This window comes from Panulirus ornatus, chromosome 17 (assembly GCF_036320965.1).
Source record: "Panulirus ornatus isolate Po-2019 chromosome 17, ASM3632096v1, whole genome shotgun sequence".
NCBI classification, from domain to species: Eukaryota; Metazoa; Arthropoda; class Malacostraca; order Decapoda; family Palinuridae; genus Panulirus; species Panulirus ornatus.
Window position 1 is genome coordinate 29319168 of NC_092240.1, and position 576716 is coordinate 29895883.

The following is a 576716-nucleotide window of genomic DNA, read 5'->3' on the forward strand; positions in this document are numbered from 1 at the left end:
CGAGATAATGTTCTCGACTTCCACACATTCTTCAAGGCTCCCAGAATTTTTGCCCCCTCCCCCACCCTATGATCCACTTCCGCTTCCATGGTTCCATCCGCTGCCAGATCCACTCCCAGATATCTAAAACACTTTACTTCCTCCAGTTTTTCTCCATTCAAACTTACCTCCCAATTGACTTGACCCTCAACCCTACTGTACCTAATAATCTTGCTCTTATTCACATTTACTCTTAACTTTCTTCTTTCACACACTACCAAACTCAGTCACCAGCTTCTGCAGTTTCTCACATGAATCTGCCACCAGCGCTGTATCATCAGCGAACAACAACTGACTCACTTCCCAAGCTCTTTCATCCCCAACAGACTTCATATTTGCCCCTTTCCAAAACTCTTGCATTCACCTCCCTAACAACCCCATCCATAAACAAATTAAACAACCATGGAGACATCACACACCCCTGCCGCAAACCTACATTCACTGAGAACCAATCACTTTCCTCTCTTCCTACACGTACACATGCCTTACATCCTCGATAAAAACTTTTCACTGCTTTTAACAACTTGCCTCCCACACCATATATTCTTAATACCTTCCAGAGAGCATTTCTATCAACTCTATCATATGCCTTCTCCAGATCCATAAATGCTATATACAAATCCATTTGCTTTTCTAAGTATTTCTCACATACATTCTTCAAAGCAAACACCTGATCCACACATCCTCTACCACTTCTGAAACCACACTGCTCTTCCCCAATCTGATGCTATGTACATGCCTTCACCCTCTCAATCAATCCCCTCCCATATAATTTACCAGGAATACTCAACAAACTTATACCTCTGTAATTTGAGCACTCACTCTTATCCCCTTTGCCTTTGTACAATGGCACTATGCACGCATTCCGCCAATCCTCAGGCACCTCACCATGAGTCATACATACATTAAATAACCTTACCAACCAGTCAATAATACAGTCACCCCTTTTTTAATAAATTCCACTGCAATACCATCCAAACCTGCTGCCTAGCTGGCTTTCATCTTCCGCAAAGCTTTTACTACCTCTTCTCTGTTTACCAAATCATTTTCCCTAACCCTCTCACTTTGCACACCACCTCGACCAAAACACCCTATATCTGCCACTCTATCATCAAACACATTCAACAAACCTTCAAAATACTCACTCCATCTCCTTCTCACATCACCACTACTTGTTATCACCTCCCCATTTGCGCCCTTCACTGAAGTTCCCATTTGCTCCCTTGTCTTACGCACTTTATTTACCTCCTTCCAGAACATCTTTTTATTCTCCCTAAAATTTAATGATACTCTCTCACCCCAACTCTCATTTGCCCTCTTTTTCACCTCTTGCACCTTTCTCTTGATATATATATATATATATATATATATATATATATATATATATATATATATATATATGTGTGTGTGTGTGTGTATTGTTGACTGGTTGGTAAGGTTATTTAACGTATGTATGATTCATGGTGAGGTGCCTAAAGATTGGCGGAATGCGTGCATAGTGCCATTGTACAAAGGCGAAGGGGATAAGAGTGAGTGCCCAAATTACAGAGGTATAAGTTTGTTGAGTATTTCTGGTAAAGTATATGGGAGGGTATTGATTGAGAGGGTGAAGGCATATACGGAGCATCAGATTAGGGAAGAGCAGTGTGGTTTCAGAAGTGGTAGAGGATGCGTGGATCAGGTGTTTGCTTTGAAGAATGTATGTGAGAAATACTTAGAAAAGCAAATGGATTTGTATGTAGCATTTATGGATCTGGAGAAGGCATATGATAGAGTTGATAGATATGCTCTGTGGAAGGTACTAAGAATATATGGTGTGGGAAGCAAGTTGTTAGAAGCAGTGAAAAGTTATCGAGGATGTAAGGCTTGTGTACGAGAATATATGGTGTGGGAGGCAAGTTGTTAGAAGTGAAAAGTTTTTATCGAGGATGTAAGGCTTGTGAGTAGTGGTGATGTGAGAAGGAGATGAAGTGACTATTTATAAGGTTTGTTGAATGTGTTTGATGATAGAGTAGCAGATGTAGGGTGTTTTGGTCGAGGTGGTGTGCAAAGTGAGAGGGTTATGGAGGATGATTTGCTAAACCGAGAAGAGGTAGTAAAAGCTTTGCAGAAGATGAAAGCCGGCAAGGCAGCGGGTTTGGATGGCATTGCAGTGGAATTTATTGAAAAAGGGGGTGACTGTATTGTTGACTGGTTGGTAAGGTTATTTAATGTATGTATGATTCATGGTGAGGTGCCTGAGGATTGGCGGAATGCTTGCATAGTGCCATTGTACAAAGGCAAAGGGGCCAAAGGTGAGTGCTCAAATTAAAGGTATAAGTTTGTTGAGTATTCCTGGGAAATTATATGGGAGGGTATTGATTGGGGTATTGATTGAGAGGGTGAAGGCATGTACAGAGCATCAGACTGGGGAAGAGCAGTGTGGTTTCAGAAGTGGTAGAGGATGTGTGGGTCAGGTGTTTGCTTTGAAGAATGTATGTGAGAAATACTTAGAAAAGCAAATGGATTTGTATGTAGCATTTATGGATCTGGAGAAGGGCAAATGACAGAGTTGATAGAGATGCTCTCTGGAAGGTATTAAGAATATATGGCATGGGAGGCAAGTTGTTAGAAGCAGTGAAAAGTTTTTATCGAGGATGTAAGGCGTGTGTACGTGTAGGAAGAGAGGAAAGTTCTCAGTGAATGTAGGTTTGCAGCAGGGGTGTGTGATGTCTCTATGGTTGTTTAATTTGTTTATGGATGGGGTTGTTAGGGAGGTGAATACAAGGGTTTTGGAAAGAGGGGCAAGTATGCAGTCTGTTGTGGATGAGAGAGCTTGGGAAGTGAGTCAGTTGTTGTTCGCTGATGATACAGCGCTGGTGGTTGATTCATGTGAGAAACTGCAGAAGCTGGTGACTGAGTTTGGTAGTGTGAAAGAAGAAAGTTGAGAGTAAATGTGAATAAGAGCAAGGTTATTAGGTACAGTAGGGTTGAGGGTCAAGTCAATTGGGAGGTAAGTTTGAATGGGGAAAAACTGGAGGAAGTGAAGTGTTTTAGATATCTGGGAGTGGATTTGGCAGCGGATGGAACCATGGAAGCAGAAGTGAATCATAGGGTGGGGGAGGGGGTGAAAATTTTGGGAGCGTTGAAGAATGTGTGGAAGTCGAGAACATTATCTCGAAAAGCAAAAATGGGTATGTTTGAAGGAATAGTGGTTCCAACAATGTTGTATGGTTGCGAGGCATGGGCTATGGATAGAATTGTGCGGAGGAGGGTGGATGTGCTAGAAATGAGATGTTTGAGGACAATATGTGGTGTGAGGTGGTTTGATCGAGTAAGTAATAATAGGGTAAGAGAGATGTGTGGTAACAAAAAGAGTGTGGTTGAGAGAGCAGAAGAAGGTGTTTTGAAATGGTTTGGTCACATGGAGAGAATGAGTGACGAAAGATTGACCAAGAGGATATATGTGTCAAAGGTGGAGGGAACAAGGAGAAGTGGGAGGCCAAATTGTAGGTGGAAAGACGGAGTGAAAAAGATTTTGAGTGATCAGGGCCTGAACATGCAGGAAGGTGAAAGGCGTGCAAGGAATAGAGTGAATTGGAACGATATGATATAAATTCAGTTCCTGGAGGAAGAAATTGAAATACTTCAAGACACAAGTATGATTGCTAGGTGAAACATTGAATAAGATTAAGGGGTGGTTTCCCCAATAAGAAACCAGTTAACTTTGCTATTGTTTCAAACTCACAGTTCATGTTTCATGTTGTTTCAGAGATTTTACTAATCATTCCTCTTCTAAACATGTTTTAGTTTTCTCCAAGCTCCAGTTTCTGGAGATGAGTTATTTTAGGAGTGTATTGCACCTCCTTGTGCCACCTGTCTATATGATGTAATTTCTATATCCATATGAAAGTCTTGTGTGTGTCACAACTAAATAAAATGGTTTCATTATTGTACAAATTTGTTCTTAAAATGCCAAATGAGAATATAAGTAATTTCAATAACTCATGTTGCGTAATCTTTTTTATGATAGTCTGCCTTGTTCATTAAGTATTATTCAAATGATACTCTTGATAAGGCATTTCCAGCTATACATGCCTGTGGTTACACCCTGAGGGAAAAGTCATCTTCGGCTATGTTGTGTCATTGGAGTACAGGCCCATTGGAAAACTTTTAAGTCCAGAGGAATCCATCCTTTCCTAGCTACTGAGTTTAGCATATCCTTGAAGCTGCAGGGGATTCTGGAGAAGGGCTATGTGGGAGTATATAATAATAATAATGATAAGACTACTAAGTTTGAATGGAGAAAAAGTGGAGGAGGTGAAGTGTTTTAGATATCTGGGAGTGGATTTGGCAGCAGATGGAACCATGGAAGCGGAATTAAGTCACAGGGTGGGGAAGAGGGCGAAGGTTCTGGGAGTGTTGAGGAATATGTGAAAGGTGAGAACATTATCTTGGAAAGCAAAAATGGGCATGTTTGAAGGAATAGTGGTTCCAACAATGTTATATGGTTGCGAGGCATGGGAAGAAGGGTGGATGTGTTGGAAATGTGATGTCTGAGGACAATGTGTGGTGTGAGGTGGTTTGATCGAATAAGTAATGAAAGAGTAAGAGAGAGAAGTAGTAATAAAAAGAGTGTGGTTGAGAGAGCAGAAGAGGGTGTATTGAAATGGTTTGGTCACATGGAGAGATTGAGTGAGGAAAGATTGACAAAGAGGATATATGTGAATGAGAAGTGGGAGACCAAAGTGGAGGTGGAAAGATGGATTGAAAAAGATTTTGAGCGATCAGGGCCTGAACATGCAGGGGGGTGAAAGGCGTGCAAGGAATGGAGTGAATTGGAACGATGTTTACCAGGGTCGATGTGCTGTCAATGGGTTGAACCAGGGCATGTGAAGCGTCTAGGGTAAACCATGGAATCTTGTGGGGCCTGGAAGTGGAAAGGGAGCTGTGGTTTCAGTGCACTATATATGACAGCTTGGGACTGAGTGTGAACAAATGTGGCCTTTGTTGTATTTTCCTAGCGCTACTTCACATGCGTGTGAGGAGAGGGGGGGGGGGTGTCATTTCATGTAAGACAGGAATGAATAAGGTTAGGGTTAGGGTTAGAGAGAATGATTTGGTAAACAGAGAAGAGGTAGTAAAAGCTTTGCGGAAAATGCAAGCCGGCAAGGCAGCAGGTTTGGATGGTATTGCAGTGGAATTTATTAAAAAAGGGGGTGACTGTATTGTTGACTGGTTAGTAAGGTTATTTAATGTATGTATGATTCATGGTGAGGTGCCTGAGGATTGGCGGAATGCGTGCATAGTGCCACTGTACAAAGGCAAAGGGGATAAGAGTGAGTGCTCAAATTACAGAGGTATAAGTTTGTTGAGTATTCCTGGTAAATTATATGGGAGGGTTTTGATTGAGAGGGTGAAGGCATGTACAGAGCATCAGATTGGGGAAGAGCAGTGTGGTTTCAGAAGTGGTAGAGGATGTGTGGATCAAGTGTTTGCTTTGAAGAATGTATGTGAGAACTACTTAGAAAAGCAAATGGATTTGTATGTGGCATTTATGGATCTGGAGAAGGCATATGATAGAGTTGATAGAGATGCTCTGTGGAAGGTATTAAGAATATATGGTGTAGGAGGCAAGTTGTTAGAAGCAGTGAAATATTTTATCGAGGATGTAAGGCATGTGTACATGTAGGAAGAGAGGAAAGTGATTGGTTCTCAGTGAATGTAGGTTTGTGGCAGGGGTGTGTGATGTCTCCATGGTTGTTTAAGTTGTTTATGGATGGGGTTGTTAGGGAGGTGAATGCAAGAGTTTTGGAAAGAGGGGCAAGTATGAAGTCTTTTGGGGATGAGAGAGCTTGGGAAGTGAGTCAGTTGTTGTTCGCTGATGATACAGCACTGGTGGCTGATTCATGTGAGAAACTGCAGAAGCTGGTGACTGAGTTTGGTAGTGTGTGAAAGAAGAAAGTTAAGAGTAAATGTGAATAAGAGCAAGGTTATTAGGTACAGTAGGGTTGAGGGTCAAGTCAATTGGGAGATAAGTTTGAATGGAGAAAAACTGGAGGAAGTGAAGTGTTTTAGATATCTGGGAATGGATCTGGCAGCGGATGGAACCATGGAAGCGGAAGTGAATCATAGGGTGGGGGAGGGGGCGAAAATCCTGGGAGCCTTGAAGAATGTGTGGAAGTCAAGAACATTATCTCGGAAAGCAAAAATGGGTATGTTTGAAGGAATAGTGGTTCCAACAATGTTGTATGATTGCGAGGTGTGGGCTATGGATAGAGTTGTGCGCAGGAGGGTGGATGTGCTGGAAATGAGATGTTTGAGGACAATGTGTGGTGTGAGGTGGTTCGATCGAGTAAGTAATGTAAGGGTAAGAGAGATGTGTGGAAATAAAAAGAGTGTGGTTGAGAGAGCAGAAGAGGGTATTTTGAAATGGTTTAGGCACATGGAGAGAATGAGTGAGGAAAGATTGACCAAAAGGATATGTCGGAGGTGGAGGGAACGAGAAGTGGGAGACCAAATTGGAGGTGGAAAGATGGAGTGAAAAAGATTTTGAGTGATCGGGGCCTGAACATGCCGGAGGGTGAAAGGTGGGCAAGGAATAGAGTGAATTGGATGGATGTGGTATACCGGGGTCGACGTGCTGTCAGTGGATTGATTCAGGGCATGTGAAGAGTCTGGGGTAAACCATGGAAAGTTGCGTGGGGCCTGGATGTGGAAAGGGAGCTGTGGTTTCGGGCATTATTGCATGACAGCTAGAGACTGAGTGTGAACGAATGGGGCCTTTGTTGTCTTTTCCTGGCGCTGCCTCGCACACATGAGGGGGGAGGGGGATGTTATTCCATGTGTGGCGAGGTGGCGATCGGAATGAATAAAGGCAGAGTGTGAATTGTGTGCATGTGTATATATGAATGTGTCTGTGTGTGTTTATATATGTGTACATTGAGATGTATGGGTATGTATATTTGCGTGTGTGCACGTGTATGTATATACATGTGAATGGAGGTGGGTTGGGCCATTTCTTTCGTCTGTTTCCTTGAGCTACCTCGCAAACGCGGGAGACAGCGACAAAGCAAAATAAATAAATAAATAAATAAATAAATAAATATATATATGTATATATATATATATATATATATATATATATATATATATATATATATATATATATATATATATATATATATATAACGTTTACGGTCAAATGCCAATATAGTGAAATTAACGTTCCGGAAATCAACCTGATTGAAAATTGTAACCATGTTTACCTGAAGGTTTTTTTGTGTTTTGTACGTTTCTAACTTTCATCTTTTTTATTTCGAAAATCACTAGATTTTCAGATATTAATCCCCCCACCTTAATCCACTAATATGGTGAATCCAAGTGGGTCCCCGGGCTTTGAGTGGGGAAATCACAAAAACTAATAATTTACGATATAAATGAAGGTCAGAATCCTTCAAAAGGTAACAAATTCCATCGGAAGAACAATTTCAGCCAAAGATAACCTAACCTGGACCAGTCTTAAATTACCGTAACATATACATAAATGCCTACAATCATTAAACACTTTAAGATTCTAACTTGGGGAGCGTCATGGACCAGGGTCGTACTATTGCCTCGTATATGATTCCAATACTTGAAATACCAAAATTCGTCGGATGCCTGAAACTAATAATTCCGCGAAGATATATTACATTACATATGGCAAATAGAATACCTCTTGTAACCCAAATAATAAACCCAATAACGACATTAGTACCTTTCGATTGATTGCTTTTTTTCATGAACGAAAAGGCTTACCTTCTAAACAGTTGAAGCTTGTGTTCACTTGACGTTCACACGGTATGTACGCGTACACCTCACGTCCACGCGAGAGGTTACCAATTGGCAAATATATTTCTTTTTCATGATAACGTTTGAAAATAGATAATTATCATTTATTTACGTAAATGATCAGTAGCAATTCAATCATATTTCATAAAACTTTGAATTAAACGGAAATTACATTGGGAATAATAATCGTATCTCTGTATGTGAGAACATTAAAGTTATTTCATGCAGTTTTGGAAAGTAATATATGTTGAGGATGGTAATGTCATCCATCGACATGTTGCATTATATCATTTGCGTTTATTGAATGTCCGCCTTAATCTAGGCCATACGTTTCGACCTCTAAAAACAGACCTTCTTGTTCAGTGAGTCGGACAGATAAGATTATATATAGATAAAGTGAATGCATACTTATTTACACAAACGTCAATAGTAGTTTTCATCAGTTTAACCACTGTATCATACTGCCTGGTCCACTTCTCTTATCATGAAACAGGAATATTGGCTTATGATGTTTCTCAATTGTCTTCATTACACAAAGTACAACCATATCTTGGATACATGAGGGTAGGTAGTTGGTCATCCGCCATAATAAAGCTTTGACAGACCAAAAATTTATCTGGACCTCAACTTTTCCAGTACATTCATGAAAAACACCTTTTTGCTTTCCATCTCTATCACTTTGAAAAAAAAAACTCCCTTTGTTCACATTACAATGAAAGAAAAAGCTTCAATGTCTAAGCTACATTTTTTTCCAATTTCACTATTTTCTTGTCAGAGCACCATGTATGAAAACTATCACTCCAGTAACACAACTATAAACATTTACTTCCCCTTTAAATAAAGTATACATTTCCCTTTTCCATAGCCAGAGGTTGAACCATTATGTAACATTCATTTTTCATTTCATTTCAAGCTAGAAGTTTCAGTTTTCTAAATTATTTCTTACATTTTTTTTCATATGTATACATATATATATATATATATATATATATATATATATATATATATATATATATATATATATATATATATATAAGGGATGTGTGTGTCGGAGGTGGAGGGAACGAGGAGAAGAGGGAGACCAAATTGGAGGTGGAAAGATGGAGTGAAAGGGATTTTGTGTGATCGGGGCCTGAACATGCAGGAGGGTGAAAGGAGGGCAAGAAATAGAGCGAATTGGAGTGATGTGGTATACAGGGGTTGACGTGCTGTTAGTGGATTGAACCAGGGCATGTGAAGCGTCCGGGGTAAACCATGGAAAGCTGTGTAGGTATGTATATTTGCGTGTGTGGACGTGTGTATGTACATGTGTTGGGGGGGGGGGGGGGGGTTGGGCCATTTCTTTCGTCTGTTTCCTTGCGCTACCTCGCAAACGCGGGAGACAGCGACAAAGTATAAAAAAAAAAAAAAAATATATATGTATATATATATATATATATATATATATATATATATATATATATATATATATATGTATATATATATATATATATATATATATATATATATATATATATATATATATATATATTTCTTTCTTTCAAACTATTCGCCATTTCCCGCATTAGCGAGGTAGCGTTAAGAACAGAGGACTGGGCCTTTGAGGGAATACCCTCACCTGGCCCAATTCTCTGTTCCTTCTTTTGGAAAAAAAAAAAAAAAAACCGAGAGGGGAGGATTTCCAGCCCCCCGCTCTCTCCCCTTTTAGTCGCCTTCTACGACACGCAGGGAATACGTGGGAAGTATTCTCAATCCCCTATCCCCAGGGATAATATATATATATATATATATATATATATATATATATATATATATATATATATATATATATATATATATATATATTTTTTTTTTTTTTTTTTCATACTATTCGCCATTTCCCGCGATAGCGAGGTAGCGTTAAGAACAGAGGACTGGGCCTTTGAGGGAATATCTTCACCTGGCCCCCTTCTCTGTTCCTTCTTTTGGAAAAAAAAAAAAAAAAAAACGAGAGGGGAGGATTTCCAGCCCCCCGCTCCCTTCCCTTTTAGTCGCCTTCTACGACACGCAGGGAATACGTGGGAAGTATTCTTTCTCCCCTATCCCCAGGAAATTATATATATATATATATATATATATATATATATATATATATATATATATATATATATATATATATCAATATGTTCCTTCATTTTGTGAAAGATGATAAGTTTTAAGAATGCCTGAATTATCATCATTAAGGAATATCTATGGAATATTTGCCAGAATCTATCACAGAATATAGTTCTACTGATAAATAAAAAGGATGAAAATGTTATGGTCCTATTTGACATAATGCCAGTGATAAAGAATAACCAAGAGCAAATGACTCATATTTATGTATCTATAAGGTTTCCATAGTCACAAATGTTTATTTGAATCCCTGACCAGCCACTTGTTATTTCTATAAGATGTCAGAAAAGTTTAACCAATAGTTTAGCCTACCTTCCTTGGTGGCAAACATATGAGTATCCTCAATGAATGTTTTTGAAAATGGAATGCATGATATCATTAGAAAAAAGATAAAAGGTATTTTCAGAAATAACTATTACAATACCAGTATCCATACACAGTAAGAAAATTTCTTAAGCAGGCATGGCAGGTGGTGTTTTAAAAGTCATTCCTTTATCGATTATCAGTGTATAACACATCATCTACTTTCTAGGATGATGGCATGTGCAGAATTTCTTCCTTGCACATTTCTAAAAATTTCATACATTCCTTTATACTAGCAAGCTTCTCATATTTGTCTATCATTCCAGTTCACATAGCTTCTTCTCTTCATCTCACTTATATTTACCCCTTGTGTTATTTATATATATATATATATATATATATATATATATATATTATATATATATATATATATATATATATATATATATATATATATATATGTGTGTGTGTGTGTGTGTGTGTGTGTGTATGTATATGTGTGTATATATATATATATATATATATATATATATATATATATATATATATATATATATATATATATATATATGTATATATTATCCCTGGGGATAGGGTGAAAGAATAATTCCCACGCATTCCTCGCGTGCCATAGAAGGCGACTAGAGGGGACGGGAGCGGGTGGCCAGAAATCCTCCCCTCCTTGTATTTTTTAACTTTCTAAAATGGGAAACAGAAGAAGGAGTCACGCGGGGAGTGCTCATCCTCCTCGAAGGCTCAGACTGGGGTGTCTAAATGTATGTGGATGTAACCAAGATGTGAAAAAAGGAGAGATAGGTAGTATGTTTGAGGAAAGGGACCTGGATGTTTTGGCTCTGAGTGAAACGAAGCTCAATGGTAAAGGGGAAGAGTGGTTTGGGAATGTCTTGGGAGTAAAGTCAGGGGTTAGTGAGAGGACAAGAGCAAGGGAAGGAGTAGCAGTACTCCTGAAACAGGAGTTGTGGGAGTATGTGATAGAATGTAAGAAAGTAAATTCTCGATTAATATGGGTAAAACTGAAAGTTGATGGAGAGAGATGGGTGATTATTGGTGCATATGCACCTGGGCATGAGAAGAAAGATCATGAGAGGCAAGTGTTTTGGGAGCAGCTGAATGAGTGTGTTAGTGGTTTTGATGCACGAGACCGGGTTATAGCGATGGGTGATTTGAATGCAAAGGTGAGTAATGTGGCAGTTGAGGGAATAATTGGTATACATGGGGTGTTCAGTGTTGTAAATGGAAATGGTGAAGAGCTTGTAGATTTATGTGCTGAAAAAGGACTGGTGATTGGGAATACCTGGTTTAAAAAGCGAGATATACATAAGTATACGTAAGTAGGAGAGATGGCCAGAGAGCTTTACTGGATTACGTGTTAATTGACAGGCGCGCGAAAGAGAGACTTTTGGATGTTAATGTGCTGAGAGGTGCAACTAGAGGGATGTCTGATCATTATCTTGTGGAGGCTAAGGTGAAGATTTGTATGGGTTTTCAGAAAAGAAGAGTGAATGTTGGGGTGAAGAGGGTGGTGAGAGTAAGTGAGCTTGGGAAGGAGACTTGTGTGAGGAAGTACCAGGAGAGACTGAGTACAGAATGGAAAAAAGTGAGAACAATGGAAGTAAGGGGAGTGGGGGAGGAATGGGATGTATTTAGGGAATCAGTGATGGTTTGCGCAAAAGATGTTTGTGGCTTGAGAAGAGTGGGAGGTGGGTTGATTAGAAAGGGTAGTGAGTGGTGGGATGAAGAAGTAAGATTATTAGTGAAAGAGAAGAGAGAGGCATTTGGACGATTTTTGCAGGGAGAAAATGCAATTGAGTGGGAGATGTATAAAAGAAAGAGACAGGAGGTCAAGAGAAAGGTGCAAGAGGTGAAAAAGAGGGCAAATGAGATTTGGGGTTAGAGAGTATCATTAAATTTTAGGGAGAATAAAAAGATGTTCTGGAAGGAGGTAAATAAAGTGCGTAAGACAAGGGAGCAAATGGGAGCTTCAGTGAAGGGCGCAAATGGGGAGGTGAAAACAAGTAGTGGTGATGTGAGGAGATGGAGTATTTTGAAGGTTTGTTGAATGTGTTTGATGATAGAGTGGCAGATATAGGGTGTTTTGGTCGAGGTGGTGTGCAAAGTGAGAGGGTTAGGGAAAATGATTTGGTAAACATAGAAGAGGTAGTAAAAGCTTTGCGGAAGATGAAAGCCGGCAAGGCAGCAGGTTTGGATGGTATTGCAGTGGAATTTATTAAAAAAGGGGGTGACTGTATTGTTGACTGGTTGGTAAGGTTATTCAATGTATGTATGACTCATGCTGAGGTGCCTGAGGATTGGTGGAATGCGTGCATAGTGCCATTGTACAAAGGCAAAGGGGATAAGATGAGTGCTCAAATTACAGAGGTATAAGTTTGTTGAGTATTCCTGGTAAATTATATGGGAGGGTATTGATTGAGAGGGAAGAGCAGTGTGGTTTCAGAAGTGGTAGAGGATGTGTGGATCAGGTGTTTGCTTTGAAGAATGTATGTGAGAAATACTTAGAAAAGCAAATGGATTTGTACAAATGTAGCATTTATGGATCTGGAGAAGGCATATGATAGAGTTGATAGAGATGCTCTGTGGAAGGTATTAAGAATATATGGTGTGGGAGGCAAGTTGTTAGAAGCAGTGAAAAGTTTTTATCGAGGATGTAAGGCATGTGTACGTGTAGGAAGAGAGGAAAGTGATTGGTTCTCAGTGAATGTAGGTTTGCGGCAGGGGTGTGTGATGTCTCCATGGTTGTTTAATTTGTTTATGGATGGAGTTGTTAGGGAGGTGAATGCAAGAGTTTTGGAAAGAGGGGCAAGTATGAAGTCTGTTGTGGATGAGAGAGCTTGGGAAGTGAGTCAGTTGTTGTTCGCTGATGATACAGCGCTGGTGGCTGATTCATGTGAGAAACTGCAGAAGCTGGTGACTGAGTTTGGTAAAGTGTGTGAAAGAAGAAAGTTAAGAGTAAATGTGAATAAGAGCAAGGTTATTAGGTACAGTAGGGTTGAGGGTCAAGTCAATTGGGAGGTAAGTTTGAATGGAGAAAAACTGGAGGAAGTAAAGTGTTTTAGATATCTGGGAGTGGATCTGGCAGCGGATGGAACCATGGAAGCGGAAGTGAATCATAGGGTGGGGGAGGGGGCGAAAATCCTGGGAGCCTTGAAGAATGTGTGGAAGTCGAGAACATTATCTCGGAAAGCAAAAATGGGTATGTTTGAAGTGGTTCCAACAATGTTGTATGGTTGCGAGGCGTGGGCTATGGATAGAGTTGTGCGCAGGAGGGTGGATGTGCTGGAAATGAGATGTTTGAGGACAATGTGTGGTGTGAGGTGGTTTGATCGAGTAAGTAACGTAAGGGTAAGAGAGATGTGTGGAAATAAAAAGAGCGTGGTTGAGAGAGCAGAAGAGGGTGTTTTGAAATGGTTTGGGCACATGGAGAGAATGAGTGAGGAAAGATTGACCAAGAGGATATATGTGTCGGAGGTGGAGGGAACGAGAAGTGGGAGACCAAATTGGAGGTGGAAAGATGGAGTGAAAAAGATTTTGTGTGATCGGGGCCTGAACATGCAGGAAGGTGAAAGGAGGGCAAGGAATACAGTGAATTGGATCGATGTGGTATACCGGGGTTGACGTGCTGTCAGTGGATTGAATCAGGGCATGTGAAGCGTCTGGGGTAAACCATGGAAAGCTGTGTAGGTATGTATATTTGCGTGTGTGGACGTATGTATATACATGTGTATGGGGGTGGGTTAGGCCATTTCTTTTGTCTGTTTCCTTGCGCTACCTCGCAAACGCGGGAGACAGCGACAAAGCAAAAAAAAGAAATATATATATATATATATATATATATATATATATATATATATATATATATATATATATAATGACTGTGAGATATATAAAAGAAAGAGGCAGGAGGTCAAGAGAAAAGTGCAAGAGATGAAAAAGAGGGCAAATGAGAGTTGGGGTGAGAGAGTATCATTAAATTTTAGGGAGAATAAAAAGATATTTTGGAAGGAGGTAAATAAACTGCGTAAGACAAGAGAACAAATGGGAACATCAGTGAAGGGGGCAAATGGGAAGGTAATAACAAGTAGTGGTGAAGTGAGAGGGAGATGGAGTGAGTATCTTGAAGGTTTGTTGAATGTGTTCGATGATAGAGTGGCAGACATAGGGTGTTTTGGTCGAGGTGGTGTGCGAAGTGAGAGGGTTCAGGGAGAATGATTTGCTAAACAGAGAAGAGGTGGTGAAAGCTTTGCGGAAGGTGAAAACCGGCAAGGCGGCGGGTTTGGATGGTATTGCTATGGAATCTATTTAAAAGGGGGGATAACCATGTTGTTGACTGGTTGGTGAGGATATTCAACGTATGTATGGTTCGTGGGGAAGTGCCTGAGGATAGGCGGAATGCATGCATAGTGCTATTGTATAGAGGCAAAGGGGATAAAGGTGAGTGTTCAAATTACAGAGGTATAAGTTTGTTGAGTATTCCTCTGAAATTTTATGGGGGAGTATTGATTGGCAGGGTCACAGGCATGTACAAAGGATCACATTGGGGACGAGCAGTGTGGTTTCAGAAGTAGGAGAGGATTTGTGGATCAGGTGTTTGCTCTGAAGAATGTATGTGAGAAATACTTAGAAAAACAGATGGACTTGTATGTAGCATTTATGGATCTGGAGAAGGCATATGATTGAGTTGATAGAGATACTTTGTGAAAGGTATTAAGAGGTAGTAAATTGTGTGGGAGGTAAGTTCTTAGAAGCAGTGAACAGTTTTTATCGAAGATGTAAGGTATGTGTACGAGTAGGAAGAGAGGAAATTGATTGGTTCTCAGTGAATGTCGGTTTGCGGCAGGGGTGCGTGATGTGTCCATGGTTGTTTAATTTGTTTATGGATGTGGTTGTTAGGGAGGTGAATGCAAGAGTTTTGGAGAGACGGACAAGTATGCTGTCTGTTGTGGATGAGAGGGCTTGGGAAGTGAGTCAGTTGTTGTTCGTTGATGATACAGCACTGGTGGCTGATTCGGGTGAGAAACTGCAGAAGCTGGTGACTGAGTTTGGTTAAGTGTGTTAAAGAAGAAAGTTGAGAGTAAATATGAAAAAGAGCAAGGTTATTAGGTGCCAGGTTATTAGGTTAAGTAGGGTTGAGGGACAAGTTGAATGGGAGGTAAGTTTGAATGGAGAAATACTGGAAGAAGTGAAGTGTTTTAGATATCTGGGAGTGGATTTAGCAGCGGATGAAACCATGGAAGCGAAAGTGAGTCACAAGGTGGGGAAGGGGCGAAGGTTCTTGGAGCGTTGAAGAATGTGTGGAAGGCGAGAATGTTATCTCGGAGAGTAAACCTGGGTATGTATAATGGAATAGTGGTTCCAACTATGTTATATGAAGCGATGACATGGCTATAGATAGGGTTGTGCGGAGGAGGGTGGATGTGTTGGAAATTAAATGTTTGAGGACAATATGTGATGTGAGGTGATTTGATCGAGTAAGTAATGAAAGGGTAAGAGAGATCTGTGGAAATAAAAAGGGTGTGGATGAGAGAGCAGAAGAGGGTATATTGAAATGGTTTGATCACATGGAGAGAATGAGTGAGGAAAGATTGACAGAGAATATATGTGTCAAAGGTGGAGGAAACGAGAAGTGGGAGACCAAATTTGAGGTGTAAGGATGGAGTGAAAAATATTTTGAACGATCGGGGCCTGAACATGCAGGAGAGTGAAAAGCGTGCAAGGAATAGAGTAAGGGTAAGGGTAAGAGAGATGTGTGGAAATAAAAAGAGCGTGGTTGAGAGAGCAGAAGAGGGTGTTTTGAAATGGTTTGGGCACATGGAGAGAATGAGTGAGGAAAGATTGACCAAGAGGATATATGTGTCGGAGGTGGAGGGAACGAGAAGTGGGAGACCAAATTGGAGGTGGAAAGATGGAGTGAAAAAGATTTTGTGTGATCGGGGCCTGACATGCAGGAAGGTGAAAGGAGGGCAAGGAATAGAGTGAATTGGAACGATGTGGTATGCCGGGGTCGACGACTGTCAATGGATTGAACCAGGGCATTTGAAACGTCTGGGGTAAACCATGGAAAGCTTTGTAGGGCCTGGAAATGGAAAGGGAGCTGTGGTTTCTGTGCATTACACATGACAGCTAGAGACTGAGTGTGAATGAATGTGGCCTGTGTTTTCTTTTCCTAGCGCTACCTCGGGCGCTCGGGGAGGGGGGGGGTTGCTGTTTTTAATGTGTAGCGGGATGAAAGCAGCAAGTATGAATATGTATATATATGTATAATATATATATATATATATATATATATATATATATATATATATATATATATATATGTATATATGTATATATATATATATGTATATGTCTGTGTATGTATACATTGAAATGCATAGGTATGTACATGTGCGTGTGCGGGCGTTTATGTATATACATGTGTATGTGGGTGGGTTGGGCCATTCTTTTGTGTGTTTCCACCTCGCTAACACGGGAGACAGCGACTAAGTATAATTATTTATTATCTTATTTTATTGTACTTTGTCGCTGTCTCCCGCGTTAGCGAGGTAGCGCAAGGAAACAGACGAAACAATGGCCCAACCCATCCACATACACATGTATATACATACACATCCACACACGCTCATATACATACCTATACATCTCAACGTGTACTTATTATACACACACAGACATATACATATATACACATGTACATAATTCATACTTGCTGCTCTTATTCATTCTCGTCGCCACCCCGCCACACATGAAATGATAACCCCCTAACTCGCATGTGCGCGAGGTAGCGCTAGGAAAAGACTACAAAGGCCACATTCGTTCACACTCAGTCTCTAGCTGTCATGTATAATGCACCGAAACCACAGCTCCCTTACCACATCCAGGCCCCACAAAACTTTCCATGGTTTACCCCAGACGCTTCACATACCATGGTTCAAGCCATTGACAGCACGTCGACCCCGGTATACCACATCGTTCCAATTCACTCTATTCCTTGCACACCTTTCACCCTCCTGCATTTTCAGGCCCCGATCACTGAAAATCTTTTTCACTCCATCTTTCCACCTCCAAATTGGTCTCCCATTTCTCGTTCCCTCCACCTCTAACACATATATCCTCTTTGTCAATCTTTCCTCACTCATTCTTCCCATGTGACCAAACCATTTTAAAACACCCTCTTCTGTCAACCAAATCCTTTTTATTACCACACATCTCTCTTATCCTGTCATTACTTACTCGATCAAACCACCTCACACCACATATTGTCCTCAAAAATCTCATTTCCAACACGTCCACCCTCTTTCGCACAACTCTATCTATATCCCACACCTCGCAACCATATAACATTGTTGGAACCACTATTCCTTCAAACATACCCATTTTTGCTTTCCGAGATAATGTTCTCGCCTTCCACACATTTTTCAACGCTCCCAGAACTTTCGCCTCCTCCCCCACCATGACGCACTTCCGCTTCCATGGTTCCATCCGCCTCCAAATCCACTCCCAGATATCTAAAACACTTCACTTCCTCTAGTTTTTCTCCATTCAAACTTACCTCTCAATTGACTTGTCCCTCAACCCTACTGTGCCTAATAGCCTTGCTCTTATTCACAATTACTCTCAGCTTTCTTCTTTCACACACTTTACCAAACTCAGTCACCAGCTTCTGCAGTTTCTCACCCGAATCAGCCACTAGCGCTGTATCATCAGCAAACAACAGCTGACTCATTTCCCAAGCTCTCTCATCCACAACAGACTGCATACTTGCCCCTCTCTCCAAAACTCTTGCATTCACCTCCCTACCATCCCCATCCATAATGATTTGGAATAAACTGAGTTATGAAAGTGTGGATAAGGACAGCTACTTAGATAATTGCGCGCGCACACACACAACAAATTAACAAAATAATCTGCTAAGTAGTGAAATCGCAAGAGGAAGTTGGTTTATGGATTATCTTTAGAATGCACCCCCCCTCAAAAAAGTGCTCACTCGAAATATGCCCCTCCACCTTAACCCACGAGAAAAATTTGCTAACCTAAGTCAGTCCAGCTACTTAAATGCCTCCCCTCACAATTTTTGATATAAAAAAGCACTTTCTCAACTGTCTTTTATAAGGTTAAACACACAAGTATGCTCATTACTTTCGCTGGAAAACATGACATCGACATCAGATACTGTAGAGCATTATGGTTACAAAACTTTCAAAAGCGCTCTGACAACGATTGTAGATAGGAATTCATGATTGCCTTCTGCAGCCAAGGCCTAATTATGCAACTTTTATGTTAGTTCGAGTATAACTCAGCATATATACGCAACTTTTACGCTTATCACAGTATACATCAATTGTATGAGTGAGGGCGCCAGTATGAGGTTCTTTGAAATTAAGTGAAGGTTAAGTCCTGTTCGTGTAAACTCTAGCCTTGGATATTAAATACGTTGTGCCCTTCACTCATCACTGTGGATGATTGACCCCGACCGAACCAATGTTAGTATAAAAGGAAGAATAATGGCACCATCCCTTGCCTGGACTGTTTCCTTATAGCCAGTTGCTGGTGTGGTACTTGTGTCTACAGCAACGATAGACCCATACAGAGGTCTTCACTGTTCGACCCCGATGATGCTTCAGTTCACTAGAAAAGCAAGAGTGGATTTACTGGGAAATGCCTCATATGTGTGTCATACACTTCCCGAAGAACAACAAAAATGACAAGCAAAATTTTCGCACATCATATGCCAGGTAGAGCCGTCATGTGTCAGAAAGAGCGCTGTCGTGACTTGGTAGTTACCCCTGTCATGTCAGGGATTGAGCCATTGTTGTGTTCAGGAAGTGAGCCACTGTTGTGTGTCAGGTATAGCCGTGTCATATGTCAGGGAGAGCCATTGTTGTGTGTCAGGGAGGGAACCACTGTTGTGTATCAGGGAGAGAGCCAATGTCCGTGTGTCAGGGAGTGAGCCACTGTTGTGTGTTAGGGACTGAGCCACTGTTGTGAGTCAGGGAGAGCCACTGTCGTGTGTCAGGGATAGCCATTGTTTTGTGTCAGGGAGTGAATCATTGTTGTGTGTCATGGAGTGAGCCATTGTTGTGTGTCATGGAGTGAGCCATTGTTGTGTGTCAGGGAGTGAGTCATTGTTGTGTGTCAGGGAGGGAGCCAGGAACTCCGTAAGTCAATTATAATCTCCCCCCACCCTAACTGCTTGTTATACTTGAAGAGTCATCAGCTTGACGCTCCCTGTGAGGGGGGGGGGGAGTAGTTGGGTGATCACACATTATTACATCATTGCTGGAGAGAGGGGGTGCAGAGGGGGGGGGGGGCGGCTTTGTTCACTTCCCGACATTCTTTTCAGGTAATATTCAGTGCCGCTCGCTTAACTTAGTTATCAGAGCCATAAAGTAATCTGAACCCAAGTTCACACTACGGTGACACAGCTCATTACTTTTAATTTTGGATCAAAGCAACTAATTAGCCAAGCTTTGTGCGATTGTATATCGAATACTGAAAGATATACTTTTCACTCCACCCCCAATATGCGTCAGGTTTAGAGAATGGAAAGCTTCGATTCTTGTGAATAATAATAATAATGATGAAAATAATGGTTATATATTGTACCTGAATTTGTATTTCGGGTTTGAATATGCCCTAGAACTCCTACGTTTGTTATGGTTGTTCGCTCAAAGACGTCAATCTCGCGTTAATCACTGTGCACGTTAATCACTGCCATTGACATGAAAGCCATTTAAGTGTGATATGGTACAACATGGATGGAAGAGATATATGGTAATTACTCAACCTGTGATTAATGTATTTAGAGGCTTTTTCAAGGATAAATTTACATTTTGGGACATCCACCTGTTTGGATCATGAAATTATATTTTTGCGATGGATTTTGATGTGTTTGTATTCTTAATGACCTTCATTTCTACCGCAAATTACTACTTTTGAAGATGACATCCCCCTTATCTAACGTTAATGACAGACCTCCCCTGTGGGAATTTATGTAATGCGAATTTAGTGATTTGTGATGGAAATGTTGGTCAGAATCGTTCAAAAGACGTCAAAAAACCACCGGGAAAACAATTTCCACCAAACTGGATGTTCCAGAATGTAAAAATATCCATACAGGACCTATTTTGAGAAGGCTAGGTTGGCTTTAGTGCCTAGCCACTTAGGTAAATTTAATTAGGAGTGGTTGTTCAGCTCCTCTGCCAGATCATGAATACAGGTCAGGTGCTAGTCCGGATTCAATATTATCTCTAGTTTTGGAGAATGTTGTATTCACACTAGAACTTATCTATTTCCCTTCCAGAGGACTTTGCTATTTTGGCTTCATGTGCTCTAAGGATTTGTGACAAAACTGAAATTGGCCAAAATTGGCTGAATTTATCCAAAATGGATAATAACAACACACTTTATGTCAACCAGATCACCAGAATTGTGTTCAAATGAAGTGGTAGAACAATGGTAGATATGAGAATTTGATATTTAAAGAAAAGATTCGTTTCCCATTTAAGAAAAAATCGTTTCCCATATAAGAAAAAATAGTAATTCTATAGTTTCCCATAGAAATATTTGAGTGTGTTATCTTTTTCCGAGGATATTTGATAGCTAAGTGATATGTATCCGAGTGCTTCTAAAAAGAGATCTATTGATTGCACATAACCGAACTTCCAATTATAGATGTATTGATTGCATGTAAAAGAAATATCAAAACTTCAATGGGACAGAAACTGTAGAAATACTGACATTTGCTCTGATGGTATTTTATGTACTAATTAGTTTATCATTACTGATCTGGCCCATCCTATTGTTACTATAATCATATTTCAGTGATGATACAATGATAGATACCATGTTTTATTATTTTCTTAATATCATTACATACCTAGAAACAAATACCAAAAGGAAGGTAATCTATAAGAAATTGAAATGATAATGTGGTCATGATCCAGCCTTATTGATATAGCTGTCTCTGATTTATGATAATATGATGATTAGATACAAAGGAATTCAAAAAGCAACTGATCACTCAGTCTCTTTGAGGCTGTTTGTGATTGTGTGAGATATCAGAAGCTCACAGATTAGTGTGGTAAAAGTAGGAATGCATGCAGATAATTGAAAGGGGAAAACCCTGCAAACCATTAGTGTGATTATGGATGCACTAATAATACGAAAATGATATTATGAACATAAGATATTTATCAAATGTATTATGAAATGTATCTGGCACTGCTTTAATTTACTTTAATAGGTAAATCACTCCATATGTTAACAATCCTGTTGAAGAAAAGTACTTGCCTTCATGGTATAATGTTTGCCCATGAATTTGTATCCTATAATACAAGTGAAATCAGATGAATCAAGTCTTAAGTAGTTTGTTAGATTAAGATTGATTTAAAGCATTTGATAATTTTGAATTCTTGCATTAGATCATCTGTGAATCTTCTAGTTGTTTAGTTGGCTCTCAATGAGTTTTTTCTGTCTGGGAATCACCTTTGTAGCTTGATACTGTACTTTCTCCATGGTGTCTTTGTCTTTTTCAAGTAGGATGGCCAAACCTGAGCTCATTGTGAAAAGAGTAAGGATGATTTTTTTAGATTTAAGTTTAAAAACTCTGCATATGAATTCAATAATTTTTCACCCTTTTAACTGCTTCTGTTCACTGCTAAGTTGATTGTAGGTCACTAGAGATTATTGCACCTAACTCTTTCTCCTCATTTACTTTTTGCAGTTCAACAAAATTCATACTCAATCTTACCTTTTCATTTTTACTATTGATATTCATTTGCCTTATATGGGCCCAGTCCAGCAGTTTATCTAAGCTGCTGACACATCTGTAGACTTATTACCCAGCATATATTATCTGCAAACTTTCTTGTTTAACAGTGCAGTGCTTATGATAAAGATAACCAGTCCCAATACTGATCCTTGCAGCACACCACTTTTTTAACCATCTGAGGCTTGATCTTTAATCACAACTCATTATGTATGGCCAGTCATATAGTTTCCTAACCATTGAATTAACCCCATCAATACCCTGTGACTTAATTTCTGCTTATCACCTTTGATGTGGAACCTTATCAAATGTTTTTTGAAAATCTACATAGATGACATCATCTGCTTTACTTTCATCATTCATGTTGATTTTATCGTAGCAGGTTAGTAGGTGGTAGGCAGCCATCAACTGGGAAGGTGTACTACTGATACTATTTGCCTGTGTATCGGGAGGGTGAGTGATGGCTGCATAGTGAGCCAGCACTTCAGTGATTGTCAAGTTGCACTCTTCTGACCTGGCCAGGCAGTTGTCTTTTCTTTCTCCCTCACCCACAGGTTGACTGCTGGCATTTTGTCCACAAACATACAATCTTTCCTTGTCATACATAGCCCTTGACATCACTTATTCGCACAACTAACTCGTGTAATTCTAGATTTTTTGAGTAGTGAGTGATATGCACAGGCTGTGCCCTTTGGCAAAAGGTTGGAGCAATAGGTGGCAATAGTAGGGAGGAAAATTATGCAGGATCATTAGGTAGAAACTTCATGTAGAAGCAGTAGGTAGGAACATTAGGAGAGAGCATTAGGCAGAAGTGATAGGTTGGAACATTAAATAGATATATTAGTTAATTGGTAGGAGCCTCTGAAAACACTGTGTTAGATTTGCTCTCTGCCAGTTGCCTGTTAAAGGTGAGGCACTAAAGGCAGAAAGCAGCACTGGAGTTCACCATTTAGGAGACTTTTATTGTGGCAACCTTCTTGAGGGAGTTCCTGAAGAGAACAAGTGTCTTAGAAAGATACTTACATATTGTATTAGAAATCAAGAAGTTATGTCAGACATGAGTGATTTCATTGAGAATCAAGCTGAGCATCTTTTATTAAGTTATGTTCCCTTAAATGGTTTACAATTTGCCTCGAATGATGGTTTCCATAAATTTTCCAGCTACAGACATTAAGCTAAGTAAACAATATTTCCAAGCCTTATCAAAAGCTCTCATAAAGTTGCAATACATGAACTGTATGCTACATCTGCACATCCAGTGGAGTCTAAAACCATAGCCCATTCATCAACAATTGTCTGTAGATGAAAAATTCAGTCCTCTGGCATAAAACTATATAGTCACTAAAGAGTTTAAATTTGTCATATATTTTCTCTTAACACAGTTTCTAAAATGTTACACCCAGTGATTGCCAGAAAAACATGTCATACTTCTTTTCCTATTTCTTAATCATAGTATTAATGTTTGCATTTTTTCAAATGACTATGAGATGATAGGTAATGCAGAAATATTACATTTTTAAGTTCCTTTGAGAAAATTGAGCTGATTGCAATGAGACATGGAGATTTGTCTGTTTTTGGGAGCTTAAGTACTTACTTTTTTTAACTTTATCCTTGTCAGTTAGTGTACTTTATCATTCACTGCTGGAACTTGATTTATTTTTCATCTGATAGTGTACCATATGCCCCTCTTGTGGAAAACAATGTGAAGAAGCCTGCAAAAACATGCTCCTTAACTTTGTTGCTTTCAGTGAAGTCTTTTCTGTTGTCATATTGGTATATCTGATATTAATGGCTTTGTTCTTGTTTTTTTTTATTTACATGTTCCCTAAACTTCTTAGGATTTTTCTTAATGCCACCTACTGTTATCTTGGATTTTTCTTAATGCCATCTACTGTTATCTTGCACTTTTGAGCAGCTTTCCTATTGATCTTCTAACTTTGGAGTTTATGCTTGTCTCTCATTTGGTTATCTTCAGAGAGTATGCACCAGTGCCATAATCCTCACTTTTTTTTTTAGATTTTGTATTCTATTTGTCTGTCCACTACAAATGATTTAGGGTAGCTTGGCATTTTGTCTTGTCCTTCTATATTGTAAGGTTGGTATATACCTGTCTACAGTTTACTGCATTTTAATTCTATATGTATCCCACTGTTCATCAGAGTTTTTGTTACATAAGAGAGTGTTTGATTTAATATACATCTCCTTTTAAAAGTTACTATTGATCTTCTACCAATAAAATCTATAAATGCATGACATTGGAAATGTGTCAGAGTGGCTTTTTTACCAAGTGGTACAGATTGTACCTCTTTAATCCGGCAACCTTGGAACCTGGCCATTGCTGGACCACAGAAGATGCTGGAAAACAGAAATTGACCCCTAAGTCATACACAGTTGATGATCCAATCTCATAGTACTCGCACAAGGTCTTTATAGAAGTTCCTTTATCTAATTTATCAGTACCTTCACATTTTCTAGCATGGATAATGATTTATGGCCATTCTAATTAGCACTAGTACCATCTTTTGCACCTCTTGGTCTCTTGGATGATATCCTGAAGGGGTGAAATACAGCTGAATGTAAGAAATTAACAGGCCTGTTAATTTGCTTGGCTGCAGTTTAAACAGATTTTGGCAACTTAGTGCTGCTAACACCACCACCCTGGTGGCAGATCCACAAAATAATAACTGATGGTGGAAGATTTTAAAATGTGCTGGACCATGGGAGTTGCTGGACCACAGAGGGCCAGACTAGAGGGGCACAAACTTTACATCTAAACGGATTTCAGTTGCCATGCTTTCCTCATTACTAAACACTAAAGCTAATAGAGGTTGCTGGTTAGTTCCCCTACTTATGGTTGGTTCAGGTTTATGCTGGAACCAAAAATGATCCCTTACAATGTCTGTAAATATACATTAGGCATCTTCAGTCTTTCGCTTACCCTGTTTGTGTTCTTGCCTATGTCAGGGTGGTTGATATCCTCTACAACAAGACTGTACAAGAGATTTTCTTAAGTATTTCAGGGAACAAGTTGTTAAGTTTCTCACTGTTTTCAGCACTAGAGCTTGGGTATCTGTAAACTGGACAAAAGAGAAGCCTATCCTTTTTAAAGATTGGTATTTTGGTAGCAATGTATTCTTGAGTTATTTTCAAATATAATTGGAGTATATTTTATTATGTATACATTTTCAAGCAATCCTCTTATATTGTTAGGTTTACTTATATTTAAATCATCTTGTTCATATCCTCCTATGCTATATTTTCTTTCTTTCATACATGTTTGCCACTTCTGTGTGAGTGAGGCAGCATCCAGAACAGATTACTGAGTCTACCTTTTGGAAAGTAATACAAGAGGGGAAGATTTCCAACCCTTGATTCCATCCTTATTAGTCATCTTATATGACATGCAGGAGATATTTAGGTTATTTTGTTTCTCCTCTATTCCAGGGATATCCTATGCTGTATTCATTCACCTAAAATTCTTTGGTAGCAGAGTTTCTTTAGCATCACTTGTTGCAAAGCAATAGCACTACTGCAGGTGTATATTAGATGTGTTAGTTATCATCTTCAGTGCAACCAATTTATCTGGAGACAGAGTGTCAGTATTAGAAAATATGACATTTAACTGATGGGGCATGCTTACAGAATGTAGTTTTTATAGTATTATTATCACTTACTGAGTTGAGGTTATTTTCATCTTTGTTTTTCATTAGTTATTTTCTAATGCTGGGGCTGCCCCCTCCCAGATAAAGAAAACTGCTTTCATCTTACATTTTAGTTTCAATTCATCATCCATCTTGGTAGTACCAATTTTCTTGATGTAATCATTTAACCTTTTTTAAGTGTATCAGCACATTTCATCAGATTTGTTGGCCATTTGGTCTTTTGTCATCACCACTGCTTTCAGCGTTGTGTACTTAACTCTGGGTGATAGGGATTTCAGTATCAGGATTTAGGTGGGTTCACCAGTCCAAAGTTTATCGAACCTTCATTTCGTGGCTTTTAGAGTTGGTGCACTTAGCACCAAGTTGTGAAATTATTACATTAGTTCCCTGCTATGTATACAAGAAGTAGTGATTTACCAGTTTTGTTCTGCATCACTATTAGCTTTGAATACTGAGTGTTGCATTCCTAGTCTTGTGCTTAAAGAAATCAGTTACAGTTGCAGAGCATAAAGAAATCAGTTACAGTTGCAGAGCATGATTTAGAACATCGTTTTTATTAATCTTCATTGATAAGGTAGTAGTAGTGTATCAGGGAAAATATAGAATTGATATAAGTAAAAGTACAAAGGCAAAGGGGATAAGAGTGAGTGCTCAAATTACAGAGGTATAAGTTTGTTGAGTATTCCTGGTAAATTATATGGGAGGGTATTGATTGAGAGGGTGAAGGCATGTACAGAGCATCAGATTGGGGAAGAGCAGTGCGGTTTCAGAAGTGGTAGAGGATGTGTGGATCAGGTGTTTGCTTTGAAGAATGTATGTGAGAAATACTTAGAAAAGCAAATGGATTTGTATGTAGCATTTATGGATCTGGAGAAGGCATATGATAGAGTTGATAGAGATGCTCTGTGGAAGGTATTAAGAATATATGGTGTGGGAGGCAAGTTGTTAGAAGCAGTGAAAAGTTTTTATCGAGGATGTAAGGCATGTGTACGTGTAGGAAGAGAGGAAAGTGATTGGTTCTCAGTGAATGTAGGTTTGCGGCAGGGGTGTGTGATGTCTCCATGGTTGTTTAATTTGTTTATGGATGGGGTTGTTAGGGAGGTAAATGCAAGAGTCCTGGAATGAGGGGCAAGTATGAAGTCTGTTGGGGATGAGAGAGCTTGGGAAGTGAGTCAGTTGTTGTTCGCTGATGATACAGCGCTGGTGGCTGATTCATGTGAGAAACTGCAGAAGCTGGTGACTGAGTTTGGTAAAGTGTGTGGAAGAAGAAAGTTAAGAGTAAATGTGAATAAGAGCAAGGTTATTAGGTACAGTAGGGTTGAGGGTCAAGTCAATTGGGAGGTGAGTTTGAATGGAGAAAAACTGGAGGAAGTGAAGTGTTTTAGATATCTGGGAGTGGATCTGTCAGCGGATGGAACCATGGAAGCGGAAGTGGATCATAGGGTGGGGGAGGGGGCGAAAATCCTGGGAGCCTTGAAAATGTGTGGAAGTCGAGAACATTATCTCGGAAAGCAAAAATGGGTATGTTTGAAGGAATAGTGGTTCCAACAATGTTGTATGGTTGCGAGGCGTGGGCTATGGATAGAGTTGTGCGCAGGAGGATGGATGTGCTGGAAATGAGATGTTTGAGGACAATGTGTGGTGTGAGGTGGTTTGATCGAGTAAGTAACGTAAGGGTAAGAGAGATGTGTGGAAATAAAAAGAGCGTGGTTGAGAGAGCAGAAGAGGGTGTTTTGAAATGGTTTGGGCACATGGAGAGAATGAGTGAGGAAAGATTGACCAAGAGGATATATGTGTCGGAGGTGGAGGGAACGAGGAGAAGAGGGAGACCAAATTGGAGGTGGAAAGATGGAGTGAAAAAGATTTTGTGTGATCGGGGCCTGAACATGCAGGAGGGTGAAAGGAGGGCAAGGAATAGAGTGAATTGGAGCTATGTGGTATACAGGGGTTGACGTGCTGTCAGTGGAGTGAATCAAGGCATTTGAAGCGTCTGGGGTAAACCATGGAAAGCTGTGTAGGTATGTATATTTGCGTGTGTGGACGTGTGTATGTACATGTGTATGGGGGGGGTTGGGCCATTTCTTTCGTCTGTTTCCTTGCGCTACCTCGCAAACGCGGGAGACAGCGACAAAGTATAAAAAAAAAGAAAAAAAAAAATAAGTAAAAGTAGGTAATGCACTTGCAGAAAACCATCAGAACCTATGTAAACTTCACCTAATTTCTCTTTTGGTCAAGATTTAATTTAGTGCTCAGTATTATAGTTGAAATATACCAGTCACACTCTTGACCAAGCTCCACAAAAATGGTGCTGGATGTTAACAATTAGATTACACAGTGCGCATCTATTTGAATCCCAGCACCAGAAGAATTTGATGGTGATATTTTTCAAATATCATTTCAACAGAAAAAGTCTAGTTGGTAATTTAGTAGTTAAGCTGTGCAGTGCTATTAGCTTTGAATATCAAGTGAATTTGTTCTACTGTGCTAATATTTAGAGAATAGAAAATAACAGTTGCAAAGCATTATTTGGAACATTATTTTGTGTTCAACATTATTGAATAAGGCATTAAGGGTTATGTATATTAAGGACATTGTGGAGTTGGTTAATGTAAAAGTAGGTGATGTGCTTGTAAAATATCAACAGCTTGCATAAGAACTTAGAAACCAAAGTGAGAGTAAAAATATACCAATACTAAATTTTCTGCTGCTGTGATCACATGCCTATATACTGTGTCATCTATTTTTTGACATCTGGAGCTATTTTGGCAGTATTCAGTCTTGGATGTTACTGGTATATTTCATGTACAATATTGAAAATTATGATACATTATGTCGGCTATGGTGGTTAAGTGAGGTGTCTATAGGTTCTTTAGAGTTTTGTGAAATATGTTACATCAACCTCACATTTTTCCTTATGTACTACTGTTGCCCTATTTGATGATGTTCAGAATCAAGCTCTGTAACTTTTATTTATTCTCCAAACTCTATACTAGTGCTGCGGAACAAAATCACTCTGTGTTCAAAGCTAATTCCCATATGAAACTGAACTGGTAAATTACTTAAAATACAATAGCAGTTATGGAGGATGATTTGGAGCAATACATTTTATTGAATGACATAAAGAAATGTGTAGTATGCTGTAGAGTGCTGTTTCATTATAGTGCTCTTGCTTGCATCTTGGAGCTTTAGTTTTACAAGAAGAAAAGGATAGAAATTTCTGAAAAATCAAAACTTACAAGTCTGAACACTCACGTGTTGAGAGCAGTTTTCTTTGTTTATACTCATATGGCCAATCAGAGTGCTGTACACATACAAGCTCACACCCAGTCAGCACCAAGTTCTCTTCTCTGTTAGTACAGTGCAAATTTTGCTATACTTACACTATACACACATTTTGCTGACTTCCCAATTTTTTTCAGACTATTGTGATTATATTTTATCTTATATGGAAGACGGCTTGCAGGTTGTAATGCTCCTAATCCATCTAAAGTGCCTAGGAAAAGCCTGTAATTGGATGGAAAGGTTTATGGGGCCTGGTCTTGAATGGGAGCTGTGGTTTAGGTGTACTACATGTGACAGCTAGAGAATGGATTTGAGCCGATGCGGCCTTTCTGGTGCTTCCCCACTAGCTTGGGAAATGGTTTGGGCACATGGAGAGAATGAGTAAGGAAAGATTGACAAAGAGGATATATGTGTTACAGGTGGAGGGGAAAAGGAGAGGTGGAAGACCAAATAGGAGGTGGAATGATGGAGTGAAAAAGATTTTGAGTGATTGGGGCCTGAACATACAGGAGGGTGAAAGACGTGCAATGAATTGAGTGAAGTGGAACGATGTGGTATACCGGGGTCGACATGCTGTCAGTGGATTGAACCAGGGCATGTGAAATGTGTGTGGTAAACCATGGAAAGTTTTTTGGGCCTGGATGTGGAAAGGGAGCTGTGGTTTCAGTGCATTATGCATGACAGCTAGAGACTGAGTGCGAGCAAATGTGGCCTTTGCTGTCTTTTTCTAGCGCCACCTCGCACAAGTGCGGGGGGAGGGGTTGTCATTTCATGTGTGGCGGGGTAGTGACGGGAATGAATAAAGGCAGCAAGTATGATTTATGTACATGTGTATATATGTATATATATATATATATATATATATATATATATATATATATATATATATTTTTTTTTTTTTTTTGCCGCTGTCTCCCGCGTTTGCGAGGTAGCGCAATGAAACAGACGAAAGAAATGCCCCCCCCCCCATACACATGTATATACATACGTCCACACACGCAAATATACATACCTACACAGCTTTCCATGGTTTACCCCCAGACGCTTCACATGCCCTGCTTCAATCCACTGACAGCACGTCAACCCCGGTATACCACATCGCTCCAATTCACTCTATTCCTTGCCCTCCTTTCACCCTCCTGCATGCTCAGGCCCCGATCACACAAAATCTTGTTCACTCCATCTTTCCACCTCCAATTTGGTCTCCCTCTTCTCCTCGTTCCCTCCACCTCCGACACATATATTCTCTTGGTCAATCTTTCCTCAGTCATTCTCTCCATGTGCCCGACCATTTCAAAACACCCTCCTCTGCTCTCTCAACCACGCTCTTTTTATTTCCACACATCTCTCTTACCCTTACGTTACTTACTCGATCAAACCACCTCACACCACACATTGTCCTCAAACATCTCATTTCCAGCACAGCCATCCTCCTGCGCACAACTCTATCCATAGCCCACGCCTCGCAACCATACAACATTGTTGGAACCACTATTCCTTCAAACATACCCATTTTTGCTTTTCGAGATAATGTTCTCGACTTCCACACATTCTTCAAGGCTCCCAGAATTTTCGCCCCCTCCCCCACCCTGGTAGAGGATGTGTGGATCAGGTGTTTGTTTGAAGAATGTATGTGAGAAATACTTAGAAAAGCAAATGGATTTGTATGTAGCATTTATGGATCTGGAGAAGGCATATGATAGAGTTGATAGAGATGCTCTGTGGAAGGTATTAAGAATATATGGTGTGGGAGGCAAGTTGTTAGAAGCAGTGAAAAGTTTTTATCGAGGATGTAAGGCATGTGTACGTGTAGGAAGAGAGGAAAGTGATAGGTTCTCAGTGAATGTAGGTTTGCGGCAGGGGTGTGTGATGTCTCCATGGTTGTTTGATTTGTTTATGGATGGGGTTGTTAGGGAGGTGAATGCAAGAGTTTTGGAAAGAGGGGCAAGTATGAAGTCTGTTGGGGATGAGAGAGCTTGGGAAGTGAGTCAGTTGTTGTTCGCTGATGATACAGCGCTGGTGGCTGATTCACGTGAGAAACTGCAGAAGCTGGTGACTGAGTTTGGTAAAGTGTGTGAAAGAAGAAAGTTAAGAGTAAATGTGAATAAGAGCAAGGTTATTAGGTACAGTAGGGTTGAGGGTCAAGTCAATTGGGAGGTGAGTTTGAATGGAGAAAAACTGGAGGAAGTGAAGTGTTTTAGATATCTGGGAGTGGATCTGGCAGCGGATGGAACCATGGAAGCGGAAGTGGATCATATATATATATATATATATATATATATATATATATATATATATATATATATATGTATATATATATATATATATATTTTTTTTTTTTTGCTTTGTCGCTGTCTCCCACGTTTGCGAGGTATCGCAAGGAAACAGACGAAAGAAATGGCCCAACCCACCCCCATACACATGTATATACATACATCCACACACACAACTATACATACCTACATAGCTTTCCATGGTTTACCCTAGACGCTTCACATGCCCTGATTCAATCCACTGACAGCACGTCAACCCCGGTATACCACATCGCTCCAATTCACTCTATTCCTTGCCCTCCTTTCACCCTCCTGCATGTTCAGGCCCCGATCACACAAAATCTTTTTCACTCCATCTTTCCACCTCCAATTTGGTCTCCCTCTTCTCCTCGTTCCCTCCACCTCCGACACATATATCCTCTTGGTCAATCTTTCCTCACTCATTCTCTCCATGTGCCCAAACCATTTCAAAACACCCTCTTCTGCTCTCTCAACCACGCTCTTTTTATTTCCACACATCTCTCTTACCCTTACGTTACTTACTCGATCAAACCACCTCACACCACACATTGTCCTCAAACATCTCATTTCCAGCACATCCATCCTCCTGCGCACAACTCTATCCGTAGCCCACGCCTCGCAACCATACAACATTGTTGGAACCACTGTTCCTTCAAACATACCCATTTTTGCTTTCCGAGATAATGTTCTCGACTTCCACACATTCTTCAAGGCTCCCAGAATTTTCGCCCCCTCCCCCACCCTGGTAGAGGATGTGTGGATCAGGTGTTTGCTTTGAAGAATGTATGTGAGAAATACTTAGAAAAGCAAATGGATTTGTATGCAGCATTTATGGATCTGGAGAAGGCATATGATAGAGTTGATAGAGATGCTCTGTGGAAGGTATTAAGAATATATGGTGTGGGAGGCAAGTTGTTAGAAGCAGTGAAAAGTTTTTATCGAGGATGTAAGGCATGTGTACGTGTAGGAAGAGAGGAAAGTGATTGGTTCTCAGTGAATGTAGGTTTGCGGCAGGGGTGTGTGATGTCTCCATGGTTGTTTAATTTGTTTATGGATGGGGTTGTTAGGGAGGTGAATGCAAGAGTTTTGGAAAGAGGGGCAAGTATGAAGTCTGTTGGGGATGAGAGAGCTTGGGAAGTGAGTCAGTTGTTGTTCGCTGATGATACAGCGCTGGTGGCTGATTCATGTGAGAAACTGCAGAAGCTGGTGACTGAGTTTGGTAAAGTGTGTGAAAGAAGAAAGTTAAGAGTAAATGTGAATAAGAGCAAGGTTATTAGGTACAGTAGGGTTGAGGGTCAAGTCAATTGGGAGGTGAGTTTGAATGGAGAAAAACTGGAGGAAGTGAAGTGTTTTAGATATCTGGGAGTGGATCTGGCAGCGGATGGAACCATGGAAGCGGAAGTGGATCATATATATATATATATATATATATATATATATATATATTATTTTTTTTTATTATACTTTGTCACTGTCTCCAGCATTTGCGAGGTAGCGCAAGGAAACAGACGAAAGAAATGGCCCAACCCACCCCCATACACATGTATATACATATATCCCCACACACAACTATACATACCTACACAGCTTTCCATGGTTTACCCCAGACGCTTCACATGCCCTGATTCAATCCACTGACAGCACGTCAACCCCGGTATACCACATCGCTCCAATTCACTCTATTCCTTGCCCTCCTTTCACCCTCCTGCATGTTCAGGCCCCGATCACACAAAATCTTTTTCACTCCATCTTTCCACCTCCAATTTGGTCTCCCTCTTCTCCTCGTTCCCTCCACCTCCGACACATATATCCTCTTGGTCAATCTTTCCTCACTCATTCTCTCCATGTGCCCAAACCATTTCAAAACACCCTCTTCTGCTCTCTCAACCACGCTCTTTTTATTTCCACACATCTCTCTTACCCTTACGTTACTTACTCGATCAAACCACCTCACACCACACATTGTCCTCAAACATCTCATTTCCAGCACATCCATCCTCCTGCGCACAACTCTATCCGTAGCCCACGCCTCGCAACCATACAACATTGTTGGAACCACTATTCCTTCAAACATACCCATTTTTGCTTTCCGAGATAATGTTCTCGACTTCCACATATTCGTCAAGGCTCCCAGAATTTTCGCCCCCTCCCCCACCCTGGTAGAGGATGTGTGGATCAGGTGTTTGCTTTGAAGAATGTATGTGAGAAATACTTAGAAAAGCAAATGGATTTGTATGTAGCATTTATGGATCTGGAGAAGGCATATGATAGAGTTGATAGAGATGCTCTGTGGAAGGTATTAAGAATATATGGTGTGGGAGGCAAGTTGTTAGAAGCAGTGAAAAGTTTTTATCGAGGATGTAAGGCATGTGTACGTGTAGGAAGAGAGGAAAGTGATTGGTTCTCAGTGAATGTAGGTTTGCGGCAGGGGTGTGTGATGTCTCCATGGTTGTTTAATTTGTTTATGGATGGGGTTGTTAGGGAGGTGAATGCAAGAGTTTTGGAAAGAGGGGCAAGTATGAAGTCTGTTGGGGATGAGAGAGCTTGGGAAGTGAGTCAGTTGTTGTTCGCTGATGATACAGCGCTGGTGGCTGATTCATGTGAGAAACTGCAGAAGCTGGTGACTGAGTTTGGTAAAGTGTGTGAAAGAAGAAAGTTAAGAGTAAATGTGAATAAGGGCAAGGTTATTAGGTACAGTAGGGTTGAGGGTCAAGTCAATTGGGAGGTGAGTTTGAATGGAGAAAAACTGGAGGAAGTGAAGTGTTTTAGATATCTGGGAGTGGATCTGGCAGCGGATGGAACCATGGAAGCGGAAGTGGATCATATATATATATATATATATATATATATATATATATATATATATATATATATATATATATTTTTTTTTTATTATACTTTGTCGCTGTCTCCCGCGTTTGCGAGGTAGCGCAAGGAAACAGACGAAAGAAATGGCCCAACCCACCCCCATACACATGTATATACATACATCCACTCACGCAAATATACATACCTACACAGCTTTCCATGGTTTACCCCAGACGCTTCACATGCCCTGATTCAATCCACTGACAGCACGTCAACCCCGGTATACCACATCGCTCCAATTCACTCTATTCCTTGCCCTCCTTTCACCCTCCTGCATGTTCAGGCCCCGATCACACAAAATCTTTTTCACTCCATCTTTCCATCTCCAATTTGGTCTCCCTCTTCTCCTCGTTCCCTCCACCTCCTACACATATATCCTCTTGGTCAATCTTTCCTCACTCATTCTCTCCATGTGCCCAAACCATTTCAAAACACCCTCTTCTGCTCTCTCAACCACACTCTTTTTATTTCCACACATCTCTCTTACCCTTACGTTACTTACTCGATCAAACCACCTCACACCACACATTGTCCTCAAACATCTCATTTCCAGCACATCCATCCTCCTGCGCACAACTCTATCCATAGCCCACGCCTCGCAACCATACAACATTGTTGGAACCACTATTCCTTCAAACATACCCATTTTTGCTTTCCGAGATAATGTTCTTGACTTCCACACATTCTTCAAGGCTCCCAGAATTTTCGCCCCCTCCCCCACCCTATGATCCACTTCCACTTCCATGGTTCCATCCGCTGCCAGATCCACTCCCAGATATCTAAAACACTTCACTTCCTCCAGTTTTTCTTCATTCAAACTCACCTCCCAATTGACTTGACCCTCAACCCTACTGTACCTAATAACCTTGCTCTTATTCACATTTACTCTTAACTTTCTTCTTTCACACACTTTACCAAACTCAGTCACCAGCTTCTGCAGTTTCTCACATGAATCAGCCACCAGCGCTGTATCATCAGCGAACAACAACTGACTCACTTCCCAAGCTCTCTCATCCCCAACAGACTTCATACTTGCCCCACTTTCCAAAACTCTTGCATTTACCTCCCTAACAACCCCATCCATAAACAAATTAAACAACCATGGAGACATCACACACCCCTGCCACAAACCTACATTCACTGAGAACCAATCACTTTCCACTCTTCCTACACGTACACATGCCTTACATCCTCGATAAAAACTTTTCACTGCTTCTAACAACTTGCCTCCCACACCATATATTCTTAATACCTTCCACAGAGCATCTCTATCAACTCTATCATATGCCTTCTCCAGATCCATAAATGCTACATACAAATCCATTTGCTTTTCTAAGTATTTCTCATACATTCTTCAAAGCAAACACCTGATCCACACATCCTCTACCACTTCTGAAACCACACTGCTCTTCCCCAATCTGATGCTCTGTACATGCCTTCACCCTCTCAATCAATACCCTCCCATATAATTTACCAGGAATACTCAACAAACTTATACCTCTGTAATTTGAACACTCACTCTTATCCCCTTTGCCTTTGTACAATGGCACTATGCATGCATTCCGCCAATCCTCAGGCACCTCACTGTGAGTCATACATACATTAAATAACCTTACCAAGCAGTCAACAATACAGTCACCCCCTTTTTTAATAGATTCCACTGCAATACCATCCAAACCTGCTGCCTTGCCGGCTTTCATCTTCCGCAAAGCTTTTACTACCTCTTCTCTGTTTACCAAATCATTTTCCCTAACCCTCTCACTTTGCACACCACCTCGACCAAAACACCCTATATCTGCCTCTCTATCATCAAACACATTCAACAAACCTTCAAAATACTCACTCCCGGGAGCGGGGGGCCAGAAATCCTCCCCTCCTTGTATTTTTTTAACTTTCTAAAGTGGGAAACAGAAGAAGGAGTCACGCGGGGAGAGCTCATCCTCCTCGAAGGCTCAGATTGGGGTGCCTAAATGTGTGTGGATGTAACCAAGATGTGAAAAAAGGAGAGATGGGTAGTATGTTTGAGGAAAGGAACCTGGATGTTTTGGCTCTGAGTGAAACGAAGCTCAAGGGTGAAGGGGAAGAGTGGTTTGGGAATGTCTTGGGAGTAAAGTCAGGGGTTAGTGAGAGGACAAGAGCAAGGGAAGGAGTAGCAGTACTCCTGAAACAGGAGTTGTGGGAGTATGTGATAGAATGTAAGAAAGTAAATTCTCAATTAATATGGGTAAAACTGAAAGTTGATGGAGAGAGATGGGTGATTATTGGTGCATATGCACCTGGGCATGAGAAGAAAGATCATGAGAGGCAAGTGTTTTGGGAGCAGCTGAATGAGTGTGTTAGTGGTTTTGATGCACGAGACTGGGTTATAGTGATGGGTGATTTGAATGCAAAGGTGAGTAATGTGGCAGTTGAGGGAATAATTGGTATACATGGGGTGTTCAGTGTTGTAAATGGAAATGGTGAAGAGCTTGTAGATTTATGTGCTGAAAAAGGAATGATGATTGGGAATACCTGGTTTAAAAAGCGAGATATACATAAGTATACTTATGTAAGTAGGAGAGATGGCCAGAGAGCGTTATTGGATTACGTGTTAATTGACAGGCGCGCGAAAGAGAGACTTTTGGATGTTAATGTGCTGAGAGGTGCAACTGGAGGGATGTCTGATCATTATCTTGTGGAGGCTAAGGTGAAGATTTGTATGGGTTTTCAGAAAAAAAGAGTGAATGTTGGGGTGAAGAGGGTGGTGAGAGTAAGTGAGCTTGGGAAGGAGACTTGTGTGAGGAAGTATCAGGAGAGACTGAGTACAGAATGGAAAAAGGTGAGAACAATGGAAGTAAGGGGAGTGGGGGAGGAATGGGATGTATTTAGGGAATCAGTGATGGATTGCGCAAAAGATGCTTGTGGCATGAGAAGAGTGGAGGTGGGTTGATTAGAAAGGGTAGTGAGTGGTGGGATGAAGAAGTAAGAGTATTAGTGAAAGAGAAGAGAGAGGCATTTGGATGATTTTTGCAGGGAAAAAATGCAATTGAGTGGGAGACGTATAAAAGAAAGAGACAGGAGGTCAAGAGAAAGGTGCAAGAGGTGAAAAAAAGGGCAAATGAGAGTTGGGGTGAGAGAGTATCATTAAATTTTAGGGAGAATAAAAAGATGTTCTGGAAGGAGGTAAATAAAGTGCGTAAGACAAGGGAGCAAATGGGAACTTCAGTGAAGGGCGCAAATGGGGAGGTGATAACAAGTAGTGGTGATGTGAGGAGATATATATATATATATATATATATATATATATATATATACTTAGAAATACTTAGAAAAGCAAATGGATTTGTATGTAGCATTTATGGATCTGGAGAAGGCATATGATAGAGTTGATAGAGATGCTCTGTGGAAGGTATTAAGAATATATGGTGTGGGAGGAAAGTTGTTAGATGCAGTGAAAAGTTTTTATCGAGGATGTAAGGCATGTGTACGTGTAGGAAGAGAGGAAAGTGATTGGTTCTCAGTGAATGTAGGTTTGCGGCAGGGGTGTGTGATGTCTCCATGGTTGTTTAATTTGTTTATGGATGGGGTTGTTAGGGAGGTAAATGCAAGAGTTTTGGAAAGAGGGGCAAGTATGAAGTCTGTTAGGGATGAGAGAGCTTGGGAAGTGAGTCAGTTGTTGTTCGCTGATGATACAGCGCTGGTGGCTGATTCATGTGAGAAACTGCAGAAGCTGGTGACTGAGTTTGGAAAAGTGTGTGGAAGAAGAAAGTTAAGAGTAAATGTGAATAAGAGCAAGGTTATTAGGTACAGTAGGGTTGAGGGTCAAGTCAATTGGGAGGTGAGTTTGAATGGAGAAAAACTGGAGGAAGTGAAGTGTTTTAGATATCTGGGAGTGGATCTGGCAGCGGATGGAACCATGGAAGCGGAAGTGGATCATAGGGTGGGGGAGGGGGCGAAAATCCTGGGGGCCTTGAAGAATGTGTGGAAGTCGAGAACATTATCTCGGAAAGCAAAAATGGGTATGTTTGAAGGAATAGTGGTTCCAACAATGTTGTATGGTTGCGAGGCGTGGGCTATGGATAGAGTTGTGCGCAGGAGGATGGATGTGCTGGAAATGAGATGTTTGAGGACAATGTGTGGTGTGAGGTGGTTTGATCGAGTGAGTAACGTAAGGGTAAGAGAGATGTGTGGAAATAAAAAGAGCGTGGTTGAGAGAGCAGAAGAGGGTGTTTTGAAGTGGTTTGGGCACATGGAGAGGATGAGTGAGGAAAGATTGACCAAGAGGATATATGTGTCGGAGGTGGAGGAAACAAGGAGAAGAGGGAGACCAAATTGGAGGTGGAAAGATGGAGTGAAAAAGATTTTGTGTGATCGGGGCCTGAACATGCAGGAGGGTGAAAGGAGGGCAAGGAATAGAGTGAATTGGAGCGATGTGGTATACCGGGGTTGACGTGCTGTCAGTGGATTGAAGCAGGGCATGTGAAGCGTCTGGGGTAAACCATGGAAAGCTGTGTAGGTATGTATATTTGCGTGTGTGGACGTATGTATATACATGTGTATGGGGGGGGGTTGGGCCAGTTCTTTCGTCTGTTTCCTTGCGCTACCTCGCAAACGCGGGAGACAGCGACAAAGTATAATAAAATAAATAAAAAAAATATATATATATTATTTTTTTTTTTTTTGCTTTGTCGCTGTCTCCCGCGTTTGCGAGGTAGCGCAAGGAAACAGACGAAAGAAATGGGCCAACCCACCCCATACACATGTATATACATACGTCCACACACTCAAATATACATACCTACACAGCTTTCCATGGTTTACCCCAGACGCTTCACATTCCCTGATTCAATCCACTGACAGCACGTCAACCCCGGTATACCACATCGATCCAATTCACTCTATTCCTTGCCCTCCTTTCACCCTCCTGCATGTTCAGGCCCCGATCACACAAAATCTTTTTCACTCCATCTTTCCACCTCCAATTTGGTCTCCCACTTCTCCTCGTTCCCTCCACCTCCGACACATATATCCTCTTGGTCAATCTTTCCTCACTCAATCTCTCCATGTGCCCAAACCATTTCAAAACACCCTCTTCTGCTCTCTCAACCATGCTCTTTTTATTTCCACACATCTCTCTTACCCTTACGTTACTTACTCGATCAAACCACCTCACACCACGCATTGTCCTCAAACATCTCATTTCCAGCACATCCATCCTCCTGCGCACAACTCTATCCATAGCCCACGCCTCGCAACCATACAACATTGTTGGAACCACTATTCCTTCAAACATACCCATTTTTGCTTTCCGAGATGATGTTCTCGACTTCCACACATTCTTCAAGGCTCCCAGAAATTTTGCCCCCTCCCCCACCCTATGATCCACTTCCGCTTCCATGGTTCCATTCGCTGCCAGATCCACTCCCAGATATCTAAAACACTTTACTTCCTCCAGTTTTTCTCCATTCAAACTTACCTCCCAATTGACTTGACCCTCAACCCTACTGTACCTAATTACCTTGCTCTTATTCTCATTTACTCTTAACTTTCTTCTTTCACACACTTTACCAAACTCAGTCACCAGCTTCTGCAGTTTCTCACATGAATCAGCCACCAGCGCTGTATCATCAGCGAACAACAACTGACTCACCTCCCAAGCTCTCTCATCCCCAACAGACTTCATACTTGCCCCTCTTTCGAAAACTCTTGCATTCACCTCCCTAACAACCCCATCCATAAACAAATTAAACAACCATGGAGACATCACACACCCCTGCCGCAAACCTACATTCACTGAGAACCAATCACTTTCCACTCTTCCTACACGGACACATGCCTTACATCCTCGATAAAAACTTTTCACTGCTTCTAACAACTTGCCTCCCACACCATATATTCTTAATACCTTCCACAGAGCATCTCTATCAACTCTATCATATGCCTTCTCCAGATCCATAAATGCTACAAACAAATCCATTTGCTTTTCTAAGTATTTCTCACATACATTCTTCAAAGCAAACACCTGATCCACACATCCTCTACCACTTCTGAAACCACACTGCTCTTCCCCAATCTGATGCTCTGTACATGCCTTCACCCTCTCAATCAATACCCTCCCATATAATTTACCAGGAGTACTCAACAAACTTATACCTCTGTAATTTGAGCACTCACTCTTATCCCTTTTGCCTTTGTACAATGGCACTATGCACGCATTCCGCCAATCCTCAGGCACCTCACCATGAGTCATACATACATTAAATAACCTTACCAACCAGTCAATAATACAGTCACCCCCTTTTTTAGATATATATATATATATATATATATATATATATATATATATATATATATATATAAATGTAGAGACTGAGTGTGAACAAACAGGGCCTTTGTTGTCTTTTCCTAGTGCTACCTCGCACACATGAGGGGGGAGGGGGTTGTTATTCTATGTGTGGCGAGGTGGCGATGGGAAATAAATAAAGGCAGACAGAGTGAATTATGTGCATGTGTATATATGTATATGTCTGTGTGTGTATATATATGTGTACATTGAGATGTATAGGTATGTATATTTGCGTGTGTGGACGTGTATGTATATACAAGAGTATGTGGGTGGGTTGGGCCATTCTTTCGTCTGTTTCCTTATGCTACATTGCTAACGCGGGAGACAGCGACAAAGCAAAATAAAAAAAGATAATATAATATATATATATATATATATATATATATATATATATATATTTCTTTTCTTTCATACTATTCGCCATTTCCCACATTAGCGAGGTAGCGTTGAGAACAGAGGACTGGGCCTTTGAGGGAATATCCTTACCTGGCCCCCTTCTCTGTTCCCTCTTTTGGAAAATTAAAAAAAAAAGCGAGAGAGGAGGGTTTCCAGCCCCCCGCTCCCTCCCCTTTTAGTCGCCTTCTATGACACGCAGGGAATACGTGGGAAGTATTATTTCTCCCCTATCCCCAGGGATAAAACATATTGGGGGTGTCTAAATATAAATATAAAGTGATTGGTTCTCAGCGAATGCAGGTTTGCAGCAGGGGCGCGTGATGTCTCCATGGTTGCTCAACTTGCCCATATATATATATATATATATATATATTATATATATATATATGGTTTCAGAAGTGGTAGAGGATGTGTGGATCAGGTGTTTGCTTTGAAGAATGTATGTGAGAAATACTTAGAAAAGCAAATGGATTTGTATGTAGCATTTATGGATCTGGAGAAGGCATATGATAGAGTTGATAGAGATGCTCTGTGGAAGGTATTTAGAATATATGGTGTGGGAGGAAAGTTGTTAGAAGCAGTGAAAAGTTTTTATCGAGGATGTAAGGCATGTGTACGTGTAGGAAGAGAGGAAAGTGATTGGTTCTCAGTGAATGTAGGTTTGCGGCAGGGGTGTGATGTCTCCATGGGTGTTTAATTTGTTTATGGATGGGGTTGTTAGGGAGGTAAATGCAAGAGTTTTGGAAAGAGGGGCAAGTATGAAGTCTGTTGGGGATGAGAGAGCTTGGGAAGTGAGTCAGTTGTTGTTCGCTGATGATACAGCGCTGGTGGCTGATTCATGTGAGAAACTGCAGAAGCTGGTGACTGAGTTTGGTAAAGTGTGTGGAAAGAAGAAAGTTAAGAGTAAATGTGAATAAGAGCAAGGTTATTAGGTACAGTAGGGTTGAGGGTCAAGTCAATTGGGAGGTGAGTTTGAATGGAGAAAAACTGGAGGAAGTGAAGTGTTTTAGATATCTGGAGTGGATCTGGCAGCGGATGGAACCATGGAAGCGGAAGTGGATCATAGGGTGGGGGAGGGGGCGAAAATTCTGGGGGCCTTGAAGAATGTGTGGAAGTCGAGAACATTATCTCGGAAAGCAAAAATGGGTATGTTTGAAGGAATAGTGGTTCCAACAATGTTGTATGGTTGCGAGGCGTGGGCTATGGATAGAGTTGTGCGCAGGAGGATGGCTGTGCTGGAAATGAGATGTTTGAGGACAATGTGTGGTGTGAGGTGGTTTGATCGAGTGAGTAACGTAAGGGTAAGAGAGATGTGTGGAAATAAAAAGAGCGTGGTTGAAAGAGCAGAAGAGGGTGTTTTGAAGTGGTTTGGGCTCATGGAGAGAATGAGTGAGGAAAGATTGACCAAGAGGATATATGTGTCGGAGGTGGAGGGAAGGAGGAGAAGAGGGAGACCAAATTGGAGGTGGAAAGATGGAGTGAAAAAGATTTTGTGTGATTGGGGCCTGAACATGCAGGAGGGTGAAAGGAGGGCAAGGAATAGAGTGAATTGGAGCGATGTGGTATACCGGGGTTGACGTGCTGTCAGTGGATTGAATCAAGGCATGTGAAGCGTCTGGGGTAAACCATGGAAAGCTGTGTAGGTATGTATATTTGCGTGTTTGGACGTATGTATATACATGTGTATGGGGGTGGGTTCGGCCAGTTCTTTCGTCTGTTTCCTTGCGCTACCTCGCAAACGTGGGAGACAGCGACAAAGTATAATAAAATAATATATATATATATATATATATATATATATATATATATATATATATATATATTTTTTTTTTTTTTTTTTTATACTTTGTCGCTGTCTCCCGCGTTTGCGAGGTAGCGCAAGGAAACAGACGAAAGAACTGGCCGAACCCACCCCCATACACATGTATATACATACGTCCACACACGCAAATATGCATACCTACACAGCTTTCCATGGTTTACCCCAGACGCTTCACATGCCTTGATTCAATCCACTGACAGCACGTCAACCCCGGTATACCACATCGCTCCAATTCACTCTATTCCTTGCCCTGGTGATAGGGGAGAAAGAATACTTCCCACGTATTCCCTGCGTGTCGTAGGAGGCGACTAAAAGGGGAGGGAGCGGGTGACTGGAAATCCTCCCCTTTCTTGTTTCTTTTTAATTTTCCAAGAGAAGGAACAGAGAAGGGGGTCAGGTGAGGATATTCCCTCTAAGGCCCAGTTCTCTGTTCTTAACGCTACCTCGCTTACGCGGGAAATGGGAAATAGTATATAAAAAAAGAAAAATATATATATATATATATACATATATATATATATATATATATATATATATTTTTTTTATTTTTGCTTTGTCGCTGTCTCCCGCGTTTGCGAGGTAGCGCAAGGAAACAGACGAAAGAAATGGCCCAACCCACCCCCATACACATGTATATACATACGTCCACACACGCAAATATACATACCTACACAGCTTTCCATGGTTTACTCTAAGACACTTCACATGCCCTGATTCAATCCACTGACAGCACGTCAACCCCGGTATATACATACATACATATATATATATATATATATATATAAATGTTGACGTTGGCCGTTAGTGTCATGGCGTCTTGCCGACCCGTAGTGCTTATTTCGCCCATAAATCCGTGATGGCGGAGGAAATTTAGTGAAAGCTGTGGTTACCTAGTGCACCGAAGAATCCGAGATAACGATGAGTCTTGCCACCCCCAACATGCGAGCTGCAGTTTTTGCCAGAGGTGGCCGGTGAAGCTCCTGATGAAGAGACCTTGTCAGATCTCCCACCAGTGGTTCACGTGGCATGGGCAAAACATCTCCATCAAGACCACTGCAAGTGAAAGGAGTAAAAGTAAAGAAAAATGAATATAGAAATCAACCAGGGCTCTGCAGGTGACTCATGTGATCTTCCATATTCAACAGAGAGTGAATACCTTTCCAAAGAATATTAGAAAGCATTCTCAGCCTTATTCAGAAGAAAATGAAATTATTCAAGATCCATAATCCAATGGTTGAAAGGTAACTCAGCTTGTGAAGACAAGTACTTCTTCCTGTTTTCCATTGCAGTAGAGGTTACCTTACTTCATTTACAGTGAAAAAATCATCGTGTGTCAAGACATCATATAAAGCGCCTCTTCGCAAACGGAAATACCTTGGCCCACCAGTGATGCTGCTACGTTTGTGAATCGAGAACCATTGCAACACAAACCTCGCCAGGTGGTAGAGTTTCCCGCAGTGTATCGAGACAGACTTCCCCAGAACTTTTTTAAAGGGGAAGTAAATGTTTATAGTTGTGTTACTGGAGTGATAGTTTTCATACATGGTGTTTTGACAAGAAAATAGTGAAATTGGAGAAAAATGTAGCTTAGACATTGAAGCTTATTGATACAGTGGTTAAATTGATGAGAACTGCTATTGACGTTTGTGTAAATAAGTTGTGCGTTTCCTTTTTCCATAGCCAGAGGTTGAACCATTATGTGACATGCATTTGTTCATTCATTTCAAGCTAGAAGTTTCAGTTTTCTAAATTGTTTCTTGCATTTTTCATGTGTATATGTATGTATGTGTGTGTGTGTGTATATGTGCGTATGTATGTGTGTGTATGTGTATATGTATATATATATGTATATTATCCCTGGGGATAGGGGTGAAAGAATACTTCCCACGTATTCCTCGCGTGTCGTAGAAAGCGACTAGAGGGGACGGGAGCGGGGGGCCAGAAATCCTCCCCTCCTTGTATTAACTTTCTAAAATGGGAAACAGAAGAAGGAGTCACGCGGGGAGTGCTCATCCTCCTCGAAGGCTCAGAGTGGGGTGCCTAGATGTGTGTGGATGTAACCAAGATGTGAAAAAAGGAGAGATAGGTAGTATGTTTGAGGAAAGGAACCTGGATGTTTTGGCTCTGAGTGAAACGAAGCTCAAGGGTAAAGGGGAAGAGTGGTTTGGGAATGTCTGGGGAGTAAAGTCAGGGGTTAGTGAGAGGGCAAGAGCAAGGGAAGGAGTAGCAATACTCCTGAAACAGGAGTTGTGGGAGTATGTGATAGAATGTAAGAAAGTAAATTCTCGATTAATATGGGTAAAACTGAAAGTTGATGGAGAGAGGTGGGTGATTATTGGTGCATATGCACCTGGGCATGAGAAGAAAGATCATGAGAGGCAAGTGTTTTGGGAGCAGCTGAATGAGTGTGTTAGTGGTTTTGATGCACGAGACCGGGTTATAGTGATGGGTGATTTGAATGCAAAGGTGAGTAATGTGGCAGTTGAGGGAATAATTGGTATACATGGGGTGTTCAGTGTTGTAAATGGAAATGGTGAAGAGCTTGTAGATTTATGTGCTGAAAAAGGAATGATGATTGGGAATACCTGGTTTAAAAAGCGAGATAAACATAAGTATACTTATGTAAGTAGGAGAGATGGCCAGAGAGCGTTATTGGATTACGTGTTAATTGACAGGCGTGCGAAAGAGAGACTTTTGGATGTTAATGTGCTGAGAGGTGCAACTGGAGGGATGTCTGATCATTATCTTGTGGAGGCTAAGGTGAAGATTTGTATGGGTTTTCAGAAAAGAAGAGTGAATGTTGGGGTGAAGAGGGTGGTGAGAGTAAGTGAGCTTGGGAAGGAGACCTGTGTGAGGAAGTACCAGGAGAGACTGAGTACAGAATGGAAAAAGGTGAGAACAATGGAAGTAAGGGGAGTGGGGGAGGAATGGGATGTATTTAGGGAATCAGTGATGGATTGCGCAAAAGATGCTTGTGGCATGAGAAGAGTGGGAGGTGGGTTGATTAGAAAGGGTAGTGAGTGGTGGGATGAAGAAGTAAGAGTATTAGTGAAAGAGAAGAGAGAGGCATTTGGACGATTTTTGCAGGGAAAAAATGCAATTGAGTGGGAGATGTATAAAAGAAAGAGACAGGAGGTCAAGAGAAAGGTGCAAGAGGTGAAAAAAAGGGCAAATGAGAGTTGGGGTGAGAGAGTATCATTAAATTTTAGGGAGAATAAAAAGATGTTCTGGAAGGAGGTAAATAAAGTGCGTAAGACAAGGGAGCAAATGGGAACTTCAGTGAAGGGCGCAAATGGGGAGGTGATAACAAGTAGTGGTGATGTGAGAAGGAGATGGAGTGAGTATTTTGAAGGTTTGTTGAATGTGTTTGATGATAGAGTGGCAGATATAGGGTGTTTTGGTCGAGGTGGTGTGCAAAGTGAGAGGGTTAGGGAAAATGATTTGGTAAACAGAGAAGAGGTAGTAAAAGCTTTGCGGAAGATGAAAGCCGGCAAGGCAGCAGGTTTGGATGGTATTGCAGTGGAATTTATTAAAAAAGGGGGTGACTGTATTGTTGACTGGTTGGTAAGGTTATTTAATGTATGTATGACTCATGGTGAGGTGCCTGAGGATTGGCGGAATGCGTGCATAGTGCCATTGTACAAAGGCAAAGGGGATAAGAGTGAGTGCTCAAATTACAGAGGTATAAGTTTGTTGAGTATTCCTGGTAAATTATATGGGAGGGTATTGATTGAGAGGGTGAAGGCATGTACAGAGCATCAGATTGGGGAAGAGCAGTGTGGTTTCAGAAGTGGTAGAGGATGTGTGGATCAGGTGTTTGCTTTGAAGAATGTATGTGAGAAATACTCAGAAAAGCAAATGGATTTGTATGTAGCATTTATGGATCTGGAGAAGGCATATGATAGAGTTGATAGAGATGCTCTGTGGAAGGTATTAAGAATATATGGTGTGGGAGGCAAGTTGTTAGAAGCAGTGAAAAGTTTTTATCGAGGATGTAAGGCATGTGTACGTGTAGGAAGAGAGGAAAGTGATTGGTTCTCAGTGAATGTAGGTTTGTGGCAGGGGTGTGTGATGTCTCCATGGTTGTTGAATTTGTTTATGGATGGAGTTGTTAGGGAGGTAAATGCAAGAGTTTTGGAAAGAGGGGCAAGTATGAAGTCTGTTGGGGATGAGAGAGCTTGGGAAGTGAGTCAGTTGTTGTTCGCTGATGATACAGCGCTGGTGGCTGATTCATGTGAGAAACTGCAGAAGCTGGTGACTGAGTTTGGTAAAGTGTGTGGAAGAAGAAAGTTAAGAGTAAATGTGAATAAGAGCAAGGTTATTAGGTACAGTAGGGTTGAGGGTCAAGTCAATTCGGAGGTGAGTTTGAATGGAGAAAAACTGGAGGAAGTGAAGTGTTTTAGATATCTGGGAGTGGATCTGGCAGCGGATGGAACCATGGAAGCGGAAGTGGATCATAGGGTGGGGGAGGGGGCGAAAATTCTGGGGGCCTTGAAGAATGTGTGGAAGTCGAGAACATTATCTCGGAAAGCAAAAATGGGTATGTTTGAAGGAATAGTGGTTCCAACAATGTTGTATGGTTGCGAGGCGTGGGCTATGGATAGAGTTGTGCGCAGGAGGATGGATGTGCTGGAAATGAGATGTTTGAGGACAATGTGTGGTGTGAGGTGGTTTGATCGAGTGAGTAACGTAAGGGTAAGAGAGATGTGTGGAAATAAAAAGAGCGTGGTTGAGAGAGCAGAAGAGGGTGTTTTGAAGTGGTTTGGGCACATGGAGAGAATAAGTGAGGAAAGATTGACCAAGAGGATATATGTGTTGGAGGTGGAGGGAACGAGGAGAAGAGGGAGACCAAATTGGAGGTGGAAAGATGGAGTGAAAAAGATTTTGTGTGATCGGGGCCTGAACATGCAGGAGGGTGAAAGGAGGGCAAGGAATAGAGTGAATTGGAGCGATGTGGTATACCGGGGTTGACGTGCTGTCAGTGGATTGAATCAAGGCATGTGAAGCGTTTGGGGTAAACCATGGAAAGCTGTGTAGGTATGTATATTTGCGTGTTTGGACGTATGTATATACATGTGTATGGGGGGGTTGGGCCATTTCTTTCGTCTGTTTCCTTGCGCTACCTCGCAAACGCGGGAGACAGCGACAAAGTATAATAAAAAAAAAATAATATATATATATATATATATATATATATATATGGGGATGAGAGAGCTTGGGAAGTGAGTCAGTTGTTGTTCGCTGATGATACAGCGCTGGTGGCTGATTCATGTGAGAAACTGCAGAAGCTGGTGACTGAGTTTGGTAAAGTGTGTGGAAGAAGAAAGTTGAGAGTAAATGTGAATAAGAGCAAGGTTATTAGGTACAGTAGGGGTGAGGGTCAAGTCAATTGGGAGGTGAGTTTGAATGGAGAAAAACTGGAGGAAGTGAAGTGTTTTAGATATCTGGGAGTGGATCTGTCAGCGGATGGAACCATGGAAGCGGAAGTGGATCATAGGGTGGGGGAGGGGGCGAAAATTTTGGGAGCCTTGAAAAATGTGTGGAAGTCGAGAACATTATCTCGGAAAGCGAAAATGGGTATGTTTGAGGGAATAGTGGTTCCAACAATGTTGTATGGTTGCGAGGCGTGGGCTATGGATAGAGATGTGCGCAGGAGGATGGATGTGCTGGAAATGAGATGTTTGAGGACAATGTGTGGTGTGAGGTGGTTTGATCGAGTAAGTAACGTAAGGGTAAGAGAGATGTGTGGAAATAAAAAGAGCGTGGTTGAGAGAGCAGAAGAGGGTGTTTTGAAATGGTTTGGGCACATGGAGAGAATGAGTGAGGAGAGATTGACCAAGAGGATATATGTGTCGGAGGTGGAGGGAACGAGGAGAAGAGGGAGACCAAATTGGAGGTGGAAAGATGGAGTGAAAAAGATTTTGTGTGATCGGGGCCTGAACATGCAGGAGGGTGAAAGGAGGGCAAGGAATAGAGTGAATTGGAGTCATGTGGTATACAGGGGTTGACGTGCTGTCAGTGGATTGAATCAAGGCATGTGAAGCGTCTGGGGTAAACCATGGAAAGCTGTGTAGGTATGTATATTTGCGTGTGTGGACGTGTGTATGTACATGTGTATGTGGGGGGGGGGTTGGGCCATTTCTTTCGTCTGTTTCCTTGCGCTACCTCGCAAACGCGGGAGACAGCGACAAAGTATAAAAAAAAAAAAAAAAAAAAAAATATATATATATATATATATTTTTTATACTTTGTCGCTGTCTCCCGCGTTTGCGAGGTAGCGCAAGGAAACAGACGAAAGAAACGGCCCAACCCCCGCCCATACACATGCACATACACACGTCCACACACGCAAATATACATACCTACACAGCCCTCCAAGGTTTACCCCAGACGCTTCACATGCCTTGATTCAATCCACTGACAGCACGTCAACCCCGGTATACCACATCGCTCCAATTCACTCTATTCCTTGCCCTCCTTTCACCCTCCTGCATGTTCAGGCCCCGATCACACAAAATCTTTTTCACTCCATCTTTCCACCTCCAATTTGGTCTCCCTCTTCTCCTCGTTCCCTCCACCTCCGACACATATATCCTCTTTGTCAATCTTTCCTCACTCATTCTATCCATGTGACCAAACCATTTCAATACACCCTCTTATGCTCTCTCAACCACACTCTTTGTATTACTACATATCTCTCTTATCCTTTCACTACTTATTCGATCAAACCACCTCACATCACATATTGTTCTCAAGCATCTCATTTCCAACACGTGCACCCTCCTCCGCACAACCTTATCTATAGCCCACACCTTGCATCCATATAACATTGTTGGAACCACTATTCCCTCAAACATATCCATTTTTGCTTTCCGAGATAATCTTCTCGTCTTCCACATATTCTTCATGCTCCCAGAACTTTCGCCCCCTCCCCACCCTGTGACTCACTTCTGCTTCCATGGTTCCATTCGCTGTGAAATCCACTCCCAGATATATAAAACACTTCACTTCCTCCAGTTTTTCTCCATTCAAACTTACCTCCCAATTGGCTAGTCCCTCAACCTTACTGTACCTAATAACCTTGCTCTTATTCTCATTTCTCTCAGCATTCTTCTTTCTCACACTTTACCAGACTCAGTTACCAGCTTCTGCAGTTTCTCACCTGAATCAGCCACCAGCGCTGTATCATCAGCGAACAACATTTGACTCACTTCTCAAGCTGTCTCATTCACAACAGACTGCATACTTGCCCCTCTCTCCAAAACTCTTGCATTCACATCTCTTAACAACCCCATCTATAAACAAATTAAACAATCATGAAGACATCATGCACCCCTGCTGCACACCGACATTCACTGAGAACCAATCACTTCCCTCTCTTCCTACTCGTACACATACCTTATATCCCTGATAAAAACATTTCACTGCTTCTAGCAACTTGCCTCCCACCTGATATACTCTTAATACCTTCCACAGATCATTATCAACTTTATCATATGCCCTCTCCAGATCCATAAATGCTACATACAAATCCATTTGCTTTTCTAAGTATGTCTCACATACATTCTTTAAAGCAAACATCTTGTCCACACATCCTCTACCACTTCTGAAACCACACTGCTCTTCCCCAATCTGATGATCTGTACATGCTTTCACCCTCTCAATCAATACCCTCCCATATAATTTCCCAGGAATACTCAACAAACTTATACCTCTGTAATTTGAGCACTCACCTTTATCCCCCCTTTGCCTTTGTACAATGGCACTATGCATGCATTCCGCCAATCCTCAGGCACCTCACCATGAGTCATGCATACATTAAATATCCTCACCAACCAGTCAACAACACAGTCATCCCCTTTTTTAGTAAATTCCACTGCAATACCATCCAAACCTGTTGCCTTGCCAGCTTTCATCTTCTGCAAAGCTTTTACTACCTCTTCTCTGTTACCAAATGATTCCCCCTAACCCTCTCTCTTCGCACATCACCTCAACCATAACACCCTATATCTGCCACTCTTTCATCTAACACATTCAACAAACCTTCAAAATACTCACCTCATCTCCTCACATCATTCTACATTCAAATCTTCTCATAAGTCTTCTTTCCAAGCTCACTTACTCTAACCACTTTCATTTCCCTGACATTGTTTCCTCTTATTTCCTCTGCAAATCTTCGCCCTCGCATTCTAAAGGTAGTGATCAGACATCCCACCAGCAGCCCTCCTGAGCATATTTATGTCCAAAAAGTCTCTCTTTTACATGACAGTTGACACATAATCTAATTATGCCCATTGACCATTTCTCCTACTAACATACATATACGTTTGCATATCTATCTTTTTAAACCACTTATTCCAAATCACTATTTTTTTTCTCATCTCACAACTCCACAAGCTTTTCACCATTTCCATTCATAACGCTGAATACCCCATGCATTCCAGTTATACCTTCAGCTGCCATGTTACTAACCTTTGCATTTAAATCACCTGTCAATAATACCCTGTCTTGTGCACATAAACTGCTGACAATCACACAGCTGCTCTGAAAACACTTGCCCTTCATGATCTTTCTTATGGTTTAATGTATAAGCACCAATAATCAACCATCTCTCACCATCCACTTTCAGTTTTACCCACATCAATCTAGAATTTACTTCCTTACACTCTCTTACACCCTTCCACAATTCCCTACTTCATGAGTAGTGCTACTCCTTCCTTAGTTCTTGTCCTCATACTAACTGCTAACTTTACTCTTAAGAGATTCCCAAACCATTCTTCCCCTTTACCCTTGAGCTTTGTTTCACTCAGAGCCAGAACATCCAGGTTTCTTTCCTCAGTCATACTACCTGTCTCTCTTCTCATCTTGGTTACATCTATTCACATTCAGACACCCCAGTCTAAGCATTCGAGGAGAATAAACATTCCCCACCTGGCTCTTTTTCTATTTCCTTCTTTAGAAATTAAAATATAAAAAGGGGAGGGTTTCCAGCCTCTCACTCTTGCCCCTTTTAGTTCCTTTCTACAACATGCAGGGAATACGGAGGTAGAATTCTTTCTTCCCTACCTTGGGGTAGAGGAGAAAGGATTCTACTTCTGTAATTCCTGCCTGCCTTAGAAGGCGACTAAAGAGGGTGGGAGCAGGAGGGCTAGAAGCACACCCCTTCTTGTATTTCAATTTCTAAAAGACAGAACTGAAGAATGAGCCAATCATGGGATACTCATCATCCAGGGTTTATAAAAATGTGTGCAAATCTAACCAAGATGAGAAAAGAGGTGAAATGTATAGTATGTTTAAGGAATGAAACCTTGATGTTTTAGCTCACCTTGATGCTCTAGCTCACCTTGATGTTCTGGCTCCAAGTGTAACAAAGCTCAAGGGTAAATGGGAAGAATGGTTAAGAAAAATCTTAGGAATAAAGCCAGGAGTTTGGTGAGAGGACAAGAGCTGAGAAAGGAGTAGCTCTTGTCTAGAAGCAAGAGTTATGGGAGTGCATAAAAATTGAAATGAAGTGGATTCTAAACTGATTTAGGTAGAAATGAAAGTAGATGGTGAGAGATGGGTGATTATCAGTGCTATACTCATATATTGCTTCTTAACAATTCTCCTTGGAGTGTTTGTGTGTATGAATTAACAATCATCTACATGCGCAGGAGGGTGGATGTGCTGGAAATGAGATGTTTGAGGACAATGTGTGATGTGAGGTGGTTTGATCGAGTAAGTAATGTAAGGGTAAGAGAGATGTGTGGAAATAAAAAGAGCGTGGTTGAGAGAGCAAAAGAGGTGTTTTGAAATGGTTTGGGCACATGGAGAGAATGAGTGAGGAAAGATTGACCAAGAGGATATATGTGTCGGAGGTGGAGGGAACGAGAAGTGGGAGACCAAATTGGAGGTGGAAAGATGGAGTGAAAAAGATTTTGAGTGATCTGGACCTGAACATGCAGGAGGGTGAAAGGAGGGCAAGGAATAGGAGTGAATTGGATTGATGTGGTATACCAGGGTTGACGTGCTGTCAGTGGATTGAATCAGGGCATGTGAAGCGTCTGGGGTAAACCATGGAAAGTTGTGTGGGGCCTGGATGTGGAAAGGGAGCTGTGGTTTTGGGCATTATTGCGTGACAGCTGGAGACTGAGTGTGAACGAATGGGGCCTTTGTTATCTTTCCCTAGCGCTACCTCGCACACATGAGGGGGAGGGGGATGGTATTCCATGTGTGGTGAGGTGGCGATGGGAATGAATAAAGGCAGGCAGTGTGAATTGTGTGCATGGGTATATATGTATGTGTCTGTATGTGTATATATATGTGTACATTGAGATGTATGGGTGTGTAGGTTTGCGTGTGTGGACGTGTGTGTATATACATGTGTATGGGGGTGGGTTGGGCCATTTCTTTCTTCTGTTTCCTTGCGCTACCTCGCAAATGCTGGAGACAGCGACAAAGCAAAATAAATATTTTTTTTTTTATTTTTTTTTTTTTATACTTTGTCGCTGTCTCCCGCGTTTGCGAGGTAGCGCAAGGAAACAGACGAAAGAAATGGCCCAACCCCCCCCATACACATGTATATACATACGTCCACACACGCAAATATACATACCTATACAGCTTTCCATGGTTTACCCCAGACGCTTCACATGCCTTGATTCAATCCACTGACAGCACGTCAACCCCGATATACCACATCGCTCCAATTCACTCTATTCCTTGCCCTCCTTTCACCCTCCTGCATGTTCAGGCCCCGATCACACAAAATCTTTTTCACTCCATCTTTCCACCTCCAATTTGGTCTCCCTCTTCTCCTTGCTCCCTCCACCTCCGACACATATATCCTCTTGGTCAATCTTTCCTCACTCATCCTCTCCATGTGCCCAAACCACTTCAAAACACCCTCTTCTGCTCTCTCAACCACGCTCTTTTTATTTCCACACATCTCTCTTACCCTTACGTTACTCACTCGATCAAACCACCTCACACCACACATTGTCCTCAAACATCTCATTTCCAGCACATCCATCCTCCTGCGCACAACTCTATCCATAGCCCATGCCTCGCAACCATACAACATTGTTGGAACCACTATTCCTTCAAACATACCCATTTTTGCTTTCCGAGATAATGTTCTCGACTTCCACACATTCTTCAAGGCCCCCAGAATTTTCGCCCCCTCCCCCACCCTATGATCCACTTCCGCTTCCATAGTTCCATCCGCTGCCAGATCCACTCCCAGATATCTAAAACACTTCACTTCCTCCAGTTTTTCTCCATTCAAACTCACCTCCCAATTGACTTGACCCTCAACCCTACTGTACCTAATAACCTTGCTCTTATTCACATTTACTCTTAACTTTCTTCTTCCACACACTTTACCAAACTCAGTCACCAGCTTCTGCAGTTTCTCACATGAATCAGCCACCAGCGCTGTATCATCAGCGAACAACAACTGACTCACTTCCCAAGCTCTCTCATCCCCAACAGACTTCATACTTGCCCCTCTTTCCAAAACTCTTGCATTTACCTCCCTAACAATAAATATAAATAAATAAATATTTAGAAAAATATGAGATGAAATCCTTCCCCTGCTGTTTAATCACCTTTTCTTTAGAATATTTTATATGTTGATAAAATGGTATGGTAATTTGTAATTATCACAAATTATTTTACATGATTATCTTCGTGCTTTATAATCATATGAATGATTATGTACATATATGGTTGTGAGGCGTGGGCTGTGGATGGGGTTGTATGGGGGAGGGTGGGTGTGTTGGATGTGAAATGTTTGGGGACGGTATGCGGTGTGAGATGGTTTGATTGAGTGGGTGATGAGGGGGTGGGAGAGATGTGTGGATATAAAAAGTGTGGTTGGGGGAGTAGAAGAGGGTGTGTTGGGATGGTTTGGACATATGGAGAGAGCGAGTGACGTAAGATTGACAAAAAGTATATATGTGTCAAAGGTGAAAGGAACAGGGAGAAGTAGGAGACCAAATTGGAGCTGGAAAGATGGAGTGAATGATAATAATAATAATAATGATAATGATGATAATGATAAGAGAAGAAGTGGACCAGGCAGTATGATACAGTGGTTAAATTGATGAAAACTACTATTGATGCTTGTGTTAATAAATTATACATTTCCCTTTTCCATAGCCAGAGGTTGAACCATTATGTGACATTCATTTTTCATTTCATTTCAAGCTAGAAGTTTCAGTTTTCTAAATTATTTCATACATTTTTCATATATATATATATATATATATATATATATATATGTAAGGATGTAAGGCATGTGTACGTGTAGAAAGAGAGGAAAGTGATTGGTTCTCAGTGAATGTAGGTTTGCGGCAGGGGTGTGTGATGTCTCCATGGTTGTTTGATTTGTTTATGGATGGGGTTGTTAGGGAGGTGAATGCAAGAGTTTTGGAAAGAGGGGCAAGTATGAAGTCTGTTGGGGATGAGAGAGCTTGGGAAGTGAGTCAGTTGTTGTTCGCTGATGATACAGCGCTGGTGGCTGATTCATGTGAGAAACTGCAGAAGCTGGTGACTGAGTTTGGTAAAGTGTGTGAAAGAAGAAAGTTAAGAGTAAATGTGAATAAGAGCAAGGTTATTAGGTACAGTAGGGTTGAGGATCAAGCCAATTGGGAGGTAAGTTTGAATGGAGAAAAACTGGAGGAAGTAAAGTGTTTTAGATATCTGGGAGTGGATCTGGCAGCGGATGGAACCATGGAAGCGGAAGTGGATCATAGGGTGGGGGAGGTGGCGAAAATCCTGGGAGCCTTGAAGAATGTGTGGAAGTCGAGAACATTATCTCGGAAAGCAAAAATGGGTATGTTTGAAGGAATAGTGGTTCCAACAATGTTGTATGGTTGCGAGGCATGGGCTATGGATAGAGTTGTGCGCAGGATGGTGGATGTGCTGGAAATGAGATGTTTGAGGACAATGTGTGGTGCGAGGTGGTTTGATCGAGTAAGTAACGTAAGGGTAAGAGATGTGTGGAAATAAAAAGAGCGTGGTTGAGAGAGCAGAAGAGGGTGTTTTGAAATTGTTTGGGCACATGGAGAGAATGAGTTAGGAAAGATTGACCAAGAGGATATATGTGTCGGAGGTGTAGGGAACGATGAGAAGTGGGAGTCCAAATTGGAGGTGGAAAGATGGAGTGAAAAAGATTTTGTGTGATCGGGGCCTGAACATGCAGGAGGGTGAAAGGAGGGCAAGGAATAGAGTGAATTTGATCAATGTGGTATACCAGGGTTGACGTGCTGTCAGTGGATTAAAACAGGGCATGTGAAGCGTCTGGGGTAAACCATGGAAAGCTGTGTAGGTATGTATATTTGCGTGTATGGATGTATGTTTATACATGTGTATGGGGATGGGTTGGCCCATTTCTTTCGTCTGTTTCCTTGCGCTACCTTGCAAATGCAGGAGACAGCGACAAAGCAAAAAAAAAAAAAAAAAATATATATATATATATATATATATATATATATATATATATATATATATATATATATATATATATATATATATTATCCCTGGGGATAGGGGAGAAAGAATACTTCCCACGCATTCCTCACGTGTCGTAGAAGGCAACTAGAGGGGGTGGGAGTGGGGGGCCAGAAATCCTCCCCTCCTTGTATTTTAACTTTCTAAAATGGGAAACAGAAGGAGTCACGTGGGGAGTGCTCATCCTCCCTTTAGGCTCAGATTGGGGTGTCTAAATATGTGTGGATGTAACCAAGATGTGAAAAAAGGAGAGATAGGTAGTATGTTTGAGGAAAGGAACCTGGATGTTTTGGCTCTGAGTGAAACGAAGCTCAAGGGTAAAGGGGAAGAGTGGTTTGGAAATGTCTTGGGAGTAACGTCAGGGGTTAGTGAGAGGACAAGAGCAAGGGAAGGAGTAGCACTACTCCTGAAACAGGAGTTGTGGGAGTATGTGACAGAATGCAAGAAAGTAAACTCTAGATTAATATGGGTAAAACTGAAAGTTGATGGAGAGAGATGGGTGATTATTGGTGCATATGCACCTGGGCATGAGAAGAAAGATCATGAGAGGCAAGTGTTTTGGGATTAGCTGAGTGAGTGTGTTAGTGGTTTTGATGCACGAGACTGGGTTATAGTGATGGGTGATTTGAATGCAAAGGTGAGTAATGTGGCAGTTGAGGGAATAATTGGTATACATGGGGTGTTCAGTGTTGTAAATGGAAATGGTGAAGAGCTTGTAGATTTATGTGCTGAAAAAGGACTGGTGATTGGGAATACCTGGTTTAAAAAGCGAGATATACATAAGTGTACGTATGTAAGTAAGAGAGATGGCCAGAGAGTGTTATTGGATTACGTGTTAATTGACAGGCACGCGAAAGAGAGACTTTTGGATGTTAATGTGCTGAGAGGTGCAACTGGAGGGATGTCTGATCATTATCTTGTGGAGGCGAAGGTGAAGATTTGTATGGGTTTTTAGAAAAGGAGAGTGAATGTTGGGGTGAAGAGGGTGGTGAGAGTAAGTGAGCTTGGGAAGGAGACTTGTGTGAGGAAGAACCAGGAGAGACTGAGTACAGAATGGAAAAAGGTGAGAACAAAGGAGGTAAGGGGAGTGGGCGAGGAATGGGATGTATTTAAGGAAGCAGTGATGGCTTGCGCAAAAGATGCTTGTGGCATGAGAAGCGTGGGAGGTGGGTTGATTAGAAAGGGTAGTGAGTGGTGGGATGAAGATGTAAGATTATTAGTGAAAGAGAAGAGAGAGGCATTTGGACGATTTTTGCAGGGAAAAAATGCAAATGAGTGGGAGATGTATAAAACAAAGAGACAGGAGGTCAAGAGAAAGGTGCAAAAGGTGAAAAAGAAGGCAAATGAGAGTTGGGGTGAGAGAGTATCATTAAATTTTAGGGAGAATAAAAAGATGTTTTGGAAGGAGGTAAATAAAGTGCGTAAGACAAGGGAGCAAATGGGAACTTCAGTGAAGGGGGCTAATGGGCAGGTGATAACAAGTAGTGGTGATGTGAAGAGATGGAGTGAGTATTTTGAAGGTTTGTTGAATGTGTTTGATGATAGAGTGGCAGATATAGGGTATTTTGGTCGAGGTGGTGTGCAAAGTGAGAGGGTTAGGGAAAGTGATTGGTAAACAGAGAAGAGGTAGTAAAAGCTTTGTGGAAGATGAAAGCCGGCAAGGCAGCAGGTTTGGATGGTATTGCAGTGGAATTTAGTAAAAAAAGGGGTGACTATTGTTGACTGGTTGGTAAGGTTATTTAATGTATGTATGATTCATGGTGAGGTGCCTGTGGATTGGCGAAATGCTTGGATAGTGCCATTGTACAAAGGCAAAGGGGATAAGATTGAGTGCTCAAATTACAGAAGTATAAGTTTGTTGAGTATTCCTGGTAAATTATATGGGAGGGTATTGATTGAGAGGGTGAAGGCATGTACAGAGCATCAGATTGGGGAAGAGCAGTGTGGTTCCAGAAGTGGTAGAGGATGTGTGGATCAGGTGTTTGCTTTGAAGAATGTATGTGAGAAATACTTAGAAAAGCAAATGGATTTGTATGTAGCATTTATGGATCTGGAGAAGGCATATGATAGAGTTGATAGAGATGCTCTGTGGAAGGTATTAAGAATATATGGTGTGGGAGGCAAGTTGTTAGAAGCAGTGAAAAGTTTTTATTGAGGATGTAAGGCATGTGTATGTGTAGGAAGAGAGGAAAGTGATTGGTTCTCAGTGAATGTAGGTTTGCGGCAGGGGTGTGTGATGTCTCCATGGTTGTTTAATTTGTTTATGGATAGGGTTGTTAGGGAGGTGAATGAAAGAGTTTTGGAAAGAGGGGCAAGTATGCAGTCTGTTGGGGATGAGAGAGCCTGGGAAGTGAGTCAGTTGTTGTTCGCTGATGATACAGCGCTGGTGGCTGATTCATGTGAGAAACTGCAGAAGCTGGTGACTGAGTTTAGTAAAGTGTGTGAAAGAAGAAAGTTGAGAGTAAATGTGAATAAGAGCAAGGTTATTAGGTACAGTAGGGTTGAGGGTCAAGTCAATTGGGAGGTAAGTTTGAATGGAGAAAAACTGGAGGAAGTGAAGTGTTTTAGATATCTGGGAGTGGATCTGGCAGCGGGTGGAACCACAAAAGCGGAAGTGAATCATAGGGTGGGGGGAGGGGGCGAAAATCCTGGGAGCCTTGAAGAATGTGTGGAAGTCGAGAACATGATATCCGAAAGCAAAAATGGGTATGTTTGAAGGAATAGTGGTTCCAATAATGTTGTATGGTTGTGAGGCGTGGGCTATGGATAGAGTTGTGCGCAGGAGGGTTGATCTGCTGGAAATGAGATGTTTGAGGACAATGTGTGGTGTGAGGTGGTTTGATTGAGTAAGTAATGTAAGGGTAAGAGAGATGTGTGGAAATAAAAAGAGCATGGTTGAGAGAGCAGAAGAGTGTGTTTTGAAATGGTTTGGGCACATGGAGAGAATGAGTGAGGAAAGATTGACCAAGAGGATATACGTGTTGGAGGTGGAGGGAATGAGGAGAAGTGGGAGACCAAATTGGAGGTGGAAAGATGGAGTGAAAAAGATTTTGAGTGATCGGGACCTGAACATGCAGGAGGGTGAAAGGAGGGCAAGGAATAGAGTGAATTGGATCGATGTGGTATACCAGGGTCGATGTGCTGTCAATGGATTGAATCAGGGCATGTGAAGCGTCTTGGGTAAACCATGGAAAGTTGTGTGGGGCCTGGATGTGGAAAGGGAGCTGTGGTTTCGGGCACTATTGCATAACAGCTAGAGACTCAGTGTGAATGAATGGGGCCTATGTTGTCTTTTCCTAGTGCTACCTCGCACACATAAGGGGGTAGGAGGATGTTATTCCATGTGTGGCGAGGTGGCGATGGGAATGAATAAAGGCAGGCAGTGTGAATTGTGTGCATGTGTATATATGTATGTGTCTGTGTGTGTATATATATGTGTAAATTGAGATGTATAGGTATGTATATTTGCGTGTGTGGATGTGTATGTATATACATGTGTATGGAGGTGGGTTGGGCCATTTCTTTCGTCTGTTTCCTTGTGCTGCCTCGCAAACGCGGGAGACAGCAAGAAAGCGAAATATATAATAATAATATAATAATAATAATCTAGAAAAAAGAAAATTGCTAATGATATGATGTGAGAAGACCCCAAAATATGCCAAAGCTAGCAGAAATATACAAAAATAACACAGTTTATGCCATCTGAACTGTCTGAATTTTGTTTAAATGAGGTATCACAATAAGATTCAAAGCTAATTAAAAAATCATAATTATTTTTCTCCATTGCCCCACGAGATTGATCTCCCAAATGCCGGACTACATCTTGAATACCGAAATGATAAAGTGAAAACCTCTTTTTCTCAAATGAAATGAAATACAATTCATATGAAAATGATAACCAAGAAAGAACTGCTACTGTCTTCAACTTATCTAGGGAGAAGTAAAAAGCTCTGGTGGGAGTGTATTGTGTTACCTGGTTGTGGTTGATTGATTGAGGGGTGGCATGGAAGAGATAAGGTACTGCGATCATGAGTAAGTGTTGATGAGGGATGAGTTAAGGATAGCGCTTCACTGGAAATACTGAGGGGTTGAAAAGTCCTGGCCCTACCATTCCTAGAGAGTATATCTCTCTCTCATGCTTGCTGGAAACCTCCTCAGAGAGAAAAGGTTTTTCAGTCTTTAGAACTTAGATTTCTCCATTTTTTCAATATAGAGAGATTTTGATTGAACTTAATGATATTGTCTTTTTTTCTTTATTAGCACAGTCAGTGGTCTGCACTTTGGCAATGCTCCTCTCAAGATTGTACGAGCCCAGAAACAGTATATGACTGACAACATGGGAGTGCAGTACCTGGACTGTGTCTCAAGTATTGCACATGGTAAGTTCTACCACAGTAAAATCTTTTTTATATATTTACTTTTATTATACTTTGTTACTGTCTCCCATATTAGCGAGGTAGTGCAAGGAAACAGACGAAAAAATGGCCCAACCCACCCACATACACATATATATACATACACGTCCACCCACGCACATATACATACCAATATATTTCAACATAGCATCAGATTGGGGAAGAGCAGTGTGGTTTCAGAAGTGGTAGAGGATGTGTAGATCAGGTATTTGCTTTGAAGAATGTATGTGAGAAATACTTAGAAAAGCAAATGGATTTGTATGTAGCATTTATGGATCTGGAGAAGGCATATGATAGAGTTGATAGAGATGCTCTGTGGAAGGTATTAAGAATATATGGTGTGGGAGGCAAGTTGTTAGAAGCAGTGAAAAGTTTTTATCGAGGATGTAAGGCATGTGTACGTGTAGGAAGAGAGGAAAGTGATTGGTTCTCAGTGAATGTAGGTTTGCGGCAGGGGTGTGTGATGTCTCCATGGTTGTTTAATTTGTTTATGGATAGGGTTGTTAGGGAGGTGAATGGAAGAGTTTTGGAAAGAGGGGCAAGTATGAAGTCTGTTGTGGATGAGAGAGCTTGGGAAGTGAGTCAGTTGTTGTTCGCTGATGATACAGCACTGGTGGCTGATTCATGTGAGAAACTGCAGAAGCTGGTGACTGAGTTTGGTAAAGTGTGTGAAAGAAGAAAGTTAAGAGTAAATGTGAATAAGAGCAAGGTTATTAGGTACAGTAGGGTTGAGGGTCAAGTCAATTGGGAGGTAAGTTTGAATGGAGAAAAACTGGAGGAAGTAAAGTGTTTTAGATATCTTGGAGTGGATCTGGCAGCGGATGGAACAATGGAAGCGGAAGTGAATCAAAGGGTGGGGGAGGGGGCGAAAATCCTGGGAGCCTTGAAGAATGTGTGGAAGTCGAGAACATTATCTTGGAAAGCAAAAATGGGTATGTTTGAAGGAATAGTGGTTCCAACAATGTTGTATGGTTGCGAGGCGTGGGCTATGGATAGAGTTGTGCGCAGGATGGTGGATGTGCTGGAAATGAGATGTTTGAGGACAATGTGTGGTGTGAGGTGGTTTGATCGAGTAAGTAATGTAAGGGTAAGAGAGATGTGTGGAAATAAAAAGAGCGTGGTTGAGAGAGCAGAAGAGGGTGTTTTGAAATGGTTTGAGCACATGGAGAGAATGAGTGAGGAAAGATTGACCAAGAGGATATATGTGTCAGAGATGGAGGGAACGAGGAGAAGTGGGAGACCAAATTGGAGGTGGAAAGATGGAGTGAAAAAGATTTTGAATGATCGGGGCCTGAACATGCAGGAGGGTGAAAGGCGGGCAAGGAATAGAGTGAATTGGATAGATGTGGTACACCGGGGTTGAGGTGCTGTCAGTGGATTGAATCAGGGCATTTGAAGCGTCTGGGGTAAACCATGGAAAGTTGTGTGGGGCCTGGATGTGGAAAGGGAGCTGTGGTTTCGGGCATTATTGCATGACAGCTAGAGACTGAGTGTGAATGAATGGGGCCTTTGTTGTCTTTTCCTAGCACTACCTTGCACGCATGAGGGGGAAGGGGGATGGTATTCCATGTGTGGCGAGGTGGCGATGGGAATGAATAAAGGCAGACAGTGTGAAATGTGTGCATGTGTATATATGTATGTGTCTGTGTGTGTATATATATGTGTACATTGAGATGTATAGGTATGTATGTTTGCGTGTGTGGACGTGTATGTATATACATGTGTATGGGTGTGGGTTGGGCCATTTCTTTCGTCTGTTTCCTTGCGCTACCTCGCAAACGCGGGAGACAGCGACAAAGCAAAATAAATGAATAAATAATAAATAAATTTGTATACATACACAGACATATACATATATACACATGTACAGAATTCATATTTGCTGCCTTTATTCATTCCCGTCGCCACCCCGCCACACATGAAATGACAACCCCCTCCCCCTGGACGTGCGCAAAGTAGCACCAGGAAAAGACAACAAAAGCCACATTCATTCACACTCAGTCTCTAGCTGTCATGTATAATGCATCAAAACCACAGCTCCCTTTCCACAATGAGGCCGCACAAAACTTTCCATGGTTTACCCCAGACACTTCACATGCCCTGGTTCAATCCATTGATAGCACATCGACCCCGGTATACCACATCATTCCAATTCACTCTATTCCCTGCATGCCTTTCACCCTCCTGCATGTTCAGGCCCTTATTGCTCAAAATCTTTTTCACTCCATCCTTCCACCTCCAATTAGGTCTCCCACTTCTCCTCGTTCCCTCCACCTCTGACACATATATCCTCTTTGTCAATCTTTTCTCACTCATTCTCTCCATGTGACCAAACCGATTCAATACACCCTCTTCTGCTCTCTCAACCACACTCTTTTTATTACCACACATCTCTCTTACCCTTTCATTACTTACTCAATCAAACCATCTCACACCACATATTGTCCTCAAGCATCTCATTTCCATCACATCCACCCTTCTGCGCACAACTCGATCTATAGCCCACACCTCGCAACCATATAACATTGTTGGAACCACTATTCCTTCAAGCATACCCATATTTGCTTTCCGAGATTATGCTCTTGCCTTCCACACATTTTTCAGTGCTCCCAGAACTTCTCGTTCCCTCCACCTCTGACACACATATCCTCTTTGTCAATCTTTTCTCACTCATTCTCTCCATGTGACCAAACCGTTTCAATACACCCTCTTCTGCTCTCTCAACCACACTCTTTTTATTACCACACATCTCTCTTACCCTTTCATTACTTACTCAATCAAACCATCTCACACCACATATTGTCCTCAAGCATCTCATTTCCAACACATCCACCCTCCTGCGCACAACTCGATCTATAGCCCACACCTCGCAACCATATAACATTGTTGGAACCACTATTCCCTCAAGCATACCCATATTTGCTTTCCGAGATAATGCTTTTGCCTTCCACACATTTTTCAGTGCTCCCAGAACTATAGCCCCCACCCCTCCCATGACTCACTTCCGCTTCCATGGTTCCATCTGCTGCTAAATCCACTCCTCGATATCTTAAACACTTCACTTCCTCCGCTTTTTCTCCATTCAAACTTACCTCCCAATTGACTTGTCCCTCAACCCTGCTGTACCTACTAACCTTATTCTTATTCACATTTACTCTCAACTTTCTTCTTTCTCACACTTGACCAAACTCAGTCACCAGCTTCTGCAGTTTCTCACCTGAAACAGCCACCAGTGCTGTATCATCAGCGAACAACAACTGACTCACTTCCTAAGCCCCCTCATCCACAGTAGACTGCATACTTGCCCCTCTCTCCAAAACTCTTGCATTCACCTCCCTAACAAGCCCATCTATAAAGAAAATAAACAACCATGGAGACATCTCACATTCCTGCCGCAAAGCGACATTCACTGAGAACTAATCACTTTCCTCTCTTTCTACACGTACACATGCCTTACATCCTTGATAAAAACATTTCACTGCTTCTAGCAACTTACCTCCCACACCATATATTCTTAAAACCTTCCACAGAGCATCTCTATCAAGTCTGTCATATGCCTTCTCCAGATCCATAAATGCTACATACAAATCTATTTGTTTTTCTGAATATTTCTCACATCCATTCTTCAAAGCAAACATCTGATCCACTCATCCTCTACCACTTTAGAAACCACACTGCTCTTCCCCAATTTGATGCTCTGTACATGCCTTCACCCTCTCAATTAATACCCTCCTGTATAATTTTCCAGGAATACTCAACAAACTTATACCTCCGTAATTTGAACATTCGCCCTTTATCACCTTTGCCTTTGTACAATGGCACTATACATGCATTCCACCAATCCTCATGCACCTCACCATGAGCCATACATACATTAAATAACCTTACCAAACAGTCAACAATTAAGTCACCCCCTTTTTTTTTATAAATTCCACCGCAATGCCATCCAAACCTGCCGCCTTGCTGGCTTTCATCTTCCGCAAAGCTTTCTCTACCTCTTCTCTGTTTACCAAATCATTCTCCCTGACCCTCTCATTTCGCACACCACTTCGACCAAAACACCCTATATCTGCCACTCTATCATCTAACACATTTAACAAACCTTCAAAATACTCACTCCATCTCCTTCTCACATCACCACTACTTGTTATTACCTCTCCATTAGCCCTCTTCACCAATGTTCCCATTTGTTCTCTTTTCTTACGCACTTGATTTACCTCCTAAAACATCTTTTTATTCTCCCTAAAATCTATCGATACTCTCTCACCCCAAATCTCATTTCCCCTCTTTTTCACCTCTTGCACCCTTTCTCTTGACCTCTTGCCTCTTTCTTTTATACATCTCCCAGTCATTTGCACTATTTCTCTGCAGAAATCATCCAAATGCCTCTCTTCTCTTTCTTTTTCACAAATAATCTTACTTCATGCCACCATTCACTACCCTCTCTTATCTGTCCACCTCCCACGCTTCTCATGCCACAAGCATCTTTTGCGCAAGCCATCACTGCTTCCCTAAATACATCCCATTCCTCCCCCACTCCCCTTACATTCTTTGCTTTCACCTTTTTCCATTCTGTACTCAATCTCTCCTGGTACTTCCTCACACAAGTCTCCTTCCCAAGCTCACTTACTCTCACCATTTTTTTCACCCCAACATTCTCCCTTCTTTTCTGAAAACCTCTACAAATCTTCACCTTCGCCTCTACAAGATAATGATCAGACATCCCTCCAGTTGCAACTCTCAGCACATTAACACCCAAAAGCCTCTCTTTCACCTGCCTATCAATTAACATATAATCCAATAACACTGTCTGGCTATCTCTCCAACTTATATACATATACTTATTTATTATTATTATTATTATTTTGCTTTGTCGCTGTCTCCCACGTTTGCGAGGTAGCGCAAGGAAACAGATGAAAGAAATGGCCCAACCCACCCCCATACACATGTATATACATACACGTCCACACACGCAAATATACATACCTATACATCTCAATGTACACATATATATTCACACACAGACACATACATATATACCCATGCACACAATTCACACTGTCTGCCTTTATTCATTCCCATCGCCACCTCGCCACACATGGAATACCATCCCCCTCCCCCCTCATGTGTGCGAGATAGCGCTAGGAAAAGACAACAAAGGCCCCATTCGTTCATACTCAGCCTCTAGCTGTCATGCAATAATGCCCGAAACCACAGCTCCCTTTCCATATCCAGGCCCCACACAACTTGCCATGGTTTACCCCAGACGCTTCACATGCCCTGGTTCATTCCACTGACAGCACGTCAACCCCGGTATACCACATCGATCCAATTCACTCTATTCCTTGCCCGCCTTTCACCCTCCTGCATATTCAGGCCCCGATCACTCAAAATCTTTTTCACTCCATCTTTCCACCTCCAATTTGGTCTCCCACTTCTCCTCGTTCCCTCCACCTCCAACACATATATCCTCTTGGTCAATCTTTCCTCACTCATTCTCTCCATGTGCCCAAACCATTTCAAAACACCCTCTTCTGTTCTCTCAACCATGCTCTTTTTATTTCCACACATCTCTCTTACCCTTACATTACTTACTCGATCAAACCACCTCACACCACACATTGTCCTCAAACATCTCATTTCCAGCACATCCACCCTCCTGCGCACAACTCTATCCATAGCCCACGCCTCGCAACCATACAACATTGTTGGAACCACTATTCCTTCAAACCTACCCATTTTTGCTTTCCGAGATAATGTTCTCGACTTCCACACATTCTTCAAGGCTCCCAGGATTTTCGCCCCCTCCCCCACCCTATGATTCACTTCCGCTTCCATGGTTCCATCCGCTGCCAGATCCACTCCAAGATATCTAAAACACTTCACTTCCTCCAGTTTTTCTCCATTCAAACTTACCTCCCAATTGACTTGACCCTCAACCCTACTGTACCTAATGACCTTGCTCTTATTCACATTTACTCTTAACTTTCTTCTTTCACACACTTTACCAAACTCAGTCACCAGCTTCTGCAGTTTCTCACATGAATCAGCCACCAGCGCTGTATCATCAGCGAACAACAACTGACTCACTTCCCAAGCTCTCTCATCCACAACAGACTTCATACTTGCCCCTCTTTCCAAAACTCTTGCATTCACCTCCTTAACAACCCCATCCATAAACAAATTAAACAACCATGGAGACATCACACACCCCTGCCGCAAACCTACATTCACTGAGAACCAATTACTTTCCTCTCTTCCTACACGTACACATGCCTTACATCCTCGATAAAAACTTTTCACTGCTTCTAACAACTTCCCTCCCACACCATATATTCTTAACACCTTCCACAGAGCATCTCTATCAATTCTATCATATGCCTTCTCCAGATCCATAAATGCTACATACAAATCCATTTGCTTTTCTATATATATATATATATATATATATATATATATATATATATATATATATATATATCTATATATATTTTTTTTTTTTTTTGCTTTGTCGCTGTCTCCCGCGTTTGCGAGGTAGCGCAAGGAAACAGACGAAAGAAATGGCCCAACCCACCCCCATACACATGTATATACATACGTCCACACACGCACATATACATACCTACACAGCTTTCCATGGTTTACCCCAGACGCTTCACATGCCTTGATTCAATCCACTGACAGCACGTCAACCCCGGTATACCACATCGCTCCAATTCACTCTATTCCTTGCCCTCCTTTCACCCTCCTGCATGTTCAGGCCCCGATCACACAAAATCTTTTTCACTCCATCTTTCCACCTCCAATTTGGTCTCCCTCTTCTCCTCGTTCCCTCCATCTCTGACACATATATCCTCTTGGTCAATCTTTCCTCACTCATTCTCTCCATGTGCCCAAACCATTTCAAAACACCCTCTTCTGCTCTCTCAACCACGCTCTTTTTATTTCCACACATCTCTCTTACCCTTACGTTACTTACTCGATCAAACCACCTCACACCACACATTGTCCTCAAACATCTCATTTCCAGCACATCCATCCTCCTGCGCACAACTATATCCATAGCCCACGCCTCACAACCATACAACATTGTTGGAACCACTATTCCTTCAAACATACCCATTTTTGCTTTCCGAGATAATGTTCTCGACTTCCACACATTCTTCAAGGCTCCCAGAATTTTCGCCCCCTCCCCCACCCTATGATCCACTTCCGCTTCCATGGTTCCATCCACTGACAGATCCACTCCCAGATATGTAAAACACTTCACTTCCTCCAGTTTTTCTCCATTCAAACTCACCTCCCAATTGACTTGACCCTCAACCCTACTGTACCTAATAACCTTGCTCTTATTCACATTTACTCTTAACCTTCTTCTTTCACACACTTTACCAAACTCAGTCACCAGCTTCTGCAGTTTCTCACATGAATCAGCCACCAGTGCTGTATCATCAGTGAACAGCAACTGACTCACTTCCCAAGCTCTCTCATCCCCAACAGACTTCATACTTGCCCCTCTTTCCAAAACTCTTGCATTCACCTCCCTAACAACCCCATCCATAAACAAATTAAACAACCATGGAGACATCACACACCCCTGCCGCAAACCTACATTCACTGAGAACCAATCACTTTCCTCTCTTCCTACACGTACATATGCCTGACATCCTCGATAAAAACTTTTCACTGCTTCTAACAACTTGCCTCCCACACCATATATTCTTAATACCTTCCACAGAGCATCTCTATCAACTCTATCATATGCCTTCTCCAGATCCATAAATGCTACATACAAATCCATTTGCTTTTCTAAGTATTTCTCACATACATTCTTCAAAGCAAACACCTGATCCACACATCCTCTACCACTTCTGAAACAACACTGCTCTTCCCCAATCTGATGCTCTGTACATGCCTTCACCCTCTCAATCAATACCCTCCCATATGATTTACCAGGAATACTCAACAAACTTATACCTCTGTAATTTGAGCACTCACTCTTATCCCCTTTGCCTTTGTACAATGGCACTATGCACGCATTCCGCCAATCCTCAGGCACCTCACCACGAATCATACATACATTAAATAACCTTACCATCCAGTCAGCAATACAGTCACCCCCTTTTTTAATAAATTCCACTGCAATACCATCCAAATCCGCTGCCTTGCCGGCTTTCATCTTCCGCAAAGCTTTTACTACGTCTTCTCTGTTTACCAAATCATCTTCCCTAACCCTCTCACTTTGCACACCACCTCGACTAAAACACCCTATATCTGCCACTCTATCATCAAACACATTCAACAAACCTTCAAAATACTCACTCCATCTCCTTCTCACATCACCACTACTTGTTATCACCTCCCCATTTGCGCCCTTCACTGAAGTTCCCATTTGCTCCCTTGTCTTACGCACTTTATTTACCTCCTTCTAGAACATCTTTTTATTCTCCCTAAAATTTAATGATACTCTCTCACCCCAACTCCCATTTGCCCTTTTTTTCACCTCTTGCACCTTTCTCTTGACCTCCTGTCTCTTTCTTTTATACATATACATACATGTGTATATATATACATGTGTATATATACATGTGTATATATACATATACACACACACATCCTCGATAAAAGCTTTTCACTGCTTCTAACAACTTGCCTCCCACACCATATATTCTTAATACTTTCCACAGAGCATCTCTATCAACTCTATCATATGCCTTCTGTAGATCCATAAAAGCTACATACAAATCCATTTGCTTTTCTAAGTATTTCTCACATACATTCTTCAAAGCAAACACCTGATCCACACATCCTCTACCACTTCTGAAACCACACTGCTCTTCCCCAATCTGATGCTCTGTACATGCCTTCACCTTCTTAATGAAAACCCTACCATATCATTTACAAGGAATACTCAACAAACTTATACCTCTGTAATTTGACCTCTCACTCTTATCCCCTTTGCCTTTGTACAATGGCACTATGCAAGTATTCCGCCAATCCTCAGGCACCTCACCATGAATCATACATACATTAAATAACCTTACCAACCAGTCAAGAATACAGTCACCCCCTTTTTTTAATAAATTCCACTGCAATACCATCCAAACCTGCTGCCTTGCCGGCTTTCATCTTCCACAAAGCTTTTATTACCTCTTCTCTGTTTACCAACTCGTTTTCCCTAACCCTCTCACTTTGCACACCACCTCTACCAAAACACCCTATATCTGCCACTGTATCATCAAACACATTCAACAAAATTCAAAATACTCACTCCATCTCCTCACATCACCACTATTTGTTTTCACCTCCCCATTAGCCCCCTTTATTGAAGTTCCCATTTGCTCCCTTGTCTTACGCACTTTATTTACCAACTTCCAAAACATCTTTTTATTCTCCCTAAAATTTAATGATACTCTCTCACCCCAACTCTCATTTGCCCTCTTTTTCACCTCTTGCACCTTTCTCTTGACCTCCTGTCTCTTTCTTTTATACATTTCCCACTCATTTGCATTTTTCCCTGCAAAAAATCGTCCAAATGCCTCTCTCTTCTCTTTCACTAATAATCTTACTTCTTCATCCCACCACTCACTACCCTTTCTAATCAACCCACCTCCCACGCTTCTTATGCCACAAGCATCTTTTGCGCAAGCCATCACTGCTTCCCTAAATACATCCCATTCCTCCCCCACTCCCCTTACCTCCTTTGTTCTCAACTTTTTCCATTCTGTACTCAGTCTCTCCTGGTACTTCCTCACACAAGTCTCCTTCCCAAGCTCACTTACTCTCACCACTCTCTTCACCCCAACATTCTCTCGTCTTTTCTGAAAACCCCTACAAATCTTCACCTTCGCCTCCACAAAATAATGATCAGACATCCGTCCAGTTGCGCCTCTCAGCACATTGACATCCAAAAGTCTCTCTTTTGCGTGCCTATCAATTAACACGTAATCCAATAATGCTCTCTGGCCATCTCTCCTACTTACATATGTATATTTATGTATATCTCACTTTTTAAACCAGGTATTCTCAATCACCAGTCCTTTTTCAACACAATAATCTACAAGCTCTTCACCATTTCCATTTACAACACTGAACATCCCATGTATACCAATTATTCCCTCAACTACCACATTACACACCTTTGCATTCAAATCACCCATGTGTGTGTGTGTAGGAAGAGAGGAAAGTGATTGGTTCTCAGTGAATGTAGGTTTGCGGCATTGGTGTGTGATGTCTCCATGGTTGTTTAATTTGTTTATGGATGGGGTTGTTAGGGAGGTGAATGTAAGAGTTTTGGAAAAAGGGGCAAGTATGCAGTCTGTTGTGGATGAGAGAGCTTTGGAAGTGAGTCAGTTATTGTTCGCTGATGATACAGCACTGGTGGCTGATTCATGTGAGAAACTGCATAAGCTGGTGACTGAGTTTGGTAAAACGTGTGAAAGAAGAAAGTTGAATAAGAGCAAGGTTATTAGGTACAGTAGGGTTGAGGGTCAAGTCAATTGGGAGTTGAGTTTGAATGGAGAAAAACTGGAGGAAGTAAAGTGTTTTAGATATCTGGGAGTGGATCTGGCAGCAGATGGAACCATGGAAGCGGAAGTGAATCATAGGGTGGGGGAGGGGGCGAAAATTCTGGGAGCCTTGAAGAATGTTTGGAGGTCGAGAACATTATCTCGGAAAGCAAAAATGGGTATGTTTGAAATAATAGTGGGGAGCCTTGAAGAATGTTTGGAGGTCGAGAACATTATCTCGGAAAGCAAAAATGGGTATGTTTGAAATAATAGTGGTTCCAACAATGTTGTATGGTTGCGAGGCGTGGGCTATGGATAGAGTTGTGCGCAGGAGGATGGATGTGCTGGAAATGAGATGTTTCAGGACAATATGTGGTGTGAGATGGTTTGATCGAGTAAGTAATGTAAGGGTAAAAGAGATGTGTGGAAATAAAAAGAGTGTGGTTGAGAGAGCAGAAGAGGGTGTTTTGAAATGGTTTGGTCACATGGAGAGAATGAGTGAGGAAAGATTGACCAAGAGGATATATGTGTCGGAGGTGGAGGGAACGAGGAGAAGTGGGAGACCAAATTGTAGGTGGAAAGATGGAGTGAAAAAGATTTTGAGTGATTGGGGCCTGAACATGCAGGAGGGTGAAAGGCAGGCAAGGAATAGAGTTAATTGGATCGATATGGTATACCGGGGCCGACATGGTGTAAACCAGGAGAGACTGAGTACGGAATGGAAAAAGGTGAGAACAAAGGAGGTAAGGGGAGTGGGGGAGGAATGGGATGTATTTAGGGAAGCAGTGATGGCTTGTGCAAAAGATGCTTGTGGCATGAGAAGCGTGGGAGGTGGGTTGATTAGAAAGGGTAGTGAGTGGTGGGATGAAGAAGTAAGATTGTTAGTGAAAGAGAAGATAGAGGCATTTGGATGATTTTTGCAGGGAAAAATGCAAATGAGTGGGAGATGTATAAAAGAAAGAGACAGGAGGTCAAGAGAAAGGTGCACGAGGTGAAAAAGAAGGGAAATGAGAGTTGGGGTGAGAGAGTATCATTAAATTTTAGGGAGAACAAAAAGATGTTCTGGAAGGAGGTAAATAAAGTGCGTAAGACAAGGGAGCAAATGGGAACTTCAGTGAAGGGGGCTAATGGGGAGGTGATAACAAGTAGAGGTGATGAGAGAAGGAGATGGAGTTAGTATTTTGAAGGTTTGTTGAATGTGTTTGATGATAGAGTGGCAGATATAGGGTGTTTTGGTCGAGGTGGTGTGCAGAGTGAGAGGGTTAGGGAAAATGATTTGGTAAAAAGAGAAGAGGTAGTAAAAGCTTTGTGGAAGATGAAAGCCGGCAAGGCAGCAGATTTGGATGGTATTGCAGTGGAATTTATTATAAAAGGGGGTGACTGTATTGTTGACTGGTTGGTAAGGTTATTTAATGTATGTATGATTCATGGTTTCCCATTTTAGAAAGTTAAAAAAAATACAAGGAGGGGAGGATTCCTGGCCCCCCGCTCCTGTCCCCTCTAGTCGCCTTCTACGACACACGAGTGAGTCAGTTGTTGTTCGCTGATGATACAGTGCTGGTGGCTGATTCATGTGAGAAACTGCAGAAGCTGGTGACTGAGTTTGGTAAAGTTTGTGAAAGAAGAAAGTTAAGAGTAAATGTGAATAAGAGCAAGGTAATTAGGTACAGTAGGGTTGAGGGTCAATTCAATTGGGAGGTAAGTTTGAATGGAGAAAAACTGGAGGAAGTAAAGTGTTTTAGATATCTGGGAGTGGATCTGGCAGCGGATGGAACCATGCAAGCGGAAGTGGATCATAGGGTGGGGGAGGGGGCGAAAATCCTGGTAGCCTTGAAGAATGTGTGGAAGTCAAGAACATTATCTCGGAAAGCAAAAATGGGTATGTTTGAAGGAATAGTGGTTCCAACAATGTTGTATGGTTGCGAGCCGTAGGCTATGGATAGAGTTGTGCGCAGGAGGATGGATGTGCTGGAAATGAGATGTTTTTTAGGACAATGTGTGGTGTGAGATGGTTTGATCGAGTAAGTAACGTAAGGGTAAGAGAGATGTGTGGAAATAAAAAGAGCGTGGTTGAGAGAGCAGAAGAGGGTGTTTTGAAATGGTTTGGGCACATGGAGAGAATGAGTGACGAAAGATTGACCAAGAGGATATATGTGTCGGAGGTGGAGGGAACGAGGAGAAGTGGGAGACCAAATTGTAGGTGGAAAGATGGAGTGAAAAAGATTTTGATTGATCGGGGCCTGAACATGCAGGAGGGTGAAAAGAGGGCAAGGAATAGAGTGAATTGGAGCGATGTGGTATACCGGGGTTGACGTGCTGTCAGTGGATTGAGTCAGGGCATGTGAAGCGTCTGGGGTAAACCATGGAAAGCTGTGTAAGTATGTATATTTGTGTGTGTGGACGTATGTATATACATGTGTATGGGGGTGGGTTGGGCCATTTCTTTCGTCTGTTTCCTTGCGCTGCCTCACAAACGCGGGAGACAGCGACAAAGCAAAAAAAAAAAAAAAAAAAGATTCATGGTGAGGTGCCTGAGGATTGGCGGAATGCGTGCATAGTGCCATTTGTACAAAGGCAAAGGGGATAAGAGTGAGTGCTCAAATTACAGAGGTATAAGTTTGTTGAGTATTCCTGGTAAATTATATGGGAGGGTATTGATTGAGAGGGTGAAGGCATGTACAGAGCATCAGATTGGGGAATAGCAGTGTGGTTTCAGAAGTGGTAGAGGATGTGTGGATCAGGTGTTTGCTTTGAAGAATGTATGTGAGAAAAACTTAGAAAAGCAAATGGATTTGTATGTAGCATTTATGGATCTGAAGAAGGCATACGACAGAGTTGATAGAGATGCTCTGTGGAAGATACTACGAATATATGGTGTGGGAGGCAAGTTGTTAGAAGCAGTGAAAAGTTTTTATCGAGGATGTAAGGCATGTGTACGAGCAGGAAGAGAGGAAAGTGATTGGTTTTCAGTGAATGTAGGTTTGAGGCAGGGGTGTGTGATGTCTCCATCGTTGTTTAATTTGTTTATGGATGGGGTTGTTAAGGAGGTGAATGCAAGAGTTTTGGAAAGAGGGGCAAGTATGAAGTCTGTTGTGGATGAGAGAGCTTGGGAAGTGAGTCGTTGTTGTTCGCTGATGATACAGCGCTGGTGGCTGACTCATGTGAGAAACTGAAGAAGCTGGTGACTGAGTTTGGTAAAGTGTGTGAAAGAAGAAAGCTAAGAGTAAATGTGAATAGGAGCAAGGTTATTAGGTACAGTAGGATTGAGGGTCAAGTCAATTGGGAGGTAAATTTGAATGGAGAACAACTGGAGGAAGTGAAGTGTTTTAGATATCTGGGAGTGAATCTGGCAGCAGATGGAACCATGGAAGTGGAAGTGAATCATAGTGTGGGGGAAGGGGTGAAAATCCTGGTAGCCTTGAAGAATGTGTGGAAGTCGAGAACATTATCTCGGAAAGCAAAAATAGGTTTATTTGAAGGAATAGTGGTTCCAACAATGTTGTATGCTTGCGAGGTGTGGGCTATCGATAGAGTTATGCACAGGAGGTTGGATGTGCTGGAAATGAGATGTTTGAAGACAATGTGCTGTGTGACGTGTTTTGGTCGAGTAAGTACTAATAGGGTAAGAGAGATGTGTGGAAATAAAAAGAGTGTGGTTGAGAGAGCAGAAGAGGGTGTTTTGAAATGGTTTGGTCACATGGAGAGAATGAGTGAGGAAAGATTGACCAAGAGGATATATGTGTCGGAGGTGGAGGGAACGAGGAGAAGTGGGAGACCAAATTGGAGGTGGAAAGATGGAATGAAAAAGATTTTGAGTGATCGGGGCCTGAACATGCAGGAGGGTGAAAGGCGGGTAAGGAATAGAGTGAATTGGATGGATGTGGTATACCGGGGTCGACGTGCTGTTAGTGGATTGAATCAGGGCATGTAAAGCGTCTGGGGTAAACCATGGAAAGTTGTGTGGGGCCTGGATGTGGAAAGGGAGCTGTGGTTTCGGGCATTATTGCATGACTGCTAGAGACTGAGTGTGAACGAATGGGCCTTTGTTGTCTTTTCCTAGCGCTACCTCGCACACATGAGGGGGGAGGGGGATGTGGCGAGGTGGCGATGGAAGTTAATAAAGGCAGACAGTGTGAATTGTGTGCATGTGTATATATGTATGTGTGTGTGTGTGTATATATGTGTACATTGAGATGTATAGGTATGTATATTTGCGTGTGTGGACGTGTATGTATATACATGTGTATGGGGGTGGGTTAGGCCATTTCTTTCGTCTGTTTCCTTGCGCTACCTCGCAAACGCGGGAGACAGCGACAAAGCAAAATAAATAAATAAATAATATATATATATATATATATATATATATATATATATATATATATATATATATTTTTTTTTTTTTGCTTTGTCGCTGTCTCCCGCGTTTGCGAGGTAGCACAAGGAAACAGACGAAAGAAATGGCCCAACCCCCCCCATACACATGTACATACACACGTCCACACACGCAAATATACATACCTACACAGCTTTCCATGGTTTACCCCGGACGCTTCACATGCCTTGATTCAATCCACTGACAGCACGTCAACCCCTGTATACCACATCGCTCCAATTCACTCTATTCCTTGCCCTCCTTTCACCCTCCTGCATGTTCAGGCCCCGATCACACAAAATCTTTTTCACTCCATCTTTCCACCTCCAATTTGGTCTCCCTCTTCTCCTCATTCCCTCCACCTCCGACACATATATCCTCTTGGTCAATCTTTCCTCACTCATTCTCTCCATGTGACCAAACCATTTCAAAACACCCTCTTCTGCTCTCTCAACCACGCTCTTTTTATTTCCACACATCTCTCTTACCTTTACGTTACTTACTTGATCAAACCACCTCACACCACACATATTCCTCAAACATCTCATTTCCAGCACATCCATCCTCCTGCGCACAACTCTATCCATAGTCCACGCCTCGCAACCATACAACTTTGTTGGAACCACTATTCTTTCAAACATACCCATTTTTGCTTTCCGAGATAATGTTCTCGACTTCCACACATTCTTCAAGGCTCCCAGAACTTTCGCCCCCTCCTCCACCCTATGATCCACTTCCGCTTCCATGGTTCCATCCGCTGCCAGATCCACTCCCAGATATCTAAAACACTTCACTTCCTCCAGTTTTTCTCCATTCAAACTCACCTCCCAATTGAATTGACCCTCAACCCTACTGTACCTAATAACCTTGCTCTTATTCACATTTACTCTCAACTTTCTTCTTTCACACACTTTACCAAACTCAGTCACCAGCTTCTGTAGTTTCTCACATGAATCAGCCACCAGCGCTGTATCATCAGTGAACAGCAACTGACTCACTTCCCAAGCTCTCTCATCCCCAACAGACTTCATACTTGCCCCTCTTTCCAAAACTCTTGCATTCACCTCCCTAACAACCCCATCCATAAACAAATTAAACAACCATGGAGACATCACACACCCCTGCCGCAAACCTACATTCACTGAGAACCAATCACTTTCCTCTCTTCCTACACGTACACATGCCTTACATCCTCGATAAAAACTTTTCACTGCTTTTAACAACTTTCCTCCCACACCATATATTCTTAAAACCTTCCACAGAGCATCTCTATCAACTCTATCATATGCCTTCTCCAGATCCATAAATGCTACATACAAATCCATTTGCTTTTCTAAGTATTTCTCACATACATTCTTCAAAGCAAACACCTGATCCACACATCCTCTACCACTTCTGAAACCACACTGCTCTTCCCCAATCTGATGCTCTGTACATGCCTTCACCCTCTCAATCAATACCCTCCCATATAATTTGCCAGGAATACTCAACAGACTTATACCTCTGTAATTTGAGCACTCACTCTTATCCCCTTTGCCTTTGTACAATGGCACTATGCACGCATTCCGCCAATCCTCAGGCACCTCACCATGAGTCATACATACATTAAATAACCTTACCAACCAGTCAACAATACAGTCACCCCCTTTTTTAATAAATTCCACTGCAATACCATCCAAACCTGCTGCCTTGCCGGCTTTCATCTTCCTGCAAAGCTTTTACTACCTCTTCTCTGTTTACCAACTCATTTTCCCCAACCCTCGCACTTTGCACACCACCTCGACCAAAACACCCTATATCTGCCACTCTATCATCAAACACATTCAACAAACCTTCAAAATACTCACTCCATCTCCTTCTCACATCACCACTACTTGTTATCACCTCTCCATTTGTGCCGTTCACTGAAGTTCCCATTTGCTCCCTTGTCTTACGCACTTTATTTACCTCCTTCCAGAACATCTTTTTATTCTCCCTAAAATTTAATGATACTCTCTCACCCCAACTCTCATTTGCCCTTTTTTTCACCTCTTGCACCTTTCTCTTGACCTCCTGTCTGTTTCTTTTATACGTCTCCCACTCAATTTCATTTTTTCCCTGCAAAAATCGTCCAAATGCCTCTCTCTTCTCTTTCACTAATACTCTTACTTCTTCATCCCCCCACTCACTACCCTTTCTAATCAACCCACCTCCCACTCTTCTCATGCCACAAGAGGATATTCCCTCAAAGGCTCAGTTTTCTGTTCTTAACGCTGCCTCCCTATCGCGGGAAATGGCGAATAGTTTGAAAAAGAAAAGAATATATATATATATATATATATATATATATATATATATATATATATATATATATATATATATATATATTTTAGGGAGAATAAAAAGATGTTCTGGAAGGAGGTAAATAAACTGCGTAAGACAAGGGAGCAAATGGGAACTTCAGTGAAGGGCGCAAATGGGGAGGTGATAACAAGTAGTGGTGATGTGAGAAGGAGATGGAGTGAGTATTTTGAAAGTTTGTTGAATTTGTTTGATGATAGAGTGGCAGATATAGGGTGTTGTGGTCGAGGTGGTGTGCAAAGTGAGAGGGTTAGGGAAAATGATTTGGTAAACAGAGAAGAGGTAGTGAAAGCTTTGCGGAAGATGAAAGCCGGAAAGGCAGCAGGTTTGGATGGTATTGCAGTGGAATTTATTAAAAAAGGGGGTGACTGTATTGTTGACTGGTTGGTAAGGTTATTTAATGTATGTATGACTCATGGTGAGGTGCCTGAGGATTGGCGGAATGCATGCATAGTGCCATTGTACAAAGGCAAAGGGGATAAGAGTGAGTGCTCAAATTACAGAGGTATAAGTCTGTTGAGTATTCCTGGTAAATTATATGGGAGGGTATTGATTGAGAGGGTGAAGGCATGTACAGAGCATCAGATTGGGGAAGAGCAGTGTGGTTTCAGAAGTGGTAGAGGATGTGTGGACCAGGTGTTTGCTTTGAAGAATGTATGTGAGAAATACTTAGAAAAGCAAATGGATTTGTTTGTAGCATTTATGGATCTGGAGAAGGCATATGATAGAGTTGATAGAGATGCTCTGTGGAAGGTATTAAGAATATATGGTGTGGGAGGAAAGTTGTTAGAAGCAGTGAAAAGTTTTTATCGAGGATGTAAGGCATGTGTACGTGTAGGAAGAGAGGAAAGTGATTGGTTCTCAGTGAATGTAGGTTTGCGGCAGGGGTGTGTGATGTCTCCATGGTTGTTCAATTTGTTTATGGATGGGGTTGTTAGGGAGGTAAATGCAAGAGTTTTGGAAAGAGGGGCAAGTATGAAGTCTGTTGGGGATGAGAGAGCTTGGGAAGTGAGTCAGTTGTTGTTCGCTGATGATACAGCGCTGGTGGCTGATTCATGTGAGAAACTGCAGAAGCTGGTGACTGAGTTTGGTAAAGTGTGTGGAAGAAGAAAGTTAAGAGTAAATGTGAATAAGAGCAAGGTTATTAGGTACAGTAGGGTTGAGGGTCAAGTCAATTGGGAGGTGAGTTTGAATGGAGAAAAACTGGAGGAAGTGAAGTGTTTTAGATATCTGGGAGTGGATCTGGCAGCGGATGGAACCATGGAAGCGGAAGTGGATCATAGGGTGGGGGAGGGGGCGAAAATTCTGGGGGCCTTGAAGAATGTGTGGAAGTCGAGAACATTATCTCGGAAAGCAAAAATGGGTATGTTTGAAGGAATAGTGGTTCCAACAATGTTGTATGGTTGCGAGGCTTGGGCTATGGATAGAGTTGTGCGCAGGAGGATGGAAGTGCTGGAAATGAGATGTTTGAGGACAATGTGTGGTGTGAGGTGGTTTGATCGAGTGAGTAACGTAAGGGTAAGAGAGATGTGTGGAAATAAAAAGAGCGTGGTTGAGAGAGCAGAAGAGGGTGTTTTGAAGTGGTTTGGGCACATGGAGAGAATAGTGAGGAAAGATTGACCAAGAGGATATATGTGTCGGAGGTGGAGGGAACGAGGAGAAGAGGGAGACCAAATTGGAGGTGGAAGGATGGAGTGAAAAAGATTTTGTGTGATCGGGGCCTGAACATGCAGGAGGGTGAAAGGAGGGCAAGGAATAGAGTGAATTGGAGCGATGTGGTATACCGGGGTTGACGTGCTGTCAGTGGATTGAATCAAGGCATGTGAAGCGTCTGGGGTAAACCATGGAAAGCTGTGTAGGTATGTATATTTGCGTGTGTGGACGTATGTATATACATGTGTATGGGGGGGGGTTGGGCCATTTCTTTCGTCTGTTTCCTTGCGCTACCTCGCAAACGCGGGAGACAGCGACAAAGTATAAAAAAAAAAAAAAAAAAAAAAAAAATATATATATATATATATATATATATATATATATATATATATATATATATATATATATATATATATATTGTACATAAAATAGTGTTCATAAAACATCATAATATGTGAAATGTTAATAAAAAGATACTTCTGTAAGTTCAAGACAAAAAAGTGAAATATTATGAATTACAGAAAGATATTATGTTCATAGTAAAGTGTACCATGGTTGTTTAATTTGTTTATGGATGGGGTTGTTAGGGAGGTGAATGCAAGAGTTTTGGAAAGAGGGGCAAGTATGCAGTCTGTTGGGGATGAGAGAGCTTGGGAAGTGAGTCAGTTGTAGTTCACTGATGATACAGCGCTGGTAGCTGATTCATGTGAGAAACTGTAGAAGCTGGTGACTGAGTTTGGTAAAGTGTGTGAAAGAAGAAAGTTAAGAGTAAATGTGAATAAGAGCAAGTTTATTAGGTACAGTAGTGTTGAGGGTCAAGTCAATTGGGAGGTAAGTTTGAATGGAGTAAAACTGGAGGAAGTAAAGTGTTTTAGATATCTGGGAGTGGATCTGGCAGCGGATGGAACCATGGAAGCCAAAGTGGATCATAGGGTGGGGGAGGGGGCGAAAGTCCTGGGAGCCTTGAAGAATGTTTGGAAGTCGAGAACATTATCTCGGAAAGCTAAAATGGGTATGTTTGAAGGAATAGTGGTTCCAACAATGTTGTATGGCTGCGAGGCGTGGGCTATGGATAGAGTTGTGCGCAGGAGGGTGGATGTGCTGGAAATGAGATGTTTAAGGACAATATGTGGTGTGAGGTGGTTTGATCGAGTAAGTAACATAAGGGTAAGAGAGATGTGTGGAAATACAAAAGCATGGTTGAGAGAGCAGAAGAGGGTGTTTTGAAATGGTTTGGGCACATGGAGAGAATGAGTGAGGAAAGATTGGCCAAGAGGATATATGTGTCGGAGGCAGAGGGAACGAGGAGAAGTGGAAGACCAAATTGGAGGTGGAAAGATGTAGTGAAACAGATTTTCAGTGATCGGGGCCTGAACATGCAGGAGGGTGAAAGGTGGACAAGGAATAGAGTGAATTGGATCGATGTGGTATACCGGGGTCGAAGTGCTGTCAATGGATTGAATCAGGGCATGTGATGCATCTGGGGTAAACCATGGAAAGTTCTGTGGGGTCTGGATGTGGAAAGGGAGCTGTGGTTTCGGGCATTATTAAATGACAGCTAGAGACCGAGTGTTAACGAATGGGGCCTTTGTTGTCTTTTCCTAGCCCTACCTCGCACACATTTGGGGGGAGGGGGATGTTATTCCATGTGTGGCGAGGTGGCGATGGGAATAAATAAGGGCAGACAGTATTAATTATGTACATATGTATATATGTATATGTCTCTGTGTGTATATATATGTGTACATTGAGATGTATAGGTATGTATATTTGTGTGAGTGGACATGTATGTATATACATGTGTATGGGGGTGGGTTGGGCCATTTTCTTTCATCTGTTTCCTTGCGCTACCTCACAAATGCGGGAGACAGCAACAAAGCAAAATAAAATAGATAAATTTTTTTTTTTTTTTTATACTTTGTTGCTGTCTCCCGCGTTTGCGAGGTAGCGCAAGGAAACAGACGAAAGAAATGGCCCAACCCCCCCCATACACATGTACATACACACGTCCACACACGCAAACATACATACCTACACAGCTTTCCATGGTTTACCCCAGACGCTTCACATGCCTTGATTCAATCCACTGACAGCACGTCAACCCCTGTATACCACATCGCTCCAATTCACTCTATTCCTTGCCCTCCTTTCACCCTCCTGCATGTTCAGGCCCCGATCACACAAAATCTTTTTCACCCCATCTTTCCACCTCCAATTTGGTCTCCCTCTTCTCCTCGTTCCCTCCACCTCCGACACATATATCCTCTTGGTCAATCTTTCCTCACTCATTCTCTCCATGTGCCCAAACCATTTCAAAACACCCTCTTCTGCTCTCTCAACCACGCTCTTTTTATTTCCACACATCTCTCTTACCCTTACGTTACTTACTCGATCAAACCACCTCACACCACACATTTTCCTCAAACATCTCATTTCCAGCACGTCCATCCTCCTGCGCACAACTCTATCCATAGCCCACGCCTCGCAACCATACAACATTGTTGGAACCACTATTCCTTCAAACATACCCATTTTTGCTTTCCGAGATAATGTTCTCGACTTCCACACATTTTTCAAGGCTCCCAAAATTTTCGCCCCCTCCCCCACCCTATGATCCACTTCCGCTTCCATGGTTCCATCCGCTGACAGATCCACTCCCAGATATCTAAAACACTTCACTTCCTCCAGTTTTTCTCCATTCAAACTCACCTCCCAATTGACTTGACCCTCAACCCTACTGTACCTAATAACCTTGCTCTTATTCACATTTACTCTTAACTTTCTTCTTCCACACACTTTACCAAACTCAGTCACCAGCTTCTGCAGTTTCTCACATGAATCAGCCACCAGCGCTGTATCATCAGCGAACAACAACTGACTCACTTCCCAAGCTCTCTCATCCCCAACAGACTTCATACTTGCCCCTCTTTCCAGGACTCTTGCATTCACCTCCCTAACAACCCCATCCATAAACAAATTAAACAACCATGGAGACATCACACACCCCTGCCGCAAACCTACATTCACTGAGAACCAATCACTTTCCTCTCTTACTACACGTACACATGCCTTACATCCTCGATAAAAACTTTTCACTGCTACTAACAACTTGCCTCCCACACCATATATTCTTAATACCTTCCACAGAGCATCTCTATCAACTATATATATATATATATATATGTATATATATATATATATATATATATATATATATATATATATATATATATATATATATATAATTTGTTTATGGATGGGGTTGTTAGGGAGGTGAATGCAAGAGTCCTGGAAAGAGGGGCAAGTATGAAGTCTGTTGGGGATGAGAGAGCCTGGGAAGTGAGTCAGTTGTTGTTCGCTGATGATACAGCGCTGGTGGCTGATTCATGTGAGAAACTGCAGAAGCTGGTGACTGAGTTTGGTAAAGTGTGTGGAAGAAGAAAGTTAAGAGTAAATGTGAATAAGAGCAAGGTTATTAGGTACAGTAGGGTTGAGGGTCAAGTCAATTGGGAGGTAAGTTTGAATGGAGAAAAACTGGAGGAAGTGAAGTGTTTTAGATATCTGGGAGTGGATCTGTCAGCGGATGGAACCATGGAAGCGGAAGTGGATCATAGGGTGGGGGAGGGGGCGAAAATTTTGGGAGCCTTGAAGAATGTGTGGAAGTCGAGAACATTATCTCGGAAAGCAAAAATGGGTATGTTTGAAGGAATAGTGGTTCCAACAATGTTGTATGGTTGCGAGGCGTGGGCTATGGATAGAGTTGTGCGCAGGAGGATGGATGTGCTGGAAATGAGATGTTTGAGGACAATGTGTGGTGTGAGGTGGTTTGATCGAGTAAGTAACGTAAGGGTAAGAGAGATGTGTGGAAATAAAAAGAGCGTGGTTGAGAGAGCAGAAGAGGGTGTTTTGAAATGGTTTGGGCACATGGAGAGAATGAGTGAGGAAAGATTGACCAAGAGGATATATGTGTCGGAGGTGGAGGGAACGAGGAGACGAGGGAGACCAAATTGGAGGTGGAAAGATGGAGTGAAAAAGATTTTGTGTGATCGGGGCCTGAACATGCAGGAGGGTGTAAGGAGGGCAAGGAATAGAGTGAATTGGAGCGATGTGGTATACAGGGGTGGACGTGCTGTCAGTGGAGTGAATCAAGGCATGTGAGGCGTCTGGGGTGGACCATGGAAAGCTGTGTAGGTATGTATACACGTGTGTGGACATGTGTATGTACATGTGTAGGGGGGGGGGGTTGGGCCATTTCTTTCGTCTGTTTCCTTGCGCTACCTCGCAGACGCGGGAGACAGCGACAAAGTATAAAAAAAAAAAAAAAAAAAAAAAAAAAAATATATATATATATATATATATATATATATATATATATATATATATATATATATATATATATATATTCATACCACCCATCATTTAGCAGATGTCATCTTCATGTGCATGACCATCAGGACCTTCCACAAATGCCTGATTTGACACATTTTAGTCCATTCCCATGAAACAGTCCTATACACTTCAGCCTTATTTCACATGCACCCAGCATATCTTGAGTTATCCCTACAGATTACATCAACTACCTTCGCTTGTTCTTGATATATTCATCTCGCAGTCCAATGCGGTCATGTAAATATCTGATATCAACTGTTGCACCTTTAACAACAGGATAGTATTTGGGCAGACTGTATCTTGTTTTGTCAAAGGCATTGGTAATATGGCCTAAGGTTAAGTTTACCCCTTATAATGAGGTTACTGGTCTGGAACTTACGATCCCACATAGTTTTTATCGTAAATATGTCAGCAGTTGATTTCATGCAGTCTATTGATATGCCATGAGACTTTCTGAACTTTTAAAGATACTATATATCAGTATTTGTCACTGATATTTTTTTAAGTTTTCCAATTATTTTTGTACTATACACATCAGTACAGGACCTAAAAGTACAATTCTCCAATCACAGAAAAGCAAAGTTCAAATATGTTAGGTTATTTGTCATGAAAGAGGTATGTCTATAGCATTCACAGTTATAGGTACTCAGCTGAACAGGCAGATTCCTTTCATCTTTGGGTAAGCAAGGGTTCTGCCATAAAACTTTTTTTTCAAATCTTTTATGAGTCTCCATGGTTTATGGATGATGGTGCAGGTTTTAAATTTGCCATCTTTCAATCAGCCCCATTATATATATTAATAGAGGCACTAAATGTATTCAGAGAAAATTTTTTGCAAATATGCTAAAATTATTTCATCATGTGTATCTGTATAATTATCATTATGATTATTTTTTAACCCAAGCAGCTCCTGCACTTTGAAGGCTATGCTGCACTTGGTAGCAGTGAAGAAATTAATTTTGATGTGAAAAGCTCTTTGATGAGATTGTGCTCTGATTATATAACCTCACCAAACTTGACTTTTCACTCACAATGTGGCCTAAAATAGGAAGAGTCTTAATTCCATCTGTATAACTTTGAAGTGTACATATTGGGATATTTTATAGGAATGAGGAGTTATGCTGATGATCCTTGGTGAGCTGTACTGGTATTTGTTGATCTTTGATTTAATGGGATGAAGTCATGTTAGTTTAACAACTTGGTTTTTTGATTGTTACACCTGTTTATTGTTAGAATGAATTTAGTAATTTTCCTTCCTTTTCAATGGTGCTTTGATAGTCCTTCAGTTACATATTTTTGAGGATGATAAGCACAAAGCCAAATAAGCCTGTGATATAAGGTCATGGCAAATTATTAGTAATCCATATGTTTTCTGGACTAGTAATGTTACATCCCTGTATGTCCTAATAGTAAACATACGAAGACATTTATAGTGGTCCCATTTGGCAATAGTGCAAGGTATTTCCTACATAGAACATTTATCATTAGAACTTGAATTTTATGAAAGTTGAAGGATAGGTTTGTTAAGATCTTTACATATCTTGAGCCATTTTCCAAACCCTTGCTTTAAGTGAATAGTGTACACCCTTATGGCCTTTACTTCTTTCCTTAATAGTTAGGCATTTATGGGTCAGACCATTCTGTGCTCAGAAGCTGCAGGCCTGTTTTGAATATATATATATATATATATATATATATATATATATATATATATATATATCCCTGGGGATAGGGGAGAAAGAATACTTCCTACGTATTCCCTGCGTGTCGTAGAAGGCGACTAAAAGGGGAGGGAGCGGGGGGCTGGAAATCCTCCCCTCTCAATTTTTTTTTAATTTTCCAAAAGAAGGAACAAAGAAGGGGGCCAGGTGAGGATATTCCCTCAATGGCCCAGTCCTCTGTTCTTAACGTTACCTCGCTAACGCGGGAAATGGCGAATAGTTTGAAAAAAAAAAAAAAAATATATATATATATATATATATATATATATATATATATATATATATATTTTTTTTTTTTTTTGCTTTGTCGCTGTCTCCCGCGTTTGCGAGGTAGCGCAAGGAAACAGACGAAAGAAGTGGCCCAACCCACCCCCATACACATGCCTTGATTCAATCCACTGACAGCACGTCAACCCCGGTATACCACATCGCTCCAATTCACTCTATTCTTTGCCCTCCTTTCACCCTCCTGCATGTTCAGGCCCCGATCACACAAAATCTTTTTCACTCCATCTTTCCACCTCCAATTTGGTCTCCCTCTTCTCCTCGTTCCCTCCACCTCCGACATATATATCCTCTTGGTCAATCTTTCCTCACTCATTCTCTCCATGTGACCAAACCATTTCAAAACACCCTCTTCTGCTCTCTCAACCACGCTCTTTTTATTTCCACACATCTCTCTTACCCTTACGTTACTTACTCGATCAAACCACCTCACACCACACATTGTCCTCAAACATCTCATTTCCAGCACATCCATCCTCCTGCACACAACTCTATCCATAGCCCACGCCTCGCAACCATACAACATTGTTGGAACCACTATTCCTTCAAACATACCCATTTTTGCTTTCCGAGATAATGTTCTCGACTTCCACACATTCTTCAAGGCTCCCAGAATTTTCGCCCCCTCCCCCACCCTATGATCCACTTCCACTTCCATGGTTCCATCCGCTGCCAGATCCACTCCCAGATATCTAAAACACTTCACTTCCTCCAGTTTTTCTCCATTCAAACTCACCTCCCAATTGACTTGACCCTCAACCCTACTGTACCTAATAACCTTGCTCTGATTCACATTTACTCTTAACTTTCTTCTTTCACACACTTTACCAAACTCAGTCACCAGCTTCTGCAGTTTCTCACATGAATCAGCCACCAGCGCTGTATCATCAGCGAACAACAACTGACTCGCTTCCCAAGCTCTCTCATCCCCAACAGACTTCATACTTGCCCCTCTTTCCAAAACTCTTGCATTCACCTCCCTAACAACCCCATCCATAAACAAATTAAACAACCATGGAGACATCACACACCCCTACCGCAAACCTGCATTCACTGAGAACCAATCACTTTCCTCTCTTCCTACACGTACACATGCCTTACATCGTCGATAAAAACTTTTCACTGCTTCTAACAACTTGCCTCCCACACCATATATTCTTAATACCTTCCACAGAGCATCTCTATCAACTCTATCATATGCCTTCTCCAGATCCATAAATACTACATACAAATCCATCTGCTTTTCTAAGTATTTCTCATACATTCTTCAAAGCAAACACCTGATCCACACATCCTCTACCACTTCTGAAACCACACTGCTCTTCCCCAATCTGATGCTCTGTACATGCCTTCACCCTCTCAATCAATACCCTCCCATATAATTTGCCAGGAATACTCAACAAACTTATACCTCTGTAATTTGAGCACTCACTCTTATCCCCTTTGCCTTTGTACAATGGCACTATGCATGCATTCCGCCAATCCTCAGGCACCTCACCATGAGTCATACATACATTAAATAACCTTACCAACCAGTCAACAATACAGTCACCCCCTTTTTTAATAAATTCCACTGCAATACCATCCAAACCTGCTGCCTTGCCGGCTTTCATCTTCCGCAAAGCCTTTACTACCTCTTCTCTGTTTACCAAATCATTTTCCCTAACCCTCGCACTTTGCACACCACCTCGACCAAAACACCCTATATCTGCCACTCTATCATCAAACACATTCAACAAACCTTCAAAATACTCACTCCATCTCCTTCTCACATCACCACTACTTGTTATCACCTCCCCATTTGCGCCCTTCACTGAAGTTCCCATTTGCTCCCTTGTCTTACGCACTTTATTTACCTCCTTCCAGAACATCTTTTTATTCTCCCTAAAATTGAATGATACTCTCTCACCCCAACTCTCATTTGCCCTTTTTTTCACCTCTTGCACCTTTCCCTTGACCTCCTGTCTCTTTCTTTTATACGTCTCCCACTCAATTGCATTTTTTCCCTGCAAAAATCGTCCAAATGCCTCTCTCTTCTCTTTCACTAATACTCTTACTTCTTCATCCCACCACTCACTACCCTTTCTAATCAACCCACCTCCCACTCTTCTCATGCCACAAGCATCTTTTGCACAATCCATCACTGATTCCCTAAATACATCCCATTCCTCCCCCACTCCCCTTACTTCCATTGTTCTCACCTTTTTCCATTCTGTACTCAGTCTCTCCTGGTACTTCCTCACACAAGTCTCCTTCCCAAGCTCACTTACTCTCACCACCCTCTTCACCCCAACAATCACTCTTCTATTCTGAAAACCCATACAAATCTTCACCTTAGCCTCCACAAGATAATGATCAGACATCCCTCCAGTTGCACCTCTCAGCACATTAACATCCAAAAGTCTCTCTTTCCCTGGGGATAGGTGAGAAAGAATACTTCCCACGTATTCCCTGCGTGTCGTAGAAGGCGACTAAAAGGGAAGGGAGCGGGGGGCTGGAAATCCTCCCCTCTCGTTTTTTTTTTAATTTTCCAAAAGAAGGAACGGAGAAGGGAGCCAGGTGAAGATGTTCCCTGAAAGGCCCAGTCCTCTGTTCTTAACGCTACCTCGCTATCGCGGGAAATGGCGAATAGTATGAAAAAATATATATATATATATATATATATATATATCCCTGGGGATAGGGGAGAAAGAATACTTCCCACGTATTCCCTGCGTGTCATAGAAGGCGACTACACGGGAAGGGAGCGGGGGGCTGGAAATCCTCCCCTCTCGTTTTTTCTTAATTTTCCAAAAGAAGGGACAGGGAAGGGGGCCAGGTGAGGATATTCCCTCATAGGTCCAGTCCTCTGTTCTTAACGCAACCTCACTAATGCGGGAAATGGCGAATAGTTTGAAAAAAAAAAAATATATATATATGCGTGCATAGTGCCATTGTACAAAGGGGATAAGAGTGAGTGCTCAAATTACAGAGGTATAAGTTTGTTGAGTATTCCTGGTAAATTATATGGGAGGGTATTGATTGAGAGGGTGAAGGCATGTACAGAGCATCAGATTGGGGAAGAGCAGTGTAGTTTCAGAAGTGGTAGAGGATGTGTGGATCAGGTGTTTGCTTTGAAGAATGTATGTGAGAAATACTTAGAAAAGCAAATGGATTTGTATGTAGCATTTATGGATCTGGAGAAGGCATATGATAAGAGTTGATAGAGATGCTCTGTGGAAGGTATTAAGAATATATGGTGTGGGAGGCAAGTTGTTAGAAGCAGTGAAAAGTTTTTATCGAGGATGCAAGGCATGTGTACGTGTAGGAAGAGAGGAAAGTGATTGGTTCTCAGTGAATGTAGGTTTGCGGCAGGTGTGTGTGATGTCTCCATGTTTGTTTAATTTGTTTATGGATGGGGTTGTTAGGGAGGTGAATGCAAGAGTTTTGGAAAGAGGGGCAAGTATGAAGTCTGTTGGGGATGAGAGAGCTTGGGAAGTGAGTCAGTTGTTGTTCGCTGATGATACAGTGCTGGTGGCTGATTCATGTGAGAAACTGCAGAAGCTGGTGACTGAGTTTGGTAAAGTGTGTGAAAGAAGAAAGTTAAGAGTAAATGTGAATAAGAGCAAGGTAATTAGGTACAGTAGAGTTGAGGGTCAAGTCAATTGGGAGGTAAGTTTGAATGGAGAAAAACTAGAGGAAGTAAAGTGTTTTAGATATCTGGGAGTGGATCTGGCAGCGGATGGAACCATGGAAGCAGAAGTGAATCATAGGGTGGGGGAGGGGGCGAAAATCCTGGGAGCCTTGAAGATTGTGTGGAAGTCGAGAACATTATCTCGGAAAGCAAAAATGGGTATGTTTGAAGGAATAGTGGTTCCAACAATGTTGTATGGTTGCGAGGCGTGGACTATGGATAGAGTTGTGCGCAGGAGGGTGGATGTGCTGGAAATGAGATGTTTGAGGACAATGTGTGGTGTGAGGTGGTTTGATCAAGTAAGTAATGTAAGGGTAAGAGAGATGTGTGGAAATAAAAAGAGCGTGGTTGAGAGAGCAGAAGAGGGTGTTTTGAAATGGTTTGGTTGCATGGAGAGAATGAGTGAGGAAAGATTGACCGAGAGGATATATGTGTCGGAGGTGGAGGAAATGAGGAGAAGTGGGAGACCAAATTGTAGGTGGAAAGATGGAGTGAAAAAGATTTTGTGTGATCGGGGCCTGAACATGCAGGAGGGTGAAAGGAGGGCAAGGAATAGAGTGAATTGGATCGATGTGGTATACCGGGGTTGACGTGCTGTCAGTGGATTGAATCAGGGCATGTGAAGCGTCTGGGGTAAACCATGGAAAGCTGTGTAGGTATGTATATTTGCGTGTGTGGACGTATGTATATACATGTGTATGGGGGTGGGTTGGGCCATTTCTTTCGTCTGTTTCCTTGCGCAAACGCAGGAGACAGCGACAAAGTAAAAAAAAAAAAAAAAATATATATATATATATATATATATATATATATATATATATATATATATATATATATATATATAAGGAGAGATAGGTAGTATGTTTGAGGAAAGGAACCTGGATGTTTTGGCTCTGAGTGAAACGAAGCTCAAGGGTAAAGGGGAAGAGTGGTTTGGGAATGTCTGGGGAGTAAAGTCAGGGGTTAGTGAGAGGACAAGAGCAAGGGAAGGAGTAGCAGTACTCCTGAAACAGGAGTTGTGGAAGTATGTGATAGAATGTAAGAAAGTAAATTCTCGATTAATATGGGTAAAACTGAAAGTTGATGGAGAGAGATGGGTGATTATTGGTGCATATGCACTTGGGCATGAGAAGAAAGATCATGAGAGGCAAGTGTTTTGGGAGCAGCTGACTGAGTGTGTTAGTGGTTTTGATGCACGAGACCGGGTTATAGTGTTGGGTGATTTGAATGCAAAGGTGAGTAATGTGGCAGTTGAGGGAATAATTGGTATACATGGGGTGTTCAGTGTTGTAAATGGAAATGGTGAAGAGCTTGTAGATTTATGTGCTGAAAAAGGACTGATGATTGGGAATACCTGGTTTAAAAAGCGAGATATACATAAGTATACTTATGTAAGTGGGAGAGATGGCCAGAGAGCGTTATTGGATTACATGTTAATTGACAGGCGCGCGAAAGAGAGACTTTTGGATGTTAATGTGCTGAGAGGTGCAACTGGAGGGATGTCTGATCATTATCTTGTGTAGGCTAAGGTGAAGATTTGTATGGGTTTTCAGAAAAGAAGAGTGAATGTTGGGGTGAAGAGGGTGGTGAGAGTAAGTGAGCTTGGGAAGGAGACTTGTGTGAGGAAGTACCAGGAGAGACTGAGTACAGAATGGAAAAAGGTGAGAACAATGGAAGTAAGGGGAGTGGGGGAGGAATGGGATGTATTTAGGGAATCAGTGATGGATTGCGCAAAAGATGCTTGTGGCATGAGAAGAGTGGGAGGTGGGTTGATTAGAAAGGGTAGTGAGTGGTGGGATGAAGAAGTAAGAGTATTAGTGAAAGAGAAGAGAGAGGCATTTGGACAATTTCTGCAGGGAAAAAATGAAATTGAGTGGGAGACGTATAAAAGAAAGAGACAGGTCAAGAGAAAGGTGCAAGAGGTGAGAAAAAGGGCAAATGAGAGTTGGGATGAGAGAGTATCAGTAAATTTTAGGGAGAATAAAAAGATGTTCTGGAAGGAGGTAAATAAAGTGCGTAAGACAAGGGAGCAAATGGGAACTTCAGTGAACGCGCAAATGGGGAGGTGATAACAAGTAGTGGTGATGTGAGAAGGAGATGGAGTGAGTATTTTGAAGGTTTGTTGAATGTGTTTGATGATAGAGTGGCAGATATAGGGCGTTTTGGTCGAGGTGGTGTGCAAAGTGCGAGGGTTAGGGAAAATGAGTTGGTAAACAGAGAAGAGGTAGTAAAAGCTTTGCGGAAGATGAAAGCCGGCAAGGCAGCAGGTTTGGATGGTATTGCAGTGGAATCTATTAAAAAAGGGGGTGACTGTATTGTTGACTGGTTGGTAAGGTTATTTAATGTATGTATGACTCATGGTGAGGTGCCTGAGGATTGGCGGAATGCGTGCATAGTGCCATTGTACAAAGGCAAAGGGGATAAGAGTGAGTGCTCAAATTACAGAGGTATAAGTTTGTTGAGTATTCCTGGCAAATTATATGGGAGGGTATTGATTGAGAGGGTGAAGGCATGTACAGAGCATCAGATTGGGGAAGAGCAGTGTGGTTTCAGAAGTGGTAGAGGATGTGTGGATCAGGTGTTTGCTTTGAAGAATGTATGTGAGAAATACTTAGAAAAGCAAATGGATTTGTATGTAGCATTTATGGATCTGGAGAAGGCATATGATAGAGTTGATAGAGATGCTCTGTGGAAGGTATTAAGAATATATGGTGTGGGAGGCAAGTTGTTAGAAGCAGTGAAAAGTTTTTATCGAGGATGTAAGGCATGTGTACGTGTAGGAAGAGAGGAAAGTGATTGGTTCTCAGTGAATGTAGGTTTGCGGCAGGGGTGTGTGATGTCTCCATGGTTGTTTAATTTGTTTATTGATGGGGTCGTTAGGGAGGTGAATGCAAGAGTTTTGGAGAGAGGGGCAAGTATGAAGTCTGTTGGGGATGAGAGAGCTTGGGAAGTGAGTCAGTTGTTGTTCGCTGATGATACAGCGCTGGTGGCTGATTCATGTGAGAAACTGCAGAAGCTGGTGACTGAGTTTGGTAAAGTGTGTGAAAGAAGAAAGTTAAGAGTAAATGTGAATAAGAGCAAGGTTATTAGGTACAGTAGGGTTGAGGGTCAATTCAATTGGGAGGTGAGTTTGAATGGAGAAAAACTGGAGGAAGTGAAGTGTTTTAGATATCTGGGAGTGGATCTGGCAGCGGATGGAACCATGGAAGCGGAAGTGGATAATAGGGTGGGGGAGGGGGCGAAAATTCTGGGAACCTTGAAGAATGTGTGGAAGTCGAGAACATTATCTCGGAAAGCAAAAATGGGTATGTTTGAAGGAATAGTGGTTCCAACAATGTTGTATGGTTGCGGGGCATGGACTATGGATAGAGTTGTGCGCAGGAGGATGGATGTGCTGGAAATGAGATGTTTGAGGACAATGTGTGGTGTGAGGTGGTTTGATCGAGTAAGTAACGTAAAGGTAAGAGAGATGTGTGGAAATAAAAAGAGCGTGGTTGAGAGAGCAGAAGAGGGTGTTTTGAAATGGTTTGGTCACATGGAGAGAATGAGTGAGGAAAGATTGACCAAGAGGATATATGTGTCGGAGGTGGAGGGAACGAGGAGAAGAGGGAGACCAAATTGGAGGTGGAAAGATGGAGTGAAAAAGATTTTGTGTGATCGGGGCCTGAACATGCAGGAGGGTGAAAGGAGGGCAAAGAATAGAGTGAATTGGAGCGATGTGGTATACCGGGGTTGACGTGCTGTCAGTGGATTGAATCAAGGCATGTGTATGGGGGTGGGTTGGGCCATTTCTTTCGTCTGTTTCCTTGCGCTACCTCGCAAACGCTGGAGACAGCGACAAAGCAAAAAAAAAAATATATATATATATATATATATATATATATATATACTTTTTATTTATTGTGAATAATAGATATTTATAAATGATAAATAAATCAATCCACTGACAGCACGTTAACCCCGGTATACCACATCGATCCAATTCACTCTATTCCTTGCCTTCCTTTCACCCTCCTGCATGTTCAGGCTCCTATCACACAAAATCTTTTTCACTCCATCTTTCCACCTCCAATTTGGTCTCCCACTTCTCCTTGTTCCCTCCACCTCCGACACATATATCCTCTTGGTCAATCTTTCCTCACTCATTCTCTCCATGTGCCCAAACCATTTCAAAACACCCTCTTCTGCTCTCTTAACCACGCTCTTTTTATTTCCACACATCTCTCTTACCCTTACGTTACTTACTTGATCAAACCACCTCACACCACACATTGTCCTCAAACATCTCATTTCCAGCACATCCATCCTCCTGCACACAGCTCTATCCATAGCCCATGCCTCGCAACCATACAACATTGTTGGAACCACTATTCCTTCAAACATACCCATTTTTGCCTTCCGAAATAATGTTCTCGACTTCCACACATTCTTCAAGGCTCCCAGGATTTTCGCCCCCTCCCCCACCCTATGATCCACTTCCAGATATCTAAAACACTTTACTTCCTCCAGTTTTTCTCCATTCAAACTTACCTCCCAATTGACTTGACCCTCAACCCTACTGTACCTATTAACCTTGCTCTTATTCACATTTACTCTTAACTTTCTTCTTTCACACACTTTACCAAACTCAGTCACCAGCTTCTGCAGTTTCTCACATGAATCAGCCACCAGCGCTGTATCATCAGCGAACAACAACTGACTCACTTCCCAAGCTCTCTCATCCCCAACAGACTTCATACTTGCCCCTCTTTCCAAAACTCTTGCATTCACCTCCCTAACAACCCCATCCATAAACAAATTAAACAACCATGGAGACATCACACACCCCGGCCGCAAACCTACATTCACTGAGAACCAATTTATATATATATATATATATGTATATATATATATATATATATATATATATATATATGTATATATAAATATATATGGAACCATGGAAGCGGAAGTGGATCATAGGGTGGGGGAGGGGGCGAAAATTCTGGGAGCCTTGAAGAATGTGTGGAAGTCGAGAACATTATCTCGGAAAGCAAAAATGGGTATGTTTGAAGGAATAGTGGTTCCAACAATGTTGTATGGTTGCGAGGCGTGGGCTATGGATAGAGTGGTGCGCAGGAGGATGGATGTGCTGGAAATGAGATGTTTGAGGACAATGTGTGGTGTGAGGTGGTTTGATCGAGTAAGTAACATAAGGGCAAGAGAGATGTGTGGAAATAAAAAGACCGTGGTTGAGAGAGCAGAAGAGGGTGTTTTGAAATGGTTTGGGCACATGGAGAGAATGAGTGAGGAAAGATTGACCAAGAGGATATATGTGTTGGAGGTGGAGGGAACGAGGAGCAGAGGGAGACCAAATTGGAGGTGGAAAGATGGAGTGAAGAAGATTTTGTGTGTTCGGGGCCTGAACATGCAGGAGGGTGAAAGGAGGGCAAGGAATAGAGTGAATTGGAGCGATGTGGTATACCGGGGTTGACGTGCTGTCAGTGGATTGAATCAGGGCATGTGAAGCGTCTGGGGTAAACCATGTAAAGCTGTGTAGGTATGTATATTTGAGTGTGTGGATGTATGTATATACATGTGTATGGGGGTGGGTTGGGCCATTTCTTTCGTCTGTTTCCTTGCGCTACCTCGCAAACGTGGGAGACAGCGACAAAGCAAAAAAAAAAAATAAATAAATAAATATATTATCCCTAGGGATAGAGGAGAAAGAATACCTCCCACATATTCCCTGTGTGTTGTAGAAGGCGACTAAAGGGGGAGGCATTGGGAGGCTGGAAATCCTCCCCTCTCTTTATGAGTTTCCCAAAAGAAGGAACAGAGAAGTGGGCCAAGTGAGGATATTCCCTCAAAGGCTCAGTCGTTTGTTCTTAACACTACCTCGCTAATGTGGAAAGTAGCGAATAGTGTAGAAAATATTTTTTTATTATTATACTTTGTCACTGTCTCGAGCGTTTGTGAGGTAGCTCAAGGAAACAGCGGAAAGAATGGCCTCACCCATTCACATACACATGTATATACATAAATACCTACACACCCATGTAAACATACCTATACATTTCAATGTATACATATATACACATACACAGAGTTATGCATATATACACATGTACATAATTCATACTTGCTGCCTTTATTCATTCTCATCGCCACCCCACCACACATGAAATGACAACCCCCCTCCCCCTACACGCCACATTTGTTCACACTCAGTCTCTAGCTGTCATGTATAATGCACTGAAGCCACAGCTCTCTTTCCACATCCAGGCCCCACAAAACTATGGTTTACCATTGACGCTTCACATGCCCTGGTTCAATCCATTGACAGTACCTTCAACCCCGGTATACCACATCATTCCAATTCACTCTATTCTTTGCACGCCTTTCACCCTCCTGCATGTTCAGGCCCCGATTGCTCTAAATCTTTTTCACTCCTTCCTTCCACCTCCAGTTTGGTCTCACACTTCTCATCATTCCCTCCACCTGTGACACATATATCCTCTTTGTCACTTTTTCCTCACTCATTTTCTCCATGTGACCAATCAGTTTCAAGATACCCTCTTCTGCTATCTCAACCATACTCTTTTTATTATCACACATCTCTCTTACCCTTTCTTTACTTACTTGATCAAACCACCTCACACCACATATTGTCCTGAAAAATCTCATTTCCAGCACATCCACCTGTCTCCGCACAACCCTATCTATAGCCCATGCCTCACAACCATATAACATTGTTGGAACCAGTATTCCTTCAAACATACCCATTTTGCTTACCAAGATAATGTTCTTGCCATCTACACATTTTTCAACGCTCCCAGAACTTTCGCCCCCTCCCCCACCCTGTGACTCCTACTTCCATGGATCCATCTGCTGCCAAATCCACTCCCAGATATCTAAAACGCTTCACTTCCTCCTGTTTTTCTCCATTCAAACTTACCTCCCAATTGACTTGTCCTTCAACACTACTGTACCTAATTAGTTTGGTTTTATTCACATTTACTCTCAGCTTTCTTCTTTCTTACACTTTACCAAACTCAGTCACAAGCTTCTGCAGTTTCTCACCCAAATCAGCCACCAGCGCTGTATCATCAGCAAACAACAGCTGACTCTCTTCCCAAGCCCTCTCATCCACAACAGACTGCATACTTGCCCCTCTCTCCAAAACTCTTGCATTCACCTCCCTAACAACCCCATCCATAAACAAATTATACTACCATGGAGACATCATGCACCCCTGCCACAAACCGACATTCACTGAGAACCAATCACTTTCCTCTCTTCCTGCTCGTACACATGCCTTACATCCTCGATAAAAACTTTTCACTGCTTCTAGCAACTTGCATACCACACCATATATTCTTAATACCTTCCAAAGAGCATCTCTCTGCCTTCTCCAGATCCATAAATGCTACATACAAATCCATTTGTTTTTCTAAGTGTTTCTCACATACATTCTTCAAAGCAAACATGTGATCCACACATCCTCTACCACTTCTGAAACCACATTGCCCTTCCCCAATTTGATGCTCTGTACATGCCTGCACCCTCTCAATCAATACTCTCCTGTACAATTTCCCAGGAATACTCAAAAAACTTATAACTCTGTAATTTGAACATTCACCTTTATCCCCCTTTGCCTTTGTACATTGGCAAAGAGAAGAGAGAGGCCTTTAGATGATTTTTGCAGGGAAATAGTGCAGATGACTGGGAGATGTATAAAAGAGAGGCAGGATGTCAAGAGAAAGGTGCAAAAGGTGAAAAAGAGGGCAAATGAGAGTTGGGGTGAGAGAGTATCATTAAATTTTAGGGAGAAGAAAAAGTGGATGGAGAGAGATGTGTGATTATTGGTGCATATACACTTGGGCATGAGAAGAAAGATCATGAGAGGCAAGTGTTTTGGGAGCAGCTGAGTGAGTGTGTTAGTAATTTTGATGCATGAGACTGGGTTATAGTGATGGGTGATTTGAATGTAAAGGTGAGTAATGTGGCAGTTGAGGGAATAATTGGTGTACATGGGGTGTTTAGTGTTGTAAATGGCAATGGTGAAGAGCTTGTAGATTTATGTGCTGAAAAAGAACTGGTGATTGGGAATACCTGGTTTAGAAATAGAGATATACATAAGTATACGTATGTAAGTAGGAGAGATGGCCAGAGAGCATTATTGGATTAACTGTTAATTGATAGGCGCATGAAAGAGAGACTTTTGGATGTTGATGTGCTGAGAGGTGCAACTGGAGGGATGTCTGATCATTATCTTGTGGAGGCGAAGGTGAAGATTTGTAGAGGTTTTCAGAAAAGAAGTGAGAATGTTGGGGTGAAGAAAATGGTGAGAGTAAGTGAGCTTGGGAAGGAGACTTGTGTGAGGAAGTACCAGAAGAGACTGAGTACAGAATGGAAAAAGGTGAGGACAAAGGAGGTAAGGGGAGTGGGGGAGGAATGGGATGTATTTAGGGAAGCAGTGATGGCTTGTGCAAAAGATGCTTGTGGCATGAGAAGCGTGGGAGATTAGAAAGGGTAGTGAGTGGTGGGATGAAGAAGTAAGATTATTAGTGAAAGAGAAAAGAGAGGTATATGGACGATTTTTGCAGGGAAATAATGCAAATGAATGGGCAGTGTATAAAAGAAAGAAAGAGGCAGGAGGTTAAGAGAAAGGTGGAAGAGGTGAAAAAGAGGGCAAATGAGAGTTGGGGTGAGAGAGTATCATTATATTTTGGGGAGAATAAAAAGATGTTTTGGAAGGAGGTAAATAAAGTGCATAAGACAAAGGAACAAATGGGAGTATCAGGGAAGGGGCTAATGGGTAGGTGATAACAAGTAGTGATGATGTGAGAAGGAGATGGAGTGAGGATTTTGAAGGTTTGTTGAATGTGTTTGATGATAGAGTAGCAGATATAGGGTGTTAGGGTGTTTTGGTCAAAATGGTGTGCAAAGTTAGAGGGTTAGGGAGAATGATTTGTTAAACAGAGAAGAGGTAGTAAAAGCTTTGTGGAAGATGAAAGCTGGCAAGGCAGCGGGTTTGGATGGTATTGCAGTGGAATTTATTAAAAAAGGGGGTGACTGTATTGTTGACTGGTTGATAAGGTTATTTAATGTATGTATGACTCATGGTGAGGTGCCTGAGGACTGGTGGAATGCGTGCATAGTGCCATTGTACAAAGGCAAAGGGGATAAAAGTGAGTGCTCAAATTACACAAGTATAAGTTTGTTGAGAATTCCAGGGAAATTATATGGAAGGATATTGATTGAGAGGGTGAAGGCATGTACAGAGAATCAGATTGGGGAAGAGCAGTGTGGTTTCAGAAGTGGTAGAGGATGTTTGGACCAGGTGTTTGCTTTGAAAAATGTATGTGAGAAATACTTAGAAAAGCAAATGGATTTGTGTGTAGCATTTATGGATCTGGAGAAGGCATATGATAGAGTTGATAGAGATGCTCTGTGGAAGGTATTAAGAATATATGGTGTGGGAGATAAGTTGATAGAAGCAGTGAAAAGTTTTTATTGGGGATGCATGGCATGTTTAGGTGTAGGAAGAGAGAAAAATTATTGGTTCTCAGTGAATGTTGGTTTGCGGCAGGGGTGCATGATGTCTCAATTGTTGTTTAATTTGTTTATGGATGGGGTTGGTAGGGAGGTGAATGCAAGAGTTTTGGAAAGGGGCAAGTATGAAGTCTGTTATGGATGAGAGAGCTTGGGAAGTGAGTCAGTTGTTGTTCACTGATGATACAGCACTGGTGGCTTATTCGGGAAAGAAACTGCAGAAGCTGGTGACTGAGTTTGGTAAAGTATGTGAAAGAAGAAAGCTGAGATTAATTGTGAATAAGAGCAAGGTTATTAGGTACAGTAGGGTTGAGGGACAAGCCTATTGGGAGGTAAGTTTGAATGGAGAAAGGTGGATGAAGTGAAGTGTTTTAGATATCTTGGAGTGGATTTGGCAGCTGATGGAACCATGGAAGCGGAAGTGAATCATAGGGTGGGGGAGGGGGCGAAAGTTCTTGGAGCGTTGAAAAATGTGTGGAAGTCGAGAACGTTATCTTGGAAAGCAAAAATGGGTATGTTTGAAGGAATATTGGTTCTAACAATGTTATATGGTTGTGAGGCGTGGGCTATAAATAGAGTTGTGCGGAGGAGGATGGATGTGCTGGAAATGAGATGTTTGAGGACAATATGTGGTGTGAGGTAGTTTGATCGAGTAAGTAATGAAAGGGTAAGAGAGATGTGAGGTAATAAAAAGAGTGTGGTTGAGAGAGCAGAAGAAGGTGTTTTGAAATGGCTTGGTCACTTGGAGAGAATGAGTGAGGAAAGATTGACCAAGAGGATTGTGTGTCAGAGGTGGAGGGAAGGAGGAGAGGTGGGAGACCAAATTGGAGGTGGAAAGATGGAGTGAAAAAGATTTTGATTGATCAGGGCCTGAACATGCAGGAGGGGGAAAGGCATGCAAGGAATAGAGTGAATTGGAACGATGTGGTATACTGGGGTCAACGTGCTGTCAGTGGATTGAACCAGGGCATGTAAAGCGTCTGGGGTAAACCATTGAAAGTTTTTTTGGGCCTGGATGTGGAAAGGGAGCTGTGGTTTCGGTGCATTATACATGACAGCTAGAGACTGAGTGTGACTGAATGTGGCCTTTATTGTCTTTTCCTAGCGCTACCTCGCGCACCTGCAGGGGGGAGGGGGGTTATCATTTCATGTGTGGCGGGTTGGCGATGGGAATGAATAAGGGTAGATAGTATGAATTATGTATGTGTATATATGTATATATCTTCGTGTGTATATATATGTATACTTTGAGATGTATAGATATGTGTATGTGTGTGTGTGTGGACGTGTATGTATATACGTGTATATGGGTGGGTTGGGCTATTTCGTCTGTTTCCTTTCGCTACCTCGCTAATGCAGGAGTTAGCGACAAAGTATGATAGATAAATAAAAAGATACTTTGGAAGGAGTTGAACAAAGTGCATATGATAAGAAAACAAATGGGAACATTGGTGGTAGGGTTGTTAGGGAGGTGAATGCAAGAGTTTTGGAGAGAGGGCCAAGTATGCAGTCTGTTGTGGATAAGAGGGCTTGGGAAATGAGTCAGTTGTTGTTTGCTGATGATACAGCGCTGGTGGGTGATTTGGGTGAGAAACTGCAGAAGCTGGTGACTGAGTTTGGGAAAGTGTGTGAAAGAAGAGAGCTGAGAGTAAATGTGAATTAGAGCAAGGTTACTAGGTACAGTAGGGTTGAGGGACAAGTCAATTGGGAGGTAAGTTTGGATGGACAAATACTGGAGGAAGTGAAGTGTTCTCGATATCTGGGAGTGGATTTGGCAGCGGATGGAACCATGGAATTGGAAGTGAGTCACAGGGTGGGGGAGGGTGCGAAAGTTCTGGGATTATTGAAGAATAAGTAGAAGGCGAGAACATTATCTCGGAAAGCAAAAATAGGTATGTTTGAAGGAATAGTGGTTCCAACAATGTTATATGGTTGCGAGGTGTGGGCTATAGATAGGGTTGTGTGGAGCAGGGTAGCATTGTTGGAAATGAGATGTTTAAGGACAATATGTGGTGTGAGGTGGTTTGATCGCATAAGTAATGAAAGGGTAAGAGAGATTTGTGGTAATGGTGTGGTTGAGAGAGCAGAAGAGGGTGCATTGAAATGGTTTGGTCACATGGAGAGAATGAGTGAGGAAAGATTGACAAAGAGGATATATGTGTCAGAGGTGGAGGGAACGAGGAGAAGTGGGAGACCAAATTGGACGTGGAGGGATGGAGTGGAAAAGATTTTGAGCGATCGGGGCCTGAACATGCAGGAGGGGGAAAAGCGTGCAAGGAATAGAGTGAAGTGGAACAATGTGGTATACTGGGATCAACATGCTGTCAATGGATTGAACCAGGGCATGTGAAGCATCTGGGGTAAATCATGGAAAGTTCTGTGGGGCCTGGATGTGGAAAGGGAGCTGTGGTTTCAGTGCATTATACATGACAGGTAAGGACTGATTGTGAAAGAATGTGGCCTTTGTTGTCTTTTCCTAGTGCTACCTATTGCGCATGCAAAGGGAATGAATAAAGGCAGCAAGTATGATTTATGTACATTTGTATAAATGTTTATGTCTGTGTATGTATATATATGTATATGTTGAAATGTATAGGTATGTATATGAGCATGTGTGGACGTGTATGTCTATACATGTGTATGTAGGTGGGTTGGGCCATTCTTCATCTGTTTTTTTTCGCTACCTTGCTAACGTGGGAGACTGCGAGAAAGTATAATAAGTAAATAGATATAAAGATAGATAGATAGATAGAGATATAGACAGGTAGATAGATAAATAGATAGATAAAAATCATGTTGTTTTGCTGTTTTTGTTTTTAGCAATGCTGCACCAGGAAGAGATGAAAAAATAGGTTTCATTAGCTTACATCCATTATCCATCTGTCTTGTGTGATGCAACCCCCGAAAATCTACAACCAGGCCTCACAGATCTTTTCTTTGTTTCTCATGGCTTCTTCATGTGTCCTTTTTCAGTCTATGGAGAGCACATTGCTCCATGTATACACCTTTGTCCCTCTTTTATGTTCTGGCACTGACCACTCAAAATTTTGTTCACTCCATTGTATCTCTAATTTGGTCCTCCCTTTGTCTTTTTCTCCTCCATTTCTGACATATCCTTCCTCATTGTCAACCTCTCTTCACTCATACTCACTGCATGTTTAAGCCATTTCAGCATACCCTGTTCTGTTCCCTCAACCATACTCTTTTTACCACAACGGTCTCACTCCTCATTACTTTTTCAGTGAAAACACACACACACACACACACACACACACACACACACACACACACACACACACACACACACACACACACACACTTACACACACACACACACACACACACACACACACACACACAATGCTGCTTATTGTCCATTAACACTTCATTTCCAGCACATTCATCCTCTTCCTCACATTCTCATCTATGCCCCTAAATCCAAATAACTTTGTGGAGACAACTGTACATTAAAAAAAGCCCATGTTTGCCCTCCTATATAGTGACCTCTCTTTCTACACATTCCACAGTGCTCTAGAAATCTTCACCCCCTCACCCATCCTATAACTCACCTATGCTTCCAGGGACACTTAGAAATTTTCTGGTTTTTACCTTGGGCTGCAAAAGCCCAAGGTTGTGCTACTTTTAGTTGCAGGGAAATGTGGACTTGCATGAAGTGAAAAGTTCATGGATTAGACTCTATGCAACCTTGACAAGGGTGACTTCGCTTAGGTTGTAACTTCATGCAGGTGAATTCTGATAAAACCTTGCCACATTTCATCTTACATAATCCCTCACTGTAACTCATTCGCTTTGTATACCTCCCCAACCCAGACACCTCACTGGCCAACCTGTCATCGTAAATGTTCAGCTGTCCTAAATACTTCATCTCCTCTTCACCTCATCTTTGCCTGTTACCACATCCCCATTTGCCCCTTTCACAGGATCCCATTTGCTCCTTTGTTTTTTCGCAATGTTCACCTCCTTTAAAAACATTTTGTTACTCTTCCTGATTTTTGCTGGTACCTGCTCACCCCAACTCTCATTTGCCCTTTTTAAAAGTCCCAACTTCTTCCTCCTGACCTTCTGCCTCTTTCTTTTTTTTATTTTCTAATCACTTAAACTCCTTTCCTTTAAGTACCACTTATACAACTCTCGTTTATCTTTCCCTAGCTGCTAAACTTTGTCATCCCACCTCTTTTTACTACCCTCTCTCCCTTACCACCTTCTTCATGCCAAACACTTCTCACTTTTCAGCACTGCTCCCCTAAATACCTCCAACTCTTTACCCACTCCCCTTGCTTTGTTTACTCTTGCTGTTGGACATTTTACACAATCTCTCCAGATATTTTTTTCCACATAAGCTTCTTTCTTCTTTCTTCTCACTTACTTTCATCATCCTCTTCTCACCCACATCATTTCCTCTTTTCCAAAAGTCTCTACAAATCTTCACCCTCATCTCTACCAGGTAATGATTAAATGTCCACTTCCCCCCTTTACCCCTCTCAGTGTATTCTCATCGAAAGGTCTATGATTTGCACATTTACCAGTTTGAGTGTAATCCAGTAATTGATGCTTACCGTCTTTCATACTCAATACATGCTGATGTATGTCCCTCTCTTTGAAACAGGTATTCCTAGTCACTTGTCCTTTTTCAGCACAACACCATTAGCTGTTGACCATTTCCATTCACATCACTGAATGCCCCCTTTACTGCCACATTTCTTACTTTTGCATTTAAATCACCCATTACTAATACACAACCTCTGTCATATAAATGCTGCCACACTTACTCATTTCTTCCCAAAACTCTTAATGCTGTGGAAGGTGAACAGCACTTTGAGAGTTGTAGGGATAGAACAGCCAGAAGGTATAACATGAAATTAAGCAAGAAACTTGTTAAGAATGATGTACAGAAGTACTTTTATAGCATAAGAGTGGTAGGTGAATGGGATTAAATGATTGAGGATATGTTTAATGCTGACAGCATACATGAATTTAAGTTGTGGGATAGTAAATGAATGTTCAAGAAGTAGGGCCCTATAAGTATAAAACTCCATTCTTGCACAGTACAAGTTGGTCATTACACACACCCTCACCTAAAGTAAGTACCCAAACTATCAGCCATCCATAGGGTAAAATAAACTGGGGTTGATTTTGGATTGACTGCCTCACCTGGAATCTAAACCCGTGCATGCTTGATCGTAGGTGAATGCATCATGATGGTTATAGTTTTTTATGTTTTTGGAGGCATATTGAGTATAAGGTACTTACTGTGATGCTTTAGCTTCATTTATGTTTTTTGTTAATTTCAGTGGGACATTGCCATCCTCAAGTAGTGACAGCTGGTAAAAATCAGATGGGGACCTTGGTAACTGCACAAGGGTTTATAAATGATTTGCTCACCAAGTATGTCAAGCAGCTTGTTAATAACTTACCAGACATTCTTAGTGTCTGCTACCTTGTCAATTCTGGGTAAGTACTTTAGTAGTTTACAGATGAAATGATTTTTGTCTCAATATATTTAAGGTCATGTGGAAAGAAGCATAAGGTAAAATTTGGCAAGCTCGTGAAATGGATCACGTTAGGGAATACACTCAAAAAAGGTGCTAAGGTAGTATGAAAGTTATTTTGGGCAAAGAATGAGAGAATGGGATTCTTCAGAACTGTATGGATTCAGTGTTTGACACTGGTGCATTTTTCATATCAGTAGTTAGGTGAAGTGCCTGAGGATTGGCAGAATGCATGTATAGTGCCATTGTATAAAGACAAAGGGGATAAAGGTGAGTATTCAAACTACAGAGGCATAAGTTTATTAAGCATGCCTGGAAATTTGTATGGAAAAGTAATTGAAAGAGCGACGGCATATACAGGGCATCAGATTGGAGAGGAACAGTTTGGTTTCAGTAGTGGTAGAGGATGTGTTGATCAGGGGTTTTCATTGAAGAATGTATGTGAGAAATACTTAGAAAAATAGACGTGGCATATATGGATCTGGAGAAGGCATATGATAGGGTTGAAAAGGATGCTTTGTGGAAGGTATTAAGAATATATGGTTTGGGAGATAACCTGCTAGAAGCAATGAGAAGTTTTTATCAAGGGTGTAAGGCTTGTGTACAAGGAGGAAGAGAGGAGATTGATTGGTTCCCAGTGAAGGTTTGTCTTTGGCAGGGGTGTTATGCCACCATGGTTGTTTAGTATGTATATGGATGGGGTGGTTAAGGAGGTAAATGCAAGAGCTTCGGAGAGAGGAGTGAGTATACAGTCTGTTGGGGATGAGAGGGCCTGGAAAATGAGTCAGTTATTGTTCGCCAGTGATACAGCACTGGTGGCTGATTTGAGCAAGAAACTGCAGAAGTTGGTGACTGGGTTAGGAAGAATGTGTGAAAGGAGAACATTGAGAGTAAATGTGAATAAAAGCAAGGTTATTAGGTTCAAGCAGGGTTGAGGGACAGTTAGTTGGGATGTAAGTTTGAATGGAGAAAAATTGGAGGAAGTGAAGTGTTTGAGATATCTAGGAGTGGACTTGACAGAGAATGGAACCATGGAAGTAGAAGTGAGTCGTAATGTTGGGAAGGAGGCAAAGGTTCTGGGAGCGATGAAGAATGTGTGGCAAGAGAGAATATTAACTTAGAGAGCAAAAATAGATATGTTTGAAGGATTAGTAGTTCCAACAGTATATGGTTGCAAGGCATGGGCTATAGATAGGGTTGTGCAGAGTAGGGTGGATGTGTTGGAAATGTAATGTTTAGGGACAATATTTGGTGTAAGGTGGTTGGTCAGGTAAGTAATGAAAGGGTAGGAGAGATGTGTGGTAAGAAAATGTGTGGTTGAGAGAGCAGAAGAAGGTGTGTTAAAATGGTTTGGACCTATGGAGAGAATGAGCGAGAAAAGGTTGACGAAGAGGATATATGTATCATAAGTGGAGGGAAGAAGAAGTAGGTGACCAAACTGGAGGTGGAAGGATAGATTGAAAAAGATTGTGAGCGATTGGGGCCTAAACATACAGGATGGTGAAATGCATGGATGGAATAGAATGAATTGGAACAGTGTGGTATACTGGGGTTGATGTGCTGTCAGTGGACTGAACCAGGGCAAGTGAAATGTTTGGGGTAAACCATGGAAATGTCTGTGGGGCCTGGATGTGGATAGGGAGCTGTGGTTTCAATGCATTACATATGATGGCTGGAGAATGAGTGTGAGTGGATGTGGCCCTTCTTCTGTTTCCTGGTGCTACCTTGCTGATGTATGGGGTGGCGATGCTGTTTCCTGTGGGGTGGTGTGGTGTGGTGCTGGAATGGATAAGGGCAAGCAAGTATGAATGTGTACATGTGTGTCTATGTATATGTATGTGCATCTGTATGTACAAACTTTGAGATTGCATTATGCTTGGGGTGCCAATAGATGAAAATATAGATAAACTATTCTTTAGATTTATTTATATACAGTTTTGATAGGTGATTGGCTTCCCTTTCCTCTTTATACATACATTCTTGAAGGTGTGAAGGCACTGATTTCGCTAAGTTCTTGAGAAAGTGTGGGTCCAAATTTTGCCATTCTTTACAAATGGCTGCATCAAGCTTGGGGACACTGCTAGTATTCTTCCTTGAAAGTTGGCACCTAATAATGCTGCACAGGTTCTCTGTCAGATTTTATATCTGGGCTCTTTCCAGGCCAATCTTTGAAGTTGATTCTGCAGTCAGTAAGCCACTGCTTCACAGATTTTGCTGTATGGCAAGGAGCACCATCCTGCATGAACATGTCCACATGGCACTTTTGATTACAGTCTGGTAGATAGCCCACCAGTAGCTGGCCGTAGTAGTGCTGATTGTGTACTTGGGATCAAGAGGATCACTCCTGGCCTGCCAATAAACATGCCAACTCTGTTCCCAGTCACATAAAATGTGGCTTTGTTGCTCCATAGCATGTGCTTTCACTTGGTCTTATCCCACTGAAGGTATGTCTTGGCACATGCAATCCTGGGCTGCTTCTGCATATGGGTGAGGAGGGGCTTCTTTTGGCCTGATGGCAGCTGAAGTGCAGGTCGTTGTGGATGTGTCGATGAACGGTCCTTACTAACACTTCACCAATCAGTCTTGGGTCTTTTCTTTTAATTCCTGTTGACAAACATGGATTATCTTCTAGCTGACGTTTCAGGATGGTTAGTGTGTGTGGTGAAGTCTTCCAAGCCTTTCTGGGTCTTCCCTTGTGCACTGGTATTGTCTTACCTCTGCTGTTGCAAAATCTTTTTGTCCATACCTGATCTGATTGGACACTAGCACCAACAATTCACGATATTTCCCTTACTGGCCTCTGTGCTTTGTACAAATTAATGATTGAAGCTATTTGCTCTTTTGTCAAGTCCTTTCGCTTCCCTTTTGTGACTAGAGAGCTTGAAAACCTTCAGCAATAGGGTATCAGAAGGGGACAAACTTGAGTACACCATCAGCATTTAACAGCTTCCTACTAATGATAAAAGACAACTAGCGGTTGTTTCCTTGGGCATGCTCATAGCTCCATCTCTATCGTTGCTGCCTGATGTTTGATAACCAGAGGAACTTCAGTGCTGTGGCTGCAAGGGATAGTGAGCTGGAATCAACCATAGGATTATGCATCAGCCCACTCGCGTACAATGCAATTTCGAGGTGTGTATATATGTACATGTTGATTTTATTATACTTGATTATACTTTGTCGCTGTCTCCCATGTTAGTGAGGTAGTGCAAGGAAACAGACAAAAGAATGGCCCAACCCATACACATACATATACATACACATCCACACATGCACATATACATACCTTTACATTTCAACGTATACGTATATTAATATATTTATTTATTTATTTGCTTTGTCGCTGTCTCCCGCGTTAGCGAGGTAGCGCAAGGAAACAGACGAAAGAATGGCCCAACCCACCCACATACACATGTATATACATACACGTCCACACACGCAAATATGCATACCTATACATCTCAATGTATACATATATATACACACACAGACATATACATATATACACATGTACAAATTCATACTGTCTGCCTTTATTCATTCCCATCGCCACCCCGCCACACATGGAATAACAACCCCCTCCCCCCTCATGTGTGTGAGGTAGCGCTAGAAAACGACAACAAAGGCCCCATTCGTTCACACTCAGACTCTAGCTGTCATGTAATAATGCACCGAAACCACAGCTCCCTTTCCACATCCAGGCCCCACAGAACTTTCCGTGGTTTACCCCAGATGCTTCACATGCCCTGGTTCAATCCATTGACAGCACGTCGACCCTGGTATACCACATCGTTCCAATTCACTCTATTCCTTGCATGCCTTTCACCCTCCTGCATGTTCAGGCCCCGATCACTCAAAATCTTTTTCACTCCATCTTTCCACCTCCAATTTGGCCTCCCTCTTCTCCTTGTTCCCTCCACCTCCGACACATATATCCTCTTTGACAATCTTTCCTCACTCATTCTCTCCATGTGACCAAACCATTTCAGTGCCCTCTCTTTTGCTCTCACAACCACACTCATTTTATTACCACACATCTCTCTTACCCTATTGTTACTTACTCGATCAAACCACCCCATGCCACATATTGTTGTCAAACATCTCATTTCCGACACATTTACCCTCCTCCGCACAACTCTATCTATAGCCCACGCCTCGCAACCATATAACATTGCTGGAACCACTATTCCTTCAAGCATACCCATTTTTGCTTTCTGAGATAATGTTCTTGCCTTCCACGCATTTTGCAACGCTCTCAGAACTTTCGCCCCCTCCCCACCCTGTGACTCACTTCCGCTTCCATGGTTCCATCCGCTGCCAAATCCACTCCCAGATAGCTAAAACACTTCACTTCCTCCAGTTTTTCTCCATTAAAACTTACCTTCCAGTTGACTTGTCCCTCAACTCTACTGTATCTAATAACCTTGCTCTTGTTCTCATTTACTCTCACCTTTCTTCTTTCACACACTTTACCAAATTCAGTTACCAGCTTCTGCAGTTTCTCACATGAATCAGCCACCAGTGCTGTATCATCAGCGAACAAAAACTGACTCACTTCCCAAGCCCTCTCATCCACAGTAGACTGCATACTTGCCCCTCTCTCCAAAGCTCTTGGATTCACCTCCCTAACAACCCCATCCATAAACAAATTAAACAACCATGGAGACATCACGCACCCCTGCCGCAAACCGACATTCAGTGAGAACCAATCACTTTCCTCTCTTACTCGTATGCATGCCTTACATCCTCGATAAAAACTTTTCATTGTTTCTAACAACTTACCTCCCACTCCATATATTCTAAATACCTTCCACAGAGCATCTCTATCAACTCTATCGTATGCCTTCTCCAGATCCTTAAATGCTACATACAAATCCATTTGTATGATATGGAATGAGTATTTTGAAGGTTTGTTGAATGTGTCTGATGACAGAGTGGCAGATATAGGGTGTTTTGGTCGAGGTGGTGTGCAAAGTGAGAGGGTTAGGGAAAATGATTTGGTAAACAGAGAAGAGGTAGTAAAAGCTTTGCGGAAGATGAAAGCCGGCAAGGCAGCAGGTTTGGATGGTATTGCAGTGGAATTTATTAAGAAAGGGGGTGACTGTATTGTTGACTGGTTGGTAAGGTTATTTAATGTATGTATGACTCATGGTGAGGTGCCTGAGGATTGGCGGAATGCGTGCATAGTGCCATTGTACAAAGGCAAAGGGGATAAGAGTGAGTGCTCAAATTACAGAGGTATAAGTTTGTTGAGTATTCCTGGTAAATTATATGGGAGGGTATTGATTGAGAGGGTGAAGGCATGTACAGAGCATCAGATTGGGGAAGAGCAGTGCGGTTTCAGAAGTGGTAGAGGATGTGTGGATCAGGTGTTTGCTTTGAAGAATGTATGTGAGAAATACTTAGAAAAGCAAATGGATTTGTATGTAGCATTTATGGATCTGGAGAAGGCATATGATAGAGTTGATAGAGATGCTCTGTGGAAGGTATTAAGAATATATGGTGTGGGAGGCAAGTTGTTAGAAGCAGTGAAAAGTTTTTATCGAGGATGTAAGGCATGTGTACGTGTAGGAAGAGAGGAAAGTGATTGGTTCTCAGTGAATGTAGGTTTGCGGCAGGGGTGTGTGATGTCTCCATGGTTGTTTAATTTGTTTATGGATGGGGTTGTAAGGGAGGTAAATGCAAGAGTCCTGGAAAGAGGGGCAAGTATGAAGTGTGTTGGGGATGAGAGAGCTTGGGAAGTGAGTCAGTTGTTGTTCGCTGATGATACAGCGCTGGTGGCTGATTCATGTGAGAAACTGCAGAAGCTGGTGACTGAGTTTGGTAAAGTGTGTGGAAGAAGAAAGTTGAGAGTAAATGTGAATAAGAGCAAGGTTATTAGGTACAGTAGGGGTGAGGGTCAAGTCAATTGGGAGGTGAGTTTGAATGGAGAAAAACTGGAGGAAGTGAAGTGTTTTAGATATCTGGGAGTGGATCTGTCAGCGGATGGAACCATGGAAGCGGAAGTGGATCATAGGGTGGGGGAGGGGGCGAAAATTTTGGGAGCCTTGAAAAATGTGTGGAAGTCGAGAACATTATCTCGGAAAGCAAAAATGGGTATGTTTGAGGGAATAGTGGTTCCAACAATGTTGTATGGTTGCGAGGCGTGGGCTATGGATAGAGATGTGCGCAGGAGGATGGATGTGCTGGAAATGAGATGTTTGAGGACAATGTGTGGTGTGAGGTGGTTTGATCGAGTAAGTAACGTAAGGGTAAGAGAGATGTGTGGAAATAAAAAGAGCGTGGTTGAGAGAGCAGAAGAGGGTGTTTTGAAATGGTTTGGGCACATGGAGAGAATGAGTGAGGAGAGATTGACCAAGAGGATATATGTGTCGGAGGTGGAGGGAACGAGGAGAAGAGGGAGACCAAATTGGAGGTGGAAAGATGGAGTGAAAAAGATTTTGTGTGATCGGGGCCTGAACATGCAGGAGGGTGAAAGGAGGGCAAGAAATAGAGTGAATTGGAGTCATGTGGTATACAGGGGTTGACGTGCTGTCAGTGGATTGAAGCAAGGCATGTGAAGCGTCTGGGGTAAACCATGGAAAGCTGTGTAGGTATGTATATTTGCGTGTGTGGACGTGTGTATGTACATGTGTATGGGGGGGGGGGTTGGGCCATTTCTTTCGTCTGTTTCCTTGCGCTACCTCGCAAACGCGGGAGACAGCGACAAAGTATAAAAAAAAAAAAAAAAAAAAAAAAAAAATATATATATATATATATATATATATATATATATATATATATATATATATATATATATATATATATATATATATATATATATATATATTATCCCTGGGTATAGGGGAGAAAGAATACTTCCCACGTATTCCCTGCGTGTCATAGAAAGCGACTAAAAGGGAAGGGAGCGGGGGGCTGGATATCCTCCCCTCTCATTTTTTTATTTTAATTTTCCAAAAGAAGGAACAGAGAAGGGGGCCAGGTGAGGGTATTCCCTCAAAGGCCCAGTCCTCTGTTCTTAACACTACCTTGCTATCGCGGGAAATGGCGAATAGTATGAAAAAAAAAAATATATATAAATATTTTTTTTTTTTTTTTTTTTTTATACTTTGTCGCTGTCTCCCGCGTTTGCGAGGTAGCGCAAGGAAACAGACGAAAGAAATGGCCCCCCCCCCATACACATGTATATACATACGTCCACACACGCAAATATACATACCTACACAGCTTTCCATGGTTTACCCCAGACGCTTCACATGCCTTGATTCAATCCACTGACAGCACGTCAACCCCGATATACCACATCGCTCCAATTCACTCTATTCCTTGCCCTCCTTTCACCCTCCTGCATGTTCAGGCCCCGATCACACAAAATCTTTTTCACTCCATCTTTCCACCTCCAATTTGGTCTCCCTCTTCTCCTTGTTCCCTCCACCTCCAACACATATATCCTCTTGGTCAATCTTTCCTCACTCATCCTCTCCATGTGCCCAAACCACTTCAAAACACCCTCTTCTGCTCTCTCAACCACGCTCTTTTTATTTCCACACATCTCTCTTACCCTTACGTTACTCACTCGATCAAACCACCTCACACCACACATTGTCCTCAAACATCTCATTTCCAGCACATCCATCCTCCTGCGCACAACTCTATCCATAGCCCACGCCTCGCAACCATACAACATTGTTGGAACCACTATTCCTTCAAACATACCCATTTTTGCTTTCCGAGATAATGTTCTCGACCTCCACACATTCTTCAAGGCCCCCAGAATTTTCGCCCCCTCCCCCACCCTATGATCCACTTCCGCTTCCATGGTTCCATCCGCTGCCAGATCCACTCCCAGATATCTAAAACACTTCACTTCCTCCAGTTTTTCTCCATTCACACTCACCTCCCTATTGACTTGACCCTCAACCCTACTGTACCTAATAACCTTGCTCTTATTCACATTTACTCTTAACTTTCTTCTTCCACACACTTTACCAAACTCAGTCACCAGCTTCTGCAGTTTCACACATGAATCAGCCACCAGCGCTGTGTCATCAGCGAACAACAACTGACTCACTTCCCAAGCTCTCTCATCCCCAACAGACTTCATACTTGCCCCTCTTTCCAAAACTCTTGCATTTACCTCCCTAACAACCCCATCCATAAACAAATTAAACAACCATGGAGACATCACACACCCCTGCCGCAAACCTACATTCACTGAGAACCAATCACTTTCCTCTCTTCCTACACGTACACATGCCTTACATCCTCGATAAAAACTTTTCACTGCTTCTAACAACTTTCCTCCCACACCATATATTCTTAATACCTTCCACAGAGCATCTCTGTCAACTCTATCATATGCCTTCTCCAGATCCATAAATGCTACATACAAATCCATTTGCTTTTCTAAGTATTTCTCACATACATTCTTCAAAGCAAACACCTGATCCACACATCCTCTACCACTTCTGAAACCACACTGCTCTTCCCCAATCTGATGCTCTGTACATGCCTTCACCCTCTCAATTAATACCCTCCCATATAATTTACCAGGAATACTCAACAAACTTATACCTCTGTAATTTGAGCACTCACTCTTATCCCCTTTGCCTTTGTACAATGGCACTATGCACGCATTCCGCCAATCCTCAGGCACCTCACCATGAGTCATACATACATTAAATAACCTTGCCAACCAGTCAACAATACAGTCACCCCCTTTTTTAATAAATTCCACTGCAATACCATCCAAACCTGCTGCCTTGCCGGCTTTCATCTTCCGCAAAGCTTTCACTACCTCTTCTCTGTTTACCAAATCATTTTCCCTAACCCTCTCACTTTGCACACCACCTCGACCAAAACACCCTATATCTGCCACTCTATCATCAAACACATTCAACAAACCTTCAAAATACTCACTCCATCTCCTTCTCACATCACCACTACTTGTTATCACCTCCCCATTTGCGCCCTTCACTGAAGTTCCCATTTGCTCCCTTGTCTTACGCACTTTATTTACCTCCTTCCAGAACATCTTTTTATTCTCCCTAAAATTTAATGATACTCTCTCACCCCATCTCTCATTTGCCCTTTTTTTCACCTCTTGCACCTTTCTCTTGACCTCCTGTCTCTTTCTTTTATACATCTCCCACTCAGTTGCATTTTTTCCCTGCAGAAATCGCCCAAATGCCTCTCTCTTCTCTTTCACTAATACTCTTACTTCTTCATCCCACCACTCACTACCCTTTCTAATCAACCCACCTCCCACTCTTCTCATGCCACAAGCATCTTTTGCGCAATCCATCACTGATTCCCTAAATACATCCCATTCCTCCCCCACTCCCCTTACTTCCATTGTTCTCACCTTTTTCCATTCTGTACTCAGTCTCTCCTGGTACTTCCTCACACAGGTCTCCTTCTCAAGCTCACTTACTCTCACCACCCTCTTCACCCCAACATTCACTCTTCTTTTCTGAAAACCCATACAAATCTTCACCTTAGCCTCCACAAGATAATGATCAGACATCCCTCCAGTTGCACCTCTCAGCACATTAACATCCAAAAGTCTCTCTTTCGCATGCCTGTCAATTAACACGTAATCCAATAACGCTCCCTGGCCATCTCTCCTACTTACATAAGTATACTTATGTATATCTCGCTTTTTAAACCAGGTATTCCCAATCATCAGTCCTTTTTCAGCACATAGATCTACAAGCTCTTCACCATTTCCATTTACAACACTGAACACCCCATGTATACCAATTATTCCCTCAGCTGCCACATTACTCACCTTTGCATTCAAATCACCCATCACTATAACCCGGTCTCGTGCATCAAAACCACTAACACACTCATTCAGCTGCTCCCAAAACACTTGCCTCTCTTGATCTTTCTTCTCATGCCCAGGTGCATAAGCACCAATAATCACCCACCCCTCTCCATCAACTTTCAGTTTTACCCATATTGATCAAGAATTTACTTTCTTACACTCTATCACATACTCCCACAACTCCTGTTTCAGGAGTGTTGCTACTCCTTCCCTTGCTCTTGTCCTCTCACTAACCCCTGACTTTACTCCCCAGACATTCCCAAACCACTCTTCCCCTTTACCCTTGAGCTTCGTTTCACTCAGAGCCAAAACATCCAGGTTCCTTTCCTCAAACATACTACCTATCTCTCTCTATATATATATATAAATGTATGTGTATGTGCATGTGTGTATGTATATATGTGTGGATGGGTCTTTCATCGTTTTGTTTCCTGGCACTACCTTGTTTATGCGGGAAATGGTGATCAAGAACTGTATAATGAATAAGCATAATATATACAAAGGATTCAGTTTGAAGGCGTGAATATCATAGCTTGGAAGTGGAAGATGAAGTGTATGACTGGATGGGAACAGAAACGAGTGAGAAATTCTTTAGAAATGAAATGGATTAACAAGGATATATAGAAGGATTTGGTTGTTGGATGACATTTAAGCGATATATTTAGAAGGCATTACAGAGAAAGGAGAAGAGTATATATTCATTGTTAGTTGATTAAAGAATAGATTACAATGGGTGAAAAGAAAGGGACATGGGAATATCTTAAGTGTGTGGTGATTGGAATTTTACTAGAATTGACTGAGATTTTTCATAAAGCAGAGCATTTATGAGCATCAACAATTCATTTGGATCATTGTGGATTAAAGTAATTACCACATGAAGCAGAGTTCTTTTCTGTAAGGAACTGAGAAGGCAGTAGACATGACATCAGTTGTCATCATATGGTTTTATGACCTTTTTCAAATTAGTCTTTCTTCATTTTCTTCACACCACCACCAGAAAGTCCGAAATTGTTAGTGATTTCTTCATTCCCCCTACCACTGTATACAGATAGATCCTAAATGAAACCAGTCCCAAGGTCATGCAAGATGAATAGTTTGATGCCACTTTGATGTCTCTTTGACATGATATACTGTTTCAACAATAGTCAAAATTTGAAAAGCACCAAAAATCCATCAGACACCAAGCTTCTAATAGAATAAAAAATTCTCAAATTTCCACTTCAGATCATTCAGTCAACCTTGCTGGTCTGGTACACTTTGTAGGTAATTGTTCAGTGTTTTCTTAAACTTCTCCATCGTGCATCCTATCCTGTTTCTGATGGTAGCTAGCAGGGTTTTGAAGAGACTTGGGCCCCGCATGTTAAAGTTGTTCTGTCTGTGCATATTGCACTTTTGGATTTCAAAGTTAGCATTTTACAAAGTCTTCCTTGCCTGTTGTGCCAGTAGAGTTTTATATTTTAGGGTTTTCCAGGTGTAAATGATTATAAACCTCATATGCATGCCCCAGATTTCAGATGCTCCCAGTAGCTTAGCCCCTATGTCCCATTAATATGGCTATGAAAGACACCTGAGCATTTTGTAATTCCATAATTTTGCCTGTCCTTAAAAGTAATGTTAGGATGCAACAATATTTGATTAGTGCTTTGAGTAGTACCAACATTGGAGTTTCTTCTCTTGTTTCGAAGGTCTGCAGGATCGACCCTGCCTTCCTTTTGTATGAGGTGACCTTTGTTTTGATGTGTTCACTGAAGGTTGGGTCATCAGACATTATTATTCTGAAGTTTTTCACTTAATTCATCTGGTGTATGATAACACTTGCTGTTGTCCAATATTTTATGTTCTTTCTGATATCATCATTTTTCTCTAATCGGAGGAGTTGAAATTTATCTCCATTAAAAGGCATGTTGTGATTTTCATGCTTGTATCATGGGCAAAGGATGATGTGAAACTATGGTTCATGTATTCATCAGTGTAAGATATAAGAATGATGAACAGGAGGCATACAATTGTGCACAGTTCCTTGGGGGGGCTGAGCTTTTTATTATGGAGGCACCAGAGATGGCATGGTTTACAGCTACATGTTATGATCACATGTTATGATCTGTTAGTTAAGGAGTAGTATAACCATTTCCTAATTTTTCCAGTTATTCCCATCTTTTGTGTTTATGTGCTGTGACACCATGGTCACATTTGTCAGATGTTTTTGCAGTCTTTGTTAATTACATCAACATTTTCTTTGTTTTCAAGAGCTTCAACAATCTTGTTATTGTGGTCAGACAACTAAGAGGCAAGATCTTCCAGCCCTGAGCCACATTTTGCCAGGCTGTGTAGATTGTTCACTTCCATGAATTCCAGCAGCTTGCCTCTTAGGACTCTTTCAAAGATTTTAATGATGTATGAAGTTAATGGTGTTGGTCAATAATTTTTTGGACTGCCTTGCTTCCATCTTTATGGAGCAGAGTGAGGAGAGTCAGTTTCAGACTTTTGGGAACAATGCTGAAATGTAGAATTCCTTCTTAGGGTATTCAATGCAGATGCTAGAAATGTCATGCATTTCTTTATGATGGCTGAGTTGCATGAGTCTGGGCCTGGGGCTGAATTTGTAGGCATGCTCTCAGTGGCCCTCTGGAAATCTTGTGTTGAGTTGGTGATATCTGATATGTGTGCACTTAGGGGCTTACTGTTTAGGAAGAAGTCTGTTGGGTCATTTATCTTTGATGTTGTTTTTGGCTTAGTCAATACTGACTCATATTGCTCCTTTAAAATCTCACTCCTGGCAGTTTTCTGTAAAGGTACCTTCTGTTTTGAGTGGGATTATGAAGTTTGTGGTCCTGAATTTGCATTTTTAACATGAGAAAAACTATTTTAGGTTATTTCTTATATTAATAATGGCCTTTTCGTTTCATATGACATTATTCTTTCATTCTCAATGTCTGCTAATTCACAAGATAGAGTTTTTTCCCTGGGGTAAGGAGAAAGAATGTTCCCTATGTATTCCTTTTTAGTCATAGAAGGTGACTAAAGAGGGCAGGAGCAAGGGGCTTGAAACCCTCCCCATCTTATATTTCAATTTCTAAAAGATGGAACAGAAGGAGCCAAGCAGGGAGTGCTCGTCCTCTTTGAAGGCTCAGGCTTGGGTGTCTGAATGTGTGTGTATGTAACAAAGATGAGAAAAAAGAAGAGATAGGCAGTATGTTTGAGGACAGAAATTAGGACGCTCTGGCCTTGAGTGAAACAGAGCTCAAAGGTAAAGCGAAGAATGGTTTGGAAATGTCTTAGGAATAAAGTCTGGGGTTGGTGTTAGGGGAAGAACTAAGGAAGGAATAGCACTACTCCTGAAGTAGGAGTTGCGGGAGCATGTAAAAGAGTGTAAGGAATTTAGCTTTTTACTGATTTGGGGAGAAATGAAAGTGGATGGCAAAAGAGAGGTGATTATCAGTGCTTTTGCTTGTGACCATGGGAAGAAAGATCACAAGGCAGGTGCTTTGGGAGCAGCTGAGAGTAGCAGTGTTGATGCAGTAACTTGGTTTTAGTGATAGGTGATTTAAATATGAAGGTAAGTAACATGGCAATTGAGGGTATAATCAGAGGGCTTGGGGCATTCAGTAAAGTGAATGGAAATGATGAACTTCTTGTGAAGTTGTGTGCTGAAAAAGGTCTTGTGATTTGGAATACCTGGTTGGAAAAGAGGGACTTACACAAGTATACACATATGAGTAGGGAAGATGACCAGTAGGTATTATTGGATAACATATTTATTGTTACGTGTGTAAAAGAGACTTCCGGATATGATTGTGGTGAGAAGGGCAACTGATGGGATGTCTGATCACTACCTTGAGGAGGCAAGGAAGAAGATTTGTAGAGGTTTTTGGATAAGAGGAAACATTATTGATGAGAAGAGAATGGTGAGAGTAAGTGAGCTTGGAAAAGAGACTTGTGTAATGATATCCCAGGAGAGATTGAATATAGAATAGCCAGGAAAATGATAAGAGTAAGTGAAGCTGGGGGAGTAGGTGAATAATGGGAGGTATTTAGGGAAGCATTGCTACCAAGTGTGAGATGCATGTGGCATATGAAAAGTGAGAGATGGGCAGATTAGAAAGGATAATGAGTAGTGGAATGAAGAAGTAAAGTTGCAAGTGAAAGTGAAAAGCGAGGCATTTGGATGGTACTTACTGGAAAGACATGCAAATGATTGGGAGATGCACAAGGGAAAGTGGCACAAAGTCAAGAGGAAGGTGCATGGGTTGAAAAAGAGGGCAAATTAGAGTTAGGGTGAGTGAGCATCAGTAAACTTTAGGGACAATAAAGTGTTTTATAAGGAGATTCATAATGTGAAAAACAAGAGAACAAATGGGAAAATTGGTTAAGGGGCAGAGGGGAAATGGTAACTGGCAGGGATTGAGTATTTTGAAGTACTTTTAAACGTGTTCAGTGATAGGGTGACAGATATAGGGTGTTTGGGTTGGGTTGGTATGCAGAGTGAGAGGGCCATGGAGAGTGGTTTGGTGAAACAGTTTGATTTATCTATGGTCTTAGCTCTTCCCAGTCAATATGATCAAAGGCAGCTATGTGTTGGAATAAGCCTCTGCTCTGTTGGGCCATCCTAGTACTATACTTATGTTGTGAGATCCTAGTCTCCAAATCTTTCCCCGATTGTCCAATATGAAATTGGTTACAGTCTTTACATAGGACTTTATGAACAACGCCTGTATTATTTGATGGGCTGTTTTTTATGAAGGCTTTTTTGATCGTGTTTTATTTGAATACTGCTGGTACATTAAGTTTTTGGAGACTATGAACACATTTGAGAAAATTTTCATGGAAGGGAAGAACAAGGGTTCTTTCATTACTTGTATGTTTTGGCTTATTATTTTGGCCACTATAGAAACTTTTCTTTGCTGTATTCTGACACCGGATAAGCATTTTTATTGGGTATCATAGCTTCTCTCCAGTGTACTGAATCATTTTCAGTCCATCATCTAAAAATTCAGGATCTGAAATCCTATATGCTCTCAGGTAAATAGATATGAGGACGGATCTTTTTGCATTAATATGATGATTTGAATAATAGTGGACATAAGAGAGTATATTTGTAGGTTTGCTGTGGACCTTAGTTTTCAAGGTACCTTTATTCCTGATGACCTCTACATCCAAAAAGGGTAACTAATTATTCACTTCAACTTCTTGAGTGAAGTTTATGGATGAAGCTAATGTGTTTAATGTATGCAGTAAGTCATCAGTGGATGAATTGCTAGGCCAAAAGCAAAGTACGCCAGCCACATATCAGAGCCAAATTATATTTCGTTCCTTTATAGGGTTTAGCAAATGGCTTTCAAAATACTCCATGTAAATATTTGCTAATACAGGGGAGAGGGGATTACCCATAGCCACACTGAGTTGTTGTGTATAATGTGTGCCATCAAACACCAAAAATGAATTATCTTCACACAATCTTATTAGTTTAATTATTTTCTCTTTCCAGTGGTGATTGTGCATATACCTCTTCATGGTGAATTGAAGTAAGAGGACAAGAGCTAAGGAAGGAGTAGCACTACTCCTGAAGCAGCAGTTTTGGGAGTGTGTGATAGAGTGTAAGAAAGTGAATTCTAGATTGATGTTGGTAAAACTGAAAGTGGATGGAGAGAGATGGGTGATTATTGGTGCTTATCTACCCGGTCATGAGAAAAAAGAACATGAAAGGCAAGTGTGCTGGGAGCAGCTGAGTGAGTGTGTCAGCTGCTTTGGTGCATGAGACCAGGTATTAGTGACAGGTGATTTAAATGTGAAGGTGACTATCTAGCAGTTGAGGGTATGATTGGTGTACATAGGGTGTTCAGTGTTGTAAACAGAGATGGTGAAGAGCTTGTGGATTTGTGTGCTGAAAAAAGACTGATGATTGGGAATACCTGGTTTAAAAAGAGAGATATACATAAGTATATGTATGTAAGTAGGAGAGTTGGTCAAATTGATTGGCGTGTAAAAGAGACTTTTGGATGTTAATGTGCTGAGAGGGGTAGTTGGAGGGATGTCTAATCGCTCGCTGTCTTGTGAAGGCGAAGGTGAAGATTTGTAGAGGTTTTCAAAAAATAGAGAAAATGTTGGGTAGAGGAGAGTGGTGAGAATAAGTGAGTTTGGAATGGAGCCTTGTATGAGAAAGTACCAGGAGATGCTGAGTGTAGAATGGCAAGAGGTGAGAGCAAATGATGTGAGGGGAGTGGGTGAGGAGTGGGATGTCTTTAGGGTAGCATTGATGGCATGTGCAAAATATGCATGTGGCATGAGAAAGGTGGGAGGTGGGCAGATTAAAAAGGGTAGTGAGAGGTGGGATGAAAAAGTAAAGTTGTTAATGAAAGAGAAAAGAGAGGCATTTGGATGATACTTACAAGAAGGAGTGCAAATGACTGGAAGATGTTTAAAAGAAAGCAGCAAGTCAAGGGGAAGGTGCAAGGGTTGAAAAAGAGGGCAAATGAGAGTTTGGGTGAGAGGATATAACTAATCTTTTGGGAGAATTAAAAAATGTTTTAGAGGGAAGAAAATAAAGTGCAAAAGACAAGAGAACAAATGGAAACATCGGTAAAAGGAGCGAGGGGGAAAGTGATAAAAGGTAGTGATGAAATGAGGAGATGAAGTGAGTGTTTTGAAGGTTTTGATCATACAGTGGCAAATGCAGAGTGTTTTTATCGGGATGGTGTGCGAAATGAGAGGGTCAGGGAGAATGGTTTGGTTAAGAGAAAAGAGGTGGTTAAAGCCATATGGAAGATGAAATCTGGCAAGGCCGCAGGCTTGGATGGTATTACAGTTGAACTTATTAAGAAAGGGGGTGACTGTGTTGTTGATTGGTTGGTAAGAATATTCAGTATGTATGGATCATTGTAAAATTCCTGAGGATTGGCAGAATGCATGTATAGTGCTATTGCACAAAGGCAGAGGGGATAAAAGTGAGTATTGAAACTACAGAAGCATAAACTTATTGAGTATTCCTGAAAAATTGTATGGGAGGGTATTGATTGAGTGGGTGAAGGCATGTACAGAGCATCAGATTGGGGAGAAGTGTGGTTTCAGAAGTGGTAGAGGATGTATGGATCAGGTGTTTGCTTTGAAGAATGTGTGAGAAATATTTAGAAAAATAGATGGATTTGTATGTCATTTATGGATTTGGAAAAGGCATATGATGGGGTTGATAGAGATGCTTTGTGGAAGTTTTTAGGAGTATATGGCATGGGAGGTAAGCTGCTAGAAGCAGTGAAAAGTTTTTATCAAGGTTGTAAGGCATGTCTATGAGTAGGAAGAGAGGGGAGCGATTAGTTTCCAGTAAAGGTCGGTCTGTAGTAGGGGTGTGTGATGTTACCTTAGTTGTTTAATTTCTTTATGGATGGAGTGTTTAATGAGGTAAATGCAAGAGTTTTGGAGATAGGGGCGAGCATGCAGTCTGTTTGAGATGAAAGGGCCTGGGAAGTGAGTCAGATGTTGTTCACTGATGAAACAGCACTGGTGGCTGATTCAAGTGAGAAACTGCAGAAGTTGAGGAACAAGTTTATTGGAATGTAAGTTTCAATGGGCGAGGAATAGAGTGAATTGGATTGATGTGGTATACCAGGGTTGACGTGCTGTCAATGGATTGAATCAGGGCATGTGAAGCGTCTGGGGTAAACCATGGAAAGTTTTGTGGGGCCTGGATGTGGAAAGGGAGCTGTGGTTTCGGGCATTATTGCATGACAGCTAGAGACTGAGTGTGAACGAATGGGGCCTTTGTTGTCGTTTCCAAGCGCTACCTCGCACACATGAGGGGGGAGGGGGATGTTATTCCATGTGTGGCGAGGTGGCGATGGGAATGAATAAAGGCAGACAGTATGAATTATGTACATGTGTATATATGTATATATACATTGTATATATATATATATTTTTCTATTTTCCTGGTGCTACCTCTCTGAAGTGGGGGACAGCGATGCTGTTTCCTGTGGGGCAGGGTGGCACCAGGAATGGACTGAAGGCTAGCAAGTATGAATATGTACATGTGTATATATACATATGTCTTTGTATGTGTATGTATATATTATTTATTATTATACTTAATCGCCGTCTCCTGCATTAGCGAGGTAGCATGAGGAAACAAGAGAAAATATGGCACAACCCACCAACATACACATGTGTATCCATAAAGGCCCACACACACACACTTATACATACCTATACATTTCACTGTACACATACATAAATATACATAGAAATATACATATATACATATGTACGTATTTCTACTTCCTGTCTTCATCCATTCCTGTCGCCACTCTCCCGCACATGAAAGAGGATCCTCCCACCCCACCCCACCCCATGTGCGTGCGTGAGGTAGCGCAAGGAAAAGACAAACAAAGGCCACATTTGTTTGCACTCAGTCTCTAGCTGTCATGTGTAATGCACCGAAACCACAGCTCCCTTTCCACACATCCAAGCCCCAGAAAACTTTCCTTGGTTTACCCCAGATGCTTCACATCCCCTGATTCAGTCCATTGACAGCATGTTGACCCCGGTATACCACATCGTCTCAATTCATTCTATTCCTCGCATGCCTTTCACCCTTTGAATCTTCAGGCCCTGATCGCTCAAAATATTTTTCACGCCATCCTTCCACCTCCAGTTTGGTCTCCCAATTCTTGTTCCCTCTACCTTTGACACATATATCCTCTCTGTCAATCTTTCCTCACTCATTCTCTTCATGTGACCATACCATTTCAATACACCCTCTTCTGCTCTCTCAACCACACTCTTTTTATTACCACACATCTCTCTTACCTTTTTATTACTTACTCGATCAAACCACCTCACACCCCATATTGTCCTCAAACATCTCACTTCCAACACATCCACCCTCATGTGTGGATCAGGTGTTTACTTTGAAGAATGTATGTGAGAAATAATTAGAAAAATAAATGTATTTGTATGTAGCATTTATGGATCTGGAGAAGGCATATGAAAGAGTTGATAGAGATATTCTGTGGAAGATATTAAGAGTATATGGTGTGGGAGGTAAGTTCCTAGAAGCAGTGAAAAGTTTTTATCGAGGATGTAAGGCATTTGTACGAGTAGGAAGAGAGGAAAGTGATTGGTTTCCAGTGGATGTTGGTTTGCAGCAGAGGTGCGTGATGTCTCCATGGTTGTTTAATCTGTTTATGGATGGGGTTGTTAGGGAGCTGAATGCAAGAGTTTTGGAAAGAGGGGAAGTATGCAGTCTTTTGTGGTTGAGAGTGCTTGGGAAGTCAGTCAGTTGTTGTTTGTTGATGATAGAGCGCTGTTGGCTGATTTGGGTGAGAAACTGCAGAAGCTGGTGACTGAGTTTGGTAAAGTGTGTGAAAGAAGAAAGTTAAGAGTAAATGTGAATAAGAGCAAGGTTATTAGGTACAGTAGGGCTGAGGGACAAGTCAGTTGGGAGGTAAGTTTGAATGGAGAAAAACTGGAGGAAGTGAAGTGTTTTAGATATCTGGGAGTGGATTTGGCAGTGAATGGAACCATGGAAGCGGAAGTAAATCATAGGGTGGGGAAGGGGGCGAAAGTTTAGGAAGCGTTGAAAAATGTGTGGAAGGCGAGAACATCTTGGAAAGCAAAAATGGGTATGTTTGAAGGAATAGTGGTTCTGACAATGTTATATGGTTGCGAGGTATGGGCTATAGATCGAGTTGTGCGGAGGAGGGTGGATGTACTGGCAGTGAGATGTTTGAGGACAATATGTAGTTTGAGGTTGTTTGACCGAGTAAATAATGAAAGGGTAAGAGAGATGTGTGGTAATAAAAAGAGTGTGATTGAGAGAGCAGAAGAGGGTGTTTTGAAATGGTTTGGTCACATCGAGAGAATGAGTGAGGAAAGATTGACAAAGAGGATATACGTGTCAGAGGTGGAGGTAACGAGGAGAAGTGGGAGACTGAATTGGAGGTGGAAAGATGGAGTGAGAAAGATTATGAGTGATTAGGGCCTGAACATGCAGGGGGGTGAAAGGTGTGCAAGGAATAGAGTGAATTGGAATGATTTATACCGGGGTCGAGAAGCTGTCAATGGATTGAACTAGGGCAGGTGAAGCATCGGGGGTAAACCATGGAAAGTTCTGTGGGGCCTGGATGTGGAAAGGGAGCTGTGGTTTCAGTGCATTATACATGACAGCTAGAGACTGAGTGTGAATGAATGTGGCCTTTTGTTGTCTTTTCCCAGCGCTGCCTCGTGCACATGTGGAGGGAGGGTTGTCATTTCATGTGTGGTGGGATGGCGATGGGAATGAATAAGGGCAGACAGTATGAATTATTTACATGCGTATATATATGTTTATGCCTGTGTGTGTATATGTATGTGTACGTTGAGATGTATAGGTATGTATACTTGCGTGTGTGGATGTGTATGTATATACATGTGTATGTGGGTGGGTTAGTCCATTCTTTCGTCTGTTTCCTTGCGCTACCTCACTAACATAGGAGACAGCGACAAAGTATAATAAATAAAAAAAAATTATATATGTGTGTGTATATATATGTTTATGTATATGTTGAAATGTATTGGTATGTATATTTGTGTGTGTGTAGGTGTGTATGTATATACGTGTGTATATTGGTTTGTTGGGCTATTGTTTCGTCCGTTTCTTTGTGCTACCTCGCTAATGTGAGAGACAGCGAGAAAGCATAATGATAAAGAAAGGGGATTGGAGCGGGGGGCTAGAAACTTTCCCCTTGTATTTTAGATTTCTAGAAGGGAAAACAGAAGATGGAGTCTTGTGGGGAGTGCTCATCCTCAAAGGCTCAGATTGGGGTGTCTAAATATGTGTGGATGTAATGAAGATGAGAAAAAAGGCGAGATAGTTAGTATATTTGAGGAAAGGAACCTGGATGTTTTGGCTCTGAGTGAAACGAAGCTCAAGGGTAAAGGTGAAGGGTGGTTTGGGAATGTCTTGGGAGTAAAGTCAGGGGTTGGTGAGAGGACAAGAGCAAAGTTAGGAGTAGCATTACTCCTGAAGCAGGATTTCTGGGAGTATGTGATAGAGTATAAGAAAGTGAAACTGAAAGTGGATGGAGAGAGATGGGTGATTATTGGTGGCTATGCACCTGGTCATGAGAAGAAAGATCACGAGAGGCAAGTGTTCTGGGAGCAGCTGAGTGAGTGTGTTAGCAGCTTTGATGCATGAAACTGGGTTATAGTGATGGTGATGCATGAGACTGGGTTATAGTGATGAATGATTTAAATGCAAAGGTGAGTAATGTGGCAGTTTAAGGGTATAATTGGTGTACATGGGGTTTTCAGTGCTGTAAATGGAAATGAAGAAGAGCTTGTAGATTTGAGTGCTGAAAAAGGACTGTTGATTAGGAATACCTGGTTTGAGAAGAGAGATATACATAAGTATACGTATGTAAGTAGGAGAGATGGTCAGAGAGCATTATTGGATTACATGTTAATTGTGTAGGCGAAGGTGAAGATATGTAAAGGTTTTCATAAAAAGGAGACTTTTGTGAGGAGGTACCAGGAGAGATTGAGTGCAGAATGCAAAAAGGTGAGAGCAAATGACATTAGGGGAGTGGGAGAGGAATAGGATGTATCTAGGGAAGCAGCGATGGCTTGCGCGAAAGATGCCTTTGGCATGAGATAGGTGGGAGGTGGGCAGAGTAGAAAGTGTAGTAGTGAGTGGTGGAATGAAGAAGTAAGATTGTTGGTGAAAGAGAAGAGAGGCATTTGAACGATTTTTGCAGGGATATAGTGCAAATGATTGGGAGATGTATAAAAGAGAGAGGCAAGAGGTCAAGAGAAAGGTGGGAGAGGTGAAGAGGGCAAATGAGAGTTGGGGTGAGAGAGTATCATTAAATTTTAGGGAAGATAAAAAGATGTTTTGGAAGGAGAAAAATGGGTTGTGTGGGACAAGAGAACAAATGGGAAAACCGGTGAAGGGGACAAATGGGGAGGTAATTATAAGTGGTTGTGAAGTGAGAGGGAGATGGAGTGAGTATTTTGAAGGTTTGTTGAATGTGTGTGATGATAGAGTGGCAGATATAGGGTGTTTTGGTCGAGGTAGAGTGCGAAGTGAGAGGGGCAGGGAGAACAATTTGGTAAACAGAGAAGAGGTAGTGAAAGCTTTGTGGAAGATGAAAGCCGGCAAGGTGGCAGGTTTGGATGGTATTGCAGTGGAATTTATTAAAAATGGGGGTGACTGTTGTTGAATGGTTGGTGAGGATATTCATTGTATGTGTGGTTCATGTTGAAGTGCCTGAGGCTTGGCAGAATGCATGTATAGTGCTGTTGTACAAAGGCAGAGAGGATTAAGGTGAGTGTTCAAATTACAGAGGTATGAGTGTGTTGAGTATTCCTGGGAAATTATATGGGAGGGTATTGATCGAGAGGGTGAAGGCATGTAAAGAGCACCAGATTGGGGAGGAGCAGTGTGTTTTCAGAAGTGGTAGATGATGTCCGAATCAGGTATTTGCTTTGAAGAATGTATATGAGAAATACTTAGAAAAGCAGATGGATTTATATGTAGCATTTATGGATTTGGAGAAGGCATATGATAGAGTTGACACAGATGCTTTGTGAAAGGTATTAAGGGTATACGGTGTGGGAGGTACGTTGCTAAAAGCAGTAAAAAGTTTTTATCGAGGATGTAAGGCATGTGAACGAGTAGGAAGAGAGGAAAGTGAGTGGTTCCTAGTGAATCTCGGTTTGCGGCAGGGGTGTGTGATGTCTCCCTGGTTGTTTGATTTGTTAATGGATGGGGTTGTTAGGGAGGTGAATGCAAGAGTTTTGGAGAGAGGGGCAAGTATGCAGTCTGTTTTGGATGAGAGGGTTTGAGAAGTGAGTCAGTTATTCGCTGATGATACAGCGCTGTTGGCTGATTCATGTGAGAAACTGCAGACGCTGGCGAATGAGTTTGGTAAAGTGTGTGAAAGAAGAAAGCTGAGAGTAAATGTGAATAAGAGCAAGGTTATTAGGGTCAGTAGGGTTTAGGGACAATTAAATTGGGACTTGAGTTTGAATGGAGAAAAACTGAAGGAAGTGAAGTGTTTTAGCTATCTGGGAGTGTATTTGGCAACGGATGGAACCATGGAAGCGGATGTGAGTCACAGGGTGGGGGAGGGGCCGAAGTTTCTGGGAGTATTGAAGAATGTGTGGAAGGCAAGAACGTTATCTCGGAGAGCAAAAATGGGCGTTTGAAGGATTAGTGGTTCCAACAATGTTATATGGTTGTCAGGCATGGGGATAGATAGGGTTGTGCGGAGGAGGGTGAATGTGCTGGAAATGAGATGTTTGAGGACAGTATGTGGTGTGAGGTGGTTTGATCGAGTCAGTAATGAAAGGGTAAGAGGGATGTGTGATAATATAAAGATTGTGGTTGAGAGAGCAGAAGAGGGTGTATTGAGGTGGTTTGGTCTCATGGAGGATATATGTGTTAGAGGTGGAGGGAACAAGGAGAAGTAGGAGCCCAAATTGGAGGTGGAAGGATGGAGTGAACAAGATTTTGAGCGATCAGGGCTTGAACATACAGGAGGGTGAAAGGCGTGCAAGGAATAGAGTGAATTGGAACAATGTTGTATACTGGGGTCAACGTGCTGTCAATGGATTGAACCAAGGCATGTGGAGCGTCTGGGGTAAATCATGAAAAGTTTTGTGGGGCTTGGATGTGGAAAGGGAGCTGTGGTTTCGGTGCATTACACATGACAGCTAGACACTGAGTGCGAATGAATTTGGCCTTTGTTGTTGTATCCTGGCGCTACCTCGTGCACATGCGGGGGTAGAGGGGGTGGCGGTAGGAATGGATGAAGGCAGCAAGTATGAATATATACATGTGTATATATATATATATATATATATATATATATATATATATATATATATATATATATATATATATATATGTATGTATGTATACGTTGAAATGTATAGATATATGTGCGTATGTGGGTGTTTATGTATATAAATGTGTATGTGGGTGGGTTTGGCCATTCTTGCATCTGTTTCCTTGCATTAACTCGCTATTGCAGGAAATAGTGTCAAAGTACTATAGATGAAATATATATATATATATATTTTTTTTTTTTTTTGCTTTGTCGCTGTCTCCCGCGTTTGTGAGGTAGCGCAAGGAAACAGACGAAAGAAATGGCCCAACCCACCCCCATACACATGTATATACATACGTCCACACACGCAAATATGCATACCTACACAGCTTTCCATGGTTTACCCCAGACGCTTCACATGCCCTGATTCAATCCACTGACAGCACGTCAACCCCGGTATACCTCATCGATCCAATTCACTCTATTCCTTGCCCTCCTTTCACCCTCCTGCATGTTCAGGCCCCGATCACACAAAATCTTTTTCACTCCATCTCTCCACCTCCAATTTGGTCTCCCACTTCTCCTCGTTCCCTCCACCTCTGTGACACATATATCCTCTTGGTCAATCTTTCCTCACTCATTCTCTCCATGTGCCCATACCATTTCAAAACACCCTCTTCTGCTCTCTCAACCACGCTCTTTTTATTTCCACACATCTCTCTTACCCTTACGTTACTTACTCGATCAAACCACCTCACACCACACACTGTCCCCAAACATCTCATATATATATATGTAAGAAAGTAAATTCTCGATTAATATGGGTAAAACTGAAAGTTGATGGAGAGAGGTGGGTGATTATTGGTGCATATGCACCTCGGCATGAGAAGAAAGATCAAGAGAGGGAAGTGTTTTGGGAGCAGCTGAATGAGTGTGTTAGTGGTTTTGATGCACAAGACCGGGTCATAGTGATGGGTGATTTGAATGCAAAGGTGAGTAATGTGGCAGTTGAGGGAATAATTGGTATACATGGGGTGTTCAGTGTTGTAAATGGAAATGGTGAAGAGCTTGTAGATTTATGTGCTGAAAAAGGACTGATGATTGGGAATACCTGGTTTAAAAAGCGAGATATACATAAGTATACTTATGTAAGTAGGAGAGATGGCCAGAGAGCGTTATTGGATTACGTGTTAATTGACAGGCGTGCGAAAGAGAGACTTTTGGATGTTAATGTGCTGAGAGGTGCAACTGGAGGGATGTCTGATCATTATCTTGTGGAGGCTAAGGTGAAGATTTTTATGGGTTTTCAGAAAAGAAGAGTGAATGTTGGGGTGAAGAGGGTGGTGAGAGTAAGTGAGCTTGAGAAAGAGACCTGTGTGAGGAAGTACCAGGAGAGACTGAGTACAGAATGGAAAAAGGTGAGAACAATGGAAGTAAGGGGAGTGGGGGAGGAATGGGATGTATTTAGGGAATCAGTGATGGATTGCGCAAAAGATGCTTGTGGCATGAGAAGAGTGGGAGGTGGGTTGATTAGAAAGGGTAGTGAGTGGTGGGATGAAGAAGTAAGAGTATTAGTGAAAGAGAAGAGAGAGGCATTTGGACGATTTTTGCAGGGAAAAAATGCAATTGAGTGGGAGATGTATAAAAGAAAGAGACAGGAGGTCAAGAGAAAGGTGCAAGAGGTGAAAAAAAGGGCAAATGAGAGTTGGGGTGAGAGAGTATCATTAAATTTTAGGGAGAATAAAAAGATGTTTGGAAGGAGGTAAATAAAGTGCGTAAGACAAGGGAGCAAATGGGAACTTCAGTGAAGGGCGCAAATGGGGAGGTGATAACAAGTAGTGGTGATGTGAGAAGGAGATGGAGTGAGTATTTTGAAGGTTTGTTGAATGTGTTTGATGATAGAGTGGCAGATATAGGGTGTTTTGGTCGAGGTGGTGTGCAAAGTGAGAGGGTTAGGGAAAATGATTTGGTAAACAGAGAAGAGGTAGTGAAAGCTTTGCGGAAGATGAAAGCCGGCAAGGCAGCAGGTTTCGATGGTATTGCAGTGGAATTTATTAAAAAAGGGGGTGACTGTATTGTTGACTGGTTGGTAAGGTTATTTAATGTATGTATGACTCATGGTGAGGTGCCTGAGGATTGGCGGAATGCGTGCATAGTGCCATTGTACAAAGGCAAAGGGGATAAGAGTGAGTGCTCAAATTACAGAGTCCTTTCACCAGTCCTTTTTCAGCACATAAATCTACAAGCTCTTCACCATTTCCATTTACAACACTGAACACCCCATGTATACCAATTATTCCCTCAACTGCCACATTACTCACCTTTGCATTCAAATCACCCATCACTATAACCCGGTCTTGTGCATCAAAACCACTAACACACTCATTCAGCTGCTCCCAAAACACTTGCCTCTCATGATCTTTCTTCTCATGCCCAGGTGCATATGCACCAATAATCACCCATCTCTCTCCATCAACTTTCAGTTTTACCCATATTAATCGAGAATTTATTTTCTTACATTCTATCACATACTCCCACAATTCCTGTTTCAGGAGTACTGCTACTCCTTCCCTTGCTCTTGTCCTCTCACTAACCCCTGACTTTACTCCCAAGACATTCCCACACCACTCTTCCCCTTTACCCTTGAGCTTCGTTTCACTCAGAGCCAAAGCATCCAGGTTCCTTTCCTCAAACATACTACCTATTTCACATCTTGGTTACATCCACACACATTTAGACACCCCAGTCTGAGCCTTCGAGGAGGATGAGCACTCCCCGCGTGACTCCTTCTGTTTCCCATTTTAGAAAGTTAAAAAATACAAGGAGGGGAGGATTTCCGGCCCCCCCGCTTCCATCCCCTCTAGTCGCCTTCTACGACACGCGAGGAATGCGTGGGAAGTATTCTTTAACCCCTATCCCCAGGGATAATATATATATATACATATATATACATATATATATATATACATATATATATATATATATATATATATATATATATATATATATATATATGTATATATATATATTTTATCCCTGGGGATAGGGGATTAAGAATACTTCCCACGTATTCCCTGCGTGTCGTAGAAGGCGACTAAAAGGGGAGGGAGCGGGGGGCTGGAAATCCTCCCCTCTCGTTTTTTTTTTTAATTTTCCAAAAGAAGGAACAGAGGGGGCCAGGTGAGGATATTCCAAAAAAGGCCCAGTCCTCTGTTCTTAACGCTACCTCGCTAACGCGGGAAATGGCGAATAGTTTAAAAAAAAAAAATATATATATATATATATATATATATATATATATATATATATATATATATATATATATATATATATACATACATTTTTTTTTTTTTTGCTTTGTCGCTGTCTCCCGCGTTTGCGAGGTAGCGCAAGGAAACAGACGAAAGAAATGGCCCAATCCACCCCCATACACATGCCTTGATTCAATCCACTGACAGCACGTCAACCCCGGTATACCACATCGCCCCAGAGGAAAGTGATTGGTTCTCAGTGAATGTAGGTTTGCGGCAGGGGTGTGTGATGGTTGTTTAATTTGTTTATGGATGGGGTTGTATGGGAGGTGAATGCAAGAGTTTTGGAAAGAGGGGCAAGTATGAAGTCTGTTGGGGATGAGAGAGCTTGGGAAGTGAGTCAGTTGTTGTTCGCTGATGATACACTGCTGGTGGCTGATTCATGTGAGAAACTGCAGAAGCTGGTGACTGAGTTTGGTAAAGTGTGTGAAAGAAGAAAGTTAAGAGTAAATGTGAATAAGAGCAAGGTTATTAGGTACAGTAGGGTTGAGGGTCAAGTCAATTGTGAGGTGAGTTTGAATGGAGAAAAACTGGAGGAAGTGAAGTGTTTTAGATATCTGGGAGTGGATCTGTCAGCGGATGGAACCATGGAAGCGGAAGTGGATCATAGGGTGGGGGAGGGGGCGAAATTTCTGGGAGTCTTGAAGAATGTGTGGAAGTCGAGAACATTATCTCGGAAAGCAAAAATGAGTATGTTTGAAGGAATAGTGGTTCCAACAATGTTGTATGGTTGCGAGGCGTGGGCTATGGATAGAGTTGTGCGCAGGAGGATGGATGTGCTGGAAATGAGATGTTTGAGGACAATGTGTGGTGTGAGGTGGTTTGATCGAGTAAGTAACGTAAGGGTAAGAGAGATGTATGGAAATAAAAAGAGCATGGTTGAGAGAGCAGAAGAGGGTGTTTTGAAATGGTTTGGGCACATGGAGAGAATGAGTGAGGAAAGATTGACCAAGATGATATATGTGTCGGAGGTGGAGGGAACGAGGAGAAGAGGGAGACCAAATTGGAGGTGGAAAGATGGAGTGAAAAAGATTTTGTGTGATCGGGGCCTGAACATGCAGGAGGGTGAAAGGAGGGCAAGGAATAGAGTGAATTGGAGCGATGTGGTATACCGGGGTTGACGTGCTGTCAGTGGATTGAATCGGGGCATGTGAAGCGTCTGGGGTAAACCATGGAAAGCTGTGTAGGTATGTGTATTTTGCGTGTTCAGTGTTGTAAATGGAAATGGTGAAGAGCTTGTAGATTTATGTGCTGAAAAAGGACTGGTGATTGGGAATACCTGGTTTAAAAAGCGAGATATACATAAGTATACGTATGTAAGTAGGAGAGATGGCCAGAGAGCGTTACTGGATTACGTGTTAATTGACAGGCGCGTGAAAGAGAGACTTTTGGATGTTATGTGCTGAGAGGTGCAACTGGAGGGATGTCTGATCATTATCTTGTGGAGGCTAAGGTGAAGATTTTTATGGGTTTTCAGAAAAGAAGAGTGAATGTTGGGGTGAAGAGGGTGGTGAGAGTAAGTGAGCTTGGGAAGGAGACGTGTGAGGAAGTACCAGGAGAGACTGAGTACAGAATGGAAAAAGGTGAGAACAATGGAAGTAAGGGGAGTGAGGGAGGAATGGGATGTATTTAGGGAATCAGTGATGGATTGCGCAAAAGATGCTTGTGGCATGAGAAGAGTGGGAGGTGGGTTGATTAGAAAGGGTGGTGAGTGATGGGATGAAGAAGTAAGATTATTAGTGAAAGAGAAGAGAGAGGGATTTGGACGATTTTTTCAGGGAAAAAATGCAGTTGAGTGGGAGTTGTATAAAAGAAAGAGACAGGTCAAGAGAAAGGTGCAAGAGGTGAAAAAGAGGGCAAATGAGAGTTGGGGTGAGAGAGTATCATTAAATTTTAGGGAGAATAAAAAGATGTTTTGGAAGGAGGTAAATAAAGTGCATAAGACAATGGAGCAAATGGGAACTTCAGTGAAGGGCGCAAATGGGGAGGTGATAACAAGTAGTGGTGATGTGAGAAGGAGATGGAGTGAGTATTTTGAAGGTTTGTTGAATTTGTTTGATGATAGAGTGGCAGATATAGGGTGTTTTGGTCGAGGTGGTGTGCAAAGTGAGAGGGTTAGGGAAAATGATTTGGTAAACAGAGAAGAGGTAGTAAAAGCTTTGCGGAAGATGAAAGCCGGCAAGGCAGCAGGTTTGGATGGTATTGCAGTGGAATCTATTAAAAAAGGGGGTGACTGTATTGTTGACTGGTTGGTAAGGTTATTTAATGTATGTATGACTCATGGTGAGGTGCCTGAGGATTGGCGGAATGCGTGCATAGTGCCATTGTACAAAGGCAAAGGGGATAAGAGTGAGTGCTCAAATTACAGAGGTATAAGTTTGTTGAGTATTCCTGGTAAATTATATGGGAGGGTATTGATTGAGAGGGTGAAGGCATGTACAGAGCATCAGATTGGGGAAGAGCAGTGTGGTTTCAGAAGTGGTAGAGGATGTGTGGATCAGGTGTTTGCTTTGAAGAATGTATGTGAGAAATACTTAGAAAAGCAAATGGATTTGTATGTAGCATTTATGGATCTGGAGAAGGCATATGATAGAGTTGATAGAGATGCTCTGTGGAAGGTATTAAGAATATATGGTGTGGGAGGCAAGTTGTTAGAAGCAGTGAAAAGTTTTTATCGAGGATGTAAGGCATGTGTACGTGTAGGAAGAGAGGAAAGTGATTGGTTCTCAGTGAATGTAGGTTTGCGGCAGGGGTGTGTGATGTCTCCATGGTTGTTTAATTTGTTTATGGATGGGGTTGTTAGGGAGGTGAATGCAAGAGTTTTGGAAAGAGGAGCAAGTATGAAGTCTGTTGTGGATGAGAGAGCTTGGGAAGTGAGTCAGTTGTTGTTCGCTGATGATACAGCGCTGGTGGCTGATTCATGTGAGAAACTGCAGAAGCTGGTGACTGAGTTTGGTAAAGTGTGTGAAAGAAGAAAGTTAAGAGTAAATGTGAATAAGAGCAAGGTTATTAGGTACATTAGGGTTGAGGGTCAAGTCAATTGGGAGGTAAGTTTGAATGGAGAAAAACTGGAAGAAGTAAAGTGTTGTAGATATCTGGGAGTGGATCTGGCAGCGGATGGAACCATGGAAGCGGAAGTGAATCATAGGTTGGGGGAGGGGGCGAAAATCCTGGGAGCCTTGAAGAATGTGTGGAAGTCGAGAACATTATCTCGGAAAGCAAAAATGGGTATGTTTGAAGGAATAGTGGTTCCAACAATGTTGTATGGTTGCGAGGCGTGGGCTATGGATAGAGTTGTGCGCAGGAGGGTGGATGTGCTGGAAATGAGATGTTTGAGGACAATGTGTGGTGTGAGGTGGTTTGATCGAGTAAGTAACGTAAGGGTAAGAGAGATGTGTGGAAATAGAAAGAGTGTGGTTGAGAGAGCAGAAGAGGGTGTTTTGAAATGGTTTGGGCACATGGAGAGAATGAGTGAGGAAAGATTGACCAAGAGGATATATGTGTCGGAGGTGGAGGGAACGAGGAGAAGTGGCAGACCAAATTGGAGGTGGAAAGATGGAGTGAAAAAGATTTTGTGTGATCGGGGCCTGAACATGCAGGAGGGTGAAAGGCGGGCAAGGAATAGATTGAATTGGATCGATATGGTATACCGTGGTTGACGTGCTGTCAGTGGATTGAACCAGGGCATGTGAAGCGTCTGGGGTAAACCATGGAAAGCTGTGTAGGTATGTATTTTTGCGTGTGTGGATGTATGTATATACATGTGTATGGGGGTGGTTCGGGGCATTTCTTTCATCTGTTTCCTTGCACTACCTCGCAAACGTGGGAGACAGGGACAAAGCAAAAAAAAAATATATATATATATATATATATATATATATATATATATATATATAAATATATATATATATATATATATATATATATATATATATATATATATATATAGGGGATAGGGGATTAAGAGTACTTCACACGCATTCCTCACGTGTCGTAGAAGGCGACTAAAGGGGATGGGAGCGGGGGGGCCAGAAACCCTCCCCTCCTTGTATTTTAACTTTCTAAAAGGGGAAATAGAAGAAGGAGTCACGCGAGGAGTGCTCATCCTCCTCGAAGGCTCAGATTGGGGTGTCTGAATGTTTGTGGATGTAACCAAGATGAGAAAAAAGGAGAGATAGGTAGTATGTTTGAGGAAAGGAACCTGGAATTTTTGGCTCTGAGTGAAACGAAGCTAAAGGTTAAAGGGGAAGAGTGGTTTGGGAATGTCTTGGGAGTAAAGTCAGGGGTTAGTGAGAGGACAAGAGCAAGAGAAGGAGTAGCACTACTCCTGAATCAGGAGTTGTGGGAGTATGTGATAGAGTGTAAGAAAGTAAATTCTAGATTGATATGGGTAAAACTGAAAGTTGATGAAGAGAGATGGGTGATTATTGGTGCATATGCACCTGGGCATAAGAAGAAAGATCATGAGAGGCAAGTGTTTTGGGAACACCTGAATGAGTGTGTTAGTGGTTTTGATGCACAAGACCAGGTTATAGTGATGGGTGATTTGAATGCAAAGGTGATTAATGTGTCAGTTGAGGGAATAATTGGTATACATTGAGTGTTCAGTGTTGTAAATGGAAATGGTGAAGAGATTGTAGATTTATGTGCTGAAAAAGGACTGGTGATTGGGAATACCTGGTTTAAAAAGCGAGATATACATAAGTATACGTATGTAAGTAGGAGAGATGGCCAGAGAGCATTATTGGATTACGTGTTAATTGATAGACGCACGAAAGAGAGACTTTTGGATGTTAATGTGCTGAGAGGTGCAACTGGAGGGATGTCTGATCATTATCTTGTGGAAGCAAAGGTGAAGATTTGTGGGGTTTTCAGAAAAGAAGAGAGCATGTTGGGGTGAAGAGAGTGGTGAGAGTAAGTGAGCTTGGGAAAGAGACTTGTGTGAGGAAGTACCAGGAGAGACTGAGTACAGAATAGAAAAAGGTGAGAACAAAGGAGGTAAGGGGAGTGGGGGAGGAATGGGATGTATTTAGGGAAGCAGTGATGGCTTGCGCAAAGATGCTTGTGGCAAGAGAAGCGTGGGAGGTGGGTTGATTAGAAAAGGTAGTGAGTGGTGGAATGAAGAAGTAAGATTATTAGTGAAAGAGAAGAGAGATGCATTTGAACGATTTTTGCAGGGAAAAAATGCAAATGAGTGGGAGAGGTAGAAAAGAAAGAGACAGGAGGTCAAAAGAAAGGTGCAAGAGGTGAAAAAGAGGGCAAATGAGAGTTGGGGTGAGAGAGTATCATTAAATTTTAGGGAGAATAAAAAGATGTTTTGGAAGGAGGTAAATAAAGTGCGTAAGAGAAGGGAGCAAATGGGAATTTCAGTGAAGGAGGCTAAGTAGAGGTGATGTGAGAAGGAGATGGAGTGAGTATTTTGAAGGTTTGTTGAATGTGTTTGATGATAGAGTGGCAGATGTGGGGTGTCTTGGTCTAGGTGGTGTGCAAAGTGAGAGTGTTAGGGAAAATGATTTGGTAAATAGAGAAGAGGTAGTAAAAGCTTTGTGGAAGATGAAAGCCGGCAAGGCAGCAGGTTTGGATGGCATTGCAGTGGAATTTATTAAAAAGGGTGTGACTGTATTGTTGACTGGTTGGTAAGGTTATTTAATGTATGTATGACTCATGGTGAGGTGCCTGAGGATTGGCGGAATGCTTGCATAGTGCCTTTGTACAAAGGCAAAGGGGATAAGAGTGATTGCTCAAATTACAGAGGTATAAGTTTGTTGAGTATTCCTGGTAAATTATATGGGAGGGTATTGGTTGAGAGGGTGAAGGCATGTACAGAGCATCAGATTGGGGAAGAGCAGTGTGGTTTCAGAAGTGGTAGAGGATGTGTGGATCAGGTGTTTGCTTTGAAGAATGTATGCGAGAAATACTTAGAAAAACAAATGGATTTGTATGTAGCATTTATGGATCTGGAGAAGGCATATGATTGAGTTGATAGAGATGCTCTGTGGAAGGTATTAAGAATATATGGTGTGGGAGGAAGTTGTTAGAAGCAGTGAAAAGTTTTTATCGAGGATGTAAGGCATGTGTACGTGTAGGAAGAGAGGAAAGTGATTGGTTCTCAGTGAATGTAGGTTTGCGGCAGGGGTGTGTGATGTCTCCATGGTTGTTTAATTTGTTTATGGATGGGGTTGTTAGGGAGGTGAATGCAAGAGTTTTGGAAAGAGGGGAAGTATGCAGTCTGTTGTGGATGAGAGAGCTTGGGAAGTGAGTCAGTTGTTGTTCGCTGATGATACAGTGCTGGTGGCTGATTCATGTAAGAAACTGCAGAAGTTGGTGACTGAGTTTGGTAAAGTGTGTGAAAGAAGAAAGTTAAGAGTAAATGTGAATAAGAGCAAAGTTATTAGGTACAGTAGGGTTGAGGGTCAAGTCAATTGGGAGGTAAGTTTGAATGGAGAAAAGCTGGAGGAAGTGAAGTGTTTTAGATATCTGGGAGTGGATCTGGCAGTGTATGGAACCATGGAAGCGGAAGTGAATCATAGTGTGGGGGAGGGGGCGAAAATCCTGGGAGCCTTGAAGAATGTTTGGAAGTCGAGAACATTATCTCGGAAAGCAAACATGGGTATGTTTGAAGGAATAGTGGTTCCAACAATGTTGTATGGTTGCAAGGCGTGGGCTATGGAGAGAGTTGTGCGCAGGAGGGTGGATGTGCTGGAAATGAGATGTTTGAGGACAATATGTGGTGTGAGGTGGTTTGATCGAGTAAGTAATGTAAGGGTTAGAGAGATGTGTGGAAATAAAAAGAGTGTGGTTGAGAGAGCAGAAGAGGGTGTTTTGAAATGGTTTGGTCACATGGAGAGAATGAGTGGGGAAAGATTGACCAAGAGGATATATGTGTCGGAGGTGGAGGGAACGAGGAGAAGTGGGAGACCAAATTGGAGGTGGAAAGATGGAGTGAAAAAGATTTTTAGTGATCGGGGCCTGAACATGCAGGAGGGTGAAAGGCGTGCAAGGAATAGAGTGAATTGGAACGATGTGGTATACCTGGGTCCACCTGATGTCAATGGATTGAACCAGGGCATGTGAAGCATCTGGGGTAAACCATGGAAAGTGTGTGGGGCCTGGATGTGGAAAGGGAGCTGTGGTTTCGGTGCATTATTAAATGACAGCTAGAGACTGAGTGTGAACGAATGGGGCCTTTAGTGTTTTTCCTAGCGCTGCCTCGCACACATGAGTGGGAGGGGGTTATTATTTCATGTGTGGCGACGTGGTGATGGGAACAAATAAAGGCAGACAGTATGAATTATGTACATGTGTATATATGTATATATCTGTGTGTGTATATATGTGTACATTGAGATGTATAGGTATGTATATTGTGCTTGTGTGGACATGTATGTATATACATGTGTATGTGGGCGAGTTGGACCATTCTTTCGTCTGTTTCCTTGCGCTTCCTCGCTAACGCGGGAGACAGCGACAAAGCAAAATAATAATATAATAATATGATATAAAATAATATAAATAATAAGATAATATGAAATAATATAAAAATGATTAATAATATATATATATATATATATATATATATATATATATATATATATATATATATATATATATATATATATATATATATATATTATTAATCATTTTTATATTATTTCATATTATCTTATTATTTATATTATTTTATATTATATTATTATATTATTATTATTATGACAATGGTGTGGAAGAAGAAAGTTAAGAGTAAATGTGAATAAGAGCAAGGTTATTAGGTACAGTAGGGTTGAGGGTCAAGTCAGTTGGGAGGTGAGTTTGAATGGAGAAAAACTGGAGGAAGTGAAGTGTTTTAGATATCTGGGAGTGGATCTGTCAGCGGATGGAACCATGGAAGCGGAAGTGGATCATAGGGTGGGGGAGGGGGCGAAAATTTTGGGAGCCTTGAAAAATGTGTGAAAGTCGAGAACATTATCTCGGAAAGCAAAAATGGGTATTTTTGAAGGAATAGTGGTTCCAACAATGTTGTATGGTTGCGAGGTGTGGGCTATGGATAGAGTTGTGCGCAGGAGGATGGATGTGCTGGAAATGAGATGTTTGAGGACAATGTGTGGTGTGAGGTGGTTTGATCGAGTAAGTAACGTAAGGGTAAGAGAGATGTGTGGAAATTAAAAGAGCGTGGTTGAGAGAGCAGAAGAGGGTGTTTTGAAATGGTTTGGGCACATGGAGAGAATGAGTGAGGAAAGATTGACCAAGAGGATATATGTGTCGGAGGTGAAGGGAACGAGGAGAAGAGGGAGACCAAATTGGAGGTGGAGAGATGGAGTGAAAAGGATTTTGTGTGATCGGGGCCTGAACATGCAGGAGGGTGAAAGGAGGGCAAGGAATAGAGTGAATTGGAGCGATGTGGTATACAGGGGTTGACATGCTGTCAGTGGATTGAATCAAGGCATGTGAAGCGTTCGGGGTAAACCATGGAAAGCTGTGTAGGTATGTATATTTGCGTGTGTGGACGTGTGTATGTACATGTGTATGGGGGGGGTTGGGCCATTTCTTTCGTCTGTTTCCTTGCGCTACCTCGCAACCGCGGGAGACAGTGACGAGGTATAAAAAAAAAAAGAAAAAAAAAATATATATATGTTTCCCATCACAGCAAGGTAGCATTAGGAAACAGATGAAGGATTGCCCATTCATTCATATACACATGTATATAGATTAATGCCTACTTGCCCTCATGTACATAGATATAAAGCTGTACATATACATACATATATATACACATTTGTAGGCATTAATTACATACACAAATACATATTGATACTTTTTTGCCTTCATATACATATTGATACTTTTTTGCCTTCATATACATATTGATACTTTTTTGCCTTCATCCATTCTTGGCCTAACCCATCCCACAGCAAAACAGCATCACTCCACTGCTTCAGCAAGGTAGCACCAGGAAAAGAGATACAAAAGGCCACATTCATTCACACACTGTCTCTGGTTGTCATGTGTAATCCTCCGAAACCCTAGCTCCCTTTCCAAAACAAGATCCCACAGACCTTTCCATGGTTTACCACAGACGCTTCACATACCCTGGTTCAGTCCATTGACAGCACATCAACCCCAGTATACCACATTGTTCCAATTCACTCTATTCCTTGCACATCTATCACCCTCATGTTTGTTCAGGCTCTGATTGCTCAAAATCTTTTTCACTCCATCCTTTCACCTCCAATTTGGTCTCCTGCTTCTCCTTGTTCCTTCCAACCTCTGACACATGTATCCTCTTTGTCAGTCTTTCCTCACTCATTCTCTCCATAAGTCCAAGCCATTTCAACACACCCTCTTCTGCTCTCTCAACCATACTCATTTTATTTCCACGCATGTCTCTTACCCTTACATTACTTACTTGATCAAACCACCTCACACCACATATTGTCCTTAAACCTTTCATTTTCAACACATCCACCCTTCTCCGTACAACCCCATCTATAGCCCATGCCTTGCACCCATATAACGTTGTTGAAACTACTATTCCTTCAAACATACCCATTTTTGCTCTCTGAGATAACGTTCCCTCTTTCCACACATTCTTCAGCACTCCCAGAACCTTTGCCCCTTCCCCTCCTTGTGACTCACTTCCATTGTTCCACCTGCTGATAAGTCCACTCCCAGATATCTAAAACAGTTTATTTCCTCCAATTTTTCTCCTTGCAATCCTACATCCCAATTAACTTTTCCCTCAACCCCACAGAACCTAATAATCTTGCTCTTATTTACTTTTACTCTCAACTTTCTCCATTCACACACTTTTCCAGACTCATTCACCAAACTTTGCAGTTTGTCGCATGAATCAGCCACTAGATCTGTATCATCGGTGAACAACAACTGACTCAGTTCCCAGGCCTTCTTATCCATAGCAGACTGCATACACACTAATTGCTCCAAAACCCTTGCATTTACCTCTCTAACCACCCCATCCATAAAGAAAATAAACAACTAATGGGACATCACACACCTCTGTCGCAAACCATCATTCACTGGGAACCAATCACTCTCCTCTCTTCCTACTCGTACTCATGCCTTACATCCATGATAAATGTTTTTACTGCTTCTAGCAACTCACCTCCCACACCATATACTCTTAAAACCTTCCATAAAGCATCTCTTTCAACCTTATCATATTCCTTCTCCAGATCAATAAATGCTACATACAAATCCAATTGTTTTTCTAAGTATTTCTCACTCACATTCTTCAAAGCAAGTACCTGATCCACACATCCTCTACCACTTCGGAAACCACACTGCTCTTCCCCAGTTTGATGCTCTGTACATGTCATCACCCTCTCAATCAATACCCTCCCATATCATTTCCCAGGAATATACAACAAACTTATGACTCTGTAGTTTGAACACTCACCTTTATCCCCTTTCCTTTTGTGCATTGGCACTAGGCATGCATTCCACCAATCCTTAGGCAGTTCACCATGGTCCTTACATGCACTGAATATCCTTACCAACCAATCAACAGCACAATCACCCTCTTTTTTATTAAGTTCCACTGCAACATCATTCAAACCCGCCACCTTGCCGGAGATCATCTTTTGCAAAGCTTTCGCTACCTCTTCTCTCTTCACCAAACTATTCCCCCTAACGTTCTCACTTTGCACACCACCCCTACCAAAACACCCTATATCTGCCTCTCTGTCACCAAACAATTCAACAAGCCTTCAAAATACTTACTCCATCTCCTCACTTCATCACTACCTGTTGTCACTTCCCCACTTGCTCCCTTCATCGATGTTCCTATTTGTTCTCGTCATAAACACGTTATTTATCTTCTTCCAAAACATCTTTTTATTCTCCCTGAAATTTAATGATACTCTCACCCCAACTCTCATATGCCCTGTTTTTCAACTCTTGCACCTTTCTCTTGACCTCTTACCACTTTCTTTGATACATCTCCATGTCATTTGCAATACTTCACTGCAAGTATCATCCAAACGCCTCTCTTTTCTCTTTCACTAACAACCTTACTTTATCCCGCCACTCTCTACCCTTTCTTTTCTGCCCACCTCCCACCACCTTTCTCATGCCACGTGCATCTTTTGCGCAATCCATCGCTGCTTCCCTAAATGCATCCCATATATATCTTACACATACATATACATATCAACTTATACACATATACATACATATTCAGCATCACTAACCCCTGCATCAGTGAGGAGGCGCCAGGAAAACAGAAAAAAAAGGCCACATTTGTTAACACTCAACTTCTAGCTGTCTTGTGTAATGCACTGAAACCATAGCTCCCAATCCACATCTAGGCCCCACAGACCTTTCTATGGTTTACCTTAGACATTTCACATGTCCTTTCAGTCCCTTGACAGAAAGTCGACTGGTATAACACATTGTTCCAGTTCTCTCTGTTGTCTGTACCTCAATCACTCTCCTGTATGTTCAGGCCCCAATCACTCAAAATCTTTTTCACTCCATCCTTCCTCCTCCTATTTGGTCTCCTGCTTCTACTTGTTCCCTCCACCTCTGACATATATATCCTCTTTGTCAACCTTTCCTCACTCATTCTCTCCATATGTTCATACCATTTCAACACACCCTCTTCTGCTCTAACAATTACACTTTTTATTACGACACATCTCTCTTACCCTTACATTACTTACTCAATCAGACCACCCCACACCACATATTGCCCTCAAACATTTCATTTCCAGTACATCTGCCCTCCTCCAAACAAACCTATCTGCAGCCCTTGCCTTGCGACCATATACAATTGTTGGAACTACTACTCCTTCAGACATACCCGTTTTTGCTCTCCGAGATAACGTTCATTCTTTTCACACATTCTTCATTGCTCCCACAATCTTCATCCCCTACCCCACCCTGTGACTCACTTCTGCTTCCACGGTTCCATTCGCTGATAATTCCACTCCCAGATATCTAGAACATTTCACTTCCTTCAGTTTTTTTCCATTCAGACTTAATCCCATCTGACTTGTCACTCAACCCTGATGAACCTAATAACCTTGCTCTTATTCACATTTACTCAACTTTCTCCTTTCACACACTTTTCCAGACTCATTCACCAACTTCTGACTCACTTCCCATTTCCTCTCATCCCCAACAGACTGCATACTCTCTCCTTTCTCCAAAACTCTTGCAACTACTTCCCTAACCACCCCATCCATAAACAGATTAAGCAATGATGGGGGTATCACACGCCCCTACTGCAGACCAACCTTCACTGGGAACTGATCACGCTCCTCTCTTCCTACTCATTCACGTGCCGTACACCCTTGAAACTTCTTGCTGCCTCTAGCAGCTTACTTCCCAAACCATATACTCTTAAGACCTTCCACAAAGCATCTCTATCAACCCTATCATATGCCTTCTCTAGATCCATGAATGCTACATACAAATCCATCTCTTTTACTAAGTATTTCTCACACACATTCTTCAAAGCAACCACTTGACCCACACATCCTCTACCACTTCTGAAACCACACTGCTCCTCCCCAATCTGACACTCTGTACATGCATGCCTTCACCCTCTTAATCAGTACCCTCACAAACACTTTTCCGGGAATACTCAAGAAGTGTATGCCTCTGTAGTTTGGACAGTAACCTCCTCTTTGCCTTTGTGCAGTGGTACTATACATGCATTCTGCCAATCCTGAAGCACTTCACCATGACCCATATATACATTGAATATCCTTACCAACCGATGAACAATACAGTTGCCCCCTTTCTTGATAAATTCAACTGCAGTACCATCTAAACCTGCTGCCTTGCTGGATTTTATCTTCTGCAAGGCTTTCATCACCTCTTCTCTCTTAACCAAATCTAGGCCCTAGCACCTCAAAATCACTTTCACTCCATCTTTCTACTCCCTCTCTGTCTTAGCCTCCCTCTTGCTCCCTCCAATTCTGACACATGGATCCCCTTAGTCAGACTTTCTTTCCTCATCGTCTCCATATGCCCAAACCATGTCAGCTCATTCTTGTCAGCTTTTGCTGTCAGACTGCTCTTATTACCACACCTTGCTTTTACGTTTTCATTCCCTACATGATCATTCCACTTTTCACCATATATTTTTGTCAGTTATTTAAAGTTCAACATGTCACACTCTTCCATTCTTTTACATTTAGGGTCCAGGACTTGCAGTTATGCAGTAATTCTGTAGCTACTATACCTTCAGACAAAAAAACACAGAAATGTATATAGTCCTGGCTACCCATATCATGGTTGGGCATGATAGGAAAAAATGATAAAGCATCACCCATTTTTGAAATGATTAAAGAATTGCCTCATAAAGGGAGATATATAATTAGTGTCAGAATAAACACAAGGAAGTGAAGAGTTCTGCAGTTTATCTTCTGAAGGAAAGGGCCAGAATTCTTGTCATTCAGACCTTAAAAACTCGTACTTTTATTTCACCCATTATTCTATCCATGAGAATAGTAGATGAGATGAAAGAGTTCAACATGAAAGCAAAAGTAAAATTTTTACAACATAACTTAAAGCATTGTTTTCTGAGAAATGCAGTTCTTATTACAAAATTGAGTGGAGATTGTTCAAAATTGAGATTACTTCTGATAACTTTTTTAAGAGAGCTAAAAGATAGATGGAACAAGATATAATGGAACTTCACTTAGATGGAGATTATCAGCAGTGTTCTTTATCTTAACATTTTTATGGATACTTTCTATATGGTGTGAAAAGCTTTTCCCATGCAAAATCCAGGCATAAGTTGAAAATCATAGTGTTGAAGGGCATGCAGGTTTTTGATATACTGAAAAAGTAATTTGTAGAGGTTTGAAGAAAGAGAGCTGATGGATTCAGGTATAGCTAATTCCATGTTGAGATGGTGTGTGGTACTAATTGAGTAAGCTGTGAAATGCTAAGATTTTTTAGAAAAGAGCTAGTGAGTTTGAGAGTACTAGGAACAGGTTTAGAAATGATTAAAAATGTTATTGGGTTAGGGATTATGAAAGTGTGTGCAAAAGGGTTTCATGTGTTGAGCATTCTTGTTTTTGGATGTGAATGTGGTGTGTAGATAAGGCCACATGAATGCCGAAACTTTTATCTTTTATGCCTTATCCAGGAACAATATAAGGTTGCAGCATACTGGGAAAATAGCTGTCATTTATTTGTAATATCACTGATTGGATGTGGGATAGCAGTCAGTTTTGGAAACTTATGAAAATTTTACCTTACACATACATATTGTCTCTCATTCTGAATTATCAGATTGGAATTTATAATATAAGATTAATTAAAAATGTGATGGTATTCATTTCAAAGATAATACAAAGTCTCATCTACAGGTACAGTTGGAATATTGAAAATCTATATTTCTAAAACCTCTGACTCCTAAGATCAGTGATGTGGCTCATTCATGTACAATGAAAACTTACAGCATGAGTTTCCTGTAGATGATTTTTGTGAATATCATCAAAAGTTTCATTCATTATGTATTTACTTGTATTACAATTTAGAATTGCCATTAGGTAAACAAAACACCCTGTTACAGCTATGATATATTCAGACCTCAATCTGCGGTCCATACAGTACATGTATTTCTAAACTCTATAAAACCCTCAGATCCACACATTACTTGATTATCAGGACTGCATATTGTCATACTGTTACTCAACACTGGATAACACTGTCTTAAAGTTATGGGATGAAATTATACACCAGGGTTAAAACCATATAATACAAGAAATATAGAGTACATGGTAACAGAAGCACGTTAATTGGGCACAAACATTTACCTTAACGCAGCGTTCCACATTTCAGTTAAGATTTCAGACCAGGAGATCTCCTTCCTTTATGGTAATTTGACTAGAAACATGATACAAGATACTCTTATTCATTGGTTAATTCTGTGACAAGTTGCACGATATTGTTCCACTTAGAAATATGATACAAGATACACTTTATCCATGAGGCAAGTTACAATACACTATGACACTCAGACCCTGAATGACAGACACAGTGCAACACCGTAGAGTTTAGTGTGGCGCCACTTTACAGTGATCATAGGCTATGAGTTTGAGACAGAGAGAAAGCCCACTTTACCTGCTAGGCACATGATGGCTGAAGAAAGCACGGCCAAGCAGTCGTCAGGGGCTTTTATTTTTAGGGGAGCAAGTTGGAAGCAGCTAGCCCAGCCCTGACCTGAAATTCTCAACTGTGATTGGGAAAAATGACCGCATACAATTAGTCCTGATTGGCCGAGGGCCAAATTGAAATGCCCTCATCCTGACTGTGATTGAAGGAGGGTGGCCCATAGTGCCACTCCTGATTTGCTAGAGGCCTAAGGTCCAGCCTTCATCTTGCCTAAGGCCTGGCCCCCTGTCTTGACATTAAACAATGATGTATGGGAAGCCATATTTCCTTGTGATAACATCTTCTCTTGACCTCGGCCATCTGGCGCCTAGGGGAAGGGAAGAAAAACATTAGTCCTAAGAGCTGGGCAGACCATACATGATGACACGGCGAGGTGAGGTACTTTCGAGCCAATCTTGGACAAGACAAGGGACCCATTCAGGCCCTGGCCATCACTCAGCCATATCCTATAACATGAACATTACCTACAGCATGAACACATATGGAACACACGTTCAAAACAAAGTCCAAGTCAAGATAACAGAGGCCTTGGCCACCACTTTCCCATATCCTGTAACATAAACATCACCTACAGCATAAACACACATGCTCGTAAGACCCCTTCCTTTAAGGAGAAAATTCCTGGAAGAGGAATTTTTTTTACCTTAAGAATGGGATAAATGGTCTGCTAACACATTATGTGTGCAGCCAATATGGTGAATTTCTACATTATACTCTTGAAGGACCAAGGCCCACCTAGTTTACCTCTGACTCCTATCCCAGAAATTGTTAAAATATTTAAAGTGATGATGGTCAGTATACACCCTGATAAGATTGCCTGAAGGGCACAAGTATACAGAAAGTGTTGTAATGCAAAGATCAAAGACAAAAGTTTGTTTTCAATGGTGGGTTACTCTGTTTGGGCTTGATTAACCTTCTTAACAAAGTAGCTCATCCTCCTGCAAGAGGACAGTACCAGCTCCTACATCACTGGCATCTACGGTTAACCTGTTTAGAGCCTGCAAAATAGAACAATTAAAAAGTATGGCTCTTAACTGACGAGAGGCTGTCTCACACTGCTCTTTCCAAATATATCTGACATCTTTTTTCAATGAATCTGTGATAGGGGCTGCAATTGTGGGAAAGTTAATAAGAAACATCCTGTAGTATCCATCCATACCCAAGAAACACCTCAGTTCTTTTCTAAGGGTAATCTAGGGGCTAAAGCTTGGACCTCTATTGTTGGTGGAATGGAGGACTGGCAGTCCTCATTACCTTGCTGACTTGGTGGTAGTCGATGCAGAACCAATAGGGCTTGTCAGGCTTGGTTATAAGGGTTGCGATCAAGCTCTGCAGTGACTGACATGGTTCCATCAGATTGTACTCCTGCATGTAGTCCAGCTCCCCCTGAAGAATGGTAACTCTGTGGACTTCCCCAGTAAGGAGCCTGTTCAATAGGCCAGGCACCTCACACGACTGTGTCAGAGTTCGTCAGGGAGACCCATCCAGGTGAGCTTTGGCAGACCTCTAGGTGTGTAACAGCAGGGCAGACGTCCTACTCCTTCCTGTCCATGCCTCCGTCAAGTCCCCAGGGCACCCATAGCTAGATTGTCCTCCTCATCACACACAGCTGCTGCTGAAAGGTGGGTCTTGTAAGCCAGAGCTTTCTGCTTGAAAAGGATAGAATCATGATTAACAAGTGGTTTAAGCATCAGTTGGAGTAATAAAGGCAACGCCTCATTGCCCATCTCAAAGTGTTTTAATGGAGACCGTCTGTCATGCCAGCTCGTCATTTGATCCTGGGTCTCTTGTGAATTGTCCCGATCAGACTGCACCTCTTTGGGTAGTCCAAACTTTGTGAAGAAGCTAAGCAGCTCTCGGACAACAGCCTTGGCATCATGTTTCTTAATGGTATTGCTTTGGGATATCTCATGGCCATATCAGCAATACTCAAAATGTAACAGTTGCCAGATGAGGTTCTTGGCAGTGGGCCCAAAATGTCTACTATGACATGGTCAAACAGAGCTTGAAATAGGGGAATAGGAAATAAGGGAAGAGCCTCAAACCTTTGATTAGGCTTCCACATCTTTTGACATGTATGACACATCTTTACAAACTGAGCGACATCCTGGCCAACGCACATTCTGCCACACCTGGTCTAGGCTCTTTCTCACCCCCAAGTGACCTGCGAAGCTTGAGTCATGTGCAAGCTTCAAAATCTCCTTTCTGCATGGACGTGGCATCACGACCTGGTGGACTACCTGTCACTCTTCGTCTTCCTCATTACATGACACTGGACGCCATTTCCTCATTAACAACTCATCCCAAAGGTCATAACCATCAGCCATTTCTTCAGCTGACTCAAGACAGTTTTTCAAACTCTGGTTCGGCGCTTTGTAATCTCATCAGACTCTGCCAAGGCAAATCATCAGCCTCACCCACTGACTCTTGTTCAGATTTCTAACCAGCACAGCAGGTATCACACAGCTTTTCCTCATTTGTTTCATCCTCAGAGGGTATTCTCAATCTCTTCGCCTCAGCAGAGTCTACACCAACAAAGTAGGTATCACAGCTTCCCCTCACTGGTCTCATTCTTTGAGAGCGTCATCAGTTCCTCTGCCTCAACAGAGTCTACACCAGCAGAGAGGGTATCACACAGCTTTCTCTCATTGCATCTCATTCTTAGAGAGCATCCTCAGTCTCTCTGTCTCAACAACTATGTCGTCAGGTACATGGCCTGCCATGCTAGCTGCCATGGACCTGGCACCTACATACTCTAGGAGTAACTGTGGTACCTCTTCCTCAAGTTGCGCTATCTCCGTGGACTCCACCAGTCCCATAGGCAACACTTGTACTAGATTCATCTTTCCTCCCACTAGGTCATTGCCTAACACAAAATCCACTCCTGACAGGTAACCTATCCACAATCCCCATAAAAGCATGGCCCGTGAAGAGATCTGTTTCCACACACACACATCGACTAGTGGAGCTTCCTTGCACCTCCACAGCCTGTTTAACAAGACTTGGTCCTCAGACTCTCCTACTGACACCAAGCCATCCAACATCAGGGACTGCAGCACACCAGAATTTCGTAATTCGGTCTTTTTTCCTTGTACTTCACATCTGCTGAAATAGCCCTTAAACAGGAATGCATTGTTCCCCCGAAACGGATCCTCACCTACAGACAGATTATCACTCTCGCAGGGGGGGGGGCCCCCCCCACTTTCATAAGAAAAGGGTTTGCCTCACTTACATTACTAGGTGGCCCTAAAGTTGAGAAGAGACGCACCAGCCTACCCTTTGTAGAGTTTCTGGATTCCTTCACTCTAGCCCAGCATTCCCTCACCTTGTGCCCAACCTTGCTACAATTACAACAAGTCATAACCCTTTTGGAGTTGTTCCTCAGACTCTTTGTAGCCTCCAGCAAGGGAGTAGATTTAGGTGGAGTTACATTATATTTGGATTTTCCTCTGCCAAACCCCCTTGAAAGTCTCTTCATACCAAGTTTGCTAGTCAGTGCTTACTGATCCGCTAGTACCCCAGCCTTGTCAACAGACTTCACTTCTTGATCAGTTAGATTATTCAGCACTTCAAGTATCATTAATTCTTAAATTTCCACAAACGCACAAACTTGTTCGGAGCATAGCCACTGCGTGCATATATCGCCCTTTTCACGAAAATACTATGAAGGTTTGATTAGGACTCTTATTCTTAGCTCTGAATTTGCATCTATGCTTCTGGATTTAACTCATAAGCTCTCAGCGCAACCTCCTTCATGTCCTCATAATCAGTATATTGGTCACTAGACAACGTGGCGCATGCAATCCGAGCCTTACCAACAAGGACAGGTTGTAAAAAAATCGACCAAGATGACTTTGGCCAAGAGAGCTGATTGGCAACATTTTCAAACTTACGGAAATGTTTAGTTACGTCATTTTCAAAGAACTTTGGTATAAAACTTTTGTTTCTCACATGATCAAACGCTGGTTCTGGTTGTGACTTGCCCTGTCATAAGTCCTCGTTCCAAAGTTAACCTAATCTGCCCAGTCCATTCCCTCTGTACCTGTAGTTTAGCTTGTTCTTTTTCTGTGTTAAGTTTAGCAATCTGTAGTTAGAACTGCAAGTATTCAGGATTAACATTAACATCACTATAATGCTGGGGAGGGATTAAAGATTTGACTGACTTTGATGAGGGGACGCTATCATCAACATTAGCTTCAACATCTGGCACATTACCTATGAGCTATTTGCCAATGAACTGATTTATTATGAGTCTCGAATTCTGCTCTATGAGAATTTCGGTCGTACACCACTCCCAACCCATCAGGAGTAAGCCTTAGCTCACAAGTTGTTAAAGATCTAACATCACTGGGAGAGGGCTCAGACCGACAGAAATGTTTAACATCAGTGTTACTGGTCAACAGCATGATTAATGAACAAGGAAAGAGACTCCATAAAGATAATAAAAATCCTGGTGAGGTCACCAATTTCTTTGTTACACAACTCTGGATAATGCTATCTTAAAGTTATGGGATGAAATTAAACACCAGGGTTAAAACTGCGTATAATACAAGGAATAAAGAGTACAAGGTAATAAAAGCACATTAATTGGGCACAAGCATTTACGTAACATTCCATATTTTGTGTAAGATTTCAAACCAGATGATTTCTTTCCTTTATGACAATTTGACTTTAGAAACATGATACAAGATACTCTTATTTATTGGGCAATTCCGTGCCAAGTTACACGACATTGTTACACTCAGAAATATGACACGATACACTTTATCGATGGGCAATTCCATGAGGCAAGTTACAATACACTATGACACTCAGACTAATTGACAGACACAGTGTGACACCATAGAGTTTAGTGTGGCGCCACTTTACTTGGTAGGCAAGTGATGGCTGAAGGATTCATGGCCAAGCAGTCATCAGGGGCTTTTATTGAAGGGGGAGCGAGCAAGGAGCGTCCAACCCCACCCTGACCTGAAATTCTCAACTGTGTTTGGGAGAAATGACCAAGTACAGTTAGTCCTGATTGGCTGAAGGCCGGATTGAAACACCCTCATCCCAACTGTGATTAGAGGAGGGTGGCCCATAGTGCCACTCCTGATTGGCTTGAGGCCTAAGGTCTGGCTCTCATCTTGCTTAAGGCCCAACCCCCCATCCTTATGTTAAAGAACAATATAGGGGAAGTCATATTTCATAGCGATGACCTCTTCTCTTGACCGTAACTGTCTTGCGCCAAGGGAGAAGGGAAGGAAAATGTCAGTCCTAAGAGCTGGGCAGACCACACATGATGACATGGTGAACTGAGGTTCTTTCAAGCCACCCTGGGACAGGACAAGGTCCCCGTTCAGGCCCTGGCCATTATGCTGCCATATCCTATAACATAAACTTTACCTACAGCATAAACATATATGGAACACACGTTTGTAACAGATTCCAAGCCAAGATAACAGAGGCCCTGGTCACCACTTTGCCGTATCCTATAACAGAAACATCACCTACAGCATAAACACATATGGGACACATATGTTCGCAATGATATTTTTTTTTACGTTCTGCCTACACCTCACAAAAGTCATGATTAGATTGATTGTCTCTTTTTTTTTATTTGAAGGGATTATTGTATTAGTTCTCATAGTTTCTTTGTGGAAGAAAAAGAACTTGTCACTTGAAATAACACCTTGCAAACAAAAAGTGAAATTATTTTCAAGAAATATTTATGCTTATCTTTTTATTTAACAGGTCTGAAGCCAATGACTTAGCTTTGAGACTTGCAAGATCTTATACAAATAGGATGGATGTTGTTGTATTTGATGAGTAAGTTTGATTCATAGTATTTGTATTGAATTTTTCCTCACATTGGAAACTTGAGTAATGTAGAATGTTCTTATGCTAAGGTTTTCATAATGATAAGCTATTTGACAATAGGTTGAAATATTTATCATTAAGTTTCAAATAAATTAACTCCATTGCTGTTCCACTATGAGGTGGAATGCAAAATTGAATGTTTTAGGAATGTTACTCAGAAGGATCTTTGCTTTGAAGAACATATGTGAGAAATACTTAGAAAAACAGATGGATTTGCATGTACCATTTATGGATCTGGAGAAGGCATATGATAGGGTTGATAGAGATGCTTTGTGGAAGTTTTCAAGGGTATATGGTGTGGGAGGTAAGTTGCTAGAAGCAGTGAAAAGTTTTTATCAAGGATATAAGGCATGTGTACGAGTAGGAAGAGAGGAGAGTGATTGGTTCCCAGTGAATGTCGGTTTGCAGCAGGGTTGTGTGATGTTCCCAAGGTTGTTTTAATTTGTTTATGGATATGGTGTTTAGGGAGGTAAATGGAGGAGTTTTGGAGAGAGGGGCAAGTATGCAGTCTCTTATGGATAAGAGGGCTTGGGAAGTGTCAGTTGTTGTTTGCTGATGATACAGCTCTATTGCCTAATTCATGTGAGAAACCACAGTGGTTGGTGACTGAGTTTGGAAAAGTGTGTGAAAGGAGAAACTTGAGAGTAAATGTGAAAAAGAGCAAGGTAATTAGGTTCAGTAGGGTTGAGGGAGAAGTTAGCTGGGATTTAAGTTTGAATGGAGAAAAACTGAAAGAAGTGAAGTGTTTTAGATATCTGGGAGTGGACTTAAGAGCAAATGGAGCCATTGAAGCAGAATTGAATCACGGGATGGGGGAGGGAGCAAAGGTTCTGGGAACGATGAAGAATGTGTGGAAGGAGAGAAGGTTATCTTAGAGAGCAAAAATGGGTATGTTTGAAGGAATAGTAGTTCCAACAATGTTATATGTGTTGTTAGGCGTTGGCTATAGATAGGGTTCTATGGAGGAGGGTAGATGTGTTGGAAATGAAATGTATGAGGACAGTATGTGCTGTGAGATGGTTTGATCGAGTAGGTAGTGAAAGGGTAAGAGAGAAGTTTGGAAATAAAAAGAGTGTGGTTGAGAGAGCAGAAGAGGGTGTGTTGAAAAGGTTTGGACACATGGAGAGTGAGTGTGGCAGAAGAGGGTGTGTTGAAATGATTTCAACCCATGGAGAGAATAAGTATGGAAAGATTGACAAAGAGGATATATGTATCAGAGGTGAAGAGAACAAGGAGAAGTGGGAGACCAAATTGGAGGAGGAAGGATGGAGTGAAAAAGATTTTGAGCAGTTGGGACTTGAACGTGCAGGAGGGTGAGGTGTGCAAGGAATAGAATGAATTGGAATAATGTGGTATACTGGGGTTGATATGCTGTCAGTGGACTGAACCAGGGCATGTGAAAGGTCTGCGGTAAACCATGGAAAGGTCTGTGGGGCCTGGATGTGGATAGGGAGCTGTGGCTTCGGTGCATTACACATGTCAGCTAGAGACTGAGTGTGAATGAATGTGGCCTTCTTTGTCTGAAGTGAGGGGTAGCGATGCTACTTCCTGTGTGGTGGGGTATTGACAGAAATGGATTAAGGCAAGCAAGTATGGATATGTATATTTTTATTTTATTTATTATACTTTGTCGCTGTCTCCCGCGTTTGCGAGGTAGCGCAAGGAAACAGACGAAAGAAATGGCCCAACCCCCCCCCCATACACATGTATATACATACGTCCACACACGCAAATATACATACCTACACAGCTTTCCATGGTTTACCCCAGACGCTTCACATGCCCTGCTTCAATCCACTGACAGCACGTCAACCCCGGTATACCACATCGATCACACAGAATCTTTTTCACTCCATCTTTCCACCTCCAATTTGGTCTCCCTCTTCTCCTCGTTCCCTCCACCTCCGACACATATATCCTCTTGGTCAATCTTTCCTCACTCATCCTCTCCATGTGCCCAAACCACTTCAAAACACCCTCTTCTGCTCTCTCAACCACGCTCTTTTTATTTCCACACATCTCTCTTACCCTTACATTACTCACTTGATCAAACCACCTCACACCACACATTGTCCTCAAACATCTCATTTCCAGCACATCCATCCTCCTGCGCACAACTCTATCCATAGCCCACGCCTCGCAACCATACAACGTTGTTGGAACCACTATTCCTTCAAACATACCCATTTTTGCTTTCCGAGATAATGTTCTCGACTTCCACACATTCTTCAAGGCTCCCAGGATTTTCGCCCCCTCCCCCACCCTATGATCCACTTCCGCTTCCATGGTTCCATCCGCTGCCAGATCCACTCCCAGATATCTAAAACACTTCACTTCCTCCAGTTTTTCTCCATTCAAACTCACCTCCCAATTGACTTGACCCTCAACCCTACTGTACCTAATAACCTTGCTCTTATTCACATTTACTCTTAACTTTCTTCTTCCACACACTTTTCCAAACTCAGTCACCAGCTTCTGCAGTTTCTCACATGAATCAGCCACCAGCGCTGTATCATCAGCGAACAACAACTGACTCACTTCCCAAGCTCTCTCATCCCCAACAGACTTCATACTTGCCCCTCTTTCCAAAACTCTTGCATTTACCTCCCTAACAACCCCATCCATAAACAAATTAAACAACCATGGAGACATCACACACCCCTGCCGCAAACCTACATTCACTGAGAACCAATCACTTTCCTCTCTTCCTACACGTACACATGCCTTACATCCTCGATAAAAACTTTTCACTGCTTCTAACAACTTTCCTCCCACACCATATATTCTTAATACCTTCCACAGAGCATCTCTATCAACTCTATCATATGCCTTCTCCAGATCCATAAATGCTACATACAAATCCATTTGCTTTTCTAAGTATTTCTCACATACATTCTTCAAAGCAAACACCTGATCCACACATCCTCTACCACTTCTGAAACCACACTGCTCTTCCCCAATCTGATGCTCTGTACATGCTTTCACCCTCTCAATCAATACCCTCCCATATAATTTACCAGGAATACTCAACAAACTTATACCTCTGTAATTTGAGCACTCACTCTTATCCCCTTTGCCTTTGTACAATGGCACTATGCACGCATTCCGCCAATCCTCAGGCACCTCACCATGAGTCATACATACATTAAATAACCTTACCAACCAGTCAACAATACAGTCACCCCCTTTTTTAATAAATTCCACTGCAATACCATCCAAACCTGCTGCCTTGCCGGCTTTCATCTTCCGCAAAGCTTTCACTACCTCTTCTCTGTTTACCAAATCACTTTCCCTAACCCTCTCACTTTGCACACCACCTCGACCAAAACACCCTATATCTGCCACTCTATCATCAAACACATTCAACAAACCTTCAAAATACTCACTCCATCTCCTTCTCACATCACCACTACTTGTTATCACCTCCCCACTTGCGCCCTTCACCGAAGTTCCCATTTGCTCCCTTGTCTTACGCACTTTATTTACTTCCTTCCAGAACATCTTTTTATTCTCCCTAAAATTTAATGTATATATATATATGTATATAATGTATATATTTATTATACTTTGTCACTGTCTCCCGTGTTAGCGAGGTAGCGCAAGGAAACAGACGAAAGAATGGCCCAACCCACCCATATACACATGTATATACATACACGTCTACACACAGACATGTACATATATACACATGTATATAATTCTTACTGTCTGCCCTTATTCATTCCCGTCGCCACCCCGCCACACATAAAATGACAACCCTCTTCCCTCGTATATGCACGAGGTAGTGCTAGAAAAAGACAACAAAGGATGGAACCATGGAAGCGGAAGTGAATCATAGGGTGGAGGAGGGGGTGAAAGTTCTGGGAGCGTTGAAAAATGTGTGGAAGTCGAGAACGTTATCTTGGAAAGCAAAAATGGGTATAGGCTGAAGACAGGGTTGTATGGATGAGGGTAGATGTGCTAGAAATGAGATGTTTGAGGACAATATGTGGTGTGAGATGTTTTGATCAAGTAAGTATTGAAAGAGTAAGAGAGATGTGTGGTAATAAAAAGTCTGTGGTTCAGAGAGCAGAAGAGGGTGTCTTGAAATGGTTTGGTCACATGGAGGGAATGAGTGAGGAAAGATTGGAAAAGAGGATATATGTGTCAGATGTGGAGGGAACGAGGAGAAGTGGGAGACTGAATTGGAGGGGGAGGGATGGTGTGAAGAAGAATTTGAGCGATCGGGGTGAATTGGAATGATGTGGTATACTGGTGTCTACTTGCTATCAGTAGATTGAACTAGGGCATGTGAAGCATCTGGTGTAAACCATGGAAAGTGTTGTGCAGCTTGGATGTGGAAAGAGCTGATGTTTCGGTGCATTACACATGACAGCTAGAGACAGACTTTGAGCGAATGTGGCCTCTGTTGTCTTTTCCTAGCACTATCTTGCACACACACGGGGGGGAAGGGGGGTGCCATTTCATGTGGGGCGGGATGGTGGCAGGAATGGATGAAGGTAGCATGTATGTATATGTATATGTGTATATATGTATATGTCTGTGTATCTATATGCTCATCCTCCTCGAAGGCTCAGATTGGGGTGTCTAAATATGTGTGGATGTAACCCAGATGAGAAAAAAGGAGAGATAGGTAGTATGTTTGAGGAAAGGAACCTGGATGTTTTGGCTCTTGAGTGAAACGAAGCTCAAGGGTAAAGGGGAAGAATGGTTTGGGAATGTCTTGGGAGTAAAGTCAGGGGTTAGTGAGAGAACAAGAGCAAGGGAAGGAGTAGCACTACTGAAACAGAAGTGGTGGGAGTATGTGATAGAGTGTAAGAAAGTAAACTCTAGATTGATATGGGTAAAACTGAAAGTGGATGGAGAGAGATGGGTGATTATTGGTGCATTTGCACCTGGGCATGAGAAGAAAGATCATGAGAGGCAAGTGTTTTGGGAGCAGCTGAGTGAGTATATTAGTAGTTTTGATGCATGAGACCGGGTTATAGTGATGGGTGATTTGAATGCAAAGGTGAGTAATATGGCAGTTGAGGGAATAATTGGTGTACATGGGATGTTCAGTGTTGTAAATGGAAATGGTGAAAAGCTTGTAGATTTATGTGCTAAAAAAAGGACTGGTGATTGGAAATACCTGGTTTAAAAAGAGAGATATACATAAGTGTATGTATGTAAGTAGGAGAGATGTCCAGAGAGTGTTATTGGATTACGTGTTAATTGATAGGCTCACGAAAGAGAGGCTTTTCGATGTTAATGTGCTGAGGTGCACGAAAGAGAGGCTTTTGGATGTTAATGTGCTGAGAGGTGCAACTGGAGGGATGTCTGATCATTATCTTGTGGAGGCTAAGGTGAAAATTTGTAGAGGTTTTCAGAAAAGAAGAGAGAATGTTGAGGTGAAAAGAGGGGTGAGAGTAAGTGAGCTTGGGAAGGAGACTTGTGTGATAGAGTACCAGGAGAGACTGAGTATAGAATGGAAAAAGGTGAGAACAAAGGAGGTAAGGGGAATGGGGGAGGAATGGGATGTATTTAGGGAATCAGTGATGGCTTGCACAAAAGATGATTGTGGCATGAGAAGAGTGGGAGGTGGGCAGATTAGAAAGGGTTGTGAGTGGTGGGATGAAGAAGTAAGATTATTAGTGAAAGAGAAGAGAGAGGCATTTGGATGATTTTTGCAGTAAAATAATGCAAATGAGTGGGAGATGTATAAAAGGAAGAGGCAGGAGGTCAAGAGAAAGGTGCAAAAGGTGAAAAAGAGGGCAAATGAGAGTTGGAGTGAGAGAGTATCATAAAATTTTAGGGAGAATAAAAAGATGTTTTGGAAGGAGGTAAATAAAGTGCATAAGACAAGGGAACAAATGGGAACTTCAGTGAAGGGGGCTAATGGGGAGGTAATAACAAGTAGTGGTGATGTGAGAAGATGGAGTGAGTATTTTGAAGGTTTGTTGAATGTGTTTGATGATAGAGTGGCAGATGTAGGGTGTTTTGGTCGAGGTGGTGTGCAAAGTGAGAAGGTTAGGGAAAATGATTTGGTAAACAGAGAAGAGGTAGTAAAAGCTTTGCGATAGATGAAAGCCGGCAAGGCAGTGGGTTTGGATGGTATTGCAGTGGAATTTATTAAAAAAGGGGATGACAGTATTATTGACTGGTTGGTAAGGTTATTTAATGTATGTATGACTCATAGTGAGGTGCCTGAGGATTGGCAGAATGCTTGCATAGTGCCATTGTAGAATGACAAAGGGGATAAGAGTGAGTGCTCAAATTACAGAGGTATAAGTTTCTTGAGTATTCCTGGTAAATTATATGGGAGGGTATTGATTGAGAGGGTGAAGGCAGGTACAGAGCATCAGATTGGGGAAGAGCAGTGTGGTTTCAGAAGTGGTAGAGGATGTGTGGATCAGGTGTTTGCTTTGAAGAATGTATGTGAGAAATACTTAGAAAAGTAAATGGATTTGTATGTAGCATTTATGGATCTGGAGAAGGCATATGATAGAGTTGATAGAGATGCTCTGTGGAAGGTATTAAGAATATATGGTGTGGGAGGGAAGTTGTTAGAAGCAGTGAAAAGTTTTTATCGAGGATGTAAGGCATGTGTACGCGTAGGAAGAGAGGAAAGTGATTGGTTCTCAGTGAATGTAGGTTTGCGGCAGGGGTGTGTGATGTCTCCATGGTTATTTAATTTGTTTATGGATGGGGTTGTTAGGGAGGTGAATGCAAGAGTCTTGAAAGAGGGGCAAGTATGCAGTCTGTTGTGGATGAAAGAGCTTGGGAAGTGAGTTAGTTGTTGTTCGCTGATGATACAGTGCTGGTGGCTGATTCATGTGAGAAACTGCAGAAGGTAGTGACTGAGTTTAGTAAAGTGTGTGAAAGAAGAAAGTTGAGAGTAAATGTGAATAAGAGCAAGGTTATTAGGTACAGTAGGGTTGAGGGACAAGTCAGTTGGGAGGTAAGTTTGAATGGAGAAAAACTCTCACCCTACTGCATGTTCAGGCCCTGATCACTCAAAATCTTTTTCACTCCATCCTTCCACCTCCAATTCTCCTCATTCCCTCTACCTCTGACGCATATATCTTCTTGGTCAATCTTCTCTCACTCATTCTCTCCATATAACCAAACCATTTCAAAACACCCTCTTCTGCTCTCTCAACCATACTCTTTTTATTACCACACATCTCTCTTACCCTATCATTACTTAATCAAACCACCTCACACCACATATTGTCCTCAAACATCTCATTTCCAGCACATCCACCCTCCTCCGCACAACTCTATCCACAGCCCACGCCTCACGACCATATAACATTGTTGGAACCACTATTCCTTCAAACATACCCACTTTTGCTTTCCAAAACAATGCTCTTGACTGCCACGCATTCTTTAGCGCTCCCAGAACTTTCGCCCCCTCCCCCATCTATGATTCACTTCCACTTCCATGGTTCCATCCGCTGCCAAATCCACTCCCAGATATCTAAAACGCTTCACTTCCTCCAGTTTTTCTCCATTCAAACTTACCTCCCAATTGACTTGTCCCTCAACCCCACTGTACCTAATAACCTTGCTCTTATTCACATTTACTCTCAGCTTTCTTCTTTCACACACTTTACCAAACTCAGTCACCAGCTTCTGCAGTTTCTCACATGAATCAGCCACCAGCGCTGTATCATCAGCGAACAACAACTGACTCACTTCACAAGCTCTCTCATCCACAACAGACTGCATACTTGCCACTCTTTCCAAAACTCTTGCATTCACCTCCCTAACAATCCCATCCATAAACAAAATAAACAACCATGGAGACATCACACACCCCTGCCGCAAACCTACATTCACTGAGAACCAATCACTTTCCTCTCTTCCTACACGTAGACATGCCTTACATCCTCGATAAAAACTTTTCACTGCTTCTAACAACTTGCCTCCCACACCATGTATTCTTAATACCTTCCACAGAGCATCTCTATCAACTCTATCATATGCCTTCTCCAGATCCATAAATGCTACATTCGAATCCATTTCCTTTTCTTAGTATTTCTCACATACATTCTTCAAAGCAAACACCTGATCCACAGATCCTCTACCACTTCTGAAACCACACTGCTCTTCCCCAGTCTGATACTCTGTACATGCCTTCACCCTCACAATCAATACCCTCCCATATAATTTGCCAGGAATACTCAACAAACTTATACCTCTGAAATTTGAGCACTCACTTTTATCCTTTTTGCCTTTGTACAATGGCACTATGCAAGCATTCCACCAATCCTCAGGCACCTCACTATGAGTCATACATACATTAGATAACCTTACCAACCTGTCAACAATACAGTCACCCCCTTTTTTTAATAAATTCTACTGCAATACTATCCAAACCTGCTGCCTTGCCGGCTTTCATCTTAAAAAATCACCCTTTATCTGCCACTGTATCATCAAACACATTCAACAAACCTTCAAAATACTCTCTCCATCTTCTCACATCACCACTTGTTATCACCTCCCCATTAGCCCCCTTCACTGAAGTTCCCATTTGTTCCCTTGTCTTATGCACTTTCTTTACCTCCTTCCAAAACATCTTTTTATCCTCCCTGAAATTTAATGATACTCTCTCACCCCAACTCTCATTTGCCCTCTTTTTCACCTCTTGCACCTTTCTTTTGACCTCCTGCCTCTTTCCTTTATACATCCCCAGTCATTTGCATTATTTCCCTGCAAAATTCGTCCAAATGCCTCTCTCTTCTCTTTCACTAATAATCTTACCTCTTTATCCCACCAGTCACTGCCCTTTCTAATCTGCCCACCTCCCACACTTCTCATGCCACAAGCATCTTTTGCACAAGCTATCACTGCTTCCCTAAATACATCCCATTCCTCCCCCACTCCCCTTACTTACTTTGCTCTCACCTTTTTCCATTCTGTACTCAGTCTCTCTTGGTACTTCCTCACACAAGTCTCCTTCCCAAGCTCACTTACTCTCACCACTCTTTTCACCCCAACATTCTCTCTTCTTTTCCGAAAACCTCTTCAAATCTTCACCTTTGCCTCCATAAGATAATGATCAGACATCCCTCCAGTTGCACCTCTCAGCACATTAACCAAAAGTCTCTCTTTTGTGCGCTTATCAGTTAACACGTAATCCAATAACACTCTCTGACCATCTCTCCTACTTACATACGTGTGTATGTGTATATCTTTTTGAACCAGGTATTCCCAATCGCCAGTCCTTTTTCAGCACATAAATCTACAGGCTCTTCACCATTTCCATTTACAACACTGAACACCCCATGTATACCAGTTATTCCCTCAACTGCCACATTACTCACCTTTGCATTCAAATCACCCATCACTATAACCTGGTCTCGTGCATCAAAACTACTAACACACTCACTCAGCTGCTCCCAAATCACTTGTCGCTCATGATCTTTCTTCTCATGCCCAGGTGCATATGCACCAATAATCACCCATCTCTCTCCATCCACTTTCAGTTTTACCCATATCAATCTAGAGTTTACTTTCTTACACTCTGTCACATACTCCCACCACTCCTGTTTCAGGAGTAGTGCTTCTCCTTCCCTTGCTCTTGTCCTCTCACTAACCCCTGACTTTACTCTCAAGACATTCCCAAACCACTCTTCCCCTTTACCCTTGAGTTTCGTTTCACTCATTAGCGGTAATGCAAGGAAACAGATGAAAGAATGGCCCAACCCACCCACATACACTTGTATATATATACATTTCCACACATGAACATATACAAACCTATACATCTCAGTGTATATATATATATATATATATATATATATATATATATATATATATATATATATATATATATATATATACACATGCACACGTATACATATATACACTTGTATATAATTCATACTGTCTGCCCTTATTCATTCCCATTGCCACCCCGCCACACATGAAATAACAACCCCCTCCCCCGGCATATGTGCGAGGTAGCGCCAGGAAGACAACAAAGGCCACATTCATTCACACACAGCCTCTAGCTGTCATGTATAATGCACCGAAACCACAGCTCCCTTTCCATGTGCAGGCCCCACAAAACTTTCCATGGTCTACCCCAGACGCTTCACATTCCCTGGTTCAATCCATTGACAGCAGGTCGACCCCGGTATACCACATCGTTCCAGTTCACTTTATTGCTTGCATGCCCTTCACCCTCCTGCATGTTCAGGTCCCATTCACTCAAAGTCTTTTTCACTCCATCTTTCCACCTTCAATGTGGTCTCCCACTTCTCCTCGTTCCCTCCACCTCTGACACATATATCCTCTTGGTCAATCTTTCCTCACTCATTCTCTCCATGTGACCAAACCACTTCAAAACACCCTCTTCTGCTCTCTCAACCACTTTCTTTTTATTTCCACACATCTCTCTAACCCTTTCATTACTTACTCGATCAAAGCACCTCATGCCTTCTAAAAGTGGAAACAGAAGAAGTAATCACATGGGGAGTGCTCATCCTCCTCGAAGGCTCAGATTGGGGTGTCTAAATGTGTGTGGATGTAACCAAGATGAGAAAAAGGTATGTTTGAGGAAAAGAACCTGGATGTTTTGGCTCTGAGTGAAACAGAGCTCAAGGATAAAGGGGAAGAGTGGTTTGGGAATGTTTTGGGAGTAAAGTCAGGGGTTGGTGAGAGGACAAGAGCAAAGGAAGGGGTAGCACTACTCTTGAAATGGGAGTTGTTGGTGTATATAATAGAGTGTAAGAAAGTAGACTCTAGATTGATATGGGTAAAACTGAAAGTGGATGGAGAGAGATGGATGATTATTGATGCCTCTGTACCTGGGCATGAAAAGAAATATCATGAGAGGCAAATGTTTTGGGAGCAGCTGAGTGAGTGTCTTAGCAGGTTTGATGCACGAGACCAGGTTATAGTGATGGGTGATTTGAATGTAAAGGTGAATAATGTGGCAGTTGAGGGAATAATTGGTGTACATGGGGTGTTCAGTGCTGTAAATGGAAATGGTAGAGCTTGTATATTTTTGTGCTGGAAAAGGACTGGTGATTGGGAAAACGAGATGCGTGGGAGGTGGGCAGATTAGAAAGGGTAGTGAGTAGTGGGATGAAGAAGTAAGATTATTAGTGAAAGAGATGAAAGGCATTTGGATGATTTTTGTAGGGAAATAGTGCAAATGACTGGGAGATTTATGAAAGAAAGAGGCAGGAGGTCAAGAGGAAGGTGCAAGAGGTGAAACAGATGGCAAATGAGAGTTGGTGTGAGAGAATTTCATTGAATTTTAGGGAGAATGAAACATTGCTTTGGAAGGAGATAAATAAAGTGCATAAGACAGGAGAACAAATGGGAACATTGGTGAAGGGGCTAATGGGGAGGTAATAACAAGTAATGGTGATGTGAGAAGGAAATCGAGTGAGTATTTTGAAGGTTTGTTGAATGTGTTAGATAATAGAGTGCCAGATATAGGATGTTTTGGTCGAGGTGGTGTGCGAAGTGAGAGGGTTAGGGAGAATGGTTTGGTAAACAGAGAAGAGTTAGTGAAAGCTTTGAGGAAGATGAAAGCTGGCAAGGCGGTGGGTTTGGATGGTATTGCAGTGTAATTTATTAAAAAAGAGGGTGACTCTGTTGTTGACTGGTTGGTGAATGCAAGAGTTTTGGAGAGAGGGGCAAGTATGCAGTCTTTTGTGGATGAGAGGGCTTGGGAAGTGAGTCAGTTGTTGTTTGTTGATGATACAGCACTGGTGGCTGATTCGGATGAGAAACTGCAGAAGCTGGTGACTGAGTTTGGTAGTGTGTGAAAGAAGAAAGCTGACAGTAAACTTGAATAAGATCAAGGTTATTAGGTATAGTAGGGTTGAGGGACAAGTCAATTGGGAGGTAAGTTTGAATGGAGAATAACTGGAGTAAGTGAAGTGTTTTAGATATCTGGGAGTGGATGTAGCAGCGGATGGAACCATGAAGCAGAAGTGAGTCACAGGGTGGGGGAGGGGACGAAGGCTCTGGGAGCGTTGAAGAATGTGTGGAAGGTGAGAACATTATTTTGGAGAGCTAAAATGGGTATGTTTGAAGGAATGATGGTTCCAACAATGTTATATGGTTGTGAGGTGTGGGGTATAGATAGGGTTGTCTGGAGGAGGGTGGATGTGTTGGAAATGAGATGTTTAAGGCCCCCCTTTACCATCCCAGTTACTGCATAATCACCCCTAGTAATATCAGCCATAGTAACATCATACACCCAGTTGTGGACTGCCCTTCACCTGGAGCCACTCACTATTCTTCCTATTCATACATGCTTCTCACTGCTTTTAGTAGCATTCCTCCCTAACCACATATTCATAGACTATTTGCAGGGCATCTTTGTTAACCCAAACGTTTGCTTTCTCCAGATCCATTAATGTTACTGTATTTACAATGGTTAGTTAGTTTGTGTGAATAAGCTTTCAAACGTTTGTAATTTAATATTATGATTTTCTTTTGTTTGTACAGAGCATATCATGGAAATCTAGGAAATTTGATTGATATTAGTCCAAAAATGTTCAAGCGAATGGCCCAAGGAAAAAAAGAATTTGTCCATGTCATTCCCTACCCAGACATATATCGAGGACCATATCGAGAAGATGATCTGCGAGCAGGTGAGGCATGGAAATTTAGCAAGATAGTAAACATGAAAGTAGCTTGACTTGGAAGTAGATTTTTTTCTAAACGGTATATCCTCCTGAATCTAGGAAAACTGATGTGCAAGGATGTCAGGTTTTTGGGACATTTTGGGTTTGAGGAGAAGTATAATGCACCATGTAATACATATACTGTTTATGAGTTCTTATGCTGGATTTGTGAAAAGAATTTGGGTAAAAATATTTCAACCATTTGGTATCTTTTTGACCTGTAGATAATTATCTTACCCACTTAGCAGTGCACCCACTTGGGCAAAATGTCCACAACCTGTAAAAGCTTTCCTCTTCCTGGATACTTGAACATAGCCAGAAAATTGTTGTAGGGGCCATGGATGCAACAAAATGTTTATGAAAGGCATAGAGTTACCATATAGATACAAGCATAGAATTAAGCAGTTCACATATTATTCAAGGTATATTTTACAATGTGTATACATAATTTAAGATAAGCAGTCAGTGTATTAATTCATGCAAATTTTCTCATTAGGCTTGGGAGATATACTGTATCAGATGCTTCAAGGAAATGTAAAAATTTTTGATTTTCAAACTTCTGCAAAATGGTATACTGTAGATTCATAAGGTTATGTTTTTAGATTTGGTGCAAAACTGCAGTTGTTTAAATGAAGATGGAGAAGTTATTATATTCCAACATAACCAATTTTTTCTTTTAACTGCGATAATGAATGTTAAATATGAAGCATCTAGGGTAAACCAGGGAAAGGTGTATGGGGCTTGGGTGTGCATAGTAAGCTGTGGTTTCAATGCATTACACATGAGAGTTAGAGACTGAGTGTGGACAAATGTGGCCTTTTTTGTCCGTTTTCCTGGTGCTACCTTACTGAAGTGGGGGGTAGCGATGCTGTTTCCTGTGGGCTGGGGTAGCGACAGGAATGGATGATGGCAAGCAAGTATGAATATGGACAAGTATATATATGTATATGTCTATGTGTTTGTATGTATATGTTGATTTGTATATTGTGTGTGTGTGTGTGTATATATATATTATTTTTTTTTTTTATACTTTGTCGCTGTCTCCCGCGTTTGCGAGGTAGCGCAAGGAAATAGACGAAAGAAATGGCCCAACCCCCCCCCCCATACACATGTATATACATACGTCCACACACGCAAATATACATACCTACACAGCTTTCCATGGTTTACCCCAGACGCTTCACATGCCTTGATTCAATCCACTGACAGCACGTCAGCCCCGGTATACCACATCGCTCCAATTCACTCTATTCCTTGCCCTCCTTTCACCCTCCTGCATGTTCAGGCCCCGATCACACAAAATCTTTTTCACTCCATCTTTCCACCTCCAATTTGGTCTCCCTCTTCTCCTTGTTCCCTCCACGTCCGACACATATAACCTCTTAGTCAATCTTTCCTCACTCATCCTCTACATGTGCCCAAACCACTTCAAAACACCCTCTTCTGCTCTCTCAACCACGCTCTTTTTATTTCCACACATCTCTCTTACCCTTACGTTACTCACTCGATCAAACCACCTCACACCACACATTGTCCTCAAACATCTCATTTCCAGCACATCCATCCTCATGCGCACAACTCTATCCATAGCCCATGCCTCGCAACCATACAACATTGTTGGAACCACTATTCCTTCAAACATACCCATTTTTGCTTTACGAGATAATGTTCTCGACTTCCACACATTCTTCAAGGCCCCCAGAATTTTCGCCCCCTCCCCCACCCTATGATCCACTTCCGCTTCCATGGTTCCATCCGCTGCCAGATCCACTCCCAGATATCTAAAACACTTCACTTCCTCCAGTTTTTCTCCATTCAAACTCACCTCCCAATTGACTTGACCCTCAACCCTACTGTACCTAATAACCTTGCTCTTATTCACATTTACTCTTAACTTTCTTCTTCCACACACTATACCAAACTCAGTCACCAGCTTCTGCAGTTTCACACATGAATCAGCCACCAGCGCTGTGTCATCAGCGAACAACAACTGACTCACTTCCCAAGCTCTCTCATCCCCAACAGACTTCATACTTGCCCCTCTTTCCAAAACTCTTGCATTTACCTCCCTAACAACCCCATCTATAAACAAATTAAACAACCATGGAGACATCACACACCCCTGCCGCAAACCTACATTCACTGAGAACCAATCACTTTCCTCTCTTCCTACACGTACACATGCCTTACATCCTCGATAAAAACTTTTCACTGCTTCTAACAACTTTCCTCCCACACCATATATTCTTAATACCTTCCACAGAGCATCTCTATCAACTCTATCATATGCCTTCTCCAGATGCATAAATGCTACATACAAATCCATTTGCTTTTCTAAGTATTTCTCACATACATTCTTCAAAGCAAACACCTGATCCACACATCCTCTACCACTTCTGAAACCACACTGCTCTTCCCCAATCTGATGCTCTGTACATGCCTTCACCCTCTCAATCAATACCCTCCCATATAATTTACCAGGAATACTCAACAAACTTATATGTATATATTTTCTTTCATACTATTCGCCATCTCCCACATTAGCGAGGTAGCGTTAAGAACAGAGGGCTGGGCCTTTGAGGGAATATCCTCACCTGGCCCCATTCTCTGTCCCTTCAAAAAAAAAAAAAAAAAAAAAAAAAAAAAAAAAGAGGGGAGGATTTCCAGCCCACCGCTCCCTTCCCTTTTAGTCGCCTTCTACGACACGCAGGGAATATGTGGTAAAGTGTGTGGAAGAAGAAAGTTAAGAGTAAATGTGAATAAGAGCAAGGTTATTAGGTACAGTAGGGTTGAGGGTCAAGTCAATTGGGAGGTGAGTTTGAATGGAGAAAAACTGGAGGAAGTGAAGTGTTTTAGATATCTGGGAGTGGATCTGTCAGTGGATGGAACCATGGAAGCGGAAGTGGATCATAGGGTGGGGGAGGGGGCGAAAATTTTGGGAGCCTTGAAAAATGTGTGGAAGTCGAGAACATTATCTCGGAAAGCAAAAATGGGTATGTTTGAAGGAATAGTGGTTCCAACAATGTTGTATGGTTGCGAGGCGTGGGCTATGGATAGAGTTGTGCGCAGGAGGATGGATGTGCTGGAAATGAGATGTTTGAGGACAATGTGTGGTGTGAGGTGGTTTGATCGAGTAAGTAACGTAAGGGTAAGAGAGATGTGTGGAAATAAAAAGAGCGTGGTTGAGAGAGCAGAAGAGGGTGTTTTGAAATGGTTTGGGCACATGGAGAGAATGAGTGAGGAAAGATTGACCAAGAGGATATATGTGTCGGAGGTGGGGGGAACGAGGAGAAGAGGGAGACCAAATTGGAGGTGGAAAGATGGAGTGAAAAAGATTTTGTGTGATCGGGGCCTGAACATGCAGGAGGGTGTAAGGAGGGCAAGGAATAGAGTGAATTGGAGCGATGTGGTATATAGGGGTTGACGTGCTGTCAGTGGAGTAAATCAAGGCATGTGAAGCGTCTGGGGTAAACCATGGAAAGCTGTGTAGGTATGTATATTTGCGTGTGTGGACGTGTGTATGTACATGTGTATGGGGGGGGGGTTGGGCCATTTCTTTCGTCTGTTTCCTTGCGCTACCTCGCAAACGCGGGAGACAGCGACAAAGCAAAAGAAAAAAAAAAATATATATATATATATATATATATACATATATGAGAGAGTATCATTAAATTTTAGGGAGAATAAAAAGATGTTCTGGAAGGAGGTAAATAAAGTGCGTAAGACAAGGGAGCAAATGGGAACTTCAGTGAAGGGCGCAAATGGGGAGGTGATAACAAGTAGTGGTGATGTGAGAAGGAGATGGAGTGAGTATTTTGAAGGTTTGTTGAATGTGTTTGATGATAGAGTGGCAGATATAGGGTGTTTTGGTCGAGGTGGTGTGCAAAGTGCGAGGGTTAGGGAAAATGATTTGGTAAACAGAGAAGAGGTAGTAAAAGCTTTGCGGAAGATGAAAGCCGGCAAGGCAGCAGGTTTGGATGGTATTGCAGTGGAATTTATTAAAAAAGGGGGTGACTGTATTGTTGACTGGTTGGTAAGGTTATTTAATGTATGTATGACTCATGGTGAGGTGCCTGAGGATTTGCGGAATGCGTGCATAGTGCCATTGTACAAAGGCAAAGGGGATAAGAGTGAGTGCTCAAATTACAGAGGTATAAGTTTGTTGAGTATTCCTTGCAAATTGTATGGGAGGGTATTGATTGAGAGGGTGAAGGCATGTACAGAGCATCAGATTGAGGAAGAGCAGTGTGGTTTCAGAAGTGGTAGAGGATGTGTGGATCAGGTGTTTGCTTTGAAGAATGTATGTGAGAAATACTTAGAAAAGCAAATGGATTTGTATGTAGCATTTATGGATCTGGAGAAGGCATATGATAGAGTTGATAGAGATGCTCTGTGGAAGGTATTAAGAATATATGGTGTGGGAGGAAAGTTGTTAGAAGCAGTGAAAAGTTTTTATCGAGGATGTAAGGCATGTGTGTGTAGGAAGAGAGGAAAGTGATTGGTTCTCAGTGAATGTAGGTTTGCGGCAGGGGTGTGTGATGTCTCCATGGTTGTTTAATTTGTTTATGGATGGGGTTGTTAGGGAGGTGAATGCAAGAGTTTTGGAAAGAGGGGCAAGGATGAAGTCTGTTGGGGATGTGAGAGCTTGGGAAGTGAGTCAGTTGTTGTTCGCTGATGATACAGCGCTGGTGGCTGATTCATGTGAGAAACTGCAGAAGCTGGTGACTGAGTTTGGTAAAGTGTGTGAAAGAAGAAAGTTAAGAGTAAATGTGAATAAGAGCAAGGTTATTAGGTACAGTAGGGTTGAGGGTCAAGTCAATTGGGAGGTGAGTTTGAATGGAGAAAAACTGGAGGAAGTGAAGTGTTTTAGATATCTGGGAGTGGATCTGGCAGCGGATGGAAACATGGAAGCGGAAGTGGATCATAGGGTGGGGGAGGGGGCGAAAATTCTGGGAGCCTTGAGGAATGTGTGGAAGTTGAGAACATTATCTCGGAAAGCAAAAATGGGTATGTATGAAGGAATAGTGGTTCCAACAATGTTGTATGTTTGCGAGGCGTGGACTATGGATAGAGTTGTCCGCAGGAGGATGGATGTGCTGGAAATGAGATGTTTGAGGACAATGTGTGGTGTGAGGAGGTTTGATCGAGTAAGTAACGTAAGGGTAAGAGAGATATTTTTATATTTTTATTATACTTTGTCGCTGTCTCCCGCGTTTGCGAGGTAGCGCAAGGAAACAGACGAAAGAAATGGCCCCCCCCCATACACATGTATATACATACGTCCACACACGCAAATATACATACCTACACAGCTTTCCATGGTTTACCCCAGACGCTTCACATGCCTTGATTCAATCCACTGACAGCACGTCAACCCCGGTATACCACATCGCTCCAATTCACTCTATTCCTTGCCCTCCTTTCACCCTCCTGCATGTTCAGGCCCCGATCACACAAAATCTTTTTCACTCCATCTTTCCACCTCCAATTTGGTCTCCCTCTCCTCCTCGTTCCCTCCACCTCCGACACATATATCCTCTTGGTCAATCTTTCCTCACTCATTCTCTCCATGTGCCCAAACCACTTCAAAACACCCTCTTCTGCTCTCTCAACCACACTCTTTTTATTTCCACACATCTCTCTTACCCTTACGTTACTCACTCGATCAAACCACCTCACACCACACATTGTCCTCAAACATCTCATTTCCAGCACATCCATCCTCCTGCGCACAACTCTATCCATAGCCCACGCCTCGCAACCATACAACATTGTTGGAACCACTATTCCTTCAAACATACCCATTTTTGCTTTCCGAAATAATGTTCTCGACTTCCACACATTCTTCAAGGCCCCCAGAATTTTCGCCCCCTCCCCCACCCTATGACCCACTTCCGCTTCCATGGTTCCATCCGCTGCCAGATCCACTCCCAGATATCTAAAACACTTCACTTCCTCCAGTTTTTCTCCATTCAAACTCACCTCCCAATTGACTTGACCCTCAACCCTACTGTACCTAATAACCTTGCTCTTATTCACATTTACTCTTAACTTTCTTCTTCCACACATTTTACCAAACTCAGTCACCAGCTTCTGCAGTTTCTCACATGAATCAGCCACCAGCGCTGTATCATCAGCGAACAACAACTGACTCACTTCCCAAGCTCTCTCATCCCCAACAGACTTCATACTTGCCCCTCTTTCCAAAACTCTTGCATTTACCTCCCTAACAACCCCATCCATAAACAAATTAAACAACCATGGAGACATAACACACCCCTGCCGCAAACCTACATTCACTGAGAACCAATCACTTTCTTCTCTTCCTACACGTACACATGCCTTACATCCTCGATAAAAACTTTTCACTGCTTCTAACAACTTTCCTCCCACACCATATATTCTTAATACCTTCCACAGAGCATCTCTATCAACTCTATCATATGCCTTCTCCAGATCCATAAATGCTACATACAAATCCATTTGCTTTTCTAAGTATTTCTCACATACATTCTTCAAAGCAAACACCTGATCCACACATCCTCTACCACTTCTGAAACCACACTGAGAGAGATGTGTGGAAATAAGAAGAGCGTGGTTGAGAGAGCAGAAGAGGGTGTTTTGAAATGGTTTGGTCACATGGAGAGAATGAGTGAGGAAAGATTGACCAAGAGGATATATGTGTCGGAGTTGGAGGGAACGAGGAGAAGAGGGAGACCAAATTGGAGGTGGAAAGATGGAGTGAAAAAGATTTTGTGTGATCGGGGCCTGAACATGCAGGAGGGTGAAAGGAGGGCAAGGAATAGAGTGAATTGGAGCGATGTGGTATACTGGGGTTGAATTGCTATCAGTGGATTGAGTCAAGGCATGTGAAGCGTCTGGGGTAAACCATGGAAAGCTGTGTAGGTATGTATATTTGCGTGTGTGGACGTATGTATATACATGTGTATGGGGGTGGGTTGGGCCATTTCTTTCGTCTGTTTCCTTGCGCTACCTCGCAAATGCGGGAGACAGCGACAAAGTAAAAAAAAAAAAAAGTATATATATATGTATATATTTTTTTTCTTTTTCTTTTTTTTTTGCTTTGTCGCTGTCTCCCGCGTTTGTGAGGTAGCGCAAGGAAACAGACGAAAGAAATGGCCCAACCCACCCCCATACACACGTATATACAAACGTCCACACACGCAAAATACACATACCTACACAGCTTTCCATGGTTTACCCCAGACGCTTCACATGCCCCGATTCAATCCACTGACAGCACGTCAACCCCGGTATACCACATCGCTCCAATTCACTCTATTCCTTGCCCTCCTTTCACCCTCCTGCATGTTCAGGCCCCGATCACACAAAATCTTTTTCACTCCATCTTTCCACCTCCAATTTGGTCTCCCTCTTCTCCTCGTTCCCTCCACCAATGACACATATATCCTCTTGGTCAATCTTTCCTCACTCATTCTCTCCATGTGCCCAAACCATTTCAAAACACCCTCTTCTGCTCTCTCAACCACACTCTTTTTATTTCCACACATCTCTCTTACCCTTACGTTACTCACTCGATCAAACCACCTCACACCACACATTGTCCTCAAACATCTCATTTCCAGCACATCCATCCTCCTGCGCACAACTCTATCCATAGCCCACGCCTCGCAACCATACAACATTGTTGGAACCACTATTCCTTCAAACATACTCATTTTTGCTTTCCGAGATAATGTTCTCGACTTCCACACATTCTTCAAGGCTCCCAGAATTTTCGCCCCCTCCCCCACCCTATGATCCACTTCCGCTTCCATGGTTCCATCCGCTGCCAGATCCACTCCCAGATATCTAAAACACTTCACTTCCTCCAGTTTTTCTCCATTCAAACTCACCTCCCAATTGACTTGACCCTCAACCCTACTGTACCTAATAACCTTGCTCTTATTCACATTTACTCTTAACTTTCTTCTTTCACACACTTTACCAAACTCAGTCACCAGCTTCTGCAGTTTCTCACATGAATCAGCCACCAGCGCTGTATCATCAGCGAACAACAACTGACTCACTTCCCAAGCTCTCTCATCCCCAACAGACTTCATACTTGCCCCTCTTTCCAAAACTCTTGCATTCACCTCCCTAACAACCCCATCCATAAACAAATTAAACAACCATGGAGACATCACACACCCCTGCCGCAAACCTACATTCACTGAGAACCAATCACTTTCCTCTCTTCCTACACATCCTCGATAAAAACTTTTCACTGCTTCTAACAACTTGCCTCCCACACCATATATTCTTAATACCTTCCACAGAGCATCTCTATCAACTCTATCATATGCCTTCTCCAGATCCATAAATGCTACATACAAATCCATTTGCTTTTCTAAGTATTTCTCACATACATTCTTCAAAGCAAACACCTGATCCACACATCCTCTACCACTTCTGAAACCACACTGCTCTTCCCCAATCTGATGCTCTGTACATGCTTTCACCCTCTCAATCAATACCCTCCCATATAATTTACCAGGAATACTCAACAAACTTATACCTCTGTAATTTGAGCACTCACTCTTATCCCCTTTTCCTTTGTACAATGGCACTATGCACGCATTCCGCCAATCCTCAGGCACCTCACCGTGAGTCATACATACATTAAATAACCTTACCAACCAGTCAACAATACAGTCACCCCTTTTTTAAATTCCACTGCAATACCATCCAAACTTGCTGCCTTGCCGGCTTTCATCTTCCGCATATATATATATATATATATATATATATATATATATATATATATATATATATATATATATATATATATATATATATTATTTTTTTGCTTTGTCGCTGGCTCCCGCGTTTGCGTGGTAGTGCAAGGAAACAGACGAAAGAAATGGCCCAACCCACCCCCATACACATGTATATACATACACTTCCACACACGCAAATATACATACCTACACAGCTTTCCATGGTTTACGCCAGACGCATCACATGCCCTGATTCAATCCACTGACAGCACGTCAACCCTGGTATACCACATCGATCCAATTCACTCTATTCCTTGCCCTCCTTTCACCCTCCTGCATGTTCAGGCCCCGATCACAAAATCTTTTTCACTCCATCTATCCACCTCCAGTTTGGTCTCCCACTTCTCCTCGTTCCCTCCACCTCCGACACATATATCCTCTTGGTCAATCTTTCCTCACTCATTCTCTCCATGTGCCAAAAGCATTTCAAAACACCCTATTCTGCTCTCTCAACCACACTCTTTTTATTTCCACACATCTCTCTTACCCTTACGTTACTTACTCGATCAAACCACCTCACACCACACATTGTCCTCAAACATCTCATTTCCAGCACATCCATCCTCCTGCTCACAACTCTATCCATAGACCATGCCTCGCAACCATACAACATTCTTGGAACCACTATTCCTTCAAACATACCCATTTTTACTTTCCGAGATAATGTTCTCGACTTCCACACATTCTTCAAGGCTCCCAGGATTTTCGCCCCCTCCCCCACCCTATGATTTACTTCCGCTTCCATGGTTCCATCCGCTGCCAGATCCACTCCCAGATATCTAAAACACTCTACTTCCTCCAGTTTTTCTCCATTTAAACATACCTCCCAATTGACTTGACCCTCAACCCTAATGTACCTAATAACTTTGCTCTTATTCACATTTACTCTTAACTTTCTTCTTTCACATGCTTTACCAAACTCAGTCACCAGCTTCTGCAGTTTCTCACATGAATCAGCCACTAGCGCTGTATAATCAGTGAACAACAACTGACTCACTTCCCAAGCTCTCTCATCCCCAACAGACTTCATACTTGCCCCTCTTTCCAAAACTCTTGCATTCACCTCCCTAACAACCCCATCCATAAACAAATTAATCAACCATGGAGACATCACACACCCCTGCCACAAACCTACATTCACTGAGAACCAATCACTTTCCTCTCTTCCTACACGTACACATGCCTTACATCCTCGATAAAAACTTTTCACTGCTTCTAACAACTTGCCTCCCACACCATATATTCTTAATACCTTCCACAGAGCATCTCTATCAACTCTATCATATGCCTTCTCCAGATCCATAAATGCTACATACAAATCCATTTGCTTTTCTAAGTATTTCTCACATACATTCTTCAAAGCAAACACCTGATCCACACATCCTCTACCACTTCTGAAACCACACTGCTCTTCCCCAGTCTGATGCTCTGTACATGCCTTCACCCTCTCAATCAATACCCTCCCATATAATTTACCAGGAATACTCAACAAACTTATACCTCTGAAATTTGAGCACTCACTCTTATCCCCTTTGCCTTTGTACAATGGCACTATGCACGCATTCCGCCAATCCTCAGGCACCTCACCATGAGTCATACATACATTAAATAACCTTACCAACTAGTCATCAATAGAGTCACCCCCTTTTTTAATAAATTCCACTGCAATACCATCCAAACCTGCTGCCTTGCCGGCTTTCATCTTCCGCAAAGCTTTTACTACCTCTTCTCTGTTTACCAAATCATTTTCCCTAACCCTCTCATTTTGCACACCACCACGACCAAAACACCCTATATCTGCCACTCTATCATCAAACACATTCAACAAACCTTCAAAATACTCACTCCATCTCCTTCTCACATCACCACTACTTTTTATCACCTCCCCATTTGCGCCCTTCACTGAAGTTCCCATTTGCTCCCTTGTCTTACGCACTTTATTTACCTCCTTCCAGAACATCTTTTTATTCTCCCTAAAATTTAATGATACTCTTTCACCCCAACTCTCATTTGCCCTCTTGTTCACCTCTTGCACCTTTCTCTTGACCTCCTGTCTCTTTCTTTTATATATCTCTCACTGTGAATGAATGGGGCCTTTCTTGTCTTATCCTAGTGCTACCTCGCACACATGAGGGGGGAGGGGGTTGGTATTCCATGTGTCGCGAGGTGGCGATGTTAATGAATAAAGGCAGCCAGTGTGAATTGTGTGCATGTGTATATATGTATATGTCTGTGTGTGTATATATATGTGTACATTGACATGTATAGGTATGTATATTTGCGTGTGTGGACGTGTATGTATATTGTGTATGGGGGTGGGTTGGGCCTTTTCTTTCGTCTGTTTCCTTGTGCTACCTCGCAAATGCGGGAGACAGCGACAAAGCAAAAAAAAAAAAGAAAATATATATATATATATATATATATATATATATATATATATATATATATATATATATATATATATAAGGACTGATGATTGGGAATACCTGGTTTAAAAAGCGAGATATACATAAGTATACTGATGTAAGTAGGAGAGATGGCCAGAGAGCGTTATTGGATTACGTGTTAATTGACAGGCGCGTGAAAGAGAGACTTTTGGATGTTAATGTGCTGAGAGGTGCAACTGGAGGGATGTCTGATCATTATCTTGTGGAGGCTAAGGTGAAGATTTGTATGGGTTTTCAGAAAAGAAGAGTGAATGTTGGGGTGAAGAGTGTGGTGAGAGTAAGTGAGCTTGGGAAGGAGACTTGTGTGAGGAAGTACCAGGAGAGACTGAGTACAGAATGGAAAAAGGTGAGAACAATGGAAGTAAGGGGAGTTGGGGGAGGAATGGGATGTATTTAGAGAATCAGTGATGGATTGCGTAAAAGATGCTTGTGGCATGAGAAGAGTGGGAGGTGGGTTGATTAGAAAGGGTAGTGAGTGGTGGGATGAAGAAGTAAGAGTATTAGTGAAAGAGAAGAGAGAGGCATTTGGACGATTTTTGCTGGGAAAAAATGAAATTGAGTGGGAGATGTATAAAAGAAAGAGACAGGAGGTCAAGAGAAAGGTGCAAGAGGTGAAAAAAAGGGCAAATGAGAGTTGGGGTGAAAGAGTATCATTAAATTTTAGGGAGAATAAAAAGATGTTCTGGAAGGAGGTAAATATAGTGCGTAAGACAAGGGAGCAAATGTGAACTTCAGTGAAGGGCGCAAATGGGGAGGTGATAACAAGTAGTGGTGATGTGAGAAGGAGATGGAGTGAGTATTTTGAAGGTTTGTTGAATGTGTTTGATGATAGAGTGGCAGATATAGGGTGTTTTGGTCGAGGTGGTGTGCAAAGTGATAGGGTTAGGGAAAATGATTTGGTAAACAGAGAAGAGTTAGTAAAAGCTTTGCGTAAGATGGAAGCCGGCAAGGCAGCAGGTTTCGATGGTATTGCAGTGGAATTTATTAAAAAAGGGGGTGACTGTATTGTTGACTGGTTGGTAAGGTTATTTAATGTATGTATGACTCATGGTGAGGTGCCTGAGGATTGGCGGAATGCGTGCATAGTGCCATTGTACAAAGGCAAAGGGGATAAGAGTGAGTGCTCAAATTACAGAGGTATAAGTTTGTTGAGTATTCCTGGTAAATTATATGGGAGGATATTGATTGAGAGGGTGAAGGCATGTACAGAGCATCAGATTGGGGAAGAGCAGTGTGGTTTCAGAAGTGGTAGAGGATATGTGGATCAGGTGTTTGCTTTGAAGAATGTATGTGAGAAATACTTAGAAAAGCAAATGGATTTGTATGTAGCATTTATGGATCTGGAGAAAGCATATGATAGAGTTGATAGAGATGCTCTGTGGAAGGTATTAAGAATATATGGTGTGGGAGGCAAGTTGTTAGAAGCAGTGAAAAGCTTTTATCGAGGATGTAAGGCATGTGTACGTGTAGGAAGAGAGGAAAGTGATTGGTTCTCAGTGAATGTAGGTTTGCGGCAGGGGTGTGTGATGTCTCCATGGTTGTTTAATTTGTTTATGGATGGGGTTGTTAGGGAGGTGAATGCAAGAGTTTTGGAAAGAGGGGCAAGTATGAAGTCTGTTGGGGATGAGAGAGCTTGGGAAGTGAGTCAGTTGTTGTTCGCTGATGATACAGCGCTGGTGGCTGATTCATGTGAGAAACTGCAGAAGCTGGTGACTGAGTTTGGTAAAGTGTGTGAAAGAAGAAAGTTAAGAGTAAATGTGAATAAGAGCAAGGTTATTAGGTACAGTAGGGTTGAGGGTCAAGTCAATTGGGAGGTGAGTTTGAATGGAGAAAAACTGGAGGAAGTGAAGTGTTTTAGATATCTGGGAGTGGATCTGGCAGCGGATGGAACCATGGAAGCGGAAGTGGATCATAGGGTGGGGGAGGGGGCGAAAATTCTGGGAGCCTTGAAGAATGTGTGGAAGTCTAGAACATTATCTCGGAAAGCAAAAATGGGTATGTTTGAAGGAATAGTGGTTCCAACAATGTTGTATGGTTGCGAGGCGTGGGCTATGGATAGAGTTGTGCGCAGGAGGATGGATGTGCTGGAAATGAGATGTTTGAGGACAATGTGTGGTGTGAGGTGGTTTGATCGAGTAAGTAACGTAAGGGTAAGAGAGATGTGTGGAAATAAAAAGAGCGTGGTTGAGAGAGCAGAAGAGGGTGTTTTGAAATGGTTTGGTCACATGGAGAGAATGAGTGAGGAAAGATTGACCAAGAGGATATATGTGTCGGAGGTGGAGGGAACGAGGAGAAGAGGGAGACCAAATTGGAGGTGGAAAGCTGGAGTGAAAAAGATTTTGTGTGATCGGGGCCTGAACATGCAGGAGGGTGAAAGGAGGGCAAGGAATAGAGTGAATTGGAGCGATGTGGTATACCGGGGTTGACGTGCTGTCAGTGGATTGAATCAAGGCATGTGAAGCGTCTGGGGTAAACCATGGAAAGCTGTGTAGGTATGTATATTTGCGTGTGTGGACGTATGTATATACATGTGTATGGGGGTGGGTTGGGCCATTTCTTTCGTCTGTTTCCTTGCGCTACCTCGCAAACGCGGGAGACAGCGACAAAGCAAAAAAAAAAAAAAAAAAAAAAAAAAAAAGATGTTCTGGAAGGAGGTAAATGAAGTGCGTCAGACAAGGGAGCAAATGTGAACTTCAGTGATAGGCGCAAATGGGGAGGTGATAACAAGTAGTGGTGATGTGAGAAGGAGATGGAGTGAGTATTTTGAAGGTTTGTTGAACGTGTTTGATGATAGAGTGGCAGATATAGGGTGTTTTGGTCGAGGTGGTGTGCAAAGTGAGAGGGTTAGGGAAAATGATTTGGTAAACAGAGAAGAGGTAGTAAAAGCTTTGCGGAAGATGAAAGCCGGCAAGGCAGCAGGTTTGGATGGTATTGCAGTGGAATTTATTGAAAAAGGAGGTGACTGTATTATTGACTGGTTGGTAAGGTTATTTAATGTATGTGTGACTCATGGTGAGGTGCCTGAGGATTTGCGGAATGCGTGCATAGTGCCATTGTACAAAGGCAAATGGTATAAGATTGAGTGCTTAAATTACAGAGGTATAAGGTTGTTGAGTATTCCTGGTAAATTATATGGGAGGGTATTGATTGAGAGGGTGAAGGCATGTACAGAGCATCAGATTGGGGAAGAGCAGTGTGGTTTCAGAAGTGGTAGAGGATGTGTGGATCAGGTGTTTGCTTTGAAGAATGTATGTGAGAAATACTTAGAAAAGCAAATGGATTTGTATGTAGCATTTATGGATCTGGAGAAGGCATATGATAGAGTTGATAGAGATGCTCTGTGGAAGGTATTAAGAATATATGGTGTGGGAGGCAAGTTGTTAGAAGCAGTGAAAAGTTTTTATCGAGGATGTAAGGCATGTGTACGTGTGGGAAGAGAGGAAAGTGATTGGTTCTCAGTGAATGTAGGTTTGCGGCAGGGGTGTGTGATGTCTCCGTGGTTGTTTAATTTGTTTATGGATGGGGTTGTTAGGGAGGTGAATGCAAGAGTTTTTTAAAGAGGGGCAAGTATGAAGTTTGTTGGGGATGAGAGAGCTTGGAAAGTGAGTCAGTTGTTGTTCGCTGATGATACAGCGCTGGTGGCTGATTCATGTGAGAAACTGCAGAAGTTGGTGACTGAGTTTGGTAAAGTGTGTGAAAGAAGAAAGTTAAGAGTAAATGTGAATAAGAGCAAGGTAATTAGGTACAGTAGGGTTGAGGGTCAAGTCAATTGGGAGGTTCCCTTCACCTCCGACACATATATCCTCTTGGTCAATCTTTCCTCACTCATTCTCTCCATGTGCCAAAACCATTTCAAAACACCCTCTTCTGCTCTCTCAACCACGCTCTTTTTATTTCCACACATCTCTCTTACCCTTACATTACTCACTCGATCAAACCACCTCACACCACACATTGTCCTCAAACATATCATTTCCAGCACATCCATCCTCCTGCGCACAACTCTATCCATAGCCCACGCCTCGCAACCATACAACATTGTTGGAACCACTATTCCTTCAAACATACCCATTTTTGCTTTCCGAGATAATGTTCTCGACTTCCACACATTCTTCAAGGCTCCCAGGATTTTCGCCCCCTCCCCCACCCTATGATCCACTTCCGCTTCCATGGTTCCATCCGCTGCCAGATCCACTCCCAGATATCTAAAACACTTTACTTCCTCCAGTTTTTCTCCATTCAAACTCACCTCCCAATTGACTTGACCCTCAACCCTACTGTACCCAACAACCCTGCTCTCATTCACATTTACTCTTAACTTTCTTCTTTCGCACACTTTACCAAACTCAGTCACCAGCTTCTGCAGTTTCTCACATGAATCAGCCACCAGCGCTGTATCATCAGCGAACAACAACTGACTCACTTCCCAAGCTCTCTCATCCCCAACAGACTTCATCCAAACCTGCTGCCCTGCCGGCTTTCATCTTACGCAAAGCTTTCACTATCTCTTCTCTGTTTACCAAATCATTTTCCCTAACCCTCTCACTTTGCACACCACCTCGACCAAAACACCCTATATCTGCCACTCTATCATCAAACACATTCAACAAACCTTCAAAATACTCACTCCATCTCCTCTCACATCACCACTACTTGTTATCACCTCCCCATTTGCGCCCTTCACTGAAGTTCCCATTTGCTCCCTTGTCTTACGCACTTTATTTACCTCCTTCCAGAACATCTTTTTATTCTCCCTAAAATTTAATGATACTCTCTCACCCCAACTCTCATTTGCCCTTTTTTTCACCTCTTGCACCTTTCTCTTGACCTCCTGTCTCTTTCTTTTATACATCTCCCACTCAATTGCATTTTTTCCCTGCAAAAATCGTCCAAATGCCTCTCTCTTCTCTTTCACTAATACTCTTACTTCTTCATCCCACCACTCACTACCCTTTCTAATCAACCCACCTCCCACTCTTCTCATGCCACAAGCATCTTTTGCGCAATCCATCACTGATTCCCTAAATACATCCCATTCCTCCCCCACTCCCCTTGCTTCCACTGTTCTCACCTTTTTCCATTCTGTACTCAGTCTCTCCTGGTACTTCCTCACACAGGTCTCCTTCTCAAGCTCACTTACTCTCACCACCCTCTTCACCCCAACATTCACTCTTCTTTTCTGAAAACCCATACAAATCTTCACCTTAGCCTCCACAAGATAATGATCAGACATCCCTCCAGTTGCACCTCTCAGCACATTAACATCCAAAAGTCTCTCTTTCGCACGCCTGTCAATTAACACGTAATCCAATAACGCTCTCTGGCCATCTCTCCTACTTACATAAATATACTTATGTATATCTCGCTTTTTAAACCAGGTATTCCCAATCATCAGTCCTTTTTCAGCACATAAATCTACAAGCTCTTCACCATTTCCATTTACAACACTGAACACCCCATGTATACCAATTATTCCCTCAACTGCCACATTACTCACCTTTGCATTCAAATCACCCATCACTATAACCCGGTCTCGTGCATCAAAACCACTAACACACTCATTCAGCTGCTCCCAAAACACTTGCCTCTCTTGATCTTTCTTCTCATGCCCAGGTGCATATGCACCAATAATCACCCACCTCTCTCCATCAACTTTCAGTTTTACCCATATTAATCGAGAATTTACTTTCTTACACTCTATCACATACTCCCACAACTCCTGTTTCAGGAGTATTGCTACTTCTTCCCTTGCTCTTGTCCTCTCACTAACCCCTGACTTTACTCCCCAGACATTCCCAAACCACTCTTCCCCTTTACCCTTGAGCTTCGTTTCACTCAGAGCCTAAACATCCAGGTTCCTTTCCTCATACATACTACCTATCTCTCCTTTTTTCACATATTGGTTACATCCACACACTTTTAGGCACCCCAATCTGAGCCTTCGAGGAGGATGAGCACTCCCCGCGTGACTCCTTCTGTTTCCCATTTTAGAAAGTTAATACAAGGAGGGGAGGATTTCTGGCCCCCCGCTCCCGTCCCCTCTAGTCGCTTTCTACGACACGCGAGGAATACGTGGGAAGTATTCTTTCACCCCTATCCCCAGGGATAATATACACATATATATACATATACACATACACACACATACACATACATACGCACATATACGCACATATACACACACACACACACATACATATATATACATATGAAAAATGTAAGAAACAATTTAGAAAACTGAAACTTCTAGCTTGAAATGAATGAAAAAAATGATTGTCACATAATGGTTCAACCTCTGGCTATGGAAAAAAGGAAATGTATAATTTATTTACACAAACGTCAATAGCAGTTCTCATCAATTTAACCACTGTATCAATAAGCTTCAATGTCTAAGCTACATTTTTTCTCCAATTTCACTATTTTCCTTCACATTTTCAATTGTGTCTGAAGGTTCTACTTCAAGAATCATTATTTTTCCAGTAAGGGTCTTCACATCTTGGTTACATCCACACACATTTATATGATGATGTCAGCTCCTCATCCCTAAAGGACCCACTTCCAGATCCCTCACCTTCTGATGTTCCTTTCCACGATGATGTCAACAGTGATGTATCCTCCCCCTCAAGTTTCTGAGGCCATATGTAGTTCTAGTATTTGTTGCTTCAGGCTATGTGTATAAGTTGCATATGAAACATAAATGGATTTTGTGACTAGACTTGGGTCCCAACCCCAAGATATCTCATTATATATATGCGAATATCCAAAGTCCGAAACACTTCTGGTCTCAGTTTAATCAAATCATCGTATTAGTCCATAATTCATACTTGCTGCCTTTATTGATTCCTCTCGCAACCCCACTACACATGAAATGACAACTACCTCCCCCTCCATGTGCGTCAGGTAGTGCTAGGAAAAGACAAGAAAGGCCACTTTTGTATAATTCACCGAAACCAGAGCTCCCTTTCCACTTCCAGGCCCCACAGAACTTCCCATGGTTTACCCCAGACGCTTCGCATGTCCTGGTTCAACCATTGACAGCACGTTGAAACCAGTATAGCATATCGTTCCAATTCACTTTATTCCTTGCATTCCTTTCACCCTACTGCATGTTCAGGCCCCGATCACTCAAAATCTTTTTCAGTCCATCTTTCCACCTCCAATTTGGTCTCCTACTTCTCATTCCCTCCACCACTGACATATATATCCTTTTTGTCAATCTCTCCTCACTCATTCTTTCCATGTGACCAAACTATTTTAAGACACGCTCTTTTGCTCTGTCAACCACACTCTTTTTATTACCACACATCTCTCTTACCCTTTCATTACTTACTTGATCAAACCACTTCAAATCAAATATTGTCCTCAAATATTTAATTTCCAACATATCCACCCTCCTCTGTATAACCCTATCTATAGCCCACACCTCGCAGGCATATGGTATTGTTGGAATTACTATTCCTTGAAACATATACATTTTTGCTTTCTGAGATAATGTTCTCTTCTTCCACACATTCTTCATTTCTCCCTGAACTTTTTCCCTTTCCCCCACCCTGTGACTCACTTCTTCTTCCATAGTTTCTTTTGCTGCTGGGTCCACTCCCAGATATCTAAAGCATTTTATTTCCTCCAATTTATTCCATTCAAACTTTTTTTTTTTTTTCTTTTTTTTTTGCTGTCTCCTGCGTTTGCGAGGTAGCGCAAGGAAACAGACGAAAGAAATGGCCCAACCCACCCCCATACACGTATATACATACGTCCACACACGCAAATATACATACCTACACAGCTTTCCATGGTTTACCCCAGACGCTTCACATGCCTTGATTCAATCCACTGACAGCACATCAACCCCGGTATACCACATCGCTCCAATTCACTCTATTCCTTGCCCTCCTTTCACCCTCCTGCGTGTTCAGGCCCCGATCACGCAAAATCTTTTTCACTCCATCTTTCCACCTCCAATTTGGTCTCCCTCTTCTCCTCGTTCCCTCCACCTCCGACACATATATCCTCTTGGTCAATCTTTCCTCACTCATTCTCTCCATGTGCCCAAACCATTTCAAAACACCCTCTTCTGCTCTCTCAACCATGCTCTTTTTATTTCCACACATCTCTCTTACCCTTACGTTACTTACTCGATCAAACCACCTCACACCACACATTATCCTCAAACATCTCATTTCCAGCACATCCATCCTCCTGCGCACAACCCTATCCATAGCCCACACCTCGCAACCATACAACATTGTTGGAACCACTTTTCCTTCAAACATACCCATTTTCGCTTTCTGAGATGATGTTCTCGACTTCCACACATTCTTCAAGGCTCCCAGAATTTTCACCCCCTCCCCCACCCTATGATCCACTTCCGCTTCCATGGTTCCATCCACTGCCAGATCCACTCCCAGATATCTAAAACACTTCACTTCCTCCAGTTTTTCTCCATTCAAACTCACCTCCCAATTGACTTGACCCTCAACCCTACTGTCCCTAATAACGTTGCTCTTATTCACATTTACTCTTAACTTTCTTCTTTCACACACTTTACCAAACTCAGTCACCAGCTTCTGCAGTTTCTCACATGAATCAGCCACCAGTGCTGTATCATCAGCGAACAACAACTGACTCACTTCCCAAGCTCTCTCATCCCCAACAGACTTCATACTTGCCCCTCTTTCCAAAACTCTTGCATTCACCTCCCTAACAACCCCATCCATAAACAAATTAAACAACCATGGAGACATCACACACCCCTGCTGCAAACCTACATTCACTGAGAACCAATCACTTTCCTCTCTTCCTACACGTACACATGCCTTACACGCTCTTTTGCTCTGTCAACCACACTCTTTTTATTACCACACATCTCTCTTACCCTTTCATTACTTACTTGATCAAACCACTTCAAATCACATATTGTCCTCAAATATTTAATTTCCAACACATCCACCCTCCTCTGTACAACCCTATCTATAGCCCACACCTCGCAGCCCAATTTACTTGTCCCTCATTCCTATTGAACTTAATTACCTTGCTCTTTTTCACATTTTTTCCTCACCTTTCTCCTTTCTCACACTTTTCCAAGCTTAGTCACCAACTTCTGCAGTTTCTCACTTGAATCAGTCTCTAGAGCTGATCATTGGTGAACAGCAAGTGACACTTCCCAGGCCCTCTCATCCCCAACAGACTGCCTTCTTGCCCCTCTCTCCAATACTCTTGCATTTACCTCCCTAACCACCCCATTCATGTACAAATTAAACAGCTGAGGGGACACCTCACACCTCTGCTGCAGGCCTACGCTCACTGGGAACAAATCACTCTCTTCTTCTCCTACTTGTACACATGCCTTACATCCTTGGTAAAAACTTTTCACTGCTTCTAGCAACTTATCTTCCACACCATGTATTCTTAAGACCTTCCACAAAGCATCTCAATCAACCCTGTCATATGCCTTCTCCAGATCCAGAAATGCTACATACAAGTCCATCTGTCTAAGTATTTCTCACACACATTCTTCAAAGCAGATACCTGATCCACACATTCTCTACCACTTCTGAACCACACTGCTCTTCCTCAATCTGATGCTCTGTACATGCCTTCACTCTCTCAATCAATACCCTCCTATGCAATTTTCCTGGAATACTCCACAAACTTATGCCTCTGTAGTTTGAACACTCACCTTTATCCACTTTGCCTTTTGTACAATGGCACTATGCATGTATTCTGCCAATCCTCAGGTACTTCACCATGGTCCATACATACACTAAATATCTTTACCAACCAGTCAATATCACAGTAACCCCCTTTCTTAATAGATTTATTGCAGTAACATCCAAACCTGTCGCCATGCCAGATTTTATCTTCTGCAAAGCTTTCACTATCTCTTCTCTCTTAATGAAATTTATTTATATATTCATTATTGCCTATTTCCCTCATGAGCTCTAGGAACAGATGAAGAAAGGTGGCATTCACCCACATACATTTTCTAGATGTCATTTGTATTGCATTAAAACCACGTTGCTTTATCAATAACCAGGCCCCACAGACTTTTCCATGCTTTTTCTTAGCTGCTTCAGATGCCCAGGCTTAGTCCAGTGAAAGCATGATGCCCCCTGTGTACCACATTGTTCATATTCACTTTATCCTGTGTATGCTCTTCACCATCCTGTATGTTGAGGCCCTGACCATCCAAAATAGTTTTCGCTCCATCCTTCCATCTCCAGTTTGGTTTCCATGTCTCCTTTTCCCCTCCACTTTTGACACATCCTCTTTATCAACCTCTCTTGACTTATTCTCTCATGTCCAAAGTACTTCAGCACACCCTCCTCAGCTCTCTCACCCACACCCCTCTCATTACTCCATATCTCTCTCTTACCTTTTATTACTTAATCAAATCACCTTTCACCACAAATTGTCCTAAAAAATTTCACTTCAAAGCATCCACCCTCCTCCACACATCCTCATCTATAGTCCAAGTTTCACATTCAAACATCATTGGGAATACAGTACCTTGAAACTTTCCCATTTTCACCCTCCCAGATAACACCTTCCATTTCTGTGCATCCCTCAGTGCTCCCAGAGCCTTCTCCCCCTTCACCCTATGACTCGCTTCCTCATCCAATAGCTACCAAGTCCTTTGCCAGGATCTGAAGACTCCACTTCTCCCAAATTTTCTCCTTAAAACTCCCATCCCAACTAATCTTCCCCTCTGCCCTACTAGATATAATAGCTTTACTCATATTTTCATTTATGCTCTCCATTTCCTCCTTTCACACACACTCCCAAACAGTCACAAACTAATGCAGTCTCACTCTTAAAGCTGCCACCAGTGCTGTTATCATTAAAAAACAACTGACTTATTCCCTGGCCGTCCCAACCTGTACAGACTGCATGCTCCCCATCTTTCCAAGGCCCTTGTATTTACCTCCCTCACCACCTCACCACCACATTGTATGTTATAAAGACCTTCCAGAAGGCATCTGTATCAACACAATCATATGCTTTTTCCAGATTTATAAATGCTACAAACATATCCTTCTGTTTCTGTAAGTATTTCTCACGCATATTTTTCACAACAAATGCCTGATCCGCTCATCCTCTACCACCACTGAAACAACACTTTTTCTCCTCAGTCTAATGCACTATACATTCCTTCACCCTCTTAATCACCACTTTCCCATACAACTTATCAGTTACACTTAACATACTTATATTTCTAAAGTTTGAACTCTCAATTTTGTCCTCCTTGCCTTTGTACAGTGCCACATATACGTGCATTCTGCCAATCCTCAGGCGCCTCACCATGATCCATACATGCATTGAAATCTTAATGAATCGATAAACTACACAGTCATTCCCTTTCTTAAGAGATTCAGCTGCAATACCATCCACTCCAGCAACTTTTCCACATTTCATCTTACATGAGCTTTCACCACCTCTTCTCTCTTCACCAAACCACTTTCCATGACTCTTGCTTTGTATACCCACCCCAACCCAAACATCCTATGTCTGCCATCTTATCATCAAACACATTCAACATTCTTTTAAAATACTCACTCCAGCTCCTCCTCCACTTCAACCCTACCAGTTACGGCTTCTTGTCTCTTTCACTGATTTTTCTCTTTGTTCTTTTGTTTTCCTCACACTCTTGACTTCCATTGAAAATTCAGCCAAGTACACTGTTTTATGTCCCTTGTTTTAAACCAGGCATTCCCAATCACCAGAACTTCTTCAGCACACAACTCCACAAGCTGTTAACCATTTGTATTCACCTCACTAAATTCCACATGTCTCCCAGTTATACCCTCAGTTGCCACATAATTCATACCCACATTTATATTACCCATTACTAACACCTGATCTCTAACATCAGAACTGCTGACACACTCATTCAGCTTCTTCCATAACATATGTCCCTCATAATCCTTCTTCTCCTAGCTAGTTGCATAAGCACTAATAATCCCTTGTCTCATGCAACCCACTTTCATTTTTACCCATGAGTCATAAGCTAACTTCCCTACATTCTTACACACATTCCCACATCTCCTGCTTGATTAGTAGTGCTCTTTTACACCAACCTCTGACTTTCCCCCATGACATTCCTGAACTATTCTTCACCTTTACCCTCGAGCTTTGTTTCATCCAGAACCAGAATATCCAGGTTCCTTTCCTCAGACATTGTATCTCTCTTTTCTTCTCACCTTGGACATCCACACACATTTACACACCCCAGCCTTCAAGGAGGAAGAGCACTCCTCACCTGGCTCCTTCTGTTTTGTCTTAGAAGTTGAAATACTGGGAGGGGGGTGTCCAACCTTTTGTTCCTGCCCCTCATAGGTACTTTCTATGACACACAGGGAATACAGAGGTAGAATTCTTTCGCTACATCCCCAGGGAAGATATGTTGTGTATATAGATTTTCCTTGCTGCCTGGGTATTGCAAAAATCATGTATGTACAGTCCTCCACAGAGGGGCAAAAGATGTAGAAACATTATTTGAGCTGCCATTCCTGACTCAGCACTCTGCCTAGGATTTTTAGATTACCCACACCATATAGGGCACACTTGAAGTCAATTGCCTGATGCAATCTGTACCATTTACCTCATATCAGTATTCAGTGGGTTAAGTCATCATCCTTGCATCTTTCTGCCTGTTGTGTGTTTTTTATGTCTGTGTGGGGACATAATCTTGTTAGCACAGTATATTAAGAAAAGTGCTCAAGAAAAACTTCATACTTATGCCAAAGATACTCCCTTTGATGGTGGCTAACTGAGTATGACTTGGGACACTGGTTGCATAGATTTTTTCATTCATTGGGGAATTTTTTTTCCAAGTGCTATACTTCATGATGTGTGACATATGTAAACTTGGAGAGGACATATATCATGGCATACTTTTTTGTGTTGGGAAATTAGGCAATGGAAGTGCATTTTGTATTTCATTTTTGTTTCTAAATGTGATAAGGATATGTTTTGTAAAGAAAATTAAGTATTTTTGTTGTATTGCATTTCAGCTGAGAAATATGTGATGGAGGCTAAACGCATCATTACACATGGTACTCGAAACAATAGAAAAGTTGGTTGTTTCATCTCTGAACCTATAGTAGTAAATTGTGGTGTCATTGTACCCCCAAGAAATTACTATAGACTTCTGTACAAGTAAGTGGATGAAAAAATATTAATACGTATTTTTTTTTCATTGTTCCCTGTTTTTGCATCTTTCTTGTTAAAGATCCATTTCACATTATATTAAGTGACTTGAATGCACGTTGGAATGCAACTTTTGTGGAAGTGATGAGTTTCACAGAACTTTGTTTCTCAGCTCCAATATCACAGGCTGGTAAAGTTACAGGGACGCCCATTTCCCTGGAGTAGACTTCCAATTCTGCTGCTCTTTTTCACATGTGATGTAATTTTTCTTTTATCAGAGAAATATAAGGAAGTATTTCAACGAGTGTGGCTGTGCATTAAGCTTGACTGCACAATTGATAATCTAATAACCCTTGCCTTGATTTTTTTCACAACAGAAATTAATTTTTTAATACTGTATTAGGCACATATTATTTTTAGGTAAGATGATAAGATGTTTTGACTGTCAAATTGCATACAAGATGCAAAATGAAATTATTTATGGCTAGAAGCTCAATTCAAGGTTAAAAAGTATAAGAATTTTTTTTATTTTATTTATTTTATTATACTTTGTCACTGTCTTCCGCATGAGCGAGGTAGCGCAAGGAAACAGACGAAAGAATGGTCCAACTCACCCACATACACATGTATATACATACACGTCCACACAAGCACATATACATACCTATACATCTCAATGTATACATATATATACATACACAGACATATACATATATACACATGTACATAATTCATACTGTCTGCCCTTATTCATTCCCGTCGTCACCCTGCCACACATGAAATGAAAACCCCCTCCCTCCACATGTGCGCGAGGTAGTGCTAGGAAAAGACAACAAAGGCCACATTCGTTCACACTCAGCCTCTAGCTGTCATGTATAATGCACCAAAACCACAGCTCCCTTTCCACATCCAGGCTCCACAAAAGTTTCCATGGTTTACCCCAGACGCTTCACATGCCCTGGTTCAATCCATTGACAGCACGTCGACCCCGGTATACCACATCATTCCAGTTCACTATTCCTTACACGCCTTTCACCCTCCTGCATGTTCAGCCCCCGATCACTCAAAATCTTTTCACTCCATCTTTCCACCTCCAATTTGGTCTCCCACTTCTCCTCGTTCCCTCCACCTCTGACACATACATCCTCTTTGTCAATCTTTCCTCACTCATTCTCTCCTTGTGCCCAAACCATTTCAAAACACCCTCTTCTGCTCTCTCAACCACACTCTTTTTACTACCACACATTTTATCATAAAAACTAGAATATCACATAAAATTACTACATAAGATATCACAAGAGAATCATACATTGCACTCAAAAGCTATATCACAGAGGAGAAATACAACAGTACAAAGTTTTTTAGGACAAATGATCTCCTGAATATGCTGCTGCACTGTATAGGCAGACACAGTCCTCTTCCTGACCTTGAAATACATAGTATTGGTGTAGAGGATGGGTTGCATCTTCCATAATCTTCTCCACCTGCTTCATTGCACATTCCTGATAGAACATATCTAATGTTTTAGTGTTTACATCCATTTCCCTAGCTTTCTTAGCATTTCTCTCCAGTTTATTTTTATCTTTTCTGATTAGTTTGCCATACCAGGAGGTAATTGAAAATACTAAAATGGATTCTATACTTGACCTATGAATTAGATTAATCATTGCATTGTCTATACGTAGACTATTTAAGATACATACGAAGTGCAGTCTTTGATTACATTTCTTATACACTATATCACTATTTGCACCACCTTTTAACTGGTCATCTATGATAAAGCCTAGATACTTGTGCTGAGTGCTCAAATTACAGAGGTATAAGTTTGTTGAGTATTCCTGGTAAATTATATGGGAGGGTATTGATTGAGAGGGTGAAGGCATGTACAGAGCATCAGATTGGGGAAGAGCAGTGTGGTTTCAGAAGTGGTAGAGGATGTGTGGATCAGGTGTTTGCTTTGAAGAATGTATGTGAGAAATACTTTGAAAAGCAAATGGATTTGTATGTAGCATTTATGGATCTGGAGAAGGCATATGATAGAGTTGATAGAGATGCTCTGTGAAAGGTATTAAGAATATATGGTGTGGGAGGCAAGTTGTTAGAAGCAGTGAAAAGTTTTTATCGAGGATGTAAGGCATGTGTACGTGTAGGAAGAGAGGAAAGTGATTGGTTCTCAGTGAATGTAGGTTTGTGGCAGGGGTGTGTGATGTCTCCATGGTTGTTTAATTTGTTTATGGATGGGGTTGTTAGGGAGGTGAATGCAAGAGTTTTGGAAAGAGGGGCAAGTATGAAGTCTGTTGTGGATTAGAGAGCTTGGGAAGTGAGTCAGTTGTTGTTCGCTGATGATACAGCACTGGTGGCTGATTCATGTGAGAAACTGCAGAAGCTGGTGACTGAGTTTGGTAAAGTGTGTGAAAGAAGAAAGTTAAGAGTAAATGTGAATAAGAGCAAGGTTATTAGGTACAGTAGGGTTGAGGGTCAAGTCAATTGGGAGGTAAGTTTGAATGGAGAAAAACTGGAGGAAGTGAAGTGTTTTAGATATCTGGGAGTGGATCTGGCAGCGGATGGAACCATGGAAGCGGAAGTGGATCATAGGGTGGGGGAGGGGGCGAAAATTCTGGGAGCCTTGAAGAATGTGTGGAAGTCGAGAACATTATCTTGGAAAGCAAAAATGGGTATGTTTGAAGGAATAGTGGTTCCAACAATGTTGTATGGTTGCGAGGCGTGGGCTATGGATAGAGTTGTGCGCAGGAGGATGGATGTGCTGGAAATGAGATGTTTGCTGACAATATGTGGTGTGAGGTTGTTTGATCGAGTAAGTAACGTAAGGGTAAGAGAGATGTGTGGAAATAAAAAGAGTGTGGTTGAGAGAGCAGAAGAGGGTGTTTTGAAATGGTTTGGGCACATGGAGAGAATGAGTGAGGAAAGATTGACCAAGAGGATATATGTGTCGGATGTGGAGGGAACGAGGAGAAGTGGGAGACCAAATTGAAGGTGGAAAGATGGAGTGAAAAAGATTTTGATTGATCGGGGCCTGAACATGCAGGAGGGTGAAAGGAGGGCAAGGAATAGAGTGAATTGGATCGATGTGGTATACCGGGGTTGACGTGCTGTCAGTGGATTGAATCAGGGCATGTGAAGCGTCTGGGATAAACCATGGAAAGCTGTGTAGGTATGTATATTTGCGTGTGTGGATGTATGTATATACATGTGTATGGGGGTGGGTTGGGCCATTTCTTTCGTCTGTTTCCTTGCGCTACCTCGCAAACGCGGGAGACAGCGACAAAGCAAAAAAAAAAAAAAAACTTGTGCTGACTCACTCTTTCTACATTTTCATCCTTAATTGTAATTATGTCTTGTACATGTAGTTTTTTCATCCTAAAATCTATTATCATATCTTAAGTTTTCATTATACTCAAGTGCAGATAATTTGTTTTACACCACTCATCAAAGCAACTAACCTGTGCAATATAATCATTGCAGTTATCACTTAAAATTTTTCCTATGATTACTGTATCAGCATATTTTAAAATAGTGCAGTTGCTGAAAACATTTCTACAGTCATCATTATACAAACTGAACAAAGTGGGGACACATAATGGTAAAAATTATGTTGGACTTATGTTTATCTATTTTGGTATACTGTGGCCTCTGTGTTAAAAAGCTGATGATGCATTTTAGTGAGTTATAGTTTACATCTGTCCTTAATGATATATTTCACCAAATATGTGGGTGGATTGTACAGGTTGAATATCCCTTATCCAAAATGCCTGGGACCAGAAGTGTTTCGGATTTTGGAGTTTTTTGGATTTTGGAATATTTGCATGTACATGATATGTGGAAAACAGGATGGTATGGAAATGCATTAGAGCTGAGACATCCCTCAATGTTTCAACCATTCATTGGTTTTCCTCAGGAGATACTGAATCAGCATTCGTTGTGACTGTGTTCCCTAGCAAGTGATGGTCACCTGGTCAGATGCCTTGGTGTGTCACTTGTCCTGCTGCATTCACCTGTTCACAGCAATCTCCACTGCCTGATGTGACCAGCAGATGAACCCAGACCTTGTATTAATGTTGTTCTTCATCCCTTCTGCTAGGTAAAATCTCACACTGTCACAAAGGATTGCCTGTGGTTTCCATAGCATTGTCAGTTTAGTGATAGTGGGAGAACTTACCAAGAGGAATGGATTAAGAACACCCTTAATACAAGGTCTGGGTTCATCTGCTGGTCACATCAGGCAGCAGAGATCGCTGTCATGATGGATATTAGATAATGAGATATCTAGGGGATGGGATCCATGTCTGAACACAAATCCACTTATGTTTCATTTACAACTTATATTCATAGCCTGAAGGTAATGTATGCAATACTCTTGATAATTTTGTGCATGAAACAAAGTTTGTGTAACACAACCATCAGAAAGCTAAGGTGTCACAATGTCAGCTGCCCATGTGGACAATCTGTGGTTGTTTGGCATCACCTTCATTCCTGACTTTGAATTTATATGCTACTGATAAGTAGTCATTTTCATACACGGAATCACACAGAGCAGAGAATAAGAAAAACACAGTGAATAATGCACATAGGTCTGGGGTGATGATGGTTTGTAATAAGGGAAATGGTGATCAGATATGAAATGAATATATATATATATATATTTTTTCTTTTCTTGGTCTTTAACCCGTTATTTACATAGAAATAAATGTCATAATATAGAATGAATCAATACTGCATAAGTTTATTTTGGTACCTGTCTCATGCTGTGTGTGTATATATATGTGTACATTGAGATGTATAGGTATGTATATTTGCATGTGTGGACGTGTATGTATATACATTGTGTATGGGGGTGGGTTGGGCCATTTCTTTCATCTGTTTCCTTGCGCTACCTCGCAAATGCGGGAGACAGCGACAAAGCAAAATAATAATATACTCATGCTTATATCCTAATTCCATAGTATTTGTCCATAGAAGAGATAAAACTGCAGCAAAGTGATATGTTGATTGAAGGTTTATGAAAACAGGAACTTTAGGTGGGCACCGTGCAGAGTAGACAACTTGCTGACTTATACCATCAATGTGATTTTTTTTTTTTTTTTTTTTCCCCCGCTGTCTCCCGCATTTGCGAGGTAGCGAAGGGAAACAGACGAAAGAAATGGCCCAACCCACCCCCATACACATGTATATACATACGTTCACACACACAAATATACATACCTACACAGCTTTCCATGGTTTACCCCAGACGCTTCACATGCCCTGATTCAATCCACTGACAGCACGTCAACCCCGGTATACCACATCGATCCAATTCACTCTATTCCTTGCCCTCCTTTCACCCTCCTGCATGTTCAGGCCCCGATCACACAAAATCTTTTTCACTCCATCTTTCCACCTCCAATTTGGTCTCCCACTTCTCCTCGTTCCCTCCACCTCCGACACATATATCCTCTTGGTCAATCTTTCCTCACTCATTCTCTCCATGTGCCCAAACCATTTCAAAACACCCTCTTCTTTTCTCTCAACCACGCTCTTTTTATTTCCACACATCTCTCTTACCCTTACGTTACTTACTCGATCAAACCACCTCACACCACACATTTTCCTCAAACATCTCATTTCCAGCACATCCATCCTCCTGCGCACAACTCTATCCATAGCCCACGCCTCGCAACCATACAACATTGTTGGAACCACTATTCCTTCAAACATACCCATTTTTGCTCTCCGAGATAATGGTCTCGACTTCCACACATTCTTCAAGGCTCCCAGGATTTTCGCCCCCTCCCCCACCCTATGATTCACTTCTGCTTCCATGGTTCCATCCGCTGCTAGATCCACTCCCAGATATCTAAAACACTTCACTTCCTCCAGTTTTTCTCCATTCAAACTCACCTCCCAATTGACTTGACCCTCTACCCTACTGTACCTAATAACCTTGCTCTTATTCACATTTACTCTTAACTTTCTTCTTTCACACACTTTACCAAACTCAGTCACCAGCTTCTGCAGTTTCTCACATGAATCAGCCACCAGCGCTGTATCATCAGCGAACAACAACTGACTCACTTCCCAAGCTCTCTCATCCCCAACAGACTTCATACTTGCCCCTCTTTCCAAAACTCTTGCATTCACCTCCCTAACAACCCCATCCATAAACAAATTAAACAACCATGGAGACATCACACACCCCTGCCGCAAACCTACATTCACTGAGAACCAATCACTCTCCTCTCTTCCTACACGTACACATGCCTTACATCCTTGATAAAAACTTTTCACTGCTTCTAACAGCTTGCCTCCCTCACCATATATTCTTAATACCTTCGACAGAGCATCTCTATCAACTCTATCATATGCCTTCTCCAGATCCATAAATGCTACATACAAATCCATATGATGTTCTTATAGTCAGTAAATGCAGCTAGAACTGAAGACAAGAACCATGGATGAGTGCTATTGAGTGCAGATACCATTGTAGCTTGCACATGTGGTGTAGCCAGGTTGATTGGAACAGGAGTGCCTCATGTAGGTGCTTGTGAGCTGGAAAGTGAGCTGCTTGATTTGAACATAAATTTAGACAGATTTTATCCACAAAGTCATTATTAGATTCTTGAGTTGTTACATACACCTATGTATTCATTAACATGGAGATATGTATGGTGGGATAAGAGAGCTGAGCTCCTCCGATATAAATGATTGCTAGTCATGTGATAGTTTACTCGTGCCATAACTGATTGCTTTGAACATTTGAAGATACATTACTGGCTCCTGATTTTTCTTTATACTCATCTTAGAAAATGTTTAAAACAGTTCCCAGAGTAATGTAATGGTACTAAGGCTAACAAAAAAGGTGAAACTGTACCATAATTTTTTACTTTGTAATGATAAAGTTACATGCAAACATATATATATATATATATATATATATATATATATATATATATATATATTTTTTTTTTTTTTTTGCTTTGTCGCTGTCTCCCGCGTTTGCGAGGTAGCGCAAGGAAACAGACGAAAGAAATGGCCCAACCCACCCCCATACACATGTATATACATACGTCCACACACGCAAATATACATACCTACACAGCTTTCCATGGTATACCCCAGACACTTCACATGCCTTGATTCAATCCACTGACAGCACGTCAACCCCGGTATACCACATCGCTCCAATTCACTCTATTCCTTGCCCTCCTTTCACCCTCCTGCATGTTCATATATATATTTTTTTATATTTATTATACTTTGTCGCTGTCTCCCGCGTTTGCGAGGTAGTGCAAGGAAACAGACGAAAGAAATGGCCCAACCCCCCCCCATACACATGTATATACATACGTCCACACACGCAAATATACATACCTACACAGCTTTCCATGGCTTACCCCAGACGCTTCACATGCCTTGATTCAATCCACTGACAGCACGTCAACCCCAGTATACCACATCGCTCCAATTCACTCTATTCCTTGCCCTCCTTTCACCCTCCTGCATGTTCAGGCCCCGATCACACAAAATCTTTTTCACTCCATCTTTCCACCTCCAATTTGGTCTCCCTCTTCTCCTTGTTCCCTCCACCTCCGACACATATATCCTCTTGGTCAATCTTTCCTCACTCATCCTCTCCATGTGCCCAAACCACTTCAAAACACCCTCTTCTGCTCTCTCAACCACGGTCTTTTTATTTCCACACATCTCTCTTACCTTTACGTTACTCACTCGATCAAACCACCTCACACCACACATTGTCCTCAAACATCTCATTTCCAGCACATCCATCCTCCTGCGCACAACTCTATCCATAGCCCACGCCTCGCAACCATACAACATTGTTGGAACCACTATTCCTTCAAACATACCCATTTTTGCTTTCTGAGATAATGGTCTCGACTTCCACACATTCTTCAAGGCCCCCAGAATTTTCGCCCCCTACCCCACCCTATGATCCACTTCCGCTTCCATGGTTCCATCCGCTGCTAGATCCACTCCCAGATATCTAAAACACTTCACTTCCTCTAGTTTTTCTCCATTCAAACTCACCTCCCAATTGACTTGACCCTCTACCCTACTGAACCTAATAACCTTGCTCTTATTCACATTTACTCTTAACTTTCTTCTTCCACACACTTTACCAAACTCAGTCACCAGCTTCTGCAGTTTCTCACATGAATCAACCACCAGCGCTGTATCATCAGCGAACAACAACTGACTCACTTCCCAAGCTCTCTCATCCCCAACAGACTTCATACTTGCCCCTCTTTCCAAAACTCTTGCATTTACCTCCCTAACAACCCCATCCATAAACAAATTAAACAACCATGGAGACATCACACACCCCTGCCGCAAACCTACATTCACTGAGAACCAATCACTTTCCTCTCTTCCTACACGTACACATGCCTTACATCCTCGATAAAAACTTTTCACTGCTTCTAACAACTTTCCTCCCACACCATATATTCTTAATACCTTCCACAGAGCATCTCTATCAACTCTATCATATGCCTTCTCCAGATCCATAAATGCTACATACAAATCCATTTGCTTTTCTAAGTATTTCTCACATACATTCTTCAAAGCAAACACCTGATCCACACATACTCTACCACTTCTGAAACCACACTGCTCTTCCCCAATCTGATGCTCTGTACATGCCTTCACCCTCTCAATCAATACCCTCCCATATAATTTACCAGGAATACTCAACAAACTTATACCTCTGTAATTTGAGCACTCACTCTTATCCCCTTTGCCTTTGTACAATGGCACTATGCACGCATTCCGCCAATCCTCAGGCACCTCACCATGAGTCATACATACATTAAATAACCTTACCAACCAGTCAACAATACAGTCACCCCCTTTTTTATTAAATTCCAATGCAATACCATCCAAACCTGCTGCCTTGCCGGCTTTCATCTTCCGCAAAGCTTTCACTACCTCTTCTCTGTTTACCAAATCATTTTCCCTAACCCTCTCACTTTGCACACGACCTCGACCAAAACACCCTATATCTGCCACTCTATTATCAAACACATTAAAGAAACCTTCAAAATACTCACTCCATCTCCTTCTCACATCACCAATACTTGTTATCACCTCCCCATTTGCACCCTTCACTGAAGTTCCCATTTGCTCCTTTGTCTTATGCACTTTATTTACCTCCTTCCAGAACATCTTTTTATTCTCCCTAAAATTTAATGATACTCTCTCACCCCAACTCTCATTTGCCCTTTTTTTCACCTCTTGCACCTTTCTCTTGACCTCCTGTCTCTTTCTTTTATACATCTCCCACTCAATTGCATTTTTTCCCTGCAAAAATCGTCCAAATGCCTCTCTCTTCTCTTTCACTAATACTCTTACTTCTTCATCCCACCACTCACTACCCTTTCTAATCAACCCACCTCCCACTCTTCTCATGCCACAAGCATCTTTTGCGCAATCCATCACTGATTCCCTAAATACATCCCATTCCTCCCCCACTCCCCTTACTTCCATTGTTCTCACCTTTTTCCATTCTGTACTCAGTCTCTCCTGGTACTTCCTCACACAGGTCTCCTTCTCAAGCTCACTTACTCTCACCACCCTCTTCACCCCAACATTCACTCTTCTTTTCTGAAAACCCATACAAATCTTCACCTTAGCCTCCACAAGATAATGATCAGACATCCCTCCAGTTGCACCTCTCAGCACATTAACATCCAAAAGTCTCTCTTTCGCACGCCTGTCAATTAACACGTAATCCAATAACGCTCTCTGGCCATCTCTCCTACTTACTCTCCATATATATATATTATTTATTTATTTATTTATTTGATTTATTTATTGACTTGACCCTCAACCGTACTGTACATAATAACCTTGCTCTTATTCACATTTATTCTCAACTTTCTTCTTTCACACACTTTACCAAACTCAGTCACCAGCTTCTGCAGTTTCTCACATGAATCAGCCACCAGCGCTTTATCATCAACAAACAACAACTGACTCACTTCCCAAGCTCTCTCATCCACAACAGACTGCATAATTGCCCTTCTTTCCAAAACTCTTGCATTCACCTTCTTAACAACCCCATCCATAAACAAATTAATCAACCATGGAGACATCACACACCCCTGCCACAAACCTACATTCAATGAGAACCAATCACTTTCTTCTCTTCCTACACATACACATGCCTTACATCCTCGATAAAAACATTTCACTGCTTCTAACAACTTGCCTCCCACACCATATATTCTTAATACCTTGCACAGAGCATCTCTATCAACTCTATCATATGCCTTCTCCAGATCCATAAATGCTACATACAAATCCATTTGCTTTTCTAAGTATTTCTCGCATACATTCTTCAAAGCAAACACCTGATCCACACATCCTTTACCACTTCTGAAACCACACTGCTCTTCCCCAATCTGATGCTCTGTACATGCCTTCACCCTCTCAATCAATACCCTCCCATATAATTTACCAGGAATACTCAACAAACTTATACCTCTGTAATTTGAGCACTCACCTTTGTCCCCTTTGCCTTTGTACAATAGCACTATGCAAGCATTCCGCCAATCCTCAGGCACCTCACCATGAATCATACATACATTAAATAACCTTACCAACCAGTCAACAATACAGTCACCTCCTTTTTTAATAAATTCCACTGCAATGCCATCCAAACGCGCTGCCTTGCCGGCTTTCATCTTCTGCTAAGCTTTTACTACCTCTTCTCTGTTTACCAAATCATTTTCCCTAACCCTCTCACTTTGCACACCACCTCGACCAAAACACCCTATATCTGCCACTCTATTATCAAACACATTAAAGAAACCTTCAAAATACTCACTCCATTTCCTTCTCACATCACCACTACTTGTTATCACCTCCTCATTAGCCCCCTTCACAGAAGTTCCCATTTGTTCCCTTGTCGTACGCACTTTATTTACCTCCTTCCAAAACATCTTTTTATTGTCCCTAAAATTTAATGATACTCTCTCACCCCAACTCTCATTTGCCCTCTTTTTCACCTCTTGTACCTTTCTCTTGACCGCACTTTATTTACCTCCTTCCAAAACATCTTTTTATTGTCCCTAAAATTTAATGATACTCTCTCACCCCAACTCTCATTTGCCCTCTTTTTCACCTCTTGTACCTTTCTCTTGACCTCCTGCCTCTTTCTTTTATACATCTCCTACTCATTTGCATTATTTCCCTGCAAAAATCGTCCAAATGCCTCTCTCTTCTCTTTCACTAATAATCTTACTTCTTCATCCAACCACTCACTACCCTTTCTAATCTGCCCACCTCCCATGCTTCTCATGCAACAAGAAACTTTTGCGCACTCCATCACTGCTTCCCTATATACACTCCACTCCTCCCACACTCCCCATACCTCCTTTGTTCTCACCTTTTTCCATTCTGTACTGTCTCTCCTGGTACTTCCTCACACATGTCTTCTTCCCAAGCTCACTTACTCTCACCACTCTCTTCACCCCAACATTCTCTCTTCTTTTCTGAAAACCTCTACATATGTATATATGTATATATGTTAATGTGCTGAGTGGTGCAGCTGGAGGGATGTCTGATCATTATCTTGTGGAGGCAAAGGTGAAGATTTGTAGGGGTTTTCAGAAAAGAAGAGAGAATGTTGGGGTGAGAATAAGTGATCTTAGGAAGGAGACTTATGTGAGGAAGTACCAGGACAGACTGAGTACAGAATGGAAAAAGGTGAGAGCAAAGGAGGTAAGGGGAGTGTGGGAGGAATGGGATGTATTTGGGGAAGCAGTGATGGCTTCCACAAAAGATGCTTATGGCATGAGAAGCGTGGGAGGTGGGTTGATTAGAAAGGGTAGTGAGTGGTGGGATGAAGAAGTAAGATTATTAGTGAAAGAGAAGAGAGAAGCACTTGGACGATTTTTGCAGGGAAAAAATGCAAATGAGTAGATGTATAAAAGAAAGAGGCAGGAGGTGAAGAGAAAGGTGCAAGAGGTGAAAAAGAGTTCAAATGAGAGTTGGGGTGAGAGAGTATCATTAAATTTTAGGGAGAAGAGAAAGATGTTTTGGAAGGAGGTAAATAAAGTGGGTAAGACAAGGGAGCAAATGGGAACTTCTGTGAAGGGGGCTAATGGGGAGGTGATAACAAGTAGTGGTGATGTGAGAAGGAGATGGAGTGAGTATTTTGAAGGTTTGATGAATGTGTTTGATGATAGAGTGGCTGATATAGGGTGTTTTGGTCGAGGTGGTGTGCAAAGTGAGAGGGTTAGGGAAAATGATTTGGTAAACAGAGAAGAGGTAGTAAAAGCTTTGCGGAAGATGAAAGCCGGCAAGGCAGCAGGTTTGGATGGTATTGCATTGGAATTTATTAAAAAAGGGGGTGACTGTATTGTTGACAGGTTGGTAAGGTTATTTAATGTATGTATGATTCATGGTGAGGTGCCTGAGGATTGGCGGAATGCTTGCATAGTGCCATTGTACGAAGGCAAAGGGGATAAGAGTGAGTGCTCAAATTACAGAGGTATAAGTTTGTTGAGTATTCCTGGTAAATTATATGGGAGGGTATTGATTGAGAGGGTGAAAGCATGTACAGAGCATCAGATTGGGGAAGAGCAGTGTGGTTTCAGAAGTGGTAGAGTATGTGTGGATCAGGTGTTTGCTTTGAAAAATGTATGTGAGAAATACTTAGAAAAGCAAATGGATTTGTATGTAGCATTTATGGATCTGGAGAAGGCATATGATAGAGTTGATAGAGATGCTCTGTGGAAGGTATTAAGAATGTATGGTGTGGGAGGCAAGTTGTTAGAAGCAGTGAAAAGTTTTTATCGAGGATGTAAGGTATGTGTAGGTGTAGGAAGAGAGGAAAGTGATTGGTTCTCAGTGAATGTAGGTTTGTGGCAGGGGTGTGTGATGTCTCCATTGTTTATGGATGGGGTTGTTAGGGAGGTGAATGCAAGAGCCTTCGAAAGAGGGGCAAGTATGCAGTCTGTTGTGGATGAGAGAGCTTGGGAAGTGAGTCAGTTGTTGTTTGTTGATGATACAGCGCTGGTGGCTGATTCATATGAGAAACTGCAGAAGCTGGTGACTGAGTTTGGTGAACTGTGTGAAAGAGGAAAATTAAGGGTAAATGTGAATAAGAGCAAGGTTATTAGGTACAGTAGGGTTGAGGGTCAAGTCAATTGGGAGGTGAGTTTGAATGGAGAAAAACTGGAGGAAGTGAAGTGTTTTAGATATCTGGGAGTGGGTCTGGCAGCAGATGGAACCATGGAAGCGGAAGTGAATCATAGGGTGGGGGAGGGGGCGAAAATTCTGGGAGCCTTGAAGAATGTGTGGAAGTCGAGAACATTATCTCGGAAAGCAAAAATGGGTATGTTTGAAGGAATAGTGGTTCCAGCAATGTTGTATGGTTGCGAGGCCTGAGATATGGATAGAGTTGTGCGCAGGAGGGTGGATGTGCTGGAAATGAGATGTTTGAGGACAATATGTGGTGTGAGGTGGTTCGATCGAGTAAGTAATGTAAGGGTAAGAGAGATGTGTGGAAATAAAAAGAGTATGGTTGAGAGAGCAGAAGAGGGTGTTTTGAAATGGTTTGGTCTCATGGAGAGAATGAGTGAGAAAAGATTGACCAAGAGGATATATGTGTTAGAGGTGGAGGGAACGAGGAGAAGTGGGAGACCAAATTGGAGGTGGAAAGATGGAGTGAAAAAGATTTTGAATGATCGGGGCCTGAACATGCAGGAGGTTGAAAGGCTTGCAAGGAATAGAGTGAATTGGAACGATGTGGTATATTGGGGTCGATGGGCTGTCAATGGATTGAACCAGGTCATGTGAAGCGTCTTGGGTAAACCACGGAAAGTTCTGCGGGGACTGGATGTGGAAAGGGAGCTGTGGTTTCGGTGCATTATTACATGACAGCTAGAGACTGAGTGTGAACGAATGGGGCCTTTGTTGTCTTTTCCTAGTGCTACACCGCACACATGAAGGGGAGGGGGTTGTTATTCCATGTGTGGCGAGGTGGCGATGGGAATAAATAAAGGCAGACAGTATGAATTATGTACATGTTTATATATGTATATGTCTGTGTATGTATATATATGTATACATTGAGATGTATAGGTATGTATATTTGCGTGTGTGGACGTGTATGTATATACATGTGTATGTGGGTGGGTTGGGCCATTTCTTTCATCTGTTTCCTTGTGCTACCTTGCAAACGCGGGAGACAGCGACAAAGCAAAAGCAAAAGCAAATATTTTTTTATTTATTAATTTATTTTATTTATTTTGCTTTGTCGCTGTCTCCCGCGTCAGCGAGGTAGCGCAAGGAAACAGACGAAAGAATGGCCCAACCCACCCACATACACATGTGTATACATACACGTCCACACACACAAATATACATACCTATACATCTCAATGTACACATATATAAACACGCACAGACATATACATATATACACAAGTACATAATTCATACTGTCTGCCCTTATTCATTCTCAACGCCACCTCGCCACACATGGAATAACAACCCCCTCCCCCTTCATGTGTGCGAGGTAGCGCTAGGAAAGACAACAAAGGCCCCATTTGTTCACACTGAGTCTCTAGCTGTCATGTAATAATGCACCGAAATCACAGCTCCCTTTCCACATCCAGGCCCCACACAACTTTCCATGGTTTACCCCAGACGCTTCACATGCCCTGGTTCAATCCATTGACAGCACGTCAATCCCGGTATACCACATCGTTCCAATTCACTCTATTCCTTGCACGACTTTCACCCTCCTGCATGTTCATGCCCCGATTACTCAAAATCTTTTTCACTCCATCTTTCCACCTCCAATCTGGTCTCCCACTTCTCCTCGTTCCCTCCACCTCTGGCACATATATCCTCATGGTCAATCTTTCCTCACTCATTTTCTCCATGTGCCCAAACCATTTCAAAACACCCTCTTCTGCTCTCTCAACCACACTCTTTTTATTTCCACACATCTCTCTCACCCTTACATGACTTACTCAATCAAACCACCTCACACCACATATTATCCTCAAACTTCTCATTTCCAGCACCTCCACCCTCCTGCGCACAACTCTATCCATGGCCCATGCCTGGCAGCCATACAAATTGTTGGGACCACTATTCCTTCAAACATACCCATTTCTTTATTCCGAGGTAATGTTCTTGACTTCCAAACATTCTTCAAGGCTCCCAGAATTTTCGCCCCCTCCCCCACCCTATGATTCACTTCCGCTTCCATGGTTCCATCCGCTGCCAGATCCACTCCCAGATATCTAAAACACTTTACTTCCTCCAGATTCTCTCCATTCAAACTTACCTCCCAATTGACTTGACCCTCAACCCTACTGTACCTAATAACCTTACTCTTATTCACATTTACTCTTAACTTTCTTCTCTCACACACTTTACCAAACTCAGCCACCAGCGCTGTATCATCAGCGAACAGCAACTGACTCACTTCCCAAGCTTTCTCATCCACAACAGACTGCATACTTGCCCCTCTTTCCAAAACTCTTGCATTCACCTCCCTAACAACCCCATCCATAAACAAATTAAACAACCATGGAGACATCACACACCCCTGGCACAAACCTACATTCACTGAGAACCAATCACTCTCCTCTCTTCCTACACGTACACATGCCTTACATCCTCGATAGAAAGTTTTCACTGCTTCTAACAACTTGCCTCCCACACCATATATTCTTAATGCCTTCCACAGAGCATCTCTATCAACTCTGTCATAAGCCTTCTCCAGATCCATAAATGCTACATACAAATCCATTTGCTTTTCTAAGTATTTCTCACATATATTTTTCAAAGCAAACACCTGATCCACACATCCTCTACCACTTCTGAAACCTCACTGATCTTCCCCAATCTGATGCTCTGTACATTCCTTCACCCTCTCAATCAATACCCTCCCATATGATTTACCAGGAATACTCAACAAACTTATACCTCTGTAATTTGAGCACTCACTCTAATCCCCTTTGCCTTTGTACAATGGCACTATGCAAGCATTCCGCCAATCCTCAGGCACCTCACCATGAATCATACATACATTGAATAACCTTACCAACCAGTCATCAATAGAGTCACCCCCTTTTTTAATAAATTCCACTGCAATACCATCCAAACCTGCTGCCTTGCCGGCTTTCATCTTCCGCAAAGCTTTTAATACCTCTTCTCTGTTTACCAAATCATTTTCCCTAACCCTCTCACTTTGCACACCACCTCGACCAAAACATCCTATATCTGCCACTCTATCATCAAACACATTCAACAAACCTTCAAAATACTCACTCCATCTCCTTCTCACATCACCACTACTTGTTATCACTCCCCATTAGCCCCCTTCACTGAAGTTCCCATTTGCTCCCTTGTCTTACGCACTTTATTAACCTCCTTCCAAAACATTTTTTATTCTCCCTAAAATTTAATGATACTCTCTCACCCAACTCTCATTTGCCCTCTTTTTCACCTCCTGCACCTTACTCTTGACCTCCTGCCTCCTTCTTTTATACATTTCCCACTTATTTGCATTATTTCCCTGCAAAAATCATCCAAATGCCACTCTCTTCTCTTTCGCTAATAATCTTACTTCTTCATCTCACCACTCACTACCCTTTCTAATCAACCCAGTTCCCACGCTTCTCATGCCATAAGCATCTTTTGCGCAAGCCATCACTGCTTCCCTAAATACATCCCATTCCTCCCCCGCTCCCCTTACCTCTTTTGTTCTCACCTTTTTCCATTCTGTACTCAGTCCCTTCTGGTACTTCGTCACACAAGTCTCCTTCTCAAGCTCACTTACTCTCACCACTCTCTTCACCCCAACATTCTCTCTTCTTTTCTGAAAACCCCTACAAATCTTCACCTTTGCCTCCACAAGATAATAATCAGACATCCCTCTAGTTGCACCTCTCAGCACATTAACATCCAAAAGTCTCTCTTTGTGCGCCTATCAATTAACACATAATCCAGTAACGCTCTCTGGCCTTCTCTCCTACTTACATATGTATACTTATGTATATCTCGCTTTTTAAACCAGGTATTCCCAATCACCAGTCCTTTTTCAACACATAAATCTACAAGCTCTTCACCATTTCCATTTACAACACTGAACACCCCATGTATACCAATTGTTCCCTCAACTTCCACATAACTCACCTTTGCATTGAAATCACCCATCACTATAACCCGGTCTTGTGCATCAAAACCACTAACACACTCATTCAGCTTCTCCCAAAACACTTGCCTCTCATGATCTTTCTTCTCATGCCCAGGTGCATATGCACCAATAATCACCCATCTCTCTCCATCCACTTTCAGTTTTACCCATATCAATCTAGAAATTACTTTCTTACACTCTATCACGTAGTCCCACAACTCCTGTTTCAGGAGTAGTGCTACTCCTTCCCTTGCTCTTGTTCTCTCAAACCCCTGACTTTACTCCCAAGACATTCCCAAACCACTCTTCCCCTTTACCCTTGAGCTTCGTTTCACTCAAAGCCAAAACACCCAGGTTCCTTTCCTCAGACATACTACCTATCTCTCCTTTTTTCTCATTTCGGTTACATGCACACACATTTAGACACCCCGATCTGAGCCTTCGAGGAGGATGAGCACTCCCCGCGTGACTCCTTCTTCTGTTTCCCCTTTTTAGAAAGTTAAGTACAATGATGGGAGGGTTTCTGGCCCCCCGCTCCCATCCCCTTTAGTCGCCTTCTACGACACATGAGGAATGCGTGGGAAGTATTCTTTCTCCCCTATCCCCATTGATAACTCATGATAAATAGATAAATAAATAGATATATATATCTTTTTCTTTCATACTATTTGCCATTTCCCACATTAGCGAGGTAGCATTAAGAACAGAGGACTGGGCCTTTGAGGGAATATCCTCACCTGTCCCCCTTCTCTGTTCCTTTTTTTGGAGAAAAAAAAAAGAAAATGAGAGGGGAGGAATTCCAGCCCCCCGCTCCCTTCCCTTTTAGTCACCTTGTACGATACGTGGGAAGTATTCTTTCTCTCCTATCCCCAGGGATAATATATATATATATATATATATATATATATATATATATATATATATATATATATATATATATAAAAAGGGCAAATGAGAGTTGGGGTGAGAGAGTATCATTAAATTTTAGGGAGAATAAAAAGATGCTCTGGAAGGAGGTAAATAAAGTGCGTAAGACAAGGGAGCAAATGGGAACTTCAGTGAAGGGCACAAATGGGGAGGTGAAAACAAGTAGTGGTGATGTGAGAAGGAGATGGAGTGAGTATTTTGAAGGTTTGTTGAATGTGTTTGATAATAGAGTGGCAGATATAGGGTGTTTTGGTCGAGGTGGTGTGCAAAGTGAGAGGGTTAGGGAAAATGATTTGGTAAACAGAGAAGAGGTAGTGAAAGCTTTGCGGAAGATGAAAGCCGGCAAGGCAGCAGGTTTGGATGGTATTGCAGTGGAATTTATTAAAAAAGGGGGTGACTGTATTGTTGACTGGTTGGTAAGGTTATTTAATGTATGTATGACTCATGGTGAGGTGCCTGAGGATTGGCGGAATGCGTGCATAGTGCCATTGTACAAAGGCAAAGGGGATAAGAGTGAGTGCTCAAATTACAGAGGTATAAGTTTGTTGAGTATTCCTGGTAAATTATATGGGAGGGTATTGATTGAGAGGGTGAAGGCATGTACAGAGCATCAGATTGGGGAAGAGCAGTGTGGTTTCAGAAGTGGTAGAGGATGTGTGGATCAGGTGTTTGCTTTGAAGAATGTATGTGAGAAATACTTAGAAAAGCAAATGGATTTGTATGTAGCATTTATGGATCTGGAGAAGGCATATGATAGAGTTGATAGAGATGCTCTGTGGAAGGTATTAAGAATATATGGTGTGGGAGGAGAGTTGTTGGAAGCAGTGAAAAGTTTTTATCGAGGATGTGAGGCATGTGTGCGTGTGGGAGGAGAGGAAAGTGATTGGTTCTCAGTGAATGTAGGTTTGTGGCAGGGGTGTGTGATGTCTCCATGGTTGTTTGATTTGTTTATGGATGGGGTTGTTAGGGAGGTAAATGCAAGAGTTTTGGAAAGAGGGGCAATTATTAAGTCTGTTGGGGATGAGAGAGCTTGGGAAGTGAGTCAGTTGTTGTTCGCTGATGATACAGCGCTGGTGGCTGATTCATGTGAGAAACTGCAGAAGCTGGTGACTGAGTTTGGTAAAGTGTGTGAAAGAAGAAAGTTAAGAGTAAATGTGAATGAGAGCAGGGTTGTTGGGTACAGTAGGGTTGAGGGTCAAGTCAATTGGGAGGTGAGTTTGAATGGAGAAAAACTGGAGGAAGTGAAGTGTTTTAGATATCTGGGAGTGGATCTGGCAGCGGATGGAACCATGGAAGCGGAAGTGGATCATAGGGTGGGGAGGGGGCGAAAATTCTGGGGGCATTGAAGAATGTTTGGAAGTCGAGAACATTATCTCGGAAAGCAGGATGGGTATGTTTGAAGGAATAGTGGTTCCAACAATGTTGTATGGTTGCGAGGCGTGGGCTATGGATAGAGTTGTGCGCAGGAGGATGGATGTGCTGGAGGTGAGATTTTTGAGGACAGTGTGTGGTGTGAGGTGGTTTGATCGAGTGAGTAACGTAAGGGTAAGAGAGATGTGTGGAAGTGAAAAGAGCATGGTTGAGAGAGCAGAAGAGGGTGTTTTGAAGTGGTTTGGGCACATGGGGAGAATGAGTGAGGAAAGATTGACCAAGAGGATATATGTGTCGGAGGTGGAGGGAACGAGAAGTGGGAGACCAAATTGGAGGTGGAAAGATGGAGTGAAAAAGATTTTGAGTGATCGGTGCCTGAACATGCAGGAGGGTAAGGAATAGAGTGAATTGGATCGATATGGTTTACCGGGGTTGGCGTGCTGTCAGTGGATTGAATCAGGGCATGTGAAGCGTCTGGGGTAAACCATGGAAAGCTGTGTAGGTATGTATATTTGCGTGTGTGAACGTATGTATATACATGTGTATGGGGGTGGGTTGGGCCATTTCTTTCGTCTGTTTCCTTGCGCTACCACGCAAACGTGGGAGACAGCGACAAAGAAAAAAAAAATATATATATATATATATATATATATATATATATATATATATATATATATATATATATATTGTTACGAACATGTGTGTGTGCCCACATGTTCATCTATACATGTATGTGTGTGTGTGTCGTTGTGGTTATGGTGTAAGTGTTATTTTAGGACAGGACGACCGAGGGGAGAAACAGGACCCCCTTTGGGCCTGCAGCGTTGCCACGGCTCAGGAGAACCAGATGGCTACGCCGGGCCATCAATCCAGCCAGCCACAACACTTGGACCTCCATACCTCTAAAAGAGAGATCAGATGGCCATGCTGGGCCATCAATCCAGTCCACCTCGACACTGGGACCTTTCATCCTAGGCACGAGGCCAAGTTGGGGTCAGCCTGCTGCCCCTGTACAGCGTCGCTGTCATGACAAGAGGAGGTGGAGCCTTAAGCACCGTGTTTCACAAACTTAGGATCCTTCAGCCACTCAGCTGTTTCACGGGTAACCACTTATCCAATCACCACCGAACCTGTGGCCCTCCAGCCAAGTAGGAGTGGTACTTGGGAGCCACCCTCCTTCAATCACAACTGGGCCTTAGGCCCATGGCCAATCAAGGGTGGCATCATAGGGTAACAGGGCGGATGCAAGTCGTCCCTGTTTGTAATAAAAACCTGACACCCGCTGACCCTCAATTCCTTCTCCAGCCCAGCGAGGTAAGTGGTTTTCCCTCTGCCCGTTACCCGAGTGAAGTGCCCGCTACTCGAGTGAACTGCCCATCACCCAAGTTGTGCCCGTTACCCGAGTGAATTGCGCTATAGACTCTACGATATTGTACCGCCTCAATCATGTACTTTCGAGTGTCATAGAGTACTGTAACTTGTCATAGGAGTGCTATTGAAGATAAATTGTCATAAAGGAAAGAGATCTCCTGGCTTGAAATCTTATGTGGAATGTTAACTCATGTTCAGTGTTAACTAATTTTCAATGTTAAATTCATGTTCAATGTTAAATTCATATTCAGTGTTAACTCATGTTCAATGTTTAACTCATGTTCAGTGTTAACGTGAGTGAAAGTAATTGTGATGTTGGTGTTTGTTTCAATTCCATGACTTTAATTAAGATAGTGTTTCCTGTGCTGTAAAACATAACAGATCTAAAGTTCTTGCAAGACAAGGTTCAGTATAGTATTTGTAACATATATATATGTTATTGGTGACCTCACTAGAATAACTCTTGAGTTCGTAACATATATCTATATTTATTTATTTATGTTTATTTTGCTTTGTCGCTGTCTCCCACGTTTGTGAGGTAGCGCAAGGAAACAGACGAAAGAAATGGCACTACCCACTCCCCATACACAATGTACACACACACACACACGCCCACACACGCAACTATACATACCTATACATCTCAATGTACACATATATATACACACACAGACACATACATATATACCCATGCACACAATTCACACTGTCTACCCCTATTCATTCCCATCGCCACCTCGCCACACATGGAATACCAATCGCCCTCCCCCCTCATGTGTGCGAGGTAGCACTAGGAAAAGACAACAAAGGCCCCATTCGTTCACACTCAGTCTCCAGCTGTCATGCAATAATGCCCGAAACCACAGCTCCCTGTCCACATCCAGGCCCCACACAACTTTCCATGGTTTACCCCAGACGCTTCACATGCCCTGATTCATTCCACTGACAGCACGTCAACCCCGGTATACCACATCGATCCAATTCACTCTATTCCTTGCCCGCCTTTCACCCTCCTGCATGTTCAGGCCCCGATCACTCAAAATCTTTTTCACTCCATCTTTCCACCTCCAATTTGGTCTCCCCCTTCTCCTCGTTCCCTCCACCTCCGACACATATATCCTCTTGGTCAATCTTTCCTCACTCATTCTCTCCATGTGCCCAAACCATTTCAAAACACCCTCTTCTGCTCTCTCAACCACGCTCTTTTTATTTCCACACGTCTCTCTTACCCTTACATTACTTACTCGATCAAACCACCTCACACCACACATTGTCTTCAAACATCTCTCTTCCAACACATCCACCCTCCTGCGCACAACTCTATCCATAGCCCACGCCTCGCAGCCATACAACATTGTTGGAACCACTATTCCTTCAAACATACCCATTTCTGCTTTCCGAAATAATGTTCTCGACTTCCACACATTCTTCAAGGCTCCCAGGATTTTCGCCCCCTCCCCCACCCTATGATTCACTTCCACTTCCATGGTTCCATCCACTGCCAGATCCACTCCCAGATATCTAAAACACTTTACTTCCTCCAGTTCTTCTCCATTCAAACTTACCTCCCAATTCACTTGACCCTCAACCCTACTGTACCTAATAACCTTGCTCTTATTCACATTTACTCTTAACTTTCTTCTTTCACACACTTTACCAAACTCAGTCACCAGCTTCTGCAGTTTCTCACATGAATCAGCCACTAGCGCTGTATCATCAGCGAACAACAACTGACTCACTTCCCAAGCTCTCTCATCCCCAACAGACTTCATACTTGCCCCTCTTTCCAAAACTCTTGCATTCACCTCCCAAACAACCCCATCCATAAACAAATTAAACAACCATGGAGACATCACACACCCCAGCCGCAAACCTACATTCACTGAGAACCAGTCACTTTCCTCTCTTCCTACACGTACACATGCCTTACATCCTTGATAAAAACTTTTCACTGCTTCTAACAACTTGCCTCCCACACCATATATTCTTAATACCTTCCACAGAGCATCTCTATCAACTCTATCATATGCCTTCTCCAGATCGATAAATGCTACATACAAATCCATTTGCTTTTCTAAGTATTTCTCACATACATTCTTCAGAGCAAACACCTGATCCACACATCCTCTACCACTTCTGAAACCACACTGCTCTTCCCCAAAGCGATGCTCTGTACATGCCTTCACCCTCTCAATATATACCCTCCCATATAATTTACCTGGAATACTCAACAAACTTATACCTCTGTAATTTGAGCACTCACTCTTATCCCCTTTGCCTTTGTACAATGGCACTATGCACGCATTCCGCCAATCCTCAGGCACCTCACCATGAGTCATACATACATTAAATAACCTTACCAACCAGTCAATAATACAGTCACCCCCTTTTTTAATAGATTCCACTGCAATACCATCGAAACCTGCTGCCTTGCCGGCTTTCATCTTCCGCAAAGCTTTTACTACCTCTTCTCTGTTTACCAAATCATTTTCCCTAACCCTCTCACTTTGCACACCACCTCGACCAAAACACCCTATATCTGCCACTCTGTCATCAAACACATTCAACAAACCTTCAAAATACTCACTCCATCTTCTCACATCACCACTACTTGTTATCACCTCCCCATTTGCACCCTTCACTGAAGTTCCTATTTGCTCCCTTGTCTTACACACTTTATTTACCTCCTTCCTGAACATCTTTTTATTCTCCCTAAAATTTAATGATACTCTCTCACCCCAACTCTCATTTGCCCTCTTTTTCAGCTCTTGCACCTTTCTCTTGACCTCCTGTCTCTTTCTTTTATACTATACTTTCTTTTATTCTAATCAACCCACCTCCCACTCTTCTCATGCCACAAGCACCTTTTGCGCAATCCATCACTGATTCCCTAAATACATCCCATTCCTCCCCCACTCCCCTTACTTCCATTGTTCTCACCTTTTTCTATTCTGTACTCAGTCTCTCCTGGTACTTCCTCACACAAGTCTCCTTCCCAAGCTCACTTACTGTCACCACCCTCTTCACCCCAACATTCACTCCTCTTTTCTGAAAACCCATACAAATCTTCACCTTAGCCTCCACAAGATAATGATCAGACATCCCTCCAGTTGCACCTCTCAGCACATTAACATCCAAAAGTCTCTTTCGCGCACCTGTCAATTAATACGTAATCCAATAACGCTCTCTGGCCATCTCTCCTACTTACATAAGTATACTTATGTATATCTCGCTTTTTAAACCAGGTATTCCCAATCACCAGTCCTTTTTCAGCACATAAATCTACAAGCTCTTCACTATTTCCATTTACAACACTGAACACCCCATGTATACCAATTATTCCCTCATCTGCCACATTACTCACCTTTGCATTCAAATCACCCATCACTATAACCCAGTCTCATGCATCAAAGCCACTAACACACTCATTCAGCTGCTCCCAAAACACTTGCCTCTCATGATCTTCCTCTCATGCCCAGGTGCATATGCACCAATAATCACCCATCTCTCTCCATCAACTTTCAGTTTTACCCATGTTAATCGAGAATTTACTTTCTTACATTCTATCACATACTCCCACAACTCCTGTTTCAGGAGTAGTGCTACTCCTTCTCTTCCTTCCCTTGCTCTTGTCCTCTCACTAACCCCTGACTTTACTCCCAAGACATTCCCGAACCGCTCTTCCCCTTTACCCTTGAGCTTCGTTTCACTCAGAGCCAAAACATCCAAGTTCCTTACCTATCTCTCCTTTTTTCACATCTTGGTTACATCCACACACATTTAGACACCCCAGTGTGAGCCTTCGAGGAGGATGAGCACTCCCCGCGTGACTCCTTCTTCTGTTTCCCATTTTAGAAAGTTAAAAATGCAAGGAGGGGAGGATGTCTGGCCCCCCGCTCCCGTCCCCTCTAGTCGCCTTCTACGACACGCGAGGAATGCGTGGGAAGTATTTTTTCACCCCTATTCCCAGGGATAATGTGTATATATATATATATATATATATATATATATATATATATATATATATATATATATATATTCATTTTTTCATTTCATTTCAAGCTAGAAGTTTCAGTTTTCTAAATTGTTTCTTACATTTTTCATATGTATATATATGTATGTGTGTGTGTGTGTGTGTATATGTGCGTATGTATGTGTATGTGTGTGTATATATATATATATATATATATATATATATATATATATATATATATATATATATATATATATATATTATCCCTGGGGATAGGGGTGAAAGAATACTTCCCACGCATTCCTCGCGTGTCGTAGAAAGCGACTTGTATTTCTTTAACTTTCTAAAATGGGAAACAGAAGAAGGAGTCACGCGGGGAGTGCTCATCCTCCTCGAAGGCTCAGATTGGGGTGCCTAAATGTGTGTGGATGTAACCAAGATGTGAAAAAAGGAGAGATAGGTAGTATGTTTGAGGAAAGGAACCTGGATGTTTTGGCTCTGAGTGAAACGAAGCTCAAGGGTAAAGGGGAAGAGTGGTTTGGGAATGTCTTGGGAGTAAAGTCAGGGGTTAGTGAGAGGACAAGAGCAAGGGAAGGAGTAGCAGTACTCCTGAAACAGGAGTTGTGGGAGTATGTGATAGAATGTAAGAAAGTAAATTCTCGATTAATATGTGTAAAACTGAAAGTTGATGGAGAGAGATGGGTGATTATTGGTGCATATGCACCTGGGCATGAGAAGAAAGATCATGAGAGGCAAGTGTTTTGGGAGCAGCTGAATGAGTGTGTTAGTGGTTTTGATGCACGAGACCGGGTTATAGTGATGGGTGATTTGAATGCAAAGGTGAGTAATGTGGCAGTTGAGGGAATAATTGGTATACATGGGGTGTTCAGTGTTGTAAATGGAAATGGTGAAGAGCTTGTAGATTTATGTGCTGAAAAAGGATTGATGATTGGGAATACCTGGTTTAAAAAGCGAGATATACATAAGTATACTTATGTAAGTAGGAGAGATGGCCAGAGAGCGTTATTGGATTACGTGTTAATTGACAGGCGCACGAAAGAGAGACTTTTGGATGTTAATGTGCTGAGAGGTGCAACTGGAGGGATGTCTGATCATTATCTTGTGGAGGCTAAGGTGAAGATTTGTATGGGTTTTCAGAAAAGAAGAGTGAATGTTGGGGTGAAGAGGGTGGTGAGAGTAAGTGAGCTTGGGAAGGAGACCTGTGTGAGGAAGTACCAGGAGAGACTGAGTACAGAATGGAAAAAGGTGAGAACAATGGAAGTAAGGGGAGTGGGGGAGGAATGGGATGTATTTAGGGAATCAGTGATGGATTGCGCAAAAGGTGCTTGTGGCATGAGAAGAGTGGGAGATGGGTTGATTTGAAAGGGTAGTGAGTGGTGGGATGAAGAAGTAAGAGTATTAGTGAAAGAGAAGAGAGAGGCATTTGAACGATTTTTACAGGGAAAAAATGCAATTGAGTGGGAGATGTATAAAAGAAAGAGACAGGAGGTCAAGAGAAAGGTGCAAGAGGTGAAAAAAGGGCAAATGAGAGTTGGGGTGAGAGAGTATCATTAAATTTTCGGGAAAATAAAAAGATGTTCTGGAAGGAGGTAAATAAAGTGCGTAAGACAAGGGAGCAAATGGGAACTTCAGTGAAGGGTGCAAATGGGGAGGTGATAACAAGTAGTGGTGATGTGAGAAGGAGATGGAGTGAGTATTTTGAAGGTTCGTTGAATGTGTTTGATGACAGAGTGGCAGATATAGGGTGTTTTGGTCGAGGTGGTGTGCAAAGTGAGAGGGTTAGGGAAAATGATTTGGTAAACAGAGAAGAGGTAGTAAAAGCTTTGCGGAAGATGAAAGCCGGCAAGGCAGCAGGTTTGGATGGTATTGCAGTGGAATTTATTAAAAAAGGGGGTGACTGTATTGTTGACTGGTTGGTAAGGTTATTTAATATATGTATGACTCATGGTGAGGTGCCTGAGGATTGGCGGAATGCGTGCATAGTGCCATTGTACAAAGGCAAAGGGGATAAGAGTGAGTGCTCAAATTACAGAGGTATAAGTTTGTTGAGTATTCCTGGTAAATTATATGGGAGGGTATTGATTGAGAGGGTGAAGGCATGTACAGAGCATCAGATTGGGGAAGAGCAGTGTGGTTTCAGAAGTGGTAGAGGATGTGTGGATCAGGTGTTTGCTTTGAAGAATGTATGTGAGAAATACATAGAAAAGCAAATGGATTTGTATGTAGCATTTATGGATCTGGAGAAGGCATATGATAGAGTTGATAGAGATGCTCTGTGGAAGGTATTAAGAATATATGGTGTGGGAGGCAAGTTGTTAGAAGCAGTGAAAAGTTTTTATCGAGGATGTAAGGCATGTGTACGTGTAGGAAGAGAGGAAAGTGATTGTTTCTCAGTGAATGTAGGTTTGCGGCAGGGGTGTGTGATGTCTCCATGGTTGTTTAATTTGTTTATGGATGGGGTTGTTAGGGAGGTGAATGCAAGAGTTTTGGAAAGAGGGGCAAGTATGAAGTCTGTTGGGGATGAGAGAGCTTGGGAAGTGAGTCAGTTGTTGTTCGCTGATGATACAGCGCTGGTGGCTGATTCATGTGAGAAACTGCAGAAGCTGGTGACTGAGTTTGGTAAAGTGTGTGAAAGAAGAAAGTTAAGAGTAAATGTGAATAAGAGCAAGGTTATTAGGTACAGTAGGGTTGAGGGTCAATTAAATTGGGAGGTAAGTTTGAATGGAGAAAAACTGGAGGAAGTGAAGTGTTTTAGATATCTGGGAGTGGATCTGGCAGCGGATGGAACCATGGAAGCGGAAGTGGATCATAGGGTGGGGGAGGGGGCGAAAATTCTGGGAGCCTTGAAGAATGTGTGGAAGTCGAGAACATTATTTCGGAAAGCAAAAATGGGTATGTTTGAAGGAATAGTGGTTCCAACAATGTTGTATGGTTGCGAGGCGTGGGATATGGATAGAGTGGTGCGCAGGAGGATGGATGTGCTGGAAATGAGATGTTTGAGGACAATGTGTGGTGTGAGGTGGTTTGATCGAGTAAGTAACGTAAGGGTAAGAGAGATGTGTGGAAATAAAAAGAGCGTGGTTGAGAGAGCAGAAGAGGGTGTTTTGAAATGGTTTGGGCACATGGAGAGAATGAGTGAGGAAAGATTGACCAAGAGGATATATGTGTCGGAGGTGGAGGGAACGAGGAGAAGAGGGAGACCAAATTGGAGGTGGGAAGATGGAGTGAAAAAGATTTTGTGTGATCGGGGCCTGAACATGCAGGAGGGTGAAAGGAGGGCAAGGAATAGAGTGAATTGGAGCGATGTGGTATACCGGGGTTGACGTGCTGTCAGTGGATTGAATCAAGGTATGTGAAGCGTCTGGGGTAAACCATGGAATGCTGTGTAGGTATGTATATTTGCGTGTGTGGACGTATGTATATACATGTGTATGGGGGTGGGTTGGGCCATTTCTTTCGTCTGTTTCCTTGCGCTACCTCGCAAACGCGGGAGACAGCGACAAAGCAAAAAAAAAAGAAAAATAAATAGGGGATAGGGGAGAAAGAATACTTCCCACGTATTCCCTGTGTGTCGTAAAAGGCAACTAAAAGGGAAAGGAGCGGGGGCTGGAAATCCTCCCCTTTCGTTTTTTTTTTTCTTTCTTTTTTATTTTTCCAAAAGAAGGAACAGAGAAGGGGGCCAGGTGAGGATATTGCCTCTAAAAGCCCAGTCCTCTGTTCTTAACGCTACCTCGCTGTCGTGGGAAATGGCGAATAGTATAAAAAAAAATATATATATATATATATATATATATATATATATATATATATATATATATCTTCTGTGAAAAGTTTTTATCGAGGATGTAAGGCATGTGTACGTGTAGGAAGAGAGGAAAGTGATTGGTTCTCAGTGAATGTAGGTTTGCGGCAGGGGTGTGTGATGTCTCCATGGTTGTTTAATTTGTTTATGGATGGGGTTGTTAGGGAGGTAAATGCAAGAGTTTTGGAAAGAGGGGCAAGTATGAAGTCTGTTGGGGATGAGAGAGCTTGGGAAGTGAGTCAGTTGTTGTTTGCTGATGATACAGCGCTGGTGGCGGATTCATGTGAGAAACTGCAGAAGCTGGTGACGGAGTTTGGTAAAGTGTGTGGAAGAAGAAAGTTAAGAGTAAATGTCAATAAGAGCAAGGTTATTAGGTACAGTAGGGTTGAGGGTCAAGTCAATTGGGAGGTGAGTTTGAATGGTGAAAAACTGGAGGAAGTGAAGTGTTTTAGATATCTGGGAGTGGATCTGTCAGCGGATGGAACCATGGAAGCGGAAGTGGATCATAGGGTGGGGGAGGGGGCGAAAATTTTGGGAGCCTTGAAAATGTGTGGAAGTCGAGAACATTATCCTGGAAAGCAAAAATGGGTATGTTTGAGGGAATAGTAGTTCCAACAATGTTGTATGGTTGCGAGGCGTGGGCTATGGATAGAGTTGTGCGCAGGAGGATGGATGTGCTGGAAATGAGATGTTTGAGGACAATGTGTGGTGTGAGGTGATTTGATCGAGTAAGTAACGTAGGGGTAAGAGAGATGTGTGGAAATAAAAAGAGCGTGGTTGAGAGAGCAGAAGAGGGTGTTTTGAAATGGTTTGGGCACATGGAGAGAATGAGTGAGGAAAGATTGACCAAGAGGATATATGTGTCGGAGGTGGAGGGAACGAGGAGAAGAGGGAGACCAAATTGGAGGTGGAAAGATGGAGTTAAAAGGATTTTGTGTGATCGCGGCCTGAACATGCAGGAGGGTGAAAGGAGGGCAAGGAATAGAGTGAATTGGAGTGATGTGGTATACAGGGGTTGACGTGCTGTCAGTGGATTGAATCAAGGCATGTGAAGCGTCTGGGGTGAACCATGGAAAGCTGTGTAGGTGTGTATATTTGCGTGTGTGGACGTGTGTATGTACATGTGTATGGGGGTGGGTTGGGCCATTTCTTTCGTCTGTTTCCTTGCGCTACCTCGCAAACGCCGGAGACAGCGACAAAGTATAAAAAAAAAAAAAAAAAAAAAAAAATCTTCTGTTTCCCATTTTAGAAAGTTAATACAAGGAGGGGAGGATTTCTGGCCCCCCACTCCCGTCCCCTCTAGTCGCCATCTACGACACGCGAGGAATACGTGGGAAGTATTCTTTCACCCCTATCCCCAGGGATAATATACATATATATACACATATACACACACACACATACATACGCACATATACACACACACACACATACATATATATACATATGAGAAATGTAAGAAACAATTTAGAAAACTGAAACTTCTAGCTTGAAATGAATGAAAAAAAAGAATGTCACATAATGGATGTAAGGCATGTGTACGTGTAGGAAGAGAGGAAAGTGATTGGTTCTCAGTGAATGTAGGTTTGCGGCAGGGGTGTGTGATGTCTCCATGGTGAAAGGAGGGCAAGGAATAGAGTGAATTGGAGCAATGTGGTATACCGGGGTTGATGTGCTGTCAGTGGATTAAAGCAGGGCATGTGAAGCGTCTGGGGTAAACCATGGAAAGCTGTGTAGGTATGTATATTTGCATGTGTGGACGTATGTATATACATGTGTATGGGGGGGGTTGGGCCATTTCTTTCGTCTGTTTCCTTGCGCTACCTCGCAAACGCGGGAGACAGCGACAAAGTATAATAAAATAATATATATATATATATATATATATATATATATATATATATATATATATAAATATATTGACATTGAAGCTTATTGATAGAGTGGTTAAATTGATGAGAACTACTATTGACGTTTGTGTAAATAAATTATACATTTCCCTTTTCCAGAGCCAGAAGTTGAACCATTATGTGACATTCATTCTTTCATTTCATTTCAAGCTAGAAGTTTCAGTTTTCTAAATTATTTCTTACATTTTTCATATGTATATATATGTATATGTGTGTGTGTGTATTTGCGTATGTATGTGTATTTATATATATATATATATATATATATATATATATATATATATATATATATATATATATATATATATATATATATATATATATATATTATCCCTGGGGATAGGGGTGAAAGAATACTTCCCACGCATTCCTCGCGTGTCGTAGAAGGCGACTAGAGGGGACGGGAGCGGGGGGCCAGAAATCCTCCCCTCCTTGTATTTTTTTTAACTTTCTAAAATGGGAAACAGAAGAAGGAGTCACGCGGGGAGTGCTCATCCTCCTCAAAGGCTCACACTGGGGTGTCTAAATGTGTGTGGATGTAACCAAGATGTGAAAAAAGGAGAGATAGGTAGTATGTTTGAGGAAAGGAACCTGGATGTTTTGGCTCTGAGTGAAACGAAGCTCAAGGGTAAAGGGGAAGAGTGGTTTGGGAATGTCTTGGGAGTAAAGTCAGGGGTTAGTGAGAGGACAAGAGCAAGGGAAGGAGTAGCAGTACTCCTGAAACAGGAGTTGTGGGAGTATGTGATAGAATGTAAGAAAGTAAAGTCTCGATTAATATGGGTGAAACTGAAAGTTGATGGAGAGAGATGGGTGATTATTGGTGCATATGCACCTGGGCATGAGAAGAAAGATCATGAGAAGCAAGTGTTTTGGGAGCAGCTGAATGAGTGTGTTAGTGGTTTTGATGCACGAGACCGGGTTATAGTGATGGGTGATTTGAATGCAAAGGTGAGTAATGTGGCAGTTGAGGGAATAATTGGTATACATGTGGTGTTCAGTGTTGTAAATGGAAATGGTGAAGAGCTTGTAGATTTATTTGCTGAAAAAGGACTGGTGATTCGGAATACCTGGTTTAAAAAGCGAGATATACATAAGTATACGTATGTAAGTAGGAGAGATGGCCAGAGAGCGTTATTGGATTACGTGTTAATTGATAGGCGCGTGAAAGAGAGACTTTTGGATGTTAATGTGCTGAGAGGTGCAACTGGAGGGATGTCTGATCATTATCTTGTGGAGGCTAAGGTGAAGATTTGTATGGGTTTTCAGAAAAGAAGAGTGAATGTTGGGGTGAAGAGGGTGGTGAGAGTAAGTGAGCTTGGGAAGGAGATTTGTGTGAGGAAGTACCAGGAGAGACTGAGTACAGAATGGATAAATGTGAGAACAATGAAAGTAAGGGGAGTGGGGGAGGAATGGGATGTATTTAGGTAATCAGTGATGGATTGCGCAAAAAATGCTTGTGGCATGAGAAGCGTGGGAGGTGGGTTGATTAGAAAGGGTAGTGAGTGGTGGGATGAAGAAGTAAGATTATTATTGAAAGAGAAGAGAGAGGCATTTAGACGATTTTTACAGGGAAAAAATGCAATTGAGTGGGAGATGTATAAAAGAAAGAGACAGGAGGTCAAGAGAAAGGTGCCAGAGCTGAAAAAGAGGGCAAATGAGAGTTGGGGTGAGAGAGTATCATTAAATTTTAGGGAGAATAAAAAGATGTTCAGGAAGGAGGTAAATAAAGTGTGTAAGACAAGGTAGCAAATAGGAACTTCAGTGAGGGGCGCAAATGGGGAGGTGATAACAAGTAGTGGTGATGTGAGAAGATGGAGTGAGTATTTTGAAGGTTTGTTGAATGTGTTTGATGACAGAGTGGCAGATATAGGGTGTTTTGGTCGAGGTGGTGTGCAAAGTGAGAGGGTTAGGGAAAATGATTTGGTAAACAGAGAAGAGGTAGTAAAAGCTTTGCGGAAGATGAAAGCCGGCAAGGCAGCAGGTTTAGATGGTATTGCAGTGGAATCTATTAAAAAATGGGGTGACTGTATTATTGACTGGTTGGTAAGGTCATTTAATGTATGTATGACTCATGGTGAGGTGCCTGAGGATTGGCGGAATGCGTGCATAGTGCCATTGTACAAAGGCAAAGGGGATAAGAGTGAGTGCTCAAATTACAGAGGTATAAGTTTGTTGATTATTCCTGGTAAATTATATGGGAGGGTATATATTGAGAGGGTGAAGGCATGTACAGAGCATCACTTTGGGGAAGAGCAGTGTGGTTTCAGAAGTGGTAGAGGATGTGTGGATCAGGTGTTTGCTTTGAAGAATGTATGTGAGAAATACTTAGAAAAGCAAATGGATTTGTATGTAGCATTTATGGATCTGGAGAAGGCATATGATAGAGTTGATAGAGATGCTCTGTGGAAGGTATTAAGAATATATGGTGTGGGAGGCAAGTTGTTAGAAGCAGTGAAAAGTTTTTATGAAGGATGTAAGGCATGTGTACGTGTAGGAAGAGAGGAAAGTGACTGGTTCTCAGTGAATGTAGGTTTGCGGCAGGGGTGTGTGATGTCTCCATGGTTGTTTAATTTGTTTATGGATGGGGTTGTTAGGGAGGTGAATGCAAGAGTTTTGGAAAGAGGGGCAAGTATGAAGTCTGTTGGGGATGAGAGAGCTTGGGAAATGAGTCAGTTGTTGTTCGCTGATGATACAGCGCTGGTGGCTGATTCATGTGAGAAACTGCAGAAGCTGGTGACTGAGTTTGGTAAAGTGTGTGAAAGAAGAGAGTTAAGAGTAAATGTGAATAAGAGCAAAGTTATTAGGTACAGTAGGGTTGAGGGTCAAGTCAATTGGGAGGTAAGTTTGAATGAAGAACAACTGGAGGAAGTAAAGTGTTTTAGATATCAGGGAGTGGATCTGGCAGCGGATGGAACCATGAAAGCGGAAGTGGATAATAGGGAGGGGGCGAAAATCCTGGGAGCCTTGAAGAATGTGTGGAAGTCGAGAACATTATCTCGGAAAGCAAAAATGGGTATGTTTGAAGGAATAGTGGTTCCAACAATGTTGTATGGTTGCGAGGCATGGGCTGTGGATAGAGTTGTGCGCAGGAGGGTGGATGTGCTGGAAATGAGATGTTTGAGGACAATGTGTGGTGTGAGGTGGTTTGATCGAGTAAGTAATGTAAGGGTAAGAGAGATGTGTGGAAATAAAAAGAGCGTGGTTGAGAGAGCAGAATAGGGTGTTTTGAAATTGTTTGGGCACATAGAGAGAATGAGTGAGGAAAGATTGACCAAGAGGATATATGTGTTGGAGGTGGAGGGAACGAGGAGAAGTGGGAGACCAAATTGGAGGTGGAAAGATGGAGTGAAAAAGATTTTGAGTGATTGGGGCCTGAACATGCAGGAGGGTGAAAGGAGGGCAAGGAATAGAGTGAATTGGATCGATGTGGTATACCGGGGTCGACGTGCTGTCAGTGGATTGAATCAGGGCATGTGAAGCGTCTGGGGTAAACCGTGGAAAGTTGTGTGGGGCCTGGATGTGGAAAGGGAGCAGGTGGTTTCGGGCATTATTGCATGACAGCTAGAGACTGAGTGTGAACGAATGAGGCCTTTGTTGTCTTTTCCTAGCGCTACCTCGCACACTTGATGGGGGAGGGGGATGGTATTCCATATGTGGCGAGGTGGCGATGGGAATGAATAAAGGCAGACAGTGTGAATTGTGTGCATGTGTATATATGTATGTGTCTGTGTGTGTATATATATATATGTACATTGAGATGTATAGGTATGTATATTTGCGTGTGTGGACGTGTATGTATATACATGTGTATGGGGGTGGGTTGGGCCATTTCTTTCGTCTGTTTCCTTGCACTACCTCGCAAACGTGGGAGACAGCGACAAAGCAAAATAAATATTTTTTTTTTTTTTTTTTTATACTTTGTCGCTGTCTCCCGCGTTTGCGAGGTAGCGCAAGGAAACAGACGAAAGAAATGGCCCAACCCCCCCCATACACATGTACATACACACGTCCACACACGCAAATATACATACCTACACAGCTTTCCTTGGTTTACCCCGGACGTTTCACATGCCTTGATTCAATCCACTGACAGCACGTCAACCCCTGTATACCACATCGCTCCAGTTCCCTCTATTCCTTGCCCTCCTTTCACCCTCCTGCATGTTCAGGCCCCGATCACACAAAATCCTTTTCACTCCATCTTTCCACCTCCAATTTGGTCTCCCTCTTCTCCTCGTTCCCTCCACCTCCAACACATATATCCTCTTGGTCAATCTTTCCTCACTCATTCTCTCCATGTGCCCAAACCATTTCAAAACACCCTCTTCTGCTCTCTCAACCACGCTCTTTTTATTTCCACACATCTCTCTTATATAAATATAAATATAAATATAAATATAAATATAAATAAATAAAATAAAAAAATGTGTTGGAATTATCCTGATCTTAATTTTGGAAAAATTGTGTTTAATAGTAGTGAAAAGGATATCATTGTAAGTTTACTCACATGATGTGTTTAATAGTAGTGAAAAGGATATCATTGTAAGATTACTGCACATGAAAGAGATGATACAGTAAATCTATTTACCAAAATTGAATACTAATTGACAGTCAGATATATGGCATTTTAACATTTCTGTGTTTTGTTTTTCAGCTTAATTCATGAAGCTGGAGGAGTATGTATTGCAGATGAAGTGCAAACAGGTCTTGGACGGACTGGTGAATATTTTTGGGCTTTTGAGGTAAAATTTTTGAAAAGCTGTATTTCACCCCTCTTTCTGATATAACTGCTGTTTCCATTTTCATATAACGATGGTCATTGCAGAATTTCTCCAAATTGTATTAATGCACAAACATCCTTTTTATTATCCATCATTTCTATTCATTATAGTACAACCTCACACTTGGTTCACTTACAAGACCATTAATTACATTTTAGAAGTGGGCAAGACAAGCAGACAGTTCCATGCCAAATAGGACAGTGGGATGAAATAAAGGAAAAGGACATACATTTTTATTCTCTACTAACCTATGCCTATGGTAATTTAGTGATTTTTTTATTTCATTAATCTTACTTGGCATATGAGACCTTATCAATCTATAAACAAATGTAGCTTGTAGATGTGTATTCACCTAGCCAATCCCCTCTTACAAACCCATGTTTCATTGGGTTTCAATGACTTATGAAAGTAACCTTTTCTCAAGATTTCCCGAAGGGAATCTTAGATTGAAGTAAATAAAAATGTGTAAACAAATAGGTTTATTGGATTTAGGATGCCAATTGGCTGAAAATACACAGGTGAGGTTTTACAGATATTAGAGCTGGGAGGTGATGATAGTTACTCATTAACTAATCATGCAAGGGCTTGTTATTAGGTTGAGCTGAATATTTCCACACTTGGAAAATCATATGGGTGTGATACTTGTAGGTAGACAAGGTATCAGATAAACAGGGATGATTGGAAAGCAAATATTATGATTTATCTATTATGAACTTGATTGAACATTAAGTAATGAACAGTTACAGTAATACAGAAAACAGTGATAAAGAAGTTGACATGCCACAGCCTAACTTAGAGAAACTAAGCTGTTTACTTACATAGCTTTGCACTTATCAAAATATTGTATATAAAGCTCATACTATTAGGTATATTACTGTTCTTATATCTGTCTGTTTGAGCTTTGATTGGAACAAGTCAGTTGTGGTGACAAATGGCAGTCTGTGGTGGAGGGGTATCAGGGGGAGGAGGAGGTATCTGTCATGGGAGTGTGTCAGCAGTTTATTTCAGAACTGCTGGATGAGCTGCCATTGTTGGTTGGAGAGTGTGGACAGGCTCAGAGATGAAGGCCTCTTAACTGGTAGTTTGAGAAGGGCACAGAATGATTCTGTTTGGTTCCATTGTGTTGCTGTTAGTGGGTAGGACTAAGCTAGGGAGGCATATGTGAGCTTAGGTAGAATGAAGATGGTGTAGACATTCCTGAGCTCAGTTGGTGGAACACTTAGTGATTCCAGTCAGCTAAGGTACAGATAGTATGAAGAAGATTTGATGATAGTGATGACATGGCTCTTCGACTTGTCTCTAGTGACACCAAGAAGTTTGAAGTCTTTGAATACCTGGATGATATATCAGGACCTTGTGTGATGTTAGGAGGCAGGATGCTGTTTGCTCCCAGATTGATGTGCATCATCACAGTCTTGTTTTGGTTTGCTGTAGTCTGCTCATGAAGGTTGTTGATGATGTTCTGAAGGGCACTGAAGTCAGGAGAGTTTTTGTTGATAATATTTCCTAGGGTGGAGTTGTCTATGTTCTACCAGTGATGGTTTGTATCCCTCAAGACATCATTAATAAGGATGAGGGAGCAGAGTGGCACCACCGTGATGCCCTGGGTACACCACATGAAGGGGTAGTGATTCCAATGTAGTTCATCTAAAGTGGACAGTTTAGTGTCACTCTGTCAGGAAGTCTGCCAGTCATGAGCCAAGACACCCCTGTAGTCTCAGTTGACAGGACTGCATTTAGTAGCTTCTGCAACAGCAAAATGAAGTATTCAGCAGTCGCAACAACAACCTCAACCAGCAACTTTGCAACAAACTTCAATGCAAATTATGAACTGTGAAGAACACCTATCACCCAAACAAGGTCAGCATCAGTAGGTGGTATGGTAAAATGAAAGAACTACCTGGCTGTGACAAGCAAAGACCCTCCTAGGTCTGCAGTGTAGACCTCCTTAACAATGAAGTGGCTGCATACCAAATTAACAACCACTTTGCCAATATTTGTCAGTGTTTACCACAACTCAGCTAAAGCTCCCTCCCATCATACCCATCAATCCCAGTTCCCTAAATACAGTAAAAGCATATCAAGTAGCTTAATGCCTTTAGCACCTTAAAACCAGATGCTCAACCACACCCATAGATCTAGTGAAACTGTACAAGGAATTCTTCTGTGAATTAGCCACTCCACTAACTGCCATAGTTAATGCTTTACTCAAACAATCATATGCCCCACAACTTGGAAGACAGCATATGCCACTCCACTTCCCAAATGCACCAACCCACAGTTTCTTAATAGCTTATGACCTGTTGCAATCACCCACTCCCCAGTCTAATTTGTGAAAGTTTTGTGTTTGGGCCTATGCTGACATTGCTGATTCAGTGGACCCTCAGCAGTCTGGAAACATGAAGTCTTCCTCCTCTGTTCATTGTCTTGTCAACCTCCTAGACTTCATTTGCCATGACTTGGAGAAACACAAGACCTTGGTGGTACTCATTTTTGTAGATTTCTCTAAAGTTTTCGACTTGGTAAACCTTAACATCATCAAAAAGAAAGCTGTCAGCTGGGACTACAGGGGTGTCTCATCTCATGGCTGGCAGACTTTCTTACTGAACAACACCAAATCATCCTCTTTAGGTGAGCCACATCAGAATAACTACCCCTGCATGTGGTGTATTGCAAGGCACCAAGATGGGGCCACTCTGCTTCCTCATCCTTGTTAATGACGTCTTGAGGGACACATACTATTTTTGGAAGTACGTGCATGACTCCACCTTTGACATTTTTATCTACAAAAACTCTCCTGACTTCAGGGCCCTTCAGAACATCATCAATAACCTTACTTAGTGGACTACATCCAACCAAGGCAAAGACTGTGGTGCTGCACATTAATATGAGAGCAGACAGCATTCTACCTCCTGACATAACACAAGGCCCTGATATCGTTCAGGTAGTCAGAGACTTTTCAAACTTCTTGGTGTCACTGGAGACAACTGGAAGAGTCATGTCAGCACCATCATTGAATCTTTCTCATACTGTCTGTACCTTTGCTAACTGATATCACCAGATGTTCCACCAATTGAGCTCAGACATGTCTACACCATCTTCATTCTACTTAAGCTCACATATGCCTCCTTAGCTTGGTATTCCCCACTAACAGCTACACAATGGAACTGAATAGAAAGAGTGCAGAAAAAGGCATGCAGAATCATCGTGGACCCTTCTCACATCACCAGTTAAGAGGCCCTCATCTCATTGAACCTGTCCACTTTCTCCAACCAACACTGGCAACTCACCCAGCAGTTTGGCAATAAACTGCTGACATTCTCTCATCACAGATACTTTCTCCTCTCCCCATTGCCCCTCCACCATGAACCACCATTTTTCACCACAATTGACTTGTTTCAATAAAAGCTCATGCAGACAGATATAAGAACATCCTTATACTACCAGTGTGAACTTCATGAGCAATATATGAACAAGTAAGTATATAGATATGCAAATGAAGAGCAGTTCTTGTAAATTGGACTATGTGGTATGTCATCTACTCTATTACTGACTGTTCATTACTTAATGTTAATTCAGATTCATAATGTATAAACCTTACTATTTACTTTGTAAACATGCCTGGATATCTGCCACCCTGTCCATCTAGATATATGTAGTATCTCATATATATGATTTTCCAAGTGTGGAAATATCCAACTCACCTTAATCTTATTCTCTTGTATGATTAGTTGATGATGGATTATCATGACCTCCCAGCTCTGTAATATCTGTAATACCTCATCTGTGTATTTTCAGCCAATTGGCAACTAAATCTAATAAACTGTAATTTGTCTACATATTCTTATCTATTTTAATCTAAGATTCCCTACAGGAAAGCTTGAGAAATGGTTACTTTCACAAGTCATTGAAGTCATTGAAACAGTTTTGTAGCAGGAATAGTAACTGAATAAACATTCATAAGATCCAAATGTTTAACAGGTTGATAAGTTGTAATATGCCAGGTAAAATTGATAAAGTAAAAAAAAAATGGCTAGATTGCCATAGGCATAGATCAGTGGAGAATAACAGTGTATGCCCCTTTCCCTTGTTTCATCCCACTGTCCATTTGGCATGAAACTGTCTGCTTGTCTTACCCATGTATTACCACACATCTCTCATACCCTTACATTACTTAATCGATCAAACCATCTCACACCACACATTGTCATAACATTTCATTTCCAACGCATCCACCCTCCACACAGCCTTATCTAAAGTCTGTGCTTCACATCCATATGATATTGTTAGGACTACTATTCCTTCAAACATATCCATTTTTGCCCTCTATTGTTGGGACTACTATTCCTTCAAATGTACCCATTTTTGCCCTCCCAGATAATGTTCTCTCATTCCACACATTCTTCAGTGCTCCCAGAACCTTTGCCCTATTCCCCATTTGCTTGCCATGTCCATTCCCAAGTATCGAAAACACCTATCTTCCTTAAGTTTTTCTCCATTCAAAGTCACATCTCAATTAACATGTTCCTCAACCTTGCTAAACTTGATAAGCTTGCTTTCATTTAATTCACTCTTAACTTTCTCCTTTCACACATTCTTCCAGACTCATTCACTAACTTCTGCAGTTTCTCAATCAAATCTAACACCAGTGCTGTATCATTAGCAAATAAAAACTGACTTACTTCACACACACACACACATGAGACTGCATGCACACCCTTTTCCCTAAGACTTCCATTTACCTCCCTTTCCATCCCATTCATAAACAAATTGAATAACCATGATTACATTGCACATCCCTGCCACATACTAACCTTCTCTTGGAACCAATTACTCTCTCTTCCTGATCCAGAAAAACTGGAGGAAGTGAAGTGTTTTAGGTATCTGGGAGTGGACTTGGCAGCAGATGGAACCATTGAAGTGGAAGTGAGTCACAGGGTAGGGGAGTGGGCGAAGGTTCTGGGAGCATTGAAGAATGTGTGGAAGGCGAGAACGTTGTCTCAAACAGGAAAAATGGGTATGTTTGAAGGTTGCAAGGCATGTGCTATAGATAGGGTTGTGCAGAGGAGGGGTGGATGTCTTGGAAATGAAATGTTTGAGGTGGTTTGATCAAGTAAGTAATGAAAGTGTAAGAGAGATGTGTGGTAGTAAAATGAGTGTGGTTGAGAGAGCAGAAGAGGGTGTGTTGAAGTGGTTTAGACACATGGAGAGAATGAGTGAGGAAAGATTGACTTAGAGAATATATGTGTCAGAGGTGGAGGGAAGAAGAAGTGGGAGACCAAATTGGAGGTGGAAGGATGAAGTGAAAAAGATTTTGAGAAATCAGGGCCTGAACATACAGGAGGGTGAAAGGCATACGTGGAATAGAGGGAATTGGAACAATGTGGTATACTGGGGTCGACTTGCTGGCACTGGCTTGAACCAGGGCACGTGATGCATCAGGGGTAAACCATGGAAAGTTTTGTGGGACCTGGATGTGGAAAGGGAGCTGTGGTTTCGGTGCATTATGCATGACAGGGTGGCGACAGGAATGAATGAAGGCAGCAAGTATGAATATATTTTTATTTGTTATTATACTTTGTCGCTGTCTCCCACGTTAGCGAGGTACCGCAAGGAAACAGACGATAGAATGGCCCAACCCCCCCCACATACACATGTATGTACATAAACGACCACACACACATATATACATACATATACATCTCAACGTATGCATATATATACACACACAGACATATACATATATACACATGTACATAATTCATACTTGCGGCCCTTATTCATTCCCGTCACCACCCTGCCACAAATGAAATGACAACCCCCTTCCCCTGCATGTGCGTGAGGTAGCACTAGGAAAGACAACAAAGGCCACATTCGTTCACACTCAGTCTCTAGCTGTCATATATAATGCACCGAAACCACAGCTCCCTTTCCACACCCAGGCCCCACAAAACTTTCCATGGTTTACCCCAGACACTTCACATGCCCTGGTTCAATCCATTGACAGCACGTCAACCTCAGTATACCACATCGTTCCAATTCACTCTATTCCTTGCACTCGTTTCACCCTCCTGCATGTTCAGGCCCCGTTCACCCAAAATCTTTTTCCCTCCATCTTTCCACCTCCAATTTGGTCTCCCACTTCTCGTTTCCTCCACCTCTTACACATATACCCTCTTTGTCAATCTTTCCTCACTCATTCTCTCCATATGACCAAACTCTTTCAAAACACCCTCTTCTGCTCTCTCAACCACACACTTTTTATTACCACACATCTCTCTTACCCTTTCAATACTTACTCGGTCAAACCATCTCACACCACATATTGTCCTCAGACATCTCATTTCCACTAAATCCACCATCCTCCACACAACGCTATCTATAGCACATGCCTTGAAACCTTCAAACATACCCATTTTTCCTGTTTGAGACAACGTTCTTGCCTTCCACACATCCTGCCTCTTTCTTTTATACATTTCCCACTCATTTGCATTATTTCCCTGCAAAAATTGTCCAAATGCCTCTTCTTCTCTTTCACTAATAATCTTCTTCATCCCACCACTCACCACCCTTTCTAATCTGCCCACGTCCCACACTTCTCATGCCACAAGCATCTTTTGTGCAAGCCATCACTGCTTCCCTAAATGCATCCCATTCCAACCCCCACTCCCCTTACCTCCTTTGTTCTCACCTTTTTCCATTCTGTACTCAGTCTCTCCTGGTACTTCCTCACACAAGTCTCCTCCCCAAGCTCACTTACTCTCACCACTCTCTTCACCCCAACATTCTTTCTTCTTTTCTGAAAACCTCTACAAATCTTCACCTTTACCTCCAGAAGATAATGATCAGACATCCCTCCAGTTAAACCTCTCAGCACATTTGCATCCAGAAGTCTCTCTTTTCCGCGCCTATCGATTAAGACGTAATCCAATAACGCTCTCTGGCCATCTCTCCTACTTACATATACTCATGTATATCTCTCCTTTTAAACCAGGTATTCCCAATCACCAGTCCTTTTTCAGCACATAAATCTGCAAGCTCTTCACCATTTCCGTTTAAAACACTGAACACCCTATGTACACCAATTATTCCCTCAACTGCCACATTACTTACCTTTGCATTCAAATCACCCATCACTATAACCAGGTCTCGTGCATCAAAACCACTAACACACTCATTCTGCTGCTCCAAGAACACTTGCCTCTCATGATCTTTTTTTTGAAACTATTCTCCATTTCCCGCATTAGCGAGGTAGCGTTAAGAACAGAGGACTGGACCTTTGAGGGAGTATCCTCACTTGGCCCCCTTATCTGTTTCTTCTTTTGAAAAAAAAAAAAATGAGAGGGGAGGATTTCCAGCCCCCTGCTCCCTCCCCTTTTAGTCGCCTTCTACAGCACGCAGGGAATACGTGGGAAGTATTCTTTGTTCCCTATCCCCAGGAATATATTTGCAGGAAATGATTTTTGCAGGGAAATAATGCATATGAGTTGGAGATGTATAAAAGAAAGAGGGAGGAGGTCAAGAGAAAGGTGCAAGAGGTGAAAAAGAGGGCAAATGAGAGTTGGGGTGAGAGAGTATAATTAAATTTTTGGGAGAATAAAAAGATGTTTTGGAAGGAGGTAAATAAAGTGTGTAAGACAAGGGAACAAATGGGAACTTCAGTGAAGGGGGCTAATGGGGAGGTGATAACAAGTAGTGGTGATGTGAGAAGGAGATGGAGTGAGTACTTTGAAGGTTTGTTGAATGTGTTTGACGATAGAGTGGCAGATATAGGGTGTTTTGGTCGAGGTGGTGTGCAAAGTGAGAGGGTTAGGGAAAATGATTTGGTAAACAGAGAAGAGGTAGTAAAAGCGTTGCGGAAGATAAAAGCCGGCAAGGCAGCTGGTTTGGATTGTATTGCAGTGGAATCTATTAAGAAAGGGGGTGAATGTATTGTTGACTGGTTGGTAAGGTTATTTAAAATATGTATGATTCATGGTGAGGTGCCTGAGGATTGGCAGAATGCTTCCATAGTGCCATTGTACAAAGGCACAGGGGATAAAAGTGAGTGCTCAAATTACAGAGGTATAAGTTTGTTGAGTATTCCTGGTAAATTATATGGGAGGGTATTGATTGAGAGGGTGAAAGCATGTACAGAGCATCAGATTGGGGAAGAGCAGTGTGGTTTTAGAAGTGGTAGAGGATGTGTGGATCAGGTGTTTGCTTTGAAGAATGTATGTGAGAAATACTTAGAAAAGCAAATGGATTTGTATGTAGCATTTATGGATCTGGAGAAGGCATATGATAGAGTTGATAGAGATGCTCTGTGGAAGGTATAAAGAATATATGGTGTGGGAGGCAAGTTGTTAGAGTCAGTGAAAAGTTTTTATCGAGGATGTAAGGCATGTGTACATCTAGAAAGAGAGGAAAGTGATTGGTTCTCAGTGAATGTAGGTTTGCGGCAGGGGTGTGTGATGTCTCCATGGTTGTTTAATTTGTTTATGGATGGGGTTGTTAGGGAGGTGAATGCAAGAGTTTTTTAAAGAGAGGGAAGTATGCAGTCTGTTGTGGATGAGAGAGCTTGGGAAGTGAGTCAGTTGTTGTTCGCTGATGACAGCGCTGGTGGCTGATTCATGTGAGAAACTGCAGAAGCTGGTAACTGAGTTTGGTAAAGTGTGTGAAAGAAGAAAGTTAAGAGTAAATTTGAATAAGAGCAAGGTTATTGGGTACAGTAGGGTTGAGGGAGGTAAGTTTGAATGGAGAAAAACTGGAGGAAGTGAAGTGTTTTAGATATCTGAGAGTGAATCTGGCAGCGGATGGAACCATGGAAGCGGAAGTGAATCATAGGGTGGGGGAGGGGGCAAAAATTCTGGAAGCCTTGAAGAATGTTTGGAAGTTGAGAACATTATCTCGGAAAGCAAAAATGGGTATGTTTGAAGGAATAGTGGTTCCAACAATGTTGTATGGTTGCGAGGTGTGGGCTGTGGATAGAGTTGTGCGGAGGAGGGTGGATGTGCTGGAAATGAGATGTTTGAGGACAATATGTGGTGTGAGGTGGTTTGATCGAGTAAGTGATGTAAGGGTAAGAGAGATGTGTGGAAATAAAAAGAGTGTGATTGAGAGAGCAGAAGAGGGTGTTTTGAAATGGTTTGGTCACATGGAAAGTTTTGTGGGGCCTGGATGTGGAAAGGGAGCTGTGGTTTCAGTGCATTATTACATGACAGTTAGAGACTTGAGTGTGAACGAATGGGGCCTTTGTTGTCTTTTCCTAGCGCTACCTCGCACACATGAGGGGGAAGGGGGTTGTTATTCCATGTGTGGCAAGGTGGCGATGGGAATAAATAAAGGCAGACAGTAAGAATTATATACATGTGTATATATGTATATGTCTGTGTGTGTATATATATGTGTACATTGAGATGTACAGGTATGTATATTTGTGTGTGTGGACGTGTGTGTATATACATGTGTATGTGGGTGGGTTGGGCCATTCTTTCATCTGTTTCCTTGCGCTACCTCGCTAACGCGGGAGACAGCGACAAAGTAAAATAAATAATGAATAAATATATATATATATATATATATATATATATATATATATATATATATATATATATATATATATATATATATATATCAGGGGTTAGTGAGAGGACAAGAGCAAGGGAAGGAGTAGCAATACTCCTGAAACAGGAGTTGTGGGAGTATGTGATAGAGTGTAAGAAAGTAAATTCTCGATTAATATGGGTAAAACTGAAAGTTGATGGAGAGAGGTGGGTGATTATTGGTGCATATGCACCTGGGCATGAGAAGAAAGATCAAGAGAGGCAAGTGTTTTGGGAGCAGCTGAATGAGTGTGTTAGTGGTTTTGATGCACGAGACCGGGTCATAGTGATGGGTGATTTGAATGCAAAGGTGAGTAATGTGGCAGTTGAGGGAATAATTGGTATACATGGGGTGTTCAGTGTTGTAAATGGAAATGGTGAAGAGCTTGTAGATTTATGTGCTGAAAAAGGACTGATGATTGGGAATACCTGGTTTAAAAAGCGAGATATACATAAGTATACTTATGTAAGTAGGAGAGATGGCCAGAGAGCGTTATTGGATTACGTGTTAATTGACAGGCGTGCGAAAGAGAGACTTTTGGATGTTAATGTGCTGAGAGGTGCAACTGGAGGGATGTCTGATCATTATCTTGTGGAGGCTAAGGTGAAGATTTGTATGGGTTTTCAGAAAAGAAGAGTGAATGTTGGGGTGAAGAGGGTGGTGACAGTAAGTGAGCTTGAGAAGGAGACCTGTGTGAGGAAGTACCAGGAGAGACTGAGTACAGAATGGAAAAAGGTGAGAACAATGGAAGTAAGGGGAGTGGGGGAGGAATGGGATGTATTTAGGGAATCAATGATGGATTGCGCAAAAGATGCTTGTGGCATGAGAAGAGTGGGAGGTGGGTTGATTAGAAAGGGTAGTGAGTGGTGGGATGAAGAAGTAAGAGTATTAGTGAAAGAGAAGAGAGAGGCATTTGGACGATTTTTGCAGGGAAAAAATGCAATTGATTGGGAGATGTATAAAAGAAAGAGACAGGAGGTCAAGAGAAAGGTGCAAGAGGTGATAAAAAGGGCAAATGAGAGTTGGGGTGAGAGAGTATCATTAAATTTTAGGGAGAATAAAAAGATGTTCTGGAAGGAGGTAAATAAAGTGCGTAAGACAAGGGAGCAAATGGGAACTTCGGTGAAGGGCGCAAGTGGGGAGGTGATAACAAGTAGTGGTGATGTGAGAAGGAGATGGAGTGAGTATTTTGAAGGTTTGTTGAATTGTGTTTGATGATAGAGTGGCAGATATAGGGTGTTTTGGTCGAGGTGGTGTGCAAAGTGAGAGGGTTAGGGAAAATGATTTGGTAAACAGAGAAGAGGTAGTGAAAGCTTTGCGGAAGATGAAAGCCGGCAAGGCAGCAGGTTTGGATGGTATTGCAGTGGAATTTATTAAAAAAGGGGGTAACTGTATTGTTGACTGGTTGGTAAGGTTATTTAATGTATGTATGACTCATGGTGAGGTGCCTGAGGATTGGCGGAATGTGTGCATAGTGCCATTGTACAAAGGCAAAGGGGATAAGAGTGAGTGCTCAAATTACAGAGGTATAAGTTTGTTGAGTACTCTTGGTAAATTATATGGGAGGGTATTGATTGAGAGGGTGAAGGCATGTACAGAGCATCAGATTGGGGAAGAGCAGTGTGGTTTCAGAAGTGGTAGAAGATGTGTGGATCAGGTGTTTGCTTTGAAGAATGTATGTGAGAAATACTTAGAAAAGCAAATGGATTTGTATGTAGCATGTATGGATCTGGAGAAGGCATATGATAGAGTTGATAGAGATGCTCTGTGGAAGGTATTAAGAATATATGGTGTGGGAGGCAAGTTGTTAGAGTTAGTGAAAAGTTTTTATCGAGGATGTAAGGCATGTGTACGTGTAGGAAGAGAGGAAAGTGATTGGTTCTCAGTGAATGTAGGTTTGCGGCAGGGGTGTGTGATGTCTCCATGGTTGTTTAATTTGTTTATGGATGGGGTTGTTAGGGAGGTGAATGCAAGAGTTTTGGAAAGAGGGGCAAGTATGAAGTCTGTTGGGGATGAGAGAGCTTGGGAAGTGAGTCAGTTGTTGTTCGCTGATGATACAGCGCTGGTGGCTGATTCATGTGAGAAACTGCAGAAGCTGGTGACTGAGTTTGGAAAAGTGTGTGGAAGAAGAAAGTTAAGAGTAAATGTGAATAAGAGCAAGGTTATTAGGTACAGTAGGGTTGAGGGTCAAGTCAATTGGGAGGTGAGTTTGAATGGAGAAAAACTGGAGGAAGTGAAGTGTTTTAGATATCTGGGAGTGGATCTTGCAGTGGATGGAACCATGGAAGCGGAAGTGGATCATAGGGTGGGGGAGGGGGCGAAAATCCTGGGGGCCTTGAAGAATGTGTGGAAGTCGAGAACATTATCTCGGAAAGCAAAAATGGGTATGTTTGAAGGTATAATGGTTCCAACAATGTTGTATGGTTGCGAGGCATGGGCTATGGATAGAGTTGTGCGCAGGAGGATGGATGTGCTGGAAATGAGATGTTTGAGGACAATGTGTGGTGTGAGGTGGTTTGATCGAGTGAGTAACGTAAGGGTAAGAGAGATGTGTGGAAATAAAAAGAGCGTGGTTGAGAGAGCAGAAGAGGGTGTTTTGAAGTGGTTTGGGCACATGGAGAGGATGAGTGAGGAAAGATTGACCAAGAGGATATATGTGTCGGAGGTGGAGGGAACAAGGAGAAGAGGGAGACCAAATTGGAGGTGGAAAGATGGAGTGAAAAAGATTTTGTGTGATCGGGGCCTGAACATGCAGGAGGGTGAAAGGAGGGCAAGGAATAGAGTGAATTGGAGCGATGTGGTATACCGGGGTTGACGTGCTGTCAGTGGATTGAAACGGGGCATGTGAAGCGTCTGGGGTAAACCATGGAAAGCTGTGTAGGTATGTATATTTGCGTGTGTGGACGTATGTATATACATGTGTATGGGGGGGGTTGGGCCATTTCTTTCGTCTGTTTCCTTGCGCTACTTTGCAAACGCGGGAGACAGCGACAAAGTATAATAAATAAATAAAAAATAAATATATATATATATATATATATATATATATATATATATATATATATATATATATATATATATATATATATGGAAAAAGGTGAGAACAATGGAAGTAAGGGGAGTGGGGGAGGAATGGGATGTATTTAGGGAATCAGTGATGGATTGCGCAAAAGATGCTTGTGGCATGAGAAGAGTGGGAGGTGGGTTGATTAGAAAGGGTAGTGAGTGGTGGGATGAAGAAGCAAGATTATTAGTGAAAGAGGAGAGAGAGGCATTTGGACGATTTTTGCAGGGAAAAGATGCAATTGAGTGGGAGATGTATAAAATAAAGAGACAGGAGGTCAAGAGAAAGGTGCAAAAGGTGAAAAAGAGGGCAAATGAGAGTTGGGGTGAGAGAGTATCATTAAATTTTAGGGAGAATAAAAAGATGTTCTGGAAGGAGGTAAATATAATGCGTAAGACAAGGGAGGAAATGGGAACTTCAGTGAAGGGCGCAAATGGGGAGGTGATAACAAGTAGTGGGGATGTGAGAAGGAGATGGAGTGAGTATTTTGAAGGTTTGTTGAATGTGTTTGATGATAGAGTGGCAGATATAGGGTGTTTTGGTCGAGGTGGTGTGCAAAGTGAGAGGGTTAGGGAAAATGATTTGGTAAACAGAGAAGAGGTAGTAAAAGCTTTGCGGAAGATGAAAGCCGGCAAGGCAGCAGGTTTGCATGGTATTGCAGTGGAATTTATTAAAAAAGGGGGTGACTGTATTATTGACTGGTTGGTAAGGTTATTTAATGTATGTATGACTCATGGTGAGGTGCCTGAGGATTGGTGGAATGCGTGCATAGTGCCATTGTACAAAGGCAAAGGGGATAAGAGTGAGTGCTCAAATTACAGAGGTATAAGTTTGTTGAGTATTCCTGGGAAATTATATGGGAGGGTATTGATTGAGAGGGTGAAGGCATGTACAGAGCATCAGATTGGGGAAGAGCAGTGTGGTTTCAGAAGTGGTAGAGGATGTGTGGATCAGGTGTTTGCTTTGAAGAATGTATGTGAGAAATACTTGGAAAAGCAAATAGATTTGTATGTAGCATGTATGGATCTGGAGAAGGCATATGATAGAGTTGATAGAGATGCTCTGTGGAAGGTATTAAGAATATATGGTGTGGGAGGCAAGTTGTTAGAGTCAGTGAAAAGTTTTTATCGAGGATGTAAGGCATGTGCACGTGTAGGAAGAGAGGAAAGTGATTGGTTCTCAGTGAATGTAGGTTTGCGGCAGGGGTGTGTGATGTCTTCATGGTTGTTTAATTTGTTTATGGATGGGGTTGTTAGGGAGGTAAATGCAAGAGTTTTGGAAAGAGGGGCAAGTATGAAGTCTGTTGGGGATGAGAGAGCTTGGGAAGTGAGTCAGTTGTTGTTCGCTGATGATACAGCACTGGTGGCTGATTCATGTGAGAAACTGCAGAAGCTGGTGACTTAGTTTGGTAAAGTGTGTGAAAGAAGAAAGTTAAGAGTAAATGTGAATAAGAGCAAGGTTATTAGGTACAGTAGGGTTGAGGGTCAAGTCATTTGGGAGGTAAGTTTGAATGGAGAAAAACTGGAGGAAGTGAAGTGTTTTAGATATCTGGGAGTGGATCTGGCAGCGGATGGAACCATGGAAGCGGAAGTGGATCATAGGGTGAGGGAGAGGCCGAAAATTCTGGAAGCCTTGAAGAATGTGTGGAAGTCGAGAACATTATCTCGGAAAGCAAAAATGGGTATGTTTGAAGGAATAGTGGTTCCAACAATGTTGTATGGTTGCTAGGCGTGGGCTATGGATAGAGTTGTGCGCAGGAGGATGGATGTGCTGGAAATGAGATGTTTGAGGACAATGTGTGGTGTGAGGTAGTTTGATCGAGTAAGTAACGTAAGGGTAAGAGAGATGTGTGGGAATAAAAAGAGCGTGGTTGAGAGAGGAGAAGAGGGTGTTTTGAAATGGTTTGGGCACATGGAGAGAATGAGTGAGGAAAGATTGACCAAGAGGATATATGTGTCGGAGGTGGAGGGAACGAGGAGAAGTGGGAGACCAAATTGGAGGTGGAAAGATGGAGTGAAAAAGACTTTGTGTGATCGGGGCCTGAACATGCAGGAGGGTGAAAGGCGGGCAAGGAATAGAGTGAATTGGATCGATGTGGTATACCGGGGTTGACGTGCTGTCAGTGGATTGAATCAGGGCATGTGAAGCGTCTGGGGTAAACCATGGAAAGCTGTGTAGGTATGTATATTTGCGTGTGTGGACATATGTATATACATGTGTATGGGGGTGGGTTGGGCCATTTCTTTCGTCTGTTTCCTTGCGCTACCTCGCAAACGTGGGAGACAGCGACAAAGCAAAAAATAAAGAAAAAAAATATATATAGTAGTTCCAACAATGTTGTATGGTTGCGAGGCGTGGGCTATGGATAGAGTTGTGCGCAGGAGGGTGGATGTGTTGGAAATGAGATGTTTGAGGACAATGTGTGGTGTGAGGTTGTTTGATCGAGTAAGTAATGTAAGGGTAAGAGAGATGTGTGGAAATAAAAAAAAGAGCGTGGTTGAGAGAGCAGAAGAGGGTGTTTTGAAATGGTTTGGGCACATGGAGCGAATGAGTGAGGAAAGATTGACCAAGAGGATATATGTGTCGGAGGTGGAGGGAACGAGGAGAAGTGGGAGACCAAATTGGAGGTGGAAAGATGGAGTGAAAAAGATTTTGTGTGATCGGGGCCTAAACATGCAGGAGGGTGAAAGGAGGGCAAGGAATAGAGTGAATTGGATCGATGTGGTATACCGGGGTTGACGTGCTGTCAGTGGATTGAATCAGGGCATGTGAAGCGTCTGGGGTAAACCATGGAAAGTTGTGTGGGGCCTGGATGTGGAAAGGGAGCTGTGGTTTCGGGCATTATTGCATGACAGCTAGAGACTGAGTGTGAACGAATGGGGCCTTTGTTGTCTTTTCCTAGTGCTACCTCGCACACATGAGGGGAAGGGGATGGTATTCCATGTGTGGCGAGGTGGTGATGGGAATGAATAAAAGCAGACAGTGTGAATTGTGTGCATGGGTATATATGTATGTGTCTGTGTTTGTATATATATGTGTACATTGAGATGTATAGGTATGTATATTTGCGTGTGTGGACGTGTATGTATATACATTGTTTATGGGGGTGGGTAGTGCCATTTCTTTCGTCTGTTTCCTTGCGTTACCTCGCAAACGCGGGAGACAGCGACAAAGCAAAATATATAAATAAATGAATATATATATATATATATATATATATATATATATATATATATATATATATTATATATATTTTTTTTTTTTTTTTCTTTTTTCAAACTATTCGCCATTTCCCGCGTTAGCGAGGTAGCGTTAAGAACAGAGGACTGGGCCTTTTTTGGAATATCCTCACCTGGCCCCCTCTGTTCCTTCTTTTGGAAAAAAAAAAAAAAAAACGAGAGGGGAGGATTTCCAGCCCCCCGCTCCCTCCCCTTTTAGTCGCCTTCTAGGACACGCAGGGAATACGCGGGAAGTATTCTTAATCCCCTATTCCCTATATTATCCCTGGGGATAGGGGATTAAGAATACTTCCCACGTATTCCCTGCGTGTCGTAGAAGGCGACTAAAAGGGGAGGGAGTGGGGGGCTGGAAATCCTCCCCTCTCCTTTTTTTTTTTTTTTTTTTGATTTTCCAAAAGAAGGAACAGAGGGGGCCAGGTGAGGATATTCCAAAAAAGGCCCAGTCCTCTGTTCTTAACGCTACCTCGCTAATGCGGGAAATGGCGAATAGTTTGAAAAAGAAAAAAAAAAAAAAAATATATATATATATATATATATATATATATATATATATATATATATATATATATATATCTTTCTTTTTCTTTCATACTATTCGCCATTTCCCGCATCAGCGAGGCAGCGTTAAGAAGAGAGGACTGGGCCTCTGAGGAAACATCCTCATCCAGCCCCCTTCTCTGTTCCTTCCTTTGGAAAAAAAATAAAAAGATATATATATATATATATATATATATTTTTTTTTTTTATATACTTTGTCGCTGTCTCCCGCGTTTGCGAGGTAGCGCAAGGAAACAGACGAAAGAAGTGGCCCAACCCCCCCCCCATACACATGTACATACTCACGTCCACACACGCAAATATACATACCTACACAGCTTTCCATGGTTTACCCCAGACGCTTCACATGCCTTGATTCAATCCACTGACAGCACGTCAACCCCTGTATACCACATCGCTCCAATTCACTCTATTCCTTGCCCTCCTTTCACCCTCCTGCATGTTCAGGCCCCGATCACACAAAATCTTTTTCACTCCATCTTTCCACCTCCAATTTGGTCTCCCTCTTCTCCTCGTTCCCTCCACCTCCGACACATATATCCTCTTGGTCAATCTTTCCTCACTCATTCTCTCCATGTGCCCAAACCATTTCAAAACACCCTCTTCTGCTCTCTCAACCACGCTCTTTTTATTTCCACACATCTCTCTTACCCTTACGTTACTTACTCGATCAAACCACCTCACACCACACATTGTCCTCAAACATCTCATTTCCAGCACATCCATCCTCCTGCGCACAACTCTATCCATAGCCCACGCCTCGCAACCATACAACATTGTTGGAACCCTTATTCCTTCAAACATACCCATTTTTGCTTTCCGAGATAATGTTCTCGACTTCCAGACATTCTTCAAGGCTCCCAGGATTTTCGCCCCCTCCCCCACTCTATGGTCCACTTCCGCTTCCATGGTTCCATCCGCCGCCAGATCCACTCCCAGATATCTAAAACACTTTACTTCCTCCAGTTTTTCTCCATTCAAACTTACCTCCCAGTTGACTTGACCCTCAACCCTACTGTACCTAATAACCTTCCTCTTATTCACATTTACTCTTAACTTTCTTCTTTCACACACTTTACCAAACTCAGTCACCAGCTTCTGCAGTTTCTCACATGAATCAGCCACCAGTGCTGTATCATCAGCGAACAACAACTTCCCAAGCTCTCTCATCCACAACAGACTTCATTTTTGCCCCTCTTTCCAAAACTCTTGCATTCACCTCCCTAACAACCCCATCCATAAACAAATTAAACAACCATGGAGACATCACACACTCCTGCCACAAACCTACATTCACTGAGAACCAATCACTTTCCTCTCTTCCTACACGTACACATGCCTTACATCCTCGATAAAAACTTTTCACTACTTCTAACAACTTGCCACCCACACCATATATTCTTAATACCTTCCACAGAGCATCTCTATCAACTCTATCATATGCCTTCTCCAGGTCCATAAATGCTACATACAAATCTATTTGCTTTTCTAAGTATTTCTCACATACATTCTTCAAAGCAAACACCTGATCCACACATCCTCTACCACTTCTAAAACCACACTGCTCTTCCCCAATCTGATGCTCTGTACATGCCTTCACCCTCTCAATCAATACCCTCCCATATAATTTCCCAGGAATACTCAACAAACTTATATCTCTGTAATTTGAGCACTCACTCTTATCCCCTTTGCCTTTGTACAGTGGCACTATGCACGCATTCGGCCAATCCTCAGGCACCTCACCATGAATCATACATACATTAAGTAACCTTACCAACCAGTCAACAATACAGTCACCCCCTTTTTTAATAAATTCCACTGCAATACCATCCAAACCTGCTGCCTTGCCGGCTTTCATCTTCTGCAAAGCTTTTACTACCTCTTCTCTGTTTACCAAATCATTTTCCCCAACCCTCTCACTTTGCACACCACCTCGACCAAGACACCCTATATCTGCCACTCTATCGTCAAACACATTCAACAAGCCTTCAAAATACTCACTCCATCTCCTCACATCACCACTACTTGTTATCACCTCCCCATTAGCGCCCTTCACTGAAGTTCCCATTTGCTCCCTTGTCTTATGCACTTTATTTACCTCCTTCCAGAACATCTTTTTATTCTCTCTAAAATTTAATGATACTCTCTCACCCCAACTCTCATTTGCCCTCTTTTTCACCTCTTGCACCTTTCTCTTGATCTCCTGTCTCTTTCTTTTATACATCTCCCACTCAATTGCATTTTTTCCCTACAAATATCGTCCAAATGCCTCTCTCCTCTCTTTCACTAATAATCTTACTTCTTCATCCCACCACTCACTACCCTTTCTAATCAACCCACCTCCCACTCTTCTCATGCCACAAGCATCTTTTGCGCAATCCATCACTGATTCCCTAAATACATCCCATTCCTCCCCCACTCCCCTTACTTCCATTGTTCTCACCTTTTTCCATTCTGTACTCAGTCTCTCTTGGTACTTCCTCACACAAGTCTCCTTCCCAAGCTCACTTACTCTCACCACCATCTTCACCCCAACATTCACTCCTCTTTTCTGAAAACCCACACAAATCTTCACATTAGCCTCCACAAGATAATGATCTGACATCCCTCCAGTTGCACCTCTCAGCACATTTACATCCAAAAGTCTCTCTTTCGCGCCCATGTCAATTAACATGTAATCCAATAACGCTCTCTGGCCATCTCTCTTACTTACATACGTATACTTATGTATATCTCGCTTTTTAAACCAGGTATTCCCAATCACCAGTTCTTTTTCAGCACATAAATCTACAAGCTCTTCACCATTTCCATTTACAACACTGAACACCACATGTATACCAATTATTCCCTCAACTGCCACATTACTCACCTTTGCATTCAAATCACCCATCACTATAACCCGGTCTTGTGCATCAAAACCACTAACACACTCATTCAGCTGCTCCCAAAACACTTGCCTCTCATGATCTTTCTTCTCATGCCCAGGTGCATATGCACCAATAATCACCCATCTCTCTCCATCAACTTTCAGTTTTACCCATATTAATCGAGAACTTACTTTCTTACACTCTATCACATACTCCCACAACTCCTGTTTCAGGAGTACTGCTACTCCTTCCCTTGCTCTTGTCTCTCACTAACCTCTGACTTTACTCCCAAGACATTCCCAAACCGCTCTTCCCCTTTACCCTTGAGCTTCGTTTCACTCAGAGCCAAAACATCCAGGTTCCTTTCCTCAAACATACTACCTATCTCTCCTTTTTTCACATCTTGGTTACATCCACACACATTTAGACACCCCAACCTGAGTCTACGAGGAGGATGAGCACTCCCCGCGTGACTCCTTCTGTTTCCCAATTTTTAGAAAGTTAGAAAATACAAGGAGGGGAGGATTTCTGGCCCCCCACTCCCGTCCCCTCTAGTCGCCTTTTACGACATGTGAGGAATGCGTGGGAAGTATTCTTTCACCCCTTTCCCCAGGGACAATATATATATATATACATACACACACACATACACACATATATATATATTCTTTCGTACTATTCGCCATTTCCCGCATTAGCGAGGTAGCGTTATCAACAGAGGACTGGGCCTTAGAGGGAATATCCTCACCTGGCCCCCTTCTCTGTTCCTTCTTTTGGAAAATTAAAAAAAAACGAGAGGGGAGGATTTCCAGCCACCCGCTCCCTTCCCTTTTAGTCGCCTTCTACGACACGCAGGGAATACGTGGGAAGTATTCTTTCTCCCCTATCCCCAGGGATAATATATATATATATATATATATATATATATATATATATATATATATATATAATATATATATATAATAAAAAGAGCGCCGCTAGAGAATTGAAGAGGGCACGCTGAAGGGGTTTGGATATATATAGAATGTTTGAGGAAAGGAACCTGGATCTTTTGGCTCTGAGTGAAACGAAGCTCAAGGGTGAAGGGGAAGAGTGGTTTGGGAATGTCTTGGGAGTAAAGTCAGGGGTTAGTGAGAGGACAAGAGCAAGGGAAGGAGTAGCAGTACTCCTGAAACAGGAGTTGTGGGAGTACGTGATAGAATGTAAGAAAGTAAATTCTCGATTAATATGGGTAAAACTGAAAGTTGATGGAGAGAGATGGGTGATTATTGGTGCATATGCACCTGGGCATGAGAAGAAAGATCATGAGAGGCAAGTGTTTTGGGAGCAGCTGAATGAGTGTGTTAGTGGTTTTGATGCACGAGACCGGGTTATAGTGATGGGTGATTTGAATGCAAAGGTGAGTAATGTGGCAGTTGAGGGAATAATTGGTATGCATGGGGTGTTCAGTGTTGTAAATGGAAATGGTGAAGAGCTTGTAGATTTATGTGCTGAAAAAGGACTGATGATTGGGAATACTTGGTTTAAAAAGCTAGATATACATAAGTATACTTATGTAAGTAGGAGAGATGGCCAGAGAGCGTTATTGGATTATGTGTTAATTGACAGGCGTGCGAAAGAGAGACTTTTGGATGTTAATGTGCTGAGAGGTGCAACTGGAGGGATGTCTGATCATTATCTTCTGGAGGCTAAGGTGAAGATTTGTATGGGTTTTCAGAAAAAAAGAGTGAATGTTGGGGTGAAGAGGGTGGTGAGAGTAAGTGAGCTTGAGAAGGAGACTTGTGTGAGGAAGTACCAGGAGAGACTGAGTACAGAATGGAAAAAGGTGAGAACAATGGAAGTAAGGGGAGTGGGGGAGGAATGGGATGTATTTAGGGAATCAGTGATGGATTGCGCAAAAGATGCTTGTGGCATGAGAAGAGTGGGAGGTGGGTTGATTAGAAAGGGTAGTGAGTGGTGGGATGAAGAAGTAAGAGTATTAGTGAAAGAGAAGAGAGAGGCATTTGGACGATTTTTGCAGGGAGAAAATGCAGTTGAGTGGGAGATGTATAAAAGAAAGAGACAGGAGGTCAAGAGAAAGGTGCAAGAGGTGAAAAAAAGGGCAAATGAGAGTTGGGGTGAGAGAGTATCATTAAATTTTAGGGAGAATAAAAAGATGTTCTGGAAGGAGGTAAATAAAGTGCGTAAGACAAGGGAGCAAATGGGAACTTCAGTGAAGGGCGCAAATGGGCAGGTGATAACAAGTAGTGGTGATGTGAGAAGGAGATGGAGTGAGTATTTTGAAGGTTTGTTGAATGTGTTTGATGATAGAGTGGCAGATATAGGGTGTTTTGGTCGAGGTGGTGTGCAAAGTGAGAGGGTTAGGGAAAATGATTTGGTAAACAGAGAAGAGGTAGTAAAAGCTTTGCGGAAGATGAAAGCCGGCAAGGCAGCAGGTTTGGATGGTATTGCAGTGGAATTTATTAAAAAAGGGGGTGACTGTATTATTGACTGGTTGGTAAGGTTATTTAATGTATGTATGACTCACGGTGAGGTGCCTGAGGATTGGCGGAATGCGTGCATAGTGCCATTGTACAAAGGCAAAGGGGATAAGAGTGAGTGCTCAAATTACAGAGGTATAAGTTTGTTGAGTATTCCTGGTAAATTATATGGGAGGGTATTGATTGAGAGGGTGAAAGCATGTACAGAGCATCAGATTGGGAAGAGCAGTGTGGTTTCAGAAGTGGTAGAGGATGTGTGGATCAGGTGTTTGCTTTGAAGAATGTATATGAGAAATACTTAGAAAAGCAAATGGATTTGTATGTAGCATTTATGGATCTGGAGAAGGCATATGATAGAGTTGATAGAGATGCTCTGTGGAAGGTATTAAGAATATATGGTGTGGGAAGCAAGTTGTTAGAGTCAGTGAAAAGTTTTTATCGAGGATGTAAGGCATGTGTACGTGTAGGAAGAGAGGAAAGTGATTGGTTCTCAGTGAATGTAGGTTTGCGGCAGGGGTGTGTGACTTCTCCATGGTTGTTTAATTTGTTTATGGATGGGGTTGTTAGGGAGGTGAATGCAAGAGTTTTGGAAAGAGGGGCAAGTATGAAGTCTGTTGTGGATGAGAGAGCTTGGGAAGTGAGTCAGTTGTTGTTCGCTGATGATACAGTGCTGGTGGCTGATTCATGTGAGAAACTGCAGAAGCTGGTGACTGAGTTTGGTAAAGTGTGTGAAAGAAGGAAGTTAAGAGTAAATGTGAATAAGAGCAAGGTTATTAGGTACAGTAGGGTTGAGGGTCAAGTCAATTGGGAGGTGAGTTTGAATGGAGAAAAACTGGAGGAAGTGAAGTGTTTTAGATATCTGGGAGTGGATCTGGCAGCGGATGGAACCATGGAAGCGGAAGTGGATCATAGGGTGGGGGAGGGGGCGAAAATTCTGGGAGCCTTGAAGAATGTGTGGAAGTCGAGAACATTATCTCGGAAAGCAAAAATGGGTATGTTTGAAGGAATAGTGGTTCCAACAATGTTGTATGGTTGCGAGGCGTGGGCTATGGATAGAGTTGTGCGCAGGAGGATGGATGTGCTGGAAATGAGATGTTTGAGGACAATGTGTGGTGTGAGGTGGTTTGATCGAGTAAGTAACGTAAGGGTAAGAGAGATGTGTGGAAATAAAAAGAGCGTGGTTGAGAGAGCAGAAGAGGGTGTTTTGAAATGGTTTGGGCACATGGAGAGAATGAGTGAGGAAAGATTGACCAAGAGGATATATGTGTCGGAGGTGGAGGGAACGAGGAGAAGAGGGAGACCAAATTGGAGGTGGAAAGATGGAGTGAAAAAGATTTTGTGTGATCGGGACCTGAACATGCAGGAGGGTGAAAGGAGGGCAAGGAATAGAGTGAATTGGAGCGATGTGGTATACCGGGGTTGACGTGCTGTCAGGGGATTGAATCGGGGCATGTGAAGCGTCTGGGGTAAACCATGGAAAGCTGTGTAGGTATGTATATTTTGCGTGTGTGGACATATGTATATACATGTGTATGGGGGTGGGTTGGGCCATTTCTTTCGTCTGTTTCCTTGCGCTACCTCGCAAACGCGGGAGACAGCGGCAAAAAAAAAAAAAAAAAAAAAAAAAACATTCTTCAAAGGATACACCTAATCCACACATCCTCTACCACTTCTGACACCACACTGCTCTTCCCCAATCTGATGCTCTGTACATGCCTTCACCCTCTCAATCAATACCCTCCCATATAATCTCCCAGAAATACTCAACAAACTTATACCTCTGTAATTTGAGCACTCACCTTTATCCCCTTTGCCTTTGTACGATGGCACTATGCAAGTATTCCGCCAATCCTCAGGCACCTCACCATGAGTCATACATACATTAAATAACCTTATCAACTAGTCAACAGTACAGTCACCCCCTTTTTTAATAAATTCCACTGCAATATCATCCAAACCCGCTGCCTTGCCGGCTTTCATCTTTTGCAAACCTTTTACTACCTCTTCTCTGTTTACCAAACCACTCTCCCTAACCCTCAAGAAACCTTCAAAATGCTCACTCCATCTCCTTCTCACATCACCACTATTTGTTATCACCTCCCCATTAGTCCCCTTCACTGAAGTTCCCATTTGTTCCTTTGTCTTACGCACTTCATTTACCTCTTTCCAAAACATCTTTTTTTTTTTATTTTCCCCAAAATTTAATGATACTCTCTCACCCCAACTCTCATTTTCCCTCTTTTTCCACTCTTGCATCTTTCTCTTGACCTCCTGCCTCTTTCTTTTGTACATCTCCCAGACATTTGCATTATTTCCCTGCAAAGATTGAAACTCCTTTTCTTCTGAACCATTGCTCCGTTTATGCAAAGGATTGATTCGTCCTTGTATGGAGTACTGCCCTCACTTATTGGTTGGTTCCAGCTGTGTATCCTTACTCGAAAGAGTTGATTCGAAAGCAGTCCAAATGCGTCTCTCTTCTCTTTCACTAATAATCTTACTTCTTCATCCCACCTCTCACTACCCTTTTTAATCTGCCCAGCTCCCACGCTTCTCATGCCACAAGCATCCTTTGCGCAAGCCATCACTGCTTCCCTAAATTCATCCCATTCGTACCCCATTCTTCTTACGTCCTTTGTTCTCACCTTTTTCCATTCTGTACTCAGTCTTTCTTGGTACTTCCTCACACAGGTCTCCTTCCCAAGCTCACATACTCTCACTGCTCTTTTCATCCCAACATTGTCTCTTCTTTTCTGAAAACCTCTACAAATCTTCACCTTTGCCTCCTCAAGATAATGATCAGACATCCCTCTAGTTGCACCTCTCAGCACATTAACATCCAAAAGTCTCTCTTTCGCCCATCTATCAATTAACACGTAATCCAATAACGCTTTCTGACCATCTCTCCTACTTACGGACGTATACTTATATATATCTCTCTTTTTAAACCAGGGATTCCCAATCACCAGTCTTTTTTCAGCACATAAATCTACTAGTTCTTCACCATTTCCATTTACAACACTGAACAACCCATGTGCACCAATTATTCCCTCAACTGCCACATTACTCACCTTTGCATTCAAATCACCCATCACTATAACCCGGTCTCGTGCATCAAAACTACTAACACACTCACTCAGCTACTCCCAAAACACTTGCCTCTCATGATTTTTCTTATGCCCATTTGCATATGCACCAATAATCACCCATCTCTCTCCATCCACTTTCAGTTTTACCCATATCAATCTAGAGATTATTTTTCTTACACTCTCTCATATACTCCTGCCACTCCTGTTTCAGGAGTAGTGCTACTCCTTCCCTTGCTCTTGTCCTCTCACTAACCCCTGACTTTAATCCCAAGACATTCCCAAACCACTCTTCCCCTTTACCCTTGATCTTCGTTTGACTCAGAGCCAAAACATCCAGGTTCCTTTCCTTAAACATACTACCTGTCTCTCCTTTTTTCTCATCTTGGTTACATCCACACACATTTAGACACCCCAATCTGAGCCTTTGAGGAGGATGAGCATTCCCCGCGTGACTCCTTCTTCTGTTTGCCCTTTTAGAATGTTAAAATACAAGGATGGGAGGGTTTCCAGTCCCCCGCTCCTGTCCCCTTTATCGCCTTCTACGACATGTGAGGAATGCGTCGAAGTATTTATTCTCCCCTCTCCCCATGGATATATATATTTATTTATTTATTTTGCTTTGTCGCTGTCTCCCACGTTAGCAAGGTAGCGCATAGAAACAGACTAAAGAATGGCACAACCCACCCACATACACATGTATATACATACATATCCACACATGCAAATATACATACCTATACATCTCAATGTATACATATATGTACACACACAGACATACATATATACACATGTACATAATTCATACTGGCTGCCTTTTTTCATTCCCATCGCCACCCCGCCACACATGAAATAACAACCCCCGACCCCCTCATGTGTGTGAGGTAGTGCTAGGAAAAGACAACAAAGGCCCCATTCGTTCACACTTACTCTCTAGCTGTCATGTAATAATGGACTGAAACCAGAGCTCCCTTTCCACATCCAGGCCCCACAGAACTTTCCATGGTTTACCCCAGATGCTTCACATGCCCTGGTTCAATCCATTGACAGCACGTCAACCCCGGTATACTACATCGTTCCAATTCACTCTATTCCTTTCTCGCCTTTTACCGACCTGCATGTTCAGGCCCTGATCCATTAAAAATCTTTTTCACTCCATCTTTCCACCTCCAATTTGGTCTCCCACTTCTCCTCATTCCCTCCACCTCTGACACATATATCCTCTTGGTCAATCTTTCCTCACTCATTCTCTGTATTCTCTATTCTCTCAAACCATTTCAAAACACCCTCATCTGCTCACTCAACCACTCTCTTTTTATTACCACACATCTCTCTTACCCTATTATTACTTACTCGATCAAACCACCTCACACCACACATTGTCCGCAAACATCTTATCTCCATCACATCCACCCACCTGCGCACAATTTTATCTATAGCCCACGCCTTGCTACCATATAACATTGTTGGAACCACTATTCCTTCAAACATACCCATTTTTGCTTTCCGATATAATGTTCTCGCCTTTCTCACATTCTTCAACACTCCAAGGACTTTCGCCCCCTCCCCTACCCTATGATTCACTTCTGCTTCCATGGTTCCATCTGCTGCCAAAACCACTCCCAGATAACTAAAACATTTCACTTCCTCCAGCTTTTGTTCATTCAAACTTACCTCCCAATTGACTTGTCCCTCAACCCTACTGTACCTAATAACCTTGCTCTTATTCACATTTACTCTCAGCTTTCTTCTTTCACACACTTTACCAAACTCAGTCACCAGCTTCTGCAGTTTCTCACTTGAATCAGCCACCAGCACTGTATCAGCGCTGGCAAGGCAGTGGGTTTGGATGGTATTGCAGTGGAATTTATTAAAAAGGGGGTGACTATATTGTTGAATCTTTGGTAGGTTATTCAATGTATGTATGACTCATGGTGAGGTGCCTGAGGATTGCCGGAATGCGTGCATAGTGCCATTGTACAAAGGCAAAGGGGATAAGAGTGAGTGCTCAAATTACAGGGGTACAAGTTTGTTGAGTATTCCTGGGAAATTAATGGGAGCATATTGATCGAGAGGGTGAAGGCATGTACGGAGCATCAGATTGGGGAAGAGCAGTGTGGTTTCAGAAGTGGTAGAGGATATGTGGGTCAGGTGTTTGCTTTGAAAAATGTATGTGAGAAATACTTAGAAAAGCAAGTGGATTTGTACGTAGTATTAATGGATCTGGAGAGGGTATATGATAGAGTTGACAGAGATGCTCTCTGGAAGGTATTAAGAATATATGGTGTGGGAGGTAAGTTGTTAGAGTCAGTGAAAAGTTTTTATCGAGGATGTAAAGCATGTGTACGTGTATGAAGAGAGGAAAGTGATTGGTTCTCAGTTAATGTTGGTTTGTGGCAGGGGTGCATGATGTCTCCATGGTTGTTTAATTTGTTTATGGATGGGGTTGTTAGGGAGGTGAATGCAAGAGTTTTGGAAAGAGGGGCAAGTATGAAGTCTGTTGTGGATGAGAGAGCTTGGGAAGTGAGTCAGTTGTTGTTCGCTGATGATACAGCGCTGGTGGCTGATTCGGGTGAGAAACTGCAGAAGGTAGTGACTGAGTTTGGTAAAGTGTGTGAAAGAAGAAAGCTCTGAGTAAATGTGAATAAGAGCAATGTTATTAGGTACAGTAGGGTTGAGGGACAATTCAGTTGGGATGTAAGTTTGAATGGAGAACAACTGGAGGAAGTGAAGTGTTATAGATATCTGTGAGTGGATTAGGCAGAGGATGGAACCATGGAAGCTGAAGTGAATGACAGGGTCGGGTAGGGGGCGAAGGTTCTAGGAGCATTGAAAAATGTGTGGAAGTCGAGAACGTTATCTTGGAAAGCAAAAATGGGTATGTTTGAAGGAATATTGGTTCTAACAATGTTATATGATTGCGAGGCGTGGGCTATAGATAGAGTTGTGCAGAGGAGGGTGGATGTGCTGGAAGCGAGATGTTTGAGGACAATATGTGGTGTGAGGTGGTTTGCTCGAGTAAGTAATGAAAGGGTAAGATAGATGTCTTGTAATATAAAGAGTGTGGTTGAGAGAGCAGAAGAGGGTGTTTTGAAATGGTTTGATCGCATGGAGAGAATGAGTAAGGAAAGATTGACCAAGAGGATATATGTGTCAGAGGTGGAGGGAACGAGGAGAAGTGGGAGACCAAATTGGAGGTGGAAAGATGGAGTGAAAAAGATTTTTAGTGATCGGGGCCTGAACATGCAGGAGGTTGAAAGGCGTGCAAGGAATAGAGTGAATTGGAACGATATGGTGTACCAGGGTCGATGTGCTGTCAATGGATTGAACCAGGGCATGTGAAGCATCTAGGGTAAACCATGGAAAGATCTGTGGGGCCTGGATGTGGAAAGGGAGCTGTGGTTTCGGTGCATTATTACATGACAGCTAGAGACTGAGTGTGAACGAATGGGGCCTTTGTTGTCTTTTCCTAGCGCTACCTCGCACACATGAGGGGGTCGGGGGTTGTTATTCCATGTGTGGCAGGGTGGCGATAGGAACAAATAAAGGCAGACAGTATGAATTATGTACATGTGTATATATGTATATGTCTGTGTGTGTATATATATGTGTACATTGAGATGTATAGGTATGTATGTTTGCGTGTGTGGATGTGTATGTATATACATGTGTATGTGGGCGGGTTGGGCCATTCTTTCGTCTGTTTCCTTGCGCTACCTCGCTAACGCGGGAGACAACGACAAAGCAAAATAAATAAATAAATATATCTGTGTGTGTATATATATATGTATACGTTGAGATGTATAGGTATGTATGTTTGCGTGTGTGGACGTGTATGTATATACATGTATATGTGGATGGGTTGGGCCATTCTTTCATCTGTTTCCTTGCGCTACCTCGCTAATGCGGGAGACAGCGACAAAGCAAAATAAAGAATAAAATAATAATGTCTGTGTAAATATGTGTGTGTTTATTTGAGTGGATGGGCCATTATTTGTGTTTTTGCTGGCGGTCCCTTGCTTACACGGGAAACAGCGATCAAGTTTAATTAATAAATCAATTTTTTTTTTTTCAGCATTATGGGGTCACTCCAGACATTGTTACCATTGGGAAACCGCTGGGTAATGGTCATCCAATGGCTGCTGTGATAACTACTCGGGAAATTGCTGATGCACTTGGAGAATATTATTCCACTGTAAGTTTGAATATGATGTGTTCATTTTTAAGGCTGTAAATAGTATTACCTGAATATTTTGTAGGTAATACTCCCTCCTCTTAACATTCAATGGGGTTATGTTCTTAGGAACCAGTGTGAATGTCAGATCCATGAATGTTAATATGTAGAGACTCTGGGAAATGGATTTGGGTGGACTGTTTCTATTTAGAATAAGGTAAGGATTCAGGATAGAGAAGAATAGAATTATAGATAGTGAAATACACATATAGCCATGAAGGATTAACAAAAAATGCAATGTAAACATGCTATGTATAAAGAATGGATAAGGAATGAAATATATAAAGAGCTCTGTTGTTATTGATAATAATGATGATTTTGAGATGATAAGGATGAGAGTAATATTGGAGGATGGGTTAAAAGGATGTTTGATCTTCCTTAACACAGACACTATCATTCAGATAGAGAGGTCCACAAGTGGCTGTAGAGTAAGATGGAGAACTTGTCATTACATCTGGATCCTCCCCCAACCCAACAGTGCCTGGAATGGTGACAGGCATGGTGGTTGTGACTGATGCAGTGATGCTGCCAATCCTCTTGAAGACATATCATCCACTCTCTAAGCACTCTTTTCTATGTACTTGAGAGGAGGCATAGTTGTTAGCAAGACTTGCCATGAGTCAGCACCGACTTGACCAGGGTTGGGCTTGTATGGGTTTGAATTCTGGGCATGGCAGTTGGCCCACACCTAACCCAGCTGTTCATCCACCCTGTTTGGGCTGGTCGATAAATGGGTACCAGGCTTAGGCTTGGGTATGTGTGTGTACATGTATACACAAATTGGAGTAAAGATGTGTTACATATATACAAGTTAGGAAATGTGGCAACATAAGTGTAAATAGGTTCCTTGCTTCGTGCAGTGTTTTCAACCACAGGCTCAAGTATCCACTCTCAATATAATGGTTACCATTTTATCAACCATGGCATAGAGTTGTGAGTATTTGCATCATTTTTTTTTCTGCCCATCTTGTGAGTACTACAATGGTAAGGAGCTACCTTTAATCAAGCTCGGTGGGATTCAGCACAATGGTGGCATGAAGATGCACACGTCAGTGCATGAGTGAGATAATAGCTCATCCGAATACTCCACAAGGCATACATAGGGTAATATGCTAACATCATTACCTGTGCTCTGGCAGCAATGATCTGTATTAATGTGATTCTGTGATGAAATAACTTCTTTAGTGTTTTCAGTGCATCACAAACTTTATATCACTAGAACTTGTTTATTTCATTGTCTTCATAGATATGGCCTCTCTGTGTAAAGTTAATGAAGTGAATTATGCTACGCTGTGGAGGGCAATGAAAATGGTGTCTTTAGTGTAGAAAGAGGACTTAATTGATCATCTTGGATCTGGTAATAGTGCAGCTTAACAGTCTGTTAGGAGGCATTTTGATGTTAGTAAGTCAACAGTTTGAACCATAAAGAAAAGTTAGGTTGTTTTTTGTGTAGCAGAGGTGGCTTACTACTTTGTTGGAGTACAGAGAGCAAGAGTAGAGCATGATGTACTGCCATCATTCTAGACAGTACATTATGTCTTTATTCCTCTTCTGTACAGTTTTGTACATTATTGTTTTATACTCTTGTAAACATGTGTCTGATATATGAAATAGGACTTGAGGTATACATCTCAAGGGTCACTACCCCTAACCCAGAATTTTCCATAAGGCTAGTACCTCACCAATTACAGTTTTGCCAGGCACAGGGTTTTCCAGGAATATAACCCTCACAGTTGGATGGGGACTATTGTAAAACTCTATCCATGTAACTCACAAATAATAATCATGAATAATGATTACAGGTCTGAAAAGATGCCTTAACTGGGCTCACTTACTGAAACACTGGCTTTGATTTTTGCTTTGTTTTTCCTTATATATCTCACAATAGACTCATTTATACAATGACACTGTCCCACTTATGCTGCACTTTTGCCTTTAGCTAGACAATCTGATGACTGTGTGACAGTTATTCATAATATGGTTGTAGGAATAGGTCCATTGTTTCTTTCAAGATTTCAGGGATCTATAACTGAAGCCCATTATGTACAAGTAAAGGTGAGAAGGGGGGGAGAGAGAGAGAGAGAGAGAGAGAGAGAGAGAGAGAGAGAGAGAGAGAGAGAGAGAGAGAGAGAGAGAGAGAATTACATTGAGTTACATAGATACATAAGACCCAAGGTCCAAGTGAGTTTTTTTTTAGATTGAAGGTTCCATTCACGGACAAAAGTCCACATCAAGGTTGGGCTTTAATTGAAATATATGGAGAAAATTATGAAACAAGAAAATTAAAAGACAAGGGAAAGTTTATACAGATTTTTGAGAAAGTGAAAAATCTGTCTTTTGAAATGTGCCAGGTCATAGTTATTGGGAAAGACATGCCCTTGAGTTGCTGATGGCCACACAATAATCATGTGATACAGCAGCTAGCCAAGTATTGCATGGTCTAGCTAGTGGTGTGGGTACATAAGCAGCCTGCTCTCAGAAGCAAAAACCAAAGTAATTCCCATAGAAGAGGGAAAGTGAACTGACATTGTGCCATAGGGCAAGGGAGTCAAGTTTGAAAGTTTGCCTGGAACAGTTTATAAGGTGAATCACTTTTGACTCAGCTTTTTTGAGTAAGGATGCAGAGCTAGAACCACCCTCAATGTGAGAGCAATACTCCATACAAGGACAAATCAATCCCTTGTATGGTGAAACAGGAAAAGTGTGGATCCACAGTAAGGAGGGAGACAGACCTTGAGCCACATGATATCAAAGTTTGGAGACTCAAGGTCCTTAAGGCATGCAACAGGTGTGTTGATGTTGGAATAAGCATAAACCACCATTGAACTAACATTGTGAGTGGTTGTAGTTAGATATGAAAAAGAGACTAGTGAGAACATCATTAGAAACTGTGTCTCAAATAGAAGTAAGATATTAGGAGAATTACTAGGCAATGTTATATGGTTGCGAGGCATGGGCTATAGATAAGGTCGTGCGGAGGAGGGTGGATGTGTTGGAAATGAAATGTTTGAGGACAATATGCGGTGTTAGGTGGTTTGATCAAGTAAGTAGTGAAAGGGTAAGAGGAATATGTGGTAATAAAAAGGGTGTGGTTGAGAGAACAGAAGAAGATGTTTTGAAATGGTTTGGACACAGGGAGAGAATAAGTGAATAAAGATTGGTAAAGAGGATATATATGTCAGAGGTGGAGGGAAGAAGCAGGAGATCAAATTGGAGTTGGAAGGATGGAGTGAAAAAGATTTTGAGCGATCAGGGCCTGATCATACAGGAGGGTGAAAGGCGTGCAAGGAGTAGAGTGAATTGGAATGATGTGGGGTTGCTGTTTCTTGTGTGGCACGGTGGTGATGGGAATGGATGAAGGCATGCAAGTATGAATATGTATATATGTATATGTCTGTGTATGAATATGTATGTATACATTGAAATGTATATGTATGTGTATGTGTGTGTATGGGCGTCTATGTATATATATGTGTATATGAGTGGTTGGGTCATTCCTCAACTGTTTCCTTGTGCTACCTCATTGACATGGGAAACAGCAATTAAGTATGATAAATTGATAATAACTAGACAGAAGGTGTTCAAGTGAGGGTAGGTTCCTAGAGAGACCACAAATTTTGGTAGAGATGAAGATCTGATAGAAAGGGAAAGGTCTTGGGAGGGGCTGGTATTACTACTGACAGAGCCCTCCCCCTCATTGGCAGTAGATTCAGGCAGACACCCAGAGATGTTTGCACCCAACAGTGCCAGGTGCCATAGATTTGACGGACTCTGTCATTGTTAAACTTACACGTGCTTGAGTGGACAGGAATTAGCAAAAGTGCTTATGGAAAAAGAAAGGTAAATGATAATAAGCAAGGTTTGAGTAGGTGTATGATGCTTGTAAAAAGATGATAAGACTAGCCTGGTTGTCCTGTTTTGATGAGACAGAAACAAAGACCAGCAGTCCTGACATGGAGAGTGTGAGTTGGTTCCAGGCATCACTCTAACACTTCTGATGAGACAGAAAGAAAGACCAGCAGTCCTGACATGGAGAGTGTGAGTTGGTTCTAGGCCCCACTTTAACACCTCTCAGTCATGATTATTTCATGTACAAAAAAGTTTTATCAGGTTATGTTACAGTTTAAAAGAATTTTGGGGGGTTAAAAAATACCTTGCAATGTTTGGTATTTTTTGAACAGTACTAGACTTGCTTTAAGATCTGAGTATAAGGACTGTTTTACATACTGAGTACATTTTTGGGATTAAAATATTGTTAGGTGTCATTAATGCCTATAATTAATGATTTTATTCTAAGAAGATTATACAATTATTCTTTTCATACTTATAATGTTATCTGTCAGTGAGAGGTAGCATTATGTATTTTCCATGATCATTTCAAGTACAGAAGAGTTTTGTTAGGTTGTTGGGATAAGAAATACCTTGAACTTTTACCTGGAAATTTTGGTATTTTCTAGAGGCTACTAGATGTGCTTCAGAACCTCAGTATAATAGCTATTTTAAATACTGGGGTTAGAATATTGTCTGGGGCTCATTAAGCTCTGTAATTAATTATTGTATTCTAAGAAGAATGTGCCATTATTCCTTAAAAAAGAAGTCCTCCCAAAAGCAGTAGAAGAAAAGAATAGTAAAACAAAGGCTCTCTCCCCACCGTACATGCCCTTTGGCACATGACAGACAGAAAAAAGGTAGAAAAAATACCCTGCAGGATTAATGGGCCTGAAGGAAATTTTTTTTAGGAAAGTCATATTGTTTGAACATATGGAGAGAATGAGGGAGGAAAGATTGACAGAAAGGATGTATGTGTCAGAGGTGAAGGGAACAAGAACCAGAGACCAAATTGGAGGTGGAAGGATGGAGTGAAAAAGATTTTAAGCGATCGGGGCCAGAACGTGCAGTAGGGTAAGAGGCATGCAAGGAATAGAGTGAATTGGAATGCTGTGGTATACTGGAACCAACATGCTGTCAATAGACAAACCAGGGCATGTGAAGTGGGGTAAACCATGGAAAGGTCCGTGGTGCCTGGATGTGGATAGGGAACTGTGGTTTCAGTGCATTACACATGACATCTAGAGACTGAATGTGAACGAATGTGGCCTTTTTTATTTGTTTTCCTGGTGCAACCTCGCTGAAGCAGGGGAGGTGATCCAATTTCCTGCGTGACGGGGTAGCAAGAGGAATGGATGAAGGCAAGCGTCAATATGTACATGTATATATATGTAAGTCTTGTATTTTAACTTTCTTAAAGGGGAAACAGAAGAAGGAGTCATGCGGGGAGTGGTCATCCTCCCCAAAGGCTCAGATTGGGGTGTCTAAATGTGTTTGGATGTAACCAAGATGAGAAAAAAGGAGAGATAGGTAGTATGTTTGAGGAAAGGAACCTGGATGTTCTGGCTCTGAGTGAAATGAAGCTCACAGGTAAAGGGGAAGAGTGGTTTGGGAATGTCTTGGGAGTAAAGTCAGGGGCTGGTGAGAGGACAAGAGCAAGGGAAGGAGTAGCAGTACTCCTGAAACAGGAGTTGTGGGAGTATGTGATACAGTATAAGAATGTAAACTCTAGATTGATATGGGTAAGACTGAAAGTTGATGGAGAGAGATGGGTGATTATTGGTGCATATGCACCTGAGCATGAGAAGAAAGATCATTAGAGGCAAGTGTTTTGGGAGCAGCTGAGTGAGTGTGTTAGTAGTTTTGATGCACGAGACTGGGTTATAGTGATGGGTGATTTGAATGCAAAGGTGAGTAATGTGGCAGTTGAGGCAATAATTGGTGTACATGGGGTGTTCAGTGTTGTAAAAAGAAATGGTGAAGAGCCTGTAGATTTATGTGCTGAAAAAGGACTGGTGATGGGAAATACCTGGTTGAAAGAGAGAGATATACATAAGTATACGTATGTAAGTAGGAGAGATGGCCAAAGACCATTATTGGATTACGTGTTAAATGATAGGCGCGTGAAAGAGAGACTTGTGGATGTTATGTGCTGAGAGGTGCAACTGGAGGGATGTCTCATCAATATCTTGTGGAGGCGTAGGTGAAGATTTGTAGAGGTTTTCAGAAAAGAATAGAGAATGTTGGGGTAAAGAGAGTGGTGAGAGTAAGTGAGCTTGGGAAGGAGACTTGTGTGAGAAAGTACCAGGACAGACTGAGTACACAATGGAAAAAGGTGAGAACAAAGGAGGTAAAGTGGGGGAGGAATGGGATGTATATAGGGAAGAAGTGATGGCTTGCGTGAGAGATGCTTGTGCCATGAGAAGCATGGGAGGTGGGCAGATTGGAAAGGGTAGTGAGTGGTGGGATGAAGAAGTAAGATTATCAGTGAAAAAGGAGAGAGAGGCATTTGGACAATTTTTGCAGGGACGTAATACAAATGAGTGGGAGATATATAAAAGAAAGAGGCAGGAGGTCAAGAGAAAGGTGCAAGAGGTGAAAAAGAGGGCAAATGAGAGTTAGGGTGAGAGAGTATCATTAGATTTTAGGGAGAATAAAAAGATGTTTTGGAAGGAGGTAAATAAAGTGCGTAAGACAAGGGAACAATTGGGAACATCAGTGAAGGGGGCTAATGGGGAGGTGATAACAAGTAGTGGTGAGTTGAGAAGATGGAGTGAGTATTTTGAAAGTTTGTTGAATGTGTTTGATAATAGAGTGGCAGATATAGGGTGTTTTGTCGAGGTGGTGTGCAAAGTGAGAGGATTAGGGAGAATGATTTGATAAACAGAAAAGAGGTAGTAAAAGCTTTGCAAAAGATGAAAGATGGCAAGGCAGTGGGTTTGGATGATATTGCAGTGGAATTTATTAAAAAGGGGGGTGACTGTGTTGTTGACTGGTTGGTAAGGTTATTCTATGTATGTATGACTCATGGTGAGATGCCTGAGGATTGGTGGAGTGCTTGTATAGTGCCATTGTACAAAGGCAAAGGGGATAAAGGTGAGTGCTCAAATTACAGACGTATAAGTTTGTTGAGTATGCCTGGTAAATTATATGGGAGGGTATTGATTGAGAGGGTGAAGGCATTTACAGAGCATCAGATTAGGGAAGAGCAGTGTGGTTTCAGAAGTGATAGAGGATGTGTGGATCAGGTGTTTGCTTTGAAGAATGTATGTAAGAAATACCTAGAAAAGCAAATGGATTTGTATGTAGCATTTATGGATGTGGAGAAGGTATATGATAGAGTTGATAGAGATGTTCTGTGGAAGGTGTTAAGAATATATGGTGTGGGAGGCAAGTTGTTAGAAGCAGTGAAAAGTTTTTATTGAGGATGTAAGGCATGTGTACGAGTAGGAAGAGAGGAAAGTGATTGGTTCTCAGTGAATGTTGGTTTGCGGGAGGGGTGTGTGATGTCTCCATGTTTGTTTAATTTGTTTATGGATGGGGTTGTTAGGGAGGTGAATGCAAGAGTTTTGGAGAGAGGGGAAAGTATACAGTCTGTTATGGATGAGAGAGCTTGGGAAGTGAGTCAGTTGTTGTTCGCTGATGATACAGCACTTTTGGCTGATTCCGGTGAGAAACTGCAGAAACTGGAGACTGAGTTTGGCAACGTGCGTGAAAGAAGAAAGCTGAGAGTAAATGTAAATGTGAATAAGAGCAAGGTTATTAGGTACAGTAGGGTTGAGGGACAAGTCAATTGGGAAGTAAGTTTAAATGGAGAAAAACTGGAGGAAGTAAAGTGTTTTAGATATCTGTGAGTGGATTTGGCAGCGGATGGAACCATGAAAGTGGAAGTGAATCATAAGGTTGGTGAGGGGGCAAAAGTTCTGGGAGCGTTGAAAATGCATGGAAGTCAAGAACGTTATCTTGGAAAGTAAATATGGGTACGTTTGAAGGAATAGTGGTTCCAGCAATGTTATATGGTTGCGAGTTGTGGACTATAGATAGAGTTGTGCGGAGGATAGTGGATGTACTGGAAGTGAGATGTTTGAGGACAATATGGTGTGAGGTGGTTTCATCGAGCAAGTAATGAAAGGGTAAGAGAGATATGGGGTAATAAAAAGAGTGTGGTTGAGAGAGTAGAAGAGGGTGTTTTGAAATGGTTTGGTCACATGGAGAGAATGAGTAAGGAAAGATTGATAAAGAGGATATATGTGTCAGAGGGGGAGGGAACAAGGAGAAGTGGGAGACCAAATTGGAGATGGAAGGATGGAGTGAAAAAGATTTTGAATGATCGGGGCCTGCACATGCAGGAGGGTGAAAGGAATGCAAGGAATAGAGTGAATTGGAACTATGTGGTATACTGGGTTCGACGTGCTGTCAATGGATTGAAGCAGGGCATGTGAAGTGTTTGGTGTAAATCATGGAAAGTTTTGTGGGACCTGGATGTGGAAAGGGAGCTGTGGTTTCGGTGAATTATACGTGACAGCTAGAGACTGAGTGTGAATGAATGTGGCCTTTGTTGTCTTTTCCTAGCGCTACCTTGTGCACATGCGAGGGAAGGGGGTTGTCATTTCATGTGTGGCGGGGTGGTGACAGGAATGAATAAGAGCAGACAGTATGAATTATGTACATGTGTATATATGTATATGTCTGTGTGTGTGTATATATATGTATACGTTGAGGTGTATAGGTATGTATATGTGCGTGTGTGGACGTGTATGTATATACATGTGTATGTGGGTGGGTTGGGCCATTCTTTTGTCTGTTTCCTTGCGCTACCTCGCTAACACAGTAGACAGCGACAATGTATAGTATAATATAAATAATATATATTTATTTATTATACTTTGTCACTGTCTCCCGCATTAGCGAGGTAGTGCAAGGAAACAGACGAAAGAATGACCCAACCCACCCACATACACATGCATATACATACACGTCCACACACTCACATATACATACCTATACATCTCAGTGTATACATATATATAACACACAGACATATACATGTATACACATGTATATAATTCATAGTCTGCCCTTATTCATTCCCGTTGTGACCCTCCCACACATGAAATGACCCCCCCCCCCCCCACCGCATGTGCATGAGGTAGCGCTAAGATAAGAGAACAAAGGCCACATTCGTTCACACTCAGTTTCTAGCTGTCATTTATATTGCACCAAAACCACAGCTCCCTTTCCACATCCAGGCCCCACAAATCTTTCCATGGTTTACCCCAGACACTTCACATGCCCTGGTTCAATCCATTGACAGCACATCGACCCTGGTATACCACATCGTTCCAATTCACTCTATTCCCTGCACAGCTTTCACCCTCCTGCATGTTCAGGCCCCACTCACTCAAAATCTTTTTCACTCCGTCTTTCCACCTCCAATTTGGTCTCCCACTTCTCCTTGTTCCCTCCACCTCTGACACATATATCCTTTTTGTCAATGTTTCCTCCCTCATTCTCTCCATGTGACCAAACCATTTCAAAACACCCCCTTCTCCTCTCTCAATCACAGACTTCTTATTACCATACATCTCTCTTACTCTTTCATTACTTACTCGATCAAACCACCTCACACCACATATTGTCCTCAAACATCTCATTTCCAGCTAATCTACCCTCCTCCGCACAACTCTATCTATAGCCCAGGCCTCGCAACCATATAACATTGTTGGAACTACTATTCCTTCAAACATACCCATTTTGCTTTCCAAGATAACGCTCTCGACTTCCACACATTTTTCAACTCTCCCAGAACTTTCGCCCCCTCCCCACCCTATGATTTGCTTCTGCTTCCATGGTTCCATCCGCTGCCAAATCCACTCCCAGATATCTAAAACACTTTACTTCCTCCAGTTTTTCTCCATTCAAACTTACCTCCCAATTAACTTGTCCCTCAACCCCACTGTACCTAATAACCTTGCTCTTATTCACATTTACTCTCAGCTTTCTTCTTTCACACACTTTACCAAATTCAGTCACCAGCTTCTGCAGTTTCTCACTTGAATCAGCCACCAGCACTGTATCATCAGCGAACAACTACTGACTCACTTCCCAAGCTCTCTCATCCACAACATACTGCATACTTGCCCCTATTTCCAAAACTCTTGCATTCACATCCCCAACAACCCCATCCATAAACAAATTAAACAAACATGGAGACATCACGCACCCCTGTCACAAATTAACATTCACTGAGAACCAATCACTTTCCTCTCTTCCTACACGTACACATGCCTTACATCCTCGATAAAAACTTTTCACTGCTTCTAGCAACTTACCTCCCACACCATATATACTTAATACCTTTCACAGAGCATCTCTATCAACTCTATCATATGCCTTCTCCAGATCCATAAATGCTACATACAAATCCATTTGCTTTTCTAAATATTTCTTGCATACGTTTTTTCAAAGAAAACACCTGATCCACACATCCTCTACCACTTCTGAAACCACACTGCTTTTCCACAATGTGATGGTCTGTACGTGCCTTCACCCTCTCAATCAAAACGCTCTCATATGATTTCCCAGGAATACTCAACAAACTTATACCTCTGTAATTTGAGCACTCACATTTATCCCCTTTGCCTTTGTACAATGGCACTATGCAAGCATTCTGCCAGTCTTCAGGCACCTCACCATGAGTCATACATACATTAAATAACCTTACCAACCAGTCAACAATACAGTCACACCCTTTTTTGATAAATTCCACTGCAATACCATCCAAGCCCGCTGCCTTGCTGGCTTTCATCTTCCGCAAAGCTTTTACTACCTCTTCTCTGTTTACCAAATCATTCTCCCTAACCCTCTCACTTTGCACACCACCTCGACCAAAACACCCTATATCTGCCACTCTATTATCAAACACATTCAACAAACCTTCAAAATACTCACTCCATCTTCTCAAATCACCACTACTTGTTATCACCTCCCCATTAGCCCCCTTCACTGATGTTCCCATATGTTCCCTTGTCTTACGCACTTTATTTACATGCTTCCAAAACATCTTTTTATTCTTCCTAAAATTCAATGATACTCTCTCACCCCAACTCTCATTTGCTCTCTTTTTCACCTCTTGCACCTTTCTATTGACCTCCTGCCTTTTTCTTTTATACATCTCCCACTCATTTGCATCATTTCCCTGCAAAAATCGTCCAAATGCCTCTCTCTTCTCTTTCACTAATAATCTTGCTTCTTCATCCCACCACTCACTACCCTTTCTTAATCTGCCCACTTCCCATGCTTCTCATGCCACAAGCATGTTTTGTGCAAGCCATCACTGCTTCCCTAAATACATCCCATTCCTCCCCCACTCCCCTTACGTCCTTTGTTCTCACCTTTTTCCATTGTGTACTCAGTCTGTCCTGGTACTTCCTCACTCAGGTCTCCTTCCCAAGCTCACTTACTCTCACCACTCTCTTTACCCCAACATTCTCTATTCTTTTCTGAAAAGCTCTACAAATCTTCACCTTCGCCTCCACAAGATAGTGATCAGACATCCCTCCAGTTGCACCTCTCAGCACATTATTAACATCCAAAAGTCTCTCTTTTGCGCACCTATCAATTAACATGTAATCCAATAACGCTCTCTAGCCATCTCTCCTACTTACATATGTATATTTATGTATATCTCTCTTTTTAAACTTATGTATATCTCTCTTTATAAACCAGGTATTCCCAATGACCAGTCCTTTTTCAGCACATAAATCTACAAGCTCTTCACCATTTCCATTTATAACACTGAGCACCCCATGTACAACAATTATTGCCTCAAATGCCACATTACTCAACTTTGTATTCAAATCACCCATCACTGTAATCCGGTCTCATGCATCAAAAGTACTAATGCACTCACTCAGCTTCTCCCAAAATACTTGCCTCTCATGATCTTTCTTCTCATGTCCAGGTGCATATGCGCCAATAATCACCCATCTCTCTCCATCCACTTTCATTTTTACCCATATCAATCTAGAGTTTACTTTTTTGTACACTCTATCACATACTCCCACCACTCCTGTTTCAGGAGTAGTGCTACTCCTTTCCTTGCCCTTGTCCTCTCACTAACTCTGACTTTACTCCCAAGACATTCCCAAATCACTCTTCCCCTTTACCCTTGAGCTTCGTTTCACTCAGAGCCAAAACATCCAGGTTCCTTTCCTCAAACATACTACCTATCTCTCCTTTTTTCTCATCTTGGTTACATCCACCCACATTTAGACACCCCAATCTGAGCCTTCAAGGAGGATGAGCATTCCCCATGTGATTCCTTTTTCTGTTTCTCCTTTTGGAAAGTTAAAATACAAGGAGGGGAGGGTTTCTAGCCTCCCGCTCCCGTCCCCTCTAGTCGCCTTCTACGACATGTGAGGAATGTGTGGGAAGTATTCTTTCTCTCCTATCCCCAGGAATACCCTTATCCCCAGGGATGGCGGCTGATTCGGGTGAGAATATATATATATATATATATATATATATATATATTTTTTTTTTTTTTCAAACTATTCGCCATTTCCCGCGTTAGCGAGGTAGCGTTAAGAACAGAGGACTGGGCCTTTTTTGGAATATCCTCACCTGGCCCCCTCTGTTCCTTCTTTTGGAAAATTAAAAAAAAAAACGAGAGGGGAGGATTTCCAGCCCCCCACTCCCTCCCCTTTTAGTCGCCTTCTATGACACGCAGGAATACGTGGGAAGTATTCTTAATCCCCTATCCCCAGGGATAATATATATATATATTTTTTTTTTCAAACTATTCGCCATTTCCCGCGTTAGCAAGGTAGCGTTAAGAACAGAGGACTGGACCTTTGAGGGAACATCCTCACCTGGCCCCCTTCTCTGTTCCTTCTTTTGGAAAAAAAAAAAACAGAGAGGAGGATTTCCAGCCCCTCGCTCCCTTCCCTTTTAGTCGCCTTCTACGACACGCAGGGAATACGTGGGAAGTATTCTTTCTCCCCTATCCCCAGGGAAAACATTTCAATATATATATATATATATATATATATATATATATATATATATATATATATATATATATATATATATATTTTTTTTTTTTTTTGCTTTGTCGCTGTCTCCCGCGTTTGCGAGATAGCGCAAGGAAACAGACGAAAGAAATGGCCCAACCCACCCCCATACACATGTATATACATACGTCCACACACGCAAATATACATACCTACACAGCTTTCCATGGTTTACCCCAGACGCTTCACATGCCCTGATTCAATCCACTGACAGCACGTCAACCCCGGTATACCACATCGATCCAATTCACTCTATTCCTTGCCCTCCTTTCACCCTCCTGCATGTTCAGGCCCCGATCACACAAAATCTTTTTCACTGCATCTTTCCACCTCCAATTTGGTCTCCCTCTTCTCCTCGTTCCCTCCACCTCCGACACATATATCCTCTTGGTCAATCTTTCCTCACTCATTCTCTCCATGTGCCCAAACCATTTCAAAACACCCTCTTCTGCTCTCTCAACCACGCTCTTTTTATTTCCACACATCTCTCTTACCCTTACGTTACTTACTCGATCAAACCACCTCACACCACACATTGTCCTCAAACATCTCATTTCCAGCACATCCATCCTCCTGCGCACCACTCTATCCATAGCCCACGCCTCGCAACCATACAACATTGTTGGAACCACTATTCCTTCAAACATACCCATTTTTGCTTTCCGAGATAATGTTCTCGACTTCCACACATTCTTCAAGGCTCCCAGAATTTTCGCCCCCTCCCCCATCCTATGATCCACTTCCGCTTCCATGGTTCCATCCGCTGCCAGATCCACTCCCAGATATCTAAAACACTTTACTTCCTCCAGTTTTTCTCCATTCAAACTCACCTCCCAATTGACTTGACCCTCAACCCTACTGTACCTAATAACCTTGCTCTTATTCACATTTACTCTTAACTTTCTTCTTTCACACACTTTACCAAACTCAGTCACCAGCTTCTGCAGTTTCTCACATGAATCAGCCACCAGTGCTGTATCATCAGCGAACAACAACTGACTCACTTCCCAAGCTCTATCATCCCCAACAGACTTCATACTTGCCCCTCTTTCCAAAACTCTTGCATTCACCTCCCTAACAACCCCATCCATAAACAAATTAAACAACCATGGAGACATCACACACCCCTGCCGCAAACCTACATTCACTGAGAACCAATCACTTTCCTCTCTTCCTACACGTACACATGCCTTACATCCTCGATAAAAACTTTTCACTGCTTCTAACAACTTGCCTCCCACACCATATATTCTTAATACCTTCCACAGAGCATCTCTATCAACTCTATCATATGCCTTCTCCAGATCCATAAATGCTACATACAGATCCATTTGCTTTTCTAAGTATTTCTCACATACATTCTTCAAAGCAAACACCTGATCCACACATCCTCTACCACTTCTGAAACCACACTGCTCTTCCCCAATCTGATGCTCTGTACATGCCTTCACCCTCTCAATCAATACCATCCCATATAATTTACCAGGAATACTCAACAAACTTATACCTCTGTAATTTGAGCACTCACTCTTATCCCCTTTGCCTTTGTACAATGGCACTATGCACGCATTCCGCCAATCCTCAGGCACCTCACCATGAGTCATACATACATTAAATAACCTTACCAACCAGTCAACAATACAGTCACCCCCTTTTTTAATAAATTCCACTGCAATACCATCCAAACCTGCTGCCTTGCCGGCTTTCATCTTCCGCAAAGCTTTTACTACCTCTTCTCTGTTTACCAAATCATTTTCCCTAACCCTCTCTCTTTGCACACCACCTCGACCAAAACACCCTATATCTGCCACTCTATCATCAAACACATTCAACAAACCTTCAAAATACTCACTCCATCTCCTTCTCACATCACCACTACTTGTTATCACCTCCCCATTTGCGCCCTTCACTGAAGTTCCCATTTGCTCCCTTGTCTTACGCACTTTATTTACATCCTTCCAGAACATCTTTTTATTCTCCCTAAAATTTAATGATACTCTCTCACCCCAACTCTCATTTGCCCTTTTTTTCACCTCTTGCACCTTTCTCTTGACCTCCTGTCTCTTTCTTTTATACATCTCCCACTCAATTGCATTTTTTCCCTGCAAAAATCGTCCAAATGCCTCTCTCTTCTCTTTCACTAATACTCTTACTTCTTCATCCCACCACTCACTACCCTTTCTAATCAACCCATCTCCCACTCTTCTCATGCCACAAGCATCTTTTGCGCAATCCATCACTGATTCCCTAAATACATCCCATTCCTCCCCCACTCCCCTTACTTCCATTGTTCTCACCTTTTTCCATTCTGTACTCAGTCTCTCCTGGTACTTCCTCACACAAGTCTCCTTCCCAAGCTCACTTACTGTCACCACCCTCTTCACCCCAACATTCACTCTTCTTTTCTGAAAACCCATACAAATCTTCACCTTAGCCTCCACAAGATAATGATCAGACATCCCTCCAGTTGCACCTCTCAGCACATTAACATCCAAAAGTCTCTCTTTCGCGCGCCTGTCAATTAACACGTAATCCAATAACGCTCTCTGGCCATCTCTCCTACTTACATAAGTATACTTATGTATATCTCGCTTTTTAAACCAGGTATTCCCAATCATCAGTCCTTTTTCAGCACATAAATCTACAAGCACTTCACCATTTCCATTTACAACACTGAACACCCCATGTATACCAATTATTCCCTCAACTGCCACATTAATCACCTTTGCATTCAAATCACCCATCACTATAACCCGGTCTCGTGCATCAAAACCACTAACACACTCATTCAGCTGCTCCCAAACACTTGCCTCTCATGATCTTTCTTCTCATGCCCAGGTGCATATGCACCAATAATCACCCATCTCTCTCCATCAACTTTCAGTTTTACCCATATTAATCGAGAATTTACTTTCTTACATTCTATCACATACTCCCACAACTCCTGTTTCAGGAGTATTGCTACTCCTTCCCTTGCTCTTGTCTTCTCACTAACCCCTGACTTTACTCCCAAGACCTTCTCAAACCACTCTTCCCCTTTACCCTTGAGCTTCGTTTCACTCAGAGCCAAAACATCCAGGTTCCTTTCCTCAAACATACTACCTATCTCTCCTTTTTTCACATCTTGGTTACATCCACACACATTTAGGCACCCCAATCTGAGCCTTCGCGGAGGATGAGCACTCCCCGTGTGACTCCTTCTTCTGTTTCCCATTTTAGAAAGTTAAAAAAGTACACGGAGGGGAGGATTTCTGGCCCCCCGCTCCCGTCCCCTCTAGTTGCTTTCTACGACACGCTAGAATGCGTGGGAAGTTTTCTTTCACCCCTATCCCCAGGGATAATATATATATATATATATATATATATATATATATATATATACACACATATACACACATATACACACATATACACACATACACACACATATGCACATATACACACACACACACATACATATATATACATATGAAAAATGTAAGAAACAATTTAGAAAACTGAAACTTCTAGCTTGAAATGAAATGAAAAATGAATGTCACATACTGGTTCAACCTCTGGCTATGGAAAAAGGAAATGTATAATTTATTTACACAAACGTCAATAGTAGTTCTCATCAATTTAACCACTGTATCAATAAGCTTCAATGTCTAAGCTACATTTTTTCCAATTTCACTATTTTCTTGTCAAAGCACCATGTATGAAAACTATCACTCCAGTAACACAACTATAAACATTTACTTCCCCTTTAAAAAAGTTCTGGGGAAGTCTGTCTCGATACACTGCAGGACACTCTACCACCTGGCGAGGTTTGTGTTGCAATGGTTCTTGATTCACAAACGTAGTAGCATCACTGGTGGGCCAAGGTAGAACTGACTTGCTCCTTGCGAAACACAACTTAAAGATGACATTAGAGTCCCACTGGGCAGAGGACGCGAGGACCCAGTCCTGAGGTGACCACATCATTTCTTGCCACAGTCCAGGCACTCAACTGCTCTCTACCCTGACGCAGAAATCGAAGCTTGGGACTGTGTTAACTCCAGCCACGATGAACAAGCTTCTGTTCATAATAAAGGGATGATAGATCTCGCCTCCTCTTCTCTCTCTACAACTTTCCAGCACTTTCTATCTATTTCACTTAGTGCCTGGCTACGTAGACGACTTTTGCGCCGTGCCCCAGAACAGTATCACGTGGACACCTGGGACATCTACTCTCCCTACGTATATTCGAGTATCTACGACGAGATTTTGGCATGAGTCAAGGCTGGCGCGTTAGTGGTCACTATGGTGTGGGAAGCAAGTTGTTAGGAGTGAAAACTTTTATCGAGGATGTAAGGCATGTGTATGTGTAGGAAGAGAGGAAAGTGATTGGTTCTTAGTGAATGTTGGTTTACAGCAGGGGTGTGTGATTTTTCCATGGTTGTTTGATTTGTTTATGGATGGGGTTGTTAGGGAGAAGAATGCAAGAGTTTTGGAAGGAGGGGCAATTATGCAGTCTGTTTTGGATGGGAGAGCTTAGGAAGTGAGTCAGTTGTTGTTCGCTGATGATACAGTGCTGGTGGCTGATTCATGTGAGAAACTGCAGAAGCTGGTGGCTGAGTTTGGTAAAGTGTGTGAAAGAAGAAAGCTGAAAGTAAATGTGTATTAGGTACAGTAGGGTTGAGGGACAAGTTAATTGGGAGGTAAGTTTGAATGGAGAGAAACTGGAGGAAGTGAAGTATTTTAGATATCTGTGAGTGGATTTGGCAGCGGATGGAACCATGGAAGTGGAAATGAATCATGGGATGGGGAAGGGGGTGAGAATTCTGGCAGCATTGTAAAATGTGTGGAAGCTGAGAACATTATCCTGGAAAGCAAAAATGGGTATGTTTGAAGGAATAGTGGTTCCAACAATGTTACATGGTTGTGAGGCATGGGCTATGGATAGAGTTGTGCGGAGGAGGGTGGATGTGCTGGAAATGTAATGTTTGAGGACAATATGTGGTGTGAGGTGGTTTGATTGAGTAAGTAATAATAGGGTGAGAGAAATGTGTGGTAACAAAAAGAGTGTGGTTGAGAGAGCAGAAGAGGGTGTTTTGAAATGGTTTAGTCTCATGGAGAGAATGAGTGAGGAAAGATTGACCAAGAGGATATATGTGTCAGAGGTGGAGGGAACGAGGAGAAGTGGGAGACCAAATTGGAGGTGGAAAGATGGAGTGAAAAAGATTTTGAGTGATCGTGGCCTGAACATGCAGGAGGGTGAAAGGCGTGCAAGGAATAGAGTGAATTGGAACGATGTGGTATACCAGGGTCGACGTGCTGTCAATGGATTGAACCAGGGCATGTCAAGCGTCTGGGGTACACTATGGAAAGTTCTGTGGGGCCTGGATGTGGAAAAGGAGCTGTGGTTTTGGTGCATTATTACATGACAGCTAGAGACTGAGTGTGAACGAATGTGGCCTTTGTTGTCTTTCCTAGCGCCACCTCGCACACATGAGGGGGGAGGGGGTTGTTATTCCATGTGTGGCGAGGTGGCGATGGGAATAAATAAAGGCAGGCAGTATGTATTATGTACATGTTTTTATATGTATATGTCTGTGTGTGTATATATATGTATACATTGAGATGTATAGGTATGTATATTTGCGTGTGTGGACCTGTATGGATATACATGTGTATGTTGGTGGGTTGGGCCATTCTTTCGTCTGTTTCCTTGCGCTACCACGCCAACGCGGGAGACAGCGACAAAGCAAAATAGATAAGATAAATAAAATTTATCCCTGTGGATGGGGGAGAAAGAATACTTCCCACGTATTCCCTGCATGTCGTCAAAGGCGACTAAAAGGGGAGGGAGTGGGTGCCTGGAAATCCTCCTCTCTCGTTTTTTATATTTTCCAAAAGAAGGAACAGAGAAGGGGGCCAGGTGAGGATATTCCCTCAAAGGCCCAATTCTCTGTTCTTAACGCTACCTCGTTAATGTGGGAAATGGCGAATAGTATGAAAGATAGAAAAAAAAGAATATATATATATATGTGTGGATCAGGTGTTTGCTTTGAAGAATGTATGTGAGAAATACTTAGAAAAGCAAATGGATTTGTATGTAGCATTTATGGATCTGGAGAAGGCATATGATAGAGTTGATAGAGATGCTCTGTGGAAGGTATTAAGAATATATGGTGTGGGAGGAAAGTTGTTAGAAGCAGTGAAAAGTTTTTATCGAGGATGTAAGGCATGTGTACGTGTAGGAAGAGAGGAAAGTGATTGGTTCTCAGTGAATGTAGGTTTGCGGCAGGGGTGTGTGATGTCTCCATGGTTGTTTAATTTGTTTATGGATGGGGTTGTTAGGGAGGTAAATGCAAGAGTTTTGGAAAGAGGGGCAAGTATGAAGTCTGTTGGGGATGAGAGAGCTTGGGAAGTGAGTCAGTTGTTGTTCGCTGATGATACAGCGCTGGTGGCTGATTCATGTGAGAAACTGCAGAAGCTGGTGACTGAGTTTGGTAAAGTGTGTGGAAGAAGAAAGTTAAGAGTGAATGTGAATAAGAGCAAGGTTATTAGGTACAGTAGGGTTGAGGGTCAAGTCAATTGGGAGGTGAGTTTGAATGGAGAAAAACTGGAGGAAGTGAAGTGTTTTAGATATCTGGGAGTGGATCTGGCAGCGGATGGAACCATGGAAGCGGAAGTGGATCATAGGGTGGGGGAGGGGGCGAAAATTCTGGGGGCCTTGAAGAATGTGTGGAAGTCGAGAACATTATCTCGGAAAGCAAAAATGGGTATGTTTGAAGGAATAGTGGTTCCAACAATGTTGTATGGTTGCGAGGCGTGGGCTATGGATAGAGATGTGCGCAGGAGGATGGATGTGCTGGAAATGAGATGTTTGAGGAAAATGTGTGGTGTGAGGTGGTTTGATCGAGTAAGTAACGTAAGGGTAAGAGAGATGTGTGGAAATAAAAAGAGCGTGGTTGAGAGAGCAGAAGAGGGTGTTTTGAAGTGGTTTGGGCACATGGAAAGGATGAGTGAGGAAAGATTGACGAAGAGGATATATGTGTCGGAGGTGGAGGGAACGAGGAAAAGAGGGAGACCAAATTGGAGGTGGAAAGATGGAGTGAAAAAGATTTTGTGTGATCGGGGCCTGAACATGCAGGAGGGTGAAAGGAGGGCAAGGAATAGAGTGAATTGGAGCGATGTGGTATACCGGGGTTGACGTGCTGTCAGTGGATTGAATCAAGGCATGTGAAGCGTCTGGGGTAAACCATGGAAAGCTGTGTAGGTATGTATATTTGCGTGTGTGGACGTATGTATATACATGTGTATGGGGGGGGGTTGGGCCATTTCTTTCGTCTGTTTCCTTGCGCTACCTCGCAAACGCGGGAGACAGCGACAAAGTATAATAATAATAATAATATATATATATATATATATATATATATATATATATATATATATATATATAAGAAAGAAGTGGCCCAACCCACCCCCATACACATGCATATGCATACGTCCACACACGCAAGTATACATACCTACACAGCTTTCCATGGTTTACCCCAGACGCTTCACATGTCCTGATTCAATCCATTGACAGCACGTCGACCCCTGTATACCACATTGATCCAATTCACTCTATTCCTTGCCCTCCTTTCACCCTCCTGCATGTTCAGGCCCCGATCACACAAAATCTTTTTCACTCCATCTTTCCACCTCCAATTTGGTCTCCCACTTCTCCTCGTTCCCTCCACCTCCGACACATATATCCTCTTCGTCAATCTTTCCTCACTCATTCTCTCCATGTGCCCAAACCATTTCAAAACACCCTCTTCTGCTCTCTCAACCACGCTCTTTTTATTTCCACACATCTCTCTTACCCTTATGTTACTTACTCGATCAAACCACCTCACACCACACATTGTCCTCAAACATCTCATTTCCAGCACATCCATCCTCCTGCGCACAACTCTATCCATAGCCCACGCCTCGCAACCATACAACATTGTTGGAACCACTATTCCTTCAAACATACCCATTTTTTGCTTTCCGAGATAATGTTCTCGACTTCCACACATTCTTCAAGGCCCCCAGAATTTTCGCCCCCTCCCCCACCCTATGATCCATGGTTCCATCCGCTGCCAGATCCACTCCCAGATATCTAAAACACTTCACTTCCTCCAGTTTTTCTCCATTCAAACTCACCTCCCAATTGACTTGACCCTCAACCCTACTGTACCTAATAACCTTGCTCTTATTCACATTTACTCTTAACTTTCTTCTTCCACACACTTTACCAAACTCAGTCACCAGCTTCTGCAGTTTCTCACATGAATCAGCCACCAGCGCTGTATCATCATATATATATATATATATATATATATATATATATATATATATATATATATATATATATATATATATATATATATATATATCCCTGGGGATAGGGGATTAAGAATACTTCCCACATATTCCCTGCGTGTCGTAGAAGGCGACTAAAAGGGGAGGGAGCGGGGGGCTGGAAATCCTCCCCTCTTTTTTTTTTTTTTAATTTTCCAAAAGAAGGAACAGAGGGGGCCAGGTGATGATATTCCAAAAAAGGCCCAATCCTCTGTTCTTAACGCTACCTCGCTATCGCGGGAAACGGCGAATAGTATGAAAAAAAAAAAATATATATACATATATATATATATATATATATATATATATATATATTTCTTTCTTTCTTTCAAACTATTCGCCATTTCCCGCATTAGCGAGGTAGCGTTAAGAACAGAGGACTGGGCCTTGAGGGAATACCCTCACCTGGCCCAATTCTCTGTTCCTTCTTTTGGAAAATTAAAAAAATAACGAGAGGGGAGGATTTCCAGCCCCCCGCTCCCTCCCCTTTTAGTCGCCTTCTACGACACGCAGGGAATACGTGGGAAGTATTCTTTCTCCCCTATCCCCAGGGATAATATATATATATATATATATATATATATATATATATATATATATATAAGTTAAGAGTAAATGTGAATAAGAGCAAGTTTATTAGGTACAGTAGGGTTGAGGGTCAATTCAATTGGGAGGTGAGTTTGAATGGAGAAAAACTGGAGGAAGTGAAGTGTTTTAGATATCTGGGAGTGGATCTGGCAGCGGATGGAACCATGGAAGCGGAAGTGGATCATAGGGTGGGGGAGGGGGCGAAAATTCTGGGAGCCTTGAAGAATGTGTGGAAGTCGAGAACATTATCTCGGAAAGCAAAAATGGGTATGTTTGAAGGAATAGTGGTTCCAACAATGTTGTATGGTTGCGAGGCGTGGACTATGGATAGAGTTGTGTACAGGAGGATGGATGTGCTGGAAATGAGATGTTTGAGGACAATGTGTGGTGTGAGGTGGTTTGATCGAGTAAGTAACGTAAGGGTAAGAGAGATGTGTGGAAATAAAAAGAGCGTGGTTGAGAGAGCAGAAGAGGGTGTTTTGAAATGGTATGGTCATATGGAGAGAATGAGTGAGGAAAGATTGACCAAGAGGATATATGTGTCGGAGGTGGAGGGAACGAGGAGAAGAGGGAGACCAAATTGGAGGTGGAAAGATGGAGTGAAAAAGATTTTGTGTGATCGGGGCCTGAACATGCAGGAGGGTGAAAGGAGGGCAAAGAATAGAGTGAATTGGAGCGATGTGGTATACCGGGGTTGACGTGCTGTCAGTGGATTTAATCAAGGCATGTGTATGGGGGTGGGTTGGGCCATTTCTTTCGTCTCTTTCCTTGCGCTACCTCGCAAACGCGGGAGACAGCAAGAAAAAAAAAAAAGTCCTTCTTTGCATATTCTATACCATGCTTCTTCTTATTTTGTATTGTAGCTTATGGCTGTTTTGTCTGCATATTTGAGAGAAGAGATCATTCTTGATATCACCAAACTGGTTTAGAAACTGTAAGGTTGTAAGTAAGTCACCTTTAACTCATCTGTTGTTCTACAGGGCAAGCTTATGGTCTGTACCCCCCCCCCATCGCAACTCAGCTCTCATAATTCTTACACGATATTTGCTTTCTCTTCTTGACCTGTAGTTATGGCGTACGATGCACTCTGATAGTTTGCTCTGCATTTCCTGGGCCTTTTATTGAAAAGCAATTCTTTTATCTTCTAGCAGACATTATGTCTCCTCTATAATTCTGTCAAGGAGGTGACTTCCAAGTCCCTCTCACCTTCAGACTTGTTTAGCTTATATTTTACTATATAGTACTTATGGTGAGGTGCCTGAGGATTGGCGGAATGCGTGCATAGTGCCATTGTACAAAGGCAAAGGGGATAAGAGTGAGTGCTCAAATTACAGAGGTATAAGTTTGTTGAGTATTCCTGGTAAATTATATGGGAGGGTATTGATTGAGAGGGTGAAGGCATGTACAGAGCATCAGATTGGGGAAGAGCATTGCGGTTTCAGAAGTGGTAGAGGATGTGTGGATCAGGTGTTTGCTTTGAAGAATGTATGTGAGAAATACTTAGAAAAGCAAATGGATTTGTATGTAGCATTTATGGATCTGGAGAAGGCATATGATAGAGTTGATAGAGATGCTCTGTGGAAGGTATTAAGAATATATGGTGTGGGAGCAAGTTGTTAGAAGCAGTGAAAAGTTTTTATCGAGGATGTAAGGCATGTGTACGTGTAGGAAGAGAGGAAAGTGATTGGTTCTCAGTGAATGTAGGTTTGCGGCAGGGGTGTGTGATGTCTCCATGGTTGTTTAACTTGTTTATGGATGGGGTTGTTAGGGAGGTAAATGCAAGAGTCCTGGAAAGAGGGGCAAGTATGAAGTCTGTTGGGGATGAGAGAGCTTGGGAAGTGAGTCAGTTGTTGTTCGCTGATGATACAGCGCTGGTGGCTGATTCATGTGAGAAACTGCAGAAGCTGGTGACTGAGTTTGGTAAAGTGTGTGGAAGAAGAAAGTTAAGAGTAAATGTGAATAAGAGCAAGGTTATTAGGTACAGTAGGGGTGAGGGTCAAGTCAATTGGGAGGTGAGTTTGAATGGAGAAAAACTGGAGGAAGTGAAGTGTTTTAGATATCTGGGAGTGGATCTGTCAGCCGATGGAACCATGGAAGCGGAAGTGGATCATAGGGTGGGGGAGGGGGCGAAAATTTTGGGAGCCTTGAAAAATGTGTGGAAGTCGAGAACATTATCTCGGAAAGCAAAAATGGGTATGTTTGAAGGAATAGTGGTTCCAACAATGTTGTATGGTTGCGAGGCGTGGGCTATGGATATAGATGTGCGCAGGAGGATGGATGTGCTGGAAATGAGATGTTTGAGGAAAATGTGTGGTGTGAGGTGGTTTGATCGAGTAAGTAACGTAAGGGTAAGAGAGATGTGTGGAAATAAAAAGAGCGTGGTTGAGAGAGCAGAAGAGGGTGTTTTGAAATGGTTTGGGCACATGGAGAGAATGAGTGAGGAAAGATTGACCAAGAGGATATATGTGTCGGAGGTGGAGGGAACGAGGAGAAGAGGGAGACCAAATTGGAGGTGGAAAGATGGAGTGAAAAAGATTTTGTGTGATCGGGGCCTGAACATGCAGGAGGGTGAAAGGAGGGCAAGGAATAGAGTGAATTGGAGCGATGTGGTATACAGGGGTTGACGTGCTGTCAGTGGATTGAATCAGGGCATGTGAAGCGTCTGGGGTAAACCATGGAAAGCTGTGTAGGTATGTATATTTGCGTGTGTGGACGTGTGTATGTACATGTGTATGGGGGGGGGGTTGGGCCATTTCTTTCGTCTATTTCCTTGCGCTACCTCGCAAATGCGGGAGACAGCGACAAAGTATAAAAAAAAAAAAAAAAGTACTTATATTAAGGCAATCTTTCAGTGTCTTGTCCCAATTGCTTTACTTTCAGTTGGGTTGAATTTCATCAGCTGTGCATCAGACCAACTTTAAAGTTTGTCTAGGTTCCCCAGTAAGTTAATGCATTGATGCAATCTTCATTATTCTTTATTTTCTTAAAACCCTAACATCATCTAGAAACATATTCAGCTTCTTAAGCCTTATCTTTCTAGTAAGCTATTTACTTAGATCTAGAAGAGCACTGGCTCCAGAAGAGAGCTTCATGGCATGTAATGAGAAGCCCCAACTTATTTTGAGAAGACTCATCTGACATGCATCCTTTGTTCTTTCCCATTAAGGTAATTTTCTGTACTATGAATTTGTCCCTTATTCCTGCCAAAGAAATGCATTTTTTTTTTGTACCGGCCTCCTGTGTGGTACAGTGTCACATGCTATTTGGCTGTCCAAGAATACAGTCCATCTCTCCTTTTCTGTTTGAAATTGAGATCAGTCTTGCACAGAAATGTTGGAGATTTCTCACAAAAGACTTCCTTTCCATAATTTTGTGATCTTAGTAAATTTATTGAAAAGTTTTGGATTATTCTTATCTTAATTTCTTTACTTCTTCCTCTCTTCTTGCAGACACACCTTACTCTCTTATTAACATTTTAAATGTTGAAGCTGTTGCTCCATTCGTATCTCCATAGTACATGTGTGTGTGTGTGTGTGTGTGTGTGTGTGTGTGTGTGTGTACATTGAAGTGAGTGATACTGAACTTGAATGTACAAGAACAGGTAGACTATGAAAGAGGACATATGTGATGATTGAAATTTTCGGGATGTATCAGAAGAGGATATTAACTTTTTAAATGTTGAAGCTGTTGCTCCATTCGTATCTCCATAGTACATGTGTGTGTGTGTGTTTACATTGAAGTGAGTGATACTGAAATTGAATGTACAAGAACAGGTAGACTATGAAAGAGGACATATGTGATGATTGAAATTTTCGGGATGTATCAGAAGAGGATACTAGAGAATTGATAACTGATTATATGCATTAGGAGTGTCAATTCTGTGAGGGTAAAGTATAGATGGTGGCATCACTGTTGCCTGACAGCCCTGCTTAGTATGCAGTTTGCATAATTAGGAAAAGGAAAACTGTGGAAGATTATTCACCTTTGAATGGTACTCCTTGAACTTTAAGGAATATTCTAAGATCATAATGATCATAAACCTGTCAAGTGAGATATATATTGATGTTATTTTGTTTGCATTTACTAAAGCTGATGCTTTAAGAAAACATATATGATTCCCAGCAACTAAATCATGAGCATTTATTTTATATTTTCCTGTCTTTACAGTTTGGAGGAAATCCAGTTGCTTGTGCAATTGGTATGGCAGTTTTGGATGTGATTGGAAATGAGAAACTGGTTCAAAGTGCTAAAGCTGTTGGAAAGTCATTACTAGAAAATCTTCAGGTACTAAAAACAAAGCATTCTTGTGTTGGAGATGTGCGAGGGATGGGTCTATGCTTAGGTATAGAGATTGTGGAAGACAGGTGTAGCCGGAAACCTGCAACCGAACTCACTCAAGCAATTGTTTACAGGTGAGAACTACCTTGTATACTTTTTGTTATATTATAAGTCCTTTAGATTTTTTTCATTTTGTGTAAAGCATTGTATTAACACTTAGATTTCATTTTTTTTCATTTCATGTATGTGACAGAAATCAAGGCATTTTCACATTTCTTACAAATTTATTATATGTTGATTAACTCTATTTTGCAAAGAAAAATGACAAAAGAAAGCTCACATTGTTTTTGTTATATTTCCAAAAATTTCAGTATAAAATTATAAAGATGTGAGACAAAAATTATGTAGAAATATGATTGTTTTGTATTTCCATTTCCAAAAAAGGAAACAGAAAAAAGAGCCAGGTGGGGACTGCTCATCCTCCTCAAAGACTAAGACTGGGGTATCTTAATGTATGTGGATGTAACTAAGATGATTAAAGAGGAGAGATAGGTAGTATGTTTGATGAAAGAATTCTGGATGTTCTGCTTTTGAATGAGACAAAGCTCAAAGGTAAAGGGGAAGAATGGTTTGGAAATGTCTTAGGAGTAAAGTCAGGGGTTGGTGAGGGCAAGGGTAAAGGGGAAGAATGGTTTGGAAATGTCTTAGGAGTAAAGTCTGACGTTGGTTAGAGGACACGAGCTAAGGAAGGACTAGTAGTAATCCTGAAGCAGGAAGTGTGACAGTGTAAGGAAGTAAATTTTAGATTGATGTTAGGAGAACTGAAAGTGGATGGCAAGAGATGGGTGATTATTGGTGCCTATGCACCTGGCCATGAGAAGAAAGATCATGAGAGGCAAGTGTTTTGGGAGCAGCTGAGTGAGTTTGTCAGCAGTTCTGATGTAAGAGACCAGGTATTAATGATGGGTGATTCAAATGCCAAGTAAGTAATGTGGCAGTTGAGGGTATAATTGGTGTGCATCGGGTATTCATTAGTATGAATGGAAACGGTGAAGAGCACTTGCAGTTGTGTGCTGAAAAAAGACTGATGATTGGGAACACTTCATTCAAAAAGTAGGCGATGGTCAATGAGCATTATTACTTTACATAGTAATTGATGTGCATGTAAAAGAGAGACTTTTAGATATAAATGTGCTGAAAGGGACAGCTAATGGGATGTCTGATCACTATCATGTAAAGGCAATGGTGAAGATTCGTAGAAGTTTTCGAAAGATTGGAAATGATGTCGTAGAGAAGAGAGTGGTGAGAGTAAGTGAGCTTGGGGAGACTTGTGTAAAGAAATACCAGGAGACTCTGAGTGTAGAACGGAAAAAGGTGAGAGCAAGTGAAGCAAGGGGAGCAAGTGAGGAATGGTAGATATTTATGGAAGTGATGTCATGGGCAAGAGACACATGTGGCATGCATAAGGTGGGAGATCAGCAGATTAGAAAGGGTAGTGCATTGTGGGATGAAGAAGTAAAATTGTTTGTGAAAATAAAGAGTTATATGGGCAGTAATTACAAGGAAAGGCTGCAAATGATGGGGATAGATGTAAGAGAAAGTGACAGGAGGTCAAGAGGAAGGTCTAGAGTTTGAAAAAGAAGACAGAAATGAGAGTTGAGGTGAGAGAATATCATTAAACTGTAAGGAAAATAAATGATGTTTTGGAATGAGGTAAATAATGTGTGGAAGACAAGAACAAATGGGAATGTCAGTGAAGGGGACAAAAGGGAAAGTGATAATGGGTAGTGAGGAAATGAGGAGGAAATGGATTAAATGTTTTGAAGGATTATTGAATGTATTAGATGATAGAGTGGCAGATGTAGGGAGTTTTGGTTGTAGTGGCATGAGACAGAAGAGGTGGTGAAAGCCTTGTGAGTGATGAAATACAGAAAGGTGGCGGGAGTGGATGGTATTGCAGTTGAATCTACTAAGAAAGAGGGTGACTGTGTTGTTGATTGGTTGGAAAGGATATTCATTGTATGTATGGACAGTGGTGAGGTGCCTAAGAATTGGTGGATGCATGTATAGTACCATTGTTTAAAGGCAATGGGGTTAAAGGTGAGTGTTCAAACTACAGAGGGATAAGGTTGTTGAGTATAACTTGTGGATTGAATGGGAGACCATTGATTGAAAGGGTGAAATGCATTTACAGAGCATCAGATTGGGGAGGAGTAATATGGTGTCAGAAGAGGTAAAGGATATGTGAATCAGTTGTTTGCTTTAAAGAATATGTGTGAGAAATACTTAGAAAAGCAGATGGATTTCTGTGGCAGGGGTGTATGATGTCATCATGCTTGTTTGATTTGTTTATGGATGGGGTGTTTAGGAGGAAAAATGCAAGAGTTTTGGAGAGGGGCAAGTATGCAGTCTGTTAGGGGTGAGAGGGCCTGGGAAATGAGTCAATTGTTGTTCGCTGATGATCCAGCTTTCATGTTCATGGCTGATTCGAGTGAGAAACTGGAGAAGTTGGTGACTGAGTTTGGAAAAGTGTGTGAAAGGAGAGAGTTGAGGATGAATGTAAATAAGAGCAAGGTTATTAGTTTCAGCAGGGTTGAAGGACTTGTTAGTTGGGATGTAAGTTTCAGTGGAGAAAAATTAGAGGAAGTGAAATGCTTTAGATATCTAGGAGTAAATTTAGCAGTGAATAGAACCATGGAAGTGGAAGTAAGTCACAGGGTGGGGGAGAGGGTGAAGGGTCTGGGAGCAGTGAAGAATGGATGCAAGGGGAGAATTTTATCTTAGAGAGCAAAAATGGATATGCTTGAAGGAATAGTAGTTCCTACAACATTATATGGTTGCAAGGCATGAGCTGTACATAGGGTTGTATGAAGGAGGGTGGATGTGTTGGAAATGAAATGTTTGAGGACATATGTGGTGTAAGGTGGTTTGATTGATGAAGTATTGAAATGGTAAGAGAGATGTGTGGTGATAAAAAGAGTGTAGTTAAGAAAGCGGAAGAGGGTTTTTTGATTGATTGAGTAATGAAACGGTAAAAGAGATGTGTGGTGATAAAAAGAGTGTGGTTGAGAAAGCAGAAGAGGGTGTGCTGAAATGATTTGGTGCATATGGAGAGAATGAGAGGAAAGGTTGACAAAGGGGATATATGTGTCAGAGATGAGGGAACAAGGAGAAGTGGGAGATCAAATTGGAGGTGGAAGGATGGAGTGGAAAAGATTTTGAGTGACTGGGGCCTGAACATAGAAGAGCGTGAGAGGCATGCAAGGAATAGAGTGAATTGGAACGATATGGTTTACTAGGGTCGACTTGCTGTCAATAGACTGAACCTGGGCATGTGAAATGTCTGGAGTAAACCATGGAAAGGTCTGTGGGGCCAGGATGTGCATAGGGAGCTGAAGTATCAGTGCATTACACATAACAGCTAGAGACTGAGTGTGAAAGTATGTGGTCTTTTTGTTTCCTATGTAGTGGGTTGGCACAGGGAATGGATTTGAAGGCAAGCAAGTATGAATATGTATGTATGTATATGATATGTGTATGTCTGTGTATATGTATGTATATGTATGTGATATATTCGTTTATTTTTTATTTATTATACTTTGTCACTGTCTCCTGTGTTAGCGAGGTAGTGCAAGGAAACAGAAGAAATAATGGCCGAACCCACCCATATACACATGTATATACATAAATGCCCACACACACACATATACATGCCTATACATTTCAACATATACATACACAGACATATACATATATACACATATACATATTCATACTTGCTGCCTTCATCCATTCCTGTTGCCACCCCGCCACATATAGAATGGCACACCTCTCCCCCCATGCGTGTACAAGGTAGCACTAGGAAAAGACAACAAAGACCAAATTCATTCACACTCAGTCTCTTGCTGTCATGTGTAATGTGTTAGTGAGGTAGCACAAGGAAACAGATGAGGAATTGCCCAGCCCACTCGCATACACATGTATATACATAAATGTCCACACATGTACATATACATACATATACATTTCACTGTATACATACATATACATACACAGACATATACATGTATACACATGTACATATTCATACTTGCTCCCTTCATCCATTCCCATCGCCACCCTGCCACATGAAATAGCATCCCCCCTCCTCCAGTGATGGTAGCGCCAGGAACAAACAAAAGGCCACATTCATTAACGCTCAGTCTCTAGATGTCATATGTAATGCACCGAAACCACACACACACACACACACACACACACACACACACACACACTCATATGCATATATATTTATTTATTTATTATACATTGTCGCTGTCTCCCGTGTTAGCAAGGTAGCGCAAGGATACAGACGAAAGAATGGCCCAACCCACCCACATACAAATGTATATACATACACGTCCACACACGCACATATACATACCTATACATCTCAATGTATACAAATATATACACACAGACATATACATATATACACATGTACATAATTCATATTGTCTGCCCTTATTCATTCCTGTCGCCACCCTGCCACACATGAAATGAAAACCCTCTTTCCCCACATGTGCGCGAGATAGTGCTAGGAAAAGACAACAAAGGCCACATTCGTTCACACTCAGTCTCTAGCTGTCATGTATAATGCACCGAAACCACAGCTCCCTTTCCACATCCAGGCCCCACAAAACTTTCCATGGTTTACCCTAGAAGCTTCAAATGCCCTGGTTCAATCCATTAACAGCACGTCGACCCCGGTATACCACATCGTTCCAATTCACTCTATTCCTTACACGCCTTTTACCCTCCTGCATGTTCAGGCCCTGATCACTCAAAATCTTTTTCACTCCATCTTTCCACCTCCAATTTGGTCTCCCACTTCTCCTCGTTCCCTCCACCTCTGACACGTATATCCTCTTTGTCAATCTTTCCTCACTCATTCTCTCTATGTGACCAAACCATTTCAAAACACCCTCTTCTGCTCTCTCAACCACACTCTTTTTATTACCACACATCTATCTTGCCCTTTCATTACTTACTTGATCAAACCACCTCACATCACCCACATATTGTCCTCAACCATTTCATTTCCAGCACATCCAGTGGGGAGTGCTCATCCTCCTCTAAGGTTCAGATTGGGGTGTCTAAATGAGTGTGGATGTAATCAAGATGAGAAAAAAGGAGAGATAGGTAGTATGTGTGAGGAAAGGAACCTGGATGTTTTGGCTCTGAGTGAAATGAAGCTCAAGGGTAAAGGGGAAGAATGGTGTGGGAATGTCTAGGGAGTAAATTCGAGGACTAGTGAGAGGACAAGAGCAAGGGAAAGAGTAGCACTACTCCTGAAACAGGAGTGGTGGGAGTATGTGATAGAGTGTAAGAGAGTAAACTCTAGATTAATATGGGTAAAATTAAAAGTTGATGGAGAGAGATGGGTGATTATTGGTGCATATGCACCTAGGCAAAAGAAGAAAGATCATGAGAGGCAAGTGTTTTGGGAGCAGCTGAGTGAATGTGTTAGTAGTAGTTTTGATGCGATACCCGGTTATAGTGATGGGTGATTTGAATGCAAAGGTGAGTAATGTAGCATTTGAGGGAATAATTGGTGTACATGGGGTGTTCAGTGTTGTAAATGGAAATAGTGAAGAGCTTGTAGGTTTATGTGCTGAAAAAGGACTGGTGATAGGGAATACCTGGTTTAAAAAGAGAGATATACATAAGTATACGTATGTAAGTAGGAGGGATGGCCAGAGAGCATTATTGGAGTATGTGTTAATTGATAGGCATGGGAGAGAGAGACTTTTGGATGTTAATGTGCTGAGAGGAAATTATGTGGGAGGGTATTGATTGAGAGGGTGAAGGCACATACAGAGCATCAGATTGGGGAAGAGCAGTGTGGTTTCAGAAGTGGTAGAGGATGTGTGGATCAGGTGTTTGCTTTGAAGAATGTATGTGAGAAATACTTAGAAAAGCAAATGGATTTGTATGTAGCATTTATTTATCTAGAGAAGGAATATGATAGAGTTGATACAGATGCTCTGTGGAAGGTATTAAGAATATATGGTGTGGGAGGCAAGTAGTTAGAAGCAGTGAAAAGTTTTTATCGAGGATGTAAGGTATGTGTACGTGTAGGAAGAGAGGAAAGTGATTGGTTCTCAGTGAATGTAAGTTTGCGGGAGGGGTGTGTGATGTCTCCATGGTTGTTTAGTTTGTTTATGGATGGGGTTGTTAGGGAGGTGAATGCAAGAGTCTTGGAAAGAGGGGCAAGTATGCAGTCTTTGTGGATGAGAGAGCTTGGTAAGTGAGTCAGTTGTTGTTCGCTGATGATAAAGAGCTGGTGGCTGATTCATTTGAGAAACTGCAGAAGCTGGTGACTGAGTTTTGTAAAGTGTGTGAACAAAGAAAGCTGAGAGTAAATATGAATAAGAGCAAGGTTATTGGGTACAGTGCGGGTTGAGGGTCAAGTCAATTGGGAGGTACGTTTGAATGGAGGAAAACTGGAGGAAGTGAAGCCTTTTAGATATCTGGGAGTGGATTTGGCAGCGGATGGAACCATGGAAGCGGAAGTGAATCATAGGGTAGGGGAGGGGGCGAAAGTTCTGGGAGCGTCTAAGAATGTGTGGAAGTCATGAACATTATCTTGGAAAGCAGAAATGGGTATGTTTGAAGGAATAGTGGTTCCAGTGATGTTATATGGTTGCGAGGCGTGGGCTATAGATAGAGTTGTGCGCAGGAGGGTGGATGTGCTGGAAATGAGATGTTTGAGGACAATATGTAGTGTGAGGTGGTTTGATCGAGTAAGTAATAATAGGGTAAGAGAGATGTGTGGTGATAAAAAGAGTGTGGTTGAGAGTGCAGAAGAGGGTGTTTTGAAATGGTTTGGTCACATGGAGAGAATGAGTGAGGGAAGACTGACCAAGAGGATATGAGTCAGAGGTGGAGGGAACGAGGAGAAGTGGGAGACCAAATTGGAGGTGGAAAGATGGAGTGAGAAAGATTTTGAGTGATCGTGGCCTGATCATGCAGGAGGGTGAAAGGCGTGCAAGGAATAGAGTGAATTGGAACGATGTGGTATACCGGTTTCGACGTGCTGTCAGTGGATTGAATCAGGGCATGTGAAGCATCTGGGGTAAACCATGGAAAATTCTGTGGGGCCTGGATGTGGAAAGGGAGCTGTGGTTTCGGTGCATTATTACATGACAGCCGGAGACTGAGTGTGAATGTATGTGGCCTTTGTTGTCTTTTCCTAGCATTACCTTGCGCACATGCAGGGGAAGGGGGTTGTTATTTCATGTGTGGCTGGGTGGCAATGGGAATGAATAAAGGCAGACAGTATGAATTATGTACAAGTGTATATATGTATACGTCTGTGTGTGTATATATTTGTATACATTGAGATGCATAGGTGTGTATATTTGCGTATGTGGACGTGTATGTATATACATGTGTATATACATACATTCACTGAGAACCAATCACTTGCCTCTTTTCCTACTCGTACACATGCCTTACATCCTCGATAGAAACTTTTCAGTTTCTAGCAACTTGCCTCCCACACCGTACATTCTTAATACCTTCCACAGAGCATCTCTATCAACTCTTATCATATGCCTTCTCCAGATCCATAAATGCTACATACAAATCCATTTGCTTTTCTAAGTATTTCTCACATACATTTTTCAAAGCAAACACCTGATCCACACACCGTGTACCACTTCTGAAACCACACTTCCCTTCCCTAATCTGATGCTCTGTACATGCTTTCACCCTCTCAATCAATACCCTCCCATATAGTTTCCCAGGAACACTCAACAAACTGATATCTCTGTAATTTGAGCACTCACCTTTATCCCCTTTACCTTTGTACCATGGCCCTATGCATGCATTCCGCCAATCCTCAGGCACCTCACCATGAGTCATACATACAGTAAATATCCTTACCAACCAGTTAACAACATAGTCACCCCTTTTTTTTAATAAATTCCATTGCAATACCATCCAAACATGCTGCCTTGCTGGCTTTCATCTTAAGCAAAGCTTTTACTACGTCTTTACTGTTCACCAAATCATTCTCCCTAACCCTCTCACTTCGCACATCACCTCGACCAAAACACCCTATATCTGCCACTCTATCATCTAACACATTCAACAAACCTTCAAAATACTCACTCCATCTCCTCATATCACCACTACTTGTTATTGCCTCCCCATTAGCCCCCTTCACTGATGTTCCCATTTGTTCTCTTGTCTTACGCACTTTATTTACCTCCTTCCAAAACATCTTTTTATTCTCCCTAGAATACAATGAAACTCTCTCACCCCAACTGTCATTTGCCCTCTTTTTCACCTCCTGCACTTTTCTCTTGACCTCCTGCCTCTTTCTTTTATACATCTCCCAGTCATTTGCACTGTTTTACTGCAAAAATCATCCAAATGCCTCTCTCTTCTCTTTCACTAATCTTACTTCTTCATCCCACCATTCATTACCCTTTTTAATCTGCCCACCTCCCACGCTTCTCATGCCAGAAGCATCTTTTGCGCAAGCCATCACTGCTTCCCCAAATACATCCCATTCCTCCCCCACTCCCCTTATGTCCTTTGCTCTCACCTTTTTCCATCCTGTACTCAGTCTCTCCTGGTACTTCCTCACACAAGTCTCCTTCCCAAGCTCAACTTACTCTCACCACTCTCTTCACCCCAACACTCTCTCTTATTTTCTGAAAACCTTTACAAATCTTCACCTTCGCCTCCACAAGATAATGATGAGACATCCCTCCAGTTGCACCTCTCAGCGCATTAACATCCAAAAGTCTCTCTTTCACGTGCCTATCAATTAACATGTAATCCAATAACGCCCTCTGGCCATCTCTCCTACTTACATACATATACCTATGTATATCTCTCTTTTTAAACCAGGTATTCCTAATCACCGTCCTTTTTCAGCACACAAATCTACAAGCTTTTCACCATTTGCATTTACAACACTGAACACCCCATGTACACCAATTTTTACCTCAACTACCACATAACTCACCTTTGCATCCAAATCACCCATCACTACAACCGGTCTCGTGCATCAAAACTACTAACACACTCACTTAGCTGCTTCCAAAATACTTGCCCCTCATGGTCTTTCTTCTCATGCCCAGGTGCATAGGCACCAATAATCACCCATCTCTATCCATCCACTTTCAGTTTTACAAAGAAGTTTTATGTCAGAGGTGGAGGGAACGAGGAGAAATGGGAGACCAAATTGGAGGTGGAAGGATGTAGTGAAAAAGATTTTGAGAGATTGGGGCCTGAACATGCAGGAGGATGAAAGGTGTGCAACGAATAGAGTGAATTGGAACGATGTGGTATATCGGGTATGATGTGCTGTCAATGTATTGAACCAGGGCATGTGAAGCGTTTGGGGTAAACCATGGAAAGTTTTGTGGGGCCTGGATATGGAGAGGGAGGTGTGGTTTCCATGCATTATACATGACAGCTAGAAAGTATAATAAATAAGATTTTTTTTTTTCATACTTTGTCACTGTCTCCCGCGTTAGCGAGGTAGTGCGAGGAAACAGACGATAGAATGGCCCATCCCACCCTCATACACATGTATATACATACACGTCCACACATGCACATATACATACCTATACATTTCAAGGTATTCATACATATACATACACAGACATATACATATATATACACATGTACATAATTCATACTTGCTGCCTTTATTCATTCCCGCCGCCACCCCGCCACACATGAAATGACACACCCTTCCCCCCGCACGTGTGCAAGGTAGCACTAGGAAAAGACAACAATGGCCACATTCGTTCACACTTAGTCTCTAGCTGTCATGTATAATGCACCGAAACCACAGCTCCCTTTCCACATCCAGGCCCCACAAAACTTTCCATGGTTTACCCTAGACGCTTCACATGCCCTGGTTCAATACATTGACAGCACGTCGCCTCCATATACCACATTGTTCCAATTCACTCTATTTCTTGCACTCCTTTCATTCTTCTGTATGTTCAGGCCCTGATTACTCAAAATCTTTTTCATTCCATCCTTTCACCTCCACTTTGGTTTCCCACTTCTTGTTCCCTGCACCTCTGACACATATATCCTCTTGGTCAATCTTTCCTCACTCATTCTTTCCATGTGTCCAAATCATTTCAACACAGCCTCTTCTGCTCCATCAACTACGCTCTTTTTATTGCCACATATCTCTCTTACCCTTACGTTATATAATCAAACCACCTCACACCACATTTTGTCCTCAAACATTTCATTTCCTGTACATCCAACCTCCTCTGCACAATCATATCTGTAGCCCATTTCTTGCAACCCTTTCATTACTTACTCGATCAAACCACCTTATACCACATATTATTCTGAAACATTTCATTTCCAACACATCCACCCTCCTCTGCACAAGTCTTTCTATAGCCCATGCCTTGCAACCTTATAACATTGTTGGAACCACTATTCCTTCAAACATTACCATTTTTGATCTCCAAGATAATGTTTTTGCCTTTAACACTCCAGAACCTTTGCCTTTAACACTCCCAGAACCTTTGCACCCTCCCCATCTTTTGACTCACTTCCACTTTCATGGTTCCATCAGCTGGTAAGCCCACTCCCAGGTATCACTTCCTCCAGTTTTTCTCCATTCAAATCTCCCTCCCAATTAACTTGTCCCTCAACCCTCCCGAACCTAGTAACTTTGCTCTTCTTCACATTTACTCTCAACTTGCTTCTTTCATGCGCTTAAGCAAACTCAGTCACCAACCTCAGCAGTTTCTCACCGGAATCAGCCATTAGTGCTGTATCATCAGCGAACAACAACTGACGCTTCCCAAGACCTTTCATCCACAACAGACTGCATACTTACCTCTCTCTCCAAAACTCTTGCATTCACCTCCCTAACCACCCAATCCATAAACAAATTAAACAACCATGGAGAGATCACGCACCCCTGCCACAGACCGACATTCATTGGGGATTAATCACTTTCCTTTCTTCGTGCACATGCCTTACATCCTTGATAAAAACTTTTCACTTTTTCTAGCAACTTAATTCCCACACCATTTACTCTTAAAAGCTTCCACAAAGCATATCTATCAACCCAATCATATATCTTTTCCAGATCCACAGATGCTACATACAGATCCATCTGTTTTTCTAAGTTTTCCTCACATACATTCTTCAAAGGAAACACCTTATCCACACATCCTCTACTACTTCTGAAATCACACTGCTCTTCCCCAATCTGATGCTCAATACATGTCTTTACCCTCTCAGTCAATACTCTCCCATATAATTTTCCAGAAATAGCCAACAAACTTATGCCTCTGTGATTTGAACACTCACCTTTATCCCCTTTCCCTTTTTACAGTGGCACTATGCATATTTTCTGCCAATCCTCTGGCACTTCACCATGATTCATTCATACATTGAATACCCTTACCAACCAATCAACAACACAGTCATGTCATTTTTTAATAAATTCCACTGTAATGCCATCCAAACCCCACTGCCTTGCTGGCTTTCATCTTATGCAAAGGCTTCACTACCTCTTCTATATTTACCAAACCATTCTCCCTGACCCTCTCACTTTGCACAACACCCCAAGCAAAACACTCTATATCTGCCACTCTTTCATTAGACATATTCAAGAAACCTTCAAAATACTCACATCATCTCCTTCTCACTTCATCACTACTTGTTATTACCCCATTTGCCCCCTTCACTGATGTTCCCATTTGCACTTTTGTCTTACGCATGTCATTTACCTCTTTGCAAAACATCTTTTTATTTTCCCAAAAATTTAATGATACTGTCTCACCCCAACTCTCATTAGCCCTCTTTTTCACCTCTAGCACCTTTCTCTTGACCTCCTGCCTCTTTCTTTTATATATCTCCCAGTCATTTGCACTGCTTCCTTACAAAAATCATCCAAACACCTCTCTCTTCTCTTTCACTAACAATCTTACTTCTTCATCCCACCACTCACTACCCTTTCTAATCTGCCTACCTCCCACCTTTCTCATGCCACATGCACGTTTTGTGCATGCCATCACTGCCTCTCTAAGTACATCCCATTCCTCCCCCTCTTCCCTTACATCATTTTCTCTCACCTTTTTCCATTCTGCACTCAATCTCTCCTGGTACTTCCTTACAGAACTCTCCTTGTGTATGTGAGTGGATGTGCCTTTCTTCATCCGTTTCCTGGTGATTCCTCATTAATGAGTGAAACGCGATCAATTATGAAAAAAGAATGGGGTTTAAAATTATAATAAGATTCTCAAATAGATTGTTGAAATATTATGGAGTATCATATTGTCACATTGTTTGATGTATCTCTGAGTATCACTTAATGTATGGGACAGCTTTCCTATATTCACTTTGATACACATGTAAACTAGAGTATGGCCAGATGGCCATAAACATTATTTATCCGGCAGTTTTATAATAGTCCAAGTACAGTCAGAAGAATGGAAGATCATCAGTAATCCAGAGTCAGAGTAATTACAAGATTGATTTTTTGTATATATGTATGATAGCCATTTCCCATGTTAGTGAGGTAGCACCTGGAGGAGATGAAGGCTGCATCTGCTTACATCCTTTGTCTAACTCTCATGTATAATGCAACAAAACCACAGTTCCTTTTCCAAAACTATTCCCCCATGGTTTAGCCCAGATGCCTCACATGCCCTGGTTCAACCGAATGAGAGCACTTTGATCCCAGTATACCACATTGTTCTAATTCACTATCCTATGAGCACCTTTGGCCTTACATGTATAGGCTCTGATTGCTAAGAATTTTTTTTTTTTTACTCCATCCTCTTATCTCTCATGTGGTCTCCCCATTCTCCTTGTTCCCTCAACTTCTGACATATGTATCCTCTATGTCAGCCTTTTTTCACTCATTCAGATCATTTCAGCACACCCTTCTCTGCCCCCTCAACCACAGTCTCTTTATTGCCACATCATTAATGTCACCAAATACTTTGGAAAATGTCACACCAAACCTGGAGTAGAATAATTCTCTTGTCATAAATCTCATTGGATACATTAGTAATGTAACCTTATAAAAGGTACATGTAATGTAATTCTGTATAGTCATGGAATGAATATGTATGCAACAGAAACGTATCTATACTTTAGATAAATCCTAAGCTACATAGAGGTGACGAGACTTTATGGACACCCTTTTTGTGAAGATTTGTTTTGTAGTCACATACTTTGTCATCAACAAATTATACAACATAGTCGTCAGTGTCTTCATAATTACAAGAAAGTGTATCACCTCACACTGTCGATATAAACATTTGTAAGCTATAAAGTTTCTTAAATCTAGTTAACCACACTTGAGATGATTCACACAGATTTTATAATACCAGTTCATTGTAGAACATCTTATCATGCCCAGTCAACATCAGTCCAGAGATAGCCAGCCCCCCTCTTTTATGCTTATGAAACTGTTGATATAAAACATCCATATTGTTAATGTTTGCGTCATACAAAGTTTCATGCTTACTCATATCACTGCTTGCAAGAAACATTGGTATTTGATATTTTCTCTTTCTGATTCGTGAGGTTATAGATTCTTTAAAGTACTTACATGGTAATCATCTCTAAGGTTCTTCACAGATTTATCTTTTTCAAGTTGCTTTTATAATTTAACTTTCTTTAAAATTCAGAGTGAATTATGTTTATGTTTTGCATCATGAGATCATTGGGGCTACTTGCTAGTATTTTTGAAAACATTAGAATCATTTATGTGGAACAGAATTATGAAAAAACATCATTGACCATCATACATTGAAACATCCCCTGTAGATACTAACTTGGTATTCCTAGTTTTTTGAGAAATTTTTCTCGTTTATTAGCTTGTGCAATTCATCAGTAAGAATGGCTCATTTTCTGGTGAAACTAGATTTTTTTAGAGTCCTTGATTTATGAGGAGGCACTCATATCTATATAGTATTTCATTATTAATCACTGTCTTTTCCCTCTCTAGGTTAAAAGAGGATCATCATGTCTTGGTTCAGTCTCAGGGACCAAGCCGTAATGTCATTACAGTGACCCCACCTATGTGCTTCACTCAGCTCAATGCTCGTTCTCTTTTTAATGCTCTTGATGCTGTCCTAACAACATGTGCCCAAGAAGGTATTATAAAGTAAGTAGTATTATGCATTTGTGGAATATAAAGGCTTTGGTGATTTTCATTAGAACTGAGATAAACCTGTGATTTGTATGCATATTTTCTCTGTGTCTTTATCTGATTTACTGTTTCCTAGCTCATAACTGCTGATAGTTCGTACATTACCTCCCCCTCAAACAGTGGATATAATGACCCTAATCAAGTCCATCCAGACTTCATATCCTCTTGAATACTCCAGTTCAGTACTTATTTTTGGTCTTCTTTTTACACTTATGCCCTACCATATTCTTCTTGCTTATTTGTATGCTTACCTTACTGGCCTTTTCATATATTCAACCACAATCTTTCTCATGTTCAGTTGTTTGTATACCAGTCCTAAGAAAAATTAATGCATACTGAAAAAATTTAGATGAATTGACCAACTATCTAAAGTTGGAAGACCTTGGTTGTACCTTTCCACCTGTCTCATTTTGGTAGGCTTCTTAATGAGTCTGCATATACATTTTAGGGAAAAAAAAAAGTGGCCCATGTGGAACGTCCCCTCTGTAAGTACCATTCAAAATAGATCTATCTCATCTAAAAACATTTTTTGTTAACTGTTGGAGTATGTGCAATAAAATCTCAGAGTAAAGAGACAGCAGTGTTAGAAGGAAATTATGACAAGATTGTCTATTCCGAATCTTGTTTAGACATCAGAAATAAAGATTTTCTTGCCAAATATGCAATTTTAGGGTGCACTGTTTAATAGTGATTGGGTAACAAAGTAGGCATTGGTATCTTGTTCTTTGTTAAAGCTTGTGTAGATCCCATTGTAAAAATTGTTTTATCCCTTGAGAATGTTGACTTCATTTATGTAGAAATGAAAGATTAAACTTCATAGGAAAATGACAGTGAGACCAGTTTATAGGATCCCCTGCACAGGAACCAGATTTAAAAGAAAGATTTTAAGATCAGTTAGCAGAAATTTGTAATTCTATCAAAGTAGGAGATTTTAACATACTGGTATCTAATTAGGATAATCCCTTTTCAGTAGCTCCAGGTATTAGACAGGAAATCTACTTGCAGTGAGAATGTATTACATTTAGTTTTTACTACAAATGAGGATTTCTTTAATAATGATGAAGTTGGAGAAAAGATGGTACAAGTGACCACCAACAAATTACTTTTGGGCTCACTTTCAGCACTGCATTGTTCATCAACATGACATTTGCAAAGATTAATTGATTTTGAATTTGTATATTTCAACTCTCTTAAAGGGGAAACAGATGAAGGAGTCATGCAGGGACTGCTCATCCTCCTCAAAGGCTCAGATTGGGGTGTCTAAATGTGTGTGGATGTAACCAAGATGAGAAAAAAGGAGAGATAGGAACTATGTTTGAAGAAAGGAACCTGGATGTTTTGGTTTTGAGTGAAACAAAGCTCAAGGGTAAAGGGGAAGAGTGGTTTGGGAATGTCTTGGGAATAAAATCAGGGGTTAGTGAGAGGACAAGAACAAAGGAAGGAGTAGCACTACTCCTGAAGCAGTTGTCGGAATATGTGATAGAGTGTAAGAAAGGAAACTCTTCATTGATATGGGTAAAAGTGAAATTGGATGGAGAGAGATGGGTGATTATTGGGCCCATGCACTTGCTCATGAGAAGAGAGATCATGAGAGGCAAGTGTTATGGGAGCAGCTTAATGAGTGTGTTAGCAGCTTTGATGCATGAGACTGGGTTATAGAGATGGGTGATTTGAATGCAAAACTGAGTAAAGTGGCTGTTGAGGGTATAATTGGTGTACATGGGGTGTTCAGTGTTTTAAATGGAAATGGTGAAGAGCTTATAGATTTGTGTGCTGAAAAAGGACTGGTGATTGGGAATACCTGGTTTAGAAAGAGAGATATACATAAGTATTCTTATGTGAGCAGGAGAGATGGCCAGAGGGTGTTATTGGATTACGTGTTCGTTGATAGGCATGTACAAGAGACTTTGGGATGTTACTGTGCTGAGAGGGACAGCTGGAGGGATGTCTGATCACTATCTTGTGAAGACTTGTAGAGGTTTTCAGAAAAGAAGAGAGAATGTTGGTGAGAAGAGAGTGGTGAGAGTAAGTGAGCTTGGAAAGGAGACTTGTGTGAGGAAATACCAGGAGAGATTGAGTGCAGAATGGCAAAAGGTGAGAGCAAATGAGGTAAGGGGAGTGGGGGAGGAATGGGATGTATTTGGGGAAGCAATGATGGCTTGTGCAAAAGATGCATGTGGCATGAGAAAGGTGAGAGGTGGGCAGATTAGAAAGGGTAATGAATGTTGGGATGAAGAAGTAAGATTGTTAAAGAGGAGAGAGAGGCATTTGATGATTTTTGCAGGGAAGGGATGCATATGACTGGGAAAGGTATAAAAGAAAGCAGCAAGAGGTCAAGAGAAAGGTGCCTTCATCCATTCCCGTCAATACCCTGCCCCTCAGGTAAAAAGCATCGCTATCCCCTGCTTCAACAAAGAAGTGCCAGGAATACAGACAAAAATGCCCCATTCATTGGCATTCAGTCTCTAGCTGTCATGTGTAATATAGCAGCCTATTAAATATAATAACTGTACTGACCAAGCTTGCATCAACTACAGCTCAGTCATTGATCAAGTTCAACTATAAAGTACGTGTTCTAACTGGTAAATGAGAGGGACTTGAGAATCAATATTGCACCTAACAAGTCACTAAAGCCTCATGTTAGAACTGTAAAGGATTCAATTTTTCAGTCATGTCTATTCCTAATGTCTGTGATAGTTACAATTTGTTTATATAAATGCATGCTTGCATGCATACACAGTATATGTGCTGTTTATGTTATGAATTGACACATATGATTTTGTTAATTTATTCATCATTATTATTATACTTGATTGCCGTTTCCTGCATCAGCAAGGTAGCGCCAGGAAACAGACGAAGAAAGAATGGCCACTCCACTTATATACACACATATATATATATACATAAATGCTCATACATGCACATATACATACATACACATATCAACATATACATACATATACATATATACACATGTACGTATACATACACATTTTTTTTTTTTTGCTTTGTCGCTGTCTCCCGTGTTTGCGAGGTAGCGCAAGGAAACTGACGAAAGAAATGGCCCAACCCACCCCCATACACATGTATATACATACGTCCACACACGCAAATATACATACCTACACAGCTTTCCATGGTTTACCCCAGACGCTTCACATGCCCTGATTCAATCCACTGACAGCACGTCAACCCCGGTATACCACATCGATCCAATTCACTCTATTCCTTGCCCTCCTTTCACCCTCCTGCATGTTCAGGCCCCGATCACACAAAATCTTTTTCCCTCCATCTTTCCACCTCCAATTTGGTCTCCCACTTCTCCTCGTTCCCTCCACCTCCGACACATATATCCTCTTGGTCAATCTTTCCTCACTCATTCTCTCCATGTGCCCAAACCATTTCAAAACACCCTCTTCTGCTTTCTCAACCACGCTCTTTTTATTTCCACACATCTCTCTTACCCTTACGTTACTTACTCGATCAAACCACCTCACACCACACATTGTCCTCAAACATCTCATTTCCAGCACATCCATCCTCCTGCGCACAACTCTATCCATAGCCCATGCCTCGCAACCATACAACATTGTTGGAGCCACTATTCCTTCAAACATACCCATTTTTGCTTTCCAAGATAATGTTTTCGACTTCTACACATTCTTCAAGGCTCCCAGGATTTTCGCCCCCTCCCCCACCCTATGATCCACTTCCACTTCCATGGTTCCATCCGCTGCCAGATCCACTCCCAGATATCTAAAACACTTTACTTCCTCCAGTTTTTCTCCATTCAAACTCACCTCCCAATTGACTTGACCCTCAACCCTACTGTACCTAATTACCTTGCTCTTATTCACATTTACTCTTAACTTTCTTCTTTCACACACTTTACCAAACTCAGTCACCAGCTTCTGCAGTTTCTCTCATGAATCAGCCACCAGCGCTGTATCATCAGCGAACAACAACTGACTCACTTCCCAAGCTCTCTCATCCCCAGCAGACTTCATACTTGCCCCTCTTTCCAAAACTCTTGCATTCACCTCCCTAACAACCCCATCCATAAACAAATTAAACAACCATGGAGACATCACACACCCCTGCCGCAAACCTACATTCACTTTCCTCTCTTCCTACACGTACACATGCCTTACATCCTCGATAAAAACTTTTCACTGCTTCTAACAACTTGCCTCCCACACCATATATTCTTAATACCTTCCACAGAGCATCTCTATCAACTCTATCATATGCCTTCTCCAGATCCATAAATGCTACATACAAATCCATTTGCTTTTCTAAGTATTTCTCACATACATTCTTCAAAGCAAACACCTGATCCACACATCCTCTACCACTTCTGAAACCACACTGCTCTTCCCCAATCTGATGCTCTGTACATGCCTTCACCCTCTCAATCAATACCCTCCCATATAATTTCCCAGGAATACTCAACAAACTTTTTTTTTTTTTTTTTTTTTTTTTTTTTATACTTTGTCGCTGTCTCCCGCGTTTGCGAGGTAGCGCAAGGAAACAGACGAAAGAAATGGCCCAACCCCCCCCCCATACACATGTACATACACACGTCCACACACGCAAATATACATACCTACACAGCTTTCCATGGTTTACCCCAGACGCTTCACATGCCTTGATTCAATCCACTGACAGCACGTCAACCCCTGTATACCACATGACTCCAATTCACTCTATTCCTTGCCCTCCTTTCACCCTCCTGCATGTTCAGGCCCCGATCACACAAAATCTTTTTCACTCCATCTTTCCACCTCCAATTTGGTCTCCCTCTTCTCCTCGTTCCCTCCACCTCCGACACATATATCCTCTTGGTCAATCTCTCCTCACTCATTCTCTCCATGTGCCCAAACCATTTCAAAACACCCTCTTCTGCTCTCTCAACCACGCTCTTTTTATTTCCACACATCTCTCTTACCCTTACGTTACTTACTCGATCAAACCACCTCACACCACACATTGTCCTCAAACATCTCATTTCCAGCACATCCATCCTCCTGCGCACATCTCTATCCATAGCCCACGCCTCGCAACCATACAACATTGTTGGAACCACTATTCCCTCAAACATACCCATTTTTGCTTTCCGAGATAATGTTCTCGACTTCCACACATTTTTCAAGGCTCCCAAAATTTTCGCCCCCTCCCCCACCCTATGATCCACTTCCGCTTCCATGGTTCCATCCGCTGACAGATCCACTCCCAGATATCTAAAACACTTCACTTCCTCCAGTTTTTCTCCATTCAAACTCACCTCCCAATTGACTTGACCCTCACCCCTACTGTACCTAATAACCTTGCTCTTATTCACATTTACTCTCAACTTTCTTCTTCCACACACTTTACCAAACTCAGTCACCAGCTTCTGCAGTTTCTCACATGAATCAGCCACCAGCGCTGTATCATCAGCGAACAACAACTGACTCACTTCCCAAGCTCTCTCATCCCCAACAGACTTCATACTTGCCCCTCTTTCCAGGACTCTTGCATTTACCTCCCTTACAACCCCATCCATAAACAAATTAAACAACCATGGAGACATCACACACCCCTGCCGCAAACCTACATTCACTGAGAACCAATCACTTTCCTCTCTTCCTACACGTACACATGCCTTACATCCTCGATAAAAACTTTTCACTGCTTCTAACAACTTGCCTCCAACACCATATATTCTTAATACCTTCCACAGAGCATCTCTATCAACTCTATCATATGCCTTCTCCAGATCCATAAATGCTACATACAAATCCATTTGTATACCTCTGTAATTTGAGCACTCACTCTTATCCCCTTTGCCTTTGTACGATGCCACTATGCACGCATTCCACCAATCCTCAGGCACCTCACCATGAGTCATACATACATTAAATAACCTTACCAGCCAGTCAATAATACAGTCACATATACATATATACACATGTACATATTCCTACTTATTTGCCTTCATCCATTCCCGGTGCTACCCAGTCCCACAGGAAACAACATTGCCACCACCTGCTTCAGTGAGATAGCACCAGGAAAACAGATAAAAAAGGCCACATTTCTTCACACACTGTCTCTAGCTGTCATATGTAATGCACTGAAACCACAGCTCCTTATCCATGTCCTGGGCCCAGGGTTAAGAAAGAAAGAATAGTATCCATGTTTCACCTGTGCATCATAGAGGGCAACTGAAAGGGCCAGGAATGGAGAGAATCTAAAACTAGGGACAAGAGAGAATTATTCCCCAAAAGCTATTTCCAATGTTGAAAGGTTGGAAATAGCAAATAGTTAATGAATGTGTGTATTTCTCAAATGTTATCATTTTCCAGTATGAACATTCCTGGTACTGTTGGGATAGGACAGCCCAGATCAGTTCTCTCTATGGAAGATCTGGACAACTTGGAAGATGATGATGTAGAAGGTCCTGAAGCAAAGAGACCACGGACGAGCTATGATGATATAGACTGAGAAACTGTGAATTCTTTGCACTTAAGATTATTTTTTCCTGTAAGTACAGTTTTCAGTTGTAATGGCTTGATCTGATTTTAAGGCTGAATTGATTATTTAAGTTTTTCTGTTGTTCCCTAGAATGATGCTTCATAGAACAACATTTTATTATAGTAACATTGCAGAAGTAGGGTGCTAATTCTTAGAATGGTACTGCCTTTCAAAAAATTCATATTTTTTTTTATTTTTCAGGGTTCCTGCAAAATAGGCAAGAAACTTTGTTGATAGTATTTATTGGAGTGCGTTCATAGTGTTTGAGTAATGTTTGAATGAAATTAGTTAATAATTGATTATTTAGATGTCAAGTTGGGGTGTCTAAATGTGGGTGGATGTAACCAAGACGAGAAGAAAGGAGAGATGGGAAGTATGTGTGAGGAAAGAAACCTTGATGTTCTGTGGCTCTGAGTGAAATGAAGCTCAAGGGTAAAGGGGAAGCATGGTTTGGAAAAGTCTTGGGAGTAAAGTCAGGGGTTAGTGAGAGGACAAGAGCTGATTAAGGAGTAGCATTACACCTAAACAGGAGTTGTGGGAGTGTGTGATAGACTGTGAGGAAGTATGTTCTAGATTGAAGTGGGTAAAACTGAAAGTGGTTGGAGAAAAGTGGGTGATTATTGGTGCTTATGCACCTGGTCATGAGAAGAAAGAGCTTGAGAGGCAAGTGTTTTAGGAGCAGCTGAGTGAGTGTGCCGGCAGGTTTGGTCCATGAGACCAGGTATTAATGATGGGTAATTTAAGTGCAAAGGTGAGTAATGTGGCATTTGAGGGTTAATTGGTGTACATGGGATATTCAGTGCTGTGAATGGAAGTGGTGAAGAGCTTGTGGATTTGTCTGCTGAAAAAAACTGATAATTGGGAATACCTGGTTTGAAAAGAGAGATATACATAAGTATACGTATGATAGTAAGAGAGCTAGTCAAAGGGCAATATTACATTATGCGTTAATTGATAGATATGTAAAAGAGAGACTTTTGGATGTTAATGTATTGAGAGGAGCAGCTAATGGGATGTCTCATCACTATCTTGTGGAGGCAAAGGTGAAGATTTGTAGAGGTTTTCAAAAAAGAAGAGAGAATGTTGGGGGAAGAGAGTGATGAGAGTAAGTGAGCTTGTGTGGGTTAGATTGAGTGTAGAGTGGCAAGGTGAGAGCAAATGATGTGAGGAGAGTGGGTGAGGAATGGGATGTATTTAGGGAAGCAGTGATGGCATGTGCAAGAGATGCATGTGGCATGAGAAAGGTGGGAGGTGGGTTGATTAGAAAGGACAGCTAGTGGTGGAATGAAGAAGTAAAGTTCTTAGCGAAAGAGAAAAGATAGGCGTTTGGATTATACATGCAAGGGAAGAGTGCTAATGACTGGGAGATGTATAAGAGAAAGCAGGAGGAGGGTCAAGAGGGAGTTGGAAGAGTTGAAAGAGAGGGCAAATGAGAGTTAGGGTGAGAGAACAGCATCAAACTTTTGGAAGAATAAAAAGACATTTTGGAGGGGAGTAAATGATGTGCGTAGGACTGGATAGCAAGGAGGAAGTGATGACAGGTAGTGATGGAGTGAGGAGGAGATGGAGAGAATATTTTGAAGATTTGTTGAATGTATTTCATGGCAGATGTAGGGTGTTTTGGTCAGGGAGGTGTGCGAAGTGAGAGTCAGGGAGAGTGATTTGGTAAAGAGAGAAGAGGTGGTGAAAGCCTCGCGGAAGATGAAATATGGCAAAGCAGCGGTGTTGGATGGTATTGCAGTAGAATTTATTAAGAAAGGGGGGTGACTGTTTTATTGATTGGTTGCAAAGGATACTCAATGTATGTATGGATCATGATGAAGTGCCTGAGGATTGGTGGATTGCATGTATAGTGCCATTGTACCAAAGCAAAGGGGATAAAGACAAGTATTCAAACTACAGAGATATAAATTTGTTGAGTATTCCAGGGAAATTGTATAGGAGGGTATTGATTGAAAGAGTGAAGGCATGTCCAGAGCATCAGATTGGGGAGGAGCAGTGTGGTTTCAGAAATGATAGAGGATGTGTGGATCAAGTGTTTGATTTGAAGAATGTGTGTGAGAAATACAGAGAAACATGAATATGTATGTAGCATTTATGGATCTGGAAAAGGCATATGACAGGGTGCATTGAGATGCTTTATGGAAGGTCTTAAGAGTATATGGTGTGGGAGGTTAGCTGCTAGAAGCAGAGAAATTTTTATCACTGGTTTAAGGCATGTGTATGAAGAGGTAGAGAGGAGAGTGATTGGTTCCCAGCGAAGGTTGGTCTGCAGCAGGGGTGTGTGAATTCCTCATGGTGTTTTAATTTGTTTATGAATAGGGTGGTGAGTGGGGGGTTAATGCAAGAGTTTTAGAGAAAGGAGCGAGAATGCAGTCTGTTGTGGATGAGAGGCCCCGGGAAATGAGTCAGTTGTTGTTCGCCAGTGATGCAGCACTGGTGGCTGATTCGAGTGAGAAACTATAGAAGTTGGTGACTGAGTTTGGAAAAATTGTGAAAGGAGAAAGTTGAGAGTGTATGTAAATGAGAGCAAGGTCATTAGGTTCAGCAGGGTAGAGGGACAAGTTAGTTGGGATGTGAGTTTGAATGGAGAAAAACTGGAGGAAATTAAGTGTTTTAGATATCTGGGAGTGGACTTAGTAGCAAATGGAACCATGGAAATGGAAGTGAGTCATAGAATGCAAGAGATGGCAAAGGTTCTAGGAGCAATGAAGAATGTGTGGAAGGAAAACATTATCTCATAGAGCAAAAATGGGTATCTTTGAAGGAATAGTAGTTCCAGCAATATTTTATGGTTACAAGGCATGAACTCTAGATAGGGGTGTACAAAAGAGGGTGGATGTGTTGGAAATAAAATCTTTGAGGACAATATGTTCTGTAAGGTAGTTTCATTTAGTAAATAATGAAAGGGTTAGAGAGATGTGTGGTAATATAAAGAGTGTGGTTGAGAGAGCAGAAGAGGATGGGTTGAAAGGGTTTGGACATATGGAGAGAATGGGTGAGGAAATATTGACAAAGAGGATATATGTATCAGAGGTAGAGGGAGCAAGGAGAAACGGAAACCCAAATTGGAGGTGGAAGGATGGAGTGAAAAAGATTTTAAGCGATTGGGGGCCTGAACATACGGGAGGGTGAAAGGCATGCAAGGAATAGAGTGAATTGGAATGATGTGGTATACCGGGGTCGACGTACTGTCAGTGGACTGATACAGGGCATGTGAAGTGTCTTAGGTATACCATGGAAAGTTTTGTGGGCCCTGAATGTGGATAGGGAGCTATGGTTTCGGTATATTACACGCAACAGCTAGACAATGAATGTCAATGAATGGGGCATTTTTGTCTATATTCCTGGCACTTCCTTGTTGAAGCAGGGGATAGCAATGCTTTTTACCTGTGGGGCAGGGTATTGACGGGAATGGATGAAGGCAAGCAAGTAAGAATATGTACATGTGTATGTATATAATGTCTGTGTATGTATATGTATATGTATGTATGCGTTGATCATGTTGAGGTGCCTGAGGATTGGCGGAATGCATGCATAGTGCCATTGTATAAAGGCAAAGGGGATAAGAGTGAGTGCTCAAATTACAGAGGTATAAGTTTGTTGAGTATTCCTGGTAAATTATATGGGAGGGTATTGATTGAGAGGGTGGAGGCATGTACAGAGCATCAGATTGGGGAAGAGCAGTGTGGTTTCAGAAGCGGTAGAGGATGTGTGGATCAGGTGTTTGCTCTGAAGAATATATGTGAGAAATACTTAGAAAAGCAAATGGATTTGTATGTAGCATTTATGGATCTGGAGAAGGCATATGATAGAGTTGATAGAGATGCTCTGTAGAAGGTGCTAAGATTATATAGTGTGGGAGGCAAGTTGTTAGAAGCAGTGAAAAGTTTTTATCGAGGATGTAAGGCATGTGTACGTGTAGGAAGAGAGGAAAGTGATTGGTTCTCAGTGAATGTAGGTTTGCGGCAGGGGTGTGTGATGTCTCCATGGTTGTTTAATTTGTTTATGGATGGGGTTGTTAGGGAGGTAAATGCAAGAGTTTTGGAAAGAGGGGCAAGTATGAAGTCTGTTGGGGATGAGAGAGCTTGGGAAGTGAGTCAGTTGTTGTTCGCTGATGATACAGCGCTGGTGGCTGATTCATGTGAGAAACTGCAGAAGCTGGTGACTGAGTTTGGTAAAGTGTGTGGAAGAAGAAAGTTAAGAGTAAATGTGAATAAGAGCAAGGTTATTAGGTACAGTAGAGTTGAGGGTCAAGTCAATTGGGAGGTGAGTTTGAATGGAGAAAAACTGGAGGAAGTGAAGTGTTTTAGATATCTGGGAGTGGATCTGGCAGTGGATGGAACCATGGAAGCGGAAGTGGATCATAGGGTGGGGGAGGGGGCGAAAATTCTGGGGGCCTTGAAGAATGTGTGGAAGTCGAGAACATTATCTCGGAAAGCAAAAATGGGTATGTTTGAAGGAATAGTGGTTCCAACAATGTTGTATGGTTGCGAGGCGTGGGCTATGGATAGAGTTGTGCGCAGGAGGATGGATGTGCTGGAAATGAGATGTTTGAGGACAATGTGTGGTGTGAGGTGGTTTGATCGAGTGAGTAACGTAAGGGTAAGAGAGATGTGTGGAAATAAAAAGAGCGTGGTTGAGAGAGCAGAAGAGGGTGTTTTGAAGTGGTTTGGGCACATGGAGAGAATGAGTGAGGAAAGATTGACCAAGAGGATATATGTGTTGGAGGTGGAGGGAACGAGGAGAAGAGGGAGACCAAATTGGAGGTGGAAAGATGGAGTGAAAAAGATTTTGTGTGATCGGGGCCTGAACATGCAGGAGGGTGAAAGGAGGGCAAGGAATAGAGTGAATTGGAGCAATGTGGTATACCGGGGTTGACGTGCTGTCAGTGGATTGACTCAAGGCATGTGAAGCGACTGGGGTAAACCATGGAAAGCTGTGTAGGTATGTATATTTGCGTGTGTGGACGTATGTATATACATGTGTATGGGGGGGTGGTTGGACCATTTCTTTCGTCTGTTTCCTTGCGCTACCTCGCAAACGCGGGAGACAGCGACAAAGTATAATAAAAAAAAATAAATAATACTTTATGATCCACTTTATAAATGAAGAATGTAAAAGACTTTTCTTGAGATCCAGAGGCTACAGGAAGCTAATCATGGTTCTCATTCTCTATTCACCTTAATAGGTGTATGAAACCAGACATTTCATGTATATGATACATCCTTTTTGCATATATCATCCAAATGTATATCCTGTACATTATATATATAAGTGAGTCATTTGTTGTTCGCTGATGATACAGCGCTGGTGGCTGATTCATGTGAGAAACTGCAGAAGCTGGTGACTGAGTTTGGTAAAGTGTGTGAAAGAAGAAAGTTAAGAGTAAATGTGAATAAGAGCAAGGTTATTAGGTACGGTAGGGTTGAGGGTCAAGTCAGTTGGGAGGTGAGTTTGAATGGAGAAAAACTGGAGGAAGTGAAGTGTTTTAGATATCTGGGAGTGGATCTGGCAGCGGATGGAACCATGGAAGCGGAAGTGGATCATAGGGTGGGGGAGGGGGCGAAAATTCTGGGAGCCTTGAAGAATGTGTGGAAGTCGAGAACATTATCTCGGAAAGCAGAAATGGGTATGTTTGAAGGAATAGTGGTTCCAACAATGTTGTATGGTTGCGAGGCGTGGGCTGTGGATAGAGTTGTGCGCAGGAGGATGGATGTGCTGGAAATGAGATGTTTGAGGACAATGTGTGGTGTGAGGTGGTTTGATCGAGTAAGTAACGTAAGGGTAAGAGAGATGTGTGGAAATAAAAAGAGCGTGGTTGAGAGAGCAGAAGAGGGTGTTTTGAAATGGTTTGGGCACATGGAGAGAATGAGTGAGGAAAGATTGACCAAGAGGATATATGTGTCGGAGGTGGAGGGAACGAGGAGAAGAGGGAGACCAAATTGGAGGTGGAAAGATGGAGTGAAAAAGATTTTGTGTGATCGGGGCCTGAACATGCAGGAGGGTGAAAGGAGGGCAAGGAATAGAGTGAATTGGATCGATGTGGTATACCGGGGTTGACGTGCTGTCAGTGGATTGAATCAGGGCATGTGAAGCGTCTGGGGTAAACCATGGAAAGCTGTGTAGGTGTGTATATTTGCGTGTGTGGACGTATGTATATACATGTGTATGGGGGTGGGTTGGGCCATTTCTTTCGTCTGTTTCCTTGCGCTACCTCGCAAACACGGGAGACAGCGACAAAGCAAAAAAAATATATATATATATATATATATATATATATATATATATATATATATATATATATATATATATATATATATATATATATAAATATATATATATATATATATATGCATATGTGGGTGTTTATGCACATATATGTGTATATGATTGGATGGGCCATTCTTCATCTGTTTCATGTCATTACTTCACTGGCATGGAAAACAGTGATTATGTATAACATACAGGAGGTTGTAAGGCGTGCAAGGAATAGAGTGAATTGGAACGATGTGGTTTACCAGGGTCGATGTGCTGTCAATGGATTGAACCAGCGCATGTGAAGCATCTGAGGTAAACCATGGAAAGTTCTGTGGGGCCTGGATTCATTTCCACTTCCATGGTTGCATCTGCTGCTAAATCCACTCCCAGATATCCTATATGCTTCACTTCGTCTGGTTTTTCTCTGTTGAAACTTACCTCCCAATTAACTTGTCCCTGAACCCTACTGAAGCTAATAACCATGCTCTTATTCACATTTACTCTCAACTTTCTTCTTTCACACACTACCAGACACAGTCACCAACTTCTGCAGTTTCTCACATGATTTAGCCACCAGTGCTGTATCATCAGCGAACAACTACTGACTTGCTTACCAAGCCCTTTCCACAACAGACTGCAGACTTGCCCCTCTTTCCAAACTACTTGTTATTACCTCCCCATAAGCCCCTTCAACGATGTTCCCATTTGTTCTTTTGTCATATGCACTTTATATATCTCTTTCCAAAAATCTTTTTATTCTCCCTAAAATTGAATGATACTCTCTCACCCCAACTCTCATTTGCCATCTTTTTCTCCTCATGCACCTTTCTCTTGACCTCCTGCCTCTTTCTTTTATATATCTCTCAGTCATTAGCTCTATTTCCCTGCAAAAATTGTCCAAATGCCTCTCTCTTTCCATAACAGTATTAATTCTTCATCTTACCTCTCGCCACCCTTTCTAATTTGCCCACCTTTCTCATGCCACAAGCATCTTTTGCACAAGCCATCACTGCTTCCCTAAGTACAACCCATTCCTCCCCCACTCCCCTTACATCTTTTGCTCTCACCTTTTTGCTTTCTGCACTCAGTCTCTCCTGATACTTCCTTACATGTCTCCTTTCCAAGCTCGCTTATTCTCACCACTCTCTTCACCCCAACATTCACTCTCCTTTTCTGAAAACCTCTACAAATCTTCACCTTTGCCTCCACAAGATAGTGATCAGACATCCCTCCAGTTGCTCCTCTCAGCACAATAACATCCAAAAGTCTCTCTTTCATATGCGTATTAATTAACACGTAATTGAATAACGCTCTCTGGCCATCTCTCTTACTTAACGTACTTATACTTATATATATCTCTTTGTTAACCAGGTATTTCTAATCACCAGTCCTTTTTTAGAACATAAATCTGCAAGCTCTTCCCCATTTCCATTTACAACACTGAACACCCCATGGACACCAATTATGCCCTCAACTGCCACGTTACTCACCTTTGCATTCAAATCACCCCTCACTGTAACCCGGTCTCATGCATCAAAGCTGCTCTAGATTGGAGGTGGAAGAATGAAGAGAAAAAGATTTTGAGTGATCAGGGTCTGAACATACTGGAGGTTGAGAGGCGTGCAAGGAATAGAGTGAAATGGAACAATGTGGTATACCAGGGTTGATGTGCTGTCACTGTATTGAACCAAGGTATGTGAAGCATGTTAACCCCAGTATACACAATATCTCCAATTCACTCTATTCCTTGCACACCTCTCACTTTCCTGTATGTTCAAGCCCTGACTGCTTAAATCTTTTTCACTCCATCCTTCCACCTCCAATTTGGTCTCCTGCTTCTCTTTGTTTCTTCCACATCTTAGACACATATATCCTCTATGTTAATCTCTCCTCACTCATTCTCTCCGTACTTCTAGATTACTTCAATACACCCTCTTCTGCTCTCTCAACCACATTCTCTTTTTTCCACTCATCTTTTTTACCCTTTCATTACTTACTCGATCAAACCACCTCACACCTCATATTGACCTCAAAAATTTCATTTCCAACACATCCACCCTACTCTGTACAACCCTATCTATAGCCAGTGTTTTACAACCATATAGAATTGTTGGAATAATTATTCCTTCAAACATACCCATTTTTGCTTTCTGTGATAACATTCTCTCCTTCCACATTCTCTCCTTCCACACATTCTTCATTGCTCCCAGAACTTTCGCCCTCTCCCTCACCCTGTTACTCACTTCTGCTTCCATTGTTCCATTTGCTTTTAAGTCCATACCTGAGCCAGGTACCCATTTCATCAACCAATCCCTGTGGGTGGATGGACTGTAGGGTTAACTGTGGGCCAACTGCCGCAACCAGGATTCAAACCTATGCGCATGACCCTGGGCGACCCATGAATGCATCAGTCAGGGACGCTAACCGCTACACCATGGGAATAGCACTTTGTGTCTTGTAATGTCTCATATATTCTAATTTTTTTTTTTTTTAACTGGAGGTTGTCAGTAAGATCAATTGCAGTTTTAGGTTTGATAAGCAGTTGTTAAAAGGAAACTGTTTGAGCATGAAATAAGAATATTGTATGGTGTATGTTTATTTTCATCTGATTTTAGACATATTTGTGACTACTACTCCTTATGCCTTCCTCAGGTGAGAACAACTCACAAGAATTAGAAGACCTCTTCCCCAGCTATCCTTTAAATTCTTATATAACACTCACCTGAGCCACACAATCACCTCTTTAGGTGAGTAGGTAAGAATAGTAGCATTATGGACTGAGGATGTTATCACAAGTGAGGGCAGAGGTGGACCAGCAGTAACTACTCAGATTCCTCTGTGCGGACAGTAAACATATGACTTCCTTGGAAACCCATATTTGCCTCTGACAATTTACTTTGGTAAACATGGTAACTGTATACTTGAATCACTCTTCACTCTGTAAAAATATTTGTGTATGTGGGACATTGATAAAGTAATGCAATTAGGGGACTACAAAGATTAACCAGCTTCCTGCAGCCTCAGTGTAAGAACCTCCTTAGGATGATTACAACTAAATTATTGATTAATTTCCTTCAGTACCAGCTTATGCACATTAGTAGGATAATTTCAAGAACTCTGCAGTTTTTTCGTGGCCTATCCTTTAGAAATGATATTTATACTTCCCATAATGGTATACATACCAGTAGGTAGGTTTTCAATATATAAACTATTTTTGTTCAGTTAAGTGATTCAGAATATTCCAGCTTATTAATAGGACTGTTTTTCTTTGTGTGTGTGTGTGTGTCTTACAGTACCAGTACTACTCATTTATAATTGTGTTGCTCTGGAAATGAGAGGGTGATTCCCTCTCTTGGGGCTTCCTCTCTTAGTCCTTTATTGATATATATTTATATTTCTTATTTTCTACTAGTCACTACATCCACCAGTTAGCATAAGTTTTATGTGTGCTACTAACACAGCAGAAGTATTTTCTTATATTTCCTGACTTTTTTTTTTTATTTGTGTCCATTAGTTAAATGATTCCTCTCATTTTCAAAACATTGGTCAGTATTCATATCAACTTCAGTAAGGAGCTTAAACTTTTGTTCATGTGCCATCTCTTTTCTTTGTCTTCTGCAGTCACTTGTAGCTTAGCTCCTTTGTTTCATTTATTGATTTTTTCACCGATCTTTGGACTATCGAGCAACTCCATTTATCTATTAAGATGAAGAAACCAAAGGGATATGCAGTTAAATTTCGATCTAAGTTGTGTACCAGCACAACTCTTAAAGATCTTTTATCATGTACTTGAGAGCTGCTTTAGCATTAACTGTTGTATTCCTATCTTACATCATAACCTTTCTGATTTGATTTTCTGATGACAGACTGGGCAATGTGTTGTCATTTCATCATACAAGCCCCTTTCACAGGTAGATTTTTGTCCTGCACTCCATGTGAGTTGATAATTAATACCTGGTCTTGTTTTACTGTGTCCTTTTTTGATACTTCACACTTGTATGGGTTTATTTTGTTAACCTTAGATCCAAGCAAAGTTGGAATAAGTCCAAGTCTTTCTGTAGGTTCTTGAAACCTCAGGAACTCCTGATTTTCTTCATAAGTTTAGGCATCACTGAAAAACATATTCATTTGAATCTTTCTGGTATGTCATCTACATAGATCAAGAATGATAGTTGCCTCAGGATCATGCCTTCTTCAACACTTAAAGCATTACTACCTCCAGTATCGACAGAAAAATGAATTAAAATGTAGTCTGATGCATAGCTGATGACACTAGAGAGAACAAAATGATAGGATAAGATGGTTGAAAAAAATGATGCAAACAAATTACATACAATCAACTAAGGAAGAGAAGTGAACTTGATGGAATTCAATGAGATGAACTTGAGCAAATAAATCGTAGATTGATTGATAGCATATTTGTGACACTGCAAAAGTGAAGGTACACCACCGAATTTCTGGCAACTGATGGTTTGGCACCTCCTTTAGTCCGTAGAAAATTATGAGGGAAATTGAAATTACTGTGGCCACCAGACTAGTTTACTGGGCAGCCACAGATGGCGTAGTGCATGGGGGGTGCTTAATTACATTCTTTTCACTGCATTTCTAAGTGGTGATACCACATTTCTGTGTGATTCTTAGCTTATTTTGCTTAAATTTGACTCTAGCTATGGCTTTTAAGACATATGAGAGTGTCAGTCGTGGTGTCAAACGTAAACACCAGTCCATGTTGATCCAAGATAAAGTAGAACTTTTGAAAAAATGGACTGTGGTGTTTCGATGCATAAACTGTGTGACATCTACAGTATTGGTTCATCAACTGTTTATGATGTAAAGAAGCAGAGGGAGGAAATATTGAAATTCTATGCTGACATTGATTCCAAGAAGGAAATGACGATTAGAAAAACTATGAAAGATGGTAAGAGTACTGAGCACGATCGAGTGATGATGGAATGGTTTTGACAGCGTTGGGGTGATGGAGTGGAATTGTTAGGTAGCATGATAATGGACCAGGCTAAGTTGTTCCATAAAGAACGTAAATTACAACATGAGCATGACTATAGTGAAGGATGGCTTTAAAGATTCAAGAAGTGTCATGGAATTTCCATGGATAAAATGTGCGGAAAAAAGCAGTCGGCAAACCACGAAGGAGCTGCCGAGTATGTAGGCGAATTTGCAAAACTTGTAGCTGACAAGCACCTCAGTCCTCAGCATTTGTAAAAGTACCTGTATTTCAATCATTTATTTAATTTACATTTAATTTTTTTTTTCTTTGTCGCTGTCTCCCGCGTTTGCGAGGTAGCGCAAGGAAACAGACGAAAGAAATGGCCCAACCCACCCCATACACATGTGTATACATACGTCCACACACGCAAATATACATACCTACACAGCTTTCCAGGGTTTACCCCAGACACTTCACATGTCCTGATTCAATCCACTGACAGCATGTCAACCCCGGTATACCACATCGATCCAATTCACTCTACGCCTTGCCCTCCTTTCACCCTCCTGCATGTTCAGGCCCCGATCACACAAAATCTTTTTCACTCCATCTTTCCACCTCCAATTTGGTCTCCCACTTCTCCTCGTTCCCTCCACCTCCGACACATATATCCTCTTGGTCAATCGTTCCTCACTCATTCTCTCCATGTGCCCAAACCATTTCAAAACACCCTCTTCTGCTCTCTCAACCACGCTCTTTTTATTTCCACACATCTCTCTTACCCTTATGTTACTTACTCGATCAAACCACCTCACACCACACATTGTCCTCAAACATCTCATTTCCAGCACATCCATCCTCCTGCGCACAACTCTATCCATAGTCCACGCCTCGCAACCATACAACATTGTTGGAACCACTATTCCTTCAAACATACCCATTTTTGCTTTCCGAGATAATGTTCTCGACTTCCATACATTCTTTAAGGCTCCCAGGATTTTCGCCCCCTCCCCCACCCTATGATCCACTTCCGCTTCCATGGTTCCATCTGCTGCCAGATCCACTCCCAGATATCTAAAACACTTTACTTCCTCCAGTTTTTCTCCTTTCAAACGTACCTCCCAATTGACTTGACCCTCAACCCTACTGTACCTAATTATCTTGCTCTTATTCACATTTACTCTTAACTTTCTTCTTTCACACACTTTACCAAACTCAGTCACCAGCTTCTGCAGTTTCTCACATGAATCAGCCACCAGCGCTGTATCATCAGCGAACAACAACTGACTCACTTCCCAAGCTCTCTCATCCCCAACAGACTTCATACTTGCCCCTCTTTCCAAAACTCTTGCATTTACCTCCCTAACAACCCCATCCATAAACAAATTAAACAACCATGGAGACATCACACACCCCTGCCGCAAACCTACATTCACTTTCCTCTCTTCCTACACGTACACATGCCTTACATCCTCGATAAAAACTTTTCACTGCTTCTATCAACTTGCCTCCCACACCATATATTCTTAATACCTTCCACAGAGCATCTCTATCAACTCTATCATATGCCTTCTCCAGATCCATAAATGCTACATACAAATCCATTTGCTTTTCTAAGTATTTCTCACATACATTCTTCAAAGCAAACACCTGATCCACACATCCTCTACCACTTCTGAAACCACACTGCTCTTCCCCAATCTGATGCTCTGTACATGCCTTCACCCTCTCAATCAATACCCTCCCATATAATTTACCAGGAATACTCAACAAACTTATACCTCTGTAATTTGAGCACTCACTCTTATCCCCTTTGCCTTTGTACAAAGGCACTATGCACGCATTCCGCCAATCCTCAGGCACCTCACCATGAGTCATACATACATTAAATAACCTTACCAACCAGTCAATAATACAGTCACCCCCTTTTTTAATAAATTCCACTGCAATACCATCCAAACCTGCTGCCTTGCCGGCTTTCATCTTCCGCAAAGCTTTTACTACCTCTTCTCTGTTTACCAAATCATTTTCTCTAACCCTCTCACTTTGCACACCACCTCGACCAAAACACCCTATATCTGCCACTCTATCATCAAACACATTCAACAAACCTTCAAAATACTCACTCCATCTCCTTCTCACACCACCACTACTTGTTATCACCTCCCCATTTGCGCCCTTCACTGAAGTTCCCATTTGCTCCCTTGTCTTATGCACTTTATTTACCACCTTCCAGAACATCTTTTTATTCTCCCTAAAATTTGATGATACTCTCTCACCCCAACTCTCATTTGCCCTCTTTTTCACCTCTTGCACCTTTCTCGTGACCCCCTGTCTCTTTCTTTTATACATCTCCCACTCAATTGCATTTTTTCCCTGCAAAAATCGTCCAAATGCCTCTCTCTTCTCTTTCACTAATAATCTTACTTCTTCATCCCACCACTCACTACCCTTTCTAATCAACCCACCTCCCACTCTTCTCATGCCACAAGCATCTTTTGCGCAATCCATCACTGATTCCCCAAATACATCCCATTCCTCCCCCACTCCCCTTACTTTCATTGTTCTCACCTTTTTCCATTCTGTACTCAGTCTCTCCTGGTACTTCCTCACACAAGTCTCCTTCCCAAGCTCACTTACTCTCACCACCCTCTTCACCCCAACATTCACTCTTCTTTTCTGAAAACCCATACAAATCTTCACCTTAGCCTCCACAAGATAATGATCAGACATCCCTCCAGTTGCACCTCTCAGCACATTAACATCCAAAAGTCTCTCTTTCGCACGCCTGTCAATTAATACATAATCCAATAATGCTCTCTGGCTATCTCTCTCACATACGTATACTTATGTATATCTCGCTTTTTGAACCAGGTATTCCCAATCACCAGTCCTTTTTCAGCGCATAAATATACAAGCTCTTCACCATTTCTATTTACAACACTGAACACCCCATGTAAACCAATTATTCCCTCAACTGCCACATTACTCACCTTTGCATTCAAATCACCCATCACTATAACCCGGTCTCGTGAATCAAAACCACTAACACACTCATTCAGCTGCTCCCAAAACACTTGCCTCTCATGATCTTTCTTCTCATGCCCAGGTGCATATGCACCAATAATCACCCATCTCTCTCCATCAACTTTCAGTTTTACCCATATTGATCAAGAATTTACTTTCTTACATTCTATCACATACTCCCACAACTCCAGTTTCAGGAGTACTGCTAGTCCTTCCCATGCTCTTGTCCTCTCACTAACCCCTGACTTTACTCCCAAGACATTCCCAAACCACTCTTCCCCTTTACCCTTGAGCTTCGTTTCACTCAGAGCCAAAACATCCAGGTTCCTTTCCTCAAACATACTACCTATCTCTCCTTTTTTCACATCTTGGTTACATCCACACACATTTAGACACCCCAGTCTGAGCCTTCGAGGAGGATGAGCACTCCCTGCGTGACTCCTTCTTCTGTTTCCCATTTTAGAAAGTTAAAAATACAAGGAGGGGAGGATTTCTGGCCCCCCGCTCCCATTTACATTTAATATTTCTTTAATTTAAATTTCTAGCAGTCCATGGTATACTTTAGACACATGGGGATGTATGATTAGTGGGTTAGAGGTGTGTTGATGAATTATTATTACGTGACCATGGTTAATCCGGCAAGGCTTTGGAATCAAGAGTGATGGAAAGTTAGTGGTGTACCTGTAATAGAAATGAAACACATTTCAAATATTTCATGTCATGCAGATAATGAAAACTTTCAGTACAAGGTAGGGGAAACTAATGATGAAAATGTTCATTATATGCTCAGTGAAATTAGATACTTCTGGGTCATGTGGTTATCAATCACTCATGTGAAAATATACATTAGAAAGAATTCAGAAACATTGCACAAGCAGGCTTGAGGGAATGAAATGTATGAGCTATCATAAGAGGGTGGAAGAACTTGAACTTTATAATATTGAAAGAAGACAAGGAAGATATGAGATATGCACTCAGGGCAAAAAATTAAAAGACATAAAGGACAGTATACTGGCCTAAAAGCCTCTCATCAAGATAGAATCTTAGTTATTCAGTGTGCAGTAATGTTATGGAATATACCAAAAAGATGTCCAGAACTTAAGATGAAAATACTGTTTAGTGTACTCTCAAGAGAAATAAGAAACATACATGGAACAAGACAAAAATATTTAAAACAGAAAGTAGGTAGATAGTTGAATACAGATCCAGATGAATCACAGACAATCTTAAGGTTGACTTGTGATGTTTTATGTGTGGTAGCAGAGAGAAATAGTATTTATGAACCAAGGAAGACATATATTGAGTGCATTAAGCTGACCGTGCCCATTGACAAAATCTTGCCTAAAGGCAAGGTACAGGATAGATGCAGGGGACCTCTGTTAACATTGACACTGCATATCGGGAAATTGTGATTCTTAAACAAATCCATTTTTCCCATAAAAACCCATGTAAAAAGGCTTGTCATTTTCCTTAGGACCTAACTTGGGAATATTTTGTATAACAGTTATCAAGAATAAGAGACAAAATTTGCTGATATACATATACATATGCCTGGACATGAGAAGAAAGATCATGGGAGCAGCTGAATGAGTGTGTTAGTGGTTTTGATGCGCAAGACTGGGTTATAGTGATGGGTGATTTGAATGCAAAGGTGAGTAATGTGGCAGTTGAGGGAATAATTGGTGTACATGGGGTGTTCAGTGTTGTAAATGGAAATGGTGAAGAGCTTGTAGATTTATGTGCTGAAAAAGGACAGGTGATTGGGAATATCTGGTTTAAAAAGCGAGATATACATAAGTATACGTATGTAAGTAGGAGAGATGGCCAGAGAGCGTTATTGGGTTACGTGTTAATTGATAGGCGCAAGAAAGAGAGACTTTTGTATGTTAATGTGCTGAGAGGTGTAACTGGAGGGATGTTTGATCATTATCTTGTGGAGGCGAAGGTGAAGGTTTGTATGGGTTTTCAGAAAAGAAGAGAGAATGTTGGGGTGAAGAGAGTGGTGAGAGTAAGTGAGCTCGGGAAGGAGACTTGTGTGAGGAAGTACCAGGAGAGACTGAGTACAGAATGGAAAAAGGTGAGAACAAAGGAGGTAAGGGGAGTGGGGGACGAATGGGATATATTTAGGGAAGCAGTGATGACTTGCGCAAAAGATGCTTGTGGCATGGGAAGCATGGGAGATGGGTTGTAGAAAAGGTAGTGAGTGGTAGGATGAAGAAGTAAGATTATTAGTGAAAGAGAAGAGAGAGGCATTTGGACGATTTTTGCTGGGAAAATGCAAATGAGTGGGAGATGTATAAAAGAAAGAGGCAGGAGGTCAAGAGAAAGGTGCAAGTGGTGAAAAAGAGGGCAAATGAGAGTTGGGGTGAGAGAGTATCATTAAATTTTCGGGAAAAGAAAAAGATGTTTTGGAAGGAGGTAAATAAATTGCGTAAGACAAGGGAGCAAATGGGAATTTCAGTGAAGGGGGCTAATGGGGAGGTGATAACAAGTAGTGGTGATGTGAGAAGGAGATGGAGTGAGTATTTTGAAGGTTTGTTGAATGTGTTTGATGATAGAGTGGCAGATATAGGGCGTTTTGGTCGAGCTGGTGTGCAAAGTGAGAGGGTTAGGGAAAATGACTTGGTATACAGAGAAGAGGTAGTAAAAGCTTTGCAGAAGATGAAAGCTGGCAAGGCAGCAGGTTTGGATGGTATTGCAGGGGAATTTATATAAAAAGGGGGTGACTGTATTGTTGACTGGTTGGTAAGGTTATTTAATATATGTATGATTCATGGGGAGGTGCCTGAGGATTGGTGGAATGCTTGCATAGTGCCATTGTACAAAGGCAAAGGGGATAAGAGTGAGTGCTCAAATTACAGAGGTATAAGTTTGTTGAGTATTCCTGGTAAATTATATGGGAGGGTATTGATTGAGAGGGTGAAGGCATGTACAGAGCATCAGACTGGGGAAGAGCAGTGTGGTTTCAGAAGTGGTAGAGGATGTGTGGATCAGGTGTTTGCTTTGAAGAATGTATGTGAGAAATACTTAGGAAAGCAAATGGATTTGTATGTAGCATTTATGGATCTGGAGAGGGCATATGATAGAGTTGATAAAGATGCTCTGTGGAAGGTATTAAGAATATATGGTGTGGGAGGCAAGTTGTTAGAAGCAGTGAAAAGTTTTAATCGAGGATGTAAGGCATGTGTACGTGTAGGAAGAGAGGAAAGTGATTGGTTCTCAGTGAATGAGGTTTGTGGCATGGGTGTGTGATGTCTCCATGGTTGTTTAATTTGTTTATGGATGGGGTTGTTAGGGAGGTGAATGCAAGAGTTTTGGAAAGAGGGGCAAGTATGCAGTCTGTTGTGGATGAGAGAGCTTGGGAAGTGAGTCAGTTGTTGTTCACTGATGATACAGCGCTGGTGGCTGATTCATGTGAGAAACTGCAGAAGCTGGTGACTGAGTTTGGTAAAGTGTATGAAAGAAGAAAGTTAAGAGTAAATGTGAATAAGAGGAAGGTTATTAGGTACAGTAGGGTTGAGGGTCAAGTCAGTTGGGAGGTAAGTTTGAATGGAGAAAAACTGGAAGAAGTAAAGTGTTTTAGATATCTGGGAGTGGATCTGGCAGTGGATGGAACCATGGAAGCGGAAGTGAATCATAGGGTGGGGGAGGGGGCGAAAATCCTGGGGGCCTTGAAGAATGTTTGGAAGTCGAGAACATTATCTCGGAAAGCAAAAATGGGTATGTTTGAAGGAATAGTGGTTCCAAGAATGTTGTATGGTTGCGAGGCATGGGCTATGGATAGAGTTGTGCGGAGGAGGGTGGATGTGCTGGAAATGAGGTGTTTGCAGACAATATGTGGTGTGAGGTGGTTTGATTGAGTAAGTAATGTAAGGGTAAGAGAGATGTGTGGAAATAAAAAGAGTGTGGTTGAGAGAGCAGAAGAGGGTGTTTTGAAATGGTTTGGTCACTTGGAGAGAATGAGTGAGGAAAGGTTGACTGAGAGGTTATGTGTGTCAGAGGTGGAGGGAACGAGGAGAAGTGGGAGACCAAATTGGAGGTGGAAAGATGGAGTGAAAAAGATTTTGAGTGATTGGGGCCTGAACATGCAGGAGAGTGAAAGGCGTGCAAGGAATAGAGTGAATTGGAACAATGTGGTATACTAAGGTCGACTTGCTGTCAATGGATTGAACCAGAGCATGTGAAGCATCTGGGGTAAACCATGGAAAGTTCTGTAGGGCCTGGATGTGGAAAGGGAACTGTGTTTTCGGTGCATTATTGCATGACAGTTAGAGACTGAGTGTGAACGAATGTGGCCTTTGTTGTCTTTTCCTAGCGTTACCTCGCACACATGAGGGGGGAGGGGGATGTTATTCCATGTGTGGCGAGGTGGCGATGGGAATGAATAAAGGCAGACAGTATGAATTATGTACACGTGTATGTATGTATATGTCTGTGTGTGTATATATATGTGTACATTGAGATGTATAGGTATGTATATTTGCGTGTGTGGACGTGTATGTATATACATGTGTATGTGGGTGGGTTGGGCCATTCTTTCGTCTGTTTCCTTGCGCTACCTCGCTAACGTGGGAGACAGCGACAAAGTAAAATAAAATAAATGAAATAAGCATATACTGTCACATGATAGCTTAAGAATGATGCGAGTGGATGTGCACTTCCTTAATCTGTTCCTTGTGCTACTTTGCTCACACAGGAAATAGCCATCAAGTATGAAAAAAAAGTACTGTCTATTTGTGTAGATATGAACATTAGATTTTGATATAAAGCATAGTGTATATAGCATGAACATTTACCATATGTAGTCATGAATTTTGCGTGTAGATGAGGAGTGGCAATCAGCTACTTACAGAAATGGCTTGAGTTAGAGGAGTGGGTGCATTGGATTATTTGTGTAGGAGAAGAAAACATTGAAAAAAGGAGAAAAAGTGTAGGGGACAGGACAGAACCATGAGGGACACTGCTCTTGATGGGGAAAAGGGGGAAGCTGATCCATCAACATATACAGAGATAGATCAGCCAGAGAGCAAGCTAGATTTGAAGGAACAAAGTGAGGGATGGAAGCCAAAAGAGGGGAGCTTAAAGATGAGACCCCAATGGTACACCCTGTCCAAAGCCTTAGATATGTCAAGGGCAACTACACATGACTCCCCAAAATCTTTCAGGGATGATGACCGGACTTTGGTAAGATAGGAAAGACTGTCACTAGTGGATCTCGCTATACGGAAGCTATACTGGTGATCAAAGAGAAGACTGTGAGTTTCAAGGTGTTTAAAGATATGGGAGTTGAGGAGAATTTTAAAGACTTTGGAAATGGTAGATGTGAAAGCAGTAGGATGACAGTTGAAGGGGTCAGAATGGTTACCCTTCTTAGGGATGGGTTGTATCAGTGCATGCTTCCAAGGAGAGGAAAGTCTTGGTGTTTAAACAGAAACAGAACAGACAAGCAAGTACAGGTGCATGTTCAGAGGCATACTCTTTCAATACATGGGAATGGATGCCATTAGGATCATAAGCCTTGCTTGTGTCCAGAGAGAGAAGCACTTTTCGGACTTTCTGATAAGAGATTACGGGAAGGGGCGTATGATTATTAAGAGGAGCATCAGGAGGTGAAGGAATGTCAGAGTCATCCAAGGTGGAGTTAGAGGAGAAATAAGAACCAGATAGAGTTGCTTTGTCTACGGGAGAGACAGCTGGTGTCCATCAGAATGGAAAAATGAAGGAAAGTTAGAGAGACAGAAGTTGTTAGAGATGCCCTTAGCTAAATACCAGAAAGACATATCAATGGTTGATGAGGAAAGGTTATCACAATTTCTTTGAGTAAAGGAATGCTTTGCCTAACAGATAACATGCTTGTAGTGATTATGGGCAGTGATGAAAGCTGAATGGGAGCCAGAGGGAGGAGAGTTTTTCTAAGCCCAATGTGCCTGATCCCTTGCTTTAATTGCCTCAGAGCAGGAATGGTTGAACCATGGACTGGATGAAGAAGTCATCTTGGAGGAAGAGGGGATAAATGCTTCCATTCCCACAAGAAATAACCTCTGCTGTGCATTTGGTGGAGACAGAGGCATCACTACATAAGAGACAGTAATTTAGCCAAGGGAAGTCAGAAAAGAAGTTATGTATATTATTCCCGTCAGCTTTGTTGAGATGTCAGTATTTACACTGAGAAGTGGTTGCTGGAAGGGAAAGTGCTGTTAGAATAGATACATTTATGAGAGTGTGTATTTGCAGCAGGATGGACTAAAGGTGAAAAACAACTCCTGAATATCAGGAGAGTGGTTTCATCAGTCAGGAATATAGTTAGGGTAGGAGATAATATGCTCTAAATCATTGAGAATGGAGAACATGAAGGCTTCAATCCCCCCACCATCCGTATGGAAGGAATTCAACCATTTCCTGTGGTGAACATTCAAGTCCCCGAGGTAGAAGATCTCAGCTTTTGGGTGAGAGGATGTCAGTCTCATGGTAGGAGTTTAGATAGTCGAAGAAAGATATAAAATTTGTGGAATTAGAAGAGCAATAGGTGAAACGGAGGAAATGTGTGGTAGTAGGGAGACAAACCTTGAGGAACATTACATCAGGGTTTGGGGACTCAAGGTCCCTGAGGCATGCAACAGGTGTGTTGATTTTGGAATAATCACAAACACCACCTTTGAACCAGGGTCTTGAGTGGAGGTTATAGTTAGATATGAAAAAGGGACTTGTGAGAACTTCATTAGACAACTGTGTCTCGAAGACATAAGATATTAGGAGAGGTACTAGACAGGTGTTATCCAACTGAGGAGAGGTTACTAGAGAGACCACGAATGTTGGTATAGTGAATAGATAAAGGGGAAGGTCATGGGAGGGGCTGGTACTGCTACAGCCAGAGCCTTCCCTCTCACTGGCAGTAGAGTCAGCAGAAACCTGGAGATTCTTAGCACACCAGGGACTAGGGGCCATAGAATCGTCGGACTCTGTCATGGTACTTAGAAATGTCTGAGTGAACAGGGATTGCCAAGAGTACTTATGAGAAAAAAATAATAATGATAAGCAAGGTTTGAGTATGTTGCTTGTAAGAAGTTAGGACTAGCCCAGTAGTCCCATTTTGATGAGACAGAAAGTAAGACAGCAATCCTTACATGGAAAATGTGAGATGGTTCTGGACACACTATTTGATGCACAGTGTAGTAGGAGGCAGAAATCATCACATGAATTTTAAGTTTTTTTTTTTTTTTTTTTTTTTTTTTTTTTTTTTTTTTTTTTTTTATACTTTGTCGCTGTCTCCCGCGTTTGTGAGGTAGCGCAAGGAAACAGACGAAAGAAATGGCCCAACCCCCCCATACACATGTACATACACACGTCCACACACGCAAATATACATACCTACACAGCTTTCCATGGTTTACCCCAGACGCTTCACATGCCTTGATTCAATCCACTGACAGCACGTCAACCCCTGTATACCACATCGCTCCAATTCACTCTATTCCTTGCCCTCCTTTCACCCTCCTGCATGTTCAGGCCCCGATCACACAAAATCCTTTTCACTCCATCTTTCCACCTCCAATTTGGTCTCCCTCTTCTCCTCGTTCCCTCCACCTCCGACACATATATCCTCTTGGTCAATCTTTCCTCACTCATTCTCTCCATGTGCCCAAACCATTTCAAAACACCCTCTTCTGCTCTCTCAATCACGCTCTTTTTATTTCCACACATCTCTCTTACCCTTACGTTACTTACTCGATCAAACCACCTCACACCACACATTGTCCTCAAACATCTCATTTCCAGCACATCCATCCTCCTACGCACAACTCTATCCATAGCCCACGCCTCGCAACCATACAACATTGTTGGAACTACTATTCCTTCAAACATACCCATTTTTGCTTTCCGGGATAATGTTCTCGACTTCCACACATTTTTCAAGGCTCCCAAAATTTTCGCCCCCTCCCCCACCCTATGATCCACTTCCGCTTCCATGGTTCCATCCGCTGACAGATCCACTCCCAGATATCTAAAACACTTCACTTCCTCCAGCCTCTCACCATTCAAACTCACCTCCCAATTGACTTGACCCTCAACCCTACTGTACCTAATAACCTTGCTCTTATTGACATTTACTCTTAACTTTCTTCTTCCACACACTTTACCAAACTCCGTCACCAGCTTCTGCAGTTTCTCACATGAATCCGCCACCAGCGCTGTATCATCAGCGAACAACAACTGACTCACTTCCCAAGCTCTCTCATCCCCAACAGACTTCATACTTGCCCCTCTTTCCAAAACTCTTGCATTTACCTCCCTAACAACCCCATCCATAAACAAATTAAACAACCATGGAGACATCACACACCCCTGCCGCAAACCTACATTCACTGAGAACCAATCACTTTCCTCTCTTCCTACACGTACACATGCCTTACATCCTCGATAAAAACTTTTCACTGCTTCTAACAACTTGCCTCCCACACCATATATTCTTAATACCTTCCACAGAGCATCTCTATCAACTCTATCATATGTCCTCTCCAGATCCATAAATGCTACATACAAATCCATTTGCTTTTCTAAGTATTTCTCACATACATTCTTCAAAGCAAACACCTGATCCACACATCCTCTACCACTTCTGAAACCACACTGCTCTTCCCCAATCTGATGCTCTGTACATGCCTTCACCCTCTCAATCAATACCCTCCCATATAATTTACCAGGAATACTCAACAAACTTATACCTCTGTAATTTGAGCACTCACTCTTATCCCCTTTGCCTTTGTACAATGGCACTATGCAAGCATTCCGCCAATCCTCAGGCACCTCACCATGAGTCATACATACATTAAATAACCTTACCAACCAGTCAACAATACAGTCACCCCCTTTTTTAATAAATTCCACTGCAATACCATCCAAACCTGCTGCCTTGCCGGCTTTCATCTTCCGCAAAGCTTTTACTACCTCTTCTCTGTTTACCAAATCATTTTCCCTAACCCTCTCACTTTGCACACCACCTCGACCCAAACACCCTATATCTGCCACTCTGTCATCAGACACATTCAACAAACCTTCAAAATACTCATTCCATCTCCTTCTCACATCACCACTACTTGTTATCACCTCCCCATTTACGCCCTTCACTGAAGTTCCCATTTGCTCCCTTGTCTTACGCACCCTATTTACCTCCTTCCAGAACATCTTTTTATTCTCCCTAAAATTTACTGATAGTCTCTCACCCCAACTCTCATTAGCCCTTTTTTTCACCTCTTGCACCTTTCTCTTGACCTCCTGTCTCTTTCTTTTATACTTCTCCCACTCAATTGCATTTTTTCCCTGCAAAAATCGTCCAAATGCCTCTCTCTTCTCTTTCACTAATACTCTTACTTCTTCATCCCACCACTCACTACCCTTTCTAAACAGCCCACCTCCCACTCTTCTCATGCCACAAGCATCTTTTGCGCAATCCATCACTGATTCCCTAAATACATCCCATTCCTCCCCCACTCCCCTTACTTCCATTGTTCTCACCTTTTTCCATTCTGTACACAGTCTCTCCTGATACTTCTTCACACAGGTCTCCTTCCCAAGCTCACTTACTCTCACCACCTTCTTCACCCCAACATTCACTCTTCTTTTCTGAAAACCCATACTAATTTTAAGTTTTACTGGTCTTATTTAAATTGCTCATCAATATTTTGACATTTTTATGGCTACTAAATGTTGTATTGGATGCTACCGATGTATTCTTAACTCTGGAAGCTTTACAAAAGTGCAGATATGTATGTAAATACTTATGAATATGTGTAAATGTCCATGTAGATATGTTGATAGTAATTGTTATGATATGTCATTTAGTGAATTTAATGAGGCTAACCTCACAGCCCTCTTATCTTACCTGCCCCCTCCTGCCTTTCTCCACTACCCCATTGCCTCCATTCACCAGGTATTTATGCATTACTTCTGCACTCTATTATGGTCAGATAAGTTTTGTTAGCTTACTTTTTCTTATATCCCTTACTTTTATATACTTGTCTTTCATAGATAGTGATGTGTCATTATTAGATGTGTCACCTCTGCCTTGCATTTTACATTCAGTATTAAATTAAGCACTATAGCACCATATGATTTATGTTAGCTCACATGTTTGTACACATCCATTACTTTCACATGCATTTGTCTCATCTTCAGGTGTTAAACAGAAAATTTTAAGACTTTTTTCAGATCATGGGCAGCTTTCTGCATGTTACCCATTTCAGGATTATTTGATATGAGGATTATTTGTTCAAAATTCTCCCAATTGAATCTTTTAGTTGTAAATTATCACTGAAGCGGTAATAATCAATATTCCTTCTCTGCAAGATTCAACCATAATCTGCAGGTGTCAAAAACAGTTTGTGCATCCCATATGGTTTTCTGACCCTTCCAACTAGGAAATGGGGCCAAGATCCCATAAAGTGCTGTCCCCATGTTGACACTGCCTGAGCTTTTGCATAAGCATTGACTCACTCAGCTGATGGCCACCCCCACATAGTACTTCACCTATCTCAATTTTTCTTTCTCTTCACTTTATTTATTTATATTTGATATACTTTATCACTGTCTCCTGCGTCAGTGAGGTAGTGCAAGGAAACAGATGAGGAATGGCCCCACCCACCCCATACACATGTATGTACATAAATGCCCATACATGCACATATACATGCATATACATATCAACATATACACATATACATACATACACATATGCATACACTGCCATATACATATATACACATAGAACATACAAACCTCCAACAGCCAGAATCGAACCCAGGACCCCTGTGCGTGAGGCAGGAATGCTAACCGCTAGGCTATGGGCCTGGCCTAGCAGTTAGCATTCCTGCCTTGCAAACAGGGGTCCCGGGTTCGATCCTGGATGTTGGAGGTTTGTATGTTCTATGAAGGTGCGCATTTCTATGCACTTTATTCGTATATATACACATGTACATATTCATACTCACTGCCTTCATCCATTCTTGTCACCACCCCAGCACACAGGAAAAAGTATTGCCACCCCCTGCATGAGCAAGGTAGCACTAGGAAAACAGACAAAAAAGGCCTCATTTCTTCACACTTAGTCTCTAGCTGTCATGTGTAATGCACCAAAACCACAACTCCCTATCCACACCTAGGTCCCACAGACCTTTCCATGGTTTGCCCCAGATGTTTCACATGCCCTGGGTCAGTCCATTTTATTTACCATTATTTAAATAATTCATGGACATTTTGATATCAAGATATGCTTTGTAAATGTGTTTTGCCCTACGGTGTATAAGTGATAATATTATATGATGTTTTTGATGAGTGTTTATGAGTGCATAGTGTTCCTTTAAATCCAGCAGTTTAATTCTTTGTACCACTTACAGTTTGTTCATCATTATGAATCTATGTTATGTAATATAACACAGATTTCTTTTCTTATGTTGAGGGTCCACCTATGGACAAAGTCCATATCAAGGCCAGGCTTGAATTGAAATGTAGAGAGGTTAATGAATGGGAAAAAGAAGAGACAAGGGAAACTGTATATGAATTTTGGAGGAAGTGAAAAATCTGTCTTTGATAATATGCAGTCATAGTTAGTGGGAAAGACATGAGAGGGTATAGAGTTCCAAAGCTTGGAGGTTTAGGGAAAGAAACAGTTACCAAATTGGCCCACCCTTGAGTTGCCAATGGCTACACAGTAGTTACATGATGCAGCACCTTGTCAAGTATTGTGTGGTGTAGCTAGGGGCAATGGCACACAAACAGCCTGGCCTTGGGAGCAAAACCCAAAGTGATGGCTAGAGAAGAAGGAAAATAAACCAGTGTCATGGCATAGGGCAAGCAAGACAAGTTTGAAATTTGCTTGGGAGTGTTTATGAATTGGACTACTTTTGTTTCAACACTGTCAAGTAAGGATGCAGAGCTAGAAGCTCCACAAATGTGAGAACAGTACTCCATGTAAGATTGGATTACTCCTATCTATGAATGGAACAACTGCTTTGAAGAAAAGAAGTTTTTACATTCAAATGGAACATTGATGTGTGGTTTCCAAGATAGGGTGGATGTTACAATAACACCAAGGAAATTCATTGAGTCAAAAGGCAGAATTACAGAACCATTAAAGGAAAGAAGAAGGTTGTGAGGAATTCCCAGTTGAGAGATGGGTGGAAACTAGGTTTGGAGGCATTAAACTCACCCAGATTTCATCTACCCTCTCTGAGAAATCCTGCCCTGATCTGAGTTTATTGAGAAAGTTGTGTTGAGATGAGATGCAGATTGAGTGAGAAAAGGAGCAGAATTGAAGGATGTGGAGGAGTGGTGTTAAGTCATCAGTGGAGGAGTGAATTTGATTATTTAAGGAAGAAAGGAAATCATTGATAAAGATAATAGAAAGTGTAGGGGATGGGACATACCCTGGAGGGAAACTGCTGCTGATGGAGAAAGGATGAGAGGCTGATTTGTTAACAGCCTTGTGGATAGATTGGCCACAGAGGAAGCTAGATATGAGGAAGCAAAGTTAGGGAGAGAAGCCAAAAGATGGGAGTTTGAGATGAGAGCACAATGCCACACCGTCTAAAGCTTTGGATATGTCAAGGACAACTTCATAAGATTCCCCAAAATCTATCAGGGATGATGACCAGACATTAGTATGACAGAAAAGAATATCACTAGTGGATGTTGCCCACAAAAGCCATACTGGTGATCCAAGAGAAGACCGAGTTTCAAGGTTTCTAAGGGTATGGGAGTTGAGGTGTGATTCAAAGACTTTTGAAATGGTACATGTTGAAGGAACAGGATGATAGAGTAGTTAGCACTGTCACCCTTGATAGGGATGGAAAGTACCAACACATGCTTCCAGGAAGAAGGGGAAAAAAGTTGTTTTTCAAACAGAAATGGAACAGACAAGCAAGCACAGGTGCAAGTTCAGAGGCACACTCTTTCAGTGCATGTAGAGATTACAAGAAGGGGCATAGGATTAGTAAATGGAGCATCAGTGAGTCTGGAAATATTAGAGTCATCCAAAATAGAGTTACAGGAGAAACAGGAACCAAAGACAGTTGGTATGGCTATGGGAGAGACAGGTATAGTATCATCAGAATGGAAAAGTGTAGGAAAGGTAAAGCAACAGAAGTTGTTAGCAATGCCTTTAGCTAAAGACCAGGAATACCTATCACTGGAAGATGAAGGGTGGTTATCACTCTTTCTTTGAAAAAAGGTATGCTTAGCCTCAAGGATAATGTACTTACATTGATTATGGGTAGTGATAAATGCTGAGTGGTAGTCAGAGGAAGGAGAGTTTTTCCAAGCCTGATATGCCTGATCTTTTGCCTGAATGGCCACAGAACTGTAACATTTAAACAATTGATGGAAAGAAGAGGTCACCTTGAAGGTAAAGGGGACAGTTGCTTCATTTCTGCAACAGTAACTGTTGCTATGCATATGGCAGAAACAGAAGCATCACCAGAAAGGAGACTACTTTTTACTCAAGGAAAGTCAGAAAAGATTTTTTGTTTGTTATTCCAGTCAGCTTTGGTTAGGTACCAATACTTACATCTAAAAAGGGCTGCTAGAGTGGGAGGTGCCATTAAAGTAGATACATTTATGAGATTGTGGTCAGATGAACCAGTTGGAGGCAAAATTGTTTAGTTACAGTATGAAGAATTAGAGGTGAAAATCAGATTATCTTTAGTGACTGTCAGTGGAGTCTGCATGGTGCTTGGATTTCACATGTTTAAGTTTTGAGAAAAATGGACTCTCATTTTGTAACTTTAAAGTAGTTTCTCTAGTAACACGGTAGTTATTCTTTGGTACCAATTTCCAGAAAGTATGGCTTCTCTCTGTTTTATGGACAGATTTCAGTATATCATCTTTCAAAAGTTCAGTTATTTCCATCTGATATTTTGCCTCATCAGTGACTAAAGTAGATTTCAGACAGTCTGCTCCATGCTAAAAGGATGAGTTATAAACCTTGATTTGAGATCTTTTCTGTTGCAAATCTTGAAAACTTGCTGTAATTTAGTCCTCTAGATCTTTAATCACATTTGCATATTTATATGTTGTCTGTAGTTTGTGTTATCCATTTTCTTTTGATCTGACTTGAAGCTGTTACAGTGAAAGGTAATGTGTCAGTTCACTTTTAGTTGTTTGTCTTTGAAACAACTGCTGTTTGTCAATAAAAGCAATTATGCTATGAACTAGGTCAGATATCAGCCTGCATGTCTGGAAGAAGAGCCAAATCTTTAACCCTCCCTGGATCTGGAAGCTTGGAGTAAGTTATATGCTTTTAATCTATTAAAGATCTCACCAGCTTCATTGGCTCAAAAAAAAGATGAGATATAACTTTAACCCTGGAAAGCCTTTAATTTGAGCATTGTATTGGTAAATCAGTTGGTGAAGTTTCGTCATTGACTTCCCTCATTAAGTTTTAACACCGTCTGTAATGTTGTGTATTTGTCCAAATAGAATTTGTAATATCCAACAAAGGTTTCATGATATCAAATTTCAGTTTTAAAGACCAATTGTTTATGGTGAATATAATACAGTGAAATGTTGAGAATTCTGGGAACCTTGCATCAGACTTACAAAGCCTAATCCACTCACATATCCACATATAGACAGAGCATTGTCTGTTGGTATGGCTGTGAGGTTTTGTAATCACAAGGGCAAATTGTGCTCTGCAGCTACAGCCATCATTGCCTTTGTTATATTTTGTCCTTGAGTTCTTTCCTTCAGTGACACAGTACCCAGGAGTTCTCTCACATCAACATTATCAGACAAACACAAATAGATGAATTTTATCCTGAACATCAAGTTGAGGTATATCATGGTCATCACATGACTCATCCAAAGTTATACTGAAATAAGCACACTGCTGAAGTTGTGAGTGTGGCTGTGATTAAATTTCACTGTTTAGAACATTAATTCTGCACTCAATTGTGTACCATGGTAACTGCAGATCTGACATTTTTTATGTAGTCTTTTGCTGGTGCTAAAATTGAAATTACATCCATGAAGCAAATCTTAATTAAATTCCTCTTCAGAATAGGACTTTTTTGCATGGGCTATATTCCATGCTAAATGATAGGAGGCTAATGTTCCTGTCTGTGCTGAGCTGACAAAAGAGTTAAACACTGAGGTTGTTTATGCATTTGTGTTTTTCATGATATTACTTTCAATGTTTGAAGTTGAGAATCCAGAGGGAATTCTTTATTGATATTTGCATAGTTTGAAGTCAGATGATATTGTAAGTATGAAGATTTGAATTGCGATAAACACATTTGGCAAAGCAGACACATGACCTTACCATTACCTTCTGTGAAAAACTGCTTATCTTCCCACTCATTTCAAAAAATATTTTTTATGTATTTCCTCTTTAATTTGTAATTCCTTTCCATTGTGCAAGTTAGTATACAAATTACATATAAATGTCAACTACGACACAATAATAATCAGTATACTATAATTCCACATCTATAACACTCCACTCCAATGTTTGAGTCTCTGTTGAGTGACTGACTCTCCTGGGTGAGGTTATAAAGTGCACCGCTAGACAGGAACAGAATGCATGAATCCAATGCCAAGCATGGCTAGTACACTGAGAACCATAAAGAAAGATGATCTGATTTTAATTGATAACCCTGGTATTGTTGATATATAATTTTTTTTACATATGCCTCCCCCAAAAATATGTAAAATATATTCTGTCTATGATATTATGACAAAATGTGATATGTACACAGAATTTTAGAAATTTAGGGGTTGGAACAGTCTTCATAAAACTATCCTTGGTGATTATATATTCTATTTCTGCAATGAATTAAAACTGTGTAATTGCCTTTGTATGTGACTATTTCTAGGGGTTTTATGGGTTCATATCAGTAAATTTGGCTTAAATGGTCCACAGTATTGATTTTATATCATTGTCATTTACCAGTAAGCAGTCAGGCATTCCAGTGTTACATGGTGTACAATTTACTGTTGGTTGAGCATTATGATTAACCTTATTGCACTTGTATTTTTCATATCTGTTGGCCATTAAAGATCCAGTTATGTTAACTAGTACAGCAAATGACTTTTGTTTACTTTTCTTTGTTCTTTGTGTGATGTATTCGTGAATATATTATTTTGTATAAGATTTTCATGGAGGAAAAGACCACTTTGTATTGACAAGAAGACTAATGTTTAACTTTGAAAACATGAAGTACTACTTAATGGGTGAGGCAAAACCAACATTAGCGACACACATCTCATTTTTGATAAATCTGAGTGCTCTTCTTATCTAAAGTACTTTTTTTTGTAATAGTTTATTTCATTCATTCTATTGAGTGTGCTCTTACTTGGTTCCCTACTCCTGATTTATAACATATTAGGTTATACACAGATATTCTTTACTGAATTAAATGATTCTGTTAAATTGTTATTTATTTCTCTCAAGTATTCATTAGAAATTTTACCCCTTATTTTGTGGAGGGATTTTGATTTATACTAAAAGATACCTTTGTTGTTTCATCAGCTATGATGGGAGTTTTTATTTACTGACCATCAGCTGTTGAGAATGCAAATGGCAGCTACAACAGTCAATCACTTAACCCTTTCACATTCACAAATGAAGATCACCACATGAGCAATATTCATAGTTGTAGGTCATTGCATTGAGAATTCCCACCACAGTTTTAAGGCTATGTTCTGGGTTGGTATTCAAGAAGAGAAGTGCATTGGGCAGTGAATGTATGTACACTGCAATCACTCTATGTAACCCTGCATACAAAACAGGGAAGGGAAGTGTGCAATTTGTGTTGTTGCTGCATTTGTCATTTTTTGATGATATATGCACAGAATCTGTATGAATGTTAAAGTTACCAATAAATTGTAGATTATTTTGTTTATAAAGGAAAAACAGCAAAATGACAATCATTCCGTCAATATTTGCGGTACAAAAACTGAATGCAACACTGTCTGTTATATTTTTCTTTCTTCTTTAAGGATAAAACTTCTATAAGGGTACAAAAACATTTAATGTATAAGGAAGGGAAAAGATGATGTTTGAATGACTCAGGGTTAAATTCAAATATATGTTTTTTATAATTTTTCAAATAACTGGGCATAAGTAAAATTTTCTTTAGCTATAATTCACTTTCACAAATGTTTTTTTATTGTTTGCTGGTTGATTGCATTGATTTATGAAATTAATCTTTGTTAGGTCAGTAATCAAGGGGCTTCACAATTTTTCACTTGTTTGCTCATTTTCACCATTAAATTTTGGTTCATTGAGTTCTTTGAGAATAGCTTGTTAGTCCATTGCTTTTTTACTTTGAATCAAATCATGTGAATGATTAGATTTTTATGCCTTGAGGAGCACTTCAGCTTTTGTTTCTGGAGGTATCAAAGAGAGAAAGAGTAGGTAAGTAGGTTTGGGTATATGCTTTCCAACCATTGTCATAGATTACAGCAGTTCTTAAGGAAATGAAGTATATAAATATTCAATTAAGAAAAGTATCTAGAAATGTATATTTAGAAAGTATTTTTTACCTAGATCTAAAAAGAAACTTATAAGTCTTCTCCCGGAGAGGATTATGTATGTTACAGGTACAGGTGTACTTATTGTCATATATAATATGAATATGTTATTTTTGTTGATATGAAAATGAAAGTGAAATCTTTATTTTCATATTAATTGTTACAGTATAATAGGCCTAGTCTATCTAAACTTATAACTGTTGATTTTTTCCCAAAGCAAAATCACTTCATCTTCAAACTGCTTTTGAAAGATTGTATTTAAATATAAAAAGATATATATTGTATTTCTAGTAACCTTTTTAATCATTATCCCTGGGGATAGGGGAAAAAGGACACTACCTACATGTTCTATGTGTTGTATTAAGCAAAAATGAGGGTGAGAAACAGAAGACTAAATTCTCCCCCTCTTGTATTACTACTTTTTATATGTTTTAACAGGAAACACCAAGTGAAGTCATCTGTTTATGATGTGTAATTGCTTAGGTGGGTAAGAAAGACAGTCATATGTTGTATTAAAAGTAATTTATGTTACTCCTATGCACACAAAAACCATCCTACCATTTGTACACATAAGACAAGAGGGGAGATAAACATGGACAAATGGGAGGTAAGCCTGACAGAAGATGGATAGTTCATTCCAGAAGCTGGCTAACTACCTTTGTCTTGGTGTTGGTCATTTTCAATGTAACAAAAAAAGCATTTCTCATTAATACATAAAGTTTACTAAAACCCTATATGATCAGTAAACTGATCGTTATCACTTATACGTGTATTCCTTTATGTTAGCAAATGTGAATGGCTCATGAGTGATTAAATGTACTTTGTCTTCTCAGAGTCCTAGGTTCATATGGTCACAATGTCACATTTTTCTTGATGTCCCTGTATATTTCATACTCTCTTCAGTATGTCATAGATTTCATGTGTACAGTCCATTAATATGGTAAATCCATTCATATAAGTAGATCTTACTCCTAACACACTCCCCATTTCAGTTGAAGTTTCTTTTAAACTCTTACTTCCTGCTTCATAATGCAATTTAGATTAAAGCACACAGCATAAGCATCCCACACATGGAAATTTTAGAAATTTGTCTAAGGATCTATGATCATTCTGAAGTCACACCTAAGCTGTAAAGCAGTGATGATATGATTGGATTTTTGATAGTTCAGAATAATGCACAGACAACCAGGAAATCTGGATTGTCAAGATTAGACTGTATTAAAAGAAATGGTAGTATGGTATTATGAGGTGAAAATAGCGAATTGAGATTGATCATGACATTTGTTATGCAAGGAGACCATAGTAAGTCCAAGAAAGATAGATTTCAAGAGGAAGATAAGATTATCCAGGTTGATCTGGGAGTATTGAGATGAAGAAGGTGGCCAAAGAGGCAAAAATTAAGAATTAAGAGGTATGTAGAGAATACAAGGGATATCTGTTAGAGGTTACATTCATTTTGGACGAAAACAGTGTTGGGTGCTAAAACAGGTCCTTAAATTAGCAGGCAGTAAGAAATTTAGTAAGGTGTTTATAAAAGACAGAACATGGAAAGATGTGATGAAATTACAAAAAGTTAGCTCTGAGTTTGTGAAAAAACATGTTTTTGAGCAAGACTTAAATACCTCCCCTCCATCATGTAGTTTTAACGAAACCAAGCCATTAATTAAGTAAGCATTAGGTTAACACACAGTACTGCCAGATACAGTAAATTAAGATAGAATATAACTGTAAAGGGTCCTTGAGAGCTGCACAAAAAATTCAACAAAAGACAGGGCTGTCATCACCTGGTAAGCCATTATATCCTACCTACTTTCCTATGATGTCATGCTGCCATAGCTCTGTTGCACAGCTGTTTCACCACTCACTGTTAAACAAAAGAAGGTGGACTGGCAACTGAAGGCAGGTAAATTGGGTCTAGATTAAAAACATGCATTTTGCACGTTCAAAGCCAGTTTTTTGAGCCAACTTTATTACCTGTCCTCCATCATGTAGTTTTCCTGATGTAGTGTACAGGGAAGAAGGGTTTACTTTACAGAAAAATACTTGATACCTGAAATTACCAGCACAAGATGAAGAGTACTATAGATTGCTTGTGTCGGTTACTGTTTGAGTCTAAGATAAAAGAGTAAGTACTTACTCAAAGGCCCATTATCATCCATTAGCATAGACACAATGTCATCATATAAAAAAGAATCTCTTAAGATTATTTGCATATCCTGATATGGCAGCAATACCCTGTCAGTTAAGGTGAGCTTTGCCTTTCAGAAATCCATCATACAGTTCTTGATAATCAAAATTGAGAGCAAATCTCTTTTGAACTGTCCAAAAGCACTCCTTTCTCTGGACACAATCAAAGCCGAGATTGACAGCAAATCTCTTTTGAACTGTCTAAAAAGTGCTGATCTCTCTGATCGCAAGCAAACTTTATGGTTCTGATGGCATCCATTCCTGTGTACTGAAAGAACACGCTTCTGAACTTTCATCTATGCTTACTCATCTATACTGTTTCTGTTTGAAAACCTGTTTTTCCTTCTTGAAGCATGGGTTGGTACATCCTGTCCCTAAGAAGGGTGACTGTTTTAACCCCTCTAACTATCGTCCTAAGTAATATAAGGGTAAGAGAGATGTGTGGAAATAAAAAGAGCGTGGTTGAGAGAGCAGAAGAGGGTGTTTTGAAATGGTTTGGGCACATGGAGAGAATGAGTGAGGAAAGATTGACCAAGAGGATATATGTGTTGGAGGTGGAGGGAACGAGGAGAAGTGGGAGACCAAATTGGAGGTGGAAAGGTGGAGTGAAAAAGATTTTGAGTGATCGGGGCCTGAACGTGCAGGAGGGTGAAAGTTGGGCAAGGAATAGAGTGAATTGGATCGATGTGGTATACCGGGGTTGACGTGCTGCCAGTGGATTGAATCAGGGCATGTGAAGCGTCTGGGGTAAACCATGGAAAGCTGTGTGGGGCCTGGATGTGGAAAGGGAGCTGTGGTTTCGGGCATTATTGCATGACAGCTAGAGACTGAGTGTGAACGAATGTGGCCTTTGTTGTCTTTTCCTAGCGCTACCCTGCACACATGAGGGGGGAGGGGGATGGTATTCCATGTGTGGCGAGGTGGCGATGGGAATGAATAAAGGCAGACAGTGTAAATTGTGTGCATGGGTATATATGTATGTGTCTGTGTGTGTATATATATGTGTACATTGAGATGTATAGGTATGTATATTTGCGTGTGTGGACGTGTGTGTATATACATGTGTATGGGGGTGGGTTGGGCCATTTCTTTCGTCTGTTTCCTTGCGCTACCTCGCAAACGCGGGAGACAGCGACAAAGCAAAATAAATAAATAATAACTATCATCCTGATGCTTTGACATCTATCATTTCCAAAGTCTTTGATCCTCTTCAACTCTCATATCCTCAGACATGTTGAATCTCACAGTCTTCTCTATGATGACCAGTATTGCTTCCTTAAGGCAGGATCCATTGGTGATATTCTTTCCTATCTTACGAAGGTCTTGTATTCATTACTTTGACTAAAATCAGACAAATTAAGTCTTAAATAACTTCATAGATCAATATTATCAAAGCCTTTGATCATTTTGAATACTTGTATTTGATTACCTCTTAACCTTCAATTTTCTTAGCTAAGCATATTCAAGTCACTTAATCTGATCTCATAGGATTTGTTTCTCAATCTTGGAATCATTTTGGTAGCTCAACATTGTGCTCTTTTATCCATTTAGGTTATGTCTTTTTTCAGGTAGGTGACCAAAACTGAGCACAGTAATCAAGATGGGAATGAACCAATGAATTGTAAAGAATAAGGATGATTTCCCTGGACTTGAATTTGAAGGCCCAACCTATGAATCCAAGAATTTTGTTTGCTCTTTTCACTGCTTCTGTGCACTACTTACTTGGTTTTATATCACCAGAAATAATTACACCGAAGTCTTTTACTTCATGTATCTTTTGCAGTTCAACAGAATTCATACTGTTGCTTGCCTTTTCATATTTACTACTGACATGTAAAACTTTGCACTTCAGTCTACCTATCCATATCTCTGACACCTGTTTCCTCCAGGAACACCCATCAAGGGGGTGGCCACAGCAAAAGAGTCTCCACTTATCCCCATCCTTACATGTCTTCCTCACATATACCATTCCACACATTGTTCTGCCATTTCTCTCCCTCCACTATTCTTCCATTCTATTTCCCCATGTCACAGGTGGTCTTCCTCTCACACCAACCTCTTTAATTGTACTGCCATACACTCTTCCTGTAAACTCCCAGTTCTGCATTCTTTCCATATGCCCAGACCACTTCATAGTATTATGTGTCATCCACTCAACCACTCCAGAATTTTGCATTCCCTGCTGTACCACATCTCTCATACACTCCTTTATTTATTTCTTCATTTCATCTAATCATATCATGTGCCTCACCCAAGTAGCTCTTTTCCACATCCTGGATTCTTAACCTTTGTGACTCATTCCATGTCCATGTTGTGGCTACATAGGTCAGGGTTGGGAGGAATATGCTGTCCCTTAACCTGCTTATCACTACCATACTTATACCTCTACCCTTTGTTATTCTCTTAAGGCACCCAATGATTCTTCTATCCTCTACTGCTCTCTTCCTTATCTCTCCTTCCATATCAGCAAGTTTACCCAGGACAGCTCCTAAAATCTTAAATTCTCTCACCTCTTGCAGTCTTTTTTCCCAATATCTAAAGCATAGTTTTAGTGAACCTTCTTTTATCATGCTATATGGTTTTACAAAATCTGTACATTCACTCCGTTTTCTTTCAAACACACTAACAAACATCTGCAACTCCTCTTCACTTTCAGCAAACAACACAGGATCGTCCACAAACAGGCTTGCCACTTGCCACCATATCTCACTGCCACACTCCATACCTGCACCCCCTTTCACTAGTTTTGCATGTATCACTCCATCCATATTGTGTTTTTATTTATTGTACTTGATCGCCATTTCCCCGCATCAGCGATGTAACATCAGGAAAGAGACAAAGAAAGAACCATCCACTCATACACACACACATATATACATACATGCTCATATATGCATAGAAATACAAACACATTCACAGCCATATACATATATACACAAGTACATATTCATACTCGCCTACTTTCACCCTGCATCAGCACGGTAGCACCAGGAAAACAGATGAAAAGGCCACATTCATTCACACTCAGTCTCTAGCTGTCATATGTAATGCACTGAAACCACAACCCCCTATAAACATCCAGACCCAACAGCCCTTTCTATGGTTCACCCTAGACATTTTGCATGCCCTGGTTTAGTCCATTGACAGCACGTCAACCCCGGTATACTACATCATTCCAATTCACTCATCCTTGCATGCCTCTCACATAAGTTTGAATAGAGAAAAACTTGAGAAAGTGAAGTGTTTTAGATATCTGGGAGTGGACTTAGCAACAGATGTAACCATGGAAGTGGAAGTGAGTCACAGTGTGGGGGAGGGGGTGAAGGTTCTAGGAGTGTTGAAGAATGTGTGAAAGGCAAGAACATCATCTTGGAAAGCAAAAATGGGTATGTTTGAAGGAATAGTGGTTCCAACAATGTTATATGGTTGCGAGGCATGGGCTATAGATAGGGTTGTGCAGGAGGGTGGATGTGTTGTAAATGAAATGTTTGAGAACAGTGTGTGGTGCAAGGTTGTTTGATCGAGTAAGTAATGAAAGGGTAAGAGAGATGTGTGATAATAAAAAGAGCGTGGTTGAGAGAGAAGAAGAGGATGTATTGAAATGGTTTGGACAAGTGGAGAGGAGTGAGGAAAGACTGACAAAGAGGATATATGTGTCAGAGATGGAGGGAAGAAGGAGAAGCAGGAGACAAAATTGGAGGTAGAATGGTGGAGTGAAAAAGATTTTGAGCATTGGGACCTGAACATACAGGAGGGTGAAAGACGTACAAGGAATAGAGTGAATTGGAATGATGTGGTATACTGGGTTGGACGTGCTGTCAGTGGATTGAACCAGGGCATGTAAAGCCTCTGGGGTAAACCATGGAAAGGTCTGTGGGGCCTGGATGTGAAAAGGGAACTGTGGTTTCAGTGCTTTACACAAGGCATCTAGAGACTGAGTGTGAATGAATGTGGCCTTTTTTATCTTTTCCTAGCGCTACTTCGCTGGATAGGGATGCTGTTTCCTGTGTGGCAGGATGGTGACAGGAATTGGATGAAGGCAGCAAGTATGAATATGTATATGTGTATATATGTATATGTCTGTATGTATATGTATGTATACATAGAAATGTATATGTATAGGTGTGTGTTTGGGCATTTATGTATATATATATGTGTATATAAGTGGTTGGGACATTCTTCATCTGTTTCCTTGTGCTACCTCGCTGACGTGGCACACCGCGATTAAGTATGATGATAATGATACTAATAATATTGATAGTATTGATAATAATGATGATAGATTTTTATACATATTCGCCATTTCCTACTTAAGCGAGGTAGCGTTAAGAACGGAGGAGTGAGCCTTAGAGGGAATATCCTCTCTTGGCCCCCTTCTCTGTTCCTTCTTTTGGAAAATTAAAAAAATGGGGGGAGGATTCCTAGCTCCCCACTCCCTCCCCTTTTAGCTGCCTTTTATGACTTGCAGGAAATATGTTGGAAGTATTCTTTCTCCCCTATCCCCAGGGATAAAATAATGATAATATATATTATTTATATGTTATTCATTTATTATACTTTGTCGCTGTCTCCTGCGTTATTGAGGTAGCACAAGGAACAGATGAAAGAATGGCCCAACCCACCCACATACACATGGATATTCATACAAGTTCACACATGCACATATACATACCTATACATTTCAACGTATACATATATATACTTACACAGACATATACATACATACACATGTACATAATTCATACTTGCTTCCTTTATTCATTTCCGTCGCCATCCCACCTCACATGAAATGACAACCCCCATCCCTCTGCAGGCACATGAGATAGCGTTAGGAAAAGACAACAAAGGCCACATTTGTTCACAATCAGTCTCTAGCTGACATGTATAATGCACCAAAACCACAGCACCCTTTCCACATCCAGGCCCCACAAAACTTTCCATGGTCTACCCCTGATGTTTCATGTACCCTGGTTCAATCCATTGACAGCACATCGACCCCAGTATACCACATCGTTCCAATTCACTCTATTCCCATCCCTCTGCAGGCACGCGAGATAGCGTTAGTAAAAGACAACAAAGGCCACATTTGTTCACAATCAGTCTCTAGCTGACATGTATAATGCACCAAAACCACAGCACCCTCACATCCAGGCCCCACAAAACTTTCCATGGTCTACCCCAGATGTTTCACGTACCCTGGTTCAATCCATTAACAGCACATCAACCCCAGTATACCACATCGTTCCAATTCACTCTATTCCTTGCACGCGTTTCACCCTCCTGCAGTTTCAGGCCCCGATCGCACAAAATCTTTTTCACTCCATCCTTCAACCTCCAAATTGGTCTCCCACTTCTCCTCATTCCCTCCACCTCTGACATATATATCCTCTTTGTCAATCTTTCCTCACTCATTCTTTCCATGTGACCAAACCATTTCAATACACCCTTTTCTGCTCTCTCAACCACACTCTTTTTATTAACACACATCTCTCTTACTCTTTCATTACTTACTCGATCAAACCACCTCACACCACATATTGTCCTCAAACATCTCACATCCAACACATCCACCCTCCTCCGCACAACCCTATCTATAGCCCATGCCTCGCAACCATATAACATTGTTGGAACCACTATTCCTTCAAACATACCCATTTTTGCTTTCTGAGATAATGTTCTCACCTTCCACACATTTTTCAACACTCCCAGAGCTTTTGCCCCCTCCCCCACCCTGTGACTCAGTTCTGCTTCCATGGTTCCATCCGCTGCCAAATCCACTCCCAGATATCTAAAACACTTCACTTCCTCCTGTTTTTCTCCATTCAAACTTACCTCCCAATTGCCATGTCCTTCAATTGTACTGTACCTAATAATCTTGCTCTGATTCACATTTACTCTTAGCTTTCTTCTTTCACACACTTTACCAAACTCAGTCACCAGCTTCTGATGTTTCTCATCTGAATCAGCCACCAGCGCTGTATCATCAGCGAACAACAACTGACTCACTTCCCAAGCCCTCTCATCCACAACAAACTGCATACTTACCCCTCTCTCCAAAACTCTTGCATTTACCTTCCAAACAACCCCATCCTTAAGCAAATTAAACAACCATGGAGACATCAAGTACCCTTGCTGCAAACTGACATTCACCGAGAACCAATCACTTTCCTCTCTTCCTACTCATACACATGCCTTATTTCTTTTTCTTTCAAACTATTCACCATTTCCCGCATTAGCGAGATAGCGTTAAGAACAGAGGACTGGGCCTTTGAGGGAATATCCTCATCTGGCCTTATGTCCTCGATAAAACTTTTCAGTTCTTCCTGCAACTTACCTACCACACCATATACTCTTAATACCTTCCACAAAGTATCTCTATCAACTCTATCATATGCCTTCTCCAGATCCATAAGTGCTACATACAAATCCACATGTTTTTCTGTTTTTTCACATACATTCTTCAAAGCAAACATCTGATCCACACATCCTCTACCACTTCTGAAACCACACTGCTCTTCCCCAATCTGATGCTCCGTACATGCCTTCACTCTCTTAATCAATACCCTCCCATATGATTTCCCAGGAATATTCAACAAACTTATACCTCTGTAATTTGAACACTCACCTTTATCCCCTTTGCCTTTGTACAATGGCACTGTGCATGCTTTCCCGCCAATCCTCAGGCACTTCACCATGAGTCATACATACATTGAAAATCCTCACCAACTAGTCAACGACACAGTCACCCCCATTTTTAATAAATCCCACTGCAATACCATCCAAACCCGCCACCTTGCCGGCTTTCATCTTCTGCAAAGCTTTCACTACCTCTTCTCAGTTTACCAAATCAATCTTCCTGATCCTCTCACTTCGCACACCACCTTGACCAAAACATGCTATATATGCCACCCTCATCATTTAACCCATTCAACAAACTTTCAAAATACTCACTCCATCTCCTTCTCACATCACCACTACTTGTTATTACCTCCCCATTAGCCCCCTTCCCATTTGTTCTCTTTTGTTATGCACTTTATTTAACTCTTTCCAAAAAATCTTTTTATTCTCCCTAAAATTTAATGTACTGTCACCTCAACTCTCATTTGCTCTCTTTTTCACCTCTTGCACCTTTCTCTTAACCTCCTGCCTCTTTCTTTTATACATATCCCAGTCATTTGCACTTTCCCTGCAAAAATCGTCCAAATGCCTCTCTTTTCTCTTTCATGAATAAGCTTATTTCTTCTTCCCACCACTCACCACCCTTTTTAATCTGCCTACTTCCCATGCTTCTTATGCCACAAGCATCTTTTGTGCAAGCCATCACTGCTTCCCTAAATACATCATATTCCTCCCCCACTCCCCTTATGTCCTTTGCTCTCACCTTTTCCCATTCTGCACTCAGTATCTTCTGGTACTTCCTCACACAAGTCTCCTTCCCAAGCTCACTTACTTGCACCATTCTTCACCCCAACATTCTCTCTTTTCTGAAAATATCCACAAATCTTCACCTTCGCTTCCACAAGATAATGATCAAACATCCCTCCAGTTGCACCTCTCAGCACATTAACATTCAAAAGTCTCTCTTTCATGCGCCTATCAATTAACATGTAATCCAATAACGATGATATATATATATTATTACATTTTGTCGCTGTCTCCCACGTCAGCAAGGTAGCGTGAGGAAACAGACGAAAGAATGGCCCAGCCCACCCACATACACTTGTATATACATACACATCCACACATGCACATATGCATACCTATACATTTCAACATATACATATATATAAATACACAGACATATACATATATACACATGTACATAATTCATACTTGCTGCCTTTATTCAGCACGTCGACCCAAGTATGCCACATTGTTCCAATTCACTCTATTCCTTGCATGCCTTTCACCCTTCTGGATGTTCAAGCCCCGATCGCCCAAAATCTTTTTCACTCCATCATTCAGCCCCCAATATGGTCTCCCACTTCTTGTTCCCTCCACCACTGACACATAAATCCTCTTTGTCAATCTTTCCTCACTCATTCTCTCCATGTGACCAAGCCATTTTAATACACTCTCCTCTTCTCTCTAAGCCACACACTTTTTATTACCACACATCTCTTTTACCCTTTCATTTCTTACTTGATCAAACCACCTCACACCACATATTGTCCTCAACTATCTCATTTCCAACACATCCGCCCTCCTCTGTACAACTCTATCTATAGCCCATGCCTCACAACAATATAACATTGTTGGAACCACTATTCTTTCAAACATACTCATTTTTGCTCTCGAAGATAATGTTCTCACATTCCACAAATTTTTCAACGCTCCCAAAATTTTCACCCCCTCCCCCACCCTGTTACTCACTTCCATTTCCATGGTTGCATCCGCTATCAAATCCACTCCCAGATATCTGAAACACTTCACTTATTAGGTACAGTAGGCTTGAGTGACAAGTAAATTGGGAGGAGAATATATATATATATATTTATTTATTTACACAAACGTCAATAGCAGTTTTCATCAATTTAACCACTGTATCAATAAGCTTCAATGTCTAAGCTACATTTTTCTCCAATTTCACTATTTTCTTGTCAAAACACCATGTATGAAAACTATCACTCCAGTAACACAACTATAAACATTTACTTCCCCTTTAAAAAAGGTTCTGGGGAAGTCTGTCTCGATACACTGCGGGAAACTCTACCACCTGGCGAGGTTTGTGTTGCCATGGTTCCCGATTCACAAACGTAGTAGCATCACTGGTGGGCCAAGGTAGTTCCGTTTGTGAAGAGGTGCTCAAAGCTGATCTGTCCGTGGTTGTTCTGTTTGAAAGTATTGAAGACGTAGTGAGCGTACTGGGTGGCATCTCCCTCTTCGTGGTGTACGCAGACCTCCCTCTCCCTCCAGCCGAAGGGCTTATGACATTCTTTTTCTTCCTGTGAACTTTCTTGTTCAATTTTCGCACCTCTGCTAATACATGATCGACCCGTTTATCTCTTGAGGCCATGATCTCCGTGCGTTGGTGCTGCTGCTGCTGCTGCTGGTCCGTTGTTCAAGGCACGGGGTGAGGGATATTCTAGGCTTTCTCTATCGTGTTAAAAAGGGTGTGACGTGACACATACATACATAAACACACATACACACGCAACCGCAACGAAAAAAAAGGTATATAGCTTATAATGTCACTGCCGGTGTAAATAAATTATACATTTCCTTTTTCCATAGCCAGAGGTTGAACCATTATGTGACATTCATTTTTTCATTCATTTTCAAGCTAGAAGTTTTCAGTTTTCTAAATTGTTTCTTACATTTTTCATATGTATATATATGTATATGTGTGTGTGTGTGTGTATATCTGCGTATGTATGTGTATGTGTGTGTATGTGTATATGTATATATATATATGTATATTATCCCTGGGGATAGGGGTGAAAGAATACTTCCCACGTATTCCTCGCGTGTCGTAGAAAGCGACTAGAGGGGACGGGAGCGGGGGGCCAGAAATCCTCCCCTCCTTGTATTAACTTTCTAAAATGGGAAACAGAAGAAGGAGTCACGCGGGGAGTGCTCATCCTCCTCGAAGGCTCAGAGTGGGGTGCCTAAATGTGTGTGGATGTAACCAAGATGTGAAAAAAGGAGAGATAGGTAATATGTTTGAGGAAAGGAACCTGGATGTTTTGGCTCTGAGTGAAATGAAGCTCAAGGGTAAAGGGGAAGAGTGGTTTGGGAATGTCTGGGGAGTAAAGTCAGGGGTTAGTGAGAGGACAAGAGCAAGGGAAGGAGTAGCAATACTCCTGAAACAGGAGTTGTGGGAGTATGTGATAGAATGTAAGAAAGTAAATTCTCGACTAATATGGGTAAAACTGAAAGTTGATGGAGAGAGGTGGCTGATTATTGGTGCATATGCACCCGGGCATGAGAAGAAAGATCGTGAGAGGCAAGTGTTTTGGGAGCAGCTGAATGAGTGTGTTAGTGATTTTGATGCACGAGACCGGGTTATAGTGATGGGTGATTTGAATGCAAAGGTGAGTAATATGGCAGTTGAGGGAATAATTGGTATACATGGGGTGTTCAGTGTTGTAAATGGAAATGGTGAAGAGCTTGTAGATTTATGTGCTGAAAAAGGACTGATGATTGGGAATACCTGGTTTAAAAAGCGAGATATACATAAGTATATTTATGTAAGTAGGAGAGATGGCCAGAGAGCGTTATTGGATTACGTGTTAATTGACATGCGTGCGAAAGAGAGACTTTTGGATGTTAATGTGCTGAGAGGTGCAACTGGAGGGATGTCTGATCATTATCTTGTGGAGGCTAAGGTGAAGATTTGTATGGGTTTTCAGAAAAGAAGAGTGAATGTTGGGGTGAAGAGGGTGGTGAGAGTAAGTGAGCTTGGGAAGGAGACCTGTGTGAGGAAGTACCAGGAGAGACTGAGTACAGAATGGAAAAAGGTGAGAACAATGGAAGTAAGGGGAGTGGGGGAGGAACGGGATGTATTTAGGGAATCAGTGATGGATTGCGCAAAAGATGCTTGTGGCATGAGAAGAGTGGGAGGTGGGTTGATTAGAAGGGGTAGTGAGTGGTGGGATGAAGAAGTAAGAGTATTAGTGAAAGAGAAGAGAGAGGCATTTGGACGATTTTTGCAGGGAAAAAATGCAATTGAGTGGGAGATGTATAAAAGAAAGAGACAGGAGGTCAAGAGAAAGGTGCAAGAGGTGAAAAAAAGGGCAAATGAGAGTTGGGGTGAGAGAGTATCATTAAATTTTAGGAAGAATAAAAAGACGTTCTGGAAGGAGGTAAATAAAGTGCGTAAGACAAGGGAGCAAATGGGAACTTCAGTGAAGGGCGCAAATGGGGAGGTGATAACAAGTAGTGGTGATGTGAGAAGGAGATGGAGTGAGTATTTTGAAGGTTTGTTGAATGTGTTTGATGATAGAGTGGCAGATATAGGGTGTTTTGGTCGAGGTGGTGTGCAAAGTGAGAGGGTTAGGGAAAATGATTTGGTAAACAGAGAAGAGGTAGCAAAAGCTTTGCAGAAGATGAAAGCCGGCAAGGCAGCAGGTTTGGATGGTATTGCAGTGGAATTTATTAAAAAAGGGGGTGACTGTATTGTTGACTGGTTGGTAAGGTTATTTAATGTATGTATGACTCATGGTGAGGTGCCTGAGGATTGGCGGAATGCGTGCATAGTGCCATTGTACAAAGGCAAAGGGGATAAGAGTGAGTGCTCAAATTACAGAGGTATAAGTTTGTTGAGTATTCCTGGTAAATTATATGGGAGGGTATTGATTGAGAGGGTGAAGGCATGTACAGAGCATCAGATTGGGGAAGAGCAGTGTGGTTTTAGAAGTGGTAGAGGATGTGTGGATCAGGTGTTTGCTTTGAAGAATGTATGTGAGAAATACTTAGAAAAGCAAATGGATTTGTATGTAGCATTTATGGATCTGGAGAAGGCATATGATAGAGTTGATAGAGATGCTCTGTGGAAGGTATTAAGAATATATGGTGTGGGAGGAAAGTTGTTAGAAGCAGTGAAAAGTTTTTATCGAGGATGTAAGGCATGTGTACGTGTAGGAAGAGAAGAAAGTGATTGGTTCTCAGTGAATGTAGGTTTGTGGCAGGGGTGTGTGATGTCTCCATGGTTGTTTAATTTGTTTATGGATGGGGTTGTTAGGGAGGTAAATGCAAGAGTTTTGGAAAGAGAGGCAAGTATGAAGTCTGTTGGGGATGAGAGAGCTTGGGAAGTGAGTCAGTTGTTGTTCGCTGATGATACAGCGCTGGTGGCTGATTCATGTGAGAAACTGCAGAAGCTGGTGACTGAGTTTGGTAAATTGTGTGGAAGAAGAAAGTTAAGAGTAAATGTGAATAAGAGCAAGGTTATTAGGTACAGTAGGGTTGAGGGTCAAGTCAATTGGGAGGTGAGTTTGAATGGAGAAAAACTGGAGGAAGTGAAGTGTTTTAGATATCTGGGAGTGGATCTGGCAGCGGATGGAACCATGGAAGCGGAAGTGGATCATAGGGTGGGGGAGGGGGCGAAAATTCTGGGGGCCTTGAAGAATGTGTGGAAGTCGAGAACATTATCTCGGAAAGCAAAAATGGGTATGTTTGAAGGAATAGTGGTTCCAACAATGTTGTATGGTTGCGAGGCGTGGGCTATGGATAGAGTTGTGCGCAGGAGGATGGATGTGCTGGAAATGAGATGTTTGAGGACAATGTGTGGTGTGAGGTGGTTTGATCGAGTGAGTAACGTAAGGGTAAGAGAGATGTGTGGAAATAAAAAGAGCGTGGTTGAGAGAGCAGAAGAGGGTGTTTTGAAGTGGTTTGGACACATGGAGAGAATGAGTGAGGAAAGATTGACCAAGAGGATATATGTGTCGGAGGTGGAGGGAACGAGGAGAAGAGGGAGACCAAATTGGAGGTGGAAAGATGGAGTGAAAAAGATTTTGTGTGATCGGGGCCTGAACATGCAGGAGGGTGAAAGGAGGGCAAGGAATAGAGTGAATTGGAGCGATGTGGTATACTGGGGTTGACGTGCTGTCAGTGGATGGAATCAAGGCATGTGAAGCGTCTGGGGTAAACCATGGAAAGCTGTGTAGGTATGTATATTTGCGTGTGTGGATGTATGTATATACATGTGTATGGGGGGGGTTGGGCCATTTCTTTCGTCTGTTTCCTTGCGCTACCTCGCAAACGCGGGAGACAGCGACAAAGTATAATAAAGAAAATATAAAATAATATATATATATATATGGCTGATTCATGTGAGAAACTGCAGAAGCTGGTGACTGAGTTTGGTAAAGTGTGTGGAAGAAGAAAGTTAAGAGTAAATGTGAATAAGAGCAATGTTATTAGGTACAGTAGGGTTGAGGGTCAAGTCAATTGGGAGGTGAGTTTGAATGGAGAAAAACTGGAGGAAGTGAAGTGTTTTAGATATCTGAGAGTGGATCTGGCAGTGGATGGAACTATGGAAGCGGAAGTGGATCATAGGGTGGGGGAGGGGGCGAAAATTCTGGGGGCCTTGAAGAATGTGTGGAAGTCGAGAACATTATCTCGGAAAGCAAAAATGGGTATGTTTGAAGGAATAGTGGTTCCAACAATGTTGTATGGTTGCGAGGCGTGGGCTATGGATAGAGTTGTGCGCAGGAGGATGGATGTGCTGGAAATGAGATGTTTGAGGACAATGTGTGGTGTGTGGTGGTTTGATCGAGTGAGTACCGTAAGGGTAAGAGAGATGTGTGGAAATAAAAAGAGCGTGGTTGAGAGAGCAGAAGAGGGTGTTTTGAAGTGGTTTGGGCACATGGAGAGAATGAGTGAGGAAAGATTGACCAAGAGGATATATGTGTCGGAGGTGGAGGGAACGAGGAGAAGTGGGAGACCAAATTGGAGGTGGAAAGATGGAGTGAAAAAGGTTTTGTGTGATCAGGGCCTGAACATGCAGGAGGGTGAAAGGAGGGCAAGGAATAGAGTGAATTGGAGCGATGTGGTATACCGGGGTTGACGTGCTGTCAGTGGATGGAATCAAGGCATGTGAAGCGTCTGGGGTAAACCGTGGAGGGCTGTGTAGGTATGTATATTTGCATGTGTGGACGTGTGTATATACATGTGTATGGGGGGGGTTGGGCCATTTCTTTCGTCTGTTTCCTTGCGCTACCTCGCAAACGCGGGAGACAGCGACAAAGTATGATAATAATAAAAATAATAATATATATATATATATATATATATATACACATGTATATACATACGTCCACACACGCAAATATACATACCTACACAGCTTTCCATGGTTTACCCCACATGCTTAACATGCCCTGATTCAATCCACTGACAGCACGTCAACCCCGGTATACCATATCGATCCAATTCACTCTATTCCTTGCCCTCCTTTCACCCTCCTGCATGTTCAGGCCCTGATCACACAAAACCTTTTTCACTCCATCTTTCCACCTCCAATTTGGTCTCCCACTTCTCCTCGTTCCCTCCACCTCCGACACATATATCCTCTTGGTCAATCTTTCCTCACTCATTCTCTCCATGTGCCCAAACCATTTCAAAACACCCTCTTCTGCTCTCTCAACCACGCTCTTTTTATTTCCACACATCTCTCTTACCCTTACGTTACTTACTCGATCAAACCACCTCACACCACACATTGTCCTCAAACATCTCATTTCCAGCACATCCACCCTCCTGCGCACAACTCTATCCATAGCCCACGCCTCGCAACCATACAACATTGTTGGAACCACTATTCCTTCAAACATACCCATTTTTGCTTTCCGAGATAATGTTCTCGACTTCCACACATTCTTCAAGGCCCCCAGAATTTTCGCCCCCTCCCCCACCCTATGATCCACTTCCGCTCCCATGGTTCCATCCGCTGCCAGATCCACTCCCAGATATCTAAAACACTTTACTTCCTCCAGTTTTTCTCCATTCAAACTTACCTCCCAATTTACTTGGCCCTCAACCCTACTGTACCTAATAACCTTGCTCTTATTCACATTTACTCTTAACTTTCTTCTTTCACATATTTTGCTTTCCGAGATAATGTTCTCGACTTCCACACATTCTTCAAGGCTCCCAGGATTTTCGCCCCCTCCCCCACCGTATGATCCACTTCAGCTTCCATGGTTCCATCCGCTGCCAGATCCACTCCCAGATATCTAAAACACTTTACTTACTCCAGTTTTTCTCCATTCAAACTTACCTCCCAATTTACTTGACCCTCAGCCCTACTGTACCTAATGACCTTGCTCTTATTCACATTTACTCTTAACTTTCTTCTTTCACACACTTAACCAAACTCAGTCACCAGCTTCTGCAGTTTCTCACACGAATCAGCCACCAGCGCTGTATCATCAGCGAACAACAACTGACTCACTTCCCAAGCTCTCCCATCCACAACAGACTTCATACTTGCCCCTCTTTCCAAAACTCTTGCATTCACCTCCCTAACAACCCCATCCATATATATATAAATGTATATATATAAATGTATATATATATATATATATATATATATATATATATATATATATATATATATAAATGTAGGTTTGCGGCAGGGGTGTGTGATGTCTCCATGGTTGTTTAATTTGTTTATGGATGGGGTTGTTAGGGAGGTAAATGCAAGAGTTTTGGAAAGAGGGGCAAGTATGAAGTCTGTTGGGGATGAGAGAGCTTGGGAAGTGAGTCAGTTGTTGTTCGCTGATGATACAGCGCTGGTGGCTGATTCATGTGAGAAACTGCAGAAGCTGGTGACTGAGTTTGGAAAAGTGTGTGGAAGAAGAAAGTTAAGAGTAAATGTGAATAAGAGCAAGGTTATTAGGTACAGTAGGGTTGAGGGTCAAGTCAATTGGGAGGTGAGTTTGAATGGAGAAAAACTGGAGGAAGTGAAGTGTTTTAGATATCTGGGTGTGGATCTGGCAGCAGATGGAACCATGGAAGCGGAAGTGGATCATAGGGTGGGGGAGGGGGCGAAAATCCTAGGGGCCTTGAAGAATGTGTGGAAGTCGAGAACATTATCTCGGAAAGCAAAAATGGGTATGTTTGAAGGAATAGTGGTTCCAACAATGTTGTATGGTTGCGAGGCGTGGGCTATGGATAGAGTTGTGCCGAGGAGGATGGATGTGCTGGAAATGAGACGTTTGAGGACAATGTGTGGTGTGAGGTGGTTTGATCGAGTAAGTGACGTAAGGGTAAGAGAGATGTGTGGAAATAAAAAGAGCGTGGTTGAGAGAGCAGAAGAGGGTGTTTTGAAATGGTTTGGTCACATGGAGAGAATGAGTGAGGAAAGATTGACCAAGAGGATGTATGTGTCGGAGGTGGAGGGAACGAGGAGAAGAGGGAGACCAAATTGGAGGTGGAAAGATGGAGTGAAAAAGACTTTGTGTGATCGGGGCCTGAACATGCAGGAGGGTGAAAGGAGGGCAAAGAATAGAGTGAATTGGAGCGATGTGGTATACCGGGGTTGACGTGCTGTCAGTGGATTGAATCAAGGCATGTGTATGGGGGTGGGTTGGGCCATTTCTTTCGTCTGTTTCCTTGCGCTACCTCGCAAACGCGGGAGGCAGCGACAAAGCAAAAAAAAAAAAAAAAATATATATATATATATATATATATATATATATATATATATATATATATATATATATATATATATATATATAAATAGAAGATTATCAAATATCTTTCTAGTATTTGATATCAATTGTGGTTTTGTCTCATTTCTTAGGGGACTAGTAGTGAGACCTCTGTAGGCTTGCATAGGCCATGGCTGTTGCAGCAGAAGGACTAAGAATAATATTGTTTGTTTTGCAAATTAAGTTCAATTATGAATGAATTTCTTTCTTCTGTTCTTTATTGTTTCACAGCACATGGCATCTAATTTTTTTGTTGGCTCTTACTGTTTGTATTGCAATCTTGACATCTCTTTCATTTTGTTTGGGCTCTTACCAGCCATACATTTCAGCCTCCTGGAAATGTTATTTGTGAAAGAGGCTACCCCCAGTTTTTGCAAAAAAAAAAAAGTGTCCCAAAAAGTTGATGGTTTCATGGGTATATACAGTAATATTGTTGAAAATCATGATTGATTATTTGTCGCTATATGATACCGAAATGCTCTTGGAGTATGAAATATATTTAGAAAAAGCATTGAATTGTTGAGACTTTGTGACAGCTAAGCATAGCTAATTGTTTTTATTATGAAGATTAAATTTTTTACATAAAGTACAATAATACAAGATGATGTTTGAGGTTATATGGGTACCTTAGATCATCCTCTCATATGTGTTTTTTATAATTTAGTTAGTTGCTCATTTTTACTGTGGTGTTGTTCATTGGCCTTATTTTCAGTCTTCATTTTGATAAGAAACCCACAGTGATTCAATTAGAATAGTATAAGAAACACTGTTTTGTAAATCTTGTTAAATATTTAGTTGTTAAATGGTGATACCTATCTTTTCCAGTGCAGAAGTATGCAATACTGTAGGAACATGATTATGTTATTTTTATTCCAGGTGGAAGGATGGAATGAAAAAGATTTTGAGCGATCGGGGCCTGAACATACTGGAGGGTGAGAGGCGTGCAAGGAATAGAGTGAATAGGAACGATGTGGTACACCGGGGTTGACGTGCTGTCAATGGACTGAACCAGGGTATGTGAAACATCTGGGGTAAACCATGGAAAGGTCTGTGGGGCCTGAATGTGATTAGGGAGTTGTCGCTTTGGTGCATACACATGACAGCTAGAGACTGAGTGTGAATGAATGTGACCTTCTGTGTCTGTTTTCCTGGCACTACCTCACTGAAGCAGGGATTAGCAATGCTGTTTCCTGTGGGGCGGGTTAGCACCAGGTAAGCAAGTATGAATATGTACATTTGTATATATGTGTAAGTCTGTGTGTACATGTTGATATGTATATGTGCATGTATGGAACTTTATGTATATATATATATGTGTATACGAGTGGATGGGCCATTCCTCAAAGGCCCAGTCCTCTGTTCTTAACGCTACCTCGCTAATGCGGGAAATGGCGAATAGTACGAAAGAAAAGAAAGATATATATATATATATATATATATATATATATATATATATATATATATATATATATATATATATATATATATATATATGAAAGGTGAATGCAAGAGTTTTCAAAAGAGGGGCAAATGAGAGTTGGGGTGAGAGAGTATTATTAAATTTCAGGGAGAATAAAAAGATGTTTTGGAAGGAGGTAAGTAAAGTGCGTAAGGCAAGGGAGCAAATGGGAACTTCAGTGAAGGGGGCTAATGGGGAGGTGATAACAAGTAGTGGTGATGTGAGAAGGAGATGGAGTGAGTATTTTGAAGGTTTGTTGAATGTGTTTGATGATAGAGTGGCAGATATAGGGTGTTTTGGTCGAGATGGTGTGCAAAGTGAGAGGGTTAGGGAAAATGATTTGGTAAATAGAGAAGAGTTAGTAAAAGCTTTACGGAAGATGAAAGCCGGCAAGGCAGCAGGTTTGGATGGTATTGCAGTGGAATTTATTAAAAAAGGGGGTGACTGTATTGTTGACTGGTTGGTAAGGTTATTTAATGTATGTATGACTCATGGTGAGGTGCCTGAGGATTGGCGGAATGCTTGCATAGTGCCATTGTACAAAGGCAAAGGGGATAAGAGTGAGTGCTCAAATTACAGAGGTATAAGTTTGTTGAGTATTCCTGGTAAATTATATGGGAGGGTATTGATTGAGAGGGTGAAGGCATGTACAGAGCATCAGATTGGGGAAGAGCAGTGTGGTTTCAGAAGTGGCAGAGGATGTGTGGATCAGGTGTTTGCTTTGAAGAATGTATGTGAGAAATACTTAGAAAAGCAAATGGATTTGTATGTAGCATTTATGGATCTGGAGAAGGCATATGATAGAGTTGATAAAGATGCTCTGTGGAAGGTTTTAAGAATATATGGTGTGGGAGGCAAGTTGTTAGAAGCAGTGAAAAGTTTTTATCGAGGATGTAAGGCATGTAGGAAGAGAGGAAAATGATTGGTTCTCAGTTAATGTAGGTTTGCGGCAGGGGTGTGTGATGTCTCCATGGTTGTTTAATTTGGTTATGGATGAGGTTGTTAGGGAGGTGAATGCAAGAGTTTTGGAAAGAGGGGCAAGTATGCAGTCTGTTGTGGATGAGAGAGCTTGGGAAGTGAGTCAGTTGTTGCTCGCTGATGATACAGCGCTGGTGGCTGATTCATGTAAGAAACTGCAGAAGCTGGTGACTGAGTTTGGTAAAGTGTGTGAAAGAAGAAAGTTAAGAGTAAATGTGAATAAGAGCAAGGTTATTAGGTGCAGTAGGCTTGAGGGTCAAGTCAGTTGGGAGGTAAGTTTGAATGGAGAAAAACTGGAGGAAGTAAAGTGTTTTAGATATCTGGGAGTGGATCTGGCAGCGGATGGAACCATGGAAGCGTAAGTGAATCATAGGGTGGGGGAGGGGGCAAAATCCTGGGGGCATTGAAGAATGTTTGGAAGTTGAGAACATTATCTCAGAAAGCAAAAATGGGTATGTTTGAAGGAATAGTGGTTCCAACAATGTTGTATGGGTGCGAGGCGTGGGCTATGGATAGAGTTGTGCGCAGGAGGGTGGATGTGCTGGAAATGACAGGTTTGAGGACAATATGTGGTGTGAGGTGGTTTGATCGAGTAAGTAATGTAAGGGTAAGAGAGATGTGTGGAAATAAAAAGAGTGTGGTTGAGAGAGCAGAAGAGGGTGTTTTGAAATGGTTTGGTCACATGGAGAGAATGAGTGAGGAAAGTTTGACAAAGAGGATATATGTGTCAGAGGTGGAGGGAACGAGGAGAAGTGGGAGACCAAATTTTAGGTGGAAAGATGGAGTGAAAAAGATTTTGAGTGATCGGAGCCTGAACATGCAGGAGGGAGAAAGGCGTGCAAGGAATAGAGTGAATTGGAACGATGTGGTATACCGGGGTCGACATGCTGTCAATGGATTGAACCAGGGCATGTGAAGCGTCTGGGGTAAACCATGGAAAGTTGTGTGGGGCCTGGATGTGGAAAGGGAGCTGTGGTTTCGGTGCATTATTACATGACAGCTAGAGACTGAGTGTGAACGAATGGGGCCTTTGGTGTCTTTTCCTAGCACTTCCTCACACACATGAGGGGGGAGGGGGTTGTTATTCCATGTGTGGCGGGGTGGCGATGGGAACAAATAAGGGCAGACAGTATGAATTATGTACATGTGTATATATGTATATGTCTGTGTGTGTATATATATGTGTACATTGAGATGTATAGGTATGTATATTTGCGTATGTGGACGTGTATGTATATACATGTGTATGTGGGCGGGTTGGGCCATTCTTTCGTCTGTTTGCTTGAGCTACCTCACTAACACGGGAGACAGCGACAAAGCAAAAAAAAAAAAAAATAATAATATATATATATATATATATATATATATATATATATATATATATATATATATATATATATATATACATATATATATATATATATACTCTCATTTGCCCTCTTTTTCACCTCTTGCACCTTTCTCTTGACCTCCTGTCTCTTTCTTTTATACATCTCCCACTCAATTGCATTTTTTCCCTGCAAAAATCGTCCAAATCCCTCTCTCTTCTCTTTCACTAATAATCTTACTTCTTCATCCCACCACTCACTACCCTTTCTAATCAACCCACCTCCCACTCTTCTCATGCCACAAGCATCTTTTGTGCAATCCATCACTGATTCCCTAAATACATCCCATTCCTCCCCCACTCCCCTTACTTCCATTGTTCTCACCTTTTTCCATTCTGTACTCAGTCTCTCCTGGTACTTCCTCACACAAGTCTCCTTCCCAAGCTCACTTACTCTCACCACCCTCTTCACCCCAACATTCACTCTTCTTTTCTCCACAAGATAATGATCAGACATCCCTCCAGTTGCACCTCTCAGCACATTAACATCCAAAAGTCTCTCTTTCGCACGCCTGTCAATTAACACGTAATCCAATAACACTCTCTGGCCATCTCTCCTACTTACATACATATACTTATGTATATCTCGCTTTTTAAACCAGGTATTCCCAATCACCAGTCCTTTTTCAGCACATAAATCTACAAGCTCTTCACCATTTCCATTTACAACACTGAACACCCCATGTATACCAATTATTCCCTCAACTGCCACATTATTCACCTTTGCATTCAAATCACCCATCACTATAACCCGGTCTCGTGCATCAAAACCACTAACACACTCATTCAGCTGCTCCCAAAACACTTGCCTCTCATGATCTTTCTTCTCATGCCCAGGTGCATAAGCACCAATAATCACCCATCTCTCTCCGTCAACTTTCAGTTTTACCCATATTAATCGAGAATTTACTATCTTACAATCTATCACATACTCCCACAACTCCTGTTTCAGGAGTACTGCTACTCCTTCCCTTGCTCTTGTCCTCTGACTAACCCCTGACTTTACTCCCAAGACATATCCAAACCACTCTTCCCCTTTACCCTTGAGCTTCGTTTCACTCAGAGCCAAAACATCCAGGTTCCTTTCCTCAAACATACTACCTATCTCTCCTTTTTTCACATCTTGGTTACATCCACACACATTTAGACACCCCAGTCTGAGCCTTCGAGGAGGATGAGCACTCCCCGCGTGACTCCTTCTTCTGTTTCCCATTTTAGAAAGTCAAAAATACAAGGAGGGGAGGATTGCTGGCCCCCCGCTCCCGTCCCATCTAGTCGCCTTCTACGACACGCGAATTGATAAGTATATATATATGGGTAACAAGTACTATCTGGAAGGAGGTAAATAAAGTGCGTAAGACAAGGGAGCAAATGGGAACTTCAGTGAGGGGTGCAAATGGGGAGGTGATAACAAGTAGTGGTGATGTGAGAAGGAGATGGAGTGAGTGTTTTGAAGATTTGTTGAATGTGTTTGATGATAGAGTGGCAGATATAGGGTGTTTTGGTCGAGGTGGTGTGCAAAGTGAGAGGGTTAAGGAAAATGATTTGGTAAACAGAGAAGAGGTAGTAAAAGCTTTGTGGAAGATGAAAGCCGGCAAGGCAGCAGGTTTGGATAGTATTGCAGTGGAATTTATTAAAAAAGGGGGTGACTGTATTATTGACTGGTTGGTAAGGTTATTTAATGTATGTATGACTCATGGTGAGGTGCCTGAGGATTGGCGGAATGCGTGCATAGTGCCATTGTACAAAGGCAAAGGGGATAAGAGTGAGTGCTCAAATTACAGAGATATAAGTTTGTTGAGTATTCCTGGGAAATTATATGGAAGGGTATTGATTGAGAGGGTGAAGGCATGTACAGAGCATCAGATTGGGGAAGAGCAGTGTGGTTTCAGAAGTGGTAGAGGATGTGTGGATCAGGTGTTTGCTTTGAAGAATGTATGTGAGAAATACTTAGAAAAGCAAATGGATTTGTATGTAGCATTTATGGATCTGGAGAAGGCATATGATAGAGTTGATAGAGATGCTCTGTGGAAGGTATTAAGAATATATGGTGTGGGAGGCAAGTTGTTAGAAGCAGTGAAAAGTTTTTATCGAGGATGTAAGGCATGTGTACGTGTAGGAAGAGAGGAAAGTGATTGGTTCTCAGTGAATGTAGGTTTGCGGCAGGGGTGTGTGATGTCTCCATGGTTGTTTAATTTGTTTATGGATGGGGTTGTTAGGGAGGTGAATGCAAGAGTTTTGGAAAGAGGGGCAAGTATGAAGTCTGTTGGGGATGAAAGAGCTTGGGAAGTGAGTCAGTTGGGGATGAAAGAGCTTGGGAAGTGAGTCAGTTGTTGTTCGCTGATGATACAGCGCTGGTGGCTGATTCATGTGAGAAACTGCAGAATCTGGTGACTGAGTTTGGTAAAGTGTGTGAAAGAAGAAAGTTAAGAGTAAATGTGAATAAGAGGAAGGTTATTAGGTACAGTAGGGTTGAGGGTCAAGTCAGTTGGGAGGTAAGTCTGAATGGAGAAAAACTGGAGGAAGTAAATTGTTTTAGATATCTGGGAGTGGATCTGGCAGCGGATGGAACCATGGAAGCGGAAGTGGATCATAGGATGGGGGAGGGGGCGAAAATCCTGGGTGCCTTGAAGAATGTGTGGAAGTCGAGAACATTATCTCGGAAAGCAAAAAATGGGTATGTTTGGAGGAATAGTGGTTCCAACAGTGTTGTATTGTTGCAAGGTGTGGGCTATGGATAGAGTTGTGCGCAGGAGGATGGATGTGCTGGAAATGAGATGTTTGAGGACAATGTGTGGTGTGAGGTGGTTTGATCGAGTAAGTAACGTAAGGGTAAGAGAGATGTGTGGATATAAAAAGAGCGTGGTTGAGAGAGCAGAAGAGAGTGTTTTGAAATGGTTTGGGCACATGGAGAGAATGAGTGAGGAAAGATTGACCAAGAGGATATATGTGTCGGAGGTGGAGGGAACGAGAAGTGGGGGACCAAATTGGAGGTGGAAAGATGGAGTGAAAAAGATTTTGTGTGATCGGGGCCTGAACATGCAGGAGGGTGAAAGGAGGGCAAGGAATAGATTGAATTGGATCGATGTGGTATACTGGGGTTCACTTGCTGTCAGTGGATTGAATCAGGGCATGTGAAGCGTCTGGGGTAAACCATGGAAAGCTGTGTAGGTATGTATATTTGCGTGTGTGGATGTATGTATATACATGTGTATGGGGGTGGGTTGGGCCATTTCTTTCGTCTGTTTCCTTGCGCTACCTCGCAAACGCAGGAGACAGCGACAAAAAAAAATATATATATATATATATATATATATATATATATATATATATATATATATATATATATATATATATTATATATGGAAGCGGAAGTGGATCATAGGGTGGGGGAGGGGGCGAAAATTCTGGGAGCCTTGAAGAATGTGTGGAAGTCGAGAACATTATCTCGGAAAGCAAAAATGGGCATGTTTGAAGGAATAGTGGTTCCAACAATGTTGTATGGTTGCGAGGCGTGGACTATGGATAGAGTTGTGCGCAGGAGGATGGATGTGCTGGAAATGAGATGTTTGAGGACAATGTGTGGTGTGAGGTGGTTTGATCGAGTAAGTAACGTAAGGGTAAGAGAGATGTGTGGAAATAAAAAGAGCGTGGTTGAGAGAGCAGAAGAGGGTGTTTTGAAATGGTTTAGTCACATGGAGAGAATGAGTGAGGAAAGATTGACCAAGAGGATATATGTGTCGGAGGTGGAGGGAACGAGGAGAAGAGGGAGACCAAATTGGAGGTGGAAAGATGGAGTGAAAAAGATTTTGTGTGATCGGGGCCTGAACATGCAGGAGGATGAAAGGAGGGCAAGGAATAGAGTGAATTGGAGCGATGTGGTACACTGGGGTTGACGTGCTGTCAGTGGATTGAATCAAGGCATGTGAAGCGTCTGGGGTAAACCATGGAAAGCTGTGTAGGTATGTATATTTGTGTGTGTGGACGTATGTATATACATGTGTATGGGGGTGGGTTGGGCCATTTCTTTCGTCTGTTTCCTTGCGCTACCTCGCAAACGCGGGAGACAGCGACAAAGTAAAAAAAAAAAAAAAATATTATATATATATATATATATATATATATATATATATATATATATATATCTTTTTTTTTTCTTTCGTACTATTCGCCATTTCCCGCTTTAGCGAGGTAGCGTTAAGAACAGAGGACTGGGCCTTTGAGGGAATATCCTCACCTGGCCCCCTTCTCTGTTCCTTTAGTTGGAAAATTTGAAAAAAACGAGAGGGGAGGATTTCCAGCCACCTGCTCCTTCCACTTTTAGTCGCCTTCTTCGACATGCAGGGAATACGTGGGAAGTATTCTTTCTCCCCTATCCCCAGGGATAAATACTTACACATACACATACAAAGACATATATATACACATGTACATATTCATACTTGCTTGCCTTCATTCATTCCTGGTGTTACCCTGCCCCACAGGAAATAGCATCACTACCCCCTCCTTCAGCGAGTTAGTGCCAGCAAAGCAGACAAAAAAGGCCACATTCATTCACAGTCAGTCTCTGGCTGTTGTGTAATGCACTGAAACCACAGCTTGCTATCCACATCCAGGACCCACAGACCTTTCCATAGCTTACCTCAGACATTTCATATACCCTGGTTCAGTCCATTGATAGCACGTCGACCCTGGTATACCACATCGTTCCAATTCACTCTATTCCTTGCATGCTTCTCATCCTCCTGTATGTTCAGGCCCCAATTGCTCAAAATCTTTTTCACTCCATCCTTTCACCTCCAATTTCTCCTAGTTCCCTCCAACTCTGACACATACATCCTCTTTGCCAGTCTTTCCTCACTCATTCTCTCCATATGTTCAAACCATTTCAACACATCCTCTTCTGCTCTTAACCACACTCTTTTTATTTCCACACCTCTCTTACCCTTTCATTACTTACTCAATCAAACCACCTCACACCACATATTGCCCTCAAACATTTCATTTCCAAAATATCCGCCTTCCTCCATACAATCCTATCTAGAGCCCATGCCTCACAACCGTATAACATAGTGAAACTACCATTCTTTCAAACATACCCATTTTTGCTCTCTGAGATATTGTTCTCTCCTTCCACACATTTTTCATTGCTACCAAAACCTTCACCCCCTCCCCCATCCATGACTCACTTTCGCTTCCTTGGTTCCATTTGCTGCTAAGTCCACACCCAAATATCTGAAACAGTTCACTTCCTCCAATTTTTCTCCATTCAAACTTACATCCCAATTAACTTATCCTCAACCCTACTGAACCTAAAGTTCACTTCCTCCAATTCTTCTCCATTCAAACTTACATCCCAATTAATTTATCCTCAACCCTACTGAACCTAATAACCTTGCTCGTATTCACATATACTCTCAACTTTCTCCTTTCACACACTTTTCCAAATTTAGTCTTACATCATTTTAAGATCTATCACCAAGCAATCTTCCATTAACAGAAACTCTTTATGCAAAGGGTGGGGGGTATGTTGCAGAACAAAAATTGCCTGTAACTCTTAAACTTTGGAACATATATGAAACTACTAACTTAGCTTAACCCTTTAATCAGAAGTGTGAGACATACATATTTACTTGGTAGATGAGACCTCACATAAACTGCAGTCCACATTTTTGCCCCCACAATCGAATTCCAGATGATCTCTGATGTTGAAAGATGCTTATAGCCTCCTTTCACAATTCTGCACAAATTCTTCATATACCTTTCAGCCATGGCATAGAGTAGAGGTAATAGTAGACTGCTAAGCATAGATGATATCAAGCAGTATTTCCTCTTTAGTGATGAAGGATCTCGTGACCCAGATGATCCACTTGAGGAAAAAATCTACTTGATCATAAAAAAAGAAGCAAGTACACCAAAACACAATGCAAACAAGGTGGCAGTAGTCAAGACATGATAAAAACAGGCTGCGAAGCACTCATCACTACCTTAGCAATACACTCCTGCATTAAGTTGAGGCCTGTTTCAACTTTCTTCATTGTTTCCGTATTCTTACATGATGCTCTTTCATAAGAAAATATTTTCCTTTTTACTTGAAATATGCTAGTTTTCAGAAGCACCAGGAAATTCATGTGCATGCTCAAGGAATTAAGAGCAACTTACCTTGCTCTCTTATCACTATATTTAGGTATCTTATGCAAACTTACCAGAAAATATATGGTGTGGATTTAAGGTGGTGGTGAAGAGGGATAATGTAGAGTGAAGTTTACTAGAAAGGAATGGGAGGGGCACTATGGTTGTCCAAGTACCCTGAATCATCTGAATCTGATTCAGCAACTGTTACAACTGAAGTAAAATATTTCTGATTCTTCTGATGTATTTTTTTTTTTTTTTTTTTTTTGCCGCTGTCTCCCGCGTTTGCGAGGTAGCGCAAGGAAACAGACGAAAGAAATGGCCCAACCCACCCCCATACACATGTATATACATACGTCCACACACGCAAATATACATACCTACACAGCTTTCCATGGTTTACCCCAGACGCTTCACATGCCTTGATTCAATCCACTGACAGCACGTCAACCCCGGTATACCACATCGCTCCAATTCACTCTATTCCTTGCTCTCCTTTCACCCTCCTGCATGTTCAGGCCCCGATCACACAAAATCTTTTTCACTCCATCTTTCCACCTCCAATTTGGTCTCCCACTTCTCCTCGTTCCCTCCACCTCCGACACATATATCCTCTTGGTCAATCTTTCCACACTCATCTCTCCATGTGCCCAAACCACTTCAAAACACCCTCTTCTGCTCTCTCAACCACGCTCTTTTTATTTCCACACATCTCTCTTACCCTTACGTTACTTACTCGATCAAACCACCTCACACCACACATTGTCCTCAAACATCTCATTTCCAGCACATCCATCCTCCTGCGCACAACTCTATCCATAGCCCACGCCTCGCAACCATGCAACATTGTTGGAACCACTATTCCTTCAAACATACCCATTTTTGCTTTCCGAGATAATGTTCTCGACTTCCACACAGTCTTCAAGGCTCCCAGAATTTTCGCCCCCTCCCCCACCCTATGATCCACTTCCGCTTCCATGGTTCCATCCGCTGCCAGATCCACTCCCAGATATCTAAAACACTTTACTTCCTCCAGTTTTTCTCCATTCAAACTTACCTCCCAATTGACTTGACCCTCAGCCCTACTGTACCTAATAACCTTGCTCTTATTCACATTTACTCCTATATATATATATATATATATATACATATATATATATATATATATATATATATATATATATATATATATATATATATATATATATACACATATATAGGAAGAGAGGAAAGTGATTGGTTCTCAGTGAATGTAGGTTTGCAGCAGGGGTGTGTGATGTCTCCATGGTTGTTTAATTTGTTTATGGATGGGGTTGTTAGGGAGGTAAATGCAAGAGTTTTGGAAAGAGGGGCAAAAATGAAGTCTGTTGTGGATGAGAGAGCTTGGGAAGTGAGTCAGTTGTTGTTCGCTGATGATACAGCGCTGGTGGCTGATTCATGTGAGAAACTGCAGAAGCTGGTGACTGAGTTTGGTAAAGTGTGTGAAAGAAAAAAGTTAAGAGCAAGATTATTAGGTACAGTAGGGTTGAGGGTCAAGTCAATTGGGAGGTAAGTTTGAATGGAGAAAAACTGGAGGAAGTAAAGTGTTTTAGATATCTGGGAGTGGATCTGGCAGCGGATGGAACCATGGAAACGGAAGTGAATCATAGGGTGGGGGAGGGGGCGAAAATCCTGGGAGCCTTGAAGAATGTGTGGAAGTCGAGAACATTATCTCGGAAAGCAAAAATGGGTATGTTTGAAGGAATAGTGGTTCCAACAATGTTGTATGGTTGTGAGGTGTGGGCTATGGATAGAGTTGTGCGCAGGAGGGTGGATGTGCTGGAAATGAGATGTTTGAGGACATTGTGTGGTGTGAGGTGGTTTGATCGAGTAAGTAATGTAAGGGTAAGAGAGATGTGTGGAAATAAAAAGAGCGTGGTTGAGAGAGCAGAAGAGGGTGTTTTGAAATGGTTTGGGCACATGGAGAGAATGAGTGAGGAAAGATTGACAAAGAGGATATATGTGTCGGAGGTGGAGGGAACGAGGAGAAGTGGGAGACCAAATTGGAGGTGGAAAGATGGAGTGAAAAGATTTTGAGTGATCGGGGCCTGAACATGCATAGGAGGGTGAAAGGCAGGCAAGGAATAGAGTGAATTGGATCGATGTGGTATACTGGGGTTGACGGGCTGTCAGTGGATCGAATCAGGGCATGTGAAGCGTCTGGGGTAAACCATGGAAAGCTGTGTGGGGCCTGGATGTGGAAAGGAAGCTGTGGTTCCGGGCATTATTGCATGACAGCTAGGGACTGAGAGTGAACGAATGAGGCCTTTGTTGTCTTTTCCTAGCGCTACCCCACACACTTGAGGGGGGAGGGGGATGGTATTCCATGTGTGGCGAGGTGGCGATGGGAATGAATAAAGGCAGACAGTGTGAATTGTGTGCATGGGTATATATGTATGTGTCTGTGTGTGTAATATATATGTGTACATTGAAATGTATAGGCATGTATATTTGCGTGTGTGGACGTGTGTGTATATACATGTGTATAGGGGTGGGTTGGGCCATTTCTTTCGTCTGTTTCCTTGCGCTACCTCGCAAACGTAGGAGACAGCGAGAAAGCAAAATAAAATATATATATATATATATATATATATATATATATATATATATATATATATATATATATATATACATATATATATATATATATATATATATATATATATATATATATATATATATATATAGATTGTCAGCAATATTCTTCTTTATCTTTTGTTTCCATTTTTTTTCATGGATTCATTGACTTGTTTGAAGTTCATTAAAACTTACTGTTTCATACTGTCCAAATACAAATTTTTATAACATTGTGTTTCTTTTATCTACTGTGGAAAAACCTCCCAAACATTCCAAAAAATAAGATCTTTTGAAAGAAATGCAGTGAAGCTTAACATTCTCGTTACTATTAATGTCACTGAATAGATATTCATATTTATGGTAAATTCTTGCTTAACCATGCCATTGCTGGGAGTTGAATTGTAACTTGCTGCTTGGCCTTTATCATTTTTTTTTTTAGGTATGCAAAGTGAGTCAATGCAAGTAGTATGGTGAAAATAAAAGGGATAATGAAAGCTTAATGGGTAGAAAACGAGGTCACTATCTGGGAGGGTGAAGATGGGCATCCTTGAGGGTATTGTAGTCATGCAGTTCTGCATGGATGAAATGCCTGGGCTGTTAGAATGCATGGAAGGGTGAATGTATTGGAAATGAAATGTTTGATGACATTATGTGGTGATAGGAGGGTTAATTGAATAAGTAATGATAAGATAAAAGAGGTGTGACAATAAGTAAGAGTATGACTGAGAGCTCATTTGCAGACATCTCATTAGCTGTTATACTCTTCTCTTTGTCAACTTTGTCAACTTTGTCAACCCTCTTTGTCAACTTCTCACTCATCCTCACTATCCAAAGCATTTTATTGCCCTTTCTCAGGTCTACTTTTATTATTAACCTTTCGCTCTCTTTCCCTGTAATTTCTTAATCAACCTTTCCTCCGAATTATTCTTATAAACCAATTCAACATTATAAAAGCACAAAACACACACAAAAAAGAAGAAAAACATTAGCAGTTGTAATCTAAGGTTCCTCTGATGTATGATACTTTGTTAGCCAGTTTCAATTTCTAAACTTTCATTAAAAGGGCCATAAAAGCCATTTCATGTGTGGCAGGGTGGCAACGGGAATAGATGAAGGCAGCAAATATGAATATGTACATGTGTATGTATCTATTATCCCTGGGGATAGGGGAGAAAGAATACTTCCCACGTATTCCCTGCATGTCGTAGAAGGCGACTAAAAGGGGAGGGAGCGGATGGCTGGAAATCCTCCCCTCTCGCTTTTTTTTTTTAATTTTCCAAAAGAGGGAACAGAGAAGGGGGCCAGGTGAGGATATTCCCTCAAAGGCCCAGTCCTCTGTTCTCAACGCTACCTCGCTAATGCGGGAAATGGCGAATAGTATGAAAAAAAAAAATATATATATATATATAAATAAAGTGCGTAAGACAAGGGAACAAATGGGAACATCAGTGAAGGGGGCTAATGGGGAGGTGATAACAAGTAGTGGTGATGTGAGAAGGAGATGGAATGAGTATTTTGAAGGTTTGTTGAATGTGTTTGACAAGAGTGGCAGACATAGGGTGTTTTGGTCGAGGTGGTGTGCAAAGTGAGAGGGTTAGGGAGAATGATTTGGTAAACAGAGAAAAGGTAGAAAAGCTTTGCAGAAGATGAAAGACGGCAAGGCAGTGGGTTTGGACGGTATTGCAGTGGAATTTATTAAACAAGGGGATGCTGTATTGTTGACTGGTTGGTAAGGATATTTAATGTATGTTTTCCTCATGGTAAGTTACCTGAGGACTGGTGGATTGCTTGCATATTGCCATCGTACAAAGGCAAAGGGGAAAAGAGTGAGTGCTCAAATTACAGAGGTATAACTTTGCTGAGTATTCCTGGGAAATTATATGGGAGGGTATTGATTGAGAGGGTGAAGGCATGTACACAGCATGAGATTGGGAAAGAGCAGTGTGGTTTCAGAAGTGGTAGAGGATGTTTGGTTCAGGTGTTTCCTTTGAAAAATGTATGTGAGAAATACTTAGAAAAGCAAATGGATTTATATGTAGCATTTATTGATCTGGAGAAGGCATATGATAGAGTTGATAGAGATGCTCTGTGGAAGGTACTAAGAATATATGGTGTGGGAGGCAAGTTGTTAGAAGCAGCGAAATGTTTTTATCGAGGATGTAAGACATGTGTATGTGTAGGAAGAGAGGAAAGTGATTAGTTCTCAGTGAATGTTGGTTGGCAGCAGGGGTGTGATGTCTCCATGGTTGTTTAATTTGTTTATGGATGGGGTTGTTAGGGAGGTGAATGCGAGAATTTTGGAAAGAGGGGCAAGTATGCAGTCTGTTGTGTATGAGAGATCTTGGGAAGTGAGTCAGTTGTTGTTCGCTGATGATGCAGCGCTAGTGGCTGATTCGAGTGAGAAACTGCTGAGGCTGGAGGCTGAATTTGGTGAAGTGTGTGAAAGAAGAAAGCTGAGAGTAAATGTGAATAAGAGCAAGGTTATTAGGTACAGTAAGGCTGAGGGACAAATCAATTGGGAGGTAAGTTTGAATGGAGAAAAACTGGAGGAAGTAATCATTTTTAGATATCTGGGAGTGGATTTAGCAGTGGATGGAACCATGGAAGTGGAATGAGTCATAGGGTGGGGGAGGGGGCGAAAGTACTATGAGGATTGAAAAATGTGTGGAAGGCGAAAACATTATCTCGGAGAGCAAAATTGGGTGTTTGAAGGAATAGTGGTTCCATTAATGTTATATGGTTGCGAGGCATGGGCAATAGATAGAGTTGTGCTGAGCAGAGTGGACGTGCTGGAAATGAGATGTTTAAGGACTATATGAGGTGTGAGGTGGTTTGATCGAGTAAGTAATGAAAGGGTAAGAGTGATGTGTGGTAATAAAAAGAGTGTGGTTGAGAGAGCAGAAGAGGGTGTGTTGAAATGGTTTGGTCTCATGGAGAGAATGAGTGAGGAAAGATTGACAAAGAGGAAATATGTGTCAGAGGTGGAGGGAATGAGGAGAAGTGGGAGACCAAATTGGAGGTGGAAAGATGGGGTGAAAATGATTTTGAGTGATCGGGACCTGACCATACAGGAGAGTGAAAGGCGTGCAAGGTATAGAGTGAATTGGAACGATGTGGTATACCAAGGTTGACGTGCTGTCAATGGATTGAACCAGGGCATGTGAAGCGTCTGGGGTAAACCATGGAAAGTTGTGTGGGGGCCTGGATGTGGAAAGGGAGCTGTGGTTTCGGTGCATTATAAATGACAACTAGACACTGAGTGTGAACGAATGTGGCCTTTGTTGTCTTTTCCTAGCGCTACTTCGTACACATGCCAGTTGAGGGGGTTTTCATTTCATTTGTGGCGGGGTGGCGATGGGAATGAATATGGGCAGTAAGTATGAATTATGTACATATATATATATATATATATATATATATATATATATATATATATATCCTAGTGAGAAGCTGGTCTATAATACAGACAGATAGACACAGAGTATATTGTTCGTAGCCATATATGGCCCGTTCTCCTGGGGAAGATCACCAGGTGAGTTGGAAGTCTGGGCCAACCGCCGCACCCAAGATTCGAACCCATGCGTACCTGATCCGGGCGGGCCCACGCTGACTCAAACGCTACACTCATCATGTGGGAGATCAACATCCGCATCCCTATACCCAACCTCACCGCCATCTGCTGCTGGACCGCTGAGAAGACAGGTTTTAAGGATAATTCCAAGACCACATACATGAGAAGATAAAGGAGCCATGGTCACAGCTTAAGCGTCGCATCATGAGAAGAACCATCATAATGGAGTTGCACGGACTGTGATCCTCGCTGTGGTTACAAGAATGTTCTTCCGCCCACCAGTGATGCTACTACGTTTGTGAATCAAGAACCATTGCAACACAAACCTCGCCAGGTGGTAGAGTGTCCCGCAGTGTATCGAGACAGACTTCCCCAGAACTTTTTTTAAAGGGGAAGTAAATGTTTATAGTTCTGTTACTGGAGTGATAGTTTTCATACATGGTGCTCTAACAAGAAAATAGTGAAATTTGGAAAAAAAATGTAGCTTAGACATTGAAGCTTATTCTTTTTTTTTTTTTTTCAAAGTGATAGAGATGGAAAGCAAAAAGGTGTTTTTCATAAATGTACTGGAAAAGTTGAGGTCCAGATAAATTTTTGGTCTGTCAAGGCTTTATTATGGCGGATGACCAACTACCTACCCTCATGTATCCAAGATATGGTTGTACTTTGTGTAATGAAGAAAATTGAGAAACATCATAAGCCAATATTCCTGTTTCATGATAAGAGAAGTGGACCAGGCAGTATGATACAGTGGTTAAATTGATGAAAACTACTATTAACGTTTGTGTAAATAAATTATACATTTCCCTTTTCCATAGCCAGAGGTTGAACCATTATGTAACATTCATTTTTTTCATTTCATTTCAAGCTAGAAGTTTCAGTTTTCTAAATTATTTCTTACATTTTTCATATGTATATATATATGTGTGTATGTGTGTATATGTGCGTATGTATGTGTATATATATATATATATATATATATATATATATATATATATATATATATATATATATATATATATATATATATATATATATATATTTTTTTTTTTTTTTTTTTTTTTGTCGCTGTCTCCCGCGTTTGCGAGGTAGCGCAAGGAAACAGACGAAAGAAATGGCCCAACCCCCCCCCATTCACATGTATATACATACGTCCACACACGCAAATATACATACCTACACAGCTTTCCATGGCTTACCCCAGACGCTTCACATGCCTTGATTCAATCCACTGACAGCACGTCAACCCCGGTATACCACATCGCTCCAATTCACTCTATTCTTGCCCTCCTTTCACCCTCCTGCATGTTCAGGCCCCGATCACACAAAATCTTTTTCACTCCATCTTTCCACCTCCAATTTGGTCTCCCTCTTCTCCTTGTTCCCTCCACCTCCGACACATATATCCTCTTGGTCAATCTTTCCTCACTCATCCTCTCCATGTGCCCAAACCACTTCAAAACACCCTCTTCTGCTCTCTCTACCACGCTCTTTTTATTTCCACACATCTCTCTTACCCTTACGTTACTCACTCGATCAAACCACCTCACACCACACATTGTCCTCAAACATCTCATTTCCAGCACATCCATCCTCCTGCGCACAACTCTATCCATAGCCCACGCCTCGCAACCATACAACATTGTTGGAACCACTATTCCTTCATACATACCCAGTTTTGCTTTCCGAGATAATGTTCTCGACTTCCACACAGTCTTCAAGGCCCCCAGAATTTTCGCCCCCTCCCCCACCCTATGATCCACTTCCGCTTCCATGGTTCCATCCGCTGCCAGATCCACTCCCAGATATCTAAAACACTTCACTTCCTCCAGTTTTTCTCCATTCAAACTCACCTCCCAATTGACTTGACCCTCAACCCTACTGTACCTAATAACCTTGCTCTTATTCACATTTACTCTTAACTTTCTTCTTCCACACACTTTACCAAACTCAGTCACCAGCTTCTGCAGTTTCTCACATGAATCAGCCACCAGCGCTGTATCATCAGCGAACAACAACTGACTCACTTCCCAAGCTCTCTAATCCCCAACAGACTTCATACTTGCCCCTCTTTCCAAAACTCTTGCATTCACCTCCCTAACAACCCCATCCATAAACAAATTAAACAACCATGGAGACATCACACACCCCTGCCGCAAACCTACATTCACTGAGAACCAATCACTTTCCTCTCTTCCTACACGTACACATGCCTTACATCCTCGATAAAAACTTTTCACTGCTTCTAACAACTTTCCTCCCACACCATATATTCGTAATACCTTCCACAGAGCATCTCTATCAACTCTATCATATGCCTTCTCCAGATCCATAAATGCTACATACAAATCCATTTGCTTTTCTAAGTATTTCTCACATACATTCTTCAAAGCAAACACCTGATCCACACATCCTCTACCACTTCTGAAACCACACTGCTCTTCCCCAATCTGATGCTCTGTACATGCCTTCACCCTCTCAATCAATACCCTCCCATATAATTTACCAGGAATACTCAACAAACTATATTATCCCTGGGGATAGGGGTGAAAGAATACTTCCCACGCATTCCTCACATGTCGTAGAAGGCGACTAGACGGGATGGGAGCGGGGGGCCAGAAATCCTCCCCTCCTTGTATTTTTTAACTTTCTAAAATGGGAAACAGTAGGAGTCATGTGGGGAGTGCTCATCCTCCTCGAAGGCTCAGACTGGGGTGTCTAAATGTGTGTGGATGTAACCAAGATGTGAAAAAAGGAGAGATAGGTAGTATGTTTGAGGAAAGGAACCTGGATATTTTGGCTCTGAGTGAAACGAAGCTCAAGGGTAAAGGGGAAGAGTGGTTTGGGAATGTCTTGGGAGTAAAGTCAGAGGTCAGTGAGAGGACAAGAGCAAGGGAAGGAGTAGCACTACTCCTGAAACAGGAGTTGTGGGAGTATGTGATAGAATGTAAGAAAGTAAATTCTCAATTAATATGGGTAAAACTGAAAGTTGATGGAGAGAGATGGGTGATTATTGGTGCATATGCACCTGGGCATGAGAAGAAAGATCATGAGAGGCAAGTGTTTTGGGAGCAGCTGAATGAGTGTGTTAGTGGTTTTGATGCACAAGACCGGGTTATAGTGATGGGTGATTTGAATGCAGTTGAGGGAATAATTGGTATACATGGGGTGTTCAGTGTTGTAAATGGAAATGGTGAAGAGCTTGTAGATTTATGTGCTGAAAAAGGACTGGTGATTGGGAATACCTGGTTTAAAAAGCGAGATATACATAAGTATACGTATGTAAGTAGGAGAGATGGCCAGAGAGCGTTATTGGATTACGTGTTAATTGACAGGCGTGCGAAAGAGAGACTTTTGGATGTTAATGTGCTGAGAGGTGCAACTGGAGGGATGTCTGATCATTATCTTGTGGAGGCTAAGGTGAAGATTTGTATGGGTTTTCAGAAAAGAAGAGTGAATGTTGGGGTGAAGAGGGTGGTGAGAGTAAGTGAGCTTGGGAAGGAGACTTGTGTGAGGAAGTACCAGGAGAGACTGAGTGCAGAATGGAAAAAGATGAGAACAATGGAAGTAAGGGGAGTGGGGGAGGAATGGGATGTATTTAGGGAATCAGTGATGGATTGCACAAAAGATGCTTGTGGCATGAGAAGAGTGGGAGGTGGGTTGATTAGAAAGGGTAGTGAGTGGTGGGATGAAGAAGTAAGATTATTAGTGAAAGAGAAGAGAGAGGCATTTAGACGATTTTTGCAAGGAAAAAATGCAATTGAGTGGGAGATGTATAAAAGAAAGAGACAGGAGGTCAAGAGAAAGGTGCAAGAGGTGAAAAAGAGGGCAAATGAGAGTTGGGGTGAGAGAGTATCATTAAATTTTAGGAAGAATGAAAAGATGTTCTGGAAGGAGGTAAATAAAGTGCATAAGACAAGGGAGCAAATGGGAACTTCAGTGAAGGGCGCAAATGGGGAGGTGATAACAAGTAGTGGTGATGTGAAAAAGAGATGGAGTGAGTATTTTGAAGGTTTGTTGAATGTGTTTGATGATAGAGTGGCAGTTATAGGGTGTTTTGGTCGAGGTGGTGTGCAAAGTGAGAGGGTTAGGGAAAATGATTTGGTAAACAGAGAAGAGGTAGTAAAAGCTTTGCGGAAGATGAAAGCCGGCAAGGCAGCAGGTTTGGATGGTATTGCAGTGGAATTTATTAAAAAAGGGGGCTGGTTGGTAAGGTTATTTAATGTATGTATGACTCATGGTGAGGTGCCTGAGGATTGACGGAATGCGTGCATAGTGCCATTGTACAAAGGCAAAGGGGATAAGAGTGAGTGCTCAAATTACAGAGGTATAAGTTTGTTGAGTATTCCTGGTAAATTATATGGGAGGGTATTGATTGAGAGGGTGAAGGCATGTACAGAGCATCAGATTGGGGAAGAGCAGTGTGGTTTCAGAAGTGGTAGAGGATGTGTGGATCAGGTGTTTGCTTTGAAGAATGTATGTGAGAAATACTTAGAAAAGCAAATGGATTTGTATGTAGCATTTATGGATCTGGAGAAGGCATATGATAGAGTTGATAGAGATGCTGTGTGGAAGGTATTAAGAATATATGGTGTGGGAGGCAAGTTGTTAGAAGCAGTGAAAAGTTTTTATCGAGGTTGTAAGGCATGTGTACGTGTAGGAAGAGAGGAAAGTGATTGGTTCTCAGTGAATGTAGGTTTGCGGCAGGGGTGTGTGATGTCTCCATGGTTGTTTAATTTGTTTATGGATGGGGTTGTTAGGGAGGTGAATGCAAGAGTTTTGGAAAGAGGGGCAAGTATGAAGTCTGTTGTGGATGAGAGAGCTTGGGAAGTGAGTCAGTTGTTGTTTGCTGATGATACAGCGCTGGTGGCTAATTCATGTGAGAAACTGCAGAAGCTGGTGACTGAGTTTGGTAAAGTGTGTGAAAGAAGAAAGTTAAGAGTAAACGTGAATAAGAGCAAGGTTATTAGGTACAGTAGGGTTGAGGGTCAAGTCAATTGGGAGGTAAGTTTGAATGGAGAAAAACTGGAGGAAGTAAAGTGTTTTAGATATCTGGGAGTGGATCTGGCAGCGGATGGAACCATGGAAGCGGAAGTGGATCATAGGGTGGGGGAGGGGGCGAAAATCCTGTGAGCCTTGAAGAATGTGTGGAAGTCAAGAACATTATCTCGGAAGGCAAAAATGGGTATGTTTGAAGGAATAGTGGTTCCAACAATGTTGTATGGTTGCGAGGCGTGGGCTATGGATAGAGTTGTGCGCAGGAGGGTGGATGTGCTGGAAATGAGATGTTTGAGGACAATGTGTGGTTTGAGGTGGTTTGATCGAGTAAGTAACGTAAGGGTAAGAGAGATGTGTGGATATAAAAAGAGCGTGGTTGAGAGAGCAGAAGAGGGTGTTTTGAAATGGTTTGGGCACATGGAGAGAATGAGTGAGGAAAGATTGACCAAGAGGATATATGTGTCGGAGGTGGAGGGAACAAGGAGAAGTGGGAGACCAAATTGGAGGTGGAAAGATGGAATGAAAAAGATTTTGTGTGATCGGGGCCTGAACATGCAGGAGGGTGAAAGGAGGGCAAGGAATAGAGTGAATTGGATCGATGTGGTATACCGCGGTTGACATGCTGTCAGTTGATTGAATCAGGGCATGTGAAGCGTCTGGGGTAAACCATGGAAAGCTGTGTAGGTATGTATATTTGCGTGTGTGGACGTGTATGTACATACATGTGTATGGGGGTGGGTTGGGCCATTTCTTTCTTCTGTTTCCTTGCGCTACCTCGCATACGCGGGAGACAGCGGAAATATATATATATATATATATATATATATATATATATATATATATATATATATATATATATATATATTTTTTTTTTTTTATTATACTTTGTCGCTGTCTTATACCTCTGTAATTTGAGCACTCACTCTTATCCCCTTTGCCGTTGTACAATGGCACTATGCACGCATTCCGCCAATCCTCAGGCACCTCACCATGAGTCATACATACATTAAATAACCTTACCAACCAGTCAACAATACAGTCACCCCCTTTTTTTTATAAATTCCACTGCAATACCATCCAAACCTGCTGCCTTGCCGGCTTTCATCTTCCGCAAAGCTTTCACTACCTCTTCTCTGTTTACCAAATCATTTTCCCTAACCCTCTCACTCTGCACACCACCTCGACCAAAACACCCTATATCTGCCACTCTATCATCAAACACATTCAACAAACCTTCAAAATACTCACTCCATCTCCTTCTCACATCACCACTACTTGTTATCACCTCCCCACTTGCGCCCTTCACCGAAGTTCCCATTTGCTCCCTTGTCTTACGAACTTTATTTACCTCCTTCCAGAACATCTTTTTATTCTCCCTAAAATTTAATGATACTCTCTCACCCCAACTCTCATTTGCCCTTTTTTTCACCTCTTGCACCTTTCTCTTGACCTCCTGTCTCTTTCTTTTATACATCTCCCACTCAATTGCATTTTTTCCCTGCAAAAATCGTCCAAATGCCTCTCTCTTCTCTTTCACTAATACTCTTACTTCTTCATCCCACCACTCACTACCCTTTCTAATCAACCCACCTCCCACTCTTCTCATGCCACAAGCATCTTTTGTGCAATCCATCACTGATTCCCTAAATACATCCCATTCCTCCCCCACTCCCCTTACTTCCATTGTTCTCACCTTTTTCCATTCTGTACTCAGTCTCTCCTGGTACTTCCTCACACAGGTCTCCTTCTCAAGCTCACTTACTCTCACCACCCTCTTCACCCCAACATTCACTCTTCTTTTCTGAAAGCCCATACAAATCTTCACCTTAGCCTCCACAAGATAATGATCAGACATCCCTCCAGTTGCACCTCTCAGCACATTAACATCCAAAAGTCTCTCTTTCGCACGCCTGTCAATTAACACGTAATCCAATAACGCTCTCTGGCCATCTCTCCTACTTACATAAGTATACTTATGTATATCTCGCTTTTTAAACCAGGTATTCCCAATCATCAGTCCTTTTTCAGCACATAAATCTACAAGCTCTTCACCATTTCCATTTACAACACTGAACACCCCATGTATACCAATTATTCCCTCAACTGCCACATTACTCACCTTTGCATTCAAATCACCCATCACTATGACCCGGTCTCGTGCATCAAAACCACTAACACACTCATTCAGCTGCTCCCAAAACACTTGCCTCTCTTGATCTTTCTTCTCATGCCCAGATGCATATGCACCAATAATCACCCACCTCTCTCCATCAACTTTCAGTTTTACCCATATTAATCGAGAATTTACTTTCTTACACTCTATCACATACTCCCACAACTCCTGTTTCAGGAGTATTGCTACTCCTTCCCTTGCTCTTGTCCTCTCACTAACCCCTGACTTTACTCCCCAGACATTCCCAAACCACTCTTCCCCTTTACCCTTGAGCTTCGTTTCACTCAGAGCCAAAACATCCAGGTTCCTTTCCTCAAACATACTACCTATCTCTCCTTTTTTCACATCTTGGTTACATCCACACACATTTAGGCACCCCACTATATATATATATATATATATATATTATCCCTGGGGATAGGGGATTAAGAATACTTCCCACGTATTCCCTGCGTGTCGTAGAAGGCGACTAAAAGGGGAGGGAGCGGGGGGCTGGAAATCCTCCCCTCTCGTTTTTTTTTTTAATTTTCCAAAAGAAGGAACAGAGGGGGCCAGGTGAGGATATTCCAAAAAAGGCCCAGTCCTCTGTTCTTAACGCTACCTCGCCAACACGGGAAATGGCAAATAGTTTAAAAGAAAGAAAAGATATATATATATGAAAGTTGATGGAGAGAGATGGGTGATTATTGGTGCATATGCACCCGGGCATGAGAAGAAAGATCATGAGAGGCAAGTGTCTTGGGAGCAGCTGAATGAGTGTGTTAGTGGTTTTGATGCACGCGACTGGGTTATAGTGATGGGTGAATTGAATGCAAAGGTGAGTAATGTGGCAGTTGAGGGAATAATTGGTATACATGGGGTGTTCAGTGTTGTAAATGGAAATGGTGAAGAGCTTGTAGATTTATGTGCTGAAAAAGGACTGGTGATTGGGAATACCTGGTTTAAAAAGCGAGATATACATAAGTATACGTATGTAATGGCTAGTGACAAGCCTGTTTGAAGATGATTCTGTGTTGTTTGCTGAGAATGAAGAGGAGTTGCAGAAGGTTGTAAGTGTATATTATGATGTGTGTAACCATAGGAAATTGAGGGTAAATGTGAGTAAAGTAATTGTGTTTGCAAGGAAACAGAGTAAAAGTATAGATTTTGCAAAACCCTATATAGTGAAGAAAGTGTACGAAGCCATGATATACGGAAGGAGAAAGATCGGAAGAGGTGAGAGAATTTAAGTATGAGCTATCATGGGCAAATTTGGTGATATGGAAGGAAAGATAAAGAAGAGAGCAGTACAGGGTAGAAGAGTCACTGTGTCCCTTAATAGAATATTGAAGGATAGATGTGTAAGTATGGGAGAGAAAGAAGGATTAAGGAATAGCATAGTCCTCCCAACCCTAAATTACAAAGCTGAAACATGGATATGGAATGAATCACTGAGGTCAAAAATCATGCTGTAGAATGATGATCTATTTGAAAAGAGCATGTGGCACAATTAGTTGGAATGAAGAAAGAAATGAAGGGGTGTATGAGAGATGTGGTATGGCCGGGAATGAATTGTGGAGTGGTACACTGGGTGATTTAGGCTTGTTGAAAAAATGCAAGACAAAAAGTTTACATGAAGAGAATATTGCAATTAAAGGGTGGAAGAATGTACACTTTTCAAAAAAGTATCAGCCCACCGGAGTCTGATATTTTTGGAAATGAACAAAATACCACATGCACAACAGTTTCGGTTGGGTTGGTATTTCCTGATAATCACCATATTTGCAGTATACCACCTACTATTACATAATGTAATGAACTATGATGAATGGTCATACCATGTGCAAAGCCACAAATATCAAGTAGTGCTTAGACAATGTGTCAGCCAAGAAATGGGTTTTGTCAAATGGGAATATAATGTTACTATGTTTGCATGACTCTAAACTACAGTTGAATTGCTTCAAATGCAATGTGAATCACAGTGATCCAATATTACATTCATTTGCAAATAATTAAGAGGTGCATTACTATAATGTCATGTCCAAGTAAGAACATTAAGTAAGAGCCTCTGCAAATACTGCACTAGACTTGCCATCTGCCAGTGGCCTGTTAAGGGTGAGGCACTGTGCTAAAAAGCAGCACTGGAGTTCACTAGTTATGGAGACTTTATTGCCATGGCCACCCCCTTAAGGGAGTTTTGGATGGAACTGGCATCAGAAATATAGATAGATAGATAGTCCAAATACAATGACATTATGATTTACTGTATTGTGATATCATTACTACCTCAGTTCATGAGGTTACAAATGTGAATGTGGTGTATCATCTCATGATTAGTGCTGAAAACAGAAAATATCCTGGTACACAAGATGACATTGTCAAGAGCACCCTACATGTGGCATAGGTGTTGCTGCAACATCACAATCTGTGTAATGATTAGAAACTTTTATTCTTATTGAAAGATTTGCTTCATCCACTAATAGCATTGACATTTAGTATGTTTTGACAGATATGATGTGGAGCATGTGAAAGCTACTTGTGGATGTGGCAGAATATCTGCTGGATTATTTGGTTGGATCCCTGAAGGTGGTATTGGGCAACTAGCCAATGTTGGTGAGAAATGGTTCACAGAGGTGAAGTATGTGGAGCTGTTGGAAGAGGTGTTTCTATATTCAGGCAGGGCACTGTTGCTTCCTGATGCAACACTGTTTTACCTCGTACAGGACAACAGCCCCATATACTCAGCAAATGTTAAATGCTGATTTCAGGACTTGTCGGAAGACTACGCTTCTGCCACATCCTCCAAAATCTCTGGACCTCAACCCTATAGAATACATCTAGTCAGCAGTGACTACGAGGTGCGCCTGTCACAGTGTCATTCAATGTGGCCTAGAAGCTATGGTCAGTGCAGTTGGCTTGAGAGGAATTTAGAGTGATAGAAGGACAGGTGTTGTTGACACAGTCGCTGGTGGCCTCTCTGCCCCACAGGCTGAATAATGTCATTGTTGTTAGGGATGGATATACTAAGTATTGATAGGTAGAAATTCTAATTCAACAAGTAATAATAATTTCTATGATGGTTTCATATCCCATAAGGCATTGCTAGTGCCTAACATTATTCAAGTCATAATTAATAGATGAAATATCATCATGGGAAACTGTTTTTTCCACTGAATTTTGGGTACTAGTATTGGTCATGGATTTCCAGCTGAGAAAAGGAAAACACTTCAACTGCCATTGATATATTTTTGCTACATTACTTTATCATTCTAGTGAATAATAATAACCGGCAACTCACAGATACTGGGAAGGCAGGCCTACCAACAAAATGTAGGTTACACAATTACTGGTCGAAAGGTTTCTTTTGTTATGATGTATCAGTGAGTACAGGGGCTGATACTATTTTGGGAGATTGTATATTAGGGTGGATTGTTTTTATTCTTTTTGATATTCATGTGGGGGTAGTACAGAAAAGTTGTGGATCCATGAGAAAAATTCTGCAAAAGATATGGGTTCTTTACGCCAACATCTCTAGCCTCCCGAAGGGGCTCAAAAAATAGAAAATAAAGAATTAAAATGCACATTTGTAGAAAAAATCTAAATCTGTTTCCTGGCGCTACCTCGCTAATGTGGGAAACAGTGATTATGTATTGTAATAATGATGACAATGTGTTTATTTTTAAGTAGGGTAGAGTTAATTTTATAGAAATACAAAGTATTTCTGAAATCTGGAAGCAATTGAACAACTTCAGCCTCCCCTCAAGGAAATTGAAAATATAGCAATTTTATTAAAAATACCACCTGTTTTTAAAACTGCTAAAAATCTAATTGCAATATTTTTCAGCCACAGTTGCTATAATAATGGTCTTGAATGCAATTGAAGTATATGAACAGCATTAGGTAAAAATGGCAACTCATTCATCATTACAAAAATAGATTCATAAATAAATGCCATTATATTTTGTCATTTCAGTATTAATATAAAATGAAATTTGAAGTTTACTGTGTGGTTTTCCTTCAAGATAAAACAAATAGTCTATTGAATGCAGCTCTTCACTTATTTTTGAAGTATTGTACTTCAGATATAAGAAGTACAATATTTCAGAAATAACCCAGAACTCACGGCTTGGATGTGGCTGCATTACGAGTTCCACACTATCTCCTTCCCTACCACCCAACCATATACGGAGCTGTGCTCTTTAGGTCATGAATTCACTTTTCGAGTTGAATTTTGGCAGAGCTTTTTTCTTTGAAGGGTTGTTCTTATGTACTCATCTCTAGCTTTTTGGCTACACACTTTAGTTGATGCTTCCGTAATTAATCTTACATGGCATTCTACTGCCTGTATGTGGCATGGCATATTGAAATAATAATTTTCAGTGGGAATGCCACTGTTGATGATGTACGATTGTTTCATCTTTGATGTCCATTGTTAAAAGGGGCTTTGTGGCGTCAGTATTATGCCAGTCAGTCGTCTCATAATATTCCTTTGCCCTGAAAACAATAATGGGACCTTAAAAAGGTCTAACACTGCTCCTCTTTTCTTTTCTTGCCTGCAGTACTCTTCTCCATCCCAGCTCACGAACAAAGTTTCTCTCATTATGAATCATGCTGATAAGAATGTTCTTAGGGTGCCCGAAGAATGCAATTCGCTGAATAACACGGTTCACAATTTGCTACATATTGCTAGTGTAGGGACAAGTATGGACAATGGTTTCATGCAAATATTGAGCACCATATTTGATGGAGGGTTGGCATAAACTTTCATTATAAATTCAGCTCATATTAGCAAAGTGTTTGAAGGCTCATATATTGTAACATAAGAGATTTAGAACTTGATTCACTGTTGTCAAGTACCGTGAATGAGATTTTTCCCTGGATTACGATGTGATGATACATCATCCACTGTACCTTTAGAGATTGCTTGATAAATATCAAATAAGTATTTTTGATAGGTACTCAGTTCATCAGAGTTTTCTTCAGTATCTTCTGATTCAATAGCCTTGAAATTTATATCAACATCTGTATATCCAATTGGTCCACTTGTTTTGCCATAAAGGCGATTCATTAGCATGATGCTGGCAAATAAGCCACTGCAATGGTTTGCCAATATTTTGTTCTAGAAGTGTTATTACTCCAATCTTAGGGCCTGTATTTACAACAGTGCCATCTGATGAAATAAGAAAAACCTTGCATTTCTTTTGTAACATCACTGGCTCTTGTAGAAGACAAATATGCTTTTCATATATAATGGTTTCTGAAAATCTACTGCCTTTATATTCTCTGATATCCTTGTGCTCATCAAAGTAATTGGTAGAGGGATTAGTTGTGTCCATTTAACGGCACTGTTAACTTTCACTGCTTGCCTTTTGCCTTTCCTGACAAATTTTGTTTCTGTCAGTAACTAAATTGGTATTGATTTCATCATTTTCACATACATCCTGCAGTAGTGAACTGGAAATAGTTGCAGCTGCCCTGTCTGATTCACCTGTTCTGTCACAAGTGCATGCTACAGCTGAGAGATTAGAAGTAAATTTCTTTTTATTGAAATTATTCTTGGCATTAGGAGGTAACTCTGTTTCATAGTCTGATGGTTCATATGAGTTTGTCTGTGATTCTGAAGATGAAGGAGGAACTACATAAGATAAAGATGAATGGTCTAATTCAATATCTTGTTTATGTTTTATCCATATTTTTGCATTCAGACCTTTTTCTAATCCTCAAGCTTTCTTGATGGTCAGCACCTCCAAGTATTGTCTTTCTCTCTCACCTTTGATCAATCAAAAATTCATGTTCATTTCTAGGAACTTTATGGCTGGACAATTACAAGAATACAGATCTGGACATTTACAAGCAGCAATGTCAAAGAGTGCTGTTGCATGGTTCTGAAATTCATTGAGCTTCACTTGATATGAGGCAGTATCATTTCTATCTTCATAGTGATATAAAAGTCTCAAATTTTGTGTGATTATTATTGATCATACCTTTAATATGCTTCTTTGATACAATAGAAATTGATGCTAACTGCTAGATTTCCATAATGAAATTTGTAACTATATCACAAATACCTGAAAATGCTGGTTCCTTTGAAGTAGATAATAATTTGTTTTGCTCCAACTTGCTTCCTTTCATCAAATCTTCATATGTTGGTAAAACAGTTGTTTCAATTGTTCTATTTGACCAAATATAGGGCACCAGTTGCTTGCCTAGGACTGCAGCTTGCCATTTCACTGATGAAAATATGCATATGACACCATTCCTCTAAGAGCACTCAAATGCGATTGAGAGATGAGCTAACCCTTTGCTGGTTGGGCCTGAAATCCTAACTATCACACACTTACCATGTGATTGATATGAGGCATGTGGATAAAGAGCACATAATTGGCTGTTTTCTATATATATTTCTTATACTTAATTGCCGTCTCCCACGTTAGTTAGTGCAAGGAAACAGATGAGGAATGGCCCAACCCACCCACATGCACATGTATATACATAAATGCCCACACACGCACATATACATACATATCCATTTCATGTATATATACATACACAGGGTGAAAGGCGTGCAAGGAATAGAGTGAATTGGAACGATATGGTATACCGGGGTCGACGTGCTGTCAATTTATTGAACCACGGCATGTGAAGCGTCTGGGGTAAACCATGGAAAGTTGTGTGGGGCCTAGATGTGGAAAGGGAGCTGTGGTTTCGGTGCATTATTACATGACAGCTAGAGACTGAGTGTGAACGAATGTGGCCTTTGTTGTCTTTTCCTAGCGCTACCTCACACACATGAGGGGGAAGGGGGTTGTTATTCCATGTGTGGCGGGGTGGCGATGGGAATGAATAAGGGCAAATAGTATGAAATATGTACATGTGTATATATGTATATGTCTGAGATGTATAGGTATGTATATTTGCGTGTGTGGATGTGTATGTATATACATGTGTATGTGGGTGGGTTGGGCCATTCTTTCGTCTGTTTCCTTGCGCTACCTCACTAACGCGGGATACAGCTACAAAGCAAAAAATATATATATATATATATATATATATATACTTTTTTTTTGTCGCTGTCTCCCGCATTTGCGAGGTAGCGCAAGGAAACAGACGAAAGAAATGGCCCAACCCACCCCCATACACATGTATATACATACGTCCACACACGCAAATATACATACCTACACAGCTTTCCATGGTTTACCCCAGACGCTTCACATGCCCTGATTCAATCCACTGACAGCACGTCAACCCCGGTATACCACATCGATCAAATTCACTCTATTTCTTGCCCTCCTTTCACCCTCCTGCATGTTCAGGCCCCAATCACACAAAATCTTTTTCATTCCATCTTTCCACCTCCAATTTGGTCTCCCACTTCTCCTCGTTCCCTCCACCTCCGACATATATATCCTCTTGGTCAATCTTTCCTCACTCATTCTCTCCATGTGCCCAAACCATTTCAAAACACCCTCTTCTGCTCTCTCAACCATGCTCTTTTTATTTCCACACATCTCTCTTACCCTTACGTTACTTACTCGATCAAACCACCTCACACCACACATTGTCCTCAAACATCTCATTTCCAGCACATCCATCCGTCCTGCGCACAAATCTATCCATAGCCCACGCCTCGCAACCATACAACATTGTTGGAACCACTATTCCTTCAAACATACCCATTTTTGCTTTCCGAGATAATGTTCTCGACTTCCACACATTCTTCAAGGCTCCCAGAATTTTCGCCCCCTCCCCCACCCTATGATCCACTTCCGCTTCCATGGTTCCATCAGCTGCCAGATCCTCTCCCAGATATCTAAAACACTTTACTTCCTCCAGTTTTTCTCCATTCAAACTTACCTCCCAATTGACTTGACCCTCAACCCTACTGTACCTAATAACCTTGCTCTTATTCACATTTACTCTTAACTTTCTTCTTTCACACACTTTACCAAACTCAGTCACCAGCTTCTGCAGTTTCTCACATGAATCAGCCACCAGCACTGTATCATAAGCAAACAACAACTGACTCACTTCCCAAGCTCTCTCATCCCCAACAGACTTCATACTTGCCCCCTCTTTCCAAAACTCTTGCATTCACCTCCCTAACAACCCCATCCATAAACAAATTAAACAACCATGGAGACATCACACACCCCTGCCGCAAACCTACATTCACTGAGAACCAATCACTTTCCTCTCTTCCTACACGTACACATGCCTTACATCCTCGATAAAAACTTTTCACTGCTTCTAACAACTTCCCTCCCACACCATATATTCTTAATACCTTCCACAGAGCATCTCTATCAACTCTATCATATGCCTTCTCCAGATCCATAAATGCTACATACAAATCCATTTGCTTTTCTAAGTATTTCTCACATACATTCTTCAAAGCAAACACCTGATCCACACATCCTCTACCACTTCTGAAACCACACTGCTCTTCCCCAATCTGATGCTCTGTACATGCCTTCACCCTCTCAATCAATACCCTCCCATATAATTTGCCAGGAATACTCAACAAACTTATACCTCTGTAATTTGAGCACTCACTCTTATCCCCTTTGCCTTTGTACAATGGCACTATGCACGCATTCCGCCAATCCTCAGGCACCTCACCATGAGTCATACATACATTAAATAACCTTACCAACCAGTCAATAATACAGTCACCCCCTTTTTTAATAAATTCCACTGCAATACCATCCAAACCTGCTGCCTTGCTGGCTTTCATCTTCCGCATAGCTTTTACTACCTCTTCTCTGTTTACCAAATCATTTTCCCTAACCCTCTCACTTTGCACACCACCTCGACCAAAACACCCTATATCTGCCACTCTATCATCAAACACATTTAACAAACCTTCAAAATACTCACTCCATCTCCTTCTCACATCACCACTACTTGTTATCACTTCCCTATTTGTGCCCTTCACTGAAGTTCCCATTTGCTCCCTTGTCGTACGCACTTTATTTACCTCCTTCCAGAACATCATCTTATTCTCCCTAAAATTTAATGATACTCTCTCACCCCAACTCTCCTTTGCCCTCTTTTTCACCTCTTGCACCTTTCTCTTGACCTCCTGTCTCTTTCTTTTATACATCTCCCACTCAATTGCATTTTTTGCCTGCAAAAATCGTCCAAATGCCTCTCTCTTCTCTTTCACTAATAATCTTACTTCTTCATCCCACCACTCACCACCCTTTCTAATCATCCCACCTCCCACTCTTCTCATGCCACAAGCATCTTTTGCGCAATCCATCACTGATTCCCTAAATACATCCCATTCCTCCCCCACTCCCCTTACTTCCATTGTTCTCACCTTTTTCCATTCTGTACTGAGTCTCTCGTGGTACTTCCTCACACTAGTCTCCTTCCCAAGCTCACTTACTCTCACCACCCTCTTCACCCCAACATTCACTCTTCTTTTCTGAAAACCCATACAAATCTTCACCTTACCCTCCACAAGATAATGATCAGACATCCCTCCAGTTGCACCTCTCAGCACATTAACATCCAAAAGTCTCTCTTTCGCGCGCCTGTCAATTAACACGTAATCCAATAACGCTCTCTGGCCATATATATATATATATATATATATATATATATATATATATATATATATATGTGTGTGTGTATATATCTGTGCCACATTACTCACCTTTGCATTCAAATCACCCATCACTATAACCCTGTCTCGTGCATCAAAACTACTAACACACTCACTCAGCTGCTCCCTAAACACTTGCCTCTCATGATCTTCCTTCTCATGCCCAGGTGCATATGCACCAATAATCACCCATCTCTCTCCATCCACTTTCAGTTTTACCCATATCAATCTAGAGTTTACTTTCTTACACTCTATCACATATTCCCACCACTCTTGTTTCAGGAGTAGTGCTACTCTTTCCCTTGGTTTGTCCTCTCACTAACCCCTGACTTTACCCCCAAGACATTCCCAAACTACTCTTCCCCTTTACCCTTTAGCTTTGTTTCACTCAAAGCCAAGACATCCAGGATCCTTTCCTCAAACATACTACCTATCTCCTTTTTTCTCATCTTGTTTACATCCACACACATTTAGACACCCCAATCTGAGCCTTCGAGGAGGATGAGCACTCCCCACGTGACTCCTTCCTCTGTTTCCCCTTTTAGAAAGTTAAAATACAAGGAGGGGAGGGTTTCCAGCCCCCTGCTCCCGTCCCCTTTAGTCGCCTTCTACATGTGAGGAGTGCATGGGAAGTATTCTTTCTCCCCGGTATTGTTGACTGGTTGGTAAGGTTATCTAATGCTGCTTTCTCAACCACACTCTTTTTATTAATTACCCCGATCACTCAAAATAAATAAACAAATATATATTTTTATTATACTTTGTCGCTGTCTCCCGCGTTAGCGAGGTAGCGCAAGGAAACAGATGAAAGAATGGCCCAACCCACCCACATACACATGTACATACATACACGTCCACACACATACATATACATACCTATACATCTCAACGTATACATATATATATATATACACACCCAGACATATATATATAAACACATAATTCTTACAGTCTACCCTTTTTCATTCCTGTCGCCACCCCACCACACATGAAATAACAGCCCCCTCCCCCCGCATGTGCGGGAGGCAGCGCTAGGAAAAGACAACAAAGGCCACATTCATTCACACTCAATCTCTAGCTGTCATGTATAATGCTCCGAAACCACAGCTCCTTTTCCACATCCATGCCCCACAAAACTTTCCGTGGTTTACCCCAGATGCTTCACATGCCCTGGTTCAATCCATTGACAGCACATTGACCCCAGTGTACCACATTGTTCTAATTCACTCTGTTCTTTGCATGCCTTTCACCCTCTGCATGTTCAGGCCCCGATTACTCAAAATCTTTTTCACTCCATCCTTCCACCTCCAATTTGGTCTCCCACTTCTCGTTCCCACCACCTCTGACACATATATCCTCTTTGTCAATTTTTCTTCACTCGTTCTTTCCTCCCACACCATATATTCTTAATACCTTCCACAGAGCATCTCTATCAACTCTATCATATGCCTTCTCCAGATCCATAAATGCTACATACAAATCCATTTGCTTTTCTAAGTATTTCTCACATACATTCTTCATAGCAAACACCTGATCCGCACATCCTCTACCACTTCTGAAACCACACTGCTCTTCCCCAATCTGATTCTCTGTACATGCCTTCACCCTCTCAATCAATACCATCCCGTATAATTTCCCAGGAATACTCAACAAACTTATACCTTTGTAATTTGAGCACTCACCTTTATCCTCTTTGCCTTTGTACAATGGCACTATGCAAGCATTCTGCCAATCCTCAGGCACCTAACCATGAGTCATACATACATTAAATAACCTTACCAACCAGTCAACACTACAGTCGCCCTCTTTTTTAATAAATTCCACTGCAATACCATCCAAACCCGCTGCCTTGCCAGCTTTCAGCTTCGACAAACCTCTTCTCTGTTTACCAAACCATTCTCCCTAACCCTCTCTGCACTCCATCTCGACCAAAACACCCTATATCTGCCACTCTATCATCAAACACATTCAACAAACCTTCAAAATACTCACTCCATCTCTTCACATCACCACTACTTGTTATCACCTCTCCATCAGCCCCTTTCACTTATGTTCCCATTTGTTCCCTTGTCTTACGCACTTTTTTTTACCTCCTTCCAAAACATCTTTTTATTCTCCCTAAAATTCACTGATACTCTCTCACCCCAACTCTCATTTGCCCTCTTTTTCACCTCTTGCACTTTTCTCTTGACCTCCTGCCTCTTTCTTTTATATATGGCTAGTTTCTTTGAGGAAATAATTTTGAGCTAGAAAGACATTTACTATAACCATTTAATGGGAAACTACTTCACCTGGGATAAATACTAGATTTTGTGCTTTCATCATTGATGGATTGGATAAGTTGTTGAAATGTTTGTCTTAGAATTTTCACTAAATGAACCTCAAAGATCATTATTATAGCACCGCAGAAAAATATTGAATTTAGAGTTTTAGCAGTTATGAAAAATTGGTGTTAAGTAAAAATGCTATATTTTCAGTTTCCTTAAGGGGGCTGAAGGAGTTGTTCAAATACTTCCAGATTTCAGAAATACCTCACTTACACGTATTTCTATAAATTTAACCCTACCCCCCACTTAAAAATAAACACGGCTTTAGACTTTTTTTTCTATAAATGGCATTTTTAATACCTTATTTCTCAATTTTTGAGCCCCTCCTTGGGGGTGTGTGTGTAAAGATGTTGGCAAAGAGAACCCATATTTTTTTGCAGAATTTTTCTCATGAGTCCACAATTTTTCTGCACCACTGCATGGATATCAAAAAGTTTTGTACATATATGCAAGGAAGGCATGCAAAGATAAGTGGAGGCTCTTTTGCTGTGGTACTCCTTCAATAGGTGTTCCTAGAGGGGAACAGGCATCAAAGATACAGATAAATAGGTGAACATATTTGTAACCTGCTTTGATATTTTGAGTAGGAAGAGCTTAAAGGAGTATAACTGGAGATGCATATGAAAAATGAGGAAAGAATTTGTGTATAGGTGTAAGAATGTAAACCCTTGGTTTTTAAAGGTCTGGAATATTTTGGGAAAAATGATTCAGAACAGAAAAATCATTAATATAGAAATACTACATGACTAATTTCTAAAGATGCAGTACTTTTTTAAATGGCTGAGAAGGATATGTGGTATTTGGACATCACTAGAAAGTATGAAAAATGTTTGGGGATAATGTACTTGCCATACAAGAAGACTGAATAAGAGAGGTAATATAAGGGGAGTTGACAAAGAAAGAGATTTTGGATGAATATGCCCCCAAAAATGATTTAGTTTTGGGTGCAAGGAAACCAATTTGTAGGCAAAAGGAGGTGTGAATGTTGACTCTGGGTTCAAGTCACTTTGAACATGGGATGAAGATGTGTAAATTACATGAGATGCTTCAAGCATCTGATCCATTACATGAAAATGGGAATTGAATTTAAAGTGGGAGATAACTGGATATTTTGAAAACATTTTCACTAGTACTAAAAACATTAGAAACTTCAAAATATATTTTTTCCCATGCATTCTTAGAACAAGATCATGAAATGAAACATCACATAATGCAAAATGGCACATTTATTATTCTACAGATGAAGTCCATGTTGAGTACCCTCGTGGATAGGCTGATACGGCGCCCACTGCACTCTTCTTACAATATTTGTACACATCATGTCATCCGACTGAGTCAAGTGCCGCAGTGCCTGGAAGCTCTGAGGCACGCCAGACTGGTGCTCGAACTCAACACTCCCCATCCTTAATATCAGCTGGGAGGAAATAAAGGTAGCATGTAGGGTGGTGAGCCGGCAGAGTTTATCGAGTGAGCGTTAACACGAGGAACTGCAAAATGTCCCTTCGAGTCTCAGGCGTACCAGGATGGATGGAATATTTCTGACAGATAAAATATTTAAATATGAATCTTGAAAAAATGCACAAGGAAAAGTCCATGAATCTAATGCTGGCTGCTCCTGTCATTAAACATCATCTCAACAAACCATCATAATATCTACAAAGTTGAGAACACACTACAATAACATATTAAACATTTTATGTCAATGATTTCAATAATCTTTAAACCAATTCTTAGCTAAATCATCTTGAGGAAGGTCTAAAGCAAATATAAAATCACACTGGAGGCTTGAGATCTCCAAACAGCTGTGCCTTGAATAACCTGATAGTCAGATGCAGTAGGCTTACAGCAAATTGTGTATAGAAATCAGGATCATGGTTGTGTTCAGTAAATTTATAATAAATTATCCAATAGAACTGGATATTAATAAGATAACATATGTGTAAACACCACCATGTACCTGTTATTTACACATGTTTAATAATGTAATGTCAAAGTGCAGTCCAGAGATGAGTGGGATTGGTATTTGGTCACAAACCAGTTGTAATTACCAACAAAGGTTACATAACAGTTCAATTGGAATGTTTTAGAGTGACATATTACAAGAAATCCGCACCATTTTGCGATCAAAGTAACATTTGAACAATGCAAAGTCATACAGAAATTTATGAATGATATACAGCTGCAATTTCGATGTAAAACAATTATAGAAATTTCTTGAATTATCATATATGCCTAAAAACAAAGCTACACAAAATGTCTTTCAAGCTGCTGTTTCCTTAGCTGAATAACATGTTAATATCTCTAATTGTCATATACATATCACTAAACTTCCCCATGATAGTAAACCAATGTTGAGGCACTATGGACTGATTGGCCTCCTTCCACTCATGACATATAGGTGGACACAGGGATCCAGTTCTAAATAATGAATACAAAATCAAAATTATCAATAAAGTCAGCAGATGAACACAGGAAAATGGGAAGCACTAACAACTACACTAAAATTATGCACTTAAAAGAGGAGTTGCTCAACACTGAAGCCGAATTTAGCTTCTCAATCATAATCCTTGATGTAAACCATCTGTTCATAATAGCATTGTGCATTCTTTACATTACTCTTTTCTCAGAATAGATCACCTAGCTAAAAATGTTTGTTTAATAAAATAATGAGTCATTCTGTACACAATGTATATTAATTATGTATACAATGCTAAACCTAGAAAAGTCAGGTTCATTGCTCGGTCTTCACCTCCAGCTCAGAGTACATGGCTAGTATAAAAGCCAACTCTCAGTCCGTCACTGCACTATTCAGCTTCACTCTGCACTTCAAGGCATCTTTTCACTCATTATAAACACTTTCCAAATTCTCACAATTTTGAGTCAAGTGCTCAACCTTTCATATATTCTTTGGGAGCTCAGATACACACTACGACTGGCAGAACTTCATTTTCCACATTTCAAGATAAGTGAAGCTACAACCACTGTCATCATGACCAAGCTTAGGCTGCCTTGTGATATGATTGGCTGCGAGATATGTTGTGGAAGATCGCACGCAGGAGACCACACACTGAGCTGCACTGGGCAGGGGGGTTAGGGGGCCCTGGTGTCCTAAACATCAGTTCCAAACTGTCCCATCCCTTGCAATTCTCTTTGCTGCTTAAAAAATATACACTAAACACATATAATTGCCCTATGTCACGATCCCCTGCCACATGGACGTGCCACACGCTGCCTCTCTCGCACAGGCCTCGGGAGTGGCTCAGCCATACATACCAGCCCCATTATGGGGAGGCTCCACAACCCCCGATATAGCCCTTGATGGGAAGGACTACAGCTGCTGCCAGTGGTGGTCAGGTCACTAGTGAGGTCCAGCACCACCATGGCTTAAATGATCACCCTGTAAATTAGAAAAATCATTAATAAAGAAATACTACATGACTGACTTCTGAAGATGCAGTACTTTTTAAATGTTTCAAGTATGGAGTAACCTTGAATTTCTGTCTCTTCCATCTAATACTAATAACTATTCATTCTGATATTTGATGGACTGGATATATACAACCTTTCATTATCATATATTCTTTCAACTAATGTCCAGTGTGTTAACACAACATTGTAACCAATACAAACACTTCTCACTTTCCACATTGATTTGTTAAGTGAGATCAAAGACTCCATTCACCAATCATCATATTCAAAATGCTACAACCACATATGATCCCAAATAATTTCTCAGCATCCTGTAGTAAATTCTCTCACTGCACCTACCCTTCTCTTTTACAAGTTAAATCTACTACCAATGAGTTGACACAGGTAAATATCCCCACCATTCTATGGGGCATGGTTGGAAATTGGATTATGAGTGCTAGGACTTATCTGGAGAACTAGCTCTAAAGGGGAGGAAAAAAGTTGAAAGGTAAGATGATACCGTGATTCATTAGTATTTAAGGGTAAAATCCATAGTTTATCAGAGGACAAAAAACTGAAGGAAGGGATTACATTTCACATGAAGAACAAACTGTACGACTACATTCAACACTGCTTGGAAATTAATCAAATTTTAACTTGGGTTTAAATAAAGGGTTATGATAAGTGGATTGACAGTTGGTGTTTAAGTGCCAAGGAATGTGAGGAGTTTAGTAAACGATGGATTGTGAAAGAAGTTGAGTGACTGCATGGGATTAAACCATAGTGTAAGGGGATATGAAAACAAGGGTGGGTGATGTGACAACTGAGGGAATAATCTGTGAAGCATGGAGTCCTTGATATACATAAAAGTAGGGAAAAGCTAGTCAAGGTGTGAGCTGAATGAAGAATAGTAATCAGGAATAAGTCATTTAAGAAAAGAAGCAAAAATAAATGGGGCTAGCAGTCAATGTGAAAATGGGAGCTAACAAATGCAAATGTTTTCAATTTTCCTGCCTCTAAATATCCAGATGGTTTATTGTACCATCAGTAGCCTACTGAGGTCTATTACATCAACGATATGGCACAGGAATAATTTCAGTTTTCCTCAGTACCCTTACAATCATGACTACATGTATTTGTTGTGCTCTCAGGCTGTGCATACAGTGGCCCCATGGAAAACATGTACAATGTTGGATTATCAAAGCAATAAGGAGGAACACTTATCATATGTATCAGTTAGTTAGGAGAGTGAATAACAAGAATTGTGATTTGTACTGAAATAGGCAACTTGGAGGATGATTTTAGTATGTTTATGTAACAAGGACAGAGGTGAAATTGGACCCTCACCTACTGCATTCCCACCATCCTTCCACTTGTGGAGGAAAATAACAGTGCCTAATTTTCCTTTATGTAATCTTGGGGTGGTAGAAGGTTTTGTTAAAATATATTATTAGAATACAGTATAGTAATAGAACATTTCCAAGCAGATTTTACCTTTTAAAGCTCCAATCTACATGAGGGTTTGTGTATCATTTAGTGTCCACAGAATATCTCTACAAATATTTCTCCACAAGTATGGTGTTATTCTTACAAAAGAAGTCATCTTTGGCAAAGCTGTAACACTAAGAGTATAGTATTGAAATAGAATATGCACTCCACAATGAGTCTATCATTTCCTTGCTAAAAGAAGTAAAGCAGCCTTGGAGCTGCAGGGACTCCTGTTAAGAGGTTTTGGGCAACACATGATCCTTTTGTAGAAAGAAGTCCCGGGGCAATTAAGAATGAATTCAGATCCAATGCTAAGCTTCGTGTACAAATTAAATGTAGAGCATGATAAAAGCAAACATTCTTAATGTTCCTCCCTCTTTTCTCAAGGTGAGGAAGGATCAACCAAGATGTATCAGCCACAACTCTTCTCCCACTCATTTTTAGAGCGTGTAGAGTGACATTTCTAAATATATTCATGTTTTCCATCCCAACACTGTGTCTGTACATGAAATATGAGTAAAACATGAAACCAAGTTCAAGAGCAAGAAACAAGTGACACTTCTATGTCTTCCTTTCTTATCAGTTGTCAGATGTCATCTACAACCCTTCCATCTACCACCTCAGCGCTGGGACAGGATTGCATGACAATATATCAATTCGTTCTAAAAAAAAAATTTCTTAGTGTACACATCAATGAGATTTCCAGAACTGTCACTTCATGCAACTGTAAGTGACTACTGGCATGTGCTAACTAAAAGATGTGCAAAAGAGGGGTTATTGGATGTGAAAATGTTTAAAGGGGTAGCAAGTGGAATGTTTTAATTCTTGTGAAGGTGAGTGAATATTGGTGGTGGGTATGCATAAAAGGAAACAACATACATATGAAAGAAGTTGTGAAAGTAAAGCCTGGAAAAAATGACCTGTACATAGAGACATTAGAAAGGATCTAGCAAAGATTTGTGATATGGTGGGAGTATATACATGAGCAACTGGGTCCAGAAAGGTCAAATCCCATCAGGCATATATTACCAGAGAATAGCATTTTACAGAACCTTACTGTGCAAATGCAGAGGTATATATAAACATGAATGTAAGGCAAATGAACATGCACTTTCAAAGAACACACAACCCTTCACCAGCCTGGATTCGAACCTTAGACCTTAAGCTTACCATGCATATGGTCTGAGGTTCGAACCCTGGGTATTGAAGCATTATATGTTCTACGAAAGTGTGCGTTCATACAGGATGGTGAGAGGTGTGCAAGGAATAGGCTGCATTGGACTGATGTGGTGTATCAGGGTCAACATGCTGTCAGTGGATAGAACCAGGGCACGTGAAACGTCTGGGGTACACCATGGAAAGGTTTTTGGGGCCTGGATGTGTGGATAGGGAGCTGTGGTTTCTGTGTATTACACATGACAGACAGAGACTGAGTGTGAACGAATGTGGCCTTTTTTGTCTGTTTTCCTGGAATTATCTTGATGAAATGGGAGGTAGCAATGCTGTTTCCCATGGGTGGGATAGCGACAGAAATGAATGAAGGCAAGTATGAATTTATACATGAGTATATGAGTGGATGGGCCATTCTTCGTCTGTTTCCTGGTGCTACTTCGCTGATGTGGGAAACAGCGATTAAGTATAATAATAATACAAACATACATACATACATATTATCTCTGGGAACACGAGAGAAAGAATACTTCCCACATTTTCCTGTGTATCATAGAAGGTGACTAAAGGGGGAGAGAGTGAGGTGCTAGAAATCCTTCCCTCTAGTTTTTAATTTTCCAAAAGAAGGAACAAAGAAGGGGGCCAAGTGAGGATATTCCTTCTAAAGGCTCAGTCCTATGTTGTTAACACTACCTCGCTAATGCACTGAATGGTGAATATGTACTACATATATATATATATATATATATATATATATATATATATATATATATATATATATATTATCCCTGGGGATAGGGGATGAAGAATACTTCCCACGTATTCCCTGCGTGTCGTAGAAGGCGACTAAAAGGGGAGGGAGCAGGAGGCTGGAAATCCTCCCCTCTCTTTTTTTTTTCTTTTTTTTAATTTTCCAAAAGAAGGAACAGAGGGGGGGCCAGGTGAGGATATTCCACAAAGGCCCAGTCCTCTGTTCTTAACGCTACCTCGCTAATGCGGGAAATGGCGGATAGTTTAAAAGAAAAAAAGAATATATATATATATATATATATATATATATATATATATATATATATATATATATATATATATATATATATATTTATTTATTTATATTTATTTATTTTGCTTTGTCGCTGTCTCCCGCATTAGCGAGGTAGCGCAAGGAAACAGACGAAAGAAATGGCCCAACCCACCCACATACACATGTATATACATACACGTCCACCCACGCAAATATACATACCTATACATCTCAATGTACACATATATATACACACACAGACATATACATATATAAACATGTACATAATTCATACTGTCTGCCCTTATTTGTTCCTATCGCCACCCCGCCACACATGGAATAACAACCCCCTCCCCCCTCATGTGTGTGAGGAAGTGCTAGGAAAAGACACCAAAGGCCCCATTCATTCACACTCAGTCTCTAGCTGTCACGTAATAATGCACCGAAACCACAGCTCCCTTTCCACATCCAGGCCCCACACAACTTTCCATGGTTTACCCCAGACGCTTCACATGCCCTGGTTCAATCCATTAACAGCATGTCGACCCCGGTATACCACATCGTTCCAATTCACTCTATTCCTTGCACGCCTTTCTCCCTCCTGCATGTTCAGGCTCCGATCACTCAAAATCTTTTTCACTCCATCTTTCCACCTCCAATTTGGTCTCCCACTTCTCCTCGTTCCCTCCGAGACCTCTGACACATGTATCCTCTTGGTCACTCTTTCCTCACTCATTCTCTCCATGTGACCAAACCATTTCAAAACACCCTCTTCTGCTCTCTCAACCATACACTTTTTATTTCCACACAACTCTCTTACCCTTACATTACTCACTCAATCAAACCACCTCACAGCACATATTGTCCTCAAACATCTCATTTCCAGCACATCTACCCTCCTGCGCACAACTCTATCCATAGCCCACATCTCGCAGCCATACAACATTGTTGGAACCCCTATTCCTTCAAACATATCCATTTTTGCTTTACGAGATAATGTTCTCGACTTCCAAACATTCTTCAAGGCTCCCAGAATTTTCGCCCCCTCCCCCACCCTATGATTCACTTCCACTTCCATGGTTCCATTCGCTGCCAGATCCACTCCCAGATATCTAAAACACTTTACTTCTTCCAGTTTTTCTCCATTCAAACTTATCTCCCAATTGACTTGACCCTCAAACCCTACTGTACCTAATAACCTTGCTCTTATTCACATTTAATCTTAACTTTCTTCTTTCACACACTTTACCAAACTCAGTCACCAGCTTCTGCAGTTTCTCACATGAATCAGCCACCAGCGCAGTATCATCAGCGAACAACAACTGACTCACTTCCCAAGCTCTCTCATCCACAACTGACTGCATACTTGCCCCTCTTTCCAAAACTCTTGCATTCACCTCCCTAACAACCCCATCCATAAACAAATTAAACAACCATGGAGACATCACACACCCGTGCCACAAACCTACATTCAATGAGAACCAATCACTTTCCTCTCTTCCTACACGTACACATGCCTTACATCCTTGATAAAAACTTTTCACTGCTTCTAACAACTTGCCTCCCACACCATATATTCTTAATACCTTCCACAGAGCATCTCTATCATATGCCTTCTCCAGATCCATAAATGCTACATACAAATCCATTTGTTTTTCTAAGTATTTCTCACATACATTCTTCAAAGCAAACACCTGATCCACACATCCTCTACCACTTCTGAAACCACACTGCTCTTCCCCAATCTGGTGCTCTGTACATGCCTTCACCCTCTCAATCAATACCCTCTCATATAATTTACCAGGAATACTCAACAAACTTATACCTCTGTAATTTGAGCACTCACTCTTATCCCCTTTGCCTTTGTACAATGGCACTATGCAAGCATTCCGCCAATCCTCAGGCACCTCACCATGAATCATACATACATTAAATAACCTTACCAACCAGTCAACAATACAGTCACCCCCTTTTTTAATAGATTCCACTGCAATACCATCCAAACCTGTTGCCTTGCCGGCTTTCATCTTCCGCAAAGCTTTTACTACCTCTTCTCTGTTTACCAAATCATTTTCCCTAACCCTCTCACTTTGCACACCATCTCGACCAAAACACCCTATATCTGCCACTCTATCATCAAACACATTCAACAAACCTTCAAAATACCCACTCCATCTCTCATCACCACTACTTGTTATCACCTCCCCATTAGCCCCCTTCACTGACGTTCCCATTTGCTCCCTTGTCTTACACACTTTATTTACCTCCTTCTAGAACATCTTTTTATTCTCCCTAAAATTTAATGATACTCTCTCACCCCAACTCTCATTTGCCCTCTTTTTCACCTCTTGCACCTTTCTCTTGACCTCTTGCATCTTTCTTTTATACATCTCCCACTCATTTGCATTTTTTCCCTGCAAAAATTGTCCAAATGCCTCTCTTCTCTTTCACTAATAATCTTACTTCTTCATCCCACCACTCGCTACCCTTTCTAATCAACCCACCTCCCATGCTTCTCATGCCACAAGCATCTTTTGCGCAAGCCATCAATGCTTCCCTAAATACATCCCATTCCTCCCCCGCTCCCCTTACCTCCTTTGTTCTCACTTTTTTCCATTCTGTACTCAGTCTCTCCTGGTACTTCCTCACATAAGTCTCCTTCCCAAGCTCACTTACTTTCACCACTCTCTTCACCCCAACATTCTCTCTTCTTTTCAGAAAACCCTACAAATCTTCACCTTCGCTTCTACAAGATAATAATCAGAAACATCCCTCCAGTTGCACCTCTCAGCACATTAACATCCAAAAGTCTCTCTTTCGCACGCCTGTCAATTAACACGTAATCCAATAACGCTCTCTGGCCATCTCTCCTACTTACATACGTATACTTATGTATATCTCGCTTTTTAAACCAGGTATTCCCAATCACCAGTTCTTTCTCAGCACACAAGTCCACAAGCTCTTCACCATTTCCATTTACAACACTGAACACCCCCTGTATACCAATTATTCCCTCAACTGCCACATTACTCACCTTTGCATTCAAATCACCCATCACTATAACCCGGTCTTGTGCATCAAAACCACTAACACACTCATTCAGCTGCTCCCAAAACACTTGCCTCTCATGATCTTTCTTCTCATGCCCAGGTGCATATGCACCAATAATCACCCATCTCTCTCCATCCACTTTCAGTTTTACCCATATCAATCTAGAATTTACTTTCTTACACTCTATCACATACTCCCACAACTCCTGTTTCAGGAGTAGTGCTACTCCTTCCCTTGCTCTTGTCCTCTCACTAACCCCTGACTTTACTCCCAAGACATTCCCAAACCAGTCTTCCCCTTTATCCTTGAGCTTCGTTACACTCAGAGCCAAAACATCCAGGTTCCTTTCCTCAAACATACTACCTATCTCTCCTTTTTTCTCATCTTGGTTACATCCACACACATTTAGACACCCCAATCTGAGCCTTCGAGGAGGATGAGCACTCCCTGTGTGACTCCTTCTTCTGTTTCCCCTTTTAGAAAGTCAAAATACAAGGAGGGGAGGGTTTCTGGTCCCCCGCTCCCGTCCCCTTTAGTCGCCTCCTACGACACGTGAGGAATGCGTGGGAAGTATTCTTTCTCCCCTATCCCCAGGGATATATATATATATATATATATATATATATATATATATATATATATATATATACATATATTTTTTTTTTTTTTTAATTTTTTCATACTATTTGCCATTTCCCTTGTTAGTGAGGTACCATTAAGAAAAGAGGACTGAATCTTTGGGGTAATATCTTCAATTGGCTCCCTTCTTTGTTCCTTCTTTTTGGAAAATTAAAAAACAAAAGGGAAGGATTTCCAGCCCCACGCTCCCTCCCCTTTAGTTGCCTCCTACGACATGTGAGGAATGCATGGGAAGTATTCTTTCTACCCTATCCCCAGGGATTATATATATATATATATATATATATATATATATATATATATATATATATATATATATATATATATATATATATTTCTTTCTTTCTTTTAAACTATTCGCCATTTCCCGCGTTAACAACAGAGGACTGGGCCTTTTTTGGAATATCCTCACCTGGCCCCCTCTGTTCCTTCTTTTGGAAAATTAAAAAAAAAAAAAAAACGAGAGGGGAGGATTTCCAGCCCCCCGCTCCCTCCCCTTTTAGTCGCCTTCTGCGACACGCAGGGAATACGTGGGAAGTATTCTTAATCCCCTATCCCCAGGGGCAAGTATGAAGTCTGTTGGGGATGAGAGAGCTTGGGAAGTGAGTCAGTTGTTGTTCGCTGATGATACAGCGCTGGTGGCTGATTCATGTGAGAAACTGCAGAAGCTGGTGACTGAGTTTGGTAAAGTGTGTGAAAGAAGAAAGTTAAGAGTAAATGTGAATAAGAGCATGGTTATTAGGTACAGTAGGGTTGAGGGTCAAGTCAATTGGGAGGTGAGTTTGAATGGAGAAAAACTGGAGGAAGTGAAGTGTCTTAGATATCTGGGAGTGGATCTGGCAGCGGATGGAAACATGGAAGCGGAAGTGGATCATAGGGTGGGGGAGGGGGCGAAAATTCTGGGAGCCTTGAAGAATGTGTGGAAGTCGAGAACATTATCTCGGAAAGCAAAAATGGGTATGTTTGAAGGAATAGTGGTTCCAACAATGTTGTATGGTTGCGAGGCGTGGACTATGGATAGAGTTGTGCGCAGGAGGATGGATGTGCTGGAAATGAGATGTTTGAGGACAATGTGTGGTGTGAGGTGGTTTGATCGAGTAAGTAACGTAAGGGTAAGAGAGATGTGTGGAAATAAAAAGAGCGTGGTTGAGAGAGCAGAAAAGGGTGTTTTGAAATGGTTTGGTCACATGGAGAGAATGAGTGAGGAAAGATTGACCAAGAGGATATATGTGTCGGAGGTGGAGGGAACGAGGAGAAGAGGGAGACCAAATTGGAGGTGGAAAGATGGAGTGAAAAAGATTTTGTGTGATCGGGGCCTGAACATGCAGGAGGGTGAAAGGAGGGCAAGGAATAGAGTGAATTGGAGCAATGTGGTATACCGGGGTTGACGTGCTGTCAGTGGATTGAATCAAGGCATGTGAAGCGTCTGGGGTAAACCATGGAAAGCTGTGTAGGTATGTATATTTGCGTGTGTGGACGTATGTATATACATGTGTATGGGGGTGGGTTGGGCCATTTCTTTCGTTTGTTTCCTTGCGCTACCTCGCAAACGCGGGAGACAGCGACAAAGCAAAAAAATATATATATATATATATATATATATATATATATATATATATATATATATATATATATATATATATATATATATTTTATTTTTTTTTCATACTATTTGCCATTTCCCGTGTTAGTGAGGTACCATTAAGAAAAGAGGACTGAATCTTTGAGGTAATATCTTTAATTGGCCCCCTTCTCTGTTCCTTCTTTTGGAAAATTAAAATACAAAAGGGAAGGCTTTCCAGCCCCACGCTCCCTCCCCTTTCACTTGCCTTCAACGACACACAGGGAGTACAGGGGAAGTATTCTTCCTCCCCTGTCCCCAGTGGAATTTATTAACAAAGGTGGTGACTGTATTGTTGACTGGTTGGTAAGGTTATTTAATGTATGTATGACTCATGGTGAGGTGCCTGAGGATTGGCGGAATGCTTGCATAGTGCCACTGTACAAAGGCAAAGGGGATAAAAGTGAGTGCTCAAATTACACAAGTATAAGTTTGTTGAGTATTCCTGGGAAATTATATGGGAGGGTATTGATTGAAAGGGTGAAGGCATGTACAGAGCATCAGATTAGGGAAGAGCAGTGTGGTTTCAAAAGTGGCACAGGATGTGTGGAATAGGTGTTTGCTTTGAAGAATGTATGTGAGAAATACTTAGAAAAGCAAAAGGATTTGTATGTAACATTTATGGATCTGGAGAAGGCATATGACAGAGTTGATAGAGATGCTCTGTGGAAGGTATTAAGAATATATGGTGTGGGAGGCAAGTTGTTAGAAGCAGTGAAAAGTTTTTATTTATGATGTAAGGCATGTGTATGTGTAGGAAGAGAGGAAAGTGATTGGTTCTCATTGAATGTAGGTTTGCAGTAGGGGTGTGTGATGTCTCCAGGGTTGTTTAATTTGTTTATGGATGGGGTTGTTAGGGAGGTGAATGCAAGAGTTTTGGAAAGAGGGGCAAGTATGCAGTCTGTTGTGGATGAGAGAGCTTGGGAAGTGAGTCAGTTGTTGTTCGCTGATGATACAGCGCTGGTGGCTGATTCATGTGAGAAACTGCAGAAGCTGGTGACTGAGTTTGGTAAAGTGTGTGAAAGAAGAAAGTTGAGAGTAAATGTGAATAAGAGCAAGGTTATTAGGTACAGTAGGGTTGAGGGTCAAGTCAATTGGGAGGTAAGTTTGAATGGAGAAAAACTGGAGGAAGTAAAGTGTTTTAGATATCTGGGAGTGGATTTGGCAGCGGATGGAACTATGGAAGCGGAAGTGAATCATAGGGTGGGGGAGGCGGTGAAAGTTCTAGGGGCGTTGAAAAATGTGTGGAAGTCGAGAACATTATCTCAGAAAGGAAAAATGGGTATGTTTGAAGGAATAGGGGTTCCAACAATGTTGTATGGTTGCGAGGCGTGGGCTATGGATAGAATTGTGCAGAAGAGGGTGGATGTGCTGGAAATGAAATGTTTGAGGACAATATGTGGTATGAGGTGGTTTGATCGAGTAAGTAATAACAGGGTAAGAGAGATGTGCGGAAATAAAAAGAGTGTGGTTGAGAGAGCAGAAGAGGGTGTGTTGACATGGTTTGGTCACATGGAGAGAATGAGAAGTGGGAGACCAAATTGGAGGTGGAAAGATGGAGTGAAAAAGATTTTGAGTGATCGGGGCCTGAACATGCAGGAGGGTGAAAGGCGTGCAAGGAATAGAGTGAATTGGAACAATGTGGTATACCGGGGTTGACGTGCTGTCAATGGATTGAACCAGTACATGTGAAGCGTCTGGGGTAAACCATGGAAAGTTCTGTGGGGCCTGGATGTGGAAAGGGAGCTGTGGTTTCGTTGCATTATTACATGACAGCTAGAGACTTGAGTGTGAACAAAAGTGGCCTTTGTTGTCTTTTCCTAGCGCTACCTCGCGCACATTTGGGGAGAGGAGGTGGTTATTTTCTTGTGTGGCAGGGTGGCGATGGGAATGAATAAAGGCAGACAGTATGAATTATGTGCATGTGTATATATGTATATGTCTGTGTGTGTATATATATGTATACGTTGAGATGTATAGGTATGTATATTTCTGTGTGTGGATGTATATGTGTATACATGTGTATGTGGGTAGGTTGGGCCATTCTTTCATCTGTTTCCTTGCGCTACCTTCGCTAACACGGGAGACAGCGACAAAGCAAAATAATGAAAATAATAATATATATATATTCTCTCCATGTGACCAAACCATTATTATTATTATTTATTCTATTTATTTATTTATTTTGCTTTGTCGCTGTCTCCCGCGTTAGCGAGGTAGCGCAAGGAAACACAAAAGAATGGCCCAACCCACTCACATACACATGTATATACATACACGTCCACACACGCAAATATACATACCTATACATCTCAACATATACATATATATGCACACACAGACATTAAAATATATACGCATGTACATAATTCATACTGTTTGCCTTTATTAATTCCTATCGCCATCCCACCACACATGAAATAACAACCCCCTCCCCCCCCTCTTGTGCGCGAGGTAGCGCTAGGAAAAGACAACAAAAGCCACATTCGTTCACACTCAGTCGCTAGCTGTCATGTAATAATGCACCGAAACCACAGCTCCCTTTCCACATCCAGGCCCCACAGAACTTTCCATGGTTTACCCCAGATGCTTCACATGCCCTGGTTTAATCCCTTGACAGCATGTCGACCCCGGTATACCACAATGTTCCAATTCACTCTATTCCTTGCACGCCTTTCACCCTCCTGTATGTTCAGGCCCCGATCACTCAAAATCTTTTTCACTCCATCTTTCCACCTCCAATTTGGTCTTCCACTTTTCGTTCCCTCCACCTCTGACACATATATCCTCTTATTATTATGCTTAATATATAAATATTTATTTATTCATTATACTTTGTCACTGTCTCCCGCGTTAGCGAGGAAGCACAAGGAAAGACGAAAGAATAATCCAAACCCACCCACATACACATGTAAATACATACATGTCCACACATGCACATATACATACCTATACATATCAACATATACATATATATACATGCAGAGACATATAGATATATACATATGTACATAATTCATACTTGCTGCCTTTATTCATTCCCGTCGCCAACCCACCACGCATGAAATGACAACCCCCTCCCCCCGCATGCGTGCGAGGTAGCACTAGGAAAAAACAACAAAGGCCACATTCGTTCACGCTCAGTCTCTAGCTGTCATATATAATGCACCAAAACCACAGCTCCCTTTCCACATACAGACCCCACAAAACTTTCCATGGTTTACCCAAGACGTTTCACATGCCCTAGTTCAATCCATTGACAGCACATCGACCCTGGTATACCAATTCGTTCCAATCACTCTATTCCTTGCACGCCTTTCACCCTCCTGCATGTTCAGGCCCCGATCACTCAAAATCTTTTTCACTCCATCTTTCCACCTCCAATTTGGTCTCCCACTTCTCCTCGTTCCCTCCACCTCTGACATATATATCCTCTTGGTCAATCTTTCCTCACTCATTCTCTCCGTGTGACCAAACCATTTCAAAACACCCTCTTATGCTCTCTCAACCACACTCTTTTTATTACCATACATCTCTCTAACCCTAGTATTACATACTTGATCAAACCACCTCACAACACATATTGTCCTCAAACATCTCATTTCCAGCACATCCACCCTCCTCTGCACAACTCTATCTACAGCCCATGCCTTGCAACCATATAACATTGTTGGAAACATTATTCCTTCAAACATTCCTATTTTTGCTTTTTGAGATAATGGTCTCGACTTTCACACATTCTTCAATGCTCCAAGAACTTTCACCCTCTCCCCCACCCTATGATTCACTTCCGCTTCCATGGTTCCATATATATATATATATATATATATATATATAAGATGAAGATGAAAGCCGGCAAGGCAGCAGGTTTGGATGGTATTGCAGTGGAATTTATTAAAAAAGGGGGTGACTGTATTGTTGACTGGTTGGTAAGGTTATTTAATGTATGTATGACTCATGGTGAGGTGCCTGAGGATTGGCGGAATGCGTGCATAGTGCCATTGTACAAAGGCAAAGGGGATAAGAGTGAGTGCTCAAATTACAGAGGTATAAGTTTGTTGAGTATTCCTGGCAAATTATATGGGAGGGTATTGATTGAGAGGGTGAAGGCATGTACAGAGCATCAGATTGGGGAAGAGCAGTGTGGTTTCAGAAGTGGTAGAGGATGTGTGGATCAGGTGTTTGCTTTGAAGAATGTATGTGAGAAATACTTAGAAAAGCAAATGGATTTGTATGTAGCATTTATGGATCTGGAGAAGGCATATGATAGAGTTGATAGAGATGCTCTGTGGAAGGTATTAAGAATATATGGTGTGGGAGGCAAGTTGTTAGAAGCAGTGAAAAGTTTTTATCGAGGATGTAAGGCATGTGTACGTGTAGGAAGAGGGGAAAGTGATTGGTTCTCAGTGAATGTAGGTTTGCGGCAGGGGTGTGTGATGTCTCCATGGTTGTTTAATTTTTTATGGATGGGGTTGTTAGGGAGGTGAATGCAAGAGTTTTGGAAAGAGGGGCAAGTATGAAGTCTGTTGGGGATGAGAGAGCTTGGGAAGTGAGTCAGTTGTTGTTCGCTGATGATACAGCGCTGGTGGCTGATTCATGTGAGAAACTGCAGAAGCTGGTGACTGAGTTTGGTAAAGTGTGTGAAAGAAGAAAGTTAAGAGTAAATGTGAATAAGAGCAAGGTTATTAGGTACAGTAGGGTTGAGGGTCAATTCAACTGGGAGGTGAGTTTGAATGGAGAAAAACTGGAGGAAGTGAAGTGTTTTAGATATCTGGGAGTGGATCTGGCAGCGGATGGAACCATGGAAGCGGAAGTGGATCATAGGGTGGGGGAGGGGGCGAAAATTCTGGGAGCCTTGAAGAATGTGTGGAAGTCGAGAACATTATCTCGGAAAGCAAAAATGGGTATGTTTGAAGGAATAGTGGTTCCAACAATGTTGTATGGTTGCGAGGCGTGGACTATGGATAGAGTTGTGCGCAGGAGGATGGATGTGCTGGAAATGAGATGTTTGAGGACAATGTGTGGTGTGAGGTGGTTTGATCGAGTAAGTAACGTAAGGGTAAGAGAGATGTGTGGAAATAAAAAGAGCGTGGTTGAGAGAGCAGAAGAGGGTGTTTTGAAATGGTTTGGTCACATGGAGAGAATGAGTGAGGAAAGATTGACCAAGAGGATATATGTGTCGGAGGTGGAGGGAACGAGGAGAAGAGGGAGACCAAATTGGAGGTGGAAAGATGGAGTGAAAAAGATTTTGTGTGATCGGGGCCTGAACATGCAGGAGGGTGAAAGGAGGGCAAAGAATAGAGTGAATTGGAGCGATGTGGTATACCGGGGTTGATGTGCTGTCAGTGGATTAAATCAAGGCATGTGTATGGGGGTGGGTTGGGCCATTTCTTTCGTCTGTTTCCTTGCGCTACCTTGCAAACGCGGGAGACAGCGAAAAAAAATAAAAAAATAAAAAAATATATATATATATATATAATATATATATATATATATAGGGGAGGATAGGGGAGAAAGAATACTTCCCACGTATTCCCTGCGTGTCGTAGAAGGCGACTAAAAGGGAAGGGAGCGGGGGGCTGGAAATCCTCCCCTCTCACTTTTTTTTTTTTAATTTTCCAAAAGAGGGAACAGAGAAGGGGCCCAGGTGAGGATATTCCCTCAATGGCCCAGTCCTCTGTTCTCAACGCTACCTCGCTAATGCGGGAAATGGCGAATAGTATGAAAAAAAAAAAAAAAAAAAAAAAAATATATATATATATATATATATATATATATATATATATATTCATACATATTCGCCATTTCCCACGTCAGCAAGGAACCATTAAAAGCAGAGGACTGAGCTAAAGAGGAAGAATCCTTACTCGGCCCCCTTCTCTGTTTTCTCAAAAAGTAAAAACTGAAGGGAGAATTTCCAGGCGCCCTATCCCAGTTGCCTTTTATGATACTCAGGAAATACATGGTTAGTATTCTTTCTCCCCTGAAGCAGGAGTTGTGGGAGTATGTGACAGAGTGCAAGAAAGTAAACTCTAAAATGATATGGGTAAAACTGAAAATGAATGGAAAAAGAGATGGATGATGATTGGTGCCTATGCACCTGGTCATGAAAAGAAAGATCATGATAGGCAAGTGTTTTGGGAGCAGCTGAGTGAGAGTGATGGCAGCTTTGATGCACAAGAGTGGGTTATAGTGATGGGCGATTTGAATGCAAAGGTGAGTAATGTGGAAGTTGAGGGAATAATGGGCATACAGAGGGTGTTCAGTGTTGTAAATGGAAATGGAGATGAGCTCATAGATTTGCATGCTGAAAAAGGACTGGTGACTGGGAATACTTGGTTGAAAAAGAGAGATATACATAAGGATATGTAAGTAAGTAGGAGAAATGGCCAGAGTGTTATTGGATTATATGTTTATTGATAGGTGCGTGTAAAAGAGACTTGGATGTTAATGTGCTGAGAGGGGCAAATGGAGGGATGTCTGATCATTATCTTGTGAAGGTGAAGATTCGTATGGGTTTTCAGAAAAGTAGAGAGAATGTTGGGGTGAAGAGAGTGTAAGAGTAAGTGAGCTTTGAAAGGAGACTTGTGTGAGGAAGTATCAGGAGAGATTGAGTGTAGAATGGAAAAAGGTGAGAGCAAGTGATGTAAGGGGAGTGGGGGAGGAATAGGATGTATTTAGGGAAGCAGAGATGGCTTGTGCAAAAGATGCTTCTGGCATGGGAAAGGTGAGAGATGGGCTGAGTAGAAAGGGTAGTGAGTGGTGGGGTGAAGAAGTAAGATTGTTAATGAAAGAGAAATGAAAGGCGTTTGGACTTCCGCTTCCATGGTTCCATGTGCTGATAAATCCACTCCTAGATATCTAAAACAAAGAGTGAGTGGTGGGATGAAGAAGACTCTTAGTTAAAGACAAATGAAAGGCATTTGGACTTCCGCTTTCATGGTTCCATCTGCTGATAAATCCACTCCCAGATATCTAAAACACTTCACTTCCTCCAGTTTTTCTCCATTCAGTCACCTCCCAATTAACTGTCCCTCAACCCTACTGAACCTAATAACCTTGCTCTTATTCACATTTCCTCTCAGCTTTCTTCTTTCACACACTTTACCAAACTCAGTCACCAACCTCTGTAGTTTCTCACCTGATTCCGACACCAGCGCTATATCATCAACGAACAACAACTGTTTCACTTCCCAAGCCCTCTCATCCACAACAGACTGCATACTTGCCCCTCTCTCCAAAAATATTGCATTCACCTCCCTAACCACAACATCCATAAACAAATTAAACAACCATGGAGACATCATGCATCCCTGCCGCAAACCGACATTCACTGGGAACCAATCAATTTTTCTCTCTTCCTACTCATACGCATGCCCTATATCCTTGATAAAAACTTTTCACTGCTTCTAACAACTTACCTTCCACACCATACACTCTAACAACTTCCACAAAGCATCTCTATCAACTCTATCATATGCCTTCTCCAGATCCGTAAGTGCTACATACAAATCCATCTGTTTTTCTACGTATTTCTCACATACATTCTTCAAAGCAAACACCTGATCCACACATCCTCTACCATTTCTGAAACCACACTGCTCTTCCCCAATTTGATGCTCCGTACATGCCTTTACCCTCTCAAACGATACCCTGCAATATAATTTCCCAGGAATACTCAACAAACTTATACCGCTATAATTTGAACACTCACCTCTATCTCCTTTGCCTTTGTACAATGGCACTATGCATGCATTCTGCCAATCCTCAGGCACTTCATCATGAACCATACATACATGGAATATCCCTGACCCTCTCAGTTCGCACACGACCTCAACCAAAACACCCTATATCTGCCACTCTTCTCATCAAACACATTCAACAAACCTTCAAAATACTCACTCCATGAAGATTTGTGGGGGTTTTCGGAAGAGAGAATGTTGGGTGAAGAGAGAGGTGAGAGTGAGTGAGCTTGGGAAGGAGACTTGTGTGAGGAAGTACCGGGAGAGACTGAGTACAGAATGGAAAAAGGTGAGAACAAAGGAGGTAAGGGGAGTGGGGGAGGAATGGGATGTATTTAGGGAAGCAGTGATGGCTTGCGCAAAAGATGCTTGTGGCATGAGAAGCGTGGGAGGTGGGTTTATTAGAAAAGGTAGTGAGTGGTGGGATGAAGAAGTAAGAGTATTAGTGAAAGAGAAGAGAGAGGCATTTGGACAATTTTTGCAGGGAAAAAATGCAAATGAGTGGGAGAGGTATAAAAGAAAGAGGCAGGAGGTCAAGAGAAAGGTGCAAGAGGTGAAAAAGAGGGCAAATGAGAGTTGGGGTTAGAGAGTATCATTAAATTTCAGGGAGAATAAAAAGATGTTTTGGAAGGAGGGAAATAAAGTGCGTAAGACAAGGGAGCAAATGGGAACTTCAGTGAAGGGGGCTAATGGGGAGGTGATAACAAGTAGTGGTGATGTGAGAAGGAGATGGAGTGAGTATTTTGAAGGTTTGTTGAATGTGTTTGATGATAGAGTGGCAGATATAGGGTGTTTTGGTCGAGGTGGTGTGCAAAGTGAGAAGGTTAGGGAAAATGATTTGGTAAATAGAGAAGAGGTAGTAAAAGCTTTGCGGAAGATGAAAGCCGGCAAAGCAGCAGGTTTGGATGGTATTGCAGTGGAATTTATCAAAAAAGGGGGTGACTGTATTGTTGACTGGTTGGTAAGGTTATTTAATGTATGTATGATTCATGGTGAGGTGCCTGAGGATTGGCGGATTGCTTGCATAGTGCCATTGTACAAAGGCAAAGGGGATAAGAGTGAGTGCTCAAATTACAGAGGTATAAGTTTGTTGAGTATTCCTGGTAAATTATATGGGAGGGTATTGATTGAGAGGGTGAAGGCATGTACAGAGCATCAGATTGGGGAAGAGCAGTGTGGTTTCAGAAGTGGTAGAGGATGTGTGGATCAGGTGTTTGCTTTGAAGAATGTATGTGAGAAATACTTAGAAAAACAAATGGATTTGTATGTAGCATTTATGGATCTGGAGAAGGCATATGATAGAGTTGATAGAGATGCACTGTGGAAGGTTTTAAGAATATATGGTGTGGGAGGCAAGTTGTTAGAAGCAGTGAAAAGTTTTTATCGAGGATGTAAGGCATGTGTACGTGTAAGAAGAATGGAAAGTGATTAGTTCTCAGTGAATGTAGGTTTGCAGCAGGGGTGGGTGATGTCTCCATGGTTGTTTAATTTGTTTATGGATGGGGTTGTTAGGGAGGTAAATGCAAGAGTTTTGGAAAGAGGGGCAAGTATGCAGTCTGTTCTGGATGAGAGAGCTTGGAAAGTGAGTCAGTTGTTGTTCGCTGATGATACAGTGCTGGTGGCTGATTCATGTAAGAAACTGCAGAAGCTGGTGACTGAGTTTGGTAAAGTGTGTGTGAAAGAAGAAAGTTAAGAGTAAATGTGAATAAGAGCAAGGTTATTAGGTACAGTAGGGTTGAGGGTCAAGTCAATTGGGAGGTAAGTTTGAATGGAGAAAAACTGGAGGAAGTAAAGTGTTTTAGATATCTGGGAGTGGATCTGGCAGCGGATGGAACCATGGAAGTGGAAGTGAATCATAAGGTGGGGAAGGGGGCTAAAATTCTAAGAGCCTTGAAGAATGTTTGGAAGTCGAGAACATTATCTCGGAAAGCAAAAATGGGTATGTTTGAAGGAATAGTGGTTCCAACAATGTTGTATGGTTGCGAGGCGTGGGCTATGGATAGAGTTTTGCGCAGGAGGGTGGATGTGCTGGAAATGAGATGTTTGAGGACAGTATGTGGTGTGAGGTGGTTTGATCGAGTAAGTAATGTAAGGGTAAGAGAGATGTGTGGAAATAAAAAGTGTGTGGTTGAGAGAGCAGAAGAGGGTGTTTTGAAATGGTTTTGGTCACATGGAGAGAATGAGTGAGGAAAGATTGACCAAGAGGATATATGTGTCAGAGGTGGAGGGAATGAGGAGAAGTGGGAGACCAAATTGGAGGTGGAAAGATGGAGTGAAAAAGATTTTGAGTGATCGGGGCCTGAACATGCAGGAGGGTGAAAGGCGTGCAAGGAATAGAGTGAATTGGAACGATGTGGTATACCGAGGTCGACGTGCTGTCAATGGATTGAACCACGGCATGTGAAGCGTCTGGGGTAAACCATGGAAAGTTGTGTGGGGCCTGGATGAGGAAAGGGAGCTGTGGTTTCGGTGCATTATTACATGACAGCTAGAGACTGAGTGTGAACGAATGGGGCCCTTGGTGTCTTTTCCTAGCGCTACCTCGCGCACCTGAGGGGGGAGGGGGTTGTTATTCCATGTGTGGCGAGGTGGCGATGGGAACAAATAAAGGCAGACAGTATGAATTGTGTACATTTGTATATATATGTCTGTGTGTGTATATATATATGTGTACATTGCGATGTATAGGTATGTATATTTGCGTGTGTGGACGTGTATGTATATACATGTGTATGTGGGTGGGTTGGGCCATTCTTTCGTCTGTTTCCTTGCGCTACCTCGCTAATGCGGGAGACAGCGACAAAGCAAAATAAATAAATAACATACACAGACATATACACATGTACATATTCATACTTGCTGCCTTCATCCATTCCCGTAACCAACCCACCACACATGAAATGGCACCCCCCTTCCCCCTGTGTGCATGCGAGGCAGTGCCAGGAAAATACAACAACGGCCACATTCATTCCCACTCAGTCTCTAGCTGTCATGTGTAATGCACCAAAACTACACCTTTCCACATCCAGGCCCCATAAAACTTTCCATGGCTAACTCCAGACACTTCACATGCCCTGATTCAATCCACTGACAATCGACCCCAGTATACCACATCGTTCCAATTCACTCTATTCCTTGCACGCCTTTCACCCTCTTGTATGTTCAGGCCCTGTTTGCTCAAAATCTTTTTCACTCCATCCTTCCACCTCCAATTTGGTCTCCCATTTCTCCTCATTCTCTCCACCTCTGACACACATGTCTTCTTTGTCAATGTTTTCCACACTCATTCTCTCCAAGTCACCAAACCGTTTCAGCACACCCTCGTCTGCTCTCTCAACCACACTCTTTTTATTTAAACATATCTCTCTTACCCTTTCATTACTTACTCGATCAAACCACCGCACACCACATATTGTCCTCAAACATTTCATTTCCAATACATCCATCCTCCTCCCTACCTATAGCCTATGCCTCACAACCAGGAAACAGACGAAAGAATGGCCCAACCCACCCACATACACATGTATATACATACACATCCACACATGCACATATACATACCTATACATGTCAACATATACATATATATATATATATATATATATATATACACACACAGACATATACATATATACACATGTACATAATTCATACTGTCTGCCCTTATTCATTCCTGTCGCCATCCCACCACACATGAAATGACAACCCCCTCCCCAGCATGTGCGCGTGGTAGAGCTAGGAAAAGACAACAAAGGCCACATTCGTCGACCCAGGTATACCACGTCGTTCCAATTCACTCTATTCCTTGCACGCCTTTTATCCCCCTGCATGCTCAGGCCCCGAAAACTCAAAATCTTTTTCACTACATCTTTCCACCTCCAATTTGGTCTCCCACTTCTCCTCGTTCCCTCCACCTCTGACACATACATCCTCTTTGTAAATCTTTCCTCATTCAATCTCTCCATGTGACCAAACCATTTCAAAACACCCTCTTCTGCTCTCTCAACCACACTCTTTTTATTACCACACATCTCTCTTACCCTTTCATTACTTACTCGATCAAACCACCTCAGACCACACATTGTCCTTAAACACCTCATTTCCAGCACATCCACCCTCCTCTGCACAACTCTATCTATAGCCCATGCCTCCCAACCACCGAACATTGTTGGAACCGCTATTCCTTTAAACATACTCATTTTTGCTCTCCGAAGTAACGTTCTTGCCTTCCACACATCCTTCAATGCTCCCAGAACCTTCGCCCCATCCCCTACACTTCCACTTCCATGATTCCATCCGCTACTAAATCCACTCCCAGATATCTAAAACACCCTACTTCCTCCAGCTTTTCTCCACTCAAACCTACATCCCAAGTTACTCATCCTTCAACCCTACTGAACCCAATAACCTTGCCTTTATTCACATTTAGTTTCAGCTTTCTCCCCTTACACACCCCACCAAACTCAGTCACCAACTTCTGCAGCTACCCACCTGAACCACCCACCAGCGCTGCATCACCAGCAAACAACAACTGACTCACTTCCTAAGCCCCCTCATCCACAACACTGCATACCTGCCCCTCTCCAAAACTCTCAAATTCACCTCCCTAACAACCCCATCCATAAACAAATTAAACAACCATGGAGAAATTATGCACTGCTGCCACAAACCGACATTCACTGGGAACTGATCACTCTCCTCTCTTGCTACTCGTACACATACATGCCTTACAGCCTTGATAAAAACTTTTCACTGCTTCTAGCAACTTACCTCCCACACCATATATACTCTTAATACCTTCCACAGAGCACCTCCATCATATGCCCTCTCCAGACCCATAAATGCCATAAACAAATCCATCTGTTCTTCCAAGTACTTCTCACATACATTCCCCAAAGCAAACACCCAATCCACACATCCCCCACCACTTCCAAAACCACACTGCTCCCCAATCTGATGCTCTGTACATGCCTTTCCTCTCTCAATCAATACCCTCCCATACAACTTCCCAGGAACACTCAACAAATTCATACCTCTGCAATTTGAACACCCACCACTATACCCTTTGCCTTTGTACAATGACACTAAGCATGCATTCTGCCAATCCACAGGCACCTCATCACGAACCACACACACACGCAGTGAATATCCCCACCAACCAGTCAACAACACAGTCACCCCCTTTTTAACAGATTCCACTGCAATACCATCCAAATCCGCCACCTTGCCGGCTTTCATCTTCTGCAAAGCTTTCACTACCTCTTCTCTGTTAACCAAACCATTCTCCCTGACCCTCTCTTTGCACACCACCTCAACCAAAACACCCTATATCTGCCACTCTTATCATCAAACACATTCAACAAACCTTCAAAATACTCATTCCATCTCCTTCTCACTTCACCACTACTTGTTATTGCCTTCTCATTAGCCCCCTTCACCGATGTTCCCATTTGTTTCCTTGTCTTACGCATGTTATTTACCCCCTTCCAAAACATCTTTTTATACTCCCTAAAATTTAATGATACTCTCTCAGCCTAACTCTCATTTGCCCTCTTTTTCACCTCTTCCACCTTTCCTTTGACCTCCTGCCTTTTTCTTTTATACATCTCCCAGTCACTTGCACTATTTCCCTGCAAAAGTTGTCCAAACGCCTTCCTCTTCTCTTTCACTGACAATCTTACTTCTTCATTCCACCATTCACTACCCTTTCTAATCTGCCCACCTCCTATCTTTCTCATGCCCCAAGCATCTTTTGCGCAAGCCATCACAGCTTCCCTAAATACATCCCATTTCTCCCCCACTCCCCTTACGTCATTTGCTCTCACCTTTTCCATTCTGCACTCAATGTCTCCTGGTACTTCCTTACACGAGTCTCCTTTCCAAGCTCGCTAACTCTCACTACTCCCTTCACCACAACATTCTCTCTTCTTTTCTGAAAATCTCTACAAATCTTTACCTTTGCCTCCAAAAGATCATTAATGATCAGACATTCCCCCAGTTGCCCCTATCAGCACATTAACATCTAAAAGTCATTGTTTCACGTGCTGATCAATTAACACGTAATCCAATAACGCTGGCCATCTCTCCTACTTACAAACGTATACTTATGTATATCTTTCTTAAACCAGGTATTCTCAATCACCAGTCATTTTTCAGTACACAAATCTACAAGTTCTTCACCATTTCCATTTACAACACTGAACACCCCATGTACACCAATTATACCCACATTACTCACCCTCGCATTCAAATCATCCATCACTATAACCCGGTCTCATTCATCAATTTTGCTAACACACTCGCTCAGCTATTCCCAAAACACTTGCCTCTCGTGATCTTTCTTCTCATGACCAGGTCCATAGGAACCAATAATCACCCATCTCTCTCCATTCACTTTCAGTTTTACCCATATCACTCTAGTTTACTTTCTTACACTTTTATCACATACTCCCACAGCTCCTGCTTCAGGAGTAGTGCTACTCTTTCCTTTGCTCTTGTCCTCTCACCAACCCCTGACTTTACTCCCAAGGCATTTCCAAACCACTCTTCACTTTTACCCATGAGCTTCGTTTCACTCAGAGCCAAAACATTCAGGTTCCTTTCCTCAAACGTGCTACCTATCTCTCCTTTTTTCTCATCTTGGTGACATCCACACATATTTAGGCACCCCAATCTGAGCCTTCAAGGAGGATGAGCACTACCAGCATGACTCCTTCTGTTTCCCCTTTTAAAAAGTTAAAATACAAGGAGGGGAAGGTTTCTAGCCCCCTGCTCCCTTCCCCTTTCTCTTGACCTCCTACCTCTTCCTTTTATACATCTCCCAGTCATATGCACTACTTCGCTGCAAAAATTGTCCAAATGCCTCTCTCTTGTCTTTCACTAACAATCTTACTTCTTCATCCTACATTCACTACCCTTTCTAATCTGCCCACCTCCCACCTTTCTCATGCCACAGGCACCTTTTGCGCAAGCTATCGCTGCTTCCCTAAACGCATCCCATTCCTACCCCACTCCCCTTAAGTCATTTGCTCTCACCTTTTTCCATCCTGCATTCAATCTCTCCTGGTACTTCCTCACACAGGTCTCCTTTCCAAGCCCACTTACTCTCACCACTCTCTTCATCCGAACATTCTCTCTTCTTTTCTGAAAACCTCTACAACTCTTCACCTTTGCCTCCACAAGATAATGATTAGACATCCCTCCAGTTGCCCCACTCAGCACATTAACATCCAAATGTCTCTCTTTCACGAGATAATCAATTAACATGTAATCCAATAACGCTCTCTGGCCATCTCTCCTACTTACATACGTGTATATATATATATATATATATATATATATATATATATATACATATACGCTTTCTTTCATACTATTCGCTATTTCCCGCGTTAGTAAGGTAGCGTTAAGAACAGAGGACTGGGCCTCTGAGGGAATATCCTCACCTGGCCTCGTTCTCTGTTCCTTCTTTTGGAAAATCAAAAAAAAAAAAACTAGAGGGGAGGATTTCCAGCCCCCCCGCTCCCTCTCCTTTTAGTTCCCTTCTACAACACGCAGGGAATACGTGGGAAGTATTCTTTCTACCCTATCCCCAGGGATAATTTTTTTTTTTTTTTTTTTTTTTGCTTTGTCGGTCTCCCGTGTTTGCGAGGTAGCGCAAGGAAACAGATGAAAGAAATGGCCCAACCCACCCCCATACACATGTATATACATACGTCCACACACGCAAATATACATACCTACACAGCTTTCCATGGTTTACCCCAGACACTTCACATGCCCTGATTCAATCCACTGACAGCACGTCAACCCCGGTATACCACATCGATCCAATTCACTCTATTCCTTGCCCTCCTTTCACCCTCCTGCATGTTCAGGCCCTGATCACACAAAATCTTTTTCACTCCATCTTTCCATCTCCAATTTGGTCTCCCACTTCTCCTCGTTCCCTCCACCTCCGACACATATATCCTCTTGGTCAATCTTTCCTCACTCATTCTCTCCATGTGCCCAAACCATTTCAAAACACCCTCTTCTGCTCTCTCAACCATGCTCTTTTTATTTCCACACATCTCTCTTACCCTTACGTTACTTACTCGATCAAACCACCTCACACCACACAATGTCCTCAAACATCTCATTTCCAGCACATCCATCCTCCTGCGCACAACTCTATCCATAGCCCACGCCTCGCAACCATACAACATTGTTGGAACCACTATTCCTTCAAACATACCCATTTTTGCTTTCCGAGATAATGTTCTCGACTTCCACACATTCTTCAAGGCTCCCAGGATTTTCGCCCCCTCCCCCACCCTATGATCCACTTCCACTTCCATGGTTCCATCCGCTGCCAGATCCACTCCCAGATATCTAAAACACTTTACTTCCTCCAGTTTTTCTCCATTCAAACTTACCTCCCAATTGACTTGACCCTCAACCCTACTGTACCTAATTACCTTGCTCTTATTCACATTTACTCTTAACTTTCTTCTTTCACACATTTACCAAACTCAGTCACCAGCCTCTGCAGTTTCTCACATGAATCAGCCACCAGCGCTGTATCATCAGCGAACAACAACTGACTCACTTCCCAAGCTCTCTCATCCCCAACAGACTTCATACTTGCCCCTCTTTCCAAAACTCTTGCATTCACCTCCCTAACAACCCCAACCATAAACAAATTAAACAACCATGGAGACATCACACACCCCTGCCGCAAACCTACATTCACTGAGAACCAATCACTTTCCTCTCTTCCTACACGTACACATGCCTTACATCCTTGATAAAAACTTATATATATATATATATATATATATATATATATATATATATATATATAATATTATTTTTTTTTTTTATTATACTTTGTCGCTGTCTCCCGCATTTGCGAGGTAGCGCAAGGAAACAGACGAAAGAAATGGCCCAACCCCCCCCATACACATGTATATACATACGTCCACACACGCAAATATACATACCTACACAGCTTTCCATGCCTTGATTCAATCCACTGACAGCACGTCAACCCCGGTATACCACATCGCTCCAATTCACTCTATTCCTTGCCCTCCTTTCACCCTCCTGCATGTTCAGGCCCCGATCACACAAAATCTTTTTCACTCCATCTTTCCATCTCCAATTTGGTCTCCCTCTTCTCCTTGTTCCCTCCACCTCCGACACATATATCCTCTTGGTCAATCTTTCCTCACTCATCCTCTCCATGTGCCCAAACCACTTCAAAACACCCTCTTCTGCTCTCTCAACCACGCTCTTTTTATTTCCACAAATCTCTCTTACCCTTACGTTACTCACTCGATCAAACCACCTCACACCACACATTGTCCTCAAACATCTCATTTCCAGCACATCCATCCTCCTGCGCACAACTCTATCCATAGCCCACGCCTCGCAACCATACAACATTGTTGGAACCACTATTCCTTCAAACATACCCATTTTTGCTTTCCGAGATAATGTTCTCGACTTCCACACATTCTTCAAGGCCCCCAGAATTTTCGCCCCCTCCCCCACCCTATGATCCACTTCCGCTTCCATGGTTCCATCCGCTGCCAGATCCACTCCCAGATATCTAAAACACCTCACTTCCTCTAGTTTTTCTCCATTCAAACTCACCTCCCAATTGACTTGACCCTCAACCCTACTGTACCTAATAACCTTGCTCTTATTCACATTTACTCTTAACTTTCTTCTTCCACATACTTTACCAAACTCAGTCACCAGCTTCTGCAGTTTCTCACATGAATCAGCCACCAGCGCTGTATCATCAGCGAACAACAACTGACTCACTTCCCAAGCTCTCTCATCCCCAACAGACTTCACACTCGCCCCCCCCCCCAAAAAAAACTCCTGCATCCACCTCCCTAACAACCCCATCCATAAACAAACCAAACAACCACGGAGACATCACACCCCCCCGCCGCAAACCTACATTCACTGAGAACCAATCACCCTCCTCTCCTCCCACACGCACACACGCCTCACATCCTCGACAAAAACCCCCCACCGCTTCCAACAACTCTCCTCCCACACCACACATTCTCAACACCTTCCACAGAGCATCTCCATCAACTCCATCATACGCCCTCTCCAGATCCACAAACGCTTTGTCGCTGTCTCCCGCGTTTGCGAGGTAGCGCAAGGAAACAGACGAAAGAAATGGCCCAACCCACCCCCATACACATGTATATACATACGTCCACACACGCAAATATACATACCTACACAGCTTTCCATGGTTTACCCCAGACGCTTCACATGCCTTGATTCAATCCACTGACAGCACGTCAACCCCGGTATACCACATCGCTCCAATTCACTCTATTCCTTGCCCTCCTTTCACCCTCCTGCATGTTCAGGCCCCGATCACACAAAATCTTTTTCACTACATCTTTCCACCTCCAATTTGGTCTCCCACTTCTCCTCGTTCCCTCCACCTCTGACACATACATCCTCTTTGTAAATCTTTCCTCATTCAATCTCTCCATGTGACCAAACCATTTCAAAACACCCTCTTCTGCTCTCTCAACCACACTCTTTTTATTACCACACATCTCTCTTACCCTTTCATTACTTACTCGATCAAACCACCTCAGACCACACATTGTCCTTAAACACCTCATTTCCAGCACATCCACCCTCCTCTGCACAACTCTATCTATAGCCCATGCCTCCCAACCACCGAACATTGTTGGAACCGCTATTCCTTTAAACATACTCATTTTTGCTCTCCGAAGTAACGTTCTTGCCTTCCACACATCCTTCAATGCTCCCAGAACCTTCGCCCCATCCCCTACACTTCCGCTTCCATGATTCCATCCGCTACTAAATCCACTTCCAGATATCTAAAACACCCTACTTCCTCCAGCTTTTCTCCACTCAAACCTACATCCCAAGTTACTCATCCTTCAACCCTACTGAACCCAATAACCTTGCCTTTATTCACATTTAGTTTCAGCTTTCTCCCCTTACACACCCCACCAAACTCAGTCACCAACTTCTGCAGCTACCCACCTGAACCACCCACCAGCGCTGCATCACCAGCAAACAACAACTGACTCACTTCCTAAGCCCCCTCATCCACAACACTGCATACCTGCCCCTCTCCAAAACTCTCAAATTCACCTCCCTAACAACCCCATCCATAAACAAATTAAACAACCATGGAGAAATTATGCACTGCTGCCACAAACTGACATTCACTGGGAACTGATCACTCTCCTCTCTTCCTACTCGTACACATACATGCCTTACAGCCTTGATAAAAACTTTTCACTGCTTCTAGCAACTTACCTCCCACACCATATATACTCTTAATACCTTCCACAGAGCACCTCCATCATATGCCCTCTCCAGACCCATAAATGCCATAAACAAATCCATCTGTTCTTCCAAGTACTTCTCACATACATTCCCCAAAGCAAACACCCAATCCACACATCCCCCACCACTTCCAAAACCACACTGCTCCCCAATCTGATGCTCTGTACATGCCTTTCCTCTCTCAATCAATACCCTCCCATACAACTTCCCAGGAACACTCAACAAATTCATACCTCTGCAATTTGAACACCCACCACTATACCCTTTGCCTTTGTACAATGACACTAAGCATGCATTCTGCCAATCCACAGGCACCTCATCACGAACCACACACACACGCAGTGAATATCCCCACCAACCAGTCAACAACACATTCATCCCCTTTTTAACAGATTCCACTGCAATACCATCCAAATCCGCCACCTTGCCGGCTTTCATCTTCTGCAAAGCTTTCACTACCTCTTCTCTGTTAACCAAACCATTCTCCCTGACCCTCTCTTTGCACACCACCTCAACCAAAACACCCTATATCTGCCACTCTTATCATCAAACACATTCAACAAACCTTCAAAATACTCATTCCATCTCCTTCTCACTTCACCACTACTTGTTATTGCCTTCTCATTAGCCCCCTTCACCGATGTTCCCATTTGTTTCCTTGTCTTACGCATGTTATTTACCCCCCTTCCAAAACATCTTTTTATACTCCCTAAAATTTAATGATACTCTCTCAGCCTAACTCTCATTTGCCCTCTTTTTCACCTCTTCCACCTTTCCTTTGACCTCCTGCCTTTTTCTTTTATACATCTCCCAGTCACTTGCACTATTTCCCTGCAAAAGTTGTCCAAACGCCTTCCTCTTCTCTTTCACTGACAATCTTACTTCTTCATTCCACCATTCACTACCCTTTCTAATCTGCCCACCTCCTATCTTTCTCATGCCCCAAGCATCTTTTGCGCAAGCCATCACAGCTTCCCTAAATACATCCCATTTCTCCCCCACTCCCCTTACGTCATTTGCTCTCACCTTTTCCATTCTGCACTCAATGTCTCCTGGTACTTCCTTACACGAGTCTCCTTTCCAAGCTCGCTAACTCTCACTACTCCCTTCACCACAACATTCTCTCTTCTTTTCTGAAAATCTCTACAAATCTTTACCTTTGCCTCCAAAAGATCATTAATGATCAGACATTCCCCCAGTTGCCCCTATCAGCACATTAACATCTAAAAGTCATTGTTTCACGTGCTGATCAATTAACACGTAATCCAATAACGCTGGCCATCTCTCCTACTTACAAACGTATACTTATGTATATCTTTCTTAAACCAGGTATTCTCAATCACCAGTCATTTTTCAGTACACAAATCTACAAGTTCTTCACCATTTCCATTTACAACACTGAACACCCCATGTACACCAATTATACCCACATTACTCACCCTCGCATTCAAATCATCCATCACTATAACCCGGTCTCATTCATCAATTTTGCTAACACACTCGCTCAGCTATTCCCAAAACACTTGCCTCTCGTGATCTTTCTTCTCATGACCAGGTCCATAGGAACCAATAATCACCCATCTCTCTCCATTCACTTTCAGTTTTACCCATATCACTCTAGTTTACTTTCTTACACTTTTATCACATACTCCCACAGCTCCTGCTTCAGGAGTAGTGCTACTCTTTCCTTTGCTCTTGTCCTCTCACCAACCCCTGACTTTACTCCCAAGGCATTTCCAAACCACTCTTCACTTTTACCCATGAGCTTTGTTTCACTCAGCCAAAACATTCAGGTTCCTTTCCTCAAACGTGCTACCTATCTCTCCTTTTATCTCATCTTGGTGACATCCACACATATTTAGGCACCCCAATCTGAGCCTTCAAGGAGGATGAGCACTACCAGCATGACTCCTTCTGTTTCCCCTTTTAAAAAGTTAAAATACAAGGAGGGGAAGGTTTCTAGCCCCCTGCTCCCTTCCCCTTTCTCTTGACCTCCTACCTCTTCCTTTTATACATCTCCCAGTCATATGCACTACTTCGCTGCAAAAATTGTCCAAATGCCTCTCTCTTGTCTTTCACTAACAATCTTACTTCTTCATCCTACATTCACTACCCTTTCTAATCTGCCCACCTCCCACCTTTCTCATGCCACAGGCACCTTTTGCGCAAGCTATCACTGCTTCCCTAAACGCATCCCATTCCTACCCCACTCCCCTTAAGTCATTTGCTCTCACCTTTTTCCATCCTGCATTCAATCTCTCCTGGTACTTCCTCACACAGGTCTCCTTTCCAAGCCCACTTACTCTCACCACTCTCTTCATCCGAACATTCTCTCTTCTTTTCTGAAAACCTCTACAACTCTTCACCTTTGCCTCCACAAGATAATGATTAGACATCCCTCCAGTTGCCCCACTCAGCACATTAACATCCAAATGTCTCTCTTTCACGAGATAATCAATTAACATGTAATCCAATAACGCTCTCTGGCCATCTCTCCTACTTACATACGTGTATATATATATATATATATATATATATATATATATATATATACATATACGCTTTCTTTCATACTATTCGCTATTTCCCGCGTTAGTAAGGTAGCGTTAAGAACAGAGGACTGGGCCTCTGAGGGAATATCCTCACCTGGCCTCGTTCTCTGTTCCTTCTTTTGGAAAATCAAAAAAAAAAAACTAGAGGGGAGGATTTCCAGCCCCCCCGCTCCCTCTCCTTTTAGTCGCCTTCTACAACACGCAGGGAATACGTGGGAAGTATTCTTTCTACCCTATCCCCAGGGATAATTTTTTTTTTTTTTTTTTTTTTTTGCTTTGTCGGTCTCCCGTGTTTGCAAGGTAGCGCAAGGAAACAGATGAAAGAAATGGCCCAACCCACCCCCATACACATGTATATACATACGTCCACACACGCAAATATACATACCTACACAGCTTTCCATGGTTTACCCCAGACACTTCACATGCCCTGATTCAATCCACTGACAGCACGTCAACCCCGGTATACCACATCGATCCAATTCACTCTATTCCTTGCCCTCCTTTCACCCTCCTGCATGTTCAGGCCCTGATCACACAAAATCTTTTTCACTCCATCTTTCCATCTCCAATTTGGTCTCCCACTTCTCCTCGTTCCCTCCACCTCCGACACATATATCCTCTTGGTCAATCTTTCCTCACTCATTCTCTCCATGTGCCCAAACCATTTCAAAACACCCTCTTCTGCTCTCTCAACCATGCTCTTTTTATTTCCACACATCTCTCTTACCCTTACGTTACTTACTCGATCAAACCACCTCACACCACACAATGTCCTCAAACATCTCATTTCCAGCACATCCATCCTCCTGCGCACAACTCTATCCATAGCCCACGCCTCGCAACCATACAACATTGTTGGAACCACTATTCCTTCAAACATACCCATTTTTGCTTTCCGAGATAATGTTCTCGACTTCCACACATTCTTCAAGGCTCCCAGGATTTTCGCCCCCTCCCCCACCCTATGATCCACTTCCGCTTCCATGGTTCCATCCGCTGCCAGATCCACTCCCAGATATCTAAAACACTTTACTTCCTCCAGTTTTTCTCCATTCAAACTTACCTCCCAATTGACTTGACCCTCAACCCTACTGTACCTAATTACCTTGCTCTTATTCACATTTACTCTTAACTTTCTTCTTTCACACATTTTACCAAACTCAGTCACCAGCCTCTGCAGTTTCTCACATGAATCAGCCACCAGCGCTGTATCATCAGCGAACAACAACTGACTCACTTCCCAAGCTCTCTCATCCCCAACAGACTTCATACTTGCCCCTCTTTCCAAAACTCTTGCATTCACCTCCCTAACAACCCCAACCATAAACAAATTAAACAACCATGGAGACATCACACACCCCTGCCGCAAACCTACATTCACTGAGAACCAATCACTTTCCTCTCTTCCTACACGTACACATGCCTTACATCCTTGATAAAAACTTATATATATATATATATATATATATATATATATATATATATATATATAATATTATTTTTTTTTTTTATTATACTTTGTCGCTGTCTCCCGCATTTGCGAGGTAGCGCAAGGAAACAGACGAAAGAAATGGCCCAACCCCCCCCATACACATGTATATACATACGTCCACACACGCAAATATACATACCTACACAGCTTTCCATGCCTTGATTCAATCCACTGACAGCACGTCAACCCCGGTATACCACATCGCTCCAATTCACTCTATTCCTTGCCCTCCTTTCACCCTCCTGCATGTTCAGGCCCCGATCACACAAAATCTTTTTCACTCCATCTTTCCATCTCCAATTTGGTCTCCCTCTTCTCCTTGTTCCCTCCACCTCCGACACATATATCCTCTTGGTCAATCTTTCCTCACTCATCCTCTCCATGTGCCCAAACCACTTCAAAACACCCTCTTCTGCTCTCTCAACCACGCTCTTTTTATTTCCACAAATCTCTCTTACCCTTACGTTACTCACTCGATCAAACCACCTCACACCACACATTGTCCTCAAACATCTCATTTCCAGCACATCCATCCTCCTGCGCACAACTCTATCCATAGCCCACGCCTCGCAACCATACAACATTGTTGGAACCACTATTCCTTCAAACATACCCATTTTTGCTTTCCGAGATAATGTTCTCGACTTCCACACATTCTTCAAGGCCCCCAGAATTTTCGCCCCCTCCCCCACCCTATGATCCACTTCCGCTTCCATGGTTCCATCCGCTGCCAGATCCACTCCCAGATATCTAAAACACTTCACTTCCTCTAGTTTTTCTCCATTCAAACTCACCTCCCAATTGACTTGACCCTCAACCCTACTGTACCTAATAACCTTGCTCTTATTCACATTTACTCTTAACTTTCTTCTTCCACATACTTTACCAAACTCAGTCACCAGCTTCTGCAGTTTCTCACATGAATCAGCCACCAGCGCTGTATCATCAGCGAACAACAACTGACTCACTTCCCAAGCTCTCTCATCCCCAACAGACTTCATACTCGCCCCCCCCCCCCCAAAACTCCTGCATCCACCTCCCTAACAACCCCATCCATAAACAAACCAAACAACCACGGAGACATCACACACCCCCGCCGCAAACCTACATTCACTGAGAACCAATCACCCTCCTCTCCTCCCACACGCACACACGCCTCACATCCTCGACAAAAACCCCCCACCGCTTCCAACAACTCTCCTCCCACACCACACATTCTCAACACCTTCCACAGGGCATCTCCATCAACTCCATCATACGCCCTCTCCAGATCCACAAACGCTTTGTCGCTGTCTCCCGCGTTTGCGAGGTAGCGCAAGGAAACAGACAAAAGAAATGGCCCAACCCCCCCCCATACACATGTATATACATATGTCCACACACGCAAATATACATACCTACACAGCTTTCCATGGTTTACCCCAGACGCTTCACATGCCTTGATTCAATCCACTGACAGCACGTCAACCCCGGTATACCACATCGCTCCAATTCACTCTATTCCTTGCCCTCCTTTCACCCTCCTGCATGTTCAGGCCCCGATCACACAAAATCTTTTTCACTCCATCTTTCCACCTCCAATTTGGTCTCCCTCTTCTCCTCGTTCCCTCCACCTCCGAAACATATATCCTCTTGGTCAATCTTTCCTCACTCATTCTCTCCATGTGACCAAACCATTTCAAAACACCCTCTTCTGCTCTCTCAACCACGCTCTTTTTATTTCCACACATCTCTCTTACCCTTACGTTACTTACTCGATCAAACCACCTCACACCACACATTGTCCTCAAACATCTCATTTCCAGCACATCCATCCTCCTGCGCACAACTCTATCCATAGTCCACGCCTCGCAACCATACAACATTGTTGGAACCACTATTCCTTCAAACATACCCATTTTTGCTTTCCAAGATAATGTTCTTGCCTTCCACACATTCTTCACCGCTCCCAGAACTTTCGCCCCCTCCCCCATCCTGTGACTCACTTCCACTTCCATGGTTCCATCCGCTGCCAAATCCACTCCCAGATATCTAAAATGCTTCACCTCCAGTTTTTCTCCACTCAAACTTATCTCCCAGTTGACTTGTCCCTCAACCCTCCTGTACCTAATAACTTTGCTCTTATTCACATTTAATCTTTCTTCTTTCACACACTTTACCAAACTCAGTCACCAGCTTCTGCAGTTTCTCACCCGAATCAGCCACCAGCGCTGTATCATCAGCGAACAACAACTGACTCACTTCCCAAGCCCTCTCATCCACAACAGACTGCATACTTGCCCCTCATCAAAACTCTGGCATTCACCTCCCTAACAACCCCATCCATAAACAAATTAAACAGCCATGGAGAAATCATGCACCCCTGCCACAAACTGACATTCACTGAGACCCAATCACTTTCTTCTCTTCCTCCTCATACACATGCCTAACATCTCTCAATAAAAACTTTTCACTGCTTCAAGCAACTTGCCTCCCACACCATATATTCTTAACACCTTCAACAGAGCATCTGTATCAACTGTATCATATGCCTTCTCCAGATCCATAAATGCTACATACAAATCCATTTGTTTTTCTAAGTATTTCTCACATATATTCTTCAAAGCAAACACCTGATCCACACATCCTCTACCACTTCTGAAACCACACTGCTCTTCCCCAATCTGATGCTCTGTACATGCTTTCACCCTCTCAATCAATACCCTCCCATATAATTTCCCAGGAATACTCAATAAACTTATATGTCTGTAATTTGAGCACTCACCTTTGTCCCCTTTGCCTTTGTACAATGGCACTATGCATGCATTCCGCCAATCCTCAGGCACCTCACTATGAGTCATACATACATTAAATATCCTTCCAACAAGTCAACAACACAGTCACCCCCTTTTTTAATAAATTCCACCGCAATACCATCCAAACCCGCTGCCTTGCTGGCTTTCATCTTATGCAAAGCTTTTACTACCTCTTCTCTGTTTACCAAATCACTTCCTAACCCTCTCACGTCGCTCACCACCTCGACCAAAACACCCTATATCTGCCAGTCTATCATCTAATACATTCAAACAAACCTTCAAAATACTCACTCCATCTCCTCACATCACCACTACTTGTTATTACCTCCCCATTAGCCCCCTTCACCGATGTTTCCACTTGTTCTCGTCTAACACACTTTATTTACCTCCCTCCAAAATATCTTTTTATTCTCCCTAAAATTTAATGATACTCTCTCACCCCAACTCTCATTAGCCCTCTTTTTCACTCTTGCACCTTTCTCTTACCCTCCTGCCTCTTTCTTTTATACATATCCCAGTCATTTGTACTATTTCCCTGCAAAAATCATCCAAATGCCTCTCTCTTCTCTTTCACTAATAATCTTACTTCTTCATCCCACCACTCATTACCCTTTCTAATCTGCCCACCTCCCACACTTCTCATGACACAAGCATCTTTTATGCAAGCCATCACTGCTCCCTAAATACATCCCATTCCTCCCTCACTCCCCTTATGTCCTTTGCTCTCACCTTTTTCCATTCTGCACTCAGTCTCTCCTGGTACTTCCTCACACTAGTCTCCTTCCCAAGATCATTTACTTTCACCACTCTCTTCACCCCAACATTTTCTCTTCTTTTCTACAAACCTCTACAATTCTTCACCTTCACCTCTACAAGATAATAATAACACATTCCTCCAGTTGCACCTCTCAGCAAATTAACATCCAAAAGTCTCTCTTTCATGCTCTTATCAATTAACATGAAATCCAATAATGCTCTCTGGCCATCTCTCCTACTTACTTACGTATACTTATGTATACCTCTCTATGTATACTTATGTATACCTCTTTTTAAGCCAGGTATTCCCAATCACCAGTCCTTTTTCAGCACCCAAATCTACAAGTTCTTCATCGTTTCCATTTACAACACTGAACACCCCATGTACACCAATTATTCCCTCAACTGCCACATTACTCACCTTTGTATTCAAATCAACCATCCCTATAACCCGGTCTTGTGCATCAAAAGTGCTTACACACTCACTCAGTTGCTCCCAAAACACTTGCCTCTCATGATCTTTCTTCTCATGTCCAGGTGCACAGGCACCAATAATCACCCATCTCTTTCCATCCATTTTCAGTTTTACCCATATCAATCTAGAGTTTACTTTCTTACACTCTATCACATAATCCCACAACTGCTTCAGGAGTAGTGCTTCTCCTTCCTTTGGTCTTGTCCTCTAACCAACCCCTGACTTTACTCCCAAAACATTCCCAAACCACTCCTCCCCTTTACCCTTTAGCTTTGTTTCACTCAGAGCCAAAACATCCAGGTTCCTTTCCTCAAACAAACTACCTATCTCTCCATTTTTCTCATCCTGGTCACATCCACACACATTTAGACACCCCAATCTGAGCCTTTGAGGAGGATGAGCATTCCCTGCGTGACTCCTTCTTCTGTTTCCCCTTTTAGAAAGTTAAAATGCAAGGAGGGGAGGGTTTCTATCCCTTCGCTCCCGTCCCATTTAGTCACCTTCTATGACACGCGGGGAATGCGTGGGAGCTCCAAATACTTTGAATTTTGTAAAGCCTTCAACAAAGTACCACACAAAAGATTAAGGAATGAACTTAAACCTCACAGCATAGGAATTATAACTGGCATGTGGATAGTGGACTTGCTCTCAAAAATGAAAGAGAGAGAGGTATTAAATGGAGATGCATCCAATTGGCTTAATGTGATGAAACGGGTTCCTTGGACCCTTAATTTTCACAACCTATGTCAATGACATGGAGACATGGCTCACCAGCATAACTGTGAAAATTGCCAATGACACAATTAGGAAATACACCCCTAGCTAAAGGAAGACCAAAGATTCAATGGATTTGATCAAACTGATGGAGAGGTCAGAATCATAATAAATGCATTTCAATGAGTACAAATGCACCCTGGCACCAAAAATATGAATTATGAATCCACAAAGCTTGGTAAAACTATAATAAAAAGTTGATGAAGCAAAAGACCTTGGAATAATTATAAGTATTGACCTTAAAATACAGAAAATAATGCCTAGCTGTAAACAATAAATCCAACAGAAAGCTAGGATTCATTGCTAGAAATATAGTAAACAAAATAATGGAGACAATACTCATCCTTTAAAATGTCCAGGTCAGACCTCACTCGGAATAAACCGTTCAGTTCTGGTGACCAAACCCAACCAAAGATCTCTCCCTTCCCGTGCGTGGGTCAACTCAGTAATGAGTAGGCTGCGAACCAAATTAAGACCAACTTTACCAATATTCGCAAATGATTTCCACAATTCGACATCAGGTCCCTCCCAGCATGCCTACTAACACCATCACCAAACACAGTACAGGAATATAAGGTAGCCTTCAGTACCTTAAAACAAATTGCTCAACCACATACATAAATCTTTCAGTGAAATTGTAGAAGGAATTCTCTCACAAATTAGCTACACAGCTGACCACTATAATTAATGCTTCACATAAAAACAATCTAAAAGCCCCACACACAGCTTGGAAGACAACATATGTCACATCACTAACAAATCTACTAAAACATTTCTTTAAGAGCTTATGCCCTGTTGCTCGCCATCACTCCAATCTCCAGTCTAATTTGTGAAAGTATTACTGATTCAGTAGACCACTCACTGGTTTATCTGCATCCTAGATTTCATTATGCTAAAACTCACCTTTGAAAACTTTACCAAGGCTTCTGACCTGGTCAACCATAACACCATCATAAAGAAAGCTATTGACCTGGGACTACAGAGCTGTCTCACCTCATGACTGGTGGCCTTCCTGACTGGGCAACATCAAGCTTTTTTCTTTTTTAAATACCTCCATCTTACCACCCCTCACTTGTACTGTCCCAAAAGGTACAAAGATGAGACTGCCCTGCTTTCTCATCCTTATCAAAGATGCTCTGAAGGACTCAAACCACCACTGGAAGTACACTGATGACTTCATATTTGGCATCACTATCAAAACCCTCCTGGCTTCAGAGCCCTTAAAGACACCATCAACCTTCAGAAGTGGACTAAGGCCTGTGACGACACCATCAGTCACACCAAAACTGTGATGATCCACATCAATGTGGGGTAGACAACACCCTAACCCCCACATCGAACTAGCCCTTGACATCCTTGGGGTAGTCAGAGAATTCAAACTTCTTGGTGTCACTAAATTTGAGGCTTTTACTGGAAGAGTGATATCAGCACCATCATCAGATCTCCTTCATACCATCTCTGCTAACTGAAATCACTTGGCATCCCATCATCTGAGTTCAGGAATGTCTATACTATCTTCAATCTACCTAAGCTCACCTACACCTTTCCAGTCTGGTCCTCCTCCCTTACAGCTAAACTGAGGGAACAGCTAGATAGAGTATAAAATGAGCATTCAGAATTCTGGGTCCATCTTACACCACCTACCAAGAGGTCCTCATCTCACTGAACCTGACTACCCTCTCTGACCAACACCAGCAGCTCATACAGCATTTGGCAATAAACTGCTGAAGCATGAAGCATCTCCGACATAGAGACCTCCAACCTCCCAATGCCCTACCCACAAAGAACCACTGTACATCACCACAATCGACTTATATCAATCACAGCTTGCACAGACATATATAAAAACAGTCCTATACAGACCACTGTGAGTGTTATGAACAATTCATGAATAAATGCACAACTTGCAGGTAAACACCTTAGTTTTCTCTTAGTTAAGCTACGGGGTATGTCAACTATATTACTATAACTCTAAATCCCTTAATGGTCAACTATCACTAGGTGCACAATGTATAAACTAAAATATTTGGAAAACTTTTTGTATATCTGCCACTTTATGTAAGTGTTCCTCGATCATGTAAGGTACTCTCACATTCTGCTGCATGTCATTTAGGTAAACTGGATATCTGAGGGCAGTCGATGAACAGCAAGACCTTGAAAACTAGATACCTCTCCCTACAGTAATATATGACTTTAGAGCAAAATCAGTCCATAAACCAACCCTCAAACATTAAAGCTGTGACCCATGTCTTCCCTTCACCTTCCAATGCACAGGCAGGTTCTTCTTGCATGGGACTTTCACGGTGGCAAACTAACAAAGGCTGACACCTAAAATCACCAACAGCATTAGAAGACAAGGATTAAGCCTGTTTTTGGCTGCTTTGAACATAGGAAGTGATAGCTCCTTCTTTGAGATGTAGATTTTTCAAGGCATCTTCCACATGATTCTGTTCCTCCACACTGAAAATTTTACGAGGGGTGGGTGCAGCTACGTTCTATTTAGTCCTTTATGTTTTATGAGTGCTGGCAGCCTCACCCTTCATGCTGATGCTGTGAAGACTAACATTTCTTGAACTTATGCAACCAAACTCTGCTTGCCTGAAATGGCCAAGTAGATGTGGAGGTGAGAGTAGTTTCTTTAATGTTTTTGTGCTGCTCTAGGACCTCTCTTACATCATCAAGTTGTTGATGGGGACTTGTTTCTTATTCTGATCTTCTAGCTACAAATACACCAAGCCTAGGTCTCATGACTGGTGCATTAGCTTGACTGATGCTGGAGAGCCCTGAGCAATAGCAACCTTAATCTTCTGGAAGGCATCACATATGTAACAAACTGCAAACTTGATGATCCCGTAAGAGTAAGCTACATTATACAACCAGACACCACTTCTAGTCTTTTAATAATAGGTAACTTGTCTTCCAAAAAAATACTCACTTCTTGCTGATTATGTCCATAGAAGGAAATCTGGCTGGGGGTTTGGGAACCGTGGCAAAAATTACTACTAGCAGACTAAATCCACTAGTGCAACAAAAGGACAGATGATGACATATAGGGTGCATTAAACTCCTACAGTGCAACACCAGAATGCCTGAAACTAATACTGCCCATGTTCTGCTTCAAGCTTCTCCCATAATCTAACAAGATACATAGGAAATGCATCTCTCCTTGAGCTCAAACTAGCAAAATATCTACATTTCTTGATTTCTTAAAAAAGAAATAAATGCACATCTCACATGCACTAAATAACCCCACATACAAAAATCAATGCATTGAAGAAAAAAGAAAGTCAGTGCCTAATACCACTGCAATTCTAAATAATCATGAAAAAATTAATGATCATTTGAGAGACAAAAGAAAAAAAATCCTCCCAGTGACCAAACCCACAACAACCATGTAGCTGTGAAAGCATCACCCATATATAATGAGGTTGGAGTTCTCTGCTCAACCATGTATCTGCAAAAACACGTACCTTGGGTCCATGTGTCTCAAGGTCTAGATGTACTTTCTTCACTTAAAAATAAGTCTTATATGGAAAGAAAGATTCTGGGACTTAAAACTATTTTCTCTAAAAATTGAAGACTCCAAGATCTAAAAAAAAAAAGTTTTCAAAACAGTAAATAATTTTAGTGACATACCATACGAAAATCTCTTCAATGGTCCAAAATAATGGTATGAAGGTGATGAAATAATAAAGGCAAATTTCTTCCCCCTTGCAGAGTGGTAGAACATTGGAACAAACTTCCTCCAGATGTAGTAAGCACAAAGATTATGAATACCTTCAAATCATGGCAGGACAAATACTTCAGTGATACCTGTTATCACTAAATATCCAGCCTCTGGAGACATCATTTAACTCTAAAGCACAGGTTGTTAAATCAGATGGATCATTTTTTCTATTCACAATTTCTTATAAAAATTTCCATAACAGTATGTTTCCCCCATAATGCATGGTGTCATTCCTCCCTTTTACTGCTGGCAGCTGAACCAGAACAAGAGGTAGGAGAGGATATGCCTTTGGTTTCACATTCCTGTTTATACCTCAATTTCAAGCATAACCAGCAATAACTCCATAGTGGACCACCAGGTCTCCTGTCATCTGTCCTTCCCATGTCCTCCCATAATCCCCTGTACTCTCACTTTACTTCACTCATAACTTACTACCTTTTAATTTTAGCTGATAAGCACCTACATATCTACATCAAGTTTTCCAGAATTTATCAATAACTTCTAACTGTTTACATTCATCATTTTTTTTTAAACACATTCACCATTTCCTGCATTAGCAAGGTAGCATTAAGAACAGAGGAGTGAGTCTTAGAGGTAATATCCTCCCATTCAGTCAATTCACATATCCCTGTGGCAAGCCACTGCAGGAACACCGTTTACATCTGAAGCTACATGCACTCTATGTAATCATATTTTGGAGGATGATTTCCTGATCCTAACCTCACACTTTGGCAAAGGGTATGCAGGGTTTTCCAATGTCCTACAGGGGGTATGTTGGAGAGAAAACAATGAAAAGCCTCATCCCTAGTTTGCATAAAAAGATATCTTCCTGATGTTATGACATGAAAAAACAAAAATGAAGAAACTTAATGTAATAAAGAGCAATAATACTAGAAAAAATATTGGGGAAAGTAACACATCTGGAGTTTCATCAACATAACCTATACCTGACTAATATAATCAGATCATTAAGGAACATCTCCATGGCATCTTCAAAAAAGGGCAAAATAGTTTCTGTCCAACTACACTGGGCTACAAAAACATATACAGAGAACTGGAGGATCAAACAGCCCAGCAAGCCAGACCCTGGAAAGCTTTAGTCAGCTGTGGAGGATAGAGGACAACCATCAAAACATGTAAGGGATACAAAAAGTATGATGATAAACACTTTAAGCAGTTCTGACAATGGCTTAATGGAAACTCAATCTAGCATTGGGGAACCTGGGTCTTTGGGTTGTAAAAATGTGATGCTTAACAACAATTATTTTTAAGTATTTGTACATGCTAATAGTAAGAATGAGAGTTGGGGTGAGAGAGTATCATTAAATTTTAGGGAGAATAAAAAGATGTTCTGGAAGGAGGTAAATAAAGTGCGTAAGACAAGGGAGCAAATGGGAACTTCAGTGAAGGGTGCAAATGGGGAGGTGATAACAAGTAGTGGTGATGTGAGAAGGAGATGGAGTGAGTATTTTGAAGGTTTGTTGAATGTGTTTGATGATAGAGTGGCAGATATAGGGTGTTTTGGTCGAGGTGGTGTGCAAAGTGAGAGGGTTAGGGAAAATGATTTGGTAAACAGAGAAGAGGTAGTGAAAGCTTTGCGGAAGATGAAAGCCGGCAAGGCAGCAGGTTTGGATGGTATTGCAGTGGAATTTATTAAAAAAGGGGGTGACTGTATTGTTGACTGGTTGGTAAGGTTATTTAATGTATGTATGACTCATGGTGAGGTGCCTGAGGATTGGCGGAATGCGTGCATAGTGCCATTGTACAAAGGCAAAGGGGATAAGAGTGAGTGCTCAAATTACAGAGGTATAAGTTTGTTGAGTATTCCTGGTAAATTATATGGGAGGGTATTGATTGAGAGGGTGAAGGCATGTACAGAGCATCAGATTGGGGAAGAGCAGTGTGGTTTCAGAAGTGGTAGAGGATGTGTGGATCAGGTGTTTGCTTTGAAGAATGTATGTGAGAAATACTTAGAAAAGCAAATGGATTTGTATGTAGCATTTATGGATCTGGAGAAGGCATATGATAGAGTTGATAGAGATGCTCTGTGGATGGTATTAAGAATATATGGTGTGGGAGGAAAGTTGTTAGAAGCAGTGAAAAGTTTTTATCGAGGATGTAAGGCATGTGTACGTGTAGGAAGAGAGGAAAGTGATTGGTTCTTAGTGAATGTAGGTTTGCGGCAGGGGTGTGTGATGTCTCCATGGTTGTTTAATTTGTTTATGGATGGGGTTGTTAGGGAGGTAAATGCAAGAGTTTTGGAAAGAGGGGCAAGTATGAAGTCTGTTGGGGATGAGAGAGCTTGGGAAGTGAGTCAGTTGTTGTTCGCTGATGATACAGCGCTGGTGGCTGATTCATGTGAGAAACTGCAGAAGCTGGTGACTGAGTTTGGTAAAGTGTGTGGAAGAAGAAAGTTAAGAGTAAATGTGAATAAGAGCAAGGTTATTAGGTACAGTAGGGTTGAGGGTCAAGTCAATTGGGAGGTGAGTTTGAATGGAAAAAAACTGGAGGAAGTGAAGTGTTTTAGATATCTGGGAGTGGATCTGGCAGCGGATGGAACCATGGAAGCGGAAGTGGATCATAGGGTGGGGGAGGGGGCGAAAATTCTGGGGGCCTTGAAGAATGTGTGGAAGTCGAGAACATTATCTCGGAAAGCAAAAATGGGTATGTTTGAAGGAATAGTGGTTCCAACAATGTTGTATGGTTGCGAGGCGTGGGCTATGGATAGAGTTGTGCGCAGGAGGATGGATGTGCTGGAAATGAGATGTTTGAGGACAATGTGTGGTGTGAGGTGGTTTGATCGAGTGAGTAACGTAAGGGTAAGAGAGATGTGTGGAAATAAAAAGAGCGTGGTTGAGAGAGCAGAAGAGGGTGTTTTGAAGTGGTTTGGGCACATGGAGAGAATGAGTGAGGAAAGATTGACCAAGAGAATATATGTGTCGGAGGTGGAGGGAACGAGGAGAAGAGGGAGACCAAATTGGAGGTGGAAAGATGGAGTGAAAAAGATTTTGTGTGATCGGGGCCTGAACATGCAGGAGGGTGAAAGGAGGGCAAGGAATAGAGTGAATTGGAGCGATGTGGTATACCGGGGTTGACGTGCTGTCAGTGGATTGAATCAAGGCATGTGAAGCGTCTGGGGTAAACCATGGAAAGCTGTGTAGGTATGTATATTTGCGTGTGTGGACATATGTATATACATGTGTATGGGGGGGGGTTGGGCCATTTCTTTTGTCTGTTTCCTTGCGCTACCTCGCAAACGCGGGAGACAGCGACAAAGTATAATAAATAAATAAAATAAATAGTAAGAAATTCTACATAAAATTTACAAAATAGTAGTACATAATTTTCATGACCCTAACTTAGCAGAAATATGGTTGCAATGCAGTCTTATCATTTTTGAAATAGCTACTTTTGTCAATATAGGGTCTTCTGTTCATAAATCAGCTCTTTAATTTCATTCAATTCTTACATGATTTAAAAGAAATATATAACTATGTAACTACAATATAATTTTTCTTAAGTATCCTAACTAACAAGGAAACAAATCCAATATCATAAAATACAGCTGCTTCTTAGACTTTAGTACCTCATCCTTAACAGGCCACAAGTAAAGGGCAACTCTAGCACAGTGTCTGCAGAGGCTCCTACCTAATGTTCCTACTGACTACTACTACTACCTAATGCTCCTGCCTAAAGTTCCTACCTACTACTACTACCTAATGGTTCTGCTGAATGCTCCACCTAAATGTTCCTACATATCAATTCTATCTATTGCTCCTACCATTATGCCAAAAGGCAGGGCTAGCACATAAAGCTTACTGCATGAAAATCTAGTGCTTCAAAGAATAAGCTGTGTGAGTGAAGTGTTGTCAAGAGTTATGTGTGACTGGGAGAGATTGTATGTTTGTGGACAGAATGTTAGCAGTCCATGTGTGGGTAAGGCAGAAAGATAAGACAGCTAACTGGGTCAGAGGAGTACAACTTGACAAACACTGAAGTGCTGACTCACTATACAGTTGTCATTAACCCTCCTGATACCCAGGTGGGCAGTACTGCCTACCAACTACAAATGCTACTCCAATTGTGATAGGGTTACATTCTGAAAAATCCATCATGAGTTGAAAACATTGTATATAAGTCAAAAATACATGTAATACGTTTAATACTTTACATCTAACCTAATGAAAATCATGGCTTAACCTAGTCTACCTTATACATTCTCAGAACACTTACATTAGCCTACAGTTGAACAAAATCATCTAACACAAAACCTATTTTATAATAAAATGAATATCTCACCATCGTAAGTCAGGGCCATCTGTACTACCTATATCATGGTTTTAAATACAAATACACAAGAACATATGAAAATATCTAGCACATAAACTGGGCCCAATTAAAGAAGGTATCATCAGTTTGGTCCCCTACTTAAAAAAGAAGTCCAAAGATAGGCAAGAAAAATTGTACCTTAAGTAAGGGAGCTGAGCTACAGGGAGAGGATAGCAGCTATAGATTTCACACACTGAAAGAGAGAAGGAAGAAGGGAGACATGATTACAATTTTCAAATTTCTGAATTGATAATGCCAATGTCTTGAAAAAGAGCAGGAAACAATCAATTATACGACATAACATAAAGCTATGTAAGGAACAAGTTAGGAGACATGTAAGGATATATTTCATAGTAACAAAACGAACATGAACAAAACAAGTTAAGGATAGGAATAGCAGGACATAAGGAAAGGTTATGAAATGGAGATTCTTACATGCAAAACCCCTGAAGCACAAATGGGTAATCTCATAGACACTTCTGCCAATGGTCATAAACTTTTGAGATGAAAGTGTATTTCAAATTCAGAGGCACAGAATTCAATAATCCCTTAAGTTACATCCTAAAATTAAGACTACCAAGTCCAATAACCAAGATTACTGTGTGGCAAAGCTGGAGGTGAACATGTCTTCTATCATACATATCATGACTGTGTACTGTGCCCTGCATCTCACAGAGCATACAATAGTGTTTTTTCGACTAATCATGAATATAATTACATATAATCTCACTGATGACAGGCATAACTTAGAATAATCAGGGGTCTTAAACTTGCTGAACTAGGTTTTGCTTTGTTATTATGATATTTAGTTCCAATCATACTGGAACTCCCATCATGGGGGTTTACCTAAATGTCAAGAATACCTTTATTTTGTTGAAGGTACCAATGCAGTGCTATACCATGGTGATAATGGAATTTTTTATCTCATTAATAAATTCAACATATATATCTGGACATCAATCCAGCTCATATCCTCAAGTCACCTCGAATGGACGGTCTCTCCCACTGAGCTAAACACCAACTATTCTAGGCAACATATACGATGCAAACTTGACATTCACTCCTAACATCAAAATCGTTAACATAAAAACAACACACAAACTGAATGCCCTTAGAACATATTAAAGTGGCACCAGATATGGACAAGAAAAATCCTGCAACATCTCATACAAATAATACACTCTACTTTAAAACTATGCTTTACCAACCTGGTCTTCCATTCTCTCAAAAACAAATATAACAAAGCTGCAAAACAGTGCACTCAGAATAATCACAAGCTGCCTAGCAACCATTAGGTATATTACCAGTAGTACCGTCCCAGGTACTGGGAGGGTTAGTGACAAAAGCATAGTGAGCCAGCAGTATTGGGAGGGTTTGTCACAAAAGCACTGTGAGCCAGCACTTACATATTTAAGTTGCACTCCTCTGACCCAGGTAACTGTCTTTCCTTCATGCCTCACCATACGTGGACTACTAGCATTCTGTCCACAAACATGAAATCTCTCTTTGTCATATACAACACCTATCAAATATAGCTCATTTTTCATAATTCTAGATGTTCTAGCCGTGAGCACTATGCGCTAGCCCTTCCTTTTTGCAAAATGGCAGGAGCATTTGATAGTAGTAGTGGGTAGAAACTAAATATTTAGGCTTGGGGCACTAAGTAGAAAAAATAGGTAGGAGCATTAGGTACGGGTAGTCAGTAGGAACATTAGGCAGGAGCATTGTGGAGAAAGAGTCACTGGGAACATTAATAGTAGCCTCTGCAAACACTGTGCTTAAGGTGCCCTCTGCCAGTGACCTGTTAAGGGTGAAGCATAAAGGCTAAGAAGTGGTACAAGAGTTTATTAGTTATGGAGACTCTACTGCCAGGCCACCTCCTTGCAGGAGTTCAAGTTGGGAACAGGCATCAAAGATAAATAGATAGATAGGCCTAGCAACCACAAACACTTAACACCTTAGCAATAAAACAAAGATAATCTTAATGCAGTCTTATCATGCTTGGCATTCAGTTCTGTATAACAGCATTTGATCCCTCACACCCAAACCACTATGACTAACCACCAACACCTCTACTCACAGATCCTTCCACCCCAAACAAATATAACAGTGAAAAAACATACAGGCTCTGAAATAACTCAACAAGCCCCCAGCTCAGTCTTAAATTCCAGCTCACCAATGATACACCCACCAGAAACTATGCTCCCAAAAGAAACACAAATAACACTCTCCTGTTTACATTCTGGACATCATCCATCACTACAAACATCATTCCATCATATCTCAAGACCCTTCATACCTCCAGTGCAACTACAATAAAAAAAGGTAATGAGTACTTACTGCTCAACTGCCCCTTACTCTCTGCACACACATCACAACACTTTATGACCTGTGGTCCTTCCCAATGGATGTGGCCAGCTTCCTGAGTGCTGCAGGAGCCTCATATGGATAGAAAAGACTCTTGGAGCAGGGAGTACGTATCTCACTAAAATAAAGACATGAATCTGCTGACAAGACATGTCATTAAAATTACTAAATTTACCAAAGAAGAGATTTGGACTTGTTATAATTAATGATGTTACAAGTGATTCTCACGTGTCAGCCAACTCCTTCACAATGGCAATTCATTTTAAAAAATTTACTTCACATATACTTACGGGGAGATTTGGGAAGGGTGGGGCCATACTAGAAGGGTGAGGCAGATGTGGTGGTGGTAATTTGGAACCATCAGACTTCTCCTCCTCACGTCGCTTCAAACAAGCTGCCTTAGGATTCAAATTACGCTCTGGTGGATAAAAATATCACTAAGTTAGTAATCATTTTCTTCTGTAAGCCAATAATGTTTTCACTTATCAGAAGTGATAAAAGCTCTTAAGGAATTTTGGTTTACTGAAGTGATTTTTTTAAATATATTTACATCATGTTACCTATTCCCAAATTCAAAGTAGGATGATGCATGCATAATTGTCTTTAGACATTACTATAGCAGAAATATTCTTAAAATTCATAATATACTATAAATTTTTTTGATGCTACGACTAGAAATGTTCTAAACTTTTATAAGAAAATCATAAAAGTTCTGATGCTAAGACTAATATTAACTACCCTTTTACAATGCTACTGAAAATGCTAGGAAGACTTTGGGACAAGCATTAATAAGGGAAAAAAAAAAAAAAAGTAATCTGAGAAAACTATTCCCTTCCTGTCAGAATATTTCAAGAACTATTATCAATAAATTCTTCACTAATCACTGTATAAAGATAACCCAAATTATTCAAACTCTAAGGTAACGTAATTTCTTAACAAGTCAACAGCATTAATTTCGTTAACCAAAATGATCATCAGTATATTCCAAAGCCTTCCACAGTTATATCAAAAGCAAGTTCTCTCTATTTGTGAAGAAGATTCATATTCTGACTAATTTACCTTAGAGTGTGTACATTTTACAGATCCAAGATATCAATTCCCTTTGCTATTCCTAAGTATACCACAAATTAATGAACTGAAATGGAAAGTCTTTACTCTATTGAAAAAGAAAAAATCATGATGATGATCTTGTAAACTGAACTGAAACACTTACTAGCAACACTGAGAAAAATTTAAAGAAAGAATATCAGTAAAGGTTAAGAACAGTGGGAAGCTAACTTCTTGTGCTATGGCAGCAAAGAGATTGAAGAACATCACCAGCTCAAACCCAATCACAGTTCCCATAGCATCTAATTTTGACAAAGACAAAATTCCAAACATGCAGCACAGGCTTACAAAAGAATTTTTGTGCAAAATATAAACACTTGAATAAAACAAAAAAGAAGATACATAAACAAAATCACAAGAAAGCTATGAAATCACTCATTCTGTCTAAGGATCAAGACCATTTAGTACTCAAAGAAAAGGACATGAGAAAAAGTGGATAATCTCTCATACAGAGGGTAGGTTCACATTAAAGAAAGATAATTTGATTTTAAAAATCAATGAAAGGAATAGTAAGGCATTGTTAAAGAATATATTAATTCAAATGGAACTCTACTATTTAAAATACTAAAAAATAAATTTTGATTAAAATTTAATATCTTTAGGTTATGGTGATTACTTTTTATAGAAAGTGGACTTCCATCTTATATGTAACCTCCCACTATTACAGGGAAGCATCCTCCTATGTGAGGAGGGTTACCTTTACTTAAGGTATCATCTCTATTATCAACTCTATGCACACCTAAGCAAACAACTGTCCACTGTAAAAGCCCATTAGCCCTTAGCAAAATGACAAATCCAGTCATGATAGGAATAAAGTTCCCAAAATAAATAAAATCTAAGGACAATATAAGAGGTCTGAATGAAACAGATCCTATACTCTCAAGATTCCCCAACCATCTAGAAAACAAGAAAGATGTGCCCTTGAAAATTCCTAGAAACAAAACTCAAGAGAGAAAGAAAAAATAACCATGACTAAATAGTTCCAAAAGATATTTCACACAGCTGAGTTGATAACTATGTGATTTAATGAAGGCATAACATGAGACACCAAAGACTGCACTCAGTCTATTAGTAACAAGTGTGTACCTCTGACTTGCTGTTCGAGCGACATTATAACATCAACTGCCATGTTGAGAATGCCCAGCTTAGTTTGGGGCTTGTCAGTTTTCAGATGTGTCATGCACATCCTCCCCAGTTCCTTGAGAGCGTCGTTTATGTCACGGATTCTGATCCTGGTGGGTGAAAGAACAGGTGATGGTGTGTTAGTGCTATTAGTTAGTGGGTGGGAAACAACCCCAAGCTGGGAATATCTACCCTACCCAACACTCATCTCCACCCACCCATACCACACCAGTCACTTAGGTCCTTTAGTTATTAGTCAAAACTGTCTCTTTGTTTTAGTGAGCCGATGATGTGATGGATGTGATGGTGGGTTGGGGAGTGGTAAGGTTGGGTGAGGGCAGTGCGGCTCCCAGAGGTAGGGTCAGCATGGGAGGCTTACCTCTAACCTGCTGCTCCAGGGTGGTGATCACCTCCACTGCCATGTGCAAAATGTTTAGCTTGGTCTGCGCCTTATCATTCTTACAATGGATCATACACATACGACCTAATTCCTTAAATGCTTCATTTATATCACGAACTCGTACTCTGAAAGGCAAAACCGTAAATGTCATCATCATTGATAACCAAAGGGATTTCAGACGTGAAAAGTGCCTGAATGCACTTCACGAAGTCATGAAGCACGTAAAAGTTTAAGGGTGTATTAAGTTACAGACCATCTGTGTATGTAAGACAGCAGCCCCTTCATATTTGGGTTGTTTAGTAGTTACAATTAATGAGCACATTTACGGTTTCCAATCTTACTCTTGACAAGAACTCAGAAATACAATTTGAACATGCCTACATAACTAAATCTGGAAGTGAAATACTTACATTAATATTAATACACATCATTCATATGTATGTATATAAACGTAGTAAATTATAAAAACACCCAATATGAAGGGGAAATATTAAATAAAAGCAGAAGCAAATATAGAATCCAACAAACAGAGTATATTAACTAAAAAGGAAAAAACAGAAGTTGACATTAACACATATTCTCTCAGTTTATATGAAGTAAAATTATAAGATGAAAAAAATAGTGTATTTTAGAAATTAGTTATATTCTAAATAAAAACATTTTATTTATACATCCATATTGGGCAGAAAAAAGTGCAAAAAGCATTGAGTTACCTTTATGTCAGTAAATACTTTTACTGTCACTGTGAAAAATCATTATGTTAACTTGCTCAAACAAACCATTCCAATTTATAATTTTTTCTATGTCCAGACACAATAAATCATAATCAGCGTTCACAGCAGGGTGGTACTAACAGAATCTTCTCTTCATCCTTAAAATACCTCACATGACTACATATTCCAGTAATGGAGACCTGAATACAATGTCCAAAAGTCTGGATAAAAAACTAAGAGCTTGACAGTTTAACATCTAAGCAGGTGAAAAAGGTTCCTTAGTCTTGGACCAAAATAAACTACTTTCATTATTCTGTATTCAAAAAAGTTTCTTAACCCGAGAAAATGTATCTATGGTTGAGCTGCACTTTCTGGTCATGATTCAAATTTGAAATATAAAATTTATTCCTATACAAGATGTTAGCCATCTATCCTATATAAATTCTTAAACGAGTGACAAGATCCCGTCATGCTTTGATGACAGCCACTCTCATTATGCTGTATTCGAAATTGGGTAGTGTACCAAAAAAGTTCCTTAACCCTTGAGATAATGTACCTATGGGAAGCCGCACTTTCTGGTCATAATTTAAATTTTGAAATATAAAACTTATTCCTATACAGGACATTAGTCATTCATCCTATACGAATTCTTAAACGAGTGACAAGATCCTAACATGCTCTAGAGCAGATGACAGCCGCTTGTAAAATTTTTGTTGTGCAACTCTCACTATACAGTATTTGTTTATATATTCATTCATAATTACCACAAAACCAATTTCTGTGAAAGAGTCCTGGTGCTACCAAGGACCTCTCTCTAGAGGCTCTTGCAGCATAAGGTTCCACTACTATCAGTAGAAGGGAAAAGAAAAATCCTGTGGAGTGAGAGAAACAAGACTGTATTCCCAGTGATACTGTTTCTCCACAAGTGTAATGCACCAAAACTGCACCTCCCTTTCCACATCCAGGCCCCATAGACCTGTCCATGGTTTACCTCAGATGCTTCACATGCCCTGGATGTGACCCCAATATACCACATCGTTCCACTTCACTATTCCTTGCACACCTTTCACCCTCCTGTATGTTCAGGCCCCAAACACTCAAAATCTTTTTCACTCCATCCTTCCACCTCCAATTTGGTCTCCCACTTCTTCTTCCCTCCACCTCTGACACATATATCCTCTATGTTAATCTTTCCTCACTCATTCTCTCCATGTGACCAAACCATTTCAACACACACTCTTCTGATCTCTCAACCACACTCTTTTTATTACCACACATCTCTCTTACCCTTTCATTACTTACTCGATCAAGCCACCTCACACCACATATTGTCCTCAAACATTTCATTTGCAACACATCCACCCTTCTCCACACAACCCTATCTATAACTCATGCCTTGCAACCATATAACATTGTTGGAACCACTATTCCTTCATACATAACCACTTTTTGCTCTCCGAGATAATGTTCTCACCTTCCTCGCTTTCTTCAACACTCCCAGAACCTTCACTCCCTTCCCCATCCCTGTGACTTACTTCCGCTTCCATAGTTCTATTCGCTGCCAAGTCCACTCCCAGATATCTAAAACACTTCACTTCCTCCAGTTTTTCTCCATTCAAACTTACCTCCCAATTAACTTGTCCTTCAACCCTACTGAACCTAATAACCTTGCTCTTATTCACTATTACTCTCAACTTTCTTCTTTCACACACTATCAAATTCAGTCACCAACCTCTACAGCTTCTCACCTGAATCAGCCACCAGTGCTGTATCATCAGCGAACAACAACTGACTCACTTCCCAAGCCCTCTCATCCACAACAGACTGCATACTTGCCCCTCTCTCCTAAACTCATGCTTCACCTTCCTAACCACCCTATCCATAAACAAATTAAACAACCATGGAGACATCGTGCACCCCTGCCACAAACCGACATTCACTGAGAATCAATCACTTTCCTCTCTTCCTACTCATACACATGCCTTACATCCTTGGTTAGAACTTTTCATTGCTTCTGGCAACTTACCTGCCACCCCATATATACTCTTAAAACCTTCCACAAAGTATCTCTATCCACCCTATCATATTCCTTCTCCAGATTCATAAATGATACATACAAATCCATCTGTTTTTCTAAGTATTTCTCACATACATTCTTCAGAGCAAACACCTGATTCACACATACTCTACCACTTCTGAAACCACACAGCTCTTCCCCAATCTGATGCTCTGTACATGCCTTCATCCTCTCAATCAATACCCTCCCATATAATTTCCCAGGAATACTCAACAACCTATGCCTCAGTAATTTGAACACTCACCTTTATCCCCTTTGCCTTTGTAAAATGGCACTATGCATGCATTCCACCAATCCTCAGGTACACCATGATCCATACATACACTGAATATCCTTACTAACTAATCAACAACATAGTTAATCCTCTTTACTTATAAATTTCATAGCAATGCCATCCAAACCTGCCGCCTTGTCGGCTTTCATCTTCTGCAAAGCCTTCACTACCTCTTCTCCGTTCACCAAATCATTTCCCTGACCCTCTCACTTCTCACACTGTCCCAACCAAAACACCCTATATCTGCCACTTTATCATCAAATGCATTCAACAAACCTTCAAAATATTCACTCCATCATCTCACTTCATCACTACTTGTAATTATCTCCCCATTTGCCCCATTCACCAATATTCCCATTTGTTTTCTTGTCTTTACCTCCTTCCAAAAAATTGTTTTATTCTCCCTAAAATTTAACGACACTCTCTCACTCCAACTCTCATTTGCCCTCTTGCACCTTTCTCTTGACCTCCTGCTACTTTCTATTATACATCTCCCAATCACTTACACTATTTCCCTGCAAAAATCATCCAAATGCCTCTCTCTTCTTTCACTAACAATCTTACTTCTTCATCCCAACATTCACTACCCTTTCTAATCTACCCACCGCCCACCTTTCTCATGCCACAGGCATCTTTTGTGCAAGCCATCACCGCTTCCCTAAATACATCCCATTACTCCCTCACTCCCCTTATGTCATTTGCTCTCACCTTTTGCCAATTTTCACTCAATCTCTCCTGGTACTTATTCATACAAGTCTTCTTTCCAAGCTCACTTAATCTTACCACTCTCCTCCCAAACATTCTCTCTTCTTTTCTGAAAACCTCTACATATCTTCACCTTCGCCTCCACAAGATAGTGATCAAACATCTCTGCAGCTGCCCCTCTCAGCACATTAACATCCAAAAGTCTCTCTTTTACATGCCTATCAATTAACACATAATCCAATAATGCCCTCTAGCCATCTCTCTTACTCACATATGTATACTTATGTATATCTCTATTTTCAAACAAGGTATTCCCAATCACCAGTCCTTTTTCAGCACACAAATCTACAAACTCTTCACCATTTCCATTTACAACATTGAACATCCCATGTACACCAATTACATATATATATATATATATATATATATATATATATATATATATATATATATATATATATATATATATATATATATATACAGTAAAATCCTGCTATCCAAAATTCAACACAACAAATGTTCAAAACATGTTTTCAATTTCAGTGAGCAACCCTCGATTATCCAAAATAAAATAGGAAATCTAAAAGTCACATAAAAATATTTCTATTTGCATGAGTACTGCACTGCAGTGATTAGCATACTCACCAACCAGTGTTTTGTGCTGCTGGTGACTGTTTACTGTCTCCCTTGTGCTTTCTGGCACGTTATTATGTGCTGGTCTTACACATTTGTGTGCACTGTGGACAATGACCCCTTTCAATCATCATTCGGAACTGCCTGACAGTTCCTTGAAGCAATCAACATCTTACAAAAGTGCAAGAGGAACATTTTAAGCCTCAAAAAGAAGATGAAAATGTGAGAGAGGCTGGTTAAGGGTGAGTCCAATGCAGCACTTATGAAGCACTTCAACGTCATTTGCTTATATGCTTACATATATCAATATCCTCTATGTAAAATATTTACAAATAAGCAATATATCTTAAAATATTACAATTTCTAAATCACTTAATAAATTAAGAAAACCTCAAATAACCAGAAAATTTGTTTATCAAAACTGGATTCCCCAAAGCATTTTGGATAATAGAAATTTTACTGTAAATATACCTGGGACTACCTGGTTTGCTAAGAGGGATATACATAATTTAAGTATATGAGTAGGAGAGATGGTTAAAGAGCATTATTGGATTACATGTTAACTGATAGGCATGTAAAAGAGAAACTTTTGGATGTAAATGTGCTGAGAGGGGCAGCTGGAGGGATGTCTGATCACTATCTTGTGGAGGCGAAGGTGAAGATTGGAGAGATTTTCAAAAAGGAAAACAGATTGCTGGGGAGAAGAGTGGTGAGTAAGTGAGCTTGGAAAGGACACTTGTGTGAGGAAGCAACAAGAGGGATTGAGTGTACAATGGCAAAGGTTGAGAGCAAATGATGTGAGGGGAGTGGGTGAGGAATGGGATGTATTTAGGGAAGCAGTGATGGCATGTGCAAAAGATGCATATGGCATGAGAAAGGTGGGAGATGGGCAGATTAGAAAGGGCAGTGAGTGGTGGGATGAGGAAGAAAAGTTGTTAGTGAAAGAGCAAAAAAAGGTGTTTGCATGACACAAGGAAGAAGTGCAAATGACTGGGAGATGCATAAAAGAAAGTAGCAGGAGATCAAGAGGAAGATGCAAGGGTTGAACAAAAGAGTTGAGGTGACAGAGTATCATTAAACTTTAGGGAGAATAAAAAGATGTTTTGGAACCAGGTAAATAACATGCACAAGACAATATAACAAATGGTTACATCAGTGAAGGGGGCAAAGGTTTGTGGAATGAGTTTCATGATAAAGTGGCAGATGTATGGTGTTTTGGTCGGGTTGGTGTGTGAAGTGATAGGGTCAGGGAGAATCCAGCAAGGTGGCAGGTTTGGATGGTATTGCAGTTGAATTTATTAAGAAAGGGAGCAGCAGCATTGTTGATTGGTTGGTAGGGATATTCAGTGCATATATGGATCATAGTGAAGTGCCTGAGGATTGGGGGAAGGAATGTATAGAGCCAATGTAAAAAGGCAAAGGGGATACAGGTGAGTGTTTAAACTAGAGAGGCATAAGTTTGTTGAGTATTCCCGGGAAATTGTATGGGAGGATATTAATTGACAGGGTAAAGGAATATACAGAGCATCAGATTGGGGAGGAGTGCGGTTTCAGAAGTGGTAGACGATGTGTGGATCAGGTGTTTGCTTTGAAGAATGTGTGTGTGAGAAATATTTAGAAAAACACTGATTTGTAGGTGGCATTTATAGATCTGGAGAAGGCATATGACAGGGTTGATAGAAATGTTTTGTGGAAGCTCTTAAGAGTATATGGTGTGGGAGGTAAGCTGTTAGAAGCAGTGAAAATTTTTTATCAGGGATGTAAGGCATGTGTACGAGTAGGAATAGAGTGACTGATTCCCAGTGAAGGTCAGTCTGGCAGGGATGTGTGATGTCTCCATGGTTGTTTAATTGTGTATGGATGTGGTGGTAAGGGAGGTAAATGCAATGTTTTGGAGAAAGGGGTGAATATGTAGTCTGCCGGGGATGAGAGGGCTTGGGAAGTGTCAGTAGCTGTTTGCTCATGATACAGTACTGGTGGCTGATTCAAGTGAGAAACTGCAGAAGTTGGTGACTGACTTTGGAAAAGTATGTGAAAGGAGAAAGTTGAGAAAGAATGTGAATAAGAGCAAGGTTATTAGGTTCAGTAGGGATGAGGAACAAGTGAATTGGGATGTAAGTTTGAAGAGAGAAAGGTTGGAGGAAGTGAAATGTTTTAGATATCTGGGAGTAGACGTGGCAGCGAATGGAATCATGGAAGCAGAAGTGAGCCACAGCGTGGAGGACAGGTTCTGGGAGTGATGTAGAATGTGTGGAAGAAAAGAGCATTTTCTGGGAGAGCAAAAATGGGTATGTTTGAAGAAACAGTAGCTCCAACAATATCATATGGCCACAAGGCATGGGCTGTAGATAGGGTTGTATGGATAAGGGTGGATGTGTTGAAAATTAAATGTTTAATGACAATGTGTGGTGTGAGGTGGTTTGATTAGGTGAGTAATGAAAGGGTGAGAGAGATGTGTGGTAATAAAAAGAGTGAGGATGACAGAGTAGAAGAGGGGGTGTTAAAATGGTTTGGACATATAGAGAGAATGAGTGAGGATATATGTGTCAAAGGTGAAGGGGAACAAGGAGAAGCAGGAGATCATATTGGAAGTGGGAGGATGGAGTTAAAAAAGATTTCAAGAGTTTGGGGCTTGAACATACAGGACAGTGGGAGGTGTGCAAGGAATAGAGTGAACTGAAATGATATGGTACACCAGGGTGGACGAGCTGTCAATGGATTGAACCAGGGCATGTGAAACATCTGAGGTAAACCATGGAAAGGTCTGTGGGGGCCTCGATGTGGACAGGGAGCTGTGGCTTCTGTGCATTACACATGACAGCTAGAGACTAAATGTGAATGAACGTGGCCTTTGTTTTCTATTTTCCTGACACTACCTCACAGAAGCAGGGGACAGCGATGCTGTTTCCTGTGGGGTGGGGTGGTGCTGGAAATGGATTGGAGGCAAGCATGAATATGTACATGTGTATATAAGTTGATGGAGAGAGGTGGGTGATTATTGGTGCATATGCACCTGGGCATGAGAAGAAAGATCATGAGAGGCAAGTGTTTTGGGAGCAGCTGAATGAGTGTGTTAGTGGTTTTGATGCACGAGACCGGGTTATAGTGATGGGTGATTTGAATGCAAAGGTGAGTAATGTGGCAGTTGAGGGAATAATTGGTATACATGGGGTGTTCAGTGTTGTAAATGGAAATGGTGAAGAGCTTGTAGATTTATGTGCTGAAAAAGGACTGATGATTGGGAATACCTGGTTTAAAAAGCGAGATATACATAAGTATACTTATGTAAGTAGGAGAGATGGCCAGAGAGCGTTATTGGATTACGTGTTAATTGACAGGCGTGTGAAAGAGAGACTTTTGGATGTTAATGTGCTGAGAGGTGCAACTGGAGGGATGTCTGATCACTATCTTGTGGAGGCTAAGGTGAAGATTTGTATGGGTTTTCAGAAAAGAAGAGTGAATGTTGGGGTGAAGAGGGTGGTGAGAGTAAGTGAGCTTGGGAAGGAGACCTGTGTGAGGAAGTACCAGGAGAGACTGAGTACAGAATGGAAAAAGGTGAGAACAATGGAAGTAAGGGAGTGGGGGAGGAATGGGATGTATTTAGGAAATCAGTGATGGATTGCGCAAAAGATGCTTGTGGCATGAGAAGAGTGGGAGGTGGGTTGATTAGAAAGGGTTGTGAGTGGTGGGATGAAGAAGTAAGAGTATTAGTGAAAGAGAAGAGAGAGGCATTTGGACGATTTTTGCAGGGAAAAAATGCAATTGAGTGGGAGATGTATAAAAGAAAGAGACAGGAGGTCAAGAGAAAGGTGCAAGAGGTGAAAAAAAGGGCAAATGAGAGTTGGGGTGAGAGAGTATCATTAAATTTTAGAGAGAATAAAAAGATGTTCTGGAAGGAGGTAAATAAAGTGCGTAAGACAAGGGAGCAAATGGGAACTTCAGTGAAGGGCGCAAATGGGGAGGTGATAACAAGTAGTGGTGATGTGAGAAGGAGATGGAGTGAGTATTTTGAAGGTTTGTTGAATGTGTTTGATGATAGAGTGGCAGATATAGGGTGTTTTGGTCGAGGTGGTGTGCAAAGTGAGAGGGTTAGGGAAAATGATTTGGTAAACAGAGAAGAGGTAGTGAAAGCTATGCGGAAGATGAAAGCCGGCAAGGCAGCAGGTTTGGATGGTATTGCAGTGGAATTTATCAAAAAAGGGGGTGACTGTATTGTGGACTGGTTGGTAAGGTTATTTAATGTATGTATGACTCATGGTGAGGTGCCTGAGGATTGGCGGAATGCATGCATAGTGCCATTGTACAAAGGCAAAGGGGATAAGAGTGAGTGCTCAAATTACAGAGGTATAAGTTTGTTGAGTATTCCTGGTAAATTATATGGGAGGGTATTGACTGAGAGGGTGAAGGCATGTTCAGAGCATCAGATCAGGGAAGAGCAGTGTGGTTTCAGAAGTGGTAGAGGATGTGTGGATCAGGTGTTTGCTTTGAAGAATGTATGTGAGAAATACTTAGAAAAGCAAATGGATTTGTATGTAGCATTTATGGATCTGGAGAAGGCATATGATAGAGTTGATAGAGATGCTCTGTGGAAGGTATTAAGAATATATGGTGTGGGAGGAAAGTTGTTAGAAGCAGTGAAAAGTTTTTATCGAGGATGTAAGGCATGTGTACGTGTAGGAAGAGAGGAAAGTGATTGGTTCTCAGTGAATGTAGGTTTGCGGCAGGGGTGTGTGATGTCTCCATGGTTGTTTCATTTGTTTATGGATGGGGTTGTTAGGGAGGTAAATGCAAGAGTTTTGGAAAGAGGGGCAAGTATGAAGTCTGTTGGGGATGAGAGAGCTTGGGAAGTGAGTCAGTTGTTGTTCGCTGATGATACAGCGCTGGTGGCTGATTCATGTGAGAAACTGCAGAAGCTGGTGACTGAGTTTGGAAAAGTGTGTGGAAGAAGAAAGTTAAGAGTAAATGTGAATAAGAGCAAGGTTATTAGGTACAGTAGGGTTGAGGGTCAAGTCAATTGGGAGGTGAGTTTGAATGGAGAAAAACTGGAGGAAGTGAGGTGTTTTAGATATCTGGGAGTGGATCTGGCAGCGGATGGAACCATGGAAGCGGAAGTGGATCATAGGGTGGGGGAGGGGGCGAAAATTCTGGGGGCCTTGAAGAATGTGTGGAAGTCGAGAACATTATCTCGGAAAGCAAAAATGGGTATGTTTGAAGGAATAGTGGTTCCAACAATGTTGTATGGTTGCGAGGCGTGGGCTATGGATAGAGTTGTGCGCAGGAGGATGGATGTGCTGGAAATGAGATGTTTGAGGACAATGTGTGGTGTGAGGTGGTTTGATCGAGTGAGTAACGTAAGGGTAAGAGAGATGTGTGGAAATAAAAAGAGCGTGGTTGAGAGAGCAGAAGAGGGTGTTTTGAAGTGGTTTGGGCACATGGAGAGAATGAGTGAGGAAAGATTGACCAAGAGGATATATGTGTCGGAGGTGGAGGGAACGAGGAGAAGAGGGAGACCAAATTGGAGGTGGAAAGATGGAGTGAAAAAGAATTTGTGTGATCAGAGCCTGAACATGTAGGAGGGTGAAAGGAGGGCAAGGAATAGAGTGAATTGGAGCGATGTGGTATACCGGGGTTGACGTGCTGTCAGTGGATTGAATCAAGGCATGTGAAGCGTCTGGGGTAAACCATGGAAAGCTGTGTAGGTATGTATATTTGCGTGTGTGGACATATGTATATACATGTGTATGGGGAGGGGGTTGGGCCATTTCTTTCGTCTGTTTCCTTGCGCTACCTCGCAAACGCGGGAGACAGCGACAAAGTATGATAAAAATAATAGTATATAAGTATGTGTATGTATGTGTATATGTTGATATGAATATGTATGCATAGTGCCATTGTACAAAGGCAAAGGGGATAAAGGTGAGTGTTCAAATTACAGAGGTATAAGTTTGTTGAGTATTCATGGGATATTGTATAGGAGGGTATTGATTGAGAGGGTAAAGGCATGTACAGAACATCAGATTGGGGAAGAGCAGTGTGGTTTCAGAAGTGGTAGATGCTGTGTGGATCAGGTGTTTGCTTTGAAGAATTTATGTGAGAAATACTTAAAAAACAAATGGATTTGTATGTAGCATTTATGACTCTGGAGATGGCATATGGTAAAGTTGACAGATATGCATATGGTGTGGGAGGCAAGTTGTTAGAAGCAGTGAAAAGTATAGCGAGGATGTAAGACGTGTACGAGTAGGAAGAGAGAAGAACGAATGGTTCCCAGTGAATGTTGGTTTGTGGCAGGGGTGCGTGATGTCTCCACGGTTGTTTAATTTGTTTATGGATTGGGTTGTTAGGGAGGTGAATGCAAGAGTTTTGGAGAGAGGGGTAAGTATGCAATCGGTTGTGGATGAGAGGGCTTGGGAAGTGAGTCAGTTGTTGTTCGCTGATGATACAGCGCTGGTGCTGATTCGGGTGAGAAACTGCAGAAGCTGGTGACTAAGTTTGGTAAAGTGTGTGAAGGAAGAAAGCTGAGGGTAAATGTGAATAAAAGCAAGGTTATTAGGTAAAGAAGGGTTGAGGGACAAGTCAATTGGGAGATAAGTTTGAATGGAGAAAAGCTGGAGGAAGTGAAGTGTTTTAGATATCTGGGAGTGGATTTGGCAGCAGCTGGGACCATGGAAGTGGAAGCGAGTCATGGGGGTGGGGGTAGATTCTGGGAGCATTGAAGAATGTGTGGAAGGCAAGAACATTATCTTGGAGAGGAAAATTGGGTGTGTTTGAAGGAATAGTGGTTCCAACAATGTGATATGGTTGTGAGGCATGGGCTATAGATAGGGTTGTGTGGAGGAGGGTGGATGTGTTGGAAATGAGATGTTTGAGGACAATATGTGGTGTGAGGTGGCTTGATCGAGAAAGTAACGAAAAGGTAAGGGGGATGTGTGGTAATAAAATGAGTGTGGTTGAGAGAGCAAAAGAGGGTGTATTGAAACGGTTTGGTCACATAGAGAGAATGAGTGAGGAAAGATTGACAAAGAGGATATATGCGTCAGAGGTGGAGGGAACGTGAAGTGGGAGACCAAATTGGAGGTGGAAGAATGGAGCGAAAAAGATTTTGAGCGATTGGGGCCTGAACATGCAGGAGGGTGAAAGGCGTGCAAGGAATAGAGTGAATTGGAACGACGTGGCATACCAGGGTCGATGTGCTGTCAATGGACTGAACCAGGGCATGTGAAGCGTCTGGGGTAAACCATGGAAAGATTTGTGGGGCCTGGATGTGGAAAGGGAGCTGCGGTTTTGGTGCATTATACATGAAAGCAAGAGACTGAGTGTGAACAAATGTGGCTTTTGTTGTCTTTTCCTAGCGCTACCTCGTGTGCGTGCTGGGGGAGGGGGTTGTCATTTCATGTGTGAAAGGGAGGCGACGGGAATGAATAAAGGCAGCAAGTAGGAATTATGTACATGTGCATATATGTATATGTCTGTGTATGTATATATATGCACCTGGGCATGAGAAGAAAGATCATGAGAGGCAAGTGTTTTGGGAGCAGCTGAATGAGTGTGTTAGTGGTTTTGATGCACGAGACCGGGTTATAGTGATGGGTGATTTGAATGCAAAGGTGAGTAATGTGGCAGTTGAGGGAATAATTGGTATACATGGGGTGTTCAGTGTTGTAAATGGAAATGGTGAAGAGCTTGTAGATTTATGTGCTGAAAAAGGAATGATGATTGGGAATACCTGGTTTAAAAAGCGAGATATACATAAGTATACTTGTGTAAGTAGGAGAGATGGCCAGAGAGCGTTATTGGATTACGTGTTAATTGACAGGCGTGCGAAAGAGAGACTTTTGGATGTTAATGGGCTGAGAGGTGCAACTGGAGGGATGTCTGATCATTATCTTGTGGAGGCTAAGGTGAAGATTTGTATGGGTTTTCAGAAAAGAAGAGTGAATGTTGGGGTGAAGAGGGTGGTGAGAGTAAGTGAGCTTGGGAAGGAGACCTGTGTGAGGAAGTACCAGGAGAGACTGAGTACAGAATGGAAAAAGGTGAGAACAATGGAAGTAAGGGGAGTGGGGGAGGAATGGGATGTATTTAGGGAATCAGTGATGGATTGCGCAAAAGATGCTTGTGGCATGAGAAGAGTGGGAGGTGGGTTGATTAGAAAGGGTAGTGAGTGGTGGGATGAAGAAGTAAGAGTATTAGTGAAAGAGAAGAGAGAGGCATTTGGACGATTTTTGCAGGGAAAAAATGCAATTGAGTGGGAGATGTATAAAAGAAAGAGACAGGAGATCAAGAGAAAGGTGCAAGAGGTGAAAAAAAGGGCAAATGAGAGTTGGGGTGAGAGAGTATCATTAAATTTTAGGGAGAATAAAAAGATGTTCTGGAAGGAGGTAAATAAAGTGCGTAAGACAAGGGAGCAAATGGGAACTTCAGTGAAGGGCGCAAATGGGGAGGTGATATCAAGTAGTGGTGATGTGAGAAGGAGATGGAGTGGGTATTTTGAAGGTTTGTTGAATGTGTTTGATGATAGAGTGGCAGATATAGGGTGTTTTGGTCGAGGTGGTGTGCAAAGTGAGAGGGTTAGGGAAAATGATTTGGTAAACAGAGAAGAGGTAGTGAAAGCTTTGCGGAAGATGAAAGCCGGCAAGGCAGCAGGTTTGGATGGTATTGCAGTGGAATTTATTAAAAAAGGGGGTGACTGTATTGTTGACTGGTTGGTAAGGTTATTTAATGTATGTATGACTCATGGTGAGGTGCCTGAGGATTGGCGGAATGCGTGCATAGTGCCATTGTACAAAGGCAAAGGGGATAAGAGTGAGTGCTCAAATTACAGAGGTATAAGTTTGTTGAGTATTCCTGGTAAATTATATGGGAGGGTATTGATTGAGAGGGTGAAGGCATGTACAGAGCATCAGATTGGGGAAGAGCAGTGTGGTTTCAGAAGTGGTAGAGGATGTGTGGATCAGGTGTTTGCTTTGAAGAATGTATGTGAGAAATACTTAGAAAAGCAAATGGATTTGTATGTAGCACTTATGGATCTGGAGAAGGCATATGATAGAGTTGATAGAGATGCTCTGTGGAAGGTATTAAGAATATATGGTGTGGGAGGAAAGTTGTTAGAAGCAGTGAAAAGTTTTTATCGAGGATGTAAGGCATGTGTACGTGTAGGAAGAGAGGAAAGTGATTGGTTCTCAGTGAATGTAGGTTTGCGGCAGGGGTGTGTGATGTCTCCATTGTTGTTTAATTTGTTTATGGGTGGGGTTGTTAGGGAGGTAAATGCAAGAGTTTTGGAAAGAGGGGCAAGTATGAAGTCTGTTGGGGATGAGAGAGCTTGGGAAGTGAGTCAGTTGTTGTTCGCTGATGATACAGCGCTGGTGGCTGATTCATGTGAGAAACTGCAGAAGCTGGTGACTGAGTTTGGTAAAGTGTGTGGAAGAAGAAAGTTAAGAGTAAATGTGAATAAGAGCAAGGTTATTAGGTACAGTAGGGTTGAGGGTCAAGTCAATTGGGAGGTGAGTTTGAATGGAGAAAAACTGGAGGAAGTGAAGTGTTTTAGATATCTGGGAGTGGATCTGGCAGCGGATGGAACCATGGAAGCGGAAGTGGATCATAGGGTGGGGGAGGGGGCGAAAATTCTGGGGGCCTTGAAGAATGTGTGGAAGTCGAGAACATTATCTCGGAAAGCAAAAATGGGTATGTTTGAAGGAATAGTGGTTCCAACAATGTTGTATGGTTGCGAGGCGTGGGCTATGGATAGAGTTGTGTGCAGGAGGATGGATGTGCTGGAAATGAGATGTTTGAGGACAATGTGTGGTGTGAGGTGGTTTGATCGAGTGAGTAACGTAAGGGTAAGAGAGATGTGTGGAAATAAAAAGAGCGTGGTTGAGAGAGCAGAAGAGGGTGTTTTGAAGTGGTTTGGGCACATGGAGAGAATGAGTGAGGAAAGATTGACCAAGAGGATATATGTGTCGGAGGTGGAGGGAACGAGGAGAAGAGGGAGACCAAATTGGAGGTGGAAAGATGGAGTGAAAAAGATTTTGTGTGATCGGGGCCTGAACATGCAGGAGGGTGAAAGGAGGGCAAGGAATAGAGTGAATTGGAGCGATGTGGTATACTGGGGTTGACGTGCTGTCAGTGGATTGAATCAAGGCATGTGAAGCGTCTGGGGTAAACCATGGAAAGCTGTGTACGTATGTATATTTGCGTGTGTGGACGTATGTATATACATGTGTATGGGGGGGGGGTTGGGCCATTTCTTTCGTCTGTTTCCTTACGCTACCTCGCAAACGTGGGAGACAGCGACAAAGTATAATAAAAAAAAAATAATGTATATATATATATATATATATATATATATATGTATACATTGAAATGCACAGGTATGTTCATGTGCGTGTGTGGACGTGTATGTATATACATGTGTATGTGGGTGGGTTGGGCCATTCTTTCATCTGTTTCCTTGTGCTACCTTGCTAAAGCAGGAGACAGCGATAAAGTATAATAATTAAGTAAATAGTTAAGGCTTGTTGCAGATATGTTAGGAGTGGCATACGACTGGAATTGTTATAAAGTGGAGTTGAAGACTTTATCAATAAATCAGTTAGGTGGCAAGTAGATCATATGTGCTGTGCCTGATGTTGAAATTAGTGTTGATGATACCATCCCACCATGAAGGTCAGCCGAAGCTTTAGTCCCTCCTCAGCTTTACAGTAATGTCAATGTCAATCCTGAATGCTTGTGTCTTCAACTACAGATACAGAAGGAACAGACTGAACTGGCTAGGATTAATGCACAGGCACAGAGGGAAGACTGAACAGATGAGACTAACTTTGGAACAAGAGAAATTATGATAGTGCACGTCACAGTCAGTACCAGTATTTGATCTTACAACACTCAAGCTTAGTGCCAAAGTTTTGTGAAAATGTCACTAAATTTTTCCATACGTTCGAAAATGTTGCAAATCAGCTCTCTTGGCAAAAGTCATCCGGATCAATTTTGCTACAATCTGCCCTTGTAGGTAAGGCTTAGACCGCATATGCTATGTTGTCTAGTGACCAGTGTGATGATTATGAGGTCATGAAGGATGTTGTGCTGAATGCTCATGAGTTATCTCCAGAAGCTTACAGACGTAAATTTACAGCTAAGAGTAAGAGTCCTGATCAGACCTATGCAGAGTATTTTCATGAAAAGGGCAATATATTCATGCAGTGGCTACGCTTTAAACAAATTTGTGAGTTTGTGGAACATAAAGAATTAATGATCCTAAAAGAATGTAAGAATAGTGTATCCCATGAAGTGCTTAATTATTTAAGTGACCGAGAAGTGAGGTCTGTTGACAAGGCTGGAGTCCTAATGGATAAGCATGCACTGACTTGCAAACTTGGTATGTAGAGACGTTCGAAGGGTCTTGAGGGCAATGGAAAATCCACTAATAATGTAACCCACCTGAAACTGCTCCTTTGCTGGAGGCTCCTAGGAGTCACAAGGGTTCAGACATGTTTTAATTGTGGCAAGGTTGGGCACCAGGTGATGGAGTGCTGGGCTCAGGTGAAGGAAGCCAGAGACTACCAAGGGTAGACCAGTGAGTCTCTTTTCCAACTTAAGGGCCACCCTGTAAGTGAGGCTAACCCTGCTCTTAGGAAAGGGGGGGCCGCGAGAGTGGTAATCAGTGTGTAGATGAGGATCCATTTCATGGGAACTAGGATGCATTCCTGTCTAAGGGCTATGATAGCAGATGTGGGATGCCATGAAAATATTATGGGATTCCGGTGTTCTGCAGTCCCTAATAATGGATGGCTTGGTGCCGCAAGGATAGTCTGGAGACCAAGTCTTGTTAGACAGGCTGTAAAGGCCCAAGGAAGCCCCAATAGTTGATGTGCAGGTCAAAACATCTCTTCACGGGTCAGGCTCTTGTGGGGATTGTAGATAGGTTGCCTGTCTCAGGAGTGGAATTTGTGTTAGGCAATGACCTAGAAGGTGGAAAGATGAACCCAGGGCCAGTGTTGCCTACAAGACCAGTGGAGTCCACAGAGGCAGTGTAGCTAGAGGAAGAGACACCAGAGACAGTCCCTGAATACGAAGATGCTTGGTCCATGGCAGCTGGCAAAGCAGGCTGTGTGCCTGAGGACATAGCCATTAAAACAGAGAGACTGTGTACTTCCTCTGAGAATGAGACCAGTGAGAGGAAGCTGTGTGATATCCTCTCCGCTGGTGTAGACTCCATTGAGATGGAGGAATTGAGGACACTCCCTAAGAATGAGACCAGTGAGACGAAGCTGTGTGATACCCTCTCCGCTGAGATGGAGGAAGCGAGGCTGCCCTCTGAGGGTGAGACCAGTCAGAGGAAGCTGTGTGATACCCTCTCCACTGGTGTAGACAAAACCTCTTCAGCTCTCTCAACTACACTTTTTATTAAGAAACACCTCTCTTACCCTTTCATTACCTACTTGATCAAACCACCTAACACCACACATTCTCCTCAAACATTTCATTTCCAACACATCTACCCTCCTCCGTACAACCCAAACTATAGCCAATGCCTCGCAACCATATAATATTGTTGGAACTACCATTCCTACAAACATACCCATTTTTCCTCACTGAAATAATGTTCTCTATTCCCACACATTCTTCATCACTCCAAGAACCTTCGCCCCCTCATGCACCCTATGACTCACTTCCATGATTCCATTTGCTGCTAAGTCCACTATCAGATATCAAAAACACTTCACTTCCTCAAATTTTTCTCCATTCAAACTTCCAACTAATTTGTCCCCTCAACCCTCCTGAACTTAATAACCTTGTTCTTATTCACATTTACTCTCAACTTTCTCCTTTCACACACTTTTTCAAACTCAGTCACCAAATTCTGCAGTTTCTCATTCGAATCAGCCACCAGTGCTGTATCATTGGCAAACAACAGCTGACTCAACTCCCTGGCCCTCTCATCTCCAACAGACTACATACTCACCCCTTTCTCTAAAGCTCTTGCATTCACATCCCTAACCATCCCATCCATAAACAAAATATACAACCATGGGGACATCATACACCCCTGCCACAGACTGACCTTCACTGGGAACCTATCACTCTCCTCTTCCTAATCTTACACAGGACTTACAACCTGTCATATGCCTTCTCCAGATCCATAAATGCCATATACAAATCCATCTGTTTCTCTGAGTATCTCACACACATTCTTCAAAGCAAACACTTGATAGAGTGATAGAGTGGCAGATATAGGGTGTTTTGGTCGAGGTGGTGTGCAAATTGAGAGGGTTAGGGAAAATGATTTGGTAAACAGAGAAGAGGTAGTAAAAGCTTTGTGGAAGATGAAAGCTGGCAAGGCAGCTGTATTGTTGACTGGTTGGTAAGGTTATTTAATGTATGTATGACTCATGGTGAGGTCCCTGAGGATTGGCGGAATGCTTGCAGAGTGCCACTGTACAAAGGCAAAGGAGATAAAAGTGAGTGCTCAAATTGCAGAGGTATAAGTTTGTTGAGTATTCCTGGGAAATTATATGGGAGGGTATTGAGTGAGAGGGTGAAGGCATGTACAAAGCATCAGACTGGGGAAGAGCAGTGTGGTTTCAGAAGTGGTAGAGGATGTGTGGATCAGGTGTTTGCTTTGAAGAATGTTTGTGAGAAATACTTAGAAAAGCAAATGGATTTGTATGTAGCATTTATGGATCCGGAGAAGGCATATGATAGAGTTGATAGAGATGCTCTGTGGAAGGTATTAAGAATATATGGTGTGGGAGATAATTTGTTAGAAGCAGTGAAAAGTTTTTATCAAGGATGTAAGGCATGTGTACATGTAGGAAGAGAGGAAAGTGACTGGTTCTTAGTGAATGTTGGTTTGCGGCAGGGGTGTGTGATGTCTCCATGGTTGTTTAATTTGTTTATGGATGGGGTTGTTAGGGAGGTGAATGCAAGAGTTTTGGAAAGAGAGGCAAGTATGCAGTCTGTTGTGGATGAGAGGGCTTGGGAAGTAAGTCAGTTGTTGTTTGCTGATGATACAGCGTTGGTGGCGGATCTGTGTGAGAAACTGCAGAAGCTGGTGACTGAGTTTGGTAAAGTGTGTGAAAGAAGAAAACTAAGAGTAAATGTGAGTAAGAACAAGGTTATTAGGTACAGTAGGGTTGAGGGACAAGTCAACTGGGAGGTAAATTTGAATGGAGAAAAACTTAAGGAAGATAAGTGTTTTAGATATCTGGGAGTGGATTTGGCAGCGGATGGAACCATGGAAGCGGAAGTGAATCATAGGGTGAGGGAGGGGGCAAAAGTTCTGGGAGCGTTGATGAATGTGTGGAAGTCGAGAACATTATCTTGGAAAGCAAAAATGGGTATGTTTGAAGGAATAGTGGTTCCAACAATGTTATATGGTTACGAGTCGTGGGCTATGGATAGAGTTGTGCGGAGGAGGGTGGATGTGCTGGAAATGAGATGTTTGAGGACAATGTGTGGTGTGAGGTGGTTTGATCGAGTAAGTAATGTAAGGGTAAGAGAGATGTGTGGTAATAAAAAGAGTGTGGTTGAGAGAGCAGAAGAGGGTGTTTTGAAATGGTTTGGGCACATGGAGACAATGAGTGAGGAAAGATTGACAAAGAGGATATGTGTGTCAGAAGTGGAGGGAAAGAGGAGAAGTGGGAGACCCAATTGGGGTGGAAAGATGGAGTGAAAAAGATTTTGAGTGATCGGGGCCTGAACATGCAGGAGGGTGAAAGGCGTGCAAGGAACGGAGTGAATTGGAACGATGTGGTATACCAGGGTTAGCGAGGTAGTGCAAGGAAACAGACGAAAGAATAGCCCAACCCACCCACATACACATGTACATACATACATGTCCACACACGCAAATATACATACCTATACATCTCAATGTATACATATATATATATACACACAGACATACACATACATACACATGTACATACTGTCTGCCCTTATTAATTCCCATCCCACCTCGCCACATATGAAATAACAACCCCCTCCCCCCTCATGTGTGCGAGGTAGCGCTAGGAAAGACAAAAAGGCCACATTCGTTCACACTCAGTCTCTAGCTGTCATGTAATAATGCCCGAAACCAGAGCTCCCTTTCCACATCCTGGCCCCACACAACTTTCCATGGTTTACCCCACACGCCTCACATGCCCTGATTCAATCCATTGACAGCATGTCTACCCCAGTATACCACATCGATCCAATTCACTCTATTCCTTGCCCGCCTTTCACCCTCCTGCACGTTCAGGCCCTGATCACTCAAAATCTTTTTCACTCCATCTTTCCACCTCCAATTTGGTCTCCCACTTCTCCTCGTTCCGTCCACCTCTGACACATATATCCTCTTGGTCAATCTTTCCTCACTCATTCTCTCCATGTGCCCAAACCATTTCAAAACACCCTCTTCTGCTCTCTCAACCACGCTCTTTTTATTTCCACACATCTCTCTTACCCTTACATTACTTACTCGATCAAACCACCTCACACCACATATTGTCCTCAAACATCTCATTTCCAGCACATCCACCCTCCTCCACACAACTCTATCCACAACCCACGCCTCGCAACCATACAACACTGTTGGAACCACTATTCCTTCAAACATACCCATTTTTGCTTTCCGAGATAAAGTTTTCGACTTCCACACATTCTTCAACGCTCCCAGAACTTTCGCCCCCTCCCCCACCCTATGATTCACTTCCGCTTCCATCCGCTGCCAAATCCACTCCCAGATATCTACAACACTTCACTTCCTCCAGTTTTTCTCCATTCAAACTTACCTCCCAGTTGACTTGACCCTCAATCCTACTGTACCTAAAAACCTTGCTCTTATTCACATTTACTCTCAACTTTCTTCTTTCACACACTTTACCAAACTCAGTCACCAACTTCTGCAGTTTCTCACATGAATCAGCCACCAGCGCTGTATCATCAGTGAACAACAACTGATTCACTTCCCAAGCTCTCTCATGCACAATAGACTGCATACTTGCCCCCCTTTCCAAAACTCTTGCATTCACCTCCCTAACAACCCCATCCATAAACAAATTAAACAACCATGGAAACATCACACACCCCTGCCGCAAACCTACATTCACTGAGAACCAATCACTTTTCCTCTCTTCCTACACGTACACATGCCTTACATCCTCGATAAAAACTTCTCACTGCTTCTAACAACTTACCTCCCACACCATATATTCTTAATACCTTCCACAAAGCATCTCTATCAACTCTATCATATGCCTTCTCCAGATCCATAAATGCTACATACAAATCCATTTGCTTTTCCAAGTATTTCTCACATACATTCTTCAAAGCAAACATCTGATCCACACATCCTCTACCACCTCTGAAACCACACTGCTCTTCCCCAATCTGATGCTCTGTACATGCCTTCACCCTCTCAATCAATACCCTCCCATATAATTTACCAGGAATACTCAACAAACTTACACCTCTGTAATTTGAGCACTCGCCTTTGTCCCCTTTGCCTTTGTACAATGGCACTATGCAAGCATTCCACCAATCCTCAGGCACCTCACCATGAATCATACATACAGTAAATAACCTTACCAACCAGTCAACAATACAGTCACCCCCTTTTTTAATAAATTCCACTGCAATACCATCAAACCTGCTGCCTTGCCGGCTTTCATCTTCCGCAAAGCTTTTACTACCTCTTCTCTGTTTACGAAATCATTTTCCCTAACCCTCTCACTTTGCACACCACCTCGACCAAAACACCCTGTATCTGCCACTCTATCATCAAAGACATTCAACAAACCTTCAAAATACTCACTCCATCTCCTTCTCACATCACCACTACTTGTTATCGCCTCCCCATTAGCCCCCTTCAAAGAAGTTCCCATTTGTTCCCTTGTCTTACGCACTTTATTTACCTCCTTCCAAAACATCTTTTTATTCTCCCTAAAATTTAATGATACACTCTCACCCCAACTCTCATTTGCCCTCTTTTTCACCTCTTGCACCTTTCTTTTGACCTCCTGCCTCTTTCTTTTATACATCTGCCACTCATTTTCATTATTTCCCTGCAAAAATCATCCAAATGCCTCTCTCTTCTCTTTCACTAATAATCTTACTTCTTCATCCCACTACTCACTACCCTTTCTAATCTGCCCACGTCCCACGCTTCTCACGCCACAAGCATCTTTTGCGCAAGCCATCACTGCCTTCCCTAAATACATCCCATTCCTCCCCCACTCCCCTTACCTCCTTTGTTCTCACCTTTTTCCATTCTGTACTCAGTCTCTGCTGGTACTTCCTCACACAAGTCTCCTTCCGAAGCTCACTTACTCTCACCATTCTCTTCACCCCAACATTCTCCCTTCTTTTCTGAAAACCTCTACAAATCTTCACCTTCGCCTCTACAAGATAATGACATCCCTCCAGTTGCATCTCTCAGCACATTAACATCCAAAAGTCTCTCTTTCGCGCGCCTATCAATTAACACGTAATCCAACAATGCTCTCTGGCAATCTCTCCTACTTACATACGTATACTTATGTATATCTCTCTTTTTAAACCAGGTATTCCCTGGTTACTACATCCATAACAAAATATTTTGTTAATTAATCCACCCTTGTGTATATTAAAGAAATGGGAATAACAACATAAGTGTTTTAGAACACTTCAATCAATGAAAAATGCGCAAGAAAGGAGTTAATATCTTCAGTTCTGAAATAGAAGTTACACAATACTATAATATAATAAAACACTTATTAAAGGATCAGATTCTTAATCCAAATATGTACACTAATACAATAGTTGGGTGATTTTTTTTTTTTTTTTGCTTTGTCGCTGTCTCCCGCGTTTGCAAGGTAGCGCAAGGAAACAGACGAAAGAAATGGCCCAACCCACCCCCATACACATGTATATATACATACACGTCACACACGCAAATATATTGGGTGGAGTATATAAACAGGAATGTAGCATATGCAGGAGTGACAGATTTGTGATCAGTGATCCTCAGATAGAGAGGAGTACAGCAAGGTACCTGCATATGGCAAATGCGGGACAATTTTCCTCTCTATTACAACATAGTGCAGTATCAATTTTTTGTGAAGAAACTGATTCTGTTCAATAAATTACTAGCTGGACAAATGCCAGCCTCGACTGGAGACACTTTCAGTATAGAGTGTCATTGTCTTCTCCCAGTTCCATTTCAAGTAATAGATGGTTGATGCAACATCATATTCATTACATTTTTTTTCACACTCAAGACCCTTTATGAAGCTTCTGTATAACTGCTATTTCTTGAGGACAGGAAGTGTAACACTTATATTTGGCAGGAGTGAATTCATCATAAGGGAGCAATCCCTTCTTGGAATTCCCGGAGGTCAAATTGTTTTAACTTATTCAGATAGAAAAGATCACTATACAAAATCTGGGGACTCAACTGAACAAGGAAGCTGACTCCATGGGTATAAAGTGCCTGATAGAGGCTCCATGGCCTGCTCAAATGATACAGAAATACAATTATTCTATGGCATTATTTGTATTTGCTTAGTTTCTTAATCATATTTTTTGCTTTATCTAGTGTTTTATACATTTTGTAGAAAATTACATGAACCATAAGTGTATGGGAGGGAAGAAAGAATTCTACCTCCATTTTTCCAGTGTGTTGTAGATGGCAACTAAGAGGGGTGGAAATGAGGGTTGGAAGCCCCTTTTTGTATTTCAATTTCTAAAAGAAGGAACGGAAGGAGGAGCAAAGGGAGAAGTGCATATCATCCTTGAAGGATCAGGCTCAGGCTAGGGTGTCTGAGTGGTATGAATGTAATTTAGATGACACAAAAGGGGAGATAGGTAGTATGCTTGAGGAAAGGTACTTTGATGTCCCAGCTGAGTAAAAGACAGCTCAAGGGTAAAGGTGAATAATGGTTTGGATATGCCTTAGGAGTAAAATCAGAGGTTGGTGGGAGGATAAAAGCTAAGGAATGGTTACCACTAATGATCAAGCAGGAGTTATGAGAATGTGTGAAAGCTTAGGGGAGTGAACTCCAGGCTAATGTGGGTAAAAATGAGAGTGGGCTGCGAGAGATGGGTGGTTATTAGTGCTTATGCACCTAACCATGAGTACGAGAATAATGATAGACAAGTGTTTTTGGATTAGGTGAGTGAGTGTGTCAAGTTTTGGTGCTAGAGATCAGGCAATTAATTAATGATGGACGGTTTGAATTGGGTATTCAGTGATGTGAATGGGAATACCTGGTTCAACAAGAGGGACATATATAAGCATACATAGACAAGTATGAAAGATGGTAAGAAGGCATAACCGGATTACATACAAATTAAAAGGCATGCAAAAAAGTCTGAAGAGACTCTTGGATGTGACTGTGTTGAGAGAGGCAGCTGATGGGATATCTGACCATTGCCTGGTAAAGGCAACAGTGAAAATCTGTAGGGACTTTTGGAAAAGAACAAAAATACAAGTGAGAAGAAGGTGGTGAAAGTGAGAGAACTTAGAAAACATATGTGAAGAAATAACAGGAAATAGAGTGAAGAGTGACAATAGGTGATGATAATCAAAACACAGGGAATGGGTGGGGAATGGGAGATATTTAGGGAGATAGTGCTTGCAAATGCACGAGTAATGTGTGGCATGCACAAGGTGGGAGGTGGGCAGATGATATTGGGTAGTGAGTCGGTGGGATGATGAAGTAAAGTTGCCTGTGAAAGAGAAAGGATGAGTATGGGTGATACTTGCAAGGAAGGAGTACAGATGATTGGGAGAGGTATAAGACAAAGTGGCAACAGCTCATGAGGAATGTGCAACAGTTGAAAAAGAGGGCAAATGAGAGTTGGGATTAGCAATTATCAGTAAACTTCAGGAGAATAAGAAGTCTTGGAAGGAGGTTAATAGTGTGAGAAAACAAAATAGGAACATCAGTGAAAGTGGCAAATAGGGGAAGTAGTAACAGTTGTGATGAGGTGAAGAGGAGATTGGGGAATGTGGGAAGTAAGAGAGTCATGGAAAATGGTTTGGTGAGAGATGTGGTGAAAGCCTTGCATACGAGAAAATGTGGCAAGGTAGCCGAAGTGGATGGAATTGCAGTTGAATTTCTTAAGAAAGAGGGGTGGGGTAACCATGTTTGTTGATTGGTTAGATATGATTTTTAATGCATGTATGGATCTTGATGATGTGTTTGGAGACTGGCAGAATGCACGTATAGTGCTATTGTATAAAGACATGGGGGACAAAGGCAAGTGTTCAAAATGCAGAGGTATGAACATACTGAGTGTACCTGTTAAGTTTCATGGAACAGACTGAGAGGTTGAAGGCTTGTACAGAGCATTAGACTAGTGAGGAACAATGTGGTTTTGGGAGTGGTAAAGGATATGTGGATAAGTAGGTCCTAGCGTAATACCAGGGCCCTTTCAGAAAGAGGTTCTTGGGTAATCGTAGTAAAACAAAACAAAAAAAAAAAAATACATGTACATACTTACTTTCTTCTCACTCAAGGAATCCTTTCTATCTTTATGAAAATCCTGCAATGCTCAGGATGCCAACCACATCCACCAGACAGGACCACACGTCATAAAAGAGAAGTGTATGTATCTATGTGGGGAGAGCTTAGGGCAATTGTGTAGTAAGTGCTCAGTGTTTTCACAGTGGTAGCTGCATCATGGGCATGATGAGTACTGGGATTTACTGAATCAGTAATTGTAGTAATGGAGGTACGACTGATGTAAAGACTGTAGACAGGTAAATGCTACTGTGCTTTTCTGGGCAGCATGGTTTCAGATGGGTGTATGTCTAGTAAGGCAGTGTTTAAGAGCGAGCTGGGAGGGCAGTCATTAAGAGCTTATTGGGTCATTTCGATGTAAATGTTTTGTAGGTTTCATGCTTGCTGATGGTGAGGGGGATTTGTGAGTTGTGGTTTATGAAATGTGAGACAAGAGTAGGATTTTGATTTCTACTTGGTGGTTGGTGATTAATTTTTGGGTGGTTTGGGTGGGAGGGGTCTGGCTTCGTAAAGAACTCCATCATGAGCTTGTTGAGGTGGAATTGTACTGGGAGGATCTTTGTTTCATTGTGTAGTGATGAATATTCATGGTTGCTTGGCAGCTGGTGACTGTTTTGAGTACTATATTTTGTGTGGCTTGCAGCTACATTTGTTATGAAAGCATGTTTCCCAAGAAGAAAGAACCAAAAGTATAGCAAACAGCATTTACTGTTTCATGATCCTGTAAAATTACTAAACCACTTGCATTCTCTCCATTGGCTGGCTGAACAGATCTACTACAATAGTCAACAAAGATTTTGTCCCAAAATAAATATATGTTTCTTACGTATTTTTGCATGCTGAATCCAAATATGGTTTCAGAATTTCTCTATCACCCATATTTTTTGTTTCAGCATACTCGCACATCATTACATACAGTATAAAGATACCAGTCCTCTGCGGAGCATTTGAAACAAAAAGTTTGACAAACACAGCTATTTTCATTGTTTAAGTGCAACAGCTTCTCTTTGAAAGCACAAACCTAGATAAATGAGTCACCAGGGGCCTGCAGAAACATGACTGTGCCCAACAAGAAATGTAGGTTTCTTGTCTCACACCCCATAGCCACTGCTGCCCTAGATTGCAAGATGTTAGACTGTGTCAGGTCAGGTCTATGTGTAACAATGTATCATAACTTGTTATAGAATTGCCCAAAAAATAAGTGTGTCTTGTATCATGTCTCTACAGTCATAAAGGAAAGAGACCTCCTGGTTTGAAATCTTACCTGGAATGTAGAATGTGGAATACTGAACTTCAAATGTTAAGGAAAGAGTTTGTACCCGATTAATGTGCTTTGTTATCTTGTACTTTTATTTCTTGTATTATGTGTAGATTTAACCCTGGTGTCTCCTTTCATCCCATAACATTAAGATAGTAAGATAGTTAAGATAGTTAAGATAGTGTGAGTAACAAAAACTGACGACCCTGCTTGGATAGTAACAAGTAATTGGCATCCTCACCAGGAAGTCGTAACATATAATTGGCGACATTGCCAGGATTTCATAACAGCATTTCTTTTGTTGTAAAGTGGGTGACCAGGATAAAAGCTGGGCCCCCATATTTGTTGTCACATGTGTAAGGCTTCTCATAGCACAGGCAAAAGGTTCATGCTGTATGCTTTTTGCCATTCCTATCGTTTGGAGAGAACCCAAAGATCACGCTTCGGATTGCTACTTCTGCCTGACAAATATAAATGGTGTAACATGAAAATTCAAGCATACAATTAAATATCCTAATTTCTCATCTGCTATGAGGCCAGTACCTCACAGTCAGGAATGACATGCACCAGAGCCTCCAAGAAACATAACACTGAGTGATGATGAGTCTGGTGATGAGAAAGTAGACCAATTCAAGTGAACAACGTTTGTTGAGTCAAAGAGATTTTAATGATCTCTTCTGCGGTTTAAATTTGTCTAAGAAGCCGAACATTTGGGTTATAGGTTAAAGTACCGGAATCTTCTCCAGAATGAAACTAAAGTTTGTTTTTCTTGTGATCACCAGGTTATTTTCATAGAATTTTTCTCCCTTGAAGATGATCTGCTGTTTTGTCATGATGTTCACTCTGCTGTTAAGGACGCACTTGGCCACGATATAACACATATGAGCAGTGCTTGTTTAATTACTCATCAAAAGTAAGCTTAAAAGTGGTTCTACTCAACAGAAATAAGTTCCCCTCCATTCCTCTGGCTCATGCAGCTAACATGAAGGAATAGCAAGATAACACGAAGCTTCTTTTGGAAAAAAATAAGTATGGGGACTTCAAGTGGAATGTATGCAGTGACCTAAAGGTTGTGGCACTTTTACTCAGATTGCAACTTGGTTACACAAAGTTCAGTTGTTTCCTCTGTGAGTGGAACAGCTGGGACAACAAAAATCATTATGCAAGGAAAGTTTGGCCAAAACAAACATCACTGAATCCACTGAAGAAGGATGTCATTAATCCTCCTCTTGTTGATCCTGAGAAAATTTATCTGCCTCCTTTGCACATTAAGCTCAGGTTGGTGAAGAACTTCCTTAAAGGTATGGATAAAACTGGCCATGGATTGAGGAATATATTCCCAAAATCAGTGATGCAAAAATCGAGGGTATTTTTGTGGAACAACAGACCAGGGAATTGCTTTGAGATAAAAACTTTGATGAAGAGCTAAACAAAGTTGAAAAATTGCATGGCTGTCATTTAAGAGACTTTGCAAAGATTTTTTAGGAATCACAGATCAGAAAACTACTGTGATGTTGCAAAAGATTTATTGACCATATAAAGCTCTGGGGTGCAATACGAGTCTAAAAATTCACTTTTTGGACTTGCACTTAGACTCTTTCCAAGAAAATCTTAAGCCAGTCAGTGATGAGCCCAGTGAAAGACTTCACCAGGACATTTTGGACATGGAAAAGCAATACCAAAGAAAGTGGAACCCCTATATGTTGACAGATTCCTGCTGGACACTAAGGAGGGATGTTCCCAAGGCTAAATATAGCCAAAAATCGTACACTTCTACATCTTGGAGTAATTTTTGAAGTGTAATTCCTGCCTTATTTATGAATGAGTAATATACACTTATTGTAAATTGAATTGCTAACACTTAAAAACCGTGCCCAACAGAAAAATCCAAAAACATTCAAATTCAGCATAAAAAGTTCTACAAGACCTTTCTATTTCAGTCCGTGAGACAAAAAAAAAAAAAGGTTAAAATTTGTTAACCAGCATTATCAGTAACTCCAGTTCATATTAGTATGCACATTTTGTAGGAAATAGTTAAACACGACTGAGATACTCAGCCCCAATCCCACAGTATGGCAAAGGGTAGGGATACATAATTCCCTCGCACATACTTGTTAACCTGCTACCTTTTATCATGACCATTTTCAAGATGGTAACTAAGATAATGCAAAATAGTAGGAATCTGCTGTGCATCATCAGCTTCAACACATACCGAGAACAAACTTTAAAAATGTTTGCAAAAAAATTCCATAAAAGATCTACATCAAGTGTAACTAGGTAATACAAAAAAAATCATATGACCTACCTTTCTCTGGCATTGTTAGCTTGGCGACGTTCTTTCTCTCTCAACGCTTTAGTCTCAGGGTCTGTACATTCTTCATCCTCCGTGCTGGAACCAGAACTATGGAGCGTCAGTATAATGAGCCTTTAATAATTTCTTTAAAAACTATGTCAAATATCACCTAATTTTACGTTTATCATCTATGACTTAACCTCAAAACACATTTCCTTAAATCTTACTGCCTTTCTCTCTTAAGCATGATAACATCAGGAACAAATAAATAATTGCCACATTTGAAAACATCCAATCTCTTGCTGTCATGTATGATATCCCAAAACTAGAGCCTAACATTCACAGCCAAACCCACTGGAACACTCCACAGATCACTGTAACTGCTTCATATGTCATGGTTCAGCCCTGTGACAATATTTTGCCTCCCATATACCACATTGATCCAATTCATCATATCAAAAGCAAGCCTCCTATCCCCCTGATTGTTGAGGTTCCATTAACCCAAAGCCTCCTTAACTCCGCTGTCCCACCTCCTTGGTTTCCCCTTCCCTCTTGCTCTCACCGATTCTGACAAAGATCCTCTCCATAAACTATATCATATGATTCTGGTCTGTCTTCTCAATCAGGCTGTGCTTATTACCTCGTCCCTTTCTGATATTCATTCTTTACATGATCAACAATCTTACCAAACTATCTGTCTCTCTCTCTCTGATGCCTGTTCTCTGTAAAATTTCTCAAAGGGGTGGCTTCAACAAAAGAGTCTCCATAACTGGCAAACTCCCCAAAGCCTCCTTAACTCCGCTGTCCCACCTCCTTGGTTTCCCCTTCCCTCTTGCTCTCAACGATTCTGACAAAGATCCTCTCCATGAACTATATCATAAGATTCCGGTCTGTCTTCTCAATCAGGCTGTGCTTATTACCTCGTCCCTTTCTGATATTCATTCTTTACATGATCAACAATCTTACCAAACTATCTGTCTCTCTCTCTCTGATGCCTGTTCTCTGTAAAATTTCTCAAAGGGGTGGCTTCAACAAAAGAGTCTCCATAACTGGCAAACTCCACTGTTGCTTCTTAACCTTTAGTGCCTCAACCTTAACAAGTCACTAGCTGAAGACAACTCTAGTCCAGTGTTTCCAGAGGCTCCTACCTGATGTTCCTACTGACCACGTCTACCTAATACTCCTGTTTCATGTTCCAACCAACTACTTCTAATGTTCCTACATGTTACCTCCATTTATTGCTTCAGCCATTTTGCAACTTAGCTGGTGTGGGAAATGGTGATCAAGTATAAACAATTTTGCTAAAAAGCAAGGTAAATGCATAGCCCTCACCACAGGAAAATCTATTTACAAAAAATGAGCTGAGCGAGTTAAGTGTTGTCAAGTGTTATGTGCAACAAGGAGAGATTGTATGTTTGAGGAAAGACATGCCAGCAGTCCATGTGTGGGTCAGGGAGAAAAGAAGATAGCTACCTGGGTCAGAGGAGAGCAACTTGACAACTACTGAAGTGCTGACTCCCTATGCAGCCATCACTAATCCTCCTAATACCCAGGTGGGTAGTACTGGTGATATACCTCCCTGGTTGGAGGCTGCCTACCAAATACTATCCACTGATTAATGCTCCTCACACCAGATATCATCCTTAGGTATCTAATATTCAACACACTCAACCTCTACCTTTCTCTGGCATTCAAGGCCTAAAATTCGCTTCACAACCATACAACACTGTGTGAACTATTATACCTAAAACACCTAACTTTGCCTTTACAGATACTGACCTCTTCTTTTCTCTTTCCAGCTCAAACACATGCCTTACAATCCAGGTAAAACTTCCTCACTACATTATATAACTTTCAATTTACTCCATACATTCATATCACCTTTCTCAAGGCATCTCTGTCCATCATCTCACATTTTCTCCAGATCCATACATATCACATACAAACTCCTTCTCCAAGTGTTTCTAACAAACATTCTTCAATGCAAACATATATTCCACACCCAAACTCCTAATTAAATGCTCTGTGAATGCCACCACCTTCTCAATCACTACTCTCCCTCTTACATTACCAGGTTTATTCAAGATTTTTTCTTAATTACTTTTCCTGCCTGAACAAGGAATAGGAAAAATTCAAAATGAACAAAGAACTATGACCAAAGGTCTCAACTGCACACATGCATATTCAAGCTGTAATGTATAATGTACTGGTACGTGAACTAACCATCCAAAGCCATACCCCACAAACTATTCTATGGCTTATCCTGAGAGCTTCAAATGCCCCAATCCCGCTCACCTATGCTATGTTGTCCCAATACATGGCATTGACCCAATTAATCTTACCCCATGTATGAATCTCATCCTCCAGAATATTTGGGCCCTAGTATCCCCACGGGATTCTAAATTCTACCCCTCCATCTCTTTGTAGGTCTCCTCGTCCAACCTACTCCCTCCACTTCTGACATGTAGATTCTCAAGACTTTCTTTCTTCACTCATCCTCTTCATTTTTATATTTTTTTTTATTATACTTTGTCGCTGTCTCCCGCGTTTGCGAGGTAGCGCAAGGAAACAGACGAAAGAAATGGCCCAACCCCCCCCCCCATACACATGTATATACATACGTCCACACACGCAAATATACATACCTACACAGCTTTCCATGGTTTACCCCAGACGCTTCACATGCCTTGATTCAATCCACTGACAGCACGTCAACCCCGGTATACCACATCGCTCCAAATCACTCTATTCCTTGCCCTCCTTTCACCCTCCTGCATGTTCAGGCCCCGATCACACAAAATCTTTTTCACTCCATCTTTCCACCTCCAATTTGGTCTCCCTCTTCTCCTCGTTCCCTCCACCGCCGACACATATATCCTCTTGGTCAATCTTTCCTCACTCATTCTCTCCATGTGCCCAAACCACTTCAAAACACCCTCTTCTGCTCTCTCAACCACGCTCTTTTTATTTCCACACATCTCTCTTACCCTTACGTTACTCACTCGATCAAACCACCTCACACCACACATTGTCCTCAAACATCTCATTTCCAGCACATCCATCCTCCTGCGCACAACTCTATCCATAGCCCACGCCTCGCAACCATACAACATTGTTGGAACCACTATTCCTTCAAACATACCCATTTTTGCTTTCCGAGATAATGTTCTCGACTTCCACACATTCTTCAAGGCCCCCAGAATTTTCGCCCCCTCCCCCACCCTATGATCCACTTCTGCTTCCATGGTTCCATCCGCTGCCAGATCCACTCCCAGATATCTAAAACACTTAACTTCCTCCAGTTTTTCTCCATTCAAACTCACCTCCCAATTGACTTGACCCTCAACCCTACTGTACCTAATAACCTTGCTCTTATTCATATTTACTCTTAACTTTCTTCTTCCACACACTTTACCGAACTCAGTCACCAGCTTCTGCAGTTTCTCACATGAATCAGCCACCAGCGCTGTATCATCAGCGAACAACAACTGACTCACTTCCCAAGCTCTCTCATCCCCAACAGACTTCATACTTGCCCCTCTTTCCAAAACTCTTGCATTTACCTCCCTAACAACCCCATCCATAAACAAATTAAACAACCATGGAGACATCACACACCCCTGCCGCAAACCTACATTCACTGAGAACCAATCACTTTCCTCTCTTCCTACACGTACACATGCCTTACATCCTCGATAAAAACTTTTCACTGCTTCTAACAACTTTCCTCCCACACCATATATTCTTAATACCTTCCACAGAGCATCTCTATCAACTCTATCATATGCCTTCTCCAGATCCATAAATGCTACATACAAATCCATTTGCTTTTCTAAGTATTTCTCACATACATTCTTCAAAGCAAACACCTGATCCACACATCCTCTACCACTTCTGAAACCACACTGCTCTTCCCCAATCTGATGCTCTGTACATGCCTTCACCCTCTCAATCAATACCCTCCCATATAATTTACCAGGAATACTCAACAAACTTATACCTCTGTAATTTGAGCACTCACTCTTATCCCCTTTGCCTTTGTACAATGGCACTATGCACGCATTCTGCCAATCCTCAGGCACCTCACCATGAGTCATACATACATTAAATAACCTTACCAACCAGTCAACAATACAGTCACCCCCTTTTTTAATAAATTCCACTGCAATACCATCCAAACCTGCTGCCTTGCCGGCTTTCATCTTCCGCAAAGCTTTCACTACCTCTTCTCTGTTTACCAAATCATTTTCCCTAACCCTCTCACTCTGCACACCACCTCGACCAAAACACCCTATATCTGCCACTCTATCATCAAACACATTCAACAAACCTTCGAAATACTCACTCCATCTCCTTCTCACATCACCACTACTTGTTATCACCTCCCCATTTGCGCCCTTCACTGAAGTTCCCATTTGCTCCCTTGTCTTACGCACTTTATTTACCTCCTTCCAGAACATCTTTTTATTCTCCCTAAAATTTAATGATACTCTCTCACCCCAACTCTCAATTGCCCTTTTTTTCACATCTTGCACCTTTCTCTTGACCTCCTGTCTCTTTCTTTTATACATCTCCCACTCAATTGCATTTTTTCCCTGCAAAAATCGTCCAAATGCCTCTCTCTTCTCTTTCACTAATACTCTTACTTCTTCATCCCACCACTCACTACCCTTTCTAATCAACCCACCTCCCACTCTTCTCATGCCACAAGCATCTTTTGCGCAATCCATCACTGATTCCCTAAATACATCCCATTCCTCCCCCACTCCCCTTACTTCCATTGTTCTCACCTTTTTCCATTCTGTACTCAGTCTCTCCTGGTACTTCCTCACACAGGTCTCCTTCCCTTCATATGTTTGAATAATTTGTAGAAGACCTAGACTCCTTACTACCACACCTCTCTCTTGCACTGTCATTCCTCACACAATCAATCCACCTTACATAAGCTTATTGCTTTCTGGCATTTCATTTCCAATTCAACCATCCTCTTCCTCTCTTTTATGTTTAATGTCCTATAACGTGCATAAGACAAGAGAACAAATGGGAACATTGGTGAAGGGGGCAAATGGGGAGGTAATAACAAGTAGTAATGAAGTAAGAAGGAGATGGAGTGAGTATTTTGAAGGTTTGTTGAATGTGTTTGATGATAGAGCGGCTGGTATAATGTGTTTTGGTCGGGGTGGTGTGTGAAGTGAGAGGGTCAGGGAGAATGGTTTGGTAAACAAATAAGAGGTAGTGAAAGCTTTGCAGAAGATGAAAGCCTGCAAGGCAGCGGGTTTGGATGGTATTGTAGTGTAATTTTTTAAAAAAGGGGGTGACTGTGTTGTTGATTGGTTGGTAAGGATATTCAATGTATCTATGGATCATGGTGAAGTGCCTGAGGATTGGCAGAATGCATGCATAAAGCCATTGTACAAAGGCAAAGGAGATAAAGGTGAGTGTTCAAATTAAAGAGGCATAAGTTTGTTGAGTATTCCTGGGAAATTATATGGGAGGGTACTGATTGAGAGGGTCAAGGCAGGTACAGAGCATCAGATTGGGGAAGAGTAGTGTGGTTCCAGAAATGGTAGAGGATGTACAGATCAGGTGTCTGCTTTGAAGGATGTATCCGAGAAATGCTTAGAAAACAGATGGATTTGCATGCAGCATTTATGGATTTGGAGAAGGCATATGATAGGGTTGATAGAGATGCTTTGTGGAAGGTTTTAAGAGTATATGGTGCGGGAGGTAAGTTGCTAGAAGCAGTGAAAAGTTTTCATCAAGGATGTAAGGCATGTGTTCGAGTAGGAAAAGAGGAAAGTGATTGGTTCCCCAAGAATGTCGGTTTGCGGCAAGGGTGCGTGATGTGTCCATGGCTGTTTAATTTGTCTATGGACGAGGTGGTTAGGGAGGTGAATGCAAGAGTTTTGGAGAGAAGGGCAAGTATTCAGTGTATTTTGGATGTGAGGGCCTTGGGAAGCGAGTCAGTTGTTCGCTGATGATACAGAACTGGCGGCTGATTTGGGTGAGACACTGCAGAGGTTGGTGGCCGTGTTTGGTAAAGTGTGTGAAAGGAGAAAGTTGAGAGTAAATTAGGTTCAGTAGGGTGGAGGGACAAGTTAATTGGGAGGTAAGTTTGAATGGAGAAAAACTGGTGGAAATGAGGTGATTTAGATATCTGGGAATGGACTTAGCAGCGGATGGAACCATGGAAGCGGAAATGAGTCACAGGGTGGGGGAGGGGGCGAAGGTTCTGGGAGCATAGAAGGCGAGAATGCTATCTCAAAAAGCAAAAATGGGTATGTTTGAAAGAATAGTGGTTCCAACAATATCATATGGTCGCAAGGCGTGGGCTATAGATAGGGTTGTACTGAGGAGGGTGGATGTGTTGGAAATGAAATGTTTGAGGACAATAAGTGATGTGAGGTGGTTTGATCGAGTAAGTAATGTAAGGGTAAGAGAGATGTGTGGTAATAAAGAGAGTGTGGTTGAGAGAGCAGAAGAGAGTGTTTTGAAATGGTTTGGACACATTGAGAGAATGAGTGAGGAAAGATTTGACAAAGAGAATAAATGTGTCAGAGGTGGAGGGAAGAAGTGGGAGACCAAACTGGAGGTGGAAGGATGGAGTGAAAAAGATTTTGGGTGATTGGGGCCTGAATATGCAGGAGGGTGAAAGGCGTGCTAGGAATAGAGTGAATAGCAACGATGTGGTATACCGAGGTCAACGTGCTGTCAATGGACTGAACCAGGGCATGTGAAGTGTCTGGGGTAAACCATGGAAAGTTTTGTGGGGCCTGGATATGGAAAGGGAGCTGTGGATTTGGTGCATTACACATGACATGTAAACGAATGTGGCCTTTGTTGTCTTTTCCTAATGCTACCTCGCACGTGCGCGGGGGATGGGGGGGTGCCATTTTATATGTGGCGGGGTGGCGATAGGAATGGATGAAGGCAGCAAGTATGAATATGTGCATGTGTATATATGTATATGTATGTATATGGTGAAATGTATAGGTATGTATATGTGCATGTGTGGGCGTTTATGTATATACATGTGTATGTGGGTGGGTAAGGCTATTCTTTCATCTGTTCCCTTGCGCTGTCTCGCTAACGTGGGAGACAGCAACAAAGTATAATAATGAGTAGTTGGACCATTCTTCATCTGTTTCCTTGCGCTACCTTGCTGACGCGGGAAACAGCAATTAAGTATAATATAAATAGTCCTATAACCATATCCATACAGTAGTGAGAGATTGTATGTCAAACATACCCATCTTTTCCCTAAAAGACCAAAACCTCTCCTTCAAGCTCCTTAATGCCCCATCTACCCTGTGTTGTTACATCTATTCTCAAGTAAAGAGCACTCCATTTTGCTCCTGGTCCTCTCAATTCAAAATTACACCCAAACCGTTTTGGGTACCATTACCCTAAATTTTGTTTACATTTACTCTAACTTTCTCATTTTACACACTTTCCAAACTCTGTCACCAGCTTTTGGAGTTTTTGGAGTCTGCTGCAAACAGCAAATGATTCACTTCCCATGACTCTCCATACACCACATATACCATACACCTGCCTATGCTTTAAGAGCCCTCCATTTTTTACTTACCTCACCACTCTATCCACAAACACATTAAACAACCTTGACTACATCCTGAATCCTTGACACAGACCTGCCTTCATTGTAAATCACTCATAACCCTTCCGTCATATTCATCCACATGCCTTACTTTCCTAATAAAAACCCCTTGCTGCAGTTAGTAACTTTCCATCTACCTGTGTAGCACTTTCTACAAGGCCTCTATATAGGTCTCTGAAACCACATGTTCCTTCCCAATCAGATATTCTGTGTGTGCCACCATCCCCTCAAACAAATATTTCTAATAAACCTAACCAATTATATTCTCAACAGAATCCAAGCATCCAGTTTTGTCCCCAATTCCTTTATATAAGGACATTATTTGAGCTTTTTACCAGTCCTCAGGCCATGCAAACATCGAACAGCATGACTCACCCATGAACAACAGCTGTCTTCAGAAACTCGAATGAAATTCAATCCATTCCTGCTGCATCAACACACTTCATACGCAAGGCTTTCACTACCTCCTCTCTCTTCACTATACCAATCACCATGACTCTCATTCCACATGCCACCCTTTCCAAACACATATATGCCTCACTATCTAAATGATATTACTGGACGTATTACTGGACTCTGCCTTCTTAAGATTACACTATGAATGAAATGTCACATTTGGAGAGGCTGTTTCACTGTCTTTAAATGAAAAGAGCACAATCATCAAAGAACTTTTCACTCCAAAGGAGTCCATCATCTCCGTGCTACTGATAGTAGTGCAGCCTTGGAGCTACAGAAACCCTATAATAGGGGGACTGGGGTTAAGCAATAAAATAAAACATTTTACAATCCTTCAAAATGCTCACTTGATCTCTTTTTCACCTCACTTTGCTGATAGCACTTACCTATCTGCTTCCCTACTATTATTCCCATTTGTTCTCTTCCTCTCTCCACACAATTCACCTTCTGAATCAATTTCTTTTTATATGTGAACAATTTCTTATTATATATAAAGTTTATCGATAATATCTCATTCCATCTCTCATTAGACCTTTTTTCACCTCCTGTACTTCTCTCTTAGCCTCCTGCTGCCTTCTAATGTACTCTCACAATTACTCACTCCTTTACTGAAGATGCTGTCCATATATCCCAGTCTTTTCTTTCACTATCAATTCACTTTTCTAATCTAACTACTAATTACCCTTTCTCATCTACCTAACTCACAACTTCTGCATGCCAAATACTTTATTGGCACACAAAAGCAATGCTTGTCTAAATATCTTTCATGACTCTCACCCCCCCTTGTTTCATTTACTCTCACCCTGTGCCATTACTTTATGCAATCTCTCTTGATATCTCTGCACATAAACCTATCTTCAAGCTCACTTCTTTTCATCACTTCTAAAAATGTCATTTCCTCATATTCTAAAACCACAAAAAGCTTTCACACTCATCCCTACCAAGAAATGATCAATCCTCCACCCGCAACCTTTTCAACTCACCAACATCCAACAACCACTCCTTTATGTTCTTGTCAAATTAGCACATATTTCAATAATGCCTGTTGTTTGTTAATCCCACTCTTCCACATATGCTTATGTATCCTTTTCTAAAAACAAAATATTCCCAGTAACACTTCCACTCCTGTTTTTGAAAAGTGACAATCAATGGCAGGGAAGGATTCCATCCCTTTCTTAGTTGTCTCTTATGACATATAGGAGATATGTGGGTAATTTTCTTATTCTCCTATACACTGTGATAAAGAAAAAGTGTGATTTAAGTTGTTAAATGGTACATGGGAAATGTATAAAAATTCTGTCTGCGGAGTGAGTTCCCCCAAACCTCTCGTATATGAGGCAGAAAAAGGAAATACAGTGGCCTGGGTTTGGGAGAGAACATGTAAGCCACTGCAGTGTTGGCTCACTGCACTCTTATCACTCTTATTCCCAACAACCACGAGGTAACACCTTCTTAGTCAGTGTCTGCATAGCATCAACTAACTGTACAGACATAAGGAGGGCAAGAGCACAGAAAGACTAACTGAAGATCTACAAGTCAGAAACCAAGCAGATGGATGGATGAAGTTAGAGAAACTTTGACAAGGGTATTGGGGTCTGAACATTCAGGAGGGTGAGGGACTTACATGGGACAGATTGACTTGGATTCATGTGATAGACAGGAGGCAGTGTGCTGCCAAGAAGTAGTCAACCATGGAATAGTCAAAGACCGGACTGTGCATGGTATGTCATGTTTTCAATTAATCATACATGACAATTAGAGTGGATTTGTGCATAGGAGGCCATTGTCTGTCTGTTCCTGATTGTATCTCACTATGGTGAGCAAAGCAATTGTGAAAATAGGCCAATCACCAAACAACCGACTTTCAGTTTACAATTTGACAAGCTTTTCCCAAGTTTCATTTACCCCAGGGACACCAGGTCCCTCAATTATAACCTCAACTGCCACATCACCCACTCTTCCATTCAGATTCCCTATCAACAACCTGATTTCTTCCATCCTAAAGTACACACTAAGTTTCTTCTAAAATGCACTCCTTCATTTTGCAAGAAGTAAATTCAATGAAGATGAACATAGAAAGCTTACAAGAAGAAAGCCAACCAAACAGAAAAATCTTATGTACTTAAAGTCATTAAAACATTACTGAAAAGTATTATCTGGATCATGATTAATAATTAAATGGAAAAATCTTATCATCTCTTCATAGGCTTAAATGAAGATACAATGTTGTTTCGAAATTTCAAATTGTACATCAGGAAATCTAAACAAACGAGCAACATGGACATTTCTACATATGCCCAATTTTGCCTAAACAATAATGAGAAAATTAACTCATAAAGCATGTGAGATGGGACAAACACAATGAAGGCCTAAAATCATAAAACACCAAAAATAAGACTTACTTATAAAATCATGAACTTAATTTCATTCAGTACATACCAAAGAATAATTAAATGGTGTTCCAGAATATTGGCCTCTAATTGCACCCAACTCAGCATGCACAAATAAAAATACCACTACCTGCGAGAGCGTTTGCCACCCTTTGTTCCCGCTGGCATAGTTCCCGCAACAGTAGTTGTAGGAAGGTGTGAGCTTGACAAATCCTCTGTCTTTACTTCCAACTTCTCTTTTACTCCTTCACCTAGGCCTGAAACACAACATATTTCCATTCTTTTATAATCTTATGTTAATATCGGCATTTTTCATTCTATTGCAATACTTATCAATCATTTCCTACGCTTAATGTTAAGTGGTTTCAGCAAAAATCTGTCTTTACTTCCCCTTACTCATCTACTCCTACACCTAGGCTAACAGCAAAATACATCCTTTCTCATAACAAGATTATGGTTTTTATCTAGAACACAATATCCTAGATTTCATGAAGAGCAGTTCATGCACTTATGTACAAATACTTGGGTAACTTCTGATCTACAATAGGTATGGGATACTTATACTCAAATTCATTTTAATGTAATACTTTAAATATTTAAATATTTTAAATATGTGAATAAGAGCAAGGTTATTAGGTACAGTAGGGTTGAGGGTCAAGTCAATTGGGAAGTGAGTTTGAATGGAGAAAAACTGGAGGAAGTGAAGTGTTTTAGATATCTGGGAGTGGATCTGTCAGCGGATGGAACCATGGAAGCGGAAGTGGATCATAGGGTGGGGGAGGGGGCGAAAATTTTGGGAGCCTTGAAAAATGTGTGGAAGTCGAGAACATTATCTCGGAAAGCAAAAATGGGTATGTTTGAAGGAATAGTGGTTCCAACAATGTTGTATGGTTGCGAGGCGTGGGCTATGGATAGAGTTGTGCGCAGGAGGATGGATGTGCTGGAAATGAGATGTTTGAGGACAATGTGTGGTGTGAGGTGGTTTGATCGAGTAAGTAACGTAAGGGTAAGAGAGATGTGTGGAAATAAAAAGAGCGTGGTTGAGAGAGCAGAAGAGGGTGTTTTGAAATGGTTTGGGCACATGGAGAGAATGAGTGAGGAAAGATTGACCAAGAGGATATATGTGTCGGAGGTGGAGGGAACGAGGAGAAGAGGGAGACCAAATTGGAGGTGGAAAGATGGAGTGAAAAAGATTTTGTGTGATCGGGGCCTGAACATGCAGGAGGGTGAAAGGAGGGCAAGGAATAGAGTGAATTGGAGCGATGTGGTATACAGGGGTTGACGTGCTGTCAGTGGAGTGAATCAAGGCATGTGAAGCGTCTGGGGTAAACCATGGAAAGCTGTGTAGGTATGTATATTTGCGTGTGTGGACGTGTGTATGTACATGTGTATGGGGGGGGGCCATTTCTTTCGTCTGTTTCCTTGCGCTACCTCGCAAACGCGGGAGACAGCGACAAAGTATAAAAAAAAAAAAAAAAAAAAAACTTTAAATATTTGTACTGTAAAATTCTTTAATACAATGATCTGTAGCTAAGAAACTCCCTATAGTTTAGAAAGAATTTGACCTAGTTCAGCAAACTTTCTTTTCTATGGTTCAGAAAACTGCCAATTGCCATGGTTGTCTGGATAGTCCAAGGTTAGCAACTGTATCCAGTGAATTGTATCTACATACAAGTTTAATTGTATCTACATACAAATTTACATGTGAGTACACTTTTAGGTTTGCATTCTTGTAATTTCCTGCAAAATGTATTAAAACAATATACAAAATAATTATCAATACTAAGAAACTATGCAAAAAAAAAAAAAAAAAAATAGTGTATAACTGAAGAAGAGATTGGTACCTCATGAGGTCAGCCACTGTTGGCTATTAAAACAGTGGGCATAGGCCCAATGCACTGGCTTGTTTTTGTACATTCACGTATATTTATGTACATGTTACCTTTACAGTTTGTGTAATTTACTGTAAAATTTAATAAAAAAATATGAAAAACAATCATTAAGACAAAGAAACTAAGCAAAAATAGAGAATGCTATCTTATAATCCTAGAGGAGATTGCTCCCTCACAATGAGTTCAGCAATGGTCGGGCATTGTAACATTGGGGCACACAGCTAACATAGCAACTCATTCTTTTGGATGTTAATGTGCTGAGAGGTGCAACTGGAGGGATGTCTGATCATTATCTTGTGGAGGCTAAGGTGAAGATTTGTATGGGTTTTCAGAAAAGAAGAGTGAATGTTGGGGTGAAGAGGGTGGTGAGAGTAAGTGAGCTTGAGAAGGAGACCTGTGTGAGGAAGTACCAGGAGGGACTGAGTACAGAATGGAAAAAGGTGAGAACAATGGAAGTAAGGGGAGTGGGGGAGGAATGGGATGTATTTAGGGAATCAGTGATGGATTGCGCAAAAGATGCTTGTGGCATGAGAAGAGTGGGAGGTGGGTTGATTAGAAAGGGTAGTGAGTGGTGGGATGAAGAAGTAAGAGTATTAGTGAAAGAGAAGAGAGAGGCATTTGGACGATTTTTGCAGGGAAAAAAGTGCAATTGAGTGGGAGATGTATAAAAGAAAGAGACAGGAGGTCAAGAGAAAGGTGCAAGAGGTGAAAAAAAGGGCAAATGAGAGATGGGGTGAGAGAGTATCATTAAATTTTAGGGAGAATAAAAAGATGTTCTGGAAGGAGGTAAATAAAGTGCGTAAGACAAGGGAGCAAATGGGAACTTCAGTGAAGGGCGCAAATGGGGAGGTGATAACAAGTAGTGGTGATGTGAGAAGGAGATGGAGTGAGTATTTCGAAGGTTTGTTGAATGTGTTTGATGATAGAGTGGCAGATATAGGGTGTTTTGGTCGAGGTGGTGTGCAAAGTGAGAGGGTTAGGGAAAATGACTTGGTAAACAGAGAAGAGGTAGTGAAAGCTTTGCGGAAGATGAAAGCCGGCAAGGCAGCAGGTTTGGATGGTATTGCAGTGGAATTTATTAAAAAAGGGGGTGACTGTATTGTTGACTGGTTGGTAAGGTTATTTAATGTATGTATGACTCATGGTGAGGTGCCTGAGGATTGGCGGAATGTGTGCATAGTGCCACTGTACAAAGGCAAAGGGGATAAGAGTGAGTGCTCAAATTACAGAGGTATAAGTTTGTTGAGTATTCCTGGTAAATTATATGGGAGGGTATTAATTGAGAGGGTGAAGGCATGTACAGAGCATCAGATTGGGGAAGAGCAGTGTGGTTTCAGAAGTGGTAGAGGATGTGTGGATCAGGTGTTTGCTTTGCAGAATGTATGTGAGAAATACTTAGAAAAGCAAATGGATTTGTATGTAGCATTTATGGATCTGGAGAAGGCATATGATAGAGTTGATAGAGATGCTCTGTGGAAGGTATTAAGAATATATGGTGTGGGAGGAAAGTTGTTAGAAGCAGTGAAAAGTTTTTATCGAGGATGTAAGGCATGTGTACGTGTAGGAAGAGAGGAAAGTGATTGGTTCTCAGTGAATGTAGGTTTGCGGCAGGGGTGTGTGATGTCTCCATGGTTGTTTAATTTGTTTATGGATGGGGTTGTTAGGGAGGTAAATGCAAGAGTTTTGGAAAGAGGGGCAAGTATGAAGTCTGTTGGGGATGAGAGAGCTTGGGAAGTGAGTCAGTTGTTGTTCGCTGATGACACAGCGCTGGTGGCTGATTCATGTGTGAAACTGCAGAAGCTGGTGACTGAGTTTGGTAAGGTGTGTGGAAGAAGAAAGTTAAGAGTAAATGTGAATAAGAGCAAGGTTATTAGGTACAGTAGGGTTGAGGGTCAAGTCAATTGGGAGGTGAGTTTGAATGGAGAAAAACTGGAGGAAGTTAAGTGTTTTAGATATCTGGGAGTGGATCTGGCAGCGGATGGAACCATGGAAGCGGAAGTGGATCATAGGGTGGGGGAGGGGGCGAAAATTCTGGGGGCCTTGAAGAATGTGTGGAAGTCGAGAACATTATCTCGGAAAGCAAAAATGGGTATGTTTGAAGGAATAGTGGTTCCAACAATGTTGTATGGTTGCGAGGCGTGGGCTATGGATAGAGTTGTGCGCAGGAGGATGGATGTGCTGGAAATGAGATGTTTGAGGACAATGTGTGGTGTGAGGTGGTTTGATCGAGTGAGTAACGTAAGGGTAAGAGAGATGTGTGGAAATAAAAAGAGCGTGGTTGAGAGAGCAGAAGAGGGTGTTTTGAAGTGGTTTGGGCACATGGAGAGGATGAGTGAGGAAAGATTGACCAAGAGGATATATGTGTCGGAGGTGGAGGGAACAAGGAGATGAGGGAGACCAAATTGGAGGTGGAAAGATGGAGTGAAAAAGATTTTGTGTGATCGGGGCCTGAACATGCAGGAGGGTGAAAGGAGGGCAAGGAATAGAGTGAATTGGAGCGATGTGGTATACCGGGGCTGACGTGCTGTCAGTGGATTGAATCAAGGCATGTGAAGCGTCTGGGGTAAACCATGGAAAGCTGTGTAGGTATGTATATTTGCGTGTGTGGACGTATGTATATACATGTGTATGGGGGGGGGTTGGGCCATTTCTTTCGTCTGTTTCCTTGCGCTACCTCGCAAACGCGGGAGACAGCGACAAAGTATAAAAAAAAAAATATATATATATATATATATATATATATATATATATATATATATATATATATATATATTCATGTTCACCTCACAGTGATGATTCATGTAATCTACGGCAAAGTGTAATAGTAAAATATATAAAACAATTATTAAGAATAAGAAATTCAGCAAAAATAAAGAAAGCTCTAGTATAACTGAAGAATAGACCACTTCACAATGATGTCAACTGTGGTCAGCCATTATAACAGAAAGCTCAATCACCTAATTTCACACTTATGGGTCATAGACTTTACTGCTAAATGTAATAAAATAATTCACAAAACTTTTGTGAAGACTAAGAAACAACAGAAAAATAGAGAATGTTATCATGTAATGGAAAAAGAGATTTTTCCTCATGAAGTTCAGATACAATGGGTGTTGTTCCACTGTGGCTAACGTAGCGACTCATTTTTGTGTGTACATCTGTGTACACCTTACATTCATGGTTCATGTAATTCACCGCAAAATGTAATAAAATTGACAAAACAATAATTAAGTCTCAGAAACTACGCAAATACATAGAATGATACCGATAATCAACAGAAGTTATGTATAATTTCAGCTGGCTGTCGTCCATATCAAGCATGGTATACTCTCAAGGACAGCATCCTTTTCCAGTTGAATACACTTATTTTGCCTGTGACCTTCCCTATCCAGAGAAGTTATAACATTATGAGCTCTCACGATAGATTCCAAAAAGTGACTGCTTCCTCATAATAGGGTCAACCCTATGAAACATAGGCATGGTACACTCACTGTACTCAAGAAAGCAGCAATCATAAAGAAGTTTGATGAAGGGGCTTAAAAAAGAAGAAAAAAGAAAGTTTAATATGGTGTTGGTATGTCTACATCTACAATCTATAACTTAAAGGACTGGGAGAAAGTACTGAAATTCAGTACTAATCGTAACTCTAATTAAGGCATCCATTCATCCACCTATTCATTCATTGCACTGAATCAGTCAAAACAGAAAATCAGACCAGGGACCTCACAATTTATGTGATAGTTACTTTCTTGAATATGGCTGTGTAAATCAAATAATAATATAAGGAGGTTTGAATCTAAAAAAAAGAAAAAAAGGTGAAAACGGTGTTAGTATGTCTTCTATCTATAACTTAAAGAAGGATTGGAAGAAAGTACTGAAATTTTGTACTAATCTTGACTCCAATCAAGGCATCCATTCATCAACCTATTTATTTAGTGCAGGGACCTCTTGATTTATGTGATAGTTACTTTCTTGAAAATGGCTACGTAAATCAAATGATAATATAAGGGGGTTTGGATTTGAAAAAAGAAGAAAAAAAAAGTTGAATATGGTGTTGGTATGTCTTCTATCTATAACTTAAAGAAGGATTGGGAGAAAGTATTGAAATTCTGTACTAATCATAACTCCAATCAAGGCATCAATTCATCCACCTATTCATTCAGTGCAGGGACCTCTTGACTTATGTGATAGTTACTTTTTTGAAAGTGGCTGCATAAATCAAATGATAATATAAGGGTGTTTCATTATCGGTAAGACAGTACCAAATATTATACTAGTGAAAACTAATTCCTATGAAATATTCTTTTTTTATTTTGCTTTGTCGCTGTCTCCTGCGTTTGCGAGGTAGCGCAAGGAAACAGACGAAAGAAATGGCCCAACCCACCCCCATACACATGTATATACATACACATCCACACATGCAAATATACATACCTATACATCTCAATGTACACATATATATACACACACAGACACATACATATATACCCATGCACACAATTCACACTGTCTGCCTTTATTCATTCCCATCGCCACCTTGCCACACATGGAATACCATCCCCCACCCCCCTCATGTGTGCGAGGTAGCACTAGGAAAAGACAACAAAGGCCCCATTCGTTCACACTCAGTCGCTAGCTGTCATGCAATAATGCCCGAAACCACAGCTCCCTTTCCACATCCAGGCCCCACACAACTTTCCATGGTTTACCCCAGACGCTTCACATGCCCTGATTCAATCCACTGACAGCACGTCAACCCCGGTATACCACATCGATCCAATTCACTCTATTCCTTGCCGGCCTTTCACCCTCCTGCATGTTCAGGCCCCGATCACTCAAAATCTTTTTCACTCCATCTTTCCACCTCCAATTTGGTCTCCCACTTCTCCTCGTTCCCTCCACCTCCGACACATATATCCTCTTGGTCAATCTTTCCTCACTCATTCTCTCCATGTGCCCAAACCATTTCAAAACACCCTCTTCTGCTCTCTCAACCACGCTCTTTTTATTTCCACACATCTCTCTTACCCTTACATTACTTACTCGATCAAACCACCTCACACCACACATTGTCCTCAAACATCTCATTTCCAGCACATCCACCCTCCTGCGCACAACTCTATCCATAGCCCACGCCTTGCAACCATACAACATTGTTGGAACCACTATTCCTTCAAACATACCCATTTTTGCTTTCCGAGATAATGTTCTCGACTTCCACACATTCTTCAAGGCTCCCAGGATTTTCGGCCCCTCCCCAACCCTATGATTCACTTCCGCTTCCATGGTTCCATCTGCTGCCAGATCCACTCCCAGATATCTAAAACACTTTACTTCCTCCAGTTTTTCTCCATTCAAACTTACCTCCCAATTGACATGACCCTCAACGCTACTGTACCTAATAACCTTGCTCTTATTCACATTTACTCTTAACTTTCTTCTTTCTCACACTTTACCAAACTCAGTCACCAGCTTCTGAAGTTTCTCACATGAATCAGCCACCAGTGCTGTATCATCAGTGAACAACAACTGACTCACTTCCCAAGCTCTCTCATCCACAACAGACTTCATACTTGCCCCTCTTTCCAAAACTCTTGCATTCACTTCCCTAACAACCCCATCCATAAACAAATTAAACAACCATGGAGACATCACACACCCCTGCCTATGAAATATATCTATTTATTTATATCTATTATACTTAATCACCGTCTCCCACGTCAGCGAGGTAGTGCATGGAAACAGACGAGGAATGGCCCAACCTACCCACATACACATGTACAGGTACACCACCGAATTTCTGGCAACTGATGCTTCAGCACCTCCTTTAGTGCAAACAAAATTTTGTTAGGGAACTTGAAATTACCGGGCCACCAGACTAGTTTACTTGGACACAGATGGCGTTGTGTGTAGGGCATGCTTATTTACATTCTGGTGATACCGTAATTCTTTGAGATTCTTAGCTTATTTTGTATAAATTTAACCCTAGCATTAACTTCTAAGACATATGAGAGTGTCAGTCGTGGTATCAAACATAAACACCAGCCCATATCAATCCAAGATAAAGTAGAACTTCTGAAAAAAATGGACTGTGGTGTTTCGGTGCGTAAGCTGTGTGACATCTACAGTATTGGTTCATCAATTGTTTATGATATAAAGAAGCAAAGGAGGAAACACTGAAATTCTATGATCTATACATACACTGAAAATCCTTACCAACCAATTAACAAGTCACTCCATATCTTCATAAATTCTACTGCAACACCATCCAAATCCACCACCTTGTCAGGTTTCATCTTCTGCAAAGCTTTCACTACCTCTTCTCTCTTAACCAAACCATTCTCCCTGACCCTCTCACTTCGCACACCATCCCGACCAAAACATCCCACATCTGCCAGTCTATCATCAAACACATTCTAAAAACCTTCAAAATACTCACTCCATCTCACTTCATCACTACCTGTTATTACTTCCCCACTTGCTCCCTTCACTGATGTTCCCATTCGTTCTCTTGTCTTATGCACATAATATACCTCCTTCCAAAACATCTTTTTATCCTCCCTAAAATTTAATGGTACTCTCTCACCCCAACTTTCATTTGTCCTCTTTTTCACCTCTTGCACCTTTCTCTTGTCCTTCCACTTTCTTTTATACATCTCCCAGTCATTTGCACTCCCTTCTTGCAAGTATCATCCAAATGCCTCTCTTTTCTCTTTCACCAAGAACTTCACTTCTTCATCTGACCACGCACTACACTTTCTAATCTGCCCACCTCCTACCTTTCTCATGCTACATGCATCTTTTGCACGAGCCATTATTGCTTCTCTAATTACATCCCATTCCTCACCCACTCCCAACACGTCATTTGCTCTCACCTTCTGCCATTCTACACTCAATCTCTCACGACTGATTCCTCACACAAGTCCCCTTTCTATGCTCACTCTCACTCTCTTCTCCCTAGCATTCTCTCTTCTTTTTTGAGAACCTCTATAAATCTTCACTTTTGCCTTCACAAGATAGTGATCAGACATCCCTCCAGCTGCCCCTCTCAGCAATTTAAAATCCAAAAGTCTTCTTTTACATGCCTATCAATCAACACATAATCTAATAATGCCCTCTGACCATCTCTCTTACTCACATACGTATACTTATGAATATCTCTCGTTTTAAACTAGGTATTCCCAATCACGAGTCTTTTTCAATGCACAAATCCACAAGCTCTTCACCATTTCCATTTACAACACTGAACACCCCATGTACACCAATCATACCCTCAACTGCCACATTTCTCACCTTTGCATTTAAATCACCCATCAATAAAACCTGGTCTCGTGCATCAAAGCTGCTGACACTCACTCAGCTGCTCCCTGAATGCTTGCCTCTCATGATCTTTCTTCTCATGACCAGGTGCAGAAGCACCAAAAGTCACCCATCTCTCTCCATCCACTTTCAGTTTTACCCACAACAGTCTAGAGTTTACTTTCTTACACTCTAACACATACTCCCATAACTGCTGCTTCAGGAGTAGTGCTACTCCTTCCTTAGCTCTTGTCCTCTCACCAACCCCTGACTTTACTCCTAAGACTTTTACAAACCACTCTTTCCCTTTACCCTTGAGCTTCATTTTACTCAGAGCCAAAACATCTAGACTTCTTTCCTCAAACATACTACCTCTCTCTCCTTTCTTCTCATCTTGGGTACATCCACACACATTCAGACACCCCAATCTAAGCCTTCAAGAAGGATAAGCACTCCCCACTTGACTCCTTCTTCTGCTTCCCCTTTTAGAAATTGAAATACAAGGAGGGGAGTGTTTCCAGGCCTCACTCCCGCCCCCTTTAGTCACTTTCTACGATATGCAGGGAATACGTGGGAAGTATTCTTTCTCTCCATCCCTATACTGATAATGGTCTGTATTGCAAGATATCAAAATCTGCTAATGATACACTAATGGAAAATAAACCTAAAAATTAAACTTGAATGTCTACAACTTCAAAAACAAATAAGCAAACTTGGCTCATTAGTGACCAACAAATCTTAATATTGATAAGTACGAAGTTTTGCTTATTGGAAGTAAAAATGAAAAGGCAATCTACAATATGAATTCTGTTGAACTGCAAAAAGTAAATGAGGAAAAAGAATGAAGTGTAATACCCTCTGGTAACTAAAATCCAAGTAAGCAATGCACATAAGCAGAGAAAAGACCAAACAAAATTCTTTGTTTCATAGATACAGCCTTCGAATTTAAGTCCTGGGAAATTATCCCTCCTCTACAAGTCACTGGTTCATCCACATTTTGAATATTGTCTTCAGTTTTGGTCACCCTACCTTTAAGAAAAAAAAGACAATGGAAGGAGTACAGGTGATTCCTGGAAAGAGAAACAAATCCTACGAGATCAGATTAAATGACTTGAATCTTTTTGGCTTAGAAAAGAGAAGGTGTAGAAGTGACCAAATACAAGTATTCAGTATAATCAAAGGCTTTGATAATCTTGATCTCTCAAGTTACCCAAGACTTGATTCACCTCACTTCTCTTGTACTGTAGTAATGGATACTAGTTCATGGGCAAACAATTTACTTTGAATTAGGTGAAGTACTTTTTCTTCAACAGTATTGTTAACATACAGAAAGTATGGTTGAAAGCAGTACTATAGATATGTTTAATTAGGCTTGATAAATACTTTACTTCAAGTTCACAACTTTCATTATTTGCATTAATATAGTCGAAATGACAATTTACAAGTTATTCCCTTTGAATCATCTGTATGCCTTTGAACTTCTGCCATACCAGGCTTTGGCTTTCTAATATCTTCCATTATCACAAACAATCTTGAAAGGACCCAATGGTCTGTTGCTGTTTGAATTCCTTTGTATTCTAAAGACCACTAAAGAGAATTGTGATGAAAAAAATTTAAAAAACTATTCTTGACTGCATCACTGGAGATTAGGGACTAAAGCCAAAATTACATAAAATACTTATCAAAGCTTCAGACAAACAATCAAAATAAAATGCAGAACTTAACTAAATTATACAATGAACATTACTAAAACAATGAAGTAAACTACAATACAGTAGATCCAGACAGGGAAATTACAGCTACCATGACTGCCCCTATTCTTGAACTGACTCATCTCCTGACCTAGACTGCATATGTTAGCAGCTTTTTGTGTGTGACAAAACCCTGACATATGCCAAAATCTGCCAAAATTTACTAGAATAACACAGTGTATGCCATGAAACTGCTTAAGCTTTGTTTAAATAAATCAACAGAACAATACTAAATATGGAAACATTCAAAACCAAATTTTTTGCTTTGGTGCTTTCACTAGATCAGTCTCCCAAACACTGAAAAACACATCTCAAACAGCAAGTAATAATGTTACACACCATTTCACTCCTGTGAAACAAAATACATCATACAAAATTGTAAAACAACAATGAAACATGTGATATAAACCTTTAACCAGCAAGAAATAAACGCCCCAGCCTTATTCTCAATATGACTATTGCTAAGTGACAAAGACACACGGTTGATAGCGTTAGGATTGAACTACATTTATGCCTTTTTCCATGAATCCAGAGGGAATATGTACGAATACATATTTTTTTTATTAAAATGTTGCTGTCTCCCGTGTTAGCAAAGTAGCGCAAGGAAACAGACGAAAGAATGGCCCAACCCACCCACATACACATGCATATACATACACATCCACACATGCACATATACATACCAATACATTTCAATGTATATATATATATATATATATATATATATATATATATATATATATATATATATATATATATATATATTATCCCTGGGGATAGGGGAGAAAGAATACTTCCCACGTATTCCCTGCGTGTCGTAGAAGGCGACTAAAAGGGGAGGGAGCGGGGGGCTGGAAATCCTCCCCTCTCAATTTTTTTAATTTTCCAAAAGAAGGAACAGAGAAGGGGGCCAGGTGAGGATGTTCCCTCAGTGGCCCAGTTCTCTGTTCTTAACGCTACCTTGCTAACGCGGGAAATGGCGAATAGTTTAAAAAAAAAAAATATATATATATATATATATCTTTTTTCTTTCAAATTATTCGCCTTTTCCCGCGTTAGCGAGGTAGCGTTAAGAACCGAGAACTGGGCCTTTGAGGGAATATCCTCACCTGGCCCCCTTCTCCGTTCCTTCTTTTGGAAAATTACAAAAAAAAAATATATATATATATATATATATATATATATATATAACGTAACGTAAGGGTAAGAGAGATGTGTGGAAATAAAAAGAGCGTGGTTGAGAGAGCAGAAGAGGGTGTTTTGAAATGGTTTGGGCACATGGAGAGAATGAGTGAGGAAAGATTGACCAAGAGGATATATGTGTCGGAGGTGGAGGGAACGAGGAGAAGAGGGAGACCAAATTGGAGGTGGAAAGATGGAGTGAGAAAGATTTTGTGTGATCGGGGCCTGAACATGCAGGAGGGTGAAAGGAGGGCAAGGAATAGAGTGAATTGGAGCGATGTGGTATACAGGGGTTGACGTGCTGTCAGTGGATTGAATCAAGGCATGTGAAGCGTCTATGGTAAACCATGGAAAGCTGTGTAGGTATGTATATTTGCGTGTGTGGACGTGTGTATGTACATGTGTATGGGGGGGGGGTTGGGCCATTTCTTTCGTCTGTTTCCTTGCGCTACCTCGCAAACGCGGGAGACAGCGACAAAGTATAAAAAAAAAAAAAAAAAAATATATATATATATATATATATATATATATATATATATATATATATATATATATATATATATACACAGACATATACATATATACACATATACATAATTCATACTTGCTGCCTTTATTCATTCCTGTCGCCACACCACCACACATGAAATGACAAGCCCCTCCCCCCGCTTCTGTGCTAGGTAGCACTAGGAAAAGACAATAAAGGCCATATTCGTTCACATTCATTCTCTAGCTGTCATGCAATAAAGGCCATATTCGTTCACACTCATTCTCTAGCTGTCATGTATAATGCACCGAAACCACAGCTCCCTTTCCACATCCAGGCCCCATAAAACTTTCCATGGTTTACCCCAGATGCTTCACATGCCCTGGTCCACTCCATTGACAGCAGGTCGACCCCAGTGTACCAAATCATTCCAATTCACTCAATTCCTTGCACACCTTTCACCCTCCTGCATGTTCAGGCCCTGATCACACAAAATCTTTTTCACTCCTTCCTTCCACCTCCAATTTGGTATCCCACTTCTCATTTCCTCCATCTCTGACATATATGTACTCTTTGTCAATCTTTCCTCACTCATTCTCTCCATGTGAACAAACCATTTCAAAACACCCTCTTCTGCTCTCTCAACCACACTCTTTTTATTCACACATCTCTCTTACCCTTTCATTACTTGCTCAATCAAACCACCTCACACCACATATTGTCCTTAAAAATCTCATTTCCAACACACCCACCCTTCTCCACACAACTCTATCTATAGCCCACACCTCGCAACCACTGAACACTGTTGGAACCACTATTCCTTCAAACATACCCATTTTTGCTTTCCGAGATAATGTTCTCGCCTTCCACACATTTTTCAATGCTTCCAGAACTTTCACCCCATCCCCCACCCTGTGACTCACTTCTGCTTCCATGGTTCCATCCATTGCCAAATTCACTCCCAGATATCTAAAACACTTCACTTCCTCCAGTTTTTCTCCATTCAAACTTACATTCCAATTGACCTGTCCCCCAACCCTACTGTACCTAATTACCTTGCTCTTATTCACATTTACTCCCCATTAGCCCCCTTCACCGATGTTCCCATTTGTTCCCTTGTCTTATGCACTTTATCTACCTCCTTCCAAAACGTCTTTTTATTCTCTCTAAAATTTAATGATACTCTCTCACCTCAACTCTCATTTGCCCTCTTTTTTACCTCTTGCACCTTTCTCTTGACCTCCTGCCTCTTTCTTTTACACATCTCCCAGTTATTTGCACTATTTCCCTGCAAAAATTGTCCAAATGCCTCTCTCTTCTCTTTCACTAATAATCCTACTTCTTCATCCCACCACTCACTACCCTTTCTAATCTGCCTATCTCCCACACTTCTCATGTCACAAGCATCTTTTGCACAAGCCATTACTGCTTCCCTAAATACATCCCGTCCCTCCCCCACTCCCCTTACGTCCTTTGCTCTCATCTTTTTCCATTCTGCACCCAGTCTCTTCTGGTACTTCCTCACACAAGTCTCATTCCCATGCTCACTTACTCTCACCACTCTCTTCACCCTAACATTCTCTCTTCTCTTTCTGAAAACCTCTACAAATCTTCACCTTCGTCTCCACAAGATAATGATCAGACATCCCTCCACTTGCACCTCTCACCACATTAACATCCAAAAGTCTCTCTTTCACGCGCCTATCAATTAACACGTAATCCAATGACGCTCTCTGGCCATCTCCTACTCACATATGTATACTTATGTACATCCCTCTTTTTAAACCAGGTATTCCCAATCACCAGTCCTTTTTCAGCACACAAATCTACAAACTCTTCACAATTTTTAACACTGAACACCCCATGTACACCAATTATTCCCTCAACTGCCACATTACTCACCTTTGCATTCAAATCACCCATCACTATAACCCAGTCTCGTACATCAAAACTACTAACACACTCATTCAGCTGCTCCCAAAACACTTGCCTCTCATGACTTTTCTTCTCATGCCCAGGTGCATATGCACTAATAACCACCCATCTCTCTCCATTTACTTTCAGCTTTACCCATATCAATCTAGAGTTTACTTTCTTACACTCTATCACATACTCACACCACTCCTGTTTCAGGAGTAGTGTTACTCCTTCCCTTGCTCTTGTCTTCTCACCAACCCCTGACTTTACTCCAAAAACATTCCCAAACAACTCTTGCCCTTTACCCTTTAGCTTCGTTTCACTCAGAGCCAAAACATCCAGGTTCCATTCCTCAAACATACTACCTACCTCTCCATTTTTCTCATCTTGGTTACATCCACAGACATTTAGACACCCCAATCTGAGCCTTAGAGGAGGATGAGCACTCCCCACATGACTCCTTCTTCTGTTTCCCCTTTTAGAAGGTTAAAATACAAGGAGGGGAGGGTTTCTAGTCCTATGCTCCTGTCCCCTTTAGTCGCTTTCTATGACATGTGGTGAATACATGGGAAGTATTCCTTCTCCCCTATTCATAAGTGGTAGAGGATGTGTGAATCAGGTGTTTGCTTTGATGAATGTGTGAGAAATACTTAGAAAAACATGGATTTGTATGTAGCATTTATGGATCTGGAGAAGGCATATGATAAGAGTTGATAGAGATGCTCTGTGGAAGGTATTATGGATCTGGAGAAGACATATGATAAGAGGCGATAGAGATGCTCTCTGGAAGGCATAAAGAGTATATGGTGTGGGAGGCAAGTTATTAGAAGCAGTGAAAATCTTTATCGAGGATGTAAGGCATATGTGCGAGGGGAAGAGAGGAAAGTGATGCTTTCTTCTGGAAGGTCTTAAGAGTATATGGTGTGGGAGGTAGGTTGCTAGAAGCAGTGAAAAGTTTTTACCAAGGATGTAAGGCATATGTACGGGTAGGAAGAGAGGAGGGTGATTGGTTCCCAGCGAATGTTGGTGTATGGCAGGGGTGTGTGATGTCCCCATGGATGTTCAATTTGTTTATGGATGGGGTGGTTAGGGAGGTAAATGCAGGAGTTTTGGAGAAAGGGGCAAGAATGCAGCCTGTTATGGATGAAAGGGACTGGGAAATGAGTCAGTTGTTGCTCCCCAATGATACAGCTCTAGTGGCTGATTCAAGTGAGAAACTGCAGAAGTTGGTGACTGAGTGTGGAAAAGTGGGAAAGGATAAAGGGTGTGAAAGGATAAAGGGGGTGATTGTATTGTTGACTAGGTGGTAAGGTTATTTAATGTATGTATGATTCATGGGGAGGTGCCTGAGGATTGGCGGAATGCTTGCATCGTGCCATTGTACAAAGGCAAAGGGGACAAAGGTGAGTGCTCAAATTACAGAGGTATAAGTTTGTTGAGTATTCCTGGGAAATTATATGGGAGGGTATTGATTGAGAGGGTGAAGGCATGTACAGAGCATCAGATTGGTGAAGAGCAGTGTGGTTTCAGAAGTGGTAGAGGATGTGTGGATCAGGTGTTTCCTTTGAAGCATGTATGAGAAATACTTAGAAAAGTACATGGATTTGTATGTAGTATTAAGAATATATGGTGTGGGTGGCAAGTTGTTAGAAGCAGTGAAAAGTTTTTATCGAGGATGTAAGGCATGTGTACGTGTAGGAAGAGAGGAAAGTGATTGGTTCTCAGTGAATGTAGGTTTGCGGCAAGGGTGTGTGATGTCTCCATGGTTGTTTAACTTGTTTATGGATGGGGTTGTTAGGGAGGTGAATGCAAGAGTTTTGGAAAGAGGGGCAAAAATGAAGTCTGTTGTGGATGAGAGAGCTTGGGAAGTGAGTCAGTTGTTGTTCGCTGATGATACAGCGCTGGTGGCTGATTCATGTGAGAAACTGCAGAAGCTGGTGACTGAGTTTGGTAAAGTGTGAGAAAGAAGAAAGTTAAGAGTAAATGTGAATAAGAGCAAGGTTATTACGTACAGTAGGGTTGAGGGTCAAGTCAATTGGGAGGTAAGTTTGAATGGAGAAAAACTGGAGGAAGTAAAGTGTTTTAGATATCTGGGAGTGGATCTGGCAGCGGATGGAACCATGGAAGCGGAAGTGAATCATAGGGTGGGGGAGGGGGCGAAAATTCTGGGAGCCTTGAAGAATGTGTGGAAGTCGAGAACATTATCTCAGAAAGCAAAAATGGGTATGTTTGAAGGAATAGTGGTTCCAACAATGTTGTATGGTTGCGAGGCGTGGGCTATGGATAGAGTTGTGCGCAGGAGGGTGGATGTGCTGGAAATGAGATGTTTGAGGACAATGTGTGGTGTGAGGTGGTTTGATCGAGTAAGTAATGTAAGGGTAAGAGAGATGTGTGGAAATAAAAAGAGCGTGGTTGAGAGAGCAGAAGAGGGTGTTTTGAAATGGTTTGGGCACATGGAGAGAATGAGTGAGGAAAGATTGACAAAGAGGATATATGTGTTGGAGGTGGAGGGAACGAGAAGTGGGAGACCAAATTGGAGGTGGAAAGATGGAGTGAAAAAGATTTTGAGTGATCGGGGCCTGAACATGCAGGAGGGTGAAAGGCGGGCAAGGATTAGAGTGAATTGGATCGATGTGGTATACCGGGGTTGACGTGCTGTCAGTGGATTGAATCAGGGCATGTGAAGCATCTGGGGTAAACCATGGAAAGCTGTGTGGGGCCTGGATGAGGAAAGGGAGCTGTGGTTTCGGGCATTATTGCATGACAGCTAGAGACTGAGTGTGAACGAATGAGGCCTTTGTTGTCTTTTCCTATTGCTACCCTGCACACATGAGGGGGGAGGGGGATGGTATTCCATGTGTGGCGAGGTGGCGATGGGAATGAATAAAGGCAGACAGTGTGAATTGTGTGCATGGGCATATATGTATGTGTCTGTGTGTGTATATATATATGTGTACATTGAGATGTATAGGTATGTATATTTGATGCGTGTGTGTATATACATGTGTATGGGGGTGGGTTGGGCCATTTCTTTCGTCTGTTCCCTTGCGCTACCTTGCAAACGCAGGAGACAGCGACAAAGCAAAATAAAATAAATAAATAATATTTATGGATCTGGAGAAGGCATATGATAGAGTTGATAGAGATGCTCTGTGGAAGGTATTAAGAGTATATGGTGTGGGAGGCAAGTTGTTAGAAGCAGTGAAAAGTTTTTATCGAGGATGTAAGGCATGTGTATGTGTAGGAAGAGAGGAAAGTGATTGGTTCTCAGTGAATGTAGGTTTGCGGCAGGGGTGTGTGATGTCTCCATGGTTGTTTAATTTGTTTATGGATGGGGTTGTTAGGGAGGTGAATGCAAGAGTTTTGGAAAGAGGGGCAAGTATGCAGTCTGTTGTGGATGAGAGAGCTTGGGAAGTGAGTTAGTTGTTGCTCGCTGATGATACAGCGCTGGTGGCTGATTCATTTGAGAAACTGCAGAAGCTGGTGACTGAGTTTGGTAAAGTGTGTGAAAGAAGAAAGTTGAGAGTAAATGTGAATAAGAGCAAGGTTATTAGGTGCAGTAGGGTTGAGGGTCAAGCCAATTGGGAGGTAAGTTTGAATGGAGAAAAACTGGAGGAAGTGAAGTGTTTTAGATATCTGGGAGTTGATTTGGCAGCGGATGGAATCATGGAAGCGGAAGTGAATAATTCACTTCCTTCCAAAACATCTTTTTATCCTCCCTAAAATTTAATGATACTCTCTCACCCCAACTCTCATTTGTTCTCTTTTTCACCTCTTGCCCCTTTCTCTTGATCTGCCTCTTTTTTTTTTACACATCTCCCAGTCATTTGCATTATTTCCCTGCAAAAATCATCTGAATGCCTCTCTCTTCTCTTTCACTAATAATCTTACTTCTTCATCCCACCACTCACTACCTTTTCTAATCTGCCCACCTCCCACACTTCTCATGCCACATGCTTCCATAAATACATCCCATTCCTCCCCCACTCCCCTGACATCCTTTGTTCTCACTTTTTTCCATTCTGTACTCAGTCCCTTCTGGTATTTCCTCACACAAGTCTCCTTCCCAAGCTCACTTACTCTTACTCTCTTCACCGCAACATTCTCTCTTCTTTTCTGAAAACCTCTACAAATCTTCATCTTCACCTCCACAAGATAATAATCAGACATCCCTCCAGTTGCACCTCTCAGCACATTAACATCCAAAAGTCTCTCTTTCGCACACCTATCAATTAACACATAATCCAATAATGCTCTCTGGCCATCTCTCCTACTTACATATGTATACTTATGTATATCTCTCTTTTTAAACCAGGTATTTCCAATCACCAATCCTTCTCCAGCACATAAATCTACAAGCTCTTCACCATTTCCATTTATAACACTGAACACCCCATGTACACCAATCATTCCCTCAAGTGCCACATCACTCACCTTTGCATTCAAATCACCCATCACTATAACCCAGTCTCGTGCATCAAAACTACTAACACACTCACTCAGCTGCTCCCAAAACACTTGCCTCTCATGATCTTTCTTCTCATGCCCAGGTGCATATGCATGAATAATCACCCATCTCTCTCCATCCACTTTCAGTTTTATCCATATCAATCTAGGGTTTACTTTCTTACACTCTATCACATACTCCCACCACTCCTGTTTCAGGAGTAGTGCTACTCATTCCCTTGCTCTCGTCATCTCACTAACCCCTGACTTTACTCCCAAGACATCCCCAAACCACTCTTCCCCTTTACCCTTGAGCTCTGTTTCACTCAGAGCCAAAACATTCAGGCTCCTCTCCTCCAACATACTACCTATCTCTCCGTTTTTCTCTTCTTGGTTACATCCACACACATATAGACACCCCAATCCGAGCCTTCGAGGAGGATGAGCACTACCCCGAGTGACTCCTTCTGTTTCCCCCCCTTTTTTTTTTTTTATTATACTTTGTCGCTGTCTCCCGCGTTTGCGAGGTAGCGCAAGGAAACAGACGAAAAGAAATGGCCCAACCCCCCCCCCATACACATGTATATACATACGTCCACACACGCAAATATACATACCTACACAACTTTCCATGGTTTACCCCAGACGCTTCACATGCCTTGATTCAATCCACTGACAGCACGTCAACCCCGGTATACCACATCGCTCCAATTCACTCTATTCCTTGCCCTCCTTTCACCCTCCTGCATGTTCAGGCCCCGATCACACAAAATCTTTTTCACTCCATCTTTCCACCTCCAATTTGGTCTCCCACTTCTCCTCGTTCCCTCCACCTCCGACACATATATCCTCTTGGTCAATCTTTCCTCACTCATTCTCTCCATGTGCCCAAACCACTTCAAAACACCCTCTTCTGCTCTCTCAACCACGCTCTTTTTATTTCCACACATCTCTCTTACCCTTACGTTACTCACTCGATCAAACCACCTCACACCACACATTGTCCTCAAACATCTCATTTCCAGCAAATCCATCCTCCTGCGCACAACTCTATCCATAGCCCACGCCTCGCAACCATACAACATTGTTGGAACCACTATTCCCTCAAACATACCCATTTTTGCTTTCCGAGACAATGTTCTCGACTTCCACACATTCTTCAAGGCCCCCAGAATTTTCGCCCCCTCCCCCACCCTATGATCCACTTCCGCTTCCATGGTTCCATCCGCTGCCAGATCCACTCCTAGATATCTAAAACACTTCACTTCCTCCAGTTTTTCTCCATTCAAACTCACCTCCCAATTGACTTGACCCTCAACCCTACTGTACCTAATAACCTTGCTCTTATTCACATTTACTCTTAACTTTCTTCTTCCACACACTTTACCAAACTCAGTCACCAGCTTCTGCAGTTTCTCACATGAATCAGCCACCAGCGCTGTATCATCAGCGAACAACAACTGACTCACTTCCCAAGCTCTCTCATCCCCAACAGCCTTTATACTTGCCCCTCTTTCCAAAACTCTTGCATTTACCTCCCTAACAACCCCATCCATAAACAAATTAAACAACCATGGAGACATCACACACCCCTGCCGCAAACCTACATTCACTGAGAACCAATCACTTTCCTCTCTTCCTACACGTACACATGCCTTACATCCTCGATAAAAACTTTTCACTGCTTCTAACAACTTTCCTCCCACACCATATATTCTTAATACCTTCCACAGAGCATCTCTATCAACTCTATCATATGCCTTCTCCAGATCCATAAATGCTACATACAAATCCATTTGCTTTTCTAAGTATTTCTCACATACATTCTTCAAAGCAAACACCTGATCCACACATCCTCTACCACTTCTGAAACCACACTGCTCTTCCCCAATCTGATGCTCTGTACATGCATTCACCCTCTCAATCAATACCCTCCCATATAATTTACCAGGAATACTCAACAAACTTATACCTCTGTAATTTGAGCACTCTCTTATCCCCTTTGCCTTTGTACAATGGCACTATGCACGCATTCCGCCAATCCTCAGGCACCTCACCATGAGTCATACATACATTAAATAACCTTACCAACCAGTCAACAATACAGTCACCCCCTTTTTTAATAAATTCCACTGCAATACCATCCAAACCTGCTGCCTTGCCTTCTTTTATCTTCCGCAAAGCTTTCACTACCTCTTCTCTGTTTACCAAATCATCCTCCCCAACCCTCTCACTTTGCACACCACCTCGACCAAAACACCCTATATCTGCCACTCTATCATCAAACACATTCAACAAACCTTCAAAATACTCACTCCATCTCCTTCTCACATCACCACTACTTGTTATCACCTCCCCATTTGCGCCCTTCACTGAAGTTCCCATTTGCTCCCTTGTCTTACGCACTTTATTTACCTCCTTCCAGAACATCTTTTTATTCTCCCTAAAATTTAATGATACTCTCTCAACCCAACTCTCATTTGCCCTTTTTTTCACCTCTTGCACCTTTCTCTTGACCTCCTGTCTCTTTCTTTTATACATCTCCCACTCAATTGCATTTTTTCCCTGCAAAAATCGTCCAAATGCCTCTCTCTTCTCTTTCACTAATACTCTTACTTCTTCATCCCACCACTCACTACCCTTTCTAATCAACCCACCTCCTACTCTTCTCATGCCACAAGTATCTTTTGCGCAATCCATCACTGATTCCCTAAATACATCCCATTCCTCCCCCACTCCCCTTACTTACTTCCCCTTTTAGAAACTTAAAATACAAGGAGGGGAGGGTTTCTAGCCACCCACTCCCGTCCCCTTTAGTCGCCTTCTACAGCACGTGAGGTATGTATGGGAAGTATTCTTTCTCCCTATCCCCAGGGATAGCGGAGAAAGAATATTAATTTTCCTATTTCATGATAGACCTTAGGAACCTTTCTTTTTCTGATGATGTTCATTTTGGGGGTTGCAAGTTGAAAATCTATGAATGCACTTTAATTAAGTTGCTAGTAGTATGGAATGCTACACACATGTGCTTGATTCAGCATAAATGAAGGTATGAGGCTGGCTGACATGACACATAATGCCAAGATACCTTAAACGTACATGACATGTCCCTCATTATGCAGGACCCAGAGTGGGAGTCTTGTTTTACTCATGGTAGAGGAGCAGTATATCAAAGGACATATAGCATGAGTAAACAGTGTTCCACCAGGTTGTGTTTTATGTTATACTGAAAATTATGCTTCAGTACAGGGTGATCTAACTATGGAGCTGCATGCTGTATGTGGCTGGTGAGTTAATTTTCGTGGCAGATGAATACTCACAAAACAAGTCATATCTATAATACATATCAAGGAACTGACTTCTTGTAGATGTGCTCATGGGCTACAAAAAATTAACCCACCAGCCACATGAGGCCAGTGGTTGGACCCCCTTGAACTAGTGCATAATTTTCAATATAAATTGCTATAAAACTCAACCTGGTGTAACACTGTTCATGTATGCTATCCTTTAACTTACACTGCTCTTCTAAGGCATATGAGGTACTCCGGGAGCACTGACAGCAATATGACATGAGATGTGTTGTACTTCTGAAAATGTCTTTATCACAAAACAAATATGACTAGTTTTTCATCACTAATATCTATCTATAACTTTCTAACAATTAGTGTTACAATTAGTGTTACATTAGCATAAGGAAGTGATTTTGTACAGACTTCCCTGGCATTTCCACATAGACTGACCAATGTAATTTCAATACATTGGCAGAAGCATTTGGTAACAAGGTGTGGTATGCCACTACAAGCACTATTTGCTGTGTATCTTGCCCTGGGGGAACGTTTATACCCCAACCACAGAGAACAGAAAGAATATTGGGGCTTTCACATCCTGTCTCAAGAGAATGGGTCAAAGGGAAATGCTGCCTTCTACACTTCTGAAAGAGTCTCTTATTTTTTCACTTTTCACATCACATTGATTCATCATGTGAGACCAACATTTCCATCTATATCAACTCCAGAAACAAAATGCTTCCATCACAATGAACCACAAGTTATTTCTCAATAATTTCTTTCTGATATATCCCTAGCTTTTTTCAATTTTCTCACCACATCCATCCATCATATTCCAGCAAGGAAGAAATAGTAGTCATGACAGCAATAATACCTTGAAACATACCAAGAAGATATGTAACAAAAATTCACTAGAATCCTGCAAGAAAAATGGAAAGATTATATGACATAAGTGCTAACACCACACAAAATTAGAAATCTCAGTGGGACCAGCACAAAAATATAAAAAACAAGCCTTTATAATGGCTAAAAAGGAGCCCAGGATAGAGTGAGGAAGTGAGCTGATGTGGGTAAAAATAAACATGGAATGTGAGAGCGGGGTGATCATTACTGCTTACGCACCTGGCCATGAAAAGAAAGATCATAAAACAAGAGTTCTGGGACCAGCAGAGTGAATGTATCAGCAGTTTTGATGGAAGAGACAGTATTAGTGATGGTTGATTTAATTGTGAAGGTGAATAATAAGGCAGATGAGGGCATAATTATGGCACATCTGGTATTCTAGTATGATGAACGGAAATGGTGTACATACTGTTACTACTACAGAGACTACTGGGTGTGAATGTGTTGAAATGGGCAACTGGAAGGACATCTGATAATTTTCTGGTGGAGGTGTGGTGAAGAGTTGTACAAGATTTTGGGGAAAGATGAATGAATATGTGTGAGAAAGAGTGATGAAAGTAAGTGGGCTTGGAAAAGACTTGTGTGAAGAAATACCATGAGAGATTGAGTGTAGACTGGTAAAAGGCGAGATTAAATAAAGCTAAAGGAATGGAAAGTATTTATGGAAGCAGTGTTGGCATGTACAAGAAAAGTGTGTGGCATGCAAGGTGAATGGTAGGCAGGTGAGAAACGGTAGTGAATGATGGAATGACAAAGCAAGATTGCTAATGAAACAGAAACGAGAGGTATATGGGCAGCACTTATAGCAAAGGAGTGCAAATGACTGGAAGACTGTATATGAGAAAGTGGCAGGAGATTTAGAAGAAGGTGTTTGTGTTGAAAAAAAAAAAAAAAAAGGGCAAACGAATTGAGGTAAGGATCAGTAACCTTCAAGCAGAATAAGATGTGTTGGAAGGGGGGTTGATAGCATGAGAAAAACAAGAACAAATGGGAACTTCAATGAAAAGGGCAAATGGGGAAGTGGTTACAGGTAGTGATGAGGTGAGTACATGAAGTGAGTATTTTGAGGGATTGTTGAATGTGCTTGATGATAAGGTGGCAGATGTGGGGTGTCAGAGAGGTATGAAAAGTGAAAGAGACACGGAAAGTGGTTTGGTGAAGAGAGAAGAGGTAGTGAAAGCCTTGCATACAATAAAATGTGGCAAGGCAGAAGGAGTGGATGGTATTGCAGTTAAATTTCTTTAGAAAGTAAGTAACTATGTTGTTGGTTGGTTAATTAGGATTTCCAATGTCAGCATGGATCATGGTAGAGTGCCTGAGGATTGATGGAATGCATGAATAGTGCCACTGTATAAAGGCAAGGGGAAGAGAGGTGAGTGTTCAAAGAAAAAAAAGAGGCATTCGTTATTGACTGTACCTGTTAAGTTGTATGGGAGTGTGGTGACTGAGAGGGCAAAGGTATGCACAGAGCATTAGAATGAGGAGGAACAATGTGGTTCTGGAAGTGTTAGAGGATTTGTGGGTCAGGTGTTTGCCTTGAAGAATGTGTGTGAGAATTATTTAGAGAAACAAAAGGATCTGTATGTGACATCTAAGGATCTGGAGAAAGTATACGAAATGTAGGATAGAGATGCCTTGTAGGAAGTCTTATGAATATATGGTGGAGAAGGAAAACTTCTAGAAGCTAGAAGCAGAGAAGTTTTAAGGTGTGTGTATGAGTAAAAAGAGAAGAAAGATAGATTGGTTTCGAGTGAAGGTTAGTCTGAGCAGGAGTGTCTAATGTCACATGGCTGTTTAATTTGTTTATGGATGGGTGGTGGGATAGGTAAATGCAAGAGTCTTGATTATAGGATCCATGAAGTGAGTCAATTGTTGTTTGCTGATGACATAGCACTGGTGGCAGGCTCAAGTGAGAAACTGCAGAAGTTTGTGACAGAGTCTGGAAGTGTGTGAGAAAGGAGGAAGTTGAGAGTAAATGTCAATAAAAGCAAGGTTATTAGGTTTAGCAAGACAGAGGAAAGGTTAGTTGGGGTGCAAGTTTGACCAGAGAAAATGTGGAGGAAGTGAAATCTTTTAGATATCTAGGAGTGGGCACTGCAGCAAATAGAACCATGGAAGCGGAGGCTAGTCATATGGTGGGTGATGAGATGAAGACTCCAGAAGCATTGAAGAATGTGTGTAGAGAGAGGTCACTATCTGGGAGGGCAAAAATGGGTTTGTTTGAAGGTATAATAGTCCACATGATGTTGTATGGATGAGGATGTGCATATGGTGGATGTGTTGGAAATTAAATGTTTGAGATTAATATGTGGTGTTACATGGTTTTCTCGAATAAGTAATAACAGGGTAAGAGAGGTGAGGTCATAAAATGAGCATGGTTGAGAAAGCAGAAGAGGGTGTGCTGAAATGGTTTGGATGCATGGAAAGAATGAATGAACAGAGGTTGGCAAAGAGGATATAAGTGTTAAAAGTGAAGGGGACAAGGAGAAGGAAAAGACCAAATTGCAAGATGGAAGGATGAAGTGATAAGGATTTTGAGTGTTTAGGCCTGATCATGCAGGAGGGTGAAGGTTGTGCACAGGACAGAGTGAAATGGAACGATGTTTTACACAGGGGTCAACATGTTGGCAATGGACTGAACTAAGGTATGTAAAGTGTTGGGGAGAAACCATGGAAAGGTCTGTAATGTTTGGTTAGCTAGTCAGGGGATAAGGTTTGTGTGCACTGCAAATGATAGTTAGTGAATGGATGGGAACAAATGCAGCCTTTTTACATCTGTTCCTGAAACTACCTCCCTAAAATGGGAAAACGTGAACAAATGCATATTCAAAAAATTTCTCCATCTTAATTCATCAAGGAAAAAGCAGTATAATTATGATAGCAATAATACCTTGGAACAAATCAAAAAGATATGAAACAAAATTCACAAGAATCTTGCATAAAGGATGGAAGAATGATATGATATAATGTATAGCCAAACGAAATAAGAAATTTGAGTGGTCAAAAAACATCTATAAGGAGCCTTGTTAGATGACTTAAAAGTTCTATATAAGCCTAAGACTGACATTTGTACAATGTGCAAGGAAGCAGAGAAAATAAGTATTGTTCATCAAGCAAAATATGCTGTGAGTGCTATACACAGCCCTCCCTTCACTGCAGGTACTCCTCATCTTAAAATGTGAAGATATTTATCTTCTTCACCAAGAATAAACTGACTACAATCCAGCACAACAGCATATTAAGCAAAAGAGAAGGAATGTAAATAACATAAACAAAGATTCATCCCTAGCCCAACCTCTATCCTAATCCTGAGACGAAAACATCCTACCTGGTACCCCAAGACTTTTAAGATCTTGTGAGTGGGACCCCAAGGTTGTGAAGGTGGAATTGGGTGGAGCACCCAAGTGTGAATCCAGGGCTGAGGGATACGGTGGGATTGAGCCCCCATGTGAAGAGGGTCCTAAGTGTGGACCAGCACCAGCTATGCCTCCCGTGGTTTCTGCATGGCGCTGTAGTACATTAACAGCGTCTTCCAATCTTTGATCTATCCTTGATCCCTGAGATGGAAATGAAAATTTTACACACATTTTGATGATAAATCATGTGAATAAAAAATGCAGAAAACAGTGAACAAGTATGAATGAAAAAATCTGAGGAAACCTGATTCTTTTTATGATTCATAACACAACATGTTGAAGATATTTGAACTAAAATAACCAATATCATGTTTCTACAGATGACGAAAAACATGTTTCTGAAAAAGCAGTAAAGTGAATTTGTAAATAAAAAGAAAAAGAACCTGAATGGAGATCTGCATTCAAGAAACAGGATTTTAAAAAGACTATTGTATAACAAGTAGGACTCAGTAAACTATCATAATCTCTTAAAATATAATTTCACTGTATAACATGAGCCAAAAACAAGAAACAAGAACAGAACAAAGCCATTCCTGCTTCTAATATGCTGTTTCACACAAACCAAAGCAGAAGTGAGGGTGCATCTTTACCTCAATATCTCGAAAGTAGTCGATTGCAGACTCTAAGTTGTCCTCTGCCATACGTGGCTACAGTGCAACAAAGAAGAAAAGAAGAAAAAAATGTATAATAACCATGCAAACTTAAGTGAAAAAGTGAACTAGTACATGCAAAATGTGGTGCAGACTTTATATACTGATCAAAATTCTTCATGCTATGTCAGTAGACAAGACAACATGCATTGTTGTCACAGACAGGTGAAAAAATGAAGATACTGTATAAAACTACAAATCTTATGCAATATGCTACTTTTTCCCATTCCAAAGATTCTACGTAATTTGAATGTGATGCAGTGCATGAGTCACACAAAAATTTTTTTGAAGCAACAGGGACATACAGAAACTGAAATCAAAACTAATTCAGTGCATCTACTATCCTATTACTTCTTATGCCAGAATGATAAAATTTACACTGTGATAAAATTCAAGCCTTGTCGAGAGTAGCAAGGAAAACACAAAAACATCCTGCATTAACATTTCCCAGCTAACAGCTACATAAAAAATCCAAAATTCAGGAAATGTAAGGACAATACTCTTTGGTTCACTGCCACGCAGCAAATATCTGGAGAACAGGTTTGTGCCTCAAGGACTAAGAAGGCTACAGTCATGCAAGATATAACTAGTCAACAGTGGAGATGCTGGCAAGCTAAGTGCTGGTGTTGCAAGGGATGCTATTACTGGACACACTGGTAATGCAGTGTAACAGTGTGTTCCTTACTCATTAGTTTCTGATAAATTTTTCAGGTGTGCATAAGATCTTCTCTTGCCATGTTTTTAAACTGTTGCCAAAAGACATAGTAAAAGTGAAGGCTTACCATAGGGAGGGATTGGTCATAATGAGGTGAGGTGGGAGTGTGGGGCTGTGGCCACTGTTGGGGAGCCCCACTAGTTGCCCCAGAGGTTAAAGGGGGCGGGGATGTGGCGGATACTGGGGTGCCAGGATTACTGCTGTAGCTGCTCGACGTCTGCTCTCCGGGATAAATCTGATGGACATAACAACCCACCATGAACAACAAACTACAGTTCCACTAAATCAACACAATGTTTCCATTTTCTTATGTTTATAAAACTTAATACCATATATAATGAAGAAGCTATCGGCATTTGCAGACAAAACTCATTCAGAGAAGCCATCTTTCAAAATGAAGTATAGAGATAAAATTTACTATTTCAGGTGCAGAACAATGTTCACAATAAACAGCTATCAAATTACAGGTTAAACACAGATGACCCTTAGAAACAAGCAAACATACTGTACTGCAACTGAATGAGTTTCTTTCGCATTATACACAGTGCTACTAATTTATCGCAATTCAACTAAAGCTATTCTGCCTAAATTTTGCATTCGAGCATTCAAAAATACTGCACTTTGTCTACAACTATTTCACCATAAATTAGAAGCACAGTTATGCTTTGTCTTCCTTACTTGATCCTTTTATTTCTCAACAGAAGCACTACAGACTGAAAAACAAATGACCTTTACCAAACACTGGGTATATTTTGCCAGTTCTACTGTATGCTTACAAATTTATTTGCTTAAAATATTTTTTCAGAGAATAACTTTCCTAACTGCACATTACATCATATTGGTTTAACCCAAAATATCCCATGTGCTGTGTTATAGTATCTAAGATTTCACATCCACACAAAATTTTTTATTTAATCTACAGGAATGGGAAATAAAGAACAAAAGTGGTTTTATCATACTAAACTTACTTGGTAAAATGTCATCTGGCGGTACCCAAGTGTTTCATAACATATTTTGTATTTTGCATGCAATTCTGCTATAGTGCGAATGTGCATGAGCACTGTCAAGTAAAGGGTGTAGCAAAAGTAGCAGCATTAATGCAAAACTTAAAGTAAGCCTGAGTACTCACTGAAGTTAACGCTTTGCCGAGTGTGTCGCCTGTGTTGCCTGTGGCTGTGGCCTGGGTGTGATTAGGCACAGGAGAATGTGTGTACAGAGGCGAGGAAGTGGCTACCGATCCCCCACCAGTAGTGCTGCTCGCACCAGGCCCACGGAATGATGACATGGGTGGCAAGCCTGATGCCATGTTATCATAACTCTGTGTAAGAATACTCTTTATATTATGTATTTCAAATGTTTTCAAATATAGGAAGCAAACTTAGTGCCATATCATACATATGCATAAGAGAACTGTACTAATAATGACATTAAGTATCACTGTACTATCATCTTAACTTATTATCATTATCTAACCCTAGGACCCCTTTCTTTGAAGGGGTTCCTGCAGCTTCAAGGTTGTGCTACTTCCATTAGCAAAGAAATGATGGATACCTTTCATCAACAGCTGATGGTACAGCCTTGGTGAAAAAGACTTTTCATCTGTGGCAAAACCATGAGCAGGTGGAGTCTGGTAACTGCCAAATATTCTCATATTACTATAATCAAATTTCATCCTTTACATCAAGTAACTTTCTAATGAATAGAAATTAATCTAGAATCTATAGTGCTACTTTTACTTTCATTATTACAAATTCAACTTCTACATCTGTATTAATCATAAATATTAGAAATTTTCATATTTCAGCTTTAAAAAAGAGCTATGAGGTTATAAGGAACCAAAAGCTTGCATTATCTAAAATAACACATCACGTCTATTCATAAAGACATAAGAAGGTAGTGAGTTCTAAAACTCAGCAGTAAGGGAAACAAACATCACACCACATTACACTCTAGCTGCAAAAGGTCTTATAGTATTGTAATCAAGAGATGCAATAACTTGTCAACTTCTTGGGACCACAAACCATAGTAATATCTATAAAAGAGAACGACTGGTACATCATTAAGTGAAGTCAGACTGGAAGAGCTTATGTCAAGTTAAAGAAGCCATAAAAAAGATAACAGTATTCCAGAAAGATGAAGTCTTTGTATATTTACTGTAACAACTTGGAGATAAAACTTTGGCATCGAAAACAGAATACCAAACCTTATTTTCTAATGGTAGACTACACTATCTGCGTAATGTGAGGTATCCAAGACATGTCAGATGTTATAATGATAACATACACAGTTTACTGTACTCAGCAGTGGAAAAACAGAAACATCTAAGGAGATAATGTCGAGTCTTTGAAAAACAAAAAATAAGAATTCAGTCTTGGGAATATGGGTGTAAGGCACACACATTTAACAAAATGTGGAGAAGAGGATGAATGTGTTGGAAATGTAATGTGAGAAGACAATATGTTTTACGTTTTGTTTTTTAATCAATTGGACATATGGGAATGATAAGTGAGGAGAGGACGACTAAGAGCGTATACATGTCAGATGTAAATGGACCAAAGAAAAAGGGGAAACTAAAGAGAAGGTGGAAGGATGGAGTGAGAGATGCACTGAGGTTTAGGGGCCTGGACATGCAGGAGGGTGTGAGGCATGCAAGGGATAGAGCAAACTGAAGTAATGTAGTATACAGGGGATGATGTGATGTCAATGGACTGAACCAGGGTATATGAAGTGGTCAAGGGAAACCAGAGAAGAGGTTAGTGGGATATGGATGAAGATAGGGGGCTTTGGTTTTCTTGTATTATACATGAGAGCTACAGAGAGGATGTGAGTGAATGAAACCATTTCTTTGTTTTTTCCTGGTGATACGTTGCTTGTGCAGGAAACAATGAACATGTATGATATAAAAAATAAAATAAAATTGGTAAAACTGAAAATGTATTACCAAGGATGGGAGGTATTATAAGTTCTTAGTAAGTATATAAGCAGTTTGGATGAGAGGTGCTAACTATGAGAGATGGGTGATTTGAATGTGAGAATGTAGCAGTTGAGGGTATACCTGGGGGTAAGGGGTATCTGGTGTTGTGAAATAGAATGGTGAACTGCTTGTGGAGCTATGTTCTGAAATAGGATTGCGGACTGAGAATACCTGGTTTAAAAAGAGGGTGTAGGAAAGATGGAAAGAGATCATCACTGGTTGATGTACTAAGTGTCAGGCACATTAAAGAAAAGACTCATATGTGAATGTCTTAAGAGGGGCAGCAGATGGCATTTCCAGTCATTACTTGGTGGAGTTGATTAAACAAGGCATTCGGTTCTTGTTCTGTTCTTATGCTATATTTGTGTTGCTGAAGTCTAACAGAAAGATCCTTACCAGTCAGCCCAACATAAAACATATCACAATTTCTACATGGCACTCTATAAACACAGCCTGCAGAAATTTCTGGTGAATTCTTGATTAAGATATTCTTTATAATATTGTTGTTGCTGAAGGCAACATTTACATTTAAGGATTTAAGCAACATGGGAAGTAATATAAAATCATTACTAAAAGGGAGAACTAAAAGGTTCTTGGTGTCAGGGGGAGATTTAGGTGCAATTCTATAAGATGATTTCTTAGCCAACTTAAGGGATTTATCAATGACAGATCTAGGATACTTTAACTTGGATCCTATTGAATATATCTTCTCAAACTTATCATCAATAAACCCTGGATTGCAAATACGTGATGTCCTAAGAAACATAGACTAGAATGATGATAATCTAACTCTGTCATGTTGAGCTGAATAATAATGGATATATGCTAAACTTAAACATGTTTCCATCCCTATGGATCATGCACTCTAAAAATGGTAACATAACATATTTTCAATTTCTACAGTAAAGTTGATGGAAGGTACTAAATTGTTAAGTAGAGAGAGAAATGTTTGTAAATTTTCATTTGTTGGCCAAACACAATCATCATCATCTACACAAACCAAATTGCATCAAAGGGTAAAATGTTCTGAAGTAACTTTGTCTCAAAGACTTCCATGTAAAGAGTACTTAATACAAGTGAAAGAGGGTTACCCACTGCCTTACCAGATTTCTGAGCATACCATTCTCCATCAAACTGCTTTATCATCAGCGAACAACATCTGACTCGCTTCCAGGACCCTCTCATCCCCAACAGACTGCATACTTGACCCTCTCCCCAAAACTCTTGCATTTACCTCCCTAACCACGCCATCCATAAACAAATCAAACAACCATGGGCTCATCACACACCCCTGCCACAGATGGACCTTCATTCAGAGCCAATCACTCTCCTCTCTTCCTACTTGTACACATGCCTTACATTCTTAATAAAAACTTTTCACTGCTTCCAGCAGGTTTACCTCCCACACCATATACTCTAAGACCTTCCACAAAGCATCTCTATCAACCGTGTCATCTTCTCCAAATCCATAAATTTTATCAATTCAATAAAAACTGACTTTGAAACAGGTAAAGGAACATTATTCAATACATCAACTGAATATTCTAAAAGAGGTCATATTGCTGGACTTGAACACACCCGACCTTCATGTGGGTTGTCACTCGTTTACCAAATGGTGTCCTAGCTACATCTCTTCCTTGTATATCAAATGACTGTTATAATTCTTTCTTGTATCTCCCCAGATAAGTGTACTAGGGAACTTATTGTGTGTCATTTCCCTGTGGATTCCAGGGAAAATTATCAAGTTGCTAAGCACCTTTAGCACCTTAAAACCAGTCTCTCAACCACACTCACAGATCTTCCAATGAAACTATACAAGGAATTCTCCCATGTATTAGCTATACAGCTAATAGCCATAATTAATGCTTCAGTCAAACGATCTAAATGCCCCCACAGCTTGGAAGGCAGCATGTTTTACTTCACTACCCAAATCCACCGACCCAGAGTCTCTTGATAGCTTAAAACCTGTTGTAATCACTCTAATCCCCGGGTGTTGGTTGATAAGGCTGCTGAAAGCCACAACCCTCAGGCCCATATAGCCCAAACAGCTTGGTTGGTCTGGTACACTTTGTAGGTATTTATCCAGTGTACTCTTGAACTTCTCTATGCATTTCCATTGCTGCTTCTGATGGTAGATGGCAAGGTGATGAAGGGCTGTGAGCCCCAGATGTTTAAGATGTTCTTTCTCTTCGCACATATGGCACCTCTGGATTTCAGAGGTGCTATTTAACAAAGACTTCTGAGTCTGTTATGACAGATGGACCTAATCTTTGAATGTAGGTTGGGAACCACACCTAGGATTTTCGAAGTATAGATTTATTCTTTTACCTTGGAGGCTCCAGTCACAGTAAAAAATTCCACATCAGAGTCGGGCCTTTATTAAAATACAGAGAGAATTATGAAAGGAAAAAAGAAGAGAAAAGGGGAAGTACTTACAAATCTTGGACATGACAATACATCTCTTCCATTAGTGCTCCAGGAGTATAGTCTCAGTGTTTCAGCTTGTTTCCAGTATTTTAGTTCTGTTACCACATTAATATGGGCTGTGAAAGACCTCTGGACACTTTCTATACCACAATTTCACCCATGGTGTTAGAACGCAGCAATATTCAGTTCGTGAAAGAATCAGTGTCTTGAATAACATCATCATTGGTTTTACTCCTTTTGTCTTGAAAGTCTGCAAGAACCAGCCTGCCATCCTTCTGCATGAGGCAACTGTTGTTTGTTGTGTTCTCTAAGAGTTAGGCCATTAGACATTATTCCTCCACGATCCCTTATGTTGTTCATCTGGTTTATGACAGGATCTGTGTCTGTCTGGTATTCTGTTTTGTTTTTGATCTCTTAATTTTTGTCATACCAGAGGAGTTGAAAATGATCTCCAATGAAGACAATGCATGTTGTCCTTAGCTGCCCATGTAAGACTTTGTTTATGTCTATTTGTAGCCTTTGGCATCTTTTACTAATGTGATTTTCATACTTATTCTTGTATCAACGGCAAAGAATGATATGGAACTGTGGGTGCTGTTCCTTAGGGAACTGAGCATTTCACTATAGAGGCAGTATATACGGCATGGTTTACAACTATGTGTTGTGATCAATTCATTAAAAAGTTGTATTTCCATCTCTAAATTTTTCTAGTTATTCCTATCTTTTGTATCTTATGTGCCATAACACCATGGTCAAATGCTCTTGCAAAGTCTGTGTAAATCACATCAGTATTTTCTTTGTTTTCCAAAGCTTTAACAATCCTATCATAATGGTCAAGCAACTGATAGGCAAGACCTTCCCACCTTCCAAATATACTTTCCTGAGTTATGAATCTTGTTCACTTCCATAAATTCCATCAGCTTGCCTCTTAGGACTCTTTCACAGATTTTAATGAGTTATGCTATTGGTTAATAGTTTTTTGACTGCTTTGCTTTCACTTTTGTGCAGTAGAGCAATGTGGACAAGTTCAGATTCTCAGGAACGATGCCAGAATCCAGAATTTTCTTCTTGAAATACTTAATGCATGTGCTAGAGGTGATTTGTATTTCTTTATGAATACTGAGTTCCATGAGTCCAGGCCTAGAACTAAGTATAAGGGCATGCTCTCAATGACTCTCTTGAAATCTTGTGTTGATAAGGTAATATCTGCTATGTGTGCACTTGGGATTACTGTTTAGGAAGAAATCTGTTGGGTCATTCAGTTTTAATGTGGTTTTTGGCTCACTGAATACTGATTCATAAGGCCCTTTTAGAATCTCCAGATTTGCATTTTCCATCCAAGTAAAAGTTTTTTTTTTTTTTTTTTTTTATACTTTGTCGCTGTCTCCCGCGTTTGCGAGGTAGCGCAAGGAAACAGACGAAAGAAATGGCCCAACCCCCCCCCCCCCCCATACACATGTACATACACACGTCCACACACGCAAATATACATACCTACACAGCTTTCCATGGTTACCCCAGACGCTTCACATGCCTTGATTCAATCCACTGACAGCACGTCAACCCCTGTATACCACATGACTCCAATTCACTCTATTCCTTGCCCTCCTTTCACCCTCCTGCATGTTCAGGCCCCGATCACACAAAATCTTTTTCACTCCATCTTTCCACCTCCAATTTGGTCTCCCTCTTCTCCTCGTTCCCTCCACCTCCGACACATATATCCTCTTGGTCAATCTCTCCTCACTCATTCTCTCCATGTGCCCAAACCATTTCAAAACACCCTCTTCTGCTCTCTCAACCACGCTCTTTTTATTTCCACACATCTCTCTTACCCTTACGTTACTTACTCGATCAAACCACCTCACACCACACATTGTCCTCAAACATCTCATTTCCAGCACATCCATCCTCCTGCGCACATCTCTATCCATAGCCCACGCCTCGCAACCATACAACATTGTTGGAACCACTATTCCCTCAAACATACCCATTTTTGCTTTCCGAGATAATGTTCTCGACTTCCACACATTTTTCAAGGCTCCCAAAATTTTCGCCCCCTCCCCCACCCTATGATCCACTTCCGCTTCCATGGTTCCATCCGCTGACAGATCGACTCCCAGATATCTAAAACACTTCACTTCCTCCAGTTTTTCTCCATTCAAACTCACCTCCCAATTGACTTGACCCTCACCCCTACTGTACCTAATAACCTTGCTCTTATTCACATTTACTCTCAACTTTCTTCTTCCACACACTTTACCAAACTCAGTCACCAGCTTCTGCAGTTTCTCACATGAATCAGCCACCAGCGCTGTATCATCAGCGAACAACAACTGACTCACTTCCCAAGCTCTCTCATCCACAACAGACTTCATACTTGCCCCTCTTTCCAGGACTCTTGCATTTACCTCCCTTACAACCCCATCCATAAACAAATTAAACAACCATGGAGACATCACACACCCCTGCCGCAAACCTACATTCACTGAGAACCAATCACTTTCCTCTCTTCCTACACGTACACATGCCTTACATCCTCGATAAAAACTTTTCACTGCTTCTAACAACTTGCCTCCAACACCATATATTCTTAATACCTTCCACAGAGCATCTCTATCAACTCTATCATATGCCTTCTCCAGATCCATAAATGCTACATACAAATCCATTTGCTTTTCTAAGTATTTCTCACATACATTCTTCAAAGCAAACACCTGATCCACACATCCTCTACCACTTCTGAAACCGCACTGCTCTTCCCCAATCTGATGCTCTGTATATGCCTTCACCCTCTCAATCAATACCCTCCCATATAATTTACCAGGAATACTCAACAAACTTATACCTCTGTAATTTGAGCACTCACTCTTATCCCCTTTGCCTTTGTACAATGGCACTATGCACGCATTCCGCCAATCCTCAGGCACCTCACCATGAGTCATACATACATTAAATAACCTTACCAACCAGTCAACAATACAGTCACCCCCTTTTTTAATAAATTCCACTGCAATACCATCCAAACCTGCTGCCTTGCCGGCTTTCATCTTCCGCAAAGCTTTTACTACCTCTTCTCTGTTTACCAAATCATTTTCCCTAACCCTCTCACTTTGCACACCACCTCGACCAAAACACCCTATATCTGCCACTCTGTCATCAGACACATTCAACAAACCTTCAAAATACTCATTCCATCTCCTTCTCACATCACCGCTACTTGTTATCACCTCCCCATTTACGCCCTTCACTGAAGTTCCCATTTGCTCCCTTGTCTTACGCACCCTATTTACCTCCTTCCAGAACATCTTTTTATTCTCCCTAAAATTTACTGATAGTCTCTCACCCCAACTCTCATTTGCCCTTTTTTTTCACCTCTTGCACCTTTCTCTTGACCTCCTGTCTCTTTCTTTTATACTTCTCCCACTCAATTGCATTTTTTCCCTGCAAAAATCGTCCAAATGCCTCTCTCTTCTCTTTCACTAATACTCTTACTTCTTCATCCCACCACTCACTACCCTTTCTAAACAGCCCCCCTCCCACTCTTCTCATGCCACAAGCATCTTTTGCGCAATCCGTCACTGATTCCCTAAATACATCCCATTCCTCCCCCACTCCCCTTACTTCCATTGTTCTCACCTTTTTCCATTCTGTACACAGTCTCTCCTGGTACTTCCCCACACAGGTCTCCTTCCCAAGCTCACTCACTCTCACCACCTTCTTCACCCCAACATTCACTCCTCTTTTCTGAAAACCCATACTAATCTTCACCTTAGCCTCCACAAGATAATGATCGGACATCCCTCCAGTTGCACCTCTCAGCACATTAACATCCAAAAGTCTCTCTTTCGCATGCCTGTCAATTAACACGTAATCCAATAACGCTCTCTGGCCATCTCTCCTACTTACATAAGTATACTTATGTATATCTCGCTTTTTAAACCAGGTATTCCCAATCATCAGTCCTTTTTCAGCACATAAATCTACAAGCTCTTCACCATTTCCATTTACAACACTGAACACCCCATGCATACCAATTATTCCCTCAACTGCCACATTACTCACCTTTGCATTCAAATCACCCATCACTATAACCCGGTCTCGTGCATCAAAACCGCTAACACACTCATTTAGCTGCTCCCAAAACACTTGCCTCTCATGATCTTTCTTCTCATGCCCAGGTGCATATGCACCAATAATCACCCACCTCTCTCCATCAACTTTCAATTTTACCCATATTAATCGAGAATTTACTTTCTTACATTCTATCACATACTCCCACAACTCCTGCTTCAGGAGTATTGCTACTCCTTCCCTTGCTCTTGTCCTCTCACTAACCCCTGACTTCACTCCCCAGACATTTCCAAACCACTCTTCCCCTTTACCCTTGAGCTTCGTTTCACTCAGAGCCAAAACATCCAGGTTCCTTTCCTCAAACATACTACCTATCTCTCCTTTTTTCACATCTTGGTTACATCCACACACATTTAGGCACCCCACTCTGAGCCTTCGAGGAGGATGATCACTCCCCGCGTGACTCCTTCTTCTGTTTCCCATTTTAGAAAGTTAATACAAGGAGGGGAGGATTTCCGGCCCCCCGCTCCCGTCCCCTCTAGTAAAAGTATTTTGGGTTATTTCTTATTTCATTTTTGGCTCTTTCTTCTTCTTTTACCTGTGTTTCACATGACATTTTTAATTCATGATCTTTTTTTTTTTTTTTTTATACTTTGTCGCTGTCTCCCGCGTTTGCGAGGTAGCGCAAGGAAACAGACGAAAGAAATGGCCCAACCCCCCCCATACACATGTATATACATACGTCCACACACGAAAATATACATACCTACACAGCTTTCCATGGTTTACCCCAGACGCTTCACATGCCTTGATTCAATCCACTGACAGCACGTCAGCCCCGGTATACCACATCGCTCCAATTCACTCTGTTCCTTGCCCTCCTTTCACCCTCCTGCATGTTCAGGCCCCGATCACACAAAATCTTTTTCACTCCATCTTTCCACCTCCAATTTGGTCTCCCTCTTCTCCTTGTTCCCTCCACCTCCGACACATATATCCTCTTGGTCAATCTTTCCTCACTCATTCTCTCCATGTGCCCAAACCACTTCAAAACACCCTCTTCTGCTCTCTCAACCACGCTCTTTTTATTTCCACACATCTCTCTTACCCTTACGTTACTCACTCGATCAAACCACCTCACACCACACATTGTCCTCAAACATCTCATTTCCAGCACATCCATCCTCCTGCGCACAACTCTATCCATAGCCCACGCCTCGCAACCATACAACATTGTTGGAACCACTATTCCTTCAAACATACCCATTTTTGCTTTCCGAGATAATGTTCTCGACTTCCACACATTCTTCAAGGCCCCCAGAATTTTCGCCCCCTCCCCCACCCTATGATCCACTTCCGCTTCCATGGTTCCATCCGCTGCCAGATCCACTCCCAGATATCTAAAACACTTCACTTCCTCCAGTTTTTCTCCATTCAAACTCACCTCCCAATTGACTTGACCCTCAACCCTACTGTACCTAATAACCTTGCTCTTATTCACATTTACTCTTAACTTTCTTCTTCCACACACTTTACCAAACTCAGTCACCAGCTTCTGCAGTTTCACACATGAATCAGCCACCAGCGCTGTGTCGTCAGCGAACAACAACTGACTCACTTCCCAAGCTCTCTCATCCCCAACAGACTTCATACTTGCCCCTCTTTCCAAAACTCTTGCATTTACCTCCCTAACAACCCCATCCATAAACAAATTAAACAACCATGGAGACATCACACACCCCTGCCGCAAACCTACATTCACTGAGAACCAATCACTTTCCTCTCTTCCTACACGTACACATGCCTTACATCCTCGATAAAAACTTTTCACTGCTTCTAACAACTTTCCTCCCACACCATATATTCTTAATACCTTCCACAGAGCATCTCTATCAACTCTATCATATGCCTTCTCCAGATCCATAAATGCTACATACAAATCCATTTGCTTTTCTAAGTATTTCTCACATACATTCTTCAAAGCAAACACCTGATCCACACATCCTCTACCACTTCTGAAACCACACTGCTCTTCCCCAATCTGATGCTCTGTACATGCATTCACCCTCTCAATCAATACCCTCCCATATAATTTACCAGGAATACTCAACAAACTTATACCTCTGTAATTTGAGCACTCACTCTTATCCCCTTTGCCTTTGTACAATGGCACTATGCACGCATTCCGCCAATCCTCAGGCACCTCACCATGAGTCATACATACATTAAATAACCTTACCAACCAGTCAACAATACAGTCACCCCCTTTTTTAATAAATTCCACTGCAATACCATCCAAACCTGCTGCCTTGCCGGCTTTCATCTTCTGCAAAGCTTTCACTACCTCTTCTCTGTTTACCAAATCATTTTCCCTAACCCTCTCACTTTGCACACCACCTCGACCAAAACACCCTATATCTGCCACTCTATCATCAAACACATTCAACAAACCTTCGAAATACTCACTCCATCTCCTTCTCACATCACCACTAATTCATGATCTACGTCCAATTATTCCCTTACCTAGTTTTCCTTCCTTTGCTGGATGTGCTGTGCCTTCTTTAAAAGATCTACAAGTCTTTTCTGCCTCCTGTAAAGTGGTAGCCTTTCTTGTTCTAGTCTAGACCTTTTGTGCTTTCTTCCCACAAGTATTTGTCTGCTGCATGTTTGGAGTACCAAAGTGATCACATCATTTACACATCCCTCCTCTGTTTTAGTACTCAGTAGGGTTTCCCATTGTGACACAGACATCTCATTGATCACATCCTCCCAGTTTGTCCATTTGCTGTTAAAGGTGAATTTACCAAAAACACCTTTGTTTCCTGTGTCTAAGGTCATGATCATAGTACAGGGCATTTGAGATAGTAGTATCACATATAAGTCTATGTGTGATTTGTTGGTTTTAAGAAAACTTTTCACAAAGTCTAAAGAACTTTTATGCTGATGTTCATCTGAGCTGTTTCCAGTGCCAGAATTTTCTCTTATGATTCTATTTCCTGCATGTCCCCATTCAATGTGTGGTACGTTGAAGTCTCCTAAGACAATTACATTTGGGACTGGACTTCTGAGGAGGTTGGGACATCATTCAATTCTTCATTTTTGTTCTGTAATACCATTAGGCTTTGCATCAGGTGGTCTATAGATTACTGCAATAAACTGGTTTGGGTTTTCAGTCTTGATAATGAGTGCTTCTACTGCATCATTTGAGGAGTTCAAGAGTTCAGTTGATATGAGTGTATCTACTATATACAGTGCAACTCCTCCACATGAACTAGCCCTGTCACATTTGAGCAAGTTGTGAATCTGGGATCCACACCTCACTATCAATATGGTCTTTTGTGTGTGTTTCAGTGAAGGCTGCAAATAATGAATATGACAATTTGGCAAGCCACTAATAAACAGGATTTTATTTATTCTATGTGATTTCAGTCCATGTACATTGGCATATATGAAGGACATTACAAGGCTTGTCTGTATTGTTTTGGAGTTCCTATCTTTCGTATTTTATGTGCCATGACACTATGGTCAAATGCTCTTGCAAAGTCTGTGTAAATCACATCAGTATTTTCTTTGTTTTCCAAAGCTTTAACAATCCTATCTGACAATCCTAACTGACAGAATGCTTTCAGTTCCATCACCATTCTGAAGAAGGAAGCCAGTATCATTTCCTCTTCTGGTAGTTCTTCCCTGCCTCTGTTTTGTTCCTTAACTAAAAAATAATGTGTATTCTGATGATGAACTAAGGATATGCCTCATTGTCCCTGATATGTGGTTGCTCTCATAGTACTTCTTCAAGCAATGCTTAATCCCAGTGACTGTTTGCACAATTCTGAATGGAAGAATCTGCATATTTTCCCATATCAGCATTTACCTTTCTTCAGCTACTTTAAGCATTTTCTAGGGTATTTATGTTTACATTTTCCTCAGTATATGCCAGTCTTGCCAGATATGCAATTTTCCTTTGCATAATATCTAAACTTTGCCTATCCCCAGATTTGTTGTTCATTTACTGCATCACCTCTCACCCTCTCTGTGTTTGTGGCCAGGCCTGATAGTGTTTCCTGGCTTCTGCTTTCTTCCTCCCTTGTTCCTTCCATACTTGAGTCAGCATCAAAGGTCCCTTTCACTGCTCACATCTGTGATAAAGGCTTCCTGGCCTCCATTTTCTACCTCTCTGTCCATACCAGAGTTGGAGATCTGTCTCTCTCTAAAAACATGTCTGTGCTTACCATTTCCTAGTTTCCAGTTACTCCTCTTTCTATACTTGATCAATGTCAGAGTCACTTTCTGTGCTCATGTCTTTGGTTGAAGTTTCCTGACCTCCACTTTCAATGTGAATTTCCACAGTGGACTCTCCCTCTGTGAGAGTCTATTAAGTTTACCTGATCTAAGTGTGCACTCTTAATGTGCACTCTTAAACTTCTTAACTGTGCATCCTATGGAGTTTCAGATGATGAGTCTTGGGGTCTGGATGTTTAAACTTATCTCTTTTTGTGTATAATGCACCTCGGGATTTCAAAAGTAGTATATTACAAAGTCTTCCATACCTGTCTTGCCAGAAGGATGTCATTTCTGAATATAAAATGGGAACCAAACCTCCTCCTCCTTTTTCCTCTTTCCATTCTTACTACCGTGTACCCCTCTACACAGAAAAGGTGAGATCTTACCTCCACAGATCCAGCACCATCAGGTGTGTTTTACTTTATAAAATCCATAAATTTCAGCTCTTTACTATGTACCAGTAATCTATCAGTTTTGTATACAATATTTTCAGCCATCCATTACCACTGCCTAATATTCTTGAACCCCCTCCAGCACTGGGGATGATCTACCCTCTTGGTTCATTAAGTATCTTCCATTTTTTGCCTTCTAACTGTCTTCCTTGTTTTTCCCTTGCTTCTCCAAGTCTACCTACCTGATTAATATTCGACTGATATCCACCTTGTTTTTGAGTTCCTTAACCTGTACCCTTGATTCCAAATCAAACAACCATAACTGGCTGCACCTTTATGACTTTTACCAATAATTCTTCTTTTTTTCTTTACCACAGAGACTGCATCTAGTAAATCTGCTGCCTCTAATAACCCTATGATCAGCAATTCATTCTTTCCCCTTTCCTCTTTATTTGGGGGTATAGTCTTCATCTATTCCAAAAATAATAAAAAACTTAGTCTGTTGAGCTCATGGGTAACCAACCAATCATTCCAATTTAGTTGCTACCTACCTTGCAACACAGTTCATCAGCTTTGGTTCCTCAGTCTATGTTCCTCTGGCCTTCTCTAAAATCTCCTTTTCTGCTAATAAGCAGCAATCCCACATGCTCTATACTTTTCTGAAATTCTCATCTGGACCATAAATTTAGCTTACTGTTATGTCTCTTCCCAATACATATAATTCATCATTCTATCAACAGCTTCTCTTAGTCTCAACGTCCTTAGGTTCCTGTCACACTGCATCTGTTAACATCCTCCAAGTCTACTGCCACCCTAAACACTGCACCTCCCACCCCAAGATTTTCAATAAATATCTATACTTTTTCAACAGCCTCTTGATGTTCAGAATAGCTCCTTCTAACCTTTACTGCTCTTTAATCATTTTAGCTTCATTCCTATGATGCCAATCTCTGCTCATGATAATTTACCTTAATCTCTAAATCCATACGTTCCTTCATTTCATGACACCTTTCATGACCTTAAAATGATCACTGCATTTTTTACTTCCATCTCTGACTGCATCAATCTTTGATCCTGGTTTTTATATTAATCTAACTAACATATGGTGATACAAGTTTTATCTCTTCCTCTTGTTTCCTTTTTGTGGATGTCACAATTGCCTGGTTTTGATATTTCCCCTGACGTAAATCCATTTCTGGCTAATAGCAAATTGAAAAAAGTGTGTGTGTGTTAGGGGGAAGGTGTGACATACAACTTAAACTAATAAAACAGTTCATATTATGATAATAATTACAACACTAAAGTGTACCCACCATAGGATCATGGATATGTGGTGCCATGTAATGTGGTTGTGTGAGGTGGGAGGAGGGGCCCATCATGGACGGTGTGGGATATGGGTAGTTTCCCATGGCTCCTGCTGCCGCTGCTGCTGCTACTGCTGCTCCACTTCCACCACCACCCGCTGGACCCCATACATCACTACCTCCACCCTCTGGAAAGAAAGTTAGGTATACATATTTTGTCCAACCAAATTAATCTTCTACAATTATTTTTCGCAGTAGTTATTACAGCAGTTATAGAAAAAGAACTATTCTTTTCAATAATTTCTTCAATCAAAAATAAATGAATAGCAATTCTTTCAAGTCTAGTTCTTCACCAAGAAACATATATGGGGGTAAAATAAATTCATATCAAAGAAACAAATACAGCATAATGGGACAATACATGAAACGTCTGTTATCAAAGTGAAGCAGTTCTGTAGCACTTCAAGAAAGTTGTACCTAACTCAGAATATGCTCAAGGCACAAGTAATTTCAGCAGCATGTAACAAAAAATGCTGATCATGATGGTTTTACTGAAACAAGTTATGATACAGTTAACCTTAGTTCTTGGTGCATAAATATCACAAACTAAAATAGTAAACTTGCTCTGGAAAGCTTGTCAAACTGTTCACACAATCCCCATTCCATTTCACCACCACCTATCAGATATCCAGCCCTCATCACTTGCATTCTTAGTACTGTATCATTAGATATTTCAGATTTACAAATCAAACGGCAACAGCTGTTGTATCACAGAGTCCAATTTACATAATGAGTGTGGTAAGCTCATGATAAACTACTTCAAATATAAACCATGAATGAGAATTAGATTGGTAAACGTTTTGGACTGAACATTTTACTGTGCAGTGACTGAAAACAGCCTGATTTACAATTAGCTGGGAACTGTTAGTTAAGAAGTTATACACCAACCTTCCAATTCTATTCAACATTCCCAACTTAACTGATTTATATGCTATGACAACATAATCACATTTATCATAAGCTTTTGTAAAGTCTGTTTACATCATCCTGTTTGTTCTCCAGTACCTCTATAGTGGTCAGGCAACTCAAGAAGCAAGACCTTCCCACCCTTAAACATGCTGTCCTGGCTTGTGCAGATTGTTTTATATCATAAAATGAGCCAATTTACATCTTAGGACTCAAAAGTTTTAATAATGTGTTATCATTGCTATTCAATGGTCTCTTTTTAAGGCTGCTTTATGTCTACATTTGTGGAGTGGGATGACTAAGTTTGATGCTAAAGGTGGCCATTTTCCTACTCCGTCACTGTAAATTTCACGGAATCTTTCACCATGGAACTCCAATTCCAAATAAATGTTACTATGGAAATTGTTAAGCTGTTAATAGTTTCCACAATCATAACTCTTATCTAATTGGTAGGTTTCACAATTATGACTCATCTTTAAATCTTGTCACATTTCAGTTCCTTTTATATTCTTTTTAAAATTTATCACATCTTTGCTCTTTTTATATCTTCATTTATCACATAATCAAACTTAAGCACTGTATGATCACTTTTCGAACAGGTGTATCATATATGATATTTTCAATAGGAAATACTAGATCATGCACAGCACTGTGAACTATTGCAAAAATGCTAATATATATGAAGGTAAGATCTTGTACCTCTTATCCTAATGTGTTCATTTACATGCTGAAAAGCAAATTTTCCTGTATAAACTTTAAACACTTGTCTCTTTATGACTGTCAACTTGAGAATCCAAAATCCTCTTTAAAAGTTAAATACTTCACCATTAGTATTCTAACATCTTTGAGAAATGTTCGTTTTATTGTTCCCCCATTGTTTATTTGTTCTGGATTACTAAAAATTGTTGGGAGGAGGATTATGTATTACTATCAAAATTCACCTTTTCCTACTGTTACTCTTCTTATTAAGTACAATCTGAATGGGTGTTCTTCCACTTATTCCTGAAACTTAAGGTTTTGTTTTATCATGAGGGATCCTTAAAAGATTTTGAGAGTTCCATATCACAATTACAATTCCCTTTTTCCTACTGTTTCTCTTCCTATTGTGTACAATTTGAATGGGTCTTCTACTGTTTCCTGATATTTAAGGCTATGCCTTATTATGTGGGTCAATCCTCTTCTCCTTTAACTTCTCTTTCCCTCCTTGCTCCTAAACAGAACAGGTGAATTCTTATATCTCTTAGGAAAGGTTTCTCCCTAAAACAAATTTAGTTCAATTTTCCATGCTAGGATCCTTACAGTCCAGCTCTATGCCCTTTACAACTATGGTAATCCAACTGCATTTTATACATTACTTTCATCTAAATACCTAACATTCTTGACCTTTCTGTGGCACTAGCAAGGGAATATCCTGTAGTCTTGCCTAATGTTGTGTCTCCCATTTAATCCTTTCTGACTACATTCTTTGCATCTTTCCCCTTTCTAACCTTGGTCTATTATGCTTGATAAATACTCCAGTGAATTTCACAGTGTTTCTGAGTTTCTTAGCCTGCTAAAGTCCCTTATGGCAAGATGACTTCAAGATTGTCCTATCATTCTTTTGTCATAACCACCAATTCTCCATTTTCTTAACACAAACTGCATCTGATACTTCAATTACTTCCAGTAATCTTTTAATTAGTATTCCTTATCTCTTCTTTCTTTCTTCTTCACCTACCATGTGATCTTCCAGTTCCAAGATGATCAATGATTTTCATCTATTGTATCAATCTCCTGGTTTACGAATCTCTTGAATTTTGGTGCCACCTACCTTACAGGTAAGTCCAGTATTGCTTCATCAACGTCTGTCCCTGATTTCCTCTATAATCTACCTTCTTGCTAATAAGCACTGATCCTGTAGGCTTTGCACTTTCTTTAACTTTTCATCGACTAGACCACAAGTTATCCTGACTGTTCCATCTGTCAAATCATATAATTCTTTCTATTCTTTTGATAGGTTCACTCAATTTCCTGCATACCTCTACTTCAGTGTACTTAAGTCTGTCCCATTGAATGTCTTCATGCTCAAAGTATGCTGACCAGCCCCAGGAATTCCTTCTCCCTGCATGTGAGTGTGTAATTACCAGCATCTACTTGTAATGTTCGGGGGGGGGGGGGGGGGGGGGGGGGGGGGGGGGGGGGGGGGGAATTGCTCAATCATTATCTAGCATCATACAACATTTTAAATCTACATGTGATGTCTACACTAACCATGTCTTCATTTTTTTAATTCCATAATTCCATCATCAATACTATAATGCTACAAAAGTACTTTTCCATGTCTTTTTTAATAAGTTTCTTGATTAATTTCATGTTATGTCCTCTGGTTTCTCTCTCCCTATATCTTTCAGTGTTCACTGTCAAACACTTAAAATACTTGAATGTTACAATAAGGTAACACCTCCCTTATCTCTCTTCCATGGTGGGCAAATTAAAGGCCTTTGGCCTTTCCTTGTAACTCAGCTCTTTTAATTCTGGTACTATCTTTGAAGCTACACTCTGGACTTTTATAAGTCCTTCATGCTGTTTCAGGGGTAATAACCACTAATTACCTAAATGCACTGTTCAAGTGAGTTTTCCACATGTGGGACCCCATCTCTTGAACCTTCTCTACTACCATAAAACTTCCTAAATCGATGCATTCTGTCTGCACTATGTCCTCAGTCATTTCACTAATTCTTTAAATCTTCTAACAAATTTCTAGCTTAAATTCATGCTATGTCTCCTAGCTGCTATCCCAGCATGTCTTGAAAAAGTAATCACTTTCTACACTATGGATGCATCTTACACAAAAAAAAAAGGTTGTGATCACGTCAACCCTCATTCTTCCCTTTCCATGGTGAGGATATTTAATGATCTCAAGCCTTTTCCTGTTACTCAGCTCGCTAATTCTAGTATCATCCTGCTGCCCTCCTTTGGACTGGCTCTAACAGACCCTTGAGCTTCTTAGGTGTGACAACCAAAGTTGAGAAGTATGTTATAGTTTTAGCCTAAAAAAGATGTGAACAGCTTGTTGAAAATTTCCTTGTCCATATACCTGAAAGCTATTCTAATATTCGCCTGAAGACAATTTGCCTCCTACTTCTTGAAGTGTGGCTCTTATAACAGGTTAAGGACCACATCAACCCCCAAGTCTCTCTTACACACAGATTCCTGTAGCTGTTAGCACTGGTGAACATGCAACCAAGCTGAATTTTCATATTCATGTATATCTTTTCATTCACATTTTTTCCGGTAGTATGTACAAATGGTCGTAAGTAGGGGACTGACAGTATGTCATCTGGGCCAAATGCAATGCCCAGGATTCAAATAAAAGTGAGTAAATTCAAATAAAAGTGAGTAAATTACTGATTCATGGTCAGTAACCCTAATCACCATAATTAAGAAGGCCCATGATCAGGTGTATATGAGTGTATCACTGGACTCCATTTGAAGAGAAAAGTCAACTTTTAGGAACTGTTTCAACATCAGTGGATGGAAGAGTAATCTTGAGGGACTTCTTACTGCAATGGAACCCAAATTTTCCTTACTCATGAGGATTGTAGCACTGAAAATGTTGGTAGAGGCATATCATGGACTTCTTGAGCCTAAGTCTAAACATTTTTTCCCCTATCTCCTTGGCTGATCCTTGAAAAATCTATATGTAATAAACAGTAAGGGTATTGATTGAGAGGGTGAAGGCATGTACAGAGCATCAGATTGGGGAAGAGCAGTGTGGTTTCAGAAGTGGTAGAGGATGTGTGGATCAGGTGTTTGCTTTGAAGAATGTATGTGAGAAATACTTAGAAAAGCAAATGGATTTGTATGTAGCATTTATGGATCTGGAGAAGGCATATGATAGAGTTGATAGAGATGCTCTGTGGATGGTATTAAGAATATATGGTGTGGGAGGAAAGTTGTTAGAAGCAGTGAAAAGGTTTTATCGAGGATGTAAGGCATGTGTACGTGTAGGAAGAGAGGAAAGTGATTGGTTCTCAGTGAATGTAGGTTTGCGGCAGGGGTGTGTGATGTCTCCATGGTTGTTTAATTTGTTTATGGATGGGGTTGTTAGAGAGGTAAATGCAAGAGTTTTGGAAAGAGGGGCAAGTATGAAGTCTGTTGGGGATGAGAGAGCTTGGGAAGTGAGTCAGTTGTTGTTCGCTGATGATACAGCGCTGGTGGCTGATTCATGTGAGAAACTGCAGAAGCTGGTGACTGAGTTTGGTAAAGTGTGTGGAAGAAGAAAGTTAAGAGTAAATGTGAATAAGAGCAAGGTTATTAGGTACAGTAGGGTTGAGGGTCAAGTCAATTGGGAGGTGAGTTTGAATGGAGAAAAACTGGTGGAAGTGAAGTGTTTTAGATATCTGGGAGTGGATCTGGCAGCGGATGGAACCATGGAAGCGGAAGTGGATCATAGGGTGGGGGAGGGGGCGAAAATTCTGGGGGCCTTGAAGAATGTGTGGAAGTCGAGAACATTATCTCGGAAAGCAAAAATGGGTATGTTTGAAGGAATAGTGGTTCCAACAATGTTGTATGGTTGCGAGGCGTGGGCTATGGATAGAGTTGTGCGCAGGAGGATGGATGTGCTGGAAATGAGATGTTTGAGGACAATGTGTGGTGTGAGGTGGTTTGATCGAGTGAGTAACGTAAGGGTAAGAAAGATGTGTGGAAATAAAAAGAGCGTGGTTGAGAGAGCAGAAGAGGGTGTTTTGAAGTGGTTTGGGCACATACAGAGGATGAGTGAGGAAAGATTGACCAAGAGGATATATGTGTCGGAGGTGGAGGGAGCAAGGAGAAGAGGGAGACCAAATTGGAGTTGGAAAGATGGAGTGAAAAAGATTTTGTGTGATCGGGGCCTGAACATGCAGGAGGGTGAAAGGAGGGCAAGGAATAGAGTGAATTGGAGCGATGTGGTATACTGGGGTTGACGTGCTGTCAGTGGATTGAATCAAGGCATGTGAAGCGTCTGGGGTAAACCATGGAAAGCTGTGTAGGTATGTATATTTGCGTGTGTGGACGTATGTATATACATGTGTATGGGGGGGGGGGTTGGGCCATTTCTTTCGTCTGTTTCCTTGCGCTACCTCGCAAACGCGGGAGACAGCGACAAAGTATAAAAAAAAAAAAAAAAAAAAATTTCTATGTATCATTGTTCTTCCTTTTTAAGGGGTATATAAATTTTTTTTCCATGTACTAATATAGTTGGAGACAAAAATGGTATCAAATGTGAACAGCTGAAATGTTGTTCACACTGCAGTAAAGGTGTGTGTACTTGTATCAAGTGCCAAACAAACTAAACTGAAATTTGTAAATAGAGTTGGATCACTGGAAAAACTGCTTATATCTTCAGACAACAAGATGGAAGCAACGGCAAAATCTGATGGGCCAATGAGAAAATTGCTCACTAGAGTAAGAACTTAGCATCATGACGGAGGGAACTGATTCCAGCAGTGTGTTATGGGATATTTTACTGTTTTCTGGAAATAATCATTCTTACATCACAGAGACTTTATTCTTTAATCTGCATCAATGTCATGTTTTCTGATGTCGCCATAAAAAAATTCTTACACTATGAACAATAATCCTCATTGAGAAACAGTAACAGATTTCAAATATCAACAGGACCAACCGAGAGAAAAAAGGGGACACATCTGTCCTGCACCATACACTTTGAATGAAGCAGAGATGAGCATATTGCTGCTGAAATGGAATATTTTGTACTGTATAATCATACTTGAATATGAGTATCTGACCTTACATTTGTAATCATTATCAACGATATGTACTCTCAAAAAAAAAAAAAAAAAGCCATGGTAAAAGTAGAAATACTTAAGTACAAGAAACCCTCAAGAATCTACTAGTTTATCATAGTAACACAGATTAATGGCATCTCAAGACCCTGCCAGGGTAATCAGAAAGGCAATGATGGTTTACCAAATGGTGGATCTTCTCATTTTCTGAGCCACTGTAACCATTAGGCTATGGGATAATCTAAGTAAAGTAGGATTCTCTCATTTTCAGCTCTTTCCTAATGGCTCTTAGGCCCTGAGACAACTGAAGAAAAGCCTTAATCCCCTAAAAAAAAAAAAAAAAATCTAGGACATGGCCCCCTTTAATAGTAAAGTATACCTATCATCACATAACCCAGGCTGTGAAGATGATGGCCCCGACCAATACTACAAGGCAATGCAACACCTCCCCCTGCAGCTCCAAGGTTGTGCTGCAATCAGTAGCAAGGTAAGAATGGACTCCTATGGAATGAATGTTTTACCACAAGAATAATACAAAACAACAACGATGATGGTTACTTTTCACTAAAAATGTATCCACAAGTAGGTGAGTGGATACGGCCTCACTTCATCTATTTCCTGGTGCAACCTCACTAATGCAGGGGGTGGTGATGTTGTTTCCTGTGGGGAAGGGTGGCACCGGGAATGGATGAAGATCAGCAAGTATGAGTACATGTGTATATACGTTTGTGTTTGTAAATGTATTTATGTATGTATGTTTGTAGAAAAATTGGAGGAAGTGAATCATAAGGTGGGGGAGGGGGAGAAGGTTCTAGGAGCGATAAAGAATGTGTGCAAGGAGACACATACGCAGACATTATATACATACACATGTACACATTCATACTTGCTTGCCTTTCTCCACTCTTGGCCCTAACCCACCCCACAGGAAAACAGCATCGCTAACCCCTGCTTCAGCGAGGTAGCACCAGGAAAACAGACAAAAAGGCCACATTCTTTCACACTCAGTCTCTATCTGTCATGTGTAATGCACCGAAACCACAGCTCCCTATCCACATCCAGGCCCCACAGACCTTTCCATGGTTCACCCCAGACACTTCACATGCCCTCGTTCAATCCATTGAGAGCATGTCGACCCCGGTAAACCATGTCATTCCAATTCACTCTATTCCTTGCATGCCTCTCACCCTCCTGTATGTTCAGGCCCCAGTTGCTCAAAATCTTTTTCACTCAATCCTTCTACCTCCACTTTGGCCTCCTGTTTCTTCTTCCCTCCACCTCTGATGCATATATCCTCTTTGTCAATCTTTCCTCACTCACTCTCTCCATATGTCCTAACCATTTCAACACACCCTCTTCTGCTCTCTCAACCATACTCTTTTTATTTCCACACATCTCTCTTACCCTTACTTTACTTACTCAATCAAACCACCTTACACAACCAACTATCCTCAAACATGTCATTTCCAACACATTCACCCTCCTCTGTACAACCCTATCTATAGCCAAGCCTTACAACCATATAATACCGTTGGAACTACTATTCCTTAAAACACATTCTTCAATGCTCCCAGAACCTTTGCCCCCTCCCCCACCCTGTGACTCACTTCTGCTTCCATAGTTCAATCTGCTGCTAAGTCCACTCCCAGATATCTAAAACACCTCATCTCCTCCAATTTTACTCCATTCAACCTTATATCCTAATAAACTTGTCCCTCAACCCTACTGAACCTAATAACCTTGCTCTTATTCACATTTACTCTCAACTTTTTCCTTTCACAAACTTTTCCAAACTCAGTCACCAATTTCTACAGTTTCTAACATGAATTAGACACTAGAGCTGTATCACTGGCAAACAACGACTGACTCACTTCCCAGGTCCTCTCATCCACAACAGACTGCATACTCGCCCCTCTCTCCAAAACTCTTGCATTTACCTTCCTAACCACCCCATCCATAAACACATTAAAGAACCATGGGAACATCACACACCCCTGCCGCAGACTGATATTCACTGGGAACCAATCATCCTCCTTTCTTCCTACTCATACACATGCCTTACATCCTTGGTAAAAACTTTCCACTGTTTCTAGCAACTTACCTCCCACACCTTATTCTCTCAAAACCTTCCACAAAGCATCTCTATCCACCCTATCATATGCCCTCTCCAGATCCATAAATGCTACTTACAAATCCAATTGTTTTTCTAAGTATGTCTCACATACATTCTTCAAAGCAAACATCTGATCCACACTTCCTCTACCACTTTGGAAACCACACTGCTCTTCCCTAATCTGACACTCTGTACATGCCTTCACCCTCTCAATCAATACCTTCCCATACAATTTCCCAGGAATACTCAACAAACTTATATCTCTAGTTTGAACACTCACCTTTATTCCCTTTGCCTTTGGACAATGGCACTATGCATGCATTCTGCCAAACCTCAGGCATTTCACCATGGTCCATACATACATTGAATATCTTTATCAAGCAATCAACAACACAATCACCCCTTTTTAATAAATTCCACAGCAATACCATCCCAACCCGCCGCCTTGCAGGATTTCATCCTCCGCAACGCTTTCACTACCTCTTCTCTTCACCAAGCCATTCTCCCTGACCCTCTCACTTTGCACACCACCCCGACCAAAACACCCTATATCTGTCACTCTATCACCAAACACATTCAATAAACCTTCAAAATACTCACTCCATCTCCTTCTCACTCCATCACTACCTGTTATCACTTCCCCACTTGCTCCGTTCACCAATGCTCTCATTTGTTCTCTTGTTCTATGTACGTTGTTTACCTCCTTCCAAAACATCTTTTTATTCTCCCTAAAATCGACACTCTCTGCCACTTTCTTTTACACATCTCCCAGTCATTTGCACTACTTCCCTGCAAATATTGTCCAAAAGGCTCTCTTTTCTCTTTCACTATCAAACTCATCATCCCACCACTCACTACCCTTTCTAATCTGCCTAACCTTGCACCTTTATCATGTGGTGTTAGGTGGTCTGATCAAGTGAGTAGTGAAAGAGTATGAGAGATGTGTGGTAATAAAAAGCGTGGTTGAGAGAGAAGAAGAGGGTGCAATGAAATGGTTTGGACACATGGAGAGAATGAGTAAGGAAAGATTGACCAAGAGGATATATGTGTCAGAGGTGAAGGGAGAAGCGGGAGACCACATTGGAGGTGGAAGGATGCAGTGAAAAAGATTTTGAGCGATCAGGGCCTGAACATAAAGGTGGGTGAAAGGCGTGCAAGGAATAGAGTGAATTGGAATGTTGTGGTATACTGGGGTTGACATGCTGTCACTGGATTGAACCAGGGCATGTGAAGTGTCTGGGGGTAAACCATGGAAAGGTCTGTGGAAAATGAGGTATGGTTTCAGTGCATTACACATGACAGCTAGAGACTGAGTGCGAACAAATGTGGCCTTTGGTGTCTTTTCCTAGCGCTACCTTGCTGGAAGGGTGGGGTGAGGTGGGAGGGTGGGGGTGACACTATTTCATGTGTGGCGGGTGGCAAAGGAAATGGATTAAGGCAGCAAGTATGAATATGTACATGTGTATATATGTATATGTCTGTGTATGTGTATATACATGTATACCTTGAAATGTACATATATATGTATGTATATGTGTGCATATGGTGGTTATGTGTTATGTGTTACCTCGTTGATGTGGGAAACAGCGATGAAGTATCATAATGAATAATAAATAATGCATATATCTATTCATAAATTATTTTTGTTGCTGTCTCCCGTGTTAGCGAGGTAGTGCAAGGAAACAGACAAAAGAATGACCTAACCCACCCAGATACACATGTATACACATACATGTCCACACACGCACATATACATACCTATACATCTCAACGGATACATATATATACACATACGGACATATACATATATACACATGTACATAATTCATAGTATGCCCTTATTCATTCCTGTCACCACCCCGCCACACATGAAATGACAACCCCCTCCCCCCGCATGTGCTCGAGGTAGGGCTAGGAAAAGACAATAAAGACCACATTTGTTCACACTCAGTCTCTACCTGTCATGTATAATGCACCGAACCACAGCTCTCTTTCCACATCCAGGCCCCACAAACATTCCATGGTTTACCCCAGACGCTTCACATGCCCTGGTTCAATCCATTGACAACACGTCGACCCCGGTATACCACATCGTTCCAATTCACTTTATTCCTTGCACGCCTTTCACCCTCCTGCATGTTCAGGCCTCGATCACTCAAAATCTTTTTCACTCCATCTTTCCACCTCCGATTTGGTCTCCCACTTCTCCTCGTTCCCTCCACCTCTGACACATATATCCTCTTGGTCAATCTTTCCTCACTCATTCTCTCCATGTGCCCAAACTATTTCAAAACACCCTCTTCTGCTCTCTCAACCACACTCTTTTTATTACCATACATCTCTTACCCTTTCATCCCTTACTTGATCAAAACACCTCACACCACATTTTGTCCTCAACCATCTCATTTTCAGCACATCCACCCTCTTCCGCACAACTCTATCTACAGCCCACGCCTTGCAACCATATAACATTGTTGGAACCACTATGCCTTCAAACACACTCATTTTTGCTTTCCAAAATAATGTTCTCGACTTCCACATATTTTTCAACGCTCCCAGAACTTTCGCCCCCTCCCCCACCCTACGATTCACTTTTGCTTCCATGGTTCCATACACTGCCAAGTCCACTCACAGATATCTAAAACACTTCACTTCCTCCAGTTTTTCTCCATTCAAATGCACCTCCCAATTGACTTGTCCCTCAATCCTACTGTACCTAATAACCTTGCTCTTATTCGCATTTACTCTCAGCTTTCTTCTTTCACACACTTAACCAAACTCAGTCACCAGCTTCTGCAGTTTCTCATCCGAATCTGCAACCAACGCTGTATCATCAGCGAACAACAACAACTGACTCCCTTCCCAAGCTCTCTCATCCACAACAGACTGCATACTTGCCTCTCTTTCCAAAACTCTTGCATTCACCTCCCTAACAACCCCATCCATAAACAAATTAAACAACCATGGAGACATCACGCACCCCTGTCGAAAACCAACATTCACTGAGAACCAATCACTTTCCTCTCTTTCTACTCATACACATGCCTTACATCCTCGATAAAAACTTTTCACTGCTTCTAACAACTTGCCTCCCACACCATATATTCTTAATACCTTCCACAGAGCATCTCTATCAACTCTATCATATACCTTCTCCAGATCCATAAATGCTACATACAAATCCATTTGCACTTCTGAGTATTTCTCACATACATTCTTCAAAGCAAACACACCTGATTCACACATCCTCTACTACTTTTGAAACCACACTGCTCTTCCCCAATCTGATGCTCTGTATATGCCTTCACTCTCTCAATCAATACCCTCCCATATAATTTACCAGGAATACTCAACAAACTTATACCTCTGTAATTTGAGCACTCACTTTTATCCCCTTTGCCTTTGTACAATGGCACGATGCAAGCATTCCGCCAGTCCTCAGGCACCTCACCATGAGTCATACATACATACATCAAATAACCTTACCAACCAGTCAACTATACAGTCACCCCCTTTTTTAATAAATTCCACTGCAATAACATCCAAACCTGCTGCCTTGCTGGCTTTCATCTTCTGCAAAGCTTTCACTACCTCTTCACTGTTTACCAAATCATTCTCCCTAAGCCTCTCACTTTGCACACCACCTCGACCAAAACACCGTAAATCTGCCACTCTATCATCAAACACATTCAACAAACCTTCAAAATACTCACTCCATCTCCTTCTCACATCACCACGACTTGTTATCACCTCCCCATTGGCCCCCTTCACCATTTGTTCCCTTGTCTTATGCACTTTATTTACCTCCTTCCAAAACATCTTTTTATTCTGCCTAAAATTTAATAATACTTTCTCACCGCAACTCTCATTTGCCCTCTTTTTCACCTCTTGCAGCTTTCTCTTGAACTCCTGTCTCTTTCTTTTATACATCTCCCAGTCATTTGCATTATTTCCCTGCAAAAATCATCCAAATGCCTCTCTCTTCTCTTTCACTGATAATCTTACTTCTTCATCCCACCACTCACTACCCTTTCTAATACATACATATATATATATATATATATATATATATATATATATATATATATATATATATATATATATATTTTTTTTTTTTTTCATACTATTCGCCATTTCCCGCAATAGCGAGGTAGCGTCAAGAACAGAGGACTGGGCCTTTGAGGGAATACCCTCACCTGGCCCCCTTCTCTGTTCCTTCTTTTGGAAAAAAAAAAAAAAAAACGAGAGGGGAGGATTTCCAGCCCCCCGCTCCCTTCCCTTTTAGTCGCCTTCTACGACACGCAGGGAATACGTGGGAAGTATTCTTTCTCCCCTATCCCCAGGGATAATATCTTTTTATATATATTTTTTTTTTTTTCATACTATTCGCTATTTCCCGCGATAGCGAGGTAGCGTTAAGAACAGAGGACTGGGCTTTTGAGGGAATATCCTCACCTGGACCTCTTCTCTGTTCCTTCTTTTGGGAAAAAAAAAAAAAAAAAAAAAAAAAAAAAAGAGAGGGGAGGATTTCCAGCCCCCCGCTCCCTTCCCTTTTAGTCGCCTTCTACGACACGCAGGGAATACGTGGGAGGTATTCTTTCTCCCCTATCCCCAGGGAATATATTTTTTGTACAAAGGCAAAGGGGATAAGAGTGAGTGCTCAAATTACAGAGGTATAAGTTTGTTGAGTATTCCTGGTAAATTATATGGGAGGGTATTGATTGAGAGGGTGAAGACATGTACAGAGCATCAGATTGGGGAAGAGCAGTGTGGTTTCAGAAGTGGTAGAGGATGTGTGGATCAGGTGTTTGCTTTGAAGAATGTATGTGAGAAATACTTAGAAAAGCAAATGGATTTGTATGTAGCATTTATGGATCTGGAGAAGGCATATGATAGAGTTGATAGAGATGCTCTGTGGAAGGTATTAAGAATATATGGTGTGGGAGGCAAGTTGTTAGAAGCAGTGAAAAGTTTTTATCGAGGATGTAAGGCATGTGTACGTGTAGGAAGAGAGGAAAGTGATTGGTTCTCAGTGAATGTAGGTTTGCGGCAGGGGTGTGTGATGTCTCCATGGTTGTTTAATTTGTTTATGGATGGGGCTGTTAGGGAGGTAAATGCAAGAGTTTTGGAAAATATATATATATATATATATATATATATATATATATATATATATATATATATATATATATATATATATATATATATACATATATATATATACACATATACATACATATATATATATATATATATATATATATATATATATATATATATATATATATATATATATATATATATATATATATATATATATACTTCTTTTCCATACCTCCATCGCCGCTTTGCGCACTAGCAAGGAAGAGCTAGGAGCAGACGAAGAAAGACGCATTTGCTCACATCCGTTCTTTAGTCTTTATGTGTAGTGCACTAGAAACCACAGCATCCTATCCTCAATCAGTTTTAACAGACCTTTCCATGGTTTATACTGGCTACTTCACAAGCTCTGGTTCAGTCCATTAACGGCACATCGACCCCTGTACAACACATCGTTCCAATTCACTCTATCCCCTTTAACCCTCCTGCATGTTCAGGCCCCGACCACTCAAAATATTCTTTCACTCCATCCTTCCATCTCCAATTCTGTCTCCCACTTTTCCTTGTTCCCTCTACCTGTGACACATATATCATCTCTGTTAACCTATCCTCACTCATTCTCTCCATATGTCCGAGACATTTCAGCACACTCTTTTCAGCTCTCTCAACCACACTCTTTATATTACCACATATCTCTCTTATTCTTGTATTACTTACTCGATCCAACCACCTCACAGCACATACAGTCCTCAAACATTTCATTTCCAAGGCATCCACCCTCCTCCGCGTGACTTATTTCACAGCCCATATGATATTACTGAGACTGCTATATCTTCAATAATATAAATCTTTGCCCTCCCAGGTAACGCCCTCTCATTACACTCATTCTTCAGTGCTCCTAGAACCTTTGCTACCAAATCTACTAGTTGATTTACTTCTGTTACCGAGGTTCCATTTGCTGCCAAGTCCACTTCCAGATATCAAAAACACTTCACTTCCTTCAGTTTCTCTCAATTCAAACTCACACTCTGTCTAACCTGTCCCTCAACCATGCTATACCTAATAACTTTGCTCTGATCCACATTTACTCTCAACTTTCTCCTTTCACACACTCTTTCACTCTCAATCACTAACTTCTGCTCTTTCTCACTCGAATCTTCCGCCAGTGCTGTATCATCAGCAAACAAGAAATGACTCACTTCCCAGGCCCCTCTCACCCTCTAGTAACTACATACTCACCCCTTTAAGTCTGTCGCATTTACCTCCCTCACCATTCTATCCATAAACAAACAAAACGACCATAGTGAAAACACACACTCTCACCGTCGACCAACATCCGCTTGGAGCCATTCACTCTCCTCTCTTCCTATTCGTGCACATGCCTTACACCCTTGAATAAAACTTTTCACTGCTTCTAGCGGCTTTCCTATCACACCGTATATCCTTAATACATTCCACAAGGCATCTTTATGAACCCTATATATATATATATATATATATATATATATATATATATATATATATATATTTGCGTGTGTGGACGTGTGTATGTACATGTGTATGGGGAGGGTTGGGCCATTTCTTTCGTCTGTTTCCTTGCGCTACCTCGCAGACGCGGGAGACAGCGACAAAGTATAAAAAAAAAAAAAAAAAAAATATATATTTTTTGCTTTGTCGCTGTCTCCCGCGTTTGCGAGGTAGCGCAAGGAAACAGACGAAAGAAATGGCCCAACCCACCCCCATACACATGTATATACATACGTCCACACACGCAAATATACATACCTACACAGCTTTCCATGGTTTACCCCAGACGCTTCACATGCCCTGATTCAATCCACTGACAGCATGTCAACCCCGGTATACCACATCGATCCAATTCACTCTATTCCTTGCCCTCCTTTCACCCTCCTGCATGTTCAGGCCCCAATCACACAAAATCTTTTTCATTCCATCTTTCCACCTCCAATTTGGTCTCCCACTTCTCCTCGTTCCCTCCACCTCCGACACATATATCCTCTTGGTCAATCTTTCCTCACTCATTCTCTCCATGTGCCCAAACCATTTCAAAACACCCTCTTCTGCTCTCTCAACCACGCTCTTTTTATTTCCACACATCTCTCTTACCCTTACGTTACTTACTCGATCAAACCACCTCACACCACACATTGTCCTCAAACATCTCATTTCCAGCACATCCATCCTCCTGCACACAACTCTATCCATAGCCCACGCCTCGCAACCATACAACATTGTTGGAACCACTATTCCTTCAAACATACCCATTTTTGCTTTCCGAGATAATGTTCTCGACTTCCACACATTCTTCAAGGCTCCCAGGATTTTCGCCCCCTCCCCCACCCTATGATCCACTTCCGCTTCCATGGTTCCATCCGCTGCCAGATCCACTCCCAGATATCTAAAACACTTTACTTCCTCAGGTTTTTCTCCATTCAAACTTACCTCCCAATTGACTTGACCCTCAACCCTACTGTACCTAATAACCTTGCTCTTATTCACATTTACTCTCAACTTTCTTCTTTCACACACTTTACCAAACTCAGTCACCAGCTTCTGCAGTTTCTCACATGAATCAGCCACCAGCGCTGTATCATCAGCGAACAACAACTGACTCACTTCCCAAGCTCTCTCATCCCCAACAGACTTCATACTTGCCCCTCTTTCCAAAACTCTTGCATTTACCTCCCTAACAACCCCATCCATAAACAAATTAAACAACCATGGAGACATCACACACCCCTGCCGCAAACCTACATTCACTGAGAACCAATCACTTTCCTCTCTTCCTACACGTACACATGCCTTACATCCTCGATAAAAACTTTTCACTGCTTCTAACAACTTTCCTCCCACACCATATATTCTTAATACCTTCCACAGAGCATCTCTATCAACTCTATCATATGCCTTCTCCAGATCCATAAATGCTACATACAAATCCATTTGCTTTTCTAAGTATTTCTCACATACATTCTTCAAAGCAAACACCTGATCCACACATCCTCTACCACTTCTGAAACCACACTGCTCTTCCCCAATCTGATGCTCTGTACATGCCTTCACCCTCTCAATCAATACCCTCCCATATAATTTACCAGGAATACTCAACAAACTTATACCTCTGTAATTTGAGCACTCACTCTTATCCCCTTTGCCTTTGTACAATGGCACTATGCACACATTCCGCCAATCCTCAGGCACCTCACCATGAGTCATACATACATTAAATAACCTTACCAACCACTCAATAATACAGTCACCCCCTTTTTTAATAAATTCCACTGCAATACCATCCAAACCTGCTGCTTTGCTGGCTTTCATCTTCCACAAAGCTTTCACTACCTCTTCTCTGTTTACCAAATCATTTTCCCTAACCCTCTCACTTTGCACACCACCTCGACCAAAACACCCTATATATGCTACTCTATCATCAAACACATTCAACAAACCTTCAAAATACTCACTCCATCTCCTTCTCACATCACCACTACTTGTTATCACCTCCCCATTTGCGCCCTTCACTGAAGTTCCCATTTGCTCCCTTGTCTTACGCGCTTTATTTACCTCCTTCCAGAACATCTTTTTATTCTCCCTAAAATTTAATGATACTCTCTCACCCCAACTCTCACTTGCCCTCTTTTTCACCTCTTGCACCTTTCTCTTGACCTCCTGTCTCTTTCTTTTATACATCTCCCACTCAAATGCATTTTCTCCCTGCAAAAATCGTCCAAATGCCTCTCTCTTCTCTTTCACTAATAATCTTGCTTCTTCATCCCACCACTCACTACCCTTTCTAATCAACCCACCTCCCACTCTTCTCATGCCACAAGCATCTTTTGCGCAATCCATCATTGATTCCCTAAATACATCCCATTCCTCCCCCACTCCCCTTACTTCCATTGTTCTCACCTTTTTCTATTCTGTACTCAGTCTCTCCTGGTACTTCCTCACACAAGTCTCCTTCCCAAGCTCACTTACTCTCACCACCCTCTTCACCCCAACATTCACTCTTCTTTTCTGAAAACCCATACAAATTTTCACCTTAGCCTCCACAAGATAATGATCAGACATCCCTCCAGTTGCACCTCTCAGCACATTAACATCCAAAAGTCTCTCTTTTGCGCGCCTGTCAATTAACACGTAATCCAATAATGCTCTCTGGCCATCTCTCCTACTTACATGCGTATACTTATGTATATCTCGCTTTTTAAACAAGGTATTCCTAATCACCAGTCCTTTTTCAGCACATAAATCTACAAGCTCTTCACCATTTCCATTTACAACACTGAACACCCCATGTATACCAATTATTCCCTCAACTGCCACATTACTCACCTTTGCATTCAAATCACCCATCACTATAACCCGGTCTTGTGCATCAAAACCACTAACACACTCATTCAGCTGCTCCCAAAACACTTGCCTCTCATGATCTTTCTTCTCATGCCCAGGTGCATATGCACCAATAATCACCCATCTCTCTCCATCAACTTTCAGTTTTACCCATATTAATCGAGAATTTAATTTCTTACATTCTATCACATACTCCCACAACTCCTGTTTCAGGAGTACTGCTACTCCTTCCCTTGCTCTTGTCCTCTCGCTAACCCCTGACTTTACTCCCAAGACATTCCCAAACCACTCTTCCCCTTTACCCTTGAGCTTCGTTTCACTCAGAGCCAAAACATCCAGGTTCCTTTCCTCAAACATACTACCTATCTCTCCTCTTTTCACATCTTGGTTACATTCACACACATTTAGACACCCCAATCTGAGTCTACGAGGAGGATGAGCACTCCCTGCGTGACTCCTTCTGTTTCCCATTTTTAGAAAGTTAAAATACAAGGAGGGGAGGATTTCTGGCCCCCCGCTCCCGTCCCCTCTAGTCGCCTTCTACGACACGCGAGGAATGCGTGGGAAGTATTCTTTCACCCCTATCCCCAGGGATTTGTATGTAGCATTTATGGATCTGGAGAAGGCATATGACAGAGTTGATACAGATGCTCTGTGGAAGGTATTAAGAATATATGGTGTGGGAGGCAAGTTGTTAGAAGCAGTGAAAAGTTTTTATCGAGGATGTAAGGCATGTGTACGTGTAGGAAGAGAGGAAAGTGATTGGTTCTCAGTGAATGTAGGTTTGCGGCAGGGGTGTGTGATGTCTCCATGGTTGTTTAATTTGTTTATGGATGGGGTTGTTAGGGAGGTAAATGCAAGAGTTTTGGAAAGAGGGGCAAGGATGAAGTCTGTTGGGGATGAGAGAGCTTGGGAAGTGAGTCAGTTGTTGTTCGCTGATGATACAGCGCTGGTGGCTGATTCATGTGAGAAACTGCAGAAGCTGGTGACTGAGTTTGGTAAAGTGTGTGAAAGAAGAAAGTTAAGAGTAAATGTAAATAAGAGCAAGGTTATTAGGTACAGTAGGGTTGAGAGTCAAGTCAATTGGGAGGTGAGTTTGAATGGAGAAAAACTGGAGGAAGTGAAGTGTTTTAGATATCTGGGAGTGGATCTGGCAGCGGATGGAAACATGGAAGCGGAAGTGGATCATAGGGTGGGGGAGGGGGCGAAAATTCTGGGAGCCTTGAAGAATGTGTGGAAGTCGAGAACATTATCTCGGAAAGCAAAAATGGGTATGTTTGAAGGAATAGTGGTTCCAACAATGTTGTATGGTTGCGAGGTGTGGACTATGGATAGAGTTGTGCGCAGGAGGATGGATGTGCTGGAAATGAGATGTTTGAGGACAATGTGTGGTGTGAGGTGGTTTGATCGAGTAAGTAACGTAAGGGTAAGAGAGATGTGTGGAAATAAAAAGAGCGTGGTTGAGAGAGCAGAAGAGGGTGTTTTGAAATGGTTTGGTCACATGGAGAGAATGAGTGAGGAAAGATTGACCAAGAGGATATATGTGTCAGAGGTGGAGGGAACGAGGAGAAGAGGGAGACCAAATTGGAGGTGGAAAGATGGAGTGAAAAAGATTTTGTGTGATCGGGGCCTGAACATGCAGGAGGGTGAAAGGAGGGCAAGGAATAGAGTGAATTGGAGCGATGTGGTATACCGGGGTTGACGTGCTGTCAGTGGATTGAATCAAGGCATGGAAAGCTGTGTAGGTATGTATATTTGCATGTGTGGACGTATGTACATACATGTGTATGGGGGGGGTTGGGCCATTTCTTTCGTCTGTTTCCTTGCGCTACCTCGCAAACGCGGGAGACAGCGACAAAGTATAATAAAAAAAAAAAAATATATATATACATATGAAAAATGTAAGAAATAATTTAGAAAACTGAAACTTCTAGCTTGAAATGAAAATGAAAAATGAATGTCACATAATGATTTAACCTCTGGCTATGGAAAAGGGAAATGTATAATTTATTTACACAAACGTCAATAGTAGTTTTCATCAATCTAACCACTGTATCATACTGCCTGGTCCACGTCTCTTATCATGAAACTGGAATATTGGCTTATGATGTTTCTCAATTGTCTTCATTACACAAAGTACAACCATATCTTGGATACATGAGGGTAGGTAGTTTGTCATCCGCCATAATAAAGCCTTGACAGACCAAAAGTTTATCTGGACCTCAACTTTTCCAGTACATTCATGAAAAACACCTTTTTGCTTTCCATCTCTATCACTTTGAAAAAAATGCTCCCTTTGTTCACATTTCAATGAAAGAATAAGCTTCAATGTCTAAGCTACATTCTCTTCCAATTTCACCATTTTCTTGTCAGAGCACCATGTATGAAAACTATCACTCCAGTAACACAACTATAAACATTTACTTCCCCTTTAAAAAAGTTCTGGGGAATTCTGTCTCGATACACTGCGGGTCACTCTACCACCTGGCGAGGTTTGTGTTGCAATGGTTCTTAATTCACAAAAGTAGTAGCATCAATATATATTGGAAAGGATCACAATTTTGCACGTGATCAAGATATTCCTATGAGTCCACGGGAAAAATGAAACACGAAAAGTTCCCAAGTGCACTTTCGTGTAATAATCACATCATCAGGGGAGACACAAGAGAGGAATATAACAGTCAGTTGATATACATCGAAGAGACGAAGCTAGGACGCCATTTGGTAAACATGTGATTGTCCAAAACATACAACGAGCGTTCATAAACTTATCAATTTACAAATCTTATCAACAATAAAGTTATCTGATTTGAATAGACCATCACTAATATTAAGATTATAATTCTTTGTGTATTTAATAATAGAAGATTCAATGATATTTCTCTTGGTAATAGAGTTAGAGTTAATAACTGAGGTGGCGTTACTCCAGTCAATACAATGATCATAGTTTTTAACATGATTAAACAAGGCATTTGATTCTTGTCCCGTTCTTATACTATATTTATGTTGCTTAAGTCTAACAGAAAGATCCTTACCAGTCTGACCAACATAAAATTTATCACAGTTTTCACAAGGCACTTTATAGATGCAACCAAGAGAATTTTCTGGTGAATTCCTGATTAAGATATTCTTTATAGTATTATTGTTGCTAAAGGCAACATTTACATTAAAGGATTTAAGGAACATGTGAAGCAAAGTGAAATTATTATTAAAAGGGAGAATTAAAAGATTCTTGGTGTCAATGGGAGGTTTGGGCTCAACTCTATAAAATGATTTCTTTGCTATCTTAAGGGATTTATCAATGAAAGATCCAATGAAAGATTCATTTATCAATGAAAGATGATAATATCTGTAAGGGTTTAGTGTATGCCAGTTTGTCAAAACCAGTGGAAGCTAATTGCCCTAAAAGATTCATAAGAGCTATTAATACCTTAAAAAAAGACAAGGATATACATATTACCAAAGCAGATAAGGCTAACACTGTTGTGATTTTAGACAAAAGTAACTATTTATCTAAAGTGAATGATCTTCTAAATGATAACACAACATATTCTAAACTTAGTAAAAATCCCTTAGAAGCAGTTAATTCTCACTTCAATAAAGAAATGAAGTTATTGTTGAAAGGCAACATTTCTCTTATCAAAAGTTTGTCATCTTTGTCCCCTTCATTGCCATATATGTATGGACTTATCAAAACACGTAAACAGAATTTTCCAGCAAGACCTATAGTGAGTTCAGTAGGCTCCATCACATACAAATTGTCAAAATGGTTAGTTTCTTTATTAAGCCCTTTAGTGGGTAAGGTATCAAATTCTAATATCATGAACAAAGTAGATTTAGTCAACAAGCTAAACATTATCAATGTTAATTTTGATTTCAAACTAGTTAGCTTTGATGTTTCCTCACTTTTCACTGAAGTTCCAGTTGATGACCTTTTAGAATATTTATTTGATGTGTTGGATGATATTCATTTACCTGTTTCAAAGTCTAATTTCATTGAACTGATAAAATTGCGTATAAAAGACTGTGTATTTCAATTCAATGGAGATTATTATGCTAAAAAATTTGGTGTGGCAATGGGTAACCCTCTTTCACCTGTACTAAGTAATCTTTAGATGGAATTTTTTGAAACAAAATTACTAAAGGATATCTTACCTTCTAATGCAATTTGGTTTAGGTATGTAGATAATGTTCTTTGTGTTTGGCCAACAAATGAAAATTTAAAAATATTTCTCCCCTTACTTAACAATTTAGTACCTTCCAACAAATTTACTGTAGAAAATGAAAATAATGGTATGTTATCATTTTTAGATTGCATGATCCATAAACAAGGAAACAAGTTTAAGTTTAGCATATACAGAAAACCCATCAATGTATGCTCATACATCCATTATTATTCATCTCAACATGACAGAATTAAATTATCATCATTTCAATCTATGTTCCTTCGGGCATTATGTATTTGCAGTCCAGAGTTTATTGATGATGAGTTTGAGAAGATATATTCCATTGGATCTAAGTTAAAGTACCCTAGATCTTTCATTGATAAATCCCTTAAGTTAGCAAAGAAATCATTTTATAGAGTTGAGCCCAAACCTCCCATTGACACCAAGAATCTTTTAGTTCTCCCTTTTAATAATAATTTCACTTTGCTTCACATGTTCCTTAAATCCTTTAATGTAAATGTTGCCTTTAGCAACAATAATACTATAAAGAATATCTTAATCAGGTATTCACCAGTAAATTCTCTTGGTTGCATCTATAAAGTGCCTTGTGGAAACTGTGATAAATTTTATGTTGGTCAGACTGGTAAGGATCTTTCTGTTAGACTTAAGCAACATAAACATAGTATAAGAATGGGAGAAGAATCAAATGCCTTGTTTAATCATGTTAAAAACTATGATCATTGTATTGACTGGAGTAACGCCATCTCCGTTATTAACTCTAACTCTATTACCAAGAGAAATATCATTGAATCTTCTACTGTTAAATACACAAAGAATTATAATCTTAATATTAGTGATGGTTTATACAAATTAGATAACTTTTTTGTTGATAAGATTTGTAAAATGATAAGTTTATGAATGCTCGTCGTATGTTTTGGACAAATGGCGTCCTACCTTCGTCTCTTCGATGTATATCAACTGACTGTTATATTCCTCTCTTGTGTCTCCCCTGATGATGTGATTATTACACGAAAGTGCACTTGGGAACTTTTCGTGTTTCATTTTTCCCGTGGACTCATAGGAGAATATATATATATATATATATATATATATATATATATATATATATATATATATATATATATATATATATATATATTCTCCTATGAGTCCACGGGAAAAATGAAACACAAGTACAGAATGGAAAAAGGTGAGAACAATGGAAGCAAGGGGAGTGGGGGAGGAATGGGATGTATTTAGGGAATCAGTGATGGATTGCGCAAAAGATGCTTGTGGCATGAGAAGAGTGGGAGGTGGGTTGATTAGAAAGGGTAGTGAGTGGTGGGATGAAGAAGTAAGAGTATTAGTGAAAGAGAAGAGAGAGGCATTTGGACGATTTTTGCAGGGAAAAAATGCAACTGAGTGGGAGATGTATAAAAGAAAGAGACAGGAGGTCAAGAGAAAGGTGCAAGAGGTGAAAAAAAGGGCAAATGAGAGTTGGGGTGAGAGAGTATCAGTAAATTTTAGGGAGAATAAAAAGATGTTCTGGAAGGAGGTAAATAAAGTGCGTAAGACAAGGGAGCAAATGGGAACTTCAGTGAAGGGTGCAAATGGGGAGGTGATAACAAGTAGTGGTGATGTGTGAAGGAGATGGAGTGAGTATTTTGAAGGTTTGTTGAATGTGTTTGATGATAGAGTGGCAGATATAGGGTGTTTTGGTCGAGGTGGTGTGCAAAGTGAGAGGGTTAGGGAAAATGATTTGGTAAACAGAGAAGAGGTAGTGAAAGCTTTGCGGAAGATGAAAGCCGGCAAGGCAGCAGGTTTGGATGGTATTGCAGTGGAATTTATTAAAAAAGGGGGTGACTGTATTGTTGACTGGTTGGTAAGGTTATTTAATGTATGTATGACTCATGGTGAGGTGCCTGAGGATTGGCGGAATGCGTGCATAGTGCCATTGTACAAAGGCAAAGGGGATAAGAGTGAGTGCTCAAATTACAGAGGTATAAGTTTGTTGAGTATTCCTGGTAAATTATATGGGAGGGTATTGATTGAGAGGGTGAAGGCATGTACAAAGCATCAGATTGGGGAAGAGCAGTGTGGTTTCAGAAGTGGTAGAGGATGTGTGGATCAGGTGTTTGCTTTAAGAATGTATGTGTGAAATACTTTGAAAAGCAAATAGATTTGTATGTAGCATTTATGGATCTGGAGAAGGCATATGATAGAGTTGATAGAGATGCTCTGTGGAAGGTATTAAGAATATATGGTGTGGGAGGAAAGTTGTTAGAAGCAGTGAAAAGTTTTTATCGAGGATGTAAGGCATGTGTACGTGTAGGAAGAGAGGAAAGTGATTGGTTCTCAGTGAATGTAGGTTTGCGGCAGGGGTGTGTGATGTCTCCATGGTTGTTTAATTTGTTTATGGATGGGGTTGTTAGGGAGGTAATGCAAGAGTTTTGGAAAGAGGGGCAAGTATGAAGTCTGTTGGGGATGAGAGAGCTTGGGAAGTGAGTCAGTTGTTGTTCGCTGATGATACAGCGCTGGTGGCTGATTCATGTGAGAAACTGCAGAAGCTGGTGACTGAGTTTGGTAAAGTGTGTGGAAGAAGAAAGTTAAGAGTAAATGTGAATAAGAGCAAGGTTATTAGGTACAGTAGGGTTGAGGGTCAAGTCAATTGGGAGGTGAGTTTGAATGGAGAAAAACTGGAGGAAGTGAAGTGTTTTAGATATCTGGGAGTGGATCTGGCAGCGGATGGAACCATGGAAGCGGAAGTGGATCATAGGGTGGGGGAGGGGGCGAAAATTCTGGGGGCCTTGAAGAATGTGTGGAAGTCGAGAACATTATCTCGGAAAGCAAAAATGGGTATGTTTGAAGGAATAGTGGTTCCAACAATGTTGTATGGTTGCGAGGCGTGGGCTATGGATAGAGTTGTGCGCAGGAGGATGGATGTGCTGGAAATGAGATGTTTGAGGACAATGTGTGGTGTGAGGTGGTTTGATCGAGTGAGTAACGTAAGGGTAAGAGAGATGTGTGGAAATAAAAAGAGCGTGGTTGAGAGAGCAGAAGAGGGTGTTTTGAAGTGGTTTGGGCACATGGAGAGGATGAGTGAGGAAAGATTGACCAAGAGGATATATGTGTCGGAGGTGGAGGGAGCAAGGAGAAGAGGGAGACCAAATTGGAGGTGGAAAGATGGAGTGAAAAAGATTTTGTGTGATCGGGGCCTGAACATGCAGGAGGGTGAAAGGAGGGCAAGGAATAGAGTGAGTTGGAGCGATGTGGTATACCGGGGTTGACGTGCTGTCAGTGGATTGAATCAAGGCATGTGAAGCGTCTGGGGTAAACCATGGAAAGCTGTGTAGGTATGTATATTTGCGTGTGTGGACGTATGTATATACATGTGTATGGGGGGGGGTTGGGCCATTTCTTTCGTCTGTTTCCTTGCGCTACCTCGCAAACGCGGGAGACAGCGACAAAGTATAATAAATAAAAAAAATATATATATATATAGTTATATATATATATATATAAAAATATATATATATATATAGTTATATATATATATATATATATATTTTTTTTTTATACTTTGTCGCTGTCTCCCGCGTTTGCGAGGTAGCGCAAGGAAACAGACGAAAGAAATGGCCCAACCCCCCCCCATACACATGTATATACTTACGTCCACACACTCAAATATACATACCTACACAGCTTTCCATGGTTTACCCCAGACGCTTCACATGCCTTGATTCAATCCACTGACAGCACGTCAACCCCGGTATACCACATCGCTCCAATTCACACTAATCCTTGCCCTCCTTTCACCCTCCTGCATGTTCAGGCCCCGATCACACAAAATCTTTTTCACTCCATCTTTCCACCTCCAATTTGGTCTCCCTCTTCTCCTCGTTCCCTCCACCTCCGACACATATATCCTCTTGGTCAATCTTTCCTCACTCATTCTCTCCATGTGCCTAAACCACTTCAAAACACCCTCTTCTGCTCTCTCAACCACGCTCTTTTTATTTCCACACATCTCTCTTACCCTTACGTTACTTACTCGATCAAACCACCTCACACCACACATTGTCCTCAAACATCTCATTTCCAGCACATCCACCCTCCTGCGCACAACTCTATCCATAGCCCACGCCTCGCAACCATACAACATTGTTGGAACCACTATTCCTTCAAACATACCCATTTTTGCTTTCCGAGATAATGTTCTCGACTTCCACACATTCTTCAAGGCTCCCAGAATTTTCGCCCCCTCCCCCACCCTATGATCCACTTCCGCTTCCATGGTTCCATCCGCTGCCAGATCCACTCCCAGATATCTAAAACACTTCACTTCCTCCAGTTTTTCTCCATTCAAACTCACCTCCCAATTATCTTGACCCTCAACCCTACTGTACCTAATAACCTTGCTCTTATTCACATTTACTCTTAACTTTTTTCTTCACACACTTTACCAAACTCAGTCACCAGCTTCTGCAGTTTCTCACATGAATCAGCCACCAGCGCTGTATCATCAGCGAACAACAACTGACTCACTTCCCAAGCTCTCTCATCCCCAACAGACTTCATACTTGCCCCTCTTTCCAAAACTCTTGCATTCACCTCCCTAACAACCCCATCATAAACAAATTAAACAACCATGGAGACATCACACACCCCTGCCGCAAACCTACATTCACTGAGAACCAATCACTTTCCTCTCTTCCTACACGTACACATGCCTTACATCCTCGATAAAAACTTTTCACTGCTTCTAACAACTTGCCTCCTACACCATATATTCTTAATACCTTCCACAGAGCATCTCTATCAACTCTATCATATGCCTTCTCCAGATCCATAAATGCTACATACAAATCCATTTGCTTTTCTAAGTATTTCTCACATACATTCTTCAAAGCAAACACCTTCGTCTATTTCCCCTTTTAGAAAGTTAAAATACAAGGAGGGGAGGGTTTCTAGCCCCTCTCGTTTTTTTTTTTTTTTTAATTTTCCAAAAGAAGGAACAGAGGGGGCCAGGTGAGGATATTCCAAAAAAGGCCCAGTCCTCTGTTCTTAACGCTACCTCGCTAACGCGGGAAATGGCGAATAGTTTAAAAGAAAAAAGAAAGAATATATATTCCTATGATTACTGGACATTAATATCACTTTTGACATTCTTTCAAGGTAGCAGCATCTGCGGCAGTATCTTGATGCAGTTTTGTCATCAGGATCATGATTTTATTATAATCGCATCTGACATCATGAAAAGTGCTCTGTATACGAAGTACGAAAACGGAACCATGTAACACAAGTAAGGAAGTCCTGTATTAGCAAACATACGGGCAAAGGATACTATGATCCGATAAAAAGGCCCTTACCTCACTGATTAAGTCTGTAATGCATGTTCATTAAAGATTCAGTATTTTAAGTAAACTACCATCCTTTACGCTGAAAACAATCATCAGATTTTCTCAATATTAAATCTTTATTTCACAGTCTAAAAACTTTGATACGTTAAATATATACCCTGATCTTAACTGTTTGAGGCCGCCAAGAGGAGAGAGACTCACCTATGAAGTAAGACTCTCCATAGAGTCCGCCTGGCTTGGGCGACGTATACCGCGGGGAATCCTGGTTGAAGTCGTCCGAGCCATACTGCAAAGAAAGATGATTATCGATTTACTTTTTTTTCTAAATTCTTTTTATTTGGTCTACTTTACACACACACACACACACATTCTACCAGGAGTTACCATCCCTTACAAGAGTTGAAAAATATTGACCTTCCTCGGGTCCTCTTATATCAATGCGTCATGTATGGTACCGACAGACCTAAAAATGTGGAAATTTATGGGGAACAGATTGAGATATTCTTGATATATTCTCTCTCTCTCTCTCTCTCTCTCTCTCTCTCACACACACACACACACACACACACACAATCCACTGACAGCACGTCAACCCCGGTATACCACATCGCTCCAATTCACTCTATTCCTTGCCCTCCTTTCACCCTCCTGCATGTTCAGGCCCCGATCACACAAAATCTTTTTCACTCCATCTTTCCACCTCCAATTTGGTCTCCCTCTTCTCCTCGTTCCCTCCACCTCCGACACATATATCCTCTTGGTCAATCTTTCCTCACTCATTCTCTCCATGTGACCAAACCATTTCAAAACACCCTCTTCTGCTCTCTCAACCACGCTCTTTTTATTTCCACACATCTCTCTTACCCTTACGTTACTTACTCGATCAAACCACCTCACACCACACATTGTCCTCAAACATCTCATTTCCAGCACATCCATCCTCCTGCGCACAACTCTATCCATAGCCCACGCCTCGCAACCATACAACATTGTTGGAACCACTATTCCTTCAAACATACCCATTTTTGCTTTCCGAGATACTGTTCTCGACTTCCACACATTCTTCAAGGCTCCCAGAATTTTCGCCCCCTCCCCCACCCTATGATCCACTTCCGCTTCCATGGTTCCATCCGCTGACAGATCCACTCCCAGATATCTAAAACACTTCACTTCCTCCAGTTTTTCTCCATTCAAACTCACCTCCCAATTGACTTGACCCTCAACCCTACTGTACCTAATAACCTTGCTCTTATTCACATTTACTCTTAACTTTCTTCTTCCACACACTTTACCAAACTCAGTCACCAGCTTCTGCAGTTTCTCACATGAATCAGCCACAAGCGCTGTATCATCAGCGAACAACAACTGACTCACTTCCCAAGCTCTCTCATCCCCAACAGACTTCATACTTGCCCCTCTTTCCAGGACTCTTGCATTTACCTCCCTAACAACCCCATCCATAAACAAATTAAACAACCATGGAGACATCACACACCCCTGCCGCAAACCTACATTCACTGAGAACCAATCACTTTCCTCTCTTCCTACACGTACACATGCCTTACATCCTCGATAAAAACTTTATATATATATATATATATATATATATATATATATATATATATATATATATACATATATATCCCTGGGGATAGGGGAGAAAGAATACTTCCCATGTATTCCCTGCGTGTCGTAGAAGGCGTCTAAAAGGGGAGGGAGCGGGGGGGCTGGAAATCCTCCCCTCTTGTTTTTTTTTTTAATTTTCCAAAAGAAGGAACAGAGAAGGGGGCCAGGTGAGGATATTCCCTCAGAGGCCCAGTCCTCTGTTCTTAATGCTACCTTGCTAATGCGGGAAATGGCGAATAGTTTGAAATATATATATATATATATATATATATATATATATATATATATATATATACATATATATATATAGGGGATAGGGGATTAAGAGTACTTCCCACGTATTCCCTGCGTGTCGTAGAAGGCGACTAAAAGGGGAGGGAGCGGGGGGCTGGAAATCCTCCCCTCTCGTTTTTTTTTTTAATTTTCCAAAAGAAGGAACATAGAATTGGGCCAGGTGAGGGTATTCCCTCAAAGGCCCAGTCCTCTGTTCTTAACGCTACCTCGCTAATGCGGGAAATGGCGAATAGTTTGAAAGAAAGAATTATATATATATATATATATATATATATATATATATATATATATATATATATATATATATATATATATATATATATCATGACTATTTTTCCTTGTCTTTACGCCTTGCATTAAAGCAAGTTTATCTAACAGAAATATGAAGTACGCTACATGATACAAGAATTCAATTATACATTTCTTAGATTTACCAACACTGCCAATACGTCTGCTCTCTGGGATGTCTGTCATAACCAAAGAGCTTTTCTGTAACAGAACAAGCATGGAATGGTCACTTCTCCAATATTCAGATGCGTCATCGAGGTATATAACCACTGCAAACATTAGAAGCAACTTGGCCTTGTGAGTACAGCACCCCAAGTTAAGTAGTCGTTACTATGCCGCCACTTGGCCATTCTAACCAACAGCTTTTTGTGTAGTCTCGTTTAACTATCAACTGCAATACAAAAATGAAGTGACAAAAGCAGCAAGAACATTTATTCATCATGAATATATAGAGAGTAGATGAAAAGACGTACTAACTGTTCAAAAAGTGGTTGAAAGGACGCACTACTGGACGTAAATTGGATTAAGTTATTCTCCACATTTTCGTGATCTGCGGCTACTTCAACTCACATTCCACTAACCAGTTACGACCTTTGGTATTTGCTCCCTCGAAGTCAGCGTGACCACTACATCCAGGCAGATTGGAAACCCTTATAAATAACTCAATAAGGCGCTCTATGTTCAACGAGATGTCCCACAATATTCCTACTTCTGTATGTAATGAACTTCGGACCCAAGGATGCCGCTTGTATCACACCCCTGCTTCAGGAGTCCTTACTATTCACGCCAGTTATTTTGGAATTTGTCGTTTTTACAGCTTCAATCACCGTTTACGCGTAAAGATGAGAACATATTGGTGTAAAAATAAGGCCCCAGAAGTTGGTTCGAGAATTTCGGTGGCTGTCTTCAACACTCCATCTTGGTGTCAAACAAAGCAATACCGTATCTACGTTTATTTTTGCCGCGGACCAACAGCCCACTTTGAAAAATTATGCCCTCTAACGAGGTGGTAGCAGTGAACCAGCGTGTGTGAGAGTGGTGGTGTGCGGCGGTGATGCGATGGTGAAGCGGGCCCCTAGTGTGGGCTACGGAGGTCTTCTCTGATGCAGGAGGTAGTAATATCGGGTAATATCACTTATCGCGTCGGTGGGCCAGCAAACCCAATAATGTGGCTGGGCGGCCCACGGCGCCTCATCCAATAATGGGTAGCCTACTGCTCTCCCCACTACGCCTGCCCCCTCCCCCCCTTTCATCCGCTCTGCTACCACCACTACTCGTCTTTTCGCTACCACCACTATTACAACCATCAACCACATCACAACTAACACCATCACTCCCAGTCCCGCCATAAGCAATCCGTCCTTCTAACATCAATCAATAAAAACACTAAACTAGTCGGTCTTCATTCCACTCTTGCACCATCATCACTACCCACCCGTACTTTCATCACCACTATCACCAATCTGCTTACCATCATCATCTCACCAGAATAAGCACTATCCATCCTCTACCACCACAACAATTACAACTATCTCTTTCACCAGTATAAGAATCATCACTTCTGGCCATCCTGCCACAGCTACAAGAATCATCACCACCATTCGTCCTCTACCAACACAACCGCTACTACTACCACAACCACATCCCTTCCAGTCATCCAGCCAACACAATGAAAACTTCCACTGCTCTTCTCTTAAAGCACCACCACCACCATCATCACATCAAGTCACCGACGCCATCAACACCAGTACAACAGTTCACGTCCCCAATCCAACCACCACTACCACCATAGTTATCACCAGTCATCATACTAAAATGGCCAACCCTTTCCCCTGAACATTACAACCATCCATCCTTCAGCCACCATTATAAGTGACTAACCCCCCTTCCAACCATCTGTTCAATTATGGGCAACGAAGCAAGTCGTCATGAAAGACTAGAACGAAAGCAAAGAATAGCAATCAAATTAAACCCTTTACTCAGAAACAAGACTAAGAAAACACCGATTTAGAATTATTCTCTAAAAATCAAAAGGTGCAGACTCCGAGCTGATGAACTATGTTTTCGAAATACTGTATACCTTCCACAACATGTACGAGAATTTCTTTAATTTATACAGATTCGGTCACCTGAAATAAAGTTATGAAAATAATGAGATGTAACAGATACTTGAGTAAAAGCTTTTTCAGTTGGAGAGTGTTAAAACACAAGAACAAACTACCCTCAGATGTAGTATTTTCAAATACTATCAACACCTCCAAATCAAGGCTAGACAAGTACTTCAGTGATATCTATCTATTATCAACAAACATTTCTTATATGATAAATGAACCTTGACCCAGTTAATCTTTTTCAGAATCCGGCCCCGGAGCTGGAGGTCATTTCAAATGGTACGGAGCTATTTTTTTTCCCTCCGCTAACACAGTTCTGTAATATTTCCATGGCGGTAAGCTTTCTTCATACTCCATGGTGTTACTTCCCATTTTCTTTCCCTGTCGACAGTTGTCTAGCCGGAGGGAGAAGTGGGTGGGGAGGTGCTTCAGCCTCATCATAGACTGTTATCTACCCTATTATCTATCCTCCCCGAGCACTACCACCACCACCACCATTTTCTTACACCACTATGGCACGTTCTAGTTATGAACTACGTCCACTAGCAACACTATCCATGGCCAAGCTACCAAGAGAACCACAAACATTATTACTATTGCCCACTCACACGTCATCATCACTAACACCACCACTTACCATTCATTTTGTAGTCACTACTACCATTACTACACCATTTATCCTTAACCATCACTACCATCGCCATATCATGGTTCCTCATTCACCTACCACAATTACGAAAAACACTTGTCCTTCAACCACTAACAATGTCAACATGACAATCAATGTCATATTACCACCCCCACTACCACTACACCGCTATCACAACCCATTCTTCAGCAATGACTAAGACCGCTAGCGACGAAGCCTCATCCACACCAGTGCCTGCTCCTCAGCTAAGACTACCAGTTGTGTGTCGGGTCGATCCTACATCTACATCCCACCTTAAAAGTAGCAAAACTAGCATCACTGACACCACCATCATCATGCGATCTGTAGCAAGATAACAACATTAACTACCATCCCTAGCATCACTAACAACAACTGTAAGATCATTATCGTCACCAGAATCTCCATGGTACCCAAGCACCAGCGTCTGCACCTTCGGCAGGAGAACCTCACCAGACTCTGGCCGCCGCGGTGATCGGGTGAACAGGCTCACCAACCATTTTTCTCAGCGTCATAAGCTAACACACGAGACCTAACTCGTGTGCAGCGGCAACAACATGGTGTCATAACACACGTCACTGGCATATTTGCTCTAGCCTCACACCTCTTAGAATGCGACTGACACTTTGCCTCCATCTCGACACCAGCACTACTTCCTGTCAGTATTCACTCACTGATCAGAGACCATAATGAGGGAGGTGTCGTCAGAGCTTCCAGGTGGGTGAGGATAAGGGCACTAGTGAGGATGGTCTGCCGTGTGTGTGTGTGTGTGTGTGTGTGTGTGTGTGTGAGACGCCGATACCACTCTTGCTTTGTCTGGAGGTGAGGAAAGTACTGCCCACACCCTGCCAACACCACCAACCTTATCACAAGGTACTGCCCACACCCTGCCAACACTACCAACCTTATCACAAGGTACTGCCCACACCCTGCCATCATCACCAACCTCATCACAAGGTACTGCCCACACCCTGCCAACACCACCAACTTTATCACAAGGTACTGCCCACACCCTGCCAACACCACCAACCTTATCACAAGGTACTGCCCACACCCTGCCAACATCACCAACTTTATCACAAGGTACTGCCCACACCCTGACAACATCATCTTAAAGAAAGCCGTCGACCTGGGACTATGTGGGTGTGTCTTCCCATGGATGGCGGACTCCCTGACCGAGCGACACCAACCCGTCCGCTTTAGGGGAGCCACGTCCCCATCACTAGCCCTACCATGTGGAGTACCACAGGGCATCATGATGGGGCTGCTCTGCTTCCTCATCCTTATCAATGGCGCCCAGAAGGGCACAAACCACCGCTGGAAGTACGTAGACGACTCCACTTTTGGCATCACTATCCACAACTCTCCTGACGTCACTGTCCTTCAGCACATCAACAACAACCTTCAGGAGTGGACTACGGCCAATGACGTCACCATCAACCACACCAAGACTGTGATGACGCACATCAATCTGGGCGCTGACAACACCCTGTCCCCTGACATCACTCCAGCCCCTGACATCCTCTGGGGAGTCAGAAATGTCCGACTTCTTGGTGTCACAACACACAACGGTTTAAACTGGAAGAGTCATACCACCATCTTCCTCATACCGTCTGTACCTTCTCCGCCGACAGAGATCACAAAGCGTCCCATCAATTTAGCTCAGGGATGTCTATACCATCTTCCTTGTATCTAAGCTCACCTACTCCTCTCCAGCGTAGTTCTCCTCATTAAAAGCTACACAGAGGGACCAGTTAGAAATAGTTAAAAAACTAAAGCCATGCAGAATCATCCAGGGCGCTTCTTAAAACACCTGCCAGGAAGCCCTCGTTTCGATGAACCTGTCCACCAATCTCCGACCAACACCAGCAGCTCGCACGACAGTCTGGCAATAAACTGCTGACACACCCACAACACAGAGACCTCCCCCACGAACCGCCGTTCGTCACCACAATTAACTTGTTCCAATTAAAGCTCGTAAAGACAAATATAAGAAGTCCTGTACTTACCACTGTGAACTTCCGCAACAAAAGCATTGCTATGCAAATGAACCATTCGGTTTCCTGTTAATTAGGTTATGTGGTAAGTCAACTATTTTAATGCTGTTACTATTCATCACTTTATGTTTAAGTTAAACTCCTATGTGTAAAACATAGCACTGACTGTAAACATTCCCTGTATACCTGCCACCCCGGCTATCGTCATGTACCTAACCCATACGTTTATCCAAAGTTGGGAAATATTCAGCTCATCCTACCCTTAAGTTCTTGTATAATTAGTTAACAGGTAACTATCATGGCCTACGAGTTCTGTAATATCTGTAATACCTCAACTGTGTATTTTCAGCCATACGGCTGCTTACATCCAATAAAACGTTATTCATTATTTATTTACACAATACCAACACCACCGACCTTATCACAAGGTACTGTCCACACTATACCAACACCACCGACCTTATCTCAAGGTACTGTCCACACCATACCAACAGTATAACCAACTCATCACAATACACGGCAGTAACCTCACCACACCATTCACAATACACTGCAGTAACCTGACCACAATACACTGCAGCAACCTGACCACCCTCATCACAACACACTGCAGTAACCTCACCACAATACACTGCAGCAACCTGACCACCCTCATCACAATACACTACAGTAACCTCACCACAATACACTGCAGTAACCTGACCACCCTCATCACAACACACTGCAGTAACCTCACCACAATACACTGCAGTAACCTGACCACCCTCATCACAATACACTACAGTAACCTCACCACAATACACTGCAGCAACCTGACCACCCTCATCACAATACACTACAGTAACATCACCACAATACACTGCAGTAACCTGACCACCCTCATCACAATACACTACAGTAACCTCACCACCCTCATCACAATACACTACAGTAACCTGAACACAATACACTGCAGTAACCTGACCACAATACACTACAGTAATCTCACCACAATACACTGCAGTAACCTCACCACAATACACTGCAGTAACCTCACCACCCTCATCACAATACACTACAGTAACCTGACCACAATACACTGCAGTAACCTCACCACAATACACTGCAGTAACCTGACCACTCTCATCACAATACACTGCAGAAGCCACACCACAGAGCACCGCACACGAAATAGACCCACTCTCCTTTCATCGCCCTTGAATTTTCTCCCTTCTCCCATTCTCTCCCTAACTTCGCCCCACACTTCCCTCATACCATGCCATAACCTTACACCACCTTGGCTCTCCTCAGATCACACTTTCCTCCCACCCAGACCAGTCCCTGTACTCCCCTAACACTGATACAATCCCCCTAACTTACACTCCTCCTCCTCAGCTCACGTTATCAATCCTCATGTCATACTCCCTCGCTCCTCACTACCCTCGCTCTCCTCGTCTCACAAGACTTTATGTATTTCTCTCTCCCTCAGATCACCACTCACCTGCAACCATCCTGTCCCCACACCCAAATCCCGTGTTGCCACGCCCACATCCAGTGGTACCACGCCCATACTCAGCGTTACCACGCCCGCACCCAGTGGTACCACCCTACACCCCGTGTCACCATACCCACTGGCCGTGTTACCAGACTCACGTCTCCCGCCGCTCACCGGGGACATGTATCCAGATGCTTCATCTTGTGCCGGAAAAGACCCGAGTTATGAGGGTCCGTCGGCCGAGGGGTGGCCATAATTGTCCAGGCAGGGAGTGACGTGGGCTGCGGTGACGTGGGTCAAGGTCCGCCACCACCACCATACCTGACTCCACTCCATCCTTCACCAAACGAAAGAAAGAAAGAAAGAAAAAAAGAAGAAAAAAGTGAAAGTCTCCCTGCCGGGTGGTTGTGACAATTCGCCGGCGACGAAACAAAACGAAAATGTCCGAAGACCAAGTGGCGGGACTTTAATATGAGACTTATTGAAGCTATAAACTGGGAGTAAATAATAAATGGACACTCATAAAGCTAGGAAGTGCCACGCCGGACATCAAGATGGCGGGCTAAGGGGCGTAACCCTGCCTGCCGCTTGAGTTCATCCCGCGCCAGAGAGCACGTCAACTTGTCCCTTACCGGCCTAGCTGGCACTGTATGGCTTTTCATTAAGTTGAGAAGATAATTTCGCGGAGCTGAATATGAAGAGTGCACTCAAGAAAATTACTTAATACGAGCGATAAATGGGCGGGTGTAAACATCCCTACGCCGGTAAAAAGTGGTATTAGTCCACGTCCGGACTGCTATCTGCCTCCAAGACCAGCATTATGCAGGGTCTTACCACATGCCAACATCCACCCTTACTTACACCACCACACACCCCTCCGACCGCCACCGAACACCCCTACTACTACTGCCACCAACACGTTCCCTTATTGCCTGCATCACCCACCTCTACCACCACCACCAAACCTAATCTACTGCCAACACACACCTCTACTACCACCACCATACACACCTACAGCCCCCACCACCCACCCCGACTGCTCCTACCACCCAACCGAACTGCCCTCACCACCCACCCCGCCGCCATCAGCCACCAGTCCCGCCGCCAACACCTCTACTGCCACCACCAACGACCCCCACTGCCACCACTACACATCTGGGGCTACGAAAAATGACGTAGGAAATTACATGCAGTTTCATCCATGTTAGTCTTACAGGAATTTGAGTTTACAGCGAGGCTACTTCGATGATCATCCGCCCTAACAGCTCGGAGTGACTCCAAGCTGCTGAGTTGGGACGTTGATCGACTATGGTGTTGGGAGCCGCAGCCCGCAGGCCCACGTAGCCACCACAGTCTGTCCGGTCTAGAATACTTTGTAAACACTCAACCAGGGCTATCTTTAATGTCACCATCCTCGTGGTGTTTCTAATGGCTGTAAGCAATGTGTTAAAACATCAATCTTGGGACCTGGATGTTCAAAGTGCTCTCTCTTAAGCTTATCGCATATCTTGATTTCAGTGGTGATATTTTAGTCCTCCATGCTTGTCGTACCAACACGGAAAAACTTTTGAGTATTGGTTGGAAACCTTGTCTTCCACGATGTTTCAAGTGTAAACCATGATTTACCTACGTCTCTTGTCTATGCCAGACCGTTAGTGATTTCAGTCGTTCTTAGTATTTTCAGTAGTTCAGTGTTGGCCGTGAAAGATCTTTGTACATGACACTGCAATTTCACTCATTCTAAAAGGTGATGTGAACACACAGCAGTATTCTAATCATAAGAGTATTAATGCCTTGAAGCGCCTCCTCGCTGGTCTTGAAGGTCCGCAAGATCCATCCTACCATCTTATTCGAAGAGGCAACTGTTGCCTTGTTCAAGGGTAACTCCCAGGTCTTCCACACTGTTCAATCGTGATATGACGGTGTTTGTATCTTTCCGGTATTCAGCACTATTCTTTATTTCCTTACTCTCTCCATACCGGAGGAGCTGGAATACTACTGTTAGTGGCCCAGCAAAGAACTTCTGTCTATGCAAGTTTGAAAAGAAACTACTTTGTGTCTTTTGCTGATGGTATGTGCACAATTACAGGCAGGTAGGTATTCCAGTCTCATCTGCAAGGGATAACAAGAACCTATGACTCGTGTTTGTGTCAATGTCAGATAAGGAAATCAGGAACAGCATAGGTGCGAATACAAGTTCCTTGGGGGACTGAGCCCTAACGTGGAAGTACCGGAAGAAACATGATTCACAGCTAAGGATTGTGATACTGAAAAAAAATGTCTATCCATCTTCCAATTTCTCTGCTTCTTCCCATATGAGCTTAGCATTGTGCTTCACATTTATCAAAGGCTTTTGCAAAGTCTGTATATAATACGACAGCGTTTTGTTTGTTCTGCAATGTCTATACAATTTTATCGTAGAGATCAAGGAACAGCGAGATAAAAGATCGTCCCATCCAGAAACCATGTTTTCCTGGGTTGTATACATTATCTTATCCCATTAAGTTACATCTTAGAACTCGCTTGATGATTCTAATGCGTGATGTCGGTGCTACTGGTCCATAGTTTTTTCTGGGACAGCTGTACTTCCTTCTATGTGAAGTGGGGCGAGAAGAGTCGAACTCTCAGAGATGATGCCAATGTCTAGATATTCTGTTCAAAGGATATTCGGTGCTCGTGGTATCTCGAGTTTTATAAAGACCGAACTCTGGGAGTCTTGGGTATGTGCTCACCTGACCTACCGAAGTCCTCCAGCGAGGTGGTGTGGTCTGCCATGGGTAATATAAGGTGATGATTCCTGTTTAGGCACAAGTCGGCTGAGCTCTTTATCTTACAGGTGGTTTCTGGCTGACTGAACATTGTTTCATATTGTTTTCCGTCATCTCATCAGCTCCGTGTACCCGACCTATTCTGTTTTGACTGGGTCAATGGAACTGATGGTTCTCGATTTTCTTTAAAGGCTATTTTCATTTTTCCTTTTCCTGTGTCTCACATGTCCCCCAACCTCTTTTTGTTTTTATTTTTGTTTTAGGTTCTAAGTTCGCCAGCTCTTACTTCTTTTTTTACCGGTCTGCAACTCGTTTTAGCCTCGCATGTTCGAAGGGTCTCTCTCGTTGAACTCTAAGACTCTTGCACGAGTATGGGGTGCTCTTGTGGTCATACCTTTCAAAAGTTCTGGGTTTCAGATGAGTTTCCCGTTCTGTGGCAAGCATAACCCCTGATCACATCATCCCACGGAATCCTATAGCTATCATAATTGGCGTGTGTTTTGTCCCTGTTGTTGGGCATCCATGCTCGTTTTCACTTCCATTAGCTTGTGATCAGAATGCAGCTACAGTGATGACTTCACAGAATAGGTCTACATTATTTGTGAAACACCACAGATTAATTCTCTTCTGTTAATGACACCATAGATTAAGTCTATATTGTCTGAGACCACAGATTAGGCCTATAGTGTCTGTGACATCACAGATTAGGTCTATATTGTCTGTGACACCACAGATTAGGTCTATATTTTTGCAGAGAGTAATTCTAGTATAACTTTACTTCTGATTGGTTCTCTTACTTGGTGACGAAGGGAGACCTTGTCACACAGTCTAAATAGTTCTCTGAGCAGCAGGTGTTCTTCAGAGCTGTCGGTGTTGTATCCTGCCTGCTTGCATCATGTGTGTGGCGGGTGACCAAGACTAGGATGGGGACTGCGGTTTTCAAGGTGGTCTGGCCAGGTCTCTCTATTTCTTATTCGTTCCGTAAATTCTTGAGGAATTTGCATCTGGTGGCTTGTATAGATTCATGCAACGACCAGATTTGGTTTCCAGTCTAGACAACTTACACTTCTAATACATCACTCAATAACTTTAAGTGGTAAATTGTTCTTAAGATATTCTTTTACATACAATCATATTCCTCCACATGTTCCTCTTGTCCTCACTCAGCTCTACAGTCTATATGATCTTTGATGCGAATTACTTTGAAATCTGCAGATATTACGCGTTTAAACACGTCATTAAGCCACCTTATAAAGTTCATTTTGTTCGTTCTGTGTGATTTCTGCCTCCGTACGATGGCATGTGTGATGGATGTAACATGACGCGTTTTCCCCGTTCCTATGGCGAGATTAATGCGCTCAGCTCTGTCGTGTCCCCGTTCCAATACTACCTGGACTCTCATCCGACTGCTGGCGTCAGACTACCGTCACCTCCTCTTGCTTGAGATCACTCGTACCAAGTTCCCGTGTGAGACCATAGCCGCGTCGAGCATACAGAAGCTCGTGCAGAGTGTTACAATACCAAAGTAATCCCTCCCCCCCACACAACAGCCCACACCGACATGATGGTAATACATGAGTTGCAACATATTTCAACCACTGTATTGAAAATCTACCCAGCCTTCCCTTTAATCCAGGACTGAAGCTCACTCTCTCGTAGAACTGTAGGAGGTTTGTTAAAAAACTGACTTCCTTTTCCCAACACCATCCTGTCCCAGACTTACGAAGTTTCTCCTCACGTAATAAGCCATCCACTTGCTTTTTAAATAATCGTTTTCCAGAAACTTCCACACCACACTCGTTAGCCAGACCATCACGCAGCTCAACGCCTGTTCTCGGTCTCCTTACATATACACAGGTATGACGTTTGCCGCCATTGTATTCCCTCGGCACCATGTTTCTCTCCAGAAATATCTTGAACAGTAATTCAAATGGTTTATCTTTTCTAGATATCTATCTCGATGACTTCCAAAATCTCCTCCCTCAGTTCCTCACATACCCTTACATCGTCCTCAGTAATCTTCCCCTCTGAATCCCTTAACCTGATTAGCTGCTTCTTTACTGACAACTGACTCCTGATGACTCCCTGGTGCAGGCTTTGGGGTCTTCAGCCCCAAAGCCCGAGATGGGTTCAGGCCGTTGGGTATGGTGGTTGGTCGACCAGGCTGGTGGAAGCCGCAGCCCTCACCTGCCTTGTGTGCACGTTATTCTTCTCAATGTGTTTTTCTTCCTCCTTTCTTAACCTGCTAAACTCGTTCCATGTTTACCTGGTACCTACCCGGTGAGGTCTTCCGGGGTCTCCACCCCCAACAGCCCGGGCTGGGCCGAGGAGGCTTGAGTGCCGTCTACATCATAGCCACTCCGAAGCTCCTCTGGTTTATTGACATCTTTTATCAAGCCATTCCCTCCTCTCTCTCCCTCTCTCACCATTCCCTCTGTATTTGAGACTTGAGGCACCCATGCCTCTACTCCTTCATCGTAAATTTCGCAGAACCTCTCACCACAAAGCCCTGGTTCCTGTCTACTGAATCCCATATCCCAATCTACGTTACCACAGACACTATAGTCTCTGCAATTACACCTCTGTATGTCCTATCTCACCTCTGTTCCACCAATGTCCTCTTCTGCTACATATTCAAACTTGAACAGTGCATGATCACCTCTTCCAACTGGTGTACCGTATATAATGACCGCGACAACCAGGCAAGTACGAGTGGAGCTGTGACGAAAAGCTCTGGCAAGGATCGTGTTTCTGTAACTCTTATCCTGGAGTGCAACTTGACGTGACGTGACGTGTGTGTGTGTACTTACAGGAGTATAGACACGGTACATATATGCTATATAAGGTTCAGAGCCGGGGCATTAAGAGTGTAAAAACTCTCTCCCCCGTAACACGAGTAAGTTATCACAAACGGTGGAATTCAGTGGGGCATTCATGAGACGTGAGAGACCATACGAACAGAAGCAGAGGGGCAAGGAATGCAGTCACATGGCAACACGGGGGACACGATGAGGGGCAAGAGCACGGAACACAACCTCCCCCCTACCCACACACACACACACACACACACTGCCCACCCAGTGCCGCAAAGAAGTCAGGAATGTCAAGTGATGTAAATGGCAACCTGAAATTAGTGTACTAAATAAATGGAGATGGACTAACGGCACACAGTTAAGAGCTGGAATTCAAAGACCTGAACTGAGAAAAGCGCACCTGATACTGTCGGAGTGAGCAGACAAAGCTGACGAAAGACAAAGATCTCATATATATATATATATATATATATATATATATATATATATATATATATATATATATATATATATATATATATATATATATATATATATATATATATTTTTTTTTTTTTTTTTTTTTTTTTTTTATACCTCGTCGCTGTCTCCCGCGGTTGCGAGGTAGCGCAAGGAAACAGACGAAAGAAATGGCCCAACCCCCCCCATACACATGTACATACACACGTCCACACACGCAAATATACATACCTACACAGCTTTCCATGGTTTACCCCGGACGCTTCACATGCCCTGATTCAATCCACTGACAGCACGTCAACCCCTGTATACCACATCGCTCCAATTCACTCTATTCCTTGCCCTCCTTTCACCCTCCTGCATGTTCAGGCCCCGATCACACAAAATCCTTTTCACTCCATCTTTCCACCTCCAATTTGGTCTCCCTCTTCTCCTCGTTCCCTCCACCTCCGACACATATATCCTCTTGGTCAATCTTTCCTCACTCATTCTCTCCATGTGCCCAAACCATTTCAAAACACCCTCCTCTGCTCTCTCAACCACGCTCTTTTTATTTCCACACATCTCTCTTACCCTTACGTTACTTACTCGATCAAACCACCTCACACCACACATTGTCCTCAAACATCTCATTTCCAGCACATCCATCCTCCTGCGCACAACTCCATCCATAGCCCACGCCTCGCAACCATACAACATTGTTGGAACCACTATTCCTTCAAACATACCCATTTTTGCTTTCCGAGATAATGTTCTCGACTTCCACACATTTTTCAAGGCTCCCAAAATTTTCGCCCCCTCCCCCACCCTATGATCCACTTCCGCTTCCATGGTTCCATCCGCTGACAGATCCACTCCCAGATATCTAAAACACTTCACTTCCTCCAGCCTCTCTCCATTCAAACTCACCTCCCAATTGACTTGACCCTCAACCCTACTGTACCTAATAACCTTGCTCTTATTCACATTTACTCTTAACTTTCTTCTTCCACACACTTTACCAAACTCCGTCACCAGCTTCTGCAGTTTCTCACATGAATCCGCCACCAGCGCTGTATCATCAGCGAACAACAACTGACTCACTTCCCAAGCTCTCTCATCCCCAACAGACTTCATACTTGCCCCTCTTTCCAAGACTCTTGCATTTACCTCCCTAACAACCCCATCCATAAACAAATTAAGCAACCATGGAGACATCACACACCCCTGCCGCAAACCTACATTCACTGAGAACCAATCACTTTCCTCTCTTCCTACACGTACACATGCCTTACATCCTCGATAAAAACTTTTCACTGCTTCTAACAACTTGCCTCCCACACCATATATTCTTAATACCTTCCACAGAGCATCTCTATCAACTCTATCATATGCCTTCTCCAGATCCATAAATGCTACATACAAATCCATTTGCTTTTCTAAGTATTTCTCACATACATTCTTCAAAGCAAACACCTGATCCACACATCCTCTACCACTTCTGAAACCACACTGCTCTTCCCCAATCTGATGCTCTGTACCTGCCTTCACCCTCTCAATCAATACCCTCCCATATAATTTACCAGGAATACTCAACAAACTTATACCTCTGTAATTTGAGCACTCACTCTTATCCCCTTTGCCTCTGTACAATGGCACTATGCACGCATTCCGCCAATCCTCAGGCACCTCACCATGAGTCATACATACATTAAATAACCTTACCAACCAGTCAACAATACAGTCACCCCCTTTTTTAATAAATTCCACTGCAATACCATCCAAACCTGCTGCCTTGCCGGCTTTCATCTTCCGCAAAGCTTTCACTACCTCTTCTCTGTTTACCAAATCATTTTCCCTAACCCTCTCACTTTGCACACCACCTCGACCCAAACACCCTATATCTGCCACTCTGTCATCAGACACATTCAACAAACCTTCAAAATACTCATTCCATCTCCTTCTCACATCACCACTACTTGTTATCACCTCCCCATTTACGCTCTTCACTGAAGTTCCCATTTGCTCCCTTGTCTTACGCACCCTATTTACCTCCTTCCAGAACATCTTTTTATTCTCCCTAAAATTTACTGATAGTCTCTCACCCCAACTCTCATTTGCCCTTTTTTTCACCTCTTGCACCTTTTTCTTGACCTCCTGTCTCTTTCTTTTATACTTCTCCCACTCAATTGCATTTTTTCCCTGCAAAAATCGTCCAAATGCCTCTCTCTTCTCTTTCACTAATACTCTTACTTCTTCATCCCACCACTCACTACCCTTTCTAAACAGCCCACCTCCCACTCTTCTCATGCCACAAGCATCTTTTGCGCAATCCATCACTGATTCCCTAAATACATCCCATTCCTCCCCCACTCCCCTTACTTCCATTGTCCTCACCTTTTTCCATTCTGTACACAGTCTCTCCTGATACTTCCTCACACAGGTCTCCTTCCCAAGCTCACTTACTCTCACCACCTTCTTCACCCCAACATTCACTCTTCTTTTCTGAAAACCCATACTAATCTTCACCTTAGCCTCCACAAGATAATGATCAGACATCCCTCCAGTTGCACCTCTCAGCACATTGACATCCAAAAGCCTCTCTTTCGCACGCCTGTCAATTAACACGTAATCCAATAACGCTCTCTGGCCATCTCTCCTACTTACATAAGTATACTTATGTATATCTCGCTTTTTAAACCAGGTATTCCCAATCATCAGTCCTTTTTTAGCACATAAATCTACAAGCTCCTCACCATTTCCATTTACAACACTGAACACCCCATGCACACCAATTATTCCCTCAACTGCCACATTACTCACCTTTGTATTCAAATCACCCATCACTATAACCCGGTCTCGTGCATCAAAACCGCTAACACACTCATTTAGCTGCTCCCAAAACAGAGAGAGAGAGAGAGAGAGAGAGAGAGAGAGAGAGAGAGAGAGAGAGAGAGAGAGAGAGAGAGAGAGAGAGAGAGAGAGAGAGGACAAAATATACTCCTCTAAAGAATTCTAATGATGAACACGAGCAAATATATAGCGGTACCAATGAAGGGACAACCAGAATGGCCCATGATGCGGTAACACACACACACACACACACACACACACACACACACACACACACACACTTGTCACAGATGGTGAAGCACATATGATCACCGGGGCCTAACATGACAAAGGCACAGGCTTTGGAGTCTTACAGAGACTCCAAGTTCCTGTGAAAACGTCGTGTGCCATCATGTCAACAACCGAACACGGATAAGAAGGCCAGACACAACACCGTCATGGATACTAAATCAACTGTAACCGTGTCCAAGTAAATGCTGGAGTCTCATTAAGAGGTAAATGAGAAAATGAAAACAATAACAAAGAAGCCTGGCACCCTGAGGAGGCTGACTCACAGAGGAGAGAGAGAGGAGTACGTCATTTCTATGGTCACACATACACTTGAGACTGGAGTTCACAAGCCAGGATCCAGGTCACTGTCGTGAAAAAAGCTCTTGTTTGACTGACAAGCAATGAGTTAAGATCTGGGGCACATTTAACCTTAAATACTGAGCTACGAGTTAAAAAAAAAAAAAAGGGGGGGGAGATGGTTCAACAGATGTCAAAATGTTAGTGAGTTGAGCGATGTGTTGTGGATACATGCCCGACCGTAACTCACCAGCATTTCGAAAGGTTTAACAACAAAAAAATGACTGCAGAATATGAAAAGGGAGAGAGGGGAAATTTTGTGAATTATATTATGGACAAGGAAGGAGGCAATTTAAAACTTTCCCATATATTCTTAAGAAGTATACTGACTGAAAAAAATCTTATAAGGCTTGGGGATTCCATTGTAATATCTGTGGAGGAGGATACATAAAAGGAACTGAATCACAAATTCAAAAGGGTTTTCACAGCGGAAGACTTCAGGTTCCCATCACTATGGAACCGGGAATGAGAGGACGTCTTGAAAAGGAATGATGTAATAATGAAAGACAAACGGATGACGTGTTGACCCACTTCAGGCTCGTGGTCACGATATAATCTCCCCATAAAAGCAATGATGTTACGCACTTTCCCTCGTCTTTTCTTTTTCGCTTCATAATTCTCTCTCTCTCTCTCTCTCTCTCTCTCTCTCTCCATCAAGGCCCGGCTTCGTGGACTTTCGTCCGTGACTGAAGCCTCCAACATCAAAAAATGAAAAAAAAACATACAACAGACAAACCACTAAATATTGGTGTCCATGATATCTGGCCGGGACTGGAAGTGGACAAACGCTGAACCTGTCTTTACTAAATTGAAAGACCAGGAGGAAAGGCTAACTGCACAGACCAATCTCCCAGATGACTGTGGTACTGTGCAGGAGTTGAAAAGAGAAGAGGAGAAAATGCTTAAATGAGAGAAACCACAACTTTTTGGGAAAGGTTGTGGCTAACAAAGCTCTTACATTTCTGGGGAGGAAATTGGAGAGTCAGTATGTGGGGAGTCAGAGAGCATGTTTCAGTACCATACAGGGACGACCTGATCAGAAAGTTTAAGTCTGTCATCCAGTTTCATGACGCAGACAGAGAACACTTCTATGAAAGATAGAAAGGTAGAACATCTCGAGGCCATAACATGAAACTAACAGGAAACTTGTAAGAAACGCAGCACCAACCGATTCACGGCTCATGGAATAAAACGATGTTGTGAGACTGTGAATGTAGGTGGACAGCAGGACGGAAAAGTTTAAAAAGTTGCATGACAGAACACTTCCAGAGATTGGGCCTAATTACAAATAGGTCATTACACACACACAGACACACACACACACACACACACACTGGTGCCTCGGTCTCCAACGGCATCTACAACCTGAACGTGCCACAAGCGTCTACACATCTCCACAGTGACCTGAGCAGTCGGTGACCATGACGACCCTTGACCTGAACGAGCCATGACCGGGATGACCCGTGACCTCTTGGCACTGGCCAGGACTGTGATATACGACCGGCAGGTGGGGAAGGAGCGATCACTTAATCTTCTAAATACAAACAAACGACTGAACGATGCGACAGGTATGGGGCAGTGTGAACAACGTGTTAATGCGCTGTGGATCTGGCGGAGGATATGGGCACGTGTTGGAGGACTTGGAGTGGGGTGAGCGGCAAGGAGGTATAGAGGAGGGCGTGGCACTGGTCTGGGCGGCGCGTGGGCGGGAGAGGCAAGTGGTGGAGGCCTGAGGATGTGAGGGGAGTAGGCGTGCTCCGGGAGACATGCTGGCAGAAGCGGCCGACACGGGAGATGTAGTGGGTAATGTCCAGGCTCTGTGGACGAGGATTCTGTGGGGGGTTTAGCGGGTTACATGCGTGTGTGGCGAGTTGCGTGGGTGTGTGGGGGTGTGACGGGTTGTGTGGGGGTGTGACGGGTTGAGTGGGCGCGTGGCGGGTTGCGTGGGCGCGTGGCGGGTTGCGTGGGCGCGTGGCGGGTTGCGTGGGCGTGAGGCGGGTTGCGTGGGCGTGTGGCGTGTTGCGTGGCGTACGCTGAATGAGAGGCATAAAGCAGGGTAACCTTTCCTGGTAGGGCGAGGAGTTCCATAATGCAGCACCGTCAACCAGAGCACCCCACACTGCTGCAATGTTAATGACGCTCCATCTTGACCTTTACCGCCGCCCGCACACTCACTTCACACACTACGCCCTCACTACGCCACTCTACACTCCCTAACCCACTACACTGGGAGCCACTCTACACTCCCTAACCCACTATATGTACACTGGGAGCCACTAATCTGGACTGGGACTTAACAAAAAACAAACAAACAAAAAAAAAAAAAGAACAGGAAGCATATCGAACATGGCTCAAAAATAAAAAGGCGTCGACAACAGGACTACATTACTTCTACCACTGGAACTTGCTGCAGTGACACAATAGCGGTCAAACAAAAGCAATCGTGAGGACATTCATCTCTACGGTGAGAACTCATTACACTGGTAATTAGGAGACACAAGACCAACAATACAATCACAATGACTTCATGTAATCAAATAATCAAGAGAACCCAGGGTAATCTAGTTTCAATACGAGCAGATAATGTCTTTCTCAGTGATGGATCACCAAGAAAGAACGGCACAGACACTGGAGAACTGTACACTGGAGAACTGTACAGACACTGGAGAACTGTACAGACACTATTGAACTATACAAACACCGGAGAACTTTACAGACACTGGAGAAGTATATAGACACTGTTGAACTGCATAGACAATGGAGAACTGAAAAGACAATGGAAAACTTCACAGACATTGATGAACTGCAAAGACACTGTAGAATGTACATACACTGTTGAACTGCACAGACACTGTTGAACTGCACAGACACTAGAGAACTTCACAGACACTGGAGAACTGCACAGACACTGGAGAACTGCAGAAACACTGTTGAACTGTACAGACACAGGAGAACTATACAGGCACTGGTGAATTGTACAGACAGTTGAACTACAAAGACACTGTTGAACTGTAAAGACACTGTTGAAGTGTATAGACACTGTTGAACTGTAGACACTGCTGGGCTGTGCAGACACTGCTGAACTGTACAGACACTGGAAAAACTGCAAAGAAACTGGAAGACAGACAAACTGCCGAAGTGATATACCAGGATTTTGGCGAATGTGTCTGCGACGGTCACAGCCATGGGGGGAGGGGAAGAGAAGGAGGAGGAGTATGGAACAAAGACACACCACACCAGAATAAGTCGCGAATACCATCAGTAAAAACTACTAACACACACATGGATCACGTCTTCCCAGAAGATGTAAAAAAAAAAAAAAAAAATCAACTATTTCGTTAAGGAGGACATGAAAATTTAACAACATATAAACTCCCATTAGAGAAATACACACCGTCATACCTCGTAAAAAGCAGTGTAAAAGACCTCGGAATAATTATCTCTGCTGACTTTACATTCCTGGAACACAAGTGTGAGAGGCCGTTCTCTTAAATCATTGGTAATCATCGATTACGGAGTTCACCTCCGAGGCGTGAAATGGAGGTCAGGACGACCTAATTTTTGGTGGGATGCTGGAGCGCTCATTGACATGCATCTGCGTAAGAAAGCACAAGACCGTACACCACGTGCTGGCACGGGAACTGAACTCGGAGGCACCAGGCAGCAGAACAGGTGTTCCTGTACACCGCCGAGACAAGTTACAAAAACACACACATCAGCCTGGATCTTACTGACCCTCGCGGTGATACAACTCTCCCCACTAGAATACTGCTGTGTGCCAACATCATCCTTAAAGGTTGGCAAGATCACAGGAAGACGGTGCCAAGATCTGTAAATACACGCTTGGGCTGTCCAGAATCTTAACCATCTGTCACGACTAGAAGCATCCACTCGGTATGCTCTGGAACGTAGATGGGACAGATATAACATACACGCCCAAGTCTTGGAAACCATGAGTCGCAGCTTCCACTCAAATCTAGCTCCCTATTGGAACGACATGCATGGTAGATTCTTTACAGCTACCCAATGGAACAAAACAAGGCATGGGAGACTCTGTATAGTTCCCCACTGGAATAACAGGCATGGGTGACTGTACAGTACCCAACTGGAACAACATGCATGGGAGATTATGCAATTCCCTACTGGAACAACAAGCATGGAAGACTATGTATAGTTCCCTACTGGAACAACCAGGCATGGAGGACTCTGCATATTTACCTCCCGGAACAACATGCATGGAAGCCTCTGTACAGATCCCTGCTGGAATAACATGCCTGGAAGACGCTCTAGTTCCCAACTGGAACGAAAGGCATGGATGACTCTAAATTACTACCCATGAAATCGATAGGTGTACTACGCACTATAAGAGGACACAGCGACGACATCTGCGGTCCAAAATCGTCGACCTCATTCCCTGCCGCCAGTGGAAACATTCTGGACGGGTTCAGTGGAAAAATTAACACAATGGGTCAGACTAAGTACCAGCGGAATGTGGCAGACCAGCTAGGATGAGAAGGATACAGACACCTATGAGACCTGGCCTCCATAAACATTACTGAGACAAGGAACAACAAGACAGCGTGGTCCCACACCATGAAGCTGGGGCAGAACTCCCAAACTTAAAAGCAGTTTATACAGTATACCAACAATGGGCGGCCTCACAAAATCTTCGGCGGAGATGGGGCACAATACCGCTCAAACATAAACTATCAAAACCTTCAGTGGGGGAACACTGCACATCCAATGAGGACTTACCTATAATACTCACAATACCTACGATGACAACTCTCTTGTCAGCAAACTGCCCCACGAGTCCATGTACCCTGATCTTCAACTTTTCATCTTCGTTCCACGTGAACTGCTACGACAGTATAGGAAAAACACGCAAGGTATGAGCGTCAGGGATGGGGCGCATGGACGCTAGCCCCTCTAGGTCCGGGAAGCGGAGGAGACAAATCGGCCAGAGATGAGCAGAGTGAGGGACGGAAGCCAAAAGAGGGGAACTCTGAGATGGGATCTCGATGCCACACAGTTTCAAAAGCTTTGCATATATGAAGTACAACTACATATATGCAATCTTTCAGAGATGATGATCAGACATTATTGAGACAGAGGATAACATCGGCGGATTTCACCTTACGGAAACCGTACTAGTGATCAGGGATAAGACTGTGGGATTCAAGATGTGTGAGGATAGGGGAGATGAAGAGGGTTTCAGGGACTTTGGAAATGGTTGATGTCAGAGCAACAGGACGATAGTTAAGAGGGGTCAGAACGGTCGCCCTTAAGGTATGGAGAGTACCAACATGTGCTTCCAAGAAGAAGGAAAAGTTCTGATTTTTAAACAAGATACACAAAGCTGCATCTTTAATGAGGAGGGGGTCTGATCACTCGTATCTTGCTCCATCATAAATGTTCTGAACAACTTACCAAGACGGAACGTAAAAAAGAAAAAAAAAAATCAGTAAAGGACAAAGGAACTCTTGGCACACCTGTGTCTTAAGGATACAAAGCTTAGGACTCAAACTCTACAGCGGAGCCTCGCAAGTCTGGAGATGGAGGCACGCGACATCAACGAAGGAGACTCATGGAACTCCTGTGCAACATAATGCATCTCCTATGAGGATTCATTCCTTCCACAAGAGGGACTCGCTACTTCTACAAAAAGATCTCAGAAAACCCACTTTAGGGACTCACTACACCAGATCTTCGAGTGTTCTGATCTGCCTAGATACACAAAGAAAAAATTAACAAAAAAAGAGATATTCTAATAAATACAAAACCGAATGAGATGTTCTAAAGTAAACACTAATAAAATTCTACATCTACTTAATGAAGAAGAAATAAACTTACAATGGAGAAAACATTGAAGCTACACCACGAGATATGGTATGCCTGTAATGAAGGATGCAGGTTATGGTACGGCTATAACGAGAGTCAAGCTACAGTCATGATAAGCTACCCCCCTACACTTGAACGTAGTGGACACCAAGTCCACACCCTAAAGTAGATGGACCACCTCTACACTTGATGGTAAGGGCACCACCCTCTATATGTCAGAGCAGGGGTACCATCCTTACTCGTGAGGGATAGGATACCACCCCCCTACACTTAAAAGGCATGGGGGCACCGTCTTTACACTTGAGAGATGGGATATCGCCCCTACACCTGAAAGTAGGGGGAACCACCCCTACACCTGAAAGTAGGGGGAACCACCCCTACACATGCAAGCAGGGGGTACCATCCCTACACCTGAAGGTAGGGAGCATCACCCTACAATTAAAAGTACATTAGCCAGTATAGGAGAGCGTGAGGCTTATCTGGTGCAGTCTTCGGGGGTCTTCACCCCGACAGCCTGGGCTGGGCCCAGACTGTTGGATTTAGTCGTTGGTCGACCAAGCTGTTGGAGGCGGCAGCCCTCAGGCATTACATAGTCCCCACAACCTGGCCAGTCATGTATACTATGTACGTACTTGTCTAGTGCACACCTGAACTTCTCGACTGTATATCCCATGCAGTTTCTGATGGGCTGGCAAGGTGATGAAGCGTCTTGGGCGCCGGATGTTTGAGGTGTTCTTTCTTCTTGTGAACACTGAACCTTTGGATCTCAGAGGCAGTATTTTTCAAAGTCGTCCAAGCCTGTCGTGCCAGTAGGATGTTATTTCCATAAGTTGGGAACCATACCATCTAGAATTTTCCAGGTGTAGATGGTATACCTCTCCTGTCCACGCTGCAAGGAATATAGCCTCAGAGATTTCAGTCGTTCTCAGCATTTTAGGTCCTTCACCACGTAAATATGGGCTGTGAAAAATCTCTCAACATTTTCTAATTCCGCAATTTCGCCCGCTTTGTAGGGTGATGTTAAGACGCACCATTATTCAAATCGTGAAAGAATGAGCGTTTTGAATAATATCAACATTGGTGTTTATTCTTGAAGGTCCGCAGGATCCCATCCTGCCATCCCTCTGCGTGAAGCAACCCCTGTTCTGTTGTGTTCGCTGAAGGCTAGGTCGTACGACATTATTACTCCGAGGTCTTTCACATTATTCAACTGGCTTGTGACAGCTTCTGTGTCTGACCGATATTCTGTGTCGTTTCTGATTTCTTCCTTTCCCCGTACCGGTGATGTTGAAACTTAGCTCTACTAAAAAGCATGTTGTTCTCGGTTGCTCAGTAAAAGACTTCGGGCTGTAGGTAAGGGAATGAATATCTTTTCATGGATGATGACCATGAGGGAAATGATATGGATGGGGTATACCGGAGTGATTTTGGGAATAATACAATCGAGAGAAAGTTTGGTAAGTGACGGAACCAATACATGTGAAGCGTCTGGGGTGAACCATGGAAAGGTCTGTAGGACTTGGTTGTGGATAGGGAGCTGTGGTTGAAAGCTGAGAATGGATGTGAGCGGATGCGGCCTTTTTCATCTGTTCCTGGCGCTAATACGTTAACAAAGGAAATGGCGATCACGCACATTTTATATATATATATATATATATATATATATATATATATATATATATATATATATATATGGACATTAAGGACAATCCATTACTCTAGTAATAAATCTTTGTTGTATCTCCGGCAGACGGCAGCCTGTGGGGCCTCCCGGCGCTGGGGTTTCGAACCTGACACCCTGGAAGGCAGCACAGGGTGACACACTAATAGGGAGAGAGCGAAAGGAAGTCACCCCAGGTCCAAACTCTGTTAATACTATGCAGAGAAATCTTGCATGTTTGGCAAGACTGGCGCGTCATAATGAGGGGAAAACGCGTATTTTCAACAGCCCTGCAAGATGTCCACATTTGCTTAAATCCAATGCCGCCATGGGGAATGATGAAGTCTTTACAGAACAGATATACACGATCACTACGGTAAAGGAACTGAACTACAGAGAACTACGGCAATCACTGGGGCTGTGGTCTCTGGAATTCAGACGGGAGATGTAAATCATAAGTGACATCTTGGAAAATCCGATAAGTCACGATCGCCAAACCTACACTCAAGAATCATCACCTGGGGGCACGACAGGCATGGAAGACTGAGGAAAATGTGACCAGCACACAAAACAGGAACTACCGTGTCACATACGCGTGCGACCCAAGACTATTCAACACATTACCTGTCGACAATACAAAAAAAAAAACTATGGGTTGCACAGGGGAGAAGTGTTTGAGTGTTCTGAACAAGTGTTCACAAGGTGTACCAAAGCAGCCGGGGTGTGGTGACTACGTGAACTTGCGGGCTGCGGCTCCCAACGTCCCTGCTCAGCAGATTGGGCTCAGCCCGAGCCACTGTGAGGGCAGAGGATCCACACAGTCTACGGCAGATACACGCCTGGTAAACAAACGCCTGCGCTTGGCAGCCCATGCTGGTGATGGGCTGGCTACTGAACAGTTACACCCACTGTGACCATCGTTTTAATGTTCTGCTTTCTTTTCAGGGTCACGCCTACTCTGTCCTAATCCAGGTCAAGTTAGGCCTGGTCAAGTCGTTCTAAACAAGTGAAGTTTTAAAAGTAATTCGCGGTCACGTAGGTCACGCTGTCACATCCACCTTCAGTATGATTACGTCAAACTTCCAACCACAGCTGCTGACGCCCGTCAACACTCACACCCTGACTCTCATCAATCCGCTGAGCACGACGGTCCCACCCTCGGGGAGGATGTCATAGCCTCCGACCCGACCATTAAGAGCCTAGCAAAGACCACGCAAGTCACTGGTGCGCATGAACTCAAAACTAGTACTTACGGAGTCGTTACATTTTCACGAAGAAAAAAAAATGAAAAAGCGAACTCGCATATAATTGGGAGGGAGGACACCATGTGTGTGTGTAGAGAGAGAGAGAGAGAGAGAGAGAGAGAGAGAGAGAGAGAGAGAGAGAGAGAGAGAGAGAGAAACGTGACAGCTTTCCCTGCCTGGCCACTGATCACATATAAACACGTCA

The 576716-nt window shown here is 41.6% G+C and overlaps 2 protein-coding genes across 14 annotated transcripts in view; one reads left to right on the forward strand and one right to left on the reverse strand.

The window, feature by feature from the left end:
• Nucleotides 1-19977: 19977 nt before the first annotated feature.
• On the forward strand, nt 19978-309992 carry LOC139754661 (ethanolamine-phosphate phospho-lyase-like). Its single transcript, XM_071672194.1, has 12 exons — nt 19978-20118; nt 60518-60636; nt 104463-104622; nt 152483-152557; nt 165068-165213; nt 189508-189652; nt 224855-224942; nt 253933-254052; nt 280110-280354; nt 294232-294390; nt 300780-300957; nt 309862-309992. The coding sequence occupies exons 1-11, from the start codon at nt 20099-20101 to the stop codon at nt 300916-300918; spliced, it is 1416 nt and encodes a 471-aa protein (XP_071528295.1). The 5' UTR covers nt 19978-20098; the 3' UTR covers nt 300919-300957; nt 309862-309992.
• Nucleotides 309993-387486: 77494 nt separating this feature from the next.
• Nucleotides 387487-576716, reverse strand: part of LOC139754662 (transcription factor 12-like) — a 723853-nt gene continuing 534623 nt past the window's right edge. For 3 of the 13 annotated variants that reach the window (XM_071672206.1, XM_071672195.1, XM_071672208.1), the window contains exons 2-12: nt 550012-550096; nt 521973-522151; nt 507641-507829; nt 506579-506746; nt 505737-505793; nt 505059-505287; nt 478697-478823; nt 468115-468210; nt 439231-439376; nt 437328-437455; nt 387487-389675 (exon numbers count right to left, since the gene is read on the reverse strand). In XM_071672206.1, coding sequence (XP_071528307.1) covers nt 389637-389675; nt 437328-437455; nt 439231-439376; nt 468115-468210; nt 478697-478823; nt 505059-505287; nt 505737-505793; nt 506579-506746; nt 507641-507829; nt 521973-522151; nt 550012-550096 — 1443 coding nt within the window. In that variant the 3' untranslated portion in view covers nt 387487-389636. Of the gene's footprint in view, nt 389676-437327; nt 437456-439230; nt 439377-439645; nt 439792-468114; nt 468211-478693; nt 478824-505058; nt 505288-505736; nt 505794-506578; nt 506747-507640; nt 507830-521972; nt 522152-550011; nt 550097-576716 lie in introns of all 13 variants that reach the window. The other 10 variants (XM_071672207.1, XM_071672200.1, XM_071672198.1 and 7 more) reach the window with 9 other exon arrangements.

Bases quoted from the DNA above. Each gene is read 5' to 3' on its own strand.
- LOC139754661 (XM_071672194.1), top strand. From the start codon at position 20,099: ATGGATGGAAGAGATATATG. The intron at 152,558-165,067 runs GTAAGTTTGATT...TTGTTTGTACAG, and splicing joins GATGTTGTTGTATTTGATGA to AGCATATCATGGAAATCTAG. The intron at 165,214-189,507 runs GTGAGGCATGGA...ATTGCATTTCAG, and splicing joins AGAAGATGATCTGCGAGCAG to CTGAGAAATATGTGATGGAG.